The following is a 561,300-nucleotide window of genomic DNA, read 5'->3' as shown; positions in this document are numbered from 1 at the left end:
CTTTCTAGGTGTTAGGCTGATTAGATTCTGCCCTTTGGCCTCAAAGTATCTGTGCTGTAGACTACATCCAAGGCTCTTGAGGCCCCTCAAGGAAACCCATGGACCAGCGTCTCTGAGTGTAAAGTCTGTGGCTCTTTTGGTGCCCTCACCTCAGAAAGACTGAAGTGTGCATGACATAGAAGTCTTCATGTGATTAACACCTGCTCTTGTTTTCTAATTCACATTTGACTGCAGGTAAAGTGAAACCATGCCTTCTCTAGAGTGTGTGATTTTTGACTAAGCCAGTTGCTCCCTCAGGATACAGCAAGGGCTAGGAATTATCTACCGCATTGCTCTTAAAAGCTTTGGTCTCTCCTCTCCTTTCAGTGGCAACACTCACTGACCCCACAAAGGACAGATACCAGGCATCACTAGCAAAAGTACCTTTTTTTCCAGTCTTGTTATTGCTTGTCTTAGCAGGGAAAGGGGAATTTCCCCATCAGCAGGACTCATTATCTGCAAAGCCCAAAGATGGAGCAGAACCAGTCTGGGTCAAATGGGTGAACTGCGTAAGGCAGCGGTTCCTCCTTCCTGCATTGCTGCTTCTGAAGTGGCTGATAAGTGGCTGCAATGCAGTTTGGGTTTAGCTGTGGCTTCAGCTGTGGCTTTGCCTTGCATCTGTTTATTGTGAGGATGCCCAGTAAAATAGGGAAGAAAGATTGGTTCTCTCCTACTTGTTATTGCATGAAAACTAAAGGGCAATTGTCACAACTCCAAAGCTTTTATATCAAGCATTGTCTGCACAGAACAATCTCCCTAGCTACAGACTTGTTTCCCCTGCCGGAGGGCAGGGTGCTACTGGGTTTTGGCACTAAGAGAGGCAAGTTAGTGGTGGAAAATAGAACTCCATCCTGGCTGGAACTGGTGCAGGCTGGCATAGCTAGGAAGTGTCTGTGCACACGACCAAAAGGGCAGGGACTGGTTGTTCTGGTTTCCCATGCACCACTGTCCAGGGAAAAGGGGTGAGGAAGAAAACTTGCCCAACACCAAAGTGCAACTTCCTTTGTAAAATATGTTAATAGTGGATTTTTTTCTGCAATAAAGTTACAAATGCCAAAGGAGTCCTAGTCCTCATATTTTCTTACCAAAGAGCTTTCGTATATCACAGTGAATCCTGTGACCAACAAACAGCAGCAGTTTGGAGTAGAAACACTCAGAGAGCCAATACTAGTGAAAATGCCAGACAGCTATAAACCGTAGCTCTGAGGGTTCAGAAGTACAACGCCTCCTGCTTGTTTTGCTTCTTGTCAGGGTCATACCCTGTTTGGGTTGACTGAGATTAATTTGTATATGGTCAAATAAGATAATATCTGTTTTAGAGAACCACACTAGACCAAATAATCTAAGACACACCTTTTGACTCTTGCCACTGATTGAATATATCCTTATTCTTGTCTGTTGTCAGCTCTAACCCCAAATTCTATTTATAGAAATATCCTGAAAGCCAGCCTAATCCAAACCTAAAGTAGCATCATCTGTCATGCTTCTTTCTATAGTACAGAAGACAAAGCAAACTGAAAGGCATGTACTTCTTTTTGTTTAGCTTTATAGTTGTTTTGAACTCTTCCCTTTGGAGCTCAGACCCACAGGAAGGTAAGCGCTCATGGTTTGTTTAAAAAGCCCAGCTCTTGCCACAGACCTGGTAAGAGTCTCTTCTGAGCTAATAGTCTCTCTCCTATTACTGATTACTTGGGAAAAATCATCCAGCTGATATCACAGACCATTTGTGTTCAAGATTTTCTACTGCAAAAGCAAAATATGGTGAGTGAAACCACTTGTTCATTGGGCTTTATGCTGTTTTTGAAAGAGTTCCCACGATGAAGGTAGAAAAGCAAATCCCCGAAAGATCTAGAGCAGGGGAAAAGCAAATAGATTTCTTAGCCTAGCAAAGTGCTTGCTCAGTACTCTGAAGCGGGGGGGATGAACTCTAAACCCTGCACAGATTTTAGTCCTGTCCTGACATACGACCATACAAAACAGGAGAACTAAGTAACAGAATAAACATGCTACAACTAAGCTGGTCTTCTCAGGTCTGAAGTCAGCATTATTCTGGTTTTATGTTGGAGTTTCCTCTGTTGTGCCTTTTTTACCATCAACCCCACTCAGAGATGATTCACTCTTAGCAGAACAAACTGCTCAGCAGCCTGGTTCGAGAGGTAGCACAGAGCAGGTCTGCATTAGCTGGAGGGGCAGCAGCAGGACAGGCTCGTGCAGGCAGCTCCCCTTAGGAAGCTCGAAGCTTACTCTTTTGCCCAGCCAAGTCCTGACCTCCCTGCCAGGTGCTGCAGTCTCTGAGGCGGACAGGTTTGGAGATGGACCATGGGCCAGTAGCATAGGCTTCATCTTTCCAGTGCAGCAAAGCAACAGACAGAACCAGAAAACAACTGTTGCCAATTTCTGCATGTGTCTTTGAACACAGCTCTTGCTTTTGATGAGGCTTAGTTTTAATGCTTCCTAGGGTAAGGCACAATTATATTATTAATTAGCAAGGGGACAAGAATCAATCAAATCACTTACGTTTAAAGCTAAATAGGAGGGAAAGAAAGCCAGATAAAATAAAAGTAGAGTTTGAGACCCACCTGCCTTGTCTGCCTTCCCTTCCTCAACTCTCCTGGCTCATGTTTTGAAAGGTAGGGGATTTGAGCACCTGAAAAGCACCCATGCTAGAGCTGCTGTGCCAAGGGCAGGGCTACCTGCACTATGCGCCAGTTCTCTGCCCACTCAGTTGTCCTTTATGGCTCAGTGCCTGTAGTTTAGCCTTGGTGTTTTCACCACCATGTCACATTGCAAGTCTGTAAATAAGGCTACAGATAGTGTTCAGAGGCAGAGAAACTGCCATGGGAAACATTGGAGTGGACAAGGCAGCGTGTGGATCTCCTAAGGCCAACATCCCCATGAGGCTCTCCCAGGGATAGCAGTCCCCTGCGCTTGCTGACTTTTAAAGCAGAACGAGAGAGGCGTTGCACTGATCCAGGGAGCAGGAGCACAGAAGCAAGCCGACAAGGCAGAGCAGTAAACTTTCAGTAATTAAGGTTATGAAATTATGCATAACCTGGGAAGCTTTTGGCCAGTAGCCAGGCAATGTTACTCTCATACCCAGGAGAGAATAGAAAATGCCTACTGTCATTTCCTAGACACCCAGGAAGGAAACAGGAGACTGCACACCACCACATTATTTATATTCAATTTTCTCTGACAATATTCAATTCAGTATAAATGTAGATTTGTCATGGGGGAAAAGGGAGAGTTTTTCTAATTGTACCTCCTGAGCCTCTGCCAGGGATGTTCCCATCTAATCGCTACCTCTGCTTCACTGCATTTCAGAAGTCAGAGAAGGATCTTCTTTCCCATCCTCTGTTCCATCCCCCACAAAGAAAAATGAAATCATGACTTCCTGCCTAATAAATGTACTTAAAAGACGTACTCAACACTGGTCTGCTTCACGTGCACCAGCAGTTTAACAATGGTTAGCCTCAGTTCCTCTGTAATAATTTTTCTTTTGAAAGACCCATCAGCTAAATAACTCCATGAACCACAAAACCAGCATGAGCTTGATCAGACAGACAGTGGTCACAGCTGCAAGAAAATAACTAAGTGTTTGTTCCTACTGTTCAGTTCCCGCTCTGTTTACAGGTAGACCCAATTTTCCACCCACAGTTCAAACAAAGACCTCAGTTACCAGAGATATCCTCCCAGTCATAAAACAGGTCTCCCTGTGATGAACTGCCCAGAATTAATATATCCCTGCAGCAGAAGCCTTTTGCTAGAGCTCTTTGAACTATAATGGAACATCTGTTGACAATCTCCTGCAGGGTAACTTCTCCCCTCCCCTGTTTTAATCCTCTCTCCTTCAGAAGTACTTTTGCTCTGAAATTAGACACATCACTTGCCACAGGATGACTCTCACAAGCATTAAAAGTGTTTCCTTTCTCACTGGTCTTTCTTGGGAGCTGTAGGAAGAGGGATGAGCAGTGAGCCCTGTTTAATACTTTCTTAAAAATTTGCTGTTACATCTGAATTCCAGAAGCTTTCAATGCTAAATTACAGGTTCCGCTTGAAACAAGACGAGGCTCATGGGTTCTGGAACATGCCTTTCAGCCAGATGTAGGCACTAATTTGTTTTTGACTGAGAAGGGTTTTACTTCAAAATTAGTGAAGTTTTCCTTTGTGCTAATCCTGGCAATGCTTTCTGATCACACAGGCAGATCAAGCTGCTAATGTGATCATTGCTTCCATTTCCCTACTGATAAGCTTGGGGGCAGGATAAGAATTTTTGCTTATTTTTTAAAAAGGATCTCAATATTTGTAGGTAGAAGGAAATTGTGCGCAATACTTTGTGGCTGGCTAACAGAAAGGGAACCCGTTTTCGAAAAGGGCTGAGAGAAATGCTGAGAAAACAGTTCCTTTTGTTTTTCAGAGTCTAACCTGGTGTCTCACACTGAGTGACAGAGAATTGGTCACTTGATCTTGCTCAGTCTGTTTCTTGGATGCATCAAGTCACTTTCTAGCTCAGCTTCAGGCAGATCCAAGCTACTCAAGCAGGCTTTTATATCCCGACCACAATCACTGTTCACACAGTTAGGTCCACTCTTAAGAAGCAGAGTTGAACTCTGGGAAGCAGCTGTTCCCTGGAGAGGGAAAACTTAACTGATCACAGACTGATCTTCAAAGCAAAAGCCACAGTTCATGCAACTGAATGAGATGGAGGTCACAGGAACAGCCTCTGCCTCTGTGTCCTGTGCTGATCTGTGCTTAAGCCCCCACTTGATGACTGCTGCTACACTCAGCACCACCAGACTCTGCTGGCTTTCAAACCAGTCCTAACCAAGCTCTGCTGGCCCCACTTTACAACATCCCTCACTTTGTGCCAAATCCCAAGGTCCTTTGTATTGACTGAGAAGTAGATCGCAAAGAAAATGCCCCGGATCTATCTCCTGTGCTATCTCACCTGCTAGACTACAAAGTCTTCACCATCAAATAGGCATTTGTCCTCCTCCCTCATACTCTAAGATTCTCTGAAATCAGTGTAATTCACTCGCCTCTTCCCTTCTCCTTCACCAGCTAGCAGTTCTAAAATTAAGTTCTCTCAGAGGAAAATGGAATAAAAAAACCCAAACCACATTCAGAAATTTCACAAGGCCCTTTTTTGCCACTGTGGCATTTTATTCTCATAAAGCAAACCCAGCAACCTCCCTTTTATGGCGGTCATGGAAGCTTCTGTTCACAAAACAAGATTCCTTAGCTTGTTTCAAGCCACAGAAGAGGAAGCAATTTACCAACACTCATCAAGTCTGCTGTTCCACATTAGGTCTTGTCAAGGAGGGTAAATGTATGGTCAGTCCATGTGTTCTGTTGTTGCTATGTACAGAGTCTCCCCAAATGGCACAACCTGAGCCCATCTATATATCCCAGAGCTTTAGCTAGCCAACAGTTCAAACAATATCCAGCATGACCCAAAACTTGCAGTGTATTTGGGGGAAAAAAAAACCAAAACATTTGAAGGCATTAGTAGAGATAACACACAAAATGATCGCAATTTGTTTTGTTCCACCAAGTGAGAGCTCAGATGAGATCATATAGCCCATTCCTTGGGCAAAACCTGGAGCAAAGGGCTGCAGCTAGGAAATCTCTGACCCTGGAGGAAAACCCATGTTGCAGACAAGCACCACAGCATCTCTCGCTTTCCAAGCCAGACCAACAGCAAAAGCTGATTGATGCCCCACAAATCAGGCCCTCCATCGGTGTCTGGCACCTCAGATCAAAGAAAAGACTACACAGAACTGTGTTGTAAAGGTGCAAGGTCCAAGCAAGAGAGCATGAGATGGCCTCAAACAGTTCAGGTCTCAGGTAGAGTGTGGGACTGGGCAGGTCTGTGAATCACTTCTCAAAACAGCTGTTTCCCTTCCTTGAGTTGCCCCCTTGGGTCAGCCCCGCACCTCATAGCTTGCAGTTCCGCTAAATCCAGGTAACAAGTCAAGAACTTGCCTGCCGAAGGAAGCCAATATCCCTTCCATCTTTTATGTGTTCAATACAGGAAAGAGGGCATCTTTTAGTTAACATGAAAGGCCACACAGTTTTATTTCAGGCAGGCTGTCAGACAGGTCACTGCTGAGGTCATCCACTCCAGCTATTTCTAGCCTCTTCTCCAGCATTGCTCTCCTCCAGCTCAAAACACAGCACTGAGATATCTTTACAGTCTACACCAACAGAAACAAGGAATCCAGACTTCTCCAGACTCCTTACCCCATATGCCAGCTCTAAGAACAAATGACAGCCTAGTCAAGCCCCTCCAGCACTACTGGTTCAGTGTGGACTGCAATCCATGCCAAACTCTAATACAAAAACATCCTCATTCATCTTCTACCAAAACAGAGAAATGCCAACAAGCATCCTCACAAGCTACGTAAGCTCAAATAAAAATAGATGCCCACATAAGTGAATCATGGCCCCAGGTGTCCTAGCATGCTGCCGGCTGCGTGCCCCTGCTGCAGCACTGGTCAGGGTTTCTGGTGCTGCTACAACAGAAATCTTTACTAATACTAAGCAACAGGTAATGAGCTTCTTCTTAATAAATGAACGGTACTGTTTGAGCTCTATATAGGAGTCCCTACCTGGTGTGTTCCTCAGAACAAATGTTAAGGAGAAAAATTTAACCCTTTGATGGGACATGAAGACTCCTTAAGCATTGTCCTAGCAGCAACCGGACATGTTACGTCTGCTTCTACAAAGCAGTTAATTGTAGCAGATTTGGAAGTAAATTCTGAATCAGCTGGATTAGTAAATTGGAAAAACAGAACACGGGGCAGTTTAATATGCCTTACAGCCTCCATTCACAAGAATCTTAAGCATCTTATTAAAGTAGGGCATGATTTTTTTTTTTTAAAGGAACATTAGCCCTTTGTTCCAGATTTCTTTTAATGCTAAATGTTAATGCAAACACAAGGAGGGTTTATATCCTATAAGCAAGGCATAAATCCAAAAGGATAAAGAGGCTGAGAGAAGAACCTTCTTGAAGTGAGTAATTTTTACCTTCCTAACCTACCTGGCTGTGTGTCAGCACCAAAACAAAAATGGAGCCACATTAAAAAGCTGTATCTTGGCACTGTCAGAATAAATGATAAGTATCATAACTGACCCTCACATGCAGCTTTACATTACCCTGACACTAGACGGGGAGGGAGGATGAAAGCACAGACAGGCACACACTTGTTACCTCTGTCACGGCACAGCAACAGTGCTCTCAGAGCAAAGTTTTGTGGTCCGAATGCTTGGCCACTACTGCAAATTGTACTGCCTTCCTGCCCTTAGGTGCCTAATATTCACCTCTACCAGTAAAACTGGGCAAATTATCAACATGACCTCTGGGATGCCCTGAGCAGCAGACATAAATAGAGACCTCAATCATCTGCATTACTGTGGAAAACCAAGTAGGTCCTTCTGATCCTGAGGGTGCAGGAACCAGCCACACTTGCCTTCAGGCACCTCAATCTCTGCGGTGCTGGAAAGCTCATCAGAGCTGAAGCCTCTGAGGCTGAACTCAGATGTGGAAACCTCACCAAAAGATGGACAAAACCACACTGCCTCTCTCAGCGTGTTCTTGCTTCTCTCCAAAAGAAATGAAACAAGCAGCAAGTTAGGTCAAAAGTTCAAGGATGAACTTGCTAAGCCTAAGCCTCCACTGTCTACCTTTTTCATCTGTATTTGACACCAGTGGCTCCAACCAACTCCAAATCATGCAAGTTTAAAACATAGAGAATCAACCAGCTCATTTCTGCTTAAAGACACAGTCACAACACCAAACTCTTCCAAAACAAGGGTCAGTTTGTGGTGGAAAGGGACAAGACATCTGACCTGACCATGAGATCTCTAAACCAAAGGGAGGCTGGAATACCATGTCCCAGAGTGTAAGATTGGTGTAAGTGGGGAATAGTTCCTATGGTCTCTGTCTTTCCCTGCAGGCTCAGTGGCAGCACCTCCTTCAAGAATAGACTTTTCACTTGATCTTTCAGGCCAGAGACTGTAGATCTGATTGAAGCAAAGGGATAACACTGATAGTCCCTTAAGCTTTACAATGCTTACTGGAACAGTTACTGGGGGTGGGGATGGGGTGGAAACCCCTTTGATGGGTTTTTTGACAGAGTCACGCCATGCAGCAGCAGAAGGCAGTTCTGCTGAGCAATTCAATTGCATTCTCAGCAGATGAACAATCTGGCAGCAGAACCTCTGCCTCCCCACTTAGCCCTGTTCACGTTGTTATCTCAGTTGTGCCAGCACAATTGTTTTCTGCAGCATCACTGTGAAACACACCACTTCAGGAGAAAAAAAAAAAACCAAACAACCAAATACAACAATGATACACTTGTTAGAACCAGCTCAGCTCCCTGATCAGATTTAGAGCATGCCAACAACTGCAGTGGCAGAAACTCAGGAGGACACGTGCTGTGAGGCCAGTGCAGGAAAAAGCAGAGGGGTTGGCACATTTTAGGCCTATGTTGACAGCACAGACACATCTCATGAAATAATAGGCTGACAATAGGCAGGAAAGTGATATAATAAGGGAAGGCCTTAGGGTTTTACAGAAAGAAATAGAGAATCAATATTTAATTACAGGACAACTGCAATGAAGGTCCATATATGAAAACATCTCACCAAGCTGATACAATATCCTTTATCAAAGAAAATCTAATAGTAGAGCTACATTGATCTCTATACTCAGTGTCTACTAAGACTTCCCCACAATAAAGACATAAATATGCTTATGGTCAAGAGGGAGAAAGATCAGAAAAACACAGACGGAATTAAGATATCCTTTAACCTCATTTCAGTTACCAAATTGCCATAAGTCTTCAAACGATTTGTGACATTATCTCTCTCGAGTGTTTGCCTAACGCAGAGCAATTGTCCTTTAACAGGATCTGAAAAAGGTTTCAAGACCTGTGGATGGAAAGCAGAAGGAAAGTCCTCTACATTATAAGCAGTACAACATTGTGTCTTGGTGATATTTACTGTTTTGGAGAACATAGAGAAGGAAAGTTCTTTTCTGTATGAATACAGTCAGATGACACCAAATCACGCTGTAGCCTAGGTGACATCAGCACTAGCCCGAGAGATCAATGGGAGTGTTGTGATTTTCCTGAAAAGAATAAAAAACCTCATACCTGGGACATGAACACCCCACAGAGACATTGGGACATGGACACCCTACAGAGACATCGCTGCCTTCCCCCAGAGGAATGACACGTATTCTCTGAATGCTGTTTTACTGTAGCACAAAGCTGTGTGTGGAAGCGAACTCTGGGAACAGTGGCAAGAATCCTCAGCTAAACCTGTGACAGTTAGGACATCTGGCAGCTGTCCAAGGACAGCTGGAGTTGGACAGAGGACACAATTAAACAGAGCCAGAAAGATCTAAGGATCCTCAACAAGAAAGCTCCTACATCACACATTTCTCCCCAGGGAGCAGGACACAGCTCTTGGGTATAAGTGGGGAGAGAGCAAGGGCCAATCTAGTGGAGGTTGGAGGCACAAGCAAAGCTAGTTCCCACCAGCCGAGCATAGTGAGAAAGGAAAGTGAAGCGCAGCTGGGAAAGAATTACAGCTTAGGCAATTCAAATAAGCATTCATTCTTGGGGGCATTGATTATTATTTCCAGTCTTTTCAGCAAAAATCAAGTAAGGTATTGTCCAATGAGCAATGAGGAGAGCATGTGGAGTCCACCACTGCCCTGACAGAGGGCTTGGGTAGGAGACAGCAACTCTTCTGATTAAACAAGGCAGATGGAACAGCTCATGTGAGCCATGAGCTAGTTTAGCTCCAAGGACAGCTGGGAGGGGAACAGCAGGTACCCATTCTCAATGCCCACAGGGAATAAATCGAAGGTGCTAACTCTCAAGATACAAATGTCTCAGTAACAGAGACTGCAATTTTACCACCTTTGCTCACTGTCTCAGAAGGACTGGATGCCTGCCTGCACTTAGCCAGAGGTCCTCTGCAGGACAGGGCAGACAAGCTGCTTCAAGCTTTACCAGTTCAGGATTTAAACAGAAGACCTCACCTCACAGAGCTGCCAAATCTATTACCCTCAGCATCAGTAAAGCCAGTACTAGCCACAGGACAAATACTCTGTCCAGGCAGGTACAAAGGATAGCTGGCAAACTAGCATGACAAGATGAGAGATCAGTCCCCGGCATCTTTGAGCTTGCCAATCCAGACCCTGTGAAAACGAGCTGCAACAGCAAGAGATCTCCTACCGAGACCTGAACAGCCACCAGCCAGCAGCACCCTCTTGTGACACACTCCTGCAGCTCCTAGGCATTTACTTCCCTTGAAACCCAAGGCCTTTTCATTGCTTAGAGAAAGTGGGAGAAGTTACATTTTCCTTCAAGAACTCTCCTGCACGAGCCCTGAACCTACAAAGGTCTTAGCACTTACATCTATTTCTTGTGGACTCTTGGCACTGGGATACAGTTGAGACGCAAAATTTCCATACTGCTGGCGAAGCACTTGCTGTTGCTAGTTACGGCGTTCAGCTTCCAGCTCCTCTGGCCTCCTTGGCAAGGCCTCCAAGCTGCCTCGAGTGCTGTTCCGCAACCACCACGCACCCTCTGTAACAGCAAACAGGAAAGGCAGGAGGTGTTAAGGTCCCAGCCTAGCTCTTCAGTTGCTGGGACAGAAGGGGTAAGAATAGGATCAAGAAAAATCCAGCAAGGTGGTTTCAAGGTTCTGTCCCATACCAATCCCTGACAAAAGCAGAGTACAGCAGTAGCCCAAGAATTACCCTCTGTCTCTATGCTGCATGCTCAGTAGATCACAGAAACCCTGTCTTCCTGGACCACTATCTTCAGACAGAAAAGTAGGTAAGAAGCATATTAAGAATTAACGAGCACCCTCAAAGGTAGTTTGGCCAGTTGACCAAATATTGTATGTCACAAGGGTTTTTGCAAAGGACTCCATGTGAGGATATGCGACTATGGACCAAGCTTGGTCACGGCCCACCAGGAAACCACTTCATGTCCCACTTTCCACTTTCTCTCCTGGAAAGCAAAGGTTTTTCAGATCACTAAAGAAAAGGCAAAGTAAGAAGCCCTTCCTGCCTTGTATCCAACACTTTGTGCTCACTTGTATAGCACAAAGCTACATTGTGCTACAGCCTGCTGTTCCTTCAACCGGACTCCAGGAACCTAAACAAGAAGTGATCTGTTGAAGAGGCTCCTGTGACCATCAGTGCTTCAGTTCCAGTGCCTTTACCTCCGCTACCTTCTAGCTTATTGATCTGCTGCTGCTGGAACTCTTTCTGCTGCTTCAGTCAACTCACCGACTGAGTGAGCAATTCAATGATCTGAGCAGACAGGTTAAACCAGACCTTCTATGAGAACAACTTAGTCCAGGAAAGAACATAGTTAGCAAGCTGGTTCACCTTCAGAGATTGGAAATATAGGGATACCTGGAGAGAACAAACTTTAATTCTAAACAAGACCGATGGGATTCTTCTGCCCTCCTCCTACAGACGGCACACATACAATAAGAAACATCTCTTGGGGTTCTAGATTCTATAAGGATTGTCCACAAAGAAAGAAGTTTGTACATCCGAAGTAGTTCTGTCCCCAGGAACTTGCAGATCCTGTGTCCTGACACTTCATAAAACTCAGGACTAATGGTTAGAAAACATTGTACAAGAACTATAAGGATTATGTTAAGCTGCTACAAAGATTAGGACAAAAAGCTCCAGATCTGAGGCTTGATCTCCAATCTGGCAAATGTGTTGGTAGGGAATAGGGAAGCTGCAAAGAACACATACTTTCAGATGGAGAAGGAGAAAGGATTAGCAGCACAGAGGCCTTGCTAAGTGTTTTAGTGAGCAGTGTCCACCCACACAGGAAGGTGGGGCTTTCAGCGTATGATGAAAGAAAAATATGCAGAATACAGAGCGGTATAGCATGGATGGGCACACTGTGCAACTATGCTAGGAAAACTCTGTCTCAGCAAGAGAGGTGACCTCATCAGAGCCCTGAGAGGTTTGGGATGGCTGCTAACTCCACTATGCCTTGCTGCAGCATGGGAGATGGTGCAGGTGCCCAGCAGCCTCTCTTCGGCTGCACCCTACTCAGGGCCTCATCTGCTGAGCTGCAAATCCACCGCATATCAGAACAAGCAGATACTACCAGGGGCTGCACAGCAGGAGCCCACCTGGGCCTGCCACATCGTTAAAGTTGCCTCAACTTGCACCTCAGTCAGGAGCTTGGGAGCCAGCCAGGGTGCATGTAGAGAAACCAAAATTCTTCCCTTTTCCACTCGAGCTACATAGCCACAGGTGGCCATTAGAAATGGCACGCTTCCCCCAGGAATGTCAGCCCAACCACGGAAGCAATGCACTGTATAGAATCATAGATTCATAGAATAGTTTGGGTTGGAAGGGACCTTAAAGACCATCTAGTTCCAAATCTCTTCCATGGGCAGGGACATCCCACTAAGTCAGGCTGCCCATGGCCCCATCCAACCTGGCCTTGAACACCTCCAGGGATGGGGCAGCCACAACTTCCCAGGGCAACCTGTTCCAGTGCCTCACCACTCTCATGGTGAAGAAATTCTTCCTAATGCCTAGTCTAAATCTGCCCCTCTCCAGTTTGCACCCGTTCCCCCTCGTCCTGTCACCACAAACCTTTATGAGTAGCCCCTCTCCAGCTTTCTTGTAGCCCCTTCAGGGCCTGGAAGGTCGCTGTAAGATCTTATATAAGATGGGGACAGCAGGAGTTCACCGGCAGCTCCAGGGGAGCATGAGCAGAGCAAACCCCACTCCACAGCACCAGTAGGCAGGAACACCACTAGCCCCTCAGTCTGCCCTGCAGCCAACCCAGAGAGCCTCCCCCAGAGGAAGGCAATGGTCGCTCCACCTGCTGTGGCTCAGGCTACAAGTGGCTCCGTGTCCTGCACACAGAGCCCGCTGGAACATGGACACCAAGTTGGGCTGGAGTGCTGATCTGCTCGGGGACAGGGAGACTCTGCAGGGATCTTCACAGGCTGGATCCATGAGCCGCGGCCAACGGCATGAGGTTCAACAGGGCCAAGGGCTGGGTCTGGCACTTGGGACACAACAATCCCGTGCAGCTACAGCCTTGGGGAAGAGTGATGGAAAGCTGCCCGGTGGAGAAGGACCTGGGTGTGCTGGTTGATAGCAGCTGAACACGAGCCAGGAGTGGTCCAGGGAGCCAAGGGGCCAACAGCATCATGACTTGGACCGGAAACGGTGCGGCCAGCAGGAGCTGGGACGTGATCGCGCCCTTGTACTCGAGGCTGCCGAGACAGCGCGCGGCGGAGCGGGACTCCCTTTCCCATGATGCCCCGCGCGGCGCGGGGGGAGCGTGGCAGAGAGGCTCCGCACGCTCCCATGGTGCCCCGCGCGGCGAGGATCGGCACGTGGGGGAGCGGCCCCGCGCGCTGCCAGGACTCCCTTTCCCACAGTGCCCCGCGCGGATCGGAGAGGCACGTGGCGGAACAGCTCCGCGCGCTGCAGGACTCCCCATAGTGCCCTGCGGCCCGGAGCATCACGTGGCGGAGGCTCTGCGCGCTCTCGTGGTGCCCCGCGGGCTGGCAGGACTGCCCCTTTCCTAGGGCGCCCCGCGCGACACGGAGCGGCGAAGTGGCTCCGCACGCTGCCAGGACTCCCCTTCCCATGACGCCCTGCGGCACAGAGCGGCTCCGCGCGTTCCCATGGTGCCCCGTGCGCTGCCAGGACTCTCCCTTCCCACAGCGCCCCGTGTGGCACAGAGCGCCTCTGCGCTCTGCCAAGACTCCTCTTCTCATGGTGCCCCGCGGCACGGAGTGGCGCGCGGCTGAGGCTCCGCGCGCTGCAAGGACTCCTCTTCCCATGGTGCCCTGCGGCACAGAGCGGCTCCGCGCGCTGCCAGGACTCCCGTTCCCGTGGTGCCCCGCGGCCCGGAGCTCGGCGGGCTCCCAGGGCGCCCCGCGTCATGGAGCGGCGCGTGCGGGAGCGGCTCCGCGGCGCCCTGGGCCCCCGCGGCTTCGAGGCGCACGCCTTCAAGGTACCGGCGCCAGCGCTCCCCGAGTGCGCTCCCTCCCCGGGGGAGGTGCTTGTCACAAGGGCGTGGAGTGACGGGAGGACGGGGAGCGGCTTTAAATTGGATGGCGGGAAGATTTATATCAGATATTAGGAAGAAATTCTTCACTGTGAGGGTGGTGAGGCACTGGCACAGGTTGCCCAGGGAAGCTGTGGCTGCCCCATCCCTGGAGGTGTTCAAGGCCAGGCTGGATGGGGCTCGGAGCAGCCTGATCCAGTGGGGGGTGTCCCTGCCCATGGGAACTGGATGGGCTTTAAGGTCCTTACAAAGCGTTCTATGGCACTATACTGGGAGGAAGTGTCGATCTGCTTGAGGGCAGGGAGGCTCTGCAGAGGGATCTGGACAGGCTGGATCGATGGGCTGAAGGCAAAGGGATGAGGTTCAACAAGGTTAAGTGTCAGGTCCTGCGCTTGGGGCACAGCAACCCCATGCAGCGCTGTAGGCTTAGGGAAGAGCAACTGGAAAGCTGCCTGGTGGAAAAGGACCTGGGGGTGTTGGTTGACCACATCTGAACGTGAGCCAGTGGTGTGTCCAGGTGGCCAAGAGGGCCAACAGCATCCTGGCTTGGATCAGAAATAGCGTGGCCAGCAGGAGCAAGGAAGGGATTCTGCCCCTGTATTCACCACCTTGAAGCCTGTGTTCAGTTTTGAGTCCCTTGCTACAAGGACATTGAGGGGCTGGAGTGTGTCCAGAGGAGGACAGTGAAGCTGGTGAAGGGCTGGAGCACAAGTCTTATGAGGAGCAGCTCTGAGGGAACTGGGGTTGTTTAGCCTAGAGAAGAGGAGGTTGAGGGAAGACATTATTGCTCTCTGCAACTCCCTGAGAGGAGGTGATGTTGGTCTCTTCTGTCATATGGTAGGATGAGAGGGAATGGCCTCAAGTTGTACGAGGGGAGGCTCAGATCAGACCAGGAAAAATTTCAGATCAGGAAAAATTTCTTCACCAAAAGGGTTCTCAGGCACTGGAACAGCTGCTCAGGGAGGTTGTTGATTCCCTGTCTCTGCAGGGACTTAAAAGACGGGTAGATGAGGTGCTCAGGGATATGGTTTAGCAGTGGACAGGTACCGTTTGACTCAATGATCTCAAAAGTCTTTTCCAGCCTCACAATTCTGTGATTCTTATGCCCTGGCCCCTCGCCCCCCTGCAGGTGCCACCCCAGCAGGACAAGCCTCATGTTTCTCCCCAGTCGAGGGTGAAGGATCTGCCGGTTCCCCTGGGGGGCTGGGGCTGCCCTTGGCTTGGCAACGGGCAAGAACGTTCCTGAGGAGCCGAGCCGTTCTGCGGGAGAACAGGCAGATGGAGAGGGCTGCTGGTCTAACTGGTAAATTGGATCGAGGTTACTGTGCACCAGGGCACTGCAGCTCAGCCAGGGGGGTGTGCAGGTCCTTCATGCTGGCCCCGTTCTGTGAGGGTCAGGGGAGTTAAATAAAGACACAGGCAGGGAGTAAAGTCCTCTAGGTAAGGTTAAAATTTAATCTAAATGTAGAAACACCTGCCTATTAAAGTGCAGATTACCTCATCCATCTGTAAATGGCCTGCAGACACTCATTCTGTCCATGACTGGGTCTCTCTCTTGAGCTGAGGCAGCCTCTTCTGCTGTCCTGTGTCCAATCCTACACACTCAGTTTTCACCAAAAGTTAGTGGTTCCTTCATTGCTCACCCTGGGGATGAGCTGCAATAAATCAGTCTGCAATATCAAATACAAATGTACAATCAAATACAAATCCATCTGCAATAAACCTGACCTCCTTCTCCTCGGGAAATGTATTTGTCACCTGAAATATTTGTATTTTCTGCTCAACTCTTGATCTGACAGAAGGTCAAAGGGAATGAGGTGTCAAGAAAAGCAAAATCTCCAGAATTTGGAGAATTTAACACTGCTTTCTCAAAACACAGCAGCAGAACTGAGGGGCAGAACTCAAGTCAAAAAGGCCACAGCTACCAGAGGGCAGCCGTATAGCGCTGTGACTCTCTAGATGTAATCCCATACTGCTAGCCTTACTGCCTGGCTGATACACACTGGGAAATCAAGCCTTAGATTCACATCTCAGCAATTTCTTACAACATCTCAATTCAGCATCTTAAACAAGAACCGCAAAACTGATTAAACTTAAGGGTTGATCTAAGAATGTACCTTTGTAGTAAACTTAGCTTTCATTCCATATGGGTAGGCCTGGCTGCCACTGTCACTTGTAAAGTCACTTTCATTTCACTGGTCTTTAGACTTGACCAGTATTTTGCAGTTTCAGACTAAATATTAGAGTTACATTACCTTACATCTTTCTGAATGTTAGGCCTGTTCTTTATGGCATCCCAGGAGTGTGGGAGTTGTCATAATCTATAAAAAGACTGGTGTTATGGTGCAGTAATTTAGTGGAGTTAGGCAGGGAGTTTTGGCCATTTCTGGTCTGAATATGTGCCCCTGGTCATGTCCTCCTGCTGCCCTTGCTCGATCCCTCATTTCTGAACTGTGTTATAACATCCAGCCCTGGAAACAAATATCTAAATGTGCCATGTCACGGTCCATGCACTGCAGCTGATGGTTCTGGGGGATTCTAGCACTGCTAGATGTTTCACATACTTCATTTTCACCCATAAATGTTCCCTGCTGGAAAAGTAAACCATGCAGCTTGTCATATGAGCAAAACAGAAGCACTGTTTTCTTTCTGGCCAAAGCAGAAAGTTTAAACAAAGAATAAGAAAAAAAAAAAAACACAAAATGTCAGTCTTACCTCCTAATGAGAGGCATCACAAGGATCAACTGGTCAGCAAGAAATGAAGGCACAAAAGTGGGGACAGAATCTAATAAGGGCCCCACTTCCAGTCACTGAACTCCAGAGAATGGCCTTGCGCCAGGAATGACTCGGGTGTCAGTGTACTCTCCCAAAAGAGCATTACCCTGATAGGGGAAAGATTTCAGAACATGCCACTCTTCAGGTCTCCATGTTAATGAGAATGGCAGCTGTATGCCCCTTCTGCACTCAGCACATCTAATTCTGACTTGTATTATCTTATTCTAGTAAATTTGCTTTAGGCAGAAAAAAGACTTTGGATGTCTCAGCTCTTGAACTCATAATAAACAATAGTCCCGTGCTTTATTTCCTGTGTGGTCTCCTGTAGGTGAAAGCCCTTTAAGATTTTGTTTTAGCTTTGCTCTTGAGAGAGAAGTCTGCTTTTCTGGGATGTAGGTTCTGTGAGTTTGTGTTATCGTCAGGGATATTTGAGTGCAGGGTTTTAATTCATCATGAATCTGTCTGCTTCTGCTGGCACTACAGGTGTTTTTTATGAAAAAGTGAGTTAGGCTAAAACGGGTAATGGTGCTTTCAGGCAACAGAGGGGCTGTGAGCTGACCTACTCCTATAAAGAAGTAGGAGGAAACTTGTCTAACTAAAAGCTTTATCTAAACTGAAACATCTGATTTGCATTGGCAAGACTGGTTGCTGACACTTCCTCTGGTTTCTGAGCAGAGCTGGATAAAGGGCAGTCTTGAGCTGAATGAGGTGGATGATTCTTATCTCTCACATCAAAGTACAGCTTCCAGAAACTGTAAATTCTGGGATGCAGAACAACTTGGTTTTAATGGAAGGCACTAGGCAGGCAGCTATGTGGGTTGCAAATGACTTTGCTACACTTCTTTCCACTTTTTTTTTAAATTCCTGCCTCGCAAAACGGGGGTGTTCCTGTTTTAATGGAGATTTGTTTCTCTTTGCCAAAGGTTGGGTGGTACAATGCTGTTCTCCAGCCAGCCTTTCAGCTCCCTTACCCAGACGACACACTGGCCTTCGTGATCCTCAGCACACCTTCAATGTTTGACAAAGCCCTTAAACCTTTTGTGAACAAAGAACGGTTAAAAATAATCAGAGATCCTGTGGATCAGTGTGTTTCTCATCATTTATCACATGTGAAGGAGGTAAGATCCTGAAATACCGATCCCTTTTACTGTTGTGCATATAACCAGGTGAGTTAAGCAGTAGAAAAAGCCTTCCAGGTTTCTCGCCTTGCTCTTTCGAAGTGTAAAGCATTATTCATGATGGTAGAGCATCAACAGGCTATTGACTTGCTTTATGCATATTCTGTCTCTTTGCCATTATGACCTGTAGGCATGTAGAGCGCTTTACAGTCATTGTTTGAAAATCCAAGCCCGCAGGCAACTGATAGACTTCAGTAGCAGGATGTGGAAATCTGTAGGCGTCACCTGCCTGATTTGCCGGCATCCAGCACTTCTGCAGTGACAAATCTTTTTCCATGATCCAGGGCTGATGATTTTTAAATTTTCCCAGAAATTCCCTGACCAGAGGGTGGATGTCATGTTTGATTACGAGATCCTGCCGAGCCGAAAGCCCAAGTTCTTGGCGCAGACGGCTGCCCACGTTGCTGGAGCTGCATATTACTACCAAAGGAAGGATGTGAAGCTTGATCCTTGGGGGAACAAGGTGAGGCAAAACCACTGGGAAGAATCACCAAACTGCAATCGTTGAGTTGTACAACATTGTTTACTCACTAGTTCTTCCTGCAGAAAAAAGTCCAGATCACATATAGAAGCATAAAGTGTTTCAGACAGGAATCAGAAGCCTACGAGATTCTTCAGAGTAGTAGGGGGATGCATACTTGGAGAGGGATATCTTGATCTGTTAAACCTACTGAGACAAAAGAATAAACTTCTGTATAAAAGAAGATATGTTGCTTGGAGCATTATAAATAGAAAAAAAATTGCACTGTGGTCAATTCCTGTGTTAGATTTTCAAAAAGGGACACCTCCCCGCATTACAGGGCCATGTGTGCAGACACGGGAGAATGGGAATTAAATGTAATGCTCTGAGCCACATGTTCAGGTAAGGTCTTTCCTTTCTTTTTTGTAGCCCAACAGAGGGCTAGGAGCGTGAGAAGTTGCATCAACACTTGCTATTTTGAACTCTGGCCATTACCAGAGACAAAATGAGACATCCTAGATCCTTCTGTTTTTTCTTCCAGAAGATCTATGGCGTATGTATCCATCCCAAGTATGGTGGTTGGTTTGCTATCCGAGGACTCCTCGTGTTCCCAGATATTCAGGTACCCTACCTCGAACAGTCTGCTCCTGTTGACTGTGTGAGCACAGAGGAAAAAAGAATTGAGCTGCTGGAGCAATTCAATTTCCACTGGAAGGATGGCCGCTACAGGGACATCATTGAAGTGAAGGAAAGGTATTCTGAGGAGCAAAAAGCCTACTTTGCCACTCCGCCAGCAGAGAGATTCAAACTGCTAGGGCTGACACAAGAAGCCCAGAGAGGCACAATTTACTGAGTAGCATGGCTCCGTGGAGAGGCAGAGAGGGCAAGCAAAGCGTTAACTCATCAGCACCTGCTCTTCCACTGTGCCGTGGAGGAAGGTGTGCTGATACAGATACGGCAAATCCAAGCAGCGTGTGCAGCATCTCAATCCAAACATCAGCTTCTCAGAGTAAGAGGGAGCACTGCATCGTAGTACTTGTGGTCCAGAGGAAGGTGGGAGCAGTGCGTTCTGTGCTGTTGCTGATTTGGCGTGTCTTTTGGGTAAGATGCCGACTAGCCTTTAGTTGGGAAAAGTTCAAGCACCTTGGCAACAGGAAAACCCATGCTGCTCATTAGAGAAGTTATTTTTGTTCTCACTAATTTTCTTCCCAAATGTTTTGGTTTTATTCTGTGTCAGAGTAGAAAAAGTTAATTTTCAGTCATTGTACTCTGACAGGGATTTTTTAATCTGAATTCTGGGAAGATAGTTTTTTGGATATTTCCCTGTGTTATAATCCTCCCCAGGGAATAAATGCTCAGTCTTTTCAGTCTTGCCTTCCTCAGAAAGAAATTTTGTCCTTTACTCCCTCACTTGCAGGGAAATAATATAAAATAAGTGATGGCTTAATTTAATTAAGGTGTTTTTTAATGTTTCCTTTCCTTAACATCCAGAAGAAATTTCTCCAGGGATTGTTTCATTGAGTAGCGTTGTCCCGTATGTGGAGCAGGAGTGAGCAAAGCGCAGCCCACAGCAGCCGCCGCCTTCAGGGTAGTTGGGAAAGGGAGGAAGGGACAGTACAAGGTCACAGCCTAAGGCTGATACATTTCCTCTTCACCCAGGGTCAGCATCCCTGAAGAAGGTGACATCCTTAGGTCAATTCTAAGCACTTTCCACTGTATAGGGCAGCCAGCTCAAATCTTGGGAAAGGTGCTGAAAAATGTCTATGTCATTTCATTTCTTAGTCACATTAAGATAAGTGACTGAAAAAGACTATTTTCATGACCTTTTTCTAAGGTAGATGAGGTTTGTATTTATAATATTTTTCAGTGTTGTGCCACAACCTCCCACTCGCCACAGCCTTACTGCCATAGCTTCCTGTTGTACTTTCCTTATGGGGAACATCATAAACCTGCACGCACAAAAAAAAACCTTGCAGGAAGCATCGTCACATGCGCAGGCGAACAAGGAGAGAAAAAAAAGATGTTCATGTTACTTATATTGCTGGATAAAACATTTCAGACAGAAACATAACAATGTTTTAGATTACTTTGTCCTGTTAGATTTGTTCAGAGGTTACAGTGGTAGTGGGAATCAAGAATTAATTTATCTTTGAGCACTTTGAGGCTCAAGCTGCAATAAATAGTATAATAATAAATCAGACTAATATTTTGTCAGGGTTTTGCTGCTTGACTGCAGTGCAATGCTGCAAATCACTAAGCACTTTTTCCCTTTCCTTGATGCCAACACAATGATGTGAAAATACTCACTTTGCAGAACTGAGCCCTTTCTTTTAATTTGACATTGTGATTCTTTATACCATTTGGAGACCCTGATACTAAGTTCACCCTCAAAATGAGTCACTTCTTGGTACGGTTTTTCATAGTCTATAAACTAAGCACAATCAGAATTCAGCATAGGAAGTTTGTTTTCCTGTGAACACAGCAGTGTGCATGTGGTCGCTGGGTTTGGTTCAGTGTATTTGCTGCTGGAAATGACAGGTTTTGTTTTTCTCCATGCTTTGTTCACCAGTGTGACTAAGGCAGACACCTGACTTACTGTGTGATCGTGCTATTGTGATTTTTAATTTAAGCAAAATAATGAAAATTGCTTCAATTCTGTTCTTTTGCTGTCAAATTACGTCTGGTTGAAATGTTGGTTGACCTTACAAAACTTTCCTACCTAACTGCAATTTAGCAGGGACTTAAGTTGATGGTTCATATTAGTAAATTATACAAAATACTGATTCTCTTACAAGGATAAATACAGAACAGAATCAGATTTATCTTTTTATGTTACCATTTAAAGTAAAATATTTTCCTATTTTGGGGTTGATTTTTTAATATATTGTCTCAGTTAATTTATTAAACAAATTACCATAGCCATTACATTTCATTTTTTGTAATTTATTTCTCTTTACCTGGTATTTTGGTTAATAAAACATGCAAAATTGTCAGTAGCCCTCTGTACTGAGTATTTTTTATTTAAGCAATGCAGTGATTAACTTGTGGAGAGCTAAGGATGTTAAAGTGAGAACTGTAACAAAGATAGAAGGTGTTGAGCAATACATAACCGATCTCTGAGGGATTTCCCCTCAGTAACTTTAAAGAAATAACTGTAAGTACCAGAATTCTTATTTGTTAAAACATATTGGTGACTACTGAGTCACCGCAGGGGCAAACCTCTGTTCTTTGTGCTTCTGGCAGAACAGAGCTCCAATATTTAATAACATATCCATTCCTACTACAGCAGTTTTGGGGTGAATTGGATTGGTTCATACTGGCTTCTCTCTGCCAGGTCACCACCAAGCTAGTAATTTTATTTCCTTGCTGGGTGGAGTATAATGGTCTTTGTTTTATAAAATGGAAGTTTGAGAACCTGTTTGACTTACCTCTTGGGACAAGACTGGACATGGTGAGGAATGGATCGCTGTTGGATCCTGAGGCGTTGCGAAGACATTTTCAGCATTTGCAAATCTCAAACAAGTAATTGCGAACACTTAGATAGATTTACTAGTCCAAGTATCACATTTTACATATTTAGACAGGGAAGTTCTTCACTAAATCCTATTTTTAAAAATTATTAAGGTATCTTTTTTTCTTCCCAATATAACCACTAGGGTGAGTACTCAAGAGATTAAAAGTAAAAAAAAAAAGCTACTCTAATCTGAATTCAGTTTTAGCAACACAGTACTCAGTGCAAGCTGATAAAATATTCTATGGAGAATTAACAAATGTGTCATGTATTCATGCACATATTTATTATTCATCCTCTTCAGTTAAAATTTCCTTTTTCTCCACTTCATGACTCTTAAAATAACTGAGATTTCTATTAAGATTAAAGATGTCACAGAAAATGCTGGTTAAATGCAAAGCACAATCTAATCCAGGGACAAGCAACTATCAGGATTATTGCTCAGAGAGGGAAAACCACTTTTTTTCTTTCCAGTTAAATCGGTTACATCTCAGTGGTACAAGAATAGGCACTAATGTTTATTTAGGGTATGAAATAGTGTTTGGCAAGTTTAATTCCTTACATTTGACTTACTTCCTTCTCCTATAAAAAGGATGGCTTGTAACAGGCCTCTTTTCCTCCAAACTCTGGAAGACTAAAGATGGTTTGCTGTATAAATCAGTGCTGGTGTGTCAGACAAAAATAACCAGCCTGATGACAGCAGTGCACTGTGTTTTTTTTCATTTGGTTGGTATTAAGGGTTTTGGTTGTTCGGGTTTTTTTTTTGTTATAGGGCTACATTGCCCTCCTGTGGGTCAGAAGCATAATTTTAGTCGTTCACTACAGTATACAGTTTATTTTATTCATTTGTGACCAAAGTTATTGGTGCTGGAGCTACTATATGATATGGGTTAAATTACTGAAAACGTGCAGTGGCTTGAATTTGACTAAGAAAAACATCTGAGTGCAGACATCTGTATTTCTGAAAACAAGAAGTGGCAGCCACTGATCAGCGCCACTGGTTATCAGCACTCTTTGTTCAGCCCCATGCAAAAAGTACATTTTAAAAGTTAGCTTTGAATATTGATTTAAGCCGCAACAGTTCCAAAGTTCTTCCTCTAAGGGGAAGTGGGTTTTGCCACCCACGGTAGCGGAGAGCCAGCGGTACCTCTGCAGCCCTAACTTTCACCAATTCACCTACAGTAACGGACAACTGTATTCATGAGACTTCCTTGCTGTTCATTTGGCTTCCTGTCCCACCACATATCCTGTGACAGGTGATCAATCATGTTTGCTTCAGAAAGAGAACAGAGCACTTCTACAATTTCAAGGAGGAAACAGAGGGAACCAAGGAACACAAACGTTTTCTTTCTGCAACTGAAAAGCAGATAGATGTTCACAATACTTAGAAAAAACAGCACCTGTTAGCTGAAAAATAGAGAGGTATTTTTTTTCCCCAAATAACTGTAGTATAAATATGGGAAATACGGACAAAAAATTAATTATCACAGCATAAGCAATAAGATATTTTAGTGTAATGTTCAAAACCTCTCCAATAATACAGCACAGGCTTCAAAACACAATTATATAGGTATAAAAGTACTTGAAATGGCTATTTCCCAAAAAAAGTAAATTGCATAACTACCACTTGTTAATATTATGTTTCTCGTGTTATTTTAGTTGATGTTTGCACAAGTGAGGAAACGATTTTATTTGTAATAACTGCATGTTTTGTTTTCCTAAAACACTTCCTAAAAGAAAATTTGAAACAGAATTGGATTGTCTTCAAAGTTTCTGGAAAACTCACATCTGTACGCTGAGTTGCCCTGGGGTTTTTTTCCCTCATGTAAATCAGAGCATGGGATAGGGGAATTCCTGTAAGTAAATTAAAGGAGAAGGTAGGGGTAATTCTGGATTGAAAAATACCTTACAGAATCTTAAATATATGCTGAGTCATTAGCTTTTCTATAAACGCATGAAACATCTTATTCCTTTTGAAGGAAGTACCTAATTTTAGGCTTTATTTCATGTCATAACCTTTTTTTTTTCAGTATTGTTCTCACTGGTCTTCCCAGATCATTCACTGCTGCTTCGATCATTTTTGTTTTTTAAACAGGCTCTTCTTCCAAAAAATAAAAAACTACAGCAATAAAAATGAAAAATAATTTCCCCTTTATTTTGTGAAAAGTTAATTTGATTTAATATGTTCATTTTAAATTACTGTAAGTTTTATTAATGGACATTAAAGGCTTTTTTTCTGTCTTGACAAAGGGTATTAATATCATTTGTCAGTGCAGATACTTCAAAAATACGTTGCTACAGAGCATGGAATGTAAACCTACTGGGCTTACAGTTTCAGAGGAGAGTGCAATCTTAAAGACTTCTTATATATTTGTATAGATACCGTCAATTGGTTTCTTGTACAGAAACATTCCAAATTGAGATGTGCGTCCCATTATATGCGTGATAATTTAAGTTTCAGGTGAAAGAGCCAAGTTTCACATTGAAGTCCAAACCTATCCTCACTAGGTGTGGTGAGAAGAGCTTACCACAGGCACATCGCTGGTGCATGAGCTCTGCAAACAATTCACAGCGTGATGGCAACCTTCTCCTGGAGCCACAGAAACGCACACAGCACAGATTAGCTGATGATGCAGAGTTGTTCGATCCGCACAGGCTTTGACCTGTAAACCATTCGATAACATCGTATTTCTCTGTTCTGCGAGGTGTTACAAGTGAAGGCACGGACATTCATTCTGCACACTGGACAGAGCTCACCACCCTACGGCTTCACACCACTGCTCTGCATTTCACCTCATTTCTGCCTTTGCAGAGTAGAACCACAGCATTTAAGTCCTCTGTGCTTTTCTGTCTAACCAGACACTGCAGCATACAGATTTACGCAGACTCACAGTTAATCCCGAACATCTGACTCACTGAGGATTTTACAGAGCATATGTCTCGTGTTCCAGTAGGTGTCCTTGCCCATGGCAGTGGGGTTGGAACTAGATGATCTTGAAGGTCCCTTCCAACCTTATGATGGTTATGATATTCTATATAATTCAATATAGAATAGTTATATCTATGTTTTTCAAACCATTAAAATGATAAACACCTTCATTTTAACATCTTTACATGGCTTGTTTTGATGTATTATATTACCAAAAAGTACAGTCACGGGGCTTTGGTTACTTTCCTAACTAAAGTGCATCATTTTGCAATACCTGTGAGATGCAAACTACTTGCTTTTGTTCTTTGACCAGTATTGATTTGTTGCACAGCCCCATTATCTGTTCCACAAAGGTCTGATGAAAAGGCTGCAGGACTTGCTGAGCAAACTACTTTTTAAACTTCATAATTTTTAAAATATTTTTCAAAACCGATGAGAAACTCTGTAACAAAGTGCTAATTCTTTAAACATTATTTTTTTGTCCTTAAATACATCTAAAAATAGGTACAGAATTGTTCATTTAGAAATAACATGCTCGTAAAAGATGTACAAAATCGAGTAAAAGTTAGGTTCTGTACATCAAAAATTGAAACTCATATTCAAAACTCTGTAAAAGATAAATACAGGTATTTAAACCGATCCAAATAATCTTTCAGGGATTATTTTAAGAGTGAAACTTCATATGCTTGTAAAATATGTCCTTCTGCAAAGTAGCAGCCAGTTCTATTAAAACTTCAGTAATCATAAATACAAATAAAGATAAATTGAAGAGAGTCACGATCGTGTATTTCAGTTTCTCTTTGTCTGACTGTGCTGAACCAGGTATTTTAAAGAAATTAATGAATTCAAGGTTATTTTTATAATAAGCAAATAAATTGGCAAAAAAATATGTGCACTCACATATTGGGGGAAAAGAAAAAAAAAACGAATTAAAAAAAAAATAACACAGGGAACAAAACCTTCGTTTGTGTCTCCACATCGCAGCAAAACGAGACCTTCCGGCAGAGGGTTGAACGAACTAAAGCAACTGACACCCAGCGCTGCCCTGAGGGCAACGCACGCAGCCCGCCCTGCAGCACCAGCCGTGCCCGCAGCCAATCAGAGGCCGATGTGCCACAGTCGCAGCCAATCAGTGGCCGCTGTGCCACCGCCGCAGCCAATCAGCGGCCGCGGTGCCCTCTGCGCGCGCCGGCCGTTAGTGAAGAGCGGGCGGTGCCGGAGCGTGAGGGCGGTGCCGGAGCGGCTGGAAGAGCTGCGGGTGCGCCGCTGCCGGAGTTTCCCGGTGCTTTGTGGGAGGGAGGGTCAGGATCGTTGCGCTGAAAAGGCTCTTTGTCCTCTACAAGGAGGGGTAAAGAAAGCAGCGAGTCTGTCCCTTTCGAATGGAGTGGTTTGGGTTGGAAGTGACCTCGAAGTCCATCCAGTCCCACCCCGTGCCATGGGCAGGGACACCTCCCACTGGCTCAGGCTGCCCAAGGCCTCATCCAACCTGACCTTGAACACCTCCAGGGATGGGGCAGCCACAGCTTCCCTGGATAACCTGGGCCAGTGTCTCACTCACCTTCATGGTGAAGAAATTCCTCCTTATGCCTCATATAAATCTGTCCCTCTCCAGTTTATACCCATTGCCCCTTGTCCTATCACTACAAGCTCTTGTAAACAGTCCCTCCTCAGCTTTCTTGTAGCCCCTTCAGGTACTGGAAGGTCACTATAAGGTCTCCTCTGAGCCTTCTCTTCTCCACGCTGAACAAGCCCAACTCTCTCAGCCTGTCCTCATATGGAAGCTGCTCCAGCCCTCGGATCATCTTTGTAGCCCTCCTCTGGACCTGTTCCAACAGCTCCATATCCTTCTTATGTTGAGGATTCCAGAAGTGGACACAATACTCCAGCTGAGGTCTCACAAGGGAGAAATAGAGGGGTAGAATCCCCTCCCTCACCCTGCTGGCCACGCTGCTTTGGATGCAGCCCAGGACACAGTTGGTTTCTGGGCTGCGAGCGCACATTGCTGGCTCGTGTTGAGCTTCTCATCAATCAGCACCCCAAGTCCTTCTCCATGGGGCTGCTCTCAATCACATTGTTCTCCATCGTGTATTAAAACCATGGATTGCTCCAAACCATGATGTAGCACCTTACACTCGGCCTTGTTGAACCTCATAAGGTTGCCACAGGCCCACTTCTCCAGATTGTCCAGGTCCCTCTAGGTGACCTCCCACCCTCCTGGTGTGACAACTGCACCATTCAGCTTGGTTAAATTCATTTTTAACACTTGAATAGTGAAGACATTTGAAGGATTCGATAAGGGCCATCTGTGGTCCCCCCCATGGTGAGGCGCTGAACTTGATCATTAACATGAGGGCCCTCAGTCTGGGCACGGAGCAGGCTTATTTACCATACTATCGGGATTTTGCAGGACTTCATGTAGAGTTGTGTGATGTAATCGCTCAGTCAAACCAGCTGCAGATTTACTTCCAAATAGGATCAAAAGTCACTTCACTTACACCATCACGATTAAGAAGTCCATTCCACAGGACAAAGACCACACAAATACCATACCCTCCAAAGAACCGCTGTCATCAGTTTTGTGACATTTCATAAAATCATAGAACATCCTGAGTTGGAAAGGACCCACAAAGATCGTACAGTCCGACTCCCATCCCTGCACAGGACAATCTCAACATTCACATCATGTGTTGAGGGTGTTGTCCAAATGCTTCTGGAATATTGTCAGGCTTGGCACAATGCTTCCCTGGGGAGCTGCTCCAGTGGTCCACGAGCCTCTGAGTGAAGAATCTTTTCCTAATACCCAACCTAAACTGGCACATCTTCCTGACATTCCCTCAAGTCCTGTCATTGGTCACCAGAGACAGAGATCAGTGCCTGCTCCCCTTCTGAGGAAGCAGTAAACTGCTATGAGGCCTCCCCTCAGTCTTCTCCAGGCTGAGCAAACCATGTGACTTTAGCTATTCCTCATAGGGCTCCCCCCCTTTAAACCCTTTACCATCTTTGTAGCCTCCCCTGGAGGCTCTCCAGTAGCTTTTGATTTTTATGCTGTGGCACCCAAAACTTCAAGGCTAGTCTAGCTAGACACAGCTAAGGCAAGTTTTAAATTGGACTAGCCCTGACGTGACTCCTTTTCATTTGCTGGGAAAGGAGTTTGATAGACATAACTTTGTACCGAACCACACTGCATTAGCATTCATTCACTTACGCATGTATTAACACAACTTATGCCACCCTTCTGTGTTAGCCTTATCTTCAAGTGAAGAATAATTTTGATTTTTAACTACTAAGCAAAACGATGCAATTAAGCATCACTTCAGTGCATCTTCAGGAAGATCGGGGAATTAGCTATTTTAGTTTTTATTGTAGCATATGGTAGTAAAGCTTCTATGTGAACTCTATTTATAGTTTCCATCTGCACAAAACAAGTTTACTACTCAAGGCATGCAGCTTTCACTTCTGACTCACCTAAATAGCCCTGGGCCTCAACTTTGTTATTGCTTGCTAAGCAGGACAAGACTTGTTTACTAGAGGAGCTGAAGTTAGCTTCAATGTCTTGGCCTTGAAACTTTAAGGGTTATATCTTTACAGGTACATAAAGATCACAGGGTTTTAACTCCCTTATATTGTTAGGCAATAGCTCCTTACCCAAATCCTCAGCTCTGAAGATCAGGAACTTTATTACAAGCCACCTTTAACAATGAAGCTACGCAGCAGACACAGCTTTACTGTAACTTAGGGCTATAGTCATGTGCTTTTGAGTTTTACAGTATGCATATAATCATTTGAAATACAAAGAGATTAAAGACAAGGCTGCGCACATTTGAGTAACAGATTTTATAGTGCCACTCTTCTTTTGATCTTAGTCATATGACAAGCTAATGGATAATTGGCATATTCTCACTCCCATTTCACATAGTGGTAGAGATTAGGGATGGATGTCATATATCCAAGGCAGTTTGCTTTCCAGAAAGCCTAGTCTTCCACTTCCATACAGTGTTTGAGCTGAATGGATGATTACCAGAAATTCAGCATGTACAGTCACTTTTGACCAAAGTGGATGCAGAAATGACTAAGTCAACATGGTACATGAAAATATGCCCAGACTTTGTCAGCCCCAACTGTGCTTTGTGCTCTGGGCACTGCTGTATTACTCAAGTCTGACTATCAAACCATATTACTTTACCTAGGAGGAAAGTCAGGTTGAGTGCAAAGAGTACTTCTGCAACATAAAAACTTAAGTGTTACTATCGCCATTCTAACATAGCTGGAAAAGGCCTTTAGGAGCTGAGACACCTACAGACTAGTCAGCTTACAGTGCTTTCAGACATGCAGCCTGCACTGCTTTCAGGCCTCCTGACGACTACACATAAGAACAGTAGACAGCATGCTCTTTCCACAAGTTTATTTAATAGAGTTACAAAAGGATACCACTACTCGATATGCAACACATGGCTAACCACATACACTGCGCTATCACTGAAGTCAACAAGGCTTGATGTACAGATATTAATCATTAATAATTTCTATGAATGTACTGTCAATAGGACAAACTTTCCTTCAAGTAAAAAAGTTACTCTTTATACCTATAGCATGAATCCCTTGACTCAGATGCAATGACTTAGTCAAAGTTCAGTAACTGATGCTTGCTCTTTACGTAAGGCATACTAGTTTCCACTCAGACTGAAAGTTTATTTCTGCTTAGAGAAATACTCTTTGCTTTTCTGAACATCAGGCTTGATTGTGTCACTGCCAGGCTTCCAGCCAGCTGGGCACACTGAAATGATAAGAATGTTTAAGTCTTATCAGCTGCTCCTGCAGAACATGCTTTACACAACATAAAAGTGAATTAGCAGCTCCAAACACCTAATACGTATTTGCAACATACAGAAAGTTCATTGTACAGTGTTACATTATATTCAGTTTATTTTACTCATTTCCATCTGTTCATCAGATAGGAGCACCCAAGAAACCAGGCGTTTGCCTGTGGAACAGTGGGCCCTTTACACATGCACTCCTCCCCACATCGCTTAAAAGCTTCACAGAAGCTTTTGGACAGGTACAGTTGGGCTTGATGATCTCAAAGGTCTTTTTCCAACCTAGTGATTCTACGATTCTAAGCTTAAGAGCAAGGTAACACGAACTCCTGCAGCTTGGGTCAGAAGGCCTTACAACTATTACTATCCTTACCTTTAATTAAGCCTAGTCCCATTCTCCAGTTTAAGAGAGAAGAAGAGTTAAACTGTCCCCAATTCCCCTATATGGCTATCAAAAGGCCAAAGTGCAGAGGTTGCATGGCCTCAAAATTGCAGCAATTTCTGAGCAGCACTTTTTTCAGCTACAGGATTCTCAGCTTCCAAGTATTGCTACACACTTTATTCTGGTTTATCCAGATTTAGATGAGACTGCAGTCCGGAGAAGCTTTTGCCAGCTTTTGACTACTCCAGGGCGTACTAAACCCCAATAGGCTGCATTTGAATGACATGTGACAGCTCCATCAAATTAGGCATGTCTCCTCAGCTGACAGAGGATGCCATACAAGTTCAGAACCACTGACGCTCTTCAGGCTATAGCATAGCCACAATAGCAGCTTGTTTTAATAAAATCTGCCATTGATTTACCAGTTGTGAAGCAAGTTAAGCATGACCAGCAGCAAAACCTGTCATTAGTTAATTAAATCACAGCTGAAGGCTACTAATACATATAGAAATGTTGTCTCCATAACCTGGTTCAAACCTTTCATCCGCAGTGTTTTTTTGGTAACTCCTGCAGAAAAGCTACCAGCCTCGAGCAGTTCATATTACTCGAACTCTAGGCACAAAGATTCTCATCCATTTTTCCCCTCACTACACATGGATATAGATCATCAGGCTTTCTAGGAATTTACATGCTTAGAAGACAACATTATTAGCGATGGTTACCAGTCTAACAAATCTGACAGAGTCCAAATTATACTTGCCCTTTCAGGTTAAATTATTATATCTTCTTTATTTGTCTCATGTATTTTGCACGTCTAATTGAAAGTCGCAAATGTTACATGCTTGTATAGATGCAGATATCCAGCGTCACATTGGTTTAAGTGATATTTCAGCATTAGCAAGCCCTCAATGGAACATTAACTGCAATAAGATACAGTTCTATGGTGTCCTTCAACAAGCAGCTCTATGTGACCGGCTGCATTTCAACAGGCACAGTTACTTGCTGTGTGCAGATCTATACATGTACTTAGTACCTTTCAGTAAACCTCAATTTAACCTGTCCCATTAACAGATGTTTCTGCAGAGAACACTAAGATCAGAAAGAGGAAGAACCCTTACCTTCTCCATGCTTATCTGTAAACTGGAACGCCTGGACAAGTCTGAGGGTTTCATCAACACAACGGCCAACAGGAAGATCATTGATGGTTATCTGCCTCAAGATCCCCTTCTCATCAATTATGAACAGACCCCTAAAAAGCACATCCTAAAGTTAAACACAGCCTTTGAAAGATAGATTAGGCTGAAGTAAGTTTCAAAAACTCAAGTTCAGTATTCCATTACAGCAGTAAGTTGTGTTTTCTAGTGCTACTGACCTCTTCCCCAAACCAAAGACTATCAGTGTACACACAGCACTGAAACATTAGTGGCTGAAAGCCAGTGGGAACTAGGAAGGACAGGAAGTAAGTAAAAACACTAACATGGGAAAGCAACACTTCCTATTTAAGGAAGACACTACTGGAGAAAAAGTGGAAGGGAAACAGGAAAAGGGGGAATTGAAGGAGAGGCACTCTTAGAGTCAAAGAGCTGTTCTCAAGAACAACACACCCCAGCAATGGTTCAGTCCTCCAAAGTTCGCGGAAGTTCAACTCCCTCAGCAACTTTAACTGAGCAGCTGACTAAAAGATAAGGCATGGATTTTAATTCATCTTCACTTTAATCACTAGATTAAAAACCTGTAATGACTTACATGACTAAATAAGTCTCGCATTACCAATGTTTACGGAAGCTCACCTCCATGGGACTCCTGGATTGTGCAGAGAGGTAACCAAAGGCAAGCAGCAGGCATTTACCTAGCTTACCAAAACCATGCAACATCTAAACAGTGACAACAAGTACACCTCCCCTTGTAGGAGTGGTGGGTAGCTTGAAGCAGTTTACATCTAGAATGGCTGATTGCTTCAGCTTGCTGCAGGTGTTGAAGCATAGCCAAGCCCTGTTCACCTGCCATGCTCCGTCCACATATTGCAACATAAGACATAACAGCAAGTTTATCTTCTCACATATTACCTGTATGCAATACCTTCATCCTCTTTAAGTACTCCATATTCTTTGGCAATGACACGATTTGTGTCAGAAACCAGTGGGATTTTCATAGTCCCCAAACCACCTTGTTTCTTAGGAGTGTTGATCCTAAAATGACAAGTTTAAATGTTAAAAATAGACAGTTCAGAGTAAGGCATGACAGAAGCTGGCTCTTTCTGCAATACTGCACTCAAGTCTGCCATGAGGCAAGAAAGGAACTGAATAGTATTCTTGGTTCTGTTCTGAAGCACCTTGCACTACCAGTACTTCCCAAGTGGTTTTATTTGGGTGCTTAGGTAAGCAAGTTTGAATACGCTCAGGATTCAGTTCCTGCAATAACTGAGACCAGGGAGAATACTTATTAGGTTCGAAGGTTGATTCCTACCAGGCAAGGTGACAAAAGTGAGAGTCAACAGAAGCTCCAATTACTTCACAGTTAATTTTCTTGAATTCATCAGCTCTGTCACTGTATGCAATAATTTCAGTTGGACAGACGAAAGTGAAGTCCAGGGGGTAGAAGAAGAACACAACATATTTTCCTAGAAGAGCAGGATAGCCAGTTAATCTCTTACCTTTACAGGAGTTATCATATTCAATATCAACCACTCGAATACTGAAAGAAGTGAAAGTGCTTGATATGGCATCACCTTTAAAGATTAAATGGCAAACTACAGATGCCTGTTTTACTCTGCTGGTGGCAAGCCCATAAAAAACCTACAGGATTTACACTTCAGCCAAACAGCACTTACAACACTTTTCAAGGCCACTTTACAGCTTATAAACAGAACCCTACCCAACTGGAGACTCTAAAACTAGACTGTCAGTTTGTCTCTCTACCGAGCTTCCTCCCACAGGCCTGCTCAGAGTACCCCAAGCACCTACACTAGGAGATCCTATGCTTGACTACTAACAGAGTGGAGAAGTGCTATGGGTCTGAAAGGCCAAGGAGACATTTTCATTAAGTGGGTGACCAGTCTATACCCACTCACTGCCATCATGTAGCCTAAGGGCCACAGCTTACAGTTAGAAATGTCTCTTCCTAAAGCCATCTACATCAGTATTTGAATAATTCAGGCTTTTCCTTTGATTTTAGGCAGCTTTTTTGGCAAGTTTTTTTGCCAATACCCTAGAGAATGGAACTTGATTGGTCAGAGGAAAGAATCCACTTTCAATTGACTGAAAATCTGCAAGTGAAGATATTTTTGCTGTTCCACATAGTACTCTGGAGATGTAACATCAGCTTCATCATACAACAGACAGGACAAATAAGCCTAATCCAAGATTACAGTGTAGAGGACTTTTATGCTACTCAGCAATAATTATCCTAGCTGTAACATTCAACTGGGCTGCTAAAAGCTTCCCAAGCATACTCCAGCCATCACCAAGAAACACATCACAAGCTGTGTACTCAGGCTACTGCTAAATGGTCACTATCGCTGTGAAATAAAATCAAGACGTATCTGTCATTGGATGCCCTTCATTCCTGCAATATGACTAGATTATACCTGTGTAATTCGGGACACGCATAAGCTTACCTCTATAGTCAGAGAGTTTGATGTCTTTGAATTGGCCATCTGGCATTACAGCCGTGGCAGTAAACTCAGGGGCTGGTTTTCCAATGAAAGCCTTTCCTGAAGACATCTTGGCTTAATCTAGATAAGAGTTAATAACAAGTTTAAATAATAGTGCATTTGCATCTGGAAGTAAGCATTTATTCAAATCATCTATCAATTTATATTGAAAACCAAAGAGTTTAATCAGCACTTGATCTTGCAATACAAGGGTTTAGAGTGAAATTAGTTTTAGCTTTGTCAGCTGGGTAGGCCAGTCAAAACACTAGCATTTTTCCCCTAAAGAAGAAACGCAGTAAGATGCAGGCAGTTCAATCACCACAACCTAGACATGCAGACAAAGCCGCTACATAGATTACTAGCACTTCCAACATCTATGGCTCACCAGTCGCCCAACGATACAGTAAAGGTTATCTCTGGACAGCAACAGCTCACCACAGTCTGGAAAAGGGACAGCCTTCTAGAGTTTCAACAGTAATCAGAAAGTCTGCCAGTCTCACTTGGTAGACAAGTTAAAAAAACTGTACTTTAGAACTTTTGATGAGGAGACCCTTGTTCACGTTTACAAGAGAATTTAAGACCTCAAAACTTTATTCGTCCGTTGATTCCAGGAGAAAAGAACATTTGTTAATCTCCAGGAGCTGTGCTCTGCATAACTACACTTAAGCCTTTCAAACAATTAAACCCTGTTTTATTTGCAGCTACCAAGACTCAGAGCATACACAGGAACAACACTGTGCCAGCAATTAAAATTTTACAAGTCTTAAACCTCTACAGCCAAGTCCTTCCCTGCCTCCCACCCCTACTGAAAAGGGCTAAGAGGGTACCACAAGGACAAGAGACATACTTCTGGCTGCCTGCCCTGAGAGGTTGGCCATGTTATACGCCCTGTGCAGTATTTTACTCTGTCTGGGAATGCAGTATATCACATTAGAATTCCAGTTACTTCCACAGCATAATCTTTTAAACAGCTAACTTTATGAACCATGTTTCTTCAACTCACAAAATCTTAAAAGTGATTTCACCAAAGTCATTCTTTAGACTGCTACAAGCAGTAGCTCCCTTGAAGATAAAAACATCTGAAAGGTTAGCATGGGCCTCATGTTGCTATGGAAAGTCAAGATTCCAAGATTCTTCCAAGTCCTGCTGCAAGGCACTACATCCATTCTATAAACAGTTTAGAACACCATTTCTTGGCTCCTTCCCCATCACTCTCTCCCTGGAGAACTAGTCCAGAAGCCACAAACATCAGCCTTCAACCCAAGTTTATCAGTTTGAAGTCTTTTCATTATGTATGACCTAGAAAGCATCTCTTACATAACCTGATGGTATATAAGCAGTACTCTGATACCTCTGTTTTCTTTTTGAGAAATGCCAACCTGTTCAGTGTTTCTAACCGCATTTTGCAACAAAGCTCTTTATCCCCATGTTCACCCAACAGTTTAGTCTTTGACTGTATCAGACTGGGAGACAATCTTATGAATGAAGGTGGCACCAGCGTTCATTGGTTCTACTGACACATTCTGGCAGGAAGTCAATGATCCCTCTGCTAAGCATCTCATGTAGCCACAAAGGCAGGTGCAACTCTGAAAAATGCAGTCCTGTCAGAGGGATTAGAGGGACAGCCACTGCACAAGGTTTATCCAAGGTACCTCCAGCTACTGAGTTTGTATAAAATGTGCGACCCCACATTCTGTGAGTGAGCTACATTCTTCCGCTTTACTCAAGCTCAAGGTCATCCTTTTGCTCAGCACTATGCCAGCCCTCCTACATTTGTTCCATCCGCAATCCCCTGGAGTATATTAGATATGCAATATCAAATAAAAAAAACTACCACATGGCTCTTTTTAGGTACACAAAAATCTTTAATACCGGCAGATTTCAGTTGCCTCATACTGCAGGAGAGCCATCTGCTTTCCTCAGGGTACCTACTGCGCCCTGCCCACATTTCTGCTTTCCTGTGCAGCGTCAGCAAGTGTTCTCACATGTTCTGCTTGGATTTTAAGCCACAGCATTTCCTAACCCACAGAACAGACCACAGACGCGGCATGTTATTTCCTTTCATTCTAGAGGAAAGGAGAATGGACGCTGCAAATCAGGTCTGCTTGAATACAGTCAGAATACCTTCCTGTTGCTCGTGGCCATACATGGCCTCAATTATCTTCAAATAGCAATTATAATTAAGCCAGGCCTGCACTCTTCACTAGTAATTTGTACCTTTAGGATATCTCGAGCATAAGCAAAAGGCTGTTTCAACACACACTCTCAGCCTTCCACTCCAGACTGTCACAGACATGCGGCTGAGCCACCACACTGCGGTCAGACTGTGCGACGCAAGCACCCATCCCCTGGGTGCGGGGATATTGCAGCCCCACACAGACCACAGGACACCCATCTCCTGGGTGCAAGTGCACTGCAGTTGGGGTCACCCAGACCGTAGGGCACTCATCCCTCAGGCGTCGGTGCTCCAGAGCCAGTCAGCCATCCCCTTGGTGCGGGCACACCACAACCAGGGTCACTCATCCCCTGGGCTCAGATGCTGTGCAGCCATGGGCACCCAGACCACGGGGCGCTCGTGCTCTCAGTTCAGGCACACCGCAACCAGGGTAACCCATGCCCTAGGTTGGGGTGCACCATAACCATGGACAGAGACTGCAGGGCACCTATCCCTTGGGTGTAGGTGCTCCGGAGTCACAGTCACCTATGTCCTGGATGCAGGCACTCAGCAAACAAGGTCACCCATGCCCTGGGCTGAATCAAAGGAAGCGTAGCCAGCAGAAGGAGGGAGAGCATTCTGCCCCTCTATTACTGTCTTATGAGACCTCATCTGGAGTATTGTGTCCAGTTCTGGAATTCTCAACATAAGAAGGAGATGGAGCTATTGAAACGGGTCTAGAGAAAGCTACAAGGATTATCAGAGGGCTGGAGCACCTCCCACGTGAGGACAGGCTGAGAGAGCTGGGGTTGTTCAGCCTGGAGAAGAGAAGGCTCCAAGGAGACCTTAGAGCAGCCTTTCAGTACTGAAAAGGCTGAAGGAAAGATGGGGAGGGACCTTTTACAAGGGCGTACAGCGATGGAACGAGAAAGGGCAAGATTTAGATTAGCTATTAGGAAGACATTCTTCACACTGAAGGTGGTGAGGCCCTGGCACAGGTTGCCCAGGGAAGCTGTGGCTGCCCCATCCCTGGAGGTGTTCAAGGCCAGGCTGGGTGGGCTTTGGGCAGCCTGAGCCAGTAGGAGGCATTCCTGCCCATGGCAGCGGGGGCCCCCCTGCGCCCCCAGCCCTTCGTGCATCCCGGGAAGGGCACACGGCCTCGCTCCCCGCACCGGTGCCCCCCGCCCAACGGAGGGAAGGAGGTGGCTCCGCAGCCCCGTTGCCCCCCGGCTCCTCGGCCCCAGCCTCCCTCCGCCCACAGACGGGGAACAACAGGCACGGGAGAAAGCGGCAGCCCCGCAGAGCGACCGCGGCGGAGAGAAGGGCGGCCCTGCAGAGCCCGTTCGTGCAGAAAGAGAGAGAGATGAGTGGGAGAAGGCGAGAGCAAAAAAAACAGAGAAAGGGGGGAGAGACGGGCGAGAGCGAAAAAGAGAGAGGAGGGAAAAACAAGGCGAAGAAAAAAAAGAGAGAAATGGGGGAAGAGAGAGGGGCGAGCGAAAAAAGAGAGGGGGCAGTGCAAAGAGGGGGAGAGAGGGCGACCACAAGGAGAGAGAAAGGGGGCAGAGAGGGCGACCAAAAGGAGAGAGAAAGGAGGCAGAGAGGGCGACCAAAAGGAGAGAGAAAGGGGACAGAGAGGGCGAAAAAAAAAAATAAAGGGGGGGCAGAGAGGGCGACCAAAAACAGAACGAAAGGGGGAGAGAGGGCGACCAAAAAGAGAGAGAAAGGGGGGAAGAGGGCGACCAAAAAAAATAAAGGGGGGGAGAGAGGGCGAGCAAAAAGAGAGAGAAAGGGAGGAGATGGCGAGCATAAAAGGGAAAGAGGAGGAGAGTGGGCGAGCAAAAAAATGAGTAGAAGGTGGGAGAGAGGGTGAGGGCAAAAAAAAAAAGCGGGGGAGAGTGGGGCAAGTAAAAAAAAGAGAAACGGGGGAGAGAGGGCGAGCAAAAAAAAGGAAAAGGCGAGAGCAATAAGAAGGGCGGGGGGGGGAAGAGGGCGAGCAAAAAGAGAGGGGAGCAAAGAGGGCCGCCGCCGCACTCACCCGCAGCGCCGCGCTCCGAGCCCCGCGCTGCGCCGCCGCCGCCCCTTTATAGGCGCTCGGCTCTCGCGAGGCCCCGCGCCGCTCCCGGCCCCGCCAGGGCAGCATGACGGGGCAGAATCGCCCCCACCCTTATCGCGGCGGGGACACGGGCCCGGCTGCTGCTGCCAGCGCGGGGGGAATGTGACTAAAGGGTGATAATTCTCCGGACAGTGTCCCGGGAGGTGCCCTGGAAGCAGCCGGGGTGAAGGCTGTTAGTGGGAAGGGAGGAAGGATTCCGGCGAGAAGAAATTCCTCTTTTAATGCCTTTATCTAAGAAAGCTCCAATCCTTAGAAGCCGTCAAAGAGGCAGAGGATGCACAGGATTCTGGGGGAAAATAAGAGAAGATTGGCGTGTCGCATAGATGGATGGAAGTTGACTTAATTATCAATAAAACCAGACCTGTTAACAAAGCAATGTGCATTCACAGCGTTCTACAGGTATGGGGTCAAATCTTTATCATAGAACCATAAAATACTTTGGGCTGGAAGACACCTTAACGCTCATCCAGTTCCAACCCCCTGCCATGGGCAGGGACACCTCCCAGTGGATCAGGCTGCTCAAAGCTTCATCCAACCTGGCCTTGAACACCTCCAGGGAGTGGAAATGTTCCTCTGGCTCTGTGCTATCAGCCAGCTCCTCCACCCGATTCTGACTCCTAAGGCTTCCACTGATTCTTCTCCAGCAATGGGAAGACTGATCCAAGTCAGCAAGCAAGCTGAAAACTAAATAAAGTCGAACCTTGGAGCTTTGGGAGAGTATGGAAACTCTTGGAAAATACAGTTATTCACTCCAAGGAGTTTTGCACCATTCCCAGAGTGAAGTTACCCTGAGGGACATTTAGCCTCAGTGAATCCTCGAAAGAGAATTGTTAATCCTTGGCTCTTGTTTGGATCCAAGACTGAATTGAAGCAATGTGGTACTTTTTGAGGACCAAACCCTAAATTTAAATATAAAAGCTTTGTTAGATAATGAATACTAAAGGCCATTAAGGACGTATCAATGCTTCCTTTAGTCAAAAGCTATAAAGGGGTTTACCAACTGACTTCTACTCCCCTGTTTTGCAGGTACAGTTGTGTTTCTTATACCTGCTAAAACCTAATTATAAATTGTAACAAGGAGAAACCCACAAAGGATTAACCGACTTTAAATGTTTGTGATCTGCATCCCTGTGTAGTGTTGCTGGGTGACCGTACATACCCCTGTGGCCATTCACCCGGGAGATTACAGCTTTCAGTACCAGATGAAATTGCTCCTTAAATAATAAAAGCGAAATTACATGTATATGTGTGCTCAGGAAAAAATCTGCACTCACCTTAAGGCAAGTAGTTTTTCTACTGCTGTTTATATTGTTACAGCATGCTTAACCTTTTACAGAAAGGAATTTGCTACTCTCTTAACATCAATGTTGTTATGACAACTGAGCTCTATAGATTGAGACATTTCTATACCTACCTATCAACTCAGGCCACGAACCTGTGAACAGATTAACCCCTGAAAGGTCAGGCAGTCCTAATTAAAACCCTTAGAACAATGTAGTCTTAATGCAACTGTGGCCTGTTTACCAATGGACAAAGCAGTAATTACTTTCTCATGGTTTCAGACTCCTTTAATGCTTGTTATGCTCATTTCTCACACTTTCTGATGCATAATATACCCATTTTGCATAGCTACCGCAATGCAGTTTGTTCCGGGTTCCCACCTTAATCATTACATTTCCATTCATATGTCCATGGCCTCATTATTTTTGATTAATTTCTGAGCTAGTCTTTCCAAATATCACTTTCTGGACGTTTTGGAGTGATAAATAGTGAGAGCTGCTCCTTGTTCAGTGCGCAGGTGGGTTTCTGTAGCCTTTTTCAATCTTTAGATCTAAGATGCTACTTAGATAAAGAAAAAATAAATTCTCTCAAAAAGGGCACGTCTATCCAAACAGGTGCTGGAAGGCCAGAGTTCTTTCCGCACCTTGCTTCTCCACACTCTGTTCTTCACACAGCAGGTTAAGTGTGGTGTACTGTTTTGCTAAAACAGCTGCCAGACAGGATCAGCTGGTCCCTGATTAGCATGGAGCATCCGAAGCCCCGGTGTGGGCCTCCTTGCACCCATCCATCCAGACATGGCCAAAAGAAGTAGTTTATATATTAACAAGGAGGAGCTGGCTGGCCCTGCAGTGCTGGAGCGCTGAAACTATCTGAAGATAGTTCACTGTTCACAAAGGCTTGTGGTGATAGGATGAGGGGGAATGGGTATAAACTGGAGAGGGGCAGATTTAGATGAGACATAAGGAGGAATTTCTTCACCATGAGAGTGGTGAGGCAGTGGCACAGGTTGCCCAGAGAAGCTGTGGCTGCCCCATCCCTGGAAGTGTTCAAGGCTAGGTTGGATGGGGCATTGGGCAGCCTGATCCAGTGGGAGGTGTCTCTGCCCATGGCAGGGGGGTTGGAACTGGATGATCTTTAAGGTCCTTTCCAACCCAAACTATTCTATGATTCTGTGAAAGATTTCCAGACTCGTAGCCACACTAGGTTTTACACGTATCGTTCTGATCACAGTATCTCCCATGTATCTTGGTTGGGAATAGGTTCCTAATGTGAAAACCAAAACCCCTGCTGTGGATAAAAACAAAGGCAAAAATACAGGTTTTATTTCAAAACACTACCATGCATTTGGGTTTCCATGCATTTTGTCAGAAGAGAATTTGAGGATTGTATGCAAGTGTATGCAGAATTTCTGAAGTAAAATGAACTTAATCGGAACAGTAGTGTGAACGGGGTTTGGGCAATGCTGGGCAACGCCTCTTGAGCACATACACATCCATGCGTGCCCTCTAAAGCCAGCGCATTAGGACATCATCAAGAATGTTCTGTAGAGCTGATCTCTGCACACAGAGAAAGCCTGTTGAATCCTGAATTTACTGTATACACAAGGTACCATCAGGGGCATAGTAAGAAGAAAATCCTGGCCACATGGGGACATTTTAGTATAATATATGCAAAAAAGCAACTGAAAAGTCAACAACTGGCATGTTCCCAAGCCATGGGGCATTTATGCACAAGCAGCTGGGGTGTAATAGTTTTGATGAAAACAATTACATATCATTAAATATACAATGCACAGATTTGCTTTCCTTGTTTTGCTCAAGAGAAGACTATATTTCTAGGTCAAAATGTCTGGCATTACCTCTTCCTTCTCTACATATACATATTTTGTTAATTAACAAACTTCATTACTGATGTTTGGATAATCACTGCCTTTTGATGACAAAATGCTTTAGTCTTCCTTGCCTTTTTTCTTTTACTCCCTATTACTTTTTGGACAGTTGGAATCAATGACCTCAAAGGTCTTTTCCAACCAAACGATTCTATGGTAATTCTATGATTATGAGAGGCTGAGGCTTGTTAATCTCATTGCATTAAGACTGTGCATTTTCTGATAGATTTGCGATTGACAGGATCTTCATAAAAATAAATCAACCCCAGCAGTGTTTCCTCACCCTTTATTCTTTCCTGTTTGCAATTCTCTTTTTCCTGTTACTTTTAATTGTCCTTGCACTCTCTTTCCACTTTCCCATATTTTGCTGAAACAAGCTGCACGACAGAAAAGTCTGGGCATGTGAACACCCAAGAGATTAATTAACCTTTGTGCCTTTAAGCCTCCTGAGCAGTTCAAGTCAGAACAGCAAGGAAAGAATCTGCAGCAGAATTATCTTTCTGGAAATAAATAACAGCCTCTGCAAAGCCCTTGTGGATACATATTTTGCCTTTTTTTTTTTTTGATCTAATCTTACTATTTTCAAATTCTGAATGTCTAGAAATTACTTCTAAAAATGGAAGCCTGTGGTAAAAGTCAAAACTGGTTATAATTTTCTTTAGTTGTGTTTAAGATTAGGTGTACATTCCGGTAAACCTAGGGGTAGTCTTCCAGGTACAGGACAAAGTCTGCTTCTGTTGAAGACTGTATCTGACTCCAACAGCAGGATTGCACCTACCCAGAAGTAAGTTCTCTTGCTGTTATCAGTCTGCTTTAATCTTACTTTCGATCTTTTTGTGCAAACAAGGAAATGTATTCTCGTGCACCTGCAACAGAAGGAGCCCGGGTCCTCTCGGGAAGTGCCGCTTCTGTCTCTGCCTGCACATTTTAGCACAAGAGCTGGAGCGAAGTGGGTGTGACTGGCTGTGGACTTTCCCCAGACTCCTGCTCTTTAGGGCTGCACACAAAACTGAGGAAATTTTACCTAAAAAAAAACCCAGAACAGGTTCAAGAGGCCAAGATAAACAGCAGACAAAGGAGGCTGTTCTGTAAGTGCATACATGTCACGCAGGCTTTAGCTGTGAAGTTTGCTTGTGTCCTTTCCCCCTGTGCGGTGCAGCCCATCAGATTTATGGGAATGGGAGAGTCTGGACTGCCTGGATTTCCTGATGGGAGACAAACTGAATGTGCGGGAGAGAAACAAATGGGGCAGCTTCGACCAACTGCCCAGGAGTGGAGGCTGAGGGTGCAGCGGCCACAAGACCTCCTGTACCCCTGGAGGCGAGAGGGAGTGAAGTGACAGGACTTGATTAACAGACCTAAAACAACAGAGGTGACCTCTGGACAATTCGTATTGCATTGCTACGTGTACTGTTTATTCTGCGTCTTCTCACGTATCAGTGGAGTTGTGCTGTGCTGTTCTTGGTGCAGAGAGTGAGAAAATGCCTCAGTCATATTGTCAGTAGAGTTGGGCTGTGCCAGGGGGGCAGTAAGCAGCTGGGGCCAGAGACTCTGCATTTTTGGGGTGATATGATTTGTTTACTCAACGATATGAAAGCTGGGCCCCTCGCAGCGATGGTTGGAGATCCCACCTACTGCATAGGCCTTCCTAATTGCCAGGACAGGCTCTCCAGATCTTTGCTGGAGACAAAAAAAAAAGGCTCCCCATGGACAGCAGATCTGGATGACGATGACAGGACATTGTTGACTATTTATTAATTACTATACTTATTCTCTTGTAGTAATGATGAGATGCATTGCTATTGTTAATCGCTACTAATAATTTGTTACCTTTCTCGTTCTAACAATACCAGAAATGCCAGCAAATAATCTCTGAAGCCTCGTTTTGGAGTTTTAGAAAGCACGCATCCTTTAATCAGGCCTGGGCAACATGAGCGATTTCCATCAATCGTGCAGCGAAACGAGAGCTGGAGACAGAATATATTTCCCACTTACAGGCATATGGATACGTTTTCCCAGAAATCTTAAGCATATTCCATTACTTTCCAAGGTCTAATTTGAATGTTCTTGTGAACTTTACAACAGTCAGAACTCTTGCTAATTTATAGTCAGCTCTGCCTGACCTTGCGTTTGAGGTGGGTAAAGGCTATAAACAGAGGTGATTATAGAACTGGAATAGGGAAAGGCTGCAGAGGTGATTATGGAAAAAACACGTGTTCAGCACAGATCAGACTGAACACAAGGCATTATCATCTCCAAAGAATGAATAGTGTCTGGAAAAACACCGTTTGAAAGAAAACTTGCTATCAGCAGGAGATGGTCTTTTAAAAAATACCATTATTTAGATGAAGGTTAACTTTGCATTAGCTTAAATAAAAAATATTCCAATGTTTGCAATAGTAACTACTTCTTGGTTCAGTAACAAGTTAAGTAAAGCTTGATCTCTCAGAATAGCCATTGAATCATAGAATGGTTTGGGTTGGAAAGGACCTTAAAGCCCATCCAGTCCCACTCCCTGCGATGGGCAGGGACACCTCCAAGACAAGAATTCGGGTTTTAATTGTGATTGCCCTTTGTGCTATTAGCACCTCGTGGTAGAACAGCAAGGGAGGGAGAGCCGAAAACGCCCCCCTGCGGGAAGAAGCATTCTCCGAGCTGGGATTTGATGCCTTTCCCTCCTGCAGGGACTCGGCGGAGCCTCCGTCCGTCCGTCCGTCCGTCTGTCGGAGCGCAGCGGAAGCGGAAGGACCGGGCAAAGCAGAGGCGGGATAAGCAGGGAAAGAGGGATAAAGGAAGGAAAAGAGGGATAAAGGAGGCTTTCGGTGCCGGTGCGGGTGAGTGCGGCGGCGGGCGGGGCGCTGCCCTCCTGGCCGCCCCGATAACGCGGGGATGGGCGCTGCCGCCTCCGGCACTGCCACAGAACTCACGGGAACCGGGCTTTTCCCCCGAAAAAAAGCGATTCAGCAGCACGGGCTGTCGTGTCCGCCTTGGGCACCTGTGTACACATCGGTGTGATGCTTATTGATGTGTTTTACAAGAAGTAGTTGCTGTTACAAAGTGGAATATTTTGATTTAAGCTCAAGTTTCATCTAAGTGATTCTGTTCTTTTAAAGTTAGACACAATGTCCCTCTGACAGCCTGTTTTCTTTTTTTCTAGACACTGTTCATTCTTTGGAGGTGATAACACCTTGTATTCAGTCTGATCTATGCTGAACAGATGTGGTTTCTTCTTCAATCACCTCTGTTTGCAGCCTTTCCCTATTCTATTTCTAGAATCACCTGTTTGCAGCCTTTCTCTATCTCCAATGCAAGGTCAGGCAGAGCTGGCTCCAAAGCTCCAAATCAGCAAGAGTTCTGGCTGTTGTGAAGTTCATAAGAACATTAAAATTAGTCAAAATAATAGAATATGCATAAGATTTCTGGGAAAATTTATCCATATGCCTGTTAAGTGGGAAATATATTCTGTCCCCAGCTCTTGTCTCGCTGCACACATTGATGGAGATCACTCGTGTTGCCCAGGCCCGATAAAGGGTGCTTGCTTTCTAAAACTCCAAAATGAGTCCTAGAGAGTTTTATTTGCCAGCGTTTTAGGTATCAGTGGGTTAAAAATGGGCAGCTTCCCCCGTTGGCGCTGCACCCTCCCAGCCAGGCTGCTCTTTGAGTTACTCTTGAGTGTTGCTCTGTTATGAAATGTGGCAGTGGGAGAGGTGAGGATTATTAAGACAAACCCACATCTTTCTTGTCCAGAATTAGTTTGCTTCCATGTTTATTTTAGCCTTTGCCTTTCCAAAAAGAGGCTTCCTGCGCTTTAATGAACCAAATAATGATAGTTAGCAGACACTGTACTTCTCTTACCTACTTCATGTCCTCATTAGGGGAAGAATCTGAGTGGAAAGTATTAATTAGTGTCTTTTCTTCCAGTGTTTCTAGTTCTCGTGTGTTTCCATTCTTCCAGAGGCTGTAGTTCTGCTCTCTCTGCAATGTTAATATACAACAGTGTTACATGGAGTAAGGTGGTTCTTAGAAAATGTGCTGATGCTGGTTATTAATTAAATGTGTACCTTGTCTTCTGGGCTGAAGTATTGCATTTAAGGTGATTGTGCAACGTGGTTGTGTAAAGGATATGGTTGTCTTATAAGCCAATGCAAAAAAAGAAGCCTGTCTTTTGTTGTATTGCATGGTGTAAGAAGATACTTTTATTTAGGCAACTGAATTCAGGTAAAAATTACATACTTGTGTGTAGGTGACTACAAAATTGCTGTGCAAATTAAGAATAGAATACTGTTGTTATTGTCATTCTTCCTTCTCTGACTCCTTGCCCAAAAAAATAGGCGAATACCCACCCACAGTTTGGTTCACCGACGATTACCATCAGCTTTAACATCTGGACCTAATACATCTCAGTTCAAATTCGTTTTAGCCATTAGTTTGTGTTTAACTGCAGTTTTGCACCAGGAGGTGGTGGTCTGTTATAGTCCTGATAAGAAAAGCACTCAGGCTCTGTAAAGTATCATCCCGAAAGCTATTTGTTAGAGACAGACGTATAAAGAAAGAGGATAAACTTATTAGAGCTAAATGTATAAGTGTATATGGAGCTAAATGTATAGATGAAGTTCCAACCCCAGTGACAGGGGGTTTGGAACTAGAGGATCTTTAAGATCCCTTCCAACCCAAACCAGTTGTGGTTTGTGAGTTGTGTGTTGCAGACCTGCGATTCACACACAGCGTGTTGTGCAGACCCTGTCCATAGAGAGGGTTTCCCTGTTTCAGTTACTTGAGCCGTTAGGGACTTTCTTAGAAGAAAACAACTCTATTCATCATTTCTACTGTCAAACAGAAAGGATGCTTCCATGAGAACTCCCTGCTCTTTTCGATAAAGGCAAGGACACGTAGCTGGTGTAAACACAGGTACCAAGTGGGAGCTGCCTGCAAACTCCCATTAATGCCAGCTGTAACTGTCCTGCAGCCATAGGTTGTGTGTCCCACAGCACAAGCCTGAAGGCCATGCTGTGCTTGAAGCTTGGACCTGCTCAGGTTAACTGTTGGGTGGATCACAGCTCCTGGGTGTATAATGACCTTCAGGTCAGGATCGCTCCGACTGCTATGATGTCTCTCTGTAGAACAAGTTTGCTGTTTGGTGTCTGCTGTAAATCTACAAAAAGTATAGCTTGAGAAGCTAAGCAAGAAATTGAAAATACAAGCTTTCTGTGCGAAAACATCCCTCAGCTGGGACTTCATTGTCTGAGGAAAATGATAACAACATGGAGAAGGCAGACCTATTTTGGGATACTGTGCTGTGCTTTGAAAACATCCCTTCCTCCTACACAGGCAGCTGTTCATCCAGCATTGTGTGCTTCCACTCTTGGTTTTGTCGTTTTTTTTTTAAACAGATAACATTAATGAGTTTGGACACAGCTGAACTTGGGAAGTAACCTCCTCAGCTTCTGCTGAAGTCAGCCAGCCAGCTCTGGAGCTCATCCTGCGTGTGGTTTCTTTTTAACAGTTTGACCGGAAATGCAGAATGTGAGGATGTTGGGGCACACTGTAAAACCTTCCTTTTTGATAAAAAGCTTTGCTACTGTGAGCAGATTGCTGTTTGCAGCAGCTATAAAGCCAGCAAAGGTAATGAAAGGTCCTGCTGGATGTTTGTTCTGTTGAATTTCACAAGGAATTTGCTTGGATATCACAGTGCTGAGCATGAGAAGGAAGCTCAAGCTCAAAGTGGCCACTGACTTGGCCTGATCTTTTTTAATTCTTCCTTTAGTAACAGAAGAATGCTGCTCCGATGTGAGTTTGTGCTAAATCAAGTGTTCGACACTTTCTACAACAACGCTAGTTACTGGATTCTGTTTGTCCGTGAAATGCATATTATGCTAGAGTTGAGGTCTCAGTCTCAAATTCCCATCAGAGTCCACATGAAGATTTTGGGCACTGTGGGAAGAAGGAATCTTTCAGCTCTTTAACAGATAGTGTCTCTTTCTGAATGAGCAGGGAGACAGCGAAGAGCAGGAAAACAAGGTTATTTTTTGATTCAAAACACATAAATGTGTAAGAACCTGCTGTGCTTTAGCTCACTTTGCATGTAGCTAGTTCTGTGTTGGAATGATTAAAGAGAATTATATATGCACCAATTTTGTGCTTTGTGCACGGAGGTGTTGTTTCCTAGGGTCCACCTCTGAAAGTGTCTTCATTTTGTCCTCTCTGCTAGTCCTGGCTTTGCATCACAGAGAAGGTTTTTGGTGTTTAAAAAACCCAATCAGTTGTCCTCTGATTTGATAGTGTTTGCCTTTTGCAGGTATGTAACAGTTTTTAAACAATGTCCTAAGGGAACACAAAATGTTTCTGGTTTTCTTGGCAGTGCCAGACAGCTTTGATAATGAGCTGTAGTTCAGCGCTGAGTTGGTAAAAACTGGGATTCAGGGATGACAAAGCACATATCTGATGGGACGGATCCTTGAGCAGTGTTGTTCTTCAGATCCCTGTTTTATTATTATTGTTGGGTTTTTTTCTGGGCTGTGCCTCCATATTCATTTTTATATCTTTTATATATCACTTTTATATGTGCCTTTACCATTCATTCTTTTATCAACCCCCTGCGTGTATCAGGTCTTGAAACCATAACCTGGGTGAGCTGTTTCTGACAAAGTGTGTTTATCCCCAACTGCAGCAGTAACTAGAGCTTGGTTTCAGGGCCAGGTGGTGAAAGAGAAAGACTTGGTCCAGAAGTTGTATGGAATTGCTATACACTAAGGACAGACAATTCTCTCTCTCTCCATTTTGCCTCATCAATGCTTACTGCTGGGGTTTTTTTGGTTTTTTTTTTTTAAAGCATGGGCTTCTCCGTTAATTTTGTTATTGCAGGATGCTTCTGTTTTTACTTCTGAACTCTGAGAAGTCTTAACCCTCTGCATTGTAAAGGAGAATAGAGAATAAGAAGGAAGAGGAGAAAAATCACGCCTTTTTGTGTCTCTGCAGGGTAGCTATTAATCTTCATACCAGTAAAAGGTAGAAGAACGTACTTCATCTGTACTCTGGCATCATGAGGATGTCTCTGATTTTATTGATTTATTTTTGCGTAGAAAAGGCAAATTGTTGCAACTTACTGGATTGCTGCAAAACTCAGTTTGCTTTTGTTGTTCTTCAGGCGAAAATGTCTGCAGCGTGCAACTTCGTTGTGCTCCACACTGGGCAGAAGATGCCACTCATAGGACTGGGAACTTGGAAGAGTGAACGTGGACAAGTAAGCAGAGAACAATACAATATTGGGCTCTCAACTAGGATTTGTTTGTGCACCTTTTTTTTGAAGGTTCTAAATCTGGGGCCTGGATCCTTCGCTGGAATGGTTTTAGTCTTAGGCCCACAGAAATCAGTCAAATGTATGCGTGTATTTGCATTACTAAAGCCTCATGGCGAAAAAGGAGCAACAGAACATGCCTTGGGACTTGTTAACCCAGGCCTCGGGCAGTGGTGCTCGGGGAGATAAAGTCAGAAAGAGACCAGTGAGTGGGGTGGGACAGGGTAAGTGCTATAGCTATAATATGGTGCCCGACTCTTCCGCTTGTAAATCCTCCGGCTGCTGGTTTGGCCAAGCATCCCTCTGGCCTGGGCTGGTGACTCAGCTGAAAGCTTTCTTTTGGGAGGTGAGAACTCAGGTTGTTATTGTCATAAGTCCCGTTCCAGTGGTCAGCCTGTGTTCAGCAGGGAAAACAAGAACTTGTTTGGGTCATGCTACTTTTAGATTAAGACAACTAATACGTCGTTAGGCATTCAGTCTGCTTCTAAACGCAACAAACTGGCAAACACCACACTTGGAAACAATTCTGTGTGTTACTACAAGATGTCTATGGGAATGTTTGCATGCTGTGGGCTGTGCCTCCCATTGTGATGCTTCTCCCTTCTTCTATCTTTTCCTTTCTGTTTCATTTATTTAAGAGAAAGATTTCTGTGGGCAGAGGTTGCCATACAGAGCAAGTGTGTGCGGTGTCCACCAGGAGTGTCCTCTTTCTTGGTGGAATTCTTTTTTGTTGTTCTGTAATGTTGTTTTTAATGCCTTTTGTGTTAGCTTCATGAGGGGTTTTGGAGTATGTGATATTAAGATGATACTGTGCTCCTGACGGAGGGGGAAGATGAAAACCCTTCTCAAGATGCCCCATTGCGCTATTAGCTCGTGCCAGCTAGATGAAAAGGTGGGAAACAAGCTGTAAAAATTGAATCTATTCAGAGCCATTTTATTGTTGGGCTTCCTGCCCAAACAGCCGTCAGGACAGTGGATTTGTTGGGAATAGAAGCTGTGTTCATGTAGAAGCTGAACTGTTGTGAGGGCTCAGTCAGCCTCTTAAATGAGGACAAGCGTAGATGTTCAGCTCTGTCACTAAAAACATCAACTGACCGCTGAATTAAGTTCATTAATGTGCAGGAACTTAATGGATGAATTTCCCAAAGCAGTTTAATGTGCATTGTGCTGAAGCAAATGTCTGAAACAAAACAATCAATCTGAACGCATTGTTTGTTTTGTGCACTAACTGTTCTGCAGAAAGCGTGCTCTTATTTAACAACGTGGAAAGATCCTTCTTGTGCATAATTTAAACCTAGTTCAGATGGATTTTGCCATAGTAAGCAGCACTCCTAGCAGCTGAACTCACACGGGATCCAAAGGTCTTCTCTGGGGTCCCGTGGAGGTCAGTGGAAGTCACTGCTGTGGAATATTTACTGTCTTCAAAGACTTGCTCCTAGGTCATTTTCACTGCAAGATAGAGTTACAGAGGTTGCTGCTATTCTCTTCCTATGGAATAAATAAATTCATGTTTATCACTTTTCGAAATGGTTTGCATAATTTTCATCTTTTAGATGGAAATTTATGAAATTCAGAAGCACACCAGTGACTTGGCAGTGTCCAAATGATTTACCCTTAAAAGGACATGATGTAGTTCAGGGAGAATAATTGTACGTATGAGTTAAAGACTAAGGGCCAAAAACCTGGAGAAGCAGAAGAATAATAATTGTCTTGGATCTAATTGTTTCCCAACTCTAAGACATTTATCAAAAGCTGTTTTGTGCAAGGGCTGCATTAGAAGCAAGGGTGGAAGTGGCTGGCTTTTAAGTTATTTCAGGTAAATATTTTGCAGATTGTCATTATTTTCCTTGCCAGACTGCTTTTCACTCTTGACCTTACTGTTGTGATTGATTCCTTTACTATTGCTGTTACTATTCCTGATCCTAAACAAGCCTTGTTCTTGTAGCCAGATCTCAGCAGTCCAGTACAAAGGTGTCGCTGCAGCTTTGGTTTCCTAAACATTGAGGAGGAGGGGGGAAGGAGGAATTATTGAATCTAAATCCATGTTGAAAGACCAGTTTATAATAATGTAGTGTGTTCTGTCTTGCATGATCAAATGTTAGAAGAGAAATTTGGTTTATGTGTTACCATGGGAACACGATGCAGAAACATATGAACTGGCGGCATGAATGAGTTCAGAGAGAAGTCCATTCAGAAAGGAGCACCAGGAGTGTCAGTAGCACGTTTTTTTTAATATTGGAGCTTGATTATGTGTAATCCTTTGATGCTTTGTTCCCTTCTCTCAAGAGGGCCACACTTTCAACCTGGAGGACTGATCCCCAGCAGATGAGCAGTCTAACCTGCAGTGGCAGAGGTTGGTTCTGTGGGGAAGAGAGGCACAGGGCTGAGAGAAGTTGTGTTTCTGTGCAAAAGTTTAGGAAAGCTGAAGAGGAAATGTCTCCCTCCTAAAACCAGTCAGGCTGGGTGTCTTGTGACAGGATTGCAGAGATGGAGCAGATAATTTACTTCTTGAAAAGTTTATTAGGCAATCTGGAGAATTCTCGTTACATGCACAAAAATGTCCTAATACTGATTATGATAAGGGAGGAACTTAAATTCCACTTCTGAAAGATAGGAAGCAAAAGTCTTTATTTTGGGGAATTTCAGCTCTAAGTTGGCATTACTTATAAAGTGGTCCGAGTTCCTTTTCAGCAAATTTTAGTACGGTGGTACACATTCTGGTCAGTATTGCATCTGAGGGTCATGTGGATTGATGGTCTGTTTTTTTCCCCGATTTCCCATCAGCAAATGTACTTGCACTTCTAAAATGAGACAGCCTTGCAGGAAGCAGGGGAGGCTGTCAGAGCCTTTTCTTTCCAAGTGCTGTTGACTGGAAGTGTTAAGAGTGAAAACCTCTTCATAATGGCTTGGGCCTGTGCAGGAGGGGCTCCCTAGTCAGTTGAACTCTGTGTTATGTGGAAGTATAAGGAGAGCTTGTTTATTCTTCACCTTGTAGTGGGCAAATGGAAGAACTGGATATCTAGAAATGGATAGTACAGCTACTCTGTTTTTGAATCTACCACTTATTGTCATCAGTATCCTGCTCCTCCATCTTCAAAAACCAAAGGGGATGATTGGGGAGCCCAAGTCCCTTGCTATGATGTATAAACGGGAGTGTAGTTCCTAGGAGTTTGCTGTACCATGAAGCAGAGCAAGACTTCAGCTGCAATATTGGGTCTGTTTAGGGGCAAACCTCTTCAAGAAAAGCATAAGCCAGCGGACAAGACAGAAGCAACAACGCTGCAAGGTCTGGGGAAGGTGAGTTGTGATGAAAGATGGAAGCGCTTACAGTTACAGGATCTCGAGAGGTTTGAGAGGAGGCATGCTGATGCTTTCCAAACATGCAAAAAGCCCTTGCAAAGGGGAAGCTATGGATTTCATATCTGTGAGGAACAGGATGTGGCATCAGGGCCGTCTTGGTTAGACATTGAAAAAGCTTTGCACATAAAAGATATCTAAACATTGACTGTCAGTTACAAGAAGGGTTTTGACAGATGAGTGTAGGTGTGGTTTGGACTTACTGGCACTGCTGTGGGGCATGAGGATGGACTAGACGATGGCTCAAGATCCTTTCAAGACCTACTTTCTGTGCTTACGTGATGGTGAGTCACGCTTAACGCTATGTGATTCAACTTACCCAATGCAAAAAGGATTTACCAATTGCTCCTTCCATAGCAGTATTGACAGCCTAAACTGAAGAATATATGGAAAGTCTGAAGGATCCTTTGGCTATTGTTACTTCACAACACCAAATATCCAGAGGCATATGAATCTCCTACCATTTCTGTTGCCTTTTTTCTTTTCCCCTGACCCTCAGAAAATACCTGTAATCTCTAAAATACAAAGCTTTCTGCTAGAACAAATTACTCTTCTTAAATTTACTTCTATCTGTTATTAGGTTTTTTGTTGTTTTTTTTTTTTCACCTCCGGAAATGCTTTTTTTTTTCACACTGTCTCTTGATTATTTGCCTTTTGCATGAAACAGGAACTCTCAGTTCACATTGGAATGTTTGAGTAGGCTGAGAGTAATTTCCACAAATACAGCTTTTGCCCAAATCCAAACCTCATTTGAGTGACCGGTCCCAATTTTTCAGTGCTAGACATTTATCAAAACATGCCGATGTAGAAATAGGTCCTCCAATTTATTGTTATGCAGAGACATGTTTGGAGTGCCTTATCCCTACATTTCTGCAACTGGTGCCTAGTTTAATTTTATGGCAAATATTGTGCCTGCTTGGATTAAAAAAAGTCCTGAGAGAGGAAAGGGGAAATTAGTACAGATGAACACCACTGATTTTACTTTCCTCTCTGCTCCACAGCTCTCACCTTTTTGAGGGTGGATATTGAGTCTTAAAAGCCTTTAGTATGTCTCAGATGATTTCAGAATTACTATAACCTTGACCTCGTGGTGACTTTCTGGGAAATGTCTTTGTCAAAGTGAAACAAGGAGTGTAAATACTGTGCTGCTAGAGAAAGGAAGGGCTTACTTCACTGGTTAAATAGAAGTGCTTTGTCATTCTGGCTAAGGGAAACTGGTCTACATTCCAGTTTTCCTTTCAAAATGCCAAAGAATGCAATCGGAATATCCTGTGTCTGCCTTTACTGCAGTTCTTGACAAGAAAAATAAATAGAATCCACCAGTAAAAGAGAGATCTGAATCCCCCTTTTCTTTCTGTAACATGTGAAAGCCAGAGCGTACATGTCTTTAACCGGTGTTAATAATTCTGTCAGCTTTAAAATTGAAAATGCCAGTACTTGAATTTTATTGAAAGAAATCAAAAAGAAATCGATCTCTCTAGCTTTTGTGGACACATTTTCTAATCTCTTGACCAGAGAGACATAATCTCTCTATATAAATTAGAGTCCAGTTGCAGCAAGCCTTGTACACAGAGTAATTTACAGTCTCCAACAGTCTCGAGAGACAGGGCAGAGAAGAGCAGTGTATAGAAATCACTGTACAGATAAGGCGTGCTCTTACTGTAGCACTGGAGATGGGCAGATATAAAAGAGAATGTGTGCTTAGTGTCTGCTGGAAGTCATTATAGATTTTACTTACATCCACCTAACACAAGATGATGACTACACTGAAATCTGTACAATCAGTTCTTGCACAATCAGTTATTAAGAGTGTTTATTCAAAAGCTATTTAAGAATCCTCAAAAAGATACCATACTGTTTCCTTCTTTGGTTTCTAGACTTACTCCGTACCTGAGACCCGCATGTGAATGTTTTGTGCTTGTGGTTCATTAGAGCTTTCAAAAGCAGAAACAGACTCGAACTATAGTGCCTTGATTCCCAGCCAATTTGGCTTCTGTGTAACAGTGTTGAGTAAGGGATGTGTTGCTGTTAGCATTGCCTTCATTATTGGAACAATGGAAAGGAAAATGCAAGGTTGTGAGCTTCATCAGGAGATCCCCTGCAGGCCATGGGGTAATATCCAGCAGTGACTTTTATTATTGTGCCATCAGTGAGAGTGAGACATGAAGGAAAAATCTGTCATGTAAATGTGACTGGTTGAACCAAACCCGAACTCTGGCAATTCTAGAATTTAGAAAACAGGCTTATCCTTTACTGGGAGAGAGGAGATATCTTCCAGGCTTGACTGACGTTGATTGTGGCAAATGTAGTTGAGAATGAATCCCTATTCTGTCTGGTGAGCTCTTGCATGATTGGTTTGGGTGCATCATCTGTTTTCATGAGGTTCAACAAGGCCGAGTGCAAGGTGCTACACCTGGGTCGGGGCAATCTGCAGTTTCAATACAGGATGGGGGATGATGTGATTGGGAGCAGCCCTGCAGAGAAGGACTTGGGGTGCTGATTGACGAGAAGCTCAACATGAGCCGCAATGTGCGCTCGCAGCCCAGAAACCAACTGTGTCCTGGGCTGCATCCAAAGCAGCGTGGCCAGCAGGGTGAGGGAGGGGATTCAGGTTCCTCCTGGTGTGACCTTAATTGGAGAATTGTGTCCAGTTCTGGAATCCTCAACATAAGAAGGATATGGAGCTGTTGGAACAGGTCCAGAGGAGGACTACAAAGATGATCAGAGGGCTGGAGCAGCTTCCATATGAGAACAGGCTGAGAGAGTTGGCCTTGTTCAGCCTGGAGAAGAGAAGGCTCAGAGGAGACCTTATAGTGACCTTCCAGTACCTGAAGGGGCTACAAGAAAGCTGAGGAGGGACTGTTTACAAGAGCTTGTAGTGATAGGATAAGGGGCAATGGGTATAAACTGGAGAGGGGCAGATTTATATGAGGCATAAGGAGGAATTTCTTCACCATGAGAGTGAGTGAGGCACTGGCCCAGGTTGTCCAGGGAAGCTGTGGCTGCCCCATCCCTGGAGGTGTTCAAGGTCAGGTTGGATGAGGCCTTGGGCAGCCTGATCTAGTAGGAGATGTCCCTGCGCATGGCACGGGGTTGGAATTAGATGATCTTTAAGGTCCCTTCCAACCCAAACTATTCTAAGATTCTGTGATTCTTATTACCCCGTGTGCATCTTCTAGCCATTAGCTCTTTACTCCTAAAGGCTCTGCCATACAGGACTGTATCCTACTCTGTTTGAGTCTTGTAACCTTATCTAGGTCTGTAGATTGGAGATGTTCCTCACTAAATCCCTAGCATTTTAAAGTTGGTTTTGGTTTTTTTTTCCCCAGTCTTGTATCCGTTTCCACTGCTTACATTGGGTTTGCAATGTATTCTATTACAGGTGAAAGAAGCAGTGAAATATGCTCTAAGTGTGGGTTATCGCCACATCGATTGCGCAGCAGCTTACAGCAATGAAACGGAGATCGGTGAGGCTTTCCAGGAATGCCTTGGGCCCAACAAGGTAAAAAAAAACAAGAATCGCCATGCTAACTGTGTCTGGTGTCAGAATATACAGCTGTGACCTGAAAGTGGACTGTAAAGTTGACATTTGTGGCTTTTACTCCTACTCTGTCCCAGCTGTTTGTTGTTAATCAGGAGCAGACATGAAAGAGAGCTCGCTCTCTTCTTAGAATCATCCTGGTTGTCAGGAGGAGGGAAGATTCAGCAGTGTTTTCATGGAAGCTACAGGAAACGCCTATTTTATTTTATTTTATTTTATTTTATTTTATTTTATTTTATTTTATTTTATTTTATTTCCCTGCCTGTCCCTTTCTCACTTGCAAAGTATTCCTATCCATGTGTTAAAAAACTGAAGGTTCCAAGCATCAGTAGTTATAATGTGAAATATTTGCCATGATTTATATGAAAAGTCACTCTGGTTTGCCGGTGTAGGGTAACATGCAGTGGTGGGTAGACACAGCAAATTTGATGACCGTGTTTTTTGGTTATAGGTAAAATATGAACGAGTAAATACATATTTTTTTTTTAAACGGTGATTGCATTTGAAGTAATCTTCAAACTGACTCTAGGGGCTAAATATAATGTAATGTGACAGGCTTTCCTATGTATCAGCTGAGGTGAAATCTTAAATTCACCCCCTTGCTCTTGCTGGCCCAAGGGGCTGGAAGGATTGCCTGTAGAGCCTTGGAGCCCAGGGAAAAGAAGTTCTGTTCCTGCTTTCCTGCTGCTCTTGCGTTGGCTTTAGGGCAATCTCTTTGTTATGTGATTAGCTTGAGAGAGGCTGTGTTCCGCTTGCCACAGGGATTCCCTCCTACTACATATGGTAACTAATATAGGGAAAGTTAGGACTCTCTTATTCTGTTCATATTCGCTAGCTAGCATAAAACTAGAATTTTCAAAACATCTTTCTCTTTGAACAGAACAGTCATACGTGAAAGACAGAAATAGCTGAATGGTTGGAGGAGAGGAACTAAGGAATTAATCATAACAGCTTCTACAAAGTATAGGCTTGAGTGAAATCTGGTCGCATGTAAGAGAGAGAGAAGTGCCCTCTGATGGTGTTCTGTGCTTCAGCTTGCCAAATACGATCTCCCTCTTGTATTTTGTACTTTCTAGTTAACCAGCTCTCTATTTGTTTAATTTCTGGGTCTTAGCATTCAATGCCCAGTTCTTAGCCTGTTACTTCCAGAACCCAGAAACGCAAGTGCAGAGATTTGGGGAAACAACTTCTGTTTGTTTTCCCACGCTCTTTCCGTGAGAAGCATTCTTGGTTTATAACATGTGATGAGTATAGTAAGGTAGCTGGTTGTGCCTAGAATATGTTAATTGTTAAATAGAAATTAAAGAATTTACATATGAATAAACTGAGTAATCTTTCATAGCCACTTAGTAGCGGCTTTAATCCTTAAATCGGAAAGTTTGGAAAAGTTTGTGTCTGGAGAGGATTTTGTTTTTCAAAACTTCTAGTAAATTGCTAAGTATTTGGTATACTTTAGGAGTTGCCAATGCATGTGCTTCTCTCACTCTTCTCCATCTTCATCCAGTATAATTTTGAAAGGTTTAATTTGTAGGTTCCATGTGTTACCTTTTTTTCTTTAGTAAACTCAAATTGTTCTCTTTGTTTTAAAGCTAGTTAGGGAATTGCTGTAGTTTTCTTTCTTTCTGAACTTGTTCCAGTAAATTATGCTCTCCTCCCTTTCTTACAGGTTATTAAAAGGGAGGACCTGTTTGTAACTTCAAAGCTCTGGAATACCAAGCACCACCCAGAAGATGTAGAGCCAGCATTAAAGAAAACACTTGGAGATTTGAAACTGGATTACCTGGACCTGTACCTCATGCACTGGCCTCATGCCTTTGAGTAAGTTCTATATGGGAAGGGCACAAAATGCATAAACCTCAATTTTACATAAGTGGCTGGTGGTGTATCCTGAGGACCTTCTTTCTGAGCTGTGATTTCCTTCCTGTGTGTGCTGCCTGCAAGATGTTTTTCAGCGTGGCTAGTAGTATAGTCCTACACACTGTCATACAGACACTCTTTCCTACCCATAACCTGTATTATTACTCATATTTGGTCCATTCATTCACAGAGGTAATTGTTTAAATTTCATTATTCTTTGAATTTCATTTGGGTGGGAATTTTACCGTTAGATTTGCAGTAAGACTGTGAACATACTACAGGTGAGACGAAACTTCTGGTTTTGTGTAGAAGTATTATGAATAGAAAAGGGGTAGTTGTTCGCATTATTTAGCCATGATGAGGCTGGGAAAATGAGGTAAGTCTTAATTTAATTTTTTAAGCAAGTACTGAAATTTTTCACTAATGAGAAGATCTAGGTAATGACATTAGAATCACTAAATTTCTGACAGTTTGGCATGGATAGCAAAGTTAGGTGACTGACAGTAGTCTCGCTGGAAAAAAGTAATAAAGCTTTATGCAGCAGGTTTCTATACTGAAGATTACCATTTTATACTAGCTGAAAATTTGGCTTGCTGTGAGGTAAAGTCTTCCTTGAGCTCAAAATGTATTAGAAGTTTAAAATAGTCCAGTGTCTTCATCTGGGCATTGGGAAGTGTGGCAGTTATTCTTGGTTCTGCCACTGACCTATATGGTAACCTTGAGGAAATAGCAAAACTGCTTTTGCCTATGTTTTACTTACTTGTAAAATGAGAAAAAAGTGTTTTGTAAAGAAGGCAGCACTTTTTTCTAATAGTTATTAACTGTACTGGTGCAGCATCATAGTGGTATCTGTATGAGGAAGAAATGAAAATGTCTTCTTATGACAATTTAATTGTAGTAATTCTATGATTTGAGGAAATATGAGAAGAGAAAGTTCTACAGTTAAGTGCTAAATACATTTATCCTACAACCCCATCAGAAGTGGAGTCCCTTGCTTTATTTTCTTGTAGATGTGGAAGCTGCTTTTTACCCCTACAATCAGTAAAAAGGCAGGGAGAGAATGAATCTCCTGACAAGATGTTTGCACGGAGACTTTACTCGACAGGAAAAGCCTGGTCAAGTTGAGAGGCTTCCTTCTGCTCTGCAAATCTGAACATGTTTTTCCTTTTCTAGCCATATGATCTGAATTTTACAAAGCCTACGACGCTAAGGATAAGAGGAAAGATGCTGAAATTATAAATATATCCCTCACCGTAACAGAATGAGGAAGTGTTTTTAACGAGAGCTGGTTTGGAGGAAGAACTTCTGTTAAAAATTCCCCCATTGTGAAATGTTTGTTTTCCAGTTGACTGAACAAAAAAAACCAAACCCCAAACCATTAAACGTTGCTTTGATGGTACACATAACACAAATAATGATGTATGTTTAGATATTGCCAATATTTAAATTTGCTTGATGTTGTGGAAACTATTGATAAAACTGACATTCTAATGAAGCAGTTTCATGTTTTCTCATTGGAAACTGTTCACTCTCCAGTTTTCCATTAGCTCTGCTTCAACGATCTTAACGTGAAGTTATCAATAATGCCTGTTGTATTGGGAAGCTGAGCAAAGGAATGTTATTTACCCAGAAATTAAAGTAGAATTCTGTGTGAAAATCACAGTGCCTCTAGGTCTTGAAAATTAAACTCTCACTTAATATACAACTCTTGGCATACAAGTCTGCTTTTCTTAGTCGGGAGCTCATAGGGCTTTCAGAGTTATTTTTGGTTCTAGGTTTATCAATGACATGAACAAGCACCGTCTCCCCTTGTCCCCAGCTGCTGTCACTTTTCACACCGTTCGCTGTTTGGCTGTAGAGCTCTGTGAGACAGTCTCTGGGATCTGAGCTAGCAGAGTCCAGCAGTGGTTACAAAGCAGGGCTCTTCCAGTGGGGTTGCAGGCACCCCTTCGTGTACGGATTGCTCGGAGACCAGTTTGTAGCCTTTTGGCAGTGCGGTGGTGTCACCTGGCATAACCAGGTTCTTTGTGTCCATTTTGGTTGTTGGGGTTTTTTTGTTTGGTGACCTTTTTTTGGGGAAGAAGTGTTTTTAAAAATATTATTTTATTCATCCAGATTGGATGGGGCCTTGGGCAGCCTGATCTAGTGGGATATGTCCCTAGGGGGGTTGGAACTGGATGATCTTTAAGGTCCCTTCCAACCCAAACCATTCTATGATTCTTAAATCAGTTGATGTGACTAATTGTAAACACACCCAGCCTACAGTCAACATGTGAATGTTAAGTGCAGATTCTCACAGGAGTTTTGTGTAAAGTGATGACACTGCTACAAAATCCAGAGGGAGTGTGAAATGAGCATGCTTTGAATACAGGCTCTGCCGATAGCTCTTAAACCAAGATCCCTTTGGCAGCAGCTCCAAACAGACTATGAAGAATATCAGTCCTCCCTCAAAACCAAACTGAAACCCCAAAGCTCCTCTGAGTTGCTGCTCTCTGAATCAGCTGATTTGCAAAGAGCTGCTGCTGTGTATTCAGTGGCTTATTGGTTTTGTGTTGTCACTACTGTAATAGGTAAGTTCAAAGTACTTTATAACAAGTTTACATAGGAAAGACTATATGTGAAATAATTCCGTATAAGTTAAGTCAACATAATGGAGTTGAACAGACGAATTGCTTAATTTCTACTGTCCTCCAAACTATGTGTAAACTATTGAGACTACTTTGAGGAAAGTTTCTTTTAGTGAACTAAAATAATATGAACAATGTGGGATATATACTTATACTCTGCCTTTGATGCTTTAGACGAGGAGACAATCTCTTCCCAAAGAATCCTGATAACACGATGCGTTATGATTACACTGATTACAAGGATACCTGGAAGGCTATGGAGAAGTTGGTAGAAAAAGGTCTTGTGAAAGCCATTGGGCTGTCAAACTTCAACAGTCGTCAGATTGATGATGTGATAAGTGTGGCTACGGTCAAACCAGCTGTGCTCCAGGTAAGGTGGAGAGGACGAATACCTTTCCTATGGGTCCATAAGAGTGAAAGATTTGCAGACTAGGTGTTTAGCATAAAAGGTGTAGCTTCTTATGTACAGGGAAGAATATAGCCACCTCTGCAGGAGTGAGGACACATAGGTGGTCTTTCCAGGCAGATTAATTTGCAGGGGGAAAAGGTTTAGATCTGTGTTCTGTGGCCGTATATGCCTGCTTAACTGAACAGGTTTGTGGAAGAGTTAGTCTTCCCTGTGAGGAACAACGTAGTCTACAAGAAAGACAGAGTGTGGGGGAGTAATTTGAAAGCATTCTCTAGAGAGCTTCATTGCTTCTTGAATGATCCGTTAGGTATGTGGGGAAAATGCAGCACTCTAAGCTTAGGCCATCTGTTCTCTTTTTCCTGTAAACTTAGCCTACCAGACACACTTTAATTCTTTCACTAAAGCTTATCCTCATAAGGTTATGCAGAATTTGGAACAACCTCCTGTGATGGGTTTGATTCAGCTGTGCTTTTGACTTCCTGTTTGTTTAAGAGTTTTATTTTGATATCTGTTCTCTTAGACACTCATTGTACGTCATTTTAATAGGTAGAGTGCCATCCTTACCTAGCTCAGAATGAGCTGATAGCTCACTGCCAGAAACAAGGACTGGTTGTCACTGCCTACAGTCCCCTTGGTTCTCCAGATCGGATGTGGAAACACCCAGATGAGCCTGTGCTTCTAGAAGAACCTGGGATCAAAAAACTGGGAGAAAAATACAGCAAGTCACCTGCACAGATCATGCTCAGGTACAGAGCGATTGTGAGAGAGGGTGGCAACTGGGGCCTGGCCTTAAATAAAGCAAAACACACAGGCTAGAAGGAATCTACTTAAAAGTGCATGTTCTTCCACATTGGTGAGAAGTTAAAGTTGTGGGGAGTGCCAAAAGCAGACCCCATTTGGTACTTATTTTATAGAGGTAGGAGAGTTGGTCGTGCCTTAGGTCAGGTGGATGCACTAGATCAGAGAAGTCCATTAATGGTCTGGATCCATGCCTGAAGCTGTTCACTGCCTTTTCTGCTGTAAAATAGCAGTAATGCAGTTCAGGCACCACATCTGAGTGCCACCTACTGAATTTGCGTGTGGCCGGTTTCTTGAACTCTTGAGCTGTTGCTACTGCGTGCAGAGGGGCTCCCAGGAAGAGGGGCTGAGGAAGGAACCTTCCCCTTTCACACTGAAGAACTGTTTACTGGTTTGTTTTTATATAGCCAGGTACTGGATACTGGAAAACCGGATGATTGAGTGATATCCAGAATGTGATCAGCACCTTGTAAAGTAAAATTGGATTTCTGTCCTCCTTTTTTGTCTGGTTCCACATCTATCAACATCACAAGTAAAGTCTTGGGCTGTCACCCTGCAGCGGAACATGTTCAAGACTCGGTGCGCAAGCCACTAGACAGGCACTTGAGTGATCTGGGTTTTCTTCTAGTTTCTCAATGTCATGTTAGAACTTGCATGAAGCATTTATATACATTTTCCTGATTGTTCCTTGGATTTCTAGCTTAAACCACCTGAAACTTGCTTTTTTGTTCAAAGGCATGAACATCTTCCTCTCGTGGTCCAGTGCCTACTGTGTTGCTTGAGCTTGGACATACTGGGTCCTAATACAATGCAGAGCCATGTCAGCCCTCTTCTGGGTATTTTTATTTCACGTGGAAACATAAGTGGTGTCTCTGCTGCCACAGATTATTACTCGACCAAAATAAATAGCAGCGTTCTCGACCTGCTTGCGTAGAAAATCTCTCTTCTCCTTCTCTTCACAGATGGCAAGTGCAGCGTAAAGTGGTTGCGATTCCCAAGAGTGTCACTCCTGCTCGCATTCAGCAGAATCTCCAGGTAAGTTTAAGTGGAGGAGACAAGTTTCAGCGATGTCCATTCAAGAAAGTAATACAGTGGCCTGCTACCGGCAGAACAATGAGCTGAGGCACTTGGTTCATACTTCTTCATCCACACATGCACAAGCTTAGAAGGGAGGATAAAGATTTTTGGAAAACAAACTTGATGTGTTTTAAGCAACTAAGAGTGTGTGCGTGTGCATATGTGCATGTGCACAGTCTTGTTAGCAAAAGGTGAAGAATGTCCTTAGTAGGAATCTAAATGAAAAATCATTATTGAAATTTATCTGAGATACAAATTTATGGATCAAGGGAGTGTTCTAATGATGTTTGATGGTTCTTATTTATGAATAATAGTTATTACAACCTGCAGGTAAGGGCTGGTGACTGTTTCTGCAGCAAACTGCTGTTCTAATGATGATGAAGGAATAGAATTAGTGTGGTTCACTTTGACTCTGAAGTAGACACGGTTTGCTTTAGAAACGATTTGAAAACTGACTTCCAATAATTTGGAGGGAAGCCTGTGAATCACCTCCTGTGATCTTTTTTCAGCCCTTAATCAGACAGATTAGCTGATTACATACTTGCTTTTAAGCTAAGACTTGTTTCTGTAGCTGTTACTCCCATTAAACCAATTTCTGCCCTGTAGTTTCCTGCTAGATGTATCAAGAAATTCTGGTAAACTCTGCAGTTACTCGAGGTTTAGATCTGCATGGAAAAAGAAATATTGACTGAATAGGCAGCACTTGGAGGAGCAGCCCCACTGCTTCTTAGGTTTGTGGAAGAATGCTGTGCAGTACCAGTGTAAGCTTAGAGATGGGGAGTGTATGCACATCTCAAGCTTTAAGCCTCTGTTTTGGTGTTTGTTATAAAATGGCTTTAATTGCAACTTCATATTTATGGACGGAAGACAAACTGGTAACATCTGAAGCCAAGATTGTTACAGATACATAAATTCTGTTGATCAGAGTTGCATGGAAATACCCTCTGTTTGAGGCTCAGACTTACCAAAACAGCTTCTGAAGGTGTTTGAAATAGTACAAGTTGCACTATGTTTAATTTACTTTAATGCTAGGATCGTGAAACTTTAATATAGCATGTAGTTTTCTTTTTCAAAATACAAAAGGAATATTATGTAACTGCAGCTTAAGAAATAATTCCAGTTGTTTGTGTGTATGTGTGTGTTTGCTTCAGCTACAACTGTGTTAAACTAGAAATAGCGGTGTGTCACGTCACTGCTGCTGTTCTGCTCTGTCCTGGATGACCGAGGAGAGAACTTTTCTGCTTTAAGTCAGCTCTATTGCTTGTGGATCTCTGGGGAAATTCAGGGCACAAAGAGATAGTTGTGACTTACAAAGGAAACAAAACCGAAATTTAACACAAATTAAACAATGAAAAATCCATAGTTATTGAATAAAGCCTCTTGTTTTTGTTCTCAGGTGTTTGATTTCAGCCTTACAGAAGAGGAGATGAGCCACATCGGAAACCTGAATAAAAACTGGCGTTACATTGTGCCAATGATTACGGTAAATTTTGCATGTTTCTTATGCTTTTGATTACGTGCATGTGACCACAACTTGGGGTTTCTGCGGTTTTCTTTCTTTTACTGTCCCTGTCTGTACTACTTAATGAATAAGAGCGTTACATCTTTGTAGGGTGTCTAAAATGAAAGAATTTTGCAAAAGCTAGGTACAAAAAAGGTGGCTTTTTGAATTTTTTTCCTCCTGTTTTGGCCACTGATGGGTGTCTTGAGCTCCCATTACGGACCCGTCGATGGGTCTGCAGCCAGAGGCCCATCTTGTTTCAAGTCTCACCAGACTCCTGCTGATTTGCTCTTCTCATGTACAAACAGGCCGAGGTCCACACCATTCATCCAGAAGAACCCCTTGTTCCAGCTGTCCCTACCTACTTTGTACTATAAGCCTCTAAGATCAGTGAGGACTCAGAAAGCTGTTAGTTGTCCACATCCATTGTGAAAGTCACGTGAGGGAATCTGTCCGCTTTGCTCCACTGGATGTCCCCCTTTCAATGACCTTCCTAAGTTTGGCTTAGGCTTTGTTATTTTTCTTCCCAAACCCATTAGCCACAGCCTCTTTTAGCGTCAGTGGTTTACTCTGGCACATGAAACCTTACCTCATGCTATCAGATGCTGATCTGTTTTTAGAGAAATGCCTTCTAAGTATTGAAGGCTCCTTGTTCTTTATTTTTGGATCTTAAAGGACTTAACTCTTGTCCCTTTCCCCTCACCAAAAAGTAATTTCAATGCCTTGTTGTCCCTTGTCCTTATAATGTTCCTCATTTCTTATTGTCCTGCTTCTGACTGTGCAACAGAGAGCTGTTGCCATTCCCTGGTGTGTCACAGACCAACATATGGCAGCTCTGCTCTAATGAGTCTGAAGTGATTTATCCCTTCTCTGTCAGACAGTACATCGTTACAGTAGGTCTCTCTGCAAATTTGGACGCTGTCAAGCATACTCTTACCTCTCTGGGGGGTTTGTCTGCCTATAAATTATTCTTCAATAGTCGGTGGCTTCTGGCTATTGGAATTCTTTCTGCAAAGCTTTTCTCTAGGATTTGTCATTGAGTTTTTTTGAGTGTTTGAGAGCATATCAGTGGCTCGTCTGAGTTAGAGAAGTTGTGAACGTGTGGTGAATGACTGTCTTGTATCCAGGGTAGGCGCTTGTTACAGCTTTTGCTGTTTGTCATGCTGGGGCCTATGAGAGCTTCAAGGCCATGCTTTTAATGGTAAGGTTGCTGCATTATGTGTGCGTAAATATAAACCCTCACATCCCTACAGCCAAAATTATCTTTGTACTTAGGAATCTGGAGTCTGTAGACCAAACTGCAAGCTTCACTGCTGATCTGTGTGAATGCAGCGGCAACAAGCACACCTGCTGCTGACAGCATGGCTTTCTTCAAGTGTTTTGCTACTCCTGGTGCAAACAAAGTTGTTTTGTTAATGAAGCTGAAAAACACATTAGAATGTAGCCCAGCTTGGATGAGCTGGGACAATTCATGTACTTTTGTTACCTGGGAGACCTGATCAGATCACAGTGATTCACAAAGGAGAGATGAAATACAGTTCAAAGTGCTGGCCCATCCAGCTGGAGAAAGGGTGAATGGGATGCAGCTGGGCTTCAAAGATGTTGCCATATTGTCAGATAAAAAGACAGGAAGAAGCAAGATGAGGAGAATTAAAACGGGACTCTGTAGCTGTAAGATCTCTAGTGGAACCTTTTGTCTCCTGCCCATCCCTTCTGGGCTTATCAGAAAGAATTTTCATCAACTGTGAATTAAAATTCCTGTCTAACCTTTTGTGCCTGTCTCCTCCATGAATCTAACTTACAGTGTCTAGATTTCAAAGTGTGATATGGCAGTGATATCAGAGCTCCTATCGTAACTAACAAGACAGTCTTTCCTTGCTGTTCTTCATTGATCTATAACCACAAGTTCTTTAAGCTGTGCCACTCTTTTCCACGTTGTGTTTTTGTTTAAAACCTGAGGAAAGGCTGTTACATTGCTTGCAGGCAATTTAAGTCGCTTTATACTTCAGCATTTCTTTATCTGGGTAGAGGTTGGAAATTACCTTGCACCAACCTGAAATCTAAATTTTTGGAAACACATAATTGGCCAAAGAATACACTGAAGCAAAACTTGAATGACTGGCAAGCCAGGAAAGGAGTGATGGTGGTGTACACATGATAATCTGTCTATTTTTGATAGTTAGCTACTGTTGACCTCCAATGTGTTCACTGCTGATTTTTTGTTACCTGTCCTCCCCTTCTCTCAAATTCCTGGGGTGGACTGCTATCAGCTATGTGAAACATTGCTTCTGGCAGCTGCTGTCTTGGCATGCTGTGAACAAGAATGCTTACCTGGAGAGCTGTTCTGTGCAGCAAAATATGCAGGAGGAAGAAACTGGGGAGAAAAATGACGAATATGAATTTAGGAACATGAGGAAGTTGTTGGCTCTCAAGGGATAACAGGAAACCTGAAGATACTGCAATATTTTTGTCCCCGGTTTTAGGATTCTCTTCAGTTGACAGCTTCATTTCAGCTTTATTTTATTTTAATCTGAGTGTCAGTCAAACTATAACATCTTAGTTTTCTGCTCTGTAGTGCCCTCAAGTGACTAATTTCACACTTCAGTAGTCTTCATGGTAAACAATTCATTACTAGAGTTTCTAGGTTTTGTACTGAAAGCAAATAGAGGGACTTGCTAGTGGATACTTGGTTTGAAAGTCCTTGTGATTTCCCTCTGTCCCTGTTAATGTTTTCAGTGATCTCTAGTATCACCTTAATATAGAAATCACATTTATTTGTATAAAAATCAATTATTTCTGTAACAAACTTTGATTCAGTCATTAGTCACTTACTGTAAGTTTTAACTAAGTAGTGCTAGTCTGTCACCCAGGAGGCGTCTATGTCATTGCCAGTGCTGCACCTAAACTTCCGCAGATGTTACAGATGAGGGGCAAGGTTTAACCTCAGCTCCTTGGAAGCTGGAGGTATGCAATGGACTTAATGCAACTGGAAATGCACCTCGTGCATCTGAATGCTTAGAAGTGGGATGTAGGAAATGAGAATTCTACATGGACACATCTGCTTTTGGGCCAGCCCGAGCCTCTGTTTCATTTTCTGTGTCTATCAGTTTTAGTATTTCCATTTTACAGCTGGAAAAGCCATGGAAATGTTCTTAAACAAAATGTGCTATGGAGGAGTTCAGTGACACTACCGATACTTCAGCGTATGACCCTGCACAAGTTATTCAGTGTGTTTCATCTTATCCATCTGTAAAAACTGGCAGCCCAGCAACTCTTTATCTTGGAAACATGGGCAAAAGCTTCAGCTCCAATACAGTGTCTTGAAGCGTGCATGTTACAACACTTACCCAGTAACAGCTACAAGGCAAAAGGCTTTTAACTGTTCTCAATCTAATTCTTCAAACCTTGGCAGCTGGAAGAAAGACCCTTGCTGTAGGCTACAGAAATCTTTCTTTTTAAATTGTTTTTTTAAATTTTGCTTTCAAGAAGTGCTAAGAGGACGCAGGGGCAGAGTGAACAGCTCTTGTTTAAGCTGAAGAAGATGCTCCCAGATGTTTGGAATATGATGATTTAGAAATCTAAACTATGCAGAGCTTGAAACTGAGAGTAAGAACGAATTTTTATCTTTCTGACATGAGTCTGTCTGTTTGCTTCACAGGTGGACGGGAAGCTAGTAGCAAGAGATGCTGGACACCCCCACTACCCTTTCAATGACCCCTATTAACTACTAGAAAATAAGATGTTAGAGTGACATGCTCCTCTGCGTGCTCTTCCACAAAGTAATTGTTGCCACAATTTATCAAAAAAACTTGTTCAAGTAAAACCTTCCTTCCTGAGCAGGTTTAGTCACAATGTGCTCCTTCTAAGTGACCTCTGTTCTGGAGGCACCATAGTTTTTCTACGTCAAATTTTGTGGATTTATTACAATGACTGCAAGCTTGCTCCTGGAAGCACTGAATCTTTTGGGAATTAAATAAAGAGTAGATGAGCCTAAATCAAGTTCCAAACATATCATTATCAGGCTAGGGCAATACTTTGGATTTACTGCCTCTGAAACTGTTTTGAAAGCTCCAGTTATTACCATAAGGGGAAAAAAAAGGAGGGGAAAGGCATGAAAGCAGTTTGAGACTGAACAGCTGCTCAGCCATTGACCTTGATATCTTTATTAATAGTTTTATACAGAGAATAAGGTGAAATGTGCTACAGTTGCACTGTGTCCCTAAACCATTCATTAAAACCAAAGTAAACGGCCATGCCCAGTGCTTTTTATCCCCTTTAGAGTACTTGTGGGACTTAGAATTATCCCTTCTCTATTTTCTTTTTCTTTCAATTTGCCTGTAGATTTGAGGAGAATAAATGCATACCCTGGAGCAGGCCTTCAGGGCAATCCTTTGTTGATATCTTGTGGGTGGGTTCCAACTCTGACAATAGCTCTGATGGTCCCATCACAAAAGCCTGGAGAACTTTTTTTTGTAAGCCTTGGTGAAGCTGCCCAGTGTCTCTTTTACTAAAGATGTCCAGACTGAGTTCTGGAAGGTCATAAAATCAGTTCCTGACTCCACAGTAAGAGCAAAGGGCTCCTTCCATTTTAGTGTCGCACGTTCAACTGCTGCCTGGGTAAATGTTTGGGAGAGCCTGTCCTGTCTCCTGTTCCACCGCTGACCTGCTGGTAACACTAGGCCAAGCCGTTTGCCTTTTCTGCACCTCTGCTTTCCTACCTTGCCGTGTTTCTGCGTCCCAGGCAGGGACTAGCTGTACACTGGGAGCAGGACTGGAGCTCTGGCTTTAACAAAGGTTGTGTTTTGTTCCAGTCTCTTAGTGAATTGTCTATAGCTCTGAGTACAAAGGGGCATGAGGTGTTAGTGCCTACTGGTGTTCTGACGGTGACACCTTCTGTGGCCTTAGCAATGCCAATGCTTTATTTTGGTTTCTCTACCTGTAAAACAACATTAATGCTCATTTGCCTTGGTGCAGGCAGGGTGCAGGCAGTTTCTAAAGGCCTCTGGGATTTAAAACAAAAGAACTCTTTCAGATCTGTTGATGCCATTCAGAGACAGTCATAGGCACGGCTCCTCGTTTGCTGCTGGATAAAGAGTGCATAACTGACTGTAAGGGAAAGAAAGAATCACTATTATCTTCCCCACAGCGATAAAAATCACAGCATCAGAAAAGTTATCCTCTGTATTCAAATGGTTCAAAAATTAAAGAAATCAGATTATTTTAGTTTTCTTAACCTCATTTACAGTAGGTCCTTCGTTTAATAAAACTATGTATTCATCTCAAGCATAATGCCTCTGCAAGTATTTCCTGCCGTGGGCCTCACCGTATGCAGCTGAACTGGAACAAACCTGTTCATCGCTCTTGGTAATCCTTACGTTAAATTTAAAGAATTTCTGTTCCTCAGTAAAGTGTTTCTTAATTCCTCCTGAATTTACCTCAACGGAGAAAGCGATTACAGCTCTGTTAGGAATCGATGTTTTCTTCAGATGGGAATGCAATCCCTGTTGATTTTTTATTCTAATCAAATATGGGTGGCTTTGAATACGGTTCTTACTGCGAATCAGTAGGGAAGCAATTTTACTTTGAAAGTGCTGTGCAGAATGTTAACAGCAGTCATCCTGCCAAGAAAAATGGCTTTTGTTGCATGTATTTCCACTTGTATGTTTGCATGTCTCCAATAAATACTATGCTTGATGTATGACTTTGAGACTTGTTTCTCCCCACTCTAATGTCAGGGCCCCAATTAACTGTTTAAAGTTACTCTCTATCAAGAGCATGTACACAGGCAGAGAGAATTCCTAAAAAAAGCAGGTTAATTTTATGTCTCTCTTAAACCCAACCTTCCCAGTTCTGTCACTGCATGCAGTAACACAGCATGATTGAAGCTGGCGAACCTTTATCTTGATGCAGCACGGGGGGAAGCAACCCTCTGGGTCTGCAGCTGTGGCCGTGCTGCTGTGTAGGGGTTCTGTGAAGGGCCCTACTGTCACGGCAGCAGCAGCCATGTCTGCCTGGCCAGGCAGGTTCCCTGTGCTGCAGGAAAGTGAAGCCCCAACATGAGCCAAGGTGGAAGACAGCTGACACCTTGCTCAGGAGAGGTAAAGGTCAAGTTGGAGCTGATTGGCTGCTCACCTTAGGGAGATGGTGGTCGAGCTGCAGCTGACTGGCTGCTTGCCCTGGAGAGATGGTGGTCAAGCTGGACCTGACTGGCTGATTGCCTTGGAGAGATGGTGGTTGAGCTGGAGCTGACTGACTCCTTGCCCTGGAGAGGCAGAGGTCGAACTGGAGCCAACTGACCGCTCACCTTGGAGAGATGGTGGTCGAGCTGGAGCCAACTGACTGCTCACCTTGGATAGATGGTGGTTGAGCTGGAGCCAACTGACCGCTCGCCTTGGAGAGGCAGAAGTTGAGCTGGAGCTGACTGACCCCTCACTCTGGAGAGGCGCAGGTTGAGCTGGAGCCAACTCACCGCTCGCCTTGGAGAGACGGTGGTTGAGTTGAAGCCAACTGACCCCTCACTCTGGAGAGGTGCAGGTTGAGCTGGAGCAAACTCACCGCTCGCCTTGGAGAGACGGTGGTTGAGTTGAAGCCAACTGACTGCTTGCCTTGGGGAGATTGTGGTCGAGCTGGAGATGACCACTTGCCTTGGAGAGATGTTGGCTGAGCTGGAGCCGACTAACAGCTTGCGTTGGAGAGACGGAGGTCAAGCTGGAACTGACCGACTGCTCACCTTGGAGAGATGGTGGTCAAGCTGCAGTCAACTGACCACTCACCTTGGAGAGTTGGTGGTTGAGTTGGAGCTGACTCTCCCTCACCCTAGGGAGATGTTGGCTGAGCTGGAGCCGACTGACCACTTGCCTTGGAGAGATGGTGGTTGAGTTGGAGCCAGCTGACTGCTTACCTTGGAGAGACAGAGGTCTAACTGGAGCCAACTGACCCATCGCTCTGGAGAGGCAGATGTCAAATGTGGGGAGATGATGCCAGGCCAAGGGTGCTGGTGTCTCCCAACTTGTAAGGCAGAGAAACAGGGGCTCTTCAAAGCCTGGTGTGGTGGCGGGGCTGTTGCGCACCACACCTGCTCTGCTCAGCTCCCAGCCTGCTCTGGGAGGTGGGGGAGGAGGAACTCCCTGGAGGAGCCCCGGGGTCGGTGATCCGGCTCCAGGCTAGGGGAGAGGTTGGCACCCGAGCCGCCGCGGACTACATTTCCCAGGGACGCCCGCGGCACCGCTGCTCTCCGCACTACACTTCCCAGAGGGCAATGCGGCACAGCGGCCGCCCCGAACCCCATTAGGACTACATTTCCCATCGTCACCCGCAAGATACTAACCCCGCTCTCCCGCGGCGAGCTAGCGCGGGGCATGCCGGGAGCGGTAGTCCCGCCGCGGCCTGCGCGCGCCGGCGAGGCGGGCCGGGGCGTGTCCTGCGGGGTATATAGGTAGCCGGAGGGGTAGGGGTCTGCACTCTGCCGCCGCCGCCCCTGTCTCTAGCAGCTTCTATGCAATCGCCGGCCGTCGCCACCGCTCCCCGCTGCGTTGAGCCCGCGTCGGCCTCCCCGACCAGGTAGGGCCGCGTTGGGTTGTGCATGTTGGGGGGGGAGGGGGGCAGCAGCGGAGAAGGGGGCAGCAGTGGAGCGGGGGGCGCTTTCGGTCATGGGGTGACCGGAGTCGAGGGGAGGTAGGGGGCGATGGGTAGGTTTTCCTTTAGGGGGTAGGGGGTGGTGATGGGGCTCGTACCCCTGCCGCCCTTTGCCCCCTCCTTCTCCCCCTCACCTCCCCCCCCCCCCCCCGCCGGTGGTACGTGCCGCCCCGCTCCCCCGGCGCCAGCTGGGCCCGCTCGGCTCGCGAGGGGCCGCCACGTGACCCCTGCGCGGCTGCTGCCATCTTTGTTGGGGGCAGCCGACGCCGCGGAGCGTGCCCGGCGGAGGGGGGGGTCACGTGACGCCACGCCGCCAGCCCGTGCGGAGCCGCCGCCGGGGTTTGGCGCCAACGGCGAGGCGGGGGGGGGGGGGGGGGGGAAGGGGGCGGGGCCGCGGGAAGGCGGGAAAATGCGCCCATTGTCTGCGAGGGGCACAGGGCCCTTTGTCCCGTCCGGGCGGCCCCAGTGTCAGCCGGGAGCTCGGTACAGAGCCGGGGACAGCCCAGCCCGAGCCTGGAAGGGTCCCGCGTCCCCAGCGACCTCTGAGCCGCAGAGGGGTTTGAGCTGGAGGGACCTCAAAACCTGTCCGGTTCTGGTAGCGAATCCTGTGCGTGTTCTGTTGCTTCCCAAGGTCTAGTTCTAATGTTCTTACGAACTTCACAACAGTGAAAAGTTGAGAATTGGGAGCTTTGGCTCCAGCTCTGCGTGACCCTGTGTTTCATAGAGTCATTAGATCGGAAAAGACCTTAAGAGATCACCTACCCCAACTGTGGGGACAGGCTGCAAGCAGAGGTGATCGCAGAAATCACAGATCAGACTGAACACAAATTTATAATCTCCAAAGGATGAATGGTGTCTGGAAAAAACTGTTTGAAAGAAAACATGCTGTAGAAACCATGCTCTCAGAGGGATATTCTGTCTAACTTCCAAAAAAGTACCATTACTTAGGTGAAACTTAATTCTAGTTTAGCTTAAATAAAAATATTCCACTTTTCGTACTAATAACTATTTCTTGTATTGGTTCCAACCCTGCTGCCAAGGGCAGGGACAACTCCCACCAGACCAGGCTGCTCCAAACACCTTCCAGCCTGGCCTTGAACACCTCCAGGGATGAGGCAGCCATAGCTTCTCTGGGCAACCTGTGTCAGGGCCTCCCCACCCTCATCATGAGGAATTTCTTTTTTATGTCTAAATCTTGCCTTAAAACAATAAAGGAAACTAAAACCAACGGGCTCTGAAAGGCAGCCGATGTGGTGAGTGGGCAGACAAAGTCACTGTCAGTGCCCGGGAGCTGCCATCCCTGCTGGCTTGATACCACACCTCTGCGAGGTTGGTTCCTGACATGAAATGGGTGGCCTGTGATAAAACCTTTGATTTTTTGTGTTTTCAGGATGGAAGAGGAATTGGCCGCTCCTTCCACATCCACAGACAAGACAGACAGGTATGCAGGGAGTCGGAGGTGGTGTTTACTGAAGCACGTAGAATCCAGGGGGATTAGGGAAACAAAGAGGTCACCCTTCAAACAGGTTGTTAGGCTGAAACGGATCAGGGAATCATAGAATGGTTTGGTTTGGAAGGGACCTTAAGGCTTATCCAGTTCCAACCCTGCTGCCGTGGGCTGGGCTACCTCCCACTGGATCAGGTTGCTGAAAGCATCATCCAACCTGGCCTTGAACACCTCCAGGGATGGAGCAAATCTAGCGCAAGAAAATGCTTGCAAGGACTGATTAATACACAGAGACCAGCTGTTGTTCTGGACTTTCCTCATCTATGAGTTAATAAGCACTGGGAGATACTATTATGAATGGTGCGTAGTTGTACTGTGCTGTGTGGGCAGGTCCTCTTGTCACAGTCCAAGATAATGGACTGGGATGGACCTTCTGGAAATGGAGCGGTGCGAGATGTGCAGAACTGAATGGAGACTTGCATTGGTCATTCTCTGCAGATGCATCATGCTGTGCTATGAGAAGTCACAACCTGGATTTATTGTTTTTATTGATTTAGCTGGCGTAAGAGTCCGGAGAAAGATGGTACAGTACTTGGTGTTGTATTGGTGGGTGACTCTTAAAGCGATTTATAGAGCATCCTTTGTATCAGATTCTGATACCCACTTCTTGCAGCATTTGATTAAAATGTACCTGTCTGCACTTGGTCATCAACACTAAAAGTTGGTCCAGGTTTAAGTAAATAAAACTAAACAACCTCCCCCTGCTTTGGTAGTTCTGACCTGTGTAATGTGTGCAGCTTCCTCTTATTAAAATAGCTACCTAGATTTTGAAAGCTAGATACAAAGTTTTCTGATTAATATGGAAACCAGCAGAATCCTGTATTTGAATATTGTTGCTCATTTTTCTTCCCCAGTATGGATGTGGACGGAGAATCAAAGAAACTATTGGGTTTAGGACAGAAACACTTGGTAATGGGAAACATTCCGGCTGCTGTTAATGCCTTCCAGGAAGCTGCGAGCTTACTGTGAGTAGGAATGTTTAGTGTAATTGTGTAGGGCTTTGTTTTCAGCTTGATGATAATTGTTGTGGCTTACAGAAGAAGGACTGATTATTTTTCTTCACTTTATTTATGCTGCTGTAGTTATAATACAACTGAAGAGAGCGTGAACTAATTAAAACCAACTCAGGCGTTGGACGGTACTGTAGTTGGCGTGCACTTAGACAGCTTTTGTGATACTAATTGCCGGTGCATCTCCCTATGGAGGAAGAGGGACTTCTCTTTTATTTTGTGGTGTGTGGTTCTGATATAGCCTGTTAAAATGAATACAATGGGATAGTATTATTTGCTGGTAACTTCGCTAGTCATGATTGGTCTCGGGGTGATGCCTTTCTGGGTTTTAGATTAATTTGTCTTGCTGAATGCTTGAGAGCCAGCTCTAGCTAAGTTAGAGGAGTACTCGTTATTTGTTTGAAACAATGGGAGATGAACTGAGAAACTGATTATTTCTGTCTGGGAATTTTTAGCTTTCAAGTTCACGTACACACATGCAAGTAATTCCTCATTGCTTTTGTAGGGGTAAAAAATACGGTGAGACAGCGGATGAGTGTGCAGAAGCTTTTTTTTACTATGGAAAATCTCTCTTGGAGCTGGCAAGGTATGTTAAGTTTCTCATTTGATTAAGAGTCTCTCTGGGGTGATAGGATTTTACCCTGGTGCAGGCAGGGTCACACTAGAGCTTCCTATAGGCAGGGTTGCACTGGTGGGATGGGCTGTGGCACTGCAGCTTGTGCAGTTAAAATGCTGTTATTACAAAAAATGGGGGGTAACAACCTTTTTGTTCCATTTAGAATGGAGAATGGTGTGCTGGGAAATGCCTTAGAAGGGGTGCAGGTTGAAGAGGAAGGAGAGAAATCTGAAGACGATTCTGCATTACCACCTGTTGATGGTATGTAAAGCTGTTTGCCAGGTCATGGAGGCACCACGCCCCATTTTCATGTCCAAACAGTCCAAGTTCAGTCCGTTGGTATCTTGGGTAGCCAGATAATTCCATTGAAACTCTTAGCAGCCTGAATGGACTTTTTATTTTTGTTCTTCTAGTCTTGCTTAAAGAGTGAACAAAACCTCTAAAACTTGTGCAAGGAACTGGTCACCGAAAGCATGTGTAAAGGGTCACCAGGTGTCTGTCCTAAATGCTGCATTCGGACTTGCTGTCTTAAGCTTCACGGTCAACTTGAGCTGCTTTTTAACCTTGTGGCAATATAGTGTGTGTAGAAGGACTGTTCAGAGTCTCTGTAAAAAGAACAGTAACTTTTATGCTACCTGCAGCTGGAGATAATACAGGAATTCCTGTCAATCCAGACTATTAAAACACTGGCGCCTCTTGCTTAGCTGTGACTAAAAATGCTAGCGTGCAAAGCTGCACACTGCTTGAGCGGCCGCTTGCAATAATGCAGCCTGGGAAGGGGAAGGGACTTGCTTAGTGCGAGTTACTATGTTGGTTGTCCCAATTCCTTGTACTTTGAAAATGGAGCTTTTAGGAATGTCTTTAACTTGATGACAAACCAACACACTGGAGGGTCTCGAGGGTGGTGGTGTCAGTGCCCGTTAATGTCTTAATCACTAAACTCGAAGAAATGTTTATGCTTCCTCAATCATGTAGAAGAAGCAAGGGAGGAGTTGAGAGAACAGGTATATAACGCCATGGGGGAAAAAGAAGCAGCCAAGAAGTCTACAGAAGAGTCTCCAGTACTATCTGAGAAGGAAGTCAAAGAGGAGGATGTTGAAATGGAAGAGACCACAGAAGAAGCGGTTGCTGACAAGGACATGAAGCTTGAAGAGGCTGAAGAGAAGATGGAGGCTTCTGTGGAAGAAGTAACTTCAGAAGAGCAGAAAGAAGTAACTTCAGAAGAGCAGAAGCAGGAGGCAGCTGAGGAGGATAAGATAGTGGAAAAAGAGCAGAAGATGGTGCCTGAAGACAAAGTGGCAGAGGCAACTGAGCAGGGAACAACAGAGATGTTGGACAAGCAGGCAAAGGCAGCTGTGGAAGAGGCTGAAGCTGGTGAAGCGGCTGTGGAAGAGAAGGGAGAGACAGCAGAGGAGACAGCAGAAGCAACAGAAAAAGAGCCAGCTATGGAAAAGGGAGAGGCTGTAGAAGGGCAGGCAGAGCCAGCTGTGGAAGAGAAGGTGGTAGCACAAGTGACAGCAGAAGTGCAGGCAGCAGTCGCTGTGGAGCAGAAAGAAGCTGCAGAAGAGGAAGCAGAAACAGCCGAACAGAAGGTGGAGGAGAAAACAGAGCTGATGGAGATGGCTACAGAAGAGAAACCAGGTGAATCTAAAGAGAAAGAGTCCTCAAAGGAACCTGTGCCCACAGAGGGCAAAGAGCCACCTAATGACTTAGAAGAAAAGGTTGAAGTAGCTGCTAAGGTAGAGAAAGAGGAAACGAAAGATGACCTGATGGAAGAGGGTGAAGGTGCTCAGGTAGCAAAAGAAGAGAAAGATGACCTGATGGAAGAGGGAGAAGGTAACAGTGAGAGGAGAAAAGTATTTGTGGGTGGATGACTTGATTTGGCTAACAATGGGTAAAGTGTTCCATTCAGGATTTTCTGTTTGCCTTGGAATAAGGAAAAGTCGAAGTAAAGGGGCTCTGTAAGGATTTTACATCCAAGTAAAGTTCCAAGGAATAGTGAATAGTCTCAGTTCTCTAGACTAACGCTTAACTAACTGCAAAGCGAATCTTACTTAAAAGCAGACTTACAGCCCTGTGAAATGCGTAAGTAACAGCTAGGCTGGTGGAGAATACTGAATGGATGTTCACTTGCATGCCTCTGGGTTTATTGCACTAACCTTTGAGTAATGTGAAGCACAAGTTGCCTATGGTTATAACTGTTTTGTTGTAAAACAGTGGAGCAGAAAAGTAAGAACAGCTGAATACACAACAAAATAGTAAATTTGTTGGAGGGGGGGGGAGACAGGGAGGAAACTCTCCGTTTGAGTCGTTCTGGTGGTAATTACAAGTGATAATTTGGTTAGCAAAACTGAAATTAATTTGCCCTGAAACATGAAGGCTTACTGCTGCTGTCTAGTATGGTCTTAAGCTATCCTAGCGCTTTCTGCCATTCTGTTTCCCTGCTTCATAATGGCTGTTTTCAGGATTGAGTTAAAGTAACCTGATGAAACCTGTACATTTTGAAGTATTACTTCCATGGTCTTACTAGGCCAACGCTTTCTGTTGCACAAGGTATTTGATGAGCTGATAGCTACTGACAAGCAAAGTGTGAACTCAGCTTCACAGGAAGAGCCTTATCTTAGGAGCAGAAAATATTCAGACTAAATAGTTCTGGACACTGAAAGAGTTTGTACTGCGGAGCGCAGCAAACGCTCAGTGATGGAGTAGCTGCCTCCCAGGGTGCTGTCTGGACAGAGCACAACTGGATGTAAACTAAAACACAGTTTTCCATTCCTCATCCTGGGAAAGGCTGCTTATATACGCACACTGCTGCTGTTTTTCCCCAAAGCCCTTAGTGTGAGGACACTCTTGAACATCCTGGTGTGATGCTGTGTCATTGTCATTCTAGACGCCTCCTGCTGCTTAAATTTTAACTTAACATCTCTTCAGTCTTGCTTTTGATCGAGTTGTTTGTCCTCACGCTAATGGATTTGGCCCTCTGTGATAGGTGTGTGCTTTTGGGGAGTTAAACTAACGAGCTCATGGGTTCTCTAGTCTTCACCCCATCAAGCTCCTGTTGTTCTGGAATTGGTGGTTGTAATATTGGAATTGAGCGTGTAACTTCAGCACACGGGTCAACCAATGCTCTGAAATTATCACCCACCCTCCTTTGCTGCTCGTGTCCTCAAAATGGTTTCTGCTGGTAGAACAGATCACGTGGGGCTCCTATACAGGTTCGGAAGTCAGATCAGTGCTACACAAGAGCGGGTTCATTAATTACATTGCCACTTACATGTCTGACACGAGGAATAGGAATTCAGAAACAGTCTTATTTGTACACAGCTCGGCAGCTATCTTGCTGAAAACGCTTGTTATCTGTAGCGTGAAGTCAAGCAACTGACCAGTACCTCCAGGGCTGCTCAGGATCCCTTGGCTTCAGTGGGAGCTCACTATGTGTTTGTGAGAACTCAATTCTAGGTAAGTTTCTGTTCTAGATAGCATGAAATTAAACTTAAGACGAAGACTAAAGTAGCCTGGAACTACTTTAGTCTACAGTGCTTAATGCTTTCAGCAAGATGGCTGCTGCTGCTGAGAATTGAGTGTATCTGTGCTCTTCTTCATCACCGATCTAACCCGTCACTGGAAGGATAAGGGCTGAATATAATATACTCTGCCTGACTCCACGTAGAGGAAGTGTAGCAACAAGTAGTGTTGTCACTCATCTATTTTCTTTGTAGAAACAGAAGAATCTGAAGATGAAGATAAAGAAAACGATAAAGCTGAAGATAAGGAGAATGAAATGACAGTGGAAGACAAGGTGAGGTTGCTGAGCTCCGATACCGGAGCTCATGGAAGAGTGCAGGATTTGTTGAAGTGTCCCGTTAATGTCTTTACCAAAGCTCACTTGTGTTTCATTTAATTCTATATAGGAAGTTACTTCTGGAAGTGAACGTTGCCCAAAGAAGGGCAGTGTTATGCATAGTCCGCGTTATAGGATCTTGCTCAGCTGTCCCTAAGCTTGGGCTGTTTTAGCTGTGCTGAAACAAATGCAGTCTGCTGATGAGTGACGCAGCCTAGGAAATGCAGGAGCAGGAGTTGCTTTTGCATAGTGGTTTTGGGTTGATGTAGTGGTCAAAACACCTGGATAAACCCAAAGCCTGTTGGAGTGGCACTGAGCATGCTAGGCAGCAGTCTTGGATAGAATGTCTGTGTTGTCCTCACTATTCTAACAAAGTCCAAAAGTTCATTTAAAAAAAAGTGGAACATAAACTCCTTTAAGTTTTATTTAAGTTTCCATCTAAATAACATTTCGGACAAACAATTAGTCTTGGGATAATATTGATGCTTGGCACCCTGCTATTTCTGCCAAAAAAATAAGGCCTTATCAACTAACAATATAGCTTCTGTTCCACTTAAAACTTTTTCACTGCAGGCAAAGTCTCTATTGATGCCATAACCTTTTCTGCATGTTCTTTCTCCTTCTAGTGGTAAACTGTTTACATCTTGAAGAAATTTATTCCTTGACAACGTTGCTTGGAAACTTAGTGGTGTTGTTTGATGTGATATGTAACCAAGTCACTTAATCCTCCATGCATTTCTAATCTTTACAGGAAAGTGAGGAGGAAGAAATTGGAAATCTTGAGCTGGCCTGGGACATGCTGGAGTTAGCAAAAGTCATCTACAAGAGGTAAAGACTTCAGTCCTAATTTGGATACATGCTAGAGAAGAACCCCTTTGTAGATTAGGGGGTGGTGTAATCGGTGACTGTGGCACATTCTACTCAGGGTTTGAAAAATACATTTTTTATTTAGACAGGAAACAAAAGAAGCTCAGCTCCACGCAGCTCAAGCTCATCTAAAGCTAGGAGAAGTTAGCATTGAATCTGGTAAGTAGTACTAATTCTTGGGTACAAAGTGTTCAGTTCCACTTCCTGTTGCTCTGCATTTTGTACTTTAAAATCAGAGGAGATAAGTTAAGACTGTTAATCATAGAATAGTTTGGGTTGGAAGAGACCTTCAAGATCACCTAATTCCAACCCCCTGCCATGGGCAGGAACACCTCCCACTGGACCAGGCTGCTCCAAGCCCTGTCCAGCCTGGCATTGAACACCTCCAGGGATGGGGGCAGCCATGGCTGCTCTGGGCAATCTGGGCCAGGGCCTTGCCACCATCGTCACGGGGAAAAATGTCTTCCTAATATCTAATCTAAATCTCCTCTCCTTCAGCTTAAAACGATTCCCCCTTGTCCTGTCTGTGTACTTCCTGATCGAGAGCCCCTCCCCAGATTTCCTGTAAGCACCTTTAACTGCTGGAAGCTGCTCTAAGGTCTCCCCAGAGCCTTCTCTTCTCCAGGGTGAACAAGCCCAACTCTCTCAGCCTGGCCTCTTATGGGAGGTGCTTCAACCCTTTGATCATCTTTGTGGCCTCCTCTAGACTTGCTCCAACAGATCCATGTCCTTTTTTGTGCTGAGGAAATGATGAAAGATGAAAATAAAATTGACTTTGTCTGTTTGATAGTGCAGCCATGTGAGAAACTTTGGAATCAATAGATAAGCGTGTTGGTGCCTGTAAATGGGATAGTCCATGCTTTTCCCAAGTAGTGAAAGAAAACTTTGACTAAGAAGTAATGTGTTACCAGATCAAAACCAGCCTTGTGGTCTGCTCTGGGAGGGACTTTCCTCCTTGAACTAGTGACTTCCTGAGTTCAGTGGGAGCTGTCAGGGATGCCCCTTCCAGAGCATGAAGACTGCAAATAAAAAATGGTTGATTTTTCTTAGACTTTCTAAAATACTGGGATGTGCTCAAGAAAGGCTCTAGTCTGTTAGGCAGCAGAAACAGGGAAGCAAGCCCGGGGTTCATGCCTTCTAATGTCTTATCTGCTTGTCATTTAAAAACATGTTTTGATCTTGTTAAATCTAGGTAGGGTCTAGGCTTCCTCTATGGCAAGCATTGGAAAGAATTGGTTAGGTTTCTGTACAAAGGGTACAGAATGGGGGTTGTGTTTTTATGCTGCAAGAATGCTTTTGGTGGAGAGCTCGAATGGAAGGCAGCAGAGAACTGTCCTGAGCTCTGATTCAGGTTGCCCTCAGTTCATGGTAGCAGGTAAAACAGCAGGATTTGCGTGCCTGGGTTTGACTTGGCTGCTTAGTTTACTGTGTTGCAAATAGACAAAGTGCTCTTGAGAGGAATGGAAAAAAGAGGACTGTGAACAGTGTTTGAGAGGGGAGGCAGCACTGAGCTGTGGGTGTTGTCACTTGGTCATCTCTGACAGCAGTCTCTCGCTGAACTCAACTGCCGTGTGCAGTCCTGGTTCTGTTTCCAGGTCACATAGTGCAATTAACTGCAGAGTAACTGCAGAAGGGGTTTAGATCTTGCTTGTTCAGCTAAATTGAGTGTGGCTTATAAAGACTAAATGGCTTCCTCCTGTAGAAAACTACATGCAGGCTATCGAGGAGTTCCAGTCCTGCCTGGCCCTGCAACAGAAGTACCTGGAAGCCCATGACCGCCTGCTCGCAGAGAGTCACTACCAGCTGGCGCTGGCGTACCACTACAACAGCCAGTTTGATGAGGCGGTTCTGCAGTTTGGGAAATCTGTTGAAGTCATTGACAAGAGGATGGGTGAGTGGATTTCTAAAGAGACCTGGTGAATGCGAGGGCTTTCACAAATCAAAGCAGACTTTGCTTAAATGCCCTGAAAGTAGTTAAAAATGCTTGTTCCCTTGCCATGCAAGCATTTGACAGTCTGAAACTGGTAATAGACCTTACTGATCACCAGGATTGTGAAAAAGATGTCTGTTAGTGGACACTTGCCTCTCTGGATATTGAGAACCAGACAGCTACTTTGTCTTGAGGCTTTTGCCATGATGACTGTTCCCTCCTAGCAATGCTTACTGAACGAATAAAGAAGGCAGAAGGTGGCTCCCCTGACGACGAGAAGGAGCTTGAAGAGCTGAAAGGACTGCTTCCTGAAATCAAAGAAAAGATAGAAGATTCAAAGGAGTCTCAGAAAAGTGCAAGGGTAGCTGAGCTGGCACTGAAGGCAACTCTGGTTAGTGCATCCTGTGGTCGCCTTTAACTTGAACTAAACCAGTAATGAGAAGAGTTCAGGCTTGATTGTACTGGACTGGGGCTCGTGGTTGCTCACAAGTGGTATGCGCTGTGATTGTGAGAAGGAAGATGATGCAGCTGACAGCTAGAGGAGGGCAGTTAATAAATACACAGATGTTTATCGTTCCCAACTAAACCAGAATTTTATAGGCTTCTGTAGAGATTTAATGTGTGGGGTCTGGAAATGAGAGGAATGTGAGAATGGGCTGAGTGTTGCATCACTCTGAGCTTTTCGTCTGTCCTGTGTGTGAGGGTGGGAGCAGAATGCAGTGTTGAGACATAAAGGATTTAGGTTTTCTATCTCTTTCTAAACTAGCTTGTGTGGTTTTGTGTGACTGGACAGCCAGAGCTTGTTCCAGTGTTTTCCTTCTGCTTTTCTTAAGGTTGGAACTACATCTGGCTTTGCACAAAGTGAAGACAGTGGCTCTGTTTCCACAGTAAGTTAATTAAACGTGGATGTTGATAATTCCTGTCTGCTCTAACGATTACTGTTTGCTGTTACTCATGTGTCAGTGTCTGTCTTTTAATAGATTCCAGTGAGAAAAGCAGCTGATGGTGCGTCTCAGTGTGTTACAGACATCTCTCACCTCGTCAGGAAAAAGGTGAGTCCAGAACTGATTGTACAGCACTTTATGTGCCATTGGCTTGCTCTGTTACTGGATTTGTTATTGTAAAGCTTTTTTTCTTTACTTAGGACTATAGTGGGGGGGAAAAAAACACTGTAAAAGTAACATTGGAAATAATAGTGCATGGAAACTCCTTTCCACTGGGAGCCAGTCAGTCTGGGAACCATCCAGCCTCCTTCTTGATGGTTCAGTGCCCTGCCTGACCCACACCAGTTTAACTTTGAGCCGTGTGGCTCCTGCAGGCACACACTGTGGAAAAGCCCTCTGAGGACCTGCAAGAGCAGGGTGGCCTGCAGACCATGAGAAAAGGGCAAGCAACCAGGCTGAGTTGGGTTCCCTTTCCAAGTGGAAATGGAGAATTGGACTTGTAGCAGAGCCAGTCTGATGGTAGTAATGATAAATTGCCTCTTGCTGAGATAATAAATGTACTGAGCACCAGGTTCTTTTAAAGGTGTATGGCTCTTTCTAGAACTGTTTGCAAATATAATCAAAATTATCCCCTGTGGGATCTCTGTTTCTATTTCGTGCTGCTGTGGCAGAGCCAGGAGGGCTGTGATGTATTCACTTCTTTCTGTGAAGCTGTCTTGCACAGGTTGTTCGGTGTCCTCAGTGCCCTAAATCTACCCCCTTTAACTGTTTCCTGGCTCAGCAATTGCATGATTTCTTGTGAAAGTAAAGATAATTCAGCACTATCTATACTGGCACCTAAATAATGTCTTACTGGAGATCCTTTGTGGTCAAGACCTCTGCCAAAGCTTCAGAGCTTTGGTTAGATCCCAGCACTGACGCACCTGCCTTGAGCCTGGCCAGCAGAGGTTGGATACATAGTGTGTACATAACACCTAGGTGTTAACATTCTAAAATATACTTAACCTTTGATTTGTACCAAGTGAAGGCTAAACAATTTTGTCTTCAGAGGAAGCCAGAGGAGGACACTCAACAGGGAGACAATGAAGCTAAGAAAGCTAAACCAGAGCCGGCTGTCAATGGTGGTGGTGACCCTGCCCCCAGTGGAAACGAGGTTGCAGAAAAAATGGAAGAGGAGGTGGGCAGCTGAGTCAGGAGGCTGTGCTGTGCTTATTTGTTTTCTGCTCTTTGGGCATCAGTTTGTGCCTGGTAGATGTACTGGGTTTATTGCTTGTTGGTCTTCATAAAGCTTCCCAGAGGAGATGGGGAATGTTCTGTGGTTGGTGGGATGCATGTTGTGCCGCTCTGTTGTATGCTGGGCTGGAAGGATGCTGGCTGTGGAGACTTGGAACCTGTGGGGATGGGACAGAAACACGCTCTGGGTATTGGACTTGGGCTGAACCATAGCCCAGGTCCTTTCCACCCAAAGCAGTTTTTAATACTCCTGGGTTTTAACTCTTATTGCCTGGGCTGGAACTGTTAAGGTCAGGGTTTTAGAGTAGCATTTTGGGCTCTGAAGCCCAGCAAAGCACTCGTTCTTAGTTAAGTAAGTCTTCAAATCATAGAAGCCTTGGACTGTTGCATGAATTGGTGGTGCGAGATGGTGCCTTGTGTCTTAAAACCAAAATATTTTCTTTTCTTTTAGACAGAGAAAAGGCCACAAGCAGAATCAGGGGCTGCAGTTGAAAGCACCGTATGATAATTCTTTAACCCTGGACACTCCTCCTTACAAGGAAAATGGTTTTGTATATAGTGTATTTTTTCACTTTTTGGCAACTTTTGTATGACTTCAATAAAGATTGTAAGCAGATGTTCTTGGCAGCGTTCCATTCTTTCCAGACTGAGCCCGGGCTGTGGTGTCTCCCTTGGCCTTGAGCAGCCTCAGCGTGCTGGGGAAGGCTGATAAGAGCTTGTCTGGCCCCTGCACCTTTCCTAACAGCTAGGACGTGGTTGAGGTGTAGCTTCAGCTCTGCACATCCTCCACTTTACCCCTTCTGTACCCGGGTTTGTGGAGAAGAGTGTCCCCTTTTGCAGTGACAGGGATGGTTGTTGAGATAGCCCAAGGCCCTCTTTGTGCCCAGCTGGGGCTGGGAGGCTGCGCTGGGACAAACGTGTATCTGCTTATGTATGTAAAAAGGCCAAGAAGAGACAGCAAGAGTCTGAAGCTGTTTATTCTGGGTGTTTAATAGTCTCCAGCACAGTGGAGAAAATCTTGCTGTGGATTTTACTGGTTCTTGGGGCTGAACTGTGCGTGTTTCTTTTGAGGCTTCCCCTAGAAAGGGCTGGTGGGAAGGTGAGGGAAGAGGAAAAAAAGTGATTATGTGTCTGTGCTCTCTGGTGCCCTAAACCATGGGCACCATCCTGGGGTGAGGAGCAGCTTTTACAGGGAGGCTGCTGCAGTGCCCCCCTTAACACTGTGACAATTCCACAGCTGCTCCCACCCCCCCACCTGCAGCTCTAGCAACCTTTGCTGTCTCTTTGTCACGTACAGAGTTAATAAAGCCCCGATTCCCTGCTCCACAGTTAATAAAGCCCTGGTTCCTTGCTTCACGTCGATGGGGGGGGTGCAAGGGCAGGGTCTGGTCCCAGCTCACCTGTGGTGAGGTTTGTGCTGTGCCAGGGGCTCCTGAACAGGAGGGGGGTCTTCTAAGTCCATGAAGGGGCCAAGGGGGACAGGGGAGGGGACAGGGGGGTGGCTGGGAGCAGCTGTGCAGCCGGGGCCACGCGCTGGCCTGAGGGGCTCCTAGGGAAAGAGTAAAACGGGGTTAACAGGAGGGGTTCGTGTCCCCATCCTGCAATGGGCACCAGCAGGAGCTGCCCAGCCACCCCCTGCTACACATGGTATGGGGTGTGGAGAGCAAATCCTGCCTGTGGATCAGCACCTGGGCTGGGGGACACTCCTGCCCTGGTGGTCATAGATCCATGGGGCACCTGTGGCCCCACAGCTGTTCCTGAGTAGTGTCCCCAAGCCTGAATCTCCACTCTGACCATCCCGTCTGGGTCAGCAGCCTGACCTCATCTCCCCTTGCATCTGGAGACCTGGAAATAGCCTTGGACAAGGCTCTTGTACCATGAAAAGCTCTGGTGCAGCCAGGGCTGGTGGGAATCGGGGAGCCACGGGGGGTGGGAGGATGGCAGGGGGCAGCCGTGACCCTGTGTGCTCCGTGTGGCATCGCAGCATCCCCACCTCTGCCTGGAGCTGGGCCAGCGCCTCCGCGTGCCGTTGGGCTGCCTGCGAGCCTGAGGAATGGGAATTTGTCACCACAGGGTTTCTACCCACCCCAGCAGCCCTTTCCCGTGGCGTCCCCCGGGGCTGTGGCCCTGCGGGAGCTCTCTCCTCCCCATGCCAGGACAGGCTGGGAGTTGGGGTTGTTCAGCCAAGAGAAGAGAAGGCCTCAGGGAGCCCTTATAGTGACCTTCCCTGAAAGGTACTACAGGAAAACTGGGGAGGGGCTTTTCACAAGGGCGTGGAGTGACAGGATGAGGGGAGTGGCTTTAAATTGGAAGGGGAAAGGTTTAGATCTGACATTAGGAAGAAATTCTTCACAACGAAGGCAGTGAGGCACTGGCCCAGTTCACCCAGGGAAGCTGTGGCTGCCCCATCCCTGGCGGTGTTCAAGGCCAGGCTGGATGGGCCTTTGAGCAGCCTGATCCCGTGGGAGGTGGAACTGGATGGGCTTTGAGGTGTCTTCCAACCCAAACCATTCCATGATTCTATTTCTCCACGATGTACTGTAGGAACATTCTTTGGGGTCTCTCCCCACCACTCCCTCCTCGCCAAGTGCAGACCCCCCGCCTGGGCTGTGGATCTTTTTGCACACATGAGCGTGACCCGGGCAGCCCAGGGCTCTGACAGGGGGCTGCCGTGTCCCTGCTCCCTCTCACCTACCGGCATCAGCTCTCCTCTCCCTCCTGACCTTCAGCGCCAGGAGCTCGTCTTCCAGCCGCCGGTTCTCCAGCTCCACGGCCAGCACCGCTGCGTCCAGGTCCCACGCCCCAGCACCGGGGGGTTCTGCTGGCACAGCCGGGGCTGCCTCCGCCACTGGCGGTGGGGATGGGGGTCTGGGATGGGGCTGGACCTTACCTGGCCTCCTGCCCTTCCGTGGCCCCGCAGCTCCTGTCTCCAGTGCTGTGGCCTCTGCCTGAAGCTGCAGGAGCTGCGCCAGGATGGCCGGGTGATGCCCTCCGGCACGCAGGTAGGACAGTCGCAGGGCCCTGCCGCAGCCTGGCATCAGCCACCGCTGGGGCTCACCGGGACGCTCGGCTGGGATCTCCCAGTGCCCCCAGCCCCTCACCTGGCCTCGGCAGCGAGCGGCCCCGCAGCCGGCAGGAGGGCGTCGAGGCAGAGTGCAGCCCTGAGGAGGCACATGGTGGGGCTGAGGCTCCCCGTGTGCTCCCCAGAGGATGCTGAGCCCCGTCCCTGTTCGCTGGGACTCACCCTCCATGCGACAGCCATCCCGCATGATCCTGCCCCTCCAGACCCCGGCTCAGCTCCGGTTCCTCTCGCTCAGGATGGGGGTTGGCAGCCACCCCGGGCCCCAGCGCTGCCAGGCGTCGGCACAGCCCTGCGGGATGGTGAGGGATGGAGGGGCTCTGTGCAGCCCCAGCCCCACTCCTGGCGGGGGCTGTTCCCCAGCACCCCACCTTCTCTCTGCTGCTCCAGCTGCTGCGTCCTGGCCCGGATCTCAGCCACGTGGTGCTCGTGGGCCTCCAGCAGCTCCCGCCGGTGTTCCCACGGTGGGGTCGTTCGCCGCCCGGGCTCTCCCTGCGGCACGGGGGGCTGCGAAGGGCAGGAGGGGCTGAACCCCACCAGCCGTGGGCTCGGGCACAGGGCGCTGTCGAGGCGCCGATGCCCACCCCGGGGCTGAGGGTCACCGTACCACTGCCGGCGGCCTCCTGGCCACAGGGTCGGCTGCGCGGAGCAGGACCCTCTCGCGGGGGGTCAGCACGTCCCTCAGGGGAGCCCCCCGCACTCGATGTCCCCTCACGCCCAGCAGGAACCCGGGAAGCATGAGATGGGGTGGCTCAGCGTGGTCCCCGTGCTGGGATGCTCCGACCTCGCAGAAGCAAATGGGAAGGAAAAGGAGGGAAAAAAAATGGTTAATATTGTAATCTTTCCTGGCACTGGGGCTGCCTCCATGGTGTGCGGAGAGGACAGAGGGTCCCCCCAGTTCAGGCTGTGGTGCCTCATTTCCCTGCCTGCGGCACATCCCAGCCCAGCACCCATCTCCATCGCTCCGACTGCCCCATTCCCACGCGCCCAACCCAGACCCTGCTCCTCCCTACCGGGGTGTCCTGCGCTGGGGTCCCCTCGGGGACACAGGAGCCGCTGGGCACCGCGGTCCCAAGGCACAACTTCTCCTGGTGCGCCCGCAGCAGTGAGCGGGAGCCGAAAGCCATGTGGCACCGGGAGCAGCTGAAGCGCCCCATGGCCGACCCCAGAGCCTGGAGAGCAGAGCAGGGTCGGGGTCACCCAAAGGGGCCACTTCGCCAGGGCAGAGGGGTCTCCCTGCTAGCGGTGGCCCCTGGCAGGGTCTAGGAAGGGTGCGCAGACCTGCGTGGTGGCGGCTGCAGTGTTTGAAGCCACGGTTGCTACGCTGGGATGGGTGAGGGAGGGCGGCCGCACCCCTGCTGATCACCAGTGTTTAACATGGGCACTGGAAAAGGGACAAAAATGGCACTTGGCCAGCTGAGCAATCCACAGCAAACCAGCTGGAGGTGCTCAGCAAGGGTTCCCCATCCCCTACAGCGCTCCCCCCTCACACAGACATTGCTGCCAGGCTTGCCTGACCCTGGGGGTGCCCCAGGGATGGCCCTCGTCCTCTGTGCAGCACCTTAAAACCACACAACGCAGGCTTTAGATTAATGACAACCTCTCCTCCCACCCTCTACCCCCTTCTCCCCAAACTGACCCCCCTCCCTCCATCCCTGCTCTCTGAGCACAGGGGTGAGGGGCAGCCCCAGGCTCTCCTTGGGGTGCTGCAGGGCCTCCTCCCACTTCACCCCCATTCCAAACAACCAGGACTGCGCTCAGGACAAAGCCACTGCGGGACTTAGAGGGATTTGTCCTCTCCAGAGGCCTCAAAAGGTTCCACTGATGTTTAAATCATGCACAATCCCCTCAAGAGTGCTGGGGCACAGACATTGAAGGAAGATACAACACGAGGTGCTCTCAGATCATGTCCTGCTCCTGCTTTGCCGTCCCTCCTCCCCAGGCAAGTTCTTCACCCCAGACAGGAATTGTTCAGCAACCCAGTTCGCCCATTACAAGAGACCATCAGCATGGAATGGATGCAAAGGACTTGTTAAACTTATCCCATTTCTTAACAACAACGCATAATTTGTCACTTCAATGCAGATAGGAAGTTAAAGTTTTAAAAAATGGACAAACCTTCCCGAACAAAAGTCATGTTTGATAGGACCAGAGTAGCAGGACCTTCAAAAGGAACAAGATGATCTGTGAGACGTCTTACAGAGACTAAGCGCTTCCCAGAGCGACACGGCAACTGGAGCCTGGCTTCCAACGATGAAGAACCTCATGGCTCCCGAGCACAGGGCTCCGAGCACCAGTGCAAACCCAGACCACAGACAACAGAGGAAGCCCTGGTGCCGCAGAGCATGCCCTGGAGCCCATGTGCAAAGACCAATGGCTAAACACTAACTCCATCGCACATCTGTCCTCTCCACACCTGGTCAGGAGTGCATTAAAAAGATCCCAAGCAAAACCCCTCCAGGTCAGCGAGACCAGGATTTCATACTCAATGCACAGTTCCATCCAACCCACTTGCAACCACTGCACAACCACACCAAGCTTTCCAATCCAAAACATTTGTGTACAAGCTGAACTTTGAACAGACACTGAAATAGCTTAGGCCACAACTGAGTTGTTTGTAAAATCCTCTTTAATCTAATAGAAATGTTTTCATGAATTTTTAAAAAAGATTTCAATGAAAACAGCTTTGGATCCAGACATTCCCTTGCCACGGTGTGAACATGAACAGCAGCATTGCACTAGGAACAAGTGACACTGACCGGTCGAGCTTCACCGTTTTGTATGAAGCGGAAAAAAAAAGAAGCCAACTGCTTGAGCAGAAGAGAATTTGAATTATTTTCTTTCATTTCTAGTTTTTAAAACACCAAACCCGTGCTGTCATCTTCCCATTGTTTCGCCTCTCCCTTCTTAAAGGAAGAGTCTAGCTCCTGCAGCCTGAGCGCTACAGCAATGTTTGCCAAGTGGAAAAATACAGCGGGAGAAGAAACGATTTATCCCCAGTGCTATTAAACCCCCAAGGTTGCAGGTCCCTTTAGAGGAAAGCTTCTCTCACATAAGAAAGACAATTAGAATTGGCAAACTGATGCAAAATATTTATTCCAAGTTAGTTATTTTGATGCAGTAGTTTTTCCCCCTCATACAGACTCAATGTGATAGTCACTTTTTTAAATCTGTAAATAATGTTATCAAAATAATCTTAATCTTTGAAATCTCACAAAAAATTTATATTTTACAATCCACCCTGAATATCAAGGCTGCAAGAAGAAGAACACAAACAATTCCTATATCCAAATATTTTACAGCTGTACCCAAAAAAAGAAAACCACAAACGCCTGGTTAAGTGATGAAGCTCCCCGAGCCGCCAAAAAAAAAATAGAATAAAATAAAAAATCCATGTTATTAGCATTAATTTAACATAATTAGAACTTCAATAGCCATTTTGTCATTGACAATGATTGTTTTAGCACACTGATACCGCACGACATCGTGTAATGCGGGCGGCACTGTTAGAAGCTTGTTGTTGCAAAGATCAGTCAGCCACTTGGATCCCACTCACAAGACTGAACTTGTGCACTGCCCCACAAGGGATTTCTGTCAAAACTTGCTAGCTGCACAAACTTCTATTAAGCATTAGGGCAAAACCAAAAGAAAAAGCTAAAGAAGCCAATTTCTCTCTTCTTTGGGATACAATTATTTCCCTTGTGCATGAAGTATCAACAACAGAAGAAAAAACTGAACAGACTGGAGACAGAATAAACTCTGTTTAGTTTATACAACCCCAAACACGTGTTGAACTATGAACTGAGTTTATTGGGTTGGTTTTATTTATTTTAATTTTCTTGTGCCCACTTTCAGGCATCGTCATCTGACGTTTCGCTGCTACTAGTTTCTGTGTCTGAGTCCTCAATCTTTGTCTTAAAAGTGCTTCTCCAGTGGAACAACAGGCTGGAGCTGCGGCCCTGAAGAAATCCGTTCTTCCCAAATCCATTTCTTCTTCGCTGTAGGAATGAAAGCAAGTTTTAAAACAAGCAAATGCGCAGAGTAACTGTCACAGTAACTGTCTGCAGACACAAACTGTAGATTTAACTGCGCACACATGCTCTGCACAGATAACACTGTCATCAGTTGCACTATAATCTCACTTCAATTCCCTGTATTCCTTAATAATTACACCACAGAAGACTTTTGCATGAGAAGGGAGAGGAAGAAGAGTGGTCATAAGCGGCAAGAGCTGGGAACGTACCTGCTCTGATTTAATTTGGAACTCTTTGAGCTCATCCTCTGTGAGGGGAAGGTAGTTCTCATCATTTTCAGGATATTCCTGCCATCCCATTTCTTTCAATAACCTGATTTGTGGAGAAAAATAAAAGGGGCACAGGAAATAAAACAAGGGAACAACGGCAAAGGAGAAAACATTTTGTCCATGAAGCACAAGGTTTTGTATTAAATCACTCTCAATCCACCAGGGAATCTTCTATAGGAGAGATCACTTCAACGGTGCTTTGTGTTTACCCAATGTTTTTCATACTCAATGTCTTTTACAAATATTTAATCATCAGCAGTCCTGCTCAATGGGTAAACAACCAGTCTGGCAGAAGGAAAGCAAATTTGAAGTTCTACCCAAGGACACCGAAGGAGGGCAGGAGGCAATCCAACCAGTATTGCAGCCTGGGATTCTCCTGTAGCTTACTATCTACTCAGATCAGATGCTCAGAAACTGCTTACTCACTGAAGAGAGACACAAGCTGAGATAGCAGGTAAATATTCTCTTAGCTCTCCCTGACTTTTACAGCATTTAAAGCAGCACTGGAGTCTTGTAAGTGCAGACAAAGTGGTGTGTGCCCACGCGGGTGTACCTTCAGTCTTCAGACTAGGACACCTGATTGTAAATTAACCAGAATCACACTAGGTTTGCGTTCACTCCTGGTGTGGGCAGGTAAATATCTAGGCAGCACTAACACACACGGATGTGGCACTAGAGAAGCACAGGAATTTAATTATACACCTTGGCAAAGTCTTGGCTCAGCTGTCATTAGTGCCTTGTTTTATTTTCAATAGGACTCCACCCAGTCCCGCACCAGTCATGAAGCCCACACACTTCTAGCTCAGTACACACAAAGTTGCTGCTGCTTCCCAGAGTCTCCTCTTTGAAATAGTTTTCTTCTCCTCACACAGTCCAAGGACTTGCCCTCCTTTACTCCAGATACTTTTTTTTTTGTCATTTACTCACCTGTGTTCTGCTTCCAATGAATGAGAGAGGTTTTCTCCCTCCTCCGGCAAAGGGAGAGAAAGGCCATTCTGATGGCAGTTCTCTTCCCAGTTTTCCTTTGGTTCTGGTGTGCTGTTGCTTTCCATCTAAAGGAAAACAAAAGTATCAAAGTGTAGTTGCACAGACTGTGCCAATAGCACACTTCCAAGTTCAAGCTTTTGGAAGTAATGGCTTTCACCTTGAGTCTGTGTTTTTTTATAGAGCCTGGACTGATAAATGGTTGAAAGCAACTTCTACCTGGCTGTGACAAGACAGCACAATATCAACGATACTTTGTGGATGGCACTTCTGAGCCAACGAGTAAGTGCTGGCATCACAAAGGCATCATCAGTGTCTTCAGAGTGAGAATAAAAGAACTATGAGAATGAAATACTCTCAAGTAAGACCTTTACACACCCATTTAGCCACAGACTCATGCATGTAGAGGCCCAAGCCTCTAAGGCTCAAGCCACTATCTCTCACATTTCACAAGCACTAAATTCAACTTCTCCGTGGATGCAGTTTGACAGGAAGGTTTGAAAGCAATTCAAGATGTTAAAGTACGGTATCATTCCACCCCTTATAGAATCCCTGCAAAAATCTAGATTACCTTCACCATCAGTGACCTTCCCTTCCACCTCATTTATTACTTATCTGTTTGCATTTCATCATGTTATGCATCTCCCTTTCTCACAGTGCTGTGTACTACCTCTGCTGGCACATGTGCCAAACAAATGGAAGTCATTCCTTACCTCCTCCAGAGCCTGTGTTACACACACTGCTCTGTTTTTTGCAGCACCCAACTCCTTAAACAGAAAGTGATCATATATACAGCAAGGACAGTGATCTTACATCATCCAGCTTGTCACATTCTCTGTTCTCTGTTATCTCCCCGTTCCTATCATCTTTCAGTGCCTTCAGGAATTCGCTCTTTTTATCAGTGGTACGGCGCATCAGCTTTGTCAAGCGTGAAGAGCAGATCTCGATGGGAGGGGTGGTGCTAGAAGGACTCTAGACCAGGAAAGTAGAATATTAGAGACATTCAAGCTGTATTGCTGCAGAGATGAGGTCCTGTTCAGGGTGATTACACCTTTCAAACACCTACTGGTTCTTGGGCAGCCTCTTAACCCCTTGAAAAAACTGTGCTGTCAAATTCCCATCAAAATACTGACCGGTGTTGCACATTCACTGCTTTGCCTACCAGCACACTGTTCTCCCACTTAGCATTATCGACTCAATGTTTTCTTCCCCTAGAAGCCAATTGGCATGGCCACAAATACATTTATTTTGTTCCTTGGCAACGTAAATCTCTTAATCAACGTTGGAACCTACCACAGAATATTACAGCAGAGAACTTCACACAAGACTCTCACCGTACAAAAATTAAGAAAAAAATAAGGAGATGAGGCTCAGTTCAAATTTGCATCTGGACAGAGTCAGTCTGCCTGGAAATTAAGCTATAAGGTGGGACTTTCCTTTCAGGGAGTGGTGACACCTATAACTAACCACAACTAGATGTGAAATAAGTAGAAACGGCCTCAGTATTCGCCCCTTGAGAGCACGCTGCCAGTCCCTTGCTACATACAGTCACAGCCCAGACGGGTCGGTGTGGAGCCAGACACAAGCCTGGAGCCTGTGAGAAATCTGCTTAGTTCAATTCATGAACCCAAGGTAACCTCCCATGCTCTTCCGCACTGTTTAAGCTTTCTTAATCATCTTGAATTCGTGAACAAGGCACAACAGTTTGCACACTAGCACTCCAGCCATGATACTGCAATAAAAACTACTGAACAAGATGAGCTTTCAACTTAATCTGTTCCATCATTTTGATTGGACATGCAAAAGAAATCTAAGAATATGTTACGTGAAAGTTCCCAATATCTTAACCCTCTGCTCATATATGAGGTTCATGCATAGCTATCCTAAGAAGGAATTTAGTTGTTAATATGGATATCTGACACTACAATCTTGAATGCAAAACTATTATTTCCTTTCACTTACTTGCATCTGGTTTTATGCTCAATATTAATACAGTAACATTTCCTAAAACCTGTAGTGTTTTTCTCCTCCCTCCCCCCTTTTTTAAGCTAAGGTGGGGACGCTGCAAATCCAGGCTCTTCAAAACAAATCTTCGCAACACATTTTTATCATACAATGCTCTGAGCAAAGATCTAGGAAACCAAAATATTTAGCTAAACAAATACAAGGCAGCAACTGCTACTTTTTATTTCTGATGCCTGTTGCACATGAAACACTGGCATGCAATAATGGCTTTCAGGGAAGCGTGTGCTGAACATAATGTCTTACAGTAAACATTTCTCAGGTGGCTGTTTCAGATTTTGCCTAATTCAACACAATAAGGGACAAATCAGCAATGGCAACAGACGTAAGTGACTGAATATGAGAATAAAAAGCTAGCACAGTACTGAAATTAAAGCTCTCAATGTGGTAATAATGGACAAAGGTCACAAAATTAGGTGTCTTCTGGTAATTTGGAATACTCCACTAAAGGACTGGAGCTCTTTGCTAGATGGCACTACACAGAACTGCTGAGGTACCAAAACCTAATTTCTACAGTTACAGCTAAGGCTTTCAGAGTGCTGAAAGGGAATTCAATTCCACCTCCATTCTGCCTACTCCTGCTGTCAAGATTAGTACCAGATAGTTTTGCTGACTACAGTTTCAGGCAAGACCATTGGATGGCAGAAGGTATGGGGAATATGCTACTACCGTATGCTATAAAGTGTATAAAGTCAATGCCCCTCATGAATACCCCTCTTCGTATCTATCTGGAGGTGAAAAACTATTTAAGTTTACATGTTTATGCCAAAAAGGTTTCCATTCTCTGCTGTGCATTACACAAAAAGTAAAACTGTTAGTAGCTCACAGGAAGGACAGACAAAAGCAAGGTAAGGGACAGCGGTAAAGTGTAAGATCTATCTGTCAAAGTAAGAGTTGCTTGCTTATTAACTATTGCTTTTAATGACTGCTTTTAAACTCAGCAGTAGGTGAAGCAGAAAAGCACGGGCTGTTGCAAAGTAAAGCCTGCGAAGCAGAGAACCATAAAAATGACAAAGCCTTATTTTAGAAGTAAGATCTGCAAAGGGAAGAGATAAACGCACAACTAGAAAATACATAGTTTTACTTGAAACACAAACATTCAATTCACAAATTATCTGAATAAGCCACTTAGTGTTTTACTTTTGTTCTTTTTACAAGCCTGCTGAAATTTGACTCCCAGAAGCAGAGGAGAAAAGTTATTCAGTGTCACTTCTCTATTAAGCTTTGCAGAATTTCAAGTCCCAAACCAGCATTTTGCATATAAGCTATAAAGTGATGCACAAAAATGCTGACCAAAATGTGTTTTGTCACAGTTACTGCTGAAATATTAACAGATTTATATGCAGGGCATTCTCTTGTTACTTCAGATCAAAAGCAGAGGCAAGTTAGTTTCCACCTCAACTCCTAACACCACCAAAATTAAAATCAGACTCTGCAGCTAAAGACACATTAAGCCCCGTCAGCCCTCTCAGACCTCACTCACTGCTTGTGCTGCTGCTCTCCTAGAGAAACAAAACGAGGCAGATCACCATCCTTCCCCTTCTTTTCCCCACATTAAAGAACACCACGGGAAACAGTTTACTTATCTGTTCATATCAGTTATTGGTATCTGCACCCTGATAACGCCAAGTCTATACAGGTCTAGTTAAGCAACACTATTTAAAGCATTGTTACTTTTTATATTGGAGGGAAATTCTAGCACATTTGGACAAACAGCAATAGCTTTATATCCAAGTAAACCACATCTTTATTTCTTATCGTATATTAGATGTGGCAAAACACGCTAAGAATGCGCAAGTGAGTCATTCCTCAAGGACACAAGGGCAGGTGCACCATGGGCAGAGAGGACCTTAGGTGTAAGCCATAGTAAGCCATAATGACAGAAGTTCCCGCCCTCTCCCCAAATCCAAACCCTTACCTCTTTGGGAGAGGTGAGGACTGAGCTACTTGCCAGTACCGCTGGTTTGGTTACAGACACTGGACTGGTAAAGGCAGAGTCACGGCTGGAGGAAAGCGAGCCTGCTTTATGTTCACTTCTGTTGGCTTTCCATGGACTTGGCTATATTGGAGAGAGCACAGAATACTGGACAGTAAGTGGCAAGGCACAAGAAGGGCTTGCTTGCAAGTAGTAAAACAAATATTATGTTGGCTGTTGCGCGTATTTTGTTTCCTCCCTCTTCAAGAACCATTTAAAAAAGTTTACCTCGACACTAATTTTTTTCCCTCACCATTGTCTGTTTTCCCAAAACCGCACACAATTCTGCTTCGTGGGCACCACCCTCCAGTGAAACACTGCTAGAGCTCAAAGAAAATCCAGCACTGTTCTTCATTAACTGGAGTCACCACTGAGTAACGCAATGCATCTTACAGCTGGCCACAGAGGGGAAGTGAAAAATCCCAATTAAATTCACATTTCATATGGGAACTTTGTATGCCACAAAGAACAGGTCTGTATCGCCTGACAGGAATCTCCCCTGTGCAAGGAAGAAGCACACTGAGGAAGAATTCTGTCCAGACTGAGAATGCAAATTATTTATTTCCTATGGCCTTGAAAGTGTCCATCATTGCACTGATCAAGCACCACCAACAGAAATTAAAAAAGAAGAAAGAAGAAAGAACAGCCAGATCATTAAAGTGCAGGAGCACTCGCTGTTTTGTTCTGGATACTCTCTACAGGATCCCTTCAAATACACTGGCAATTTGGCTGAAAAGAAAGACTTCAAGATAAACTTTTGTTACTTGGAATATTATTCTTGAGCCTCTCTTATCAACCAAGGCCAAACACTGTCAAGTGACAGTATTTACAAAAGTGATCCTAACAAGAAACTTGTATCAAGCAGCACGAGAAATACTCGTGTCAGAGCATTAACAGACACTGGTTCTTTTGACTCATTAGGCTTCTGAAGCCAGCTTCAAGTCACTGGCAAAATAACTCACAAGTGGGATTTTCTTAATTAAGCAAGGTGACAGATCTTGCACTCTGCAAGCAATGAGAGCAGAATCCATTATTTCAGCATGTTCTCACTCTCCATTGGGTTATTTTATCCATTTTTAAGATAAATAAATCAGCAAGGGAGGCTGTCAGCATTACTCTTCACTCCAACTTAAAAAGAAAAGCAGTCCACATCATCAAATGGACTATTCGGCATTCACACCATGCATTCCAAACATTCCTTTCAAACCCAGAAAGTATCCTGATCTGTGCAATATTGCCTGGTACTAAAATCAGGGCATAGAATTGCTTCAACAAAAAGTTTTTCTCCGCAGACCCAGTGCTCGCACTGGTCAGACACCCAGCTCTCGGCTGATTGTTGTTCTCCCAGCTTCCACGAAGGGGCAGCTCAGACAAATCCCAAAGATGGACTCCTACATCCAGCAAAATAACTGGAGACAAGTATCAATAGGAATAGTTTACAGATGACCAAACCTTCATGGATTGCTTAACTGGGAACAATTACCCATCTTAATTAGCCAAGAAAAAATGGTACAACTTAACAAAAACATTTCTCATTCAGTTTGGCTGTGACAGCTTTCCACCATTCCTGACTGTCAAAAGGAACGTTCTGACCTCTCTGCTACTTAACGCACTGCAATTCTAGAGCCTTCAGAATCTGCTTCCTACGACAGCTGCTTTGTCTGTACCTTTAAATAAAAAAAAAAAAGCATTATGTGAACAGTTTCTCTGGCTGAGAATCTGCAGATCTCCCACTTTTTAGCTTTGCTAATGAAATTCATTTACAAAAGCCTGTTGCCACCAGCAGACAACTCTTCCCTACTGCAGTCCCTACTGCTGTGGAGGCGCTGCTCCCCCAACAGTCCCAACCCCCCCATGCCAATTTGTACGCACGTTAAATTTAATATTGAAATCACTAAGTACATATTTATATCCTGCTTAATGTGACTGATCTTGGGCTACGTATCTAAAATCAGTATCTTCTCCACTAGTCAAACAGCATTTTATACGTCATGAATGCTCCAATACCTGAGGTATGAATCCAGGTGTAATCCAGGCCTACCAAATACTTAATTATAAGGAACTTCAGCAGCTACCGCCAAATACTGCCATAATCTCCAATTTAAATCTAGATACACAATCTGGAATGCAAATGAGAGCTATGTAACAAGCTAAACAAGCTAACAAGGAAACCCTAACATTATTTTTCATTTAAGCTGAACTTCCATATTGCAGTCACAAGGCCGTCTTAGAGAGATGAAAATTTTTCAAGTTATCTATAAAATCAAAGTATTTTTCCAACTGTGAGCACTGACTACCATTTTTTTTTTTTTGTTTTATCTAAAGAATCAAAACTTAAGAGCCTAACTTCAGAACAGAGTTAGGAAAAGCTTTGAGAGCAGCTCTTCCAGACAGAATGAATGAAAACCCCACAACTATGGGCTTTAGAAGTTGCCAAAACAAATGCAACGGAAAATGCCCAGCAAGGAATAATAGCTAAGAACATTTTTATGTTGAAATTCTACAATTTCAAGTAACAGGTATACATGACCAGCAGTAACAACGGAAGTGTAATTGCTTTAAGAAGTGCATTTTAATCTCTACAGTTGGTACAGCAAAAATTTTGAGACCTCACAAGTTATTGCTGCACACAAGAGCAGCTAAGACAAAAAACCTGTAATGCATTCCTGTTCACTGCATTTCTGTTTACTTTGAAGCATCAAAAAGACAACCAAACAGTCTGGACAGAAACTGTACCTTTGGCTTTTTGTTTCAAAGCCCATTCAAAACATCCAGACTACACCCAGATGAAACTGTACACACACACATACATCAATCAAGCTGCACAAGCAAAAAAAAAAGCCAGAAGAGGCTCCTGATCCATCAGAGATTCCATTGTGTTTAACTACTCTAAACAAATAAGCATATGGACTGAAAACTGTACGTGGAACACACAACTCATATTAAGAGCCTTTCCAATAGGCTCATTTATCACATCTTATCAAAAAGGAAATTGTTTTTCAAATTAAAGTTTTATAATAGGATCATTTGATAATAAATGGAGCTATTCAAGTTTTTCCTGTACTTGGCAGAATTTGGTTTGACTTAAGAGAAACTTAAGAAAGGAAAAGAAGCTCCAACTTTGCTTTCTTCCACAAAAAGTTATTAATCCTTCCTATTTCACTTTTATCTTTGAAATGCATAATACCAATCTACTCTAATTATAGAGAAGATCTTGTTGGAATGTCACAGCCGGCATTAGTAATAAGTTTTAAGACTCAAAGTATTTGGACACCTTTTTAAAGAACAACCTAACTAACAATTTTCTTCAGCTTCTTAAGTACTTTAACTATTACTCCTACAAAGTTTCTAGGGCATCTATACATGTAGATCCTCTGCAACAGTGGGCAAGATAAACCCTAGAACTCAGAAACAAAAAAACTTACTAAACTCCTATATTTCTTTCACTAAAAGATTTACAGCACAAACCCCATTCCTTCTCCAGGTTGTCTTTGAGGCTCAACTAAATTAGAGCTAAATTGCAGGATGTTACAATCTAATCTGATCTTAGCCTCAATTGTGTTTTAAACACATCAAAGTATTGTAACCCAATAAAGATTTTTCAAGGCAGTCACATGAACCATTTGAGCACATCGTGGCACACATTCCACCTCTCCAGCACTGCTTGTTTTGTCTAATTAAGATAAAGATTTGTCTAATGCAGAAGAGCACACCCCATTCAAACAGGCATTAGCGCAGTCAGAAAAGAGGTTACTTCTCTGTATGGAGAAGACCAAATGGTGTTTTAACAGGAACAATAACAATTTTAGCAGTCCAGATCTCTACTGTGAAAGGCCACTACCCCAGAAACCACTGGATTCCAACTCCTGCTGTTTGTTAGGGGTTGATTCCCCTGACAAGACAGAGAGCTCTCCCTTGATCCGTGGTTCACTAACTTGTTTGGAAACCCCTGTACCTTGGAAGGAGGAGCTGCAGGTTTAGGAACCAGATTTTTGTAGACACTTGGGACAATGGTCGTGGCTTTGTTGCCATTTGCCAGGTGAGAAACAGGTGATGTAAATGCAGCTGAGAAGGCGGCAGCAGGATCCTCTTTTGAAACCTTTTTGATGACCAGCATCTTGGTAGGTTGCTTGGCACTAGGGGGGTTTTCTGTAAAAATAAAACAAGAAACATTCTGAAATGCAAATGTTCAGTTTCATAACAGCTTCAATATATCGCTCCAGTTTCTCCCCCCTCAATCCTACACACTACACATCCGATTCTGAAACTGCTATCAGCTGTTCTTTCGTTTCAGCTTTGAGCAAAGACACTGGGTAAGGAAGTCAAAGTTCAATCTTTTTTCATTTAACCATGACAGCTCCCTTCATCCTACAGTGACATCAGCTAACAGCCTTCTATCGTACCTCAGGAAACAGAACTGATAGTAGCACTTTTTTGAGCAGCCACGAATCAGCTTTGTTAACTCCCTAAGAAAGCAGAAACATTTTGCAAAACGTATACCTCAAAAGACAGAGTGCTTCGACAAACAAGCGCAATTAAAATTTCTTAGGCCAAATCAACACATTTGCAGGACATACAAAACAAATACAATCTGATACCACAGCAGGATGTGGTTTTGAATTTTTTTTCTACTTGTAGTGTTTACAGTACCTGACCCAACTAACCTAGCTACATCTTAACTAGCAATTAACGGACCTGTATTTAGTAGCTGGAACTGATACCTTGTTTCACTCATTTTTATTTGATTCCACATACATCAGAATCAAAAGCAAAGCCATACTGAGTTGTTTTGTTTTGTTTTTTTTTAAAATTAATTAAATCCAAAATACAATTATGACAGTTTTGCTGTATACACAATATGAAAATCACAAGCCAGGAACTAGTGTCTAATTCACTCAAGTCTGCTCTGATCTTCAAGTGATGTCTGTGTAAAACTAACTGCGATAATGCAGGAAGCAAACACAGAACAGAGACATGACTGCCACTAGCAGTTTTTTATGACAAGACAGGCACAGTTTCAAGCAGACAAAAAGGCAAAGAGATTAGTGATGACTGGGGAAGGAAAACAACAAATGAGAGGAAACTGCAAACTGTCTGCTTCACTTAAGTCTATGAAATCTTTTTGAGTGGAAAAGCTAAATTTAAACATTGGTTACATCACCAGCATTCTGCACAGCGATGTAAATACCTTTACCTACCCCATACTCCAGAAGGTGTTCCTAAAGGTTTGTTCTGGTTGTTGTGTCTTCCAGCTTCTGGATTCAAAGATGGCTGTAAAAAGACAATGCAAATGAGTGCATCATTGTAATACATATAACAAAAGCCCCTCGTATTAACATAACATTATGCTTCTAGGAACCCAGAGTCCACGTAGATTTCTCTGAAGAGCACCTGAATTAGAAAAGAGTACTTTGTCACAAGAGATCTAAAACCCAAGTTTGTATTCTCCTTGACTTCTGCTCTATTTCCAACAGAACTATCAGAAGCCTCAGAATAGGCCCTTTAGTCTTCTACTGCATGATTAAGTAGTTCCACCAACCAACACACACACAAAAGATTTAGGTATCAGCAGCTCAGAATACAAACCAGAATCCAAATCAGGTACATGAAGGACCTGGTCTCACTTCCCAAATATTTTTATACAATTATGCATTAACCAATAAACACCCCACCCCCCAAGCAACGCTAGATTCCTTACATAGAGGTATGGATATATATACATTTACTAACAGAAAAGCTACATATAAATATATGTTAAGCTTCAGGAGTCCACTTCTCAGGACAAAAGTGCATGCAGACTCAATGCTCTCTGCATACTCACTACCATAATTCACTGTAGTGGAACAATTATGGATGCATCCAACCTCAAATCGGAGTACAAAAAATCTAAACATTCAATGACAACTGCTCCCGATTAGCTATTCCTCTTCCCCCGTCCCAAATAACTTCAGTTCAAAATAAAGTAATCTTTTTCCATTTTTTAATGCATTCTTCACATGTTAGTTACTATGGTGACAGCATAAGTCTTTAATAATGAGCTTCTGAAATAGCAGGCATTCCTGTTCTATAAGAATAAGGAAAAACGTCACACCATAGCATAAATTCCTGCCTTGGATTCTAGAAATTCCTCTGTTTCAGTGCTTCATTTTTTAGTTACAGGTCAGTTTTATAGCAAGGGTGCTCACACCACAGGAGAACTTAGATTGGCAGCCTGTTCTGCAGATGCTTCGAGAACAGTGTTGCTGTCATCAGCCACACAAGCCTAACAGCTCTGTACTTGACCACAGTACACATTAGTTTCATCACTACAGCAAAGACAAAGCAGGAGTTATTTAGCAAAGCTTGATGCTAGACAGTGTGGTATTATCACCTTAAAAAATATTGGGGGAAATAATTACAGAATGAACAGCTGTGTAGTTGGAGAAAAGCACTCAAAGCACTGAAGAAGAGAATGAATAAGTACGTGGAAGAATGACTTAGAACAAGATAGACTACAATAGCACACAATAACAATCGTTACCATAACTTCCTGCACTTCAACAGGCTTTTGACAGTCTTGAGAACAAGCTTTTAGAAATTCTGAGTTGTAGTAACTTTGAGAAATCAGATCAACAGAGATCTACATGCAAGCTTTATTACTGCTCTCCAGGTGTTAACCACCCTGTGATGCAGAGTACCACTCCCAGCAGAAGCAGCTGAACAAGAGCATGCAATCACTCCCCAGGCACTTTAGCAGCTTACAGCAAAATAGCTCCTGTGGCAATTTCAGAGGAGACTCTAGATTTTGGCATGAAGCAGCTGTGTGGCATTCATGTCGTTCACTCCAACTCCTAACTTCCTGAACAGAAGCAGTGCCAGCAAACTGCCAAGACAATTTCAGCTGTAATCACCCTTCCAGAGAGAAAAGCTGAATAAGAGAGCAAAAAGCTCAAGATAATAATGCACACAAGTGTGCACACTCTCACCAGAGACTCTCACTACTGGAGAGTGCAATAGGTTTAGCATGGAAGATAAAGTCAGAGGAATCGCATCAGGTGAAGGGACTGAGTTACCAGAACCTTGCAGACATAGGCCTCATTTCACCGGCCAAGAAAAGCCTAGAGAGCGAGCAAGAAACAAGATGCAAAATGCAAAACACAAAGTCTGATAACAGTAAAATCCCCACCAAGGGTCAGGAGGGAAAAAAAAAAAAAAGTTGGAAAGAGAAAGCAAAAAAGGTACAAGTATCTCAAAGCATGAGCATTAAGGAATGCTGAAGGATAAGGATGAAAGCCTTAGGTCCAAGTACTATTTGGTAAAGTCTGGAAAACAAAACATAATCCAGTAAAAACAGTGCCAGGATATAATAGACTATCATACCTATAATACCATGTGAATCAGAATGCTGGATAAGAATAAAGCTGATGAACTGGAGATGCTGATGGAAGAAAAGGCTCAAGAAACCCCAATCCATGGATTAACAGAAAGACAGGAAAGCATCTCTAGTAACAAAATACTATTCCAAAAGATCCAAGACAGATGGTTGAAAAGGTCTAAGCACATGTCATGAGCAAGCCTGGGAAGGTTATCAGAAACATCAACATGTACCAGAATGCAGGAGACAGGAACAGCAGGCAGACTGAAGATAAGCTGAACAGATGTACCGTTAAAAAAAAAAAAAAGGCTTTGTAAGCAAAGCCACAAAGTCAGCACAACTGCTTGTCCTGTGGCAGACCAAAGTGTCACCTTATGGGTTTCGCTGAAGATCTGGCTTACGTGTTACAATGGTGTCTTCGGTTCACAATAACCATCTGGCAAAACACAGTCATGTGCCAAAACCCATAATCCAATGGGTCGTCAAGTCCTGTGGACTCTGAGTACCAATTAGCATCCTGTCAGCACTGGAATAATTTGTTAAATCTGTCCTGACCTCAAACATGGAATGGAATGCAACTTTAGATCCTCACCACTTATCAATGCTAATAAAAACGAGATCTGAAAAGCCACTTCTCACAGCTGCCACTTCTAGTGAGAAGCTACACACTTACAAAGTCTTCTTCCTCAAACTGCAACTGCTCTTTATCTTCCTTCTTCTCCTCCCTGGATTCAACAGGCAGCTTTTCTTGAAAGGCAGAACTTTTCCGAGAATGGAAGTTGCCATTCCAGTGGCGATGAACTCCAGTTCCTCCTCCACCACGCTGGTTCACACCATCATGGCCCCGTGAGGGACCATGCCAGCCAGGCTGACTGCCAGAAAGCCCAACATGAGCTCCTTTAGAAACACCAGAATCTACAGAATCATGGCGGAGAAGGGACGGCTGATGCCAGCAGTCTAGACAAAAGAAGATAAGTATGCAAATAAAGTCAACACAGCGTGTAGAATACTGGAAATATCAGGCTGTTTTTCTTGTTATTAAGTCAGTGTTCACTAAGGCACTACTAGGCCAAGCTTATTAAGCTACTGTGCGATTATACTGGAAAACAAACAAAGCCACACAAAGCACATACAGATACCACAGAAACCCCTTAGGCCTGAGCACATGGCAGGAGAGAAGAGATGGTACAGTTTCTTGTAGGATGTTTTGAAAAGGTACAGTTTTGTAACATATTGTTTTCATTCTGCAGAATTTCTGTTTCTATAGAATACTCCAAAATGTTTGCTCTCAGGCTGCATTCTGATCTTTCCCACTCACCTCCCGCAGTTCGGAGGGGCCCATTATTGAAAAATCCATCAGAAGAGTTGTGTCTCCTACGGCTCACTCCAAAGCGGCCCTCTCCCCGTGGAAGATGCTCTCCATGTTTCTCAAAGGTGGCTGCAGGAGACTGCAGAAAGCAAAAAGTGATGGAATTTAGCATTCTTTAGGAGACTGCAAGAGCTTGTCAGTCCAACTTAAAAATACCCCAACCCTCACATTCCTGTATCAGTTTTCAATATAGCATCCAGATATGCATTGCTTCGCGAACAATGTCAACAACCAAGTGAACCTGATCAGAACGGCACACAAATCTATGTATCTCACACAGAATCAGAGGGAACCTCACACGCTGATCGTACCAGTGATCTTTGCAAATGCATACCTTCTGCAAAATTCATTTAAGATATTCTATAATACACATATGCTCATTCACTCACTGCCTCTAAAAACAGACGAGTAGACAGCAATGGAGGATCCCATCGGTGTGACTAAAATTCAGAGGTACTTAAGTAAGCCAAAGCACTTTTGGACTGAAACAACTACGATGCTGTAGAAAACATTAAGCATTAAACATTCTAGTAATAAGACTCCAAAGAATCTTTTGCTCTTCATTTTACCTCATCTATAGAAAATTCAGGTTTATTTTAAACGGATCAAGCATCCCAAAATTACTTTTGTGTCCTCATACTTAAGCACAGAGGTGAAAGCTGTATTCTTCCTTGTTCATTAATGTTGTCCATCATGATTTGGTTTGCTGATAAGACGTTTTTCTCCATCACCATGCACAAGTAATACAAATTGCTAAAGTCCTAAATTAAACTTCGCAGGTCAACCTAAGCTGCTTCTGGAACCAGTTCTAGAAAGAAGGGGAGAGGCAAGCTGCCTTCATTTTAAGGTTGTAATAAACTGATGAGTAATTCTGAGTTTGGAGTTAGAGCCCAAGGGCTTATCATTAATCTTCTATTCACCAAGGGTTGTTTTCATAAATTAAACTCAAATTATATCTGAACTGTAAACAAGTGGCAGCTCAAGTCTTGACTCCCACAGATTTAGGGCCATCTCTTCAATGATTTTCTACTTGGGATCTCACTCAAGTGTCAATGCAGAGATATTGAGCTACTTCCACGTCTGAATGCAAAGATTTCCTTCTCTAAAACTCTCTTCTGAAATTTTTCTACGAAAGGGATATATTTGTTGAAAAAAAGACAACAAAACCAATTTTCACCTTGGTAAGTTTTCAAAAGTAGATTTTCTTCTTTAAAAACACAAGAGAAGTTAAAATTAAACATTTTAAGTTCAACAAAACACTGGAGCAAACTTTTGCTTTTCCTTATTGTCATAGCTGTAGGTGACCTGTCTGAATGTTACCTTGGTTGACTGTGGCGTTGAGAAGTTAAGCCAGGCAGGAACAAAGTCATGCTGCGCCATTTAGGTCCAGTGTCTCCCTTCAATAAAATGAGGCATCAAACCTCATGGCCAGGATCTGCAAATGAAAAGAACATTCCCTCACTGTCATCTTTTCTAAAGCTTGGCTTATATGAACAAAAGGCTTAAAATGCTGTAGTTTTTCATATTACACTTCAGCTTTTTTTTTTTTCCCCCAGCTGACTCTCTTCCCCTGACCAAAACAGGTAAGAATTTAAATGTTCTCAGTTACTGCTCATTTACAGTTAACACACCCATGAAATTCATTATAGGCTAGGCTTGGAGGTGGGAAGAAAGCAGAACCAACAGCATACAAAAACCACACAATGCATGGAAGTGTAAAAACGAGACATGACGGAATATGGGGTACATTCCCTCACTGCTCATTGTCTCTACAAAGGTGTGATCACACTGCATGTTTTATTTCAGAGGCTGTAAATCAAATATGAGCAAATCAGTGATGATGCTAAGAGGCACTAAGAGCAGACCAGGGACCTGAAAAACAACCATATGCCAGCTCCTGTACCCCCAACTTAAAACTGTATCCAGATCCACCAATTTCCATACACCCGGGAACATCATATGCTGAACTTGCTTTCACAGCTAACAAACCAAATGGTGAGGAACAGAACACAAGCTGACTGAAGGATCTGTATCTTAAGGGAAGTTCATCTGAAGACCAGCTACTGTTCAATTGAGGTATCTGAAACTGAATTGGTCTTTCCAACACGTCATAGGAATTGCCACTGCTGAAAATGATAAAAATCCCATTGATGCTCTGTATAACTGAATTCTGCCTTTCTGTGGGAGGTTCTCCAGTTTACCATTTTGCTGAATTTTCATCTCAAATTTATCTATGAACAAGGCAGCACTATACAAGCAAAAAGTAAATATGACCGCTCACCCTGTGTTTGGCCTCTGCAGTCCAATGTCCTCAGTTTCTGTGCTTCGCTGACCTTCGGGTTCCTTCCTTCTCCAGTACGCTGTAAGGCCAGCCTTGAGGCAAAAGTGCGTCTCAAAGCAGAGCACGAGAGGCCGCACTTCGTGCCAACTGTGCCCTTCACCCCCTCAGCTGCTCATTTTAACCTCTCTTTGCACTCTCACTACAAAAAAAAAACCCTAAGAAGGTAATTTATATTAAAAAAAAAAGCCACGACCCCGTTCACCTCATTAAATTTCCTCTGGTCGTGGTAGTACAGAAATCAGCCTTTACATTACAAAAAGGTTTGTCAAGTCTGCATGACAACATTCAGAGCAACACCATGGTTAATACTGAACAGATACACTCAAGTCTGCTGGATAATTCATGATCTGCAGCAGATCAACCTGGACACTGGAAAAAGGACGATGTTACATAAAAACGTTTCCCCCAAATGCTGAGATCTAAACAAGAAGCAACTGTCCAAGTGATCTTAAAATATAAACTTCATTTTTATCACATACATCTGCTAAAAAAAGTATACTATTTAAAAAAAAATGAATGTTGGATATACTCTGGTCTTCACGTAACTTGGTTAATGCTCCACAGACCTAAGCACTGTTCAATTTAACGCTCAAAAGCAGGCACAAATGCTTATCTCCCCGTTTTTCACCATTTACATGCTGAGACATAGGTCACATGAACCAAAAAAAATGCCAGGTCCAAAAATAATCTCTTCTACTCTATGTTTTGTAGACTGGGTGCTGTTTTTAAAGGGACACAAATTATTCCACAAGATCTTCCTGTTCTACAGTGGAGAGTTCACTTCTGGGTCATAGTCCTCTTCCATCAAAGAGGTGAGACAGGAACTGTAGTCACTATAAAAAACAAACAAAAACCCATCAATACAAGCACCATAAACAAAGTGTGACTAGAGAGAGGAACAGAAGGAGAAATTGAGCAGCTACACCACAGGAGCCAAAATCTATTTTATCTGTAATCAGAACAAAACCTGGAATAATCTAATTTTAAAAAAAAGGTCCCTGAAAAGGGCATTTTTACTTCCAAGTGATCACTTCCCAGATTCAGTTTACAAAACTACAATACAAACAGGCTGAAACAGAATAAAGGGAAGAGTGGAGAAACTGAATGCAGCTGATGAAGAGGATTCCACATTTCACAGCTCTTTTAAAACTTGCTGCTAAAATAATAAGAAGACTCTGGGTTGCAGGTAAGCCCGGCCATTCCATATGCCTCATCTCCTCTATCTGCTCACATCATTCCTCAGCTGCTCCAGTACAGCCAGACTCCCGTCTCAAGAGACTTGCGACAGTAGTATGCTCCGTATTCCATTAACTCATCCACAGAAAACACCACCAGCAAAAAACTTCAATGTTTAGTGCAATGGCCTCTTTTTCCCTGAGTCACCTTACCTAATCAGCAGCAAACACAGAGGTCTAAGGCTCCTGAAACAGCTGAGAAGTTTTATGTCTGTTTTGATGCCATCAGCTTTTTCTCAGGATTCCTTCAGGCATGCCTTATTATGCATTCACCTTTGACTTATCAGAGGTTTTTTCCTTGTTTGGATACTTTTCCATTTTTTGTTATCTTTCAGTCTTCTTTGAGGTTGTTATGCCATTCTTAACTCTAAGCGTGTGGATTTCATTTGTTTGTTTGCTTGCTTTTATTTTTTAGACTGTTTTGATAGAAGCTCAAAAAGACTACAGGGAATAGTAAAAGAATCACCACCTGTTTATCCTCTGGGTCATTCCCTTTAACAAACCTCCTCATTTTCATATCATTTTTTCTTTCTGGAATTGGATGTTGTTGTTGTGTAGGGGAGTTTGGAAAGAGGGAACCACTTCCGTACCTAAGCTGTGAGCCATGATCACATTTCTGGAGGCAGAGTAACAACAAGGAGCCTCCCAAGTCCAAACTACCAGCTAAGACGAGGCAAAACCAGAGTGGACATGGCTACACACAGTACTGACCTGTGAACTTTCTGAGCATCCCACCCCATACCACAAGCTAGTAAGCGTCACACACTGCAAGCAACACAAGCGCTAACTTATCAAGACTTGCTTATTTTTATTAGAGTTTTTATTAGAGGGTAATTTTTCAGTGTGGGTAGGGACATGCTGGAACATCTGCTGCAGACAGAGCAGTCTTTCCATCACACTGAACTCGGTACAGGCACAGAACTCCTTCAGATGTGACCTTCCCAGGCTGCTACCAAACGTTTGAGTAGCAAGTAGAAGACAAACCAGGGGCAAAGACAATGCAGTTGACTACACTTAAACAAGATTCATTACTTTCTGAATAAACATACTTTTTGGAACCAACCCCAACAGAGTTATTACCTCTACCAATAGTTTAAAAAGTTGATTTAATGAACCCTGAAAACAATTCATGGCAATGTGAAAAATGGACCTAAAGAGAACAAAGCCCGCACACAACTGTTCTCTGGATTGCAGGGTATCTCAATAAATGAGCATGACAGAATTCAGCTGTGAAGTAGAAACCAGGTCTGAGTATGAAACAAAAATAAAACCACCACAAAAGTACAATGTCCAAGTTCCACTTCACAAACAATGTTCCCAGAATTTTCGGAAAAGAAAATTGAAAAGGAAAGCACATTAACAGTTTTCAAAACTTGTATTGCTGCAAGATATCTTTTAATACTTCAGCACCATCAAAACCAAGATTAAACTCTTCACGAAACTCCAACCACCAATTTAGAACAGATCTTGTAGAAGTTCAGGTCTCCTGCCCTGCTATTTTGGTATCACTGACAGCAACAGTGCCCAGGTCAGTTTGTTAAGGAGCAGTATCTGCCAGCACACAGACAGCCTAGTGCAACTCCATGACACGGTATTTTGGATGGATGTCCAAGTCTCACAAACATCACGCATGCACAGGTAGCATAAATTAGTTATTGACGATCAGAAAATTTCACACTTGTTAAAGGAATGATCTCCATATCATCTCCAACCTTTAACAAGTATTTGATACTTCTGTATTCTGAAACAATCTCACTTGTGGATGTCAGTTACTGGGAGGCCCTGCACTGAGGTTGTAGCAAGTTAAAGCATGCTGCTTAAACTCATCTCCACCCACTTCTCTTCAGGTAGAATCCCAGAATCATTAAGGTTGGAAGAGACCTCTAAGATCAAGTTCAACCGTCAGCCCAGCACCACTGTGTCTAATAAACCATGTCCCAATGTGCAACGCCTAAACGTTTTTTGAACATTTCCAGGGAAGGAGACTCCACCACTTCCCTGGGCAGCCTGTTCCAACTCTTGGCCAATTGTACCGAAGGCATACTTCAGATAGGATCTTCAAAGTCATGACTTGAACCCTTCCAAAGCTGTGTTTCCTGGCACAGGCAGGGTTCTGCAGGCTGTCTGCCAGTACACACTATGCTGACACAGCCTGCACCTGGCTCTGTATTTCAGTAGGCATGAACACTGCTCTTTGGCCATCGCCTTCCTGCAAAGGTAGTATCACAAAAAGAACAAGGTACATGACATTAAAATGCAATATTTTTTGTTAGAGAAAAAAACATGCTGTTAGATGAAGTGTTGTAAATTGTACTGCTACTGAAACCCTTCGGTCCATAGGATCAGTCCACGTGCTAGGTTTTACAGCCTCCTCTCACACACACGCATACACACACTGAACTCTGTCCAACATCACATCTTCAACCTAAGACCATTTCCACAACCTACCATACCACTGACGACAGTAATATCACAAAATCGTAAGGGGCAAGACACAAAGTATTTCAATTACCTTCTCTGACAACAACCTAGAGTAAATTCTTACGGGAAAAAAAACATACAAGAACAAGAGTGAGTAGCATCAGGGCTCCCAGGATACGTTCTCAGACTTTTCAGCTAGAGTCTGTATTATAATTTATTACCAGTCAGTGCTTCTATGTAAGTCCGCTGAGTTGCTTTCTTTTTAAACACATTAATACACTTTTGCCTCCCAAGTGGTAGGGGAGGGCAGAGTTTACTTGTGCTTTGTGTAAAAGTAAATTTGTGGCTGTAAAACTGTCAGCCTCAATTCAGTTGGAGGTTTTCTTCTGCTGCCAAAGTTCCCAACTACATTCTATTCAGTTTTTCATTATACTCCTGATTTTATACATGATATACGTATCTATGAAGTTATCTCTCTTCCAAGCTAAGACTATTTGTCTTAGGAAGTTTTCCTAGTTTTTACTGTATGTTTTAGATACAAGCTCACCAAAACTGCATAAAATGCTCAAAGACCAATTTGTACAGTGGCAAGCTTGTGTTTTTTTCCCAAGCTTTCTTCCTAATATCTAACATTGTTTCTTTTTTTTTAATTAATACACGAATTGAAATGACCTTTGCCTATTACTCAGTAATTAATGAGGTGAAGAGGTTCCTCAAAGTAGAGGCAGAGTCTGCCTTTCTCTGGCCATGCACAGGAGCGTGTGGAACAAACACTCATATGCTCCCCGAAGGTAAAGTTCCCAGTTCTTCTCATATTGCATTTATAGTTCAGTCAAATTGGTCTCTGCTTAACTTGGGAAAACAGAAAGGACAAAGATCACCCCCAGCAGCCACTCCTAGTTCCAGGAAAAAGGCAAACAAAAGTGCTCATCAATGAAAACGTAATTAATTCTCTCTCTGCTTTTAAATGAGTTCAAGTTTGAATTATTTCTGGAAATACAAATCAGAAAAAGAGAAAACAATAATAATGCTATCACTAAATGAAGCGTTTGAGAAAGGCACACCTCGGTTCAGAACAATGGAATTTGCATTAATGAGCTTTGGTGAAGAAAAAGGTTGTCTGTCAACTACCCCAAAATATTCTTTCACTGATTAAAATGAAGTCTTCAGTAACTAATACAAGTACCATTAAACTATAAGTAAAATTAAACTCCATATTAGCAGTTGGGTACAATTTGTTAACAGTTCTAACTGAAAGGATTTTTTTGAAAGGTTAATTATTTTTTACATGTTACATTAAAAATTATTAAACTGTTATTTCATAGCAATATCTTTTAATAAGTTTTGTTGTTAGAAAAGCACTTTTTTCCCTTGGTAAGTACTTTAGTTCCATACCTAAATATCCTCCACAATGTCATTTAAAATGCAAGTGGAAGAAGTGATATTCATCACTGAGTCAAACAAACAAGTTACAATTACAGATTTCATTGTGTATTTCTCTAAACTACTAAAAAACTGATGTGAAAATGAAGGAATACACAAGCATATTGAGGTTGAAGGAGAAGCACAGACTACAGTACGCAGTCCAGGACAAAATCCCCATCCTCTCCATTCCTAGAATGTTCTTGCCGTGTTACAGAATGAATGAATTTAGTTGTCAGTTGTCCTGACCCTCCTGTTAAACTTTCAGGTCTACTCGTGACATAGACTTGATCAGAGTCCATCTCTGAACCAGAGGGTTTTTAAAGCTTTGATTCCCAAGCTGAGTTTTCCACACGTACATGACAACTGGAACCAAGGAGGTATTAAATATGCAAAGACCTGTACTGACCAGGACATTACAATAAAGAGAGAAGCTAAGATAATCATGACAGTGAGCTATGAAACTTCTCATTGGAAACGGATCAAGACGTTTCAAAAGTTCTAAGAAAACGCATCGATTGGCCATACCAGCACTGCATTTTCCCTTTAATTTCCCCTTCCATCTCCTGCCTTCATGTCATGAACTGTGGGGGCCAAATAGGAAGCAAAATCTGCCCTGAAAGAAAAGACTCCCTGTCATGCAGTGCCATTCCAGCACATGGCTTCTCTGGGAACACCTGTAATCGGGGCCTCTCACCTCTGTTCACACTGTGCACATTTCTGAAACAAACGCATTTTACTGGATGGTTTTTCTGCCTCAATGTTCCTTGCATACCTCCTCAGGGTTCTCCACCTCTGCTGTTTACCTAGAATCCTATTAATTCCATTATTTCAATTGCTCATCTCCTGCAGCAGCAAATCACAAAGATGTGGAGCTTCCAGTGGAAAACCAGCAAAAAAGTAAACTTTTACACTTCTTAATAAATTTATTAAACCAACCAATAGCAGTTGTAAAAGGTCACAAGGACAATATCTGTCTATCTTTGCCACAGTTACAGTTCACTGCATTCCTATGTATTTCTCTAAATAGAACATGTTTACTTAAAAAAAAGGTAAAGATTTGTTTTTCTAACTGGCCAACTCAATTGGGATTTCAGTAATATTCCTAAAGATCGGATGCCATCTGGGTTGCAAAAGCATTCAGAAAAAATAGTCAACAATTTAATGGATGCATAAGGCAGAACAGAATTTACTTCCCTCATCAGTTTTCTTTCTGTCCAGCACTTTTAAACTTATTTAATCAAGCAGATGCGCCTAAAACCACAAGAGACCTTTCCCCCTTGCTGTTCTTCAAAGCAGAGTGTCATTTACCAGGTGTATGTTAGTTTATGATAAAGAACTAACACCATGCGCATTCACTGAAGTATGATCTCTTTCCAACAACTTTTGATCCATCCAACATATTCACTGAAATAGCAAGTCATAGCCTAAAGCCTGACCAGGGAGGAGTCAAAAGCATGCTGCTGATTTTCTTAAGGATATAAATAAGCCAGATATGAAATTTCATTATCCTGTTTTCAAAAAACGCAGCACGTGGTTCAGTCTTACTATTACTAGAAACATTTTATTGAGTAAGATAATCATGTTTGGGCACATAGCTCTTTAAAAATAATGTGATTATAAATCTTGCTTCAACCTCAGGTACATTATTAGGCTTTATTGTAAAAGACACCAGTGCACCATTAGTGCTTATAGAGTTGTCAGCAGCTGGCGAGCCACCTCTTCTCAAGCTGAGATAGCTTATTTGCAGTTAAGGGCATGTTCACCTACAAAACAAACTTAGTTTCATTTTGCTTTCAGCTTCCATTAACTCAATTCTCTAGACACACCTTCAGGTTGTCTACATGACTGAAATAAGACTCCCTTTTGAGAAGGCTAATGTAGCTGTTCTTGAATGGCACCTACAACTGTCAGTGCTCACACACCGGAGGGATTATGCACCAGAGCAACTATAATACACATTTGCCATAGTTACCTGTTCCTTTCCACTGTACCACACAACTAAACACCCAAATGAATAATTCGAATTAAAAGACAGTTCTATTAACTAAAAATACCATGAAAAAAATATTTAAGTTGCATATGGCTGCTGAAAAACTCTAGCATCTAAAATGCCAAGTATCATTCATATCAGATTTTACAGAATTATGGAAATGTGAGCACATTATGACACTAAATGATGGATTCAAATGTTAATCGTGTACCAAATCAAAACCTATCCAGACACAAATATTAGAAGTTATTGTAAAACCAGCCACTATTGAAAGAGTAACACCTTGTTTTTCAAGTTTAAAGCATATAAATCCATCTTGCAGAATCACCAGAACTGATTTGTGTTCTAGAAACAACACTGCCTATCCATATATTCCAAGATGAAAACATGTCAGAAGCTTGTCCATGCAAAAGTTTTTTCACAGTAACAGGCTGGGGGTGGGGGAAAAATATATTAACTGTTATATTCTGCCTGCTTTTGCAAACCAGATGACTAACTTCAACGAGCAGAAAATAGATAAAATACATACAGATATGTCCATATGGATTGAACCCCCCTTCCTCTATTGGCAGTTCTCCCGCTGGCCTCTTGTACAAAACTGCTTCACAAACAACTTGTCCATTTACCTACTTACTTTCCACTTCTCTAAGGTCACACTGACCGAATCCTGCCTCCTTCAAAGTTTCTAGAACAAATAAATGCACCCACCCAACTGCATACCTCATAAAGCCTTAGCTGCCTGGTCTTGTGAAAAACACTGACATTCAGAACGCAGCAAGGTCTGGGTAAGGAGATATTTTTTCTTTCTTAACAGCAATGAAAGAGCCACCAGGAGTAACATAACCAAATCACAGAGAAAAGTGACTTCTAGGACTGCGATGTAGGGAAGATTCTACATTGAATAAGAAAATGCCATGGACAAAAACTTCACCTTTAGCAATGCTATTGATTGATGCCTGCCCCTCCAGCCCCAGCTGATTCAGGTTTCTGCTGCCAGGTCATTACTGGGACAACTGTATCAGCTGCACTGAGGAGACCAGACCCCAAAGCCTGTAAGCTTGTCTTTGGAAGCAAGCTGTATTGTGGACAAGCCCATTTTGGAAAAGAAGGTATCTGGATTACCTCTATAGAGGCCTGTGTAAGATAAAGCTCTGAACCTCAGCCAGCAAGCACAATACATCGCAACTGAATGCTTCCAGAGGGTTTTGGTGAGTTTACTCTGAGTACCAAGACAAGACCATTTTAAACATGTAAAATTTGAAAAGCTGAACTCCTTATAGCACGGACTTTCTAGATACTATGCTTACCAACAATTATTCCTGGATGTTTTATACTCTGCAGCCACTGGTAATGCTGCCATAGCTTATATTTCTCTCCCGAGCCACTTAAGATTCCACTTCCCTCCAAAACCCATGTAACAGTCTTTAGCACTCCTTATGTTAGAGCACCACAGTATTTACCTGAAATATTAAAACCTGCTCACTGCTCTGCCCTTCTGCAGGGAGTACGATTCCAAGAATTGCATACCCCTCAATTAGCAAGTGTTTCTATTGACACTACTGACACAAAACCAAGAAACACAATTTAAACAGGATGAGGCTTTAAACGTCAACAATGTTCTGAACTTTCAACCAGCACCAGTATTTTAGAAAATAAGGTATTTTAAAACTGAACAGGGTATTACGCTAATTTTCATCAAGTCCAAAGATCTTTTTAGCTCTTGAAGGAAACCACATCAAATATCTATTTTGTAGCGCACTATGATCTACAGACCTTTTGAAAGTACAAGGTCAAGATAAGGCTCTATTCTGCCCTGAACCTTACAAAGCACAACACCTTGTCATGGCTGCCTTTAAAGGTACCACAGTCGTCCTCAAAACTTCATGACAGAATGAAATAGCAGCAGAGAGCCTATCTGTATGGTCTGTCCAAAGCCTTAAGGAACAAAGTCCCCACTGCCACCACTCAGTAGCATATACCAGGACAATGTTCCCCATCATAAGGAAAGAATTGCAAATATGCAATTATAACCTTATCCCTACTGCATACTACATACCTCCTGCTCACCTGTTTTCCAGAAATGCAGACAAGGCCTAAGCTGAGGTGAAATGAGTGGTTCTCCAGTACCTTAAAAAAAGGGATGGGTATTTCCCACTTAAGGGTATTTTATAACCCAGAATTTTACTAGGGTTACTATTGCTACTGTAGCATGTTTACATTTAAATATATTCCATTTGGTGCTGAGAAAAACATATTTCCTTTGGAAAAAAGCATCAAATGCAACCAGACTACTTATCAAATATTTATATGTCATGGCAAGAGAGACTATAAATCAAGCACAGGGAAGTACAGATCTGCATTCCAGATGAAGGATAAGAGAGTAGAAGCCATGTCACTTGCAAAGAGGAAAGAGAACTGAGAGTCAACAAAATAAACGGAGGACATTGAGAAACAAAATACCACTCTCCTGAACAATATCATTCTTCTTGCCCTTGATACCATTACTCCAGCCCTACAAGACCAGTAAAACAAACTGGGAAGGGTGGTATATGCCACTTATAGGTAGTTCCCGCCCAAGACAACAGGCCAAGCCTCTGTAACTGATCATACCCTCTCTGCCCCTCTCTCCACTTGGATTATTTCCAAATCATTTTACCTCAAAACCAGGACAATATGAAAAAAACCTCCACATTCGTCTGTGACTTGGACACAAGAAGACATTCACTCTGCACTTTTCACCATGTGTACAACACCTGCATCACAGCCTGGAAAGTCTACATTGTCTATGATTTTCATTCCACTAGCTTAAGATTTTCAACACTTTAATTAGGAAACATCAATGCAGAGAAGTCGCTGAAGACAATTCAGTTTAAAAAAAAAGCCTCAGACATAAAATAAATGGCACAAATAATGAAAACTTGGGGATTTTTTTTGGTCTTGATCACTTGGAACAAATGATCCTTAATCCTGTGATCTGATCATTTGCTACAGCTGGCAGATATATCCTGTTTGGATGTTCAGTGTTTTGCTGGAGCTCTCTATGACCCAGTCCATGACAAAGTGACATCCAGCTGGTTTGAGCTTCATCTTTAGATCTTGCAGAGAGTTACTGTGCTGTTATTCTGCAGGCACACTGTGCAGGACAAGAGTTAAACAATATCACTCTTTCATCCTAGTGTCCTACAATAAACTAGGGAATGCTACAAAAACATCTTGGAAAAACAAAATCTTCAAACCCTTTTCCCAAGATTTAAGACTTCAGCTCTACCCTCTCCCATCAGATGTCTTTGAAAATAAACTAAGCAATGTCGCCCTCTATCAATTTGTAGAGTGATCTTCAGTCTGTAGGGGTCCAAAAACTAATCCTAAAATGGCTCAATAAGTATTAGAACAAAAAAATAGTATGTTATCAGCAGATGGGAATCCATTATGCAGCCACTCCAATGGAATATTTTTTGGGGAGCTGTAAATCAAGAGTTTAACATACGCTGAAGAATGCTGATATCTCTATAATCTGTTTTGGTGGTTGTTATATCTTAAAAGCCTGCCACTGCACCTAACACCTGACCTGCTCTGCTGCAAGTTCAATACATTACCACCTATTTTATCCACTATGGACATGGCAAGCTGACTATCTCTCTTTGCAGATACACTTTAAGATCTTTTCTCCAGACCAGCACTTCAGTATTCCCTGACTGAAAGGCAGCCTTAGTAGGTGGTGGGGTATTGTTTTTGGGAAGTTCCACAGACCACCCTGTATCCCAGCAGAAAAAGGATAATGATATTCTGGGATCAAATATAGTTATGATTTTTTAAAGAAAACCCACCCCTCCACAACTGCTCCAGTTTTACTGTTGAAGCTATAGGCTTTTACATTCAAAGCACTGATGATGAAAAAACTGATGTGATGCGCCTACCAAGCACGACAGCTTGCAGGCAGTGACAGGACATTGGAGCTGGCTCCTAGTTATACTCACAGGTAACTTTTTTTAAGCTGCTTTATAGATCTCCTGCTGATATCCGAAGAAACACAAGTTGGATAAAACCACTCTAGAGCTAAACAATCCTTTTTCCCTCCCAATCCTCACTCAGGGGTTCCCTCTTTTACAGGCTTTGATATCCTCTTTACAGATCCTGTTACCCAGCCATATTGTTCCCAAAGTATGAGTATCACAAATGGAACGAGATACTTCTAGCTGAAGACCTACCACTGCTCCTCAGCAGAATGGAAGAACTGCTTCATTACCTCATTTACAACGCTCTTTTATATATTCCAGCATGATCAGTGAACTTTCATGACAGTGATGCTGCTGATTCACAATAATTCAGGAATCACTACAACCCCTAGATAACTCTCCCACAGAACTGCAGCCTAGCCAGCTGTTATTTGACTGCATGAGGTAACACTTACAAACACAGTAATTTGAACCCATCTACACCAAAATGGCTGAAATCAATGCTATTGATTTCTGACCATTTCCCGAGTTTGTCAAGATCATATCATCTGTGTGTTCAGTAACAACATTTTTCAACGTAGAGAAGTGAAAACACCAAACGGTATGTCACCCAGGACGGACTCCCCAGCGTGAACATTCTTCCCTTGAACACATCCAAGTCCTGCCCTTTTCTAGACCTTGTGTGCAGAAGCGCTCCTCAACATTTGTCAGTATTCCGGAAATTTCCCAGCCCCAAAGGCTCTCAGGTCCCTAAATACTGCAGAATACATTCCACAAGGCCCAGCCAACCTGAAGACATTAAAGTCATTATTAACCTGTTTCTCTACTTTAACTAGAGTTCAAAGTAGAGGAAAGAGTTCTCCCAAACCAACAGTTAAGATCATAACACATTCAACATTTTAAGGGTGAGAGAGCTCCCTTGCTGAGATTTTTTTAAGATCAGCATCAAAGGTCTTTTCAGACCACCTCACATAAATCCTGATTAATCCCTTGATGATGGATGACGCATTGGAGCACGATGGCAAAATGCTCATTTCTGCTGAAAGGCTGGAGACCTGTTGTAATCTTTACCATACAAATTTACCATCAACTTTGTGAATACCAGTAATTTCTGTGCCCAGAATAACACCGCATACCTCCATGGCAGACTCAGCTCTTTAATTACAAGTTAACTGTTCATCGCAAACTGAAGATGACAAAATTCCAACAGAGTGATGATCACTGCCACGTGCTCCGTATGTTGCAACTACACTATGACGGTCACTCAGATATGAAGGACAGCAGTCTCTGCCACGCTAAACCTCCATCCCCATTGCCAGCCATGGCACCATTCTCCCTGACACTCCCTGTTCTAGAACAGATGCTGAAAATTAAAACCACTCAAAGGAAATAAATTTAAAGTTCTGCATTTCCTCCTGTATTAGAAAAAAGGGATTCTCAAAACCAAGGACATGCATTTAGACCACACTTCACACTCCCCTCAACTTTGCTTATTAAGAGCCACCAACATGACACCAAGAAGCTATGATGCTCCCTCCAGGGTTGAGGATAAGAACATGAAAACACTGAACTAGAAGTGATCAAAAGATTCCAGAGGAAAAAAAACACATCGGTATTTTTGCAAGACTGACTGCAAATCCTAAACTCCAGCAGCTCCCAGTGAACCCTCTAGTGGGCAACAGTCCCTAAGGCACAAGGTCATACACTGCAAAATATTTGTTTCCGAGCATCAGTTATCACAGAAAACCTCAGTTATGTTTGGATGCACTGGTTCAAAGGATTTTCATTCAGCCAGACCTTGGAAGTGCAACTATTTCAGATTAGTCATTTTATGGAACTGCATACACCAACACTTTGCAAAGTCCTTTCCTGTTTAATCACAAAAAGGTCTAAGAAGCACGAAGCGCTAACATTCTTCTTCTGACACTTTTGAGGGCTTGCTAGACAAGGCAGGAACTGAAATAGTTAAGTGCACTTTAATCAAGAAATTCCAGTTGGGAGCGATACAGCCTGATCGCTAATACGTATGATTAATTTAAACAATATGCTTCCCTTCCCACTGATCACCATGCTAATGGCCTCATCTAACCTAGCACTTTCAGGTCTGCACAGTGTTTGCACGTGCATGTATGGGGTGGAAGATACTTTGCCACTATCAATATCTACCTAAATCCACTCCCAAAAATGTAAATTTATCTTCTGACCATACAGAAACTCATTAAAGTTTGGCACATTTTCACAGGAGCATATTAACCTACAGAACACAAGTTAAACAACATCCTGGCATTCGTGAAGTATTCTAAACAGGACCATGTTTCTGCCAACTTCCCTGCTTTTTATCAAATCTGACAAGTAAAGAGAACACGCACTTCAATTACCCTTACTGAAAGGAAAGCCACATACAATTTAGTTTGTATCCTGTTCACAAGGTAAGTAAAATGTCTACTTATATTGTGTGTTAGCATTGCAAAGCCTAAACCTCTCCTGCCTCTACAAATAAATTAACATAAAAATCCCAAACAAGCTTCCTGGTACACATTACCTCACCAATCCAGTAACCATGACCTTTCTGTGTATAAGCTACAGCAACAGTCATCCCATGCTTGTGCTTTTACAAAGCCACAAGAAAAAGCCGTATCCATGCAAGAGCAGCCAACACTTCACTGAGGAGAGGTGCTTTATGTTTTAGCTCTGCTAAACACAGTCAGCCCTTTTCCAATCTGCTCAGACAAACAAAGCACACCTTGAAGTACACTTCACAACTAAACCAATTCAGCTGGCACACAACTTCCAACATCTTGTAGCACTGAAACGAAACTAAAAACCAACTTTAACTCTTGAGCCAATAGTTTTTGTTCCCCTATTAAAGAACATTATCTGACACTCCACACTCCTGAAGAAACGCCTGGATCCAACCACAGCACCTTTCTATATTTAAAAAAAGAATCCCACAGCTCTTGAAGTATTTTTTAAATGTCATGAAAATGCTAGTGAAGATTACTTTTCTGTAGTGACTTAATTTAAAACAGAAATTTCAAGAGGCAGTAACACCACATGCAAAGCAGTCACGTTTGTGAGACAAGGTGACCATACACTGCAAAACGTTCTTAGAAGTATTTTTCCTAATGATTCAGGATGCATGCACTTCTACACTACATTTGTTACGTATCACTCTGCATTCTGCTCTTATTTCTCATATATCCACAGAAAACCCAGGAGTTTTTTTAAAAAATGATGCCATCTATTGTTCCCTGCATATTTTTGCTTTAAGTCCTAGTGTGATATCTGCAATGGAAACTTCATCTAGGATTAAGACTACAAACCAGGCAAATATAAAATGCAGAGGCTGCACTTCTCTAGGAATAGCTGTAAAGAAACAAAAAAAGGGAAAGAAAAAAATAAAGAGCGAAGTACCACCTGAAGCTTTTCTACCCTAAACACAAAAGTTCAGTAAGCTCTAAAGTTGAAAAGAAAGAACGAAAGAAAGGATGCAATAAGAAGAACTGCTCCTCTTCAACCTGCTGATTTTATTTCTTCCTACGACTGCCCTACACCTGTTTCCTTCCTGAGTCAGAGACTGGAAGTTTGAAATACGGTCCCAAAACGGATGAGCGCAGGGAACCTTCCACTGAAATACCAGCCACATCCATTCACGAAGTAACATTTGCATAAGCCTTTTTTCATAACCACCTAACATTTTCACTGCAGAGTTGACATTGCTTCTATAAATGCAGCTTCGATGGCTCCTCAGTTATCCCCGCTGTTTCCTCCTCTCTACATTTCCACACACTCAGTCACGCCCAACGTTTTAGAGCATTATCAACATTACTAACAGTTGTGTCACTCGGGGGCGGGGAAAGGAAGGCTGACTTTACCTGGTCATGTTAATATAAAAAGATTTTTAAGCAATGCTCTTTTTAAAGTGATTTTACCATCACCTACAGGGATTTAAATAGTGACATTTCCTCTAAAGCTGTTTAAAACCTCCGTAACTTGTGCAGGCACACACTGACTGCTCTAAAATTGTCCCACACCACCTCATTACTAAATCAAATTAAATTCAAAGTCTTGAATGCTCAGCGTGAGCAACTGTCCTGATAAAGCCCAGCTACAGCTGTTTGTTCAAGCTAAACCGTGAGCCAGCAGGGCATAGGGCACACCGAACAGACACACTGACAGACCTTACAGGGTGGGAGAACCATAGAATGATTTGGGTTGGAAGCGACCTTAGAGATCACCTAGTTCCACCCTCCTTGCATAGGCAGGCATACCTCCCACTGAACCAGGCTGCTCAAGGCCCCATCCAACCTGGCCTTGGAACACCTCCAGGGATGGGGCTGCCACAGCTTCTCTGAGCAACCTGGGCCAAGGTCTCACCACCCTCAGCGCTAAGAATTTCCTCTTAACGTCTAATCTAAATCTTCCCCGGACAATTTAAAGCCATCCCCCCTTGTCCTACCACTCCAAGTCCTTGGAAAAAGTCCCTCCCATGCTTTCCCGTAGCCACTTCAGGTACTGGAAGCTGCTCTAACGTCTCCCTAGAGCCTTCTCTTCTCCAGACTGAGCAACACCAACTGTCTCAGCCTGGCCTCACAGCAGAGGTACTCCAGCCCTCCGATCATCTTCGTGGCCTCGTCTGGACCCGTTCCAACAGTTCCATATCCTTCTTATGCTGAGGATTCCAGAACCGGACATCGGACTCGAGGTGGGGTCTCGCTGGTTCCGTGCGAGCAGACACCGTGTGGCCGGGGCCAGGCTTCCCCGCTGGGCCGCGAAAGGCCGGGCCCGGGCCGGGCCGAACCGCACACGTGTCACCGCGCGGAGCGGCGCCCACGGGGCAGCGGCCCGGCCGCCTTCGTCCCCGGCCCGCGATGGCGCCGCGCCCGGCCCGGCCTCCCCGGGGCCGCCCCGCGGGGTGACAGCCCCGCGCTGTCCGCGACGGAGCGGCGAGCAGGAACGGCGGCCCCGCGGGGACCCTGTGGGCCCCGCCGAGCGCGGGGCCGGAACCCCCCTCACCGCCCCGGCCTGAGAGGAGGCCGCAGCCGCGCCGGGGCCGCGAAGCCAAGGGGCCGGAGGGGGAAGAGGTGCTGTCGGGCCTGGTCCCGTAGCGGCGGGCGATGGGGAGACGCGGCGGGAGGAGGAAGAGGGGTGTGAGAGCCGCACTCACCAGCCAGGCCCCTCTCGCTGCCTCCTGCGGCCCCAGAACCATAACAAAGCTCTGCCCAAAATGGCTGCCCGGCCCTGCCCGGCCGGGGGCCGGAGGGGGCGGGGCCGCGCGGGCGAAGGGGGCGGGACCAACATGGAACACGCCCACCCGCCGCACCCACCCCACCAATCAGAGCCTCAGCACGCAACGCCCTCCTCGCCTACTCCTCCGGGACTATGTGTCCCAGAAGGCCACGCGCCGTGCACGCAACGCCGACTGGCCGGGCGCCTTGCCGCGGGGCAGGCTGGGATTTGTAGTCCATTAACAGTGCGGCGCTACTCTGCGCGAAAGCGAGGCTGGGCCGCTGCGGAAATCACAGCGACCTTTGAGATCATTGAGTCCACGCATCCCTGTCCAGCACTAAACCATGTCCCTGAGCACCTCCTCTGCCCGTCTTCTAAACACCAGGGGTGGGCACTCCATCACCTCTCTGGGCAGCCGGTGTCTGAGAACCCTTGCCCTGAAGAAATTTTTCCTGATAACTGATCTGAACTGATAACAAAAACGCAGCAAATAAACTCAAGATCTTAAGACTAGTTTTGGAGGTTTAGAAAGTGAGCGCCCTTTAATCAGGCCTGGGCAACACCAGGAGCAGTCTGGTTACAGATTATATTTCCCACTTACGTGCATATGTATAAATTTTCCCAGAAGTCTTACGCATATTCTATTACTTTCGAAGGGCTCATTTTAATGTTATTAGGAACTTCACAACACTCAAATCTCTTGCTAATTGGGAGTTGGCTCCAGCTCTGCCTGACCTGGAATCTGAGACAGGGAAAGGCTGCAAACAGAGTTGATTTCAGAAGACACATCTACTCAGCACAGATCAAACTCAACACAAGGCATTAATCATCTTCAAAGAATGAACAGTGCCTGGAAAAACACTGAAAAAAAACCCCTACCATGCTATCAGAGGGACATTCTGCCTTGCTTTCAAATAAAAAAGAAAAAAAGCCATTACTTAGATGAAACTTAACTTTAGCTTAAATCAAAATATTCCACCTTTTATAATAGTAACTGCTTCTGGTATTAATAGGGAAAAGCTGCAAACAGAGGTGATTGCAGAAGATGCATCTGCTCAGCACAGATCAGACTGAACACAAGACGTTATAATCGCCAAAAGAATTAACAGTGTCTGGTAAACACGATTTGGGAAAAAGACATGCTATGAAAAAAAAGTGCTGTTAAGAAAAAAACTGTTATCAGAGGGATATTCTGTCTAACTTACAAAAAAAATAGTTACTTGTGTGAGAATTAATTGATAAGTTTTGCTGCAGCTGTTTTGTATGTTTAATTATCTTATAATATAAATCTGTCTTGTACTAAGACAGTGTTCAAGGCCAGGCTGGATGGGGCTTTGAGCAGCCTGATCCAGTGGGAGGTGTCCCTGCCCATGGCAGGGGGTGGAACTGGATGGGCTCTAAGTTCCCTTCCAACCCAAACCATTCTATGATTCTCTGATATACACCTACTGCTTTTGTAAGATGCCTTATTTAGAAGGACATCCGATTCAGCGCTGAGTTGTAAAATAAAAACATTATTGTCTTTGCTTTGAAGACTTTGTCTTTTTCAATATTTTACCAGTGAATAATTGTTTCTCACAACTATTTAGAAAAAGACATGCTATTAAAAAACCCTGTGCCATTAAAAAAAAACAATATTATCAGAGGAATATTGTCCTACTTTAAAAAAAAATACAGTTAGATGGATGAAAACTTTAACTCTACTTTAGCTTAAATCCAAAGATTCCAGTTTTTGTTATAGAAAGGCTACAGGCCAGGGGGAGAGTGGCTGGAAAGCTGCCTGGAGGAGAAGGACCTGGGGGTGTTGATTGACAGCCCACTGAACACGACCCAGCAAAGGCCCAGGGGGCCAACAAGGCCAATGGCATCTTGGCCTGTATCGGAAATGGCATGACCAGCAGGTCCAGGGAGGTGATTCTGCCGCTGGTGAGACCGCACCTCGAATCCTGTGTTCAGTTCTGGGCCCCTCACTCCAAGGAGGATGTTGAGGCTCTGGAGTGTGTCCAGAGAAGAGCAACGAAGCTGAGGAAGGGGCTGGAGAACAAGTCTTAGTGGCAGATCACAGAATCACAGAATCACCAGGTTGGAAAGGACCCACTGGATCATCGAGTCCAACCATTCCTAACACTCCCTAAACCATGTCCCCAAGCACTTCATCCACCCGTTCCTTAAACACCTCCAGGGAAGGTGACTCCACCCCTCCCTGGGCAGCTGTTCCAGTGCCCAATGACTCTTTCTGTGAAGAATTTTTTTCTGATATCCAACCTGAACCTCCCTTGGTGGAGCTTCAGGCCATTCCCCCTTGTCCTGTCCCCTGTCACTTGGGAGATAGAAATGGTTGGACTCGATGATCCCAGAGTTCTTTTCCAACCTGGTGATTCTATGATTTTAAAGCCTCCTCGGTGCAGTTTGAGGCCATAAATGCAGATTTTAGTGGGATGTCCCTGCCCATGGCAGGGGGGTTGGAACTGGATGATCTTTAAGGTCCCCTCCAACTCAAACTATCCTATGATCCTATGATCCTATGATTCTATGATTCTGGCCCCGAACACGCCAGCACAGGCCCCGCCGGGCTCTGCGGGCTCCTCACCGCGGGCTGCGGGCGGAGCGGAACGAGCCGAGGCGTCCGTGTTGCCGCTCGGAGCGGCTGCGGGCGGCGCTTCCCGCGGGGGGGAAGCCCATGCGGCTGCTGCCGGCCTGGGGAGAGGCCGCTGCAGCCCCCGCCCCGCCCTCGCCTCGGCCGGAGCAGCGCGACCCGCCGTTGCCGGTGAGTTGTGCGTCCCCTCCCCAGGTCCCTGCCTGCAGCGTGGGGGGCGCACACAGAGACGGAGCAGGACCCAGAACTGAGCTTAAACGGTTCGTTTCATAGAATCATAGAATGGTTTGGGTTGGAAGGGACCTCAAAACCCATCCAGTTCCAACCCTCCTGCGACGAGCGGAGACAGCTCCCACGGGATCAGGTTGCTCAAAGCCCCGTCCAACCTGGCCTTGAACACCTCCAGGGATGGGGCAGCCACGACTTCCTGAACTTGAGCCAGCAGTTGCCCAGGTGGCCAAGAAGGCCGTTGGTGTCTTGGCTTGTATCAGGAACACCGTGGCCATCAGGTCCACGGAGGTGATTCTGCCCCTGGTGAGATCACACCTCGAATCCTGTGTATAAGCATAAGACTATATGATCTGTCTGGAGTTCAGTGATAAAATCTTTTTAGATGTTTCCATGAGGTTGTGCAGGTGAAGTTTTTGCAGATGCGCCGGTGCTTGGAGGGATTGGATCCATGATGTTTTGTTGACGTTGGTGGGGGTCTCAGACCAGCTGAGAGGGAGCTCCGATTATGATTCGCTCCTCTCATTTTTTTATGGTCCCTTCTGGGCTGATAACATCTAGGGTATCAGTCGGCCCAGCTCTTTACCTTTGGTCAGTGACGCTGCTGGTAAGGGATGCGGTGGGTTGCTTTGGCCCCCCTGCTGGTGCAACCTCCACCAATGTGTAGGGATCTGAAAAACTCCAGGGTCATACATCAAGCCATTTCTCATGGTTTCCACATCCATAAGTCATCCAAGTACAACATATATTGGTTTCTATTAATAAATCTTATTAGTATGCCGGTTTTCAGGATCACCTCTGATTCTTTGTTCTGTAGCTATGGTGTAACTCTGTGTACCTGTGCTGATATGCGTGAGGGGGTGACCAGGGGCCCGTTTAGTCATCCTGACAGGTAGACGAGTGGCAGAGACATAGGTGGGGCTCATTAAATGCTAAAAGTGGGCTTAGTCTCCCCCACTCATCTTTGCAGCCCCTGTGGGCTTTGATGTGGCTCCCCTCGACCCCGTGGTTCAGCAAAGCAGTAGCCCTCTTCAGCAGCTTCAAGGACAGTGATGTGTCAGGGGGTGAGGAAGCTTCTACTCGTTTCTGGTTATGGAGCGGGTTTTCCATAGGTGAGGAATTGGTTGTTTACCAGGTGCCTGCAGCCGTTTATGTCGTGAGAAGGCGGTGATCCATGAATGGGAAGCCATCCGTTGTTTCCTAATACTCTGTTCTGTAACTAGAAATCGTTGCTGTAACAGTTTCTACAAATTTAGAACTCCAGTTCTTAGAGCTACCTGGAACAAAACACACTGCATGGATAAATCAGGCATGAGCAGGTAAAACACTTGTCTTTAACGACGCACCTCCAAGAGTCTCATGTCTGGTACAAGCCTGGGCTATGATTTAACTTTGGACACAAGACAACACCCCCTGCTTGTCAGCTTCTGATCTTCTGAATTTTTCTCTTTTAGGGCCTTGATAAAGCATAAAGATGTTTTCTCTCGTACAGCGATGCTGCTTCAACACACCTTTCAAAGTAAGTTTTTGAAGCCTCTGCTGTCTGTTTTTCTTCAAAACAGCAAAAGGTACAACTGGAGAATGGGAAAAAAAGGTGACTTACAAGTTAGAGTAGCCACGTTTACTACTTAGCATGTCTGAGAGAATTCCTAGTTTCTACAGCAGCTTTTAGCCAAAGCTAAGGTATTTATTTTATAAAACTGAATTTTAGTGACTAAAGGTCTTTTTTTTCTCTCTCTTTTTGGTAGAGTGGTGAGGGGGATAGCAGCTAGTTTCCAGGGTGGCCTTTTCCTCCTCCTGGAATCATTTTGTATTCTCCTCTGATCAGGACTGATATACAGTAACTTAAAAATGCCTAAAAAATGTGTTGGTGGGTGGGAGGACAGGTGGAAACACAAACCTTTTTGTAGAGAGTAAGGTTTGCTTGTTCACTGTGAAGAGCTTACTTGCTCTTCACCAGCTGGGTTGTGAAAGCTTCATCAGTTAGCTTAATTAGTTAAGTTAAAACCACCTGAACACGGGAAGGGCAGCTGTGATGTGACCTGACCTGGAAAACCACTCGGTACAATATTTCACTTCAGGTAACTGTAGGTCCATAAGCCTGTGCTGTAGGGTGTTCAGGACAATTTTTATACTTGCAGCTCCAGAAGTTCACCGGTACCAGACTACTACTGCATGGAAAGAGTAAGACAACTTACCCTTCTCCCAGCCTCTGGCTCCAGAGATATGTGTCTCTTCTCTCAAGACCTCCAAGCCTCAACCCGGCGTCAGTATATGCAGCCAAGCTCCAGGCTTTTCACACCTCTCTCCCCTTCTTCAAGAAGAAAATCCCAGAGATCAGAAAACCAGGTGTATTGGAACGAAGCATGGAATCGCTAAAGAATGCTCCAAAGCCAGCCCTTTACTTAAGCCTCGCAGGGCTAATACCGTTTGTTTCTGTGCCACTGGCAATGGCCATCCAAGGGACATACTATCCAGAGCTGGCGTTTGGTCAGGTCACCTATGGTGCTGTAACAGTCTCTTTCCTAGGAGGAATGAGGTGGGGGTTTGCTCTCCCGGAAAACAGCCCGGCCAAGCCAGACTGGCTGAACCTGGCTAACAGTACAGTTCCTCCTATATTTGCCTGGCAAGCTTTACTTTTTAAAGATATCACTTCTGGTGCAGTAATGCTGGTAATGGCTTTAGGGATAGCACTACATTATGACATTTCCCTTCTTCCTGATTATCCTAGGTGGTTTAAAGTACTCAGGGTAGTGGGAACAGTGGTGATGGTGTTATCACTATTAGCTACTCTAGCGCTGAAGGCTGTTTCAGAGTTGCAGCTGAATGACAGCAGAAATAAATGGCAGAACTCAAAATAATAAATGGAGGGGAAAAGGTGTTTATCTGCCAATAAGGTATTTGTATTGAATTCCAGGGAAATAAAGACATGCTCGTGCTTAGAAGTCATAAGATGGCAGTGGTCAAGATGGTTGTTCTCAGAGTAAACAACTTAGCAAGTTTAATAGGGAAGGATTGTAAATAGTGATTACTTCCAAAGCAGGCATGAGTCTGTCCTCATCCATAAAAGAAAGCGTCGCTCATGAATGAGATGTTACTGTTATAGGAGTTTAAAGTGGAGATTCAAATGGCATGGGTATGAATTGCTCTGTGCTGAATTATTAAAGAATCTGATTTAAATATAACGCGTAGTAATGTTCTGTGGTGAGGAGATGAACAGTAACAACGGGAGAGCAGTTCTCCTAGATTAGTGTTTAAAGAAGCAGCAGAGAATTATGTAAAAGTACATACACGTCCAATTCTTATGTTGTGGAAATGTATAAAAAGATAAAACGTCTTATTTCAATGGAGCAGATGCTGAGAATGCTGTGTGACAAATGCTAGTTGGGTAAGAATTGGCCAGATTTGATAGCAGCGACAAATCAAGGTCAGCACTCCCCTAAAATACATCATCCAGCTGCTGTGATGGAGTGGGGAAAGATAGAAGGGGAAGCTTTGTCTCCTTGACAAGGCACCACAAGAGACGGAAGGTTAGCCGCCTACTCAGGCTTACTTAAATAAAAAAAAGATACCTGGGCCATCTGTTCCCAGGTTTTGTTTGGACTGAGTGCTGCTGAGCCAAGGAAGCAGCACGCAACAGCCATAAAGATGTGTCATACTCCTGAATAAAAGTACTATTGAATGATGATGTGACATACGGACACGTGTATGATAGGACACAAAGACTAGATCGCTGGCATGAGAAGGTCAGATAATGGGATTGAAAGTAGTTTGTCTCTCCTCCCTTCTCAAAACTCCTTTTATTTGAGCACTCAGGGTAGGTACAAATGGACTTGTAGTCTGCACACCCTCAGGGCCAGTTACTGAAAACACGGCAGGAGCAGATGCTCTTTGTACTTAAGTCCTCACAACACATCATTTAGGGAAAGAAGATACACCATAAGTCACACAGCATTTCTTTCAAGCCTCAGCTACTTGTATGTAGGCATATTTAGACTTTTTATCTCAAGTGTTTAAGTAAAATAAAAGATGCAAGAAGAAAGCTGAGGAGTGAACACATCCACACACATTCATAGGACCAATTTAGATAATCCTCATAGTTCTCTTAAAGCGCTGTTCTTCATTGTTGTTCTATACAGAATAAAGCATGCACTGTTACTTAAAATTCGTTATTGTCTCATTCTGCAAAGAAGAGACGTTTAAGAAACCTGCCTGTCTGGGACAGAGCTGTGTTCTTAGCTGATACTGCTGAAACAGCAACCATGTACATTAACCTCGAACTTCTGTAACTTGTTAACCTTTACACCTTAACAGCAAAACAGCTCTGAAACAGCACTGCATTTTAGTGCTCCTTGAATAGAAAAGAATTAAAACAAGAGTTTATGAATGAAACAGTTCTCTTAGTCTTACTTGGACACAGTGTTTTTGAAGTTGGGTCTGGAGAACCACCGCCTTTGGCTTGATTTGCGGAAAGAGGAGCTGAGTATCAGAGGCCATAACCAGCCCACTTCAAAGTTTCATTCAAACATTGTTGAATCCACAAAAACTGGAGATAAACAGCATACTCCCTCAAACTCCACTCAACGGGAGCTTTGAGAGTAAGGATCGGAAATGAACTCCTCGTTGCAAAACTAATAAAATACAGCTAAGGTAACGTTTCTCAAATGGTTCATGAGGGATCCTGACATGTAAAGAAAAAAGCCTATGAAATATTACCTATAATTTGATCCCTGAGAGGGCTGCACAGAGTTGGCAAGTCAATCAGAATTCCAGCAAGTCTGAGTGATTTCACACTGAGAAGAGAAATATGTGAATGTTTTACTCCAGAAGTGTGCTACTTGCACCTTTCAAATAGTTAACATTTATAACCAATCTTTCCTGTTTTTCTACTGGGAAACAGGATTTCCAGTAAAAAAAGGAAAAAGAAAGGCAGCAATAGAACTCACTATGATGGGAAAGAGACCTATTCAAGAGCATTCCACAGTCAGTTCTCATTTTATTATGAAAAACTGTTTAAAACAAGCTTAAACTTGAGGAAAAAAAATACAGAATAGATATTGATTCACATATATAAGAAATCCTTTTGAAGTAAAAGCACACGCATGATAATAGAATGATTAGAGATACAAATGCTCCATCATCTAGAACGTTTTAGCCTGGCAATCTCCCAGCCCTACGTAAGAATGCAGGACCTAGATTCTTAAAAGTACCTGCAGGACTCACCTTGGAGGCTTTTATTTTACACAAAGGATACTGCCCTGCACAGTGCGAATGTTCTTTTGTCTACACAATGCAGGCTTCCTGTTCTGTGACGTTAAGGTTGTGGTTCTGGGTTCTAGAATAGCACTGTCTATCAAAGTCCAGGCAGCCTTATTTCACACTCCATCCGAGCTGTGCAGAAAATGCAATCGCATTGTGCAAAAAGTGACTTCAAGTATGTCCATTAAAGGGATCTAGAAAGAACTCCAAACTCCGAGTAGTATGGTTCTACTGAGCAAATCCAAGCTAAATACAAACTCCTTAGGAGAATAATAGCATCACTTTAGTGCTGAATGCAGCTCATTCTATCACAAAACATTCTGTCCACTCAAATTTGGAAGAGGTGGGACACAAGATGTGGCAGAGATGAACGTGTGTACCTTGCAGAACAGCAAGTATTCCAATGCCAAGTCTCAGCATGTGTCACACAGGGTAAAAACACATTTAACCAACGAAAAAAAAAAAAGGCAAAAGGCTTTCCCTATGATTTTATACTAAAAGCAGTCCTAAATAAGAACAGCCAGTCTAATGAATAGCATTTCCATTTAAAATTCATCAGAGCATACAAAAAATAGGAGCTCTACTGTCATCATTGATACCACTGAGAGGAAAAGCCTGTGCTGAAGTGGAATGACATCATCAGAACTGTGAAAATAACCTTCCAGAACAGGAAATTCTCAGCCACTTATCATCCACATCAGTGGGGTGGCTGGAAAGTAAATATTCAGTTCATATTTAATGCCCATCACGTCCAGCAGCAGCAAAGAGGCTCAAATGCAACAAGCTCCCAAGTAGAGGTACCATGTCTTCCCCATTTGTTATCTTCTTTTCCTTGTTTTCCACCAGAAAAGGACAGCTAACACTAACCAGGTATCCCATCAGCTCTTATCTACAGCTAACTCTGAGCTGTCCATAACAGCCTCCTTTCAGTTTGTAATGCCAGCCAAAGACACTGGCTTTGGTGCACATTAGAGAGTTAACAACTTGAATAATGTCTCTAATGTGCTGGAATGGCTTCCTCAGCTTTTTACAGGGCAAATTTGCCATTTGTTTCAGGTAACTTAATCCAGTCAACAAGAGGCATTCCTACTCTTCCTGAGCCGGACATTGGATAAGCCAATTTACTTTGAAGGGCAAGAGTTTTAATATTTCCCTTTGCTCAGGAAAAGCCCTCTGATCTAATTCTCCAATGTCTCTACTGAAGTGCTTGTGGTACAAGAGGTTTCTGACTGACGAAACAAAATCCGAGAAGACAGAATCACTCATTCCTTGAATTAATTTCTTCTTTGTGTTTTACAGTACAGCTACACCTCCTTCGCAGCGGCTGGTGATCATGTTGGAAATTTCAGTCCAACTGTCTGTATGAGGGTTGTAAACTTCAACAGAGTCAGTGGTTACTGGAGCAGCAAAATCATGACTGGGAGCTCGGCCTCCTGAGGCATAAAGAAATCCATTCACAGCCACGACACAGACACCAGCTCTTGGAATCTTCATTGATGCAACTTCAACCCACTTTTCCTAATGAGAAGGTAAAAGAGTCAACAAGCAGTTTTAGGGTAAGCCTCAGTTCTGATAAAAGTAATTTCTAAAGCTTAAAGACTGAAATATATACAAAGAACACTACCTATACACTTCACAGGCTCAAACATGGTATGTGTACAGTACCAAGAGGATTATCAAGATTGAAATGACAACATTTTCAAAAGTACCCAGATCACGCGAGTCACTAAAGAACAGATCACATACTGTCTGTATGCAACAACTCTCCCTTTCTTCAGTTGCCACAAAGTGTTATCTGTCTCCAAAACAGAGAATGGCACAGAGTTTGAGGTGGGAAATAAGGAAAATCAGATTGAATTCCAAATGCAAAGCAGAATGGCACACTGGATTGTGCTATGCTTTTATTACTAGCTACTGTCCTAAAGAGCATCCTATAAACATAAGCAATAGTCAGGAATAATTTTTTATCTCATTCTAAAGTTTAAGTGTTCAAAGAGATTTTTCTAATCATGCTGAAACACCACATTTTGATGCAGAAGAACAATCCTCAACTTTTGCAGTTAAGGGCAACTCTTACTTTTTCCAGGGCTCTAGTCAGATTATTGACTGTTCCATTGCAGAGGGGGAATTTATCACCGCATCTTAACCCTCACGAGTATTTACTAAACCAGAGCATATCTGTGCATCATCAGTATTCATTAGCTTTCAGTGTCCCAAAAGCACACTTGCAGTCTTTGTAAACAGTCAGATAGCAAGGTCCTGCGGGCTGGTTAGGACAGACAGAACGTGAAGTCACTGAAGCTTTGTTTTACTCGGAATTACCAGCCAGTAGTGAAAAAGAAGTGGAATTTCCAACTTTGTTCTTTCTAAAGAAAGGAACCTTTATAGCATCTTACATGAAATCTATGTTGATGAAAAGAAGGGACTTTACCATACCTCTTCAAAGGAGTATCTTTCTACACTAGCAAGCGCATCCCGAGATTCACTGCAGCCTCCCACAGCATAGATGCAGTCATTGAGAGCAGCCACCCCAAGATACGCTCTCCGGCTGCCCATTGGAGGGAGCTCAGACCAACGTTTAGATATCGGGTCGTAGGCTTCGACAGAACATAGTTCTACTCCTTCAGTGCTGATACCACCAACAACATAAATCAGACCTGCAGAAACAGAGTTTCTCCTAGGTTTCATAATGCAAACGTTTGAAAGAGAGAAAATGTTTGTCACAACACAAGTTTCAGCCTGACATTAAGATGGCTTAAGAACGCCAGCTAAAAAAACTTCATTTGTCCAGTGGTAGCATACATAAAGCTTTCAAATGAGTAACTCGAGGCTCATGCACTAGAAGCTTTGATGAAAGCCATAATTAATCAAGTGCCATGGAGAGAATTCAGAAGGCTGCAACCACTGACCAGGCCTGGATCAAATACTTAATAAGCACATTTATAGATGAAGTCTTTAGACATGTTTGCCTTAAAATAACCTGTGGCAACTCTTCGGATTGTCACAAAGAAACACACACAACCCCAAATATGGAAGGTAAATAAAAGCACTATCAGGATGGACAATCAACTGTTCAAAGACTAGCTGGATGACCACTGGCAGCCATGTAAAAAATGTTTTCACGAGATAAAAGGCAAAAGACAGAGAGAACTTTATAGTCTTTGATTTCTGCAGAATTAAAAATATATTGAGTTCTACAGAATTAAAAATATGATACTGGAAGAAAAAAAATAAGTGAGGCACAAGCATGTGCAACTGACAACACAGTACAAGACAAAGGTAAAAATTCATGACTGAAACATAAAGCTTCAAAATCCAATGGCTTTTGGAACTGTTTAGGGATACAAACTTAACAGTACTCACCTTGCATTTCACAACACCCAAAGCAGTAACGGGGCACAGACATGTTTCCTACCACATCCCAACTATTCTCTTCAGGATCAAATCTTTCAATTGTATTGCCAATCTCTGCTCCAACCCAACCTCCTGCAAATAACAGCAAACACAGGGAAGAATTTAATGGCATAAATGGCATAAAGCAGTGTGTCAGCTGCAGTTTTAGACATATGGTGCACTATTCCAGGACAGACTGATTCTGAAACCAGTGTGCAATCTACAATGGAAATAAGTTATAATTGAACAATAATCCACAAAGATTTGCAACACTAATGCTCATGTAAGCAGCTGTTTTTTGAAACTGAAGCTCTCAAATTTGCAACACCAAAATGTAATATTTAAGATCAAATCAATTTATAAGTTCTGTGAATTAACACCTTTAAAATTAAACCCCGCAAACTTACCCAAAGCATAGATAGCACCATAGCACGTGCATACTCCCAGTCCACAGCGGGGATGGTTCATGGAAGCTACAGTGGCCCACTGCTTAGTAAGAGGATCATAACATTCTGTACAGTCAAAAATCATTGAGTCCTTCTCACCTGCATAATAAAAGTAAGAACTGAGACAGGGGAAACACAATGCTTTGCACTGCAGATAATCATTCTTCACTTCCTTCCAGGACAAACAACTTCTTCCTTTTAGGTAGCCAAATGGCCCATGTAGCAAAAGCTTTATTTACACTCAGAAGTGAAGCATCACTAGGAACCACTTTCGTCAATAGTTCCCTGACACATTACTGAAAACATAAGAGAGGTGAACAACCATGGTTCTACACGCTTGCTACTCAGCAGCACGACTGGCGGGGTTTTTCAAGACCAAAGAATGTATTCTGCAGTGACAAAACCAGTATACATATGCATTCTTTAATGATGGGCAGATAGAGCTACTTGTCATATCCTTGTGCAAACACACAACAAGCCCTTCCAGGCAGGCAGATCACAAGTGGCCTATCCTGTACTACTGCCTTTTATGCTGTGGGCCTCTGTGAGACTACAAGAGAAGAAATGCTAGTAGTGGTGGTACACAAAGATGCAGAACACCCAACATGTCTCAGTACATCTGCATATATCCAAAGGCTTACCTGTGAGTTGCTATATCGTGTGTGGGAGAGAAGCTTAGTAAAAAATGGGCAACAGAGGAACCTGAGCAGGTACTCACAGAGCAGTGATGGTAGAGAACCAAGGAACTACAGTTAAATTGTTATTATAGCTAAAAGTCATATTATCTACTCTTGGGTTCCTCAGAACCACTTACAGGAAGAATCATTAAACAAAATCTCCATCCATGTAATAAATAGATCACGTTTCAGCTGTTACCTCCAATGGCGTAGACCATTCCTCCCACCACCGCCACACCCAGCCCACTCCGGGCCTGGCGGAGAGAGGACACTGTGGTCCAGTAGTGGCCAAAGGTGTCAAATCGCTCCACACAGCTGAGGGCTCTACTGTCACTCCAGCGTCCTCCTTGTAGTCGAGTGTACCCACCTAGAAAGTAAGCAGAAAGATCACAGTGGAGTAAGAGCTTCTTACTCATCCCCATGGCTCCTGTATCCAAAGCAAAGATTACAGTAACAGCCATTTACCACCTTTAGTAGGAACTGGACTTTCCAAAGCAGCACTGTTTCTCCAGCACACATGGAAGAATCATAGAATCATTAAGGCTGGAAAAGAACTCTAGGATCATCAAGTCCAACCATCAACACAATACCAACATGTCCATTAAACCATGTCCTGAAGTGCCATATTCACACATGTTTTGAACACCTCTAGTGATGGTGACTCCACCTCTTCTCTGGGCAGCCTGTCTCAATGCTTCACCACTCCTTCACTGAAGAATTTCTAATATCCAATCTAAACCTCCCCTGGTGTAACTTGAGGCCATTTCCTCTTGTCCTATCACTTGTTACTTGGGAGAGGAGACCAGCACCTGCCTTGCCACAACCTCCCGGTCACCTCGAGGGTCATCTAACTTGTGCCTGACCGTTTCATAAAACCGGCCAACAGCCTTTGCTATCTTACATCAGTGTTGGGTCCCACAGGGTGAAACAAGAGCATTTCCTTTCCATACAAAGCAGCAGCTTTGCTGAAAACTTGCAATTTCAAGTACCCCATCACATGAATCAGAATATTCTTGACAGAGAAAACTTCAACTTTCAAGTTGTTACCTGAAATTTTTAATCAAAAGATATAAAAATAGAAAAAATATTTCATCTTGCTTAGTTATCAGGTTAGCTGCTTTCTGCTTAGGATTGCAAGTGGGACAGCATTCACACTTCATGTCATTGTTACATGGCATTCGAAGTCTAGATCTGCCTCTTAGAAATCATTTGCCTTGGATGAAAAGCTGCAGATGAGCAGAGGATTTGCCCAGGGTTCACTGCTGGAATAGTGTATGCAAATTCCCTGCAGTATCTCTTTCAACACTGTAATATGAGATACTACTTCATCATTTGTTTTACAAGGTTCAAACCAGCCACATTCTAACCTACTGCATAAAGGTACTTCCTGGCTTTCCTCCGGGGACGACCTTTAGAAGCCTGCAGAAAACTGCTGACCTTGTTCTCTTTGGGAGATTTACAGACTTCACAGTATTCTTTCAAAAGAGTTTGCAGGGCCACCCGAAGGCTGAAATCTGGAATACCTTGAAGAAAAAGCAGATTAAAAAAAAGGTATAGTGAAAAAGTACGGACAAGAAGCAACTCACCTGTAGAGAAATTACTACCTTCTAAAACAGCAGACAAATCAAGATTGCCTACTTTTATAAGGCTTTTCCAAAAGCATGTTTTTAAAGTAAGCCGTGCTCATTTGTTCAAAAGCGGAATTTGTTTGAATAGCGTCAACATTTTTTATCACAGAATTGCTGAGTTTCGAAGAGACCTTTAAGGTCATCCAGCCCATCACCATGGTGCCTACTAAACCATGTCCCGAAGTGCCACATCTACATGCTTTCTGAACACCTCCAGCGAAGGAGACTCCACCATTTCCCTGGCCAGCCTCTCCCTATGCTTCACCACTCTTTCAGTAACTATTTTTTTCTTATATCCAATCTAGAAACATCATACTATTAATTTTAAAACGTCCATCAAAATCCAGTAAGTCTGAATGACACGTGGTTTACTCAAACCCAAACATCTGATATCGTTTCCTCTCTTCTTTCACTTACTTTCTATGTATTTTAGTAGCCTTTGCGCTGGTAGCAGAGGGAATCGAACAGGGTCCAGTACTTCCACAACATGTTTCTTTCTTTTCCCCACATCCTTCAAAATCCACTGCATTGCGGCACTGAAAACCTGGTACTCGTCCTCAATATTTAGGTCCTCACTTCGCAAGATCTTAACCAGCTGCTCTTTTGTCAGCGCCAGGAACTCCTCCCCGCTCTGCACCTCCAGGAAGTGTGTGTGGATGTAGCTCTCCGTGAACTCCATCAAGTCGTGACAGGCGATCTGCTCAGAGAACTGGAAGAGGCCAATGCAGTTCATTGGGTCGACCTGTCCCTTCAGGAACTCGCAGCAGAGCTCCACCACCTCGGTCAGCTGTAGCATGTCGGCAGCAATGATCAGCTCCTGGACGTTGTGCTCCCCGATGCTCACCACCCCTGCGGGCAGGCACATGGCGGTGGGGACCCGCTCCAGGCTGCTGCTGTTCAGCAACCGACACCCCAGCCCCAGCTGTCGGGTAACCCCAGCCATCAGGGAACCGGCAACCTTGGTCTTGGCTGTTGGACAGCCCTGTCCATCCACCAACCCCGATAATCAGGCAATTCTGGCCATCAATCTACCCAGGCCATTGAGCAACTGGCAACCTCGGCCCCAGCTGTCAGGCAACAGGCAACCCTGGCCATCCAGCAACCCCAGCCTTTGGGCAACTCTGGCTGTCAGATAACCCCAGCTGTCAGGCAACGGGCAGCCTTGGTCCTGGCTCTTGGGCAACCACAGTCTGGCAACCCTGGTCCCAGCTGTCGGGCAACCCCGGCCATCGAGCAACTGGGGACCCCAGCCCTGGCCATCGGACAACCCCGGCTGTCGGGCAACTGGGAACCGCCGCCGCGGCGCCGCCGTGGGGCAAACCCCGCTCCCCGCCTGAGCCGCTACCTGTGTAGATGAAGTCGAGGAGCGTGTGGAAGGTGCCCGGCTCGAGGCCCGCGATGCGCACCACGTCCCGCCCGGACTCTTTCAAGCCGCCCGCGAAGAGCGCCGCGAAGTAGGGGCTGCTGGCGGCCAGCACCAGCCGGTGCACAGAGAACGCCTGCGCGCCCACCTCCAGCCGCACGTCGCAGAAGCTCTGCCCGGCCCGCAGCCGGTTCATCTGCGCCAGGAGCACCCGGGCGTGCCGGTCCGAGAAGGAGCTCCCGCCGCCCTTCCCCGACGCCGCGCTCGCCATCGCGGACCCCCCCGCACGTCCCCCGGCACCGCGCGCTGTCTGTGCACTGCGCATGCGCCTATTCCCCCCCACCCGCCTGTGGCTCTTCCCGCGGCTCCCGTCTCTGCCCGCGCGCTGCGCATGCGCATCCGGCTATACCCGCTGCTCCCTGCTCTGCTCGCCCACAGAGCATGCGCTGACGGCTACACCCGCGGCTCCTGCCCCTGTTGGCTCGCTGCGCATGCGCATCCGTCTCTGCCCGCACTCCGTCTCTGCCCGCGCGGCACTCAGCTGTACCCACGGCACCCGACACTGCCCTCGCGTTGCGCTTGCGCACTCGGCTCAACGCGCAGCCCCAGCTCTGCCCGAACTGCGCATGTGCCCCGGGGTCTCCCGGCTGCGGGCAGTGCGTGGGGCGCTGGCGGAGCGCAGGGGAGGGTTCTGCGGGTCTTGCGCCCTCAGTGGGCGCGGGAAGCGGCTCTGCCCGAGCTGTGGGGCTGCTGGATGGTCCGTGTTCATAGAATGGTGTCATAGGATCAGGGAGAAATGATAGAGTCACGGAATGGTCTGGTTTGGAAGGGACCTCAAAACCCATCCAGTTCCACTCCCTGCCATGGACAGGGACACGTTCCACTGGATCAGGCTGCTCAAAACCCCATCCACCCTGGCCTTGAACATTTCCAGGGATGGGGCAGGCACCATTTGTTCGGGCAACCTGTGTCAGGGCCTCACCACCCTCACAGGAAAACATTTCTCTCTAATGTTTAATCCCCTCTTACATCTTAAAACCATTCCCCCTCATCCTGTCCATGCACTCTCTGATCAAGAGCCCCTCCCCAGCTTCCCTGTAGCCCCTTTAAGTACTGGAAGCTGCTCAAAGATCACCCCAGAGCCAAGTTCAGCCTTCTCCAGGCTGAACAACCCCAGCTCTCAGCTTGTCGTCATAGCAGAGATGCTCCAGCCCTTGGGTCATCTCCATGGCCTCTGCACTCACTCCAACAGATCCGTGTTGTTCCTGTGCTGAGGACTCCAGAGCTGGACACAGGACTCCACATGGGGTCTCACGAGAGCAGAATTGAGGGGCAGAATCACCTTTGTCACCCTGCTGAGAATCACCTTTCTCACCACGCTTCTTTTGCCCAGGACGCAGTTGGCTTTCTGGGCTGTGAGCGCACATTGCCAGCTCATGTTGAGCTTCTCATTCACCTACACCCCCCATCCTTCTCCTCAGAGCTGCTCTCAATCCATTCTCTGCCCAGCCTATATTTGTGCTTGGGATTGCCCTGACCCAGGCGCAGGACCTTGCACCTGGCCTTGTTGAGCTTCACAAGGTTCTTACAGGCCCACCTCTCAAACCTGTCCAGGTCCCTCTGGATGGCATCCTTGTCCTTCAGTGTGTCAACTGCACCACATTGGCTTGATGTCATCAGCAACCTCGTTGAGGGTGCACTCAATCCCACTGTCTGTGTTGCCAACAAAGATGTTAAATAACACCAGTCCCAATACTGACCTCTGAGGAACGCCACTCGTTAGCAGTCTCTACTTGGACATTAAGCTATTTACCACAACTTTTTGAGTGCAACCATCCAGCCAATTTCTTACCACAGTCCATCCGTCAAATCTGTATCTCTCCAATTTATTGACCAGAATGTCACGTGGGACAGTGTCAAATGCTTTTCACGAGTCCAGGTAGATGATATCAGTTACTCTTCCCTTATCTACCAATGCTGTAGCCCCGTCATAGAAGGCCACCAAATTTGTTAGGCACAATTTGCCCTTAGTGAAGCCAAGTTTCCTCTGTGTTTGCACGGTCACTTGGCCCTGTGGAGCCTGTTCACCTCCACAGGCCCCTCTGGCCACTGCAATGCAAGTTCACAGCCTGCTTTGTGAGGGGCTTCCCTGTCTGTGTGTAAAGCTGGTCCTCTGCTCGCTGTGCCTGGTGCTGAGGTAATGGGTGAGCAGCAGACCTGCCATCACCTTATTCACTGCCTTCACAATCTCAGTCCCCTTGAGCAGGTTCAGATTAGATATTAGGAATAATTTCTTCACCAAAAGAGTTCTCTGGCACTGGAATGGGCTGTCCACGGAGGTGCTTGAGTCACCATCCCTGGAAGTGTTTAAAAGATGCGTAGATGAGGTGCTCAGGGATATGGTTTAGTAGTGGACAGGTGCGGTTGGAGTCGATCTCAAAGGTCTTTTTCAACCAAACAATTCTATGAGTCTAAGCTTTTTCAAACTGGGTTCCTGGCCACCTTAATCTGTGCTTGTGAGCGAGAAACATGGCAGTGTTGGGGAGAGCCCACAGCTACCATCTGCCTGGGGCAACCCCGGAGATGAGAGGTGGGCAGAACTGCCTGTCCTTAGCTCAGGACTTTGGCATCAGAGCCAGCTCACGCACCCCTTTTCTTTGTAGCGTCATGCCACATTGTGGCCTTCTTCTTCATTCCAGGATGGATGTTTCATCGCAGTATCCTGTCGCAGTACCATGTGGGCCACGGGGGTCAGCAGTGATCATGAAGCAGGGCATGCTTCTGTCTTAGTCTGTGTAATTCACTGAGTCACTGCATGCCGGAGCCCTGACCAAGGGATGAGTGTCACATACTGAGTTACACGCTCACAGTCACAGCTGGCACTGATTCTGAGAGAAAAACATCCCTCCTGAGTTTTCCACAACTGTTCCAGCAACATGACATGCAGCCAAAGCAAAAAGCAATTGGAGAGCCTTTTGGAATGCTTCTGTATCTGTTTACTGTGAGACTGGGAAAGAAAAACACGTCTGCTTACAGTTACAATGGTCATGGCCCCTCAGGCTTTTCTCATGATTCTGTGTCGCATTGTAATAACTTTTTAAATGTTCTAGAAGGAACCCGAGTTGTGATTCTCTGGGGATTGTTGGTTTCTCCATTCATCAGCATTTCACTCTTGACAGTCATGTGGTAAAATTCAAGCTGGTCTTGAAAAAAATATCCATAGAAAATATAGATCTAGCTTGAAAACTAAGGTTTCTGCAAGCACACGCAGTTGGATGGTTGCTGATATAATGTGTTGTAAATTTTAAGCTAGGCTAATAAACACATTGAGATTATTCTTTCGTTGGTGAATCAGTAAAAGGCTCCAGACCCTTCTTGTGCTGACATTTTATTCATCAGAAGTGGCCTGTGAGTAAAAGGCTTAAAATTCCCCTAAACACCAGTGGCTCAGTGGCTGGCTGATGTCAGCTGTTAGACACTTGGCCAGTACTAGGATTTCACACCATGGCGCTAAATTTACAGACAGAAATTAGCGTTGCTGAGACTGCTAATTTTGCCCTGCAGGCCTGTCCTGTGCTGTATTGATGTGGTTGAATGGTTCTGTCTCCAGGAGAGGGCACTGCTTCAGCAGGTTTCCTCTGTGACTACTCAGAATCCGTATAAGGTAGAGCTTAATGCTCCCATGTACTATTGTGCATCTCTCCAAAAAGCTGTAGATTTGCAGGAATATGTCTGAAGGTACGCTTGATGATGTGTGATTGCACTGTAATGAGGAGCCTTTTGATTAACTAATGCCAAGAATGACTCATTGCAGTGAAGGAAATAAAACAGTTTTAAATTTTAATTTAACAAGCTCCTAACATGATATTTGCCCATAAGCCATCTGAGTGCTGACTGACATATGGCAGGTGACATAAAAAGCGTGCCCTGAGCTCCTCAATGTGTCTGATTGCTTATGCCTGTACAGAGGTGCTGCTGTCACAGTACCAAACCCCCACCCCTCAGTGAGAAGAGTCCTAGAATGGTTTGGGTTGGAAGGGACCTTAAATCCCATCCAATTCCACCCCCCTGCCGTGGTCAGGGACACCTCCCTCTGGACCAGGCTGCTCAAAGCCCCATCCAGCCTGGCCTTGAACACTTCCAGAGAAGGGTCTGCCACAACTTCCCTGGGCAACCTGGGTCAGGGCCTCACCACGCTCATCTTGAAGAATTTCTTCCTAGTGTCTAAACTAAATCTTCCCCCTTCCAATTTAAAGACATTCTCCCTTGTCATATCACTCCATTCCCTTGTAAAAAGCCCCTCCTCAGCTTTCTTGTAGCCCCTTCAGGTACTGGAAGGTTGCTATAAGGTCTCCTTGGAGCCTTCTCTTCTCCAGGCTGAACGAGCCCAACTCTCTCAGCCTGTCCTCATATGGAAGGTGCTCCAGCACCTGGATCATCTTTGTGGCCTCCTCTGGACCCATTCCAACAGCTCCATATCCTTCTTATGTTGGGGATTCCAGAACCGGACACAGGACTCCAGATGAGATCTCACAGGAGAGGAACAGAGGGGCAGAATCCCCTCCCTCACCCTGCTGGCCACACTTCTTTGGATGCAGCTCAGGACACAGTTGGCCTTCTGGGCTGTGATTGCACATTGTGGCTCATGTCGAGCTTCTTATCAATCAGCACCCCAAGTCCTTCTCCACAGGGCTGCTCTCAATCACGTTGTCCCCCAGCCTGTATTGAAACCGCACACAAGCTGTTCAGGCTTTCTCTTGAAACCCTCCTGTGCTGTGCCGTGAAGTGTTGCAGTCCTCCCCGTGTTAGCCTACCCAGGCCCATGGCTGCTCAGATTTCCCTGGCTGAAGGGTTCTCAGGAAAACCTTTCCAGATGCCTGGAAGCTTTCTGCTGAGCTGAGGTGTCTGTTCTCCTTCTCTCAAATCCTGCAGATGGTGCTGTTTCTATGGGATGACACATTGGAAAAGGCAACAAAAATAGGTAGCTAAAAGGTGTTGCATGTGTGGGTGTTGTAGTTCTCCTCTGTTTTTTTTTTTTTTTTTCCTTTTCCTGAACTTTCCTGGGTTCTGGAAAGTCCCGTCAGGAAGATGGGAGACTTTTAGTCTCACAGACACTGAAAGAAAACCAATTGATTATTGATTTCAAAGTGCAGGTTTGCTTTCCTGCCTCTGTAGGAACCACAAATCCTGTGGGATATTTTGTGATAGGGAGGCACTTTCCACGAACGTCAGTCAGAATGTTCCAAGTCAATTTTCTCCAGCAGTTTCAGTGGGTATGAAAACCTCACTTGCCATTCCAAACTGCAGTTCATCTCTGCACTTTGTCCTCTGTGCTAAAGTGTCTGCTGTAATCTTCCAGTGGCCCTCTTCCTGTCCCTGTCCCTGTCCCTCTCCCTGTCCCTCTCCCTCTCCCTCTCCCTCTCCCTCTCCTTCTCCCCCCACTTTTAGAAGCTTTTTTGAAATCTTTTGTCTATTTTGGAATTTGTAATTAAGTATTTTTATTACTTTCACTGTAATGTGACTTCGGGTAAAGGTGAATTAGGGTAACTGCCTGTTATCAGAGCTGTCGGTCCAGACAAGTTTAGCATTCCTGAACTGGGTATTAAGAAACTCTCCCAAGTACCCACGTTGCCCCACAGGTACGGAGAAGCAGGCTGTGCGAGGCTCCAGCTGAGTGGGGCGATGCCCAGCCGTACCCCGGGGAGCCATCTGGCAGGCAGCAAGAGTAGGGAGCATGTCTGAGCTGAGAGACTCTTAGAATGAATGTGACATTCCCAGTGAGTAAAGCACAGATAATGGCTTGTGATTCCAGGAGCACTGGGAATATTTCATCGCTGTGTGCTCTGGGCTTCACCTTTACAGTGGTGTTGGGGAGAGAGATAGTTGGGGCATGATAAAATGTAATAAAAAAAGGAAAAAAACTTTTTTGTTCTTAAAGTGTGCCCTAGTGATAAAAGGATTGTGTCATCTCACCTACTTGTGTGGAGAGGTTTGTGTTGTGGGTACACTCACCTAGCAGGAAGTTTGGAGGAATTCCAGTGCAACTGGGAATGTTGTGCAACATGCGTGGCTACAGTTCCCCGCCAGTTAGAAGGTTCTTGTGTTTAAGCCATAGATCTGGAGCAATTCCAGGCAATTTGATTTAAAGTAAACATCCTGGATGCAGCGTGTCAGATACTAGCACAATATTGTTTTAGTATTTCTCATTTCTCCCGTGGGAATAATCATTCCGTGAAGAAGGAAAGTGATCTAATGAGAGAATTAACTCAAGAGCCTGAACATTGAATTAATCACAGCTGTCTGAAAGGGGAACCAAGGCAAACTCCACAGAGAGCTCACTGCATTTCCAAGGAAGGAGGCCAAAAGAATAACTAAGAGTCAGATAGCTGGTGATCAAAACAGAGGCAGGAGGGATCTGCTATTAGTAGCTAAAGGGAAGCAGAACTGTGCAGCAGAGAGAATTTCCCCCCTTGTTTCTCTCAGAAGCTACACCTCGGTAGCAGGGGATCGCTGTAACCTTTTCTTGGAGATGTTTTGTTGGAGATTGTTGGGGTCTGATCCTCACTTTCCTCACAGTCATTTGAAGTAGATGACTCAAGTCATGGCTTGGCTCTTTTCTCTGTTGTCTAGAGTTGTCCTGCAGCTTCACTCTGAATTAGACCTACTCGCTAAGGTAACTTTATCAAAGATGCAGGTCTTTTTTAGCTAAAAGGAAAAGTGAGTTGTGCTTGAGGATTATCAGTCTTCAGGCATGTGGGAGTTTCGGTCTTGCCATTAGTAAAGTCTGGCAATGTTTCAAATTGTAATCCAAATCCTAATGCTTTTTGGACTCTTTACTTAACTTTCTTGTCTAAATCACCGTGTTGCCTTGGATAATAAAGTAGACCAAGCACACAACAGACCCATGAGCTGTTTCTAACTCCAAGTTAGTCAAACCTTTTGAGCAGAAAAAAAAAGGACAATAACCAGAAAAAGTGCATAAATTAAAATAATTTAATTCCCTTTATTTTATCTACTAATTAGATAGATACCAGGGGCATGTTTGCTCTCTAGGAAGGTATTACACTTGCACTGACAGAACTTGGGAGCTGATTTAACTGAGAAGATGAACAGAGTTAAACTCTGTCTGATACCCACCACATTCCACAGCCTGTGTGTGCAGTGGGGTCATTTTCAAAGCAGCGCCTCGCCTCCATGGAATGTGAGATACGTCAGAAACTCCATGAGTAACTGCTAGTAGGATGTCTGCAGGTCCTGTGCCTGCTTGCTTTGTGAGTCAGGATATCCAGTGAAGCCTTAAAAGACTAAAACTTCCACAGTGTAACATATCAACTGCAAATGGCCCAGGTTGCTACTGTGCATCCCAGCTCCATGGCTGCTCTGCTGTTCCCTTGCCATGTATTTCCCTGGATGATTTTTTCCCTTGATTTACCTTTCCTTAGTGTTTTTCATCTCCCTTACCAGAATTTCTCCTTTGGGGTCTTGCACTAATTCTCTGGTTAGAAAGATCATTTTTATTCCAATCTTGTCCTTCAAAGTACTTGCAAAATCTCTACTTCATTGTATGAGTAAACAAAAATGCTGGCTAGAATCAGAACATACCCTTTGGGATTCCTAACAGAGGACCTGCCCGAGATTAACAACAACATACTCACAGTAATAATTTAATATATTTTTTAACCAGTTGTGCATCCGTGTTATGGTGATTTCGTTTGCACTTTGGTTTTCTCAGTTTGCTTATCAGAATGCTACATCAAATGTTACCAAACCCCTTAAAAAGCCATATCTCATCTACAGCTTTGCCTTTTTCTGCAGGCTTATTATCTCCTGGGAAGGCAAATTAGCCTGTTTTGACATTATTTGTCTTAAATAATCCAAAGTTCTTGTTTTTATAATTTTGTTATCCTTCAACATGCATGGAAATGCATTGTTTAATAAATTGTTCTATTTTGGGATGTCCACATTTTTGCAATACTTTATTTCATAAAATCTCTTATAATTTTTGCATAATGACTCTTGTCCAAGGATCACCTTACAAAGCGCAACCCCCTTTTGCAGTGTGAAACAGGGCTCTGACACAGAACTTGTCTGTGCTAGTCCTTGTTCTGCAATACTTGCAATGATCAGATAAGTCTCGTACTGACTCTCTCCCACTGACTCAGTTTGCTTCTTGCAACTTATTTTCCTCTCAGATATACTTTGAAGATTAATGAATATTTAGAAAATGCTCTGAGTAAATCCTGCACATGAAAAATGCAATAGAAGTTGAAAATGTCATCATTACTAATGCTTATTATTTTTTAAAAAGGAAGCTATACTGCAATCAATATCCATGGAGAATTATGAACTATAAAAGTAGAGCGAGGACTCTAAAGGTACGACAGGAAATTGTGCCTGGCACAACTAAACTGGAGGTGAAAACAGCTGAGTGACCTAGCGAAGAAAACCTTGCAACAGCAAAGATACAGCGGGCAAGTTTTGTTAATAATACTTGGTACTGAAATATATGCAGGATAAAGTATTTGTATTACTGATGGATGATGAAATCCTTTTCAGTTTGCAAGTTATTAAAGACGAGGTTTCTCTTCATTAGTAACAATAATTTTGAAGCAGCAGGCTCAGATAACCTGTACTGCAGAGCTGTTACTGAACTGCCAAGAGAGATCTCCGTTGTAATGACTCCTGGCATTTCAGTGAAATTTCAGAGGACTCACAGTTTTGTGCCAATGTTTAAGGGAAGAAAATTAAATAAACAGAGCAAGCAGGATGACCCAGCTAGCTGTGTTATGGTTAACGTGACACCATTCCAAGCAGCACAGTACAAAAGCTGATTCTTGGCCAGGTAGTAAGTAAGTCAATAATTGGCAATAATTTTTATCAGCCTTGTTTTGTTGATAAATCCAATTTAATTTATTGAGAAAGGTTGTAAATCTGTTTCCTATGAATTCATGTAGGAACACATTTCACAGCACATTTCACGAAGCATTTGATCTACCATTGTGACATTTTGATAAAGATCTTAGTCAAGTCTGGTGTCATTAAGTGAAGAGATGTCTCAGTTGTTTGGGCCAGTGGGTCCCTAAGAAGGGTGTGTGCTTTTGAGCTGCGACATGCAGCAGGCACTAACCAAACTGAGTCAGCTTTGACTGGGGATGTCTACAACCATCAGTAACTCAGATCTTTCTTTTTCCTGGATCACCTTCACGATGTATTGTATTTTTAGTGATTTGTACTATTTTTAAGTTTGCTTTACCTGAGTTGTCCTAGCCTTTTGGAAATATAAAACCATCACTGAGAGCATTTCTGAGTGACACAGAAATTGTTGAGAGGTAAACTACTGTGAGTATAAAGCAGCTAGAGAGAGCAAACTGTGACTTAGGAAGGTTGGTCTATTCACATGAAGGTTTTGTAACACGACAGAATTCAAAGCAGTAAGCTTAAGAGCCAAGATCACAGTTCACACCTCTGGGACCAGGGAGCTTTACAGTGGGAAAGAGTAATGCCAAGAAAAAATGAGGAATCATAGCATATGGACACTGGAGGCACGCAAATAATTGGAACGATGCTGTTGTAGTTACAGGCAGTGCAATTAGGGATGCAGGGACATGATGCCCTCTCTGCCATGGAGTACAGCTTTGGTTTGTACAATCTAGGGAGGACATTTAGGACTGCAGAAGGTACAGGAAAGAACCATAAGTGTGATTTAAGGAGAGAGGGAACGTCTTATAATGACATATGTAAACTAAATAGAGTGAAGATACAGCTAATTACTAAGAAACAATTTGGTCCAGCGTGTATGCTGCTGAGCAGAAGAGCACTGCTGAGCACTGAAGAACTCTGTAATACAACAGGCTTTAGCAAAAACCGATGGCTGAAGGATGAAACAACAAATGTTAAATTAGGGATGATCTTTAACACCGAGGAAACAAAATATCAGGTCCATTGGACAATTCCCCATTATTTGGAGTTTTAAATCAAGACTGAAAGTCTTTCTGTGTGATAACTTTTATTTGAACAGAATGTAGAATCATAGAATCACAGAGTAAGTTGGGTTGGAATGGACCTTAAAGATCTTCCAGTTCCAACCCCCCTGTGATGGGCAGGGACACCTCCCACTGGATCATGCTGCCCAAGGCCCCATCCAGCCTGGCCTTGAACACCTCCAGAGATGGGGCATTCACAGCTACCCTGGGCAACCTGTTCCAGTACCTCATCACTTTCATGGTGAAGAAATTCCTCCTTATGTCTAGTCTAAATCTGCCCCTCTCCAGTTTATACCCATTGCCCCTCATCCTATCACTCCAAGCTTTTGTAAACAGCCCCTCCCCAGCTTTCTTGTAGCCCTTTCAGGTACTGGATCGATGAAAGAATGACCAAGAAGTATGGGACAATTTCTGTGCTAGAGACAACTGAGTAGTTCTTGACCTTTGGCTTAGAAAAGAGGTGACCTAAAGGAAATATGATAGCTCTGTGAAATTATTGGAGCCACAAAAGAGTTAAATGGTTTGCTTGGGGTACATTGTGAGTCAGTGGGAAAATTAAGAATAGGACATAAATAAGGGTCTTGGTCCCTTAGCTGCTGTAGGATCCAGTGATGCTCAAGAGCACGTAATATCCAGTCTCATGGGTCATCCTGAAACTGAGCATGGAAGAATTGTTTGTTGAGAGTGGTTTCAAGAGTAATTTAGGCAGAGAAAGGAGAATAAAGTGGAATGGGAAGAAAAAGAGCAGATACACAGGCAGAAACAATTGTGCAATACAATAACAAAGAAAGTGAAGGAAATCTTTGGCTGTGGTGATGCTGAAAAAGTTCATGTTCTGACAGTGAGACGGGATAATTAATTCTTGAATTCTGAGTGCAGCGAAGTAAAAAGCAGGAAGATTTCTGCCATGATTCAGGTGCAATAAAGAAGGGCAGGAAAGAACAGAGTTAGTGAAATAGGGTGAAAAAGGAATGTCAGAGCTTGACAGAAGACCAACTTCTTGCTCTTTTCAAACAGTAGAACCGACAAATTGAATTAGCACAAAACATAGATGTGGCAAAGTATTGCTCTAAAAACAATTCAGTGCTGGTAGGAATTAGTCCATTGTTAAATATACTGAGAAGCTGGTTGGAAGCAGAGCATGACCTAATGGCTCTAGCATCACTGTTGCAGCTGTGTGAAAACATTCACATAAATAAACAGCCCAGTGAAGAAAGTGTGCTAGATTTTTAAGATTCTCCTGGTTTAACAGGATGTGCCAAGTCATTGTTTTAGCTGTGGGCCAGGTCCTTAAATGTTGTAAGATGCCCAGCTGACAGCAAACACTGAGATGATGCTGATTTTCACAATTTGATAATCTGACCCCCCAAGTTAAACCCTTCTCGTGGTTTGCCTGGTGATACTAGTGTGAAAAGCAGGACAGAACGGCACAGGCCTGTCCCCTCTACAGCGATGTCAGAGTGAGTATGGATGCATAACTGAAAGCAGGATTTCATTCATCCTTGCCTGACATGTCCCTCTGGAACTGTGCAGATTTTGGTTTTGCTTTGACAGTAACAGTGATGCTGGGAAACACAATTACTCATGTGAGAAACCTGACTGGGGCCCTCCCTGACACTTCTGTTTGTCAGAGATCATTGTTTGGAATCATTTAGTGGGATTAATTGCAGTCAAAATTATGCTTCAAATTCATATTGTAGGAGACTTTGATACTGCTGTTGTTTAAGGTAAAAGCCCAGTGCAGCAGACTGCGCATACTGCATACTCGCAATATATAGATCCAGGGATTATCACAATCCCCGACTTTGTAAGTATGTTTTTGAGATGCAACATAAATACATTTTCAGTGGTCAGTAGCCAGGCTCACTGACCTGCTTCTGCAGCAGCATTTCTTCTTTACCTGAGCAGAGCCAGGAGCAGAGGAACTCGTGGCAGGAGCGCTGTGTGCCTGTGCTAATGAAGGGTTTGGGTTGAAGATTTGGGGCATTACTAGCATGGCCTCCCACAGGTCTCTAGTTCTCACTGTTCCACCTTAAGTCAGCAGGAGCTGCCTGCGCCTCTCAGTCTTTGAAAGTCAACCCCTAGATGTTACCTTCAGGCTTCTAGCTGTTCATTTCAAGTCACAAGATTACACCTGTGCTAACCTGTCCGCGAGCTTTGTGATGCAGATACAAAAACATCAGAGAAAGAGTAATATAATCAGCTGTTGATTTATTATGTTCTAGGAAGTAAGGGATAAAGCAGGCTGGCGTGATGCCATAAGCCCAGACTTCACAATGATTTCCCTTGTCCTGACAGACATCTACTAGCATTTATCTTGTCTGTTCCCCTTCCTCTCCCTTAAATTTCTCAAACTTTAGGAGATTCTTTTGGCAGGCCTGCTCCTCGCTGCTGCTGCCGCTGCTGGAGCTGCTGCTGGAGCTTTCCTCCGAGCTTTCAGAGAGGAGATACTTGATTGCCACCTTGTCCTTCTCGTTCATTTGTAAGCAGAGGCAGGAGGATTCGCTCACCTTAAATGACTCCCCCCACATATTCTGGCACATGTCAGTCCCATTTGCGTACATCTGTGTGTCAAATAAGAAATGCATGAATTATATTTAAAAATAATTGAGTTAAAATCAATTATCACTTTTAAAAAATTGGTACTAGATTATAAAGAAGGAGCCTGCAGTGATTCACTGTCCTACTGCGTGCCATGCTTCGTCACGTTTGAGACATCTTAAAACATTATCCAGCCCCATCACTGGCAAAAGAGATTTGCCTGTTGTGAGAGCAAGTGATCACACAAAGTGCAAGGTGATCAACAGCCAGCCCTTTGTTTCTGCCCTGGGGCTGACAGACCAGAGCTGTGTGAGAGCCCACACAACTTGTAGCGTGTCTCGGGATCTGAGTAGTGCTGAAAGCACCAGGCTGAGTGCTTTGAATACATTAATCTTTATATCTACAGGCTAGAGACAGCCCAGTGGAGTCGTGGCTCCATGGGATCTCTCTGTGCCTGCTGCAATGTACATCATCACTGGGCAGGACTTCACAGACAGAGAAGGGTTATAACAGAAAAACTATTTGGAGCAAATAACTTTTCTTCAGGCTTCGGAAGTGCTGTGTCCAGTGGTGCAACGGCCTTTCTGCCTCAAGAAATTGTAAACTGCAGCTTCTTGCATTCTCTGCAAGTGAATCTGTCCTATTCTTGATAATACATTATCTTGTAAGGCCTCTCTGTCACAGGACCTGTACAACCGCACAACAAAGATACTTCTTGTTTGCCAAGCTCACACTGTGACAACCTTCTGTCTACCCAGTCTGAGTTTGCCCAGAAAGTGTTAGCTTAGGAGTTACCATGTCCAGACACTTTGTCTTGCCTGCATTTCTCCCATGTGAAGGAAGCTTTAGGTAATCCCAGAGGCAAAGCCAAGAATGAAGTTGGGGATGGGAGTGATGCAGGAGTAGAAGCCTTGGGAATTAAGGAGTGGGAGTGTCAATGAATGAAACAGCAGGCCAGGCAGCAGGACTGCTGGGCTCCAGTGCTGACTGATTCACCTTGACCAGCATCTCTCTGAAGGAAGCTGTATTTTGTTTGTAACAGTACAAGTAGTCCTTGCACATGCCCTGATTCTTTAATCCTACAGTGTTTCTCTTAGTGCTGTAGTTTCTGCACGGTGTGCTGGTCTACTGTTATCACCAGCTCATATTAAGATCTGACACTGTGAATCTCAAAGAAGGTGCCCTGCCTTTGTGGTTGGGAGATTTCTGTATGGAAGCTGTTCTGTGTGCAAAAAAATAATGATTACAGATTTAAGTCTACTATGTGGAATTAAGACTGAGCATCTCTATTCCTGCAGCTTCTTCCGCTCAACCTATTTTCCACAATAAGTTCTTATGAGAAGTCTGTCTCCCCACATCCAAACTACATTGACCTATACTGTGCAAAGAGGCAGCTGAGAAGAAATCATAATCATTGCTTTTGCCCTAGATCTATCCTTTGTGATTAAAACAGAGTCTGTTCCCAATAACGCCAAAGACTCTGTAGCCTGCAGAATAGCTTTTCCATTTACAGCATCTCTACTGAGGGCTCGCTCCACCGATGCTGCAGTTGCTGGAGGATGAATGTGGAGGTTGGCTAGAGCACTGGGACAGAAACTGAAAGGTTCCTACATCCAGTTCCCTCCTTGTGTTCTGGAGGCATCAGATCTAAGCTGTTTCTTTCCCACTATTCCTGTGCTTTTAAGCAGTGTTAGACATTTTCTTCCAGCTGCTCTACAGTTCCTGTATTTCTACCTGTTTTTAGCTTATCATTCTAGAAAGTATTAAAAGCTTTCATGTTTTTCTTAGGTCTGTATGCTACATCCTCTTCTTGCATCCCATTGGTTCTGTAACATGTATTCATGCTCTTCTACTGGCTAAATTGGTAATTCTAACTCTGCTTAAAGGTCAAAGCAGAGCCAGAACGCTGTAGCAAACAAACAGTGCACACAGCCCACTTACCAAACATCCCTAAACTACTGCAAAGGATTCTGATTCTTCAGCTTCTTGGGAAATGTTCTAGTCTGGGCATTAACATTGCTTGGGGAGCACTCCACTAGGAGAACAATGACAAAATGTGCCTCATTTCAGCCAGCCTAAAGCTGGCTGTGGTCCATTGTGCATTCTTAATGTTCAGCGTTTGCTCTATATTCAGCATTTGTTCCAAATAGTCCTTATGACCTTACAGCCACTTGCACATGTCAGACGTAGAGCTACTAATCGCTCCTCCATATGAGTCCAAACCAAGCGGGTCTGGTGTTTGTATATTATGTACTTTTCATATGGGAAATGTGTTTTTTTTTCAATTTCTCTGAAGAAACTTCATCTTTTTTTCTTTTTCACCACACAAGCCTATTTTTGGTGAAAAACACGGGCAGTTTAGGGTGTGGTTCTACTTAGTTTAGGAATGACTGTGCCTGGCTTCAAGTGATAAGACCTCTAGATTTGCTGCATCTTCTGCCCTGCAGATGGTATATTTTCTTTAAGAAATAAGTACAAGGGAATTGGGGGTTAGAAACTCCTATCTCTGAATCAGGGACAGTTTGAACAGGGGCTGGAGATTATTTACGGAGATTATCATTTCATTTTTCACTTCATCTGGAACTACTGATGATTTAGCACATCTGGGAAACTAAGCTCTCAGTTTCCGCAGCTCATTTGTTTCTTGGCCACCTTCCTGAGCCTGCTGATTAGTGTCACTTTTGCAAGGCAGGCAGCAATCCTGCACTAACTGAACTGTGACTTCCACTTGTATCAGTTGCTGAACAGACTTCTGGAAGTACATCCACTTGAACTGAATTCAAAACGATGAATCTGGATCTCTGCAAGCCTTACTACCAGTCCCTAAGCATTATATTTAAGTTTTGTTTACTTCTGCAAATGGGACCGTTTGGACAGTTTTCATGGACTCAGTGAAGTACATCTGTTAAAAATATCCAAATAACTGTAGCAGTTTTGGGCTGTATCGTATTGCCCTGATGCTAAACTTATTTGAGTGACTAGAAGAAGTCCTACCTGGCTCTTGAAAGGTCTGGGGATCAGATTCCAGGCAACCCTGCTTCTATGAGTTTTGTCAGTTCTCACTTTACATGCTTTTGTTCATAAAGTTAGTTTTCCCAATGGTTAAACCTTCCCAGAAAGATGGGGTGACCTATCAGAAAGCTTGTCAGTGGTGCTCTCTAACCATTTGAGTTACATAGAACAAAGTGAGCTCACATCAGAGGTATGATAGGTTTAAGGACAACAAAAGGGAAACTCAGGGATTTGGAGGATGGAGAAGGACTTGAACATAACAAGGTAAAATAGAGAAAAGGACAAAGATGCCTAATAGGCAAGACAACTTTAAACATTCCTTAGTGATATGGCAACTTAGGTTCCAATTTAAAAAGAGAGAGATGTGTAAAGTCCCACATTATGTAACAAACCTTATAAAATGCATCTTGATGTCTCTGCTATATGAACAAAGTTCATTTATCTTTTACCTTCTAAATCACAATGTGGTTAAAATATCAGTGCTGTTGAACTTCTGTTTCACAAGTGGTATGGGCAGGGATTATATAAAAGCATATTTACATAGAGTAGGTGATCTACATAAATGTTTTAAAATTTATATACTTAAAAAGTCAGATGTAGGCGTGACTTGAAGCTGCTGAAGGAGAAGTAATTCACCTGTTGCATTTTACACCCACATTTCAGGAAAAATATAAGAACCCTTAATGCCATTTTTTTCTGCTCCAGTTGTTCAGGTTTTCTTACCTTACTGTATGGAATACATTTATCCTTACAGCGGTTTTCTCCACTTTCATCCCATTCCCAGTCTGTCAGCCAGTTATGAACACAGATGGAATCATCTTTGCAGGCTTCGTACCTTCATGGAGATTAGCATGGAAGATATGGTTATTTCTCTCAGTATTTTTTCAATGGACTCAGATTTGACTCAGATTCGACTCAGATTCAACTCAAAACATCCAGGTGTGCTGTGCCAGTAACACGGCACGGTTGCACAGCACAGCTTAGCAATAGATTTTCACGAAATGCGCACATTATCTTAGCTTGACGTGTACATAAACTCTGAGCTGGCTGGGAAGACCTAAATCCCCATGAAAACTAAACAGCTCACCCATTACGTTTTATACTCACAGGCTTTAATAAAGAGCTCATGTTCTGAGGAGCAACACTCATTCATGCAATGTTTTCTGCTTGGTTAGTTTTGATGCTGTTACTGAGTGGAGGAAATCCTGCGTGGGAGGGAGTTTCAGGGACGCTGATGTTCAATATTGTGACAGACCACGGGTACACAGAGAGTGAACTGTCACTTGAGGGAGATGTGGGGAAAGTTTCTATTTATGAACTAACATGGGAAAGGAAGAATGATATTTCCTGAGGGAGAAATTGCTGTGAGGAATGTTCACTAAAATAAGGAAAATCCACAAAGAACAAAATCATGTAAGTAATAGGCTGTCAGGGTCAGAATGAAGTTTTCAGAGAAGTTAGACTTGAAGGGAAGGAGGAAAGAGAACAGTCTTGTGGAGTATAGGGTCCGAAATCTTAAATTTTAAGTTATTTTTAACTTTTAAACGATAATGTAAAAAAAACCCCTAGAAATGGTCTGGAACAAGTATGGTCTGCAAATGGCTGGTCTGTGTGAGGAGAGTTCTCATGACTTACCATTATCCTACATAATTTCCTCCCTTCCGCTTCATTTTATGTTCTACTTTTTGGCTCTTACCTTTCTTAAGAATCACTTTCTGCACATCAGTTAACATCTACTTAAATTTAGTCTCAATGGCTTCAGGTGGATGATTCACATCAGTGTTGTGAGGAGAGTGCCCAAACCACTGGCACAGCCTTCAAAAAGTTAGTGTAGTTCAGCATGGTATTTATAATTAACACCTTTGCATGTATTTTCTGTTTGTATTTTTTAATCTTCAGGGTCATGTTCCCAAACTACTTTGGTAACATGAGGGCTGCAAATGTACATTTTAAAATGAAATATGATGTAGTTATGTGGTCATGGACCCCCCAGAACTAGACATTGCAGGACATTCACACATGCAGAAAGGTACGAACATGCACATCTGCAGAACCTTCACATAGGTTTTCTGGGCTTTTTGGAGGAAGAAAGAGCAGTAACAGATAGAGGGTAACCAGGGCCTGAACTAAACAGGTCTGAGGCAGGAGACACGTTCTCAAATGTGTTCATCCACGAATCTGCTGTCAAATGTAGGGGCTCTGCAGGAAATACAGGCTGCAACTTGATAAATTAATATAATGTGAGATGAATAGGCCGATCCTAACATTTTGTGCCATGACTGTATTTGGGACTAGGGACCATGAGAATAATTGGTTTGTTGTTTGTTAGCTGCTGTGTGTGCCCTGACTGAGAAAGACACGGAGAGGTAACTCTCCGGTGACAGCTATTTCTCTAATGCCTGCTTGAGGGCATGCCAGCTGGGAGCATCAATGCAAACTTTTTGTTAATCGCCATCTCTGACCTACCCAAATACCAGCATCAGATTTAACCATTCGCCTTTGGTTCTTCAGGCCATGTCGGCACGTCCTTTACTTTATGCATGCACTTAAATTAATTGCTTTCTAGCAAAGTCAACCCCTATCTATTGTGAGCTGCCCAGCATTAGTGCTTCCCCTTAAAGCTGTTGTGCCCTTCCCACGGTTGTCTTTTTTCGGTTTCCTTTTTTATTTGGCTAAGTATTTTCCAGTCTGATGGGTTCTCAGACCAGGGCTGCTTCAAGACCTCTCAGACAGTGCCACTGGTACATGGGTGGGGACAGGACAGGGGAAAGAATGAGCAGCCCTCGGGGTTTAGCAGAGGGCAGAACTTCTTTTGAAATTTGTGTTATCTTCAGTTATACTTTTCAAATTATGAATATGTATTTTAGATGTTTACTGAACTGGGGCATTCATGCTGTGCATCTGGTTTCCTCTAGAATTTGAATTAAATATGTTTATTGAAGTATTTATATTTGTATTCACTATTATCTATTGAACTGTCAAATGAAATGTTTCCTAATTAAGGTTATTGCCTGACACTGTGGTTTGTTATATAAGCAGGTAGAAAGGTATAACTCTATTGTTATGAGTTTTTCTTTATCCCAATGGAAGTAATTATGAAGCTAAAAATCAGGACTTGTGAAAAGTGCGATATCTGCTGTCCAGAAACCCATAAGTAGTTTCTTCAAACATTAATGAAAACTTGTGAGAAAGATAAATATAAATGTTTAAAGGATTCTTCCCGAACATACTAGTTTCCTATGCACAATTTTTATTTTAAAGATTCCCCTCTACCTTTTTATAATTAGGTATTTGTATTTTAAAGGGCACAGGGCCCTCTCACAGGTGGATCAGAAAATGGCTTGTACACTGGGCTTTTTCAAAGGCAATCATTTTAGGACTAGTGGCAGTGAGGAATCCTAAGACAATAGGAAGAAAAGGAAGGCCCCAAGCTAGTCAGATGAATTTCTTTTAAATGAAGTCACTGCTCATTCAGAATCCTCTGCACATTTCTGGCCACAAAGACATACAGTCTGCAGCAGGCACACTCACAGCCTGTAGAGAAAGTAGGTCACATCACTAGCAGTGCTATAGCACGCTAAGGGGACTCCAGTGAATAGAACATAAAAAAATGTTACTTTAAATCACCAGGAAGAGTGGGAATTCCGTCTAAGCTCTCTTCTAGCCTCAGGTCTCAAGCAGGGTGAGGGAATGGGTTTGACAGTGGCATTAGGCAGGCGCACAGACTCGGATGCACGCTAATGGGTCATCATTACATTTTTGATTCAGGCCAGGCATCTATGACGCCAACAGAGGCAATAGATCATTGTTGAGTATTTGTTTAGAGTGGAGCCTACTCTCTGCCAGGAGACTTGATGCTGGAAAAGGGTCAGTTTTTCCTGTGCAGCAGCTCTTAATCACACCCCCACACTTTCCAGCAACTAAAGTTCAAAATGCTGTTTGCCCACGGGTCCTGGTACGACACAGAGGACACTGAAGGTTTTGCTATGTAATATTGACCCACCATATATGTATTGGGTATCTGGTATATACAAAGGCTGGGTTAAACCAGTTCATAGATGCAAACTAAACTACAAAGTCTATTTTCTCTCATCTTCATGCTTTCATTTGATATAGCAATTTGGTGATGAGTTTGTGTGCTACTTGTTTCATGACATATTTGGATTAGATATTGGTATTCTATCACTTTGCCTGTTAGATCTATTCTAAAGGTCACTGGCCACTCCAACACTTTAATATCCAAATGCTTTCAAATTGTAATACTTGATTCTGAGCTTTGAGATTCTGAGCACTGAGGCAAATTCAAGGCCTCAGTCTTTATCTTCAAGTAGTTCAATAACCTGGATTCAGTTTAGAAGACTGCCAAAACTGTAGGAAGGAAGACTGCACATGATAAATCAGTTCCTGAGGCCCATGATGTTTCCTAACACAGAAATGAAATTCATCACCAAAGGAAACTCTAGGGAAGCTAAGCTTGTTTTGTTCTCTGACACAAAGCAACGAAGACGTATTCAGAGACAGATCCTACCGAAATACTGCACTGCATACATGACTTTGCCCTTGGAGAGAAGATGAGAGTGAAAATGGATCCATGTTTCAATGATATCTAAGTTGCACAACCATTAGGGAACGCACTGTGAAGAGCAGTGCAGGAGAACCTGACCACGCGCTACTGTGCATTCTGTATTTTCTGTACTTGCAAGTTAAACTAATTTATAACATTTTTAGAAGTAGTAAAACAGTTTTCTGTGATTTTCAGAGCAGCCTAGGGGATTCATACATTCACAGTTCATTACTTTCAAGGGTTGCTAGCAGTTACAATCCTTTAGTGTGAACACAGCCTGTGCTGTTTGTGCTACGCTTCATACCAGTTTAACCATACAGACAAGTTACTGTAGGTACTGGGCACAACGTTAATATGGTACTGAGATTTATATGATGTTATTTAAGATCCAACATTTCATAAGAGAGATAGATACTGGATATGGACCACTGAAAAATTCTACTACAGGATACAATGCTCCTACCATAAGACCAGGGACAGACGGATGCAGGCTTGTCCTACATGGTCTTGCACTCAAAAAATAATGTGATTCCTTGATGCTATGTTTTGGGAAACAAAATTAAATGCTTACTCATTGCTATTAATATTTTTAGCCTTACTGCTGCAAGTTTCTCTGAGATTCAGGCTCTTAGAAGTGGTTTTAGAGGGATGATGGAAGGGAAGAGAAAAGGCCAAGGGTGGAAAAATTAAGGAATTAAGCTAATGTGTTATGTTAATTAATTGAAAACATACAGGAAGTGGCAGCTTTCATGATTTCGTAGTGCATTTTATACATATAAACGAAATGTATCATATCCCATCATGACCAAGTATTTAGATTTAAAATGCTGTATGCATAAATACTCAGAGGAATGGACTTTTCAGAGGTGGGCAGGCCCTCGCTGCTACTAGAGCCTGTCAATGCGGTGAAAGCTCCTCTGCCACCTCAGGCAGCTCTGATGCCACTGCACCGCTTCCTCCCATAGCACTGGGCGGTGCTGTCCCTGAGTCACTAAACTGGCACTTTAGTGACTCCATCCTGCATTCAGCCTGTGTCTATTATTTTGGCAGTGGTAGCTCAGCAAAGCAAAAAGTAGAAAGGCAAACAAGAAATGAATAAGAAAAGTGGGAGAAAAACCATCAAGGTGGTACAGCTCCATTAAATTTTACTGCTGATTGATCGGGAGGCCTATGCTTCATCCACCCATCCTCCTTGACACCTGAGTAGCACAGTCATATAAAAGCTGAATGAAAATACGTGGATAAAAAGCTGAACCTACCAGTCATCACAAAAGCTTTGACACAATGGAACAGACTGAACAGCAGCTGTGCGGTTGCGATGCATCCAGTGAGCAGCATGTGGAGAACACCGGTAAAAGCACTCAATTTTCTTTGTGAAATCTTCACAGCTGTGATGGGTGAGAAAAACCACAAATAAGCCTGTTTCTTAGCACCAAGGCTATAGGCTCAGTTTTCTAGGCCTGCTTTGATGTGGATGCAATACTATCAATTAGGAGAAAAACACAGAAAAGAATCCTTTTGCCTTATTAATGTCTAAGTTCCAAACTCATTTCTTTGGCATTGCGTACGGACTCTGACTGTGCAATTACCACAACCAGCTAAAGAGTGCACAAATGTTTCCATGCGTATTTCAGCCCTATTTTCAAAAGCTTTCCGTAAACTTCTGAGGCCTTCAGTTTTCCTGGTGAGAACAATTTGACGCGATAAGAAAATGTAGTTTTAAACTATAGGACAAACCTTCTGTACTGCAGCCTCATGGTTTTCATGGTTTCACTAGTCTTTAGATTTTCCCACAGCCCAGCTGAAGTTACTTAAAAATGCATAGTTGCTGCTCTTCGGGGAGTGGCAGGCAATAGCTGTTACTTTTACACATCTGGTTTTGCTTAATTGTTTTGTACTTTCATTCTTTTATTTCTATAACTTGCCATGTTTCACAGCTCTAACATCTAACAGGGTACTAAAAATCTTAGTTATTAAGACATTCTTCATGGTTACAAATCCCACAAGACTACAAGAATTTTTATTCTAAATATTCAGAAGTTTCATTTCTGGCCTCTCGTGCATTCTGTTTGCAAGCTTTAATCATGTAGTTGATCTGCTTTCTAAACAAAGGAAGAGGCCTGGTCTGTATTGACTCGGGGTCACACTCCCTGGTGTATGATGCTGCTTTGAAGAGCCCTAACAGTGCAGAGTAGTTGTTAACGACCGCTTTACATTACTTTATCTGGTTCTATACCGAAAGCAAACAGGAAAACACAGAAGTCTTGATAAAATGGCATAAATCCTTCTGCACAGACAGTATGTACTTAGGAATTCATGGGCTTTTGTGAGAGAAGTTGCCCAGGTGTAAAGAAAAGATGATAGAAACTAGACTAGCATCATCTCTAGGACCGCTTAGGGACTGTCCCTCAGCAGCTCCATGGGGAGTTACCCTTGGCTGTGTGGCTGCTGCAGCACAGATCTATTGAAGCAGGGCACAGACAACATCAAAGCTGACTTACGATTCACTGAGCTGCCCACATCTGTTCCAGTAGCTGTTCTGTACTTTGATTACTGGGGAAGGAGCCAATTGCGCTGTGAAATCCGCATGGCAACAGGAAGCTGTTAGGAATGAAACGGAGATCTTGCAATAAGGATTTTCTTTAATACTGTGTTTGGAAGATTAGAAATGTAAGCTAAATTAGTTTTGATCTATAACGTGATAAAGTCTCTTAGTACTAACTAGAAAATGCTAGCATTTTTGGGTTTGGAAGTAGCAGTGTAAACGTTAAGTGAGATGGACTGGCATCAGCAGTGCTTTCTCAAGGTGTTCCCAGAGAGCCCTAAGAACTTTACTAGTGTTCTGCCAGATGTGATATCCTGAGGGATACTAACTTTGAAAGCTATCAAATATAAGAAAAGGATTGAAGAAATGTTAGAAATACTGTACTCAGCTCACTACAGGATTTTGATTTAAACCTTTCCCAATTCATGTCTGCTACAGTTAATTAATTTTTATATTGAATCACAATAAACGAAATTAATCTTTGCTGTAAACTCTTTTAAGCAGATGGAGCTACAAGAAACTGAAGTGCATGAGAATTTTTTCAAGACAATAAATGAAGCCAATGAGAGTTTTGCAGTTGACTTTCTTAAGAACCAGAGTCTTGCTCTTGATCTGCAGACAGCAAAATGCCAATGACGGAAGCTTTTCAAATGCAACTTATAGTATATCTTATACATTTTTGAGAGATTAAGGGAACTGCCGTAACAACTAGTGTGTACAAAGTGGTACTTCTAGGCTATATTCAGCAAAAATCAAACTGCTCTTACATTCAGAGTAGAGAGTGCATTCATGCAGATCTGGCTCGGGGCTTGGCTTCGGTTTGTGGGTGTCCCCTTCCAGACATCCATATTTTTTGCAGGCAGATGACGTTATGACAGCAAAGAGGGTGATAGCAAACCTCAGCATTGCTGTCCAGTCCTTTTTCCTATAGGGAGAGAAGTCCTTATTTATATCCTTTATTTTTAGGAGAGGCCATCACATTCAAAGGAAAGACTGGTTTAGAAAAGCTACGTGAATAAGCAAATAAGATTTGGTCAGCAGAGATGCATGCATAAAAATTAAGACACACATTCTCCCTTTCTCTTTGCCCATATCTGAACACTTATACCTCTGCTACATGTTTTTGAGGTTCGGTGGTGAGTGATAAAAGCCACCAATAATTCAGGCTATTTATGAAAATGTTGTAATTTTCAGTATTTAAGAAAATGATTTAAAATTTCTTCCACTGACTTGAATTTATCTTTAAATGTTTCCAACAGTCTTGCCTCTGCTTCACTGGGTTTTAGGAAAAGACTGATTAGTTCTGCAACCTGCAGAGATGTTCTGCACACTTGGAAATTACGTATTCAATAGAGCCGCAAGTAAGCTAATAGTGGTCTGAGCTGGATAAATTACATTGATAACTTGCCTTTGTCAAGGCTATGCTAGTTTATACTTAAGATTATCTGATCCATTATTTTCTGCCTCTTTTGTAGAGTTCAGTCAAAAATGCAATATAAAAAAATTTTGTCTGTGAGACTAAAATGTCTTTAAACACAGACTACGTGTTAGTGAGCCATATAGATAAATCTAGAGCCTGTTACATAAATCAATGTATAATTCTTTATACATGTTATTAATTTGACCCCTCGTTCTTTAGTTGAATATTCTTGTTATCTTTTTGGAATAATTTTGCCTGCATAAGGACTCCAGGTCCTCTGTTTACCTAGACTTTTCACATATAAAAGAAACATATTACCAGAGAATAAAACTGTCTCTGCAGTTTCTCAATAGTTTCTCACCTCTTCCGCTCTCCTTCTGGGTGATACTTCTCCCTGGAACAGGAACACAGTAAATTGCTTTACTCGTTCCCCACTTTATATACACACCATCTGGCATCACTGCTTCAGAATTTGTTTGCCTTGGAAGAGTTCCTTGACCTTTTGAAATGCTGACATAGATTTATCTCAAAAGCAGATGCAGTGACCAGCACATAATGCCCTTTTATTGCTTGCAAACATCGACATGATAAAGAGGAAAGTACAAACATAGGTTAGAATTAGAAAAACAACAGCTTTTCTCTATACTGAGTGCAACTCACCCCTGCCTGATTTTTCAATTTTTCCTTTTGTTATTAATTATTGGATTAATTTCTACAACAGTTTCATGGGGCTTTTGTCACAGATTAGGACTTCACTGAATTAGAGACATTAAAAACGATTCATATTTCAGCCTGACTAGCTTAATTTTGACTATAGATATGACGGCTTCCTTGGCTTCCTTGGCTTCCACAGTAATTCTACTGCAGCCCTGGAAGAGAATCCCCATCTCCCTATTCTCAGGTCTTCACTCTTTGTTCACAAGAAATCTGCTGCTGTTTGCTCTGGTTTCTTTACCTGCCTCCTATGTACTCTCTAGTCAGTGTCACATGCGCTACAAGGAACTGCTGCTTCTACCATTGATGGTGATTCCTGATGGATTTCATCGAGAGATCTCCTTTCTGCAAAGTGGATCTGGATCCTCTTTGCATAATGGTGATTACAGATAGTTGCACCTTCTTTCATAGACCAGCTCTTGTTGAGTACTGTAAAGAGCAGTGCCACTCGCTACCTTGCAATGATTTGGATACATAAGAGGAGTAGCATCTGTTGGTTTTGTGTTAAAACAGAACACTGGTCTGTCAGATAATACTCTGGGGCCATTATTTACAAACCTTTTTTCCTTGAAAAAACAAACATTGGCACAGTAAAAGTGCGGTATCAACCTAATTAAGCAAACTCACTGAGCATAATAATAAAAAAATCTCTATAAGCTATAAGCACTGATTCCTATCCTAGCTCTAGTAAACGCCTCAAGGTAAAAGTGTGGCTAGCCTAAAAAAAAGCCATTTCCAGATCAGTGGAAATGGAGCAATTTTTATGTTCCAGAATGAATTTAATTGAGACAAGTTTAAAGAATGAATTTAATTAAAGCAAGTTTAAAAATGCATAAAGTAACTACAGGAGAAAATGAAGTAAATCTAATGGCCTATTACTTACGCCTTCACCTCATGTGGCTTGATCTAGTGTTGGCTGAAGTTAATGGAGCTCCTTGCTGAAATGTAATGTAAAAGATTTGTGCATACTGCTTGACACTCGGGTCTGTGTATTCATACAAAATAAAGACCACTGTGTAATATGAACACTCGCTTCCAACATTGTGATGAGTGGATGGGCCAGCCCGGTAAAAAGCACAGAGACGGTACATGTTCTGTGCCTTCCTGCTTGGTTTGCATAAAATACATGCGTGCTTGTAAAGGTGTAAGGACGCCAGGAGGTTTCTTGTGCTGCTTCTGTTCATTGAATTGATGTACAAATTATATTAAGCTATAGGAAACTGGGATCTCACTCAAGCTTTGAGCATGAGCCAAATGGGACCACTTGCTGGGAGATTAGGCAGAGTTTCTAGCAGCAGGAAGGAAAATTGTCATATGTTTGTGATTTCCCAGGCTTGGCTTTGGTTTGTGAAACATGTAAGCAAGCTCAGGCTTAAGAGCTTTCACAGACCTCAGCTATGTCTCTTCATCACCTGAGAAGCGAATTGTGATTGTTTTTCCTTCAAGTATTCTCTGACTAATTTGTTTTTTGTGGTATCTTGTACTGAGAAATTAATTAAAGGAAGTTTCTTGCCCCTTCCCACACTTAAATGGGTCATTTCTCTTTGTTAAAATTGAACTTGGTCAGCAGGTCGAGGGAAGTGATTCTGCCCCTCTATTTCTCTCTTGTGAGACCACATCTGGAGTACTGTGTCCAGTTCTGGAATCCTCAACGTAAGAAGGATATGGAGCTGTTGGAATGGGTCCAGAGGAGGCTACAAAGATGATCAGAGGGCTAGAGCTCATTACATGTGAGGACAGGCTGAGAGAGTTAGGCTTGTTCAGGCTGGGGAAGAGAAGGCTCAGAGGAGATCTTATAGCGACCTTCCAGTACCTGAAAGGGCTACAAGAAAGCTGGAGAGGGACTATGCAGATTTAAACTAGATATTAGGAAGAATTTCTTCACCATGAGGGTGGTGAGACACTGGCACAGGTTGCCCAGGGAAGTTGTGGCTGCCCCATCCCTGGAGGTGTTCAAGGCCAGGTTGGATGGGGCCTTGGGCAGCCTGATCCGGTGGGAGGTATTTATGCCCTTGGCCGGGAGGCTGGAATTAGATGATCCCTTCCAACCCTAACTTTTCTGTGATTCTATGAAAATTGAACTTAGGTTCAAGTACTCAGTGACGGTCTGTTACTTCTAAGACTCCTACTGCCATTTAATTTTAACTTTAGTATCAGTGCCCTGGTAACTTCTATTCATCTTCTCAAGAGCTAGACTTAAAGCATGCATGATGCTAAGAGAAAGAGTTAAAGCATGTGTGATATTAAGATGTCACCACAGACAGCAATTCAGGCACCACAACATTAAATTATGATTGTTATTATCATCATCATCTGATCTAATTGATAATGACCTATGGTGCTAGTAAAAACATGCATCTGTTCCAGAACCACAAACACTGCTATACTAGGTCTCAAGAGCCATCCACCTGAAAGGCTTTTTTCTGGCAAGAGCCACTAGCAGAAAATTGGAGGGAAAAATGTTGAAAAATTAAAGCTAGTATCTAACTTCTCAGCCTCTGGCAATCAGTTTAGTAACCATGTCAACTGACATCTCCTAACTCAACACAGCGATTCCTTTTTTTGAGTCAGATCTCCTTAATGACCAAAGTAAGCTCTTACAGAGTTATATTCTTGGTAACTCTGCAAAGCTGATGTGGTTAAGGGAAAAATTGTTTGTGCTTCCAACCAGTGACAATTGCCAGATCCATTTCCCTTCTTGGCATCCTGAAAGAGTAACAATGATGTGACTGAGGGAGACAGAGTTTCAAGACCGTGAAGTAGAGCATTTGGCCTGCTATAGTTTTATTATAGATGGCAATGTGTGCTAATGACATTAATCTGTTTGTTCCTCCTATCTCAGTGTGAGCCTCCATGCTCAGAAGTTGGAAGTGTTTTTCTTGTTAATCGTAACAAGAAATGTAATTAGGAGCACAGGTTGTTATCGAATTTAGTGTAATTTCTGAAGCTCCTTTGCAGAACTCCATTTAAATTTGCAACAAGGGCACATTATTGATGATCAGCTAAGTATGTATTTTTAACTTTTATTATGTTAGACTTCAGAACCAGGAGTTCGTATTCACAAATGTCTCTGCTGAACAGATCATGTCACAAGTCAAGCTGAATACCGAAGGAGACACTCCAGATGGACTCAGTCTGGCACTACTGACTGGAAAAAAAGAACTGAAGTCAAATCTCAATGCTCCTAAATTTAAGGTGGGATTAGTTTTGGTTCTCTTTGGTGAGGCTGGGATTTCTCCTTTTATTTTGTCTGTGCAAGGAATACATCATGGCACAAAGTAAGGCTTACTTGCTTCATTCGAGTACACAAATGTTGCTGAGCTAGTTCTCCAGCCAGGCAAAGGGATGACAAAAGCACCAGTAATTTTATATAACCAAGAGAGTGAGTCAGCGTGGGGAAAAAAAGCAGATATTTTAATGACTAGTAGGTTTAAAAAGCAATCACAACCCAAACAACAACATTATCACTGCAAAAAAATGTTATTTTAAGCCCTATGTTAGGTTTTTTAAAATTAAAGGGGACAAAAACCTACTTATTTTAGGTTATTACTGAGTTGAAAGCACCTCTTGACAGCATAACTGAATGCTCTTCCATTGCCCTAGTCTTTCATTTGCCTTTCACATTCTGCTCGTCTGTTACTGTGAGGTTTCTCGAACCACTAACAGTTATTGTTATTTTTTTCTACAAAGAATGGCCTTTGGTTTGGGTAGCTACCGAGTGCATGCTGTGCTGTGGGCTGTCACAAGTGACAAAGAAAATCCGGGTCCAGCCTGACCTGTACTCCAGCACTGACCAACTGCAAACTTGTTATGAATGATGAATTTCTTCTTAGGGGAGTATGAATACTGTTTTTTTTTTTTTATTTACACATTTTTTATGGAACAGATCCTCCTAGAAGCTATGCTAAAGCACATGGAGGACAGGGAGGTGATTAATGGCAGCCAGCATGGCTTCACCAGGGGTAAATCCTGTATGATCAACTTAGTGGCTTTCTACGATGGGGTAACCACAGCAGTGGACACGGGTAAACCGATGGATATGATCTACCTAGACTTCTGTAAAGCCTTTGACATAGTCCCCCATAACATCCTTCTTTCTAAATTGGAGACATATGGATTTGATGGGTGGACGGTAAGGTGGATAAGAAACTGGTTGGATGGTCGTATTCAAAGAGTAGTGGTCAATGCCTCAAAGTTCAGATGGAGATCTGTGATAAGTGGTGTCCCTCAGGGGTCCGTACTGGGACCAGTGCTGTTTAATGTCTTCATCAATGATATTGACAGTGAGATTGAGTGCACCCTCAGCAAGTTTGCAGATGACACCAAGCTGAGTGGTGTAGTTGCCACACTGCAAGGACGGGATGTCATCCAGGGGGACCTGGACAGACTGGAGAAGTGAGGCTGGGAGAACCTCATGAGGTTTGACAATGCCAAGTGTGAGGTCCTGCACCTGGGTCGGGGCAATCCCAATTTCAGTACATGATGGGGGATGACGTGCAGAGAAGTCCCCTGCAGAGAAGGACTTGGGGTGCCGGTCGATGAGAAGCTCGACATGAGCTGGCAATGTGTGCTCACAGCCCAGAAGGCCAACTGTGACCTGGGCTGCATCAAAAGAAGTGTGGCCAGCAGGGTGAGGGAGGGGATTCTGCCCCTCTGTTCCTCCTTGTGAGACCACATCTGGAGTACTGTGTCCAGCTCTGGAATCCTCAACGTAAGAAGGATATGGAGCTGTTGGAATGGGTCCAGAGGAGGCTACAAAGATGATCAGAGGGCTGGAGCACCTTCCATGTGAGGACAGGCTGAGAGAGTTGGGCTTGTTCAGCCTGGAGAGGAGAAGGCTCAGAGCAGATCTTATAACAACCTTCCAGTACCTGAAAGGGGCCTACAAGAAAGCTGGAGAGGGACTATTCATAAAGGCTTGTGATGATAGATGAGGAGGAATGGGTATAAACTGGAGAGGGGCAGATTTAGACAAGACATTAGGAAGAATTTCTTCACCATGAGAGTGGTGAGACGCTGGAACGATTTGCCAAGGGAAGCTGTGGATGCCCCATCCCTGGAGGTGTTCAAGGCCAGGTTGGATGGGGCCTTTGGCAGCCTGATCCATGGCAGGAGGGTTTTAACTAGATGATCTTTAAGGTCCCTTCCAACCCTAACTATTCTATGATTCTATGATTATGGGCATTTATTATTTGTACAGAGGTGATGCCTAGATGTCCCTGTGTAAAGTTGTCATGTAGTGTTTCAAAGTATTCGGTGCTAATTCAGGATTAAGGATGGCCATGGATAATAGCCCCTTTTCATAGAATCATAGAATGGTTTGGGTTGGGAGTGACCTTAAATCCCATCCAGTTCCACCCTCCCACCACGGGCATGGACACCTCACACTGGACCAGGCTTCTCCAAGCCCCATCCAATCTGGCCTTGAACACCTCCAGGGATGCGGCATCCACAACTTCTTAGGGCAACCTGTACCAGTGCCTCACCACCCTCACAGTGAAACATTCCTTCCTAATGTCTGATCTAAATCTTCCCTGTCTAATTTAAATCTGCGCCATCTGAATTCTGCTCTGACCCTGTACTGTCCCTCTCCCTCTTCAATGCTAGCACAAGCCAGATGGGGTTGTGCACCCAGCCAGATGGGGGAACTCATACAGCAAAAAGAATCCAGCATTTTCCCTTGCCACCAGTGTTTGTAGCCAAATCAATTTCCCCGTACAGTTTATAGCACAGCTGTAAAAGAGTTGTGTTCCTGCGAGGGACAGGGTGGTATGTCACAATGACAGAGACAAACAGGGGAGGGTAGGACTGGCAGTACTTTAGGTCAGAACTGCCAGGCCCTAAGACCCATTGTGTTAAGATTCTGGTTTGTTGTTTTTTTTTTTAAATTGTTATATCGAACACCTGGTAATCAAAACTAAGGGCCGACAGGTCTATGAAGAAAACAAATAATGCAAGCACAAGGTGATGGTGAGATCATATTGGTCAACATACGAAAAGGCAGTGACTGGAAATGACCAGATTAATCATTGCTGAGCTTCTCCTGTTTGTATCACAGCAGGGATGAATTTTAAGGAGGATGCAGTTGAGGTCTATTCCATGTCTTCTGACATCTCTGGAGGAATGACTCCCATACATGTCATTTTGGTTGTAGATACCTTGACTCCTTGCCCTGTGATGAATCTGTGGTTAGAAAATTGACCGCAACACTCATGACAAAGGTATTTTTCCCCATTCTTCCACCTTTCTTTACGTTGTCCTCTCTCTGCATCCCACAAATGGCTCCCCTCTCTGCTGTACCTATCAAGACCTGCTTTCACTTCCAACTCCCTTCTCAGTTTATCTACTCTGTCTTTCAACAGAGACACATTAAACCTCCTGTGGTGTCCCAATGCCAGTCTCCACTGCACACTATTGGACTTATATGGCCTGCTTTCTTGCATTTGTCGTCTCATGTTTGGGAGGTGATTCTATAAGTAGCAGTAAAACCACATGCAATCCAGCCTTCCTTAAAACTCATCTTTGTCTGGGTGCTCAAAGAAAGGGTGACAACAGTTAGGATCTGATGCTTCTCCTGCTGGGGAGCATTTCTGCATTCTCCATGCGATTCTCTTTCTGGACCTTTCAGAAATACACACAAATGCACACATTTATATGCATATGTAATGTGTGTACGATCAAGTAAAAGCTGACAGTGAAAGCAGGATATTCACCGGCCTCCTTCTGTCTCTTTAAAGCTGTTTGATGAGCTTTTGTTGCTAAGAAGTGTTGTTAATTTAGCTATTGCATTAAGCCCTCCCTATGCCTCACAGCAATACTTTTAACTCCTGTTATATATTTGGATATTTACTTCTCCTGCCTCCTTATCAGATGCAAATATGATACCTAGAACAAGATTACAGCAATGCAAAGCTGTCCCTTTGACATACTGCATCACTGCAAACAAGGACGTATGTCCTTCGTGGTACATAAAGAAGGAAAATAACAATTGGAAAGCAAAACATACCTAGTTGGGACTGGACTTTTGTTATATCCAGATCTAGTAATTGCCATCCTGAGCCAGGTTGTCAGCTGGTTTACTTCATTTTTCTGTCCCTGATACTGACTAATAGTAGTAGTTTCCAGTGAAGATGCACTGGAATAATATACTGTATAATATAATTTTATGGAATAACCCGCCTGTAAGAAATTTCTTCCTAATCCTCCTTAATTCAATGATGAGCTTGCGTCTTGAAATATGAGTATTTATATCCTTCCTGTAAGAAGTCCTTATGTATCTAAGAATATTTTGCTTAACTACACACATGTCTAATGCAGAACTTCTCAAATAGCAGACCTCACTGGATTCAGATAATGAGTAAATTTTGCCCAGATTATGTCAGGGCCCCAGACTTACTAATTCTCCTGCATTCTCCTGGAAAATCCTGTATTTCGTACCACTTCCCTGGAGCTTAGAGGTGGTGGTGGTGAGCCATACTCTGTGGCTGCAGTTGTTGAGCTATGCATGCAGCATGCATTGCCTGGCTGGCCTGGCAGAGCTGGGATAGTAGTGCGGAACAAAATGATGCATCATCCTATAAAGAGTAATTGATTAGTCCTGGTCAAAGCTCTTCATAGCAAACCTCACTCTTCCTGCAGTTCATGCAGATACTTTTTTACCCTGATTTTTTGTGCTGCTCATAACTGGTATTCTTTAGTGGTATCATGCTGGCTATTTGTGTGGATCTTGAAAAAAGAATGCTGTCACAGGGATGATGTTAGGTAAACAGCCAAGAGTCGTGGTGATGATGTGCAGCCTGTATAATTACTTGTCATTACTGACATTCTAGGCAGGTACAACGCAAGATGCCGAAGTTCCAGGCTGTCTTCCAGGCTGACTGTGTGTTGCCAATTGCCAAACATTAGTATTCCAATGTAAAGACCAAAACTTCTCTCTGAATACCATTAGAACTGGGTCACGAACAGAAAGTGCGTAACAGCTTGACATGCAGAACAATTAAAGCCATTTCCTCCGTCTCATACCAAGAGTAAAGATTACGTGTACAGTGTGAGCAGAATGACAAATGACAAGTCTTAGCAATATCCTTGTTTAGTGGCATCAGTGGTGCAGTTCTGCCTTGGAAACAGTGAAAACAGGTGATCAGCTGGGTTTTGTGCTGCACTGGTTTTGCTAAATGTTTGACTTTAACAAGAATTCAAATGAATCAAGTTTTAAGTATTTCATTTTGCAGAGAAAATTCTCTAGCTCAGCATCATCCTAATAACATCTACTATTTAGCATTTTCTATTCTGTTTTGAACAAAGAGGTTTTAACCTCACAACTTCAAACTGTATATTTCTATTCCAGCTCCAGGAATTATTGCTGTAGCTGTGTGCTCAGCAGTCAAAAAAATGCTGCGGATGGATTTATATCATTGCAGAAAACATTATGGAATAAACTGGATTAGGCTTTGTGTTCTGCCTTACCAAAGTCCTTTTAAACCAGCCAGAGAAGAATGGTAGGGAACTCTTCCTGGACAGCATCATTCCAGCTATCTGCTGAATCAGAAGGTCATGCTGAGGCATTCTTTCTAAGAAGAAAATGGAAGGTGGAGGCCAGGGAAAGGAAGTGTCTGGAACTGTAAGGACAATTAACTATTAGCTGAGTATCCATCAGTGAGCTACACAGGCTCTCTGTGGTCCCCTGCTCTTGCTGTGTTAGTCATAATATAAGAATCAGCTCCTTTATTAATTACTCTTCTACCCTTTTTGGATGTGACAGAGTAATTCTGGAGTCAAACATGCTGAGCATAGCCACAGCATTGCACCGTGCTCTGCCTCATTTGTCTGTGCCCCCTTTCCCTGCCTCGCATGATCCATTCACTTTTATTTAAAGCTGGAAAAAAAGTTCAGAAAACTAGCTCATATGGAAAAGAAAAATCAGGTCACTCAGATTGCTCTGCAGATTCAGGTCATATTGACTGACGAGTTTAAATGGAAAAAATATGGGAGAATCAGTAAAAAGAGGAGTATTTTTCCTATTCCTTCAAAAGAAACCTCACTGTTCTTTTGTTTCAAAAATATCGGAAAGACATCTTGAGTCCAAAATACTAAACAGAGAAAGGAATAATCCAGAAGCAAACCAAACACAATCTTTTAACAAGTTAAATGTCCTATTAACCCCCAAAGGGCTTTTTGATTCAGAGTGATCAAAAAGATTTTTAAAGTGTTTTGAGTAAAATACTGAACCAGGAGGCAATTATTTGCAATTCTATCTAAAACATAACAACTGAAGCCTTATTTTTAATATGTTTCAAAGGCAGGTAGTGTTATTCAAATTGTAATTGTGACTTTTCTTTCTGTATTCATGAACTCTTTTTTTGGCATGCAGAGCGAACAGGTGCGAGCCGGTGCACGGTGGCCCACAGGCCATATCCAACAAATAACTAATTGGCATCTGTGTTGCAACACGGCCAGGATCCAGCCAAATTATGACAAGGCACCACGCCATCCTAACAGACTCACATTATCACGGATGCCAAGATTCCTCAAATTTGCATTATTTACATTTAGTTAGGGCAGGGCTCCCAGCTGGGAAATTCCACATGGTTGTCCACCTCTATCATATATAATTGCAGTGGAAAAGGAGCATTGACTAATCCGGCATCCTGAAACAGTTTTCAGCAAGAATTTAAATATTCTTAATAATTATTTAAAAATGCTCCCACTCATCTACATCAATAAATCGTTTGAAAGCATATTTTTCTTGTCTTTGTAGAAAATGAATAAAAAAGAATTATAAAATTAGACTTCTGGCTGAAGATGTATGAGTCTTTTCAGCTTGCAGAAGCAAGGTTCCTGGCTATGTAACAGTGAAAAAATAGACAACTTTGAAGTTGCTTTTGTGAAAAATGAATGCAGAAACTGGTAACTTATACCCTCAGGAAATAATTTGCAAAGACAAAAATGCCGAGAGGCTGTGAATTATTGAGATGAAACACAAGATGATGATATATGCTCTGATTACTCCTTGAGGTAATGAATCTCGGTAGGTTTGTCGTTTCTGCTGAGGAGATGGTGAGCTACATCTTCATCTGCTTCCTGACACAATCCGTCTCTCTGTGGAAGTGGGATGTAGCACTTGATGGCACGGCTGGTAGATGTTCCTGCAGCACGGCGTCCCTGCAGTGGGTTGAGGGCTGCCCAGAAGCTCTGTTGACCCCAGTGATGTGGTGAGATTGGGATCTGATGCCACTGCATTGCACTGTTGGAACTGGTGGGCTCCGTGGAACAAGGTATGGTGTTTTCCCAAATACTACTTCTGACAGGTGAGACACAGTGACATTGCAGGAATGGCCCTGTACTTGCCCTACATTGTCAGGGGCAATGAGGAATCTGGCAGAGCAGCTGGCCCTGAATCATGATGATGGTGGCAGAAATGCTGCGCTCACCCCACAGACATCACTGTGCTGCGTATCCTCAGTCTGCATCCAGAATGATAGAATCATAGAATGACCTGAGTTGGGAGGGACCCACAAGGATCATTGAGTCCAACTCCTGTCCCTCCATAGGACAATCCCAACATTCACACCATGTGTCTGAGTGCATTATTCAAACGCTTTTTGAATATTGTCAGGCTTGGTGCTGTGACTGGTTCCCTGGGAAGCTGTTCCAGTGCTCCACCACCTGCTGGGTGCTGGGTGAAGAACCTTTTCCTAATATCCAACCTACATCTGCGCTGGCACATCTTCCTGCCATTCCCTCAGGTCCTGTCATTGGCCACCAGAGAGAGATCAGCACCTGCTCCTCCTCCTTCCATTGTGAGAAAGCTGTAGACTTTGATGAGGTCTGCTCTCAGCCTCTTCCACAGACCAAGTGACTTTAGCTGCTTCTCATATGACTTCCCCAACGCAGGGAAGCTGTGTGGGCTCAATCCTTCAGTTTTGTGGGCTCAGAGCTGTATGGGCTCAATACCCGTGTTGTGTGGACTCAGAGTTTTGTGGGATTTGTCATGTGGGCTAGATCCCGCTGTTGTGTGAGCTCAGTCATGTGGGCTCAGTCTCCCTGTTGTGTGGGCTCACACTCATTTGGGCTCAGTCTCCCCTTGTGTAGGCTCAGAGCCACGTGGGCTTAGTCCCACTGTTGTGTGGGCTCAGAGTAATTTGGGCTCAATCTCTCTGTTTTGTGGGCTCAGAGCTGTGTGCGCTCAGTCCCCCAGTAGTGTGGGCTCAGAGTTTTGTAAGCTCAGACTTGTTTGGGCTCAATCTCCCTGTTGTGTGGGCTCAGTCTGCTTGTTTTATGGGCTCAGAGTTGTGTGGACTGAGGTGTGTGGGCTCAGAGCTGTGTGGGTTTGGACTCGTTTGGGTTCAGTCTCCCTGCTGCGCAAGCTCAGAGCTGTGTGGGCTCAGAGTCATGTGGACTGAGCTGTGTGGGCTCAGTCCTCCTGATGTGTGGGCTTAGTTTTGTGAGCTCAGACTCATTTGGGCTCAATCCCCCGTGTTGTTTTGGCTCAGTCTGCTTCTTGTGCGGGCTCAGACTCTTTTTTGGGCTCAATTCCTCTGTTGTGGGCTCAGTCTGCTTGTTGTGCAGGCTCAGACTCATGTGGACAGGTAGGTGGGCTCAGACCCATTTGGGCTGTCTCCCCTTGTGTGGGCTCTGAGCCATGTGGGCTCAATCCCCCTGTTGTGTGGGCTCAGAGTTTTGTGAGCTCAGACTTGTTTGGGCTCAATCCCCCTGTTGTGTGGGTTCAGAGCCATATGGACTGAGCTATGTGGGCTCAGGCTCATCTGGACTCAGTCTCCTCCTGTGTGGGCTCAGAGACGTGTGGACTCAATCCCTCTGTTTGTGTGGGCTCAGTCTGCCTGTTGGTGCAGGCTCAGAGTCGTGTGGACTCAGCTATGTGGGCTCAGAGCTGTGTAGGCTCAGTCCCTCTGTTTGTGGGCTCAGAGCTGTGTGGCCTTAAACTCGTTTGGGCTCAATCCTCCTATTCTTCGGGCTCAGAGACGTGCAGGCTTAGAGCTGCACAGGCTCAGACTGCTTTGGGCTCTGTCTCCTCTTAGGCGGGCTCAGGGCTGCCTGGGCTCAGTCTCCTTGTTCTTTGAGCTCAGAGTCGTGTGGGCTCAGAGCTGCTTCGGCTTGATCCCTCTGTTCTTTGGGCTCAGAGCTGTGTGGGCTCAATCCCTCTGTTCCTTGGGCTCAGAGCCGTGTGGGCTCAGTCCCTCTGTTCTTTGGGCTCAGAGCCGTGTGGGCTCAGTCCCTCTGTTCTTTGGGCTCAGAGCCGTGTGGGCTCAGTCCCTCTGTTCTTTGGGCTCAGAGCCGTGTGGGCTCAATCCCTCTGTTCTTTGGGCTCAGAGCCGTGTGGGCTCAATCCCTCTGTTGTGTTGGCTCAGTCTTCTTGTTGTAGGGGCTCATAGCCGTGTGGGCTCAGGGCTGCGCGGGCTCAGCCTCTTTGCTGTGTGGACTGACCCGTGCGGGCTCAGCCCTGTTTGAGCTCAGCCCCGTACGCGCTCTAACATCCCACGTCCCCTCACCCCCTCCTCCCCTCAGCGCCCTCCCTCCCTTCCTCCCTCCCCCGCCCCCCGGTAGTCTCGCCCCCCCCGCGCCGCTCTCGCGAGATCCAGCCCCGCCGGTGGGGCGCGCGCCGGCGGGCCGGGGGGGGGCGGCGCTGGCGGCGCGCGGGAACGGGCGGCTCGGGGATGTCCCTCCGCCCCGCGCGCAGGTGGCAGCGGCGGCGGCGCCGCCCGGTTTTCCCTGACTGCATGGAGGGCTGAACCCGCGGCGAGATGAGAAAGGGCCGTTCCCGGGGGGACAAAGCGGCGCCGCCGCCACCGAGGAGGGAAACCGGGCGGGCGGTGGCAGCCGGTGCGGCGGAGCGCAGAGCCACCCTGCTGGGGGGCGGCGGCAGGAAGGAACCGGAGGACGCCAGGGCTGCGGGGGCACCGGAGAGGGTAAAACGGGGCGTGGGGTGGGGGGCGGTGGGTGGCAACGAAACCGTCGGGTGGGGAGGGCGGTGACACCGGGTGCCCCCCCCCCCCCCGCCACGCATTCGCATTCGCGTGGCGGGGGGGGGGGGGGACCCGGTGTCGCCGCCCTCCCCACCCGCTCGAGCTGCGGCTGCCGCATCGCGGGGACCTGGGGAGGGGGAGCCTGCAGAGCCCGCAGCCTCCGAGCATCCTCTGGTGTCAGCGCCGCTTCCTTCTCCTCGCCCAGCAGAGGGAAGGGCAGGCGGGGTCGGTGTCTGGGTTCTGGCAGAGCGGAGTGGATGGTAGAATGAATGCCAGGTTGGAAAGGACCTTGAGGATCATCTGGTGCAGCCTTTGAAATGAAATGGGTCAGAAAGACGTCGAGCTGAGCCTTAACAGTGTCCCCTCCAGGACAGGAAAGGGCAGGCTTGGTGGGTGTCTGTGTCCTAGTGGTGTGGTATGAATTGTAGAATGAATGCTAGGTTGGAAGGGACCTCTGGTGCAGTCTTTTTTAGGTGATACATGGTTTAAATGAGATGGCACAGAACCACGTCGAGCTGAGCCTTAACAGTGTCCCCTCCAGGAGAGAAAAGTGCAGGCTTGCTGGGTGTCTGTGCACTGGTGGTGTGGAATGAATTGTAGAATGAACGCCTGTTTGGAAGGGACCTCGAGGATCATCTGGTGCAGCCCTTTAAATGAGATGGCTCAGAACCACGTTGAGCTGAGCCTTAAAAGTGTCCCCTCCAGGACAGAGAAGGGCAAGGCTAGTGGCTGTCTGGATTCTGTCAGAGTGGAGTGAATCGTAGAATGAATGCCAGGTTGGAAGAGACCTCTGGTGCAACCTTTTTTAGGTGATACATTGTTTAAATGAGATGGCTCAGAACCACATTGAGCTGAGCCTTAACAGTGTCCCCTCCAGGAGAGAAAAGGGCAGGCTTGGTAGGTGTCTGCATCCTGGTGGTGCGGAATGAATTGTAGAATGAATGCCTGTTTGGAAGGGACCTCGAGGATCATCTGGTGCAGCCTTTTAAATGAGATGGATCAGAACCATGTTGTGCTGAGCCTTAACTGTGTCCCCTCCAGGAAGGAAAAGGACAGGCTTGGTGGGTGTCTGCATTTTGGCGATGTGGAGTGCATCGCATCGCAGAATGGATGGCAGGTTAGAAGGGACCTCGAGGATTATCTGGTGCAACCTTTGAAATGGGATCGTGAGAACCATGTCAAGCTGAGCCTTAACAGTGTCCCCTCCAGGACATGGAAGGGCAGGCTTGGTTGATGTCTGTGTTCTGGCATCATTTAGTGGATCCTAGAAAGAATGCCAGGTTGTAAGGAACCTCTGGTGCAACCATTTTTAGGTGACGTATGGTTTAAATGAGATGGCTCAGAACCATGTTGAGCTGAGCCTTAACAGTGTCCCCTCCAGGAGAGGTAAGGGCAGGCTTGGTCCATGTCTGCGTTCTGTCAGCATGGAGTGAATTGTAGAATGAATGTCTGTTTGGAAGGGACCTCAAGGATCATCTGGTGCAGCCTTTTAAATGAGAGGGTTCAGAACTGTGTCAAGCTGAGCCTTAACAGTGTCCCCTCCAGGAAAGAAAAGCGCAGGCTTGGTGGGTGCCCATGTCCTGGCAGCAAGGCGTAAATCCTAGATGAATGCCAGGTTGGAAGGCACCTTAAGTCCAAGCTTTTTTAGGTGATGTATAGTTGAAATGAGATGGCTCAGAACCATGTCGGGCTGAGCCCTTGAAGTGTCCAATGTAGAGGAATCTACTACTTCCATGGGGAGGTTATTCCAATGTTTAACTGTTATCATGTGTGAAAAATATTTGTTTGGAATCTCCCCACCCATTACCCCTCATCTTTTCCATGTGACATCTTATATAAAGGGAGTCTCCATCCTCTTGGTAAGATGCCTTTTACGTACAGTGTCCCAAGTCCTGCCTGTGGTGCCAGTGGAGAAGCCAGGGAGGATGCAGTGAAATCCACCTGTGCCAGCTGCCTGACAGAGAAGGACCTGGGGGTGCTGCTTGACAGCCGGCTGAATATAAGCCAGCAGTGTGCCCAAGGAGGCCAACAACATCCTGGCCTGTATCAGAAATGGTGTGGCCAGCAGGACCAAGGGAGTCATCCTTCCTCTATACTCGGCATTGGTGAGGCTGCACCTTGAATCCCGTGTTGAGTATTGGGCCCCTCGGTACAAGAACGATGTTTTGGTGCTGGAGTGCATCCAGAGAAGGGCAACAGTGCTGGTGAAGGAGCTGGAGAACAAGCCTTATGAGAGCTGGCTGAGGGAACTGGAGTTGTTTATCCTAGAGAAAAGGAGGGGAGACCTTAACGCTGCCTACAACTCCCTGAAAGGAGGTTGTAGTGAGGTGGGTGCTGGTCTCTTCTCCCAAGTAAGAAGTGATAGGATGAGAGGAAATGACCTCATGGTGTGCCAGGGCAGGTTGAGATTAGATGTCAGGAAAAATTTCTTCACCAGGAGGGTTCTCGGGCACTGGAACGGCTGCCCAGGGAAGTGGTTGAATCACCATCCCTAGAGGTGTTTGAAAGATGGATGAATGAGGGAGATATATTTTAGTAGTGGACAGGTATTATTATAATTATTCATATGGTATGAATAATTACAGAATACTTCTTGTTAACAACCTTCTGTAGGTCACTCCTAATAATGACATTAATTGTGATGCATTTTCCAGCATTTTGGGGTCTTAATTCTTAATGCAAGAAGTGGTTAATTTACGAAATGTACTTTTGCTGATATTTGAAGATGCATAGACTTGTTAAAAGTGAGAGTGTGCAAGTTCCATGTGTCTTCACCTCACAAAAAAAGGTTGTGCTGGCTGTTGCTAAAGCTCATCGGGCTGAGACCCAACGGGTCTTAAACTTAGTTTTGGTGTGTCTTGATATCCCCAGTTTCACAAGAGAGAAAAATGGGGGATGAGACATAGCAGTTAAAAAATGTAGGTGGCAACTAATGTTTTTTGTTTTTTTGAAGAGGAGAAAGTATCGCAAGCATGAATTTCCTCAGGATGCAGCAATTCATTGTTTTGCCATTTTTAGGAGCAAACTGGAAAACTAGGTTATTTAACTTTTTCTGTCAGAAAGGTGTCTTAAGTTTATGTCACTGTTGCAGATGCGCAGGTTTACTTTTTTTCTTTGTTTTTTTCTAGAAAATCCACATTACTTTGTCTTCAGTTATAGGAGAGCTGTATTTTGGCTTTAACTAGTGTATCTCTCTTAAATATGGATTTCTCAGACTGGGCCCTGGAGGAAAAGAGCTCTGTTGTTTAATTTTCTTCTCTAGTGCCTTGTCAAGACAGGCAGTTAAGAGGTGCTGCTGCTTTTGATGTTTATCAGTTCCTGAAACAATTAAAGAACACCAATATACTCATTCAGGAAAAAAAAATCTAAAAAGAAGAGGAAATGACTTAGTTTCTTCCTGACTGTCCATTAAAATAGAGGTTGATAGAGCTATCAAATGCAATAGCAAGGTGTTGTGCTGTTTTGACATATTGCATATGATATTGACATGAAAATTAGAGAACCTGATTTCCGTTCTTGTTGCCTGTGAACTAAGCTTTCCACAAAACATGCATACAGAACAGGCTGCGGACCATATAATGTAGTGAAACACTCAGAAAGCTTCACCAAAACAACATTAATACTACAAAACAGGAAAAGCTGCAAATTCAGAAGTGCTGTTTTTTGAGATGCACAAGTTTTTTAGTGGGAGATACTGCCAGTTTGTTTTTAGCTTGGGTGCTCTGACCAGGACCTGTTGTGACTTGTAGGAACGGAGCTTTAGTTGCTGGCAGGTACTCAGTGTAATGGAGTGTTTCAGGAGTTTTGTGGCTGAAGAAAGCTTGTACACGACCTGTGAGACACCCCTTCAATCTTTAAAGCTTTAGAGAGCCTCATCCCCTTTTCCCCTTTTTCTTCCATTTGAAGTGGTGGAAGTTTTGTAAATGCAGTAGGCAACTGGAAATAAATACATTGGACAAATTTGATAAACAGGACGGATAAGTCTACTCACAACATTTCTGTCTTTAGTATCGGTAATTCACTATTTCTTTAAACATCAGGAGTTGATAACGTGTTTGTAGTGGAAAGGGCTTTCTGAGATGCAAAAGGCAGCGTGATACTCTGTTTTCACTGATGTGGCTTGTAGCTTGACAAATCTTTCCTTTGTGGGCACTTCTGACTGGAGTAGCACTGTTGTTTCCAAAGCTGTATATGCCCTCGGCTGTACCGATGCAGCAGTGCACACAGCTGCAGGGAACCGTTCGGAATTAAATTCAGATTTCACAGTTCGTTTGCCATACATTTGTGCAAGTTTGTGGTTGAGGGGGGGGAGACTAAGCTACTCTAATGCTGGAAAAAATACCTATCAAATCATGCCTTGTGTAGTTAATCGCTGTGCTGACCTTTAGGCCTTCGAAAATTTGGTCCTTTAATGTGCTGCACTTGACATTATGTATGATTAATATTTTGACTTTTTTATGAGTTACACAGGAATATAAAAATGACTGGACTCGGTCACATTAAAGATGCCTCCAGCTCAGTATCCTGCCTCACTGAGCTGCCAAAAGCAGATGCTTGGGGAAGAGCATAGTGTATATTGAGGAAATACCTCTCCCAGCCTCTAGTAATTTGTGGCTCACAGATTTCCTGAACTAGAGGTGATATTTGTTTTTAGTCCCCCCAGTGGGTTTTTTCTCCTATGAATTTGTCCAATCAGTATTTGAAGCTGTGTGTGCTTGTAGCATCCACCGCATCCTGTGGCTGAGTGCTGCAAGGCTTAAACACATTTTGTGTGGAAAACCCACTTCTTCTTGTTTGTTTTTGATATTTCTACCTGCTTGTTTCACGCCTTGTTTGTTAATTCTTTTATTGGAAGAGGTGATGAAGAAGAAAACCCATCTTCTGTGTGGTTTACAGCTTGAGAACTGTTTACTTCATTTACCATCACTTGCTTGTGACAATTCCAGAGGAGCTTTGGAAAGAAGTGACTCTATCTTCTTCATTGTCCTTGCTGTTTTCTTTGCACCTTTTGCAGGTGTTTTCCTGATAGGAGACAGTGATGCAGAGATCAGAGATGCAGAGTTGGGAAACAGTAACCAGGACTGGCTGCAGTATTTCAGTTGTGACACCTTGTAAACTCATATAGCATATTAGGTTTTATTCTTTAATCTTTTACCTGCTTTTATTTGTCAATCTTTAAGCATAGAGTTGGCACTTCTGTGGAACTGTCTGTTTTAACTCTACTATCACACTTTTAAATGCTAATATCTAGTTCAGAATTTGTCATTGTGTATATTAATTTAGGATTTTCTTTTTACTCTATGCATCATTTTACATTTATCTATATTTAATCTTGTCTGCTATCTTACAGCCCACTTAAACAGTATCATTCAGGTCTTCATGTGATGTTTGGCCATCACTTTTGTAACCTTGAATAATTGTCAGCAAAGTCTGTCACGTAAGTGTTAAGCTTATTTGCTAGATTTTGCCTTAAGATGTTGAAGGTATCCGTCCCAGAACAGATCCCATGGGACTCCACAGGAGTGGGAGTGATCCTTCTGTTTTGGCAAAAAGGCCTATTGTTGCAAATTCTTATTTCCTGTCTGTTAATCAGTCATTAATTCATAGTTGAGTTGTCGGTGACAGCTTAGTTTCATTGAGTGAGGGCATTTTTGTCAAACACAGCCCACTTGGATTTCCATAAAGAATCAGATTTATCATTGTATGCTTGCTGACTGCTTTGAAGGAGGAAAATGGAAAGTTGGGGTGAAAGTTACTGTTGCTTATGAATGATGGTCACCCTCATCCAGAGGCATGTTGTAAACATTATATTGTTTCCATATTATGTTTACACAACTAATTTGGGACATTGTGATGTTTCTTGAGGGAGACCCCACGTGGATCATAGCTAATATTTGCTAGAGGTGCTTTTATTAGCATTTTCTACCCTAGGTAGAAGTGCAAGGTTGAAGTACTCATGCAAATGATTCTTCAGTGTCTAGAAGATGTGATTTAGGGGGGTTATGATGGAAGTGTGTGAGCAAGACCATGGTTTGTATGTAGAAGGTGGATAGCAAATGGCATCTGACTGTTCCTTCTATTGTTAAGATAGGATTCAGGCTTGAAAATAGGTGGATCTTCACATAAAAAGTAATGCATTTATGACTTTGCTTTTTGCCAAAGGATGTAACGGATGCAAAAAGCATCCAGAGTTGAAGTACTGGAAGAGGAATCTAGTGAAGGTTATTAAATGGGCAGACTGCATCCACCTGAGGGAAGCAGCTCAGATTAGCTACCACCTAGGAAAACATTACAATAGGGCAAATGCACGAGGCTTTCACTTGCCTGCAGGAAGTGCCTTTGCTGTTTTTATTGTTTTTGGGTTTTTTTCATGAGGATTGACTGTTAGCTTCTCCCTAACAAATCTAAATCCTATCTTCCTCTGAAAGCACGAATGAATAAACAGATACAAGGAAAGCTGAAGTATTGTGGAAGGTCTTGGAGTGGAGCTTGAGGGTCAAAAGAGTAAAACCAGAGGGCACTGAGTGTTGCTGAACAGCATTCTCTGCTCTGAAGGCATCCTGTGAATGAGTTGGTGCTGCCCAATGGTGCTTTGCTTGGAGATGTGGCAGGACGTGGGAACAGAAACAGACCCCGTGCTTGTCAGCATGCTACCCTCGTTTCTGTCAAGCTTCCTGTCCTCTTGCTATGGATGCACAGAGCCAGGAGAGGATTTATGAGTAGGTTCAATGACTTTGTGATTTTGCAGGATAGTAAAGAGACGACAGGGATAACAGTAGCAGAGTCTCAACAAGCAGTTCAAGGGGCTGGTAGAGGGACTGCAGTAGAGGTGGGATTTTGGGTTAGGTGGACCCTTTGTCTTTTACGAAGTTTAGCTTGGCTGTTGCTGCTGAAGAGTTGGACTGAAACGTTCCTAAACCTAGAGGCTCTCCTGCTGCACACCTGCATTGTATAGGAGGTGTTCAGCTGATGCCAACAGGCAAAGCTGCGTTATAATATTGAGAAAGATGTAAAACCTCCTTGGTCCTGTTTAGTTTTGTGTTGGGGGACCCCTTCTAGAGGGCATTCAGTGCAGTAGGCTGTCTCCAGCTGTAAATTCTGATGTGCCTGAGGAAGGGAGATCTTGCGTATTCCCCAGACAGTACATGTAGTCATTTCTGCATTGGGTAGAAAGTATTTCCTGACCTTTGAACAGGATGACTGACTTAACAATCAGATCGTTTATAGTCACTTGGAACTGTAGTGCTGCAAACTTTAAGAGTAGCAGAAGTATTCTTTTCTCTCTCTCTCTCTCCTGTGTCTTTGAAACTTTGTAGATCTGTACTTCCCAAAGCCAAAATAGATCATTGTGCTTATCTGGTATGGTTTCCTCACATGTGCAGTCTGTGGAGCTCTCCTGAAAGATAGATTAAAACATCTCTTTTAGAAATTGATCTTATCTTAGCCTTAGATCATGGTCTGTCTGTCACCTCTTCTAGAAAGCTCTGCCAATGTTTAATTATTCCTGCAGATAGAAAACTAAACCACATCTTATTTCAAGGCTTGTTTTGTCTGATGTCTAGCTTTCAGCTGTGGAATATGCCTATGCTAGCACAGGCAGTAAAAATTCTCTACTCTCTGATATCTTTTCCATGCATAAGTATTTAAAATGTAAAATCTAGCTTCAGTTGGAACAGAAGACGTGGAGTTCTTCTGCTTCATAGAGCTGAGTTCTTTTGCTTCTAGCACTGTGTGCTTTCCTCCTGACTGGTCTTGGAGCGTGTGCACCAAAAATAGGTGTTACTGTGGCAGCAGCCTGGAGCCCTGTGATGGCAGAGAAGGTTACTTCTCTACTACTGTTCGATACTTGTCTTTTAACAGTTTTGGGGATTACCACAGTTGGGTGTGTTGTATGAGAGAAAGTTTTGTAATATTATGCCTATGTGGATATTTCTGTTTCCTGTATTCAGGACATCATGCAAATCAGTCCAAGAGTACTTATAAATGTTAGGTTAGAAGGCTTATCCCCCCTTTCATGCTATTTTTTTTTTTAGGAAGGAATGGTAAAGGATTTTTTCCGCTCTCTTCTCACCCTGTTCATTTTTTTGGAAGGCAGTCAGTGACCAGCAGGGAGAAATCCCAGAGTGCTTGTCAGATTTGTTTTGCCTCTACAGCTGCAAAGAAACTGTTACCATTCTTCCCTTGCTGTGTGGCAAGCCTTGGAATGGAAGAGATCTTTTTTTCCTCCTAATCAGAACTTTTGTGCTTCAAATATAATAAGCATATTCTTTTTTTTCCTTTCCGTCTAGGTGCCATCAGTGCTATTGCAGGCAGTACGTCTATAGTGATGAGCCCTGTACATAGAATGCATAACAGTTTGGTTTTCTTTGGTTATGTCTGCCAGTAGTCTTCCCTTTTGTTTGCTAGGTGAAGAAACAAGCTTTTGGAGTTTGATTGGAATTTTCTTCTGAGCTCCCTCTACACGTCGTTCTCTCAGGCTGCTGATCAGAGCTGTGTCGCAGCTCCTCATTTCCTCCCCAACCATGGACCCTATGGTTAACAGCTCACAACACTCAAAGCTGTTCCTTTTAACTTCATGTCAAAACCTACAAGCTGGGATGAATCTGAAGAAGAGGGAAGTTTGTTTCCAAGAAATAAATGGAGTCAAGTAGACATATCACTACCAACGCAGATTGCATTTGCAATCAAGTGTAGTTTTTAATATCCACATTCAATTTCCATAAAAAACAAATATAGATAAAACATAGCCAGATATGTTCCATAATCATCATTGCCCCCTCTTATAAAAGGAGGGCAGAGTGCTGCTGGCTTGAAGAAGACTAGGAACCATCTGCTTACATAAATACCTCCAGCTACCTATTTTGGGATATTATTGCAGTTTTGGGCTGATTTTAGGACAATCCCCGTCCATGCCTGTTTCATCGAAAAAGTTAAAAGAAAGTCTTGAGGAAGACATTAATAAAGACTCCTAACTTATGAGCTGTGGATGTGACTTACTGCTAAAAACTCTGTTGCTGTTTGTAGACCTCAGGCTTCCTTTTCCCATGTCCCTTTCTTTGTTGCTGTCTAGCTCCTTTTCTCATTTTAGGGAGATGGCAACAAATAATTTTTTTATTTTTTTTTTTTTTTTGGTATGAGAAGATGCTAAGTTCTAGCCTGTAAAGCATCCAATATGGTGAACCAGAGTCCAGAACGTTTGATTGGCTAGCAGGCGTTCTTACTCATTGTCAGAGTTTAATTTCTTAAGTTTATCTCTTTCCCTGTGAAGGAATAAAGGTAGTGAAGAAGGCAGAGCATAGCTGTGGAAGAAGGAGCTGTTCCCTGTGACACGTATGGGTCTGTCTCTGTTTACCTTGTTTACCTCTCTGTCCTTTTCTTGAGGAGGCAGGAAAAGAAGCCAGAAAGAACAAACCTCTCAGTGTCCTGTAGATATGTGTCACTGCCTTTCATAAGCTGATTCTTGTTGATGCCAGCGCTACACCTGCTCGACTTCTTTATTAGCTATAGTTGTGCCTTTCTGTATTTAAATCAGGCAGGAATGACATTTGCTGGCCACGTGTCACTCTGAGTTCACTTGTATGTTTGTACTCATGTTCAGAAGTGTGTGTGTGGGAAAATGACTGAAGAAGAGTCATCTAAAAGCAGGCTCGGGGGATAGTCAGCCGACTAATTCTGCCATGGGCTTGTTAGGTAATAGCAAAATAGAGCCAAAGGGCATGTGGCACTTCTCTAGCCTGACGTAATAAATCATCATCTCCCACAAAGTTGAATATTAACGGATGAACCTAATTTGTTTAAATCGATTTGTGTAAATCAATAAGTAGGTAGGCATTGCATCAGCGCCTTGGATGATTCAGCTTGTTCACATAAGGTTTCAGTTTCCTGTCACAAGTGAAGAGTAAGAGCATATGTTGTATATTAGCCACACTAATGTCATATCTTGCATTTTAGAATACCAAAGCAGGCAGTGGGGAGGTAATAAATATTTAGGTGTTCACATTGCTGGTGATCTGTGTCTTAGTTCAGCAGTGTACTCAATTTCTTGTCCAAAAGGAGTATAGAGGTGAAGAAGCCAGAAGAAGTCTGTCAGAAGTGGCTGGATTTGGTGTGGGAACTTGTTATAATCAATTAATAGCTTGAAGGGAAAAGCTGTTGCTACTTGGTATTTCTTATAGAGCACTTGAGGACAACTGTGGGGTGCTTGTCCCAGGCTGGGATTGGGCATCTACAAAAGACTCAGAAACACTGTGGTATCGTGACTGTGTGCTTTGGGAAACCAAGTAATACGCATGTGCATTGTGTTGGAGGAATGGGTATGTGTTACTGACTTTCCACTTAGAAGTTGAGTTACTTCTTGAGCAAGCTCATAAGCCTTCCTGCAGCGCAAAGACCGTCAGTGTTCCCCTGCCCGTAAAGGTATTAGAGTCTCTAGAAGAGCCAGTTCTTCATTTTTATCGGATAGGTTGTTATTATTGCCTGAGCTGTCTGTTGTGCTCCATAAACCAATATAGCTTTGGTGCTTACAGGAAATGCAGTGAATTATTATAGGTACAATATGATAGACATTTCTTTAAAATATTTTTTTTTTACTCTTATTTAATTCTTATTCATAGAACCTGAGTAGCTGAAGCTAAGGAAGCAGTGAAGACCACCAGGTTAATGAACTGTTTGAGTCGAAACAAAAAGCTTTGTCACCCATCAAGACCTTGTTCCTCAAGAACCTCAGCAGCTAAATAGACAGGTTATGTAGAGTCTTAGCAATTTCATTTCCACATCAAATAACGAAGAGTTGTGGTTAGTGTCTTTTTGTGGTGGTGTAGTATGTTTTGATGCCGGTGAAAACACTGCTCTTTGGAAGATGAAGCTGAATCCATGGTCACTCAAAAAACTTCTACCTTTTTGGAAGGTAGTAGAAAAATCTCTTTTGGGTGAAGAAGATGCGCTTGTTTTTTTTGATGTCTTGATAGATGTCCCTCTTGGCCGTAGGAAGTTGGCACTCCACAATATGTAATAGAAAGATCTGAAGGCCTTGTTTGGTTTGTAATAAGGTAACTGTCGTGACCTTTAAAACCTGCTTTGAAACATTTTTTTTTTACTTGCTTTTCCTCTAATCTGTGTTTTTTTTGTGTAGCGTGTTATCCAATTTACAGTTTAGGTCCCATGAATGCTAAAAGTAGTAATCTGTCAGAAGTTATTTTCTAATGTTCTCTTATAGGTACACATCAGAGTGCAGTGAAGGAAGAGGGCTAAAGACTGAAAACCCAGCAATAATAAAAAAATTAGTCTTTTGCTATTTGGAATTGCTGTAGTGTTAATTGAAGTCCATTATTTACATGGAAAAATAGTATAATGCTCCGTTACCGGGAAAAAGGCATACCTTTGCTATTAGAACTGCATCATAAATATTTTCACTTTTGTTAAACATATAGTAACCAATTAACAATAAACTACTTTCTAAAGCCTTTTAGTTGGTCTAGATTTTCTTGAATGTAAAAGTGAGATGGTGCTTTGAAACGTTCCATATTCCTGTTTAGATTCCCAGAAGAACGTAGCAGTGTTAAGGCTGAACTGTGGGGAGCTCAGGAATTTTTGAAATGTTTCTGATTCACTTAGAGTCCACATGTCTTCATGAACTGTCGATATAGGAAGATTTTCTCTAATGTTTTTTGTTCCACAGTGCGACTAGTAATCCACCATAAACATTTTCAACAGTACAAAGCCAAAATGAGTTATTTAACTACTTAATTGAATGACACCTGCTTTATTTTTTGGGGCCTTTACTGTGTCATGCTAGTATTTCTGAAACTCTTGTAGGTTTTTGGCATCACAGCTAGTTCCGCTAATAGTGAAAATATTTAACAACAGTTATGATAAACTGAATTTTGGTGCACTTCTGGAGTGCTGCTTCCGTTATTTGCACATTGTCCAAACATCCAGCAGTCCATTCAAGACAGATTTTCAGTAACACTTCAGTTTGTTGCTCCTCTGAGGCTATGTTCTCTTAGCCCTGGCTTCTTGCAGTGACTGTGAGCCAGCTTAAGAAAATGAGCGGAATATACACAATGTGTGTTTATCACTTTGATGTTAGCTACTACCACATCAGGATTCAAAAAATGAAGATTTTTTTTTTTTTAGGTTCTGCCATCCATGTTGGTTTTCCCTTCTAGGATTTGATGGAAGAGTTCACAGACCACCTTGTCTTTCATGATGGAAAAGAAAATACAGAATGGTTATAATGGTGAACAAAAGCTGGCCTGCAGAATGTAGAAAGCAGTTTTAGCATGATTGAATCATGTGTACAGTTAGACCCAGACTTGAGACACTGTGTCGTCTTTTCTTAATCCAGTCAAACAGTAAGTGCAAGAGGTACATCCACAGAGGAGCGAGGGGAATTCAGTACTGTCTGTGGGATGAAAACTTGTGAAAACATTTGTAGCTTCATTTCAGGAAGCTTGAAGATTTTTATGAAAAATCTTTTCTTGTGAAAAATGTTTTCTATATGACGTTTCAGGAAGACATATTATTAGCTGGAACTTGTGCGTGGTTTTTTCATGATACCAAGAGTCATACACGTGCAGAAGGACCTCATAAACACCATAGACACCATTTATACTCTACAAATAGCTCAAGCATGGTTCCATGTTTCCAGGAAGGCTATTTCCCTGTGCACGTTGTTTTCCAGTTATCTCAAGTATTAAACTTGGGGTTTGTTTCTCTTTGCATTGAACAATACGCAGCTTAGAATCATCAAATTGTCCTTCTCTGCACTCTGCCTTAAGATACAATTTGTCATTACAACGTACTGTAAAGTACTCAAATTGGCAAATCTGCGTAGATACCTTTGGCCTTGATGCTGCTTTCTCCCCTTTCTGAAGAAGTGCGCGCAAGAACCAAAGAATCCAACTTCACCAGTGCAAGTGAAGTGTTAAACTTTTGGAAAGACAAACTGGAAAAGAGTGTGGGGAGACTTGTGGAGCTATGTAGGGGAAAAAAAAAGTGCCAATAAGCAGTAAAATAATTGAATATTTTGCATTTTTTTTTTCTGTTTGTTCTGTTAATCTCCTGGTAGATCATAGAATGCTTTGGTTTGGAAAGGACCTTTACAGGTCATCTAATCCAGCCCCCTGCAGGAGCATGTCCTGTTCACTGAGAGCTGGATGAGAGAGCTACTGACGGCGCCTCTTAAGGGTTTATTTTTTGCCGTTTGAAATGGAGTGAATTGTAAGCCATTGTAAGGCCCCAGAGTAGGGAAATGTCATCTCAAAAAATGGAATGCTTAATAATTAAAAGAAATTTATTAGTCACTAAAATCACACCGTCCAGTCTTTAGTGTATTTACAAGCATTTTATTAGTGTAAAAATCAAATCTTAATGTGGAACCGTAGAAAAGATCTTTAAAGGAAATCTAGTGGTCAGGACTGATGTTAAGTGTTCTGGACAGCACCAGAAGATTAAGAAAAAATAAATAAATTATAATCACTGTTTTAGAGGGAAGCTTATAACTGAGCTGTATAGTTAATATAGTGACCATAGGCGTTTAGATATTTGAACATTTAGTCAAAGATGGATGCAGTGGCATATTAGTAACAAATATGTCTTTCTCTGTTTTATTATATGACTTAAAATGGACCTGTGCAGTGTGAAGATGGTGTCAAAAATACATGACCCTGAAAGTTAAATCATGCATTCAGTTATTTGCGTGTTCTTTGACCTTTGCAGTGATCCCTGGTTTTAGGACAGGGGGGAATCTGTTTTACAGCATTGTTTTGCCAGTTTTGCAGACACTTTAGCAGAAGTGTCTGCTGACTGTAGTCTTTCGCTTTGAACTTGATGCCCAGTGATGTTCGTTAACCTAACAGTTGGGCATTGTTTTTGTTCTCAAGCAGAAGGGAAGAAATACGTGGCTTGTCCTCGAGGAAATTTTGGCTGTTATTTCCTTGGGATGGAGCTGCTCATGCTGCCTGATGAGGAGAAATTTTTGTGCCAGACAGTACAGGCTCCATTTCTTCGTGCAGGCATTGATAAGAATTGTGAATTAGTTTATCTTTGTCTGCCATTTAATGTGATTTCTGTTAAGAAAAGCTAAGGATTAAGCTTTTGTTGTGCTTCCAAAGGTTGACTTCATTTCCTTTAGGTCTAAAGCCGTTGGCAGTTTTATTTACAGCCTTATAATAAAATGGTATTTTTTTCCCCATTCCATATGTGTAGATCTGCTGTAGAGTTTGAGGGAAAACTTGTTCTTGGGTAAATTTTGCATTAACTGGTTCTTGTTTTTGCAGTGCATCGATGTGCTTACCCCATTTGTGGTAGGAAGTGAGAAGATTACAGATGGTTAATGGAGACAAAAATACTGAGGTCAAAGCACCGGAACTTTCACTGTCACAAGTGAAAAAAAGTATTTCCTACTGTAAACGATGATTGTCTTCAGTGATGATAACTCCAGATTAAAATGCATCTTGGTCTTTGTCAGGAATGTGAGAAAGTAGTGTTCTATCTCTTATCAGACTGTTGTGCCTTGTTAGATTTTATTTTACTACTGATCTCTGTCTACCTCCAGATGTTTCCACTGCTGCTACTGTTCAGGTGATAGTTATGGTATAGGAAAGTATCCTGAGAAAAAAAGTAGTGTGGTTAAAGAGGATTCCCGTAGTGGTTTTGATTTCATGCTTTTCTTGCTGAGCAGTATGTGCTGTTCAAGTGAGCTTTATGAATTAAGATCAAGTCTTAAAATTGTGTTAAATGTCTGTGAGTAGTCATTGAATACTTAATTAGAAAAGCCCCTTTAACTCACCTGAGTGGTTCCTCGCTAAAGTTCAGTTGGTGAGTTGCCTTTTTCTTTTCTTTGTAGGCAGCTTCCTTTGAAACAAGCCTTGGAACAGCAGTTGGGCATGGGTTTCTCATTTCTAGCCCCCTTAGCCTTGGGAATGTTTTTTAAGGGCTGTATCTCATATTGGACCAACAGAGACTTTAATTTAAGACTATACTTTAAACTTAATAGCTCTTAACATTTTTCTCTGGGAAAGGTCTCTGCACCATTAGTAAATAAGTCGTTTTTATACAGTGGACACATCTTACTACACTGAATTATTGTTCACTTGCCAAACTTTGTATTTTCAGCTGGTATTTTATGTATTTTATTGGTGCCTTAAACATTCTATATTGTTTTGGGTTGAGAATCAAATATTAATACAGATAACTTTTTGGTTTTTGAACTGTGACCCAGAGGTTCTTGTCTGTAATGTATAAAATTAGGTGAAACTCTCTTCCAGGCCCTATTGCTATGAAGCAGTTGTTTGTTTATGTAAATTGAATGAACTTTTAACTTTTCACTAGGTCTTGTTCATCTTAGTAAATAAACAGAGTTTATGTTGCCAATGAAAATTACTTGACTGTAACTTTGTTTATAGGCATTAAACAGAATTTACACAGGTATAAAGAGGTATTTTATGTTGTTTTGCTCTTTTCCTGATAAAGAGACACTAAGACAATGTTTGTGATGTGAACAAAAATAAATATATTTGGAGATATGAAAGTTCACTCATTGAAAAAAAAAATCAGCATCTGTGTTGAAGGGAATTCAGGCACCCTGCACTATGTTCTGGTAATTCTTCCCCTTTTTATAAGCAATATGAAATTATAGGTCTTTTAAATGCACAGCATAAGATACAGCTGTGTTTCTGCTGCTTGCCTGGTTGCTTAAGCAGTTCCATTTTAGTCCTTCTTACAGCATGATTGTAATAAAAGGTCTTAAATGAGGTGTTTTCTGCATAATAAAGAGCTGAATAAGTCTGTGAGAAACTGTCTAATGAGAAAAGTTTTGGCTTGTTGAAACCTTGGATTATGGTCTTTAGCAAATCTAAACATATATCTCTATTTGACTGTAAAATATCTAATAAACAAGAATACAGAAGATAAATTTGAGTATTTGATAACATATAGGATGCTAAAGAGAATGTGCAGCAATACAAGCCAGTGGTGTTGAGACTCATCACACGCTTGGTGCATCTGAGTTTAACGAAAGAAAATATTCAGGCTGAAGGTGTTATTGAGGTCTTATAACGATAAATTTTGATACAAATCACATTTTTTTCAGTCATGATTCTTTCAATCCTTGCAGCAGACAGGAGTCTAATGGACAGATGATAGGTTATAGAGTTATTCATGTTTTTTTTTTTTTTTTATCTGGGCAGGAGTTCATTTCCATGGTTTGTACAACCTTTTGATGTTTGAAATACTTATGCTAGGATATCAGTGATAAAGGAATGATGTGGCCTTTAATGTGCAGTGTCTTTGTTCAGTCTGGTTTTGTTTTCAGTATAACTAGCAAGCACATTGTGGGGTTTTGAGTTTTGATATATTTATTGATAGTGGTTTCTTTGAGCTTCTGTAAAGTTTGATACAGACTTTAGTAGAGGCTCTGTTAGCTTTTTCTCCCATAGATGAAATTCTTTTGCCTTTAGGCATTTACAAGCAGAATTTAAGAATTACACTACCCTCTTGTCTCTTAGTAGGGACATCCTGAAGTAAGATCAAATACTTTGCTTGGTTAAACCATTGTGGTGTTATTTGTGTTTTCCTATAAGGACTAAACATTTCAGCTATTATCACTCAATCATGAATTACCGTGTCTTCTAGCCTGTGGCTCCATTAGGAATGAAATGATTCTGCATCTCACTGATTCTCAGAGAGGCAGTAATAATGCACATAGTTGTAAATATTTACTTTTTCTTTTTAACAAGATTTTAAATGCCTTCCTGCAGCTGGGAACACTTGGCAACAAAGTTAACAACTTGAACTTCCCTGTGAAACAACATTAAGTCTTCTAATTCAGTACTTTTAATCAAACATGCCTTGGAGTTGTTTCCTAAGAGTTATCAGGAGAAAAATCCTCCCATTGGAAGCACAATATAGGAGGGTTCATCTCTTAGTATAGTTTTTTTGACACTACCTCTTTCAGGAAACATTCTTTCTTTTCTTGTTTGTTTTTAAATGAGATTTTTGTTTTTTACAGAAGGATTTAAATTTATTTTATATGTTTTCTGTCATCTCTGTTATAACTACAGAGGTAGCTATTGGTATTCAGGCTGAGAGAGTTGGGGTTGTTCATCCTGGAGAAGAGAAGGCTCCGAGGAGACCTTAGAGCAGCTTCCAGTACCTGAAGGGGCTACAAGAAAGCTGGGGAGGGACTGTTTACAAAGGCTTGTAGTGACAGGAGAAGGGGCAATGGCTGTAAACTAGAGAGGGGCAGATTTAGACTAGACATAAGGAGGAATTTCTTCATTGTGAAGGCAGTGAAGCACTGGCACAGGTTGCCCAGGGAAGCTGTGTCTGCCCTGTGCCTGGAGATGTTCAAGGCCAGGCTGGATGGAGCCTTGAACAGCCTGATCCAGTGGAAGGTATATCCTCACAAACTGTATATCTTCACAAACCGTATATCTTTATTGAAAACATCACTGTGGCAATAACACTTAGCTTTCCAGTAATTCTGAAAAGTTGGTATTGACACTAAATGCAGTTTATATATTTACCTTTGTCGGAATATTGGGATTTATTGCAAAGTTCTTCAAATAAATCTATTAAAGAGAAAAATATTGTGAAACTCTTTTCTGTCTTTAAAATGCCGACACTTTTATATAATGTAATATATTCTGTATAGCTGTTCTCTCTCGTTGATGTAGTAAACCAACATATTATGGCCTCTAAGAGGCTGTGTTGATTTAATGTAATTTTCCTTGATTCTGCTGTCTCTGACATTTTTCAGGATGCTGCTGGCAAGCTCATGACTTAAGCAGATATATTTAAGAAGAGTCTTAGTTGCGAGTTCTTATTGAACCTACAATTTTGGTCACACTTGGGCTCACCTCAGCTTCCTGGTAAACTTCTGGGCCTCTTCCTTCAATATGTCATGTCCAGGATAGAAAGTGAAGGCAAATTTCAGTGCTAAATACTAAAGCATAAGTACTAAGATTCCATTGTGTTTATTACTACTTATTTGGACAGCTATTTGGCTTGCAATCTGTTCTCTAAGCCTTTAATTTTCTTTTTCAATGTCTTCTAAAGTATATTAGAGGAGATCTAATGACAGGACCAGATTTATCTTTTGTTAAGGATATGCACACACATAATATAAAGTGATGGGGAATGGCTGAGAAGAAAGAGAATGCTTCTTAGATATGTGCACCCAATTGTGACACAACAGGCTTTTATCTTTTAAAAGACAAACAATACTACTGAAAAATAGAAAATGCATCTTTCAGTGTTTTTTATTGCTTTAAAAATTTTGGAAAGTGTCAAGTTATCGTTGAGGTGCATTAGTCACTGGTTTTCTTCCTTACTAAATGAGCTAATATTAGTGTATTCTTTGCCAATTTATTGTATTTAAACTTTCATTTTTTTTCTTCCTTCTGACAGTTTGCTAGCATTCACTTTCAGATGACCTTAGATTGTTGTACTCATTAGGCTTTAGAAAAAATGATTTCTCTTTTTTTTTTTTTTTTGATGGATTGTGTGGTCATACAAAACTTTTTTGTAGATATTTTTGTTTCCCTTTGCCCACCCTGACTAATAGTTTAAACATGTTTTGACCTGCAGCTTTGAGTATTCGTTAGCCACAGTATTTGCATGTTGTAGAGATCTCCAGGAAGAATATATTTTTCAGTTAGTTAGAACAATTAGTGTAAGGAAGTGCTCCTTTGTGTGATCTGTTGAATCTTAAACGTAGGCCATGAAGACAGATCTTAAGAAGTTTTTCCCCAACATTAATCTGTTGCTGATCTATCCGTCTGACTAACTGTGTGGTACTTCATCTTGGCAGTTCAAGGAAGTGCTTTGACTTGCATCCGTGCTTTCAGTATTTGTCTGCCATTTGTAGATAGAGGATCTGTGCTGTGTCACTCTCTTGCAGCACTGTTAAATTAATTTTAGAAAAAAAAAAGCTTCTGAAAATCATTGCAATGGAATCTGTGTATGTTCTTCTATTTCTTGCTTGAATTGCATGGGAGACTTTCCCTATGCAATGGAATGGAAAAGATGATTGAAGGTTTGTGGTAGCTGTATTCTGAAATTACCGCATCAGGTTTGTAACATGGGATATTAGTGTAATCTTACACATCGGGAAGCACGTTTGATTTCTTGTCTTTTCTCTGCAGCTATTGTTGCAGTCTGTCTGATTTTTCATCTTGCTGAGTGTTATAACCCCTCTGTGAGACTTCAACAAGAGACACAGACTTGTATGTATTTCCAGTGCCACAGCTATTCCAATTCTTTTTCTGTGCAGTTGTGGTAAGTGACTGAGCTGAAAAAATGCAGAACCTTTCACTGTTAAGAAAAGCCTTTGCCATTCTTCTTCATATCCTACTGTTTCCAGTTACGTGAGCAAACTTTTGTATTCTCCTTTTGAAGGACTGCTAGGAATAATCTTTGCCTAGCAAATCAAGATCGTTTGTGTGATGCTTTTATCTTCAGTCCTGAGCTTTGCAGGCTTCAGCTGGCTGTTTGAACTTAAGTTTTAGCTTGTGGCAAAAGCCACAAATCCGAAGTAAATGAAGGTTTTTTTTCTGTCACCTTTGAAAAGAAATTAATGAAGAGAGGCTCATAGTCCTTTTCACACTGCGTGAGCAGTGTTTCTGTTACGTGCTTACTGATGCTTTCATTTCTAAAGCTGCAATAATTTTTTTCTTTTCAAAAGTAAAAGTGGAGTCCTTAGAATTACGGCAGTCTGTGCTATGTAATCTATTCTTCAACCACTTGCTTTGGTGGCTTAATTTACTAATTTGAAAGCATCTAAGCAAAACTTTGCTTTATCGCTGCAAAGAGTTTCTTCATCCGTTGGTTTGAAATGTTGTATAAGATTTTTCTGTCCTTTGTATCTATTAAATCTTGCTTTGGGCAAGGACAAGGGAAAAAACTCTTCCTGTAGGTTTTTTTTCCTTCCTTGTTTAAGACTGGTGACATAAATTGCTGCCATTTCTATGTAGTTTGTCTATGAACTGTGATATTAAAGCTGGGCTTTGGTGGGCGAGTGAAATAAGTTACAGTCTTAGGAAAGACAACTCTATTGTTGAGTTAAAACTTTCCCTCTTCGTTGTTTTGCTCACACAATGTAGGCATAGCTCTTAGAAAAGGAAACTTTAAACTGGCTGTGTTGTACTTTTCATTTTTTAAAACACAACAGGCTATCTATCTCAGAACAGCGTGCTGGATTTTTTTTTGGTATTTGAAAAGTGAGTTTAACATTAGATAAACCTACAGAGTGCGGTTGGGGTCCCTTTCTTCAAAACACTCAACAGCTCTGTAGTCTTCTCAATATTGCCCAAGTGTTTAATGTGCTTAACAAAAGAAGGTGTATGAAGAATTTTCCATATGTACTAAGCCCTGTAGAAGACAGTGTAGATTCTTTGGGGAGTGTGTGAAGCTGTTCCCTTTCCACTGTCCCTTTCATAGCTTTGTGGTACAAGTCCTGGTGGGGAGGAGTTGCTTAAGCTGGGGATGGCTGTTGAAGAAATGGATATGGAATGCTGTTGAGGAGCAATGTGCACCATTGGGTTGATCTGAAAGGTGGCTGTAGGCAGGATGTCACAGCTGAGCAGATATTGTGGTAGAAGAAGGTGTGCCCTTCAGTGTTGGTGCCCCATGTGCTCCCATCAGTTGGTGCACTTCTGATTTAGATATTATCAGATTGAAAAAGCTTATGTGTAGTAATTCAGAAAGAAATATCAAGAATTTGTCATCTTTTTATTGATAAGAGATTCTGTTTAGAGAGGAAAGGGAAGGGTAGGGGCACATGCTTTAGTTGGTAGGTGTATGCGAATGTCTATATATTGGGTGGCAAAGGAGATGTAAAATACAGAAATTATTTGTAACATGACTTACAGTACTGTTGTTTCTGACTTTACTGCCTTTCCTTCCTTTGATGCACCAGATGAATGAATGTTCTTTCTTAGTTGAGATACACTGAGAGTGAGACATATATGTGTGTGTTAGAGGAGAGCTGAATGTGCACCTGAGGGAGGAAAACCCAAAACAACAAAACCCCCAAAACTCAGTCTTTAAAATTTAATTTCACCTGCTGATGGGTGTTCTTATTAATACAATAATCTCAAAATTGGTTTTGGACAGTGTCATTCTGCTGAAATTTTTTGCAGGCAAAATAATAGTTTATTATTTTATCTCAGATGAAGAGAAAGTCCTGCTTTCTTGCATGTGCTGATTTTTGCTCCTTTTCTTGGTTTAGATGCTGAATTAATTGCTGACTTGAGAGTAAAATGACTAAATTTATTGGAGGTTTGTTAGCGAGGTAAGCTGTACCTTTCACTCTAAGGATGTCACACTGAATCATCATCAAGACGTGTGAGGTGTTTGTGGAAGTGAAGTAACAGCAAAGAAGTAGCTAAGAAAATTCCACATGGCCTTATCCTTGTTTCCTGATGTTCTTTCCTGCCTACCCTTCCCCAAGTTATTTTCTAGCATTTGTGCTGGGTAGAAGGAACAGGATGTAAAGGGGGTGCCCCAAGCTACAGTTCAAGTAGGGGGTGTATTCTGTGTCAGTTTTGGGTGCAGATATGTTTGGGGAGGGATGGGCTGTAGCAGGCAGCCATTTTTGCTGGCACGAGATTCCATCGATGTCCTGCTTGCCCTCTTTCCAACACGGCTGAACATGGTGGAGGAGCAGTAGAGGTGCAAGCAGGGCTGTGCTTCCCCTTCCTAAAGGAATCCTGGTGAAGGCAAGACGGTGACAGACACGGTCTGTGCAGCGTGAGGGTGGGAATGAAGCTGGCATTTGTAGGGAATTGTGTAAGCAGTCAGTATGTGGCCTGAGGGGATGACCAGGAGCATCTTCTGCACAGGACCTTTCAACAGCTGGGGCGAATTTCTGGGAAGTAACTAGATATTGAAGGATGCTGGGAACAGTTGTTAGAATTGAAGCATAACAAGTGGGAGAGGGTTGTCTGGGTGAGATTTTTAACTAATTTTCTCTTGACCTGGAGTGCCCATGTTTTTTTCTGAGGTACAGTATTTTCTGACTGTGACAGCTGGGAAGCACATGATGTGTTTTAGGTGTTACAGACATTTAGGAAAAGTGATATTAAAAGTGTGTGTGTGTTTCTGTACCTTTACTTAGACATGCATACACATGTAACTGCTTTCTGCCATTCCAAATAGAAACAGCAAAGCCTTTCTTCCCTTGGCCTCTGCAGCTCTCGGAGGCGAGCTGGGGGACTGCTAATGTCATAATTCAAAATCACTTAGCTTGCTCCTAAGCACCGACAGATGTGATAGATGTCTTTCAGCTCTCCAAATGACAGAGAAACAGAAGCATAGGCTGCTGGAGATGAAGGTCTGCAGTACCTTTGTGGAAAAGATCAAATGAAAATGTGAGATTCCTTGCTGCAAGACGTATGTGAAGAACCTTAAGATTAATGTAGGTGTCAGCTCAAGCAGTTTTCTCTGCCCCAGGTCACTTGTTTTCATGCCTCTTCCCACTCTTCCACCAACATAAGTGTTTGCAGTGGTGTGACGAACTGGATAAATGAAGTGACCTACTTTAACCCAGGTGTCTCTCTTGATCTGGTTTAGACAGTGTAGTGAGTGAATGTCTAACCATAACCAGAGGAAGAAATTGTATCAGTGCAGTACCTTTCAACTTGAGAGGTGTGCGCCACCAAAGCAGATGTGGAGCAAAGCACTCTTGTCCCTCAAACAAATAACAAAGTTATTTACTGTTATGAGGTGCTAAAATGATTAAAAGGAGGTGGGATCTAAGAAGGGTCAAGAATGAGTGACTCAGAGCTAAGTGAGGATTCTGTTTAAAATCCAAATTCAGTTCTTTCATGTAAAACCACTGTATTTATGTCCTTCCTTCCCTCCACCTCCCCCCAAAGAAAAGAATTCTTGAAGTTTTTAGTGTGTGTCATCCTGGTTTGGATTGGGCAGTTTGAGGCATAACGCTGTAGACTGAATAGATGTTTAATTAATAACTTCAGAAATAGATTTTGACTGCAACCTGCAAATGTTAATTAAAAACTGCTTACTGGTAGATTAAGTGTTGATCTAAATGTGGTTTAAAACTATGTTAAACCATGTGGTAATGTATCATGCAGGAAAGTTCCTTTCAGTTTGTTTCCGTGCAGTTTATTTTCTGCTTCAGATGATATTTGATGAGGATAAGCATTGCTTGAAGTACTGTAGAGCTAACGAGAGACATTTGAAATAAAATGGAGATATCCGTTAAGACTTGTGGAATGTGTTGCTCTACTACAGAGAAGGGAGGACTTGACCAGGTTAATCTATATAGGCTATAACGGAAAGTGTCACATTATCTTCAAATTCATGCATGATAGCTGTGCTTGTAATTCTTTCAGTGTGAACTGAGAGTTTGACACCTCCAGAAGAATTAAATGCATGAGGAAAGCCCTGTGGTTGTGTTTGGCACTGTTCTACCTACTGCTATTTCGATTGAAGGTTTGCTGTACGCTGTGAAAGGAATTACACATGTGGGAATGATTCTGACAAACGCATGTCTGATTTTGTTTACGTTAGAAACAAAGATGTTACACAAAGGATGATCTCGTTAAATTATTATTTAGTGATACAGATGGTCTTGTGGTAGACCTGTGACTCATAATAGGAGTTTTGTGTTGCGCTTAGGCATCGCCATGCTTTCTTTATAGGTGTATTATTTATAGACTAGATGGAATAAATATTCAAGAAATTCAGAGCAAATACTCTTTGCCCTAGCAGGAAATAATCAGGAATCAAAGCTGAACCTGATTTTTCAGTAGCCTCTTTTCCTACACACTGGAAGAGCAAATAAGTGCTGTAGCATAACTGCCTCCTAATTCCGAATATTCTTAATGATATTCCCTGCAGCAATAGTGATTCAAGAACCATAGTTGACTGAGATATTGTGATGTGTTTTCCACACAGATACGTGACACAAGAGAGAGGGATTTGCAATTTTAAGTGATTTGGGGTTTTTGTATGTGTGGTTTATTAGTTTGTTTTTTTTTAAACAGACTTGTTTATGCACTGGAGATGTTTCACAAGACGGATACTTAGCTGTGATTAATGAACTTCTGCTTGTTTTTCTTTCTACAGGAGATGATAACAGAGTCCACTCCGCTACGTTGCAGGAAGCTCAGTAATCCTGACATCTTTTCATCTGCTGGGAAAACCAAGCTCCATCGTCAGCTAAGTCAAGACGACTGCAAGCTGCGAAGAGGTAGTTTGGCAAGTTCTTTGTCAGGTATGCCCTTTTGTAAAGATCATATGACAGTTCATTAGTATTAAAGGTGGAGTATTAATTGTTAGCATAACACTTGCAATACAAGATACTGATAAAACTCTTTAAAACTAGAGGTCTTTTTGGGAAGGCGCACAAAATTTTATGTGAAAGAAAGATGCAAAACCAGATATTAGTAGAAGAGTGAAAAAGAGAGACTGGATTTGCAGTCAATTCCTGTGTATTGCCCAGTGTGAAAAGTTAGAAGCTAAGACTTGATGTGCAAAGTTAAAAGAAGGGAACAGTGGAATTTCGGGCAAGACAGTGATGCATTCTTACCTCGTCTGCTTTTAAGGCCAGCACTGGCTGTAAGCTTGCCTATTTTGCTATGTATTTTTTTACTGGGAAGTTGACTTTTACATCAGGTTCAAACCATTATTTAGTTTCTTTTTGGCTTCAGAAGCACTGTAGGCATTCGTGATTCAAAGTAAAATTCCTGCTTACTAACTAGATGTTTTTTTCAGTTTGTATAACTTTTTTTTTTTTTTTTATTATTTCTGAACACAGTCTTCAACCCTGTCAGAGAGTTGAGTTTGTCAACTGTAGAACCATGGAGTGAACACAGTATAGTAATTAGCCAAAAAAGTGGAGGAGCAGGCTCAGTAGTTTTCTTTTTCAAAGGTTTCGTATGTGGACTAGGGGATGGTTTCACAGCTGTTTAAAGCTGGTATCAAAGTCTGTGATGCTGACATTAGAACATACAGACCTGCACGATCAGTTTAGAATGGAATGGCTGATCTACCTGAATCTCACTGTTGTTCTGTAGGGTTAACTTGGGAGACCATTTCCTCCCTCATTAGGTTGATTGCTTGACTAGTTGTGCTGTAGGGTTAACGTCGAGCTTTCTTCCCTCATTAGGCTGATGCTTAACTATTTGCATATCAGTGCAAGGTGAATGTTTAGAAACTCTGAAGTAGGAGGGGGAGAGAGTGAAACTACCCATTTTGGCAGCAACACGGCCTTGACTTACATGATTGTGAAAATAGATCCAGTCCTGGTCCCTCCATCCTTTATCAGAGAAGATAAATATTTTAATGTTTGAGATTGTAGGTGGAATAGAATTAAGTAAGCAGTAAAGTACACACATTTTATTTTGGCTTGGCTTTGTCCGAATGTTTTATTTGTAATAAGTATCCTGTTTCTGAAAAATGGAAACATTCATAGTGCTTAGCACTCATATAAGTTTGTTCACTAAGGTAGGTTTATCACTAGAGAACAGAAGCTTATTAACTACACACCTGTCGACTGATTAAAATGACCAAAGATAGTACTGAGATTCGTTTTGGGTTTGGTTTTTTTCTTCAGTAGAAGTAAGACATGAAAAGTAAATAGGAGGAAGCAGGAGAACTGGAGTAGTTCTGTTTCTTTTTATTGAAATAATTTTTATGTTTGGAAATGACATTTTTGTAAATTTTCTGTTCTGAAATGATGATCTCCAGAACTTGTTGCTGCTTCTTAATGACTTTTCAATCTACTGTAGCCTGATTCAGGAAGGAGGAAAAAGCCTCAATAGGATCAATTGGATTAAAAACCCATAGATATTCAAATATGTATTTTAAATGTAGGTGTTTGGAATAGATTTAGGATTTGAGGCATGGCAGGGAAAAGGCTTTAGCTTTGAACTCCATCCCCAAAATAATTCCACCTTATTTTTGCAAGAGAAGGAAATAATTTTTAAGAGTGCAGATGAGTGTGCACGCAAACTGCTTGGCTTAGAGTTCCATCAAGTGTAAAATCTATCTTCCTGGATTCAGATTTTGTGGAACTAAAAGGACATACTGATAACTATATCTTATGGAGATTTAAATGATGTTGTTCTTGCTCTCAAACACTGACATTTTGAACTGTTAGATAATATGATTTGAATTTCTACTATAGGCTACCTTTTTAGTGCTTTTCTGAGATAAATGCAGGGGTGTACTTCTCTGTAGTTTTAGATCTCTGCAGACAAGAGGAGTCATTGTACTTACACATAATCTTGAAAATGAGCAAACAATTAAAATCTTGTCCATAGCTGGAAGCAGCTTGAGTGGGACTGAGAAGTAACTAAAATATTCTGTGTCTGCTAGCCAAAATTGCTCTTTTTCATCTGTTGTACACTTGGAGTTATTCTGTTTAAGTGTACTTGGCCATTGCTTACAGCTTTCAGAGAAAATTAGCATAAGCAAATTAAAAAAAAAACCCCAAACACCACAGCTACCACTCGCACTCCTCCCCCCCAGCATCGCAACTGATCACATTATGTGATGGTTTTCCAAATATTGTGGCTGCTTTTATGAAATTAATGTAGTGTTTCTTTCCAAATTCTAAGGTGAAGCTGAATTTGCAAAATAGCTTACTACCTCTGAGAAAAAAAAGTATTTTTCTGCAGTTGTGTGATTAAAGACAGAGACTTCTCCCTGCTACTTATTACAACAAATGTCTTAGTCCCCTGTGTCTCCTGTTGCAGTATATGAGCGTATAATAATCTGCTGAATGCAACTGTCTTCACTGTGCTTGGAAGGGAGGAGTGTGTGTAATTTAGTCTCACAGTCCTCATTTTAAGGAAAAGAGGTATTATTCACTCCCGTTTCGCAGATGGTGAAACTGAAGTACAGACGCTGACTGACCAGAGTTACAGAGGAATTCATCTGGAAGCTAATAATGGAACCCAGATTTAAGACTTCTTCACTTACATGTTTTTAACCACAAGGCTATCTATCTTCTCTTCTTTTTTCAGGAATAACATTGTAAAAGGAAACTGTCAAGCTCCATGAAATCAAAATATGACCTACTTTGACTTTAGATCTTTCTCATTGTGGAAATTTACTGCTTGACGCTTTTCAAAAAGGAGCGTTATATTGACAAGAAAAAAAGTATCGAGCAGATCCTTTTAAATGACTACTGTACTTCCTGCAGTAAAGTGCAGCGGTTTTTAACTTGTCGAGATAGGAACTACTCTTCTCATTGTTTGTGTATGTAGCATGACAGATTAGCGTCTGCACTAATCAATCAGATAAAGGGAGACTTGGGAAAGCTATGGATTGTTTTGCTTTTAAGATAATACGATATTGCTGAATAGTGAAATTGTTTAAACAGAAAATATCCATCCATGGTTCAAAGCGAAGCGATGTTTAAACATCCACTATATTCTGATCACAGCTGCATGAAATCTGCTGCTGAATGTTCTAATGGTAGAAGAAGGTGAGGATGTCTTAGCTTTTTAGAAGAGGTAATGTTTTACAATTAAATTTACAATTCTTTTCACAAGAATTTTTAAAATGTTACATAAGAGATTTTGCTGCATTAGCACTTCCTCTCTATATAAAAAGAATTTTTTTAATTGGCAGAAAAATATTATTTCCTTATTAGGGTTTGTGAAATATGGAAATGCATAAAGTTATAGAAGTCTATTTCTACAAGGTTTTGGATTTACCCATTACCTCGTAATATAAAAGAGATTTTTTGCAAACACTTGGTTATCAAACAATGAATTTGCAGGTGGTGTGCTCTTACAGGTTGCTCTTACAGGTTCTAACTTTGCAAAACCTTTAAGTTGCTTTTTTCTATTAAATGCTTTTTTCTCTACATTGAATATTTGTTTTCAGCATTTTATTTTGAGCTTGAAAACTTGTTTAAAAACAAGCTGATAGTATTTTCGTTTTCTTTTTAAAGGAAAACAGTTACTTCCCTTATCAAATAGTGTCCACAGTGGAGTGGGACAGACGATATGGCAGCCACCTGGAGATACCTCAAACCTGGTCCGCATGAGAAATCAGTCCCTTGGACAATCTGCTCCTTCACTTACCGCTGGTCTGGTGAGTGAGTCTGGGAAAACTCATGAGGATTTTGTGCTATAAATAAAAAGTGGTGTGATCCTGTGCTTTTGTTTTTACCTCGTGTTCTCTGCTCAGTGAATGCAGCATTTTCTTCTTGTGGGCTGTTTTTAGGATACAGGGTGAATTAGGAGGGGAGATGGTGTTCATCCTGCTGTTGACAAAAAGCAGAAAAAAACCATGTGTGCATGAAGAATAATTTCATTTTGGGGAAGCCCTTCTCAATGCTACTTGGGCTGCTTGATACCTGAAAGACAACATCATTGAAAGTCTAGGGAGATGTGAGCATGGGAACTTGACCACTTAAAACATGTTCAATTGGGGAACAGCTTTTTGAGTAGCTACCTCTGCCTTTTTCCCTAGAGAATAGGTAGTGGGATCAAGCTGGAAGGCTAACTGTCCGAGGAATTGAAGAGCTAGAACTGACATCTACTCTTCTGTGTGGTTTCTGTCAAAAGGTTTTGGTAAAGTGAGTGTATTTTTGAAGAGCGTTGCTTTGCTGAACTAGCATTGTCTAAGAAGAGAGTATTCTGTTTGTGGGGGGAACTCAAGTGGCTATAATCAAGACTGAACTCCAAACCAAAGGAACATATGTTTTGATTGTAGATTTTCTTTATTACCTCTAAATATCTAAAAATCACTGAAGTGCAAGGAGAAGAAAAGTATAAGAGTAGGAAAAGACAGTTATTTGTGAGCACTCGTGTATGCAACAGAAATTATTGCTGAATAGTAGACCAAAAGTGAAGCTAGAAGCTGTTTTTGCTGAACTTCCATAGAATTGACCATATAACAAGTTTGACTCAAATGAGGAAGTTTTGGTGTGCACTATTTTAGAGAGCTGCAAGTAACTGGAGAAATTAATATTACATTGTAAGACTGTGTAGAAGCAATGACCCCTTAAGTAAATGGTTGTGCCCTGGAGATAGCCCTTAGATTGTTAGCCCTTCAGATTTTTTAGGGGATCCTAGACAGTTTGGCACCACCAGGTTATTAAGGTTTGAAAAGCTATGCATTTGTATTACTAATAATTTTGATTTCACAACGAAGTATATGTAATCTTAGCATTTTCAGACATGCCACTGTAGTGAAATTCTCCCGATTTGATTTAATTGTGTTGGTTTAGTTTGGTGTCTGCTCAGTGTTTGCCTTAAATTTCCATTCTTATCAGTGGGTATCATATTGTGTCAACAGAAAGAGAAAATGCTCACCGGAACTTGGCATCTAAGTATTTATCTGATAAGGGTTAAAAAAGACAGTATGTTAAAATGCAGGTCTGCTATGTAGAAGCAGGCAAACACCTTGAAGCTTTGCAGCTTAAGTGAAGGAAAATAACTGTGCTTTAAAACAAAGCATTAGTTCTCAGATATTTAATTTTGAATGCCGGTTCACTGCTTAGCAGCTGTGTAGGATTCAGGGAGCTGCAGATGCGTCTGTGTGTTACAGTTCTGCATGTTACTAATAGGATGTATTTTCAGTTTGTCGTGGCAGGGTTTGTGCTGTCTGTCAAGCGTTTTGAAATGAAAAACACTGCCAGTAACTTATTTTAAAGTAATTTAAAAATCTCTGCTTTCTAATTAAAGCAGTATTTAGGTACTGAACTATATGGTCACTTTGCTATCTTTGTGTATTTATGGTAGGCTCTATGTTAATTACAGTTGCAGTTAATTAAGCCTAGAAATTAAGAATTTTATATATGAATTGGGCTTCTGAAGCAATGACTAAAGAGCTGGTCACAAGATGAACACCTAATTAAATGCAGTCAGTCCTGGGATCTTGGAGCTAGTTACATGTTCACAGCTGTTTTAATATGCTTGTGGTATTGAAATACGCTTCACAAATTAGAAGAGCAAAAGGTCTCTTGCCAGTATAATTAATCTCCTTTGAAGAACAGCTCTATTAAGAGATGAGTAGGTTCAGTAATGCAGAGTGTCATTTTAATATGCCACCCTTGATTGCTAGAGCATTTAATTCTTTTATTATTTGTTATAATACAATAGACTGATAGCTAGGGAGAAGTGGGAGTCTAGAACGGGAAAGCCAGAATACTCAAAGCGATGTGTATTGTTTCTGTTCCCTCTTTTTGGCACTATAGCTGTCAGTGGATTTTACTTTGCTAAATTGCTTTGCTGGCATTCAGTAGTGTGTTGTTTTACTTTCGAACCGCTACTAATCCTACAGATTGTTTGCTGTGTTTAAATTGCGTTCTTTTCAACTTTGAAAGTATTTGCAAAACGGAAAGATAAATTAACAATAGCAATTCCATAGAAATTAGTTTGCAGTTTCTGAAACAAGGTAGGCTTCTTATCTGCAATAACTCAAGTGCTGGAAATATATCAAATTCTAGCATGCTAAACTATATAAGCACAGTTTATTGTTAGACAGAATCTTTCAGCTCGTATGTGTGTGATAAATGCGGATTAATAATTTGGTTTAGCTGTTGCACCCCTAGATCCTTGACTTGAGAAAGAACCCAGAGCAGACTGGATGCTGGGTGCTCTCAGCGTGGAATGATAGATGTTGATCTGACCTGTGTGCTTCTAAATATACGTGAGGATTTCAGGGGATGACCTTCAGCTGATCATCTACTCTTAAGATGGATGACTCGGATCCCAGTAGATTGAATTCTGGGGGGGGAGTGTCCTACTTAAGACTTTTCAGTCCCTAAGATAGCCAAGGAAGAAGTCGGAGAAGGAAGACATAAGCATCATTGTGAGCATCTAAGTGGTGTTTCTGCTCCCAAGGCCCAAATATAGTAAAAACTAGAGGCACAGGGAGTGTGTATAAAGTGTGTGTGTATAAGGAACAGAAGGATAATGATGTGGAAAATCTCTTATGATTTAGTTTGGGGGTTTATTTATCAGACATCTCGATCTGTTGTAAAAAGAATGAGAACTTGGACTGTGTTTTGAAGGCAGCTGATGTGAATGATCAGGCATATGGACGCATTCTCTTATGAAGAAGGGCATGAAGAGCATCAGAGTTTCTTCATTTTAGAAAGGAATAAAGAGCTTTGTGAAGACAAGTTTGTGACTCTCGTAGAAGAGGTAGATCAGGAGTGTCTTTCTTGGAAATACTTATTTTGACAAACCTCAATCTGAATGAAATTCTTTGCCAAAAGCAGTGCTGTAAGGTGTTAACGCTCGAGCGCTGGAGCATTTATGGGTGGACAAGATTGTCCTCTCATGTTTGTTGTTAAGGACAGGTTGCTCAACTGGAGCACTACACTAATGCTGAAGAGGTATTTAATTTTGTGGAGGGAGTTGTGAGGTGTTTTGTTTGTCCCCCCAACCTTCTCGGCCCCAAGAGACGGCATTTCAAGTACGCTCTCCAGTGTTTAATGAAAGAACCACCTGACGGTGTGCCACCTGTTAGCTGGGACTCCATCTTTCATCCATTGCTCACTGTCTAATGCCTGGAAAAGTTTGAGGTATTCCAAAAATAAGAAGCCATGCACGTTCCTTCTGTCAGCTGTGGTGATGGGAAAACATTTGAAGAAGCCTGTTGGGAATTGGTGGTAGATGAGATACTTTTCTGAAAGAGATTTTGAACTTTTATTTCTGATTTTTTTTTTTTTAAATACTTAAAAACTTCAGTTTTCAGGACTGAACTGAAACTTGCTGTATTCCTTTGACTGAAGAATTGAACATAGTTTTTGAAAATGAGGATTCTGGCAGGGTGGTTGTAGTTCTCTTTTTGCTGTGAACTTTTTTCCTTTACACTGTGGTCCGTGGGCAGAGCCATTTTTTCATCTTCAGAAGTCTGAAGAAGTCTATGGGCTAAGCAACTGGTGCTCTGTTGGTGCTCTCATCATCTTCTGATGCCAGACTTAAAAGATTCTCTTCTAGGGTCAGTCTCTTCTGGTTTTACATTTATTTTGTAAGGTGCTGGTTAAAACAAAATCCGACAACTGTGTATTCTTTGCTGTTGTAGAGTGCCACATAGTTCACCTTTCCCTGGTCTTGTTTGAGAAGAAGTAGTTAAAACAAAAAGCCTCTCACATTTTGAATGATGATCTGGAGGACAGAAAGTCTCAAATGCAAAGATTTGAAACTACTAACAAGCTGAAGAACTTCCTGTGTTGAATAACACTGAGCCAGTGACACTGCCAGTTCAGCTGGATTTGCTGTGAGTGTTTGGTTCCCCAGGGCTGTGCGGGTCAGGCAGTAGTGAGTGGAATCGGACAGACAGTCATCCTTGTGATGATGGGTTCTTGTCTCTGTGAGGAAGTGTGTACTGGAAACTTGGTAACTGAGACAGACTTCACACTAGCATGTTATCTTTGCCATCCAAATCAGGAATGCTTTTTAGATACAGGAGATAATTTTGCTGTTGATTGTCTAAATTTTTATTCATTTTTAAAAATCTTTTTAGATATGTTAGGAATAGAATCCTTTGTACCCAGTATATGTACACACCTCCTGGAACAGTGTATCTGATCTTTATTACAAAAGGGTGTGTTTCAAATCTGTGTCATCCTTGGCTACCAGGAAGAGTGGCTAATTGGCTAGAGACCTGGGTGTGTGGGTGAGACTTTCCATTTAAAATGGGTGTTCCTATTTTAATTCCATTTAACTTTAGGTGGAAGCAAAATCCAGTTGCTAGTGTTTATAATGTAAACCATTTGTGGTGCTGGTCTGCCGTCTGCTGGTGGCCTTGGCAATGACAGAAATTATTCACTCCAAGATCCAAAGAAGCTTTTGTAAAGCGTTTTTAGAGATCCTGGTAATTGTTGGTGATTTTCCAGCCCAGGCACGTTACTCTGGCATTGTGTTCTGCAGCAACTCGTCGCTAATAGCCTCACAGAATAACAGAATGACCTGAATTGGAAGGGACCCAGAAGGCTCATCGAGTCCGACTCCTGTCCCTCCATAGGACAATCTTAAAATTCACACTGTGTGTCTGAGTGCATTGTCCAAAAGTGTCTTGAATATTGTCAGGCTTGGCAATCACTGCTTCCCCGAGGAGCTGTTCCAGTGCTCCACCACCCACTGGGTGAAGAACTTTTTCCTAATATCCAATCTAACCCTCCCCTGGTACATCCTCCTGCCATTCCCTCAGGTCCTGTCATTGGCCACCAGAGAGACATCAGCACCTACTTCTCCTTCCCTTGTGAGGAAGCTGTAGACTGCGATGAGGTCCCCCCTTCGGCTCCTCTTCTCCAGGCTGAACAGACCAAGTGCCTTTAGCTGCTTCTAATACGGCTTTCCCTCTAAACCCTTCACCAACTTTGTGGCTCATCTGGACGCGCTCCAGTAGCTTTAGACTCTTTTTATCCCACGGCGCTCAAAAGCCTGGCTGTTTCTTTAGCTGCAGTACGAATTAGCTTCATCGTTGAATACTATTTGGTGGCTTGCAGTGTTGTTTTTCCGGCAGCAGGGAGATGCTGGCTGGGACAGTTAGGAATAAGGTGAGATGGCCGTGTTTGCAGGTCACCCTCCGGAGCCGGTTGTGCCATCCCCGTGGCTCGGGGCTGTGCTCTGCTCCGCGGCCGCCGGGTGGCACGGCCGGGCTGGGGAGGAGGCAGAGCTGTGCTGCTCAGTCTGGAGCCAAAGGAGGCCTTAGTTCTATGTGGATTGTCAGTTCAGTACAGAGATTAATTCAAAAGGCTCGACGAAGGTCAGTGGAACCAGAAGTTCACACAGCATTCTGCTTCAGAAACTGTCAGCCTCTGGCCTGGACAGGCACACACTCTCCTGGGTTGATAACTGGTTGGATGGCCGGGCCCAAAGAGTGGTGGTAAATAGAGTTAACTCCAGCTGGAGGCCAGTCACAAGTGGAGTTCCTCAGGGCTCGGTACTGGGTCCAGCCCTGTTCAATGTCTTTATCAATGATGTGGATGAAGGCATTGAGTGCACCCTCAGCAAGTTTGCGGATGACACTAAGCTGGGAGGAAGTGTCGATCTGATTGAGGGTAGGGAGGCTCTGCAAAGGGATCTGAACAGGCTGGACCGCTGGGCTGAGACCAATGGCATGAGGTTCAACAAGGCCAAATGCCGGGTCCTGCACTTGGGGCACAACAACCCTGTGCAGTGCTACAGACTGGGGGAAGAGTGGCTGGAGAGCTGCACGGAGGAGAGGGACCTGGGGGTGTTTGTTGACAGCCGACTGAACATGAGCCAGCAGTGTGCCCAGGTTGCCAAGAAGGCCAATGGCATCTTGGCTTGTATCAGAAACGGTGTGACCAGCAGGTCCAGGGAGGTTATTCTCCCTTTGTACTCGGCACTGGCGAGTACACACCTTGAATACTGTGTTCAGTTCTGGGCCCCTCACCACAAGAAGGATGTTGAGCCTCTAGAGCGTGTCCAGAGAAGAGCAATGAAGCTGGTGAAGGAGTTGGAGAACAAGTCTTACGAGGAGCAGCTTAGAGAGCTGGGGTTGTTTAGCCTGGAGAAGAGGAGGCTGAGGGGTGACCTTATTACTCTCTACAACTACCTGAAAGGAGGTTGTAGAGAGGACGGAGATGACCTCTTCTCCCAAGCGACTGAGGACAGGACAAGGGGGAATGGCCTCAAGCTCCGCCAGGGGAGGTTCAGGCTGGATATCAGAAAAAAATTCTTCACAGAAAGAGTCATCGGGCACTGGAACAGCTGCCCAGGGAGGGGGTCGAGTCACCTTCCCTGGAGGTATTCAAGGAACGTGTTAATGAAGTGCTTAGGGACATGGTTTAAGGGAGTGATCGGAACAGTTGGACTCGATGATCCAGTGGGTCTTTTCCAACCTGGTGATTCTATGATTCTATGTTTCATGCTTCTTTATACTCTGTTTCAAACCTCCCCTAGATATAAACGAAAGTCCCATCTCTGGGTCTATTGCTTAGTCCCTCATGCTTTAATGGATTTACTGGTTATTATTTAGGATCTCTGCTTTCTGCAGGCATCTGGATAGCGGTTGTTAATCTCACAGCTATGAGGTTTTGGAAGGAATAGTGTTGGTAGTGACTAGCAGGTATCTGACTTGCAAATTAAACACAAAAAGCACAACAGCTGATTTTGTACGGCAGTGTCCAACTTTCTGCTCGCTGTGTGTGTTGGCAGTGAGGCGAGTGCATAGAGCTGAGACATGCTACCTCCTCACAAAAGAACTAGGTGTAGTCTCTGTCTTTTCATTGAAAAAATACAGTACAAGTTGGGGGACAAATCAGTAATGCCAGTTGTGTAGAGAGTTACCTCCTGCGGACTGACTGGGTGCAGGAGCGGGCACGCGAGTCTGATGAGAAAAGTTCATTTACATTTGTGTGCTCTGAAACACACAGCTGCTCTTCTCCCAGAATGTCTTGTCATAAGTGACCTGACTTCTAGTTTGTATTTTAGGTGGTAACATGTTGACTGTTTAAATGTTGCTGAGTACAGCTGAAAATGTTTTTGTCTGAGAATAGTCATTAAAGTTATAGCTGATAAATGACTATAAATTGTTTAGGGAGTAGATAACTTTCAGTACTGGACTGTATGAGTAGAATTTCATGCTTTTGTATTGTTAGAAAAGCAGAAGATAGCAGAAACTATGGTTGTATGAATAAATGAATTCTATTACTGTATGAAGTCATGGAAGTTTCATGTTAAAATAGCAATTGTAATGATTTGAGATGGGAAGGAAGTGGACTTTCAAATTAAGACTATGAGAAGTCTAAGCTTATGCATACTAATCAAAATTTTGTATTTACTTATGCTGCAAAGTCTATGGGTGAATCTTTGAGTGTTTGGGTAATTTATCAGTTTTGGAATATGTGGCTATAAGGAGTCAGACAGAAGATGAGTGTAGCTTGAAGAACTAAAGCAGTGTCCAGGCTTGCGTTTGTTTGAAGAGACTAGGTTTGTGGTAGGGGTAGGGAGCAAGCTCTAGACAGAGAGCTGTACGTATGGGCGTGAGCTGAACAAGGATTTTGGACCTGATAAGGCGGGGCAGTGGGGAATAAGGCCTTTGCAAAGAAGTAAATGATAATGTAAGCAAACAGCAGGAGAGTTTCTTTGAATCTGTTTAAGTGTTCTGAGCAAAATCTTGAGCCCTGGGCAGTGTTTAGAGTGCATGCAGAGACTTACCTTTGTCACAGCTTTAAGGTATCACTGGTAGGAAAACTAAAATGCATATGCTATAATTCTGTGTCTTTTCATGATACATCATGGCACGGTCAGCAGTCTGGAGAGAAAGGATGCCATCCAGAGGGACCTGGACAGGCTTGAGAGGTGGGCCTGTGCGAACTTCATAAAGCTCAACAAGGCCAGGTGCAAGGTCCTGTGCCTGGGTCAGGGCAGTCCCAAGCACAAATACAGGCTGGGCAGAGAATGGGTTGAGAGCAGCCCTGAGGAGGACTGGGCGTGTAGGTGGATGAGAAGCTCAACATGAGCCGGCAGTGTGAATTTGCAGCCCAGCTAGCCAACTGTATCCTGGGCTGCATCAAAAGAAGTGTGAGAAGCAGGGTGAGACAGGTGATTTTCTCCCTCTGCTCTGCTCTCATGAGACCTCGCCAGGAGTTCTCCATTCAGATCTGGAGTCCTCAGCACAGGAAGGACATAGATCTGTTAAAGGAAGTCCAAAGGAGGCCATGAAAGATGATCAGGGGGCTGGAGAACCTCCCGTACAAGGATGGGCTGAGAGAGTTGGGCTTGTTTAGCTTAGAGAAAAGAAGACTCTGGGAAGACCTTATAGCAGCCTTCCTCAGCAGCCTTAACGGGGCTGTGGGGGAGCTGGAGAGGTGCTCTTGATCAGGAGGTGCAGGGATAGGATGAGGGGGAATGTTTTTAACCTGAAAAGAGGGGAGATTGAGATGAGATCTTGGGAAGAAATGTTTCACTGTGAGAGTGGTGAGGCACTGGCACAGGTTGCCCAGAGAAGTTGTGGCTGCCCCATCCCTGGAGGTGTTCAAGGCCAGGCTGGCTGAGGCTTGAGCAGCCTGATCCAGTGGGAGGTGTCCCTGCCCATGGCAGGATGTGGGAACTGGATGGGCTTTAAGGTCCCTTCCTACCCAAACCGTTCTATGATTCTGTGATTCAGGACACATACTTCACATTGACATTCAAGACTGATAGTCCTGGTAGGGTTTTCACTCATAAACTTCATTCTGAATAATTCATGTGTATCTGTGTAAAGAATGACAAATAATTGTGATAAATGCTGTACTAGAGTTATATTCAATATATAGTGCATATTACTTAAACGCAGTCAGCATCTCACTCTGAAGAAACTTCAACGTATTGCTTAAGCACAGTCAGCATCTTTTTACTCATTTCAGTTAAGTGAATTCCATTTCGGAGTGGACTCATTGGCTTAAAGGAGATTTTCATACTTGAAAGAAAATTTGAACACCCTTCTGTGTAACCTGAGGCTTGTCATCCTAGGAAATATGAATTCATAAAACTTGCCTTGTGATAATTGTTAGGCACTAGACTGTCAGTTTGAATGATTGCGGTTCTCATTATCTTCAGATGCTGCGTGTTATTTTTTTGTCTGTGAATATGTTGAATTGATTTTTGGCACATGCAGTCAGTTCTCTTCCTGACAGCAGCACTATTGTAGGTTTAAAGTGAGAAACTGCTGTAGTGTGCATGGAAGATTAGCTTTTTTGCTTGGGGAGCTGTGGGGAACTTAAGATAAAATACAAAGAATTATTCAGGCTGTCTTGAACACACATTGTCACTGATAGAGGCTTTGTTCCATAAGTGTTGTTTTATGGTTCTTATTGACCTCTCTATAAAAACATACTGATGTAGACAATAAAAATTCTGGTTTTTAATTTAAAATAGTAAAAAATTGTCTGTTTTATTTTGGTGATTTTTGGCAGGTATTTCCATGGAAAGGCAGCATGACATGTCCCTGTTTTGTATTTGAGTACAGCTGCCTTTTGTCTGGTAGCACTTCTGGTATCTGTTTCCAAGAATGTGATAATAGGAGGATCAGTCTTCAAAGATGAAACAGTTTGTTTGCCTAAGTTTCAAACTACTTTGTTCCAGCAAGCTTTAGGACATCTGTAAAGCTCCTCCATAACTATTCAACTAAGGAAAAGCTTTGGAAATGCTCTAGAAATCAGCAGCATAATCCTCCATGTTTAGCTGTTGGTTTTTGTTTGATACCTTTTCCTATACTGTATCTATTTTGGTTTATCCAAGCCATGCAATGTGTCTTTCCAGCCGCGCGGTTTCAGCTCCAGACAAACATGATGCTTGCTTATTACCGCTTAGAGGAAAATGGGAATGCAGTTGTTTATATGCTTCACCTCTGAACTGCTGCAGCTCAGAATCTTTCCTAGAGTTAATCTAAAGTCCTTATTCAAGATTACTGGAGGGGGAGAGGTGAAATCTCTTGACTAAGGTAAGTATAGCTTTGTAAGTGAAACACAGTAGTAAAGCCTGAGACTTAAGCAACAATCCTGATATCTGAACTTTGATAAGGTCAGATGCAGAGAAGTTAAGTCATTTGGTCATCAGCAGAGCTGGGAGTAAAGCGTATCTCGCAGACTTTCTCTAAAGTGTAGCTTATTAATGCTTAGAAAAGGTTTGAAGCTCAAATGGACGGTGCTATAAAATACTCGTTCCTGCAGTCCCTATGCATAGTGTGCCTGTGTCATTATCTATTTATTAAAGTTGTTTAGATTTTCAAGTCAATTGTTCAAAAGCCAGGGAATATTTTGATCTCTTACCTGGCTTTGCTGTGTTATTACTACTGCGTTTGCTGTGTTGTTATGACTGAGCGTTTCTGCAGGAACTGCGAGTTTTAAACTCTTCCCTGGTGGGAACTGCAGAGTCCTTGTGCTGTGAGAACATGAGCTATGAAGTCAGAATAACCTTTACACTAGCAAGCGTGATTTAGACTCAACATCTGTACTTCTTCCCTTTGTGAACAGACTAGGATAAATAATGGTTGGGCTTTCTTTTCAAAGCTTTGTCAGTTAAAGGAACAGATGAGGAGAATTCTTGTATTGTGGCATTTTGGATTGATCAGTTTTTTTCACTGAAGGCAGTTGTGGCCAACTGAGTTCGTACAGTGCAAAGTTAGCTGAGAAGGATGCCTTATGTGTTCAAAACAAACCTGCTTACCTAATCTGTTTTATTAGTAAACAGTGTGCAACAGCTGACTGAGGCGCGTCTCACTTTTTTACTTATTGCAATGATCATGTTTCCATTTAAAAAAAAATCTTGTGTACATGACAAATATAAAACTTGCTGTAGTGCAAGTGTGCAAAAATGTGTGTCAGTGTGAACGTAAAGTTATTGGCAAGAGGGAGGTGTTTATAACAAGGTTGAAAGATGTGCAGGGTTTCAGAGCTGTCATAAAAGGATGTGAAATGTAATTAACCTAAAATAACCTTTAATATATTTTTTGAGCCTGATAAATTAAATGAGCTGTTAAGTAACTTAATGAGAGATTTTAATTTTATACCTTAAATAATATCTTATTAAAATCCTCAAGATTTTGCTTTGTGTTAGAATCCACGGAGACATTTTCACAATGACCTCATGATTCAGTAGCACTGTTAATATATTTGGTGCATATTTGAGGGATAAGGTCTAGGTTAATGGCAGCATTTGTTCTTTAAGTGCTTGAAACTACAAAACTCTAATTGAAGATATGAATGTTCAAACCTCGTTATTTTAACGTGTCATACAGTATAGTGACAGTAAAAGTAGTTACATGATGAACTTCTATCTCAGGGTTCATAATTTGTCTATGAAAACAAATTATTATATGAAACTTGGAATTAAAATTCTCTGCCTTGGAGTTTAAATAAAATTTGAAACTTCAGGTCTAACAGTTTCTGTATTTGTCTTTGCTCAAAATTAGAAATGATTATTTGCATGCCTTTAAAATCTAGAGAATACTGCTGTGTGATTTGTTTTCACAAGTAAAATTACAGTGCATGCACTTTTTTTTTTAACATAAGAGTATCTAACTAGAGATATTTGTGTATTTGTTTCAAGGAGTTAAGTCTGTAGAGGTAATTTGCATCTCAAATTTTCTCAAGATTGGTAACTGAGCTAATTTAATGGATGAGCTGTTGCCAAGGAAAATACCTGGCGTGTTTACCACAATGTTCAGAATCCAGTGGTTGAAGACAAAGGTCAGAATGTTCATTACTGTTTGCATTTCATCAGTGTTGCTAACCTTGGCTGCCTGTGTGCAGCTTTGCGTACTCTGCCGTCTCTAACATGAGCTAGATCCCTTTTAAAATCCCCCTGCCCACTCTGATGTTCCTAAGCTCTCATTTCCTTCCGGTGTTCTCCCAGAAGTGTTTTATTTTTCTCTGTGGCTTCCCTGTCCCAATAAACAGGGAAAAATACTCCCTATAGTAAAAACTAGTTCTTATTATTTGCAGATAGCCAGAAAAGCTGTGAATTTGTGACTGCTTTGTGCACAAGGATACTTCTACTGTGACCTCCTCAATCCCTGTTCACCGTAGATTCTTTGGGCTGTGGAATCTTAGTGTGAAAGCTAAAGAGTTTCGTCTTCTATTACAGTTTCACTGTTGCTCAAAACCTGCATGATGCCTCTTTCTTACCTTACAGTTACCAGTTCTGGTACCATCTTTGTTTCCATAGTATCTCCTGGCTAAATGAGCAGTGCTCTGAATCATGAGCTTTTGATCCACAAGCTCTTCAACTCGCTCAAATGACAGTATGTAATGTCAAATTAGGTTTGTGGGTATTAGGACATCTATTGATAACTATTAGTTTGTGTTTAGGGAAATTTCTTGTTGTTTCGCCTTAATTCACTTCGCAAATAATTTCTTTCAAATTAAGTTCATAACACTACATTTTACTTTAAAACACGTGCGTTTCTTAGTAAAGAACTCTTAAATCTTATTAGAACAAAATAGGCTAATAAAATAATTTCACAGCATCATTAGCTAAGTTTGGCAAGAAAAACTGATGAGGTTTTAGAAGGGAAAGAGGAACAATTTGTAATACTGTGTACATGCAGAAGTGTCTGAATTAAGAGGAAAAGTGCCCTGTCAACATTGTCAAATTATATCGATCAGGCATCAGCATCGATACTGGTTAAGTGGACAGATGTTTAAAGTGGCATGTTTGACAATGACATGTTTGTATTTTCTGTATGATTACTTGCGTAGCGACATATTTATTTTCTTGATGTAATTTACATACTGTGTTTAAAATGTGGCTGACTGAGAGTTGAATTACGCCAGACAGAGTAGAAAGAAAATCAGATCTTCTTGTGGCTTGTATGAACATGCATGAATATCGGGCAGTATCTGCAAACAAGAGTTGATTTATGGATCAATTCCAAGAAAGCATTCTAATAAATTTGACGGACTGTTTCTCTATTTTTTAAGCTAAAGGTTATTTAGAAATCAGCTATATATAGATAAAATCTAAAAAGAAAATTGCAGCAAACCTTTGTATAAATGAGAGATGTTGAAAACCTTGGGGGATCCTGTTCCACGTGGATTTTCATCAGACAAATCTGTGGTATCAGCTTCCCTGGGCAAGTGTCAAGAACAGATTAAAACCCATTTAGCTGGAGAGGTGCTTGGCCATTAAACCTGGCTCTGCAGTGCTGTGATAGCTATCCCATCCTGTTCTAATCGCCGAACTCCTCTTTTTTTCCATAAACAAAAGGTAAACTGCTGCTCTTCCTCCTGACTTACTGTAAATCACAATAATTTCAGGGCAAAGGTGTTGTGCCCAGGCAATGAAGTACATTAATGATGCACACCCTTCCATCTGCTATCTGATTTCTCTTTAGTCCCATTATTAACAAAGCTTTTATCATCAAACTTTGCCTGTGCTCTATGAAATCTCCATCTGAAAATAGCCATGTGCAACCGTCAGTAATTGTAACTCCATTTTTCCTTGCACATCAGGAAACTTCTCCAGTAGTTTGGGGGTTTGAAAGTGGGTAATCACAATTTCACATTCTGGAGCAAGCAGTGAAAGGTTGGTTAAACTCTATTTTATGTTAAGTAAAATGGATGAAGTTGATTTAACTCCATTTCACCTAAACTATGTAATTCAGCTTATCCTTTTTTGTTATAAGCTTCTGTTCTGTGTTGAATCCCTCATTTCAGAGTAGTGGAAAGTGTATGATAATGTTCACTACTCGTAAGCGTCATTATTCAATTTTCTACTATATGTTTTACAGATAATTACTTTAATCTCATAAAATGCTCAAATTCTGACATGGCTATGCTGAGGACTGTCTGTCTCCTCTACAGGCAGTTCTATGGCCCAGTATTGTGTCCTCAAAGTGGCTGGGAAAGGTTTAAGAGGTTGGGGTTGTGGCTGGGTGGTGCTGGATGGTTAGAGACCCTCGTCCTGGCTCACATTTGGAGCAAACAAAGCATCAGCGAGTAGCACAGACAACCTGAGCGTTGAAACCCGGATCCAATTAAGAAGTAAGAATCTGGGTCCTGTATTACCCGCTGTACGATGAGGATAGGCGGTGCGTCACTGCAGGGTGCCAAAGATGAGCCCTGTAGAATGCAATGTTAGTGAGAGACTTCCATTACTTATTTGTGGATCGGATACATGCCACACTGGGACATGGTGGCAGTAAACTTTGTGTTCAGTGACTGTTTCATAAGACAGATCAAATTCTAGCAAAGAAAAAGGGAGGAGAGGTAATACTGCTTTTATCCTTAGCAGTGCGCAGTTGTAGTTCAAAATGTAAGTAAAAAAGCCACTCTAAAGGCTGAAACTGAACTATACGTATGCAGAGCTAAAAATAGTAAAAAACCTGCTGAAGTTGCTTTCAGTTACAAAAAGATGAACTAGTTTAGAAAGAGAAAAAACCTTGTTGAAGAGCAAGGAACATCAGCTAAGAGACCTTCATCTTTATAGTCTCCATGGAATGGAGTTAAGGACCTCTTCAAGGCAGAGAAATGCAGTGTTCTCCCCTCCTACCTCTGAATAAGAGTTAAGAGTGGTTAAAAGGAAAGCAGAGTGGTTGAAAACAGAATAAAGGAGGTTGTTAATTCAGTGGGTAAAAGGAGATAATGACACAGCTTTAGAATAATTGAAGGATGAAATGTGTGAACTCCTATTTGTGCTGCATAGCCAATTTTAATATAGTTTCAGCAGTTGAGGACTGGAAAGTGGCAAATTGACCAATATTTTAAAAAAGGGATCCAGGAGAGATGTGTGGAGTTACAGAATTCCAGATGTTCCCTCCATGCTACAGTTGCCTGAATCCTAATTCCTGTGAGTGTAATTTACCGTTTGGTTGCATTAACACAATATTTGAATAGAGGAGCCCTTACTGAGCCATTCAGATAACACTGACAGTGCTGACCTCACTGTTTATACTGTGCTATTACAATATATTTGTCATTGTTGGGTTTATATTTATTTCTAGGTCATCAATTAAAATGCTGAATAATGTTGTATGCATGACTGTTCTGTTGACACCAAATGGTTGTATTCAGTAGCATTTCTTCTGAGAGCTACTTTTAAAAATCCATTTGATTGTCAGGTTCTTAACCTAGAAGGTTTTGCTGTTCCTTTTGAATACATTTTTAAAAACGTAGCTTGCAGGCAAGTTAAAAGCTCTGAACAGTACCAAGTCTGATGTCTACATGTTTACTTTATCAACAGAGGCAGCAATTTAAACACCCTGACCCCTGCCTCCCCCACCCAAAAGCACCTAAGAACTCTTCTCAAAATTGCAGTGGTTTATTTGCAACCTTATTTTTCCATAAAAACCTCAACAACTGATGTTATGTTTACTTTTTCCTTACTTGGAAGAGCTGATACAGGAGTAAAATAATTATTTTGCCCAGGATTGAGATCACCCTCGCTGCTATGAAACCTCCTGGATAATCTGCTTACTCCTTGACCCTTGTTTGCCTGGGTAGGGATGGGGTTTTTTTGACATTTCCACTGCTTCCTGTTGCAAAAGAAGCTTTGAAGGCCATACTGAGAAAGAAAGGGGGCTGCTAGTGTGGGAAATCCAGGAGCACAGGACAGAGAACAAACCGCTACAATAAATGTATTTTACGAGATATATATAGAATCATGCTGCTGTTGTCATGTTTATGGTTTGTCTATCACAGCTCATGCGTTAGTTGCTTTCTACTTCAGTGACTTCAGAAGGAAACCTTAGGAGACAGGGGTTTCTTCAGCTTCATTACCTTTTCTGGAAAGACCTTCAACCTTTCCTTGAATTCCACTGTGACGGTACCCATTTGTGTGCTATGAGATCATTCTGTCAATATAGGCTTGTTTACTTCACAACTTTAGCAGTTTTGGAAAGCTTCTTTCAATACTAAACCATCCACCTCTTGCATTAGCAGATAATTTTTCAACGTGGAACTGTGGATTGCTGCTGCTGATTGCCAGGGCTTCTTTCTTCTATGTAGACTTAATGTTTGGTAGAATTTAATTCTCTCTTTTCTAATGTAGTTTCCTGCATTAATTAGTTTCTTTCTGGATCCTGTCAGACTCACTATGATACCAGTTTCTGAGAAGCTTCTTTTGTTGATGCATTTAGAAAAGGCTCTACTTCTCTTACGGAAAGAATTTTCTCTAGGGATGCTGCCAAGTCTCAGAAGACCAAGAAATCTTATGGCTTTGTATTTGAGTGTAATCAAACTGGCATTCGTCATCATTTTGTCTCTTTAGAGCTGGAACAGATCTGTAGATCAATATGTATTTTTGGCATTGTCTTTAACCAAAATTGACAGTAATGGTGTGAATGATCATGATTGTCAGAAACGTTGAGCAGTGGTAGGGAATCCAAGTTGCTGCAATTGTTCCTTTCCTGGTAACTTCCAAGGCACTGGGTGTTTCATCCAGGCTTGAAAAGAAAAATATATATGTTATTGCAGTTTTGTAAGAAGTGGAACTGAGTAGGAGACAACCCCTCACATTCTCCAAGGGAGAGACAATTCATTGTTTATTGTGGCTTGGCAGCACTGTTTGACACTCATACATGACGGCTTTTGATTAGCTGTGGGGAGATGCTGTCTCCAGTTGGGTGGGGGTGAAATAGGAGAGCTGGGGTTACCTCTGCAGGGTTTACTGGAGGGAGTAAGATGACAAAAAGACAAACTCAAATTTGTAGGAAACTGGGTGTCTTTAATTCTGTTGCTTGAGAAGCAGCTTATTTATATTGCAGTGCTGAAAGAATCCGACATCCTGTTTCCAAAACTGTGGATATTAGTGACGTAGATCAGGGTGAGATTGGAAGGACAGCTTTTGAAATGCTCCTTGTGATGCCTCCTTGTCAGTTTAGCATGTTACTTTTACTATGGAAGAGCTGGCGGGATGCTACTCCAGCAAACGGAATGTCTTTCCATGTGCTGCTTTTGCAGTTTTTCTGGTTGTCCCAAGCTGAGACTGCTCTGCAAGGAAAGCACAAGGAAGTGATGGGAGTCTTTCCTGAACTGTAAACCTGACCTTTCAGAAAAAGGGGAGAGGGAATCCTGGTGTTTTGGTTGTGCATATTGGAGCAGAGCACACTTAGAGCATCATCTGCAGTTTATTTCTTTGCTTTTCACTACTAAAGACATAAAAAAAATCAGTATTCTATAAGCTTGAAAGAGAGACTATTATCTAATTGGCTTTTGGTTAGGAGGATACTGATTTCTAGGTCAATGTAAAACAAATGAGCATTTAAATTGAAGAGGAGCAGCTGTTCCAAAGCCCCTTTCCACAGTGCCTGGTTTTGTTAAGGATAATTATGTCTAATTTTAAATTATGATAGCTTTGAGTATTGAGCTTTGCCTTGTCACATCCACTAGCTCATTCTCCTTCATCAGTAAGAATGTTCTATCATGGAGCTAGGTTTCTGATTGGATTTATTTTGCTGGGCCTTTTGAATTATGAAGAGAAAATACAGCTTTAAAGATAAGGTTTTCATATGCTGATGTTAGCATACTCCCATTCTATTTTTTGAGGGCTCAAAACAGATAGAATGTTGTCTGATTCCTGTGGAAAGATACTGCTGGGAAAATAAGTATTTATGTAAACACGTAAGAATTTTGTTCGTATTTTTAGCTTGAAAATGAAACGTTAGACTCCAGTGCTGAAAAAATCCGAGAAAGCTCTTGTCAGCCCTTGGAAGGAAACATATGCTAAAGATGTCCTGTGGATTACATACTGCTTGTTTCAATTAACACATTGATATTCTCTGCTAGTTCTTGAGACAAAAGCCCAGGTGACAATTCAAATGATGCATGAAAATCATAATTTATTTTTTTTTTCTGGTAAGCTTAGGGGTTTTTTTTTTGTTTTAAAAAAATACAAAGAACAAAAGATTTCAACTGCAAAGCTCAATTTTATGTAATTCCATAGGATATCTGAGTACTTTTAAGAACATATATTATAAAACCTATTGCTGCTGCAATGAAGCACATATGTTTTTATGAGATGTCTGTTGCTGGACATGGCAGTATTGTAACGTCATGCATGAGAATCGTGTGTTTGAATTGCATTTGGAGTAAAATGTAACTATAATTATCAATAAACGTAAAATACATATTTTTTTCCATTTTAATTTGAAATCCAAGTCTTTTTTTACCTGCTAGTTTTATGGGAAAAGGTTGTCTCCACATGCCTTTTAAAATAACGAATGTCACATTTTTCCTCTGAGAGATATTCTTTGAGGCTCTAAGTCAACATCTCTTACTGTCTTTTGTTTCTTCTCTGCTGATTAAATGTAATACTTAGTGTTAAACAAAACCAAAAAAGTTTGAGAGATTGCCAAATTATTATTATGCACCTGCTTTTTTTGAGAAGAAATAGCTTTCATAGAAAAAAAAACCACAAACCAGGAGAACTCATAAAAATGGGAGATGTGACACACAGATTTAAAAAACCCCACATCTGTCATTGCACTGTAAATTGTTGAAGTCCTGAATGAATTTATTCTTTTATCTTCCTGGTTTTGTTTGAGTTTAGTGCATAAATGGTGGGAAAAGGAGTATCTATAAAGAACGAACAGCTTTTAACTTGTCTAGCATTTTAAGGGGATGACAAAATTGTGAGAGATGAACAGCAAAATTTTGTCTGAGACCAGAAAAGGAAGAATAAAAATCTATCAGAATCCATCAGCAAGGGACTGCTGTGAGACAGGTATCGCTGTGAGCTTAGTCTGGTATAGGCAAGGAGAGCAGGGGACAGTAAAACCCTCTATCTCCAAATGTTTTGGCTTCTCATCTTCAAGTGTTTATTTCAAAGGCAGCGGTTGGATGCATATCATGTTGGTCTTACGCAGGCAGAATGGTACAGACTTTGGAGACTTGGCTTCAATGTCATCTGGAATCCAAGGTAAAATTCAAGGTATATTAACGAGGTTCCCTGTTTTGCAAAGCGTTGAGTGTTTGTCCTGAAGAACTGAGTGTTCAAAATGGCAAATATCCTGTAGATAAGTGAGAAGAAAATACAGTGAGATACAGCTTGCTATAGTCTTGTCTCTACCATGTCTTGTCCTTAAAACTCTGCAAAGGAAGTGCTATCTCTCTACCGTGTACTTCAAAGACAAATCTGGCTTTACTGATGAAGAATTGGAAGCAGAAAAGTTTGGAAAGAGTTTACAGAAGACGCAGGAACGTATACGTGCACCACCGCTGCTGTGGTGAGGCTGCAGGAGGAGTGCTGGCAGCCAGAGGTACTCCAGAACTGTAGAGGAGATTGGAGGAACTCTTACAGATAGTAAAATTTTGGGGGTATTTCTCAGCGTATGCTTGTATGAGATATGAGATCTGTCCATAATTGATAGCTTCTATTGAACAAGTTTCTTTAGCGTCATAGCTCCTGGAGAACGGGGTTCATGATGTCTTTCCTGCAGGATTATTGAAGCTACAGGTTTTGTTGTTTCTATAAACTTCTGAGTAAATATCAGTAGCTTTCATTAGGGAAACACACAAGAGTTGGTATTGGGTCTTTGAGCTTTCGCTTGGTTGCCATTTTGATTAGAGATATTCGCTGCTGATATTTTAAGTCCAGTGTCTCTAAAACATAAAGATTGTCTTATAATAAAGGAAGAGAATCCTGATTTTTGGTAATGTTATCTAAATGTTTACTAAATAGGAATTTTATTTCTTCAGGTTTTAATTTGCAGCATATATTGACTAGGGCTTCTCTGCCTATCAAAATAAGTGTTTCTTTTACAAATGATGTTGTATTTGAAATGTAGCATCAGAGAAGATAGTTTCCATTTTGTTCTAATGCCAGTTTAGCTACACAACAAGAATGTTGGCATAGTGAGTTCATCAACTTTTGTAAATATTAAAGTTTAATTGAAGATTCCTTTCCAAAGATGTTAGCTTTCCAAGAGGCTTTTGCCAAGGAACTTGTTTCTGCCTGGAAACTGGTGTCTCTTGTGAATATACCTTCTAGAGTACAGCACGAAAACAGTTGGTCTGTAGATGAATGAACTCTTTCCTCCACCCTTGTCGACAGCGAATTTACATTTGTAAGGAAGATGAGTGATTCTGTGCCTTTCATAATGTACTGAACGTGGGGGATGGGGCAGCCTTGCTCAGGAATCTAAATATAACGAACTGGAACCACAAAATTCTCTGTGAAAGCTTGAGTGCTGTGTAAACCTTGAAGATTTCAGACATGTTGCTCATAATTTCTTCTCCCTGGGACCAAGCCTCAAAAGTGGAGTTTGCTGTGGCTAACAATAAATTCCTATTAGAGTTCATTGTTAATGCACAGCTTTGCTCCAAAGGTCTTAGTTTATCAAACTGACTCTTGTAAATAGGCAGGAAATCCAGAAGACGTTCAGACAAGCTGTCAGGCGAGCTTCCTTGCTTTGACTGCCAAGTATTTATTTTTTTTGTTTTTGAAAAAACCAGGTTACCTCATCAACCTTCCTGGTTTCAGTATTCTGTCAGTTTATCTCAAAGGGACAGGTTCTTAAATCTCCAGATAAACATAGCTTGATCAAAATAAATAAACCCTCCCCAAACACTTAAGTTTCAGATTGACAGTGAAACATTTGGCTCATTCTGGTTGCGCAGACAAATGTTACCAAGGACTTAAAAAAATACCATTGAAATTGTCAGCTGATGATCTTTCAGAAAGTGGTCTTTTTTTCCCAGCAGACAATCTGTTATGTAAGGAAGTGTTTTATCTTTAAGGTTTGCCACAGCTTGATGTGCTGTTGTTTTTAGTTTTGACTAAAAAGAGTAAGAAAAATAATGAATTTTGAATCATGAAAAACGTGACTTTTTAATCTCAGTATTTTAGATCAGGGAATTGTTCTTTTCAAAGTTCCATAATAATAAAAGTATGCAACAAAAAGCTTTGTATCTTGTTGCAGACAACTGGAAAGCTGCTGGTTTCTTTTGGCCTGATGTTTGGATGGGAGTGCTCTTTGTATGGCAAAGCACAAAGAGGTCTTCATTGTTGGTTGATCCAGTTGTGCAGTGTTCACGACCTTCATACCAGGTCTCCCATGATGGGGTCCCAGTTGTGTTGTGATAGTTTCTGGTGTTTCTCTAGTCGATACGAAATGTCACAAATAGTATAATGCGTGCTCTAAGTTGTTGTTGTACGTGACCCTACGACTCTCGTGTCAGGAGTTTATAGTGTGCAGCCACTGAATTGATTTAAGCTATACTGGACAGTACACAAGTTTTTGATCCACAGTATAATGATTCGATTGCTGAGATAGCCTTTACTGGTTTTGCTTTTATGGTGATGGTAGGTTTCCATGCTGATGCAACAGTATAGATCACAAATATAGCAGGATACGGTGCCAACAGCCTGAAAGGACTAGGAAGTAGGAGCCAAATGGATTGCTTCCTTCATACTTTGCTTAATTCTTAAACCGGAGGAGACTGTCCATGAATGTTGAGCGATTCCCGAAATGTACTTCAAGTTTCAATTACAATTTAAGATACGTAGAAGCATTTTATATTCAGCATAAAGCAAACCATATACAGCTCAAAGATGAGCCAGGGGGTTCTACACAGATACTTCTTTGTCCACATGTATTTACACACTCTAATGTAGTAGATACAGACTCTTATTTATCTTCCTTTGCAGTTGCTTTGGTGATTAAGAAAAGTGCCTAATAGGATAATTCACTATTTCTTAATTATTTTTCTTGTAAGATGTATTGTACATGGGAACAATCACACTTCTTCACAGTGGCTTCCTGTGGTCATTGCTTTCCTAACTGGGAAATGGGCATGCCTTTGGTCATCTTCCACTGATGCTATTCAGAAACCTGTGGGCTACGGAGTAGCTGAAAGAATTGTTGCTTTGATTATACTGTAGTTAATGGATGGAAAACTCCAGTCATCATCAGTTATCGGAACTGTTCTAACCTTTCAGGTTTTTCTTCTGCAAGACAGAGGAATAATAGATTTTGGTAGCAGGCAGCAGGATGAGGTCCGAATCAACATTGATGAGAAGAGTTTTTTTCTTATTAACGGAATTGAAGTGCTTTTACATTCTACTCCCAAATATGTGATGTGAAGCGAAGGTACTGACCAGAATCTAAACACAGACCTCTCCCAGAGCTGATGTGCTTTTCGGCACATGAATAGGGAGTGATTGCACCAACAGATCTTTCATCTTTTTGCATTGAGATGTAGGGTCGGTTGCTCTATGACACATAAGGAGTAAAATTCCAGGTCCTCTTAATATTCTTGAATGTTTTATCATACTTGTGGTCTTTCCCGCAATAATTAAAGGCAATTGTGACCCCAAAATCTTTTAACTCTGATCTTTTTCTACCTGAAAACATTTCTTTTGGATCTCTCAATTATATCAATACTTATCTTGAAGTATATGACATGGTTTTCCATAGTGATCTCATGAATGTCACGCACAGAGATGATGCGACTTATTGATGACATACAAGTCCTTTTGGTTTCTTCAGGGCTTACACGAACCATTGTAGCTGCTGTGCTATTTTTAGAACTATTTTTCAGTTTACAATTTCATTATTACCCTTAGCTCTTTTGTGGAGTTGATGCCTTTTAGGATGCTGTCATCTTCAGCAAGCACTACCTTTGTACTTTCTACCTACGGAGAGACACTGAACGATTATACTGGTGAGCCCATTATCTTATCTCTGATAGCAGCTGATAGCAGGTGTCCAAGCAAAGTCTCTTCCCAGAACACTGCAGCTGTTTGTGACTCTGGGTTGTCTGCAGTCTGTTTTTCCTCTTTTAAGAGTTCTTGGCAGATTCTTCGGTGAATTTGTCCAAAGGCTTTTAGCCATGCTCATGATTTTTTTTCATCCTTTACAGCAAGACGTAGCCCAATGTGGCTATTTTGTAAAACAGTACCTCCTTTTGTTTCTTTGGGAATTGCTCTTGGCCTCATTTAATTCACCCTAGTATTGGCAAGCTGATAAACTGTCCTTCCCTACTTATAGGACAAACCCTTGCAGGCATATACTTACCGGAAGTTCACAGCTCTTTCCATTTCTTCATGTCTTCAAATCAAGATTGAATAGCTTTTTCAGAGACAGTGCTGCAGCCAAACAGGAATTGACTGGATCATGTCCAAATGATCCCAATACCATGCTACCTTTTCTCTTTTCTTATTGTTGCAGAGCAAAGCAAAATTTTCTCCAGATTTGTTATTTCTTTCTTCCTTCCTCTATCAAATCAAGTTAGAAGCTTACTAGAGTTATGGGTGAACAAATCTTGAATTCCATCTTTTTATCCCCCTTCCTAAGTTTTTTTTCTTTGTGGAGTGCTAAGGTAGATACTGTAATTCTGAAAAAATTACACAACCTCTTTATTTTGACTTTTTTCTTCTGATAAACAGATATTTTATTAGGCCATTTCTAAATGCTGCCTGCATTTGAAAGCTGTTTGATAATGTATTTTTTATGATTAACTTTTTATATGATTGATAATATTATATTTTATATACTTCAGTTTCTTTAATAGCTTCCAGTAATATATCTCTTAGTGAAATGTCTTATACATTCACTGGAGACTTATCAGCAGACGTTTTAAGAAGTTAAAATGAATGTCTAAGGATGGTGTAATCTCTTGAGGAAATGACAGATAGATTTTTAAAGGTAATATTTTGTAAGAAAAATATGGCATGTCAGAGAGCCGCTTTTAAATTCCATTTGTTCTTTGCTTCATTCAGTTTGGTGCTAAGTATTCTCTACTACCTTCTTTCACCATTGCTTTTCTATGGTAGATTTTGTTGAAGAAAGAAAAAGGGAGAGTGGACGAGTGTTAACAGAGGGAGGAAAACGTGGTCACCACATTTGGGATCTTTCTGGTGGTGGTTTTTGATCTGACATTTAAATAAGAATTGTTTGCTCTGAAGAAGGGAAGAGGAGACGAAAGCTTAGAGCAAAAAACATGCCTTTTTTTTCACAGCAGCCCTGATTGGCTTCTCTAGCCCAGAAACTGGGTAAGTGTGGCAGGCAGCCAATTTGAAAGCATTCTCCCCAAGAAAGCTTGAAATTTGGAAGAGAACAGATGATTCTCATGGTATTTCGAGACCTGTGCCAGCCTCAATCAATTATAAGTCACTTGTGAAGACATTTTGAGAATTGACTATGTCTGAATATTAAGGTAAATAATCCAGGAAGGATTAGATGTATGTGTGCTAATGAGAATGCTTTCAATTATATTATAGGACTAAGTGGGGTTATATAGTCTTGTTATTAGGCTTAAACCTTTTCATTTAGTGGCTGATTTTGGATGAAAATACGTTGTGGATGGTATTGTGTAATTGTTAAGATTCCTTGTTTCCTCTCACAGTACATATAGATTTTTTAATGCTGGGGACCTTAGTCAGAAGAGGTAAGATCAATGATCCGGTTAGTGCACGGTCAAATACAAATATTCCTATAATCTACTATAGACTAAAATAAACTGCAGAATGCATGTCTTATATCTGAGTACGCATGCCAAAATGTTTTGTTTCTATGGGATTTTTTAAGAACAGAATTTGTTTGACACTAACGTCTGATAAAGGAAGTGATTATTTGGAATATTTTTCTGAGGAAGCTTGTTTGATGGCACAGTGCAGGAAGTAATATTGAAATACATCATAAATATTATCACAGTGAAGAAATACGATCATCTTGTGTTTAAGTCTTCTTTTAAATGAAGCTTTATCTGCATTTTTATGTTACTTTTTCTCCCTGGTGACGTGTTCTTAAGTTCTAATGCAGAGTTTTGTGCGTGGCTTGATGTTTTCCAGTTATATTTGCAAAAGAAGATACTGTTCCTTTAAAATCAAGTGGCTCATTGAGTTTTTTTTTACTAGCACTGCTCTTTATACTGTACAGTATACTCCATGCAAATGAGCTGCCTGCTCAGCCGCTGTGTGGCTGCCTGCCCTGTTGGGGAGCTCACAAAGACTCTGCAGACCTAATTCAGCATTCAGTTGTTTAAAACGGCAGATGGAAGGAGGTATCAGCAAGATGAGGATTTATTAGCTACTCACAATAAAAGACCACACTCGCTCCGCAGAGGATCAGAAAAAGCCTGGTGAATGGGATTGAGTTATATCTGCTTTCAGCTGACTTTACAATGATGTGTTTAGCTCATGTGACTTGGTCACTTAGCATGAAGATCAGCTAAAGATTTCCATGTAAATATATATTCCCTTAAGCACCACCAACCTGTGTGCTTGTATTCAGACTTTTTTTTGGTTTGCAGCTGTCATAACTGTGGGAACAGAAACACTTCATCAAGCTGCGGTGGGCAGCCTGCGGTCTGGGCTCTCATTGTTGGTGCGTCCGCACACTTCAGGATGTCTGGCTGAAATCCCCTCATAAACGCAGCTCTTGATGAAGTTTGATTTCTTCTATATATCTCACGAAATCCTTCCGAGGCTGAAGTTAGGTTCTTTTGAAATACAGTATTTATATTCAGAAGTTATAAATAGGCTTTTGCTAAGCTTTTATCAGGAGATGAAATCTGTTGCTTAAGCTTTCTGCTAAAAAAATTGAAGGTTATTGCGGCAGGAGGTTGTTCGTTATATTTGCAATATTTCCTTTTTTCTTTTCTAATACAGAAAGGGCATGTGTAGGACAAAGGCATCTTGACGTGCTCAGTAATTTAAATAATACTGGGATGAACATATCTAGACTTTTACGGAAATGTTTGGTATAGCTGGAAGTGTTACCGTTGTTTATGTTTCAACACAGGCTAACAGCTCATTTTAGAATGTGACCGGGATACTGCATTTTAAGGGGCAAAGCATTTTTGACCTTGCTGGAGTTGTGTGTGAAGGGAGCTGGAAAAGAGAAACTGCAGGACAGACTGAAAAAGCCTCAGCTGAACTGTGCTTTTTATTTTTTGCCTTTTTGCCATGGATGACGGAGAGGGAAGGGCTTCTTAGGGCAACTCTGTCAGTGATGAATAGATGAATGAATTCTTAAATGTTCAGAGCTTGCAACATGTGTTCCAGACCCGTCAGCACATAAGAGTCGCAAGATCTCAGCAATGAACTAAAGAATGTGCCGTGTCTGCTGCATGCGAGGAGGAGACCGGCATACCTCCGAGACAGCAGAAACAAAGAATGTGTGACAGGATCTGAGGAATCCGATGCTTGCTTTGTCGTGCAAAGGAGTAAAGGAATTTTTCAAAATTTGGAACAATAAAATTTCTGGTTTTTCATAGTGAGGTTTTTCCGTATTTTAAATAGTTCTGTATCCTGTGTGTTCACAGAATTGATTTTTCAGTTCAGTGTGGCCGTGTGTTTTTTAAAGGAAATGTGACCTGGATTTTGTGAGCTTATTATAAATGGTAAATGAAGGCAGCTGTTGTAGTTTACTGATCCCTTATAACAGCTCAAGTAAATCGAAATAAAACAAAAATATGTATGTCTGGGATCTGAAATAAATTCCACTCTTTGGCCTTACATGGAATCATGGATTATTATATATTTCTAGACAGTTGTGTATATGAGGGGAGTGAGACATCCAACCTTGAAAAGATTTAGGAAAGTCAAACAGATTTTTTTTCCAATGTGACCTGCTAAATCTGCCACAAAAGAGGCAGACGAAATTACGTACTCAGAGTCAGAGACCGTGGCTGCTGTTCTTCATGACAGGCAAGTGAAAGACCATGTCCTATTTTTAGCGAGCGGGTAGAGAGGGAGTAGGAGGGGGAGAAAAGTTTGAAAATAATGGACTTCTTTAACAGTTAGAGAGCAAAGCCAGCCAGAAGCAAGGGAGCTTTAGCGGGAATTTGTGATCAACAGAGTCGAAATATGGATGATTCAAGTATTCTTCGAAGAAGAGGACTGCAGGTAAGAGTAACTTCAGTCTGCTTTTTTTTTTCCCTCCTGCTTGAAATGTCAACAGTCTCCTAAAAATTATTACAGTCTTTTGAAGTAAATCAGCTTGACTGAGTACATTACAGTGATGCTAGAATTTGAGTTTTTCTGTTTTCACCTTGTATGTATTTTATTAATTAAAAACAGGATTTTGCCTAAAATCATAAAATGCAGGTTGTTATTTTCTTGGTTTATATCCAGTAGTCTTGTGAATATTGTTATGGGAAGAATTAAAGTCTGAACTATAAGGCTTACCTTATTTCTGAAACTTCACTTCTACAGGTACTTATAAAAACCTGTTAAGTGACTTTTTAGACTTGCCTTACAGTAGCCATTTCAGCTGAGCATTATTTAGAAATTAAATGTCAAAGCAGAGGGAATATTTCAATTTATTTGAGAGTTGTGCTTCTTTATTACTTCAAATGCACAATAATCCAAAACCAGAATGCAATTCTACTATGTAAATAATATTTATATTTTATTTTTGACAACTCTCATCAAGTTGAAGTAAATACTTCTGCAATTTGTTTTAAGCTTTAACACACTAGTGAAGTTTTCCTTTGTAGTAGTACTGTGGAAGTTTTATTCAGTTGCAGTAGTGTGACAGATGTGGTAATCGGTGTTGGTGTCAGTGGTGTATGACGGCTGAACTGATTCTTATGGAGTAAACCAGCTGGAAGTGAGTGAGCTCCAAAATCCTGGGTGAGCTGGGCATGGAATAGATTTTTGCTTGAAAGCACCATATTCTTTTATTTACATTGTAATGTGATATAGCCTATTACATACTTGCTAGCATAAATAATTGTTTATAGACCATGAACCTTGCCTATTAAACAATAGGAGAGGCATGGTTAATTTAACTTCCTTTGAGGAAAATAAATGTACCTTTTTAACATTCTACCGTTCATACCTTACTGACACTTCAAGGCAACTGCAGAATTATTGTTGCATTATCAGAATATATGCTCTGCCTCACCTTTTAATATTTTGTGTGTATTTGATTTTTTTCTTTCTGCCAGCTTATTAATTACTAAAATAATTTGACACAATGTGCTGCATATAACATGGTGACAAGTGCCTTATGGTAGTGCATTTGCTCATCAGAGAATTATCTGTATTTAATTATTGTATAACCGAGTATATAGGAATAATTACAGTTGGTTTTGAGTAAGCTGACATTTATTTTCTATGTATTTAACTAGTCAGAACTTCATAAGCAAGAGAATAGTTTCTGACCACTTATAATCAAAATGTTTCAAGCTCTATATGCTGATTGTTTAGAGCTTTCCCGAGCCTGGAATTTCTCTGGCTATTCTATCTGTTTGACATCTGGGGGAGTGGTTTTCATGACGACGCTTCAGGGGAGTATTGGAAAAGAAAGGGAGGCTGGAGGAGCCCAAACGTCTACCAGTGGCAGCAGAAGAAGCGTGGGGAGTGAGAATGCATTTGCCTGCTTTAACTGTGTAGTACGGTGGGATTTGATGATTTTAGTTGTCCTAAGTATTTAGCGTGTCTGTATGTACTCTGGTAGATATGTATCAATACATATCCGTATATATGGGTGTAATTAATACTTACCTCAAAAATGCTCCGGAAACTAAGAAAATGTGCTAAAAGGGCATCAGGAAAGGACATTCCAGCATCTTGGAGTAGACTTTTTAGGAGAAATTGTGGCTCAGAGAGATATGTTTTATAGATCACATCAAGTTTACCATTCTGCAAAAATTAAAATGCTGTTGGTTCATGTTGGCACTGTCAAGGCAATATATTTAATTAATGTTTTGGGGGTAATAGTTTGGAAAGGCACAGCCTAAATTAGGTCCTCCGATCCAACCTCTCTGCTCAAAGCAGCGCTAATTCCAAAGTTGGATCAGGTTTCTGACGGCCTTGTCCGGGCTGGTTTTGAGTATGTCTAGCGATGGAGATTCTGCAGCCTTTCTTGGCACCTGTTCTGCTGCTTAATCACTTGCCCTGTGAAAATATCTCTTCCTTTATATTTTGGGATGGAAGAACATTTTCCATGACGTATTAGTACTATTTCATGTAATATTTACACATTGACTACTGAAGATTGATTGAGATAAGCAAACAGATAATCTTAGTCTATTTTTCTTTCCACAACTTGTGTTTCTGTTCTATCTGGATAACCTCTGATTTCTGTTTTTTTTGGGGCAGGGGCTGTTTTTGACATGGTTAACTTAGACTTGGACTGAGGTGGCTTTGAAACAGCCGTGCCTTAGGGGTTTTGTTCTTTTTTTTTGTTTGTTTTTATAGCTTTCTGCTCATTTGGCATCTTACATGGTGGAATCCTTTTTCTTTCTTGGTGATGTTTCAGTCTCTCTTCTCTCCTGCCTTCCCCCTATTGCTTCCTGTAACTGAGTTCTTGGTATAAAGACTACAAACATACCTCTTTTGTGTGTTACTCCTGCTGACTAACAAAAGCAAAGTGATTCTTTTGTTTGTTTTCCTTTTTTCTGTCCCTATGGAGAGCATCATCTATGAGGCAGTAATCTGAATTTCCAGGTGCTTTTCCAATCTCCCCACTCTTTGTTCATATCAATGGAATTTTTTAATCTAACCGTTACTGGATCAAACTCCTTTTCTCTCACCTTCCTGAAGTTCCTTTCACTTTGCTTTCTCAGACTGTTTTGAAAGTACTGTTCTATTCCTTTATTATTTTCAGTGATCACCTGTTCAAGGACCTGGGTTGCGAGACTTCCAGGTTTCCTTGTGCTCATCTCTCACAGTTGGCTCACTCTTTTCAAAACCTATCCTTTTTTCTCAGTTAAATAGGCCATCCACCAGCTCCAGCTCTTCCTCTTCTCTAACAAACACATGCCTATATTTTCCTTATGCTTCTCCTTATCTCCATTACCTGCAATGTACTTTGCATCACTACCGTGATACTCTGTCTTCTCTGGGAACTCTTACTCCATGGTCCCTGCAGTAAACAGCCAGGTGGTGGTGGAAGCTGATGACCTCAAGGAACAGGAACTGTTCCCATCGGCCAAGTCAATATATCGGCATGTGGCCCACTTGGATCACCACCTTCATTTGCTGAGTCTGGTTTTGTTCATCCCATTCGGTGTCACAAATTTGGTCAAGAAATTTCTAATAGAAATATGCGGTAAGGAAGATCCAGGAGGGGCAAATTGGATTGTCTGTGTGTACGTATAAATATATATAGGTACAAATGTATAGACACATGCACACTTATAGCATGCTTACGGTCTGAGATGTGTGTCCAGTAATATTGACAGAAGGCTGAGAAAGCTCTTTTAATAATGGAATATTCATTTTATTTCTAAGCTTGCATTTTAGCTGATGAACTTGGGCTGTTGATGGAAATTGCTGCCTAGGGAGAAGTGCTAATGCAGGTGGTGGAGCTGCTTCTGCTGAATTGGGCAGAGACCTGTGTTCGTTTAAATTATTTGCTGTGATGTAAAATACATTGCGATGGTAGGTACAAATGTTTTCTAAGGCTGGCTAGATTTGTTGCTGAATGTTCCCTATACGCGTGTATCAGTTGTTGATTTTGTTAATTTTGTACAAATGAAAACTGGTAGTGCTCAGTGTGTCCCTGTGAAGATGGGCTTGTGTTTTGGACAACAGATTGTACTAGAAATTTGTGATTTATTTTTCTTTTGTTATAGTGTCCTTATGAATTAAGTGCAAGGAAGGAAAGTAATGGAGATTGTGATACTCCAAATTTCAAATCTCCGTCATGGAGCTTATATTCTGCATTTTTTGGTACATCAGCAGGATTCAGATGTGGTTGGACGTTACCATCACCATAGTTCTCTGCATCCATGTTTTCCTACAAAGTGCCAGCCCCTTTTCATCTTCTGCTGAAATTTGGGCTAAGTTCAACCAGTTAATTTACTTTGTTGGACCCCTTTTGTGTGGCTTTCAGTGCAACACAGATGTGAAACACAGACTGCATCACAGTACTTGAATGTGTTTATATTGGCTAGTTTTCTACTATGCAGCATCTTTGGCTAAAATTAAAAAAAAAATTTAAAAAATATATAAATGTAAAAGCAATAAAATTATTTCTTTGTTCTAAAGATTAATCTTACATTTTCCTCCCAAGAGAAAGCATGGAAAATATAATCTCAGAATATCTGATGGACTTGGTTTTGAGCTTATTTATTTTACTCAAAGGACTGAGCACTATTTTGTTTTGTTTTATGGGGAAGGGTAATAGGGGAATCAGTGGCTACACAGGCTCATTCTGTTTTAAGCTTCAGTGTATTTAACAAAAGGCTTACTCTGCTGTTCAGTTTTCTGTACAGTTTAAACCTTCCCTGAGATGTCTTCAAACGTAATTTAGAGACCCTGAAAATTGACATATTCTTCAATTTTGTTTCCTTAAGAATGTCTTTCATAATTGCTGAAGACATTCTCTGCTGGCTACAGAGCTGGTTAGAAGATCTAACAAAGCATGCAGTTAGGAATAATGTTGCTTTACAGTTTTTTTAATATATTTTTTAAAAGTTTTATAAAAATTTAAAAGTAGAAATTCTGTTCTACAAAGGAAAAGAACCTTTTACATGAGGGGAGACCATTAATAGGACTCAAAATTTGATTTTTTTTTTTTGTCCTGCACTTTCAAAATGTCTGAAATATGTGTTAACTGAAAAATTAATACATAAACTTTAAATTAAGGGTTTACTTTGAATTTAGCATGAAAATTTATGCATACATAAACATGTAAAATCTTCAGATTTTATGTAAAAACGTAAAATGTAAAAACGTAAAATCTTCAGATAATATGAGTCTATTGGATTTTGGGTTTTGGAACTGGCTGCTGCAAGGTGTCCTGCTATGGGAAATACTGACACCTACTCCCAGGAGAAATCTAGCTTTGCTTTTGCAACCTTAAGAAGAAATTTGACTTTGAGAGGCTTTTAAAATTATATAGATTATTCATCTTTACACCTTTGATTCTTTTGGTGCATTTTTCTTGACTTTGGTGTTTTCATGTGCTATGCTGAGCTGTGCAAACCGTCAGAGAGCTTTTCTTTACTCTGCACTCCCTTTAAACTCCCTCCACTCCCTGAGGTCCTCACTCCAGTGTTCCACGAACACAACTTGGTCTGGCTGGGGATGATGTTTGCCTTGGTTTGGGGTTTGGCCTGGACTATGTAATTTTCTTTGTGCTTGAGACTTGGTCGGAGAGAATGGAAAGTATGCTGAAATGAAAGAAAACATTTTGCTTTTGAAGGGGATTGGTTTCTTTCCTATACCAGAGATTTATGTCCTTTTGGGATACCTGTGATGTGTTTAAAAGAAACAAAGGGTAAAAGCTCCTACCAAATAGAGATAAAAAATCTGAGCATCTTTCCTCATAATCTTTGAGGGGATTGTTTTACTTAGCATTCTTATAAAATCTTGGAATAATAAACAGTATAAATTGGATAATATTTCTCTTAAGCTAAACACTGGTGCATGGGCTTTCTTCCTGTAATCACCAGTACTGTTCTGATGTACATGTGGCATAATGGCTTTTCTCTAGTTTTCATACACCAGAAGAATGACAGTGTTATGTTTATATCAAAGCAAAGCTGATGGGTCTGATTTGAAAGCTCAAGCTTAAGTGCCCTTTAGAAAGAAAAAAAGACAATTTCATTGAAATTATGTTTAGAAAAAATGTGGATATTTCTCTGAGTTATGAAAATTTCCTCTGGAAGATAACAGAAACTTGGGTGTAAAGTTTCACATTTGAAGTCTGGAATAGCTTGGGGTGGTTTTCTGTAGGTAACTCCCATTGTAGTTACTTGAAGAATTCAAAACGCTAGAAGAAAAAAACCCCAAATTTTCCATGGAACATAATCACATTTTCTTTCTAACTTAGATTCTTTGTATTAACAAGACTTACTTTATACTGCGTAGCAATTTACCAGGAACATAACCTAATCCACAGATCAAATGTCTTATGAAGGGCTTCCAACGGTGATGATGCAGGCAGTCACCCGTTATATTGACAGCTGAAGAAGAGGTGGTAATACGAGAAGATAAATAAAAATGATTTATGCTGATACTGAATCTCTAGACTTATCTTAGGATACAAGAAATAGCGTACTGTTTTTCTTCTAAAAAAATTTGTTTCAAAAAGCAATATTTTTAGGATAACCTCCAAGAGAACCAAGATTTTATGCTCAGACTTGGCTCTTATTCTCCCAGTAAATTTTCAACACCTGAAATGAATTAAAGTTTAGCCTGGAGATGATGTCCGAAAGATAGTTGAAGTTCTTCAGCTTCTGTGAAAATTAGCAGCTGCCAGAAGGAGGAGGATCCGCACTGGTGTTCGCACAGCAGTGACGGCCACATGAACCTGCGGTTGTAGAGGCTGGCTGGTCCTTGGCTGTGGCTCTTCGGACAGGCTGGACTGTGTTTTTCTTGATTAGAGTGTCTGAAGGGACTTGAGTGAGGAGAACGATTGGGAAGCACTGGCTGCAGATTAATGGTTACCTAGAATTCGTTAATTAGATCAGTCATATGCAAGTGTTTTTGACTGAGCTCATTCTGTGGAGACAACTTGTGAAGTTTTATTATGCAAGTCTGTTATAATCTTGGCTGGGATGCCAATGTTATAACATAGGAAAATGGATTGTTAAAGATGTATTTGAGTATGCTACAGCTCATTGTAGGACTTGGGATTCATGCTTGGAGAGGTACGGAGCATTGGTGACTTTAGGGGGCTGTATGCCTGGCGAAAGAGCTTTCACACTGGTTTGATTTTTCAGGATTGATATTTGTGGTTCACTTTCCAATGGAGGAGGAAATGGAACTGAGTTTGGGGTGTGTATGCTTCTGGCATTCACTTTGAAGACATTGGAAAATATACCAGGGGAAAAATGTGAAAGCTTGTCAGAATAAAAAGTCCTTGAAATACGGACAGGGACAAAAGGTTAAATGGTTTGCTCAGGCACAAAAGATAGCATTTAGCTGCTGTCTTCAGGGTATTGTTAAATTGGTCTGATAATTTGCTATAGTTATGCTTAAATGAGTTCTTTCAGTTTGTCAGTAAGGACTTTGTAAATCCTTTATAGCCAAACTAAACTTTTTATTTTCAGCCAGTGAGAAAATGTAAAAATGCTGGTAATTAATTCCACTACTTCAGGAAAAAAAGGCTTTGTGAGCGGGTGACTGCATGGAGGAATGAGGGAGTGTGTGCATCTGAGGCTAAGTAGACACTGGACAAAGGGGTTCTTCCTACAGGTAAACAGTGATATCTTTTTCATACATTTCATTGGTTTGAAAGTGTCTGCTTGATAGACTCGCTTGTTGCCAGGAGGGCACGATGAACGATTTTTGCTGCTGCTGATAGTTGCAGGGATTGCTGTGTATAAAGGGGCTTTTGTTTCTTTTCCTTGCCATTAGCCACTTGGGGTGCTTCATTTGTGTTAATATCGCTTCATTTTGTACTTGCTTAATGCTGGAAATCTCAGTTCTTAAAAGAAAACCCAGTTCTCCAGCCTAGCAACATAACGTGCTGCAAGACCAGTGTTTAATCTGCTTATCTTTAATAGTCTCCACTGCTTACACAGACCCACTTACCTATTTAATGAGAAGAAATGTCCTGCAGTGAGGCAGCATGGATTTTGCTTCCAGGCTTATGTCATCAGCCCAGAAGTTGAAATTGGTTAGAGCACTTTTTTTTATTTTTATATTTTCCTGTCAGTGTGCTGATTATGGTTGCCTCTTCAGTTCCTCTGATACACTGAAAGATAGTGGTTGTTTTTATTTTTGTAAAAGGAAGCCTAATTAAAACATGCCAAGTGAAAATCTAATTTTCAAAAGCTATCAGCATTGATTGAGGGCAGGTAGTCTCCTCGTGTATCCAAGGAATGAATATGAAGCATCTTTGCATTCTGAATATTTGTAAATTCTGGCTACTAGTCAAATAAATGACAAAAGTATATTATGAGTTACACTATTTTAATAACACCTAGAAAAGGCTCTCTAAAATGTCAAGAGACATTTAAAGTCAGTTGTAAATATATATTAGTATTTCCCATATGATTTAACAGGTGTTCCTCTCCTACGTTGTATTAAATTGCTTTACCCAGGCCATTAGGATTTATGGAACTTTGAGGGATTTTAACATGTCTGGGATCAAGTTTAGTTGTTCTTGAATTTCTAGAGCAATTATTAAAGAATATAGAGTAATTTGTAGGCGCCAAAGTGTGTCTGTGCAGATCGTGTGGTTTTGTGCACACTCTGAGGTATATGATATTAACTCTTCAAACGGGCTTTATTTTTAAGAGCTGCCCTGACTATTTGGATATACACATCCTTAGCACAACAGTGAGGTGCAGGTATCTGCATGACTTTATCCAGCAGCTACGTGAGCAGCAGAGCCTTTCTGCCCACCAGAGCTGTGTTCAAATGCAGCTCCTTTTCTCCTAGCGTCCAAGGCAGCTCAAGTGTTCCCTGTAGTTTGTGTTTGACCATGTGGATATACAATACAGCAACCAACCGTTAAAAGTTTACATATTCCTTCAGGAATTGAAAAATGGGGTTGGATTTGGTGGGCTTACTGCGATTTTGCTACGTGAATGTTCATGTTTCTACTGTTCAAGGGTTTTCTTAATTATCCTGCAGGTTAAGTAGTATAACTTATAGCCTGGCTGTCAGTGGCACAGTTGAAAGAAATTGCTAAACAAAACAAAAGCCACCTGAAAACGGAGGAAATTCAAGTGGTATGGAAAAGATTAACAAGAGTAGGTGTAACGTAGCCAGTTGTGCTTTAGAAGTATGCGTTTTCACTTTACTCTTGTCCTATGAAAACATTGTATTTATACTGTAAATAATGCAGCGCAGAGTTGCTTAAACTTGGCTTATGAGCTTTGAAATAATGATCTCTGTTTAGAAAATCTACTACAAATTACATTTTGTAGTTTTGTGATTCGGCTCCTAAAGCAAAGTAGGTTATGCATCTATTAATTTGAATTTGCTAATCTTATTTATTCTGTATTAGAAAGCTAATTCCAGTTTGAATTCAATTATTGTATACTATAACATTAATACATAATAGGTGGCTTTTTGTATAAACGCTTCTATATGATTAAACTTTGAAGTTTCTCCTTTTGCCCTAAGGATAAGTAATTATATCTGTTAAAAAGTATGAAGTTATTTCAGATTTTGATGGTCATATTCGAACATTCAGCCTCACCGTCCTTAACTGTTCCTCTATATAAATATTGTTGATGTTCTGAAGGTAACACGGTCCATCTTCCCCGTGCATCCTGACATATTGTTGTCTCTTGTGGGCATTTGAGTGAAGCATTCTTCTGCAGGCTTTTCATAATATAGTGGATAAAGAGTTTAATTCTTCCATTTTCTATCCAGAAAATATCCTGACATAGGTCATTGCTGAATTTAAAGAATTTATCCTTAAATAAATAATTACATTTATGGTTTTGTATTGTTTTTCTTTGGAGATGAGATGCAAATCATTAAAATCAGGGCTTTGAAGTTAGCAGCACTTTGTCTCTGAATACAAACAAGTAATTCTCTGGAATGGAAGTGGTTCAAATTTGTTTATACCTGTCTTAGGTCAAACCTAGGAATGACTCATTTTGCTGATGGCAATGCTGCTTTTAAATCAAATTGTTTTAGCACAACAGATGCTTTTGTAGCTGAAAGTTTCTCTTCCCAAAATGCTCTTGGATATTGGTGTGATAAAATCATGCTTGGAATGAGGATGAATATAATTATTGCCTATTGTGTGGCATAGCTGAAACAACTAACCTGATACAATTGCTTTTAAATTACTTTCATCAAAATATGAAAATATTAATTGACTTTGACATTTATCACTTGTTTTATATCAGCATCGGCTAATAAATGTCACTTGTACTGGCAGCCAAAAAAATTAAATTATATCAGATGCAGTTGGGGCAGGTTGGTACGGTCTGTGGATAAGGTCCTTTGTGCTCCATTTGTTCCATGAGCTGTTGCTTGTACGTGCTGGTGGTGACTCCAGGCCACATTAGTTTGAAATACAAGAAGTCTAACCCACGGTTGTCTCCTTCCCAGGAAATGTGTGGCCTTCAGACTATTATTGTTTCCAGTATTATGCTGTTTTTTCTCTTTAGGCATATGTAGTGATCTCCTCCTCTTCAAAAATGTGCACAGTTTAGCTTTATTTTTCATAATTTTAGTGAATCATTTGGCCAAGTTGCAAGAATGTGAACCAGCTGGAGAAGAGATCCTGCTCTGCATTCTGATCGTGGGATGCCTGTTGGGAGGGGATCGGGATCTTAAAAGAATAAGTGATGATAAATTTAAAGGCCAGAGGAATGGATTGTGGTGAGGTAGGGGCAGGAAGGAGATTGGAGGTGACTTAAACAAGGACACAAGTGGTTTTACATGTCCAACTGATAGAAGGACTACAAAGGCTGTGGGCTGACAGTTTATTCTCTCTAATGGTTTCCAGTCATTTGCTATTTATTTTTCAAGCTTTTATCTTCTCTTTCATTCTCAAATGCAAATGTCATGCACCTTCACGTTCTTAGCTTTGTTGGCTGTTCTGGCAGACCCTACCTTGAAACCCTCTGGGCCAAATTTAAACCTGCCAGTTCTGTTAAACTTGTGTCTCAAAACATTCCTTTATGAAATAGCATCTCAATCGGTTGTACTGAAGTGGGCAAATAGCAAAGACTTTTTGTAACAACTGAATAATTTGGGCCAGTTTTGCAGTGTGCTCGTTACTGCCTGCCTGTAAATTTTGGTAGTTTGAGAATGCTGAGCTGATGTTTTTCTTCCAAAGTGGCTACCATGAAAAAAGCCCCTCAGGGACATAAGACTACTGTAGACTTTCAGAAAGCAATGTTGTGCTTGATTAAGTTTAGACAGATGATGGAGTGATGTAGTAAAATCATTTTTGTTAAGGCATAATACAACAGAGAACACAATGTAGCACCATTGGGACTGATAAAAATGAAATACTAAAGCAAAACCATGCCCTTGCATATAGCTTTCAGCAGCAGACGCAATAGATGTAATTTAGTTGTGTGGTGCTGGAAACGTAATATTGATTTATCTTGAATCAAGAGAAATAGCTTGTACCTTGCCTGGTTGTATGGATTGCAGCAATCTCTGTGAAATGAGTTACCTAAAAATGATACTGTAAGAGAATTCCTTCTTTTTGATAGAGATGGGGAGGCGACTGTAGCCAGGTGAAAAAATCCAGTTACATGTCTAACTAAGGAGTTGAGAGATACTTCATGTGCTGTTGCTGGGATCTGCCAATTTTCCCTGTACTTAACTCATACTTCTTGAAAAAGAACAATTTCTTGAAAGGTAGCCTCCACGTAACTTGCATAAAATTGAAGGCAGAGGTTTAGTGGAATGAGGTGGGTTTGGGGTAGAACTTGCATTGCATTACTTGAACACATTACTTAATCTTTTTCTGTGGCATTTGTGCACTACTAGATTACCAGATTTCTTTTTTTTTTTTTTTAAAAAAATCAAGTAAAACAGCATTTGAGGTGAAATTGCAACGATGTCCGAGAAGGTTGGTTTGGTTACTGCATGACATTTAACTTCTTTCTGTTTTTCCCTTAGTCTTTACTAGGTGAGTAACTCTGATTTCCATTCCTTGTATTGTTTTGGCAGACAGTACAATGCCAACAAGCAGTTTTACTGACTTCATCTTTCAAGCTGAAACAAATGTGTTTTCTTAGTGTTTAAGAAGTTGGTGTATGGCTTTCATTCCTTAATCCTCAGGTGACCTAATTTCTTCCTGAAGTAAAATGGATTTTAAATACCCTTGTATGTACATTGATATTTTAACCAAAACTTTCTAGTATTGATGTCTTGGGTCTCTGGTATCTCTCAGGTCTATAGCATCAAGTGATCATGAATACTCAAGACATGACTATTTTTATTTTGTTTTTGAACTTAGAACAATTCCCCACTGTAGTCAAGTTAAAGCCTTCTGACAAGAGGGCTTTACCTCCCGTAGTTATTTGTTGTTTATTCTTAAGCTCCAGTGTGCGGATCATAGAATCATAGAACGTTTTGGGTTGGAAGGGACCTTAAAGCCCATCCAGTTCCACCCCCTGCCACGGGCAGGGACACCTCCCACTGGATCAGGCTGCTCCGAGCCTCATCCAATGTGGCCTGGAACACCTCCAAGAATGGGGCAGCTGCAGCCTCCCTGGGCAACCTGGGCCAGGGCCTCACCACCCTCATGGTGAAGAAATTCCTCCTTATGTCTAGCCTAAATCTGCCCCTCTCCAGTTTACACCCATTGCCTCTAGTTGTTCTGCAGGTGAAGTCAAACAGCGTTGCGGAACTGTGCCCGTTCTATAACGGAACTCAAAAGGAGGCTTCATACTTACATATGTTCTGTTTTCTGAAAACTTTGGCATTTAACAACAATCACTTCAATATTCTCTACTTTTCTGTCAGGAAGTGTGCTTGATTAGAGGCCTGCTAAATTAATGGCGGTGGGGGGCATCGTACAAATGAAACCCGACCACTTGAGAAGTAATGTTTTAAATGGAATAGTTGCATTTTTTTTCCCCAGCTAGCCAACTTAATTTCTCCCCAAGTATTCCTGGTGAAGAATTAGTGCTTCTAAACTCCTAGGAGGCAGATTTGAGAAAGCATTAAAATAATTCCTTTTGGTATTTCAAGAGCCCCCTGTCCTGCTCAAATAAAAAAAATTGAGCAAGATACTTAGCTGTAAAAATAAAAATAGGTTACCTTTGTATGTGGAGTGGGCTGTTGGGCCTTGGAGTGTTTTTATGGCGTTGGTTGATCTGCCTTTGCGTATTTTATAAAAAGGAAGAAATGAACAGTTTGTTTTCATGAACCAAAGTGTAGCATAAATTTGCAGTTGTTTTGCGTGGAACAAGTTGTTGTTAGGATGAGGAAGGATGGGTGACCTAAATTGTATGTGAAAGCTGGAAGTGCTCAAACAGTTTGAGATACTGAGTCAATTCCAATAGAACTCTCAAAAAAATGAAATAAATGAAATTCCTGTTTAATAGTTGTGAAACAGGCAGCTTTAGGTACTGTATTATGCTATTCAAATGCAGGGAAAAGACCTTCCATAACTTTTGAAATGAATGGGGATTCATTTCTAAATGTCAGCCATGTCCCACGTTCTTTTGCCACTTGTAGTCTTGGATGTGTGTCAGTTTTAAAAAGGCAAAAATAGAATAAAATCCTTTTATTAGTGTAACAGAGTGAGAATAGTAGTTGGTGTTGTGGCTAGAAATTGGTTTTAAGACTAATATTTTGGAACAGTTTGCACAATACTGCAGGCTTTTACTGAACTTTCCTCTCTTACAAATCTTGTTTCTGCTTTCTCTCACAGTCATTCAACCATGCAGATATATTTGGATAAAATATATTTTTTGGTCAGTTTGAAATAACATTCTCTTTACTCTTAAATACTTATTATTCTTTTCCTCTGAACCTTCTGTTTGGGATTTGTGTTGTTGCTAATTTGTGTACTCCTAAAATGTTTATAGCAGCTGGGAAACCACAGAGAAAATGAAAAATTGGGCAGATGAAATAAAAAAAAAAATCTGTAAATATGTTTTAAATTGTAGCAAAATACTGTAAGAGAAATGCTAAAGGGTTTGCTTCTGAAATATGTTCCTTGTCTTTTAATTGCCCCGTCATAGAAGAAGATCTAGTGAATGTTTGAGTTTTGTGTCCCATATTAAAATTCATGTTTAGGTCCTGTAAATGCTTCCATAGACCATCTCTTTGTATTCTGAAATAAATTATAAACTGAGAGAGTTGATTTCAGATGCATATTATGGAAAAAAGGTTGCAGTGAATGGTGAACCTGATCATATGGATATACTGTCTTTTGAACATTTCTGGAAGCAAATCTTATTTTGCTGCTTTAATATGTTTGAAGTCCAAATTAATCTTACACCTAGATTAGCATTACTAGGATGTGATAATGGATTAAGTACTGATCTTTTTTGCCCCCTGTTTCATCAGCTACTTTCTTCTGCAGGAGTGGTAATTGCTTTGGAATGGAAATCTTCAAATAGTATTTCAGTTGATAAAGATTTGTGCAATATCCATGCAGATATTCTTTTGCATTAAAAAGGATTTTTCTACTGCTTATTTTGACACATGTTAAATAGTGTAAGAGATATCAGAATGAGAATCATAATTCCTTAAAGAACTCGTGTAATAGCTATATGAGTAGTCTTGTGGAAATAAAAAATCATAACATGGAGATCAACTCATGAAAATTTTAAACTAAAAATACAAGTATTAAGTAAGAAATAAAGCATTTATTGCAGTTAATACACCTAATGCCATAGGATTGACTGTATACAAAATATAAGTCTTATAAAAGAGAACAATGCACAGTATTAACTCACTGAGAAAAGTACGAACATTAGTACTAACATTAGAAGAAAAGTGCTACCATTACTAATGTGAATAAGGTTTCCTATTTTTGATCCAGGTAAAAATTCATCCATACTATTTTGGTCTTGAAGATTAAAGACATAGCTGCAAATTTGATGGGATTCCAACCTCAGAACAAATAGAAGTCAGCTTTCAACATTAGATGAATTCACCAGAGCAGGCGGGTGTTAAGAAAGTTAATGAAGATAATGTAGGTAAGGCTTGTCATGGACCTGCAGCTCTGCACGTGGCTGGCTACTGCGTCTGAACTGAGGTGGGGCAGCTTTGTGCCCTCTCCTTACCTGACCACTTGCAACAGTTTGACCATGGCCTGGTTTGCAGGTGGTTGAAGAATTAAATGAGAAATATGACTCTTGATGCTATTCTTCAAGGACAGTCTCAAAACCGTGGGAAGAACTTAATTGCAATTTGTAGGGGCACCCAGTATGCCACTGAGATTATGATGGTAACTGTGGTTCCAGAAAGAGATCAGAACTCCATCGAGAGCAAAATAATGAATAAGAACACCTGCTAAACACAATTTGAACTTTGAACAGAGAAAAACATTGCAGAGGACAAAAGTGAGAAAACGTGCCAACCAGTGACATAATTTTACAATAAATTGCTTTTTGGACGTGGGAGGTTACCTTCTGATGCACAAGGCATAGTAACAAGCTAACACTAAAGAACAACGAGGTATTGTATAAAGACTCCTTTTGTCTCTAGTGGTGGACAAAGTCAAACTTTCTCCAAAGTGCATAGAATTGTAATTTTTACAAGTAAATAAGATGCCAATGCATTAACAACACTGCCAGCAGTCAGTGTTAGAAGATCCAAAATAACCCATTCTCACTTTATAAAGCTTGCATCTTCATCTCCAGAAGCTGATCAGGAAAAACCTGTCACTCTTCTTCGATTACAATATTGGTGGTGGAGATTAATCAACTGGTGCATTTCCAAAGTCTATACCAGAAGTACGTGTATTATGAAATCTAATAACCAAGTCAAAATTAAATATTGTCATTGAGTCAGATAAAGGTGCTAATTCTTGTTTTCATTGTTGAAAGCCTTACTGTTTAGAGATGCAAACCCCTGAAATGACTGCTCCTGATAGTTGCTGGTGGAATGAATGCTCCTGATAGTTGCTGGAGTCAAATGAAAAAAAACCTTTGGATCCTCAGTAGCTCTTTCTTCTCTTGGAATGATTCCTGATCCACAGTGTCTTCTTCACCAGTTTAATTCCTAGTTCTGGAGTGCATCCTCTTGTGGAAAGATGATGGTGATTTAGCTCCATCCATCCCAGATGACACATTTGTTGCTTAAGAGGTATTTCAGCTGGAACTTCAGCATATCAGCAGCAGACAGGTCCTTCCGTAGCCGTCACTTGCTGAAAACTGGGGCCGATAGTCTTGCAGGTCATCTCTCATAAGGTAACTCGTTGTGCAGCATACTAAGAGTGGAGTAAAAAGCCAAGGAGGTTCTGTGTAACTACAGAGGATTCACTGAAGATGAGCCGCAAAACAAACAGAAAAGTGTCCCCACAGAAAATGGCAATGGCAACCGTAAAATCAGATAATAAAGCGATCCTACCATGAAGGCAAAAAAACAAAAAACAATTAATCCCCCCCAGAGAATCAAACTAAACAGGAAACAAAAAGCAAACAGGCTTAGTGCAGAGAAGCACAGGCATAGACTAGCAGCCATGTTCTTACTAAAAAAAAAAAATCCTGTCTTTAAGCTGATTAGGAAAATTCCTGTTGTGCTAAGCTTTCACAGTTTGCCTGCTATATATGGTTGGCCATTTCTGAATGCCTCCATAAACTGCAGGTCTAAAAAATGCATTCCAGAAACCTGTGGCTTTTAAGCCTTTTGTTTTCTATGAAAGAAGTCAGTTGTAAAAGAAGGTGTTATAAATAATACTGGAGTCCATGCTGTATCAGTGTATTGGAACAAAATTTGTTCTTCTGGTTTCTTTGAAGTCTGCATATGTGCAAATAAAAATGTGTGAGCTTTCCATTTATCCCAAGAACATAAAATTTCTTTGTATGTATGTGTATTCGTAGAAATTATGTGTGTATCTATACACATACATTGGGAATAATGTATCTGCAGTGTCCAGTTGTATCTCTTTAGGAACACAGAGAATGTAGATACTTCATAATCTGTATCACTACTATTTCAGAAGCGTCGTCCTGTGAAAATTAGAAACTTCTAATTTCAGTTTCCAGCACATTTACTTGCGCCCATTTGTTTGCATCATTTCTTGTGCCAGCATTGTCCTTTCTTCTGAGTAGCTTTCCTTTCAAGAGAACTCTTGGTTCTACTCAATGATTCCAAGAGACTGTTCTTATTGCAGCCAAAGACTACTTTTGCGGGAATGATGGCTGCTAGCATTTGAACAATCATTTATTTTTAGATGAGCTGGATCCGCTCGTGTGTTGAACTATGGAAGGCATTGCCCAGTGCCTGTGAAGTCATCCTGCAGACCTTTGAGGCTACCTCTCTTTTTTTGGCTGGAAGAACAAGTTATTTCCTCCATTCTGTAAGCTCGTTCCGTAAAGCCGGTGCTTGGAATTTTTTCTAGTTGCAGAATCAAGGCTATAATACATAGGAAAATGAATTTTAAGAGTAGTAGCTGGCTGTCCTGGCTAGGAGTCTGGGATTTGTCATTGTGAATGACATGATCAGACCCAGACATGGTATCATAGCTGCTGATGTGTTTCTGATTGAGCTAATGGCATTATCATAGTAATTTCCATATAATGTTCCATCCTGTTCTTGACGCTGCCTAGCAGCTTGCTTGCTTTATTTCCAAACTCCATCTGTACATTGTCTTCAGTGAACCGTTCACAACTTCTCCCCTGGACTTTATGAAATTAGTGCTAGTTTGGATTTACGTGGGTGTATGAGCAGTTAGTTGTATATATATAGATTCTAGTATTGTGTGGAGCACTCGGCTGATAAATTCCTCTTACTGCTAGGGATTTACAGAAATATGCACATTTGCTCTTGTGCTGTTTGTACTAATGTACTTGTATACTGGAATTAATGGAAAACCTTGAGGTTTCCTACCTAACATTTTGCTGCAATAATTTACTTCTTATTTTGCTGCAATAATTTACTTCTGATTTTCTGCGTTTTGTTTTTTTTTATGTCTGTATGTAACTTCACTGCTTAAAAGATTACTGAGCTTTCTGTCTGAGTTGTTCGATGTTTTGTATGATTTTCGAGAGGATTCATGAACATATAGAATGTTCGATGTTTTGTATGATTTTCGAGACGATTCATGAACGTATAGACTGTTTGATGTTTTGTATGGTTTTCAAGAGGATTCGTGAATGTATAGAATGTTGTTCAATATTTTGTATGATTTTCGAGAGGATTCGTGAACGTATAGAATGTTTGCTGTTTTGTATGATTTTTGAGAGGATTTGTGAACGTATAGAATGTTGTTCGATGTGGATATGTTCAGCCTATTCAGAGATGCAGGAGTGCAGGTAACAGACTTTTCTAATCTGTACAATGAGCAGGTGACACCAACAGGGTTGTCTCTCATCTGTGAAGAGAGAGAATGAAAAGGAAAAAAATCCAACAAACTAATCCAAAAGCATGTGTGGTTTATCATCTCACATCTTTCTAATTTGCTTAATAAACGTAGACTAGGTTAGGAAGAGAGTAAACTTATTTACTTGCTCAATGGAGAAGCTTAACTGATAGTAGTTTTTATTTTAAGCACAAGTGAAAATCCAGTGTGTAAGTGGAGAATTTCTCAAGTTATTGCAGAGAATGCAAAATATATGATTTTATAGTCTGGGAGCAGGCCTCTAACATGTGCGTGCAGTTCCAGGAGTTCCCAGCACTAGCAAGTTTGCTCTTTTCAGCTGAAAGCAGTCAAGTAGAGGGGTTCATAGATGAGACCTACACAGACGGGACAGAGTGGCCCATCTTAAGTGTGGCAACCTCTGTGCTGCTGCTGAGGATGCGTGTCTCAGAAAAAGGCATCAAGCTCTGGGAAGCTTGGATGCAATCTTTTAGACAAGGCGTATCTTCCAGGTAACACCTCTGTATTCTGCTGTACTGAGGAAGCTCCCGCAGCAGAGGCAATCCCTAAGGATAAGGGGAAGCTGATTGTGATAGTGGGAGATTCTGTTAGTAAATGCAATCAAGTGGATTTCTAATGTAAGATGTTTGAGGAGGGATACTTGTAAGGCTAAAATTAGGTTGCCGAATAGGACACTGAAATACAAGATTACCATTGTAATACCTGCCAGCTCCGTGAGTGGGAATTCATAGACAAGAGATCACCAGCCCCCACGTGTCAATGACATAATGGTATAAAAAGAAGGGATTAGGTGTGATGGGATCCGATCAGCCTTTTGAGACTGAAGGCGTCTGCCCAGGAGGAATGCTGCACCTCAGTCAAGACAGAATCGTGCTGTGGGCACTAAACATTAAAAAGAATGTAGAGAGACAAATCCAAAATAGCATCTCTTCTTGGAGTTCAGACCGGTCTTCCCAGAAGCATTTATTTTATAGCATCCAAAATATACTCTCCTAATGAGGCGCTGGCCCAGTCTTAGTGAGCAACTGAAATCTTCCACTCTTGTGACTTGTCCTAACTTTGCAACTTCCCTGACCTTATTTTATGTTTCCTGGTTGTTGTCAGTGTCCTCATCTGAGAATTGGTAGTACAGTCCTGAAACTGCATCTTTTACTGTTACAGTCTGGGATTTGTGCCCAAAGAGATTTCATAATGCTTTTCTTCTGCAATATTTTTATCCTGCTAAACTTTGTGTACAGAGCCACTTCCCTGCCCATACATCTTAATTCATCATTCCTGAAAAGTAGATGCTGGCTACACTATCCCATAGGTTACTGTCCTGTGGGTAGGTGTGTGGGATGCCTGTTACACAGAGTGGTTGTTTAATGCCAAATATAGTTTTGTTATATTTTTCACGCTTCTAGAATGAATGTGGAAGCACTCGTATGTTCTGCTTTGCTTCATTGCTCAGTATGGTACACGGCAGCTAACTGGCATTGCAGACAGATTCATTTCCCTTTCCTATATCATGCTCTTATATTGTTTATTTGCCTGTTGAGTTTTTCAGTCCTTTTTTGCTCCCTGCATTTCTCAGGCTCCGGAGACTTATTTACCTTGATAGGAATACCTGAATCTATGAAGACAAGCACAGATGGAGGTTTTCAGACAGTGCGATGAACTTAATTTCCCACTTTTTCTGTTGAGATGAATGGAAATTTGTGCAGTGAGGTCCCTATATTGTTTTGAAAATACTATAGTTTTGTCAGTCATTTGCTTTATCATAACTTTTACGTTCTGTTCATTATCTCTCTAGGACTGAATAGGCAGCTCACTGCTATTTAACTATACTGACATTGTCTTAATAATTCATGTTTTGCTAGAAAATAAATTTTCGTGCTCTTCAGTTGTTATTTTACAAATAAGTCTTTGTGGTTTGTTTTACACTACAGATTCTGCTTCCTAGAACCAGTACACATTTAAATACTCTGTATACACCTGCATTTAATGTCAAACTTGGGAAGAGAGACTTATAAATATTCAATTATAACTATTGGGAAAATTAAAAGAATATTTTCTCCATCTAAAATGCCTATTGATTTTTAAATAAGTAGGCATAATGTCTATTGATTTTTTTTTTTTTTTTGAGTAAGTAGTAAATTGCAATTTAAGCAGAGTAAGCATAAATGCTGGCTGGCTTCTACCAGCTTCACGTGAGGGAGTGAGTATGATTTGAGTTTTTTATGTCCAGCTGAAGTTTATTCTGACACTATGTTAACAAAGCAATGCACTTTCCCAGGGGCTCATCTCCTCATAAGACAACAGACTTATTACATCTAAAACCTGCTTTTCCCCCCTGAAGACAGTTTTTTTTCCTCTTTGCCAAGCTTCTGATAGTTCTTGTCTCTATGCGAGCCACCTCATTATTTTCCTTAGATAAATGTCAAGCAGATGTTTTTATTTTGTTTCAAAAATAAATGATTATATAAAAATACACAATGGGCAGAAAAAAGATCATAGTCTAATTAATTATTTAAGAAGACAGTGAATTAATAACAGTAAAAAACCCCACGAGTGTTACCTGCGACTCGCTTTTTTATCTTATAAGTGACAAAAGACCCATTTATGATGTCTGAAACATCACTTAGCATATCTATAAATCTGCAGTAACTCCATAACGGGCACTGGGATTACTTTGGGTTTATGTAGGTTAGTTAAGTTCCCTATCACCAGTTGTCTGTAATTTCTGGACTAGGTGGTGGTTCTCCTTTCCCATGTTAAAACTCAACAAACAGAAAGTCTGTATTAGAAATAAACCCTTAAATCCTGGAAGTTTCTTTCTGAAGGTGTCTCTAGCCTCTTGAGTAAACTGATATGCTTAAAATGTGGCTGTGATTTTAGTGTAATGTTTTAGACCCAGGAACATAAGGGATATTCAATATATTATATTATTTCTTGGTTCTGGTTGCACTTCTTGTGTGGAATTTGGTGAATCATGCAGCTTGTGGCAGCAGTGCCTAAGAGAAAGTATTAATGTTTAGATATCGATTAATAAGTTAAACATTTAAAGGAAATAAACTAAGGATTTTCTTGATGCACAAGACAACTTTGTAATACGAAAGAGCATATAAGTAGAAGGTTGCTATTGGAAAGTTAAATCTTGAGTCTTTGCAACCTATTTATGTTATTTTTCACAGATGGTCACTAGACTTTTATCTCTGTAGCTTTTTCTTTGTAATTTGTTCCCTCAAAAATGCAAAAGGTCCTGTGAAAGGTCTTAAGAATTTTGTTCTCATTAGTATCATGAAAATTAAGTGTTTTAGCATCGACAACAAATATTCTTTGTACAAATTCTCCTCTAACATATATGAAGGATGAATTATATTCTGTTATTCCAGTTCTGCAGTAAAAACAGTGAGTTAAAAACAATGTATTAAATAAAGACTTTTTGGCTACCCAGAAGCTATGATGAGGTGAATGCTTTAACCCATGCATTGAACTGAACCTGAAGATGTGATCAAGGACACTGATTATACTTGATGCTGAGAGATCTGTCAGGTTCAGGAAAAATGCATCCCCAAACCATTCTTTTTGATGAATTTCCATGTCTTGCAAAGACTTCAGATGTTACTTCTGTACCCGTAGATACAAAGTAGAATACAGCTTAAAATCTGTATTTGAAGCCAACACCTGAATGAAAAAAACCTTTACAGTTTCTTTCAGAAGGAGTAGAGGATGAAGAGAACTCTGTGCCTGATAGTGTGGGAGAGTAATGACGGTACAGACAGTCCCGAGCGCCTGAGAGGCTTTTTCTGGTGATGCAGTCACTGTTCGTTCTAATTTGAAGCGTGATAAAGGACAGAAGGCAGAAGTTTTAGAGACTGATTGGTATCTTTTGTCTTCATATATTTTCAAGAGAGTTCATATTTATAATTTAAATGCAACAGCAAGAAAGTCCTAGCCAGAACATGTCCCTGTAATAGAATCAGCTGTTTCTGTCAGTCCATTACAGAACACCCTAATCGCCCATCAGAACTAAAAGTCATTAGGCACAATCTGCAGTTTCTCAAATCTATGCTTTGGGAGTGAGTGCCTGTGTTTTACCAGCACTTTAATTGGGGATGAATTTTCCTTTACTCTGAAGCAGATCTCTTGGCACCAAGTAAGTCTGAATTATCCAACTGTATTAAATGTAGGGTTGTTCAGAAATACACCTAAACATCTTTCACAGATGTATCACAGATGATAGGAGAACTTTTAGACACCCCAAAACCTCAGTTCACTTGCTATTTGCACAGTTAATGATATACCTGAAAGGCATGGCTGGATGTGGTTAGAAACATGCCCAGGGCTGAGGTCAGTTAGTGCCTACAGTTCCCACCTCTTCTGCCTTTCGTTTTGAAAGCAATAGATGTTGCTTTCCCAGGATATGTTCTGCCTGCCTGAAGCCTGAAGATCGCCTTGCGTGCACCAGTACAGACGTTTCACCACACTCAGTTTGATCTGTAAATTAATATTGAGTTTGGCCATGCACCTCTTTGCAGTTTCTCATTTTATATTTCACCTCAGAGCATTATCATGTGGGCACATCACAGGCAGTGGAGTTCCCCTGGAATTATGACAGTCCAAGATTATAATTTTTAAACTAGGATAAGGTTGGTGGTTATCACTGTTCTTCCTCACCAAAACTGAGAGAATCATTTAATAGGCAATTTTTTATTTTGTCTTTATGGTTAATTTAAATATTCCAAAGCAGATAAAGTATCTGTTTGAAAGCATGTGTGAAAGAGATGATATGTTTCAATTTAATGTTTGTTTTTCACTGAAAATATTGGTTTTTTGAACAAATTATAACAAGGTATTTTTAGAAATACTTTGGCTTACGCCTCTGAAATCAGTCGTGTGTGAAACCACCTCACATTCTCAGGGGATGAATCTCTTCCTGTACACATAATACAAATGTCAAACTTCTGTGGCTGTTTGCTTTTGCTGTAAAATATCTTTATTATCTGGAAATGAAGCAACAGGTCCCCTTCTTTCATCACTTCTGTCAAGGACTTCTCTTTCAGTTTGGCTGCAGTTGGGAGCCCAGCAGACACAAGCAGTACCAGAGACCTTTCTCTTTTTAGGGCAAAAAATTCTGCTGTCTCCTTACCAAAATGTAAATACTGGCGGAATCAATTTATTCCAAATTTTCACATGTAGCCCAGCATGTGGATTTCTTCATGAAGTGGATGATAACCTTTAACTATTCCTTCACAAACATAATCAGAGGCACCCTTTGCCTGTCACTCCATCCCTGCTTCTGCTGAGAAGCCGTGATTTGAGAGGGGTGAGCTGAAGGGCCTCGTGTAGATGAGCTAAGCAATGAAAAATTACATCTGCTTGTTCTGTAAATAATGTCCATTCAGAGCAGATGTAATTAACTACAGAACTTAATGGATGTCTCGTGAGGTTACAGATCCTATCAGTCATAAAGTAGATGAAGGCAAAGGAGCTTTATACGCTTGGAATTCCTTTTAGGACTAATTACTAAATATCTTTAAAATTGATTGCTTATGCTTTCAATTTCTGAGAGTGTTTTTACATGATCTATGTGGAGTGGAGTTGCTGCAGCTCTGGGGGAGGATGGGAGATGCCTCTATTGTTGAGGCTTTTTGAGGAACTAAAAAGTTTATCTTGCCTAGGACTCTCTCCCAGAGCCTGAGTATTAGGAAACTTGGCCTCATCTCAGGGCTTGCCAAGCTGTCCAGCCTTCTTGGGAGACTCATCTAACACAGATTTTGTTTTTTTTTCTAAATTAGTTGAGAAATATACAGAATATACAGTTGTAAAGATAAAATTCTGTTGAAGTGTCAAAAGTCTTAGCCTAACGCTGACAAAACAATTGGAGACATGTGAAGTGCCTCTCAAAAACAACTACCAAAACCTAATTTCTGCCTCTCTGCTTCCAAATACTTTACAACATGGGAGTCTGTGAGAAACGACCCTGACAGAATAAACAGAACCCTTTTGACTGTTATGAGCTCCCTGATGATGATGTTAATATTGAGCTGACCACGTACCTTTTCTTGGTCCAACTCCAGGATTGGAGACTGTCTCTCAGCTGATGTATTTCAATATAATTCTCTTTGTAACCTTTGATCTTCGTATTAACAGAGCATTGAATAGATCTGAGCTGGGCAGCGGGAGTTTTCATGGCATGCATGTTGTTTTATATAACTCTTATGTAAGATAAACCAGAAGGGTCCCCAAACTCACCAAAATTGTACTGGGCTTGATTATTCGGTTTTAAATTCAATAAAGGCTGCTTAAAGAGTTTTATAAATAAAAGTGGTGGTCAGGTAGCCTTGATGTCAGCTGGGAATTCATTTAGAAACAACCTTTTTAAGGAGTAGATGTGTATACAGTAGAAATGACAACTGACTTAATCATAGATTAATATTAGTACGAGCCAATAAGAGTGAGAATAAAACTAGATTTGCTTATTTATAACACTCTTGGCATTTTTAGCAGCTGTGATCGTTTCCTTGTGATCATGGCATGCCCAGTCTTGAAGGAATTTCTGGTGCGAGTCAAGACAGAGTCATTTTAAGAGCAGTTTCTAACAATAGCATTACAGCTGCAGTCCTGGGTGTCTCTGAGATGCCACTCTTTTCTGTAGTTCTCCAAAATTTATTAGCATGTGACCTTTTGACTTAAATTTCTGAAACTGGAACAGTCTGGCAAAACAGAAAAGAATTTTGAACCATCGCTCCCGTTATTTGGGATGACTGCTCACTGCTGGGCAGACTGTTTCACCCGTGGGGTGGATCAGTAATTTGCTCCATGGTCTTGTAAAACTAGAATTAAGTAATGGGGAAGATTAATGAGCTAAGCTGTGCGCTTTATGCCTTTCAATATTCCTTCTCCCTTAGGCTAATTTGTGCAAAATTATAATACATATAAGGATGATTTAGAGCATTTAATAAGGTTATTATACCTCAGATTTTAAAGCATTACCTGTCTTTTATTTACAAAGGACTCCCATGCATCTCACTTTTTATTTGGGTGATCCACATGCACTTTTTGGGTGGCTGTTATTATTTCAAGGAATAAGTTACCATAATGATCTTCTGAAGCTATAGCTGTTGCAGTTTCTGGATTACTATATTATATGAAGGCAAATTCACTTTTTTTTCTTCTGCTTTAATTTTTTTTCTGTGCTTCTGTACCACAACACAGACGCTGGCTTGCAGAATTCAAGCTGTAATCTTTACACTTACTTTTCCTGCAAATGAAATTACATCTTCAAAACATAATCTTTTATATGCTATGTATCGTTTAAAAGAAAGTTTGGGAAGTTTATTTGAAGGGGGCTGCTGCTACAGTTTTTTTTTTCAGCCTTGAGGAAAACAATAGTAAATGAGTTTGTTGACATCTAAGGATGGAATAGCTGAGTTACTGTACCTGCTATTCTTGATGTGTCGAGGGTTTGCAGAGGTTGTCTGTAATTTTCAGAAGCCATTCACTGTTTAACCTCAGCAGAAAAACTTGGGATCCAATATGAAACTAGCTGTTTTCTTTACTATGAAAAGAAAGAGACTGCTGCTTGACTGATAGCATGAAATTAGAGTGACCCTGTGCTCTTAGTCCTGAATAAGAGAGATAGGAATGAATCCTGTGGAGGAAATGAGACTTGGAGAATTGCAAGCCATTCATTGCTCTGGCTAGCGAGGGATGCACGTCCCACCCTGCCTGTGGCTGCAGGCACCTGCTCCTCGTGTCTTCCGCAGCGCAGCTGTGGCAGCTGGCTCCTTCCTGAAGTTGGGCAGCTCTCTGTTCCCCCACTGGGGCATGTGGCTCTCATACATTGTTTTCATTGTCATCTGCTTATCCAAGCCATGATGTGTGGTTTCAGTGGTGTTTGTGGGTTCCGTCTGGACCATGGTGTGCTGCGTAATGTTGTATTTTGGGCTTGAAAACATGATGTAATACACAAAATAAAAGAGCAGACACTTCAGCTTACTAAAATATATATATATATATATACACACATATGGGGGTGGGCTCTGATGATATTCTAAGAAAAGTGGGAATTCTTGTCTGTTTTGAAATGTATTCTGGAATTATTTTAGGTCGACTAACCAATACCCTTAATCTTATGGAAGGCCCTGAGGTTAAGTGATATGAAAGGTTAGCGGGCAGCTTCTGGAGGCATATATTCTTGACAGGTTAATGCACAGATGTGACCTGGATCCTTGGCTTTGCCTGCAAAGGAAGAACTTTGTGTTGCCCAGGCAGGAGGGCCTGGGGGTGGAAGGAAAATAATTTGCTGTGTTTGAGAATCTTGCTTTAAAGTTTAAAGGGCTTTTAGCTTTATTTTTTAATTCGGCACCTATAATTTGAAATAAATCCAAATGCTGACTAGTAAGAGATTTCTAAGATGACAAGAAGAGAAAGGTTAAAAGATGCTAAAAACATTAAATGCCTCTTTGGCTGAGTTGTGACCTGTGGGTTTGAAGACCGATATAAGCTGATTATTTAGAGAAATAGTCATTTTTTCCCTGCTTAGTTTTGTATGTTAATGTACTTTGCAAATTACATTTTTACTGACACGTAACTTCTGTTGAGGTAAAGAACTAATCCAAATGGCATGTTTAATTTAGTTTGAACTTGTAGGATGTTTAGGGTGGCACTGGGTGAACCAATATACTGTTACCTATTCTACTGCCACACACATTGTCCTGAAAGCTCTGGAACTCCTGCGCTATGAAGGTGAGGTTTTTAAATAAAGGGCAGTTCCAGGCAGTACCAGGCTGGTACTGACAATATGGGAAGATGTGCTGGGACTAAGATAACCATGGCAATTCAGGATTTGTGTGATTGGAGGCATAAATACTGTACTGTATGGAGAAGGGTGTGGGAATTAAACTCTGCGTCCTCTCAATATCTTGAATGAATTGGCAAAAGCTTGGGTATTCATTTTCTGTATTTTAAGCGTCTCTGCTGCTAAGCAGATGATCCTGAATTTAGTTTCGGAAAAGTCAGTAAATCGGAGAAAATAGCTGCAGCATATTCCATATGTTAATCTGACATTTAATACAGATACGGTTTTAGTGTTTCTGTTTAAAATTCTTCACTGATGAGTTTGGGAAACAAGTTCAGATGTAATAGTTTCTAGAGAGAGAAATTGAGAAGTACTGTTTGTAATAACTATTTACAATGATACACTGAAAAGAAGGAAATTATTTTTCTTGACAGATTCTGATAGGAGAAAGCTTAGCATGGGGTATTTTTTTTAATCACCATGAAAAATTCCTTCCTGTTAATCTGATGGATGGATTACAGTTTGTCCTTGCATGGCCAGGTTGTATTTTCCATCAGAATTGGAGATTCCAACCCTCATTATATCATTTCTGTAATGCAAATGGTTATGTATAGAAAGAGATTTAATTAATCCCCTGCTGGTTGGTAGCATACCCTAAAGCAAACAGAGTCACAAAGGAAAAAAAATTAAAACATGAGTGCATGGTACCAGGTCAATGACTGTCAGTGGAGTTTCATCATCTGTGAAATATTAACTTATTAGCTGAAATTTATTTACTGTTATAGCTGTAAAAATATTTGTCTCTTGGCCCAACTGGTATGATAGCAAGCTACCTTGCAAGAAAGCCAAGGTCAAAGGCAATCTCAGGAATCATGCTGTCTGCTCTGGCAAAAATATGGAACATCCAGAATGTAATGATGGTTCTCACTTTAATTTGAAAGGACTACATTTAAGCTGCCATCAGTGCAGACTCCAGCATCCAACTTTGCCTGTGGGTCTGTGCCATATGTGCAGCTACATATTCAAGGACAAATTACAAGACTGAGAGAAAGTGACAATTTTGAGTGATGGGCTCCTGTTTGTTTCATACTTTTATAATGTTACATATCCATTTAAAAGATACTTATTGTCTTGTAGGTCAACGAACAAACAGATTTCCAGACTTTATTTCTATTTTATATTGTGTGCCTACACGTATGCAACAAGCCAGCACTCCTCTGCTCCCTGAAACATTCCTGTTTTCAGACACAGTTTCTGTATATAAGGGATGGCAATAGAGCAAATGTCCAGCATCTATGCACTAAATATATTATGAAAACAGAAAAGTGATACTTAAAATAGACAACATATTTTTGCTTTTACTTTCCTCACTGTCTCAAAATATGCCAGGGCCAATGAGGATCCAGTCCTATTTTGAAACCTGAACTGTAGTGGGTACAACAGTGTCCGACTGATGCTATATTTGCATAATCTGAGATGATAAACTTAAGATAAAAGGAAATAAATACAAGGAACACTCTTGAAAGAGGGTATTTGAACCAGCTTTTTTAATAAATTATAGGATGCTGAATTTTTTTCCCAAGGTTCATTTTTAAATAGTTGCCTGAAAATCTGCTGTAGCTTTTGTCATTTAGAGATCTAAGTTGCATGTTTAATAATTATGCATTGAAATGTGGAACTGATACAAAAAAATAACTTTCAGAACAGTCTGTTCCTGTCACTTGGGTACTGCAAGACTTAATACGCTTGTTTTTTAGTGATGTAGAATCTGTGAAGGTAGTTATTTGTTTCCACTTCTGAAAGTTCTGTGTGAATAATGAGCAAGAATCTTTAAAATATCCTTATGCTATTTATCACTTCATATAAATCAAATATAAATGTCAGCCTCTGTGTTGAGGGTTATATTGTTGACCTAGAGAGCAGGTGGCACGGAGGCTGGCCCAAGTAATAATGGTAAGATATATAGGTACTGGCAGCACAAGTGCTCAGGGGGCAGATGTGCTGTTGGAAGATGAGTTTGAACTCCTGAATGTTCATGTGTTTTTCTTATCTGAAGGGTGGTCTTAAATGAAAAATGTCCTTTAGGATAGACTAGCATATTTACTTAAAGGATTACAGCTGCACCCTGTAAATAGTGCTTCCGACCAAGTACATTTCGGCGCTCTTTCATTAGTTTTCTTACCTCTTAAATTGAGAACTATTTGTCCAGGATCCATGGATGTGTAATGCCAACATCCTTTGTGGAGTGAGTGGAAACAGTCAAATCGCAGCACCTCCCTCATCATTTACCAAAACGTTTAATCTGTACCATGAGACTGATTCTGAGTGGAGTTTCACCTTTACAAGGTACTTGTGTAATCATAGAATCATAGAATAATTTGGATTGGAATGGACCTTAAACATCATCTTGTTCTGACCTCCCTGCCATGGGCAGGGACATGTCCCACTAGCTCAGGTTGCCCAAGGCCCCATCCAACCTGGCCTTGAACACCTCCAAGGATAGGGCAGCCACTTCTTTCTTATGTTTTGCATAATTATTTAATCAGTGTTTTTGTAGTGCTATGTCATATGTTTGAAACTATCCTGTCATTTTTAGATGTGAACTCTCAACCGGTCCCATTGCACACACTGAAGTGTTAAGCCTGTTAAGACCCAGCCGAGTCTCCACCCTGTGAGTGTGTCCTCCAGTAGGCATTTTTATGTCTGCTCTCTTCCCTGGAGATCTGTCATGTTCTTCTAACAATGGATATCATCAAATAAGTGCCCTGAAACAGATCATCAGTGCTGTCTGCAGTCTGCCCCCTTCTAGCTTCCATTTCTAGGCATTTTCTTTACTCTTCTTCCCCAGGATGTAACTTTTTTAGCCACTAACTCTCTGTGGATTCAGAAAAGGCAAAGCTCAAAAGCTCATCACGGTGCTGCTTGCAGAGATGCAACTTCCAGCTCTGGTGCTTTTGTGTTGGCTCCACAGTCCATGGTCTGGTTGAGAGAATTATGAGAAGTGCTGTTACCAGCTCTGCTTTGGAGAGGCAAACAAAGGTGCAGGCTTGACCTTCCTCCAGAGGACAGGAAACATGGTGTGGGACTTGGGGGGCATGGCTTGGTGTATGGCTGATGGGGTTTTTGAAGGGGAGTTTAAGATGAACACGAAATGAGGTATAGTGGAACAACAGGTGTAAAAATTGATTGATTTGATTGTGCTCTTTGTTGTCAAGACCACAGAGGTATTAAATCAGAACCACCGCCTATTGATCCCACAGCTGCACTGAGTGTGTCAAGGTGGAGGGGCAGAATGGAAACAATTTCTACATAGATGGAATCATATTTCAGTTGCATTGAGATGTCATCTGTTGGTACTTTTTTCCTTCCTTACTGGGAAACTGAGTTGATCACAGATTTGAAAGGATTATTTCAGGAACAAAGCCCAAATCAATCCTTCTTTTAACCTTGCATGCATTTAATCCTGAATCAGCTACATTATAGGGAGTAATAATGGTAATACTGTGTGAGTACAAGTGTTCGGTAGAGGAAAGGAAAAGGTTTGGGCACTCGATTACTGGATGATGATTCCTGTGGTTTATGGCTGTAAGGCACAGTTACTGTGGAGCTGTGCTGCTGCAGAGAAAGGTTTTCTCCTTAAGTGACTTTTCAGGGCTAATGAGGAGAGCAAAGCTTGTAAACACGAACCCTAAAGCCTCAAAAATTAGAAGGCAGGAAAAGAGATTTAAAGGCAACTGTTTTCCTTTTTTTCAGCCAGTAGCATGAAATTCCAGAGCTTTATTCATGCGTTCTGAAATTTCTGGGGCTGACTGTGTTAGAATAAATGGAAATACGCCTTTTGAATAGGAAAAGCACCCTCTGCTAAGCACCTTTGTATAGCAGATCTTCTTTGAAGAGGATCAATTAAATACATCTGCTCATATGATGTAAGAGATATATGCATGCATAAATAATACACTATAAACACAGGTTAATAGATAATAGCTGTATCGTACCTATTTATCCATTTGCAGTGGCAAAAAGCTGTCACTGCTACATAGATTTAGCTTTAATTTTCTAACAAATGAGAGTGGAAGAAGCACCTTTTTAGAATATAAACCACACAACCTGTTATAGATGCTAATGATTTATTATCTTACATACTTGAAGTGTTTTGATTAGATCGTGACAAGTTTGTCTGACGACAGGGATTTATTTCTTAGTGCTGTAAGTTGTCAGCCTGGTGATAATTCACACATGGAATTTGCTCCGTACTGTTCAACTGTAATGAAACTCCAAATTGGGGAGAACTCAGACTTGAAAATAATGACAGCATGTTTGAGATTTAATGATTTATTTTCATAGTTCTAGAGGCTGTAACTTTTTTACTGTCTCAGAAAAACTTTGCTAAGTAGCGCTTGATGTATTTATTCCTAAAGAGAGCAGTCACTGACAGTTTGTCAACAGCATTGTTAATCATTTAGGTCAGTGTGTGCTCCATAACTATATAGGGAAAAAGAGGTTACAGGATTTTATGGATTTGCCTTTTTCTATTGATGTTTTTCAGTATTTGGTGAAAACACTGATTTTTTTTTTTTTCTTAGTTGGGATGAAAAATGCAGAAGTTGGATCAATATCCTCCAAGTCAGGAACTGAAACTGGCTCTATTATAGAATCATAGGATAGTTTGGGTTGGAAGGGACCTTAAAGCCCATCCAGTTCCAACCCCCCTGCCATGGGCAGAGACACCTCCCATGGGATCAGGCTGCCCGAGGGCCCATCCAGCCTGGGCTTGAACACCTCCAGGGACGGGGCAGCCATAGCTTCCCTGGGCAACCTGGGCCAGTGCCTCACCACTCTCATGGTGAAGAAATTCCTCCTTATATCTGGCCTAAATCTGCCCCTCTCCCGTTTATACCCGTTCTCCCTCATCCTATCACCACAAGCCTTCATGAATAGCCCTTCTCCAGCTTTCCTGTAGCCCCTTCAGGGACTGGAAGGTCGCTATAAGGTCTCCTTGGAGCCTTCTCTTCTCCAGGCTGAACAACCCCAACTCTCTCAGCCTGTCCTCGTATGGGCGGTGCTCCATCCCTCTGACCATCCTTGTAGCCTCCTCTGGACCCGTTCCAACAGCTCCATCTCCTTCTTACTTTGAAGATTCCAGAACTGGACACAATACTCCAGATGAGGTCTCACAAGAGAGGAGCAGAGGGGCAGAATCGCTCCCCTCGCTGCTGCCCACGCTGCTCCCGATGCAGCCCAGCACAGGGCTGGTTGCTGGGCTGGGAGCGCCCAGTGCCGGCTCGCGTGGCGCCTCTCAGCCACCCTCCGGCAGGGGCTGCCCGGGTCGCGCTGCCGGCAGCCGCGGGAGCTCCAGGCTCCGGCCCTCCCCTTCCCCGTTCCCGGGGCGGCGGCTCCCCCTCGCGGCGCCCTGGGGGAGCAGCGGGAGGGCTGCGAGCCCCAGCCCGAGGCCGGCTGCCGCCGCGGGGGTCCCTCACCGCCTCTGCCTTGCCCGCGCTCACACTCTGTTTATTTAAAAGCAATAAAACCCTTAAAATCCCCCGTCTCCCTTTGCTTTTGCTGCTTAGGTGCAGAATGCGGCGTTTAACTGGGAGTCGCTTCCTTGTCCTTGTTTTTTTTTGTGCTAATATGTAAAATGTTTATAGGGGTATGATACATTTATAGGTATGTTTTAAAAAAAACCCAAACAACCCCAAAGCCTCTCTGTTGCTTTAATTTTTGCTTTTGGTGAGCAGGTAAGAGCGTTAGATGCCAGGCGTGTTGTGTACCGGTCGCTGGAAGCGGTTCGGGTGTGATGCGGATGAGGTGTGCAGGAATCCATCGCTGCTGTATCTGTGTTTAGCCTTGAATTTCAAAGTCATATTTCCTCTCTGGAGAGCTGACGGTCTTGTGAATGCAAAGGCAGTGATGGTTCAGTCCAAACGAGCTGCTCCTGTGCCCCAGCCTGCTGCCCACCTCCGTGCGGGGCTGTGCTTGGACACTGCGCGTGCCTTCGGGAATGGCCAGCTTTGGCCTCACACATTGATTTATAAATAAGGTGAAATTAACTCAAGATTTTCTTTCTTTCTTTTTTTTTTTCCAGAAGGAGCTCAGTCTCCCCAGAAGAGGAAGCTTGTAAGTATAATTTCTCTTTATTCGTCATTCAGTTTGTTTTGAACACATATAGCTGTTCAATTGTGGGAATCACTGAAATGGGCAGATATTCTGCTTTCTCTGTTAGCATTTTCAAGAATCTGTCAAGCGCTTGGAAGCAGTTAGCTTGCATTTCTCTGAGACTGAAACCTCTATTCATTTCCGTAAGTGTAGTAGGAAAAGTAATAGTAGTATAAGCTTACTTTTAATTATCAGCTCGAGCTGATCCTGAGATGGAAGTAGCTGCGGTGTTGAGTGTTGCTTGCACTGACATCGCTGAAGTGACTCCACAGAAGTCACTGATTATTTATGTGATATGGACAAGTTTGATCGCTGCTCTTCAAACAATCTGTTGACAGAAATCTAAGTACAGAGCTCCGGGGCCATGCGGGTCAGGTGTTTGTGGAGCAGTCAGTCTAGTAGAGAGATTTCGACAAAGTAGCAAATGCCAGTAAAAGTAGACTTTTAAAAACGTGGTGTACACAAATAGCATTTTTTTAAAATACATTATGATGTTTAGCGAATTTTTGTGAGCTAACTTGTGTTTCAATGATGTTATAAGAGCTTAGCTTCTGCTGTGCTTACAGATTTATGGTGGAAGAAATTGTGTTATTGATTGCATTATATAAAAGAGAAAGCTTTTGTACTGCCCATTACTGCATTATGATTTAAAATTGTTCCCAAAGCTTGTGTACTACAGACATGAAGCTCACAAAGCATATGACCTTTCTTCCTCAGGTTTCTGGCTCTAATGAGAAATGATTTTGAGTCTTTTAATGTAAGCCATCCCCTTTGTATAAGAAAAAGTGTTTGGATAATGCAGCGTTTGGAAAGTACCAGTGATTCAGGGCTGAACAATGCGACTGATCAAAAGACCTTTTTTTATAATGGGGCATGACCAGACCTTTTTGTTTAGTTCATGTGACAATGGTAAATCAGTCAGGGAGTTATTTAAAGAAGACGAAACACAGGCTGATTTTTTTTTTAACCAGTATGCCTTAAAGGCAAGCTTAACTAGATCGATTGATAGTTTTTGCAAAAATTGTGTTCATGATTTGAAGATTGTGAAGGTTCTTTGAACAAATCGTGGAGCAGTGAGTTTTTAAAAAATATAACTTAGATATTTTTGTCCAAAACTTTTGGAATTGAAATTGAGGATGCCAGAGATACTCCCTTCCTTTGGTCAAGTGTGGAGGTAGGTATGACACAAAACTACTGCTGCGTTTACATTCAAAATACCTGAGATACAAATAAAGTGTTTCACATTTGTAGTGTTTTGTTTAGTAGTAACTAAACTGAATGACAGTGTTTTATTTTTGTATGGACTTAACACCTTCAGTTTTCATTACTTCAGTTTACTTTTCTTCCACAAGCGTGAGTGCCTTTTAAGCCATCATTATGTGAAGAAATTTAGCGACCTCTGTCAAGAAGATCCAGGCCATACATTCTAAGCACGAGTGAGACTGAAAATCTATGAAGAATTGAAATGTCTGTGGTTCGTTGCCTGTGTTATCTAGTTGATTATTTGATTGCAGTTTCTGAAATAACAGATTCTGTAGACAGTTCTACCAAAAGATTTCTTATTTTTTGAAAAGTTTGACTTTCTAAGACGTCAGCAATGCATTGTGGCCTGTGTTTATTTGTGTTGATGCCATATCCTTAAGGATAAGGGATCTTGTGGAGCTGATGTATGATTTGCATATCCCAGTATCGGAGTGCTTAATTGGTTTTCAAAAAACCCATTCTTAGTCTCTGAACCAGGAATTAGAGAAGTTTATATAAATAAATGAAATAATTATAGTATGTGTGTTTATATATATATATATATTAAAAATTTACATGTAATATGTACAAATTTGTTCAACCATTCTATCAGAAGGGCAGCCTAACAGTGTGCGCTTAAAGGCTGTAGGCAGTTATCAGTTCTGGAGGCTTTTCCTCTGCTTGAATCAACTTGAGAGTGAAAAATAAGTTGTGTAAATAAAATTTATTCTGAAAAGCTATTGCTGGGCTGTAGCTAACGAGTAGGGATAGTTATGGATGTAGCTAGGCCCTGATTCATTGACTGTCATTTATTGACTTCTGTTCACTGATAGGAACAGAAGCAGGAATTGACAGAATAATGAAGTATCTGGCTTGGAGCCAGAAGCCCTCAAGAAGTGCATCCATTTTCTGCTTAAACTCCAGCCTTTGTAGCAGTTCAGTGGCAATTGTGTTATATAGAAATACACAGCCACTCAGCATTTTTCTGTGTGCCTGTGTGGAAGCTGGAGTGCATTTAGCGTTTTTCTGTGTGCCTGCGTGGAAGCTGGAGTGCATTTACCACTGTAAAAAGATCGTATTTGGAGAGGAAGTCATTATTTTTCAGGGAGCCAGAAGTAGAAGGAAGACTTGATTATTGCTGCTTGTTAGGTGATTGCTTTGGTTGACTGTTGAATTAGAAAGGTTTTAGAGTGTGGATTAGTGAGGGTATTTGCTATTGCCAAATGGAGAGGGGTGAGCTCTTCCTGACATTGCTTCTGACTTTATCTGACTGATATCGCTTCATATTTGCTTGGATCAGTATTAGTTCATTGTGCATGAACCAACCGTAAACATGGACAACAACAGTTGCTGTGCTTGTTTGCACTAAGGACAAGGAGTGGAGATACATGTCTTAGTACTTTTGGCAGGAGAGCATGAGTAATTTTATCACCTAAAGAAGGTCTTGAGCAGAAGCTAAACAGAATGAATGGCATGATGGAGCTGGTGAACTCTGTTGATTAGCGACTCTCCTTCCATATTAGCAGAAGGGAACATGAGAACACCATAAATGATGGCTTTGCCCTTGGAGATCTTGTAGTTTGATCTTGAAATAATCAGCACAGAATGAGCAGGCATGTAAAACAGATGGGGGAATTGTATGCAGGGTGACATTAAAAGGAATGACTGATTATTTAGATACCGTTTTGTTGATAATGTGCTTAAAATGTGTGTTTCTATAAGGGGTTCCATTTAACAGACTAAGGGAAATACACTCAACTGAGTTGTAGGCTGCAGAGGGGTTTAATAACCCAAGTATGAGAACAGGAACAAGTCGTTACGGTCTGTCTCTGGTGTGGTTCAAGAATTGGAGTTCAAAGTTTTCCTTTAATAAATTATGCATATAAATGTATTGGTTATGTTTTTCTCATGCTTTGTTCATAAAAAATAATTAACATTCATGAATATTTTCTTTAATTTCAAATAGCACATGTGAAGTGATAGACCCAAACTTTGATCTCCATCCTATTAACGGAAGTGGTTTAATTATTTTCAGCCATTACCATGTTCTGTTCTTTTGGTGCTACAGCATGTACAGAGATTGTTTTTATATTGTTGGCTTCAGCTTTCAAACAGTTTTGATGTGCTCCTGAGCCTGAAGTGCACTAGAGACGTTCCAGACTTGAAAGGACAAAGGTGGGGACCGTTCAGCAAGATGAGGCAGCGAAGCGCTCGTGTGTGTTCATGTGTATGACAGCAACTCGGCATCTAAAAGACCAGGCTGTAAACTGCGGATTTTCCTTGTAGCTGCAGGATGTGCGACACCGTCTTGGAGCTCACTATTTCTGATTGCCTCCTCAGCTAATCAGCAGTCATTAAATCGAGTTGGGGTTGTGTTTGAGCCATCTGGTTTCTTGTTCAGTACTCCGTTTTTAAAAAATTCAGTTGTTTATAATGTGAACTTTATTGACCCGTTCAGGTCTTTTATGAAGAATATGGGTTTATATTTGAAATCCTCATGTTTTCTTAGGCAGGGTTACCAGCTTGGGTTGCTGTAATTTTTGCAATATTTAATGTAAAATTTTCCAAAAAGAAAATATTGCTTTCCCACATTCTATCTAATTTGAAAAGAGTAATTCCCTCAGAAAACTAAATTTGCTAAACCAGTTTTTAATTTCAGATGCAAGTTATTTTTGTCAATTCTTTCCTGCTATCAACCATCTGTATTGAATATACTTTTAAAGTCTGTGTACATATGGAAAAAGAACATGGAGGCATAAGAAATATGAAAAATAGTTATAATCCAGAATATATCCAGTCAAAATACACATTTAAATAAATCAAATGTTGCAAACTGCTGTTTGTAAGGTGCTGATAAGAAATAATATTTACATCAAGTTTTTATGTCTGTCTATATGAAATGTGGTAAGCAACACAATAGTGCTTGCTAAAGATGTTTGCAAGGCTTTTATGGTAGTCGTTATTCCTTCTAATCTCTTTTTAAGGCAATTTATGCCCACTCTGGGGCTTGTTTTCTCTCTTTCTCCCCCTCCTTCTGTGCCTTCCACTTGTACTTGTAAACCTCTGAAGGTTTAGTACTACAGCCCTGGACATTTCATAGGGTGTTTCATTAAACAAATCTTCATCATAATTTGTTAAATCTGCCTCCAGCTCCCCGACAGTAACACACCACACAAACACGCCAAGGAATTTCTTTGGGAGGATATGCTGAATACCAGTTTTTATCAGTTTCTGCTTGTATTCTTTTTAATGCTTAGACCTTGGAAACAACAACAAGTTTGATGGCAGGAAAAAAAATATTTCTGGCCTTCAGTGCTGGTTTATGTCTTTATCTTGCCGTGCTCAGGTGCAGTGGGAATTTCCTCTGTATCTGCAGAGAAATGGAGTATATCATTCCATGTCTGTTCATCTTGGCGGGTAAGCATTTCTGCTGGGGATCAATCGATACCGTTTCCCTGCCAGGAGCAAGTGCGGTGCCTCTAGTGTGGAGAAGCCAAAGTGCTGGAAATGGAGTAAACGGTTCTGAAAAGGAGTAGGGAGTTTGGCTAATTTTGCTCTCTGTTCTTTCTTGGATTTGGAAATGAGAGTTAGAAATAATGCCTGCATCCAATGCTTTCTGCTTGTGATACTTTTTATAGACGGGGAGAGAAAGAGGTGGTATTTTCTAAACCACTCCATCCTCCTCTGAGCTGCACAGAAGCAGCTCACCAGCAGTAGATCAAAAATAACTCGGTGCACTTAAGCTGATATGTGGGGCTGGCTCTGGAGGTGGAACGTGCCGAATTCCTCCTGCAGGACTCAGTAGGAACGTTGCTGTTCATATATTAGGCTTTAAAAATAATTTGAAAATGTTGTTTCTATAAAAGAAGCGATTTAGCGAATAAGGGGGATTTTAGTGACCTGTATATACTGTAATCTCAGAAACAAAGACTTTATGGAGGTTTTCATCAAGGATTTAAAAGTGAGAAAAGTCTTTTGTGTGGTTTTTATTATGAAGTTTCCACTACTTAAACCAGCTTCTTATTGTATAATGAAACTAGACATAACATACCAAATCTGTAGCTTTTGTTGCTTGCTCTCCTTTCTTACTCCGAAGGCATGGTGTGGTGGGGCACTGTCACTGGGTGTTTTAAGGAACAGCCACCCTGGGCACCCTGGCTGTACTTGTGAGACTTGGCAGTTCGCTTTCCTGATGGGAAATGGCTGTGGACAGGTTGTGATCCTGTGGTGTGAGGCACCCCTGCTGTGATTTGCATCATGGGGGGATCTGAAGATAGGAGTTGTAATCTGGAATTTGACTTGGTTGATGAGTACTTGTGAACAGCTGTCTTTACCTAAATGCAGTCTTTAACACTCTAAAGTCTATCCAAGATAGAGCTTTGGAATGTTTTTGGGGAAAGCTACCTTCTTACAAATACACATTTAAAAAAAGTTGGACATTATTTTAGGAGAGTTTTGTTGATAGTATGGCATTGATTTTGAGCTAATTGCCGTTTGCAAACAAAAATGCAAGACTTGCACTGTACAAGGGAACACCGTATCCTCGTGAAAGTGTTCCTCCCCCTCAGCCCCTCGTCCAGCATTTGGCTCCCCAGGCTGCTGCAGTTGCTGTCTTTTCAGTGCTCGAATCCATGAAGTTTGTAGCAGAAACACAGCTTGGGAGTCCCAGGAAGATGTTTTGAGATTGAAGTTATGCATGTTCTTCAATCAGGGGATTGATGTCTGGAAAAGGACTGGTTCACATGTTCCCCTGCCAGCCGAGAACAGCTGCTCTCTGCACCACGGATGACTCTGCAAGGGCTTTGGGTGGGAGCAGCAACTCCATTCCTATCGCACTGTGAGTTTTCAAGCTGCTATGTGAGATTTCTGCCAGAAACCTTTCAAGTGTGCCATCGCTCCTGTTGGCTTCATGCTTTCCTTTTGATTTGGTGAGAGCGACTGTTGCTGCTCGGTGAAGCCCAGGACAAGTTTGTCGTTGATTTGCCGTGGGCTCAGCAAATGGGGACTATATTGCTGGCTGCTGACAGCTCACATGGCTGGGTTGTGTCCTGGGCTTCTCTGTGCCTTTGTTTTGTACTGGTGGGCTTCGTTTCCTTTCTCTGGATGCTATTAATAGACTCATGGAAAGTTGTTTGTTTTTTGCCTTTTTTTTTTTTTTTAAATAATTAGGTTTTTGACATGAGCTGTGTGATTAATCTGGACCATTACTGAACTCCTGAGGTCTTTGTGTCACTGGGGGTACGTGAAGAGCTTGGAATTGCAGTGATTGTTTTGTTCTCTGCGTTGGACTGATAACGGTGGGCTTTCCTTCCCAGCTCTAAGCCTCTTACGCTAGGAAGAGACGTAGTATATCAGCACAATGATGAAACGGAGGAAAGAGAGGCTTGGAGCCCCATCTCTGCGGATCCAGTAAGGATTGTTCTGAAAAATACATTGCACTTACACATTCCTAATTGAAATAGGGAAGAAAACAAGCTAGAATTTTCTATGGCCTATACACACGGCCTTTATTTGTTAGAACATTCTTTATCTGACATGCTTATTTGGCTGTACACAAAATTTCATTTGGAAGCTTTAACATTTAACTTTTGTGGAGCATTTATCATAAAGTATGGCCAAAATAGAGCAATATTTAAATGTTTTTAAATGGGCTATGTTGTGGTTAGGTCTTGTACCAAGCATTAATTAATGTAGTAAAACTGAATGTTTGTAACTCTGATTTTCTAGTTTAGTCACTGTTCAGATTTAAAATGTGCTTTTAATAATCTGCCAGACAGCTATCATAGGGTTCAAATCTACAGGAATCTTTGCTACCTTTATTTAATTTAAAAATTAAGAACGCTGTTGAAAGCTTTGAGATTCAAACAAAAAAAATCTTCATGTACACATGTATTTCTACAAATGAAATTTAAACAAGCAATTCCTTTTTAATGCTTGTGTTCTTTATAAATGCTTTAAAATCTACTAATGAAAATGGCTGTTTATGACGCTGTCATTATATTTATTATTTAATTAGTTAAAATTAAGGAAACAATATATTTAATACTATGTGTGTATGTAGAAGAGGCTAAACGAATCTATCATATAGGCAGTGAAGGGAGTAGCAGAGTAAAAGGCAGGCTTAACCTTTTCTGTCTGCGGGCTGTAAAGCTCGTGAGCTGTTTAAGCAGAGATTGCTAGTGGGGAGGATTTCCAATATGTAAATGTCACTGATAAGTATTTGGATTCATTAGGAAATTTAAAGCAAGGAACAGAGACAAACATGCTTGACTTCAGGACTGAGTGTAAAATGTCTGAATCCTGAACAAGGCTGAAGCATGTCTTACATTTCCTTTTTGCCTGATTTTATGCTTAAATGTGGTAAATAGAAACTTTTTTCATCCCTCAATCAAAATCAAAGTTATGGTTGTAAAAATACAGTGGCAGTAGTTTGTATTGTAACACATAAAGAGACTTTATAATACCAATATTCGTAAGTTAACTTTTACTTTATTTCTAGTGAAGGATGTCTCATCGTGTGTAGTTCAATAAAGTTAGAACCTTTTTTTATGTGTATGTACAAGTCTGTCTGCAGCTCTTTGGAAAGCAGCTATTCTGAGAAATTTTCTTTGCTCTCCATGTGTATGAATCTTTGTTGGCTTCCAACCCTGCAAAAGCAGTGTACTTTATAGAACTAAGCACAGTGCTGGGAATCTGTGTCCGCAGCTGTAATCCTAAAGCTTCCTGGATGTGCTATGGATGAGTCACGTAACCTCTTTGTGCCTCAGTTTCCCCATTGCTAAAATTAGAATAAAGCCGTTTTGCAGTGTTGCTTTCAGGCTTCATTAGTTGTTCTTGTAAAACATTGTCAGTGCTCAATGTTGTTTTCTAGTTAATGGTTCGTGTAATTCATGTTTTCACAGTTGCGTATTTCTGTTGTTGCCGCAGCAGTGGTGTGGAACCACGACTCCCAGATTGGGAAGGCTGTGATGTAAACGGTCCATGTCTGTTACTGGTGCCATTAGCAATTTTGTTAATTTTTCTCAATTTACGTTAAGATTTGACGGTGGTTTGTGTCCCAGAAAGCCTGGGAATCACTACAAAAAAGAGTTTGGATACTTCTAGATTGGTAGATTTTCGTAGTGAAAAAAATAACGTTGACTAAATATTGTATTGACTGACAAATACATTTTGGTTTGGATACTACTCTAAAGGATGACTTAGTTGATTGCATTTATGAAGAATACGTAACTTGTGTTTCAGAAGGATCTTTTTTATTTTTAATTTGTTGAAACAGAAGGTGTGATATTTGATATTGACCCTGACTTATTTTTTTTCTGCTGTGGTACCTTGTCAGAATCTCCTCTCCTTTGTACTCCCACTGCCGAGGAAGTGATGTTCATCAGCACATGTTCTCTCCTACATCTGCTCCAGGTCTGCAGCACCTTAAATTCCCGTTTAGTGCTGACTGTGCACTTGTTACTTCTCCTCTAGTATTTTACTTGAACTCACAAGCCCAGAGCAATCCATCTAGTCCCTGCTACAGCCATCCTTTTCAGTGGAGGTAAGGAGGGGTGTATCGACCAGGATTTTCTAACAGTTTGGTGTTGGTGTGACCATTTATGAACTTACCAGCTTTGTAGTTTGAAAGAATAACGTCTAACAGAAGGGAACAGCCTTGTGGTTATAATTTACTTCCAGTCATTTACTGTTCAGGCTGATGTTGCAAGTTGGTAGAAATCTTTCTAGTTCCTGTTTAGTTTAAGGCCCCGTGTAGGGAAGAATATCAAATTGTGTGCATGCAAATTCCTGGTTGTCTGTGCCTTGAACAGCAGATGTGCGCTAAAGTACTGCACTCTGTAAATGCACATTGGTTTCTTACAGAGGTCTTCAAACACAGGGCCTACAAAGGTTACTGAGTAAAATCAAGCCGGTTGTTAGCAGGCTTAAATACAAAGTACAGGAGTAAACAGAAAAAGTCCAAACCAGCTCAGTTTGTGTTGAAGTGTTTGAGAGATTGGCTGATGTTTTACTTTCGGGAGCAGCCCTTCCTCCACGCTGTGCTACCGTGGAACACGTAGGGCCATCAGCAGCCCCAAGGGAAGCTTCAGCTTCTTCCCTAAGAAGAAACCTCACCTCGTGAGGCAGTCGCAGACAATGGCTAACACGAGCTAGAGATCTTTGTGTGTGCAGTTATGAAATTGGAGCTCGGTGGTACCTACTTAAAACTTGAGCCAGCAGAGGGCTGGTTTTGAAGTTCTAATGCTGCAGTGTGGATATAGCTGCTTGAATTTCAGTTACTCATCGAGTGGTAATGCAATAGTCCCTGAACCTAGACTGTTATTTCAGAGGGAGATTGCTCTTGCTGGCCAGCTCTGCTAGGAGTAACAAGAAAATGTGAAGTTGAGCTATTTTAGGCATCTGTCCCTCTAATGGACAGTAACACGTATTACATCTGTTGGGTGGAAATCGGGCTGTCAGCAAAGGAAAGGGATGTCGCTTGCGTCTGTGCTTGGTGTATTGGGTGCTGCTATGAAGAGGGAGGGGGTTGCTCAATTCCCCGTCCGCTTTTCCTGCATGTTGGGCAGCACTTACTGGAAATTCTTACTGTGATGCTCATTTTGGCAGCACTTGCAGTGAAGTGAAGGGCAGTGACTAAAGAGCAGTCTCAACACTTCAGTGTCAGTCTTATCAATATAATTTTAAATTATTTTTTGTTATTTAAAAGCTAGTATTAAAAAATGTTCCTTTGCAAGGGCGTTTAAATGTGACTAAATGCTGTTTAGCATTAGGGCTCATTAACAGAGTCATAGATGGTAATTATCAAAATTAGATTACTGTTAAAAGTCAATTGAGAACTGTTCTTTTTGCAGAGATAATCTAATGATTATTGATTGTTTTTGGTATTTATATCTTTTTTTTCTTTCTGAGAATCCTTCAGTCTTCAGGCTTTTGACATGGACCAGTGAATCATTTTCTCTTTAAGAATAGTTCATATAAAAGTCTTAGTGTCAAGTTATATTCCACTGTTACTATGGACTCTTCTTGATAATAATATTTTTCACATATGGAGACCTTCCAGCCATCTGCTCCCTAAATACTGAATGGTTGATGATTTCACAGATACATAGCTCTGTGTAAGAGCTTAGCTCTGCTATAATAACTTTTTATTTTCATCCTTGTTGCTTTCACCTGTGCAGCTCTTGATCCTGTTTTATCCCATCTTTCTTTGTTGTAGTTTTGTTTACTTGGTTACGGTACCAGTGAGCCATTCCTGGTTGCTTAGAGCAAAGGTTCATCTTGGCAAGTCATTACCGTCATTGATCTACTCAGCTTAACACTCTTGGGTTGGCCTGGCTGCTGTTCATTTCCATGACTATACGAGCAATACTAGGAGCTGGTGGGATACATAACTAGAAAAGTATACGCCTTAATATTGAATCATTCTCATTTTTTACCATCTAGATATTGCATGTTTGCAAGCATCTACGTTTGTTTCCCCTCTGGCCTATTTTTCATGGTGTCATTGATATTTTCACGTGGACGGATGAACAACTGTTGGTGCATCTGATGTCAAGTGTGTTCCACAGCTAGCATGGAAGTTCATGGTTTCTGAAAGAATTAATCTAATTAAGAGTGAAAATATTTTACATTTAGCCTTTGAACAACTGAAAATAACGTAAATATCTCAAAAGAATGAAAGTAAATGTGAAATGACATGATTACAATAAAAAAAAATTGATAGCAGGTGAAATAGGACTGCTATAGTTGATGCAACAGTGGGCTGGAATTAAGGTTGTGAATCTTTAGGAAGAAAAGAGAGCCATGTCCAAAATTACACTGAAGCACTGGCTCTCATGTTTGGGGTCTGGCTTGTGCCCTTCTGGGGGTAGCAGGGAAGTCAAATTACTGAAGAGGAAAATGAGGCCATGTTTCACAGCTGGTCTCTTTATGAGTTGGCAAGTCTTTGTGTACCCGTATTTGTCCTTTCATCGAAATAGAGATTTACAGCAGTTCTCGATATCAAGTTGCTTACAAGATGTCCTGAATTAATTGTTGTAACTTAGAAGTGGTGGGCCTTGAGATTAAAGGAATATGCATTTCCCCCCGCTTTAAAAAACTGCTGCACTTTCTGTCTCGGTGCCAGCTAGATCTAGACTGGCTTCAATACTTCAAGAAATGGATTCATTTATGGTAACAAGGGTGAGTGTGTTCAGGTGCTGCATTTCTGGCCTCTCTGAGGGGAAGTCTCACTGGGAATTTGGTTTACCTTAACAAAAAAGGAAGAGTTAGGTTCAGCTGGATTATTCAAGGGATATTTTCTCATGCTATTTTGGTTTCATGAGTTCATGCCAGTTGTGAAACCTGTTCTTACAGTGGCGTATGGTGGAGATAATTTTTAAAGGAAAGTTTTCCCTTGGAGATTGTAGCCTTAGTGAAGTCTGCTGATTCAGAATAGTTTCATAGATTTTGCTGTTTTTTAGTCTCTACAAAATGTGGTCACCATTTCTGAATGTGATGGTGGTCAGGTCCTTGCTGTCTTATTTAAGTAAAACAAGATTGGAAATCTAATGTTGCTCCAAAACTCTCAGTGTTTGAGCATAGTGCATAATTGCTTATCAAAGTGTAATTACAATGTTATGAGTTTTATATAATTAGGATTTTATGGACATCTGTGATATAATTTAAGAATATATTAATATATTTACATTAAAAAAAACTCTATTCTAGGAAACAAACATTTAATCAATAACTGTGGTAAGTAACAAGAATGTATTACGTGTAGATATTCAACAAATGTAGTGGGAGGTTTCCTTGCCTTTATTTAAAAGCTTTTTTGCGTAAGCTGTAGTAGTGGATGAAGGGAAACCTACATTCAGAGCTATGGCATATTTCAGTGTGTGTCTGTGATTTGGTGTGCAGCGTACTCGGTGAGTAGCTCTGTTGCAAAGAACAGGTGGATATCCTGGGCAGTTCACCTTCACCAAGGGGTAGGGATGGAGCTCTCGCCTTGTTTGGATGGAGGCTCCTGTTAGACTTGAGTTCTTCTTATGTATTGGGATTGCTGGTGTGTCTTGATGAGTGTTTTGAAGCTCCAGTCCTTTGATTCCAAGGCAGGTGCAGAAATCCCTTCCATAGTATAAGAATGTATTCTTGGCACATACTGCCCCAAATCACCTCTGGTTTGACTTTGGAAGACTAGATATATTTTAGCACAGCAGGGCAGCACCTGGAGAAATTCCATGTATTTTTCAGGAAAAAACCCCAACAACTCAGAATTCAAGCTTGACAAAGGTCTTTATATTTTTTTTATTTTTAAATACCTCAAGGCTTGTCAAGAGTTGTGGATAATTTCTTATCTATACTTAAATTTCCTCTTAGTTTGAAGTCACCTGATACAGGTTTTAAGTGTTTATATTAGTTAGAATTTCCTATTTGAGCAGTGCCAGAGTATGAATGAAGAGGACTATATTCAGCTTGAGTGATGTTTGGAAACTGTTCTGGCTTTGTGGCAAGTGATATCTTTCTGGTTTAGTGTTTGATTTGTTACAGGTTCTGCTTTCTTAAATGTGCTAAATAATTGGGCAGAGTTGACTGCAAGACAGTGTAATGTCACTTTTGGAAACAATATAGATAAGCAATTCAAGGATAATGAGTAACAGAACAAGTTTGTGAATGTATCATTATGTGAGATGGTGACTTTTGACAAGGTAATCTCTTGGCAACTGAACTGAAATCTACATCTCACACTGAATGAATGAGTTTCCCAGAATTCATTTCTTTTTTAATGGAATTTTTTCTGTTTATTCCTTTTTCCAGTTACTGTTCTTGTGAATAGTTTTTCCCTTCTAGGAAATGGAGACTGCAGGGGAGGGACATATTGGTGATGCCTAAAACTCAACAGGCTCAGATAACTTTGTCTTTCTTATGCTGATTGGGAATTGGCCATGTGCTTGCCACGTGGCTGGATATATTCAGGGGTAGTGGCCAGGCTGGTATAATTTTTTATACGTGAAGACTTACTGTAAGTGTTAAAATCCCTGTGCCCTGCCTGGAGAGGCAGTAGCAGAAGAGTTAAACCCTGGGGCGTGGAGCCAGAGGTGTGAATTCTTCTCATTCCAGGCTCACCATTTGGCTACCCTACACACAGCTTGTAAAGGATAACTCAGTGGTTTAACCTGGGAAATTGGAGGCTCCCAGGCAGGAGTTATGTACTTGTGACTTCAGAAGTTGGGAAGCTTTAATGTTTGCTAAAAATTTCTCCTATAAACTGAATGTCTTCATAACTGTTTCATCTATTGTGCTTGAAGGCTGTGATGCTGATACACCTGCACATGAGACGACTCATTTACTGCCCCTGCACTATTCAAAGGGTTTGGGATGGTTGGGACAAACCAGCAACTTCTAGTGTGGAATGAAAACTCAGAAGGTTCTTAAAAGATTGTAGTAAATATTGAAGCTTTTCTTTTTCTGTCCTTATCCTTAAATAACACTGAATTCCTCACTTAGTACTACTGTGCTCAGTTCTGTACAAAATTCTTCCTTCCACATAGTCTCTTCCTCAAAGACTTTTGATCTTGAATGCAGATACAGAAACAACCTGTGCACTCAAAGATTCCTGGCAAGGGAATCATTCTGAGAAAGCAATGTATATTCTTAACCAGGCAGTCATGTGTTTATTATTGTTGATAGACAGTCCCATACATTTTCCAAAACTTGTTTTTAATTATACTTTGAGGCAATCAGATACTATTTTTAGTTTTGACTTGGAAAATCGGGACTGTGTGAACAGTCCCAGTAACATCCTGTACGGAAGCACTAATAGTGGAGATATATGGATAGTGAGTACCTGGTATCAGCTTAGTGGACTTGAGCTGGGGAGAAACAGAGAGTATATGGCACAGCATTGGCACCGGATCCATGAGCAGGAGATCTCTTTAAGATCTGTTCCCTTAAGAAATAACTCTTTGGAGAGCCACGAGTTGCAATTTCTAATTTAGATAGATAAACCATTTAGTGGATCAATATTAACCTGAAGGCTTAAGTGTAAAGAAGATTTAAGGGTAGCATTGCACCAGTTTCAAAAGTCATATTGCATTTGTGCAGTGTCTCGCTATCCTGATTTATGTGAACTTTTGTCTCAAATTGAAGCTCTTGTTTGCGTATTCAAAACTGTACCATGCCTGAAGGCCTGCAGCAGAGCTTCATCTTCTGTTGTGTATCCTTCTGTGCTCTCTGTTCTATGGGCTGCATCCAAACTCCCCTTTTCTTCAGTATCTGTGTATTCCTGGTTTTTGTTCCTTTACCTCAAGCATGCTTGTTCTAGTCCTCCAAGTTCTCTCTTCCTCTTGTTTATCTCCTAAAATTTTGCTACTCTGGCTAGTGGTTATTATTCTGTCATTCAATCCCTTGTGTGGTACTTGAGAGCATAATCTTCTGACCTAGTTTACATTACACTGTCATTATGAATTATTAATGTTCTAAAATAAAATCTTCAAACAGTAATCTTTGTGGTGAAAGAGCTCTGTGTGCTTTTGTTTTCCTTTCTGTCTCCCTGCTCCTTTCCTTTCTCTAGACCTTCAGGCCTTTAAAGCAGGGATGTTATTGATCCAGCCATCTGGGAAAGACTTGCTGTGCAATGAGCGTTGTCACATCTCTGGGCTGAGATAGACATTTATTTATATAAACACTAAAATAAAAAGTTGTGTACACAATACTATTGATTCTATTGGAAGACCCACTGCACGAGTAGAAGTGATAATGTCTGTTTCTGTTATAGCTCGCCTGAGAAGGTGAAGATTATTTTTTGTGCTAGCATATTGTTCCTATTTTTATTCCTGTAATTCTCAGTTTTATTTGCCAATAGATGAGATACTTAAAATAACAATAGAATAGGTCAAATTATAATTCTTAGGAAAATTTTAGGACAAAAAACTTTAACCAAAAGAAATCTTGTGAAAATCCCTCTCAGCTTTCCTCCACACTTCATTGTAATGCAGCTGTTTGTCCATTCTCTTTCTGAGAAACTGGAAGATTCCCAACACACAGATATTGACCAGAAGTGGGCCTTTAAGTCACAAGTGTCTGCATTGCCCTCTTAGAGAACTTGCAATTAATTTGAACAAAATGGAGTTGATTACAGCTGCATTCGTCTTTGACACAGAGGAGCAGCCCATGGGGACGTGTTCCAGCCTGCACCCCGTGTGCGCAGCCTCTTCTAACATCAAGATGGATCATAAAACTGTGACCTGTCGCTTCTGCAACTTTCCTCCTCTTCTTAAAAATAAGGGCATCTGCAGACTACATCGCAGAAGGCCACAGTCTGTTTTTTATGTACTGTTGTTGTAAGTAGTCGGTATTGTGAAAAATACTTCATTTATTAATTTTGCAAGTCATATTTTCTCTGCAGAAAGTACGTTCTTTGGACGTGCAGGTGGTCATTTGCATGCGTGATCTATGATGTCTCTGCTTATCAGTTTGTTTGGTAGTTTGTGTGTTATGCAAAATAATTTGAGGCCCTGGAAATATTATTTCTTTTATTACTAGTTCCAATTTTATATAGCATACATTTTGTTTAAATTTTATATGTCTCCTCAACTACAAAATCTGTATAATGCTAGATCTGCTAATCAAAATTTGGAAAAAGAGAAATGAGAATGAGTATAAAATGAATATTTCCATTTATCAACATTTTTCTTTTTATCTGAAATGGTTTAAAAGGTCATTGGTCAGGCGGGCTATCTATATAAGTCATATTTATTTAAAAAATGAGCAATTCTGTTATATACTTTAGATTTTAGCTATATTATTTTGATTTGTTTGTGCCATTTTAATGTGTTACAGTTGAGTGTAGTAAGATTTAGCATTGCAAACTTAAACATTGTGGCTTTAGTATTTTAAAATAGATTTTTCTCTGGAGAATGCAAAAATCATTGAGAGTTCCATATCTGTCTATTCTGTACTTTATTTCAAAGCAGAGGATTCAGTTTGGGCAAATTTATCTTAAATTATTAAATCTGTTCCTGTATTCTAGAGCTCTAACAAATACATCCCTACTGATACATAGAAGGACATGCAACTTAGAAGTCCTGTATATAAAATATATATCTTTGTCAGAAGAGCTTCTAAATATTATGTATATTTTCAGGAATGTTGCTTTTGTAATGTGTCACCTTTGTGGGTTTTCCAGTATTAGTGTAAAACAGCTTATAGGGGTGTATCAGTCTGTAGTTGCATAGAAATTGGTGTTTGGGCTTGTTCATTCTGTCGTGTACGTTATATATTTCTTGGAGGCCCACAACCTTGAGTAGTTTGTTTGCCTGTTGGTTGGTGATATGTTATCATGGCCTTCCTAGACTTTAAGATTAAAAGCTCAAGCTTTTGCTGTGAAGATTCATATTCTACTTCTGTTAAAAATTTATGGCCAAATTAGGTCATAATTCTACCTTTAAAACTGGATGTATACCAGCACTCATGGTGTTTCCTAAGCATGGCTTTGATTTCTCATGTCTCTTCTGTTTGATTTCTCATGTCTCTTCTGTACTGTGGCTTATTTTGTTAAGTCTATTCTTATCCCATGCTCTAACTTCATTAAGAATTTATGCCTGAAAATGTAAAATTCATCCTCTTAGCCTGTCATTACAGAAGCATTCCCCTTGCTCCCAGAATAACTCTTCTTAGCCAGTGTCCTACAAAATAAGCTTTTTGTCTCAGAAAAGCTACGGTAAATGCAAAGGGTTTACAGTATCCTTAAATTTTCAGGTGAGCCTAATTGTGTTAATTTAGAAAGCAGGAAATGAGCTGTGAAAGGTCCTGCAGTGGAGATTCAGGTCGGAGCAAACGGTCTGAATCATACATAGAAACAAACCAGATGCCAGAGGTCGTTTTAGAGTTCAGGCTTGATCTGGTCTTCAGGTCAGCGTGCTGTCGAACTGGTGAAAGCAGTCCCTTCTACCCCGCTATCCGGTGTCGCCCCAAGCCTGGAGGCACCAGCCTGATCCTTGGCACATCCAAGTTGCGGCCCTGGGTTGGGTGTTAAATGTTTGTGGTCTTATGAGCCAGTAGTTGTGATCTGAGTAACAAAAAGCTCTCTAATTCACCCATTTAAATACAGCTCTGTTCCCTCCCTTTGCTGTTTGCTTTGTTAATTTTACATTGATTGCTTGTTGTTGTCTTCCTTTAGCTTTAGCCATCCACTGGTGGTTCTTGGGTCCTCAATCCCTGCGCAAACACCAAGTGTGCCAATCACTTTTGCTGCTGCTTTTTCTCATTTTCTCCTTTAAGCTCCATGCTGTGGTTGCCTTTAAAACAGAGGGCAATAAACCTGCTTTTTCAAATCTGCTTTGCTGAAGCAGTCTTGTTGGAACAGGTTATGGACAATGTCTATCAAGGACTGCATGTTGCAGTTCTTTGGGATATATGTAAAAACCCTGTTATGGGAGAATTTAGCAGTAGCCTGGTCTTGATAGCAGGGGCCAGAGGTGGAAGAATTCTGCAGCTAATGAAGGGCCGTACTTCTTCGTGAAGAGGCTAATGGAGGTTGGAGTGGCAGAAGAAGAAGTTAAGATATCTTCCTCTTTGCAAGTGCTGTTGCACGTTGAAGTCATTAACACTGTCTTACAGGTTAGAAAGAAAGTTTTAAGTGCATTGTGCTAAATAATACATGATAAAGATGAAGAAATGCTGTAGTGGCAGCAGGAGGTTCAATCTATGTTTTCCTTGGGATAAATTTTGGTTAATGAAGAGGAAGGAAAATCTTTACGTGAGGACGTCGAGGTTATAAGATCACTCAGTGATGCTGTGTTTTTTTTGCCAGTGTCTTTGAGTGGCTTTAACAACATTTTGGATAAAAGTTTCGAAGGTTTCTGTATAGACGTGAAGATCTCCAGAACTGATGTTTAGTATTGTTTTTCAAATAACATTTCTCATTTTTTATGGTGTTTGAGTCACGTATTGATGTTATATTTGATTAAATCAGACAACTGACATTTGAATCACACATGAAGAAGACCAGGCTAGGGGAAGAATATGAGTTCTAGTAACTTATTTAAAGAGGATAATTGACCTTTCTGGGGCATCTGAGCCCAGTCATCAATTGTACGAGCTTGAAATAATGTTAAGCTTGTGTCATATTGAAGTTGCCAAACATCTTACTGGTCTTATTTGGGAAGAATAGTGTTGTCTGGAATATTAACATACTATAAGTGATATTTTTGTGAACAGAAATACAAAGAAAGAATCTTTCTTAGTAGATTTTCATAGGATTTTGGGAACAATTAATTTTGTGCTTTAGTAGTGCTTGCTTCAGGTCACTATTTGTTAGTGTTTTCATTTAGAAAACACAAATCATGATGGTAGAGCTGTAGTTAACATCCTTTATATCTAAGTGAGTACAATTTTGTAAGAGTTGTTGTAGGACTATAGAATCAGAGCAATTGCTTATGCTTAAGCTGTGCAGTGATAGTGTAATGAATTCGATAGCATTTCAGGCTATCCACTATAATGGCAACCCCTGTTAATTCAGTAACTGTGCTGGATTAAAGTTACATGAGAAGTTGGCAGCTTTTGTTGAGGTATATGGGTGTTCAGTGCCTGGTAGCTAGCTTAGGAAACGTTTCTGATCCTTTGAATCATTAACTAGTCCAGTCACTAGGGTGTTTCCTGCAGGGGAAATGCACACCAAGGGGATGTTCATTTGTTCTCCACCCCCTAAAATTGACCGTAAGGTCTTAGTTTGATCTCAGATAAATGTGTCTTTGGGAGCCTTTTTATATAGAGGTAGCAATTGAAATCTGCTTGGAGCATTGTAGTAGAGGAGTATGGCTCTTTAGTTCTGTGTTGGCTCGGTGATTTCAGCCAAAATACAGAAGAAATCTAAGATTGTATAACCTAGCAAACAACGATAGAAAAATGAACCTTAAAGATATATTCAACTTAATATTTTCTGTCAGGCTGTTACTTATGTGTCTTGAGATTGCAGTCTGCTCAAAGGCAGTCTGTTCTTCATTTGCGTAGGACACTGTTCAAATAATAATGATGCCCCAAATAGCTTAACACACATCTTTCATGTAATTTTTTTTTAAAGGAACCCTCCTTTTTTTGTAGAAGCATATAGGAAGATCTTTTTTCTTTTCTTGGTATTGGAAGACCAAAGTTTTCTGCTGGAGTTTTTACATTTTATGCAGTTTTAACTATATTGTTAGTGATACCTAACAATGCAGATATCTCTTCAGTTCATCTGCATTAACTTATGCTAACTTATAGTAGAATAATCGCCTGTGTTTGTTGGATATATCATTCACAGTTAAAATAAAATTGATATTCTCTTCATAGAGAAAGAATCTATCTTTTCTTTTGTGACTCCTCCAAACAATTTAGCTTTGCTAGTAAAACAGTTTTAATTCTGAGTTTGAGGCTATTAAAAACATAAAACTATTAAAAGTTGTCTGAAAGTATCACGTATTTATGTGATGCAAGGTAGCCATATAAGTGATTGAGTAATTAGGAAGAGGTAGGTTTTTTCCAATTAGTGTTTTATCTGGTTTTCATTATAAGTTTTCATTTACTGTCATGTGACTCAGGAAAATTATCTGCCTTTGAAAACTACTGGACTACTATGTGTTTCACCCAGGCTGAAATATTTAAAAGATGTAGACAAGAATATTTTGTGGAAACTTTTCTTGATATCTAGTCAACTTAAAACGTAGTCAGTCACAAGAGTTTTGACTGTTGGGATATTCCTTTTCAAAATGACCTCAATGTTCTCCTTGGTACCACTTTTAACTTCATGAAGAGTTCGGCTTACCTTTAAAATTACAGTTGTTTTTTTTAAAAAAGGAGATAGTCTTATACCAAGTGAATTTATTTAATGATAAATGTAGCTGCTGTGAAACAAGTCCAGAAAGTAATGGGCTTTGTGTGGATTGTTTGCCTAATTGCATTCTCATTTAATGTCAGGCTTAATTAATGTCCTACTTTGGTAATGGTTAAAAGGAGAAATTGGGAGAGTCGTTGACATTGGCTATTTATAACTGTCCAGGGGATGTGGTGTCATTAGGAGAGCCCTTGAAACCATATATTTGGTGGGCATAGAAATACTCCATCATCACAAGAACTGCTGAAATGTTCTGCAGGTGGTCTTTTCTGAGGACAAGTTGGACGTGAAGTGGAGATTGATGGAGACTGTATATCCTGAAAGGCAAGTGGAAGAATTTCATAAGGGAAGAGTCTTCTTCAGGCTTAGAATAGCTCAGGATCAGGATTTCACAAAATCGTATTAAAGTTTTTATGAGATAAATAAAATGGAAAACTTATCTCGCAGCCTGTTTGTGTGAATGTACTCTTTTTCTTGATGTGCTTTATGCTTTATGGTGTGCAGAAGGCTGTATTTTTGAACTAATGAGAAGTTTTTGGTCCTAATTTTACAAAATGCTTTGCTTATCAGGCAGAGACAGTAACACAGGTCCTTTAGAAGGATTTCATTTATCATTGTAGATATGAGAAAATCTTTATGCTTTGTATAGTTGTTACAACTAAAGGGAATTCTGCAAATGATGACGTTGTCATATTTTCAGATATGACATATTTTTAGAAGATGTTTGACTCTTTCATTATGTTCTTCTGTTTTTCTAGCAAAACTACTGCATCTCCAAGTATGGTATTTACACCTTTTTTTTGGGGTATTCTAAACTTCTCTGTAGTTAACATTTAGGGAAAGTCCCAAAATGAGCACTTTACAGATGCCGATTGGATTTTGCTACTGGCATGTGGAACAGGCATTTTGTAAAGCAGGAATATGAAGCGTTAAAGAAATTCCTGCTGTTTGTAAGCCGGGGTTATGTAATTCCCAAAGCGCTTTTTGCAGTTCTTGGATAAGTGCTCTGCAGATCCACGTTAAATAGCAAGATGAGTGGACAGACGGGTTTCTGATGACAGCAGACAACCCGTTGCCTTGCCCTGCGTTTCCCAAGAGCAGTGGAGGATGGACAGGGTTTCACTGGGTTAGTGCTGCTGTAGAGCAGTCACTGATGCCCATGGAGAATGTTCTCCTAAAATGGATGTTCTCCTTTTTGTGTCTTTCCTGCCAGAGCTGTGACAGTGCTGGCATTGAGGACAGGGATGTTACGAGAGATGTGTCTTCAACCGCTGAGTTTTCAATCACTTTTAAAAAAGCATAATTAATATAATTCAGGGATTTTAGCTGATTGTGATCTTATTTGCTAACTATAAGCGGTCAGGAATTTATTTTTGATGTGATGGGTTGATTTTTTCAGTTAACTGAGCCCTTTTTTCCACCATTATTGCTTGAGAATTTCATGTTTTAGCTGGCAGAGTAAATATAAGTATTTTTATACCTTTTCAAAATCAGGGTTTATTGGAATTGGAAGTCACATAATATCCTGAATGTAATGATAAAATGCTGTTCTTCAGTTTCTACTCTTGGTTGGTGTGTGTTATTATGTAGATTCAAAAATGAATGTGCTTATTCTTTCTCACCAGTAGTAGACAGTGGCAGAGTTTTGTCTGGTTGTACTCCAAATTAACTTTGTCAAATCAACCCAAAATGTCATTTAGATTCCTTTGATATGAATGTTTAAAAGTACGAGAAGCAATGGTTGTGTTGAGCAGAGATTCTGTTCCCGCAGCACACAAAATCACATTTCCCTGTCTGGAAGCTCAGCTAGAAGGGCATGCTTTGCTGGCTTGGATTCTGTGGTTCTTGATAAATTTGTGTATTAAAAATGTGCCATTATTTAATGGAAACTTATGAAGACCGTCATATTCTTTCATGTGATTCTTTGGAAAGCTAAAGGGAACCCACTGGGATTTCTTTCTCCCAGACGTTTAAGTGTCTTTCTTAGAGGCTGTATGGAGGCAGTGCCAGCTGTTGATTGTCATCTTTCTCATGTCTGTGATAAAAAGCCACTCAAGAAGGCTGAAATATGAGAACATCATTAGCTTTCATAGTGGCAGAAATGCTTAAAAAAGCCATGCTAGAAAGAAAATAGATTGCATATCGAATTTTTTTTTTTTTTTTTGGTAAAGGCAGCTACAGTGAGGTTTTGTTTAGACCCTGGAAAAAGCAAAAACATGGCAAGGAGCTTCTACAGGCACAAAGGAGAAAGGGTGAACTTGTGGCTGCTGTGCAAGGGAGCGTGTGGGAAATCTCTGCTGTGCATCACACGAGTCTCGCCTGCGTTCTCTTGTCAGAATTCAGCCGCTTGAGTTGTTTTGTGGGCACCAGGTGCTACGGAGGAGTTGGTGTTTACTGTGACTGATACGTGTGTGGTGCGGCTGAGAATGGATTTCTGTTTTTAAACCGCTCTTAGGTGGCATAGTAAGCTTTTATTTTGCAAAAATAAATTTAAAATCCACTTGGGTTACTTAAGCTAAAAGATGGAATTTAGTTAAAAATTGTAGTTTATTTCATTAAGCAAAATGCCTCATGTAGTTGTGAAGCAGAAGGGCCACCATTTCAAAATAAACCCACAAAGTAGGCAGTGAGTGGTGCTCTCTGTGCAGACACAGCTTAAAACCCGTGTGTTAGCGTTGCAAACCGAGCCCGGTTCTGGTGGGGCTTGAAAACCTTTTGATTGTAATTGGATGAACACAGAGAGGTGTATCTAAAGCGTGTATGCTGTGTGTACAACAAACTCCAGTTTTAAATTGTATGTCTTAGGAAGGGAATAAATATCTCATTTTGCACTGCCTCCTAAGGTGGAGGGAGGGAGGCAGGGGATGGAGCTGGGAGAGAACGGAGGCAGTGGAAACAGCAGCAATATGTACGCTTGCCTGCCTGTCTTGCATTAATGGAACAGCTTGCAAGGTCTACAGGGAATTTGCATTGGCTCTGTCACTGGTATTATTTAGTTCCTTATTTATTGCTAGTGGCTTGATTGTGCTGTATTTTCCCAGCAATGAACGCTTTTAAAGATCATGTCTGACTCCTTTTGGACAGTGCTGTCCAATTTCTCTCTGCCTGCTACCAGCATGTTGAGACGATCCAAAAGGTAATTTAAGGATTTTGCGAGTAATTCTTACAATGTTTATCTAAGCTACTTGTTTTAATACTGTTTAGGCTTGCTTCTTTTTCTTTTTTTAACAGATTAAATCCTATTTCTAGTATGTTAGGTATGATTTCTTGATGATTTGTAATTGTATTCATTGTAAAAATCATATTGTGCAGATCCACTGATTGTTCTTTTTTAAGGTATTTATTTAAATGCATTGTTCCTTACCTCTCATAATATGCGATTGAGGCAAGGGGTTTGTTTCTATGAGATGATGGATAGATGCTTTACTGACAACGAGCTGCTTCAGTATTTGAAGTAGCAAAACAGTATTATGATGATGTAGGCAGCACAAGCCAGGGCTTGCAAATATTTTGACTTCTAACACTTAGTCTTTTTAGAGATATGCATAACCTTAAATTTTAAATAATACTTAATATATATGGCATTTTTTTTCTTGGAGATGTAAATACTTTAACATAGGAGTTACTAGGATGAATGTTTGTATTCACATTAATCTAAGGATTTTGATAAAATCACATTGAAGTGTGTGAAGTAATAAATGGTCTCAGCTCTGATGAGGTACAGTGATGTCCCTTCCAGACTGGGAAATATGAACATAATTATTGCTCATCAGGTGCTCTGTGGAGCTTAACGTATGTAGCCTGAAAACTTCCTGGTGAGTATGGTAGGTAGTTAATCCTGACTAAAGCAGTGTATTCGGGTTTATGACTAAATGGTTGTGGTGAATATCAGAATTTCTTAGAGCTTGATTTGTTGAAAATCTGTGTAAGAGTTGGGATATAGGCTTTGACTTGACTTTTAGGGTGAGTTTTGTTCACCAGCTATAAAAAAAATAGAAATTACAGAAACCAGCTATCACCAGCTATCAGAAATAATCTTTTTTGGAGGATTGTAGCTTCATAATTACTAATTATTAAATATTAGTAATATATTGCAGGGCTCTCTATTTCCTGCTCTCATTCCACATTTATGGTTTAAATTTTATCAAAGTTGCCTTCTGTGGTGACAGTGATTTTTACGAATTTTACTAGTGGTGAAGAAAGATTTTGTGAATAAATTTAGATCTTAGTTGCAAAGAATTGCCTTAGAGATGTTATTCTTTTCAAATACAAGTTTTGTTGTCTTTAACCTGGTTTCTAAAGGAAAAGAGCTCCCTGAGGTGCAGGTTGTGTGTTGATCCCTCTGCTCCCAGCAGCGACTTTCACACTTATTGAGCAGTTGCAGCAGTGGTTTGATGGAAGAACAGAAGTGGCAGAGTCTCAGTCTTTCCTTACGGATTTCTTGAACTTGAACTTTGCTGGGAAGACGAAAGGGAGGCAACTTATTATCCTCTGCTTCCATTTCCAAAGGATAAGGTAGGTTGGACTTGGCTTTCAGGTGCTGCTTAGCCTCCAGCCGATGAGCATGGAAACAGTGTGGTGTAATGGCACTTGGCTCGCTGTGAGTGAGGAAGGAGCTAAGTTGATGCAGGTAAAGGAGAGGGGGCTTTTGTAGAGGAGGACATTGTTCCATGAGAAAATAACCTGTGTTAGACCTGCAGCTTATGGAACAACTCATTTATTGGTCCTGCTTGCAGAACTTAGTTTTTCTAAAGCTCACTCCCTTCTAGGTGATGTTCAGCGTGCACGAAGGTAGTATTTTGGGAAAATTCAACTACCATGGACTTCCATACAGGGGCGACACCTGCAGTGTTGCTCATAACAAAAATAAAGTATCTTTATTTTTCAATACCTTGCTAGTGTGCCTTTTTGAATTTAAAATTAGACATCAAGGATGGAAACAGTTTGGGAGATACTAAAAAGGTTTAAGGTGTAATATTTTGTCAAAACCCTCAAAATTTACAATTCCTTTTATGTGTTAGGATTGAAGTACAAAACGAAAGAAATTGATCTGTAAATCTGATGCACATCTTAATGGAAAAGAGATGGTGTTTTATTGATCTGATCACATAAACGAGTATTAGATAGTTCAAAGCGATCAGACAAAGCTATGAGGGTTCATAGCAGAGGGCTGCTGCTCGAAGTCATGTGGTGGAAATCCTATTTCGCACAGCATGGAAACCACAGCCTTCAGTCAGCCTTAGAAACGAAATATTTGAGCATGTGTGACAGTTTGCTGGGAATACCACCTTCTGCCATGCTCTGGTGGCGCCCTGCCAGCTCCTCTCTTGCCGTCTTGGTCTTGGGGGAGGTGGGCACGCAGGTTGGGCTCGTCTCACGCGTATTGTGATCGATTGGCCAGTTCATACGACCCACCATTATACTATGATTCTTGCCAAGGCGTTGGTCCTGAGTAACATGTGTGCTCGTATGTAGTAACTTTACTCCCAGGAGAGTGGTCCCTGTGGATCCAGTGCATTGCCATGCCAGATGTGGGGCATTTTAGTGTGTTTCTACTCTCAGAATCGTGACCTCTAGGCACATCTTATTAAATGAAGAAATATTTTCCATTTTAATCAGACCCCTTTCAAAGCTTCTTAGTTCACTTCTTAGTAAAAGTCTTACTTTTAAAAATTATGACTGCAATTTAAATTTCTTCTGAGCATTTCAATGCTGGGCATTTTTAGCAGCAGGGAATTTTTTGCTATGTCAAATATTTGATATAATTTTCCTCTAGTCTGTTTGTAAAAGTTCTGCACTTTCCTACTGCGTTTGTGATAGCATCTGTGCTATTAATTCTGGGCTTCTCTGCCTTCGATTTCTCGTAGTTTTTAATTTGGTTTTGCGTTGCGATAATGGGTTTCCAGTGGTATTCTGACTGCTCTGCTATGGCACATTTCTCTATAATGATGACTTCTGATATGTTCTAAAAATCCTAAAGGGCTTCACTCCCATATGGCTTTTCCTGCATTAGGAGGCAAATGGGAAAGACTCCTCTTTCTCCTTGGTACATTTTGTTGAAATGAGCTCTCTCGTGCAGCTGGTGGGATTCTCGCTGCTGCTAATGGTACTGTAAAAGCAAACCATCTGCTCCTCCGGTCAAAGTGGCTGGATTGTTTCTTCTTGAACATATTCCCAGAAGGATAGAGAAAGTCAAGAGCAAACTGTAAATACGTAAGTTTGTCATGGGAGGGGTGACATAAACTTATATCAGATTTACCTGTCAGGCTAGTTCTGTATAAATATTTATGATTTTAAATTGTAGAAGAAATATGAGAATTCCTTGATTCAAAGGGCATGTGGGGTTGGGATTCTTGTATCAGCTGTACTGAGGCATTGAAATTGGATTATGGAAAGATAAAGCATCTTTCTGACATATTTAAATTAAATGTCTGGGGTTTAAAATCCTTTTGTTTCTTTGTGCTTTGGGCATCTCTTGAATATTCTCTTGCAATTTGATTTTATTAGCAGTGGTGTAGAATTTGTGCAAGTGGGTGTTTGTTGATCTTGAAAGCCTGGCTTAGAATGATGATTTCTAATGTTTCCTCATTTTTTCAGCAGTTTAATCCTGTCTGGGTGGAACAGGCTGTGACTATGGATTTTAATAATCGCGCTTTTATTTAGTGACTTTCTTTTTGCACAGTTAAGATGGGAGATTTGTATATCGAAGTGACTTGAGAGTCAACTCTGGGGGATGACAAAGGTGGATTTCTGTTAGGAAGGCTGTGCTGGTTTTTTGTGTCCATGGTTGCCATTGATGCTGTAATTCGCTTTCCTCCTTTCCTTTCACTGAAAGGACATCAGTGATACAGTAATTTATTAAAATGACAGGAATTAATTACCCTTAAAGTTTAAACAATCTTTAAGTAGCGAGACACCTCTAAAATCAGTGATTGAATGGAAATCATTGCATTTCATTATAAACAGTTCCTTGGTAACTGAGAAAAATGCTCTTCATTATTGAAATATCCACAAACAATAAGAGGGAACACCTTTCAACAGGATGTAAAGGAGCAAGTGGGATGTAACCAGGTGGCCAAGAACACGTAAGTGGTGCTTTCAGATGCACAGGTGTGTTCACGCTAACTTTTGAGCTCCTGCAACAGGGTCCTGTTGGACAGTGAGTCCAGACACATCCCTTCAGATGTATTCAGTGCCTTTTCTATGCTGATTCATCTAGATTGACATTAAAAGCTGTGTATGTTAGAAGGATGCCATCTCCTCCATATATACATTGTCAATTTGAAGAAAATCAATGAGTTTGATGCTAGCAGAATACTTACTGTATGGGAACATAAAACTACTCTTAAAAATGTGTATTAATGCTATAATTAACTTTAAAGTGACAGCTGTCATGCCACACGTTTCTTTGCTCAAATGAATAAAGTAAAAATGTTTCCCTTACGATGGGAAGGATGTGAAAGACCTGAAAATCTAATGCTTTTGAGATTATTTAGCTCCAATTTTTACCTAGCTCAGCATATTAAATGGCCTCCGACACTCCTAATTGGAGAGGAAATTTCATTCAAATTACTTCTGCTAGTATTTCAATATAGCCTTAGGACAAAAACACTGTTTAGGGGGTGAAAAGAATTCTACCATATCTTCTGAAAAGCTCTTTTATGAGATTAGTGTTTTGGATTGCACAAAAATGTAATGACATTTTGCTCTCTGGTGGATGAGTTTGAAGGAGCTTCTAGTACACTCTCCATTACAGCATTTTTATACAACTTAAATACAGTGAAAGAGACCAGTGTGCCATGAATGGAAGTAAGTTCCTCATAATATCCAATGTAAGTGTAAAGATTCGGAGAACACACCTGGATTGTTTGTAATTTCTACTTTATTTGAGATTCTGTGTGTGTAAATCAGATTTTAAATAAATTTTCAATACTGCTCGCTGTTTCTCTGCCAGACTAAAATGCAAAGAGTCCTACAGGGTTAAAACTGAAGTTTTAAGCCTTGAAAGCTCTTTATTCAGATGGAAACTCTCTTGTATGAACACTTGGCTATAGCCCAGGACAAACCAGTTTTTCAACTCGGAACTTTTGTGGAGAGGAAACCAAGCAACACATAAATCACAGGCGATTTAATGAATTATTTGGATCCTTCTCATGATGGAGGCTGCTGAAAATAAAATTATTTTACACTGATGTTTTAAGCAAGTAAATATTGCAGGAGTGGTTCTAGAAGAGGTAGGGCGAGAAGGGAGATTCTGAACTTCACAGAGGGCAGAGGTTGGTGCTAGTATGGAAAATGAGACAGAAAAAGTACATACTGGCAAGCGTTTGGCCTGGAAATGTGCAGTTCTTGTGTTTAATTGAAGTTGACACATTTAGGTTTTGGAATCCTTACAAAGTCTCTGCATCTGCTTATTTCAACTGTTGTTTGTCTCTGACAAGTGAATTTTAAATCCAGAGTGCCCATCAACTTAAAGCTCTGGGATGGACTTGTAGATGTATCTGGTGCTGAGGAACCTTTACAACCATGCTGTGACGTTACTCTTTACAAGTCCTTGTTCTTCTTTGAAGAGGTGCTGAGTTACGGTGAGAAGCAAACTTAAGAGAGATGTTTGCTGGTGCACTTGGGATTCCCATTATTTTAATGGGTGTGGAGTGCTGATCTTAACAAGGAGCTGTGCACAGTAGGGCAAAATGGGTTTTTTGTTGCAAAAAGCAGACCTTATTTAAGGAACTGAGGAAAACACTGTATGACTTGATTTTCTGTCACCACACACCTACCTGAAGGCAAATGACCAGATACAGAACACTTACTATTGACCACTACCTCCATTACCATATTGAGAAAGTATATATTTTTTTCAAAACATTAAGGAAAACATCTTTAAAATGATTCTACATTTGTAACTGATTATTGGGTATTACCTAAGCAGCTTTTCCCAGTTTGTAGTACCTCCGTCCCTACTTTTTCACTACTCCGATAGTGAAAACTCATAGTTTATTCCAAGCCTCTTAAAAGTTTCGTTCTAAAGACTGTTCTGGCGTACTTGCTTCTAGTACTACATCAGCTGAAGATAGAGGGGTCCAGAGAACTGGAATTGAGTATGGGAATGCTTACGAGTCCTGTGTGGGGAGTCCTTACAGCAGACGTGAAATCCAGGCCAGCTGATACCGGTCTCTTTGGCCAACAGTTTAGGCAGTGCTGTGTTGTAAATTGGACATGTTCTGAGATTGTGTGCTTAATAAATTGTGATCTTTTCAACAAAATGCCTCTAATTTGAGTTGGTATTTGATGACAATATTTTATATGAAGACAAAGCTTAGTCATGTATGAAAGTCTAAGCTTTATGCTCATATAGTGATGTGATGCTCGCCTTAACGTCCTCATATCTGTTGCTGCCTGCTGTGTTTATGCAGAACTAAGCATATCACTTAAACTACTTCAGAATTAATGGAAGATGTAAATGTCACTTCATATGTTTTTTTGGCTGAAGGAGTTACTTTTGGTACCATAAGACATTGCCAGTGAGCATGCGCTAGGGGAGAGCCACCGGGACCCACAGCAACGTGAGTCCCTGTAGATGAAAATGTTCTGTGAGCATATATGAGCACATATACCCTGAATATTTGATCTTGATTCAAGCACTAGCTTGAATCCTGTGGTGGCATTTGAGATGACTTATTTCCAGTATATTGTGTGTTTTCCTGTCCTTTAATTTTGTTCCAGTTTTGATTGCATGGTAAATTAGTATGTTACAATTAGCAGACTTAATTTAAATTAAGCATGATTGCTGTGGGATTTAAAGACATGGCTTTCTGTAAGTGTTTGCATTTGTCTTCCTGTGTGTCTTCATTTTTGTACTTTCAGCAATTTTCTTGGCTTTTATATTAATTTCACGCAGGCCATGCTGGTTTAGGACATCATAGTGGAGTAGAACTGGTGTGGTGAGAAAGCTGGGATGATGACCTGGGACAATACCCAGCTCCCAGAAATGTATTTTACAGCAATCTGTTAGTTATACAGAAATAGGCTAATTTCTTTTAACAGCCCTGTCTTTCCCTACTTTATCTCAGAGAAGTTTTGGGCCATGTTTGCCTCTGTTTGTGAGTTTGTATTCAAGTTATTACACATCATTTGTAACAATAATACTTACCTGTTTATAGTTCCTTTAATTATGATGAAGTATATAAGGCCTTCAAAAAGCTTTTAGTCATTCCTTTGTTTGTGTTGTGATCCAGTTTGAGAAGAGGAACATTTATTAGATTTCTGGTTTTTTTTTTAATAGCTTTGTAAATTACGTCTCTGTGATTTTGCTAGGACTTAGTTTTTTCCTGTTTTCTTTTATGATTCCTTTTTGTCATCACTGCTACCATCCATTTATTTTTGATACATTCAGGTATTTGTACTTACTGCTCTCCACATCTTACTGTAAGTGGAATTGATTTTGATTTTAATCTTCTGCCTTCTAAGTAGAACAGCTTTGAAAACAAGGATGCTTTCTTAGGCGATGGCAGAGCTGCAGCAAGCTTTAGCTCTCAGCTTGTGGCTTTTCACGTTTGTGTTTTTCATCTGCTTAGTTTTGTGAATGATTGTTTCGTCTTTGAACTCCTAAAATTTCAAAACTCTGTGTGAGTATCTGTAGTATGAGTTTGTATAGTTATTAAACTGGAACAACCATCCTGGTATGAAAAATTGGTAGCAATTGTGTAATGAGTATTTGGCTCAGATAGCGAGTAAGCTTTACACAAAAGAATGAGGTTTAACATGTAATCAGGCTTGATTGTTCCAGAAACTTACCCTTGCTGGAGATCTGAGGCTGCTTTTTGTGCCAGACTGGGATCTGCACTCTGTGCCTTCCCCACTTGTTCTGCTTTTTTGTGGTTTCATTGCTCCATTAACTTGAAATGCCTTCTTACAGGCTATTTTCTTATTATTTTAAAGTAGACTGCTTATTTGATGTGATACACGCTGAAGTATAGTTAGCTAATGTATGTTTGTAAGTCTTTTTTCAGGTCTTTTGTTTGTTGTTTTTATCTGAGAGTGTGTTTTTGTTGACAGACCTGCCTCTCGGAACAAGTGAGGACCAAATAACTGGATATTTCATTTGCAAATGTAGTGTGTATCTGTACATAAATTTATACTGGTTTTACCTGCTACACTAAGAATTTTCGGTGTCCACAGAACTCCAGCTCCTGTCTGTCAACTTCTTTGGTATTTAGAGCCAGCTCTTATCTAGATATCCTTTTTCCATTTCTGCCACTTAACAAGTGTATGGATTAGAGGGGTCCCCAGCAGCACGTCTGTTCGCAAAGCTGAAGGAAACAAACTGAGCAATAAATATTCTCTGTTGATGTCTGGTTTGGATTAAAGCAACACACTGACATGTACGTCTCCTCTTTATCTTGCTTTGGTGGGCAACAGCTCTGCTTAGCCCCTCTTGGGTCCAGACCGGCAAGGCACGGCATGGCGTGTCCGTTTCTAAAGCAGCTTAGTCTAGAACAAATGTCAGAAGTTTTGTAGCTTGCTTGCTGAGATTACAGTTTTTGTTAAGGCTGGTTATTTCTTTAACATGTCCATCAGACTGTTCCCAGCCTGCCTTTGTGACCTTGGGCGTTGCTTGTATTTTATAGAGATGTTTTTGAGGACTGTTCTCCACCTTTGTGTGTGCAAACATAATGAGGGGCAAATTCTTTATTTTCAAGGCTTCTATTCGAAGGGGTTTATGTTTGTGTGTGTGCATATCTGCATATATTTTAATACTTTAACAGGAAAGTGTTTTTCTTCTCTTTAAAAATGAACTTTTCTTCATTAGACTGTTTTTAGAAGCCACCTATGCTTATTAAGAAATGTTGAATTTTTGTGGGTTTTTGCTTTGTTTTGTAAGAAGCTGCTAAGAGGTGTGAAACATTTTTACTTGAGCAAGGAATAAAAATACAAAGTGGACTCATAGAATCATTAAGGTTGGAAAACACCTCTAAAATCATCCAGTCCAACTGTCAGCCCAACACCATCATGCCTATTAAACCATGTCCCAAAGTGCCACGTCTACACACTGTTTGAACACCTCCAGGGATGGAGACTCCACTGGGCAGCCTCTCCCAATGCTTCACTACTCTTTTGGTAAAGAAGTTTTTCCTAATATCCAATCTAAACCTCCCCTTTCACAACTTGAGGTAATTACCTCTTGTCCTATCACTTATTACTTGGGAGAAGAGACCAGCATCCACCTCACCACAACCTCCTTTCAGGAAGTTGTAGAGAGCAATAAGGTCTCCCCTCAGCCTCCTCTTCTCCAGACTAAACAATCCCAGTTATCTCAGTTGCGATGCATAAGACTCATAAGACATAAGTTAACTCTTACCTTTAAGTTTAGAAGCAAAAATGTAGAGTATCATTGTAAGGTAGGCAGATTAAGACTGAGACTTTGGTTTTCTGGATCTATTTTATCTGCTATGTTTTGCTATAGGAGATGAACTTGTGAGTGGTTTACACATGCCATAAGTTGTTTATTTTTTTATTTTGTATTAAAGCTCTGAAAAATTCAAAAGGGAGAAATTGCGGCCCCAGTCTGATAAGCTTGGACTTGGGGCACTCTCCCTGGTGTCTGCTCTTCTGCTGTGTTTGTCCAGATCTGGTGCTGTGTTCTGTTCAGGCTTTTCTGTCCTCTAACAAAATGAAAAGTGCTTGTGAGTTAAATATGCCCAATGGTTCTTAGGAACGCTGACGTTGTCCATCTTGCTCCTTAGGAGAACTGAAGATGACAATCAGTAAGGCTCATCTGCTAAATAGCAGAAAAAATCTGCCAGCCAAGCACAAATCCTGTATATCTTCAGTTGAATATTTATTGTTAATTTCCACAGGAAAGATGAGTCTCACCAGCAGGGTAAAACCTTTCCAGGAGAGCTGATGAGAGCACAGGGCTTCTCTGTCTCTTCCAGCTACAGTTTGGGAATAGTCAGCTCCAGCAGCGTGGAGTCCTCATTGCAAACTAGGGATGCTGCTGGCTGATGGGCAGCATCCATCTGTGGTCTGAGCCTGTTCAGATTGGGGTCTGCTGAGCCTCGTGTATATCTGCATTCCTTTTTTGGATGGAGGGAGGGGTGTGTGTGTGTGTGTACTATCTGGCAATAATTCAAGACCAGTCAGACCCGACAATTTGTATAAACTTGAGGAATAGCTTTTCCAGTCCATCAAGTTCTGAAACACTAAGTAGTTATAAAGGTATTATTGACTCATCTCATCTTTTATGAGCTTATTCTATATAATCTATTGAAAGGATTTTGGTTGTGAATCATCACTACAAAATAAACCCTGGATGCTGTTGTTTTAGGAAAAAGTTTACCTTTTGGTTTGAGTATTCAACACAGGAAAAGGGTAGATCATCGCACCCCAGGGTATTGACTTTGTTGGTCTAGCCTTCAGAATATGTATTTTTAAAATTTGGCAAATAATTTAATTGCAAACATCTTAGTCCTATTTGCATTCATAGCGCTTCCATCCTGTTTACTGCTCAGCTCTGTGGCCATGTGGAAATCCCTGCTTGGTGCAGAGGAGGCATCCGTTGACACAGTCTGTTTTGGATGTTATTTCCAAAATAATGTGTTCTTTGAATAGCTTTTAAATCAGATATGTAATTTACCCTCACACTGAGGTTTGAAACTGCAGTTAGCTGATAAAGAGCTGATTTGTAACATTTTTGGATACTAAGCTAAGAAGGAGGGCTACAAGGGTGATCAGAGGGCTAGAACACCTTCCATACGAGGACAGGCTGAGAGGGTTGAGGTTGTTCAGCCTGGAGAAGAGAAGGCTCCAAGGAGACCTTATAGCGACCTTCCAGCACCTGAAAGGGCTACAGGAAAGCTGGGGAGAGACTGTTCACAAAGGCGTTTAGTGGTAGGACACGGGGAATGGGTATAAACTGGAGAGGGGCATATTTAGACTAGACATAAGGAGGAATTTCTTAATGATGAGGGTGGTAAGACACTGGACCAGGTTGCCCAGGGAAGTTGTGGCTGCTCCATCCCTGGAGGTGTTCAAAGCCAGGTTGGGTGAGACTTTGAGCAGCCTGATCCAGTGGGAGGTGTCCCTGCCCTGGGCAGAGGGCTGGAACTGGATGGACTTTGAGGTCCCTTCCAACCCAAACAATTGCGATTCTGTGAAAATGCTCTGAAGCAAAATGAAAAGACAGTTCATGCTATGTGCTGCCCAGCAACAGAGTGACTTTTCACACTTTTTTGTGCAAGATCTATGTTAAATCTCACTTTTGACTCTTGGAAAACTGTTAATTTTCAGCTCATGCTAAGTTTTTTTGGAGAGAGTTCTTAGAATGGGTTTGTTGATATTACACACTTGTATATTATTCTAAGCTACACGGGTAAAAGATTTGAAACAATATAAAATCATTTTGTCATTTCATCCTTGAATTTGTTTGCCTGGATTTTTTGGAAGAAAAAAGTGTGATAAGCTATCTTTATGAGAATTGCTGAGTAGAAACTTATTTTAAAAGCAGTTATGCTACGTGAAGCATTTAATAATAGAATTGGAGGAAACGGGAAATGAAAGTATGCAGTTACGCTTAGTTTTCATTAAATCATCCTTTCACACTATGTGATGTAACTTCATGGCTTGTATAATGCATAACGCAACTGAAGTAGGAGATAGTAATGCTTGAGAAGGTCGGTGTATGTTTTCTCCCATTAAATACTGTCTGTATTTATTCTGGGGCATCTCTTCCGTAATCAGATATTTTTTTTCTTATTTATTTTTCTTTTCATGTAAGAATGAAGATAGGTTTGGAATTTATTTGTGAGGGAGGAATATTTCAGAACAAAGTGGCTTGATTTAGGCGAGAGTGGCTGTGCCAGTCATCGTAATTTGTTTCGACATTTCATTTTGTTTGGGTTTGCAGAGTTGTTCCTATGTTGTTAATAATGCAGAAGGTCTGGACTATACAGTGTGGAGCAAGCAGATGTGCGCTAGCCTCAAACATTGGGCAAATTAGAGATAAATTCGTGTTAGGTGGCAATTTTAGCCTTTTCTTTTGTAATTTCTTAGCTTGAGGTGAGCTGCTTCTTGAATTTGAACTCTAAGTGAAGAAGGAGAAGGGTTTAGCTGACATACAGCTGGTTTTTGATGAAGGGAAAATGATCTTTTGTGTAGTGAGTTAATTCCTAAGATGTTAGTTTTCCTTAAAAGAATGAGTCTACATCCAACTCACTGCATGCTTTATCTTGCATCGCTCAACATCTTGTTCACTTCACCAGATGTGTTTGTTAGCATGTTGAAATGTGTGGCATTATAAACAAAGACAGTCTTATTTTTTTTTTGCCCTCCCTGCTCTCTTTGAATATTGGTGCAGAAGTCCAGCCCACACTTCCCAAGCTGACTATATCTTTTATCTCCATGCTCCTTGTCTCACGGAATTCACGTCTTTTGACAGTTATCCACACAGTGACTCTAGTTTACTGTCACCAGCATGAGACATGGGAACACTCCTGAACATCTTACTTTAATACAGAGCAGAAAGGCATTAACTGTATGGGCAGGACTTCTATTTTACGGCAAAGTGAAGTCATCTTCACTTTCTGAGAAGACTTTCTCATACCTCACAGATGGCACCGCAGAATTTTTCTCTGAAGCAGCTCATACAGTGCACAGATCTGGTTTAATATGGAATAGGCGTTAAAAAAAGGAGGGAGATGAAGCTTTTCATGCTGCATGGAACAAACATGCTTGAACACAGAGTGTGTCTGCAGCAGCTGGGTACAACTGTCACCTCCAGCAAGGCAGAAAACTTGAAGCAAAGTGTCCAGGTACAAAAAAATCCTTCTTTGTCCAGCGTATATCCTCTCATGAGATGCAAAACGACGGGCAATGCAAATTCAAGAAGAGCCTGGCTTGTTGAACAACAAACTGCATTTGTTTCTGTAGTTGTAAATCATCATGTAGTAACTAGTTCATGCAAGCTTATTGTGGAAGAGAATCCTGCACTCATGCAGTTGGTTTTCATTGTTATTTTTCTTTAAAGATAAATTCCTTTACATTCTGGAGTTCAGTCCTATTTGAAATTCTTCAATAAGATGGGGGAAACAGGAATGCTGCAGCCTGGTCTCAAGGTCATAGGAGTTGGGATTTGACTTTATAAAGGAGTGGATATCAGGGAAAGATTGTCTAGAGATGCACTGCAGGAAGAATCCTTAGTCATTTAGTCTGGACAAGGTAGCCAGGAAAGGATACAAATAAGGATGCTTCCCTGCTCATGGCACTTAATGACAGGAAATATACACTGTTTTCCTCAGTGACACTGGAAGGAGGATAGTTCAGTGTCTGTTGTGGTGGACAATCTGTCTGTGATCTTTAAAAAGTTGCTTCTAAGAAGTTGAACTTGTGCTTCAAGCTCTAAGTAAGCATAATTGTATTTCCTTAAGAGAAAAGAAGTGTTTATTGTAGGAATGCAGAAAGCACCAAACTTACACTGTGAATAACAACACTTTCCCCCCCCATTTATTCTGGGATGAATAACTTTTAAACTATTCTTGAACATGGAAAAAAAAGATCACTTGAACCAGATGCTCACTTATTCTTATCTATTTTAGAGAACTAATTATCCCTGTTGTTGGTAGTACTAAAGCTTACAAAATTGCTTCCATCTTTGAATTACTATAATTAAGACAATAACTTTCACATCTAGTTAACATTGCTGCGCAGCTGGTGCATTCATTGACATGCAGATTTTGGATTTTGTAAATTTTCTGCCATTGTGAATAAAAATTTTAAATACTTATTTTCATTTCCAAAATGTCTGTTTCTCATAAAGAAGTCTTTGTAAAGCAAATCAACTGAAACCAAACTTCTGTAACATCAGAGGAGAATCTGGTTAAATTTGGTGAGGTAGTAGTCCATTTTAGCAAAATATGTAACCACGGATAGCTTTTGTAGGTGTGATCGCTCTAAATCATAGAATCATAGAACGATTTGGGTTGGAAGGGACATCAAAGCCCATCCAGTTCCAACCCCCGTGCTGTGGGCAAGGACACATCCCAGTGGATCAGGATGCTCAAAGCCTCATCAAACCTGGCCTTGAAAACTTTCAGGAATGGGGCATCTACAGCTTTTCTGAGCAATCTCTTCCAGTCTCTCACCACTCTTGTAGTGAAGAATTCCTTCCTTATATCTAGTCTAACTCCACCCTCTTTCAGTTTAGAGCCATTAGCCCTTGTCCTTACAAAATGCCCCTCTCCAGCTTTCTTGTAGGCCCACTTTAGGTATGGGAGGATGCTCTAAGGTCTCCCCGGAGCCCTCTCTTCTCCAGGCAGAAGAATCCCAGCCTGTCCTTATATGGGAGGTGGTGCAGCCCTCTGATCATCTTTGTGGCCCACAGGTCCATGTCCCAGAACTGAACACAATACTCCAGATGGGGTCTCAAGAGGGCAGAGTAGAGGGGCAGGATCACCTCCCTCAAGCTGCTGGTCACACTTCTGTTGATGCAGAACGGTTGGCTTTCTGGGCTGCAAGCACACATTGCTGGCTCATGTTGAGCTTCTCATGCTTCGGCACCCCCAAGTCCTTCTCCTCAGGGCTGCTCTCAGTCCATTCTCTGCCCAGCCTGTATTTGTGCTTGGGATTGCCCTGACCCAGGCACAGGACCTTGCACCTGGCCTTGTTGAAGTTCATGAGGTTGTTACAGGCCCACCTCTCAAGCCTGTCCAGGTCCCTCTGGATGGCATCCCATCCTTCCAGTGCATCAACTGTGCCACACAGTTTGGTGTCATCTACAAACTTGCTGATTTTGGATCCCACGTTGTAGGGATTTGGGCTCAATGAGTTAAATGTCAAATCTGGGACAAGTCTGATGCTGGACTTCTGAGATTTGATTTTGGAAGGAGTTATTATTTAGTGCAAGAGTTAACCCGGCACATGGCAGCCTGAGGTCATTGACGAAACTAGAACTCTGTCATTAAAAAGTCACTAATATGAATCATGTGCATTAATTATTACTAACTAAAATGTGATTTAAACTATAATTTTTCTGTACATTTTGTACCCCAAGTTGATTTCTACGGAAGCCTGTGGGAAGACTCTTGCAATCGGTGCTCACCTTGTTTACTTCCATATTCAGCAGCTTCAACTATGAGAAACTTTTCAAGGCCTATAAATTTAAGTCGGCTTCGAGAAACTTCCCTATTATTATTTGTTTCTAATAACCAGCAGCGCTATGAATAACATGTTAGCGGTGTTGGTTATTTATTTTAAATGGCTTTTCTGTGGGCCTGGCTATCATTACACGAATGCCTCAAGGATGTTAATCAGTTTTGCTTAGTGAAATGTTAGAGAGTTAGAGATGTCCCCTGAGTAAGCCGCTAAAATAACGAATCAAATATTGATTTACGCTGAAACTGAAACATTGATTTGTTTTTCAGACTGAAAATGAGTATGAAACCCAGTGTACTAATGGTGCTCATTTTAGAGGCTCGACGTCGAGTTATCTGTTGGCGCATGGAAGGTTTGTTAGGCTGTAGTTGAAGAGCGCCCGGGCTGTGTGCAGCTCGCAGGTACGCCACCAAATGTTCTCATAAATAATGCTGACCAAGGGTCCTGACTCCTGAGCACATTTCAGCGGGTCCAAAGACAGTGTCCGGTTACCAGATCCACGTCCGATGTCCTGCAGTGTTCAGTTTCAAGAATGCACTGGGAACGCTTGAGTACACGTATACAAATGTTATTTTTACTGCAGGCAGAGAAGTTAAATCTAGAAATAGGAAAAGCACAATTTCCACAGTAGTGGCAAAGGCATTGTTTCAAATATTTCAGTATGAACTGTCCATTTTTGGTGTGCGTTCAGATATAAAACAAGTTGCCCTCACACTTTCAAGGATTTCTGGATTTGGGTGTGGGACCTGGCTGGCACAGGAGGGCAGGAGGTGGCAGCAGGGGTATTTTTACATTGACAGCCTTCCAAAGCACTCCGCTGGCTGGAGCTCAACTCCGCAACTCCAGGCAGTACGGAACCTCTATGCTGTTAAGGTTATATTTTGCCTAAACTGGAAGACCTGGAGGGGGTTTGTTGTCTAAAATTATGCAGTGAGATCTGAGCAAAAAAGGTTAATGAGACCCATACCAAATTATGAGGAGAGTCAAGATCAGGCTTACCTTGCATTTAATGAAAATAGCAAAACTTTGACTTATAAAAAAATAATAATGCTTGGAATCTCTCTGGACTGGTTAAGAACTTTCTTTTTTTCTAGTTAAAATACTCAGAGACATATAGGTAACCTTTTCCCTTTCTACTTTCTCCTTCTACTACTGTTTTTTATATAGATTGAATTAATTTTAGGGCAAGGAAAATATAGTATTGTTTGGAGAACTCACAAATAAACAATAAGCATTATGCCATTTAAAGGATTAATAATACCATCCTGTCGTTATCATTGGCCCTGTAGCTGAGTATGGAGCCCAGTACCGTCTGTCTGGCCGAAGTGCAGCTTCCAGGAAATAATTTTTCCTTTATTTGGACTGTTTCTGCCAACACTTAAATTGACTAGTCTGAATTTCTTTGGCACAAAGCCCTAGTTAAGGCCAGCTTTACTTCTTTCCTGTTTAGCTGTTCTTCTTTAGGGGATGGTTAAATGCTCATAATGGCTTCCTGGGGTAGGTCACCCAACTGAAAACTTCATGTTACCTGCTCCTTTCCCCGCTTCTTCTATATTTTTGCGACTAGCGGGACTTCATCACTCTTGTTCTGTGGTTTCTGTGAGTTTACAAGATGTATTAAAAGTTCTGTGTATATATCCAGAGAGCTCCCTTCAGCCAGTAGGGCGTGTGGTTGTATTTCTTTGTATATTTTTTCTCATCATGTAACATAGATGCAAGAAATACTGGTATTAACATCTGTGTTTAAGCTTTGCCTTATTGCCAACACACGAGCTTCATAGGAATGACTAAATGGGCCTAAGTGACATTCTGCCTTCCCAGGCTTTAGATCCAGGGAGAATAAAAGTTATCCTGTTTTGGAGGTGTAAAGAGAATAATTTTTTATTCCTAAGTTGGGGCTCGGCTTTCACTCCAAGCCATTCCCTCCTCTGGGTACGTTTGTGTAAACCTGACCTATTTTAAGGGGTCTCAGCTGTGTTAACTCTCCAGCCACTTAACCCTTTCTCTTTTGGTTCCTTATCTTTGCAAATATAGCAGAGAAAATGAGTTTGTAAAGCTTCAATCTGGCAAATGCAGGCAAGCAGTTAAAAAGCCCTGAGTTTGGGACAGTTCGTGTTCTCTGTTACGCTGTGATTTAAATATACTGAGTTTCCATAGCCAGCTCCAGACATTGCTATGGTAGTGTGCTTTAGGAACGCTTTTTAGCAAAGGGATGTGACCATAGAGGATGGAGCTTTGTTTTTTCATTGTACTAGTATTTTATTTTGCACAAGATCTTAATTTTTTACACTGTAATTCCTATTAAAATAGTCAAGATTTTTTTTTTCTTACATAGTAATATATATTATGTTAGAACACTTAGTATTTCTGTATTGTGGGGAAGATCTTCTAGTAATATAAAAATAATATTTATCTGCTATTCGTGTTGGAATTTGAATATTCTGGTTTTTTCAGTGTTACTGGAATAGTGACTGAAAAATGTATTAAAAAAAAAAATCCATGAACGGAGATTTTAAGCTCTTCAAATCAAGCTGTTAGTTTTTCCATACAATGTACACAATGGCAATCAGGTTTTGGATGGACTGTTGTTGAATAATACATGAATGTAAATGGAGATGGTATGGAATCAGTTGGATAATTTTGAGGAATGCTTTAAGTACACTAAAAAGCCTGAATAGCAGTTAATGGTGCTTCAACTTTATTACTGTTTATTATAGTTGGCAGTGCAGTTGTGGTTTTTTTTCTGCATTGAGTTCTCTAGTTTCCTATAGAACAGCAATAAAAAAGCTTACAAATAATGGTAGTCAGATGCACTGTGTCCTGTAGCAGCAAAGTGGTTTTGCATTGAATTGTAGTTCTTGGCAGTCTGAGCATGTTTATTGCTGGGCAGCTCCAACAGAAAAGCCAGTGCAGGAAGGGATGGAGGCACATGTCACTGGTTGGAGCTCTGCAAGCTAACGAGCTTTGCATGTGCCTGTCGTAGTCCAATGTGGATCTTCAGAGGACACCTCCGGAGCTGGGCCAGCCACCTCCTTGTTCAACCTCTGCTCAGCCTTCCCTGCCTCTGTTTCTTCTCCCACCTCCTATTAAGACCAACATGAATTTAGTTACTTGTTTTGAGAGTGCTGATCTAAGCAGAAATGTTTCTGCCAGCTAGAAAGCAAGTTAGACGTACAATGAATAAATGTATGTGGCTTTAAAACTTGGTTGGTTGTGAGACTTTTGCTGGGAAATTGGACTGTTTTTTCCATTTAAACAACAGGAAAAGTGGTGATCAGCGGGCGATTTAAATAGCTTATTGCTCTTATTCACAGCTCCCATAATTTAAAAATGTTTCCCTTGCCTATTACAATTAGTTTTCTAATCTTTAGAGCTAAAAGTTTGCTACCAGCAATCACAGGCTGGAAAGCGGTGGAGGAACACACCGTTATCTTCATTTGTCTGAGATCTGAAACTCCAGTGGGGGAAAAAGTAAATCTGAACTGCCTCATGCAGAAGTGTTGCTTTCTTTGCTGGAGCAAAGTCATGGCAGCGAGGGGAGCTGGTTTAGAAGAGGCTTGTCTGAAAATGGCTTTGCAGAGTTTTCTATCTGTATTGTCATATGTTTTTGCAAAGATTCTTGACTCTCAGGTTTTAAGTTTTATTATAATCCTGCTCATCGGCCGAATTGTGCTGACGCTTTGCTTCATAATTTTAACTCTGCCCTCAGGAATATGATTTGGTTTCTTATAGAAACAGACAATAATTGTAAGAGATTTATTTGCTAGATTGGATATTGGTAAGAATATCTGAAGCACTCTGGTGTATTTTAGAATTTTCTGCTTCTTGTGTGATTTGTAGAGCATGAGTTGCACATATTTTGTGCATCAGGAGTGTGTGGTCATCTGTCTCGAATCGCCTGTGCAGCATGAGGCACAGTTTTTATATTGCTTCCAGTGTATTAAAACACTTGTTGCTGACAAAGTACCTTTTGACCCCATATATTTACCTCTTTGCAGGGTCACTACAGAGACCGAGAGTGTGAGGAAATACCGACCTAACTACTGAGCGATTCCTCCCTAGCTGAAAGAGATACTGCAGGACCTGCCTGCAGGTGCTGTTGTTCATCTGGCCATGCCTTACCATTTGTCTCTCTTTCTTTCAGCTGTCGGACAAGCAACAGAAAGAGTTTGATTGTAACATCCAGCACATCTCCAACTCTCCCACGACCACATTCCCCTCTTCATGGACATGCAGGTAACTCCTTAGGACTGCTTTACCTGGGAATCATTAGGAAAGATGTCAGTGTTTCTTGTAGTGAGTTTGAACATATTGATACTCTGCATCAAAATATGCTCTTTGAAACTTAATCTGACTATAGTTTATCACCTTTTCTAACTTGTAAGAGAGTCCTTAAGTTTCAAAATAAACGTTATACATCCTTATCTGTTCTGTGACTTCCAGCTTGCTGCTATATCCATCCCCCACTCTTTCTGGGGGATCCAGTCCTCATGTGTCCTGCAAAAAGAACCTGAAATGGAGAAAGAAGTGAACTAAACCAAACCAAAATAAAATAAAATAATTTAAGTAAATATCTTGTTTTGAGACTCGTAGCATGTTTAATTTGTGCCAGTGATTTAATTGCAGTTCTCATGAGGAGAAACATTCTGCTTCTTTCTGTATGCCTCTGGCACCCATCGGCTGTGCAGTGTGCCATCTTATGGTCTCTGCTACTTAGAGCAACACGAGATAGTTAGGATTCTTTTCTTTTTGTTTTTTTACATTACTGCCAGTTCTACCATGCCAGCAACTGGTAAATGCTCATTTCAAAGCAAAAGGGCAAGTGCTTGTTAGTCATCAGGATGAAGTGTGTGATGTTCTTTCTAAAGAAAGAGAAAGAAGGCTTGTTCAGCCTACAGTAACTACGTGTTTTCAAAAGGGGTCACGCACACAGATTCAACAGCTTGCCTGAACAGCGTGTTCCCTCGATGTTTTTATTGATGAGGGAGGTAGGTGATGTGTGCCTTTGTTGTTTTCAGTATTTCAAATTGCCAGAAGGTGTTGCTTGGGCATCACTTGTGGCCCTAATGGGCACCAGTCAGTAGCATGAAACAGCTTGTAGATCATCCACAGTGGAGCCAGTCTGGAAGCACATCACTGTGCCATGTAAGACAAGTAACTGTTGTTTTCATTATAATCAGACTTTCCTCCTCCTACATGGCAGTATGTTCTGTAAATACTTTCTGGAGACTGCAACTAAGGAAATGCTGAGAAAGAACAGCAAATTGATAGTAGCTCAGCTAAAAGAAGCCATCTGCTTCTGTTTGCAGAGCGTTGCATCTCGAGAGGTGACATCCAGCCTGCTGAAAGCAAAAAGACCAAAGTTATAGTTCAGGAATGCCCATGGAGGAGGCCTCAACTGCTCTAAGTTTTCATAAAAGTTTGTCATATTTACTCAGGATGCTATAAAGCCCAGTCAGTCATGGAAGGATGGAAAGTTGCTTTAATGACATAGGGTTTTTTTTAATGAGCTATGATTTTAAAATGAAAATGTTAACAAAACCTTAAAAAGTGGTATATTAAAACCATTTTTGTTTTGCTTCAGAATATTGGCTAACATACAAGGCAGAAAATTTGCATAGGGCAGTTCTCTTTCATTTCAAACTCCCTTGGTTCTGTTGTGTGTGGTTATGCGAGTGATAGCTTTGTAAAATTTAGTTTAAACAAGGCTTTTTTTCCCTGGTAGAGTTTCTCCACTTAGTTACATTGTGCTCTTTGTTCTTAGATGTGATATATATATATTGGATTTAACAGATTCTAAATTAGCTGTATGAGTCCTTTACTACAGTAGTACAGAAAGATGCTCCTCAGAATATGAAAGAAGTGTCCTTGCTTGGCAGATGTTGATGTGATCATTTCTCAGAAAAGAAATGCAGAAATGTTCACAATATAAACATCTTTTCTTTTGTTTTGAGTTGCTTTTCTCCTCTTTCAAAAACAAAAAAAATTGCTCTTAGTGGTTTTGATGCTGTCTCAGGATTTACAAGCTCATCTTTTGTTAGAAGTATGTGACTGTCTTCTAGAAACCAGAGTAACCGATCAGTGGTGTGCTGTCTTTCTTTAGCAATCATTGCCAAATACTTCCAATTTTTGTTCTGTTGTTGCATATGGAATTTAAAACTATTAATTAAAAGGACATCCTTTGTGACCTCCAAGAGTAGCTACTAGGGCGCAGGAAGATAAATTACTTGTAATTTGAGTTCTCTCCCAGTACTATATTTAGGAATCTTCCCTTGGAAAAATAATTTATTCAAGAGACAAAAGTAGATGAAATTTAGAGTAGAGTCACAAATATTTTCTTAAGAAATATCATATATGAGATGTGAATTTGAGAACAGGCTGTGATATTTATTTAGTATTTGAACAGAATCTATCAATCTGTTTGTTCAGGCTCATGCACTGATAAGTTACTAAGAAATGCTGGAGCCTATCTCTGGCCTCTTTTGTCTTGAACATGCTTCTCTTAATGCCCCTTCTGAACCTCTCTTATGAATCAAAGGAACAGCAAGCGTACAGAGAAATCAGGGAGGCTTTCTAAAGTGTTTGTCTTCAGAAACCACTCTGAAATAAAGTCCTGTACGGCACAAGCCTCGAAAGTTATTCTTCTGCATGTCATGTAAAAGCACAGCTGAGCATCCATCAGGCAAACCTGCCTCCTAGTGAGTACAGGTCCAGGGAGATAGACTGGATATTTGAAACAGCATCCAGGTAAGGTGCCAGGCAATTTCATATCCTAGAAAATTTAGAGTAAAAGTAATACCTAAGAGATCTCAACGTTTGAGCTGGGAGTACATCCAAACAATTTTAATTCTGCCATGAAATCACTTCTGATTCAATTAAACTTAATGGATTTGATGTGTGCTTATTTGGTTTTCGACCTGTATGAAGTAACTTCTTCCAAAATGAGCTGGGACCTTCATAAAGAAAGCTACACCTTGCAAACTTCGTGGGAGAGTCACTGTGCTTGTCTTATCACCCAAACTTGGATTGAAGAGACCACTTTTTTAGGAGCACAGCTTTGAAAATCCTCCTTTTATTCAACATTCTTTTTTTCTTTCAAAATCTGAAAAGTTAAACATGTATGTTCCTTACATTTGTTTGTATTTGTTTGAATCCATTTTTTAACCTCTGAAAATTTCAGAGAGGGTGTGCACAGTGCAGATCTGAGAGCGTAGCCATCCTGAGGCTGATTACTCAGTTACCATTACATTATACTTTAAAGTGAAAAGCTTAAAGTCAGTTGAAGAACCAACATCATCTTTATAATTTGGTAGGAAAGAGATAGATTCTTAGAGCTGGATGATTGAAGTTCAGGCTATTTTAGGATTTACTCTCTGCAGCTGTAAGGTAGCCAGGTTGCCCGCTGGCCTCCAGTGGAGGCCCTTGTCACTGCTGGGACCTTTGTCCTGCTCCCATCTGTAATGGCAGGCGGACAGAGGTGCTCACAGGCAGCACTATGCTACTGAATTAAATTATTCTGCTCTTCCGCTGCAAGTTCAGTTACACCTTCTGGCAGAAAAATAGGTATTGCTACGGCCTCCATTTATTTTGTTATTTTTAAAGTGGGCAGAGTATGTCTCAGATCCTGCCATGGTTGTCAAAGCAGCAGTTCATCAGCATTTCATGTGTGTGATCCTCGGATAGTGGGAGGACTGTATATGAGATGGGTGGTACATAGGGCGCTTAAATTATTTTGGCCAGATTAAATTTTGTATGTGCTGGAAGGCAGGTAGTTCTGTTGCCTGCAGTAAGATCTTTAGTTGCTTGTGTTAATATTCAGCTGTATTTAGTATATCCTGCGCAGAAGTCAACAACTTTGTATTTATGTTTTCAAATATCAGAAGCAGGTTTGACAAAACGATTCTACTATACGTTTTTGGACTTGTTACATATCTGATGAATGTCATGTCTGTAGGTGATAGCTGAGAATTTCACCTATTTATTGCCTGTAAGGTCCAGTTTTGTACTTGGAGGGTAGCGGGTGTACAGATACTTGGCTGCATCCTTCTTCCTGTATCCGGAAGATGTAAAGGTTTGTGTAACAGTGTTGATTTACCTAATGGGTAATCATTCAGTGTAACAGCCTCCCTCGAGACAGAGTCGTTTCAGTTTCAGTAGTAGCCAATTATAACCCTTGAGCAGCAGAGGAATTTACCTTTGCTAACACAATAAATAGGGTTTCGATCAGCCTTGGTGAGTGAGACCGTGGCACTAAGGTTTCTCTTATTAAAATTCCTTCAACTATAGCAGATGCAGCAGTACTGGGAAATTTTAGGGAAAGTAGTAATTCCCTTTCTCCCTGTTGTTGTTTTAAAAACTTCACCCAGTCTTGAATTGAGTAGAAAACCTAATTGCTTTTCATTTTGAAACGAGAAGCAACTCACAGGGGATCCAATTAAAATTCCAGTGTCTGGAAGGAAATATGCCATAGAAATCCGAAAAAGTAGTTTTTAAAAAATTAGTAATTTTTCTGTGTGACATTGTGCCAGCTCAGAAAATTTGAAACACCTATACATTTAATTTCAAAATTTAAAACCTGCCATTAGCCAATTTGCTCAGATATCCTGAAATCCTGTTTTGATCATAATCTGGAACGTTTACAAAACATTGATGAAGGTATAAAAAGATAATGACAGTTCACTGCTTGTTTATAACAGCAGTTGGCAAAGGACTTTTTGTTCAAGTAGCCTTTGTCGGCAGTAAAGCTTGAAAATTGAGAAGGCAAAGACCCAAGTTCCCCTCAAAACTGTCAGCCTTCCTTGCTTTGTTAGAATTCCTGCATAACGATGGAAAGGCCTCATTCCTACTGTGTTTCCTCCTGACCTAAAATGCTCCGCTAGCTTTCTGCTAGCAGGTAAATTATGACCCTAACCCCTAGCTGTCTCCTGCTACCAGGGCATGTGTGTTTAGGTACCAGTTTTTCACTTTGTGGCTGTTGTAGCCTTCTGTCTTTCTTGTAAGCTTGCAGTGCCATCTAGACTGTCAAACCAGTCTTCTCTTAATTCAAAATCAGTATGATGTGTCTGTTTTTTCACAGTAACTGTAAGAATTAAAACAAGTGCAAGCTTCATAAATGAAGCACCAAGTGTCATCTAGTTATTGGTTTCTGATCGCTCTCTCCCCTTCCCACGTGGGATCTATTTGGAATACGTTAAATGGTATCCAGTTTTAGGTGAAGACTTGCATTGTATTATATTACACTGTGAATTTGTTCTAGTTCTTAACTAACAATACAAAAGAAAACCAATCCAAAGGGAAACAAACCTGTTACTCAAACTCCATGTTTTTAATTTAGTTTACTCCTGGTGAAGCAGATTGTGAAGTGGTCTGGAATTCACTTACCTCTCCAGTTATCACCCCTGACACATGTTACATCAGCCTGGGGCTGCTTTAATCTCGACCAGCTGCTATTTTTCCCCTTGTAGACTTGTAGAGCAGATGGAGTTTGCTGGCCTGTGCTGTGCTGTGGCCATCCTCATACCCCAGAAGGCATCAGGTTGTTCTCCCTCTCCTCCTGTCTACCTGCCCAGGCACGCGTGCCAGGTGTGTGCACACCTCGCGTACGACACCTTGAGGAGAGATGCGATTGCAGATTTCTGTGAACCATATGTGTAGTTGAAGTGTGAGTGAATGCTGCCTTCCGCCGAGCCCAATGCTTATGTTCCATTTCTACTCAGCGGGACAGTTAAGGTGTATGAATAACCTGGGTTAGAAATTAATTCAACTTCATTATAAGCTTCATGGATGTGCTGGATGGGACCGTAGCCTCACAACCAGCGCTGGCTTGCAGGGGAGCTGGGCACTTAGTATTTATCCCAAAACAGAGGCAAGTCCTTTGCGGATGACTCATCATTGATGTTTGACTTTTCAACATGACTTTTAAAAGAAATCCATTTGATATAGGATTTAAATTGGAAAACATTTCTGATGACCACAGTTATGTACCTTGCAGTGCATTGCTTGACCTGTACCTGTTTACTTTTCCTGCTCTTATTTTAGTGTTATTGTTATTTTATTTTCTGTCCACAAAGAAATTGCTGTTGGCATATGCTTACTATGTATAGTTTCTCTTTTGTGCTTCTATTCAGGATCTGAACAAGCAAACCACTTAAGAATATGCCCAATAGAAAGCACGCTTGCTGACGTGCAGCTTCTAATTCATCCATAACTTTCAAAGGTTTCTGCAGTTAGTCTGTAAATGATTCTAGCTTTTAGAAGGGCTTTCAGTGAAATGGTTGCTTTTTACTTTGAAGTAAAATACATTGCAATATACCACTTACCAACCATATGCTTACACATCGTATGACAAAGCCCAGAGAAAGTATTCTTGTGCCAAGTGAAAATTAAATGTTATTTTGTCCTCACTGTATAAATTCACTGGAACTTTCATTTTCATGGTAGAATTATTATTTCAGAAAAGTGGTCGTTAGGGTGAATGCTGATAGCCTGATCATCTTACGTGTGTACCGTCCTTTTATTATCTTGCGTAGTTCCTTTGTTATGTCTTTTTTTGTTTCTCGATGAATTTTGCATTCAGCCTTGATGAATGTGGTGAAGCAATACTTTCTTACTATTTATTATTCCTGAAACTGTCTTCAATGTAATTTCTAATTCAAGTTTTTCATTGAGAAGTGTTAGGAAAAGCTTATGTATAGAAGATACAGCAAAATATGAAAAGACTATATAGATTACTGATGAAGAAGTAAGAAAGAAAATACACCTTAAATTATTTTAAAAGGAGGGAAAACACTGATGCATCCATATCAGAACATTTCATTAGCAAACTAATGCTCAAATGATCAAAGACTCAAAGCTCCATGTTTTCAATTATTTGTGACTATAGCTTGTAGGTGAAAGTCTTTCTGCACAGTGAAAACTTACTCTGGTTGTTGCAAATGTGAATTAAAATTTTTTGTGTGTTTTTATTCTTTCAAACAGGCAGCAGCCCTTTGGACAGTCCCAGAAACTTCTCTCCCAGTGCGCCTGCTCATTTTTCCTTTGTTCCTGCCCGAAGGTAAGGCAGGATCTATTCTCTTTGGACTGGCAAGCAAATAGTTTATAGACTCTTATTTAGAACTGACCTGTGGGTTAGAAGTTTTTGATTGTGTTTTCTCTGATGTGTTCTATTTTATTTTACTTTATTTTATTTATTTTTTTTTAGATCTTGGCAGCACTTAGAAAGTATTAGGAGCTTTTCAGACCTAGAAGAATATAAAGTAAATGAAGTAGTCAATACTGCCTGTGGAGGAAGCAGCATTCTCCCAGAAGGATGACACATAGGGAATGTGATATAAAAAATAATTTAGTCATAATGATGTTAAAACCAGTTATGACTAGGATAATATTATTTTAGTTGTAGTCCTAGATGCTCTTCTCGCTGAGGTGTACTGATCTCCGTTGCTACATCTGCACCAAGATGTAAATGTACCTAAAATCAGGCACGTGCAGCTGTGTGTCCATTCATTCACTGCCTTCTAACTGGTAGCAACATTTTGGTTTTCTCTACCATCTTGGGCATTGGTGTCGAGAGTACATTAATGCTTTAATGAGGAAAGTAGCTGATAATTGAATAGCAAGTCAACAAGAACTTCTAGAAAAAGAGCAGCATTGAGAGACCTGAATATGCAGGTGTCATTTGTCCTGCAGCGAATGCTCAACAAACGCTGCTCATTCCGTGCATCAAAGTGGTGGAAAGAAATCTGATACTATAGCGATGAATTTAGTGTAAGGAATATGGTAGAAAGAATAAAGGCAGCTGGGAGAAGCAGACAAGCGGTGTATTGAGTGTCGTATGCCAGCAGGTAGGCAGAACTGGATCATGATACGGAAAATCAAGTTTTGTGGAGAGATAAAGAATGGGGAAAAAAGTAGATCCCGAGCAGGGTTCTGGGATAGTAGGAGCATTATTAGGTTCAAGTGTGGCAAAGATATTTTGGATTTGCTTCTGCCTTGGCTATGAAAACCCTATCTTGTGTTGAAATGATCTGAGAATGGGAAACGTGTGATCATCCTCTGAGGAAGTAAGTTTTCTGAGAATGACAGATTTAGCTTGAGGACTAGTTAGTGAAAGGACAGGTCTCAGAAATTCAAAGAAGAATGACGGTTGGGATTTAATGAAATAAAGTGCAGCTGTTATCTGAATGGCAGAGAAATCCTGGAGCATTTCTCCATTGAGGTTATTTGCTAGAAGACTCACTATCCTTGAAACTGTTTGAAGTAGACTTTGGTTTTCAGGTCTTGAAAGAAAAATCTTTATTAATAGCATGTGAAATGTGACAGACTGGATATGCATTTTCCTCTTGCCTCAGAGGGAAAAATTAGTGTTTTATCTGCTGGTAAAACAGTTCAAATGGACTGACAGCATCCACCTTTGTTTTTATAGAGAGGTATCTGAGCCTGAACTGAGTGTTTCCAATAACTTCTGTTTAAGTCCACTGAATTTTCACCACTTTTCACAGTATCTGGAGTTCTGGACTATGGAACACAGGAGGAAAGTTGCAGCTGAAATCGTTGTCAAAACTTAACATAATTTTTTGACATCATGTTTTAACTTGATGTCTCAGTATTATTGCTCTCTATAATTCCAAGTGGAAAATAAATATTTTAGTAATAACACTGTGAAGAGTGGCCTTTCATACTTCTCCACTTTTTAAATCTAATTTTTAAAGAAATGATTGAATAAAGGTTAAGCCTGTCCTATAGAATACTGTGGTTTATTTTACAGTATGCATGTTGCTCCCTATGCATTTTCTGCCATAGACTAGAACACTAAGGCACACCTTGTTTTAGGAACTTTTTCTTATTTTCTGTTTGCATTACACCCTGCATATCCACACGAGCAGTGCAGTACACATTTATTTGATTTTCACATAGTGGTATTAGAATAACTTCCATATGATAGTATAAAGTAATTCTAAGTGTGGTATTCTGTTACCCCAGATATTTCACTGTACCCTTTTAATCAGTGTTGAGTGGGTCTTAATAGACGGTTTGTACCCAGTTTCTCCCTGTGCCATCACAGAAATGATTTGTTGCTGATTTTCTGCCTTTTACATTTGGTGTCATTTCTTCATTTATTATCCTGTTTGGACATCAATTGTGATTTCCATTCTTTCATTATAGCCTTGTGACGAGTTGATTCTTGGAACAGAATAGGAAGCATATTTGGGAAACTCGTTTTATTGTAAAGCCAATTTCACTACAATATACTGCGAGATTGTCCTTCGTTTGACTGGTGATTGATCATAAATCCCTTGCCAGACATCCTGTCAATGGCTCTGTCATAGCCACAAAGTCAGCATATTCAGGAATCCTCCTGCTTCGGTAGGGAACTGTATGGTTAATTCTGCCCATATTCACTAAGACTGATCTTAGTGGAATTTCGGTAACAGACGATGAGGTTTTTTTATAGAAATCTCATGCATCTTTTAGTTCTCCCTCTCTCATTATCATTGTCAATTTCTTCCATACAGCCATGGACACAGAGCGGACAGGTAACGTGTATCGCATTGCTGTTGTTTGTGTATGTGTTCCTAACAAGTTCATGCTGTGATAACCCCATTTAGGCATTCAGCTTCTATTCTTTGGTAATCAAAACACAAAATCTTTGCATTTTGGCTTAAAATGATAAGCAGGAAGTGTTCTGGAGAAGATGCATTGCTCTTCTGGCACTTTCTTGTTCTGAAACTGGTGTACTGTTCATTGAATAGCGTTTAGCTTCCATAAAAGTACCTCCTTAATTAACTAATTAAAATACCATTTTAAAGGCAAAATTTGTTGTTCGCATGTTTTTTTCTGTGCCAGCAAAAGGTCTATAATAAATATAATTAAAGACCTAAACATTTTTTCCAGGTAGCTTTTCCTGAACCATTATTTCATGAAATCTCTCTAAAACATATTTATTAACAACGCTGAAGTAACTTTGAAATATTTTACATAAATGAAGGAGGAATTTTCTTTTAAAGTCTTTTACCGGTTGGCTTTGATTTGGAAGATTTCTACTCCTGTCCCTTCTCTTTCTGCTAGAGTAGAGCTGATGTGCATTGTCCTGACTGCTTAGCACACTGCTTGCCTAGATTGCATCAGCAGAAAATAGCCCAAGCATGAAAAGGCATCTTGGGATTTTTCTAAATGAGAAAGACTTTTTTTTTTAACTTGGTCAAAATGAAAATTCTAAAGTAATTTCAATACAAAATTTAGGCAACTCAGTAAAAAAGGGATTAGGCTTTCCTTTTTGCAAAAATATGAGTGACCTGTGCATTCCTGTCTGTTGTCTGAGATGTCAGGAATGTATGGTCTTGCTTTGGAACTAAGGGTCCAAACTGAGAAGGAAGCAGTGACCTCAATATTTCCCCAGTGCCCCTCTGTTACAAGAAGCTGAATGAAGATCTATGACATTTGGTATTCAGTCACTGACCACATCATGCAGTGACTTTGTAATGCTGTCATTTGTTGGCTTTCAGGGTTAAGAAGAGAATTTAAGTTCTCTTGGAATTTTTTGAGATTGATTTTTGAGATTTACATCTTTCCCATGTAATTGTCTTGCCAAAGAAAACATCACCTGTGGCTAAATGGGGTTTAGCTATAACATACGCATGCAATAGAAATCTGCATTACAGCTTGATTTTATTTCTCTTTTAAATGCACGAAGCATGAATTGTCTTAAAAAATTCTCCTGACATAATATTCTTTCAGTGATGTAGAACAGTGAGTTTATTTCCCTCTCATTCGAAGATAGATGGCAGAGAGGAGTGGTGGGTATCGGTGCCTGAAAATAAATGGAACTATATCTGGAAAAAATATAAGTGGGTGTGCAGTGAACTTTTTTTCCTGAATCTGAGGCTTCATGAGTGTGGATGGTGAGATGAGAAACATCACGGTGAAGCAGCTGAGTTTCTTATAAGCACGAAGCACTATTTCAGACCTGTGCCAAACATCCCATTTTAGAATGCACTTGCATTAATGTCTGTGTACCCACCCATCTTTCCAAAGAAAGTTATAACGCTCAACTGTTCCACTTCAGCTTCACTTTATGACCAGTTACTGATAATCAAATAAATAAACGGGTGAAGACTGATGTGAGGAAGAGACTCCTTTAGCATCCATCCCACCATGCAACAAGACACATTATAGGACACAAAATGCATGTGAGACTGAAAATAAATCAGGGGCAGAAAAAGCACTGAGGCTGAGCTGAATGTAGTTTGGTTTCCGTTTTCACTGGGGCAGGCTGTGAAGGAGAAGAGGATTTCAAGGAGAGCAATACTGATTCTTCTCAAAGCAGTCATGGAGTTCCTTGAGTTTGATGTTGGTCAAACAAGACCTCTTCTGCTGTACCTTGAGAATGTTTTGGCTGTTTTCCCTGAGGGTCAAGTTTCTTTGTCTACAGTAGGGAAATAACTGCTAATATTATATTGGCTGGAGGAGGAGGCCGTAGGTGGGATTTCTCTGATTTCTGTCTCCTCAGTATTTTGAGTGGACCTCTGGGCTCTGTTCAGCTCTACTGTAGTGGATTTAATTCACCAGCTGTGTTGGGCTCTGTGCTAGGCAGAATGCCTTCTGACTAGGAAAAACAACTAGTTTGCTTGCAGTTGATCCTTGATCTGATATGTTTTTTTCCCTCAATTTGAAACTTTATTTGGAAGACAAGGAACTGCTTTGGTAATAATTGTAGGCAGACTGTCTTTTTCAGAGGAGTTTGAAATGAGCTGGTGTCATTTGTTTGTTTAAGAAGCTCCATTTTTTGCCCAACCGATAACGTTTATAATGCTTCTGCTTAATGCAGGATCCAGTGCCTGTGTACTTCATCTTTTCCAAGGTCACTTTTGCTTTTAAAACTTACCCTAGCTGTTTTTTCACAAAGGTCGTTGTAAATAGGATACCTCATTTATCTAAATTACTTGAGACTTCAGCAGAAGTGTGAGGTTAAGAGATTTGGAGGAGGAAAATGCTTACTTCTCCCAAGTATTAGTCACTATGTCCCTGACAGTAATTTCCCTTACTTCTTTTCTGCAGAACGGATGGACGCCGCTGGTCCTTGGCCTCCCTTCCTTCATCTGGATATGGAACAAACACGCCCAGTTCAACAGTTTCAGTAAGTGGCACAGACTTTTTTGAGTAATTCAGTTTGTACAAACACACCCTAACAAATCAGCTTCTGAGTCTTTACTAAAATATCTGATTTTCTTCATTGTTTTGCTAACATTATTTAATATACTAATTATTTTAAAAATTATTTTAATTATTGGTTCTGCTGCTTTTTCCTCCATTTCCCAGCTCCTGTCATCTTGCACTTTGCCTTTAGCATTGGTGAAATCCCAGTGCAGCACTTGGCTCGACTGATCAGTTGAGAGGCACAATGTGTCAGAAGTGGGAGGACTCTTAACAGACAGTGCCTAATTACTGGCCAGCTCTCAGGGTTTTTTATGACTGGGAAATGAAATTTTTGTCTGCTTCCAAGTTCTTAGTATGAAAACCTCTGCTGACAGGCTAGCAGAAAGAAAAACTGATAATCCACATCTGTTACTCAACTCAACAGTAATTTGAACCTCCTAATGAAGCTCTCTCAGTTCTCACGCGTGTCATTAGAAAGGTTGGATGCAGTTTTTGAGTTCCAAAAAGCTAGTGTGTCCTTGGTACCAGTAACATAGCAGCACCATGTTAACCCTTATAACTCTCAGACACTTCATACAATTAATCTTATTCTTTAGTTTATGCAAATTAGATGTTGTGGTTACCGCATAACAGCCTTGCAAACACCAGCATAGAAACGTGAGGGCTACCCATGCAGACTTAATGTAACACACTTTTGTATGTGTGTCATGGTGAGTGACTTCAAGTGTGTGGTCACATATCACTCTTTCCATCATACTTCTGTTAATCATTTTGTTTTATAGGTATTATTTAGAGTATATTCCTAAGAGTTGTCATACCTGCCTTAATTAGGACTCAATACTCCACATTATACAAATCTTATACTGCATGTAGTGTCATTTTTCCTTGTGAGCTGTTCTATTAACTTCATCCATAACTTTCTAGTGCCTCTCAAACATAAATTTATCATCACAGTTCCTTAAGTGGTGAGTGTTAAATCCAGCCTATATAGCAAGAAAAGAAATTGGGGTCAAAAGTTTCCTTTTAGTATAAAATGATATGATTAAAATTTGATTTTGCAAGGTTAATCTCATCTCTATAGCATTATATGTTCAAACACATTCCTGCAGACTCTAGTTTGCACAAGTTCCACAATTTGTTATTTTTTGTCCTTCAAGGCAGTTGGTTTTTTGTTGGTGTTATTCTTTTTTATCTCCTTAGAAGACAGGTGACTTGATTTCAGTCTTCTATGAGAGGGGGTGTGTGTGTGTGTGTCTGTGTACACAGATGTACAGGCAGGAGCACAGAAAAATGTGGGAAAAGATGTCATTATCAACATATAAAAGATGCCCCTGGTTTCACTGCCAAGCAATATGATATATTCAAGCACCTGAAAACAGCTATTAAAAAGGAGCCCTGCTTTTGCTTTTATAGCCTTAGGTTAAATCTTTATGGGCCTAAGCCATGGCTAAGTCCTCTTCTGAGTTCAAGCTGTGACTGCATGGAGCAAGTACGGGTGCTTTCTGTGTGGATGACATCCAAATAGTTTGATCATTGGTTGTCACTGCAAGAACTTGGAAGATGCCTATGGAGATGACACATTTGGAGACCAAACTGCCTGCAGTGCTTAAGTCCTTCTTACTTACAGGTGCGATCACTAGTTTTTCAAGAGTTTTTAGCTTGACCAGCATTTGGGTAGATAACCCTGGAAAGGGCAAAACTAACAACAACGAAAGTATCTGTTGGAAGTATCAGTCCTTATTTTGAAATAGCGACATTAAAGCTACTTTTAGAAAGTTCTCAGCTTTCTGACATGCCTCTTGTCATGTTCCCAGAAACAGCTAGATTATTTTGATTGAGATTTGTCCAGGAAAAAAACAAACCAAACCAGTAATCTGAGATGAACATGTCACATAGAAAGTATCAGTTCAAATGGTGTAAGTATTATAACGTTGTAAGCAACAGAAAGCAAGGTGGTATAATGAAAAACATAAAGTGGTAGTCAAATGTAGATCTAAATTCACTTTCCTGCAGGAAATACCTGGACATACCTGTTTTAGATGATTTCAGAGTATTTTCTCATTACAAACATGTGGAACTCAGTGAAAAATCTTGTCAGGGTTTGGCTTTCATTGCTTGGCCATACTTCTTAGCTTTCTTCTCCAAAACCATCAACAGCAAATAAGTCTAGAAGAGCATGTTAGGCTAGTTAAAGCTTTTGTCATACATGTTGTATTGTGTGCAATTCCTTCGTAACACTACTTCTCGTACTAGGATGCAATGCTTTCCAGTTGGAGTGAGGGTAACTGCAGCAAAAGGAAAAGTTTTTCCACTGAACCAGTGTACATAATTAATGTCATTAGATGAATAAGGAGCCTTGGAATTTAGATTAGGATGATGTTTTCAAAAAAGACCACTGGTGCTATTGAGTGCTACTGTGATTATTTAGCACTTCTTCCCCCGCCTTGTTTTTAAAGAGGGTTTTTAATTTGTCATTACAAAATATATTTTCTTACTTCTGTGAAATGAAAAGGGGCATCGAAAAATGACACCTGAAAAAATAAATTCATTAGTTGACCTACAGCTTTTTCCCTGGAACATCCAATATTTGGATAAATTCCCATAAATATGTATTTTAATCTCAGGTTTCTTGAGGTTCAAGAATTAAAAAAGTTTCATGTCTGTCATTATCGCAGGGTGTGTGTGATTTAAATGCATCAACTTATTTAAAGATGAATCAATTGTTGACAACAAGAAATTGTTACTCTTACAACTCTGTGAAGTCGGCTACTTTCATTTTATTATTGCTTACTTGATTGGAGAAGGAGCCTGATGGGTAAAGGAAGGGAGGGGAATAAGATCCTCACCATTTACAATAGTAATTTGCAATGAGAGCCAATAATCAGCAAAAACTCTCATGTCTACACAGCTCCATAGCATTCTGCATGCCAGTGAAACCCTGAGCTAAGAGAGCATGAGGGAAAAGGAAAGAAAGCTGCTCATCACTCCAGGAACCTCCCTATCCTTTCCAGAGTAGCAGTGGTACACACATGCCTTCCTTTCTGTCTCCAAATAGTAAATTACACATCTGATGTAATGGTTCCAGAATCAGAGGCAATGCTTCCCCATGCCTTCTCCCAAAGTTTTCCTGATCTCACCAGCTTTCTCGTTGTACGTAATGGTTGGCTTAGCCTAATGAGAACAATAAAAAGAGGCGCCTGGTCTGATACGTAGCTTTCTTTTCCACTGGAGTGTGCAGTGTTTGGCCAGAATCCATTCCTTTTCCATTCATTAGCTGACCCCTATGCATGCGTTTAGTGCATTTCTTTTCTGTATTTTTTTCTGTACTCAGTCATCATGCTCATCTCAGGAGAAGCTGCACCAGCTGCCCTTTCAGCCCACGGCAGATGAACTTCATTTCCTGACAAAGCATTTCAGTACTGAGAGCATCACTGATGAGGAAGGGCGCCATTCTCCAGCAATGAGGCCTCGATCTCGCAGTCTCAGGTGAGCTTCAGGTTGCTTGTTGAATTTTTAAGATGTTGGACACGTGTATTGCATTTCTATGTGTGCTTTCAGATCTAAGAATAGTCATTGGTAGTTGTTTTGGTACAGGCTTTTGAAATTACTTTAACTGACATTTAACCCACCCCATCTAATCAGAAACGACTTTTTATTTTTTGTGCATTTGACGCTGAGGTTTTGGATTGTAAAACAATTGCATGGTCTGCTCTTGTATCTTCACAATAGCTATGAAAACACAATCCACAAGCATTTTGGACTAAATCTATAGGATATAGTTTTCCTTCAGTGAAGATTCTTCTCAGAATTTTGCCTTATTACTATAAGGAAGTGTTTACAGTCACTGTTATCAGCAGTGCTTCTGAAGGGGTATGGAAACTAGAAGAAATGGAATCAAAACCTTAAATGGAATTGCACCCAAGAGCAATTTTGTAATAGTGCTGAAAACATTTCTCCTGGATTAGCAGCTGAATAATTTTTATCGTTGCTTCAGCAAACTGGTTGCTCAAAGATAGTTATCTAGGAGTTATTTCTTTGTGCAGTTTATTTTTCCATACTTAGAGACAGAAACAACTAGAACTTTGTCTTTCGCAGAATGACAGAACGATTGAGATGGGAAAGGACCTCTGGAGGTCATTTTGTCCAAACCGCTGCTTAAGCAGATTTCACAGACCCGTGTCCAGGTGGCTTTTGATATCTCCAAGGACAGAGATTCCCCAAACTCTCTGGACAGTCTTTCTTGCAGGCCTCTTGCAATTATGTGTAATAAATCCACAAACTTTTGTATCACGGTAAAAGCCTTAAGTTTTGCTGTGCATTTAGTACTGGACCAAGTGGATGAAAGTCTAGAGGTGTGTACCTCTAGATGCAGCATCTTGTGAAAGAAAAGAGATTTATAGAGAGAGATGAAGTCTCCCTTCTGCTTCTCATTTGAGATTGTCAGAGGCGGCTATCACCTTTAAATCAATGGACAAGATCCAGAAATTCTGCCCCCTGGGAATACTGAATCAGTGTGCCCAGCTCAGGACTTAGGCTGGGGTTTGTAATAGAAAGAAGTGAAACAGGCCATGATAACAAAAAAATCCACGGTGGGTATTGTCTCATGGCAGAGCTGACTTTTCATGATTATTTATAATTATTTGTATGTTCTAAACTTCAGTGCAGGCTGCATGGTAATTGCATATGGATCTACTAAGTGTAGTTACACAGTACGCTACAGGAGCAGGTGAGTACTGTAAGTAGTAGCACACTTAGCCTGTGACCTCCGCAAACTGCCACGTAGTAAAAGACTAGTTCTGTGGATTGTACTAAGTCTCTTTGAACAGTAGTTCTACTTCAGTCCTGTTGCTGTCAGTGTTAACGCTGACTATCGCTGAGTAGTGTAATTGTAGTAATACTAATTCTTTACAGATAAGGCAGCTACTGTCGGTAGACAATGCATCACTAAAGTAATTGTGGTCCTTTTTAACACAGACGTATTACTTTGGGCATAATGAAGTATGAGACATTCTTGCTAATGAAAGAATGATATAAACAGTAAAACGAAGAGCCCAATTTTTCTTTTTTTTCCCCTTGTTAATATGGATTATCAGCTTGTGGGGAATGTTACCTTTGTGAGCCAATTTATAAGCAGAGTTATCATATGTAGGCTTATAATTTGTGACAAGACATATCCTCTTGAATGCCTTCTCTAGTTTTCAGTGTGATAACAGCCAGCCTTATTGGTATTCAAAAGCTTAGAATGAATTAGTTGAACTTTTTAAACTCACTGTGCCTGGTTTGTTTTGCATTTTCCTTATTGCTAGTACTGTGGTGCTGTGTGATTCGACAGCACCCTTGCCACTACCAAGCGTTTGTCAGCCCAACCAGTTGGAGCAGTGTTTGCAGGTGTAAATGCCCTCTTTAACAGTGGGTAGCGTGCCCTTGTAAACAAACAAGTGCTGAAGCACGTGAAGGCTAGACTTTATTCACTGCACAACTTGTGTATTTCTTTGCCCACATGATAGTTAGCTCATTTTGTGAGAGGATATTCTTCTTAAACAAGGAAAAAAAATCTGAGCAGTTCATGTGTTGAAAATTAAGTAAGAATTTCCTAAAAATGTAATATTTTCATGTGTTTAATTGTCTTATTTGATCAGCTTTAATGAAAAGCAGATGAATGAAATACATCAGACATTTTCTTTAATCAGCAGTTGCAACTTTGTAATTTAAAGGATGATCTGATATTTATGACTGATTGTTAACATGTATTAATTTTTCATACCTTATGGCTGCAGCCTTACGTCTCTTTTTATGAAAGATAAACTGGTGTTTTGAATTATTACACTCAAATGCTGAGACTATTGGTTTTGAACTTCTCTGTAACCCAAGATTTTTTAGAAGTATCAGATGATCCTTTTATGCTCCTAGAAAGAGGATTGCCTAGAATTAAATTTTTCCAATAGTTACTTCTTTGACTAGAAATTTACCATTTTATTCTATCTAGCTGCAAATGTTCTTTTCATGTAGAGCAGTCTTAATGATCAAACTGGATGAAAAAGCGTACAGTCAACAGTGACATCTTGGTGACACCTATGTTGCTTGAGGTGTTCTGCCAATGGGGCTTGAAGATACTCGCCACCTAATTAAAAGTGCCTTATTTGAAATCCCCTCAATTTCTACACCGAAGAAAAGGTCTTGTTCTTTCCCTACTGTTTTCCTGTGCGGGAGGAAGGAGATAACCTGAGAGCAACGGTGGAATCCAGAAGTGTGACATGCTTATAAAGCTGATTGCCAAAGCCAGGAGACTCTTCTCTCATCCATCTCTAATAGATTCAGTACTCACATGCCAAATGAAAGAACATTATTTCCATGTGACCCACCTGTTTTGGTGTTTCCAGCGTTTCTTCAGTAGAAGAGAATATTTCTTTATTACCTAAAGAAGTAGTTCCTAGATATCTCAACTTTTCTCTTGATAATGCAGCCCTCAAATCCTTCAAGCTACTGACCAACAGAGTTGCCCAGGCTATGTTCACTTTGTTTAGAACTGTCCTAGACTTTACCTGAAGAAGATCTTTTCTCCCGGGGGTAAAATGCATGCAGAGTGTGAATTCTTGCACTAAACTTGGCATCGTTACTTTTTCTGAGTTAGAGAGATGCTGCCCTCCACCTTTTCCAAGTTCTCTTTACTTGTCATCCTTCAGCAGTTGCTGACACGTGGGAATGTGTGAGAATTGCAGAGATAAAAGTAGAGTTAACTAATAACGACTTCTTCAGGAGCTGCCTTTCTGCAGTCACTCAGCCCACCAATCTGCCCATTTTTCTTCATCTCCTTTCGTATTTCAGGTTAATGTTGTCTAGGGAAAAAGAGTTGAAGACTGTAGCAGTGAATTTTTATACAGTTGAAGTAGATGAGATCATCTTTAATCCAATATACTCCTTCATCTCTTTGATGGGGAGTGCTTTTTAAATGCAGTCCTCCAACCTTACTTTCGACATCCTGCCATTGAGAATATGTAGAGACAACTCCTAGAAGATGACAGTTGCCAAGAAAGGCTTCTGACAGTAAAATATCCAAGATGTGAAGAAGGAATAGGTGTGAAACTACACCAGTGGCCCACATAGTCCATTTTTGTCTTAAAAATTGATCCTGCGGGTTGTGGAGTGCTCTTATCTCACTGCACTTAAGTGTCAGCGTTAACCCTTTGAGCAATCTTGGTGGTTTCATCACTTCATGCTGCTGCTTTTGGAAAGTGCCGTCAGCCACAAGCTGTGGAGGAGCAGGTGGTGCTCCCTGCAGAGCGGGGATTCACGCAGCCACGGATCTGCAAGAGAAGGATAATAGTTTTATATTCTGAAACATAAGGCATCCATCTCTTATGAAAATACACTAGAACTACGTTACAGATAATGATGGTCTCTGTTTTCTCTCTTAGGACAGTGAGTTCTGTGAACTTGGCTTTAAAAAAGTTCTTCAAAGTGATTGATTTGAAATTTATTAACTTTTGGTTTCACTCACCGTCTTCATGGTTTTCCACTATGGGGAAAAACTGGATATTCTTATTTGTCCTCGGTACAGCTCATTACTTTAACTTTCCAGTGTTTTTTGTCTAGAATGGTGTCAGTTAATGTTGATGTGCGTAAAAAATCATGAACCATTGGAAAGAGCCCTGTGTAAGTCTGTGGAAAAACTCATTAGTCCTTACTTTCCAAGAGATTGTGATTGAAATGTATTCCCTTTACCTTAATGTCCTTTCATGTATTTACACATATATCTTATCATTACTATTCATTAATTTATAAAACACTCCATAGGTTCATACGAATGTCACTGCTGGTATAAAGAAGGGCTGAACTGAAAAAGAGTTCAGTGATATAAAACCAATCGCTAACAGTATTTTTCTGCAGACTAAACACAGCTGAAGCTCAGTGTTTGAGGAAATGTGTATAAAAAAATCAAAATGTAAACAATGACTTTTCAAAGTGCTCAGTGAGTTCAGTTCAGTTTCGCTGCTTGTCTCTTCCACGTGAAGAAAAATTACTGTATAACCTGCTTTGCCTCAGATTCCCTTTTTTTTAGCAGCACTAGAATAACTGCCCCGTGTGGACTTCCTGTGCTGTTTGGTTACGATTATACAGGAAGAAGGATCCTTGAATAAATACTGAAAAATAATCTAATTTTGCACCTTTAATTTTCTACATTATTTCCTCCACGGTATAGCTTGTTGCAATTCTGTGGGAAACTGTATTTTTTTTTTTGCTGTGCACAGTGCATAAATTCAGAGCTTAGCAGCTGGATTCTGTTCTACCGAGCTCACATTTCCTTTAGAGTTTGCCCTATCCAGAAACAGGATTAGGCCCCAAAGTCTGATTATTGAGGTCTGTGTGAAACAATGAGTTGTATTTGCTCTGAAGTTTGGTGGTCGGATGTAGATTGCCATATTTGCTTCTGCTTTATTGTCTCATTTTTCACTGGATAATTTTCTGACTGACTTCCATTATTAACATAATTTGTATGAGGTCAAAGGTTTATATATTTATTTCTTAGAACAAGAGGAAGGCTGATACTCTGCTCACCTTCAGCAGAGAGTTTACTTAGTTTCTACTTCATACAACTTCAGCTCTCTAGTTTTAGAATTCCATAATTTGTGGGTCTGAAAATGACAGAAAATTAAGGCCTGTGGTTTTAATTTTCCTGTGGACACTGACTTTGATAATGTGCTGTAAGTACATTTTAATTAGGCATTCGTGTGTGGGGTAACGTACAGAAGAGCACAGAGTGCCTTTAGCTCCTCTGTATAAATACAGCTGTCACAGTGGAGGAAAAATTAGGTTTTCACAAACATCTCAGTTTTATTTTGTCACAGTTAAACTAGGTTTTGTAAGATTTAATTTATTACTGTAAATGCTATTACTTGAAATAGCTGTCTATAAGCTATTTTCACTCTCTAGCATCAGATAAAGACACATGGGTTTTGACATGTAAAAGGGGTAGAAACCTTTGTGGGAGGTAGATGTCACTGGGAGTCTACCACCACATCATTTCATAAAGTGGAGAGAGGGTGAAGAAAGGGAAAAGAGAGAGCAGTTTTTCATTCTGCTGTTAAGCTTAAGGGGACAGATATTATTCCTCTAATGTCTGCTCTGCTGAAATGAAAAGCTCACTGACAATAATCATTTCTTTGACAACACCAAGAGAAGAGAAGCAGCCTGCTTTTTGTCTTAAAATGTTATGCATGTGCACAGTATGTGTCCTCTGTTTTACAGAAAATAATCTGTTCCTTTGTGAGGATTGAAATGTTAGACTGGTTTAGTTCTGTATGTGAAATTTTTGGTGCTAGATAGATGTGTGAAGCTTTTGCATTTGAAAAGCTGTCATGCCAGTAAAATGTATTACACTTATTTTTTCTTTTTCTCTGGATACCCTTATGTTCTCCTTTGATAGCAGTCAGTTTTCTGCCTGGTCCTGGTTTCTTTTTCACCTGGTTATGTCTCAAAGGTGCCGTAAAGCAACCAGCAGCGCCTGACAGCTGGCCTTTGATGAGTTAGTCAGTTATCCATCTTATTATTTCTGTAGTTTTCCAGGCATAAAAAATTATGTTGCAGTCTTGCTATAGTCAACTGGACATTTAATTGGACCTGTTATATTAGGCAAATTTTATTTAGACTGACAGTTTGAACCTTGATGCTCGTTTTATCTGGCATTGCTTCAATGCTCCGTTGTTCTTACGATAGTGGGGCACTGGCACAGGTTGCCCAGGGAAGCTGTGGCCACCCCATCCCTGGAAGTGTTCAGGGTCAGGTTGGGTGGGGCTCTGGGCAGCCTGATCCAGTGGGAGGTGTTCCTGCCCATGGCACGGGGTGGAACTGTATGATCTTTAGGGTCCCTTCCAAAACAAACGATTCTATGATTCTATGAAAAAGTGGTATTAATCAGCTTCCAAAGGTGAGAGATGAAACTGCCAATGCTTATGGAAGATAAAGGATTAAAAGTAAGTGGTGCCAAACAGCATGCTCTCGTGCGAAGAAACCACTTTGTTTCAGATACATAAAACCCAAATGCAAACCTGATGAACTCCCCTATCATTTTTGTGGCTCTCCTTAAGGAAATATCTACTGGCAGGACAGTTCAAGAAGCACGATTTCTGCATAGCTCTTAATTTCCTGTATCCATATGAATAAAGTACCTTGAAAGCGAAAGGCAAAACCCTTCATCTTTTATTGTAGCCCTAAGACAGCAAATTACTTAGGCATGCACAAATTTTAGTAGGACTACTTTAGTGTTAAAGTGAAGTATGTATGTGCCTTCATATTTCTGTGGTTAGTATCAAAAGGCTTATGTAGCCTTGTAATTTATCCCTCACTTAAATCACACAGGGAAATAATACATTATAGAAAAATAAATTCTTCAATAACTATTATATATTCACCGAGTTCTTCAGCTCCATATGAACTGCCAGTAAACAAGCGTCATGTGTTTGTGGCAGATTGTTTGGCCTTAGAGAGAAAAGGATAAAGATAGAAGGCTGGATATGTGTGGGAATTTGCTTTTAAGTCTGAAATTTAAATGTTCTTGCCCTTCCTTTTATTATGTCATAAATTACATACGAATATAAATGTAAGATTCTTTTTTAGGATTTTTTTCCTTGCTTAAAAATAGCTATCTACCAAGCTGAGGGATACAGTTTCTTCAAAAAAAGTTGATGAAAATGTATTTTTACTTGATATCCAAAACATCCAAATCAGTTTTTCTCCTTTAACATAAGGATTCAGTGGGAGATTTAATCTGAAGTGCATTTTCCCAAGCTGAGGGATAGACCTTAATAAAAACAAGACACAATGTAATTCATGGAATTCCAGGACCAGCCATGAAAAGAGGTTGGTATTGCTATATTCCATGAGTCAGTGAGTTAAATTTTCTTTGAATTGTAAATATATGTTCCCAAGAGAATGTTTTTTCCTCTAAATAGGTTAGCAGCGAGGTAGTCTCTGTAAAAATGCATGTAAAAATGTTTAAAATGCATTTATTCCATTTAGAGAGATTCATTTCATCCTTCCCAAGAAAGTTTAAAACGTTTGAACTCATTCAAGATAATATTGTATTTTTTGCCATGGCGAAAATATTTTTAGCAACATGTATTACTCTTAAAATCATAAAGACAGTGATTATGTAAGATGCCAAATAATTGGAACCCTTGCTTGTCTTGAACGTTAAAACAAGGTAACCAGAGAAATGAGATGCTGTAGGCGATGCTGTAGCTGGGGATTATCTGCATTACCTCACTCTGGCTGTCCTCAGCGGCAGAGTGAGTCAGAGCGTTGCATACCATCGGATGTGATGAAATGAGATGCAACTCTTCTTTAGAAAAAAATACCCAAACAGTAATATAAATGCAGTTTGTCAAGATTTAGTGTCCTGGTTTTTTTTTGGTGTGCCTTGAAGTTAGTAGCTTGCTAACCTCTGCACACATGCATATGCATCCGTGGTGTAACTTGCCTCAAGGTAGCGCAGTGCTCATAGAAGTATTCTGTTCCTGTTGCTTATGGTATTTGTATATAAGATTTAGCTGAATAACAGTGCTCATGCACCTCTCCTGTAACGTGGTATTCTTCAGACAAAGGAAAGCAAGTCCTCTGAACTTCCTTGTTTGTTTTTGCTCTGCTCCTTTCAGGCAATAGAGATTCCAAGACAATAGTGATTTTTTTCCTGGGCAGGGCTGCTACCACTGCCTTGGGGGGCAGTGAGAGAACGAGGGAAATAACAGATGTACCTGCAACAAATGCACTCATTTTTTACATGCTTGTATATTGGGACTTGCATTCAGTGAAAATAGGTGAGTTTCTGCCTGAGTTCACCTGAAGACAGGACTGTTAGCAGTTTTCAGATGAGTTAACTGTGGGGGCTGTAGATTGCCATTGCTTGCCAGGATTTTCCTGAAGTTAAGCGTTTGCCCATTACTGAGGTAAAGTCAAAGCTTTGGAAAGGCTCAGCATGGCAGCATGATGACCAGCACTGGATTTTTGATGTGATATCTGTAAACGATAACGTACTTTTCTTCTCTAGCCCGGGTCGCTCCCCAATTTCCTTTGACAGTGAAATAATAATGATGAATCATGTGTACAAGGAAAGGTTTCCGAAGGTAAGGAATCCCTTTTTTTGAATAATACATTCAATGAACTTCTGACCAAGCTCAGAATTAATTTGTTGTATTCATTGGAGAAGGAGCCCAGCTCTTACACTGCTTGGAAATCAGAAGTAGTTTGCTGGGAGTTTGAAGCTGCCTTCTCTGCTTCTCGTGTTAATTCTGAGTAGCAGAAGTAGAAAAGCTATCTGTATTTGTGCATGTACATCATATTTACTAAATTTTTCATGCCTTTTATTGGCATGACAAATGGTTGCAGGAATGAGGAGAAGGGCCATGCTCTGGCTGTTCAATCCATTTATTTTGTTTATGAGGCCAATGTCTCCATATATTTTTAACTAATAGTTGTCATCTTCTTTAAATTCCAAATCAGCTCAAGACTGGAGGAGAGGTGTTTTGCTTAGTTTCATATATACCTAAAAACCCCCTATTTTAAGTAATTTCAAAATGTGTGGAATAACATTCTCTTATTATTCCCTTGTATAATTGCATTAAATTTGCTTGATACTGAACCAAACTTATTTGGGTTTGGTAAGCTTTCTGTTTACATATTGGAAATGCAGAGTTTTCTTTGAAAGTCATTCCAAGTTGTACTGGAGTTTTTGGCAAAACCCTGATTTGCCACTGGGGCTTCTGGTACCAGAGAAGCAATGAAAATAGGTTTGGATTTTTAGAAAAGTCAGTCTGAGTTCAGTCACACTGAAATGTGATGAAGTGATCCACAATGAAAATAATTGTGTTTTGTTTTGATTTGGTTTGTTTTTTTTTTTTTAAAAAAAAAAGCTTAATTTTTAAATCTGTGGAATCAAGCTTTGAAAGTTGACTTCTCATTGAAGTGAGTGTAGAAGATCGTGTATCCCAGAGATGTCGATATGGCCTTTCCTCCCTGTTCTACCAATAGCAAAAATAGATGCTTCTCTGGAGGAAGGATATTTGTGATTATAGAGATAGAAATACTGCATGTCTATTGCTTGGGGCAATGATTTTCACATTCCATGGTCTTGCCTAAAAGTTCTGAAAGCTGCCTCATATCTTATGTCCTTACTCGAGAGACCTAAGGAGGAATACAGCCTCAGGACCACAATATTTCCATGGTCATTTGCATTTTCAGAAAGTGTGTTCTGATTAATTTTTGTTGTTCACTCGTGTGAGCATAACTTTCACGTACAGAATGCTATTTTTGTTCTCAGCAGAATGCTATTGTACTTTGGAATATTTTTTAAGCCTTGCACATTTTGGAATTAAGAGTGTGTTGTTTTAGCAGCCTGCTTGTTTAAGTTTTAGTTCTGGGATAGTAAAACTTGAGAATAATTTCTGTTTATTCTGTCCTTTTAGGCCACGGCACAGATGGAAGAACGGCTGGCCGAGTTTATTGCCTCCAATGCTCCAGAGAATGTGCTGCAATTAGCAGATGGGGTCCTAAGTTTCATTCATCATCAAGTTATTGAACTGGCCAGGGATTGCCTAGATAAATCACGTGAAGGTCTTATTACTTCTCGGTACTTTTACGAGCTGCAGGAAAACTTGGAGAAACTTCTCCAGGATGTAAGTGCTCTCTGGAAAGGAGAATATATTATTTTGATTGAAACTTTAAACAATAAGTCAGGGCTTTGATTTTAGGAGAGACAATGCGGATTCCAGAGAGGGGCAGCAGGTGGGAGTGTCAGGAGATGTGAGTTGTTCCAGTCTGCTGTTGATCTGCCATGGGCAAACTTGAGCAAATCACTTCACCTGTGTACTTTGTTTGTACAAAAGTTAAATATGCATAGGATTAAGTCAAAGGCAGTTGGTACCATTTATGAAAATTGGATTCACTCAGATGCAGGAAATTACTGAGCTTTTCTTTCATGTACTTCAATACTCTGAATGACTTATTAATTACAATAGTGCCTTCAAGGAGTGAAAACCACCATAGTTTGTAGTGTTGCTATGAATTTTTCATAAAAGATTTTCTTGAGCTGAACTTAATCCGGTTGTGGGGTTTTAGTATTTGAATGTGTTACGTAGTGTTCAAAGCATATGATCATACACAAGGGGGCACAATTTTAATGCATGCTCAGTATGCTTCAGCTACTCATTAAAGGTTGCTCTTTTCCTTTAAAATGAAAATAATATTAAATTTAAAATATCTCTTAGAATTTATGCCGTAGCTGTTGAGAAGAGTCAGTGCTATGACGGGTTGCTGGGTCCAGAGCTCATTTTTTGGGAACGTATTCCTAATCCTCTGCTTTGATTTAAGAAGATAGAAAGCTGAAAACACAGGATTTGCAAAGATCGCAGCCTCAGATAACAAATATCATGGAGACACCTTGAAACAGAACATCTGGAATAATTTATTTTCTGTCATAATTTTTCATCTATTTGGTGAAGATTTATTATCTACCATTGATTTGTTTGCCAACCAACTGGCATGAATTGCACTGGTTTGTGCCCCTTTGCCATTCTTTCCAGGCATTAGAAAATGGCTGAGGAATAGAAATACTATATTAATAGACAATTATTGTATTAAAAAGCTTTGTGAAAACTGCAAAATCTTCCCTTGTATCAGGTAAAATCTTTAGCTGCCCCGTTTGTATGAGTATGGCTGTAATTTCCCTGATGTTTGTTATGCATGGGAGAAAAATGACTCATGTTTGGTTTTGTGGTGTTCTGCCTGGATGGGGAATATAATTTTGACAGATCAAGAGAGGTAGGGAATATCTTTTCAGGGCCTGTGTAGCTGTCTGTATATGGGATATTGGTAACCACTGTGGTTGCTGAGAATTGCTAACCACTGATTTAAAAATGTGTTTCCTAGTGGAAGTGGTGTTCTTTGGATGCTGTGCAAGAGTTTGACCACTGATGCCACCAGATGGGGCTGGAAAAACTGTCCAATCAAAGAAATTGTTCAGTATTTGTAGTGTTTAGAACAGAAGGAAATGTTTCAGAGGGTGAGAGTGGCAGGGTGACCTTCCTGGGCAGGACGAGCGTCGCCCAGCCATGGCTGTGGGCTGGGGGGCGCATGAGCAGCCTGGCGTGTGCAGGGCGCACCATGAGCTGATGATTGGAAGAGGAGTTGGAAGGGCTTCCTGCAGCCAAGTGAGCCCATGTCCACCTTCTATCTCGAGAGCCTGGAAGCAGGGCATTTGCACACGTCAACTGTGAAATATGAGTTCAGGCTTCTTTGGGTGATGGCTTGGAAGATGAAAGCATTTCACTAAAAGTGGCTGTGTTTGCTTGGTGAAACAGCTTATCTTTCCAGGGGTGCAAGGGGACTACAGTGTATTTTTCTGCTTCTGGTAGCAGATACTTGGAGCCTGAAATTCTGCCACTCCCAGACTTCCCTCCTCCATGTAGGCAAAGATTTCTTGTACCATAAAGAATTAAGAGAGCAGTAAATTGAGTCTGGCCACTTCCCACCTGCACTTTCAGGCCTGTCTTCTGGCCTGAAGAGCTTAATCAGGATCTCAGAGTAGGTGGTGTGGGTCGGATAAATCTGGTTTTTCCTTTCCTCTCCCCTCCCTCAGAACAAATCCTCCAAATGCACTTCTTCAATGTCCTTTTCCCCTTGACCCTACATGCATTAAACTGCTGCTCTTAAGCACAAGGGAAGACGAAGTTGAACAGTGTTTAGAGGAGATACAGTGGTCATTTCTGAGCTTGTTCAGGAATTGCCATTCGAGGCTTGCTTAAATCTCTTCCTCCTTAACGTATTCTGCAAAGTCGGGGTGAGAGAAGGGTCAGCTCTTAAGTTTAATTGATTTACTTTAGGAAGTAAGGTGGGCTAGAGACGATTAAAGGGGGAACTCAGAGAGACAAGGAGGCAGAACAGGCTGGGAAGGAAGGGGACAAAGAAATTAAAGACAGTGGAGGAATGCCAAAGACTGCATTCCCCATCTTTCTCATTTGTTTTATTCTATCCTATCGTGGTTCCTTGGCTTTTGTTTTACACTGTAATATGTAAAAACTACTTGTTTTCCCCTGCTTGGCAGTCTATGCTTTGCCCTTCAGACTGCCTCCTGGAAGGAAATAATCGTGGCGTTTCAGTCTAAATATATAGAAGTTGATGGTAATATTTCTTTTGGAGGGCTCACCTGAAACTCAAAAAGCTTAGAGTCAAGTTTAGACTATTCCAGATTTGAGGGCAGGGTCTTTATCTTTGCTTAGCTTGTAAAGTATCGTGCAGAGTTACACACTATGTAAATAATACCAACGGGAAGGTCCTCAAAAAAGCTCCTCTACTGAGGCAGTTGCATGGTCTGTACAGTAGAACAGTAGTTTTATCATACATTTTTATAACATATAGAAAGATTGTGATGATAATTTATTGGTGAATGAAGAGGTCAGCAAGTGGCAGGAACCCTCGGATTTTCACGCAGTTTTACTGTGAAAGAATAGATTCTCTTAAATTCTTTTTAAGGTGTTGATTCTGATATGTAGTAACAAATGGAACTCGTACAGTGTTTCAAATCACAGAAAGGAAACTCGATTTAATGTGTTGCAGTTTGAATCTGCTTTATATTGCAAAAAATGTATCTGTGAAACAAAGTAATTGGATATGTAAATAATGAGTTGTTTAAATATACCAAAGCAGAAAGCTTTTAAAAGTATTTAGATCCTGGCTTTTGTAATAAAATGCCAACAAATCTCATTAGTTATGGCAAATGATATCTTTTCCCTTGTTTGGAGCGTAAAATATTGTCTTTTAGCCAGAAAAACCTATTGCTTATTGCATCATTGAAATTATCCTGGAATAAAAATGAATTTAAGAGATTTTCTTTATATTGGAAAACACGAAGTTGAGTGTTACACTTCACATTTAAAGTAAAAATATTGAAAAATAAGATAAAGTGCAAATGACAAAGAATATGTCACATTCAATTCTACATCTGTTACCTTGGGGAGAGCTTAGAGAATGGGACAGGTCCTCAGCTTACTGAGGAAAAAAGGTTATAGTCAATTTTTACCTGGCTTAATTGATGAAGTAGAACTGGCCAGGAGAAGTTTGATGGCTTTTGCCTAGGTGTAGCCGGTTGGTGAGGCAAGTGAAGGATTACAGGTGTTTCTGTGCGTGGAACAAAAGAAACAGAGGAGGGGGGCAGTATTACACTGCGGTGACTGGTGCTGCACATTGGCAAATGGATATTCTGATTGGGATGGCTTTCTTAATACAAGACTGACTAAATTTATTGGTTCTTGGCATTGCAGGTCTATTGTTTTGGTTTCCATCAGTATATTAGCTCAATTACAGCGTTGTGACTTGCATATCCCAGTTATTGCTCCCGCTGAACCCCAGGGGAGGACAGTGATTTTAATTTCATGCCCCAGTAGCTACAGTTAGTGACGGATGGGGCTTTCACATAAGGGAATCGGTTTGTAAATTATCCGTTCCTACCTCCTGTACATGTGTCACCGGCAATGTGTGGAGGAATGGCATCAGCCTCTACCCACAACCACTATAGCTTCTCCCTCCTCCCCTTGGGAGGTGGAGGGGGGGGGGAACCCTGAAATGCCACCAGCAACCTTCAGACAAGCGTGTCGTCATTGGGAACTGCTAATTAGATGGCATGGCTCGTACCAAGGCACATGGAAGCAGCAGGCAGTACTTGGCTATATAACCCTCTGGTTTCCAGATAGCGTCCTTGGGACAGACTGTTAACAAGATGTCTGTAGGGATGTCCGGGCTGTCCTGCGCGAGAAGGAAACAAGAAGAGGCAGTTTTACTGAGGATCTTGGAAGAGCAGCGCTGTGCAGAGATGATGGCTGAGTGGCTCTTACAAGTTGTGTTTGATTTTTTTAATCCGTTTCTTTCCCTTTTGCTTTGCTCTGTCATTTGGCAGTCATGGTCTAGCTTTTCATTTTCTAAACACACACCTGATTAAATTAGTTACGTTTTTAAATGATTTCGCCTAAACTGTCATAAATGAGAAAAGGAGAAAACAAAAGGTCTTGAATTAAAAGAATAAGTTTTCTTTAACATTATAAATGGATGCAAAACGATGAATTATTATTTTTTACATAATGTAACTTATGGGGGGGGGGAGGACTTTCCAGTTGCATGGCTCATATTTCAAATCATACAAAGTTGTTGATGTTTTATTTATTCCTTTCAACACAGCTAACCCCTGGTGATCTGGAATGGCTTTTCAAATATGAAAGCATTAATTTCTTTCTAGCATTCATACTTTAACTTGTGAGTTTGCGTAATGCATTAGGGGACACAGAGTGAATACTAATCATCTTCATTTAGGCTCTCTAGCCAGGAAGCATCTCTGATGTTCTTTTTAGATAATGAAGTAGCAGTTACAGTGTTTTCTTCAAGGTTAAAATTCTAACCCTAGCATATCACTGCTGAAGTAAACAAATAATATTTCTTATTCTGACTAATGTCAAAATGAGAAATAATGACTTTTTTTGTTTGGCAACAAAATATTAGGGATATATGATTTTTAAATGATGCCTGTGTGTTTCTAGCTCTGAATTTCTGCTTTCCTGTGTTTTTATTGTTCTTTTAGGTGATCAGCGGTGTGATTTAACTTCTTACCCTTATATGTTTTTTCCTTAGATGGTGCTAATGAGCGATGCTAAATGAACCTTTTAGTTTCTTGCTGCTTGAGTCCTTGTTGATAAAATATCGTTCCTATAAGCCACTGGGTCATTACCAGCAGAAGCTCATGGTTAAGTTCTGGATTCCGTATTTGTGGCTCTGCTAAAGCCTAATTTTCAGACCCTGGTACAAAAATAGCTATACTTTGTTTTAATGTGTCATTGGAACCATCTTTTTATCACCCTGCAATGAAGTACTATTTTATTTGTACTTCAGGACTCATAATGCAACCATCATGCACTTGAGCAAAGGAAGAATAATTTGGGGGCGATTGTTCAAATTTATCTTTAGGTTTTTGGGGTTTTTTTACATTTATTTTAGTGTGTTTATTGTTATAAAAAGACACCTTGTGACACTCCCCCACCCCCTTGTCTTCATACTGAAATCTGGTAAAATAAAAGGGATGGACAAGAAAAAATACTCTAAATTAGGTTTCTATATGCTCTTTGCTTTGCTTGTGTGCTTGGTCTTACCTAACAAACAATACAGTGCTGCAGCTGTTCAGCAGAATTTATAAAAATAAATAAAGAGAAGCTAAAGTTTAGGTTTTCCTTGATGATGAACAGAAGTAATTCAAATTCTAGCTGAAAGTAGAGCCTAGAAGTATGTGTAGCTGTTAGTAATTATCTAGACATCAGTATTGGGTAGAAAGTAAAACTAAAAAAAAAAGTATTTCTATTTTCATTTAAATAAATAAAATAAAAACACATCATAACTAATATAATTGATAGGTCATAAAATGCAAATAGAGCCTTTGAAATATCTCTTTTGTGATGAAAGGAGTCAGTTGTAATGGAAAAGCTATATGTAACTTGGCATCCTTGAAGGAGCCGAGATTGGTGCCTGCCCTGACTCAGTCATGCCTTCGCTGCTCAATTACGATGCTGAGCTGGTGATTGCTCTGCGTTCACCATCTCGCATATAAAAATGAAGGGTTCACTGCTAGGACCATAATGTGATGTTCTGCTCTCCACAGGCCCACGAGCGATCCGAGAGCTCCGAGGTTGCCTTCGTTACCCAGCTTGTGAAAAAGCTGATGATTATCATTGCACGACCAGCTCGGCTGCTTGAGTGCCTGGTAAGTTTGGTCATTGGGAGAATGCATCTATGATCTAAAGGGTCTGCTGTGTGTTTGAGAACATAAGAATCACAAAGCCTTCAAGAGAAAGCTTTAAATTCTCATGAAAACATTGATAAAAAAATAAATCAATATTAAAAAAAAAAAAAAAAGAAGTCCTAAGTGTCTTTTGCATTAATCTACACTTATCTTTCCAGTGGGGTGTCAGCTGCAACAGCAGGTAATTATATTTTACTATAATGTTTATGGCTCTGGAGCCAGATGTAGCTGTTGACATAATTTCATGCTATTAATAATTGATGCTGCCTAATTTTCCTCGTGCTGTTAGGTACAGCGAAGAGGGTGCAAAGGTTTGGTGTGTTTATGGTGCCCAGAGAGCTGTGCTAAGGAAGAACAGTCACTAAGGAAGAAGTTCCTTCCATTGATAGTGTTTGGGCTTATGGACTTGAACTCTTACTGTAGATCCAGCAATTGCAAAGGAAAACTGGTGTCAGGTTTTCCTGCTGGGAACACACGGGGGGATAGGCCAGTGAGACATCCAAGCAGATTTGGAAGCCTAGGTTTGAAATCCTCTTTACTGCTGTTGGCCGACATGGAAAAGCAGATCTCGTTCCTCTTTTAACAACTTACTCTGGCTAACAAAGATATAGGTTTGGTGTCGTTTTTCTTTTTTTATTTAACCCTATAAAACAGTGAAAAGTGTTTAGACCATCCCAGTTAAACAAAACACTTGTGTCCTGAAGTCCTGCAACTCCAAAAATATTTTGTAGGTCCAGTGGAAAAGCAGCCTCAACCTCCATTCTCACTGTGATGCCATGGCAGGAGGGTTAATATAGACCTTGGGTATATATGACAGAGGTGATCAGGCCTCTGATGTACACAGTGTGGTGGTGGTTGTTGGTTAGAGGAGTCAGATCTGTGACTGCATTTCAAAAGGGTGTTGAAAAGTTGGTGAGAGCGTAGGGAAGAGTCACTGAAAGTTGTTGGAGTGCTGGAGAAGGTGTCACAAACCTACGGTGGAAACTTATGAGATAGCAGGATGAAACTTCATGGCATGTTGAAGCACCCAATTTTATGGTTCTTTCTGGACATAAAAATGATGAGGAAGCAACATTTGGTTGAGATGTTAGAGAAGTTGGCTAAATTAGGAATCTGTGGCTGGATATAAACACTTATCGTTTGAAGCACATTGAGGGCAGCGTGTCCATGGGTGACTTTAATCACTGGAGTCACTAGAAGATAAACGAAGTTTGCAGAACTTTCTTTGACAAAGTAAACAAGAGCAATCCAACCTTTCCAGTGTTACCAGTTTTTGAAAACATCTGCAGAAGTACTGAGAACCAGTAGACTTCGGAGGACTCCCTTATTCCTCCTCCAAGCTTTGCTGTGAACCCTGTAGCACAAAGAAGACCGTTGTCAGTGATGAAGATAAGGGCTGCACAATGAGCAAGACAGATGCCTACGCTTGCAATCTTGTGATTAAGATTTTTGTGACTCCAGTTATCTTCCAACACTTCAAAATGTTTTTTGTTTTTTTTTTTTTTAAGTGAAGGCAATGAATAAAGGAAATAAATTTAAGCTTATTGTGTTTGTATTTGCGGAGTTCACCATTGTTATTTACACTTTGCCTACACTCTTCTAGCAACACAACGTCTAGGGAAACATGAAACCTCAGCTTTGTGAGCACATCTCAAATGCCTGCAAGCAGTCCCAAACTCAAGCCAGCTTTTAGCTGCAAATCCATAGGTGTCCAGGTTCCTCCACTATTTTCTGCACCTGATGTTCTGCAAAGTGAGTGGGAGCAGGTGGAAGCAGTGAAGTCATTGTGATTTGAGTGATGAACTCCAAAACATGTAGTGACAACCTTCACAATGGAGTGGCGAGTGTTCAAAGTGTAAAAATAGTAGTTGGCTCTCTATGAGTCCTGTCTGTATTTTTAACCTGTAGTGCATTTCTAGCAATTTTTTCCCAAATGTATATTTTATTTTGCTGATATGAAAAATTAAGTATTAACATTCCGTTTATCCCATAAAAGAATAAGAAATATAGTAATGGGTAGTACACCATTTCAATAGCTTTGGAACTAAATTTCATTTTTTTAACAAATTTTTTTTGTAATTTAACCTTTAGCTTCAGTTGTTTCTGAATGTATAAATGTTTTTTCTTAGATTTAAAATTAAGAATAATTTTAGTAACACAGCTCATTCTTATTTCTTCCTTGTAAATGAACTAACTGCCTTAAATGAACTGGCCTTGTTTGTGAAGGCTGTGGTTACTTTCATGGGAATGAAGGCATTGTGAAGTATTTTAAACTTCAGTTATTTGGCTTCGGTTTGTATTACTTGCTGGACTGTGAAATATTTTATTTACAGACTGAGTCTCTGTGCTCTCTTTTCTCTTACACTGTTGACCACATTCAAGTCTGTTCCTTTCTGATGCCCTCACAGCAATAAGATAGAACTCCTCCCCTTTTTTCCTTCCATTTCACTAGAAATTATTAGAAGTCTGCAAAGAAGCTCATCGATGGTGAATGATAAAGTTTATAGGGCAGAGTTGAATTTGACTGGTGAGGTTGCTTCTAAGCAGAGTGCTCCTGCTCCCAAAACCTTGTCTTTTATTTCCAGCCATATCTGTCAGTTTGGTAACAGAGATGACACCTCCTTCTAACCTTTTCTTGCTCTAAGATCATTTACACCAAGACTGAGTGGAGTATGTAGAAAGTGAAATATTCTCTGCTGATAAAATAGCAATTGCTGGTTTATTAGTAATTTCACTAGCAATTGCTAAGGCTGGGACAGTTACAGAACTGGGTGAGTGTATGGTTTGATCAGAAGTGATGTTTCTTAGATAGAATCGTAGAATCATAGACTAGTTAGGGTTGGAAGGGACCTTAAAGATCATCTAGTTCCAACCTCCCACTAGATCAGGCTGCCCAAGGCCCATCCGACCTGGCCTTGAACACCTCCAGGCATGGGGCACCACAACCTCCCGGGGCAACCTGGGCCAGGGCCTCGCCATTCTCATAATGTAGAAATTCCTCCTTATGTCTAGTCTAAATCAGCAATATTTGAAAGCAGGAGAGATTTATATTGACTTAATTCACCTGTCAGAGGTGGCAGAAGGTGGCACCTCAAGTCCTCATCACAGACCTTCCCTGGCACATCTCAGTGTGACAGAACTGGGAGGTGTGTCCACATTGATGCTTATGTTATCATCACTGTATTATCTGATAACCTGGGTTTCGTTCATAAGAAGTTCCTGCAGCCCTTGTCCTGTTTTGATTTGCAGATCTAAGCCAGTGGACATCCTGCAGGCTGTAAATAGCTGCCATTTTTGGAGAGGGAGGTGGTCTGCATTGACTTGCTTGTTGTAACTACAAATGTTTCACATCGCTGCTGAGCCCAGAATTAACTTCGGATGTTTCTGAGGAATCTCGTGTATGGGAGAAGAACCCTTTGTAATTGTAAAGCTGAATCATTTACCCCTCTCTGTCTCTCACTACCTCGCTGTAGGAGTTTGATCCTGAAGAGTTCTACCATTTGTTAGAAGCTGCAGAAGGCCATGCCAAGGAAGGGCAAGGGATTAAATGCGACATTCCTCGTTATATTATCAGCCAGCTGGGACTCACCAGGGATCCCCTGGAGGGTGAGAACTTGTTTTGTATTCTCCAAACTACTGAAAGAGTAACCAGATCTCCTGGTCACAACATAGCTGAGGAGGCTTTTATTTTAGTGGTTTAATTTCTGGACCGTTTTTCTTTATTTTCCTATTTGCTGTCAAATTCTAGCCTGTGCTTTCCAGCCCCATGTCTCAAAGGAGTGTTTCTGGGATAAGGACTGCACATCAGCAGTGACAGTTCTTTACTTATGATGTTAATAATGTCTCCCTGTATTGTCGCTGAAACAATGTTAGAAAATGGCTTTATGATTTAACTGTTTTCTCTGTGCTGTTGGACAGTAAAAGTAAATTTACCTGTTATTTTTCTGACCCGCCTGCCTGCTGGTGGCCTAACTGGAAAGTATCCTCTCATCCCACTTTGTTGCCCTCTCTAGAAAAGTACATTTGTTCTGATTTGTCATGAGAAACCAGAATCAGTATGAATTTTTGGTGCATATGAGATTTTATTTTTACATCTTGCATAACAGCAAAACTAAAAAGAGCAATGCTTTAGAAGAAAGTAACAGCTTTTCTGCTAGATCTCAGAATTGCATATGGTAAATTGAGTATGCTGTAAACGTACAGAGGCACAGAAGATCCTAACTTTGGAATTTGTGAGTTAATATTTCTGCCTGGCTGAATCTCTTCTCCTATGACAAGTTTTATGAGCGTGCACAGCTTGCTCAGCAACAATAGAAAGTGTGACAGAGACTGGAGGTTACTGTGGAATATTTCAGCAATTGAACCGTACTTCTTGTTTTCTCAGGAGAGCATAATTTTAGCATAAATTAGTAGTCTGGATAGGACTAGTTTAACTTCTGTGCTGTTTACTACCAGAATGACAGTGACAGGTTGGCTTCAAGCGAAGAGCTCTTCAGGAAAATTTCTACCAAAGATTGCTAAATGCAATTTAATAGCATTTGTTGAAATCTGACATTAAAGGGAAATTTCCTTTGATCCCTGTCATGGGAGAGAACCTTTCCATCACTAATTCCCCTTACTAAAGTCAAATTTTCTTTAGAAATGTGTAGAGATGTCAAGGTGCCTTATTTCCTTTCTGTAGGGAGGGCACCCAGAAATGTCAGTGATGTCTGCGTAGAGACTAGTGGTTAGTGTAGGATTTGATTTTGCAAAGTTTATAGCATCTCCTAAGACAGCTGAGTAGCCTAAACTAACCGACTTTCTCCCGGTTTGCTGCCGCTCAGCATTTTGCAGAATCGGACACATTTCATGGGGAGAGGTCAATTGAAATTTAATGCTTTTTCAGAGTACAGAGATGCCACCATCCTAAATGCAGACATATATGCATGGAATAGGTTTTAATATTAACTAGCTAGTGGTTTCCCCAGCCTTGCATTTATTGCTTTTGCATATAGAGGCCACCTAGAATAAGTCAGGCTGAAATTAGAACAATTAATTATATTCATCTTTGTATAAAATACTGCCTACAGCTTAAAAGATGTTAAAGGTTATCACTGTATAATTAGGGTGACTTTTTACACGGGGAAGAAAAGTCCTTCCTCGTCTGTAAGCATCTCTTAAAATCCTGTTTGTCTTGTATAAACAAAGAGAATAGTGTTTGATTGAGATCATTAGGAGTAATCTTTACTCTTTCTTTTCAGAAATGGCCCAGCTGAATAGCTATGACAGCCCAGACACTCCTGAGACAGATGATTCAGTCGAGGTAAAGCAGTAATACGCTCTGTCTAGCGCTTTTTTTTTTTCTCTAAAAGAAGTAGTCTACAGTCACGAATTAATTATAATGCAGAGTAATTTAAATTTTAAAAAGTGCTGACATTTAAAAGCGCATGTTAAAACTAGTGTTTACATGAACAAATGCGGAAATCTCTGTACTGTGGTGGTGAAATGCTTAAAAGTTGTGAACAGGCATTAGCATCAAGTTTTTGGGGTTTTTTTTTTTTTTTTTTAAGAATTCCAAGCAAAAGTCATCTGGAGAAATTCTTTACATCTGCATTTGTAAAATACCTGTTAGTGATGGGTATTGCAGAGAGTTGGCTTTAATAATGGACCGCTGTCCATATATAATTATGTAACTCACTGGGTTTCAAAAACCCTTAGTTGTTTAGTTTATCGATATTTTTAAAATGTAATGTTCGGGAAAGGCCCGAATCTTGTAGTCCTCTGATTGTGCTAATAATTGTGGAGGGAATCTGCAAGGGCCCTAGGGATACAGGCAATTATCTTAAAGTTTGAAAACTTCAGTGGGGTAGAAATTGATTGAGTTTGGGTGAATGCTGCTTAAGAAGAAAAGGACAAAAAAAGTGACATGTAGAATGAAGTAATTTCTGCTCTGATTTCCATTTTTTTGTCTTCTTTCCCTAGAGCCGTGGGGCCTCTGTCCAGTCAAAGAAAACTCCATCTGAAGAAGAGTTTGAAACTATTAAACTAATCAGCAATGGTGCTTACGGGTAAGGCTTTTAGACTTTGCTTTAGAGGAAAAAGCCCTTCCCTGCTCAGGGAAAGGCGATAGCAAAGTTTTTATTGGGTCAAAAGCATTGTTTGGTTGGATCTTACAGAGCTTCCAAACTTGTGATGTTTTCTGCATTCTTCTGGGAGATGCCATTTCTTGCACGTTCTTGGGGTTTCTTAGACAATAGCCCCTGTTCTTGGACAGAGTTTCTGGTGGTGAAGTGCTTACATTGTGCTGAACTGACACAAAACTTCTAGCTCAGGAAAATAGTTGCCCTATGTTAAAGCTTTCAGAATACACTATTCCTAATTCCTCTGTGGTACAAGTTTTCTGAAGCCCTTTCTAGCTGTGACCTCAAGCCTGTTTTTTCAGTATCTGTAGTATTTCTGTACTGTTTTTTTTTATGGTAGGTAGGTAAAACAGACACTTAAGAGCCATAGTTTGAGATGATAAAAACATTTTCCCTAAACATTGTCTCTAGGGAAAGCAATCACCTAGTTTATTGTGAGATTTCCTAAGTAATAATAAAAAAATGTAGTACCATGAGTCTGAGAAAATTATTTTGCACCGATTTCCTTATTGCTTATCAAGGCAGTCGGTATTTCCTTTTGTGCTGGAGCGTTAAGTCCTGTGATTTGTGTTTGTTTAAAGGCTAAATGAGTGAGGCTAAAATTCTGTAGCTGCAAATGGTGTTGATGATTCATTGAAACAGCAAGAATATTAAGGGAGAGAGAGTTTATGCTTTTCCATTCTTTGGTGTATTCAGATTCTGTATGTAACATACGTGGCTGCTTGTGAGCACTTGAAATGCCAAAAGAAATGCTAAAATTACATTGGGGCAAATCTACTGTGAGAAGTAATACAGTCAAAATGCTGTTAGATTTTATTATCCATTGGAGAATCCAGAGTGAGGTTGGTTGGGTAAAATTTTAACTGCCTGTACAAACTTATCCAGTATTTCAAAGACGTTTCCTGACTCTTGGCAGTTCACAAAGCCTTAGCAGTGATGGTCATTACATTGTAACTGAGAAGCAGTGATGTTCGGTAGGGCATAACAGCAAAACCTGAGCGTGTGCTTGGGTCTTTTGTTGATGTGGGTGCTTAGTTAACAGCAACTCATTTTTAAGAAATAATATGTGGAAAAGGTGTAAGCATATGGTTTTGGTCAGCAAAGACACAATGGACCAGGTCAAAGAGGCACGTTGTTAGACACAAAGATTTTGTACATATTCAATCATATTTCTGCATAGACCCCATGATTTAAATGTAGCTTTGTGGAAAAGGGAGAAAGAGGTGGTAGATTTGCTGTTACTTATATTTGTCTTTATACTGGGTGTGTTTTATAGTCAGCTGCTGGTGAGACACAATACCATGTTAAATGTAATACACTCCAGAGAAAAGGAAACAAGTACTGATTCAATAAAGCAGGCAAACTGAATGAAAATTTATTTCCAAACTGTATTATTAATGTGCAGGAATCTAATGATCTGCAAATGATAGAAATGTAAGAGAGACTTTTCTGAAGGAAATCCCTGGTGGTGGTGTTGCGTCAAATAAATTTATGGAGTTTAGAAAGAAATCATGCTGATTCCATATGTTCTGGACAATTTTTTAAGTAAAATGGTGACTGTAGTGTTGAAAAATACCTGCCTCTATGCAATGGCGCTTAAGGAAGTTTGTGACATTTGTGTCTGAACTATCTTCTTGTTAGTCCCATCAGCGAAAATGGTGCTTAATTTAAGAAGATGGAGTAGCTTTTGGAAGGAAGCATTATGGAGTTCCTTCTTTTCTAGGGGAGATTATCACTGAGATGGGATTTTATGGAGGCACAGATAAGTGTCAGGATCCATCACTGTTTAAAACAAAACAAATCAAAACAAACCAGTTTGAACTGAAGATGGAACTTTTCCTTTTGGATTTTGGTTTTCTAGAGCAGTGTATTTGGTGCGACATAAGACCACCCGTCAACGCTTTGCCATGAAGAAGATCAACAAACAGAACCTAATTTTGAGAAACCAGATCCAGCAGGCTTTTGTGGAGAGAGATATCTTGACGTTTGCTGAGAACCCCTTTGTGGTCAGCATGTTCTGCTCCTTTGAGACTAAGCGCCACCTGTGCATGGTCATGGAGTACGTGGAAGGTATGGTTGTCATTATCTACACCTGCAAAGGGAACTTAAATAGGGTGGACGTGTGGCGGTTATGCACTGTGTTTAGCTCATTAAGGATGATGTTTCCGAGTAATTTATAAGATATACTTTTGAGTGTTAGGCTGATCAGTGCAGAGCTCTGAACAGAATAAACGGGAAGGCCGCCTCCTGCATGCGCTATTGTTTTCTTCATGGAAAGCGAGCTCAGTCAGCCCTGCAGTCACAGGGCAGGTCGTGATGCCCTTTCAGGGAGGAGTGTACGGACTGCTTGGGCTGAGCTGGAGAAATGAGTCATTCTACCGCTTAGTGCAGTTCAGCGTAAGGAGATACTCCATTTGCGAATCCCCATGACTAATACAACATGATTGCAGTGGAGCTGAGGAAACACAAAGCTACATGTAGAAAACTGCTGGGGTCAGAAGTTAGCACAAACTTTCTAGTTCTCGCTGGGAAGAGATCCTCCCACTCTCCTATAGGATGGCATGGCTAGATCCATAGCATGTTCCCTTGGCATTACAGCTGGAAAAAAGACAGTTAAAAAACACCACCAAGGAGCACAATATTTGTTCTTCAATTGCTTTTTTTAAAAGAGGTTGCTATTTCGTGCTGGGGGGCTGTGTGTGTTTTGCTAATTCTTTGGAATTTTATTTTATCACTGTATCTTATTGTAAGCAATATATTTCCACTGGCGGATAGGATTAATTTCTTTTACATGGCTTGATTGACTGGGTGTTTATGAGAAATAAGCTTATAGTTATTGTATGAGAGCTCTTTTAGGTAAATTAGTGGAATGAAAACAGAAGTCTTGATATAACAATTTTTAATATTAATTCCTATTTGCAAGTAGACATGAAGATCAAATGAAATGTATTCCATAAGAAGCTTGAATCAGGGGCCCACAGACTTATTTTCACGAGTACTACTGTGCCCAAAGGCATGGCTAACCTGTTCATGTGTAGGGAGAGCCAGTTAGTAGTTAAAGAGGTATTTACTTACTCTTTTAAGAAGCTAGTATACCTGAAGTAGTATGTGTGTCATTGATGGAAAGCAGACTTTTATAGAGATGCCAAACTGTCATAAACTGCCCTTTGGAAACGGCATCTGTACAGTTCTTGAGCAAGCATGCCCAGCATATACGGATTTCACTGTTCCCAAGATTTTAATATTTATTTGAAGCTCAACACAGAGAGTAGAGAGCAGTCTAGAATTCAGGCTAAGAGGATTGAGAGAGACAGTCTTTAGGAAACAAACTCTAATCTGGTATTGCAGACCAATAGCTGTTCTTTCTTACTGACATTTGCCATTTTGCTGTACCATATTTGCAACTTTTTGTCTAGGAGGTGATTGTGCTACACTTCTCAAGAACATTGGTGCTCTACCTGTTGATATGGCAAGGATGTATTTTGCTGAGACTGTTCTGGCATTGGAGTATCTACACAATTACGGGATTGTTCACCGGGACCTAAAGCCTGATAAGTAAGTCTTTAGTTCTTCAGAAGCTGGAGGGAGAGAGACGGTTCTTTAAGGGCTTTCTCCATAGGCAAGAGGACATGGGTGCTAGAGACAGTAGGGATATTTGGTGGCATCTGACATGTAGGAGATTTTATGGAGTCTCTTGCTACTGATGCAGAACCAGATAGACTCTGGGAAAGGGTGGGAAGGACATCTTCAGATACTATCTCAAAGTTGTTGCCACACTGATGAAATTATGATAGAAGGTAGTCTGATTTCTAGTTGCTTTGGCAGCTCTGTGGTGTTTGGTTGCATAGGAGGCTTCTTTCAGGTGTTTGATGGGACCATAATACCGAAAACCTCCTTAAGCATTATCTTGTGTTCTTTTTTTAAATTGCTTTTGAGAAGCAATTAATTGAATAAGGGATTATTTTGCTGCTTCTCTTTCTTCTAGTCTCCTGATAACTTCCATGGGTCACATTAAACTAACAGATTTTGGACTGTCTAAAATTGGGTTAATGAGTCTTACAACTAATCTTTATGAGGGACACATTGAGAAGGATACCAGGGAATTCCTGGACAAGCAGGTAAGCTGAAAAATTTTGTCTGTTGATGTGGGATCAGATGAAGGATTCTGTCTTGGGATAAAATTGGAGTTTGTAGCACTTCCTCTCTGCCTCGATGCTGTGCTGTGTGCCTTGTAGAGTGGGAGGTAAAGATACAAGTCCATTCCCGTATTTGTGTGTAAATTGGTATTATTTGTTATTGCATCTTCTTGTTTTGGAGTGAGGCACTTCAGCTCTTAGTTTGAGATATTGAATGTGTGGCCCAGGCAGCAGTGCAGGTGTGAACAGAAGTTGGCTTAGGGATGCAACACTCATTTTGCTGGAAGGTTGCTCCACGGTCTCCCCCTTCTGGTGCTTAGAAAGTTCATGTTTCTTCTATATGCTGCTGCTTATAATTTTGTCTGATGGCTTAAACATTGATTTTTATCCCCATGATGTTTACTATGGGTCATTCTTCTCCTTAGCCTTCCTTTTGGTAGGCTTAACTAGCTAAGTTCTTTTAGATAACAAGACAGATTTTCCTTTGATGAATGAAGAGCTCTTCCATGCACCTGTTTCAGCTTGAGTTGACAGGAACTGTGCTGTTCTGGGTGCAGGCTCACCAGTGCCTCATATAATGGGATTAAAAAGTACTTCTCTCTTCTGAGAATACCTAGGATCGCAGCTGAATTTTCTTTTTTTAGCTGTGCCAAGTGTTAATTCATCCTGGGGTATTGTCTTCCTTTGCTTCTGAGTAACGATGCTTTTTCTAGCAGGGACTCTCTTTAGTCACTAGATCATAGTCTTGCACTTTGCAGTGTTATATATTTTTACAACTATTTTGTTAATTGTTGCTGCTTCTAAGCCCAAGGCAACTTAGATCTGGCAATGTAATTTTCTTAGCTATTGTCTGTGCCAGCTGTACCTCCCAAGTTTAAATGCTGAAGTGTGTAATCATGCTGTGCTGCTAATTCTGCATCTGTGAAGCTAAATTCTGCTAGCAGAGATGTGAGAGGTTTGTCAAAACTCGGTTCCTGATAGCTATAGCTGTGCCAGCAGACATCCGTCAAGCAGACAGACTTATACACACGGAATATGCATTTTTCCCATATGTTTTGCTATACCAGCACCAAAGAACTCCTTAGCTGGCACGTCCATGCTAGAAACATTTCATGGTATGTGATATTATTTCTGTGCTGATAACGTGTTCCTCAAATGTAGACTCTTGCTCCGTGGAAGTAGTTCACAGCATAAAGCGGTTAGTGACAAAACATCACTAACTTCCTTGTAAAGCTCCGAGACGGAAAAGACAAAAGACAAAAATAAACTTTGATGTGAATTTGGCACGTTGTAGGTTTATTGCTTTCTTGTGTGTTTTTCTTGAGGTCTGTGGGACTCCGGAATACATTGCACCAGAAGTGATCTTGCGCCAGGGCTATGGGAAGCCCGTAGATTGGTGGGCCATGGGAATTATCCTGTATGAGTTTCTAGTTGGCTGTGTTCCTTTTTTCGGGGACACACCTGAAGAGCTGTTTGGACAAGTGATCAGTGGTACGTTTATTCTGTTCTGTTTTGAAGGGGTTTCAAAGTATGCTGTGAAGTGAAACTTCGACAATATTGAGCATCCATCATTGAGTCAGGAAAGACTGGGACTAAAATAATGGGGTTTAATTTTAAAGTATTTATCTTTCTGTGCCAAAGTAGCATCCATCTGATTCTAGCTATCCAAAGTTGTTGAGTTGCTTCACATCTTGCTAGATAGAACTGTCATTATGCCTGGTGTGGGAGTCGTGCAAATCCTTGTAGGATCAGGGGAACTTGTTTGGGGATTTTTCTGTTCTGTCTTTAACTTAAATGATGGAGAACATGAAAGGAGCAGCTGCCAAGTGGTCTCGGTCTGATTTTTGTTCTTGCTTCTGTAGGTACAAATATCAGGCAATTAGTAATTGTCTTATAAATGAAATAAAAAGAACGCTCTAAGGAAAACACATTGAAGCTGTTGTACTCTGTACCTTCATATCTTGTGGCTTTTTAAAACCTCTCTCCTGCTTGGAGTTGGAGAAGTGATTGCTTTGTGTTCTCACAGTGAATATGCCAATGAAAACATTTCCTATTGGGAATGCTTTATGAAACAGTAAATTTTTAACACAATTGACAAATATCCTTTGTGGAAAGCAAATTTCAGCAAAGAACTAAATATGATGCATGAAATAGTTACCTGTGAATTGTTCTCTCTGTTCCAAGTAGAACGAGCGTAGAATGTGCAGGCACGAGATACAGCAGCAGCATTGTCAGCACCATTGTTTATGGATTGTCATAGAAGTCCCATTTCATACTTTATTAATAGAGTTCTTAATGCTTTTTTTCTCCACAAGCACTACTTGGATTGACAGCAGCTTTAGCTGATGCTGAATTTTATGCATTTTGGAAAATGTCAATGCTTGAATTATATTAAGTATGCAAGCTTCTGAATTCAAGGTATTTACGATTCTAGGGCAATGTAGGAATGTGAATGGTTATTCAAATTGGTTGAGAAGCTGGTAGAAAATGTCAAGTCTTTTTTTGTCCCCAGATGAAATTGCCTGGCCAGAAGGTGATGATGCTTTGCCACCAGATGCCCAGGACCTAATTTCTAAGCTTCTTCGCCAAAATCCTCTGGAAAGAATGGGCACAGGTAGGCACATCGGGCATAGGAAAGTACTAGCCAGCAGCAGGAAAAGCAGCTATCTTGCCAGTGATGCGCTCTCCCCCGTGTTGAAAAATGCTCATTGAGAGCTGGGAAACAGTTTATACTGGGTTCAATGAATCTTGTGTGATGAAGAGAATTTGAGAATTAATGTAGATTCTGCATGAGTCAAACAGATTTGCCTGTCTTGTTTTGGGAAACAAGGAGCACCGTCAGCTCAGCAGCATAACTGCTCAAGGTTGTGCTGTTCCATTAAAGGCTTGAGGGTTATGTCTCCATTTGAACAGTGTATTATCAGATTTCTTTGAAGTTTTTTTTGAGGAAGGGCTTAATTCCCTGCATGGGTGTGAACTCCTGAGTGTAATGAAACAAATGAAAACTTTGCCATTCCTACAGGCCTGTACTGTAAAAGTCTTCAAGCATACAACAAAGTCTCTTTGGTGAAGTTGGGTGTATATGTCAATCTTTCTCTGTAGAATGTCAGATTTAAAGTTATACCAGTCAACATTTCTCATTTCCTGATAATAAATAACCATAATCAATCTCTAGCTGTGCTTTTGTTTTCAAATCAGCAATGTGGCTTCACAGCACAAGTTGTCTGTTTAATTGATTTGATTTAATTTTGGATTTCCAATTGGAGACTATACTTTAAGGATAAAATAGAAGCTAAATATATAACAATTCCTAAAGGTGCATGTATTCAGCAGACTTAACACACGTGCACGCAAGGGTGATGAATAGATCATGAATTAATAATAATATCAGATGTTTTTCACATGTTGTTCTTTACTTCAAATCCATGTACTTGAAAGATGTGGCTGTCATGGAAAAGATGTAGAGTTTCTTGCCTTATAAATTGAGTTGATGAACTGATTTTTTTGATTTCTTATATACCTGTAGTGCTGAGACTGCTATTCCACTTGGCATCTCATAGTGCCACTGGCACTCAGCAAACCTTTAATCTCTTTTCCTCTTCTAGTCTCTTTTAAAAAAAAGACAGTAACATCTTTTATTAATATTAATCTCATTTGAAGAAAAAATGCACATATACTAGTAGGATAATCCTTGGTTTCTCCTTCTGGATACCCAAGCTTCTGAGGTTAGTAACTAAATATACTAATTCAGGAAAATAGGTAAGCCCCTGCCTTCTTTTAAGCACACGGATGAGTTTATTCATGAGAATGGAGCCACTCACGTGCTAAGGTCCTTTCTGAGTTTCCTGTCTTTATTTAGGTATTAATAAGATGATATTTAGAGATTGGAAATTTTAAATTAAGATGTTAATTAGTTCTTAATCTTGTCATTTGCTGTGGAATGTTAACAGCAGACATTGTCTCCCAGCCAGTTTAGTCATGTTTTGTCATTAAACAGGAAGAAGAGGTGGGAAGGAGGAAATCTTGTTTAGATTTTATCCTGTATCACCACTTTGGTAAAAGGATAAATTGTTTCTCAAAATTCCTGGAAAATGTGTGACTGAAATGTACTTGGGTACATTCTTTTAGGCTCTTGATAGTTCTAGGGTTTGTTTTTCTCGTTATGCAAATGCTGAAATGCTCTGCAATAAAAGATGTTCATTTCAGGTAGTGCCTTTGAAGTGAAACAGCATCGATTCTTTAAAGATTTGGACTGGAATGGATTACTTCGTCAGAAAGCTGAATTCATCCCACAGTTGGAATCTGAGGATGACACGAGCTATTTTGACAGTAAGACTAAGGATTCAGCCTAAACGGCATCATATTTTTCTAGCATATTTCGTTTTTGAAATTATTAGACCTAAGTAATTGTTAGAAATTGAATAAAAGACTTGATGGGAATTGCTTTTAAAAGTTTCTGTTGAATGCCAAGTAGAGTTTCTTTGAAAGCAAATGAATTTTAAATGAAAAAATGTGGCTGCTGAAGTCAAATGGCCTCACACTGGTGCCTGTGGTCCTGTCAGCCATGGCTCTGCGGTTGTTCTGCTGGGTTTATTACAGTACTTCCAAAGCATTTGGTATATCCAACTTTGTTGAGTTTTTGAGCAATATTATCCTTCCCTAGTGACCATTTTCAGCCAATGAATGTTTCTTTTAAAAAAAAAAACAAATAAAACTCAAAACTTGAAGACAAGTATGTAGGGAAAATACTTTACAGATCTGAAGTGACTTAAATTGTTTTTACTGCAAGTGTATCACCTTATTTTAGTATTGTTAACTCTAATAAGATATGAAATGAAGTGCCTGTCTGGTGCGTATAAATGTCTGGGAACTGCTGTGGTATCAGTGCTATGTAAGATTCCTGGTATTTCCAGATAAGCACCAGACAGAGTTGGTACTCTTGGGAAAGAAGAGTGGAATGTCATGTGAGGGATGGAGAGGTCTCTATCCCCAGAGCCTCTGCTCCATAGCTTTTCTCAGTTGACCTGTGGAGCTGAGCAGGTGGAAAGAGTCTGGGCTTGTCGCTGCTCAAAGAGGTCTTTCCCCTCTCCAGCTGCAGCATAGGATAATACTGAGCCGTTTTACTTCTCTGAGCTATGGAAATTTCTGCCCTACTTCAATGGAATCTCTTCCATTCTCCTCCCAGGGCCACTGGACTCTCTGACTCCATATAAAGCACATTTTTGCTCTGCTCCCACGCTTTGCTCAGGGTGAAGGGAGCGAGAGAGCAGTCTGCCTCTAGTCCCTCGGCTGCCACGCTGCAAAAGCAGTGATCCTGTTTAAATAATGCATTTCCAGTTTGGGTAAGAGTCTTTTAGGTTAGGGGTTGGGTGGAGAGATAGCATGGAGAGAGAGAGAGACAGAAATCTCCAGGTACTCACTGCAGAGAGCAGTTTGAGTTCTGCAGAGAGGGCAGAGGTGGGTTCTGCATGTATTGAGGTTGTATTGGTACAACATACCTGTAGAAACTGAGGTGGTGGTGTGTTACTGCATCTAAGTGGACATAGAAACTTTAGGTCCAGTCACTGGATCGGGTCAGTGATGGGGAGAGGCTCAGCAAAGCAGCCATGAGTGGATCCCGGTGGGTAAAAGCACCACATTATGTTCAGTGGTGCAAATCACTGGGTCTGTCAAGTAAGAATGATTGCAAACTCCCCAGGTGCCAAGGCATGCTCAGCAGGTTATCGGGGTGACTTTGATGTGAGTCCTTTATAAACACTGGAATTCGCACGTCAGGAAATATCTCACTGAGACACTGATAAGAGTTGGTGTTGCTGTTATAAACCCTAATGCAGAAAATTTTAGAATTTATAAAAGTAGCTTTCTGGCTGATACAGTGCAGCAAATTTGGCTCAGTATAGCTATCTGTAGCCAAACTTATTAACGGCTCCCCCACAAAATCCAATGTGGCTGGTTTAGAAATCCAGTGCTTCAAATCTTAAAGCACAAAATCTCTTTGGAAGCAGTTTAGATTTTTGCATCAAAAAATAGCTTTGCATATTGGCAGCTTGCCCATTTTCTTTCACAAAATCTAATCCTTTTTCTAGTCATAGGAGGGGGAAGAGGAAATATTTTTGGGGGTAAATATTTCTGTTTTCTAAAGAAGGCTTGTATGTATGTATGTATGTATGCAGGACAGACTTTGTACAATCGTAAAGCTATTTATTGTAAATTGGGGTGGTGAATTGTTTCCGTGTTTCCATCTTTACCTATGTTTGCTGTAGGGAAGGAATAACCCTACCATGAGGGGTCTGCAGAATAGATACCTGCTGAGTATCAGCTGCTTTTAGGATGTAACATAGCTGATGATCTTAAGATGAAGTCAGATGGAAGGAGATATTCTTCGCTGCTAATTGTTCAGGATGAGCAAAACTGTCTGGACATGTCTCGGTATTAAGGAGAATACCCTCATGGTGTATGAACACTCAAAGTTCTTTCTAAGTAGACAATTAGGAATGCCTGAGCTATGTGAGTTCTCAGCCCTCCTTGCACTGATGAAATGTGCCACATCTTGTTGACAGCCCGTTCTGAACGGTACCAACACCTGGATTCAGAAGAAGAGGAGGACACTAACGATGATGATCACGTGGAAATTCGGCAGTTTTCCTCGTGCTCACCGAGGTTCAGCAAGGTAGGAGCATGCTAGCTTGTCGCAAGAACAAACCTAGAGAGGAACGCAGTTTCCTTGCTATGTATGGGGTAGGTTTTAATCATGCGGATGGTATGTGGGGATCACGTGTTGTTTAGTATTCACTGAGGAAAGAAAAAACTCTATACATCGTTTATTCTGAGATAGTTTGTGGCCTGTTAGAAGGGGAGTGGCAGAATAATTGGAGAATGAGATTTTATATTTCTTAATGTTTCACTAATATGCAGGGTACTGCGGAGGTCTCTTCTGCATCTGATACAGTCTGATGTTTTTATTAATGACTTATATGCTGCATAGGAAGTGTCCATAGCTTATTTGAAGAGTGTCATTCTGCAAGGGTCTTCCGGTAGATGACAAGGTGGCATTAGGATGAAAATTGATTTGGACATGTTGGAATGATGGTCTAAAATTAAAGAGTTCCCATGCACTAAGAGCACAGGTGAAGTTTAAACCTTTGGTGTTGTTCATTGTCTCAAATACAGCCTGAGGAACAAAAGACAAGGTGACGGTTTCAGAGAGAAGGATCTGGGCATCGTGAGTTAGATATACCAAATTATTGAAGCAAAAAGGCAATCACTGTACTGGGTGAGCAAGAAGATGCTGACAAATGAAAAAATCAGTAGGAAGGCTGTAGCTGGGGTACTCTGTCCTCTTCTGGGCAATGTTCTTGAAAATAACCATGGACGAGGAAAAGAGATCGAAAGGAAAGCAACAGGAATGGTCTGAAGTCTAGAAAACATGAAACCTAATGGGTTTCTAAATACCTAACTGCTAGACGGAAAGAAGAACACTGCCATTTTTGTTCTGTTGATACGAAATGATGGGCACAAAGAAGGTATAGGGTAGATGGTAAGAAAAAGTTTCCAATGTTGAACAGTAATTAAACACTGGCATGGGTTGACTGGGAAATTTGTAGAATTTCCATCTCTGATGGCTTTTAAGAACAGGTTGGAGAAACATCTGTCAGGTGTTACAAGAGAGCTGGTTCTGACCTGAAGTTGGGAAATGGAGTGGAAGCCCTGAGGAGGTCCCTGCTGGGCACGCTTTCTGGATTCAGGTCTGCTTAGGTCTCTCGTTCTTACTCAGGTGAACTAAAATAAACAGTTAGAAATCCGGGCATTTAGAAGTTGTACAACTGTACTGTTAGCTTGGATAAAACAAAGCATGTTTGTGCAGAGGCAGAAGGAAGAAGAAATGCTGTTTTGAGGTCAGGCCACTCTATGAATTATATATCCCTCTTCTTGATGAGGTGGGAGAAGGGCTTCTACTTAGAGCTTCTGAAAGATATTTTTGCGTTTCATGACAGTTCCTCCAGATTTTCACTACCAAAGTCAGTTTTGAAGCACCAGTTCATTCTTCTTTGCCCTCAGCCGGGCTACAGGCTGAAGTAACAGTTACCATTAATTTTATGGAGTTGCTCCTGATTTGCATCACCAAAAGTATGTTTAAAATTGGACCTAAGGATTGGTTGGGGTTTTGAAAAAGTTCTCAGGAATACGTAAGGGTTTCTTTTTTCTGCCTTTTCTCACTGTGAGTATTATTCATCTCTGAGACTGAGGCTTTTCTTTAGGGTTCAGTGTTTTTGCCACAAAGGGAAAAAGTTCACTTTTAATGAATTTATTTTAAGACCTGGAAAATTATGCAGCATTTGTAATGTGGGAGGCATAAAAGCCTCATTATATTTTGAAATTCTTGTCTGACAATTCAGCCATATGATTTATTAATAGTTATCTTGTTGATGCTCTGAATTTTTAATAACATTATTTTCATTAATCTCTTCTTATGTAAATTAGGTCCACAGTCAAGTGTAGTTTTAAAAGGCTGGATTTTTTTTTGCTTAATCATTTAATTATTAAAAGACGGCTGTAAAACCAAGAAAGGCACTTTCATTAAGCTGTCAGCATTATAGTGGATTCCTTGAGGAGGGCAGGACTTTTTTGTTCTGAAATAAGCTTGGGGCAATGCTGATAGACTGATGATAATGAAATGGGGTCAGGAGCGTGATGCCTATCACCAAATTGAGTTTGTGTAGTTAGATTTCAAGATCCAGATGCCAGCCTTCAAGGCCTGCGAAGCCTGCGTTAGCAATATCTCCTCTTAGATTTGAAAATCATTAAAACCAAAAATCAAGTCATTTCAAGAAGTCTTGCTATTTCTGTGGTGTGCTGGGCTGTTTTCTGAGGAAAGGTATAGGGTGCTGTTGTAAAAAAAACTGTTTAATATTTCTGAAGCTTGCCTTTTCCCTTTCCTCCCTCGCACGCTTTGAACGTGTCACGTCTGTACTGTACTCTTTAGTCAAAGAACATTGCCAAGTTCATGCTTTCAGGGAATATCTTCTATTTTGAGAGACATTACGCCTCCTGATCAGAAAAGACCGTGTAGATCTCTGTACAGAACGATCTTTTGCTGTATGCAGGTGTACAGCAGCATGGAACGCCTTTCCATCCACGAGGAGAGGAAGACTCCACCACCAACTAAACGGAGTCTGAGCGAAGAAAAAGATGACCGACTGGACAGCCTTGGTGGCTTGAAGAGTCGAGACCGCAGCTGGGTGATTGGATCTCCTGAAATGTAAGTTCTGTAGAACTAAATCTTTCAGTTTCTCATAGCGTCTGAGAGAGACCAACCTGTGCCAGAATTTTCTAAGACCAGCATTCGATCAGGAATGTTTCATATGATGTGTTTCCACAGGTGAAGCCTAAAGAGTGGAATAAATAGCTGAAAATGAATGTGTGGAAATGATATAGCTCTTATATCTACCCAATTAATTACTAACATCTCCTAATTTTGTAGCAAATACTTTAAATGAATTTAAAGAGATTCTAAACCTTAAGTAAAGATTTCATTTCTGGAAAGACAAGTTATGGTACCAACAGTATGTTTTTTCTGAAACATCAGTGAATCCAAAGTTCGGTGTTGCCAAACTTCTACCATTTGTCACAAATTACTGAAACTGTTAGGAAAGTCCGAAGTCTGGAAAGTTCAGGGTATTAAAAAAATCTTGTGTTCTAATGAAAAAGGCAGTAAAATATATGAATGCCCATATTTGGTTTTTTTCCTTCCTTTCTTAGGAGCTTAACAGTGGGCTCAGGTGTTGCTCCAAGCCCTTTCTGTTTTAAATCCTAATGATGTAGTTCCATCTCCTAACTTCACATGTTGACTTCAGATGTGTGAACTGAGTCTGCGCAGGGTTTACACCCTTTAAAGTTCATTATCTCCCTAGCTTAATTGAGGGGCTCTGTCTTGTTTTCTCTCTTAGATTGCGTAAGCGCTTGTCTATGTCTGAATCCTCCCACACGGAGAGTGACTCGAGCCCACCCTTGACGGTCCGCCGCCGCTGCTCAGGGCTTCTCGATATGCCCCGTTTTGCCATCTCTGCTGAGGATGAGGGAACTGTTCTGAAAAGGCCACAGTCTGAGGGGATGCTCTTATCCACTGTACAGTCACGGGAAGGGCTCCCAGTGCCCATTCCAGAACAGCCTGTGGAGCAAGAGCTGCAGGTGGAAGGTGATGCTGGACCCGCTACCCCCTCCACAGCCATCAGCAGCGCCTCAACGCTGACAGGTATGTGCTCAGTGTGATGGTCCCCAAGAAAGTCGTATTAGCTCGCAGACAACAACTTTGTAAAACTGTGGATTTGGATATCAGGTGATGTGGTTATCTCATGCTAAGTGGTTATGTTAGTATAGTTTTGTGGCCGTACTTGTCTTTAGAAGAACATTGGTCATCTGATCTCTTCAATTTTACATCTTATATTTCAGACCTGTAATTGCAAATAGATTAAGGTCTTCTCATGCTTGAGACCCATATGATCTATGCTTACGTACAACCACTGAGTGCCACAATAGTGCTGCTGAGGCAGCACTATTTTAAGCACTACAGCAAATCACTGGTGGGTTGGGGCAAAGAGAGTACGACTGTCAGCCAAACTGAAAGATCCATGCTTCCCTGTTTTTATTTATCGGAAAAGCTCTAGTTTGGAATCAAGACTGGAAATTTGCTAGAGGAGCAGGGTTTGTATTGGGGACATGCTACTTGCTGTCTCAGCCAGATATCTCAAAATGTAGCCAAGTTGCAGGCATGAAAAAAAAAGGCAGCATAGGTGCAGTAAAGCAGGTCTTAGAAGTCACTGTTTGACTTCTCAGAAGCTTAGGCTGTCCTGACACAATTCTCCAGCTCTGGGCTGAGCTGGACCTTCCCTGTGATGGTGCCCTGGGCTGCTGTGGTGCAGGGCTGGGCTCTTGGTGCTGGAGTGTCTCCAGCTCCTGCTCCTTTAAGGCCATTGGGAGGGCCGAGAGTGAAGTGCCTGTTTCTGAGAACAGAGGAGGCCAGAGCTGGGAACTGACAGAAAGTAGTAAGGAGGACAAAATGAAATTTGGACTAATGGAAGAGAGTGGGGAAGCTGAATTGGAGGTTAGCAAGATGGCATTTGAGAAGGAAGACGTACTTAGGGGAGGAACTAGGTTGTGGCATTGAAGAACAAGGACTAACTGGTAAGAAAATAAGAAATGTTACTGGGGGAACTGTGACCAAGCAGGCAAAACTATTGTGGAGTCAGAGTGGCAGCAAGACATGGACAGGGTGAAAGGCACTGGACAGATGTGATGGTGGATTGATAGCAGGAGGTGGATATGCCTTAGAGGAAATTTGCCTCCAGGCTAGAGTAAAGCCAAGATCCCCACATCTCATTATTCCTCTTCTGCAATGCAGTTGTGAAATTTCCTCCAAAATTGTCCTGCTCCTCTTCTATGGCCCATCCTCCCAGAACAGGCCATGTCATGTTCCATTAAACCACAGGAAAAGGTGTAGTAGTTAAGGAACATGCTTGGATGGCATAGGTGCCATAGTTGAACGTTAGTTTCTCGATTTCATACTGAAATCCTAGAAACATGTTATTAAGAGTATCTACAAGTTGAAATGGATAAAACTGAAGCTTCAGTGGGCAGCCTGCTCCCCTGAGCTTAATGCATTACAGAAATCTTTATTCCAGTGCATGGGGTTCAGGGATGGTGTGGCTTCAGTGTCCCCAGCCCTCAGAGTTATGTTAGAGGTAGGGGACTGCAAGGAAAGAATTTCATTCCTCTCACTGTCTGGGAGTGCTCCTGTAATTCGTATCGCAGCCTTTTCACACGCAGCCTGCGATTCAGAGTTCCTCATTGTCTGGAAGCCTTGTTTGAGACTGTGGCTGTTAAATGTTGAACAGGCATCTGGTACTGAGGTCTGTGGGAACAGTGCTTTGAATTTTCATTTTCGTGGTACTTCCTGCTTTACTTAGTATGCAGAGCAGTGGTGCCCACTTAAATAACGATGATCAATGTTTTGTTCTGTCCTCATTGTTCAAAATGTGGCCCTTAGGCTTTATTTATTGCATGCTGCTTAAAATTTGCTTTTGAAGACAGAATGATTAATTTCCCTTGTGGACTTGCTGTGATGCTCACCACTTTCATTTCTGAGCACCTTGTAAATTCTAATTAATGTATTTTCACAGTGCCCCTTTAAGGTATCGGATGGGGAACTGAGGCACCGAGCTTGAGTACAGGATGCCCAGCCCCCAGCGTCTGCTATTGTCGTGTGCCCAGTCTTATTTTCAAGATTCCTTCACATTTTATAAATAATTATGGCAGGCTAAGTAATGCAAGACTAAATTGGAACGGTACGCAGAAGGAGGCAAATTAAAGTTGTCTTTACAATCCACATTTTCACTTTGCCTGACTTTCATACCTTAGTATTCCCTTAAAGTGGAATTTTTATGTGCAACTCCGGTAGAACCTGGCTCTTCTATTACAGGCAGTTTTAACTTAAAGATTGACAGTTCTTGCCGGTTGTAAAAATGGAGCACTTCCCATAAACCTGTTTTCATCTCTGAACGATCCCATGGAAATGGTTTGCCTGCAGAACTGCACCGCAGCTTTAGGATTCGTGTAACTGCTACTGAGCAACGTGATTTCATTAGCGAGCTTTTCCAACAGAACAGAAGCCGCTAATTTTCTGTATTCAGAATAACCCTGGGGTTTCTTCTTAGGAAAATTTACTCTTGGACTTCATGTAAACATGACTTTGATTTAATGTATTTTGCCTGTAGGGGAATAGACTGTTAGGAATTCCCTGTGGTTCTAATCTGTTTTAATTTAAACTGTAGCTGGGAGCACTGCAGATTTCTGTGATCCACGCGCCCGCAGTAATAGCAATGAAGGCCCAGACTTTACCACTCCAAAAGCCATCAGCGATTTGGCAGTGCGGCGGGCACGACACAGGTTGCTCTCTGGGGAATCAGGGGAGAAACGTACCTCAAGACCTGTCAATAAAGTGATTAAATCAGCATCCGCTACTGCCTTGTCTCTCCTGATTCCCTCAGGTAAGAAATGCCTTGGGTGAGGCATTGTCAGAATCTGCAAGCACTAAACAAAAGGTCTGCAGACAGATCCTCCCCCTTTGCTCTCCCGCAGTAATGCCAGGAGGAGAGCGATCTAACTTTTACAATCGGTTTAATATTTACTCCTCTGCAGGATAATGAATACTGCTTTGCCACAGACGGGAGCATTGTGTGTGTGGTCTGACTGCAGCTTCTGCAAATGGCAGCTGGGCCTTATTCTTTTCCCTAGTTTTGTTTAAATTGGCTCCTAGCTGGTCTCTAGACAATGGTGCAGCAAGGAGGTATAGAGACATGGAACGATTTTAACCCTCAAGGTACTATTTTTTGGTGGTCACATGCCAACTATAATATTGTTTGGGAGCTGGATGTATCTGGTGCATTCATGCACTGGGAAGTTTCAGTAGCTGCAGCTCGCTGGAGATTGCCTGTTCAAGAATTCAGTAGCATAAGTCCCTCACAAAGCAAGTTAACAGCTTACGTGGCTGGGCTGCCTCTGTCTAAAGCAGAGTCAGACAATGACAGTTCCTAATGCCAGGTGGTAACTTCTAGTGAACAGCCCAGCCATGCCGAGCTATGACAGACTGGTTCAGCAGGAGGCTTTCCCCACAAGGACTTTGTCCCTCCTTCCAGAGGATAAATCCTTGCTTTATTTCCAGAGCTGTACCTGCTCCTGCCTAGATGGGAGCAGGAGATTGCTATGAGTGCCAACCCAGCAGGACCTATTGTCAGAGCAGTGCCTGCCCAGCCCTCTCAGCCGGGGAGCTGGAGGCAGGGATGCAACTGCTTCCTGGCACTGTCGTGGTGATGCACATTATGTTTCTTGTGGTTTGTGTGTTGGTTTCTTTTCAAACTACAAGCTCCCTCATGAAAATCTCTGCAATGTGTATTTAATCACCCAGCCAAGGTTCCTCCAGAGCTGCTCTCATCTGCCAGGTAAATATGTGCTGGGCAATTCAGCTGGTGTTTCTTAATGGATTAGAGGTCTTTTACAGCTGCCTTTAATATTCCTGCTCCACCGATGTAGACCAGCTTCACTTTAATATAAGAGTTCACTATTTGCTTTGTGATTTTAAAACTGGATGTTGTTCCACTATGAAGCAGAGTCAGATAGTTTAGCTGATAGTCCAGCCCTTGGCTGTTCATCTGGGAAGTGGCCCCTAAGATTACATTTACTGTGTTGTTTTTAAGTAGCCAAGTCTCTGCAGCAGCTGATTTTTTGGGGTTAAATATTTCTGCTCCTATGAGTTTAAAACACTGCCAAAATGACGTAAATGTAGTTGTTTTTTTTTTTGTTTTAATACTACCTGATTTTGATTTACCTGAACACCAACATGTAACTTGCACCAAGATCTAGAAACTGATCTGATCTTTTGGAGGGGGATAATATATCATAACCTTGAAAATGGAGTGTTCCAAAATTGTGCCTGGAGTGAATGTTTAGGATGGGTTGTAAATCCCTGAAAGTGGAGAAGTAAACACTGTGACCCAACCATAATCCTAGGCAAGCAGTGCTGCTATATTAAATACACCCCCCGAAATGGGCTTATTGGAAACTCTGCTGATTTCTGTATTTCAAAGCATGAATTAGATGAAGCTGCAGGCAAACCAGCTCTGGTGAAGACCACCAGCTTTAAGAGCATTAGGAGAGATTGTTTCCCAGCTATCCTCTAACAAGAATTTTCTCTCTTTTGGAGGCCTGGCCTAATTTTTGCCCACCTTTGTGTCATCACTGTAGATCACCACACGTGTTCTCCATTGGCCAGTCCAATGTCACCTCATTCTCTGTCCTCCAACCCATCTTCGAGGGACTCCTCACCCAGCCGTGACTTTTCTCCTGCTATTGCAAACCTGAAACCACCAATCATCATCCATCGGGCTGGAAAGAAATACGGTTTCACTCTTCGTGCCATTCGCGTCTATATGGGTGACAGTGATATCTACACTGTGCATCACATGGTCTGGGTATGTCTCTGCTTTTCTAAAAAGAGTACCCTTGGGGCCAGAAATGCATTTAGCCGGGGTTGTGGGATTCAGCTTTATAAATTGCATTTTGCCACCCTGTTTTCTCTGTCCTCATTGGGACCTGAAGTTATCTTTTTGGGGTAAGGGACACCCTTTAAAAATAAATAAATTAATAGCAGCGCTCTGGGTTTTACCTGTAGCGGTTTTCAAGCCCACCACAGAACCACAGCAACCTTTCTTTTCTGATGACATGAATCCACCTTCTTTCACCTGCAGCACATACCCTAAAGCATGTTTCTGTGTGCATACCCTCTTTTTCTTTACTGGGGTTGTTGCATGAGGACCAGTCATAGCTAATGTATTCAGACCTGTGTTAGCAATTATAACCTACTTCGGATCAGTTCAGTCTGCTGGGGTTTTCCAAGCAGTCACTTGGAATTGATTACAAGCCTTAAAGCATCACTGCTGCTATGCTGATTGCCTAGGGATTTAGCTCTTGGCTTAGTTGTGTGCTGTGCTAAAAGGTCTGGTTTCCATGTCTGTATCTCTTCCTTTCCGTTATTTCTGGTACTTGATCTCTGTGTTCCTTTTTTGTTAACGCATATGACTTCTAGGAATGATCCGATCCCTGGAGCAGTTTTGTTTGAATTGTGTAGTTAGGGAAGATGGAGTCAGGGTAAAAACGGTTCATTCTTTTCTTTGTGTCTCTGTGTTCATTAGATAACTTGGACTTCAATATGCTTTGGTCATCATTTAACACCCATTTTTACCTAGAAAAATAATCTGAAGCTACATTTTTCCCTTGCTCTTCTCTGCTTCCTTGAAAAATGCTGAATTTGCCAAGATACCGATTTGTAGTCTTTTCTGGCTAAAGAGAGTGTCACAGTATTCTCAAGCGTATCTGTCTCCTCAGTGTAAAGGAGGCTTTCCTTTCCAAACAGTGATGACAAAAGGCAAAGTGTTCATGGGATAAAAGGTCTGATGTTGGATAGGTTAATAAAGAAAGGATGGAAAGTGGAAAACCAAACTGTTTGGGATGAGATGCGATACAGGCACCCTAAACACATTGGCGCAGAGCTTTATTCAAAAGTCTGTCGGCCCTCGTGGATTCCAGCATGTACATGGAAGGATGCTGGATTTACGATGGCAAAGAAATCGGAAAAGATTGAATGTTTGTCTGGAAATCAGGAGTATCTAGTTAACATTCTGGAGTGCTGAAAATTTTTGGAAGCATGTTAAGCCTTTTGTTTTGGGAGGAGCTGGTCTCTTGATCAGCTTAACTATCCTGGCTGGCTGCCTTAGACTGGGAGAAGGCTGGCAGGATGCTGGGGAGGAGTGGAAGAGCACAGGTTTTCGTGCTTGGCTGTGCCAGTCAGTGGTTTCTTTCACCCTTCTTGGGAGCAGCTGACGCTGGCTGCAGCAAGAGATGAGATGCATGGGATTTGAGTCTGATCTGGCCAGCCACCTTGTGCATTCCTCTTCTCAAATCAGTCATCCCGTTCTCGTCCCCAGCACGTGGAGGAAGGTGGTCCAGCCAATGAAGCAGGTCTGCGTGAAGGGGATCTGATAACCCACGTCAACGGGGAGCCAGTCCATGGGCTGGTGCACACCGAAGTGGTGGAGCTGATTCTGAAGGTAAGGACTCGGCACTGCTACATTTTGGAAAATAGGTAGCATGGAAAATATGGGCGAGCTTGCTTAAAACGCTATAGGGGTCTCATTGGCACTGTCTGGCATACAAGTATGGATGCAGCACCTGGCCCGTCTTTTGCAAAACTCAGTGCTGCTGCAGGGTCCCTAAATCTCCAAAGTTTCTACATGTAATCTAAGCTGAACTCAGATATTCTATGTGAGAAATAAGGACCTGTCAGATACATTTTTATCAGCATTAGAGACAAAGGTTAGTAAGATTTAAGTATACCTTTCCTCAAACATCACTTTAAGAAACAAATACCTTAAATTTTTTCCAAATTACTTTTATTTTTTGCCTTTAGGCTGTGCTAATGTTATTAGTTCTTAATACTGCTTGCTCAAGGATTATTCCTAGTGGTATTTAAAAGCGGCTTTGTAATGGTTGGTCTTAAAATTATCCAGTTAAACGACTTGCATTTTGATACTTCCTCTGAGCTGAATCCATTTACGGAAATAAAAACCCAAAGTTTGGACTGTTCCAAGAGACAGAAGTCTTTGGGATTTGGAATAGAGGAGCAGTCGGGATTATTATTTTTTTTTAAGATGAGTGAGACGAGCCACGCTCTGTGATGCAGATTCATCATGACAGATGCCTGATATGCTCACATCTGCCATCAGTGAGAGCGCTGGGGATATGCTTGGTGACAGAGTATCACTTCGTTCAACTTTCCAAGTATTACAAGTATTAAATTGAGGCAGTTGGGATCTCAATGGGAGGGGTCAGCTGCTGTGCTCTCCCTGCTTGTGGAAGCTTTACCTACCAGCTGGGGCCTGAGCTAATCATTTGTGAAAGCCTGACTAAAGAGGGCTCTCTCTCATCAATTCCTTAATAAATGATAGGTGGAAATGAAAAGGGGAAAATGGAGTTTGACAAAGGATTACAAAATGGCAGGCAGCTTCAGATGGCCTCATTTTAAGCAATGTCTCTGTGTCTCTTTTCTGACAGAGTGGAAATAAAGTCTCTATCTCCACCACGCCATTTGAGAACACGTCCATCAAAGTTGGGCCAGCTCGCAAGGCCAGCTATAAATCTAAGATGGCTCGTAGGAACAAGAAGAGCAAATCTAAGGATGGTCAGGAAAGGTTTGTTTTGATGTTTCTCTTTGAAAATTAAATGGTAACCAAGATAATGTAAGAGAAATCTTTTGAAAGCAGTTCAGATAATGTGTATCAGCAGGTATGTCCTTTAGTTATTTTCTTTTTGTTTTCTTTTTAACTGTGCCACTTGACTGAAATATGCCAATAAAGGTAAATAAATAATTTGGGCTTGTAAGAAATTTTTGGATGATTTTCCACAGTAAGAAGAAGAGTTCTTTATTGAGGAAGATCACTAAACAGGCATCACTACTTCACACCAGCCGGAGTTTATCTTCACTGAACCGCTCTCTGTCTTCTGGAGAAAGTGTGCCTGGCTCTCCAACTCACAACCTGTCTCCTCGGTCACCAACGCAGAGTTACAGATCCACTCCCGAGTCTGTACACTCAGGTAAAAAAAGAAACAAAACAACCCCCTCTTAAAAAAAAATCCACACAAACAGAAAAAACATCGGAGAAGACTTTTGCTTATTGTTTAATTTTGAAGTAAAATGCACAGCAGCCAGTAGTAGCTCTGTTTGTGAAATAAAATGAGAGCTGTGATGTCGATTACTTTAAGGATGGATGTATTCTCATTCATTGATTCATTTAAAAATGAAAATCCATACATCTCTTTAAGAATTCGTTTGCTTTACTACAGCATCCTTTCATTTTGATGCAAATGTGTATTATAAGTTGCTATGTTTTTGTAGCAGTTTGACACATTTTCAATATGAGTTCAGAAAAGAGGAATCAAAACAGTGTGGCAAAGTCATATTTGAAAATTGAATCAGCTGATGGAATAAAGAGATTTGCTTTGTGAGAATAGGAATGAAACACAAGGTTTATCTGCTTGGAGTTTGTTTTTCAGAAAAAAACGTTCTGTTAGCAGAATTTTTCTTACTTTATTCTGGTGTTTTGTGAGAATGATGTGAATTTTCCATCTGAAGCCATGCAATGTTAGCTTATAATAGTCCTGCAGTGCTTTGTGGTAACATGGCATTTTGTCTTGACTTTGTATGTCTTATTTTCAGTAACTTGTCTTAATGGCCTAATATATATTTATCTTCTTAGTCTTTTTTTTTTTCTCTTCTTTTTTTTCTTTTAAGTTGGAGGCAATTCTTCACAGAGCAGCTCTCCCAGTTCCAGTGTTCCCAATTCTCCAGCCAGCTCTGGACACATCCGACCCAGCTCTCTGCACGGACTAGCACCAAAGCTTCAAAGGCAGTACAGATCTCCGAGGCGTAAATCTGCAGGAAACATCCCTCTGTCGCCGCTCGCTCACACTCCGTCACCAACCCCGCAGTCCACATCGCCGCAGCGCTCCCCATCTCCTTTGCCAGGACACTCGGTTGGCAGCTCCAGTATTATTCAGTCTTTTCCAGTAAAACTACACTCCTCTCCACCACTGGTGAGACAAATTTCTCGCCCGAAAAGTGCTGAGCCTCCCAGGTCTCCTTTGCTTAAGAGGGTGCAGTCAGCCGAGAAACTGGCTGCCTCTCTGTCCTCTTCGGAGAAGAAGCTGGCTTCCTCACGTAAGCATAGCTTGGATATCTCTCATTCCGAGTTTAAGAAGGAGATGCTGCAGAGGGATCCCAGTCTCCAGAGCTTACAAGAATCTGCCAATGAAACAACAGGTGGCAAACTTGGGCTGGCGGAAAAAGGGATGTTGCAGAAGCCAGGTTCCCGCAAGTTGGGTGCTATTCGACAGGACAGGGTGGAGAGGAGGGAGTCTCTGCAAAAGCAAGAGGCCATCAGAGAAGTAGATTCATCCGAAGATGAAACAGATGATGGTTCAGAAGACAGTCAGGATGGGAGAAGACTGGACAAGCCCCCTGACAGTGGAGACCCAGGCTCAGATTCTTTTAATGAGGATAATAAGTTTTCATCTAAATTGGAAAGCAAGGATAGTATTGAAGATGATGCCTTTCTACCGGAAGATCCAAAAGGTACAGAAGATTTGCAGAAGGGAAATAATCAACAAGCCAAGCCTGTTTCTGAGCCACTGCAAATCACTGTGCACCCTTCCCCATCAGAGGTCCCCCAAAGAACTGCTCCAGAAAAATCAGCTAACTCAGAGAAGCCATTCTTAAGATCAGAAACGACTGCAAAAGAACAAAAATTGCCAGAAAACAAAACTTTTGAGTGTTTTGGTCCAAAAGACAAGTCTTCTGAAGCAATCAAAGACCTAGGGGGAACTACAAGTACTCAAAAACCATTAGACTGCACGGAACGTATACAGTGTCCATCTATCGTACTCCTGGAACTTGAAAATGATGACTCTTCAGGGGCCTTGTGTGGTAAGCTTGACCTGAAAGACCCTCTGCTAACAGAAACCAGACAGAAAAAACAGGATCCCAAACCTCTCCTAGCACTTTCTTCGTGGTGCACGGCAAGCGTGAGCACTCCTCTTCTGATAAGCCCTACAGATCACAGTGAGAAGGATCTCAAGGAGACGCTTCAGCCTCCAGAACAGCACAGCACCTCATTTCTGTCTCCTGGAAGTGTGAGCAAAATGTCCCAAAAAAGTCCTAGTACTGAAAAGCAACCCAGCTCATCCCAGACAGAGAGTGTTCCAACCGCCAGCAAAACGAGCCCAGCGGGTCCCGTATCCTCCACGCTCCTTGTCCCCGGTGCTATTGAAAGAGCTCTCTCTGTGTCCCAGTTAGTGCCGCTAGCTCAGAGCGTGTTAGGCCCTTTGAAGCTTAGCATGTCTGGTTCTGGAGAGGTGGAAAAGAGAAAGGATTTCCCCCATTTGGGCGCCTCCTGTAAAGAAGAGAGAGATTCAAGACAAAAAAAGCAGGAAACCTCACAAGCAGGAGCATGCCAAGAGAAAGCCAAGCTATCCGGCACAGACGGTCTGACGACGAGGAGTGGATCCTGCGCAGAGGTGTTAAACTCAGCAAAGCCATGGGACGCAACGTGTCCTGTGGTGGCAAAAAAGGAGGCAACTCTTAGCAGTGCTAAAACATCTGAAGTGTTGGGAGGGAGCTGCAAAATCACTCCATCGAAAGAGCCACCTCGTGCTCTTGGACAAGCAGCTCTGAGAGCTTCTCCTCTGCCAGATGGCAGCACGAGGCCCTGTAAAGAAGGGACTCTGGCACAAGCAAAAAGCAAAGAGGTTGGAAGTCAGTTAAAAATACAAGACTTTCCCCTGTCACATGATGGTGCTGTAAAGAAAACATAGCAGCATCCCTGGTACACGTGGACTGGAGCATTCTACGTTCAAAATAGAGACTGCATGTTTGAATTTTGTAATATACACTAATATAAAATAGAACTTGTGTACATCTATTTTTGGGAGGGTTTTTTTCATACTGTTTTTTGTGTTTTTTCATCCTTGCTATTCTATTTTTGTACACGGTAATGCTTGCCATTTGAGGTCTCTTTAGAACAGGGTATCTTGAAAGCGGGGCTTAAGAAACAGTTTGATTTTTATTTTCTTTTCCTCTTCCAGACCTTTTATTTTGCTTGAGTTCAGGGCCTGTTGTGCTCTTCCCTCTGTTCGAGATCCCAAAAATTCTGAGTACAAAAAAGGCAGCTTACTTTTAAATTTCTGCTTTCCAACCTTCTCTTCGAAATGCCATTGAAATTCAATGATTTGAAGTTTTTTCTTTGAATTTGCAACTTGATATCCTTTGACAAGGAGAAGAAACCACTCTGTCCACAAGTTGTTCTGAAACTACGAACAATCCCTCTTCTGTGCGCGTGAGAGCTCTTTGTCCCCCTGGGCATCCACAGTCCTGCACACATCCTTAGAGGATCCAGAGGTAAGGGACTTGGCTGGAGGGGTTGGACAGAGAGCTTTTAACCTCTTCTCTTTAAACCAAGTAAAAGTGTTTTTCAATGGAATTATCAGAAAGAGAAGTCTCCAATCCGTAAGCTGGGTTTTTGGGATGTTTTTACTTATCTTTTATGGGACACATGGCAACTTTTCCCTCTGTTTCGAAAATTTTAGTGATGTTTTATCTTCTTTTCTCTGGCTTCAATTCGTAACTTGCCCTGCCTTAGAATAAATGACCCCAGGAAAGGGGAGCCTTGTAGGTTGGTTTTAAAGTAGAGGAATTTGTAGTTATGTGTTCTTCGATATGTCTTGGGCAAAGCTATCTCAGTGATAAATGACCTTTGGAGACTTTTCCTTCTCTTGGTGAGTCTAAATAGGTAGGGATTTTAAGATGTTCCTTAACATTTCTGAACTGGGGCTTGGGAAACTTGCCGAGTTTTCTGAATCTGCCCGTTCAAAAAAAAAGAAAAAAAAAAACAAAAAACCCATGAAGAGTTCTGAATCCTCAAGTTCTATGGACAAGCTGCAAGCAGACTTCAAAACACATGTGATATTTTAAGATTTCAGCTTTGGTAGGTAGATCATTTCCACTGCTGAGATCACCTCGTTCTGTTAAAAATTACTCTTCGCTCTTAGGTTTAGACATCGCTTTGCTTTAAAGTGTGACCGACTGGATAACAGTGCTCTTTGCTGAGGGTTAGATCAATAATAATACACCAATAAATGTGTCGAGTGGTGATACCTATAGCACTGCAAGCCATTTCTTCATCCAATTAAAGGTTCCTCTCAATGAACACTCCCGTCATTTGTTCCAGATTGTGCTCAGCTTTTATTCTAGTCTTGTCTGAGTGTATCCCCCTGTGGATCACCCGCAAGGTCTAGCCTCCTGCTCACTGGCTTACTCTGTTAGAAGCAGAATGACCATGCAACAGTATTGCGAGCTGCAACCTGCCTCTGATGGTCTGATTTCATTACACCACCGCTTTTTTCATTGTCTTGGCCTTTTCTGGACTTGAAGTTTTTATTCTCTTCCCCTAAATACAAATATGATTTTATATAGCAATATATTTTCTCCATCTCTTTCAACTTGATTTTGGCTCAGTCCAAAAATCACAAAGATCTCTGTAATCTTGCCCTGCTTCTTTCTGTATAACCATTGTTTTCCCCCAATTATATACTTGATTTTGGCTGCTTGGATTTAATTTCTGGACCAATTGTTGGTTTGGTTTGAGTGGTTTTGGGTTTTTTTTAACGTGTTTAAATGAGTGTTTACTCCGTGTGTCTGTGTGAACATGTATGATGTTGTTAATACACTAACCAAAGCCTCAGTGCTCCCAGATAACACATTAGTAAATCTTGCTGTGATGATATTGAGAGCAGAGCCTTCTGTGCTGTCTCTTTGCTCTTTTTACTGGAATTCAGAGGCTACTCGTGTACACTTGATTTGCAATTATAAACTGCAGTATTTCCACTGCCTTGTCAGGGTCCTGGGTAGCTCCAGCCTCTCAAAGCACTCTTGGTGATGAGCATCATTCTATGCTGATTTGGAGCACTAGCAAGGAAGGAACAGCCTTGGCAGGATCTGGTACTTGAGCTGTGTGGTTTTCTCCCCAGTGGGTTGATCTGCTAGAAAATTGCTGAGAAACAGGGTCTGATTGGCAGGACAGGATATGATAAAGTAGATGGGAATGGTGAAAAATTGATTCAGCATCCTGAGCCTGTGGTAATTGCAAAGACAAGCCTTGAGCTTATCTCCTGAGAAGGTACTTGGCCTTGGTGAGAGGGGAGCCTCTGTGTAAATTAAATCGTGAGCCCAGAGTTGTGTGAGGATGTGGTCTGACCTGGCTGTTCCCCAGGTGGCAGGTCCCTGTTACCTTCTCCTTGCGGGGACACATCTTCTCCTGTGAGTGTGCTTCTGGGGCATCCACAAAGGGCTCTGCCTTGGCAAAACCAACCTCTGTCTTAGGAGAGAGAGGGCTTTGTAAGGTGGCTCATCCCAGGCAGGCTGGGATGGGACCCGTTGAAGGTACGAGTGGTAGAAGCCACTGACTCCCTACCTTTGCAGCCGATGATTCCAGCGCTGAATTGCAGAGTTATCCTTTCTTACGTGGAGAAAGAGGAGTGAAAAACCTTACTATGTTACAGCTTTTGTTGCTTTTGCTTGAATTGGCCAAAGAAGAGGTGAGGTATGTGTTTAGTCACCTCTTTTTTTTTTTTTTGGTTACGGTACAGAAAGCGATCAGTGCAATTTAAAAAAGCCTGGGTTTTTTTAGAAGCCAAAGTCAAGCAACATTACCAGTAAAACATCCTAGCAAAGTCCTGCTTCTCTGCTCCCAGTCAGTCCCGCAGTTCCCCTCGATGTGCCAGGCTTCCCTGTCACACCTTCTGTCAGATTTCTGTGGTGACCCTTAGCAAAACGTTTGGGCAAAAAGACTTTTATCTATAATGTTTTGGTAATAAACCAGGCAGATACACCGAGACTTATTCCTCACTCTGCTAAGAATTGCTTAAATACCTTCTCAGATAAGCTTGCAAAACATGTCAGGGAGGAACGCAATGTTGGAAAAGCTGTGTGTAAAGAGTGAGAGTGCAATTCCCAGCGCAGGATCAGGCCCGCGGTACCTGTGCGAAGCATTTGGCCTCCCTGGAGAGCCCCAGGTCAGATAGGCGGGAAGGAGAAGTTGCGTGCGTGTGGTGTGCGTTTGGTGAATGAACTGTGCATATAACCATCCAAATACGCTGCTTTCCTGCTTCGTTTCCCTTGTTTCCTTCTGTCGGCTTGGATGTGTGTCTTGCTCCTCATCCATTTTGGGATGATGTCATCAAAGCTGCTTCCAGCCTCTGCAGCTGCTCTCTGCTCCTACATCCAGGCGGCACATTCCTGCCCCGTGCCTCATTTCAATGTTATTTTTCCCTTTGTCTCTTACTGTTGCAAACAAAGAGAAATGGATGATATTTATTGTAAATATTAGACTTTAGCATTGTAACGGCCACTCCTGGGTCTGAATGTCAGAGGCCTTTGGCTGCTATTGTACTAAAGAGCGCTTGCCGGCGAGGGCAGGAGTGACCGGTGGTTTGGTGCCACACTTGCATTAAGGTGTGAGTTGGAGTATTTTAATTTTTTTTTTGTTTTTATTTCCTAAGAGGGGAGGATAAGGTCTTTCTCTGCTTTTCTCTTACTGGATGTGAAGGATAATTCTGTACTTCTAGTAGAAGATTTGACAGAAGTGTGTGTTTACGTTGTGTTCGATAACCATATCCAGGTGGCTGTGAGAGCACCTCCTGAGCTGGGCTCCGCCAAGCTGTCTCACTCAGCACTTAGCTAGATAAGAGAAAGTGTGGAATTTCTGTGTTTTTAGAAACTTGAACAATTGCCACATAATAGCGGTGCAATAATTTTTATTCATGTTGTACCTGCATGTCGATGTGCAAATCCTCCTCCAAAATAAATAATTTTTTTTTTTTTTTTCATAAATTCAGGCTCCTGTGTGTTTCTTAGAATCACGGAATTGTTGAGCTGGCAAAGACCTTTGAGGCCATCGAGTTCAGGCGTCTCTGTCCGTTACTAAACCGTATCCCCGAACTTAACTCACCCGTCTTTTAAACACCTCCAGGGGTGGAGACTCCACCACCTCCCTGGGCAGCCGCTCCAGTGCCCGATGACCCTCTGGGTGAAGAAATTTTTCCTAATGTCCAATCTGAACCTCCCCTGGTGCAACTTGAAGCCATTTCCTCTCATCCTATCCCATATCACTTGGGCAAAGAGACCAGCACCCACCTCACTGCAACCTCCTTTCACGGAGTTGTAGAGAGCAATAAGGTCTCCTTTCAACCTCCTTTTCTCCAGGCTGAACAACCCCAGGTCCCTCAGCCGCTTCTCGTAAGACTTGTTCTTCAGCCCCTTCACCACCTTCGTTGCCCTCTCTCGGACACACTCCGGTGCCTCAATGTCCTTGTAGTGAGGAGCCCAAACTGATCTGGTTCGATATCTAATCTGAACTTCTCCTGGGGCAACTTGAGGCATTTCCTTGTTGGGGCTCCTCTCGCTCTCCTCAGTGGCTGTGCCGTCAGCCCCATCGGCTCAGCCGGCTGCTTGACAGGGTGGAAGACTGCCTGCGGAGTGGCTGGGGGTCAGAAGCCTTGGAGTAAATCTGCCAGGCTATTGGGGATTTTCAGCTCCATGGGCCAAACGGATAAGCCAAAGCTTTCCACTCTGAAACTCAAGCCCAGAATGTGCCATCCTCCACGAAGAGTTCCTGGAGTGTCCTGGGTAGTCCTTACTGAAGGGGTAGAGACGTATAAGACATGAAATTTAAACTGAGAACAGAAGAAAACAGGAGGACAAGGAGAGGATGGGACTGATGGTCGTTGAACACAACAGCTGATGGGCGTGTGAATTACGTGCGTGATAAAATCCAACGGGCAGTGCCTGCCAGGGACACAGGTATGGCATTGGCTTGGATTAGCCAAATGACATGAGGCAGCAGGAGCTACTTAGCTCCTTCGTGTACCCACCTCAGGCTCTCTTGATAATACACCATCCAAAACCTTTCTAAAAACAGCCCTTTGCTTTTTGCAGATGTGCTTTCTCCACACCGAAAAACCTCCAAAGGGTTATTCCTGTCCTTGGAAATAAAGAGCTGGGGAAGTGCTCATGTCTGGGGGGTTGGACTCAGCCTCATTCGCTGCTGCTGTAGATGCTGAAAATATCCTATGTCTCCGGAGAAGCTGTCAAGCAGAAATCGGGGGCGAAGCACAGCTCCATCCATGGGAGATTTGCAGTGCCTCTGCCGGCAGCCTCTTGCCACGCTGCTGGTCGTCACTGCTGACGCTGGTTCATAAAAGAATGATGCTCCTGCCCACGTGCAGAGGGACAGCAAAGCTCAGAGGGACGGGAGTGCACAGCGCGCAGCAAAAGGACACCGTTACATCTCCTGTAGCGCTGAACAAATTGCCCTTTCTCTGGCACGGTGGGGGCTCACAGCTCCTGCAGCCGCTGTTGGCTCTGTGCAGGGACCTGGGCTGGCCAAGCCCAGAGTGTGACGCGGGACTCAATCCTCTGGGCTGGGCAGGAGCATCGCTTTGGTCACCCCCAAGATGGGGGTGAACAGAGGTGCGGCAACGAGAGCTTCTCCCAATTACATCTTCAGGGGAGCATCCAGTTTTTCTTCTTTTTTTAAGACTTACTACCGAGAGTTTAATTAGGATTAAGTTTAAAGTCCACAGCCTTCCTGCAGAGTTTCCCCCTAGTCAGAAATAAATCGCTCTTAGTCCACAGCAGTTTATTCTTCCAGAGGATTAATCCACAACAAATAAGGGCTGTTTTCTTCCTGAATGACGGCATGCACGTGGGAGGCTCAGCCTGCTTTGGTGCCTGCTTGCTGACCATAACCAAGATTTAACTCCTTCTCCCAGAGGCAGAGGGCACAAGCAAGATCCTGGGATCCAGGATGCCCGCAGTGCACCAGAAATTTCCAAGATAAGCATTAGGGGGAAAGATGAAGCAATACGCGTGGATGCTCAACCTGCCCTGAATGGAAACTGCAGCTGGAAATGCTGTTGAATGCACCAAACGGCGACTTGTGGCTGCATCAAAATCCAGTGTCAGCAGCACCAGCACAGCACAGGGGGGGATTGGGGCTTGCCACCCCTGCAAGCTTTTTTCCCCCTTTAGGGGGAGGGCTTTTAAGAATAAATGATGTGGGGAGGGCTGAGCTGCCCTGTGAGTGAGACTCTGCCCTGTGGGAGCTTTGGCAGCAGCATCTGTCAGGGTCAGGCTGGGCGAGAGCCCCGTCCCTGGGGCTGGAGGGGTTGTGCTGTCCCGGTGAACTGTGTGATGTGATGCTCCTGTGAGCTTACGACTCTGACTTCCCATGGTTTTGGGTGTGACAAGACTGGCCCAGGCTGTTTCCCCCCAGCCAAGCTGCCAGAGGAGAAAGATGCGTGGTTTCAGAACCCAACCCAGATACTGGGTGCAGCTGAGAGGCAAACTGGGTTGCAAAGTATTAATTCCTGCTCGGTTTGGAGGAAGGCTGGACCTGGGAAGTTATTATTGGGCAGGTGATGCCAAATAATGCTTATCAGTGATGTGAGAGGATGGGTTTATTCTGCCTTTGTGTGGATTAACCCCAAAATTTCAATATATTTTCCCTCAAGTTAGGGCTTTACTGGCAGAATTAGTCTCTCTTGGGACATTGCTCTCTGCCCTTTCCTGGGGACTTTTCTCCTCTGGCCTTTGCTGGCACGGTGGGGCTGGCAGCTGCCTGCAGCACTGGGGCTGTCCCTGTCCCCTCGCAGCCGCCGCCTGGACCTGTGCACCCGCCCCAACAGCAGCCGCAGCTCCGAGCCCTCGTCTGCAGCCTTTGCAGCCTGGGGACTGGTTTGCCCTCAGTGCCAGGACGCAGCAGCAGCCTGACGGGCTTGTATCACCCTGGATTTATCATCTCATGATGGTTAAAATCCACCTTAAATCCCATTAAAACTCATCATCTCCCCTTCTCTCTCCAGAGTGGGACCGTGGTGCTAATTGCAGAGGGTGTTTGCTGCCAAGCTACACCTGCCCAGCTGCAGCATGGCTCGTCTTAGGCCTCGTTTCAAGGAGCAAAGGAGCAAAGTGAGAGGTTTCAGCCGCGCTCCAGAGGGTTTAACACTGCACATCTGGCTCTGCCCTGTGTAGCCTCATCTCCCGCAACCACGGAAGCCCTTGAGGCTGGCCCGCAGCTGCCCCCGCTCTCTCTCGCCTCCATCACGTGCCTGTGGGCTTTATATTTTAAACACTGATTAGGGCTGACCTCATATTTCAGAGCTTACTTCATAGTCGCTAATGAGGGATAAGGAACGTTAAGCTAATTAGCAAGCAGCAAACGAGGGCTCAGTCAGTCTTCTCAGCCTGACATGCTGTCAATGAACCGGTTATTCGATGATTATTGTAAACCCTCTCAAACCGGCCGGCTAATTCTGACGGGCAGCAGGAAACCGGGGCGAGTCGTGGCTGAGGTGATGGGAGTCCATGGCCGCCCATGGCCCTGCACGGCCCCAGCCGCTCTCCTCAGGCTCAAGGACGCAGTGCTCCTGCTCTTGGACTTGAGGGATTTAAACAAATAAACAAATTGTGGGGTTTTTTTCCCACCTGGAATTCGTTGAGTGATTGTCCTGTCGGTCTGCCTGGCCTCGCTGCTTTAGGAGAGGCTTTACTTGAAGGGCCACGTAAGGAGGAATTCGGCCACCTCTGGACGCTGCTTGGCTCTGTGGTGACTGGAAATCCTATGGCAGCATTGGGGTTGGGAGCTGGTGACAAGTCCTGTGGATGTGGGAACATATTGGTCCTTGCTCATGCTTGGCTCATGGCAGGAGTTGCATATGTGTTTTGGGGTGGTGGCCCATAACACCCCCAGATGTCATCCAGGGCTGACGGCTCTGATTTGATGGGAATTGCGCTGGCACAGCAGGTTCATTGGCTCGTGCCACAGCCTTTCGGAGAGAGAGGGAGGGAGATGCTAACTTGCTGTCACCTCTTTATTTTGTGTTTACCTGCCCTAGCCTTAAAATACCCTCCTGCAACCTCCCGGTTGTTACAAAGCCTCTTCCCAGAGCAGCTTGGCTTTCTGCTGTTTTTCAACTCCCTGGGTCGTTAATTATCCTGTTACTTTGATTTCCTCCCCTCCCTCACCAAGTGCTGCAGCAGGGAAGCGCGGCGGCCAGGAGGCATAGGGGAAAAAGCTCAGCGGCAACCTGATCAATAATTCACATTGGAAAGGAGGGGGGAAAAAGTCCCCAACTCAAAAATCTCAAATCCCAGAGCCCTTGTGGGGGGGAAATGAATGGGACTGACTGGCTGTTCTGGCCCAGGAGGGCACAAGGGCTGCTCCACACCTGGTGAGGTCCATGGGGATGGGGCCCTCCGTGTGCCCCCTCATTCTCCTGCTGTGCCAAGAGGCAATGGGGGACTGGTGGCATTGCTGCCAGGCCAGTGCCGCTGCAGCAAGACAGTTCTCTAAAGGGCAAGAGAGATCCCTCCACCCTGGACGTGGCAGTGCTTTCTGCCTGTGATGCCCAAAGGCTGTTTTCAACTCCTAGATGGGGGTCAAGGTGGTGGCAGAGTCTCGTGGAGAGATCCAGGGAAGAGACTGAGGGATGCTCCAATTGCTTCTTGAAACCTACCTTTCTTAGGTGGGGGGAACCGTACTTCCTCCCCCTTTGCAGCTGGTGGGACCCCTCCTGTGGAGGCTCAGTACCAGCCAGGGTTTAGGGCTGTGGTCACCCTCTGTCCCTCCAGCCCTCAACAGGAATCATCAGCCAGGGATGCATCTGTCCTGCCCCACAGCCATGCCCTTCCCCATGTGCCACCCAGGCTCGGCAGCCTGGGAGCTAAAAATAAGTGAAATGCAGGGGATAACCGGGTTCCTAAATATATCTTTTCTTTAATTAGCACCAGGCGACTGCCTTGCAGTCACGTCCAACTGCCTACTAATCCCACTAATCTGTGCCCACGTCACAGGGCTCTCCCAACCAGCCTCCCCCGAGCTCCGGCCGTGGGAGCAGCCTTGCTGCCAGCTGGTTTATCCACACTGGCCCTAACCGGGGCCTTGGGGTGACGGTGGGCTGCTGGGAACGGCCTGGCATGGGAGAGCTGTGTGACTTGTGGGGTTAAATCGGTGAGGAGGGCGTCAGTGGTGAGGAGAGGAACATGAGTCCTCCTGGTCTTGAGATGTGCAAGATGGGGACAGGGTGCTACGCACCAGGGACGGTGATGCCCCAGGACAGAAGCACCCACAAGCTGCTATGTTTTTCATGTGCAACCCATCCTTCCTGCCCTTCCAATCTCTGGTCTGAAATACCTGTGGTTAACTTGGTCTAGGACGAGCTGGGAACCTCTCAGGCAGTGGGATGCTCTCCCATGCTGCTGCCCAAGTTGCTCCTATATGCAGGGCTGTCATTGAACTCAACGGGATCAGGCCAGGAGAGCATCCTTCTCTCTCAAATCTCACCCAGGAGCATCCCTGGCTTGGCTCTGTGGTCCCTCAGTGAAGCAACTGGGCAAAAGCCTGAGCTGGACCATGGCTCTGGCTGCTGGTTTCAGTATCATCTTACATTTCTGACATACATATTTTTTGTTTTTCCCTTTTGCAAGAGCACTGGGTGCCAGGAGGGAGAGATGCATCAGAGGATGGACTGAACCCATGGACCTGGTGGCTGCAAACTCCTCTCTGGTGGGCAGCCAGCTCTTCCACTTCACTAGAAGGCCAAAGTCTCCCCCAGAACTGGCTCCCAGAAAGCTCTGCAGGCAGCACATGGGGAGACAGCACCCCAGAGACGTTTCCCTTGGGGTATTTCAAAGCAGATGATACAGGTCTTGAGGGGCTGGGATTAAGGCTGGGCTTTACTCTGGCAACGCTCGTTAATCCTGGAGAGGAAGGTCTCTGGGAAAGGAGCTGCTCTCCCGGGTCACCTGCAGCAGAGGGTTACGTTCCCCGTTCCCCGTGAAAAGAGCGTCGTTGCTGCCTTTAATCTCTGACTCTGAGCTGAGTTGCTGGGATGAGCCAGGCAGCAGCCCTCTAAGCTGGCTCTTCTCTGCAGGATCCACCTCCCCACCAGGTGCCAACCCGTCACTGGGTAGGGGGAAAAAGCCCCATTGCCCCCACGTGGGGCTGCTGCAGTTCGGGGTTCCCTGATCCTGCTCCTGCGGCTGCGGCAGCATGGTGGGGTCTCCGATGGAGTGAGGGGACCCTTTTGTGCCCGCAGGTGCTTCGCTGGAAAGCAAAGGGCTACCGACAGCAGCGGGGCTGGGGTTTGGCCGGCATCCCCGCGCAGAGCCGGTGATGGGTTCCAGATGGCCCATGGGCACACGAACCTCGCTGCTGCATGTTTTTCAGCAGCCGGGCTGCAGGAGGGTCCTGTCCAAAGGCAACATCCTTCAGAAGGTGGCTGGCGGGGCTGGGGGGAGGAGGAGGAAGGGAAGGGGGATGGTTTTATTCCCTTGACTGTTGGCTCACAGGGCAGTGGTGGCCTCACAGGGCTGACTCCATTTCTCCATCCCATCTGTCTCCTCCCATCCTTGTGCTGGAAGCTGGCGGCAGTGAAGGAGCGCTTCCTGCCACCTAAAAATATTTGGGATGTGGGCAGGGAAGGCTTGGCCTCACGCTGCGTGGGTGTATGGGCTGATGGAGATCCGCCCTCACGCTGCAGGAGGGAAGAGCCAAAGCCTGGGCTGAGCGTCTGCTGGGGAGCAGGGGCCCCATCCCCCCGCTTTGCGCTTAGGGTGGGGGAGCAGATCTTAGGCAGGTGACAAAAAAACTGGTTGGAAATCCAGCAGGTTGGTGGCCTGGTCGGAAGGATGATGCACATTCTCATCATCTGAAAGGCCACCCTAGCATGCAAGCTCCTGGGTCCTCTGGAAGGGGCATGGTTTGGGAGGAAGGTGCCCTCCACAGCTGTGGTGTTGTTCGGGTTTCCCACCCTGAGTGAGGATGGGGTTTATCAGTCGGGTTCAGAAACCAATCTCTGAGCTGAAAGTGTTGGATGTTTGTGCCTACAGTGACACTCAAGCAGAGGGATTTCTCTCACTCAGGAGGACTCTTCGGTGCGAAGGAGGGGTGCTGTGTTGTCAGAGGGGCTGTGGGAGCCCCACGCTGTGGTGCTACATCCAAAATCCCTCGCAGAAAAGGCAGCTGAAGCCTTGCTCTGGGGGTGAAAGCAGTGACATGTGAGGAGGCTGTGCATTGCGTGCACCCTGCTCCCAGCAAGAGATTTCCATCCCAGAACAGCAAGGAATTTCTCCTAGAAATTATAAACACTCACAAAAATTATGCCTTGAAGTAGGAAGGAAAAAATGAGAGCAACATGGAAAAAGAAAGAAAGTTAAAAAAGTCCCAGCATCCCACCCCGTGCCCAGGATCAAAGCTAGGTACCTTTTGGACAGAAATATTCCCGGGTTTCTTTGGCCAAGTCACTGCTGTGAAAGGCTGCTTTGTTCCCGGGGCCTCAGCCTCACATTTGCCCCTGTGGACTTCGCTCCTGCCAGCAGCCGGGGAGGCTGAGCTCGGTGCTGTGCCGGGGACAGGTGCCAGCGGCTGGTGGGGACCGACCCGGCTCTGACTCAGCGGCAGCGCTTTGATGGGCACAGAGGAGCAGGATGAGGAACTGCTGCTGCTCCTCTCTCCGGCCACCCGCCCGCCACTGAGGGCAGGTATAGAATACCCAGAGGTATTTTATTCCGTGAGTGATGTTGGTCCAAGTGCCCTTACATTCCTGCTTGCCCCCTCTTCCTCCTCGATTCCTGTCTTCTCCTCACATCTTCCCGAACTTTAGGCCAAAGTTACACTCTTTATTTTCTTTAAGCTATTTTTGTTGTCGTATTTCATAAGCTGCACGGCTCCATGAAACTGGAATTTCCCTTCAGCAGCTGTTTCTAGGTACAGGGCACTCATCGCCTCTGCAGTGCTGGGGATGCTCTGGTTTGGACAAAGTTCTCCTTGCCGGAAGCAAGTGAATTGGGGTCACACATCCACCAGGTCTTGTAGCATCCAGGTTATGAATCCTCCAGGTCCCAAATCTCAGGTCCCACATCCCCCTCTATCTACATCCCTAAGGTCCTACATTCCGCCGGACCCATATCCTCAAGATCCTATATCCTTGGGTCCCACATCGCCCTCACCCACCCCCCCAGATCCCACCCTGAGGGCAGGAAGGACTCTGAAGCTGACTTATCCCCTTTAGCTCCAAAGTGTCTCACATTAGACCAATATAAATCCTTCCCAGGTCTTGAATGTGGTCACATTAACTGGTTTTGATGGATCCGATGTGGGGCGGGAAGGATGGCTCTGGCCGAAGCCCAGCCCGGAAAGCTCGCTGGGGCTCTCGCTCAGCCCAGAATTGCGGTGGGGAAAACTGCCCAGAACAGGCCGGCCCTGTGCAAAAATGGGAACCTGTGTTGCTGATGAAAAGTGCTTTCTTTGGGTAGGATGTTTGTATTTCCTTTGGCAGAAGAGCTGCGGGAGCACGCACAGCACCTGCCGGGGGCGGGCAGGCTGGCTCTGCTCCCAGCGCACCCATCCAGACCCTTCCCTTGAAAGTGGGAGGAAAGGGAAAAGGTTTGGGAAACCCTCCAGTGGTGGTTCTGCTTGAAGCAGGCTTGCAGCTAGCAAGTGCCTCGTCTGGGCAGAGAACCGCGACGGCAGCCTGAAAAGCTGGGATCTCTCCCAGGAGCCCATTCAGGAACCCAGGGAGAGTTTTCTGCTGGTCTCACAGCACCTATGGGATGGACATCCTGCCCCTCCTGGCATCCTGGTCTGCCCTGGATGCTCCAGCCCAGGACATGCCTTTGTTCACCCCTGGGGCCCTGGACAGTTAATACTTCTCTTCCTGCTGCTTATCCTTCTTCTGGGAATCGGCCCCTGGACTGCTTTGGTTTGCATCACGGCTGCGAGGCTGAGCCAGCTGAGCATGAGAAGCCAGGGCCGGAGGCTGCCTGTGCTCCTCCTCCCGCTCCGAGAAAGAGTTCAAGGCTCTGTCCCGCAGCTTGGAATGGGGAAGGGAAAGGACTCCAGAGGTAGATGGCTGAGCAGAGGAGAGCAGGAGCCTCCAGGGAAGCTGGAGTCAGGCTTTGCTCCAGGGTGTGCGAGTCAGTGTTCAGTGTGGAGTAGAATCATAGAATCACCAGGTTGGAAAAGACCTCTTGGATCATCGAGTCCAACCATTCCTATCTGCCACCAAACCATGTCCCTGAGCAGCTCATCTACCCATCTTTTAAACACCTCCAGGGATGGGAACTCAACCACCTCCCCGGGCAGCCTGTCCCAGTGCCCAAAAATGACATATAGACGAGTGGATTCAGGGCCTGTAGGAAGGAAAGTGACACTGGGCTGCAGTGAAGTGATGGAGGTGACGCTGAAGTCCTTCACCAAGGCCCTTGTGCCACAATGGACATAAAAGAAGTGAAAAGCTTAGGGTTATTGCCCCTCCACCGCCGAGGATGGGTTTGGAGGCAGAAGGGTGGGCAGCAGCCCAGGCTGGTGCTCTGCAGCGCCCCAGGGAGCACAAAGCTGCTGCACCGAGGGTGCCCTGGCAGTGTGTGCCCTACTCATCTCTTCTCCACAAAAGGGGTTCAATTTCCCCAGGGAGAAAGTTTTGCCAATGGAAAGCACAGATTTGATACAAACCCAGAGAGGAAATAATAACCAGTAAAGCAGTTTGTCTTGTCCCGGTCAGAGTAATGCCTCTGTCCTTCAGACCTTCCTGGGTGCTTGGATTGTATTGGTAGAGAAAGGCTAACACTGTGCCAATTGACCCAAAACTGTTGCGTTGTGTGTTCCTCCCCCACCCTTGAAAGCATTGTCCAGAGTAAAATTTTATATTTTAACGTTTTGCTCCAGTTTGGATGAAACGTGGTGAATGAGATTTCACATGAGATGTAGTTTCTGGGTCCACAGCCAACCCTGATCTGCTGGCTTACTTGAAAGCTGACAGCCCCTGCTCCAAGCTTGGACTTGATGCTCTGGGGAGGGAAATGCTGAATCTCCTGTCTTGTTGCATGGAATTTGGGCTCATTGCCAGGGCGGATGCTCCTCCAGTCTCTCAGGGCTCACACAGGTTGTGCATCCCTGGAGGGGTCCCATCCCTGCAGAGGATGCAGGCTGCACACTCCTTCTTGGGCACCGTTCCACCCACCCAGCCCCCAGTCATGGTGGGGACTGGGTGAGAAGAAGCTGCCCCGGCTGTATCTCCACGCTCAGCTGTTTTGTCCATGGCAGAGGTACCTGATGGTTCCCATGCACTGGCCATGCGTGTTGGAGTGGGATGGAAGGGACAGGTGACTACATCCTTTGTGGTTTCCATAGGGAAATCCCTACCCTTTTGGGCAGCTCGAGGCACGGTGTAGGCCCACCGTAACAGCCTTGTCATGAATTTATGAGCGTGTCTGCAGTACTTTGAGCTACAGCTGTTGGTCATGTTGCTCCTGCCGCCCAGCAACATGGTGTCTACTAAACTAATCTATTAGACTAAAATAAGTCTATTTTGAGTGCTGAGACCAAGGAGGAGAAGCAGAGCAGCTTGGTTGCTGCAACAGGCCCATGGCTTCCGACTCATCATAGAATCATAGAATAGTTTGGGTTGGAAGGGACCTCAAAGATCATCCAGTTCCAGCCCTCCTGCGATGGGAATCCCTGATGGTCTGAGCCAAACTCTTATGCCTTCCATCGAGGCATTTTGGCTGGGGGAGGACTGGCTTTGGAGATGATTTTTTGTTTCCTTCAGATCTTTTTGACTATGAGGATGATCCTCTTCCCACATGAATGTCCTGCATCAACCATCTTGTGCCCTGAGGGAAAGGGAATCCTACGAAAGCATCCCAGGGTCCATCCATCCTGCACCTCTGCCCTGTGGTGCCGTGCCTGGGGGGCTGCTGGGCCATCTCCTGCCCCCAGGAAAGGTCCTGTGTGTGACTTGCAGGGCGGAACCCAGCGGACTTGCAGGAAGCTTTGTGGTGTTGCCGAGGATGGAAAAATCCCAGGGATCTGCCCTTTCTCCAAGAAGACATCTGAGCTGGGAGGTGTTTTTCTTTCCACCCAGTCAGCACGGCTGCTTGGAAATTTCCTACACCGGCTCCCGGCTGTAATGTTTTCATAACGAAACGACCCATCTGGCAACCCCTTGAAAAATGATTCGCCAATTAGTGACTTACATCTTCCCTGCAATTCTACCTCATTAGCCCTTATTAAAAAGAAATACATTAAAAATAATAATAAAGAGCCAGTCCCCAGGAACGCCTTGCAGAGTCCTCCCAGTTTCTTGCTGATGTTTCCCCTTCGCTCTCCTCCCGCCGGGGTACCCAGGGGTAACGATGTGGCAGACATCAGCTCACCATTCCCATGGCTCATCTGTTGGGTTCCACGTGGCTCCTGCCGCCTCCAGGTGATGAAGCTGGGTGAGCTGCATCCCTCCAGCGCTGCGCCCCATCCCTGCGGGCAGCAAGGAGCACGCAGAAGGCGCCCCAGGTCACTGTGCTTTCATGTGGGGCATCCTCCTTCCTGGGTGTAAAGATGCTCGAGTCAGCCTTCAGGGGCCACACGGGTGCTCCCTGCTCCCCTGCACCATAACCAGGGGTGTTTTTGCCCTTTTTGGTGCTCCCCACCTGCTGGCGGAGGGGCCTGGGGCTCGAGCGATGGCAGGAATGCTGACTCAGCAGCTGAAAAGTCTTACTTGGCAATATGAGAAAATGCTGGCACAGCATTTTTGGGGAAATGGTCGACTCGGGGGGGGGGGGTTGCAAAAACATTGCTCAGCAGGCAGCAAAAATGTCGACTCATCGGGTTGTAAAAACACTGAGCTGTTTGCAACCCGGGCCAGCCGAGCCACGCACGGACCCGTTCTGCCCCTGCCCTAATTGTGTGAGGATGCTGCCGTGGCGTCCTGTCCGACTCCTGGGTTTAAGCGGTGAGGACACCGCAGGTTTGCCTTTGACAGCCACCACGCTTGCCCAAACCCTTTGGGCGGCCACCCTCAGGCTGCCCCCTGCAACTCGTGCTTCTCCTCAGCAGCTCCCAAGACCTCAAACAGAAAATGCAAAACGTGCTTATGGAAAGGTACCCTCCTCCTGAGCTCCCAGGGCTGCAGGGAAGCTGCGCAGTCGGTAAATCCTGGTCTTGTGATGTTGCTGTGGCTGGACCTTGGCACTGGAGCGTGCCGGGAACCTCCTGCCAACACCTGCGATTGGAATGGAAGAGGCCAGGCAAGGCCACCTGCAAACTCACTGATTTTTCAGTGGCCCCAGTGCCTGGAGCTCCTGAAGGAATCAGGAAACCAAATGGTGATATCCAAAACTCCTGCGAAATTAAAGATCTAAGCAATCTGAGCAGGCCAAGTTGGGTCTTCGGGAAGGCGGCTTCAGCGCTGCAGCCCCCGCTCTCCCCCCCAGCACCACGAGTGGCGTCACCAAAAGTGGTTCTCCCTAAAGGCAGGGGATGCAACGAAGCATGCAAGAACATTGCTGATGCCTCCTGCTCTCTCTAAAGACACTGTAAAAGGATCGGAGGAAAGGCTCCATTAAGGACGGTGTGTGCTACGTCTATTCCTCCCTTGCTTCGGCCCCAAGAGGGTTTTGGGTCCCGGCTGCTTCAGCTCCAGCTGAGAGCAAACTGGACCTCCGTGAGCCTTGTTTTTTAAACTGCCTGTTAAAGATGAAGCTCATGGCCTCGGCTGGGAGACACAAACACAGCTAACACCACGACAGCCTGATCACGCTGCAGTTCTGAATTTATTAGAAACAGCTGTCAGTACATCCTTCTAAAACATTACATGTCAATGTGCTTTATTGCAACTTTTTATTGCATTTTTTTTTTTTTTGATCTAGAGCAAGTAGGCCCAGGATGCGTAGTGTCTGGGATTTAAAAGCCCAACCATCTATTAAAAGAAAGTACAGCAAAATTGTAACACACCTGGTGACAAGTACAGTGTTGCATTACTGAGCTAGAAACTACAGGATGACTTGTCTGAAAACACTAACATACAATTGGTTTCCTTATGAAGCAGTTTGTTTCTTTTCTTTTTTTTAAAGTTAAACTACATGAATTCCTTTTTTTTTTTTTCTTTCCCCGCCCTCCCCCCTCCCCCCCAACTACACCATAAACGACAGAAGAACAGGTTTTACACAAATAACAAACAAGAGTACCAAAGTTACATGCTGGAATTCATCCGGAAAACAAAATAATTCCATAGCTTCTGGAGAAGCAGGTTCTTAACAGATGCAGTTTCCCTTAAAGAAAATAGAATTCAAAGGAAAGCGGAAACATTAATGCAAAGGTTGTACAAAGGAGTGTGCTGTTATTTCAGCCCTCAATACAAGATCAAACACCCACTCATGCTTTACATTGAACCACACCTTATACAAAGAGTCCACTCACGAAGGGACACATACCAACACCACCCATTGCACATCAGCTCTGGACGGGGGAGCCTGGGGGTCTACTCAAACGTGCAAACGCTCACGGTATCGTGCGGGAGCGCAAATTTCCTTTTGCTAAAGCCTTGCTTGGAACAGAGTTGAACGCTTTGTCCCAGAGTCAATAACACCCCGATTCAATTCAGTTTGTAAAACAAGTAGTGACCCCCAAGGAAATCCAGAGTTCAGCATTTCAGAAGCACATGTGCAAGATGAACACAAGAAACTCCTTTTCATTTGACAAAAACAAACCCAATTCTGCCTGAACGCACGGCAGAATGTGCAAACAGTGAATTTTGTTTTATTTTTAAGGGGCAGTGCCACTTACAGCTAATGCATATAAATGTGTACGTGAATATATTTTACATATATCTATATACATACAGTACATATACACACACGCACGCGCACACACACAGATGATGCAGACCATTACAATCCCGTGGTGCAATAAACAGCCAGATATACAAAATTAACAGGTTTCGTCAAACATATCTTTGCTGGATGTAGAAGTCACTCACAAAAACAAAACAGACCAAAACCCCAACCAGCTGACGGAACACGAAACCCCACTGCACCCGACGGAGACCTGAGGGCAGCTTATGGCTGGCCCCAGCACCCGACAATTCCCCTGAAGCAATGAGACTGATGCCGGAGGGGTGAGATTCACCCTTGGACCCTTTTTTTTAATCTTTGGATGCAATCATTTTTCCAAACGATCCCAAGCCCCTTGCTACGAGCACTTGGCAAGTGCACAGTTCGGCGCTGCTTAATAGCAGGGGAAACCTCATCCCCCTCCTTTGCCAATGCCGACCTCGCAGAAGCAATCCCAAGGGAAGGTGGTGAGGGGGGCATCAAATTAAAGCTGCTTTCTCTAATACAGGTTGATCAATGAGGCAGTTTTTCGATCAATATGGGCCCCTTCAAACTTTTCTTTTTGCCTCTGAAGCTCATATCACATTTTTTAAAGGTAAATTTTAGAACAAAACGTGAGTCAAGTCATAAAATACAGCGAGTCTATGCCAATAGCAATCAAAAGAAACGCAAATTCTGCATTAATTGAAAGGAGCCAGTCCAAAGACCAGCACTTCAAGCATTGTCATCATCTAAACAGTTAACCAGCTAAAGCTCCCGATCTGCTCCTGTGAACAGACTGGAAGCAGCTGAAAAGACTTCAAGGGAGATTTTTTTTTTTCCCCTTCCCATTTGGTGGAAAGTATTTCTGCCCACAGAATGCAAGATTCACAAAAATGTTGGACAAACTTCATCTAACCCCATCCAAAGCTACTCCTCACGCAGTACTTAACTAGCCGAGCCGCTTCACGAACAGGCCCACGTGTATCTGGGCTAGTGACTTGGTTCCCTTCTCCTGGCTGCCGGCGCTGTGCCAAGGGAAACAAGGGGATCAGCAATGCAAGTTCTCTTCCAACACAGAAAGAGGAGCAACTCCTTAAAGGCATCTCTTAATTTCCTGACTATCTCCTTGCATGCACATTTAAGGAGAGTACAACTGATTATTCTAAAGGGAAGGGTCTGCTCTGGCATCTCCTCTTTCTTTCGTGGTTCAAGGAGGTCCTACTTCATGGTCTGTCTACTCCTTCATAGAATTACAACCAAAGGGATATTTTATGATGCTGACCCTTCGTCTTCATTAAAGCTATTTGCTTTGAACGCTGAATTTGAGCAAGCCTAACCCCCGCTCCCCTCACAGCATCTTTGTTCTTCGGGAATGTTATTTTGATATTGCTGTTCCAAAAGCAGAGAATGCATATAAACAAAAGGAAACTTATACATATAAGAAAATCTGATTTTAAACATGTTCTAAACAAAACAACCCCCAACCCATCATAGTGCTTTGTAAAACTGCGTTTTGAACCTGTCTCTTACCCCTCCTGATCCACAAGCAGTACCTGTTTCATGTCTGCACAATGCAGCAAGCATACAAGACTCACTAAGGTTTCAGAGTTTTATTCCCTGTTAGTGTAACAAAAATAAAAAAATAAACAGACATTCAAAACCAGAAGCGAGATTGTTCAAGTACCAAATAAGGGGCTTTTCCAAACTTAAGGTCTGACACTCCTATAGCAATTCTGCTGTTTTTAAACAGCCACAGCATTCAGTTACAGACATAATGCCACCCCAGGCTACAGAGAGCTCAGGATGTGGGGTAACAAGGACCGTCCTGCTTTCCCTGTCCTCCCCAAAACAGCACTAAGTGTGAACATTCATTTCCACAGTCCCCATTACAGTTGCCTGGCTTTGCGAGGGACAAAGTTTGATTTTTTTCCCTGCTGTGACTTGAATTCAGGTATGATTAAACACAAGCTCTTTTCCTGGGAACGGCTTTCAGTTGTGGAAGTCTTGCTTACACTCATGTCAGCGAGAAAAGAATCAGGCCCATCACATTAAATGGAAAACTTCTTGACCATCTGCAACATCAAAAGGGATGAGTGTGGAAAGAGCATTTAATTTTTTGGCATCAGACAGAGGGCTGTTCTGGACATAACTCTGGATTGCAGTTACCAGTGGTGCAAAGCAGCGGCCCAATCCACTGCTGATGAGAATTAAACCAAACAAAACACAACCCCAAATCTAGAGGGCTCCTGTATCAGAAGGTGGACAATCACATATGACTGCTTCACACCCTAGTGAAGCATCTGTCGGGACATCCCTCTGTTTCTAGGTTGGTTCTTCCCATGCTAAGATTACTTGCAATCAAATAAAGAAACCAGTGGGAAAAGATTTATAACTTTCTACCTTCAAAGATATGGCACTCACGGCTGATGCAACAGGGCCAATGGCAACTGTGGAAGTAGACCTGATTTCCATCTATACGAATACAAAATACTGAATCACCCCCGATCCCTGCAAATATACTTCAAAACAGATTAGAAGAAACTGTGCATATTCGAGTTTCAACATATTCCCCTCCCCCTAACACTGTGCAAACGTTATTTATGTAACTCTAACTATATATTTAATACAATATGGGTCAACGAGATCAGTACTCCTCTAACTGCAGTCCGATAACAGGCAGCTGCTACAACAGTAAGACTTATTTCCCTCTCTTTCCTCCCAACGTTTTGACTCTTAAAACAAAAACCTTCTCACATCTTGCTGTTTTAAAAGAACTTGAGTTCCTTTGTTTTGCCCTTCTGTTCCCATTTCCTGTATTTGTTTTAGGCTTAACAGCTGCTTTTTGTACTAGGGTGTAAGCCTGCACCTCACAGACCCATTTCTGATTTCTCAGTCATACAAGCGTAGAACAACTCCTGGAAGCCATGGGTTTTCTCACAGGTCTAACGCCACTGAGCAAATAGAATTAGGCTGAGCACAATGAAGGCAGCAATGAACCAAGCCCTTGCCCCATGGATCACACCACCTACATGTGTCAGTCGTTTTTATACCTATTTTCATCTACCCTATGAGTGCAAAATAGATGCAAAAAGAAATTGTGCAATGGCACGTGAGAGTCAAAGGACAGCAATCGTAGCAGCTGGTGCCTAAACCAAACACAGAGATACAGTGGCAAAATGCAGCCTCAGAGAGCCTGCTGAGGATAACGGAGCCAAACACAAGGAACGTGGACATAGTCTGCCCACAGCCCTGAGCTGAAGGTTTGGGCAAAGCAGAATTTCAAAGAATACTTCAAGATGGCTTATCGGCTCCAAGTGCATCATTTGCAGCAAATACAACACCTGCAATCAGCAAAGAGATCTCGGAGAGCGAGAGGCCAGAATCCCAACTCCCTCACACCACTGTGAAGCCAAGCTACCTTCATGGACACCAATAGAATTACACTGTATTTACCTTGGCAGAGCCTGGACCGAGACCTCACAGGATCAGTCAGATTCCACTACAGGGAAACTTCAGACAGTCCCGCTTTGCTATCCCACTGCTGTCAGTACTGTGAGGGTGCGTCAGGATTTATGAGCCTGAAAGTAGACCTGTGCTTGTTTCAAACAAAACCGAGCCCTATCTAAAACCGAGGGAGAAGTGAAACGCTTCAGCCAGGTTTTCTCTGTCACAAAACGGTTGTCTCTGTCACAAAATCAGGGATCAGAAATATGTGCCCCATCAGCCTCAAACATTAGCATTGTAAGCGAGATTGCAAAGGCAGAGAAAACAATCACACACTCCATGAGGCGCCCGGCTATCATTTATGCCTTTGAACTGATTTCCCTCACCTGGCATCTGGACTCAGCCCAGCACCAAGGGAACAGCAGATGCACAAGAGGTGGGAGGATGACAGCTTTCCAGCTACGAGATTAGAACTGCAAGTTATCCAAGAGGCAGGGCAACTTTCTTTAGAAATTTCCATGTCTGTATACCACTGAGGAATCCATTCCAGATTTTCACTAAGAGCAAAGGCTACATCTCATTTTTCCATGAGAAGTGAGAGACAAGAGACATGAGCAAACGTGGGTCACTTTGACACAGCAACTTGCATGAATTTTCTTCTCTTCTCCCCCAGTTTTGGTTAAGTTTTGTCATGTTTAACTTAATCAGAATAGCAGCAACTACAGAATTCTTTGCCTGAAGATCACAATCTGTCCGATTACAAAGTGCCTAGGATGTGTCAGGGTCATTAGTGCAAAATAAAATATCCCGCAGGCACGCCAGGCAACCAGACTACCCTTCCTGCAATGGCTGTCAGCACCCCAGCCGCATCACTTCCCCGCTTGCAAATTCATGCCATTCAGCGAAATAATACTTCTAGTGTAAACATTAAACATCAACAAGCTGGGCACGGCTGCCCAGGCATCATAGAAAAATACCCCATTTGAGCAGGAAACCGGCCCCAGGGTCAGAAACAGGTCTAGAGCATTCTCAGACCTGCATGACTGTCTGCTTCCTGTCCTGTACAATGGGTGCATTGCAAGGGAACCGCTTCCAGTAATAGGAACAAAAGTAACTTTCAAGGTTGCACACTGAACAATTACTTTGCCAGTTGTGTTTTGATGCCAAGTGGTTCCATTTGCCAAACTTAGCTCTTTTTCATTTTAGAAGCTTAAGGAATGGAAATAAGCTGCTTTATATACTTTCCAAGGAAGGGATTTATGAGATGATTGTTGTTCTTGAAGAAGCCCAGGATACCCACTCCAGTATCTGACAGCAGCCCTCGCCAAAGGATGGTACCAGACATCCAATAACTGAGGAGTACGGCTCTCTTCCCTTCCTGTGTTTTGCATCATGTCCAAAATAACTACAAGGGAATTTAGATTATACCAGTGTAAAATCTTGCTTGGCTGCAGTGGTGTGAGAGTTCAGAACCCAGCTTGGAAAGAACAAATTAGAGGAGATCTATAATTGGCACGTTCACTTCTTGCAACTGGAAATGACTACACCTTGTGAAAGAATTTGCTACAATAAGCCATTGAGAAGCATTCGATTGCACCTACCTCTTCTACATTAAAATCAAGCATTACAAGAGTCTGTCATCGTTCAGAACAGAACTGCAACAGGTGAGTGCAAGCTTCAGTCTAGTTTACATTCTGAAGCACAGTATCATTAAAGACTGAAAACAGAATCCCAAGCTGAGGAATGGGAGGAAACGGGTGAAAAAAGAGGAAAGTGAGCAGTTACATCAGATCAGACAAATTTAGTGTTTTGAAGCCACACAATGTTTAGCTTTTCCTTTTATTTGTTTCAAGTTTTGGTGTAAGAAGTGTGTGCGGAAGCTAATGCAGCCTTCCCCGTAAGTGCTCAATCTAGCAACGAACAAAGTTTTGGCCTGTTCAATTTGGTTATAAATGTTTCCTTTAAGCGAAGACCTGTAGTGACATCGAAACCAAAACTTTGTTATTGTTGGCAAAAAAATAAAGCAACTTTTCTTTACAAGCATTCTTCCATTTAAATAAAAACCTGAAGCTTTCCCATAATTCCTTTGGTCTTCTCTCACCAAATTCCATGCTACCTCAAGACAAGCCCTGTTTTGGAAGTTCGGCTGAATTGCAGTGAAGCTGCTAAAATTAACAGAGAATTGCTGTGGTAGAGTTTCCCCCCTAGTTCCTTGGGAGCTTAAGACTGAAAGACATTACTGATGCCTCAAACAGAGGCTTCAAATTGTCTCTACAAGAACAAGAGAAAACAAAATCCAATTAAAAGTTCCACTGAAGGTGCCTGGCAAAAAATTATCTCCATAAAACGATGTTTTGCTTCCAGTATTTTTGCATGCGTTGTGTTGTTTATTCCCTTCATAAGGAAACAAAAGTATCAGTGGAAAAGCACAGCTGAGCTTTTAAGGTAGCACCAGGACACCTACACCCAAGTTGTCGTCTTGTTGCTGCTAGGCCTCTTTTTGATTCACATTCACAGAATCACTTCTTGTGCAAAACAAGCAGTCTAAGGAGAAAGAATGCCCTCCAAGTTCTAATAAAAATCGTAGAAAAGAATCCAAGATAGCCAATGCTTTCCACCTCCCCAAAATTTATCTGCAGAGAGAGGGGGGCATCTGTGCGTAGACAGGATAGGCAAGCCTGACATTTAGGGAATCATTGTGTTGGACAAGGGATGTCTGCTGGTAATGAAGAACCAAATCCTTGAGTGTGCTGTACAGGTTGTACGGTTCTGCAAACCCGTAACCTCTCGGAGTGCTGTAGATCACACAGTGTTTCACTTCTCCATCAGCTCTGCAAGGAAAGGAAACAGGAGAGGTTAACATCAAAGGACAAACACAAAGTGACAGTCCATTAACAATTTACTATCGCAGCAACCCTGTCAGTCACTAAATTACATAATGGAGGACCCAGTAGATGCGAGAAGAGGAGATTAATATAGTCTGTGAAGAAACAGTGCTTCAGGGCATGCGATTAAACACTCTTGCATAATAATCCACATAAGAGGCCTCTTCTGTTCCAGCAGTACAATTCCCTACTGCATTGTTCTCCAAATGTTTCTTGGAAAAAAAAAAAAATTAAAAAAAAAATCAAGAGCTTAACTGGGAAGATAAGCACCTGAAGTCAGCAACGACTTTGTGCTCAACTCATCTGGAAATGTTTCCACTAAGCAAAAAACGCCAAAATCCACAAATTCTTAGGGCCTACAGAGTATTTCATGAAATGCAGCACTAACCTTCCAGAAGCATTTTTTAAATGTTAAGCATGGCATGGGTTCAAGTTGGTTCATTATCTGAAGCCATAGCGACTGAGCCCCTAACTTGGCAAAGCAGTTACTGCAACACAGTCTTTCCAAAGCTGCTAGAAAAACCTGTCTGCCAGAAAGATCGATTATTATGTAATCCCTGTACTGGAGCCTATTGCAGTCCTGGTGACATGTAGGAAAAGGAAACGTTACGCCATCCCTTTGCCAGCTTGTAGTATCATACAAACTGAGCGGAAGTATCTGATGAACCCACCACTTCAGTGATGGCAACAAAAAGCGTGTTGAACACAGCAGATACTACAATCTTCAGTTACCTTGAGGTGACAGACTTTCACATATTCATGTGAAAGAACAAGCAGTTAACCTCATGTGAAATAAATCAACAAAAGCCATTTTGCACTACAGAACAGGCTTGAAGGATTTTTAGATAATGGAATCGGTATTTCTGACCTCCATTACACCATCATAAAACACAAGAAATCAATGCAAGGCTGTGTGAATGTCATAAGAACTACTTTGCACAAATAATGGTGATACTTCACAGGAGACATTATCTTAAACATAGAAAAGAGCATTCTAGAGTTGAGCATGTCTGAAGAGAATGGAAGATGTTACAGCCTTACAGGATCATTTTTCTTCTTCCCATGTGCTCCTTGGCAGGAAAGAATATGGAAGAATGTGGCCTTAATTTACTTATGACTGTAGATCTTTGAGTTGAGATACTTCTGAACTTCGTGGTAGCTACTGTGGCAACTGAAAAGACTGCTAGGACTACAATTATTACACATTTAAAGCACATTCTTGCAACAGAGTTTTTACCATGCTAGTCTTCCTGCAAACATGCAACGTATTCCAATGTTCAGGTCTAGGCTAGGTCTGGCTTTTGTTTTCCAAAACGAAGACCTATGATACAGAGCTATACATTGAGCTGTTACAACAAAGAGGAAAATAAAGACTTACACCACAGAACAAGCATAACATCCTTTCTTGCTACTCTCACGAATTAAAAATGCTCCATCAGGTTTCCCACAGAGCAAGTCTTCTGCTTGAATACGGTTGAGATCCCCAACAAACCAAGTTTTCTCATCATGATGTGGCAGGTTTTCATCTTCTTCATTCACAAAGTACATGCTGAAAGAGAGGACAAATTAAACCTTATCCGAGGTCAGTAAAGGAGTTAAAAAGTAGAGCGATTTAGTTTTGTCGAAATCACTCAAAGAAATACCAGAACACATCCAAATTGGGAGGTCAAGCTCATAATGGACATATATGAAAGGCTTCAACTTCAAACTTAATTGTTCCAACTCTGTTTAATCCTTAATGTAAGAGCAGAGTTGCTGCCTCGTATGACAAAACTCCTCTAGAGAATTTCTCCTTTTTTTCTACAGTCCTTTTTCAGAGAAACCAGTGTTTTGTATTGCCAACCCCCCCAAGAGAAAACACATATTAATGGAATACTTCTCAGTAAAATCATACATATAGTGACACTTACTCATCAATGTTTTCATTTTTGATCCCCAGCCAGTCGTTTATTCGCTTCTGCCTCACCCCTTTGTGATTGAGCCATCTGCCAGAAGAGAGCATTAATATGTTACTTCAGAGTACACACAGGGTTTTCTTACAGAGTCAGCTGAAGCTCAGATACAAGGCCACATAACGGAACAGACTTGAGCTTAGTTTGTTCTCCAGTAGCAAAAGCCATAGAAAGACCACAGATTCCATAAAAGCGCTTCCTTGCATCACGTTCTGAGATACCTCACACGGCAAAAAGGAACCATAAAGCAACCTCGTAAATGGAGAAAGAGGAGGGTTGACCTGAGGAAGAGTTACTGCCTCTGCACAGAGCAGTTCAGAAAGGAAGCAGAATACAAATTGTGACAGCTGCCTGTTTCTCTCGGAAAAACAAAATGGGTACTGCCAGTGGCTTCTTCGAACCTCCTAACACCACCTTCTGACACACTTTGTCTTCTGCAAGAATCCTAGTGCACCAAGTCCAGTCCAAAGACATTAGGAGCTGGATAATACGTTTTGTTTATAACTCATTCATCTTAACCAGGAGTTGCAGAAAGCACACCTGGTTGTGGCAGGCTCTTTAAATCTAAGTAATGAAGTCACAAAGAGGCCAACTTATTACTCAGACATGAGTAGTAGCCAGAACATAGTATTTTAATACTCACAGAACTTTGGTTATGAAAAGACTATTAAATGCCTATTATCCTGATGGAAACAGTGATTAATCAGATTCATCAAAGACCTTATTCTGAGGTACAGGTCAGGCTTACTTACACAAGATACTGATCTCTGATTTTGCGGAGCTGAATTAGGTCAGGCTTGATACTATTCATTTTCTTATCAGTCTCCCTGTTGTCCAGAGCTTGTTTCTTCAAATCTTGTTCCAGGCGCATTTTACTATCATGGATCTCACCCAGGCGTGATTTTAATTTTTCATAGTTCATCATTATCCTGCAAACAAGTGTAATATTTGAGAGGTGAGGTCAAACCAGTCTTAGAAGGACTGAACCTTACCAGTAGCACTTACATAAGAGTATCACAAGAACTACCATAACAGCAACTCCTCCCTTTGACTGCCTCATCTTAATATGAGAATTACTGTCAAAGTGCCAAGAAAGACCTCTTGCCAAAAGGCCTACCACCTTTTTGCATAGTTTGAACCTTCAGTTTACCTGAATATATTTCCTTTTGGTGGAGATGCAAGCAAAATATCTCTCTAGGAGGTAAGCTAGAACAGATTCCTCTTTCCTTCCCTTTTTACAATGGCATATAGTAACAGGAAGAGGGGAAATGGCTTTAAATTGGAAGGGAGAAGATTTGGATTAGTCATTAGAAAGAAATTCTTCACAATGAGGATGGTGAGACATGGAAGTTGTACCCTTCCTGGAAGTGTTCAAGGTCAGACTGGATGGGGCTTTGAGCAGCCTGGTCGAGTGGGAGGTGTCCCTGCCCATGGCAGGGTATTGGAACTGGATGATATTTAAGGTCCCTTCCAACTCAAACCATTTTATTATTCTATGATTGATTCCCTATCAGATTCACTTTTTGGTACATCAATTATGCAAACCTCCCCACAGGTATCAGTACTTGCAAGATTTCAAATGCGGATTTCAATTACTGATCAAGAGCTACCAGGGAGTAACACTGCCTGGCTCTTCATTCAGGATTTACTTTGCAGGTTTGGTACAAGTCTGGGAAAAATCATGTATTTTCCCTGTTAAATGATCTTTAGTCACAATGAAGCACCACAATCGTATAACAAAATTACAGGTAACCGTTTGCAGTCTAAAAATCTCCTTAGGCATACCCTACTGTGATTCATGAAGCACTGTGTCAAGTTAGGCACTATACCTGGCATTTCTTCAAAGGCTCAGATACAGCTCTTGCTGTTCGGTTCTCCACAGAGTGGCAATTTCAAGTGAGGCCCTTACTGAATTTCTGTTAGATGATCACTATCCACTACCATGCAGTGGTAATTCAATGCTGATGTTCTTTGAACATGACTAAAACGTACTATGGACTACAAGATTTACGAGATCTATGTACATTTCACACTTTACAAGTGAAGATTTTTCTAAATTATGTTCTGAGCAAATCCAAATAGAAGTAGGACAAGCAAATGAAAGTATTATTTCCTGGTCCTCATCACAGTATCTTGATTTACTAAAGTTAAGAGAGAGAATAATCCAGAGATCTCCCACCTTTTCTGCCTACAATGCAATTCCTCGACAAAAGAGGGCTTTACTGAACATTCTCACACCTTGAGGGAAGATCTCAGAAAAAACACTAAGTTTATAAAGTGTTTTATATGATGCAATATTACATTAAAGAATTTCAAGGGAGTGTCAATGTGGACACTAGCTCTTCCTCATAAGCAAACAACTTGAGAGCCTACCGTTCAATCTCTTTGTCATTTCCTTCCCGGCGAAATCGCTCAATGTATTCTTTGCTGTATCGCTCTTGCGAGTGGCACTGTTCCTCAAATATCTTAATAGTTTCATTAAATGCTTCAATTGCAGTCCTCTTCATCTGAATTTCCTATGCGAGGAAAGAGTCCTTTGTCATTTGTTCATGCTACAGATGGCAATGCAAGACTATATTCCCTGAATTGACTGAGAAGATGAACTTTTCTCCCCCCAACAAGTTAAAATGTGATTAATCAGCTTTAAATTTAGGCAGATGTCCAAGTAAAGTCAGGGAAGTACATGGAAGACTTAGGCCCCATAAGTCTACCCTCCTTCCTGACACGATGCTCTCTATTATGCTGCAAACCCATCAAATATTTTAGTCATATTTTCCATCTTAGTTTGCAGGAAGGCTGCCAGCAAATCTCCTCCCCATATATGAACTATCTTCTTTTACAAGAAGCAGTCCAAATACTGTATTCACACTTCCTTAATGCATAATATCTGGTATCTGGTTTGAACATGACATCATAAAAAACCTGGACCAACCCCTCTACAATTTCTCAGTGCAGCATACAGCAGCTGGAAATACTCAGCATAAGTCTGCAGTGCAAAGCGTGTGGTTGAGGGCCTTCTCCACTGCTCTACCTTACATTAGGAAGCTCAGCTCTTCTTTCTTCCTTGCCTCATACCCTGCCTCTAGGACTATGAGCAACAAGTAGTATTCACCATTTCCACCACTTTGAAACCACCTTACTCTATCCTACAATTTATTAAGATTTTTCCTTGTATTTTCTGCGCTTGGCTTGCCTTTAATAGCCATATCAGGTTTACTTTTTAAACAAGAAATAGACTTTACAGAGAGCTAAAGCAGAACCAACCTGTGATGTTCTGGTATATTCTTCATACAGTTTGTCGTATTCTTTACTCTTTTCCTGATATTGAGCATGGTATTCTTGAAGCTTTTTACCTACTGCGTCTATATTATCTTCTTTCACCAACTGATCCTGTACATACAAAAAGCTATTAAGTCTTCAACCAAAGCAGCTTTTCCTTAAGAGAAAGCTCCTTATTTGTCCACTCATGCACATTTGCATTTTACAGCTATTAAGATAATTTTTATAATCAGGTTTTGACAGAACACAAACGCCATATCTAAATCCCCCTTCCTTCCTGCAACAAGTTCCACAGTTTATAGACAGTAGGAACCAGAACTATGGGACACCAAGAACTATGTCAAAAACCTAGGCTTCCAAAAATACACTACAGCTTAGGTCTGGGATTGTTATTCCATACTGGAAACGGGAAGAAGTGAATTGCTTGGAATCTGAAGATAAAGATTAGAATATTTTTTTCCAAAAAGCTCTGGAGTTCTTGCTTAATGCAGGACAACGTCTCAGGCTGAATAAAACTCTAAAAAATACACTTGAAAAACTTAGATGGCTATGCACAGCGTGAGCAGCTGCATGGCTCGTGTGTGCTTCGAGGGCCGCACTGCCTAGAACAGCGCCCCGTGGGGCCACAAGGGTCCAATGGGAAGAAAAAAAAACGCCTCTCAAAGAGGTTCAAGTCTGCTGCATGTCAAAGTTTTACTTCTTTATTGGACTACTCAGATGGAGACTGGAAACTTGATAAAATGAAAGAGTTTAAACAGCTAGACAATTTGGAAGACCCACTATTATGAGCAAATTGAGGTAGAACATGAAAATTTATCTCTTTTTCAGTTTTCAAGAGAACCAAGGCTTTACAGAGAAAACAAACTTAGGTACAGATTTGCAATTGGTTTTCTCTCTGCACTAATAGTTATTGGGGTTTGATGAAGATCTTACCTGCTGGTAGCGGGACACTGGATACATCAACTTCACATCAAGCTTCGGGTTATACTGAGCAAGAGACTCATTGCGGTAGTGGTTAATCAGTTCCACGACTGAATTAAATGTCAGTGGATCAGAAAAGCCATATTTTCCATCCCGATGATAGATCTTTATCAGTTTGTTGTTGCCACCCTTCCTGTAAAGAAGTACAGTCATTTATAGGTTTTACTGTGTACCTACTACCCTTTTTCAACACTAAGGCTGCTAACAAAGACACCAGTGAAAATCCTGGCCCAATGGCTTTGACACTGTCCACCTTCATAGCGGTTCTTTACGTACTAGCAGATATTAGGTAGTTTCAGAGTCAATGCACACAGAATTATCATCAGATATTATTTGAACAGGAGCAACGCCCAGAGTGAATTTCTTCCCATGTGTTCACTCTGAAGCCAGCTTATGGTATTCAAAACCTGGCTTTGCCAGAAATTTTGCAAAGGAAAAGGAAGATGCTGAAGGCTGAATAAAAGAGCTATATGAAAACCCAAACCTGCAATTTCCTGCAATTTGAGGTCACTAATAGCATACAACCAAGTATACATTTATACAGTGATTAACAAGTGTTTTGAGTTATGGATGCTAACACAGGATACACAAACCTAAACAAAATCCTTGAGGATTACAAGATGGTTGTAAGTTTAGGACTTTACATTATCCAGATTTATACATTCTAGCTGTTTCCACAATATAGTGCTTATTTCTTCCTTTTTTTCACCAACAGGCTGCTTGGGCAATATCCTGTTCTTCCTGCACTCTCAGTCTTGGTTCCTAAATACATCTGCATTCAGCAAAATAACCAAATCATTCCAAAACTTTAGTGCACAAGCCATGAACTTCAAGGCACAAGTCAAAGCAGAATTTAAACTACACCCTTGGGGTCAAACCTGCCATTAAGACAATGAACTTTCACAGCATGATCAAACATCATCTGTATCGTAGTAACTCTCAAAGGTGGGCTGCAGAGGCAGTGGCTTATGTGCCTCACCTGTTCGCTTCTAACAAACAATCCTGGGGGCCTGGCAAAGGCAAGCAGCTGGCCAGGCTGGGCAACGCACCAGCAGCTAGTCACAAGATCTGCTGCTTAACTGCAGCAAGCAGGGCTGGGCGGCTCTGGGAAGTCTGACACTTGCAGACGATTTTAATGAAGAAAGGAATACAGCTCAAATTCAGTATTTCCTAAACTTTAGATCAGAAAACATAAGATACCTTTTTTACAGAGACACTGCATTCAAAACTGCAGAGCTGCATGCTGATGAGATATTCAACACACTTCCACTGATCAAAGCCCTAGTTTATACATACCTTTTACCTTAGGAGTTTTGAAACTATAAAGCACTACTGAGTGGCTCTCCTCCCCATGTCCCATTTAATCTACACAGACATCCTTACAGTAGTGTTTAATGAGAGACAGTAATCAATGCACAGAACGGAATTGACTATAAGATCTGGTTATATATTTGCTCATTCTATGATCTGTATCCTCGGGAGCGTCTCTCAGCTTGAGCCATGTTAGCTTTACACAGCTATGGCAGTCACTGGTACAGCAACTAGCCACTCAAGGTTTTATTATGTTGACTACAAGCGCTCCATTCTTACCGTAATGTCAGAGTGTAGTCTCCCTGCATCTTCGTTGATGCATCGCGCACCAGGAATGTTCCATCTGGCATGTCTCGTAATTTGTCATTTACTTCTTCCCTGGAGAATGAAAAGGAAGGCAAAATTAGAGCCATTAAGGACATGATCATCTTTGCCACAGGTATCAATACTGGAGCCAGCAGAACCAGAATGCGTAAGGAGTCAAGTCTTCAAAACATCAGGCAATCTTCTTTCACACTTTCCAGTCTTTTAGGCCATCCAAAGCAAGTCTGAACTTGTGTAGTTACACTAAATAAAGCAGCTGCAGCCAACTGCCACTTAGGAAGAAATCTCTGTTTAAGCAACAGTAGTGACTGTGTCTCAGAGTTCACAACCTTTCTCTGTAATCTTCTTGGGTTTTGAAGACCATACTGGAAACACGTGCCCTTTGAGAAGCCAGTCCTGACCTCTTAAGAAACGGGCTCTAGCACCATAGCTCAAAGGGGTCTAAGAGTTTAGCACAGTTCTAGTCTCAAGAGACTCATTATTGGCTTAACTCTGATCTTATTTATGGCAGTTTTAAACCGTTACAACCTTGCTAGCTTCAGTGCAACTTTTCCTTAATTACAAGCGAAGCAAAAAGATACTCAGTCCAGAGCCTTAAGCTAAATCAAGAAATCTTTTAGTGAAAGTGAGCATTTGTAGGTATCAAGAAAATTATTCTAGCTGAAGAGTTAAGTGTCTCTCCAGGTTTGACCATTTCACCTAGATTACATACCTCACTTTGCAACAGCTCTCTCACGGGTTCATAGAAGCACTCAGCAGTTTTTAATGCAATTGTTTGGAAACTGAAGTTTATCAGGTAGCCTCAACATTATCTAAATGAAGCAGGAAGCCTACTTAAGTCTTACAAAGAAAAATTAACAGCAGCTTTTTTGTTCAAGGAACAAGAGTATTCTTACAAAACAGCCTTAGTTTAGATTTAACTACCTGAAAACCATTCTGTTAGTAAATCTGACTTCTATTAAGTATCATGTGCATATCTGTTTACTTCTTTCAGGGCATTTTACAGATCAGACTCAGCTAACTCAAATGGCCTCCTCCTTTTTGAATGGACAGATATGATCTTCTGCCTGCAAGTTGCACCATGGAGCTCATGACAAAATCTTCAGCACAAGTTCCTGATTGAAGAACGTGGCTTCTGCCCTGACAGCCCAAAGCAAGCCATACCTGCTGGCTGTCAAATTAAAGTCATAAACAATTCCATCTTCACATTTTAATCTAATAAAGCCACTCCAATGTGATTTGTACTGCATTAGCTCCTGCCATCACGTGCACTGTTAATTGCGGAACAAATCCACAGTCAATAAACTGATACCAGTATCGAACAGTTTTAAACAAACCCTGCCTAGTGGCTTTTGTGATCAGGTTCTGCCACTCTGCTTCAAATTAGAATTAACAGAAAAACATTAATGCTGAGGCCCTTCAAAAGCAAGATCTATGCGGGTTTGCTTTATAAAGATAAGGGTGGTACAATAAAGATATGAAAACTGTACTTCCCCTCTCAGAATGTCAATGAACTACTGTGGCAAACACTCTCTTCTTGCCTATTATGCACACAAGTCTGAGCAATTCCTGGTCACGGTCCCAGCATGCTCACGTTTCCCCTTACAGTTCCAAATTCTAGACTCCTCAGAAGTGCCTTAGGAGGGAAAGAGATGACTGGACACTTCAGTTCTTTTATGCAATTAAGTATATTAAAAACTGCTACTTCATTTTCTGAACCTAACCAAAGTCATCTATTTTCTCAAGTGCATAGAAAAAGATTTCCTTAAGAGGTAAAACTTAAATTTATTTGGTCTGCATCATCTGCTCTGTATAGCTGGGATGGTTAGCATTTTTCATACCACCATGTAATAAAAATTAACAGAGACACAATTTTAATCAAATTGTTAAAGAAACCAAAAATAAGAATGCAACTCCTTTTATTCTGAGCAAACCTCCTACTGAAAGCTTGCTGGACTGTATGCACGCTAGCACTGTATGCTCACAAAATCATATTAGCTAGTTCTACCAGAAGCACTTTTCTTCTGAATAAAGTAATTTTCTCTTTTTTTAAAGGCTTCGTGTATCTGGAGAAGTTTAGAAACTCCACATAACTGCAACCAATACTGTCAATATCTGCAGCAGAACACTAACAACAAACACAAGCCCTGAATCCAACTGAATACTTGCATTCAGGTGCTTTGCCAAGTATAGTCCCGAAGCATTTCCCTCCTGTAAAATGCTGCTTGAAATAGACTTCGGGAGAAAAAGAACATGCCTAACAGGCTTATTCTATTTTTAATAACTTATTAATGTATTTTAATTAATATTTAGTACTTCTGCTTACCTTGAGATGTCCCCCCAGTACCACTCTGCTTCCTGCAGAGAGAAACCAGAATTGTCCTTTATTCCATTCGCATTGACAGGAGTCATTGGTTTGGGGGGCTTTGGCGGAAGAGCTGAAAATTAAGAACACATTAAAGAAAGGTAAACAAGGGAAAATAACGACTAAACCATTAACGAAATGTGACAGTGAAAAAGTGAGAGAAAATATGCATCATGAATTTGGATTTCAACCTAAGTAAATGGAATCTGTAATTTTAAAAATAATTTTGAAATCAACATCTGCAGTGAAATCCTAGATTTCCTGGTACTCAAAGCAAATGCGCTCGAGGGAGCGGAAAGGGAAGGAGTATGAGGAAACGAGAGTTTTTGTTAAAAGGAAGACTGGCTCAGTCATGACTACAAGGGCAATCACTGCCTAAACCTCCAAACAAGTGACAAAGGTGAATTGTGTTTGAAAACCACAGGCTGAGGAGCACTGTGCACTGCTATGGAAAAACTCCAGCTGCTCGGGCATCACCAGTCCTTACGGCAACCCATAAGAGCAAACAGGTGGGCTCTCCTTCAAAGGGAAAAACACTGCTAGTGGGAGAAGTAGTGGCTCGGCAGCAGTATATCCATCACAGACCCAAGGTTCATGTTTCGTACTGAATTTGTCATTTAGGCTCCTGTTAGGAATAAAAGCTGTGACTCTCTGACCACTACAGGACACGAGGTGATAAAGGAAGGGGATAAAGGAAGGGGAAAGGGGACATTAGGTGATTATTAGAGTGCCTGCACCACTTTACACAGTTAAAATGTTCACCACAGGAAAGGGGATCCTACAAATCTCTGAAAGACGGGCAGAATTGCACATCTGTATGCCTAGTGAATATCTGCCCAGAATTCCCCTATTCCGAATTCAAGGCCAACAGGCTTTTACTTCTATTCCCAGAATAGGTTACACAAGGTAAGGGCACCCAATGCACTGAAACTCCTTCTATTTAGTCAGGTTTTGTTCAAACTTTATCATGGTCTTGAATGTTAGCCTTATATCAGGAGTAATTCAGCAGCCACATACACGCTGTGTATTGGCAGAGACTTGTCTGTCAGCAGAAACGCATTACACTGTTTTCTTCAAGAAAGATGTCTTGAGTGCTCTCCCTGGCTTTACAGAGGCTGAACACTTCATCAAGAACACGACCACTGAAATTGAGCATTTTTCAGGCATTTCATGAGACAGCGTTTTACTGAGGCAGGTAACATTTCGATTCAGAATAAGAAAGCAGATACACACATTGATTTGCTCCTAGCACATTTTTAAGTCAAATCCTGCACATCCGTGCTCCCAGCTCTATGCCCTAGCCATCAGATTACATGAGCATCAGTGAGCAGACCTGACACACGCTGACAACAGCCATCTTTCAGATGCACACAGTCCTGGTGTACAAGCAGAAATAGAAATAAAGGAAGCAGAAAGAAGATCTTGATCTCTAGCTCCAGTGTGGAATGGCTTAACACTGAGAGGTGTGCTACTTGGCACCAGTCCTCTGTTCACCTCTGAGCCACACCTCCCACATTAAAGAAGGGAAAACAGTATTCCAACTGCAGTTCCAAATACCATTTCATGTTGAATATCTGACACAGTAACTTCACTGTTCTCAGACAAACCAGTAGATACTTTAATCGAGCCAATCTAAACTAAATCTGAACCTTGACCCAGACGTTTGCACCCTGGGGCTGCTGACCAAACACCTGATTCAGATAGCAGCATTCATTCTGTGGGACGGAGCATTCAACTGTAGCATACAGGTTCTTTTTATGAGGTGAGCTGGGAACTTTCAGGTGTGCACATATCTAGAGAGGCAATAACAGGACCTGTTATAAAAGGAAGGTGACAACCTTTGGATTCAGTGAAGTAGCTTCCTGGTTAAAAGGCTTTGCTTACTCCTAGCCCAACAACTACAGCTGTTTGTACAACACCTAATATTTGGACAAATCACTGAGAGCAAGACTGTTCTAACCCTACTTTGCTTGAAGCTCCCAGCTCCACTCTACTTTCGCAGGGTTAGATCTGCATACATTCAGGCTAAGCCTGTGGAATCATTGTACTTACTGTGCCCTGTTCTAGTCCCTCTCCCCCTCTCAAAGTATCTGAAATAGAAAGCATCTCCAGGTCCCCCCTCCTCCCCACGTCACAGCTGAGCTGTGCTCTCTCAGGTACTCTAGAGTCAGATTAGACGCAGCAGTTCCAAGTCTCATCAGTGTCTGCACATGACAGCAAATTAGAGTTCAGAAAACCTGTAGATGTTCTGATCTAGTTCAGAATCTTTTGTAGATTCTGAGTCATCAACAAATGCATGAAGGCTCGTATAAGAAAGCACAAAACAGCACGGAGAATTCTTAGAAAACTATGCCAGCAGCAGCAATTATTTTGCTGGGTCTTGCAAGTGAAGGCTTGGACATATCAAAATCGTCAAGGTATTTTATAGTGTAAAAGCCTGTTTTACACTGGTAATAGGGGCTTTCCAGAAGAGGCTGTCAAGTATTCTCCAGAGTACTTGAGCACTTCTCCAGCCCTCCTTGTAAGATTAAGCCTTGCTCCCTTATATACTGTGGAATTATTTAGCAGCTTTATTAGGGCTCAGACCAAAGCACAGGGCATAGAAAATCAAACTATCAGAGACCACAAAGGTAAGGAACAGGAGTTTGGCATATGGACACAGAGCACTAGGCATTTAAAAGAGGTGGAGATGTGGTGCTTCAGGACATGTTTTGGTGGTGGAGTTGGCAGTGGTGGGCTTATGGTTGACCTTGGTGATCCTGGAGGTCTTTCCCAACCAGAAAGATTCTGTGATGCTGTGATTACACCAGGTGTCCTTACTACAGATACAGATTTTTCCTTCTTTCCCTTAATATACAGGTATCAGTTCCCACTGTCAAGCGGTTGTCTGCAGAACTTCATCCTGCACAAGAAAATTGGAAGGAAATTCTTCCAGGGAGAAGAATAAGGCTTGGACCAGTTCCTGTAAAACCTGACTCATGGAAGCCAGTCCTTTTCACAATAGACTTTTGAAAAATGCTTTTTAATAGCTTGCACATTTTAAAAATACAAAAGTATTTGCAAGGGTGGATCCTGTTTCCAGAAAGCTATGAATCTAATTCTTTACTTTCAATACTTTGAGCTCTTTGAGTCATAGTGGATTTTCCCCCCATCTTGGATACAGAACCAGACCCTGACTATTGCTTTACACTCAACAGGCCAACATGCCCATCCATTTCAGCGTTCCTTGGCTATTCTCTCAGCCTGATAGGGCTGTAATTTGTACAAATGGAGAACTGAGCATGAAGGTAGTTTAAACCCCACAGCCCAGAACCTGCAATGACACAAGAGGAGCATTTTATAGTACCACAGCAAATCTGTGACAGAGCAGCATCCACCCTACTGCTGCTCTCATAATGCTGGCCCAATGGATTGCTATAAGAGGCATCCTAAAATAGTTTTTTACTAGTACCTAGACAGCACTAACCATCCTGCCAGAAGAAATGCTGTAATGTTTCTATGAGATGCTACAGAAAGCCTTAAAGAGTCTATAGACTTTGATTTAAATAAAATAGAAAAATCCAGAAAAATCCAGTTTTATATACCTCACTTGATGAGCATTAGAGAGCTAAAATCCTGCAGTGAAGTAAAATAAAGCTGGCTTGAAGTCAACAGAAATGCTCTCAAGAGCAGCCGTGTTTCTTTCCATGTCACTGGGTCCAACTCTGATCTAGCCACAGGCACAATCTTACTTTATTTCAAAACAAGCTCTGATTAAAGTGAACGATCCTGATGGTTTCTTGCCTCCTTTTTCCTGGGAGAGAAAGAACATTGATCTCAAGTGATTAACAGCACAATGGATCTGTCTGTTCTAATAAAGAACTTGCTGTTAGCACCAGATACACAAGTATCCTTCCCATACCATGTCTCTAGGACAGCTTTATGGCACAGATCTTTCCAAAACCCAAAAGGTGACAGCTCAGCTGGACCCTTCTGCTCCCACATGAGTGCATTCCCAAGATCCGCCTGGCACGCAGTGATCAGAGCAGACTGGTTCTCCCTCATGCACTAGTGGGCATCTGTGTTTTTTCTTTTTTAGCAACTCTAGTCACCTCTTTCTAGCTTCCCCAAGCAGCCCAGCTTGAGCTAAATCCCAATCCTGGATCAGTGTCACTTAGAAGGAGGGAAAGAAAAAAGGGCTGGGGATGGAGCAAGGCAGTGGCAGCCAATGCAAGCCAGGGCTGGGATCGGATGTTGCTGACGTCAGGGCCCGGTGGCTGCCGTGCGGCTCCAGCAGGTAGCTTCGCCTGAGCTGCGGCACAAGGCCGTAGGGAGAAAATCCTATGGATTAGGCTTTGCCTAGGCATATTTTTTTTAATAGATATGCTTTCTGGACTGCATAAAATTGTTTTTATTAAGAAGGCTACTCAAGATTTAACTGACTTGATTCCCTGGCATTCAAACCACCTCCAACACCAAGACTACCAAGAAAGCTAGCAAGTATCTTGAAGTTTAGCACCACTGTATTTTTTGTTAAATTAAAGTCTCTTGTAGAAAACAGGAGTCTATATTAATCCCATATTTAACTTCAGCAACATACACCATCACTTCCATGAGATATGCACTTTCCCTGTCAGGTTTTGAATGAAAACTTCACAAATTCACATGCTCTAAGAGCCACTGAGCCCTAGGTATGAGGGTTTTCAATGGCACTAATTCAAGATTTAAAAAAGAAGAATGCCTGGGGTCTCCAAGAGCTACATCCCAGAGAGCTTCCAGTCAAGCAGCCTGTTTCTTCTCTGGCTGCAGTATTTGCATACAAGATAAACCTGCCAGTTAATTAAACTCCAATTAGCTGTTCTAAGACAGATGCCACTTAGTCTAAGAATGGCTCCATACTTATTTCTTCCAGTATTTTCCAAGAGCTGCAGGCCAGATATTTGAAAGCATAGCAGTTTAAATGCAGTATTAACTCTATCTTACTATTACAACTACTGAGTACTTTGATAAAGTCAATTTTAAGTTACTCGGCACTTTCATGAGCTTGTTATTCTTTCTGATGCTCTCAACCTACTCTCCAACATAGTGACAAGCAGTAAAAAGATCAGAGGATTTCCAAGATAGTTTACTCAGCTTCAAAAAGGCTGATGTAGAGTAGATACCCTACAAACCGTAATATCAAGCTCTAGGAAGTGTCATTACTATGGAAACATGCAAGTAGTCCGCAGTTAAGCTAGCTAACATTTTAATGACATAGTCCTTAAGGACAGAAGGGTTTTCCCTTTGGAAGTACAGATGAAGACTTGGAATGAAAATGTAGGATAGCCTTTTAAAAAATAAAATCTCCTCAATCTTTAATTGCTCTCTGTAGCCTTACTCAATTTCTCACTTTTCTCAATTTCTCTAACACTTCTAAGACAAAGCCTCAAAATCTTCCCCTCCCTTAACAGTACTGCGCTTGTCCCTGCTGCACAAGATCCCCTCAAGACATCTGGAAAAAAGTATATGCTGAACAAAGCTGCTTTTTGCACACCGTTTCCATGAAATTGTGTACTCCGTGTGCAAGCCAGAGCAGTGAGGCACCATGCTTTGGGAGAGATTTTCCAGCTGACGAAGAGGAGGGTCTTGCGCACCTGCTGACAGCAGTTCCTCCACTACCACTGGCAGGTAAGTTATCTTGGCAGCTCCGTATCTCAGCTCATCAGTTCTTCTCCCGAAACCCCTTTTGCAAACTACTGAGCACCACTGCCCTTCGAAGATGCCCTTCCTCTAAGGGCAGCTAACACGGAGTGAGAACTCCTCAAGGGACAGAGAAGGAAGCTACTCGATCACATTACTGCTGGCCACAGAACCTCAGGCATGCTCACATTTTTGCTCTCCTTCCCCAAAACAGGCGAGATGCCAAAAAGTAAGACATATTCAAAGAACTGAAGTCTTTCAATATCTCATTACAGAAAACAGCAGACAAGTTGGCAGAAAGCCAGACAGGCTTCCAATGAAAACACTCCCATTATAGCTTTGCTTGTGTTTCTATGAACTTTCATAAAACCCAACACCTTTAAGGAATATTTCAGTTTTGATTAATTGGCTTTTTTGATAAAGATCTGTTTTGTTTGAAAACTCCCCAGCTATCCAGTCCTCTCCCACACCTCCCAACCACTGTTTCACCTCCTGCAGCCTGCCAGACTCCCGCTGCACTCTGTTCTTGACAAGCATCCACAGCTACTGCACAGGTTAAAAGAGTATCTGCTAAGGGACACCTGCAGAATGGTGGACAACAACAGCGCGTGAAGAAGATGCTGGCTCAAATTCAGAATTCTTTTGGGCATTTTACAAGCACCTCTCACTACTTTGCACAGCTTTTTACTTCATGGGCTGAAATGGAAGATGCTCACACAGATCTTTAACTTCTGTATAATAAAGTAACACAGCATCTTCTCTTCATTACAGCCTTTACACCAAGTTGCAAAGCCAACCCCCTGGAACTTCCCAATTATTTTCACTGCTCCATTAAAAACATTTTTCCTTCCAACGCTACTGTAAGAGCTGCAATACTACAGTAGTGTCAGTGGTTCCATGACCAACATGTCATGGAGATGACTGTCCCAACGTTAACATGAGGAGCATGAAAAGGACAAGCCCTCTTTTACTTACTAAGCATAATTAGCACACTATTAACTGGATACCAAAATGATAGCAATGTTTTACAAGTTTTACCATGTTTTTTTCATTCAGAAAGACTGTTACCACCCAGCATCACATGCTTAGCTCACTTCAGGAAGGACTAGCGCTATCTCCTAGCCGGTAGACTTTGGTTTTTACCAGCTCTGTGGATGAAAGTCAGCGGCAGCATTTTATTGTCCATTAAAATCTGAAGTGTTTGATAAGAACAATGGTACTTCACAGTATTCAATGTATTGTATAGTTTGGAACACTATACAATAAAGTAGATCTAAAATGCAAGGAGCAAGTAGATTCTCCTTTACATTTATTAACTAAAGCTGTTCCTCATCTGCTTTCACAAAAGAAATACCACAGCACATTTTCTACCTCTCCATAAGTTGAGTCTTCAAACAGCCATTAAAAAATACCCTTAGGCAATTCATGGAGATAGATTTTGGATAACAACAAACTTAGCATAAATACAGAGCTATAGTGATCAAGAATGAAGAACTAGCTTTTCATTGTAGAAGATGCAGAGTAGTAACACGGTATGGCTAGGAGACCTACCAAAGCCACAAGAAAAAAGCCATCTTAAATAAAAACAGCCCAGGGCTGTTTTCCCTAGATATTTCGAAGACTAACCATCCATCCAGATGTCAGGTACAAACCTCATAGGATAATCAATTCACAGAAATCATTGCTGAGAAGTTTGCTGCACAAGAGCCTACTTAAAAATAATAATAATACAGCTGTAAATACATGGGACTCTTGCTTCTCCAAGCAGCATTTTATTTTGGCTTACCACTACCTCAGACCTTTCAGAACAGTATGTGAAATTGTTCCTGCCACTGTGCTATGTCAAACTATTTTCTAGTTACTAAAGCAGAAATATTTCAACACCACCTAAACTGCTATCAGAGAGCCATCAAAATACAGATCAAAAGGTGTATTTCTAATTAACGCTCCAGAAGAAATTTGAAGTTAGAGAAGTATTCAGAGGAAGTGCTGTATGTTGTGTCATGCATCATCTTTTCTAAGAACCTTGATCTTGAAGGACGTTCCAGAAAGGCAGAAGTCACAACCCATACAGTCCTACGCAGAGCCCTCAGCAGTCGCTTTGTTTCATAGCAGGCATGGGGTTGTCTTGTCAGGTTCAGACTGCAGGACCATTGTTCTTGTTGGGAGCTCAAGGTGTAACAAAAGAAATGGATTCAATCTCCTCACTCAAGTACACAGTGATCTTTGAAATATTTTAATGAAATCCATTTCACAGCAGCAGTTTGACTTCTTTCAAGCCCCTAAAACTGAGACAAAAATCGTACCCTTTGAAAGGGAAAGGTTCTTCAACATTCACCTCATCGATTCAAATTTCCTTGGATCCTTTGTATCCTTCAAGAGAGTATTTTTGGAGACAGGAGATGAATCAGACTAGAGATGCCACACACCCCAAAGACTTCTAATTTGACACTTGGGAGCAGTTCCTCCTCAGAGGGCCAGATTCCTGTGATGTCCCCAAGGTGACTACGCAGGGCACTGAATACTGACAGCCTGGGAAATCTAATTGCAATATACAAATTCACGTTGTAACAGACACCCGAACTTACACACACAATACTCTCAGTTTTCATCCACATCATCCCTAAAACATTTTCCTGGGGCAGGTGTTGGAGTGTAAGCCTGGCTGCCCACACTCAAAACACACCCGAACCTATGGGCTGTGTTCCCTCATTACAGCAATTTTTCTTCAGCTCTACTGCAGCAGCTCTGGTTTCAGGGGGTTTTGTTTGGGTTTTTGGAGGGAGGGAGGGATGTAAGGAAAAGAAGAATTCCTCCAAAATCAAAGATAATCATGTGCAGTGTTGGATTTTAGGGACTACAGAGGCTGAAATTTAGGATAAGGCTACATAAGGTGAAAACCCTGGCAAAATGGCTCCTGGGGACTTTTTTCTTTTGTGGAGAAGAGGAGGAAAGTAACAGAGAGTAAGCGGTAGATAACAGAAGGAAATGGGAGGTTTATGTTTAGAAAGAGAAAACTGACCTGAAGTATAAGACTCTCTGTAATACCAGCTCCGAACTCTAGTTATTCTGTAGTGAAATAAACAAGAAGAGGATACAGACTGATAGTTTTTTGATTTGTCCAAACCACAAAATTTTTATGCTTAGAAACTTGACATTTTTCAAGGCTTTGCTCAATAACCACACTTCAGCTTCAAGGATATCTGATTTTAAGTAAGTAGTAACATTGAGAAGTAGTAACATTCCTACGAACTATCATTAAAATAACATTTTTCCAGTTCACAAAAACTGGTAGAGAGTCTGGGCGAAGGTTGGAAGCGGTCACAGGCTGAAGCAATTGAAGTATTTAATCTCCTTTTTCAAAGAGCACTGAATGGAAGGTAGCCACTCAAGTGTGCTGCTGGACTCAAAGCCAGAGAATAACTTGGATCCTGTTCAGCCACAGGAAAACTTCAGAGCACACTGTGTTTCAGCATCAGGATTCACCAGGCAGCTGGTTGGTGTCCAGCAGGGCAGCTGGGGTCCATTTTGGAAAGGACTATAACAGGCACCACTCCCACTTTGCTGCTTTTGAACTGTATGGATTCTTATACAACTCCCTGTGCACAACCATTTCAGAAGAACTGGAAGAATTTAAGGTACTGGAAAATATTCACTGAAACATTGCAAAATCTTTGTCTATTGAGTGGAGGACATAGCAAATACGAAGAACAATGAAAATCTCTTCTAAAGAGGTAACATCCACTCATGTTGTTTGGGGACCCAGCACCAGCTCATATTTCGTAGTTTAGATTATGTGGAAAAGAGCATTCTTGCTTACTTAGCTATTGTGCAGATTTTAACCTGTCAGAAGAAATGAGATAAAAAGCAGAAGAAAAAAGAAAATCTGACTCATTTCCATAAGGGCATTTAGTACATGAGCAGAGTCTGTTCTTTAAGCATTACTCAGCAACCTACTTTACAAAAACGAGTTCCCAAAAATCCAGTTAGAACACACCTATTGCTTTAATGGGGCCAGAGTTTTACAGTAACCTGTTTCAACACAGTTAACAGTCTTTTTGACAATAATAAAGCCTAAGCTTTAAAACATACAGGGAATGCTGATAAAAGTATACTTTCTGCTGCTGTTTCCAGTGTTCTCTAGTTCGCTGCCCAAAAGTGACTCACTAAACAACCAACATGAGATGATGTAAGGCACCCAACTGCTTTTAGTGCTGGGCGCAGATGTGTATGACCAGCTATGCCTCTGTTTTCCCAAGCTGTCGGGCAAAGATAAGCCCAAATAGCTTCACTCTGGAATAAGATACCATGCAGGCAATGGCAAAGACAGAAGTCAACTCTGCTGCTTGGGAAAATTATATTCTCCAAAGGAAACTGCAAGAAGAGCTTTCTCCTTTTAAAGAGGTGAGGTAGAAGGAAGCACCACAGTGATTAACTCCTGTCAGGTATAGGCACCATGCAATGCACAAAACTGTTTAGAACAATGATTGTAGAAGTAACATTTGCTGCAGGTTTTGCCTTGCAAAACACGTGGCAAAGTGCTTGGTTTCTTCTCAGAAGGTTCTCCTGTGTTTTAGTTTGCATAAACCTACAGCTCTATAGAACACAGAACTGAACAACTCCCTTAAGCAAGATTCCCCTCCCCAGCTATTTCTACATCATCTGAAAGCCTACCGATAAACAAAAATGTCAGTCTCTTAAAGCAGGTTCTCCTATCTCAGGCAAAGCATCATTTCACTTTATATTAATGATGTTATTTTTTTTTGTGTTCATGTACTTAATTGAAAGATGATGAGTGATATTCTTTAACAGTTAGAGCCATCAAAATGAAAACCAAATGCAAGGAATGCAAAAGCAAGCCTGCAAATGCAATCAGATAAAAAGTGGTTACAGCAGTCATTAAATGAAAAGGCCAGTAAAGAAATCTAGGTGTAACAGGAACAGAATACAAGCATTTCACATCACTGTCCTCATCAGGGCTGAGACTCCAAACCATTTTCCAGGATATGCAGAACAAAAGTGATGGAATCTTATTTATTCCCTGCACCAACCCAGTCTGCACAACCTTTCCTTCTGCAATAAGAAAACTCTTGGCCCCCAACATCTGCTTTTTTGGAAAGCTAACTTTCAGCAGGACTTAAGTTTGCAGTGAAGACAGTTGCTGCCACACCACTGCTGTCCTGATTACACGCACTAGTAGAACTATTTTTTTTTCTGCTTTTAGACATCTTAAAAAAAAAACCAAACACTTTTCTTTGATAAGCTTGTGGAGTCAGTTCAGATAAGCTGAAGGACAATACTGACAATGCCATTAAAATTTGCATTTGTTCTCCCACTGGAAAACTAATCAGGCATAGATATGCAGGGTTCACCTACATCTGGCTACTGTGTACCACAAACCCCACTTGAGAAGCCACATTCAGTTTCCACTATAACACTGATAATGATACACCACATCTGAGCAAACACTGCCCTCGAGATCAGAACCCTGTGTTTTCCAAATTACAATTATAGTATCCCTCCCCTAAAACAAGGGTTGTCAAATTATATATGAAAAGAAAATAGAAACTATACATGAATAAATACACTTTTTCCCTTGAATACTTGTTTCACTCATACAATGGAAGTGCTGCTTTTGCAAAGTAAATGAAACTAAGTAGCCTATAGATTATAGCTGCCCTCATCTCTTTTAATAATTAAGAGATTTTATAACAACAGCATTGTTACAGCCAGTCTCAGCATATGAGGCAAGGAAGAGTAATAGTCTTGAAAAGGACAGTTGGATCAAGTTACAAAGACAGTCAATCATGCTTGGGACTAAAAGGTAGCTTTCATACAGCTTTAGGACAAACACTTATTCTATCTGCTCATTAATAGACAGAGACCATTCTGCATTAGTAACCCTACTTTTAAACTTGTGGTTTTCTTCAGAACCCACACAAATGAAACTTAACCTCTAATTTGCAGTTGAGCCAAATATCTTTGCTGACATCTGTGTCTGAAATCCCAGCGGAACACACTTAGTGATTTTCATCCAACTGTGACAAAATGTATTCAGTGATTACACATTTTATCATCAACACAACTGATAATATATCCCAGATCTACAGAGGGAAAAATATTACTTAGGCCTTACAGGGAGTGAGGCAATACATAGGTAGTTATGCTTTAGGTACTCCTGTAACTTTTGCAGCCAATTCAACGTCCTGCGCTCAAAAAACTTAAGTTATCGCCAAAACAAGTTTTTGCGAACCAGAACAGCTGTCTTTAAGAAGTCATTTCAACCCGGTAAGCTATTTCCTTAACTTTTCAGACAGCAAGACCCACAGCAAGAAGAAACTAACGCGTGTCAACCCCTGACAGTCAGTTCCCTAATGCCAGAACCAGCATATCATGCTACTATGGCCATAGTACTCTAAATTACTCCTGATTAAGAAGTTTAGAAGCTACTCTGTTAGCTATACTCAGCCGATGGTTCCAGTTTGTCTTTAGGCACTGAAAGTTATTTAGTTGCACCCAGTGTTCTTTGCCACATATAGTTCCTACCTTATGGCAGCGATACATTTTATTATGCCAAAATACATGCAAGCAGAAGGAAAAAGCATCAGGGTACAAGAGTCACTCTGCTGGTTGTCACCACTGCTGCTCCTGTATTAGTTGTACTGCTCTAAGGCATGCTTTGCAAGGCTGACAGAACGGAATCCCTGTTTCCACTGCTCTATTGAGGAAAATGGTCCCATTCCTACGTTTAAGATGGATTAAAGCAAGCAGAAAGCCAGCAATCTCTTGTTGCCTGACCCTGTCTCTGCTGGAATTAGAGAAAACTCATGTGAGAGAGAGGCATCAACTTTTTTGGTTTTGAACTTTTGAGCAAGCTTTCTAGCAGAGAGGTGTCAGGACCTGCTCTGAGCATCCATGTACATCTACAACCCTGGACAGAAAACACAAGCACACTGATAAGCTGGTGCAGGTGCACTGAGGCTTGACAGAAGCTACGGCTGAGCTGCAGGCTGCCTGCCATCACAGGATTTTATTTCTGCATTATTACTGGGCAACACTGAGGTGGGTATTAAGACAGCCTGCCAAGATAAATTCAAGGTCTACTGTCCCTTTACAAGAAACAGTATCCCTGCGCTTGGCATAGAGGTTACAGGTGACATCACACATTATATTCACCTTGCTTTTGTTTTCTGTCTGAAGTTTAGATGCACTAAAATGTGATCACCAGCAGCCACGCATGATTCCTGGTACATGACACACTTGACTCCTGGTATTAGTCGATGCCCAATACTGCAGCATAAAGACCAAGCAGGGATCTCTTCACGCAAGTTCCGTGAACAAAAGACCGTGCTGCCTCCTTTGGCAGCAGGGACGCTCACTGCATATTGTTAGTTTGTGCGCTGCTGAGAAAACATATTGCCACCATTCAGCCATTCAGGCACTCCAGCCACCACGCAGGGGAATGCTACACTGAAAACCTGCAGAAATTTTCGTTGGAAGCCAGCCAAATGGAGTTGTGGTTGTTACCGGGTGCAAACGCAGTGACTTTATCCCAAGGCACGCCAAGCGTTTAAGTCTTCCAAATAAATTCCTCCATACCCCCCTTAGGGATGACCTATCATCCCAGACCAGAAAACGCTTTCCCATCCCACTCCTGGACAAGGAAAATGCAGACCACCTCCGCCACACTCCCGCAACTTCAAAGTTACAGTTGTATGGAATCAGGACATGCACACCGGGACCATCCCATGCATCATTTCCAGTTTGAAAATACAAAGAAGACAAGTTACTGAACACCTCAGGGATCAGCAGGAAACATTAAGTCATTTTACTAACTGGTGTTTAGATTGTGCAGAGCCTTGATCCCTGACAAGAGGGCTTCAATGATGGAAAGATTGGCATTGTTCATGACAGAAGCGCTACTTCTTCATGTAAATTTCCAAAGCTGCATGGCCAAATGCCAGCAGAAATACTGAAAAGTTCTTTTCTGACCTGTTCAGTTAGACCAGCCCCTTTTAGTAGCCTCCTAACACTAAGCCATTTAAGGGGCTTTATTCCCCCCCCAACACCAATTGTTTTAAGTCACCTTCAATGGAACTTTGGTTTTTGTTCGCTCCACAAAAGAAAATACAAATACGAATCTCATGAGTAGTTAAAATCAAAAGCATTTACAAGGAAGAAACTCTGAAATTCACAGAGGCAAACAAACAGATTTGACTGAACTTTATGCTTTCAGGAGCAACATCTAAAAATAGGTAATGTCAGCTATGCAAGAATTTAACAAGTAGTGGCCAGAATTCTGTGTCTTAAGAGATCTGTCCAATTTTTAAAGCATCAGAATTACCAGGGAAAATGAGTACAGGTCCTTGAGATCCAAAAATCTCAGGATGACTCCCTCCTCCTCTTTTAATTAAAGTACCACATACCTAAGGAGAGAAAAAAAGAGCTCACTGCACTGAAACAAAGAGATTAAACCACCATTGGAGATTCAAGCACGGGCTGAAAAGCTCATTTCAAAAGTCTAACAGTACATACCACACAGAAGATACCACTTAGAAGCACTTATCACTATCAGTTTCTCTGCAGGCTAAGTTTTTTGATGCATATTTTACCATACCTGCTGGCTGTACAGATCAGAGACCTGAGAACATAAAGGCCCTTCAATTATCTTACTGCCCTCAGCCTGTTAGGCTCTGACAGGTATAGATACAGTTTCACCAGTACCCACTTATGCTTACTTTAATTCATTACCAAAGAAAGACTTCTCCTTGTAAGCCTTCCCTCACTCTTCAGACACAAAAGAAACTTTCTGTCCCATCTAAAAACTTCAGTCAATGAGGGGGACAACGCGCTCCTTCATTTTCAGCACTGGCAATCTATCTGAGAGGGGGGAGAAAAAGTTGCATCAAACCCTTCTGAACAAGGTTATTAAGCATTACCAAAGTAACAGTGCCTCCGGGGACAGATTCCAGCCTATTCCCAAGTATTATTCCCCCAGCACCAAAACCCAGAGACAACACACACCTCATCTGTCAATGCTGGAAGAGAGCTGGGCAAGAAAAAGGTCTCGGAGACTGTAAAAGCGATTAAACTGGAACTGAATGGAGGTAGGTAAATCACTGCCATCAAAGTGTTACAGGCACATAAAGGCACGCAGGTGAAGAGGGTAATAAAAGCACTCCTCTAGAAGTGAATACAGCCGAAATATACGGTTTTCAATAATGTTTAGGGAAAAAAAGGAGACTCGGGAGAGGGGCTGCGACAAGCTCTCCTTTTCATGCCTCCCTCCACCTCCCAAAAGGCACTATGAATCGCAAATTACCCTCCTACCCCACAAAAAAAATAAGTATTAAACCACCTTTGCCCAGGAGAAAGTGGGTTCAAATCCCTGAAAAGTTTATGCAGGCATCAAAGTTTAACGAGGGATATTTATTCCACCCCACCTTCCCCTCTGTAGATCCCCCCCCTTCCTTTTCCAAACGGGGAAAAAGTCTGCAAGGAGGAGAAGAAGGGATAATGGGGCAGGGGAGAGGAGGCAGGGATGAGGGGTGCGCAGGCAGGCACGCAGGCTTCGGCTCCCTACCTGGAGGGTCCATTTCAATGTAAAATATCAGTTCAGTGGAATAGGGCATCATCACTTCCCTCCAGTCCGTGTCATCGCGGTCCATATCCCACACCGTGTTGTACATCGCGACAGTCAAGAACCAGCAGGTTTATAAATAAGAGATTGGCTCTCTCGGCTTTTAATGGGGAAAAAAAAAAAAGGGGAGGGGGGGAAGGAGGAGGAGGGAAAATGCCGAGAAGAATCCACCCCGCTCTAAAATAACACTTCTAGCAAAAAAAGAAAAAATAATAAAATATTTAAAAATAATAAAATATTAATAAAATATTTTAAAATCGCAAAATTAAACTTAATTTAAGAAAAAACCCCACCAAAGCCACCTCAGCGGCTGCCCTGCAGGAACCACGGTCGGGAGGGGTAGAACGCATAGAGTGCTGCTTTTTTTGTTGTTGTTGTTTAAAAAAGACACCTTTCTACCGAAAAAACACTTTCCTGAATTCTAAAAAATCGCCATTTTCGGGGTCTTTTTCAAACACCGCGGCTGCGAGGTGAACAAAACCCCACCGCACACAAAAAAGGGGGAGGGAAGGAGCGGGGAAAAAAAAAAAGAAAGGGGGTAGATGTCGGTGTGGGGATGAATTCTCTCCGCCGGCGGAGAAGGAGGAGAAAGGAGGGGGGGCGACAACAACGGCGGGCGCGGAGCCCAAGCGGGGCGGGCGGCGCGGTGCCGGCCGGGCTCAGGGCTGGTGATGGTGGTGATGGAGGTGCCGGTCCCCGCCGTTCCCCGCTGGGTGCGGGCGGGCGGGAGGCTCCGGTCGCGGCCCCAGGCTCTGCGCGGCGCCGCTCGCTTTCATTTTAAAGCGGCTCGAGAGGGGCCCAACCGTCGCCTTCCCGCCGCGAGGCCACGCCCACACGGCGCCCTGGGGGGCGGGGCTTCCGCGCGGCTTTTTAACCCATTCTGGCGGGGGGGGGGGGAGCGCGCGAGCGGGCGCTTCCACGGAGCACGGGGTGGGGGGGTAAGACACAAAAAAGCTGAGAGGGGAAACGTCTCTCTTCGCTCCAGCGAGACAAAACAAATCTTAAAAAAAACCCCATCGCTTCGCTAACTTTTCCCTTTTTCCTTTCGCCACCTCAGCAGAGTCTTTCGCTGTGTTTCCCCAGCTTCCTCCCCCACCCCGCGCTCGGGGGTGGTAGGTCCCTCGCCTGGCTTGTCGCCAAGGGGCTGCAGCCGCGGAGCACGCGCGGGGGGGGCGGAGGGACCCGGGCCCCGTTGCCAGAGCTTCTGCCTTTGTCTGAGGGAGCAGCGAGCGCCCGCATTGGCGGAAGGCTCCGCGCCTCGCAGCCAATCAGCGGCCACCGGAGCAGGCCGGCTCGCTGGCCATTGGCTGCCAGCCCCAGTTACTAAGCGGGACAAAGAAAGGCGGAGGGATGGGGGGGGGGGCAGAGGGCGCGGGCGTCCCCGGGTCCTGCAGTCCGGCCGGGGCGGGGGCGCCTCCTGCCCGTGTCCTCGTCCCCAGGCAGGGGCTGAGGTAGCAGGGCCCGCTGCTCTACGTCCCTGTGTTGCCTGCTGTGCTGCTGCCAGAAACCTGGGTGCTCCCCTGCCTGCCTTGTGCAGGTCATGGAATCACAGGCATAGAATCATAAATCCTAGAATCCCAGAATCATAGAATCTCACAAAGAATCATAGAATCCCAGAATCCCAGAGTCATAGAATCCCAGAATCATAGAATCCCAGAATTCCAGAATCCTAGAATCCCATAAGCAAATAATCCTGGAATCCCAGAATCATAGAATCACAATATCCCAGAGTCATAGAATCCCAGAATCCCATAATCATAGAATCATAGAATCCCATAATCATAGAAACCCAGAATCCCGTAAGTGTAGAATCCCCAAATCATAGAATCCCAGAATCCCATATGCAAAGAATCATAGAATCCCAGAATCCTAGAATCCCGTAAGCAAAGAATCATAGAATCCCAGAATCATAGAATCCCAGAATCACTTGGTTGGAAAAGACCTTTGAAATCATCGAGTACCTGTTCAGTACTAAACAATTATCCCAGAGCACCTCACCTGCCCATCTTTCAAACACCTAAAGAGGTGGGGACTCCACCACCTCCCAGTGCCTGGTGGAGACATTTTTCCGAATGTCTAATCTGAATCCCCTGGCACAACTTGAGGTCCTTGGCAGCTGCCTGCAGCACGTTCCAAATAATAACCTGAGCATTTCAGAGGGCATCACAGCCCTCCACTAGAGCATGACCTCCAGAGCAACGCGATGCTCCTTCTAGTGACATAACCAGTGGAAAAAAAAAGCAGAGGAAAAAGCACCAAACCGGATGGCTGCATCTCAGAAGCTTTGGAATAAATCTGAGCTGCAAACACATCCGTAACTGAACCTCAGTCTGCCTGCCAGGCACATCGCAATGGCCAGACGCTGAGCCCACAGCCCACGAACACTGGTGGAAGGCAGAAAGGCAGCCAGCTTGGCACTCCACCTCGGCACTCTACCTCAGTCCTAGCGCAGCGAAGGATCCTTAAAGAAAGGCAAAATGACAGCTGTTGAGAAATTAAGGAAATGCCCTTTCTATAGACTTCCAACCAGTGCACAAGGTCCAAGGACAGACAGAGCATCTTGATCTGCAGATGTCAGGGAATGCTAGAAAACCCAGCACTGAAGCTGTCTGCTTTATTTGCACTTTAAATCATGGAAGAGTAAGTTATGAATAATTTCTCCTTCTCCAGCACTAGGTAGATGACTCCTGAAAATGTAACTCCTGGCTTAGGTGAACTGGAGGGTGACTGCGACATGGAATAACTGAAAGGCTATACCCAACGTAGGAGTATGTAGGAAGAGCCTGGCACAGACAAGATGAAGTTTGCTGATGTATCACAACTTCCACGGCAAGCAATTGAGAGCATCGCTGCTCCAGTAACAGAGCTCCTTGAGGGATGGGCAGCTGCAGAGGAGCACAGAGCTTTGATTCAAATAACTCACTGTAGATAAATTAATTTTATATCCCCATCCACAAACTCTGATTAATCCTTGATAACCAGATATGATTCCTTATTTTAATTTTTAAATTAAATTTCTTGGGCTGATACAATATATCAGCTCAAGCTTGCTCAAAGTGAAATGCCCTTCTTGGAAGCACAACCTTCTCCCCCAGTGAAATTGAAGTTGGAACTATGGGTACAAAGCACTCGCTGCCCACCAACGGTGCATGGGGCAGGACTGCAGAGCAGCCCTGCAAGGGCAGAGCAGTGGGTGCAGGTGGAGATGCCAATGCTGCTTTGCAGACCCCATGGAGCTGAGAAATGCGGCTGCCGTCCCTACTGCAGCCCTCAAACTTAGATTAGCAGCTCTGACAGGGGGAAGAAAGAGGGAGGGAGGCTCGGGTTGAAATTCATTTTCCCCCTTCCTGCACCTCATTATAAGTTCCACCCACATAAGACCTAATTACTTGGCTTTTATGCTGGCAAAGTGGATTTCATCCTTGCTGTTTCCCATGGTGGTTGCCTTCATTTTCATGGCGGCACTGATGGTTACAGCTTATTGATGTTTTCACTTTAGTGATTTAAACCAGAATACATTTTGTTATTAGCAGTGGTTTCTCTCATTGCTGCTTTAATCAAAGATGCAATTTAAGGCAAAGGATTGTGTGTAATGGTAAACAGTAGGATAATGCCTTGAGAGAACAGAATATTAATGTGTTTTTATTTCTTGAAACTGTGCTTATAATATATCCAGGATTACTTGGCTCCCAACATGCATGTATGGGCTGCTCCCTTTCCTTCCACGGTGATTGCCTTGCAACAGGGGTGAGCAGTTGTGTGCATGTGTGTGCTGGGGAGTGAAAAGGAGGCATATGTGCCAACTTACACACCACAAAATTTCCTCTCCCTGTGAGTCTCCCCTCCATGGGTACAAAGTGTAAGCATCCAGTGTCATGGCAGTGCCCTCAGAGAACAGAAACAAAACTGGGAGCACACCGAGTGTTCAGGGATGCTCCAGATCTGACTGAGTACCAGATCATCCCAGGTCAGGGAAACCTACCTTCAAACACTGAAATAAAATACTGGTGATAATGACAATGCTTCACCGGGGGGGTACAACGCTCAAGTAATGGTCCTGGTGCCCTATGCCAAGGCTGAAAGGCAAGAAACGAGCAAAAATTCTGCTGCCTCCCTGACGTCCCCACATTGACAGCCATGCATTCACTCACTTTCATTTCCTTGGATCTGACAATTTGCATTTCAAGGCAAGATTAAATATTGAAGTTTTGAGCACTTCCATGTGCTTCAAGAAGAGCCGAATGGACTCACGCTGGAACAGGCTGAACACAGAAAAGCCATTTGTGCCAAACTTCTTGGTTTCCTCTTTGCCGAGCCATGATAATGTGATATCCGACAGCTGAATGTAGGCCACAATGGGCTTTTATAGTTGGAGAGGTGGAGGAGGGAGGGGGGCTGAATCCACAGCACTGCCAGCCAAATGCATGAAAATGATGAGTTTTTTGGGGCAGGCTGGGGACTCCTGGCCACTCCAGATATCCAAACGTTGGCTTCACTGTTAGCAGAAGCTCAGGGCCTGCTGAAGGGAAGGTTGTAGAAGGCAGGGCTGCGTTTGAGTCAGAAAGGATGACTCCCTAGCCAGCAGTAAATGCTACACAAAATTACTAGCCTTGCAGTGCACGGACACTGGGATTTGCGGAGTATCTGCTGTAATTGGTGGCCAGCTTCCCACAGGGGCGGCCACAGTTTGGGAGTAACAGCACGAGAACAACCAGTCACAGCAGTTTGGCTTAGTTAACAGATTATTCCTGCCTGTTTCTCACCTCCTGGTGATGAGGAGATGAGAGAAGCAGGAGAGTTAGTCTGCTTTGGCTCAGACGATGCCTCTGGGGTCTCAGTGCAGCTCAGTGCTCTGCAAGTGAAACCTGGGGCTTGCTGGCAGAAGAGGTGGTGGGAAAGGTAGAGATTCATCCTGTTATCCTGAACCAATGCAGTGCTGGCAGTACAAGGACAGTGCAAGAACCGTCTTTCCCTTGAATCTTACAATCCAAGCCCAGAAAATACCCCCAAGACTACAGATTATTAACCCCTGCGGAGGTGAACTAGTAGTAGTTTCCCTCCCTGCATCCTCCTGCACCTTCATGTGAAATATAATGCCTGCTTTTAACAAGGGCTATGCTTCCTCCTCTATGCTTTAGAGTAATTTTATGTCCTAATAGTCTGTAAAACAGTTGCCTCGCTCTACCCTAGATGCGGCTGCATTTCTGTGGTGAGGAGAAACTCTGGCAAGTGTGCCGAAGTTGGGCGATTTGGTTTGAAAATTATACATTGCATTAAAAACCTGTATTAAAGAATAATATGTGGTCTGCAAAAACGATCAAACTAAACACTTCAGTGTTAGGAAGCATCTTATTTACAGCTGTCAGAGCTGCCCATGCCCTCTTCCCTCCAGTGTACACACAGTAAGGAATGAGGCTGAAAGAGGGGTTCATGTACATAAAGGTTGTAGCACGAAGCATGCACACAGAGTTGAGCTTGTGAGGAATAATACATTAGGCATTTCCTAACTTAAAAGCACTTGGCTTTGCATTGTAAACAACATTCTTTTAGCATAGGAAATAACATTTTTAAAAAGGAATAAGATCTTTTAAATAAATGTCTACGACGTAGGTTATTGCAGCTGGACTTAAGGTATTCCTCAGCAAGGTTTGGACTGGCCTTTCCTTACTGTTCCAGACATTTCTGCCCCAAAATTGCAGGAGTGACGGTTGGAACTGTAAGCAGAAAGCTGCTCTCCTGTGAAGGGAGAGGAGATGTGTGTGGCTTTTGCAGCGTATGCCAGTCCTGTGCTCTGCCCACTGGTGTCCAGGGTGGACACGTCTGCGCCGAAGGGTGCCTGGAGATGGGTGTGCGAGGGGGTGGGCACGGAGGGGTGAGGGAAAGGACACGCTGCACTGAGCTGTGCTGAATTGCTGCTTTGGCAGACAGCACCGGGCCAGCTCTTTAGAAAGTTCACGTTCAGTTATTGTTTTGACAGGCTGCCAAAGTTTTCCTGAGGAATGCAGGCAGCAGAAGGGAAATGGTGATTTTCAAACTTTTTTTTTTTTATAACTCAGCCAAACCAGAATGGAATTTCATGGGAAAAGTGAAAGGTACATCTCTAGCCTTGGGGCATCGTCCCTGCCAAATTTCAGAGGCTGGCTGTGAACAATGGAGGTGTCGGAGCATCTCCAAAGCGGTGCACGCTTGCACGCACTCACATGTGCTCATGCACACCTCGCACTTACACTAGAAGCATCTTCTCTAATGGATGAGTGTTCCCATCCTACACCCAATGCCCCCAGAAGATATACGTTAACCCATAACACTTAAAAAAAAGAAAGGATTATCCATGGTTTAAAAGCAGAAGACAAAGCTGGTTTGCAGCTGATGAAGGGTTTGTGGCTTGGACCTAGGAGGATGCTTAGGTCCTCTCCCCACCCCAATCCCAGCCTGCAGCCAGCTGTGCACCGTGCTTCAGGGACCCCATGGCTGTGGAGGACACCCCTTGTCTCCACACGCTTCACTATGTCAATACCAGAGCTGCAGTATATTCTAGGAAGGGCAGGAGGTTGCAACCTCCCCTCCTCTTCCTCAACAGAGGCGGCAGAACAGCCGGTGAGCCTGGCTCCAGTGTTGTGGCACCCCAGGGTCTGCGGGGCCACGGAACCGGGCTGGGGAGCTGCCAGTTACCTTATATTTTCCAGTACACTAATTTCTCTTGTCATCTTGCCAGTGACAAACAGAGAGAGTTAAACAGAGCAATCCATTAAAGAAGCAGCCTGACAGACCGATTGTTAAGGGTTTCAGCGATCCCCATTTATACTGGCTTGAAAAAAATTTTGCCTCAAGCAGCTCCAATTACAGAATTATCGGACCACACTCCAGTCCCTTTGTGCACTTCGCATCTCTGTCATCGTTCCAGGCCTTTCCCTATTTAGTCGCTTGGAAATGGTGAGGGCAGGAGACTTGTAACAAGTTCAGAGAAATCAGAGGGGAAAAAAGAGAAAGAAAAAAAGACAAACCCCCCCACCCCCAGCCACTTCTAATGTCCTAAACCAGGACATTTTTGAAATGTAACCCTGTATAGGAATTTAAAATATTTTTCACTTCCTTTATTCATTGCTTTAATGCACTGGAACTACTTGCTCAGATTTTTTTTTTTTTTTTTTTCTCAAGGAATGTACAATAACCACTCTGTAAATTCCTTGGGTCTGATTTTAAGAGGAACTGTAGAACCTTATTCATGGAGGAAAGAAATAATCCCAATGCCTTCCCGCAATAACTCTTTCTTCTTAATAAGCATGGCAGGATATGGTTTGATCACAGCCAGCGATGCAGGCAGCAGGAAGAGGAAATCAATGGCAGGTCTAGGAAAAGCGAGGTCTCATCCCTGCTCTGCTGCCATCCCATTTGATGACCTTCAGGCTGAGTTGCCAGCACTGGATTGAAGGTGGCACCATTCCCAGTAGGAGGAATTCTGGAAAAGCCTGGATGAGTGGTCACTACTGCAAATGAAAAACTTGAACTCTGTAGGTTTGCTTTTATTATGAAGAAAACCCCCAACACAATAGTTTTTATGCACAGTGATGCAAAGCTGAAGGTTTCCCTAATCCTGCACCCTCAGCTGAGCCAGGCATTGTCACCATGACACAGCAGCTACGTGATGCAGACGCTATGCCCCCAGCCAAACCTGACCTCACCTATTTATCTTCCAACAAACCCTCTCATTCCTGGCTTCCAGGATGATTTTACAATACCATAGATTGAGTTATCCCAGTACTAGTACCCTTGTATATCCATGTTACCCCACTGTAAGAAAACACCCCCTTTTCTTGATGTGAAAATTATCTAGTTTCCCAGGGAGGATACTGAGCAAAGCCACCCCTACGTGCTGCTGGGAGTGGTTTGAGATCAAGCCTTGGTGCTAATGCACGAGCAAACACCAGCTTTGCTCTGGCCCCTAAACAGGAGGATGTTTCTCATGGCTGGGTCCTCAGTCCTGCTGTGGAACTCCCCTGTCCCCATCCCCTTTCCTAAGATGTGGCCGAGCTGACCCCTTGGTCCTTGGGCCCAGGGAACCTTGCTGCAATGCATTCATGTTCAGAGCTCTGCCCAGACTCTGTACTGAAGACTCCCACCCAGCGTTTGGGTGGAGATTGAAAGTGGGAGAAAAAATCCTATAACCACCCAAGGAGCTCTTGGGGCTATTGAAAAGTCATCTCATTTCTTATTAATTGCTTAGGCCAAGAATTCAAGTGGCGGCAGTGTGTTGGCTGGGGTTGTTTTCCTTGCAGTTATCCACATGCAATTCATGCCTTGGAAAATGACCCATTTACCATCATGCATTGTTGCTTAGCTACACGCGCTTTCCCTCTAAGTTTTCCCAAATGGAAACATGGCTCTATTTGCTTTGGAGATCATTTTCCCTGGCTTTCTCTGCTTAACAGCAAATAAGCGCAAGAAGAACAGCCTCTGAACGCTAAGCAGGGAAATAAACCAAACAGTGCTGTGGAGGGTAATAATTTAAAAACCAGCATATGGACGCAATACCTTCCTTGCCCAGCCAAGGCGATGGGCAGTGAGGGCTTGAGCAAAGGCAACTTGCACATCAGTTTCTTTAAGACCCCTTTTTGTCTGTCCTTTGCATTAAAGTTCTTTCCATCCTGAAGATTTCCAAACCCAAAGGGTGAATTTGGTTGAATAACACTGGCTTCCCAAGAGAATAATATTAATTTCTTGGAGGACAAGTGGGATATTAGGGCACAGAGAACTCACTCCGTGCCTTGTTGCCACGATTGCCTTGCGGAGTCCTAGGCACCCTCTAGAAACATGCAGGAAAATACCTCCTTTGTCCCTGCAAACCACCACACCGCCTTGCACCAGCAGATGGGACTTTATCACCATCAAACCCACAAATTTCACAGATTCACTAAGTCCTGGCTGCAGTGGCATAGCTGTCGGTGGGCACGTGCTGGCAGATCAGCCACCACAGGTAAATCCTTCAGCCATTTGCTGGAAGCATGAGCCCATCAGTGCCTATGCTGCACAGATGTCCTCTAAACATACAACAAATCCAGAGCATTTGGAAGGCATCAGCTTTACTGCCCATGCACAGAGGGACTGTGCAGCACATGTGTGGCTGGTCCCCAGCCTCCCAGAAATGTTGGTCTTGCTAAGCATGTGCCTTAGGGCTGAGCTGTGCCGGCACGATGCTGACATCCAGGATTTCCAGATGTCCTTCTGGACATCTGTTCTTCTGTTCCTTGATGATCAAACAAAACTTGCAACATCTTCAGATTTTACTGAGGACAAAGCTTTTGGGTTAAAAGGTGGTCAGGTCTTTCTCACAACACATAGGTTGGCAGAGACCAAAGTGCAAAACCTTTTGTTTCTCATTGCCACAAATGTGAGCTCTTTGCAGAGTGTAGGCAAAGCTGGCAGCTGCCCCAGCGCTGGGTGTCTGCAGCTTCCAGGAGGAGTGGGACACCCCAAAGGTTGAGCTCTTGCCCTGCTTTCTGCTGACAATGTTTAAAATGTGTATTGTCTCCAAAAAGAAAAAGAGGAAGGACAAAGTAAATAGTGCGATACTGATTGCCAGGCCAACATACTAGTCTAAGGTTTAATACAATGGTTTCCATGCCAAGAACCTGCCAGAAAGTGAAGAGGGGTATTGTACCTATGCAAATCCCAACCAGTGAGTTAACACATCCCGAACACTGCGTGCTCTGTGAGCGCTGCCAGTACCTGAAGAAGCCACCTTTGCTGCCCTGCCACTTGGAAGCTCTTATCTCACTTCGACCAAATGTGCACAATGCAACCTTGTTTGAGGCGACACCTCCCAGATGAATGGCCTCTTAGAAGTGCTTTAAGGAATTAAATGAGAGAAAACAGTAGAAGGGGGAGAGATAGGGTAAGGAGAGCTGCTGCACCATGAGAGACAAAGTTAATGGACCCTAAAACCCCTAAATAAGGAGCTATGAGCGATGTCAGACTGGAAGAGGCTAATGGAGGACCAGGCTCTCTGCCACCAGAGACATCCCGAGACAGTGGCTTGGTCCCAAAGCGAGTATCCACTTCACTGTCTCCTGTGTCCCTGCAGCAAGGATGGGGATGCTGTCACCTGCAGATGCTGTCTGCAGCACTCAAGCTAACCTGCGCACACCTCCACACTGATCTCAGGCACATCTTTCTCATCCGCATGGCACAGCCACATGTCCCAGGCTCCCTGCAGCAGGAGCATTTCAGCATAGGTGTTTTGGGGAGCCCGGCAGGTGATGGGGTCAGTCAGTATGTCCTTTTCTTCCCTTTGCTGTTATGTCACTGCTGTTGAGGCCAAATCCTGCTTCTTGCACTCCCCTCTGGTCTCTGTGGTTGATGGGGAGATGACAGGTCTCTCTTGCCCTGGGCAAAGGGCTGAAGTCCTGCTCTTAGGAAGCATGAGTGTCTCCTAGGTGGAGCCACGGGCTCCTGCTGCGGGCAGTAGCAGGAAGCAGGACGTGGCTGGCACAGCATTTCTCCAGCAAACCAACCCAAAATGCTGAGGAGGTGCTAGTCTCCCTGCAGACTCTTCAGTTATGCTGATGATGTAGCTGGACGGCATAGAGCAGTCCCACAATGACCATTCTCTTTTGTGGTCCCCTGTTCTGCCCCAAACAGCAGAGCATTATCTGCACCCAAAAATCGCAATAGGGGAGGACATCAGGCTGCATTTCATCTGGCAGCACTAGACGGGGCTGACTTGCTGCCGGGCTTCTCTTCCCGCTGTGGTAACACTCATCAGGAGCTCTGGGTTTTGCAAGGGGAGAGCACGGTGCTGTGAAGCAATTAGTCCCAGGCCCAGGGTGGCTCAGGGGCATGGTGGCCACGGCAGAGTTGGCCCCCAATCAGTGTCTCTGCACCTTGTGTAGGCAGAACCTGCCTGCCTCTGCAGCTCTGGGGCTCTCCAAGCCAATCCTTCCTCCTTCCCACTGCTATCCAAGGGGATGTGCCATCCTGCGGTCAGGACATCCCACTGACACCATCACTCCAGCACTGAGTGGTGCCTTGAATGGGTTTGGAAACACTGCATCCATCACTCCAGCTCACTGCAGGCTGGGCATTCTCCTGGTCCTCGAGCTGAATCAGGCCAAAGGGAGTTTTTATTAATGGAAACCCCTCTGATTTTATTGGTCTGGAAAGCCTGGAAACATCTGCCTATTGCTCAGATAAATGTCAGGCAGGTAGGATAAAGGTTTGGCAGGACCTCTGCTTTGTCCCATGTTCTTCCTGGACATCCTTTAGAGCACAGCCCCGCTGGCAACCAGTGCCTCCGTGGCTGATTTGGAATTGGCCCTCTGAAAATCAAACATGAAAAGGGCTTTTTCAGCGAGGGCTATTTCCACATCAAATACCTACCTCCAGTCCTGAGCCATGGGGGAGAGAGAGCTCTTAATAAAAGGGGAGGGAAGATTAATATTATTTTTCAAAAGTATAATGGGAGGTTTCCACTCCCCGAGCACTTCAGAGCTGTTTTTTGCACAAAGCCAGAATAATTCCATCCCCAAAGAGAGAATAAGAAAAACATGGTAGAGAGAGTTACAAATGTCTGAGAAATTGATTGGTCTGAATAGAAACGTTCACATCACCCATCAGTTTGGGGGCTGGAGAAAGCTGCTGCTGGGAGAGTCTGACTTTCCCACAAGAATGGGTGTTCTCCATTCTCACTCAGAATAGCAGGGTCGTTCCAGACACCTACTGGAGCACAAGGAGGTGGAGAGAGCTAGAGATGGGATGTTGGGGTTGCAAACTGGTGGAAGGGAGACAGGGAGGACAAGACTTGGAGAAGATGCTGGGAGTATCCTCTTGGGCAAGGAGAACAGGGGAAATCTTGCTGCTGGACACAACCCTCCTATGGCTCCTCAGAGGGAAAGGCAGCATGAATCCAAACGTGTGCCTAAATCATGGTATGGCTCCGCATTGGAGAGGCACCTGCAGCTTCAACATCTTCTTCTTAAATGCCATGTTCCATGGCATCATGAGGGAACCACATCCCAGCAGCCTTGACAGCAAGTTTCTGCTCTGTGAGCATGAGCTATCAGGCCAGACAGGTGTATAAATAACCATTTGATCTCTTCCACCGCAGAAACCAACTTGAAAAATACCTCCAATTCACAAGCTTGCAGCGTGCTTCTGATAAACCAGACTAGGAGCAAGCTCATACCCTGGAAAATCCCTTGCCTGTGTCTGCTGTACATCCTCTCCTGTGCCAGGAGGGGTTGGGCCAAATGCAGATGATGCCCTGGAGCTGGCAGAGCTGCTATGGGGCAATGCCCCCAAGTTGCTGGGTCAGGGGTGGCAGGACTGGGAGGTGTTCTGCCCTTGGATGTCTTAGTGCTTTGCTTGCTTTCCTCTCATGGTGATTCAAAAGATGGGGCTGAATCTGTTGTCAGTATGAGCCTCACCTTCCTCTGGACTTGGAGTGCAAATGCGCAGCAAGATGTGGGACAGTCTTTGCAGCCCCAAGCTCTACAGTCACTGGTGTCATGAGACCCTCAGTGGTTTTCACTCAATAGGTGGGTGGAGAGAATATCCTTGTGGGTAACAGAGAGAAAAATGCAAAATGGGATCCCAAGGGCTCAGAGAAGCTCTGCTGGTTAAACCACATTTTGCCTTTTCCCTATGTGTGAGGTTGCCTGTCCATGAAGAGGGCTGGAGCAGGCATCCTCACTACATGAAGTCCACCTAAGCCCTCAAAGAAATGATTGAGTGGTCCTTCAGGTTCATCTACTGGCAACTGCAGGGACAAAGATTTCACATCCCCACGAGAAAGCAGAAAAATCCCCCAGTCATTCTGCTGGAGATTGCAGCTGATGGCTGAAGGGCAGTGATGGAAGGAAGAAGAAGCATAGAGTGGCTGAGCAGCAGCTTTTGGGACTGTGCCTGTGAGCACCAAGTGCCTCAGCATCCTTCCTCACCGGCTTTCCTGCACACCCGGAGCCAACGCAGGGGAGGGTGATGGCAGCTCCTTTTCCCAAGAGATCATCTGCCTCTGGAAACCCTGGGAAAGCAGCTTCACACCGGTGATGTGGGCTGACGTGTGGTGGGTTGGTGCCGGGAAAGCCAAGGGTGTGCTGGAAGTGGGAGACGCCTGCGCCAAATGACGGTGACAGTAGGATACAGCTGGTTTGCTGCCTGCAGGACTTCAAATGCTCTGCCCAAAACAACTTACTCAGATTTACTGTAAGCGGTAGCCAGGCCATCTATAACTTGTGGTGAACCTATCAGCCTTGCCTGCTAAAATGGTAGCCAAGCTGGCCCCCTGCCCAGCAGGCTGGGAAAGGGGGAGCAGAGGGGCTCGGCCGCTCTTGGCTCACACGAACAACATTTTCCATGGGTTGCTGCTGTTTGTTTGGGTGAAGGCATTGAAATTTGATGGACTGCTTGCTAAGAAAGAAGCAGGCAAGGAATACAAGCGGAGTAACGGGGGTGGGCTCCTGTGTGTTTGTGGCACATACCTGCACACACACACACCGGACCCACCTCAGCCACATCTCAGCTGGTGGGAAACCCCCAGCGGGGGATGGTTCTCACCATTTCTGGGGTCCCTGTACAGCTCTGGAGCCCATGGAGCTGCACCCACAGGCACCAGCCCTGCTGGGGCTGGGCAGGGGAGAAGGTCGTGCACAGAGGGATATCTCTCCTCCTGCCTGCAAACCTGCATCTCCCTGTAGTCAAGTCCTGCTCTTCACAGCTGGATGGTGCAGATCCACTTGCCACCACAGAGGCTCTAATTGCAACCATTTGCCCCCAGTCAGAGCCCCTCTGTCAGTGTGCTGAACCCCTTCGGGCATGCTCACCTGGAGGCAGGTGTGTAGGAGGAGGAGCTGGAGGGGAGTTGTTGCTGTGGGGACAGAATGTCATCACACGGCCATCAGGCTTATCATTAGAAATGGCTAATTTTCCGTTCACATCATAGCTAGGTCACTGTCAAATCAGGGCTGCCAGCAAGGACGGAAACTTGGCTGGGTTTTCTGACCTGTGGTTCGGCAACAGCCCCGCTTCCCCTTCCGCTCCCCCAGTGCGCAGCACTGTTTGGTTTCCAAAGAGAAATCAGGAGTTTTTTCCCCTGGGAGAGGGGATCAGGGGAGTTGGTGGGGATGGCAAAGCACAGCTGGAGTTTCTGATGTTCAGAGCCTCTTTGTGGGTTCAGACAGGAGGAACCCACTGCTGCCCATGGGCATCACTGCTCAGCCCCGCACCAGCGGCTAATGAAGTGTGGCAGAGGCAGGAGCCCTGTGCTTCAACTTAGAAGGCAACTGTCCCAAGAGGACATATCTACATCACCCAGAAGCTGTGCTGACCAAATCATGCTTTCTTGTTCTCTAGCAACAACCCCATCCCAGCATGGAGCTGGTTGCAGGGTGTCCTCATGGACCTGGTGGCATTTGTAGAGCTCACCCACTGCAGGTGGGAGGTTGGCTTGAAACCTACCTAGATGCTGCTGGCTGCCAGCTGGCTCCTTCCTGGGGTGCCTGGGGCTGTGGCCAAGCTGGGAACTCCCCCAGCTTCATCCTGATTCAGGCCTTTGTGCAAGGAGTCAGTGCCGGGTGGTGGCACAGTGGCCATCCGTGTCCCCCTGGCCTGGGCTGCACCAAAGGCTCACAGTCCTCCCTGCCCCCATGGGTGCTGCTGGATGGAGGGAGACCCTGCCAAGGGTGTCCAAGGGAACTCACCGTCCCCTCCTGCGTAGTCGTGCTGGGAAGGAAATTTCTGATACTGCCGGCTTCGCAGAAGTCAGGATAGCTTTCAGCCCTGGCTCTGCTGTCTTGCCTCATGCTTCCTTCCTGGCTCAGCCTGCAAACCTGGCACTCAGGACTTAAAGCTGACAGTGTGGGGTGAGAGCAAAGATGGGCAGCTCTTTGGGCTGGGTCCTGTGGAGCAGAGCCAGGCTCCTGCCAATGCTGGCGGCCGCTCCAGCCTTTCTCCTGGCCCCTCTCCTAGACGAGCTCTCTTTGCTGGTGGATTGAACCAGTGGGCTGCGTGCTGCCCCAAAGACGCTTGTGCTGGCAGCGCTGCCAGAGCCGCGTGCTGCCCAACGCCTGCAGCTCAGTGACGTCAACCCATGCCACACTGTGCCCCTGTCCAAAACCTCCCACCAAAATCCAGTGACAGGACACTCAAGCCCCAGCAGCTGTGCAGGGTCACTCTGCCATTGGGTACTGGAGGGGATGTGCCAAGATTTTGTCTCTCTCCTCCTGGGCATGGAGGCAAAGCATCCCTCAAGGGAATACTCATAAAGGGATGGATCCTGCTGGCATGGAGCCATGGTGCCAGCACCTGCCAGTGGGCATTGGTGTCCTGGGTTCTGAGGACTGATAGGCCTGATCCAGCGCAGGTGTCGGAGGATGTGGCCGGTTCTGTGTTAAGGATGGGGGCCTTGGGGTTCAGGGGAGCCCGGGGACTTCAGCAATGGGGGTTGGGAGCCAGCATCCCATCTCACCTGCCCCAGCCCCCCTGCGCCAGTTCTGTATGTTTTCTGTCTGTCCAAGAAATCCATCTGAAAGTAAGAGGGGCTGCATCTGCCAGACACCTCTTTCAAAGCTCTCTCTTCTGCTCTGTGTTTAAGCAGCAGTGATTTTTGCTTGGGAATGTCCAAATTTTTGCTCTGCACGGGCTCTAATTTTGAAGTCACCAGCACCAAGCTCACAGGACTGAGGGGTTCCTGGTGCCTCCCCTCTCCTGCCTCTCATCCCTGCAGGACCAGCTTGCCAGAAAAAAATGAGTGTGGGGATAAAACCTCCAGCACAAACCTGGTGTGCCCGGGGGTGGGGGGTGCTGGCCCTGGCCCCCCAGCCCCCCAGCACCAGCTCGGGCTTAACTCTCTCCTCTGCAGGAAGAGTTCAAGCCATCCAGTTAAATCGGGGAAGGAGTTAGCAAATCTTTGTGGCAGGCAGATTAAAGGCAGAGGTAAATGTTCCTGCTAAGTGTAATCTGGCTGGTTAAAAGCTCAGCTCAGCCTCTATCCCAGCATCGTCCTTGCTTCTTATAAGTATAGGAGACACTTCTGCAAATGGGGATTTTTCCTTTTGCCTATGTAGAGGCAGAAGAGATTGAGGAGAACCTGTCACCCTCCCCCTCATTCATTCCCCAAGGTGTCATTAGGATTTATTACCACCTCCCCTTGCCCCCTTCTCTCTGGGATGTGTTTTGCACTGGCAGCCTCTGATCCTGCGAGTGCAGCAGAAGTGGGATTACAGCTCACGGAGTTTGGGGTCAGGGCAGGTAAAGGCAGCAGAAGCTCCTGGTGCTGGGGAAATGAAGCTGAGAGCAGAGCCAGGGCCCTCTGTCATCCTGCAAACTGGAGCCCCCTCCACTTCCACATCCTGGGGAGGCCCCCTGGATGGGATGGGGCAGGTTTTGGGGGGGATGGCTGGGAGGCTTCACTGCTAAGCATACAGGAACTCCAAGTAGAAATACAAATAAAATATAACTATATAAAAATAGGTAACAGTAATCTGGTCATGTCTTCAAACACTTATTCCTGAGCTGGTGGCGCTGAGATGGGCACAGGAGGGTGGCAGCTCTGCCTGTGACTCTTCCTGCCCTGACCATCCCACCCCATGGCAGGAGCATCCCTGGGGCCCTGTCCCCTGCAGCTGACAGAAGGTTCCTTGGGCAAGGCTAACCAGCACCTGTGTGCTGGCCCCTGGAGCTTGTGGGTGACCTGGAGAGGGTCCCTTGTCCCCATGGCGCAGGTGACCTCTGTCTGGGGATAACGGCCCAAGTGGAGGGCTCTCACAGGGAGCATGAGGCAGGGATCAGGGGCTTACCAGGGATTAAGGTATTTTTCGTGCATTCCAACTAGTCATCACGAACCCAGAGCTGTCTAGGAACAGGTGCCCTGGGGACAGGGGAGAAAGGAGGTAGGAGCTAAGGGCACCCTGGTCCCCATCCCCAGGATTTGCAGGGAGCAGAAGATGCTTGGAGAGGCTTGGAAGCCCCTGAAGCCCCAGGGACTGCTCACAGGTGTCAGTTTGGGGAGAGACGAGCATGTGCTCCCACCCTGGTGAGATGTGTATTGTGCAGAGAAGAGGTTGAGGGGCTGAGGGGGGACAGCAGCCAGCCCCGTGCAGGTGGCAGGCACTGTGCCCTCTCTGAGGCCAGGACAGAGTGGTCCACCCCAGGAGGTATGAGGGCTGGGTGGCTCCAGGAGCTTGTTAACCTTAATCCTCCCTTGGAGTAATGCTCAGGAGAGCTGGGGACAGCAGTTAAACCCACAGAAGTGAGTCCTCGTGTTGAGCGTGGCACTGCAGTGGGGTCGGGGGGGACGGAGGGCAGAGGTTAAGGGCAAGGAGAGCTGCGAACAGTCCCATGGCCTAATCTGACACGCAGACTTGGAAGTTATAGGCATGTTATTGGGCTCTGTCTTCCCTCCCTGTAAAGGGGTGGTCAGTGTGACGGGCAGCTCCATGTTGGGATCACATCCGGCAGCGCTGCCTGGCTCTGGGAGGCTGCTGCTGGGTCTGGCTCTGCAGGACTACCGCAGGCTGAACCCAGGCTGCGTCAGAGCAGCTTGGAGGTGCCAACTCAAGGTGGAAAACATCTGCTTTTGGATGGATGCTTGGGATAAAGACTGTGGGATGAAAACTTGGGCAGAGATGGTTTCCCCGAGACTGAGCTTTCAGTCTGGCTCAGAGGAGCAGCGTGAGGATGCCCAGGGGTGCTCAGACAGCCCACGCTCCTACCTATGCGGATTCCAGGTTGCTGCGCTGCAGCGAAGGACCCCCTGGCTCATGCCATTAGTGAGCCACTTCCCTCTGCAGCCACTAGCCATGCTGAGGGGCTTGCAAGCCCACACAGGACAGACCAGACCAGCTGGCATCCCTGCAGATGAGGCCACCCTTCCTCAGAGCATCCTTAGATTTAGCTCCCCACCAAAGCAGAGACAGGTACCGAGAGCCCATGCAAGCCCCATCCCAATCTTTCTGGGACCCCATGCCAAACCCCCAGCTCCAGCTGAGTGGCAAATGCCATGTGGATGTCCCCATCCCTTGGCAGTGCAGGTGTCCCTCCTGCCATTCCCTGCTCTGAGCTGTTTCACCGGACAGTTTGCTGTGGCGTGAAAGTGCTGCTGAGTTACACCAGCATCTTCTGGACCCCTAAGCATTCATCCCACCTCCTTCACCCCTCTGTGGGCTTGGCCCTTTGTAAGAACCTATCACTCTGTGCCTAATCCAGCCCATTGGTCTATACTGTGGGGCTGGCACCACTCAAACCTGTATCTGTCCCAGGGAGATGCCACAGGCCATTGTCACTGGTTCCAACACGGTCAGTGTCACCTTGGGTGCCTCTGCGGTGGGGTGGGGGCCTCACAGGGGCTGTGGATGCCATGTGCCTGTGCCCTGAGGCAGCGAGGATGGGATGTGCTGTCCTAAGTGGCGTCTTAACTAGATCTGATCAAGCCTTGCAAAGCCACAGCGCCTTCAATTCCCTTAGCACTCCAAATCTGCTACTGTTCATCTAAGAGGATTATTTTAAATACCCCATGATGGACTGCTCCTTTGTAATATAATTGTATTGGGTTTGCGTGGCAAGGTTTTGGTATAGGGGGGGCTATAGGGGTGGCTTCTGTAAGAAGCTGCTAGAAGCTTCCTCTATGCCCAACAGAGCCAGTGCCAGCCGGCTCCAAGACGGACCTGCTGCTAGTCGAGGCCAAGCCAATCAGTGATGTTGATGGAGCCTCTGGGATAACTGATTTAAGAAGAGGGGAAAAAATAACGCTACAGAATTGCAGCCGGAGAGAGGAGTGAGTACATGTGAGAGCAACTCTGTAGACACCAAGGTCAGTGGAGAAGGATGGGGAGGATGTGCTCCGGGAACCAGAGCAGAGATTCCCCTGCAGCCCACGGTGAAGACCGTGGTGAGGCAGGCTGTCCTTCTGCAGCCCGGGGAGGACCCCACGTTGGAACAGGTGGATGCACCCAAAGAAGGCTATGGGAAGCCTGTGCTGGAGCAGGCTCCTGGCAGGACCTGTGGTCCCAGAGAGAGGAGCACACGCTGGAGCAGGTTTGCTGGCAGGGCTTGTGACCTCATGGGGGATCCACGTTGGAGTAGTCTGTTCCTGAAGGACTGTGCCCTGTGGAAGGGACCCAAGCTGGAGTAGTTTGTGAAGAATTGCAGCCCGTGGGAAGGACTCACAACGGAGAAGTTTGTGGAGGATGGTCTCCCATGGGAGGGTCCCCACACTGGAGCAGGGGGAGAGTGTGTCGAGTCCTTCCCCTGAGGAGGAAGGAGCAGCAGGAACGTGTGATGAATTGACTGCAATCTCTGTTCCCCATCCCCCTGTGCCACTGTGGGGGGAGGAAAATTGGGAGTGAAGTTAAGCCTGGGAAGAAGGGAGAGGTTTGGGGAAGATGTTGTTTAAATTTGGTTTTATTTCTCATTACCCTACTCTGATTTGCTTGGTAATAAATTAAATTATTTCTTTCCCCAAGTTGAGTCTATTTTGCCTGTGTTAGTAATTGCTGAGTGATCTCTCTGTCCTTATCTTGACTCACAAGCCTTTGCTTATATCTTCTCTCCCCTATTCAGCTGAGGAGAGGGAGTGATGGAGCTGCTTTGGTGGGCACCTGCACTCCAGCCAGGGTCAACCCACTACAGTAATCCAGGCTTGTGTGTCCCATTCTCCTCCTAGTTGTTGTGCTTTAGCAGCTGTGACAGCCAGAAACCTCCCCAGCTCCCCCTGTTCTTTAGGAAATATCCCTCTCACCAGGTGCTTCCCCAAATCCTGCTGTGCCCTGTGTGGCCAGATCCCAGGGATGCTCCCGCTGCCTCTGACACAATCTCAGTGGCCAGGCTTTCACGTCTTGGGGTGAGCAGTGGCTGAGGAATGTGCTGCCCTGGATCTCCTTCATCTGCACCCAGAGCCGAGCACCTGCTGCCCCCGTGGGGCACTGGCATTGCCCCTACCTGTACCTCGGGGCCAGATCCTGCCTCGGCTGCTTTCACCCAGAGAAGGGCCATGCAGAGGAGCCCTTTTGGGTGGTTTCTGCCAGTTTTCGGGCCTCTTGCTCGAGCTGGCTGGCTCTGACATCTCAACCCTGCTATGGAGTCAGCTGAACAAAAAAGCATCCTCCCTTCTGCTCCCACTGGAGAGGGGGGTTTGGGGAGGGGGTGGGATGGGGGAGCAGCACGGAGCCCACCCAGCCCCGCTCTGGGCAACGGCAAAGAAGCTGCCGCTTTTCCAAGTGCTTCCTCTGGGGCTTGTCTGATTAATGAGGGCTTGTTATTTCCAAACTGTTTGAAATCGTGTTTATTTTATCTGCTGCCGGATTCCTCTGACTCAGGGCTCATCGTTAACTGCCAAAGATGAGTGACAGATCCCACTAATTACAGCTAATGATGGCCTTAAAGGATCTCTGCGCACGCCCGTGTGTTTGTGTGCACACATGCCAAGGGCCATTTATAATTTAAAGAGGGGAGAGTCGTTAGCATAAACCATGCCCGGATTAATTGCAGAGAGTGGCCTCTCCAGGGAGAATGCTTACCGAGAGTTTGTGGTTTCAAGTGCTGGATGCTCAGGACGGTGCAGGCTGCCTGGGCAGCGGCCGTGTGGCCCTGAACAAGGTGTCAGCCACGGAGACGCCAAATCAAAGCCATCATGTAAAAACCATTTGGCACAGAGCCACTGAGCAGCCTTTGGGGACCAAGCATCCCCGGCACAGGGATGACTGGCCATGCAGGGCCATGGGAGCTGGCATTCATCCCCTGGCAGAGCTCTGCAGGGTGTTTTTCAGCTGGGAGGATCGCCATGTCCAAGAGACCCAGTTCTCCAGCTTCTGTGGTCAGGGAGTGGGAGCACCATGAGACAATTTGTGAGGCCTCCCTGCAGACAAAGGAGCTGCAGGAGCAGAGCCCCCGTACCGAAAACTGGAGACCTCACCTGGGGGGCTGAGACTAGCAGTGCCCCCACCCTGGGGAGAAATTGCCTCTCTTAGGCTTTGGACAATCCAGCCCTGGCATTCACTTCTTTGCTTTTACTTTTCTTCCCTGGAGGGAAAGAGGGAGGATGGAGAAGACAAGGCTTTCCCTGCCTCTGGGATAGAGGATGCTGTATGAGAAACAGCAGCTGCAGGAGATCATGGCCACCACCCCAGTGAGGGGATGGGCAGGGTGGCAGCTTGGGCAGAGCGAGCACGTCCTGTGGAAGGGCTGACCGGGGCACTTCCATGGATGGCACAGTGGGATTTAGAATCATAGAATCATTTATGTTGGGAAAGACCTTTAAGATCAGTGAGTCTAACTGTAAATTTTGCACTGGCAAGTCCACCACTGAACTACATGCCCAAGACCTTCCCTAAACCAGCTGTCTACTTGCCCGGGCTGACTTTCCTCCACCGTTGCAAAACAGGCACATGGGAACAGACCTGCATGTCCCCCAGCTCCAACACTTTGCCCTTCCCCTCCTTGGAGGTCCAAGAGATGTCCTCACCCCCCTCCCCACCCTGCTGATGTGGGCTGTGAGAGAGGCATCCAGCAGGAAACCAAAAGCTGTTCCAGATGGCAAAAGGCTCAGCAGAGCAGTACAACTGCTCCCGAGTCCTTATCTTTCTGCAAACCAAATCCACCCTTCTTGGGAAAAAGTAACTCAAGCTCCTTGATCTTTGTTGGAGCTGGTGAGTGAGAATAGTGAAGCGCCAGTGCCAGCTCCCCAGAGAGTGGAAGCACCATCCTGAAAAGTGCTTCTATATTGGTCTCTGCATGCCATGAGAAGGTCTAAATTGGAAGTGATAGCAGCAGCAAGCGTTGGGATGCTGAGATGGACTCTGGGGCCAGTGCCAAGGGATTTCAGAGGCTGGATGTGCTCGACGTGGAGGGATGCCTGCCAGTGCAGGACACTGCGCTTCTAATCCCACTAAAAGCTGGGAGGAAACAACTTGGATGAGAGCTTTCAGCTTGCTCGCTGAAAAGACCAGATTCAGGTCAAGCTTGATGGCTCATGAATTTGTCTTGGATCTTTTGAACTGTTCTGGACCTTGAAACACTCAGGTTTCTCTTTCTGAAGCACTCCAGATGTTTCAATTTAAAGCTTTTGCAGAAACAGCTGTCAGAGGCTGTAGAGCAGAACTCCCCTCAGAAACATGCAGCAACCCCACAGTTACGACCTTTCCTGTAAGGGCCCAGCTTGGGCTGTTTGCATTACCAACCCCTCCTCTGGTTCAGTCCAACTGAGTTTATTCCCAGCACTTCTTCATATCAAAGAAATCAGCAAGCGGTGAGTGACTGGTTGTTCACAGAGGGAAGCGGATGGCAGACATTGCTATTTGGCTGCTGATTCAAAAAACCCCAACAAAGTTGGGATGTTCTGCGCTGCCTCAAAATATGATGTTGCTGGCACTTCAGTCGAATGGTCTAATTGCAACCCTATGTCTCCAGGGGACAATGCGGTGCCAGGCTGCTCAGTAAGATGCCAGCGTCTGTGGGTACCCCATCTCGTTCACCATCCACACCCCACCCCAAATGCCAAAAGTATCCAAAAGATGGAAAAATCTGCTCCGTGACCCCAAACCACAGCCACGAGCTCCCAGAGAGTCTGTGCGGTCCCCAAGCCCTAGCCATGGGGCAGTAACTGTTTCAGCTGAAGAAAAGGATGAATGGAGATGAACTGGGCAGACACAGCTTTGTTGGGAGAAGTGGAAAGTCACCAAACCTCCCAACCTTGTGTGTACTACTGCCGGAAACTGAGCGCACCAAACCTCTGCTTTGGGCCTCTGCTTATATCTGGCACCAGGCAGCATGGGGGCAGGAGCAGGTCTAGGCTCAGCTCAGCCCCTGGCCCTGCAGAACAAGTGGGATGTGGATGGAGGCAGTGGTCCTTGCCTTATCTGGCAAACCTCTGGGATTAGCTGTGCAGCTTTGTATCAGCTCTAGTGGTCCTGCCTTCAGAAGCCAGGTAGGAACAGATACACACAGATAAGACAACCCGAACCCTTTGGGACAGTGAGCCAACTTTGTTAACCCCCATGCACCCAGGCACTAATGAAGAGACTATCATTCCCTGCTCCTCCTTGGCAGTTCATGTGCACCCGTCAATCTCGGCTTATATGAGGACAAAACCTGACGCTTGCATGGGTGGCCCTGCTCTCCTGGTGCTGCTCTCACATCTCACAGTTCTCTTGTCCCCCTGGGGACACTGCTGGTGCAGGGACTCTGCTGGTAGAGGGTAACACAATCTACGTAGGAGCAGCGCTGGTACAGGTGTCCACAGCCAGTGTGGGGACCCATGGCCAGTACAGAGAGCGATGGATAGTACGTGGACACACAGCCAGGATGGAAACTGCAGACAGCATAGAACTGTTGAACCACTATGTGGAAGAACGGCTCGGTGAATGAGGGCATGATTTAATAGCAGTGAACAATCCAGGGTTTGCTGTCTGTAGCTAGGCCTGACCTTGAGATAAGATAAAAGGGAGCAGAATACAAGAATGTGGAACCCAGCACGGGAAAGTCCCGAAGAGTTGTGATGAGAACTTTGTATCTGCTCCTTTCGCTTGCTCAAGAGCGTCTGGCCAGTTGTGTGACAGCACAAGGCGTGTGAACAGTGGGACATAACCAATTAGGATTTGTTTTGTTAGCGCGTGCATTGTTAGGATAAGTATATAAGAAGTGTAAGGTGTATGAATAAATGAGAACGATCATACTCATATTGAGACTCCATCATTACTCCGGGTCTGCCTCCCACTCCGACACCACTAGATTGGAAAAGACCCTTGAGATAATCAAGCCCAACCATACCTGTCTACTACTAAACCATTTCCCCGAGCACTTTATCCACCTGTCTTTTAAACACTTGCAGGGATGGGGACTCAACTACCTCCCTGGGCAGCCGTTCCAGTGCCTGAGAACCCTTTTGGGGAAGAAATGTTTCCTAATGTCCAATCTGAACCTTCCCTGGTGCAACTTGAGGCCATTCACTCTCATCCTATCACTTGGTAGAAGAGACCAGCACGCACCTTGCTACAACCTCATTTTAGGTAGTTGTAGACAGTGATAAGGTCTCCCCTTGGCCTCCTTTTCTAGAGACTAAACAACCCCAGTTCCCTCAGCATGGGCACATGCAGCCAGAGTGGGTTCCCAGGTGGTACAGGGACGTGCAGCCAGGATGGGGAACCCACCAGTCAGGGACAGAACTCAAGGGATGGAGATCCATGGACAGCATGGAGGCATGCAGCCAGCATGGGGACACATGCAGGGGGACCCTGTAGAGTCCTGGGGTGCAGTGATGCTGGAGGGCAGAGCACGACCAGCAGCATCACCCACCCCTTTGATTCCCCATCCGTATCTCTCTTCCTGCTCTCCGGCTCTCTGTCTGCATTGGGCAGGAAGGTCCAGCACTGCACGGGTGTATGGAGGTTGAAGAAGCCGTGCCAGCTCCCTGCCCACATCCTCATTGCTGGCAGGCCACGGGCTGTTTGAGGATGGGTGCAGCGCGGCACTCCCCATCCCGTTAGCTCCAGCATGAAAGCGCCCGCCGCAGTAGCAGCCGGGTCTGGCTGCGACCTCCATTTCCAGGTAAACAGATGAGGCAAGCGGCTTGCCTTCCCTCCCTGCCCAGCAAACCCGGCTGCACAGACCTGCAATTCAGCCCCACCACCTCGCACAAGCCCCCAGTGTTTGGGAGAGGGCTTGTACTCCCCGGGGGGACACACCATGGCCAGGCAGTTGACACCCCGCCAGGTTGGAGTGGGGCCAGCGGACGCAGAAAGAGCTGCTGTGTTTGGGCTCTCTCCCACCGTGCCAGGGGTGGGAAGCAAAAAGGGCCCCTTGTGTGCGAGGGACCCGGGGGCTGTCCCCACAGCTCAGCCACATCCAAGGTCCTGCGAGGCCGTGGCGGTGGTCACCGGTGGGTCTGTGGGGTGGTGGGAGCCCAAAGGGATGAGGCGTTCAGATGCGGCAGGAGGGGGAGCCCAGCCAGCACGCTGCAGTGCGTGGTGCTCGCTGACACTGCTGCTGTCCCATGGCCACTCGGGAGATTTGCAACTCCAAGAGACAAAAGCAGTGGAGGGGTTTGACCAGGGAAACATTCAAGAGATGGTGGACACAGGAGAAGGAGGTGGCTTTCTCTGGACATTGCTCTGCAAGCATCCTCCCTGGCCAGTGGGAAGGGTGGACACACTACTGGTGCATTCACCCTGTGGTCCCACAAGGTGTCTGCCGGCACAGATGGCAGGTCATCCACTGGAAGTATTCCTGTGGCACTTCACAAGACCAAGTCAGGCATTTGCAAGGATGAGAGGGGAGGGTGGTGGATCCCAGCCTGCCCAAGCTCTTGTCCCCCTCCAGGCTTTTCTTGGCACTGTTGGGCAATCTGTCCTGCAGCATGGCCTGGGGCGTTTCTGGCCAGGACAGGGCTCAGAAGGCTGCCCGTCTCTCTGGGGATCCTGACACCAAGCTGAACACATCTCCACCTCAGCCACAAACATCCCCACAGGGCCAGGCTGAAGGAGAGAGGGGGAAGCAGGAGGCAGAGCCGTGATGGTCCAGCATCCCAGCTGTTCTTCCTGCTGCTCTCCGTCATCAGGGCAGCCTGATCCAGTGGGATGTGTCCCTGCCCATGGCAGGGGGGTTGGAACTAGATGATCATTAAGGTCCCTTCCAACCCAAACTATTCTATGATTCTATGATCCACAGGAGGACAACAATGCCTTTGCTAGGGACAATGTTCCCTGTTCCACGCCTGGCACCTTCTTCCCTTGCTGCTTCCCTGAGAAGGTGGCTTTCTTCCCGAAGGAGCACAGGAAAAGCGTTTCCCACCATGGCAGACAAAAAATGGATTCACAATCCAATTTTACCCTAGTGCCACTTCAGTGATTTTGATGAAGCCGCTCTGGATGAGTGCCAGTTTGAGCCAGAGGACAGCTGTCGTGGCTTCATAGACCAGGGGTTTCTTATCTGTGTCACCTTTGATTACTGTAATTGAAATCCTGCTCTGATCTGAGCTGTGCCCAAATGTTTCTGCTGCCTGTGCGGCTCTCGGCTCGAATGGCAAAATGACGTTAATAGATTTTAAAGCCAGACAAGGCCTGCGAGAGCATTTCTGCCTGACCTCCCGGATAGCAGTCGACAGTTACCGCTTACCCCGGTCCCACGCTCAGCCGCTGGCATGGCCCTGCTGTCCCCCCATGACTCATTTTCCCTCCTGGAAGCACAAATCCTGCCTTTCCCCAGAGCTGCTCACGTTGTGTGCCAGGCAGCCTGCCTCCTCCCATCCCTTCCGAGTAGAGCTGGGGTGCTCTCAAGGGAGGCAGAGTCTGGGGGTGGTGGTGGGATCACAGAGGGCTCGGTCACCCTTCAGCCCTCCTGATCCAGTATGAAATCCCTGTGGGCAGCATTGCCTTTTTCTGGCATCTCCTGACCAAAAGGGCAGTGGGGTGACACACTGCTGCCCGTCTGCTGCCAGACAGGCTGCAGGGGACTGAAATGCCACCACGCAGGAGAGGATGCTCCTGGCTTTGGTGCCAAGCAGGAAAACTGGCTGTTGCTGGCAGCGCGACCAGCGCTTTGTCACTCTCCCTGTCTACTTTTGTGAAGCCGGAGTCACTGCAGCAGGAAGAGTGACTCCCGCCCAGACAGCGTCTGAGGGCAGGAGCTGAGAGGACACGTGCACTGGCATGCACGCTTCTGCAGTTTGGCTCAATGAGCAGCTGGCATGAGGAGTGAGCCAGCCTGCTTGGGCTGTGACAGCGATGCCAGTGTCCACGATGGGGAGGGTTTGCTTGGCCAGCCTGGCCTCCAAGAGCCGCCCTCTGGAGCAGGCAGAGGTGTCCCAGGTGCAAAACCCCATCCAGAGAGCCCTGCAAACCCTGTGGGCCAAACCCTGGCTGTGCCAAACAACCTCCTTGAACCCCCAGAGTTTCTGCGCCGGCAGCTTTCACGGACGTACAGCCCGGCCGGCACGTGCTGGCTTGCACCAACAAGGATCTGACAGAGCCATCCCAAAACTTCACGTACCAGCAAAAAGAAAGGAAGGCAGCCCGGATGGCAAGGCAGCCCCGCACCCCACCGCCAGCACACACAGAGGCTCCCTCCGAATCCTGACCGGCCGAACTGCAGCGTTTCCTCTCCGGCAGTGAAACCTCTGACGGGTCATGGGCTGGCGACACACACAATGCTTGGGGTTATCCAGCCCGTTATCAGCTCCAGCCATGTGATGTGGGGAGGAAAAGGGTTTCAATCTCAGCTGAGCTGTGCTTCCGTCAGGAGCCGTTCCCCCGTCACAAAGGAAGGTTGGACCATGCCATGCATTTGACACCGAGATCAGTGCAGAAGGGCTGTGGCTGCCATGAGGAGAGGGATGGCAGGACTGTCACCCTGTATCCCTACGGCATTGCCAGGCTTCCCTTCTCATGCCAGAGAAGCTGTTGCACTCGGAAGCAGATTGCAGTTGCTCCTGCCTCAGCTTTGCTTGGCGGCACTGTGCATGTCCACCTGCAGAACTTGGGGATGGGAACGGGCCAGAGTTGGTGCCCCTCAGGAAAGGGGCAGCTACCAGGGTGTGTGGTGGACATCTGGGCTGGCTGAGACATCCCTTGCTGGCTGGTGCTGCTCCCCATCCCAGGGAGGCATCCTGGTATGCCTGTCTGTGCAGTACAAGCAACCTCCCTCTCCCAGGAGGGGAAACTGAGGCACAAGGAGATACAAAGCGAGGCCTTCCACCCCCTTGTCTCTAGGCTGCCATGGATCATCCTTCCAAAGGCTGCTCCAGCTGCTTGAAGCTGACTTGAGGAAGGTGGCTGTGACACAGGGTCAATCCTAGTTCCAAAGTCACAACGTAGGGGCACACACTGCTCCTCCAAACTCCCCCAGCGGTGAGCACGGGGCAGGCGGGAGAGCCTGCAGAGGCACCAGCAAAGGCTGGGCTTGCCATGATCACCTCCCACTCCATGATTAATTGAACACAGGCTAAAGTTAGCTGCGGAGGCAGCACCCCTGAGGTCTCCCAGCAGCATCCCACTGCCCTCCAGCTGCCTGCAAGTGGGTCAGGCAGCAGCTGCCTCCCAGCTGGGCATTCTGCGTGCTTGGGGGATCCCCATCCTCTGCTATGGGTAGGAGCATCTCTCCCTGCTCCACAGCACAGCTTCACTTCTCTGCTGATCCTATCTCAGAAGCTTTTGCCTCTCTGAATTCACCGCGCTGGGCTACATTATGGCCAGAGCAGCTGGGGAGGTGCAAGGCTGCCTTCTGGGATGGCAGGAGTGTGGATCCCTGTCATGTTCCTCCCTGTGCCTTCAGGGATCTGTTATTTTTAGCTGCTCTTGCTATCTCACATCTCTAGGTAGGCTCTGGCTCTCTTTTCTCTGCCCCCTCTTCCCGTGTTCATTTGTTTTCTCTGTATTATTTGCAGATTAGGGGAGGCAGAACCAGGTGTCTGGGAACCACTTGGCCACAGTCTCCTCTTGTTGCCCTCCACTCAGGGGGGTTTGGTTGGCCTTTTTCTTTTTTCCCCTGCCTATTTTTAACCCCCAGCAGCAGCCTCAAGGGGATGAAAAAACAAGGGGTAATGCAAACCAGAGGCACCCTGTGGCCAGCGTGTCCGGGCCAAGTGGTGGGATGTTTGTGGCCATGCCAGGATGCTCCCTCGCAGGCAGGACAATGTGTGGGGACAGTCCCCAGCATCCTGGACAGGGTCTGCACCCCCAGGCTGGCCCCTCCTGGCAAGCCCTCTGCTCCCTCCCGACCCCCTGCACATCTGAGACTGTAACCTCCGCTGTGGCACGCTGACATGTGAGCCAGGGAGAGCGAGAGGATGAGATTTTCACTTGGATCCAGAAGAAAGCAAACAGCAAAAATGTTAATTGAAAACTTAAAAGCCAGAGAGTTCTAATTTGGTTTAATGTGGCAGTCCTGCTTGATGGCAACGCTGTCACAGAGGTGCCTGTGTGGAGCACAGGTGGGGAAGTGCTCAGCATGTCACATCACAAGATGTAACGGGACGTCACCCACCACCAGCACCACCGTAGTAGTCCTGTGACTTCCATCCCTGCTGAGCACCAGGGTGTGGGGTACCGTGGTGATGGGCATCTGGGGATCAACCCCCAGGGACTGGATTTTGGAGCCGCTGGGAGAATGATTCCATGGGGAGTTGTGCCTCAGTTTCCCTACGGCACAAGGCTGCCAAACCTTGAAGATGTTTTCAAGGTGCTTGAGCTGGTGCTGGAGCCTGCTCCCCCCCTGCTGACATTGTACCACTGCCCCACTTAAAGAGGGGCATGGCTGAGGGCCCTGGTGGAGCAGAGGACGCCTGCCTCAGCAGGGTCCATCGCAACATCGGACACCCTCTGGGGTGAGGAGGGTATTCTGGCACTGCTGGTCCTGTCCCCTCAAGCCACTGCTCTGAAGGAGGAAGGGGGACACCTCTCTTTCTCGATTCTCATTCTTCTCCCCAAAAGGACCCCAAATCCTCTCATTTTCTCCAGAAACCTATGCCACATGACAGCGATGCTCCTGACCCTAGTGCTCTGTGCCTTTTCCTGCCTTCTGCCCTCAGCGTTTGGGTTTTTCTTGGTGTTGGGTTGGGTTTTTCTGTGCAGAATTCTTTGCTGCATGGTGAGTAAAGGCATCTTGCTGTCTGAGGGCTAACGGCTTGCTGGAGAGATAATAAAGCAAAAGGGAGTAAATTAAAGTGGCTATAAATAGCACCAGGAGAGGAAAGGAGATGAAGTCATCTTCCTTCAGCTGAGCTGGTATTTGCATCACTTCTTCCCTTTGCATTCCCCTGCCCCCTCACCCAGCTCGGTAAGTGGTGTCCCCTGGGTTCTGGGGTCCTGCTGCAGGCTATGTGCGCCCCCCTTGGGTCCCCACAGGACCCGGGAATGTCCCCATGTCTCTGGCGCATCTGTCCTGTACTAGAACCTTGTTGGAGAGCACAGCAAGGTGGCCTAGATGTGGCTGCTTGGCCCCAGAGGCTCAGTCCCAGCTTTGCCACCAACCCATGGCATTGCCCCATGCAAACCAGTCCCTACAGCATGACCCCACTGCTGCATTCCCCAGCCAGTGGGAAGAGCTTTCAGGAACCATCCCAGACCCATCCCGTGCCGTTTCCCTTGGCAGCCCATCCACAGGCAGCTACAGAGACCTGCCAGGAGCAGCGCCTGAGGAAAGGGATGCAGCAAACTTAATGACAGTGAATCCACCCCGGGAAGCCCCTCCAGGAACCAGAGTTCATAATTTACATTTTTATTCTTGATGATTTCCACCTCCAAACCTTTACCATCAAGCCCCAGGACGCATTGGAGAGGAGGAACCCCAGCGCCCCAGGAGCCTCCATGGGGTTAGCATCAGATCTAACACAAAACATGGCCCTTGCTGCCAAGATGTTCACTGTCCCCACAGCCCCGAAACTCCCCCAGCTGCCCCAACCCCCCCCCCCCCAGCTACTGCTCGCACGATGTATATTTACTCCTGAGTCAGAATGAGGTCACACCGCGGTTTCCTCCGTGTCAGCTACCGATTCCTATTCCTGTGCTATGCGCACACGCCAGCCCTGTTATTGCAGGATATTTATAGCTATTTTACATGTATAATTATAAAACCACAACTCCACACATGCACAAAAATAATCACAGTGCCAGGACATGTAGGCAGCAGGGGAGTGGGGCCAGGGCACGGACCCCACCGCTAATAATAATTCTTCACACTTTATATATAGCGCCTTTCATCCTCAGCTCTCCAAAACGCTTTGCAGGCATTTAATTAAACTTCCCAACATCCTAATGTGATGACAGCCAAGTAATAATAACCTCAGCAAAGAGAGGGGAGGTGGCAGGACTTGTCCGAAGCCCCGAAGCATCACAGCCGGTGAGGCAGGGAGCCCAGGTGCCCTGCCCCACACTTGTGGGGTGCCCGTGTCAGGACGTGCCCGTAGAAGAGATTTTGACACAGAAAGGGGATAAGGATCCCAGAATTTCGTCCAACCCTTCTGCTAAGTTCCAGGTGGGGACAACCGGTGACAGCACAGGATCCAGAGAAAGCAGCAGCAACCCTGGGGACCGCTGGGCTGCAGCTGCCCAACATCTGGATCAGCGGGTGGAAAAGCCACGCAGATCTCGACAAACTCATGGGTGAGAGCTCAGGGGAGAGCAATAAATAAGATGACAGGTCTGAAAGGGCTGATTTACGAGGAATATTTAGAGTTGTAATCCTGCCTGGCCCGGACACCCCCTAGGGAAGCAGGGTGATGACAAGGACACAGATACATCACGAGGAGACAGCATTCACTGGGGCCAACACTGACGTATCTCCAAGAAGGACAGCTGGAAGCAATTGTGTCTCCTGGGGGTCTAGGCAGCTCGGTGCGGGGACACAGCTGTATCTCGGCAGCAATGTGGAGACAGGATCCCACAGGGATGGACCTCTGTGGTTCTCAAGGTCTGCCGTTTATGCTCCACTGAACATTGTCCCTCCCTGCCCCGTGCATCCCTGCCCAAATGGACTGCTTGCCTCCCATCCTTGGAGTGCTGCAGAGATCACAAGGGACATGTGCTTCAGGTTTGGACACTGATGGGACAAAAAGATGCCACCCAGCAAGAGTGACATGACAAAAGGTGGCCAGCGAAGAGCTGGGACTTCAACCACCAAAGCAGAAGTAAAAGCAAAGAGGTACTGGAGGCAAATGTAGGTATTGGTAATAACAGGGACAGAACAGCAGTCCTGGGAGGAAAAGGCTGTGTGAGGCCATTAACCTGTACAGAAAACACACGCTCCCAGCCCCTTTCTCCACTCATAGAGGGGTGGAGGACAAGTGCTCATCCCTCCTCCCCATCCTGAGGATGGCCAGCAGTGTGTTGATGAACACAGTGAGATTCTGTACATATGAAAACTAAATGCAAATCAAAAATTATAAACTTGGATTTGGTCCTGTAGCAAGCACCATCCTGGCATTTTGAGGCTGTGTTGGTAGTCTTTTCATCCCAGACTGCAGCCAGATTCCTGTTCACTGAAATAAGCTGAGCAGCAGACACTGACTGAGAGCACCCCCACATATTGAGCCCCCCCAGATGGGAGAACTGGACCCGCTCGCAGCTCACCAGGATCAAAGAGCAGCAATACAGACATTAAGCAATAGAACAGTTGCAAACCTTCCAAAGAGCTGCAAAGAAATGCCCCCAAACCAGTCTCTGTGATGAGAAAGGAGGGAGGGAAATGGGAACAGCACATCTGGCCAGGGAGTCAGCACAGCCTGGGCACCACCACAGAGACACAGCACCTTCCTGTCACTGCACAGGCCACCGAAACCTGCAGGCACCACAACCTGCTGCTATCGCCTCCCCAAATTTCACTCCTGCTGCCCACGCCCCCCCTCCCTCTGCCGTGCACCGGGCATCCCTTACCAGGGGCTGCTGGCACCTCTGCCATCTCGCCAGCCACGATGAGGGACTCGAGGATCTTTACACGGAGATCAGGGCTTGCCTCAGCACTGTAGGGAGAAGCAGGGAGAGTCCATGAGGGTGCCATGAGTCCATGAGCTCAGCCCCATTGGAGAACCCACGTCACTGGGACAGTAGCCAGCAGCCCAAATGGATCTTTTGTGGGACTGGGGTGATGCTGCATCCTGTGTGTGACATTACGCCTGCTCACTGTGGGACAGATGTGATGGCAAAGCATCACAGTTAGGATGGAGGCTCCTGGTTCTGGCCTCTCCCTCCAGAAAACCCGAGGGCTGAGCTGCTGGCAGGTCGTCATCCAGCAAAACCAGCGTAGCTGGGGGCCAGCGTGCCCGTGCCTGTCTATGGGCACCCTTCTCTCACCGCCCTCCCGCCCCATGCATGGCAGTAGCACCTCACCTGGCTGCTGCAGGGTGGAGAAGCAGCTCCCCAAAGAGCTCTGCGAGGAGCCGGGGTGAGAGGCGGCTCCTGCGGGTGCCCTGGCAAAGGCGGTGGAAGTGGCAGATGAGCTGGTGCAGGAGCAGCGCCTGGGGCTGCTGCAGGGCTGGGGGGGCCAACAGGGCTCTGGCTCGCTGGCCGCACTCCTCCAGGCCTGAGGTCTCTGCAGTGGAGAAGAAACAGGAGAAGAAAGGTCAGTCTGGGAATTCATGGCATCCCTTTACCTCTCATGGGTGCCTGGCACCTGACAGCACACATGGCTTGAGTTGTGATGGGTTTCTGCTCCCCACAGAGCCCTCAAAAACCCTGATCTCAACCTCTTTCACTAAAGCCAAAACTGCTTCTTTGCAGCCCATCCTTTCCCACAGACAGGCTGTGGGACACGCGGGTACCCCAGAGAGTGCAGGGCACACAGAGGTGATGCCCTGGGGGTCTCAGCCACACCTTGCTGGGGGCTGCCAGCCTTATTTACCTGCTCACAGCACCCCAGGTCACATTGTAGGGTGACATGAGCACATTCCTTCTCTCGGCACAGCCAGGGAGGGAGCATGGGGCAGCGCTGAGCTGCTCACCCAACAGGATCACCTGAACACCCCTCACTGCTGCTCCAGCAGAGGAGAACAGCGAGAGCAGAGCCCTGCAAAGCAGAGCCCTGCAAAGCCACGGAAAAACCAGAGCAAAGCAAAGGAAGAGAAACAACCATCAGCTGAAAGACCTACCAAATTTAAAGGCTCAGTGCTCCCCCTGCAGAAAAAGCAAGCTGGGAGGGGAAAGGCTTTTTAGGAGAAAAACCCCTACACCTGAGCTGAAAGCTACAGGCAAGGCCATAGCAAGGTCCCTGAAGCCCTCCCAGCGTGGTTCTCTCCTCCTCTGAAGATGGCTTGTTGGAGAGCACTTTACTTCCAGCAATATTTGAATTGCCTATGTGAATAAAAGCAGGCACCTAGCGGTGTTGCACATCATGGAAGCGCCACCAGGACCTTCATCACAGGTGCCCTGAGCAGCCCACAGCCCTGTGATGTTCTCAGCAGTGTCCCCTGATGTCCCCAGTGCCCTCTGACAGCCTTGGCCAGGGCTCCCCTGTCTTGTGAGCTGCGAGCTCAGCCTCCTGGAACTGCTGTCCTGCCCGAGGCGCGGGAAACAGCCGATCTCCAGCCACCCTCCATCCCCGCCTCGGCCTGGCCCTTTCGTCTGTGAGGGACAGGGATGTCTCCAGGGTTGTTGCTCTCAGATGGCTTCAAAGCCTGGCTTGGCTGGGTGCTGACTCAGCTCCCTGTGGCTCTTTGCACCAGGACTGAGGCTTGGCTGATGCCCAGCCGGCTCCCAGCACCCCTCCTTGGGGCCAGAGAGCACCAGAGCCGGAGGGACGGCAGCTTCAGGATCCCTTCTGGAGCAGGTCCACAACGTGGCTGACCCTACTGGGCAGGCGATGGGATGCCCCTGCGTCTGACAGGCTGCTCCCAGGTGATGCTCTGCTTTGCTCCAGGCTTTCCCTACCCCAGCTGTCTGCTTTTTGAACCTTTTTGCATCTAGGGGGATGCTACAGAGAGAAGGTCCACAGCCAATGAGGGGATTTGGGGATTGTTTTTCCTTCTGCAGATGGTCAGCTTGCTGCTTTTCCGGGCCGCGGCCTCGAGTAGGGTAGAAGCAGCCTGCTTGCAAGGGCAGACTGCCAAAACCCAGCACGGTCTCCTGAAAGATTTGTGTTTTTATTTTTATTTTAAAGCCCCAGAGAAATCCCCATTGGTTTTGCCTCCATTCCTATCCCCTCCTCCTCCTGCACCCGTTGTGCCAGGAGCAGAGCCCGCTCTGGCGCAGGCTGCCAGGGAAAGGCGCCTTTGAAGTTGCTTAACGAGGCAACCCAGCTAATTGCTTCCTAATTGTTTTTTTTTTTTTTTTTTTTTTTAATCTTTGGAAGGGAGGCAGCCTTTGATTTCTGCTCTCTCCAGTGGGTGAGGGGAAGGCAGCAGCTTGGTGCCACCAGTCCTGGGGGTATTTCTTCTGGCTCTGTGCTCCTGCACGGGGCAGGGAGGACAGTCAAGTCCAGGTTGGATGGGGCTTTGAGCAGCCTGGTCTGGTGCGAGGTGTCCCTGCTCACAGCAGGGGGGTTGGAACTGGATGATCTTTAAGGTCCCTTCAGACCCAAACCATTCTGTGACTCTATTATTTTATGACAGGATGTGAGTTATGCCTCATCTTCTCCGTGTGTCTCTCCTGCCTTGCTGGAGGCCATGAAGAGGCTGTTGCCTTTTCCCTCTGGGATAAGGTAGGAAGAAGCTACACCGATCTGGCCACGGGTGATTTTTTGGTGCCTCTTAAGTCAGCCAAGATCATGATCTGCCTAAGCGCTAATCTGGCTCAGGGTAGGGAGGAAATGCACAGGGATGGAGGGCACTGCAGCAACTGGCAGCAACACGAGAGCTGCTGCAAAAGGGGAAATCCTGGATTCAGAGGTGATGAGGGGTTCAGGTCCTATCTAACAAGGTGGGAAAGGGCTTCATGTGTGCCTGGTAATGTCGGTGGGGCCTCAGGCTGGGAGATGCTGAGCAGGTCCGTGGGCACTCATTTGAAAACTGATTTTGGTCCTGATTTCCCTTTAGGATAGACCATGGACTCTGCTGACCTGGGTACAAGCCCTGCCCTTTTTATTAGGGAAAAAAAAAAACCCAAACAAAACAGGCAAAAAAGCCTGAAACATTGATGGTCTTGTACATTTGCACAGAGACTGGAAAGCTTGCAGGGACCTAAAGGCACTTCCTAATGGCACTAAGCTGAAAAAGCAGAGAATTTTCTATGTCCATATAAAGCCAAGAGTTAACGAGATTACAGTAAAAAATTCCCAGGCAGCAGAGCCAAAATATTATAGCAACGCTTTTTTTCTGGGGCCAACATCACCCAGCCTTGGCAGCCACCCGTCCCAGCAGGCAGCACCACCTCCTCTGGGCACTGCCGCAGGAGAAGACCCTGCCACAGCCAAGGCAAAGCTGCCCATCCCATCTTCCCTCACTTTCCCTGAGCATCTCACAAAAGGAGCTGCGTCACCCCAGTGCAGGGGATGTTTCCAGTGGTCCTTCTTGGGATCTGCCCTTAGTGCGACATCCAGACCGGGGATGCAGACAGGAGCCACCCTACAGATCCTGAGGAGCCTTAATAGGAGCTTTCTAAAACTCCTCCAGCCCCACAAGGTTCCCAGACACAGGGGCCACCCGACTGTGCTTACCTTGAGCGATGTGGACCAAGTCGCTGTAGAGGGCTGGGGGGATCAGGGGTGATGGGAGCTCCTGGAGGTACCACTTCAGGGCCTCTGCCAGTGTCTGGGCATCATACAAGTCCATGTCTACAGCTGAGGCATCTGTAGGGAGAGACCCAGCAGGAGACCTTAGCCCACGGTGCTGCCTCTCCGGTGTGGAGCTTGGAGCTCTTCCATCACTGCAGGCCTTCCTCCAGACATGGGCGCCAATTTCTTTGCCCGTGCCTCCATCCCCCAGGTGCAGCAGCCCAGGATTTCACTGCCATCCCCCGTCCCCCCCCAAAAAATATTCCTGTCCCAGTTTCCACTGACCCTGAGTTCAATGTGCCCACGGAGAGCCTCATGTGCACTATACACCTGGCACATGGTGTGTGGACTCTTGCTGTCCCATGGGGTCCCACCACAGGACAGCATGCATGGGATGGGCTGAACAGCTGCCCCAGGTTCCCTGTGCCACCCCAGCTCTGGAGGAACTGCGTGGAAAAATGCATCTATGCAATGGGGTTACATTCCCGAGGCAATGCCCATTGCTGAAAGCACACGTCATCCCCCAGTGACCCCAAAACTCTGTGAATGTGCCCCAGCTGGCATTGCTCTCCCAGTTCTGAAAGGCAGCTGCGCTGAGGGAGGTGGTGAGGATGCTCCAGGGACCAGGGCAAAGCGCCCAGGGGAGGCTGAGTCCATCCAGCCTGGACTTGGGGCAGGGGCAGTGCTCCAGGCAGAAATGTCCCAAGGTCTGCAAGAAGCCAAAGGGTGGAATGCATCCATCCAAGCCCTGCAGCTGGGCTGGTGTGGGGACATTGCTTCAGCAGCTTTCAAGGGCAAGAGCCCTTTCAGCATCCTTTGGTATTGCTTCATGCGTTTTTCTTGGAGGTCTCTCAGCCTGGCCAGGCCAGGAGGTGACTGCCCAGAGGGCAATGGTCCCTTTTGCAAAGATTAGGAGGTTTCAAAATCCACCTTTGATTCAAACTGAAGCCAAATGAAACATTTTGAAATTCTCCTTGCAGGAGAAATCTTGGGGTGGAGGGAATAATAAAAAAGCCCAAGATATTTGGGATTGTTTGAAATTGTTTGCGTTTAGAAACTGATTTTCTCACTTCTTCTAAATGAGAGCACTGAAAGGACTGAAAAGAGCAAATTTCACACTTTCTTAAATATGATGTGTCAGTTTCCAAATGTCCCAATGTGATTGAGAAGATGATGGTGGGCTTGCCCTGCTCTGAGCTACCTTCCTCTCTGCTTTCCGGGTCTTTACCAAAGATTCTGCTTTACCAAAATCAGTGCAATTTTGGGAGATGCTCCATCTCCCAGCCCAGCGTTTTCCAGCAGAAAATGCCTCAAGGCTCCAACCATTTCACTGACCACATGCGGCCATGCTCCCTTCTGGGGCAATAAGCCCAACAGAGTGGGGAAAAGCTATTTCCTAGGGCAAGGCTTCTGAGGAGCCTGGCCAGCAGGGCTGGGATGAGGAACAGCTTCCCAACTCCTGGCAAAGGCGAGTTTTGTGCAGCTTGACCTTGATCTTCTCTTCTTGGGGCGTCCTCACCATGGGTCAGGCATCGTGGGAGCCTGCCTGCCTTCCCCTCTGCCTGCTTGGGAACAAGAAGCTGTGGCGGGTCCCTTACAGCCAGTGTCTGCCATTTGGCTCAGAGACCAGAGAGAAAACAGATTGACCAATGCCTGAAGTGAAGCCTTTAACCCAGCTGCTGGAGACGCTACCTCATTTTCAGGAGCAAGCACCCGCTCTGCCAAGAACTGTGCCCCAGGGCAGGATGGGGACAGCTGGGAGAGATGCCACCAGTCTGGGGCAGGCAGCCATCCAGTGTGCCCAAACATGACCCGGTGCAAAGGTGGGTGCTTCTTTCTGGCACCTTCTGATGTTGAAGCATCACTGCATGGGCCACCCTGCCTTCAGCATCTTTGAGATGGGCAGGGCTGTGCCAGCTATAGTCTCCAGCACCTCAGCCCCATTCTGGTCTAGCTGATGTTCCCAGCTCCCAGCTGCACTTCTGGACTCTTTCGGCTGGTCAAAAGTGTTATTTCTACCTGGATTTGCAGGCGGATGACAGCCAATTCCCCATTTTGGTAGCACATGCCCTGCAGAAGTGAACTGGCAGGTTGGGTCCAGCTGGGCAGGGGGAGGAAAGCAGCACCAGGGATCCTATAAGATGCTCCAACCCCAACTTTGGGCTGAAATTCTGCAGTGCGTGATTGAAACACAGGGATGCTTCTGCAGGGTCTCAGGTTCTTGTTGCTTGGACAAGCAGCTGCGTTGCAAGAAGCTACTCCCATCAGTGGGATGCACCAGACAAAACACAGCCCCCTTCTCACCTGGGGGGAGCCCGGCTGCTCTCTGCTGCCTGCTGCTGTGGTTTCTGTAGGGACCTGCCACTCTCCTTAAGGATGCTGGTGCAAATTGGGGAGAGCAGCCGCAAGCTGTTTCTGCACAGGGAAGGGGCAGCTGCAGGGCACTGGCCCCAGGCGATCAGCCCCAGGCTTCACTGTGGCCTAATTAGCTCATTTGAATCGTTAGGCATGGGCTTGGGGGGGGACGTTCAAAGGGAAGGCTCAGCCAGTTTCAAAGTGAGACTTGAAAACATCTCTCCACCCAGAGAGGCGTGATGGGAAGACCAAGCTGATTCACACCCTGGTAACAAGGATGGATTGCCGATGGCAACATTTTCCTTGGCGCGTTGACTAGAAAGAGCCATTAGCCGGTTGCCCCCATCCTCCTGGAGATACAGGATTATCCTCCTGCCTCAGTTCCCCTCCTTCCCCTGGAGCCGCTGAGGTAAGTGGGCTCCCCGTTAGGTGGAGAACATGGCCAGGGGTTGCTCCAAGCTGCTCCCCAGCACTAACTGTGCCCCAGCAGCTCAGAGAGGCTTGGACAGCAGCTGGGGAAGGGTTAATCCTGGAGCCTTCCCAGCCAATTATGTCGGCTTGACCCCACGGATGCTTCTCTATCCTTATCAGAGGGAGATGATAACCAGCTATAAGAAGTTAATGATGCTGCAGGATGAGTCAGTGCTCTCCCACTGCTCTCCAGATGTTCCCATCCCCTCCCTGGGGAATGACATAGGGATTCCATCGCTTGCCACAAATAGAAGGAATATACCCCAAAACCCCAACCTCAACGCCATACCAGCTCCCTCCAGCACACAACCTGCTTGCTGACCTGCCAGCAAGCAATCGGCCAAGGACCAGCAGAGATCATCACTTGCCCATGGGGGAAGAAAAGCAGGAATTTATTTGCGGCTGGGGAAGGGGCATACAGGATGACCACCATCCTAGAGGGGAAAAGCAATGGGTCTCCTCCCACTAGGATGCCAGACCCCCACATCCCAGCAGAGGAAGGGGGGTGCTGGGACTTTGGGCTGAGTCAGGCCAGGCAGGAAGCACCAGGACCTCTCCTGGCAGCTGCAGCCAGCCCGGGAGGTGTGAGTAAGCCCGGAGTTTCAGTAAATGCGAAGGATGTTTAGCCAAGAGCTTGTGTGGAGGAGGTAGGGGGAGATTGTGCTTGAGCAGGTCCTGATATCTGGCTGTTCGCTGCATGTGGTCACAGGTGATGGCTGGGTCCACATCCCCAGGCAGTGGTGTGAGAAGGTGCAGATCCTGCCCAGACCCCACAGCCTCTCTTGCAGCAGGGAGTCCTGCAGGCTAAGCTGGACCTTGGCCACCAAGTGCTGCCACAATGGGATACATCGTCCCCGTGGTAGAGGGGCGTCAAAACTATCCAACCCTGGGGCTGACCTAATACGGACTTAGGAGTTTCCCTACCCCTTCTGGAACTTTTAGGTTTAATTCTCAGCTGGTGATGCTCTGATGTCCTTGTTGTCTGTTCCTGGGGGCTATTGCTTTCCCATCTGCACGGATGGTGCCTGCACAAGAACTTGTACACCTTGTGAACCCAACCAGGTGTTTGAGGCTCCTGGGCATCCCACACCGAGGGCTTCCTGGGGAACCATGCATCAAATCAGGGAATTTTTCCTCAGCTTTGATTCAGCATCACTGTAAGATCTCTCAGCCAGCCTGCTGGTACTTTGTGCTGGGGACTTGGCAGCTGCCAGGACACCCCCTGCCCATGCCCGGGATCTCCTGGCAGCCCCAGACACCCTCCTACGTGGGTTTCACTTTGGTGTACTCGCACTCAGCCAGGGCAGTGGTGCTGGGACCCCCTTTCCAGGGTGACCAGTGAGGCTGCCTCCCCCCTGCTTCCCGAGGGCAGCTCCCTTTCTCAGGTTCCCCAACAGCTACGGGAGGAGATGGCAAAAGCTCCCCCAGTTCATCCTGATGGGTCTGGCAGGGCCGTCTGCAGCACTGCCATTTATTTACCCTTCTTTCATCACTACCAAATATAAGAGATGAGCTCATGCCTCTTGCCAGGCTCTGACGATGCAGGGTTTATTTCCACTGCAGGTATAAATAAAAAGCAGCGCAGCAGGCACCGGGGCGGGCGCCTTGGGTTCGGGAGTAAAGTCATTGTGGTGGGGTTAATAGCTTGTCCAGGGGAAATAAGAGCCCTCGGGAGCCTCCAGCCCCTCTCTGGCATCTCAGGGATGAAGATGTGCTCCCTCCTTGGGCATCCAAGCCCTGATGATGGGGGGAGTGGTGTGAGGCCCCCTGGCTTGCTCTCCCCTACACTCCAGCCATTTCTGCCCAGCAGCAGCTCCCGGAAAGCCACGGGACCCACCGCCATCCGCTAATCCCCACCGAGCCCTGACCTAATTCCCGGGCATGTGAGCATGTCTCCAGGCAGACTGCTCTGCGCCGGGGCCGAGATCAAAGCATGCAGAATGGCAGCACAGGCACAGCACGCCTGGAGACACCAGCTCCAATCCGCCTCGCGCTGCTGCCGGATTCGCTCCAGCACCCCAAGGTGCAAGCAGTTGCTGCCTGGCCCTGCTACCATGGAAGATTTTCCCAGTGCTACCCGGAAAACGCTCATAGGGTTTGCATCTGATGATGGACACAAGAGCCTAGATCAGGGCACGGGGTAACCAAAATCCAGGAGGTTTCAGCCCCATCAAAGACGTGGGGCACCCAAGGAGACCCGCAGGGTCTCTGTGCCCTATCCACCCACCATGGAGGAGGGATGAGGATGCAGACTACCCCTACCCAGCAGCGGCAAAGTGCTGCCTGGCCACTATGCACAGGACTTTGCAGCCATCCCCATGCCGAGCCTCCCCAGGCTCAGGTCCCTCAGCTCTGAGCAGCTCCAGAACCCAACAGCCCACTCACAGCTCTGCTGCCACCGCCCAGAGAAGGTCCTGAGTTTCCAGGCTGAGCAGCACCTGTGAGGAGAGTGCTGCCCGGCACATCTCACAGGGTGTGGGAAGAAACCTGAGCAAGCATGGGGTGAGAAGACATCACCCCTGGGCACTGAAGGACCTCATGCACCTCTAGTCCACAGGCACCCAGGACTTTGCAGATGATTTGCCCCATCCCCTGTGCTCAAAAAAGCCTCTGAGCCACACACAGGGAACAGCAGGAGTGCTGGGGGCTGGAGACCCTCCTGCGTGTCCCCCCAGGCCATGAAGCAACGCCACACTGGGACACTGCAGAGAGAAACCCAGGGGTGGGGGAGTGTTGTACCCTGCTGCTACCATTTAAAGCTCTTAAAGCTCTACTTTCTTCTTCTTCTGTCCATAACTCCTTCCCTGCGGCTGCAGCAGGGCTCCTGGCTGGCGGATCGCTGCAACCCTTTGGTGAGTCCTCCCAGCCCACAGTGGGGCTGTGGTGTTTTGTTGAGTCCCTTTTTGGTACCGCCACGTGACTCTGACTCCCGTGTGCAGTGATGTTGCATGCCTCTGCTCGCCTCTCAGGGCATAATGGACTGAATTGAGCACTGAATACTCTAAACCAATTAATTCTCCTCTGGAGCCAGCATAAGCCGGCTGTGAGCCCATCCTTGCTTCACCCGCTGGCCCTGGTGGCATCTTAGCCAGGTGGCTGTGGAAGTGCTTACTTCACTTTATTGATAAATTCTGTCTTTGCTTTCTTTTTTTTTTAACGTATAAATGTTTTTGGGGTTTCCATCCAATATGGAAATACCAACTGTGGTGCACAGAGTCCAGCCAGTAGCCAGACACCATGGGCCTGCAAGGATGGGAAACCTTCATCCCAAAACTTGGGGGTAAGGGCTCCAAAAGGGCCAGGAATGGGGAAAGGGTTTGATCAGCACAATTCAGATGGGCACCTGCACTGCCCAGCCCCAGAGACACAGTGTCCATGGGCTCCCCAGGACAGCCAGGGCCACTTTGAGCTGTAGGGTTCCTCATCCTCCTCACTGGAAGTTCAGATGCTCTTTCAGTGTAGAAAACACTCTGTTTTCTCTGACACCTTAAGATTTGGGGGTTAGAAAACCAACATCTAAACTTTTTCAGCCCCTCCTCCTTTTTCCATACACTTTCTAGCAGTTTTCCTGGCACCTCTGCCAAACACCAGCGTGATTTGTGCATTTGCAGGGAAGCTGAAACCCCCAGTGGGAACTTGGTTTTCCCCTCCGCCGTTCAGTTCCAGCCGCCACCAGTCCTGGCTCTGATTTCTCCCCATCCTCAAGACAGAGCTTGGCGTTTACAGGCAGGCTGCTGGCAGAGATGGGGCGCTGGAGGGATGGACCATCAGGAGCACGAGAGGCAGGGAAACAAGACTCTTGCCTCTACTATCTCACGCATGGGACATGCAAACTCCCATTTATTTTTCTTTTGGCACGGACGCTTTACCCCACTGAGCGCAATGAAGTAAAAGTACAGGAGCCAAAGCAGAGATGCTCACCTGCCCATCCCAGCCCTGTTTGGGCTCCAGCAGAGCCCAGAGGAAGAACTACTAGGTCTCTGGTCTGCAGGAGGCTGTTGGGGGAACAGGCTGCCAAGCCTGGGTTCTGCAGGGATGCCGGCAGGAACATCATCCCCATCCTGTTTGCAGAGCATTCCTCTGGCAGGGCTGAGCATCAGCTCCTCTGGCTGAGAGCTTGCAAATGCATGCTATGCCCTACCTGCTCCAGCCAGCTACAGGGAGCTCTGGGTTTGCCCAGACCTGGTGCTGCCGAGCACACAGGGCAGCCCCCTGAGCTGCCAAATAAAAGAGCTTATTTACGTCCTTGAGGAGATGAGGGTGCATGGGAGCATCAAGTCTCTTGGGGCTGTTGAGAATTTTTTCAGGGCTTTCAAATGGTTTGAAAAATAATTACGGCATTTCTCTGCCCAGTGCTGGGACCTGTGGTAGGAGATGAAAATCTGGATGGATGCAGCAGCTGCTCAGAGCTCATGCCCAGGCTCCAGCAAAGCCAGCAGATTTTACCCCTGGGCTGAGGGAATCTCTTAAGGCTGGGCAGGATTTTGGTAGTGACCGCTGCAGTGCTGCCAGGGAGCCCTGTGCCTGCTGGGGATGCTGCACTGCCTGCACAGGGAGGACGGAGGACCTGTAACTCCTGCGTGCTCAGAAAGCAAAACATCCTTCTCATGCTGTTGTTGCTGCTCCTCCCTGCTCAGCCTGGCCATCAATGCCCATTGGTGTCTGGATGCCTTCGCCTCCTCTGTAGACCAGCTGGGAAATCTGAGCACCCTGCTGCTCCTGCCTTCTTCAGACAGCAGGAGCTTCTGCAAGACTAGGGCAGCAGAATGCTGGGGTGCACAGTGCCCCCCAGTATCCCCGGGGGACTAGAGCCCTCCTTGGGCAGTGGGAATGGAGCAGCCCCAAGACCCCCAGCATCTCCTTCTAGGACTCCTGGGACACCTCATCATTCTCTCCTGTATCCCTTCCTTCTCTGCAGCCCCCGGACTCCCAACATCTCCTGCTGGTACCCTCAGGACACCCCAGTATCCCCTCCTGCATCCCTTCCTTCTCCGCAGTCCAAGGACCCCTAACATCTCCTGTTGGGACCCCCAGGAAACCCCTGCATCCCCTGCTGCAACCCCTGGAACCCTCCAGCACCCGCTCCTGCATCCCTTCCTTCTCTGCAGCCTCAGGATCCCCAGCATCTCCTGCTGGGACCCCCAGGACATCCCAGCTTCCCCTCCTGCATCCCTTCCTTCTCCACAGCCCCTGGACACCCAGCATCTCCTGCTGAGACCCCTGGGACACTCCAGCATCCTCTCCCTGCAACTCCCGACACCCTCCAGCATCCCCTCCTTCTCCGCAGCCTCAGGACCCCCAACATCTCCTGCTGGGATCCCCGGGACACCCCAGCACCCTTCCTGCGCCCCCCAAGACACCCCGACATCCTCTCCTGCATCCCTTCCTTCTCCGCAGCTCCGTCCCCCGCCCGGCGAGGACTCGGCTCTCGGTGCGCGGGGGAAGAGATGAGGTCATGTTGCTTAATATAGCGATTTCATCACAGCCCTTCTCCCCAGCAACACGGCCCGGCTGCCGCCGGCTCCCGGCGCTGGCAGAGCCGCCAGCGCCCCCCCGGCAGCTCCCGGGATGCTGGGGGGATGCGGGGCCGGACCCGGGCTGCTCGGGGCCGGACCGTGCCTGGTGCCACAGTGCCGCCCTCTGGGCACCGCGGCCGGGAGGATGGAGATGCTCCATGCAGCCCCGCGACCCCAGACTGGGGCAGCATGCTGGATCCATCACTTTCCGAGCCACCCGAGCCGTGAATTTAGGAGCGAGGGGGGGGAAGACGGTTTTTCCCACCCTGCTCGTGCCTCCTCCAGTCGTGCAAAACGCTTCTCATTCTCCTAAAACGGAGCTTTTTATTCCCTTTCTTTTTCCCTGCCCTGCTCCTCAAACAGAAGGCCTAGAGGTTCACAGAACGAAATATTTTTCTCCCTAAAAATCTTCAAACAGAGCTCCTAGTGAAGCATCCCAGCCCGACACCTGCATCCCTCTTGGCAGCATCGTACCAGGGTATTTGGGGAGCTGAGAGCGACTTGCATACAAACAAGGCTTTCCAGAGCTGGAATTAGGGCCATAATGAGGTTGGAGCCAATTAGCCATCCCTGCTCTGCCCCGGTAGCATGACTCGCCTGGCAGCATCACCTTCACAGCCCCCTTCCCTCCTCGGAGGGATACGGCTCTGGGACTTACCCGTCAGAAGAGCCTGCTTCAGCTCAGCATCCCCCAGTGCTCCTGGGGTGGATCTGTAGAGCACCTCGCTGTTGAGACCTGGGAAGCAGCCAGGAGAAAGGAGTCAGTCCCGAGTCCTACATCATCCCCCCTGCTGCCCTCCAATGCAATGGAAGCAATCGGAGACCACCAATCTCCCTCACCCTGCCCGAACTGCGTGGGGACCAGGGTTCATAGGGAGAGATTTGGCTCCAGCACTGCACTCAGGGCATCTCCAAGCACCAGCAGAATGAGTGGTCACGCACACGCAACCGCATACGCCCTGCAGATGGACACCACGGCTGTCCCTACCTTGTTTTTCCAGTGCCTCGATGAGCTTGGCCACGGTTGTCAGCGCCTGCTCGGGAAGAGTGGGGTGCTCAGTGAGCTCGGACTGCCCGGGGAGCCCTGTGACGGAAAGATGGGGAGAAGTGGCTTAGAAATTCCTGCCTGCAGGAATTCCAGCCTCTTTTCTCAGCTGCCTCAGGACGGGATCAAGCTGCTGTTTTGGCACAGCAGCAACCAACACTTCAGTTCACGTGTGTCCAATTTTGGAGAATTTCTCCCTTATTTTTATCCTCCTTTCTCACTAAGAGCTGCCATCAGGGGCTCAGCCACTAGCTGAGATGCAAGGACCTGCTCAGGCACACACCCAGCTCCCAGGGAGCATCCTGCCCTGAGCATGGAGACCCTTCAAGCCCAAACCCCTTCCCCACCTCTCCTCCGATGGCACCGAGGACTAACCTCTCTCATCACCCACGGCCTTTAGTGGCACCAGGCAGGAGCTGTGGGACCAGATCCACACCTGGAGTGGACACTGCTCCCTGCAGCTCTCACCCACTTGAATGTTCTTCTGTCTACAGCAGGGATAAACACAAGCCCAGGGAGGACTCGGCCGCTCCTTTGGCTGGAATAGACCTCCCCCAGCCCTTGAAGAGCCCTTCAGCAAATAACGGGCAAAGCTTCCCATGGCACAAATCCTCAGGTTCCACTGGTTCCTGGGTTTTATACCAAGGACACTCCATCCTAGACCCAGCCAGAGGGGAGCAAACCACCTGGCAGGTGTGGAGCAGCTTTATTTATCCCAGGGCCTGCTGCATCCATTTCATCAGGTATATAAGAAGGGGTATCCCTTCTTATCACCCTACCTGATAAACCCTTCCTGTGCAGAAATACCTGATGGACACCCTGACAGTAGAGTTGGGGGATTTCTCCCTCCTACTTTTTCATTAGTGGCCCTGAATCCCCGCGTGGAGCTGGCAGGGGGCTGGCAGGGCTGCTGCCGGCTGCAGCACTCCAGAGCTGTATGCGACTATGGGGATACGGGTGGCATCTGTAAAGGCTGACATGCCAAGAGCTCTTTGCCCATTTTACATGGCAAGTAGATCCATTCTGCTGCAAATATATTTTTTAGAGAATATAGGAAATTAAATAAAGCCCAAGCATGACTTTGTTTTCCCCCACAGCGATGTGTGCCCCAGCACCGCCAACTCCCTTGTTATGTTCAGTCCATCTTTGGGTTTTGCTATGTAACAGAAGCTAAGGTGCTCATGTATGAAGCCAAGAAACCAACAACAATTTTAAGGAATGAAAAAGCAAAAACCAACAATCATAGAATCATAGAAGCTTTGGGCATGTCCACATTGCCTTTGACTTTTTGCAAAATCATAACCTGGCTGCAAGGGGTGGATCCAGGCTCTGATCTTCACTGCAGTGATGCCCTGATGCTCCCTGGAGAACAGGGTGGAATGAAACCTCCTGCTCATGGGTGGCTGATCTGGTCCCCAAGCACTGCTGTGACCCCCAAGCCTGGCAAGGGGGTCCCCTCCGCATGTGGCTTTGGGTGGGAATGGGGAAGATTTCAGGGTTTAAAGCAAAGTGCGTGGTTGGGGACTCATGGAAAATGTCCCCACTGCACAAGTGCTTTTTTTAATTAGGAAAAACTGGGCTTTGGTCTCCCGGCCGATGGCTTAGGGAAAAGGTGGTGACTGCAAAAAATTTACCATCTGTTTCTTCTTGCTGGATACAGCAGGAAGGGCCCCAAGCTCAGGTTGGAGCTTTAGCCCATCCTGTCCCTGCAGGGTGCCAGGCTGGACCCCAACATCCTGACACACCACTTGGTTCCAACCTTGGGTGAAGCAGAGGTGATGCCTCACAGCAGAAATGCCACCCAGGACAACTAAGCAGGGGCAAAACAGCTGCCAAGCTCCTGGGAAGTCCTCTGGGACTCAAATTCACTGCAGAGCCATTTTTAGGATGTTATTTAATTAAAAAAAGACCATTCCTCCCTGCAGAGCCAGCCCTGGCTCCAGGGTACAGCTGGGAAATGCAGTGTCTCACCCCCATTCAGGGCATCCCGACTGTTCCACCCCACTCAGGGTCCCCCGCCAGCACTGGGGCTCAGTGGGCACAGGGAACATGCGGGGTGGTACACTGCTGGCACGGAAAAATAAGCATTCTGGCCAGCCAGAAAAAGTGTCCCTCAAAACCTTCATCTGGGAATGGAAACAGTTTGGGAAGAATTTTTTTTTTTTAAAAAAAAAAAAAAAAAAAAAAAGAAAGAAAAAAAAAAGTACCTTTTCTTCCAAGAGGATGTTGGAGATATTTACTCTAAGGGAAATCCCGCCAGCTGGAAGGTTTGGGTTTAAACAGACGTAAAATGGTACACGCTGCTCTGCTGCTGCAGAAAGACAGGGTCACAGGCCACGAGTGTCCCCTGCCAAGGTGCCACACACCCTGGCATCACCCAGGAAAGCCACCCCGGAGGGGCATCGAGTGGCACAACACCAGGGAGGCAGCACCCAGCACCCCCCGGACCTTGGGGCTACACACAGGCCATGGTCAAAGCATGTCCTGCAGATGGCAGCACCCTCCCCCCCCCATCTACCCCCAAAAGCTGGGTTTAGTTTTTCCTGCTTAACAAAAAAACCAACAACTCAATTTTACCTTTCTTAAAAAATTAAATTCTCTCCCCAACGCTCATGCGGGGTTTGGGCTCTCCATCCAGGCTGCGCTTGCGGCTGGGGATGGACCTCGCTCGGTGGGGCATCACCGTGTCCCAGGCACCCGCGGGCAGGGGTCCCAGGGCACATCGCCCAACCCCTCGGAAAGGAGCCCAGGACCACCCCCTCTGTGGGACAGGAGTGTAGCAGTGGTGAGGGACAGCACGGGCAGGAGCAAGAAGGTGGCTTCACCCTTCTTCCTGTTGGAAGAGGCTGCAGAGCCCTTGAGCCTGCGTCTTTGCGGCTGGAGTCATTGACACTACGGCACCGAGTTCGCCAGGGCTCTGCCTGCCAACGGGCTCCTCATGCACCAATGAACTTGACTGGGAAGGTGGCTCAGACCCCTTGTCTGGCCCCAAAAAGTGCTCTCCTCCCTCCTCCAAAGGCTCGACATAGCTGTTCACTGACCCTCACCAGTGCCTCAGGGACCGTGGCTGCCTCGGCATGCTTGGAACATCGATAGAGGAGGGGCACCCACCTTCTGGTGAGGCAGAGAGGGGTTCCAGTATGCTTCTCATGCAGTTGTCATGGGGCTGAGTGACAAGATCCACACGGTGATCCCACACATGGTGGTAGATGGTGTCAGGGGAAGGGGTTGTCCCCTGCCAGCCCCGCTGTGCTTGGGCCAGGTGGGACCCACCCTCTTAAATCACTACATCAAGGGGGTCATGAACAATATCTTGGAGGGAGACTGGCTCCTCATCAGCAGGTGCCCCTCTACACCCGGCACCAAGATACCTCCAAAGCCTACCCAGCCCAGGAAGAACACTGCCTCTCTGGTTACCACATCCATGCCTTGGTCTCCAACTGGGCAAACCAAGCGCCCCTGGGCAGGTTTTGATTAACCAGTGAGGCTTTCCAAGCCCCATGCCCACACAGACAGCCATTTCTCCTCCATTGCAAACCAGAGAAGGAGAACACCACTGCTTTGGCCAGGGCCACCACATTGTGCCTGACTGGATGAGGAGTTTTTCACATTTTTTTTTAGCTGAACACATTACACAACTGCTGTGAAATTCCTTCCAGTCCCAACACACTTGGCCACAGTAAGTGGTGAGGGCAGAGCTGGCTGCACCAGCTGGGCAGATCCCAGCGAAGAAATGGCTGGAGGCCCCCATGCCATGAAAGGTCCTGTCAAATATCCCCTCCAGCACTGTGCTGCAGCCTCCAGGGATGGAAGAGCCTCCCAGGGATCAACCCTGCTGCCTGCCAAGATGGTCCCCTGTCCCAGTTAGCACAAAGTGACAGTAAGGCTGGGAGCTGGCCAGGGGCCAGCGCTCACCCGGGCACTGAGAGCAGCCGGAATCAGGTGCCGCAGTGGTGGGGAAAAGAGCAGTTGAGGAAAGAAATGTCCCCAGGGACCACCATGGGGCTTTCTGCTCCTCCCTGGAGGGTGGTCAAAGGACTCCTGCATCTTCTGTGCTCTCACAGACCTTGAATCCCTTGGACATCCCATTCCAGCACAGCAGCCAGTCCAGGATGCTGGTGAGAAGCAATCCCTGCAGTGCATTTTCTTGGAGGAACAATACCCGGGGCACCCCCTGCTCCATCTGCCACTGCCTCGATGCACCAAGGAAGATAAATCCCAGGGCAGTTCCACCATCTGGGGCTGGATCCCCATCCCAAGAGCGGATCCCCACCAAGCCACCCCCACTGCAAGGATCCATTTGGGCTCCATGCCACCCTCACATCTTGCAGGGGACACCCATCCATGGGCTCCCATCTTCCCGCTCTCCCAGCACTCACCCCAGGGTGCAGAGGTCCCGGCGGGTGGTGGGGGCAAGGGCCGTGGCCTGGCCTTGGCAGCTGTGGTGACGATGCGTGCAGGACCCAGGTACTCCACGTAGGTGCCAGGGAAGTTGCCACGCTCCTTGGTGCGCTCGTTGAGGCCGTGGAGCCAACCCTGGGGGCTGCGCTCATCCCCGTCCTTGTAGTCGGGGTTGCTGAGCAGCCCAGCCCTGCTGACCGTCAGCACATCCCCGGGGCACAGTGCCAGGTCCTCCTCCCGGTCCTTCTGGTACTCATAGAGAGCCCGATACTGCAGCCCATCCGAGGAGGCCATGGTGACGGCGTGGTGTGGGTCACGCTGCCCGAATCCAGCTGGGCATCGGGGGTCTGGGGTGGCTGCACGGGGCACGTATGGCCAGGCTGGAGCAATGCAGCTGGGATGGGAGCGCTCCCTTCCCTGCACACGCAGAATAAAATCTCAGTGTTGGAAAATCTGTGCTTTGGAGAGTGGCTCTTGATACCTCCAGCCTCCAAAATCACTGTGGAGCCATACCAGTGCCCAGGGCTCGGCAGGGCTGGCTCAGGTATGGGCAGGGAGGCTTTTTGTCGCTGGGGCAAATGAAGCAGAGAAAATGAGGCTGATTGGGGTGCTGGGTACAAACATGCTGTCCTCTTCTCAGCCTGGTCTCATCTCCACAGCACTGAGGACCTCCCTGTCTCTGCCAAAGAGAAAGGTAGCACATCAGCGACCAAATCGCTGTCTCAACCCCACCACTCCATCTCCCCATTCCAGGCACCCGATGCTGGGAAGAGTCCAGCGTCTCACTCAGCTCCCGCTTCCCAGGGAGCTCCCGCCAGCAGGACTCGGCTGCTGCACGCAAGGAAAGTACCGGCAAGAGTCTGGAAAGTAGGGCAAGAGATCACGCCACGGGCTTTTAAAATAGACATATGTGCCGAGAAACCTCCTGCCGCACACAGCTCCCCTCCGGCAGCTCCAGCCTGGCATCACCACTGCTCCGAGCTGGCGGATGAAGACGTAGGATTTTTGAGTGGTTTATTTATTTTTATTTATTTTTGGTTTGGGTACATTTTTAAATATTCCTCCAAGAGAGGCATCTTCCCTAGGGGAGGGAAAGGCTGTGCTGCTGCCAACCCGCTGCCCCCCAGGATCCCCACGGATGAGGGATGGAGGGATGGATGAGGAGCACAGCCGCGGGACCGCCTGTCTGTCCGTCCATCCATCCATCCACCCATCCGGCTCACCTCTCGGAGTCCTCCCGCTGCCCCTCTCCAGCCTTACCGGACGCTGCGGCTTCCCCGGCGGGAGCGGAGCCGCGCTCCGGCGGTGATGTCAGCCTCCCTCCTCCTCCTCCTCCTCCTCCCCCGGTACCCGGGCGGCCCCCCCTTCTCCCTCCCTCCCGCTCTGCGGCGGGGGGGGGGGACCGCCCGGCTACCGGGGAGGGGGGGAGCTGGAGGAGTAAGTGGATGATTTCATCCCCAGATGCAGCATCTCTGCTCCAAAACTGCCTCCTCTGCGGGATGGGGAGGCTCCATCCAGCCCGAGGGACACGGGAGGACCAGCATCCCATGGACAACACTCCCGTGCCAGCCAGCTCGCCCTGCTTCACCACCACAGCCCTTAGCCGCGATCAAAACCACGCACAGGACAGGCAGGAGATGCCATGGAGAATTCCAGCCCAGGGATGCTCTGGGTCCTCACTCTCCTCATGAGCATCTGCCCAGAAATGTTCTCCAGACCAGAGATAAGGGCTGAGCACCCCATAATACAGTGCAGGGTGATGCTGTCAGAGCTCCTGCATGCAGTGATGCTCCTTAAAAATTAACGAGCCATCATTTAAAAGGTAATGGGCCAGAGAACTTGGAGAGGGCTGGCAGGGCTCATAGGGAAAGGGCCAAGCTCAGCCGCAGCAGGGACACACACGTCACCAGCCCACGGCAACAGCAGCAGCAGGGACATGCATGAAGAATATCAGTTCTCAGCTCCCTTCCAGCTGGGGGACACCCACGCTGGAGGTGCCTCTGCCCTGAGGTGGTTTGTGCCTCCATGAACCTCAGGACAGATAAGCTCTCCAAAAAATGTGATTGTTCTTGAGGCACAGCAAGGCTGATGTGATGTTCCCAGAGGTGCAGAGGCTTAGATGTTTGGTTTTATTTTTTTTTCAATCCTTGCTTCTCATGCTGACTCCTCTGAACTGGCAGTTGCTCCTTGTCTTTGCCGCAGGTTAGGCATCCTAAAAATAGATGGTACCTAAAACACGAGCTCTGGGAAATGCACTCTGGCTGAATCCAGGCCAGCGCTGGAGTAGGACAAGGGTGGCACAATGTCCAAGGGGGCACCAAAGGAGCCGGGGAAGAGCTGGGAAACTGAGGCATAGAGGCCAGCAGAGCAACACAGGAGGTGTGTTGCCCTTCTCACCCATGATTTCAGCAAACTTCCTGCTTCTTTCCCTGCAGCACAGGGCCTCACCTTGTTGGGCAGCAGCATCCTAAGGGATTTCACCCCAGCTGCATTGCCCCAGGCAGCACACAGCCCCCACCACCCCATTCCCCAGCACAAGTCCAGCCCATCTGCTGGCCTTTGAGGACTAAATGGCTTTTTCTCTCCCGTGCCCCAGTCCCGATGGCACCGTGCTGCAGCTGCCAGAACAGAGCCAGAGTCAGCTGCAAACAGCCAGACGCTGCCTTCCTCTCATATCGTGCTTCCCTTCCTGGGGCTGCCCCAGTCATGTCCGCTATGTCCTGCTAGGGACGAAAGGGCACCTTGATGGATGCCTAAAGTCCTTCTTGGTCTCCCCAGCAGTTCCACTGGACCTTTCGAGCCAACCAGGCTAGGACACAGTGCCAGCACTCAAGAGGCTGCTTGGGCAAAGGGAAGGAGGTGTTTTTCTCCTGGGAGAGGATTAGAGCTGGGAAGGCTGGTGGATGCACGACCATCTGATATTTCTACCCTTCCTAGCCTAGGATCAAACCTATGTACAGGCCAGGAATTAACACAGTCCTAGGGCTCTGGAGCAGGGAAACGCTCTGGCACGACACCCACCATCTGCCCCTCACAAGGTGCTGAGTGGGACCCTTGCACCCCAGCAACAGACATCTTCCTTGGAGCCCCGTTCCATTACTCCCCTTTCCACCAGATGGGGCTGAGCCCCATGCCTCCCTAGCATGGCCAGCTCCTGTCCCAGGGCCCCTTCTCTCTGTTATCTTGGAGACATCCCCCAGAGCACCCCTTACCCACACTCCAGCTGCACTGCAGCAGGGTCATTCCCAAAACAACCACACCCCAGGTACCCCTGACCCTCCACCATTACCCCCTTACCTTGCTCCAGCCTAAAGGGTTGAAGGGGGGGGGGTGTGTGTGTGCATCCCCCAGGGTGGGCAGAAAGGCCCCAGACAACACCCTTTAAAGAAAGAAAAGCTGCTTCAGGCCTTCACTGCTATTTATTGAGCAAGCAAAGGAGCTGCTTGTTGGGTCCTGATTAGATACAGATCCTTCCTCATTTGCTTAACGAGCAGTACTCATCGCAATGAGAGCTTTGCCTTTGACTTGACTGGCTGTTGCTCTGCTGTCAGCTATGTGGGAGGAGGTACCCTTGCACCCCATGTTCCCCTCCAAGCCCGCCTTTGCTCATTAGCCGTACAGCCCGAGATGGGCTATGGCACGGAGAAGGACATGTCTCCTTGCTGGTGTTCCCATGCCACAAGCCTCTCACCTCTCCTTGCTGCAGGAACAGCCCTTGGTGGGAGCATCTCCTAGGGATGCTCGCCAAGCATCCACCCAGATGCCTGTCCTGTCCTTCCCAAAGCAGCAGGGGCAGCTCTGCTTCTCCTCTTCTTGCTTCAGGGGCAGCTCAGCACCATCCTGCCCAGCCCTGAGATATGATGGCCATGCTCACCCCATACTTTCCAGCAGTGGCCAGAGGAAGTTTGCCACACAGCTGTGAAGAAATAGAGCATAAATAGAGTTGTTAACGTGCCCGACTGGAGTGAGTGAGGCTGTAAAGCTGTGCTGAGCCCTTCCCAGCTGGAAAAATCAGAGAGAAACGATGTTTGATTTCTGCTGACATTTCAGAGTCAGCTTTTTTGATTTCATCTCTCTTTCCTCCCCTTTGGAGGGGGCCATGTTTTGCATTTCTTCTCTTTGAGATCAGGAGAACTCCCTATTCTTTTGCTTTTCCTCCCAGGGTGCTCAGGATTGAGCTCTGGCCTCTGTGGGGTTTGGTTTAGGAAGAGCCAACTGTTTCTTCAAACAACTTCCCAGTGCCTGCAGGCAGCCAGAGCTGCTCGCTTCTACAACCACTCTCTGCCACCGCTGCCAGCCTGCCCAGCTGGGCTGGGATACCCTAAACTGGGGAGAGAGGCGCTGGAAAAGGCTTGAGGAACATAAGGAAAAGCTCAGGGCACTGCTCGGGGCTGGCACTGGGCTTCTTTCTGCACCTCTCTGCAGGGTTTGAGGTTCACAGCGTGCCAGAGGGAATGCCGGAGGAGAGACTGCTGTGCAGAGCAGCCTGGCACAGCACCAGGCACTGATGGCCCCTCAACAGGTCCCACAGCCCAGCCTGTGGTGGGAGAAATCTCCATTAACCAGGGGGCCCTGGCCGTCCTCATCAGCGAGATGATGGCAAGAAGACAGTGAAGGCTTCTCAGGGCAAGTCTTGCCTGCAGCAGCCCCCAGAGCATCAGTGCTTGGGGTTGCCCTTACACGACCCTGTGGTACAGCCCTCCGCATCCCCAAACCCGCTCAGCTGGGCTTGATAACAGCTGGTGCCTCTGCATGGCTCTTATTAATCAATTCGTGAGGGATTTACCCGCCTGGATACAAGTGAGAAGCAAGAAAACCTTATCTGGGGGGGGGGGGTACTGGCAGGTGGCCAGCGGCAGGGCAGGCACGGGGGGAGTCACCGTGGGGGTTAAATGCACGGGAAGAAGCTCAGCCTGATACACAGGCAGGAAGATGTCATTGAGCCCCTCTTTAATTGCATTACTAACACACAGCTAGAAATGGCATCACGATTAAAATAATTTACATAAGGTATAGGGCCGGATTCTTATCCGAGGGATTCCCACTGGGGGGATGCACCACTGGGACACGCTTACAGTCCCACACTTATTGCCCCCACAGATACACCCAGAGCTCCATGTGGCGCAGATCACGGCACTAGATAAGTCAGCTCTCATTTCTTTGGACTCAAGTTGTGGTCTGGCACACAGTCGCAGAAACGGGGAGGATTCCCTCAAAGCGGGAGCTGCAGACACGAGGAAATCAGTGTGGTCTCACTCTCCGGTCCCTCCTAGGGTGGGCGGATCAATGATTTCCCCAGTTCTCTGGCCAGAATGCTTTGAGTCCTTTTGAAGCTGAGAACGGAAATATTTCATTTCCAAGATGTCAAAAACTTTTGGCTCCGGTAGATTTTTATTTCTCCCCAGCAGGAGGGAGGAAGTGGTGAATTCAGCACAAATTTGCAACGTTGAGAACTTCCACCTGCAAATCTGAAGATGGGTTCACCTCCAGTACATCACAGTGTGTTCATGCATCCACCACGCTCCAGGAGACTGGACAGACAGCTGGACGGTTGCTGCCAGCCCAAAACATGCATGTGAAAACCCTTTGAAAGTGCTTACCTGGCTGGCACTGAAATCCTGTCAAGCTTGGTCCGGTCTCTGTGTCTTCCCCTGCTTGGGGATTATTACCTGATGCTTTGCCAGGAGGGAAACTGAGGCACAGGGAGAATGTCCCGCATGCCCAGATGAGTCCCTGTGGATGGCATTAAGCTAAGCAGCCCGGCTCAGCACCCGCCTGCTGGCAGATTGCTCAGGCTCATTAGCGTTTGCTAATTGATATAGTGGGCTGAGCAGGCTCCAGCAAACCGCGGTAGTAGGAGGGCTGTTGGGTGCCCCACAACCCACTGGGTGCAAGATACCAGTTTAGGTTTCCCCTCACCTATTTCCAAGCAGGTGCTTTGCCAGCATCACAAGCCAATTTGCCCATAGAGAGGAATGGATGGCTGCTCTGAAATGCCTCCTTGGAGCACCCGCCGGGCTGTACCTCTCCCTGCGTAGGAGGGACCCAGGGCAGAGGTCAAAGGGGATGGAGAAGGCCGTGCCAGCAGTGAGCCCGGTTGTTAATTAGAGGACACCAAGGCCCAGGATCATCAACAGTGTGGGAAGTCAGCACTTGAACACTCAAAATGTGAACACAAGCTGGAAGAGGCATAGAATCACAGAATCATAAAATCATAGAATCATGAAATAGTTTGGGCTGGAAGGGACCTTAAAGATCATCCAGTTTCAACCCCCTGCCATGGGCAGGAACACCTCCCACTGGATCAGGCTGCTCAAGGCTCCACCCAACCTGGCCCTGAATGCCTCCAGGGATGGGGCAGACACAACTTCCCTGGGCAACCTGCATGAGGCTGGAAGTAGAGCTTACAGCTTTTCCTTGAAAAGCCCAGGGAGGAGTGCTCAGCATAGATGTCATGCCCAGTTCCTGACATCAGACCTGTGCCTGGCTCCTCTGCTCCCCTAGAGGACCTCAGGGATGACCACTTATGACCATTTTTGTGCTTTCAGCCTCCCATGGCCAGGTTGTGGGGCAGGAGCTGTGGTACCCATGCCCTCTCGAGCAGCATCACTGTGCTTCAGGAATGGGGATGCTTGAGATCCAGCCGGGCTGCATGTAGGGATGGAGACAGCAGGAAGGTGGTGGTGCCCTGCTGGGCAGGAGGGATGTGGGAATGTCATCCAGCTTGTCCTGCTGTGGTCAGACTCTGCCTTCCTGGAGATCCAGAAAATCCAGCCCTAGCTCTCTAATCAGGCTCGGATGGGTGACGCTGGGGAGCAGCCAAACCTCAGGCTGTGGCGCCAGGTTCTGTGAAGGTGAGATTTTCCCCATGGCTGGGAATAATCGGGAATGAGAGTGTTTATATATTTGCCAAAATATTTTTTGGGATGGGGGGATTGTGTGCAGTGAACAGGGTCAGGCTGGAGTGGGGCAACTTTTGGGAGAGGGGCAATGTGACGGAGCCTTCATACGTATTTAGGGTGCAGGAAAGGGATGAATGTTTAACCCATCACTTGGAGTGGCTTCATCGCAGCAGGGGATGGACTGCTGCTACAGGGAAGGGCTGAGCTACAGGCAGTGAGGCAGAAAGGGTTAAAGCACCTGGCTCCCACACCGGTTGCACTAATACCCAGGGTGCCCGGGAGGGTTGAAGGCTTCTCCCAAATGCCACTTGGCTTTGGCTGGAGCCCAACAGGGCTGACTTCATGCTGCTGACATGTATCATTATGGCCAGGCAGGGAATTTGCTGCGGGGTTTCAGTATGGTAGACAGCAAACTCAGGCATGGGGCAGAACATGCCAAGCACCCAGAGTCTGTGTTTGCTGCCTGCTGTTGCAGGGCAAGGGCTCCCCGGCCTCCTGCATCATGCCTCGGTTTGATGGCAAACTGAAAGGAGACCCTGTGGGTGCTGCGGAGGGGACTGACATGAGCCCCAGCCCCAGAGGTGTGCTGGACGGTCAAGAACCACCACCACAGTCAGGCCTGGGGATGCAGCATCTCCTGGCGTTCCCACTGATTCCCTGCTGCAGCCGTGATCTGGGAGAACCGGCCCCATTTCAAAGCATCTTTCCAAAGACAATCACTTTTGTCAGCCCTTAGGTGATGGCAGGTCTCTGCTGACCTGCTCCGGCGCTGGCATCTGTTACACCTGTCAGTGTCTTCTCCTGCCGTCATCCTGCTGTGTCTCTGCTGGTGAAAATCTGCCTCCCTACGCAACAGTTAGGGATGGGCTGTACACCTTTGGCTTTTCCTTTGCAAATCCGCTTGCACGGCTGTTCCCCTGTGCCCTCCTCTGGAGATGTGGGGTTTGGAGAGATCCCTGCCCGAGCGGCTCTGAGTGGCATGAAATCTGCCTGGGAATCATAGAATGGTCTGGGTTGGAAGGGACCTTAAAGTCCATCCAGTTCCAAAGGCCCTGCCATGGGCAGGGACACCTCCCACTGGATCAGGCTGCTCAAAGCCCCATCCAACCTGGCCTTGAACACCTCCAGGGATGGGGCAGCCACAGCTTCCCTGGGCAATGGAAGATGGAGTGACCCAACCTTGGCCATGCTGGGAGTGAGTGGCAGAGACAGGGAGGCTTGGACTGTAGGGCTGTCTGCCGCTGGAAAATCCCAAGCATGATGTCCAGCACTGCTGCCGAGATCTGCACTGGAGCAGCATCACCCTGCACTGTATTACGGAGTGCTCAGCCCTTATCTCTGATCTGGAGAACGTTTCTGGGCAGATGCTCATGAGGAGAGTTGAGGACCCAGAACACCCCTGGGCTGGAATTCTCCATGGCATCTCCTGCCTGTCCTGTGCGTGGTTTTGATCATGGCTAAGGGCTGTGGTGGTGAAGCTGTGCCTCAAGAACAATCACATTTTTTGGAGAGCTTGTCTGTCCTGAGGTTCATGGAGGCACAAACCACCTCAGGGCAGAGGCACCTCCAGCGTGGGTGTCCCCCAGCTGGAAAGGAGCTGAGAACTGATATTCTTCATGCATGTCCCTGCTGCTGCTGTTGCCGTGGGCTGGTGACGTGCGTGTCCCTGCTGCGGCTGAGCTTGGCCCTTTCCCTATGAGCCCTGCCAGCCCTCTCCAAGTTCTCTGGCCCATTACCTTTTAAATGATGGCTCGTTAATTTTTAAGGAGCATCACTGCATGCGGGAGCTCTGACAGCATCACCCTGCACTGTATTATGGGGTGCTCAGCCCTTATCTCTGGTCTGGAGAACATTTCTGGGCAGATGCTCATGAGGAGAGCGAGGACCCAGAGCATCCCTGGGCTGGAATTCTCCATGGCATCTCCTGCCTGTCCTGTGCATGGTTTTGATCGCGGCTAAGGGCTGTGGTGGTGAAGCAGGGCGAGCTGGCTGGCACGGGAGTGTTGTCCATGGGATGGTGGTCCTCCCGTGTCCCTCGGTCCGGATGGAGCCTCCCCATCCCGCAGAGGAGGCAGTTTTGGAGCAGAGATGCTGCATCTGGGGATGAAATCTGTGGGTGAAGCCCCCTTAGGAGAGATGCCCCACAAAGCCTTGTGGCTCCCAACCTCCTGCTCCGTGGGGACAACAGGCAGGGGATATGCGAGGGGGGCTGTTGGCTGGCGGTGACATCCCGTTCCTCATCCCACGCCCAGAGGCCACGGTGACGGGCGCGGGCTGCTCCTGAGCCCCGGGGGCAGGCGGCTCGGGCGGCAGAGGGCAGTAAGCCACCAGGGGACACGAGTGGCATCGCCACCCACAAGGGGTGGCCCCGGTGAACCCGGGCGGGGTGTGTGGGGGGGAGGGTCCCGCCCGCTTAAAGGGCGGCAGCGGCGGGGCGGGGGCGGCAGAGCGAGCTGGGTCGGGGCTGTGGGACCTGCTCTCCGCTCAGGTAGGCTGGGATGGAGTCAGGGGGAATGGAATCCGTGGGGTTCCCCCTCTCCTCTGCCCGAGGGGAGCCCCCCGGCAGCAGGTGAGGGCTCCCTCTGATGACCTCTCTGCTCTCCCCAGGTGCAAAGATGGGGTGCTTCACCTTTATCAAGGTTATGATGATCCTCTTCAACCTGGCCATCTTCGTAAGTGCCCCCCAGCTGCTGTCTCTGCCCGGGGTGCAGAAGCCTGGAAGCCCCCTGGTCTTCCCCGGGAAGCTGGGATGAGGGACTGGGATCTGCAGGAGCAGCTCCTGGGGAGGTCCCTAAGAGGGCATGGGGAAGGCAAACCCTGTTCCCGTGGGATCTCCGGCCCCTCCGTGTCCCCTTCTTGGGGGGACGGCGTGGGGGACGTGGGCAGTTGGGTGCAGGTGGGAATCGCACTCCTGGGACCCCGATAGGGTGCGAGATCTGGTCTCTGGCCCCAAGCTGAGAACTAAAGCCCTGAGCTTGCAGGGGTCTCTCACTCCAGTGGTGTGTCCAGCTCCAGTCCCCCCAGCCAAAGCCCAGGGGACCGCTGGGGACAGTGGCTGTTGCATCAGCCACCGTGTCCCTCCGTGGGCTGAAGCTCTGGAGAGAGGTGCTGTGCATCAGCACGGGGGTTTGTTGAGTCCCTGCTTGGGCTCGGGGGACCCCATCTCTTGGGGGACCAGCCCATGTGTGTGAAAACGACCTGTAGTGCTGGGGGTCTCAGATGCTGGGGGACTCCAGAGCCCACACAGCCTCTGCTCCCACCCAGGGCAAAGGGTGGGGGAGCTCCGGAGAGCTACCCTGGCTCCGCAGGAGCAATGGAGCCACCTGGAAGGGGGTGTGGTGGAATATAGCCTTGGGAAAGGGGGGTGCAGAGCCTCCAGGCTCGCCCTGGTGAAAATCTCCCTCCTTAAAGCTCCTCCAGGACTTGGGGCTGACGGAGAAGGTTGAGCGTGTGAAGGATAGGGCTGGGGCAGGCTGCAGGGAGCCCTGAGCTGCCCTTGTGGCAATGTGTGAGTGCCTGGGGCCAGAGGCTGCTCGGCTGCTCCCCTGGGTGGGTGGGCAGCTGCCCCAGATGGAGGAGCTTGTGGCAGCGTGATGATGGCCAATAGCCGAGTTGGCCACATGCGCCCCTCTGGGGGAAGGCTGGTGTCACCGCTGGCTTGGCTGACGCATGGGAGTTTCTGCCCCACTGTTAGCACCGAAACCCTTTGAGCTGCAGGAGGGTGTAGCTGTGACACTGCAGCCGGGATTGTACTGGTTGTGGGTATGTCTCGGGGCAGCGACCCATTTGGCCACCCCAAGCGTAAGGTGTCAACACTGTGAGCCGCCCTCAGTGGCCACAAAGTCTTGCTTTGATACGGTGAAAACTTTTAGGGGGAAGAAATACCTGTGACAGAACTTTCCCAAACTGCAGGTCTCTGCCTGCCTGGGAGCTGACATTGTCTTTCTCCTCTCAGCTTGGTGGCGGGACCCTCCTGGGAGTTGGCATCTGGGTCTCAGTGGATGGACAGTCATTCCTGGACATTTTTGGGGCGCTCTCCTCCAGCGTCCTGCAGGTTGTGAATGTGAGCTATTTCCTCATCGTCATTGGTGCCATCCTGTTGGTGATCGGCTTCCTCGGGTGCTGCGGTGCCCAGAAGGAGAGCAAGTGTCTCCTGATGATGGTATGGAACTGATGTATCTCCTTATCAAGCATCATTTGAGCTGGGTCTCTGGTGCGGCAATTCCGAGGGACAGATTTCTTTGTGGAGATGTTCCCAAGTGGTGGAAGGCTGGGTGGGCCTTGGAAAGGCAGTACTGGACCAAAAGTCTGCCCTAGGCAAGGGAGAAAGGAAGCAAAAGCTGCTGCTGAGGAGAGGTCTCTCTTAGAATATGTCAGCCCCATGCAGATGGTTAGAGGGCTCCAAGTTTGTGCTGCTTCTTCTTTGGAGCAAAGCTGAAGGCAATGAGATGGGACTTGAGCTCTGAGGTAGAGTTCTGTGGCCCTTGGGAAGCAGATGGGTTCCTGGGAGACCTGTGGACTATGGCTGTTGCTTTGACACTCTTCCCCATCCTCTATTCTAGTTCTTCTCAGTGGTGCTGATCATCTTCATTGCTGAAGTTGCTGCTGCTGTGGTGGCTCTGGTCTACACAGGTCTTGTGAGTGGCATATCTGAATCTTGGGTTGGGCTAATCTGGGACCTGTCCTACCCCTTGGGAAAACAGGAGACTTCAGAGGCTGGCAGTGCTGCCCACGGATGGAGAAGCTGAGAGGTGGTTACTGCTGTAGGAGGAAGAACTGCTGGTCTCTTCTGGCACCAGTTACATGGGTGGTCTAGCTGGGGTGAGGGTGGAGGGAACACAGAAATGAAAAGAAAAATGAGGTTTTGGTGCAAGTTTCACCACTTGTTTCTTTCAAACCCGGTAGTCCAGTATCAGTTGAGGCTTGACACCTCTTCACCTTTGATGGTAGAAGCCACACAGGAGAGGAAGTCCCTAATGCTTCACGCTGAGCAAACTCAACCCTTTATTAGGCACCTGAGAAACCACCTGGGGAGAAAGGTGACTGCTCTCACCCTTATGGACTTTGCCTCATTAGGCACAGGAGAAGTCAACCGCAGGGCAAGCGTCATTCCTGCTCCCTCAGTTACACTGCTTATCAGATGACTCACTGGTCATAAGTAGCCTTGGCGCTCTAAAGCATTGGTTAGTGGGCAAACTGTATGTGGGTTGAAGGGATGTGATGTGACATGCTCCTGGCCATGCTGGGTTTGGTTGGCCTCCTCCCATGGGCTGAGATCAGAATGAGGGCTCTTGGCTCTGTGGTGCTCTCCAGGATCTTCTCTGATGGTGTTTCTCTGCCTCTTCTTCCAGGCAGAGACACTGCTGACAGCCGTGGTGACCCCTATCCTGAAGGAAAAGTATGGGTCAGATAAGAGTCTCACACACATCTGGAATGTCACCATGAAGGAGGTGCGCTGAGCCCTGGGACACCCATCTGTGGGTCAGGATGTTCCCAGCACAGGCAGGGTGGTGCACACCTGGGTGGGCCAGGAGGATGGGGATGGGGACATCATTGCAGTCTTGGATGTGCAGTGCTATTGCCACCCCATCAGCCTCCCAGGTGCCTGGGACCTACCTGCTTGGGATCTAGTGGTTCCGTTGCTGGGGTGAGAGCTGTACCTGCTGGGGTGTGGGGCAAAATCCTGCTCCCAAGAAGGTGCCTGAGAATTCCCTGAGAGCTGGATTGAGATGGGTGACCCCTTCCATGGGGCAGCAGGGTCCAAACCATGTCTGACCCAAGATGGAGACCTGCAGGACGCTCTCACCATCCCTTCCCTTCCTCTCTTTCCGTCTTAGGTCCATTGCTGTGGCCTGAATAACTACACAGACTTCACTGACTCACCCTGGTATAAGGAACATGAAACCTACCCGGCGCCCTGCTGTAAGGATGAACAGCCCTGCAACGAAACACTCGCCGCAGAAATGGCTGTCACGGTACAGATGCATCAGCAGCTCTTGCCTTCTGGCAGATCCTGGTTTGGTGTGTGCTCTGGCGTGGGGAGGGGGACCTGTCCTGTAGCTCCAACACCGGCTCTGGACGTGGTGATTCCATGGGCTTTAAGTCCTGGGAGATGCTGTGGTGGCTTTGGCTTTTCCTTAGTGGAGACAAGCAAAGCTGCTACCGTTGCTCCGTTCTAAAGCGAGTTCTGCAGCAGGGTGGCAAGCTTGGACCTGAGCATGAACCCAGGCACCACTCTGCCTTTTTGGGTGATTTCCTTGCCTCTTCCCCGACGCTCTCCCACCCCAAATCTGTGCCTTGGCCTGAGAAGTGGCTGAGTTGCCCCCTGAAGACCCAGACCTCTCCATGGCTCTGGGCTGGAGAATCATACCTCCCTTTATGGAGATGCTGTTCCCCAGAAGTTGGGGGATCGCTGCCCCTAGCTTGCCCTCACCTGTGTGGTTTCTTCCTGCAGGGTTGTTTTGAACAGATCTTGGAAGAAATCAGGACTAACGCAGGAGTGGTGGGTGGCGTGGCAGCTGGCATTGCTGCCTTGGAGGTGAGTGCCTGAGCATCTCTGTGCTGCCTCTTCCTTCTGCCTGGAGGTAAACAGCGAGTGGTCAGGCGGCTACAGGGTGGGTGGTGGTGGTGGGTACAGCCCCACAGACCACCATCTGCCCCGGGGTGGCTACTGAGCCTTGATCCCTGGGCACACCCAGCTCTCCCTGAGTGCGCTGGGAATGGATGCTATGGGCTGCGACCCAAACCTGTGCTGGGGGGAACGGATGCTTAGGGGGCTGACTTGCCTCTTGTCACCCCCAGATCGCGGCCATGGCGGTGTCCATGTACCTCTACTGCCACCTGGACCAGAAATGACCCCACGAGGCAGGAGGATGATTTGCCCCCCCCATCATGCCGGGGTGCACCCATGGCTTTCGGCGTGAGGGGACCCCATCGCTCCCTGGACCTGTTGCTGTCCTATGCACTGTGAATTATAGCTGGATTTTGATCTACTGAGCTGGGATCTGTAGAGTTTATGTGTATATTTTTGTACCGATAAGGCACGCTGAGTCTGTATATAGAGATTTGAGGGGGGTGGGTTGAAGGGGGCAGAGGCAGAAGCTGCTTGGTCTGTCTGGGACATAATGCAGCACAGGGGCTGATCAGGGCTGCTGATCCAGCAGTGGCACTGCGATGTCTTGATTAAACCCTTGCAGGCGCGTCCTGCACCTCTCCCCTGCTGTCCCCAAGGTGTCCCTATGCAGGGGGCTGGCAGGGCAGGGGGCTGGCATCGGGGCTGCCCCGTGCCTTCTTGCATTGCTCCATGGATCTGGGGCTGGTGGCCAGCCAGGGCGTTGTAGGTGGTAACTACACCCTCACATGTGGATGTATCTACCCCTACACTCCCTTTTTTGCCAGCTGTCACCGTGTTGTCCCCTAAAAGAGGCGCTGGATGGTCTCTGCCCTGCCCTGGCATGAAGAGAGCCCTGTTGGTCCCTGGCCCCGCGGTGGCCGGAGCTGCCCCATACCCCTTGTCATTTCATGGCTGAGCCCCTCTCCATGCTGTAAAGAGAAACAAATAAATTTTTCATCTTGGATACAAATTATTTTCTGGAGTTGGTCTGGGTGCTGCCCTCAATAAAGAGATGAGAGGCTGCCTTGCCTTCCTCCCTGCCCCACAGCCCCATGCGGGCAGTCCAGCCCTGCCTGCCCTCCCTCACCTGCTCAGGTGCTTGGAAACGAGCAGTTTGGTGTTTGCACAACAGCCGGGGAACAGGATGTGCCATTAGCCTCGCAAACCTGCTCTGCCCTCTGTGCCAGCTGCTGCTGCTGGTGGTTCATGGACCAAGGAACAGCTCACTTTGGAAGGCAGGGCTGGCTCTGAGGTGGTTGTACTGGTGTCCCCATTAGCTCCGGGAAACCCAAATTGCGTGGTGAGGGTGTCCTGCCAGCCCCATCTCCAAGCACCTCCATCCCCCACCACCCATGTGATGCACCTTCAATGTGTGGGGATTGTGGGGGGTCATGAGCGGGCTGCAAGGGTTTCAAGCCACCTCCTTTCCCCAGCATTGTCCCCTCCCTGGCTTCATTGCCAGCTGGTTACCCCACCTTGAGCATCATAGAATCACTAGGTTAGAAAGGATCTTTGAGATCATCAAGCCAAACCATACCACTCACTGTGCCTCAGTTTCCCCATTTCAAAAGTGAGTTCAAGGCGGATAGTTTGGGGGGGGGGTGGGTGCTGTCGAGGGCTCCTTCACCCTATTTTTGACACGAGGCTCCCTACTTCCCTGGCTGTGGGGCAGAGCAGGAGGGAGGTGGTGGTGAAGGACAGGGTGATTAGCAGCGAGGCAGGCGGCCAGTGTGCAAACAGCCTCCCCGTGCTCCGCTTTGCTCTGTGCCTGCCATGGCACCCACTTATCAGGTCCTGCACCGGGTACAGGGCTGTACTGCACGTCCCCGGTGCCTTCCAGCACACAGGCAGGAGCAGCAGGGTGGCAATGGGACCTGCTCCCCCACCCCTGGGTGACTCAGCCATGGGGACACAGGTTCCGGCCCTGCCCCATGGTGAGGCGTGGGGTGACGCTGTCAGAAAACGGCCTCCTCTTCCTCCTCTTTGCTGGATAGGTGAAGGTCCTGGTTCCACCATAAATGGGTAACCTCATTAGTGACGTCAAGACTTTTATTCCTCTTTGTTTCCCTCTCTGAGCATGTGGGAGCTGCCTGGATCCCATTGCTGCCCAAAACGCTTCCTGGAGGTGTTGTGGTTCCTGGGCGCCATGTTGGTGCCAAACAGCACCAAGCAGTGCCAGTTGGCACCGAGCTGGGCACCGCTGGGCACCCTTGGCTTGGCCGTGTCCCTCTCTGCTCCCTCTTTTTCAATCTGTCTTGCAAAGTTGGCTCCTTTTGCCATCACCCCCACAGGGTGGAGCGGCGTAGGGGCGATGACCCAGAGGGATCGGGCTTTGCACCTCTCCCTCCCGGCTTTGCACTTCCTCCCTGCTGCAGAGTTTTTTCGGGACGAGGCAGGCAGCTTCTGTGGTGCTCTGTTTGGGCAATAACTCCGCAACTACTGGCTTGGTTTCTCGCCATCCACCTGCTGGGAAAACTCGAAGGACCAGTTTCTCTTCCCGGATGCGATTCCTCGGGGTTGCTCTTCCCAGCTCTTGGCTCCCCTGGCAGACGAAGGGCAGCAGCGGAGTGTAAGCCAGGCTGGTGCTTCCACTGTGCCCCTGCTCTCTGCCTCCCACCGCCCAGGCACTGCTGGAGCTTCTGGGCTTCCCAAAGGAGATTCCATCCCAGCTGGGCCCCCACCAGCCCCAGGACACACCCCATCCCATCACCCCATCCCCACCAACCTGTCTGGGTACCACCAGGCATCTCTACACTTTGTGACCCTTAGATTGGCAGCACCCCAAAAGCTGGCAGTTGTTCTGTCAAGAGTGTGAGGCTGAAATGTCCCTGAGGCCACGTTACTGCAAACAAAAACTTCCTTATTGCCCCCGGGAAGGCGTCCTGGGGCTCGAGGTGCCCAAGCCACTGCCAGGGTGTGTCTGCTGGGATGGAGGTTACTTTTCCGCTTGTGGCACAGGGTGGGGGAGATCAGGAGGGTAAAGTTCCTCTGGCAGGGACTGCGGGCAGCGCCCTGCCGCCTGCCGGAGCCCGGGTCACTGCTGCCTCCAGCCATGCACCCCTTGGTGCTCCCTGGCCGTAGGCTGTGCCACCTGCCGTGGGCAGCAATCCCTGCGTTGGCATGGGCAGAAAGCCTCCAGGATGGGCAGAAAGCCTCCAGGATGGGCAGAGCCAGCGGGAGCGAACGGCAGCATGGCTGTGCCCAGAGCAGGCTTTGCTTTTCTCCTTGGTTGGGTTTGCTCCTCTCTCTCGGCTTGGGAGGTGACGAGTATGGCAGGGGGAGAAACCCAGTCGTGTGGGTAGCTGCTGGGCAGCAGAATTGGGTTCACCATCAGGACCAGGCTCAGGAAGCAGGAGATGGTCCCAGTGCTCTGGAGTTGGCTTTGTGCAGGGAAAGAGGGGAGTGCAAAGATCCTTGCCTATTCCTGTGGACAGTGTGGCATCTCCAGCCTCATCCTGTCTTCTGTGGCCCCACAAACCCCCATGTGATGGGGACCAGCCCAATGCCACCATATTCTCTGCCCTGCAGCAGCTCTGGACCTTCTCCCCATAGGAAAACAAACACCGTCAGAGCCCACGTGGGGAATTCCCCCCTGCCTGGGGAACAGGGTGGCTCAAGGCTGAGCCATAAGGAAGGAGCCAGCACATGGGTTGGGTAGGGTGGATCCCACAGCCTCCCACGGGATAACGTATTTTGCATCCCTGCGGGCACAGAGTGGGGAGCACGAGGGGCTGGAGCCCCAGCCCATTTGGGGAAGTCAGATACCTGCATTTCACTCTCCAGCAACCCCATGGGGTGCTGTTTTATGTGTTTCCCCTTTGTGATGGGTGCCAGGCACGGGTCCAAGTCCCAGGACATCTGCAGGGTGGGTTTGCTACTGGCATCATCTGCTCCAGGGCACAGCAGGCAAACCCCTGCCTGTCAGGGGAGCGGGCTTTGCTTAGAACGTTAGGACATGAGCTGCCCCTCCCTCCTGGGAATTAACTTTGGTGGGACACAGAGTCCTCATCAGTGGGAGGAGGAATCACAGTTCTTAGGGCTTGCACTGATAAAGGGAATGGGAAGTAAAAGCAAACTTATCCGGCATCAGCCACCCAAGGAGTGCCTGCTGCGGGGGATTTTCCCCCGCCTGCCATAACAGCCTGGCCAGGACATTCCCGGATCAGGGAGGAAAGGACATCCTTGAAGGGCACAGGCTGGCCCTGGGGGAAGAAGTGAGGCAATGCGCCCTTTCCCGGCACAGCCTTCCTCCCTGGCTCCCCTTCTCTTCCTCCTCTCTGCCCCAGATATAAACCTTCCTGTGCACCCACCTAAGTTCCAAGGGTGCTTTCTGGGCAGGACCGTGCCCAGGTTATTTGTTGGACTATCACCTGAGGTGATGGAAGGGCTATTCAAAAGGCAGCAGGCAGGAGCTGACAGTGCACCTGGGATGTTAATCATTAACACTGCACTGGGCAGGACACAGCACAATAATGGTCACAACAACAATGCAGGGTACCCAGTTGAAGATTAATTCACTGCTGGGCTTTGTTGGGTACGGGCACAGGAGGTGGCAGCCCTGCACCAGAAGGCACAGCAAGGGCTGGGGCTGGGCTGGGTGCAGGTGAGGGACCTCTGCAGCTGGGGCCAAGGAGGGAAGCCCCTTCCTGTGAGTGAGTTGGGCACCTCTTGGTGTTGCAAGGTTCTTTATAAAGCAGAGGGTGCTGAAAATTGGAGATCAGCCCCCCCCCCCCCCGAGTTGTGCAGGTGGCTTGGGAGCAGCATCTTTGCCTCTCTCCCACACATGGACGCGGCGCGCCCTAGGCACTGGCATCCCTCCAGCGCTGAGATACCTCCATCCAAGAGGACCATGTCTGTTATCTGGAGAATGCCAGCTGGAAGGTGCTTCCCTCCATCTGTGGGGCAACGAGGGACAAATGTACCATGGGAAGTGTCAGCCTAGACCTTGTCTCCCACATCCCAGCCCATCATCAGAGCATCGCGACTCCAGCTCCCTGCCAAACAAGCATAATGCACAAAAATAACCACCACCAGAAATGATGCAAAATTCCCCTCCCCCCAAGCTTTGGAAAGGTCAAATTTCATGCCTAGGCTATTTTGCTTTTGTTTAATTATCAGCCAGCTCCTGGGATACAGAGCAGCCCGGACAGGTTCTCCTTTGTGCGGCTGCACAAAGCCAGGGAGGCCAGGCTGTGGGCAGCTGCGTAGGGCCGGGTGAGACCTGGGAACCAGAGATCTGGGCACCAGCGATCTGGGCAGCACAGCAAGCTGGTGCCACACGGGGCTGAGCTGTGGGGGCTGATGGTTCGGGCTTCCCAGGGAGAGCAGGAGATGGCTCAGTCTCCTAACCAGCTCCCAGACACCCAGGGATGCTCCAGCACCTGCCGGCTGAGCTGGAAATTGAGCAGGATCCCAAGGAAGGGAATGATGGGGAGGGACTGGGCCCCTCTAACAAGCTCCCTGGGACTGAGCTCTTCCAGGCAATGAACCTTGGCATCACTGTCACCCATGAGGATGAGCCACAGCTTTCCAGTGGTCTGACAGAGGGGGTTAACCTGCTTTTAGTGAGAGCCTGCTCCAGCACCGCCAAGCAAAGCCCCTGGGGCTGAGAGAAAGGCCTCTGGCAAAGGGGTGTCTCCCAGAAAGCTACGCCTGGTCCCAGGAAAGGGGTGGCAGCTGCCTAGGAAGAAGCCCAGCCTGGCTGCAGGGACCTGGCAGGGGAGCAGGAAGCAGCTGGTATGGGATGCAGGTTGTGGCCAGGTGTGCTGGTGGCCAACGCTCTCCTGTGGCGCAGGTCCTGTGGCTTCTGCCCAGGAACAGGTGCACTCCTAGCCCTCTCTGCCCCGTGGGGGCAGAAATTTGGAGAAATCCCTTGGGCTTCCTTCAAGTCACCCACACAGGGCTGACCCAGAGGCTCTGTGGCTATTTTTCTCATGGCAGGACTGAGCTTGCTCCTCGCTTGGCTTTGCTTCACCCCTGCCTGCACCCACCCTGCAGGGAGGAGCGAAGGCTGCTGTGCTGCAGAAAGTGCTTTTGCTTTGCCTTCCCAGCAATAATAAGTCAGGGGCTGAACGAGACAGGTGCCAGGGTAGGGGTGGATCTGGCCCTGGTGTGGCATGATGTGGAATGTCAGGTCTCAGCTCCAGCTGTTGCTGGTTGATGGCAGGGGGCCTGTCCTCTCCAGCTATGATGCCCCTTCCTTCTGCAGAGACCTTGGGCAGGGGGTTGCTATTCCAAGAACCCATTTCCCTCCAAGGAAAGAAACCCAAACCAAACAGTGAGGCCAGAAATGCAGCTCGGCCCTGTGGTGCTCACTGCTGGGCAGAAGGGTGCATGCATCAGGGTAGGTTGCTCACTGCCCCTCACATGAGGACAAGCAGCCACTTCACCATGTTGATCCTGCAAGAGGACACGAAGCTGGGAGCCAGGGAGCGAACAGAGGCCTGGGCTGTAGGGCTCTTTCTCCAAAGATAGTGGCTGGAGGTGCTGGGGGAGGCACAAGGGCTGGTTACACCAAGCAAGACGCCCTAGGCAGTTGGTCAGAGTTCCACCAGTTGCTGAACTGAAGGTAACAAAGCTCGAGAAGGAAATAGATCACAAACCCCTGCCAGCCACTTTGGCACTGCATGGCAGGGAGGACCTCTGCTGGCACAGGAGCTGCAGAGCAGGAGCCCATGGCTGCTGTGTGCCCGCAGCGAGCTACTTCTGCAGTGCACAGGGCAGAGCGAGACACCACAGAACAGGGGTCTATCCTTTCCAGGCAGGTGGCCAGAAGGGAGGACCCCAGCTCTGGGCCACGCACAAGGCTGGCTATGAAACACATGAGGCTCAACAGCTTTGCAATGTTTACTCTTGAAAAAATAATTCAGAAAGCAGCAAGCCCTGGGGATGCCCACGGACCCAGCCCTCCCACAGCCACCGCACCAGGGCCTTGCTGGAGGAATGGCGAGGAATGGAGAACATCACTCAGCAGGCCCGCTGCAGTGGGTGCAGAGGGGGTCAAGTCCTGCTGTTGCTGAGAGTAGGGAGCCACTGCTCTCTGGTTGCTGCATGGCCATCAGCAGAGGAGAGAGGAACTCGTGTTTAGCCATTCCCTATTCACAGGACCACCTTCCCCAGCCCCAGGAGGAGCCAGGAAGAAGCCAAGCTAGAGCTTTGCCAGAGGAGAAGGGAAAAGAGGCGCATTTAGTTTTAGGGAGAAGGGAAACAGGGCCTCGGGACACAGAGATGCCAAAGAAATGGCATTATGATGTAGAGCTGTGGAAGTTTTTCCAAAGTAGGGCATGGGGCGCAAGCTGCTTTCCCCAGGAAGAAGCCAAGTCCCTTTCCCATCGTGCTGAAAGGACCTGCTTTATAGTCGAGGACCAGCACAGAGAAGCTGCCTGCCTGCTGGCTGCCAGAGTAGAGCCTCAGTGCAGGGCAGCGCTGGGGGTGGAAGAGGGCAGAGTTAAACCCAGGGCTGGGACTGCAGTTTCAAGGGTGCCACTCTGCACCCTCTTATTCCCTCCTGCATCCGCCCCATCCCTGCTGCTGGGACAGGCACGCCAGGGACCGGAGCGTCAGAGTCCTGTGGTCACACTAGAGCTGTGCTGTGGCCACGCTGGGCTCATTTTGGCCACAGAGAGGCAGATTTCCCAGGTTCACAACTATTCGTATGCTGGGCAAGGCAGGAAGGAGTGGAACAAGAGGATGGAGCTGGGGGAAAAGACAAACCTCCCAAGACTGCCCATGCGTAGGCTGGGGGCTGCCAGCTCTCCAGGCTGCTTTCCTGCTATCCTTCCTCCCCTTCCCACAAGCAATAAATAAATAAGTTAGTGTAGTGTAGACCCCAGTGCTCTGTTCACAGTGAGAAAATAAAGGAGAATAGCTCGTGCAACCACAGGGAAAGGGTTGAGCAGCAAATCCTCCTCCCAAGGACAAGCCAGAGCGTAGCATCCCAGGCTCAGGGACCTGGGCAGAGAACAGATCTCTCGCTGTGTGGATGAGACAAGAGAGGTGTACGAGCAAGGGGACCAGGACTGCCCTCAGTGCGGGGGGGGACAGGACATTAGTACCGTGTAGCTGGAGGTGGGAGGGGGCTCTGGGGTCTTTCCTAAGGCATGGGAGTGTGGACAGGGACTCTTTCCCTCTGCATGAGGGATGTACCACAGCAGGACAGCCAAGCTGCCCATCTTGGCTCAGCTCACAGCTTCCCTGCTAGCAACGTACCACAGTAAGGGTGGGGATTCACGAGAAGAAACTCCCTCTGCCTCCCACTAAAGCTCGGGGGGAGCAGGCAACAGAAGAGGGAGATGGGGTACAGTACCACAGGCAAGGACCACACCAGAGCACAGCATCTCTCACTCCAGAGGGCCCTGGTCCATCCTGCCCCTGCAGCCAAGGGAGATGCCCTCTGGCTGCTCCCATCTCACTGCAAGGCACTTTCACCCCCTCTCCCACAACTCAGGGGGCAGGGCTGTTCCCCACAGAGAAAGTGGGTGAGGATGGTTTGAGCCGCAGCACGCAGTCTGGTCCACTTTCATCTAGAGTCCTCTCCAGCTCCCAGAACTGCAGGAAAGGAAAGGGGCATCTTACTGCCCTCATGCTGGGTATGGGGCATCCCCTGTGTCCACAGGACGTTCAGCTCCCCTTGAGCATTCCCTTTTGCCTGTGAGCTGGGCTGCACCAGTTGCTGCAGCCCAAGAAGCGAAGCCAGTGTGCACGGAGACATCCAACCCAGCGTACAGTCTTCAAGGTGCATCCATCATGCAGGAGACAGAAGAAATACTGGAAGATTCCCTCTTCACCACTGCGTTCACCACTGGACATGAAGCCAGCCAGGCAAGAGTTAATAAATAACACCCAGCTGGTCAGCTGCACATGAGCATGCTGCCCTTTCAGGACTTGGGGGCCAAAAAAAGGAAGCAGAGGTGTTTCTTGAGGTCCCCTCTAGCCCCCAGTTGAGCATCTCCTTCCTCCGGCCTTGCCCAGCCAGGGGGCAAAGGAGCAGCGTTAGTAAAGAGTCTGTGTTAAAAAAAAAAAAGTTCCTGGGATGCAGGGTGGCCTATGTACAGGGAAGGACCCTGCCCTGTGCCAGGGAGACCGCAACAGGGGGCTGGAGGGAGCCCGAGATCTCATTTTTCAGCCTGAAACGACAGTCCACGTCCCATCACCAGCCTTTGAGCTGCTGCCAACTCTCTCTGCACCACGGGGGGTCCCCGTCTTTCCCCAGTCCCCTGCGCTTCCCAGCTACCCGTCTCACGTCTGCTCTGCTGCAGCAACTGCTGGCACTGCCGCTGCCCCCTCCTCCTTGGCAGGGGGCTCCATGTAGATTGGCATCACCGATGAGGGCTTCTTAGACCTGCAGGTGAGGAGTCGGGATGGAAGCAGGCAGGGCTGATGGCCCCCCCTCAGGATCCCAGCTCCCAACAGCCCTGCCTGGCCTTCCTGGCATGGTCTCCTTCCCACTGGGGCACCCTCCAGCCCTGGGCGTGTATCCTGTCCCCACCTCCCACCACACTAATGAAGAAGAGGGAGTGGTATGCCCCAGGATTGGGCTGGGACAGAAGCAGATGACAGAAGGGGGCAGTGCCACAAAGATGGGGGGATTACCCAGATTGCTGTGTCCCCATACTCACGAGTAGGGAGAGGCAGGGACCCCCACCACAAGGAAGTGGTTCTTCTTGCGGAAGAGCCGCCACAGCCCCTTGTGGTTCCCACGGACATCCAGATCCCAGATGTGGAGGCACTAGGATGGCAGGGAGGGAGGAAGAGGCATCAGAGCCTGGTGACAGACACCAGGGCCAGGATTCACCTAGCAGGGTAAAAGCCACACCCCTGCCTTCACCAGGGTTGTACCCTTTGGTTGGGGTGGGGCAGCATGGGTGAGGAGAAGAGCAGGAACCCACTCCCATCCCTGTCTCAGGACAGGGGATTTGACCATCGCCTCCAGGTGAGTGATGGAAACTACCAGACTAAACCAGCTCAGTCCCTGGGCTCCCACACAAGGACATGCAAAACTCCTTTTCTCTGCTGAGCCAAGCATCTGCCCTGGATGACCCAGTGTCTTCTGTAAACACCAAGAGCTTTACCATCACCCCAAGGGCAGCAAGAATCCATTTGTTGAGGTGTGTCTATGCCAGGAGCAAACCCAAGAACAACAGTCAGGTGTTTCCCAGCGATGCAGAGATCAGTGCAGGGGTGAGGACAGGCCATGTCAGGGGCCTCACCTTGGCAAGCTGAGTCCAGGTGGTGAAATCTGCTTCTTGCTCCATCCTGATGAACATGACATAGACCTTGCCCTCAGTGTCGGGCACAAAGGAGTCTTCACACGGGTTCTTGCTGTGATCCAAGACTTCAGCCTCGCTGCAGAAACCAAACAGGGATTAAGAGAGGACTACACATCCTCCCTATTGCCACTGCAGAGTACTTCTGACAGGCAAGCGGTGGCTGGGACCACCAGGGCCACCTCTACCCTTTCTTCTGTCCTGGTTGGTTCACCCAGTGTGCCTCCCAACCTTCGTGCAGGCACTTACCCCAGCAGCCGATGAATTTCGGTCTCATAGGCATCCTTCCTCAAGCTGTTGGAGAAAGAAAGAGCACAGAGACCAGGGTAGAGTCAGGTGGTTTGATCAGCAGAAAACATTCCAAGATGATCCAAATTTAAGACTGCCCCAGAGTAACACTAAACGCAGGTTGAAGCCAACGAATGGAGAGCAGAGACTGCCACGAATCCTGTAGGATGTGGCAGCAAAAACATGACCCTTCAACATGTCCACGAGGAGCACAGGGTAGCTGAACCCAACCTCAGAAAAACACTGCAAGGATTCCCTAGTGGAGGCCAATGCACTAAGGCTGAAGGTTATGGCTGTTGTTCCAGAAGGGAGGGAGACATCCTCCACACAAGGGAACAAGGGTCAGGACAAGCAACTGTTTCATCCAGATCTCATTCTGACCAGCACCCACCTCTCTACATTTTTAAGCTGGACATTTGGAACGGTGTTGAACTTGTGCTTCTTGAAATAGGCTTCCTGGGAGAAAGAGAGAAAGGAAGGAGGAAAATGGGGTTCAGCCAGGAGTCATGAATACTTGTAAGTCACCCCAAGCATCCCTCCTACTGGAAAGGTGGCAGAGTCTGAGCTCAGCACCAGGGTGGGGTTTGGGGGCTGAGTGAGGTCACTCACGTGGAAGTAGCCATTCATGTTGAGCCCCACGATGCCAAAGTGGTAGGAGCGCGAGATGTCAGGGATGATGCACTCCCGGCCTTTCCGCTGCTCAGGCATCCGCATCCACATGTCCCAGTCCCAGAGCTAGAGATTGGAAACTGCCACTCACACTCAAGTTTGGTGACATAATTTGGTGGTGTGGCCATGCAGGGACCTTGCTGGCTGCCCATACCAGCTATAGGCCCTTTGGCCTCAGCCTGCCTCGGCTGTTCCAGCCAGCTCTTATGTGGTCCGGAAGTTACTGTCTGTCCCACATCCATTCTGCTTGGACATCCTTCCCAGCAGAAGCTCAGGGCTCCTCCAAGAACTGTACCCATAGGAACTGGGTGATGATTAGGGACTGCTGAAGGGCAGAGATGGAAGTGCAGGAGACAGGGTACCCCTAGAGTACTCACCTTCTCAGGGGTTGGCCACTTTGGCTCCAGCTCATCCTTGTACAGGCTCTTTCGGAGCACCCAGCCCAGGCCTGGCATCGTCTCCACACGGTACAGGAGTGAGGGGTCCTCAGCTGTGTGCTCATAACCCTGTGACGTTATAAGGAGCATTAAGCACCCTGTATGAACCCTTACCTCACAAAAAAAAAGCAGGCATCTTGCTGCTTTGAGGCTCTCAGCATGGGGAAGAGACAGCCATACGAAACAGATGGCCAGGACAAGACAGTGATTTGCAGAAGTACTTCTGAACAGTCCAGGGCTGAGGAGACATCCCCTTAGGATGATAGTGAGGGGGACACCCTGCTTTAAAGATAGAACTTGGACCTCAGGGGAAATACACAGGGCAGAGGTGTCCCTGCTCCATCATCCTTCCCTGACCCACCTGGTCATTCCAAGCTGAGATGCAGTACAGGCTCTCGTCCTCCTCCAGAAGGTGTATCGACTGGCTCAGAAAGCTGAGGAAAGAGTTGCTCAGTCCCTGGTCAAACACCCTTCCCTCATGCAAACTGTGGCAAATTCTCCACCAAGGGACGAGCCACCCCTAACTGCTGGAACTGTTTAATCCATTTCTTGGGCTGAGATAGCTGATGCTGGTGTGAGATCAGGGGAGGAGCACCCAAACAAGCTAAGCTGCCTCTCACCATGAGGAGAGGACAAGATTATCCATCAGTCTCTTTCCTTCTTAAGAAGAAACAGGAGCCCTGTTAGACACTGTCCCAGCCCTCTTGCTATGGGGCAGCCCAAACTGCGTGTGTACAGAATGGACTAGTGACTCCAAAAAGCAAACAAGGAAGAGATCCCAGACCCTGAAGTCACCCTGCACTGAATGCCAGGACAGAGGACTCGAGACTTCCTGTAAGCAGAGCTCAGTTAACACTGTTGCCTGGGAACTGCTAAGCCCTGGATAGGCGAGCTACAGCATTACAGGATCTGGCCTCTTCTCAGCAGCCAGAGAGCTTCTAAGAAATGCCCCACCCAAAGAGGGACCCACAGCTTTACCTGAAGAAGTCCACAGAAATGTCAAGGTCTTCCTCCAGAACCACAGCAAATTTAGCATCCTGTAGGGCAAGGAGAACATCAGAAGGATGGAGAGGTACAGGACAGAGCAGAGACACCAAACGGTGTTCCTGCCTGTGCTGTTCCCTGCCCCAGAGGGCTGTTTCCAGCTCCTGTGAGATGGAGGTCACAGATGTCACTTCCCCAGAGACACCCTGTGTCTGCCATGGGCAAGCAGTGAGACAGGGCACAGGCAGAGATCTTCTCACTCACCGGGAACAGGTTGAAGGTTGCAGTCAGGCTGGCTTTGTAGTGCTACAAGAAAAGATGGATTGTTGCCAGCGTTAGCATTGACCCAAAACAGACATGAGGCTAAGCCAGCCTCCCTCAAAAGCTATTCCACATCCCAGGAAGTAACTCTTCCAGGATTTGGGGAATGCCTCTCACCTGGGAAACTCTGGCATTTTTAATGCTGATGGGAGTGTGCTGGATTCCTGAGAGGCCAAACAGTTCCACAACATCCATTGGCTCCTGCAATGGAAAGGTACAAAGCTTACCAAATATGTGGGTCTGGATACATTCTCCCCACCCTCTGCCACTGTCAGCTCCCTGGGACAAAAAGAATATGCCTGTGGGATCCCCTGTACACGGCTGTCCTCTTGTGGCGGAGGCTCAAAATGATACTGTACTATAGACCCCGCAACAAGGAACCCACCAGACCCTCTTCGACCCTCAGCCCTTAAGCATCACCACAAGTTTCTGCTAGCCCTGCCAGTTTGCAGACCCAAAGTTGTGTCCGAGACTATTTGAGAGGCCCTAAATTCCCAGTTCCCCACCGACAGTGCAGAAAGAAAACAAGCATAGCCAGGAACACCTACAAGCTGCTTAACATGAAGACCACAATCAATCTCACTTTCTCTCACAGCTGCCAAGGAAGGAACCTCTCCAACTAAGCACATCCACCCTGGGGTCAGAGATAATCCATATTTGGGGTGACATATCTCTGCCCCAAGAAGGCCCCACCAAAGCCTTCTCCTTCCCCTTACTGTCCATCTCACCTCCTAGCCACAACACGGAAGGAGCTCTCATTGCACCAAACATTCCCCCTTTCCCTGGTATCCACCATAGAATCATGAGCATCCAGGCTGCCCCCTCATAGCTGAGGGATGCTGGTCAAGTTGCCATGGCAATGGATGCTGCTATCTTTAACCACTCTGATGTGCTGTGGTAAGAGCCTGAATAAACAAACCAGCTGCCCCAGCCCCACAACCTGGCTGTAGCTGGAGAAGCCTGCAAGGGAACAAGCCCATTCCCTTCCCTGTCTTCATCAAAAGGTAACCAGACAGCACCTTGTGGGCTGCTGCAGAGATGAGGGCTAGCAAGCTCTTGAGAACTACTAAGACCCCACATGCTTTTCCCCACAGCACATTCTGCTGCCTTAAAACTAGGGCTTACAATGGGATCCTTCAGGGCTTTATAAGATTGAGTTGGCAGGAAGGTCTTTGCCCTATAAAGGGTCAGTTCTCTTCCACCTGGCCTGAGCCTTCATGAGCCTTGGGAACACAGATCATTTGGGGCCTCTTCACCTCTTACTGAGAGTTGAGCTGGACAGGCATAGCTGGACTGGTTTGTTCTGCTTCATGTGTGGGAACTGGACAGGCAGTGTTACACCCAGACCCTGCTCAAAGAGCGGGCAACACTTACCAAGAGAGAAGAGAATAGGGAGAGTCCAGCATGACCACCTCATTCCTGTACATCTGCCCCTTTCTGATTTAAGGATAACCCTGGGCTTTGGTAAAGGCCAAGGCAACTTCACCTGCACCCATGGATGGCTAAGCTGCCTGACTTTGTGGAGGAGCAGCACGACCCACACCAGGAGGAAGAGTGAAGGGACCAAGGATCGGGCCACCATCACATACTCGCAGCTGGAGGACCAAGAATCTGCCTACAGGGACCTCCAGGAGCACTCTCACCTCATAGTACCCATCGATGAAGACTGTGATCATCTGTGGACTGACACCTTGAGCCGACAGCAAGGAGCGCAGCATCCTGGGGAGAGACCAAGGGGCTCAGGAAATTCAGCAGAGGGGCATGGATCCCTCAGGGTAAAGCACGGATGATGAGGGAACAAGAATACCCCATGGCTCTTCCCTGTCCCAAGGAAAAGGACCCTGAGAACTGTCCAAGCAGGCCCCAGGAGGAGGCTGGATCCTGCCAGCAGGATGGAGGGGAAGGCTTGCACCATGGCTGGTTTTGTGGCAAAGAGCAGAGAGGCCGTGTCCCCTGGCAGTGCTCACCTGTACAGGTAGTTGGGGCGATTCCCTGCAATCACAGCTACAGGCACATCAAAGACTTTATTGTCTTTGAGCTGAAAGAGAAAAATGTGCATGAGTGGGGCTGGGAGAGCTTATGCCAACTGAAACGATTCTACACTACTGAAAGCATGATCAAAGGGGTAGGGATCGCCTCACCTGTTGAACAGCAGAGCTGCACAGTCCTACCCCCGGGCTCAGGACCACACCAATCAACCAGGACTCCACTCAGCGCTGCTGGAGACTCTGCCAGCTTCCCACCTTCACCCCACCTCTGACCCAGCTCCCAAATGCCAAACTGCATCCACCCAGAGAACTTTCTCCAAACTCTTCAGCACTGTGCCAAGCTCAGCCCAAAGGCCATGACAGCTGTTCCATCTCCAAATGTAGAGGCTCTGCTGCTTACACTTGATGCCCCTAGAGGCATGGTAACCTGGCAGCTCAGGGCAGGCATAGGGCAAGGGAACTCCCCTTCCCTGACCACCTCACCTTTGCCGCGGTTAAGGGCTTGCCCGCGAGCAGTTTTCACCACTCAGCTGGTGTTTATGGACAGGGCTCTGCATCTGAGCTGCAAACAGACCTGTTTCAGCCCAGCTCTCCCTCCTGAAGAGCCTTCCCTGAATACTCTGCACTCACGGGATCAGGGTTGAACTCAATGGGTGTGGGGTCTTTGCAGCTGCAGACACTGCCATAACCTTCTACTTTGCTGCAGAACCTCTTTCGGCGGCGGTTCAGCTCTGTGTCGGGCCAATGGCACTCAGCATCTGGAGGCATCAAGAAGGAAGAAAAAGACTGCTCATCCCCATGGCCTTATTTTGTGTACTCCAGGCTGCACTGCTACACAATTGACTCCCACAGGCTCAGCCATCACCAAGCTAGTCCTCATTACTACGAACACGCAACATTCGTTCATATAACCACAGGAGCTATTCAGAAGTCATTCTCCACCACACAGCCTGTCTGAGCAGTAATGGGCCAATGTTCAAGGCCAACAGTCAGAAAAGACTGGACTAAGCCTGGTTTGGAGAGGTGACAAACAGCCAGATCACATCCCCACTTCCCTACCCTTACCCTTCTCAACAGGCATGCCTAGAGTTGCCACGGAAGCAAGAAAAAAGGAAGCTGGCCTCATTTTAAAAATTATCATCCTCAACTCAAACAGTCTGAAATCCATTCTGGGATGTGCTACAGACCCACGGCTTTGATTCAAAAGCACCAAGAGCAGCAGACGGGCATCTCCCAGAGATACCTAGCACTGCAGAGTGGATTATACTTCCTACCTTCCACAGATGTCAGATGAACTTCTGTCTTCAGCAGTACTGGGTCACCCCATGTCGAGAGGGCAGGTGACTTGGCGTGCTTCTCCCCGTACACTTCCCCTGGAGAAGGGACACAGGGTCAGAAATGTCTGCAAGGGCCCATGCCTGTTGTTGTAGGCATGACCAAGGGCTGTAGCTCTGGGTGGTAGCTCAGCATCTTTTCCCACTGGCCTCTCGCGAGCTGCTGAAGGCACATGCTTTGCCTCCATCCCCTCCCTCACCCCCAGTAAGAGAGTGGCTGTTCTCTGTGAGTTGTTCCCTGCTCAGACAGCGTATTGGGGATGGGCTGGGTTTGTCTTCACCCAGCTTCTCTGCAAAAAAGAAGCCTGTGCTAGACTCACCTCCCTTCTTCCCCACAAACGTCCACATGTCTCTCCAGCTCAGGAACGGTGCAACTTGGCTTCCCAGGCTTTTCAGAACATTCTTGGCTGTGTCCTTGAGGTGAAAGGAACCTTCATCCTGGAACAAAACCTAACCCTGTAGCTGAGGTCTGGCTCCTGATGCAGACATGGAAGGTCTCCCATCAACACCAAAGAGGTACAGGGTCCACTCCTACCCTTGAATCATCTGAGTCAGACAGCTGCAATAGCAGTTTCCTGAGGTCTGTGTGTCACTAAACCTACCATTGGATTCTTCATGACCCACAAGGAGGTCAGAGGAGTCATGGACTCCCGTTTCCTTGAGACCAAATTGTTCTCAAGCAGGGACATGTTCAGCAGCACTTTACACAGCTAAATCTGCGACCTTGAGAAACACAGTGCTGCTCACACAGTAGCCGAGTCAGCACAGCCCACAGTGCCCCTCCCAAAGCTGGGAGCTGGGTCACAAAAGGGTCCCACCACATCCTTTCATTTCATAGGATCATTAAAGTTGAAAAAAACCTCTAAGATCATCCAGTCCAACTGTCAGCCCAACACCACTGCACCTGCTCAACTGTGTCACAATGTGCTGCACCGACGTGTTTTGAACATCTCCAGGGAGGGAGACTTCACCACTTCCCTGGGCAGCCTGTTCCAGTGCCTCTCTTGTGGAAAAGAAAGTTTTTCTAACATCCAATCTAAACATCCCCTGGTGCAGGTTGAGGCCATTTCCTCATGTCAGTTCTCCACTTAACCTCTTGTTTTTTGCTGAGGGCTCTGACACATCTGCTTTTTGCTCTCCTGTCTTGCTACACACACAGCAGTATCTGTAGTAACAATGGGGAGCAAGAGGAGAAGGACAATGATCCAGCCAGGGAGGCGCAGCCCAATGGTGATGTGACATTTAGGCCTCGGAATGCCCGATGACATTCAGAAGGCAACTGCCCAGATGAGCTTCAGAGCATCCTGACTCACAGTGACTTTTTCTTTTGACACTAAGGTCACATACCTTAATGGTGAAGATCAGGATCCGTCCCCGAGCAACCATGTTGAGGAAAAGTACCATGGCTTCATCTTCATGTGGAGAATAGGTGTCAAAGACCCTCTTGGCCATCACGTGACCCTGTCGGTATTCAAACATCAGACATCTTAAATGCTATACCCTCAGGACTTGGAGAATTAGGGAAGTGGTGGAAGTCTCAGTCCCTGAGCAATGCAATTATGGAAATGGTGGAAGTCTCAGTCCCTGAGCAACACGATGAGTCACTTTTCTGGTATGCCAGGGAGTCGGCCCCCAGGGAAATTCAGCCCTCAGGCTTTCGCCCACAACTTACTGAGGTCCATGGGACAGCATTACCCAACTTCACAACTCCTCTCCCACCTGTTTCCCAAGGACAGCTAGGCAAGCCCAGTATAAACACTGCAGGGACCTCCTGGGTAACCATGCTGTGCTCTGGAAACCACAGGCAAACAGGCACTCAGGGACTTCTCTCTCGGCTGCCCTTTGCCTCATACACTCAACAGCTGAAAAGCAAGGACACTTACTGCCCAGTAAGAAAGACAAAGGCAGGTGCGCGGAGATGCTTTACCGTAGCCTGATTTAAGACGATGACATGGATCCCTCTTCCTTGCTCCCGAGCTTCATCTTCCAGGACCTACAAGTGGAGAAGCAATGAGAACCATATACCAAGGCCTCTTATCCCCTGCCCATTCAGAGCAGCAGAGCTCCCCAAACAAGGGGCGAACATCTTTCCTGTGACATTTTGGCTTTGCTTATCACAGTGACAGATGCCAGAGTAGAAGGCAAAGTGGGAAACCTCCACAGTGCTCTAGGCAAGAGGGGGTCCACTCCCGACCTTCTTGCCAGCCACAGGAGTGCTCTCACCACCCGCTGCTTGAGGCTTCAGCCATCTACCTGTCCTCTGCACACAGGGACAGTTGGCACACATCACTTACTGTTGTCCCATCCACAGCCACATAGACCTTCGACCGGCTGGAGTAAACCTCAACATCCAAGACCTTCTTGTTGCTGGCAGGGTGCCTAGGGACCTCCACATTCAGCATCTCGTCATCTACAGGAAAGAAACGCCCAGTCTCAATCAGCCAAAGTACCTCTGGCTTGTCCTTGCTCAGTGCTAGCCCAGCCAAGCCTCCAGGAGGTCACGTCCACCAGGGATCCCAGCCCAGCAAGCCATGGGTCAGAATCTATGGCATGGCAGGTAAGGAAAATCCAAAATAGCATCAGGTCTGGCCACACCTATCCCCACACAGACCTCTGCAGCCAAACATGCTGAAACTTTGAGTAGACACATGAATGGGAACAACCTGTTCTATTCACTTTTATTTAACCCATATGTACAGACCTGTCTTTTGTGCTGCAGCTGGTCACAAGTTCATCCTGACCTAAAATTATTTCCCTCCCTCTGGTTTCCCTGCTTTCAAACAAAAGAAAGATGCTGTCCCTCACCGTAGTCCTGTGCAGACTCCTCTTCCTCCTCATAAGCAGCTCTCCTGGTGTCCAAGATCAGCTTGATGTTCACAATTACAGTCACAAGCAGGAAGAGGACAGCACCTGTCTGCAATACAGGATGCTTAGTGTTACCAACTTGCAAGTAACAACCCCAAGATCAGGCCACCTCCTTGACAGAGGCTGCAGGGCACCCCAAAGAGATCTTGCAAGGGATCATAAGCATCTTCTATTTCCCCTGTTTTCTTCTGGGAAAAGGCAAAGAAAGAAATACAGGCAATCAAGTTTTAGAGTGAAATGTTTTCATTACCTGAAGAAAACTGAATTCTTGCACATAAGAATTATATTTCAATAAGTCCCTGCTTCCAGACTAGTGAGCACTGCCACTAAAATATCATGTCAAGGTTGAGGGTCTCTGCATACTAAGAGTTTGGTAATTCAGAGTTACAGCTCCCACAGTAACCTTAACCCTTGCCTTTCCTGCAGCATCACTACTTTCATCTCTCCCTCTGCATCCAGAGGATGTATCCAGGGTATTCTGAGGGAAAGGGGATGCTGTGTGACTAAAGCAAGGAAAAGTAAAAAGCTGAGATCTGACTTCAGGAAACTACACTGTGTCATAGGCTGTAGAGAACAGCCCACAGCCTTACTGTGTGCAGCAAACCAAGGCAACCCACATGGATCCTGATACAGAGGGCTACAGGAAGGTCCAGGGGCTACAGAGCAGTCCATGGGAACCCCTGACACAAGCATCACCATTACCCATGGCTCAGACCAAGGGGAGGGAGAAGAGATTACATTTCTATTTATTAAAATACATCTTGTTTTTCTTTCCCCATTTCAGTCTTTTTGCTTGTTTTTGGACCCAGTGTATAGCAGAAACAACTCTGAGCTAGAAAGACCTCTACAGAGAGACAGAGCCACACAGGAAAACTTGGACTGCCAATATTGCATGCTGAGAAATGATCTGCCTGCGGGTGTAAGCTGCAAGAGCACATCTGGCCACAGCCAAGAAGATGGTCTTAGAGCTGCAGTGCTGCCTAGGGACGCAGGACAGCCTGCATTGAAAGATGAGGCCTTCGCTTGACTCAGGGAGTGCTGTAACCCAGCGCTCAGGTGCTTCTTCACAGTGGAAAGGTGACAGCAGCATGCGGTGGCTGCAGGTGACACAGCTTGCTTTCTAAAAATCCCCACCTTTTTGCTCTAGGACCCTCGATTCTCTGGGATCTGGGGCTGAGATCACACACAGGCCTGCCCTTGCTGAGAAACACAAAAAAGGATTCCCCTTCTACCTGGGTGGCTATTGCCTCAAAGCTACATGATGCTGCTACCTCTGCCAAGCAGCCAAGTGGTTTCGAGAAGTAACTGGGGAAGATAAAAAAACAGCAATAAGACAGGAGTTGGACAGTTAGAAAACATGGAAACGTAAACATCACTGTGGCATTTTGGCTTTGTTGATTTGCTGTTGACTTAGGGTTATGAACAGCTTTCAAGATCTGCGCGCGGAAAGCTTTTAATTAGGCAAGAACAGAGCCCTGGCCTCACACCAAGGAGCAGGCTGTGCTTGGTGGCCACAGCAGGGCCACCTTACCAACTTGCCCAGACTTTCTGCCCTGGTCAGTACTGGAGAGGCAGGGAATCGGCCCCACAGCCCAGAGCAAACGAGGCAGCACCAAGCAGGACCAGCAGCTGAGTCTAGCAAGACTGGCTCAGTCAGAGCTGCTGACAGAGGCCCAGCCACCGTACATGTCACTATGCCACAGCTGCAGCTCTAGTTTACTTATTTTAAGCTCAGTTTTCATCTGTGTCTTCAGCCACAGCAGTGCCGTGAAAGACAAAGATGACATCAGACAGGCTGCCCATTGCCCTTGGCAGGATGAACAATGCCTGCCTGAATGATCAGGCCTTTTCCAAAGTCTTGAGCACCCCAGAGGATGCAGGACTGAGCAGTCTCCTTTCCCAGAGAGCCCTCACAAGTCTTTGTTCTCCCAGGCACACACAAGACTCCCCTGCTCCCTTCCACAGAAACCAACTGCCAGATTCCACCGAGCTCTGCTCATCCCAGGAATAGCCCATTTTCTGCAGTGCGCTGCCATCAGGCCAAACCTTTCTTGTCCTTATGTCCCCAGATACTCCCCAGGATGCTGACTCCACAAAGGATTGGCTGCTTTACAGCACGAGCGACCAAGCCTGTGGCTCTCTCAGACACCAGCTGCCTCTGGGGCATGAGATTGTATTACTCAGACCTATTTTCTCTGTCCACCTGTTATGCTTTATATCAGGTTTGATTTGCAAACCAGACGGAGAAGGGCTGGTTTACCACTGCAAGCTGAGCCCTGCTGCACTGGGTACAGGTCTGGAACCAGGAGGGGAGGAATCAGTCAGGTTTCTAGATGAAAGCCTCCCAGGGACACCTGGATAATTGTATCTCCTACCACAGCCACCCAACAGGTCCTTTGCACCTGGAAGGAACTGCTAGACATAGCATACACACAAAGCCTCTGAATGTAGCTTTTTAGGGGACAAGTTATGCTTCTGCAGCACATCAGGTCACTAAGGACTGCCAGAAGGCCCACCTCCACCGAGGCAGCTGCTCCATAAGCTCGTAAACCCTATAGATTATCCCTCCTAATCCACCACAGGCCTGTGAGTGACTCACCTGGCACAGCTTCCGCAGCGCACGCTGGTTCATCAGCTTGTACTTCCAAGCGAGGTACCAGCTCCGCTTCTTGTGGGGCTTGGTGGCAGGGTTGGGTTTCCACTCATCCATAGTCACGGGGGCTGGCACAGGGCAGCCACGTGGAGCAAGGGTCAGGACGCACTCTGCTCCGCTTTTGTGTCCATTGGGGCTTGCTGCCGAAACAGGATCAGTGTAGGGTGAGGAAGGTGAGCACCTTCAAACCCTCTTTCCAGCAAACACAAGGCCTGGCACAAGCAGTGGCCAGGAATGGCACACATGTACCACACGCAGAAGCCCCATGGAGCCTCCCCACCTGCCAACACCTTCAGACCCACAGGGAGCAATCCAGGTTTTGCTAAGAGCTGCGAGCAGGGTGATTGCAAGTCCTCAAACCCATGGGCCAGTGAGGAGCTCTGCTCCAGGCCAGCCCCTTAGTGAGGTCTGATGCAGTGCATGGGCACATTCCCACACCCTAGAAAAGAAAAGCGGCCAAGAGGCACAAACCGCTGATAGGCCCCGCGCCAGCTGGGGTTACAGAGGTGCTGTCACTGCCCATATTGGACCCCTGTGTCCCTGGTTGGGGGAGGCACCGTCTTCACTCACAGCAGTGGAGCTGTGAGGCAGCACCATCGCTATAGTGGGGATGCAGCCAGCACCATCACCACAGCAAGGATGCAACCGGCCTAGACACTGGGACCAGAGCTGGGGCCATCGTTCCACTGCCAATTCCAGCAACCTGGGGCACAAGAGTTGTGCCCAGGTGAGGCCAGGCTGCCCACAGACCCTGCTGGGCCTGGGGCAAGATCAGAATGGTTTGGCTTGGAAGGGACCTTAAAGCCCATTCAGTTCCAACTCCCAGCCACGGGCAGGGACACTCCCACGGGATCAGGATAGAGAGACCCGGCAGAGCCAGGGGCCTCGCAGAGGCACTGGCCTCCCGCTGCGGGGCCGAGTGTGGGCTAGAAGCCCACAGCAGCCACCTAGGTAAGTGGAGGAGGAAGGGGGAGCCCAGAGCGCTCAGGGGAAAAGGAACCAGAGGGGCGTCCCAGAGGGGAGGGCGAAGGGTGGCCAGGGCACTCGGGGCTGTGGAGGCCCAGGGCTGCGGGAGGGGCTGCGAAGGGGGCACAGGAGAGAGGAGATTGAGGCGCCCAAGGCCGGGAGCCTCTGGGGCGGCTCTCCCTAAGCAGCGTCGGGAGCGGGGGAGGCCAGGGGATGGGCGGAGGACGAGTCCCGGCCGAGCTACTCACGATCCGCGCGGGGAAGCTGAGGTAGGGAGTAGAGGTGAGGCGGGGCGGGACGGGACAGGTCCGGTCACGGCTCAGCAGTCCTGCCACCGTACCACCAGACCCTACCACCAGCCGCGCCGCTTCCGGCGCCGCAGCGACGCCAAGGGAGCGCGGCCGGAGCAAGCCCCGCCCCCTACACCGCTCTGGGCTGCCTGGAGGACCCCACTGGTGCGCAGGCAGGTGGAGGCGGTGGGCGAGACCAGCGCAAGCCCCACCCCTCGCCGGGCTGCGCTACCCAGGTAGACACAGGGACGCGATAAGGGGCGGGGCTTGAGTTGACCACGCCCCCTCTATCCGGGCAACGCGAGACTATGTGGGCGTGACTTGTGCCGGGCATACCCACCGCTAGAGGAGAGCGGAGCTGCGGGGGTGGCGGGACTTATCCTGGCCCCGCCCGGTCTCACCGTAACAATGCGGGCTGACGGGGCGGAACTTATACAGGCCACGCCCCTTAGCACGCCCCCGTCCCGATGGAGGCGTGGCTAGCCCGAGGTCTGGCCCGTGTGGAGGCGGTGGGCGTGGCCATTTAAACACCCATCCCTTCTCCCGCGCTGGCGAGACGAGGCGGGGGCGTGGTCAGAACAAGCCCCGCCCTCCGCTCCGCATTGCTCAGGTGGAGACGGGGCGTGGCCATCTCAAGCCCCGCCCCCTATCCGCGCTGCCCAGGTGGAGGCGGGGGCGTGGCGGGAGGCGTGGCCGCCGCTCGGGGCGCGCCCGCGGCTCGTCCGGAGGTGACAGCGCGCTCGCCACCGCCCCACCCCACCCGCATGGAGGGCGGCGGGGAGGCGCTGCCCGCCGACCTGCGGGAGCTGGCCTGCAAGGTGGGGCGGCGGCCGCCCGCCGGGCTGCTGCGGGGGCTGCGCGCCGAGGCCGCCCCCGCGCCCCCCGCACCGCCCGCCCCGGAGCGCGGCGCCCGAACGCCGCTCGCCGACCGCCTCCGGGCGCTGCGCCTCGAGCTGGTGAGTGCCGCGGCTCCGGGGGCACCTTGACCATCCCCTCTCCCCTCGCCGGTGACTGCTGGCAGCCTCTGGTAATTGCCCGCATGCCTCCTGCCTCCGCTAAATGCATGCATCCCCCTCTCCGGTAACTGCCACCTCCAGGGCACCTTGACCACCCGCCCCGGTGAATGCCAGTGTGCCGTCTCACCCCCGGTAAATGCCAGTGTTTTCCCCCCTGCGCTATCTGACTGCATCCCACCCCTCCATGCCCTCATCTGCCTGCACCCCTTCCCGCTATCTGCTTGCATCCCCTCCCGCTATCTGCTTGCATCCCCCCTCCCCACCGTTATCTCTCTGCATCCGCCGTCCTCCCCCACTATCTGCCTGCATCCCCCCCCCCCGCTATCTTCCTGCATCTCCCCCCCCCCGCCCCGCCCCCGCGCTATCTGCCTGCATCCCGCCCCAGGTATCTGGGTATCTGCCTGCATCCCCCCTCTGGGGTCTGCCTGCATCATCCCCCTCCTGCCGTAGGTGCCACCTCGGGGCACCTTGCCTCTGCCTCCCCCGCCTGGGCTCACTGCATCTGCCTTTTCCTGCACGAGGTAACAGCCCCCAGCTCATACCCCTCCTCAAAGTCTTTCTTCACCCCTCCAGCCCGTGCAGCATCCCTGCCTGGGATCCCGGGGCCCCCCTCTGCCCCCCATACATCCCCCAGGCTCTGGCTCTGTTGGGGACCGTGGGGTCCTGGGCATCAGGATTTAGGGCAGGGACCTTCGCCAAGGGCACGGTGGTGGGTCCAGCCCTGCGTGTCCCTCTCCTCCCCATGGGTGTCACCCCTGGGTGACAAGGCACAAGCATTGCCAAGAGATTTCTCGGGGTTCGCTTCCTGCTGGGGCGTCTCCAGTGGCTGGTGAAGGGTTGGGCTCTGGTGTCAGCCTTTCCCAGGAACTGTGGGAGTGCCGGTGGCAGCTTTCTCACCTCCTTCTTTTCGTGGAGGGAACAAATACCAGTTTTCTCGCCTCCCTCCTTTCGTGGAAGGAACAAATACCAGCGATGCCTGCGCCTCCGCGAAACGTGGCGAGATTGGGCAATGGGTTCAAGTGCCGCTGGGGGAAGGGATGCTCCCACGCACGCAGCCACTGAGGGAGGATACGAGCATCGTTTCTGTATGGAAACAGGCTAAATATGCCGACATCCCCACCTGCCGCTCAGGAGGATGGGGACCAGCCTGAGCCCTCTAAACCCACGCTTTGCCTCGTTCGGTATTGCCCATCGCTGAATACTTATCATCTCCCTTCCGTGCCGGCTTCCAGGCTGCACTCTGACCGGAGGAGAAAGGTCTTTGGGCCCTGGGTTGCTCAGAGGAGGAGGAGGAGGAAGCAGCCACAGTGTTTTCCGTGCCCAGGTTGCAGGCAGGGTTAGGTGACAGCTTGCAAGGCCTGACTTTGACCACACTTTATGAACCTTGAGTCAGAAAGGCTCTTCCTTGCTCTGCTCGGGCTTGTCTCGCCAGTTGATGAAGAAGCTGGGACACCTCGCACCCAGGTTAACAGCCTGGGAATGGCCTCCGGGTGCCCAAAATCTCTCCCTGTCTCCCTGTTCCCATGAACTTGAACCAAAATCTGCCCTCCTGCCCCCAGCAGAGAGCAGAAAACCCAGTGCTCAGAGGAGAAGTTGGCCTAGGAGTGAGCAGCGGGAGGAGAAGATGGCAAATTCCTACTCTCACCTGGTCGAGGAGGATGTGTTGTCCCTGAGGCTGGATGTCGTGAAGGAAAGATGATGCCTGTGGGTTTCTTGTGCACTGGGTGGGGTAGCAGGACCGTATCTCCCCAGGGGGATGCTCTCTTCCCGCACTCCGCATGCCCTCAGAGAGTACAAGAAGGGACATGATGGTCTTCCCAGCTCTGCTGGCCCACGGGGGTCACCTTTGAAAGAGGAGGGGACATTTCTGGATGTGGGGAAGGACAGTGTTGTGGGATGCACACGAGGAAACTAAGGCATGGAGCAGTGCAGGGTGTCACATCCCAGAGCAGGGGTCCAGGTGGGTTTCCTCCACTCCCTATCACGCACAAAAGACTGCAGTTGCCTTCCTCTCCTCCGGATGCTGCTGCCACCCCAGGTCTGGATGCCGGTGGGCATTGTGTAGGGACAACCATGCAGGCTTTGGGATGTCTGTGGGGTTGGTTTGGTGTACCTAACACTGCATCAGGAGGAATACAGAGAACAACTGGACCTCCTGCACTAACCTTGCATTGCTGGAGGTGGGGGTTTCTTGGGGTGCAAGGTCAGGCTGGGGGCAAATCGGTCACCAACTCTTCCCAGCAAATTATATGGAAAAGGGGGAGCATTTCCCCACCCTCTGCTCTTGGAGTTGCTCATCTGGCATCTCTGACAGCCACAGTTACATGTGGCAGAGAAAAATGGGGACCTCCCCCGCGAGGAGTTCCCAGCCTTCCTCCTCCCACGCCGTCTCCCTGCCAAGGCCAGAGGCTTTAGCAGCGTGTGCAGAAAAGTCCATTGTAGGCAATTTTTGAAATAACTTGCCTAGAAAAGGAAGCTTCTGCACTTCAGAGCTGGCTCTTGCCCCAATCCAGGCACATCACTGCTAGTTTTTATTTAAATCCAGCTTGAGGAGCATGGGGAGGGGAAGGGAGTTGGTGTCAGATCTCTACAATCCCCTTTTTTTTTAAATGTCCTCTGGACTGAGCGGCGTCACGTGCCAAAACCCTGGCTGGAGTTTTCCCAGGCTCCTTCCTCGGATGCTTTTGTTGCTGTGCTTGCTGTGGGACCGGAGACAGGGGGTCCCGAGAGACCAGCGGGGTCACTCGTGGGCGGGCGGGTGACTCTGAGGGCACCGGATGCTGGGGACTGGGTGCTGTGCTTAGAAATGATCCCAGGATACCATGGATTTCCATCACAGCTTGCTGGTCCTGAGGTGTGTTTGTGTATGAGTCCCCAGGCATCCACAGCTCCCGGGCTGCCTGTACCTGTCCTGCAATGGCTTTTTCTCCTTCGCCCCCCGCCACCGCCCTATTCCCTTTCCTGGCAAAAATATTTGCGTCCTGAGCAGGGGAAATCCAGTGGCTTTCAGCGGCCAGTATCACACAGACAGGAATGTCTTGGCACGCAGGGCTTTCCGTTAGGAAAACAGATGTTTCTGCAGCAGCTAAAGTTTTGCAAAGAGCTTCCCTCAGCTCGGAGAGGCAGGAGTCAGCATGTGAACAATGTGATCGGGCAATACCTGTCCTCCCCCTTCTGGGAGTAATTTGGGTCTCAGGCTCCAAATCCAGCTCTGTTACGTTGCCACCAAGTTTGGTTCAGCCTCTAGAAGGAGGAAAATAAATGCTTGAGGGACGCCGGTTGAAACAGCCTTAGGAGGTGCTGATGGTCCAGCTGGATCTGAGCAATGTCTCGGCACATTCCTGCCTGGTCCCTTCTGTGCTGCCAGCTGCCTCCCAGGGCTTGGGGGATGCTGTAGGCTCATATCTGTACTGCCCAGTGCCTCCAGCTCCTTGCCTACTCCTCTCGCCCTGGGAGACAGTGACAAAAATGCCCTGGATTTATTTCCACAAGGGAGTTGGTGGGCAGTGGATGCCATAAGTTGTTTATTCCTGATGGTTGTGCCCTCAAGTCTTGGACAGGGTTCCCTGGGATGGTTCCTTGCGGGGTGTTACCCCATGCTGTGCTGTTCATCAAGCAAGTTGGGAGACGTGCAGCCACCGTGGTGACACCTCTGCTGGGCTGTGCTGGGACTACTCAGGTCCCTCGGTCGCCAGGGTCACCTTGGTCCCCCCAAAACACCATGCTTTCTCTCTCTCTCTCCCTGCCAGGCTTATCTGCGAGCAGTCGATGTGAAGATCCTGCAGCAGCTGGTGGCATTGAATGAGGGCATCGAGGCGGTGAAGTGGCTGCTGGAGGAGAGGAGCACCCTGACCAGCCGCTGCAGCAGTCTGGCCAGCAGCCAGTACAGCCTGGTGGAGAGCCAGGCAGCCTCGCGGCGGGGCAGCTGGGACAGTCTGCAGGACCCCAACGACAGGCTGGACAGCATCTCTGTTGGGAGCTACCTGGACACTTTGGCCGATGACATGGATGAGTATTCCCAAAATGCTGCCGAAACCAACACTGCCTCTGCGCCGGGCAAAGCCCTGGTCAGGGCGGAGCAGGATTGGGTCAGGATTGACCCCGAGAGGGCTCTTGCAAAGCAAGAGAAGAGCAAAGCAGAGCACGAGTGGCCTCATGTGGACCTCTCCCCACCTGGGCTACCCCAAGATCACCGGTTTCTTAAGGAGCCCAACGGGTATTTGGGCCAGCAGCTGCCTTCTCTGGAACAGGGCAGAGACACCACATTGCCGTCGGGGGCTGGGGAGAAGCTGGGGAAGGGGAACTCGAGTGGAAAGGCTCGGAAAGCTGAGGCTGACTTTGAGAACTGCAAACTCAACAGCAAACTGCACCTGGAGTACGATGCCCACTGGCGCTGGCTCCAGTCTCAGGACGATGTGACATTCTTGTAGCCCATGGCTTCTCCTTCCCAGACCAGCTCTCCCATCTGCCTGCTCTGCTTCACTTGTCTCTGCTTGGGAGAGTTGGGGTGGCTGGGGAATGGGGACAGGCTGGCTCGGTGGTGTTGCACTGTTCCTCTGACCCCCAGTCTATGTTTGGTGGTGCAGCCCTAAGGAATGGGGTGCCCACCCTGCAGCAAATTTCTGGAGGTGGATGAGGCAAGTCCCTGTAAATTTAATCCTTTGCTCTGGGGTGGTGCTTGCAGGTGGCTAATCACTCTGATGCCTTTGATGGTAGTGGTGGAGAAGGCTTGGTGGTGAAGCCTGGGACAGTGGGGCTTCTGGGACCTCTCCCTGACCTCACCTCTGCCCTCTAATCCTCAGTTTCCCATGTGCAAAACCCAGGAACCTTTCCTCTAAACTGAGTACCCAGGGAAGACAGGAGATACTCCCATGCATCTGCAGCTCAATGGGACCAGCATGCTCAGTGAGAGCTGCAGGGCAAGGCCATCAGCAGGGCAGCCCTGTTGGATGTGCTCATTTCCACCATTGTCTTCAAGGCCAGTGTCCATCCAGGGTGGAGTTGACCTGGAGCACCTAGGGTTTGGCCACAGAAAATGGTGAATGCTAAAACCCCCTTCCCGGCAGGTGAAGCCCTGCCTGATTTAAAGGCCCCTGTGAAGCCAATCTGAAGCATGCTCAGGGCAGTCACTGCTCCCATTGGACTGGGGAGCCTTAGTCCGTGCCCTGCAGAGGAAGGATGATGGTGCAGACTTCCCTTCCTGGTGTGATTAGATGAGAAGGGCAAAACACTGGATGGGAGATGGAGATCCAGTTCTCCCAGTTTGGTTGTGGACTGTCTCCCACCTTGGGACCAGGTCCCGCAGAAACCCTGGTCGAGGCAGCGTACAGGCAGCCTGGCAGAGCCTGCGGGGCTCAGACTCAGAAAGGCTCGTGTCATGGGGATGATGGCTGGGGTTTTCCATTTGTATGATGAATGGTGCCAAGTCTCTGCCCGATACAGCAACCAGAAACACGAGGCTCCTCTGCTGGGGTGGATTTGCAGTGACCCTGCCCTGGAGACATCTCTGTCCTTTTAACCTCAGCTTCTGCCTGTGCCTTTTACTGTCCATCCACTATGTCTCCCAGCACGCCCTTTGCTCCTTTCTGGCTTGTAGAGCATGGCTTGCAGCTGGAGCTGTGTGCAAGCTTGGTCAGGAACTGCTGCCTTCACCAGATGATGCAGGGAAGTATGTGGGCATTCCGCAGCCTCCTTCTTCAAGGAGAGGGGCTGTTCCATGTGTGTGGACAAGCCTTGGAAGGTCCTGGCTTCACAGCCTGTGGGTGTGTCTGTCCCCAGCTGAGCGCTGCGATGGCTTTGCTCTCACTGTGGTGCTGTTGTTCCCCTGCCTGTGTGGGTTGCAGCCTGGCATTTTCCTTGTTAGGGCTGTGGGAGTGGGGAGAACATCTCCTGATGTCAATGAGAAGTGAAGAGAGAGGGAAGACCTGGCTGTGAGTCTTGAGATGCAAGATGTGACCTGGCCGTGTTTAGGAAAGTGGTTGGGTGCACAACAGGCTCAGCTGTGTGTCCCTGAAGCAGCACCTTTGGTGGAAGCTACCCTCCGTGCCAAGACTCCCAAGCACCCTCCCTTGTCCTGCAGATCCTCAGAGCTTCCTTGGGCAAACATGGAGAGCAGGACAGTGTGCAAAATTCCTGGAAACAGCATCTGCCAAGGACTTAAGGGTATCCCAGCAAATCGTGACTGGGTTGCCTTACACGAGCATCCCATCTGCCTGCTGTGGAGCTGTTGTGCTTGGCTTGCTGTCGCCGGTGAGCAGCTCGTGGCTCCCTGCATAGCTCCGCTGCTGCTGCTGAGCCACCATGTTCCCCAAGGATGACTGTTCCCCGCTTTCCTTCTAGCCCTGCATGCAATGAATCAGCTGAGGGTCCCAGGAGGAGACGGGGTAAGTCCTACAGCTCTGTTAAAATCATTCTTGACAAAAATAGCTGGCTTAATAAATGGTGATGTTTTTCACTTTCACAGGCTGTACTGTCAGTGCTTCACTGAGCTTACAGGGGCTTCTAAGGGAAGGCAAGAGGGTCCAGTCTGAAAGGCCCTAGAGCTGCCGGCAGCTCTGCAAGCAGGGCAGGTTTAGCCCTCCTGTCCTGAAAAAAGCACAGGCCACATGCCTGGGTATCTGTCCCCTCTCACTCCAAAGTGGTGTCACCTAAAACGCTTCCTGAGGCAGGTGGGTACCAGAGCACATCTGCTGGGGGTGAGGATGCTGGTGAGAGATGGAGCATACTGAGCTCAGCTGAATTATATCTCCAGCGACAGATGGCAGCTTTGCCCTTCCTGCCCTGTTAGCTATGCTGGGGGCTCTGTTTGCCTTATTCTGCCGCCCCCACCCAGGATGTGCAGGAGGGGTCTGACTGTAGGGCAGAAACAGCCCAGCCCTGGGTGGGAGCAGCCGCAGCTCTGATTTCAGACTGTTGGGATTTGCTTCTGGGTGGGTCCCTGTAAAACCACTGGAGCCGGTGCTCATGCAAACATCAGCCTTTCCAAAGCAAACCCAAGCGGCTTATCCAGCCGTCCCAGCCTCAGTATCTGTTTCGGCTCCTGGCTTTGGAACTGTGAGCTTTCGCAGATGGAGAGGTGGATGCTGGAGCCAACAGGGCTTGGCAGGATTTCCTCATTTTCTACTGGGCTGAGGTAAAAAATAAAATGAAAAAAACTTGGAAACAAAATGTCCAGCCCATTTGTCTTCCAAACGTAGAGCCTGGCAGTTGGACGGCTCTGTATCACTGCAGATGAGCCTTTGCTGGGGCTCCCCTGGGCACAGACTCTTCAACTCATAGGAGATGAAGTTTCCTGTAGCCCCAAAACATGGGTATCCCCCAAATCCCAGCCCATGGAGCTGGAGGGATGGGTGAGATCTCACAGTTTTTCCTGCCATCCCTTGCCCTGTCTCTGTCCTGACTTAATAAGAGGTAACACGCATCCAGGAGGCACCCGAGGTCCATCTTGCTGAAAGGTAGGTGCAGCAATGGGTTGCAGAGCACCTATAGGTCAGAAACGAGATCTACATCCTCTCTCTGTGCCGCTACCCGGTGAGAAGTGGTCTGCTCAGCCCTGCCTCGTGCTGCCCTTGGACCGTTCTTGGTCTGTTCAGTGTGGTATCAGGTAGAAAAACAAATAGATAAAGCAGGCAGGATCCCAGCTGGTGCCAGCAAACACCCACCTCTGTTACTATAAAAAACACCAGCAAGCTATTTTTTTTTAAGATATACACAGAGATTAGATTGTCTTAACGAGGCAGTAAAACACTTTAATAGCTCCCCGTCCTAGTTATTAAAAAATTCCCCTGGGCTTTCCCCTCCCTGCGTGTATCTTGGCTACGAAAGGGCCTGTCCCCTGAGTGCTGCAGCCATTGAAGTTATTTGTTAGTTTTTGCAAGAAGGCAGCATGGAAATAACCTGCTGAAGAGCCCGGTCCCTATGGTCAGAGGGAAGGCGGCATCCAGTTTCTCTGCCAGCCACCGTGGCCCCACACAGCCCTGTGGGCTCACATGTGTGGGGTGTGTCGCCATGGGGTGCCCCACGGAGCAGGTGCAGCCCGTGGGGCGGGATCCTGGCACCCTCACCCTCTTTGGTACAGTAGGGGGGATGTTCCCTGTTGTCCCTTGTATGGTTTCCTGCACGTTGCTCAGGGATCATATGCTGGGAGGCAAACTCAGTGTTTTAGAGCCGCTTGGGGCTGCTCTAAAATGCACCCTCAGGGCTTTGCACAAGCACCAGCTTGTCCCAGACGTTCCTACCACAGCCCTGCCTTTGGCATCCTCTGCTCGGAGATGAAGAGATAAGAAAAGGTGCAGATGAAGCAACTTTAACCTGGGTCTGTCGGCGTCCTGCCTGCCCATTCCTCTGAGCTGAGCATGGTGTTGTGCCTGAGAATCAAACCCCTCAAGAAAAGGGTTTCAGCCAGCACAGTGTGATGAAATGACATGGTGGTACTAGTGGCAGGGTGTCCCTCAGACCACCAAAGACCCTTGGGGATGGGCTGGCTGGTGCACCCCATAACCCTTGCTGGGGAGCAGCGCTGCCAGCAGAGCTCTGGGCTTGCACTGCCTGACCCCTTGCAGGCAGCATGGGGCAAAAGAGGACAACAAATGGGGCAGGAAGGGCTGGTCATGCCCCCAAGACCTATTCTCAGCCCTGTAGCGTTTTGGCAGCAGGGAGGTCTCCTGAGAAAGGCTAAAGTGTTGATGCCGATAGGAGAAAAGTGGCGATCCCCAGGGAGAGCCCCATGATGCCAAACTAAACTCCAATTCAAGACAGCATACAGTCCCAGTCCCCGGGGACCTGGCTCTCAGCCTGGTCCCATCATCCAACCTCTCCTCTGACCAGCACCTCTCATCCAGCCCTCTCCCCATGCCCTGCCCAGGACCTCCAGATATGAGGTTAAACCAGCCCAGCTGGGGGGTTTTGTGTCCTAGGTTTGTAGCTGCTTTCCAGATTTTCCTTCACAGGGTTACAGGTCTCCAAGGCAGGAACCTCCTACAAGTTTTGTGCAGAAGCAGCTGAGCAGAAGCGGGGGATATTATCTGCTACCTATCTTCTAAGGAAAGGGCTTGTAGCATGCGATCAACCTTTATTAGACATTGGAGAAGCCACATCAAGCAGGGGATGCCCCAACTGCCCAGGGTGGGTCAGGCACCAAGCAGTGATCTCAGGGTCACCTCCTGCCTCCTCCTACCCTGTGGGACCACCTAAGGCTGCTGTTGGTGTCAATGGCTGAGTGACCGGCGGGCTGGTGAACTTGGGGACAAAGCAGGACCACGAGCCAGGAGCAAGCTGAGTCTTTGGGAAAGGCCTCCTTGGGCTGGCAGCAGGCCAGGCCTTTGCTTTGGAGACTAATCCTCTGGCTTAAGACCTTCCCAGTGCTCCTTGGGAGAGCAAAACAAGTCTGCTTGGGGCCTCGTGGGTGTGTGGGTGTGGGTGGATGATGAGGATGGATTTGGCATCAGGGATGCTGGGTTACAACACAGACTGGAGTCACAGCTCTCCCCTTCCTCATCCCTGGGTGATGGGCACCCATCCTGACCCATCAGGGTCCCCAATGTGCCACCTTGTCCTCTGCATTTCCATGACCGACTGCTTGGCAGGAGTCCTCCCACTTCCCACGCAGGGACCTGGGGACACCCCTACTTCCCACGCAGGGACCTGGGGACACCCCTACTCAATGGCACCCCAGGGGTGACACCACTAGCTGCGTGTGCCCAGGAAATGTGTGCATTCCTGCTGCCGCCTCCTGCCCACCAGCACTGCTTTTGTCCCCAGTGGGGGAGGGAAAGAAAAATCTGAATTGCTCTTCTGAGAAATTAATCTGCTTTTACCGTCTTAGCACAGCCTGACCTAGAAGAACCCCCTGTTTTGGAATTTTTTTTTTCTCTTGGTTTTTTTTTAAAGGGAAAATTACAGCAAATATGTTCAAAGAGGCGGTGAGAGACACAGGTCAGACCTGCAACAGGTGGGAAAGTGGTGCAGGCAGGGTCTGAACAGTTTTAGTTAGGATTTTCTGTGCTGCCCTGTCCTGTGGGAACCCCAGGTCGAAGGGATTGGGGAGAATTATGTCTGCCATCGGCAGTAAAAGAAAAACAGTATAAGGTTGAAAGATGTATTGGGTTCCCTCCTGGCAGTGTGCAGAGTCACGGGGAATTTGGGCTGGAGAGAAGCGAAAGCTGAGCTGCTTTAGGAGAGAAATGCTGTGGCAGCAGGGTCTGCAGGGAGGCTGCCTGGCTGCGGCTGATGGCCCTGTGCTGCACAGCCACCTCTCAGGGGGATGTCAGGATATATCTCCGCTGGGGACACCGGTAGGGAAGGATGGGGAGCAGGACCAGAGGAGAATGTCCCTAAATGGGAGAGAAGCAGCTGCAGTGCCTGCTGTCCTCTCTGGACAGCTGTGGTCCTGGGTGGTGACAGGACAGGGGCTGGATGGGAGGACTGATCTGGCCACTGGAACAGGGACTGGAGGTGGAATATGCCTCTTCCAGGCACCTGCTCCCTCGCCATTACACCTTCTGCTGCCCTATTTCACATCCTTTCTCACCAGCCCCCACCCTCACCAGAGATGAAGCCTGGATGACCCAAATGCCATCCCTGGCCTTGGGGGCACAACGCAGGTAAATCAGCCACCACAGCACAAACCCAACCCTGATATAATGCCGAAGCTCAGGTCTCAGACATTACATCTGGGTATGGAGCTTTGTCAATTGTTAAAGTTCATCGACTGCTCCTGCATGGAGGGACCAGGATTGCTCTGCTCCTTCCGCACTCCCTCTCTGCCTCAGTTTCCCTCTTGTTAAAGATGTGGGTGATTAGAAAGGAAAGAACCTCTGCAGCCTCCCCTAACTCCCCCTGTTCCTGGGGACTTTCTCGTTACTGTGCTGCGAGACTGGTTCCAGCCCTGTGAGTCTTGGAGCAGAGCTCATCCATGCATATCTGTCTGTCTGTCTGTCCGTCTGTCTCCCACAGAGTGCTGCCACTGGGAACAGGGTGCAACACTCGTGGTTCTCCGGCTTCTGCAAGGGAGTTTTAAACCCAGAACCAGCCCCATCTGTGCCCGGGGAGAGAAGTGATGCTGGGAACCAAAGGGGTTTGAGGCAGTTTTGGGGCAGCAGCCCCCGTTTTGGAGGCTCAGCCCCGTGCCTCAGGGCAGAATGGTGCAGGCAGTGTGAGCAGCACGGATTACGGTTGCTATAAAAAGCACTGGCATCTCTCGCCCCTGCTCCCTAAGGCGCTTAAGAGGAGGAAAGAGGGACTTAAAGAGCAACTTCTTACACTGGAAAAGACTGGAGCAGTTGGAACAGTCTGGCACACTCATCTGTCCCTTCCCCCTGCAAAGCTCACCCAGAAAAACAACCCTCATCACCTCTTCCCACCGACCTGCTCTCTGGGTCCCTGATGTTGGATGTCCAAACGCTCATCTCCTGTTTGGAGGACGTGGGGGACAAGGAGAGGGCTGGAGTGGGGGGCACAGCCGAGCCAAGAGCTGGTGTCCTGGCACGTGAGAATAACAGATGAGGTTTCTGCACCGTTTGTATTGGGGCCCGAATAGCCCTCCCTTCCCCATCCACACAGCCTTCCTCGTCCGCCTGGTCCTGTCCTGCCAGCATGCTTCATGGTTCTTCTGAGGTTACTGGTGATGTCCTCCAAAATGCAGTCACTGGTTTCTCCCTGTCAGCCAAAAGCCACGTTCTGCCTCCAGTGTCTGGAGGTGAAACGGCTCCATGGCTTCTCTGGGCTGTCTGACAGCCCCACGGAACACCCTCAGGGCTCAGCTCAGTGTCTGGTGACATACCTAGAGATGAATTAGGGGTGAGGAAGATGCCAGATGACAGCAATGATGCAGGAATAGAGTGAGGCAAAGGAAGGTGGCAGGGGAAATCGTTGTCCTCTGCAGTTTTGTCCTGGTGTGTGGCAAGTTCCAGCAGGGTCAGTAGAGAAAACAGCTACAGCCATGGGGTCTGGCACAGCTCCAGTGCCAGCCTGGTTCTTGGTGTTGACTGGGCTCCCACCAAGCCACCCTGCTTCTCACAGAGAAGGTTGGTTGTTCCCCCTGCCATGCACAGCACTGTGCCTTCACCTGGGGCCTCAGTCCAGGGGATGGACACAGCACCAGGATCCCTCTTTGAAGCACTGCAAAAGAGGGTTTTCAAAGCAAGGTTCCTGGGTCTGGGAGGCCACCGAGGGGAGAGGGCTGAGGGCACCTCCTCACCTGCCCTTCCCAGCTTTGAGCAGCCTGGTGGGCCCTGGTGCAGGCGGCCACAGGAGGGAGCTTGGCTCCATCCTTCTCCTGCTCAGAAGGCAGTGATCTGGCGTGGGTGACAGAAACACTGACTCTGGGTATGAGCTGCTGCTTGGTGCAGGAGCTTCTCCCAGGGGTCAAACCATGGCATGTGGGACGTGAGATGTCTTGAGAAGGTGGCAAGAAACCATCTGGAGTGGAGGTGGCTGCCTCCAACCTCAGGGAAGTGTCCATTTGATTTCCAGCAGCTGGTGGTTGATAGGTGCCCAATGCAGAAGAGCCACTGAGGCCGTTTCCCAAAGCTACAGGGGGGACCAGTGGTGCCTGGCAAGTGGCATGTCCCTGTGGCAGGGACTGGTCCCTTTGAGAGCAGTATCTGTGCTGAATGTCTCACCATTCCTCCACAGCAGTGGTTGGGGGCACCTGGGTGACTCCAATGCCCGACATCTAGATGTTGAAAGGACAGGGGAGCGAGAAAGCCACCTCCCTCATACTGTACAATCTCCTGTCCCCAAGGACTGTGGACCTTACCAGTTTCCTCAGCCCACAGCGAGCTCTGGTGCTGCAGCCCCACTCCCAGGTGCTGACAGACCCAAGATCACTCCCAGCATCTCCCGTGCTATCACTGCATGTTTCCCCTCAACAGTGCCAGCGTGGGACAGGTCATCAACATTCCAGGTTGGGGTTGGCCCCTGCTGACCTTTCAGTGCCTGTTCACAGCCCCTGGCTCATTCTGCAGCCCCAGATCTGTTGCATCCTAGGTTTGTCCCCAGAAATGCAGACTCCACTATTTCCCATGCAGCCTCCTTGTCTCCTTCACCCTTTTCACCACCCCATCCCCATGCTGTGGGACAGCCGCGTGGCAAAGGACTGTCTGGCTCCTCTATGGCTGGTTTCTCTCGTTAGCTTTGTTTGGTGGGTGTATTTTGCATTTGCTTTTTTTTTTTTTTTTTTTTTTTTTTGCTATTCACAGGAAAGAAAGGGAGATTATGAACCCATGGGCAGAAGTCAGGACAGCGCTGACTAGCCCAGAAGAAAAGGTGATGCTGCCCATCCCGGCACGGTCCTTAGATGTTGGCAAAACTGAGGCGAGGAGAGCTTTGCTCCACAGTGCCGAGTGCCGGCTCTGCCCATCCCTTCTTCTTGCCTCCCAGTCCTGCCAGGTGGCCGCTGTCCCGCTGCTCCATCCCTCTGCTCCATCCCTCCGCTCCATCCCACTGCTCCATCCTGCCTGGCCACTGCGCTGGTCACGTCTGCTGTGGCAGGTGGCAAGTCTCGCTGATTGTAATGACCACGTCCTGGGGCTGATGGTCCCGACGCCGTGGTACCTCAGGCATCTCGTTCATCTCATTGACATTGTTGCTGATGCAGTTGATGTCACTTTTGTTGCTATTGTCATCCGGGCTGGGGCCAAAGATCCAATCTGGAGGAGGAAAAAGCACAAAATGAGCCCCTGGTTACCTCCAACTGTTCCCAGAATCAAAGCTGTCTGGGATATCACTGCCTCCTGCTAGATCCTACCCCTCACTCCAGCTGTTCACTCACCAGGAGGGTCCCCTGTCCACCCCTTCACTCCCCTGGTACCAAGGTCTTTGCTCTTCCCAGCTCTGGGCTGATTTTCAGGCTGCTGGTTTCTGGAATCTCTCCCAGCTTAAGCAAATGAAATCACCCTGCTAATCCCCAGAATGAAAATGAAGTGTCTCCGAAGCGAAGCGCACATCTCTCCGGCACGAGAAAGCAGTGTATTTCAGTACAGCGAGTTTTTAATGTAGGAAATGGAGGGGATAATTAAATAACAGTGTGACATCCAAATGGGGCTGGAGGCACGGCCGGAGACTGGAGTGGATCACTGGAGTGCATCACAGCCATGCCAGGGCTTCAGACCTTCCATGGACAGCTTCTGGGCTGTGGTTCTGGACACTGGAGCTCCAGAACGTGGCTCTGAGATGATGTGGCCACTCTCACAACCCTGGGGTGACTGATTCCACTCCATAACACAGTGGTCACTACTGGATGGTGGTGTCACTGAGATGTCCCCTGCAGCATGAAGGAGGACTTCCACCTGCCTTTTGGTGGAAACAGGTGCTGCCACTTCCAAAATACATATTTTTAAAGAATTTGGCTGTTGGTGTGGTGAGAGACCATGATGAGGAGGTACCATCGATGGGGAAACCGGAGCTGGGGAAACCAGGTGAGGGAAGAGATGCCTCTGGGACCAAGCAGGACCTGGCAGAGGTGGGCAGTGAATGGTCAGGACCCTTCTGTTTCAGCCCAAAATAAAGTGGAGGTGGCAGACAAAAGGACCAGCCTGGTTTAGTTGTTTCTGAGGGACTTGGCTTATTCACCAGTGGATTGTTCTCAAGAAATAACATTTCTCTCCTTTGTGGCATGGGGTATTTCAGAGCTTTTCTGTTCCTGTGGAGGATTTCAGCTGCAGCTCTTGGGTGGAAGAGGCAGGCTGCCTGGTGGAACAGGGACAGAGCAATGCAACCACAGTGAAATGTTGCCTTCTTTATGGGCTGCGGAAAAAAGTTTTGCAGCAAAACCAAGGCAAATGATGGCAAATGGTAGGGTGGGATGCCAGGGATGAAAATTTTATTTCTTGGGTCAATGGTGGTGAGGAGGAGAGATAAGAAAGGTCTGTGGTTCTCCCCGTGCTCTGTGAGTGCACTGTAAGGTGAATTTGGGGTCTTTTTTGAAAGCCTCAAAGCCTTTCCTTCTTTCTTGAAAAGAACCCAGAAGTTTTGTCATTTTTGCAATGCAATATCTGATTTTTTTCTCCACCCTAAAGTCATTTGGCCACACCATCCCCAAGGGCAGAGGTCATGGCTTTCTTGGCGATGCCTACGCTGTGGAGCCAAGGTGGGTGTCCACTCGGCTGCAAGGACTGGGCACGGAGCAGAGGGGCGGGTGCCCCACTGCCTGACACGGGGTGGTTGGATGTGGGTGCAGGCTCCAAGGAGGAGAGAGTTCCCACCACACTGCACACTAGAAACAGGTCTAGAGAGTGACTGTGTTTTCTTGTTTTCCCTTTTTTGTTCACCTCTGCTACTGTGCCAGCGGGGTCTGCCGGCTGAGCGATAGGAAGGGCAGGAAGAGAACCACCACACCCCACAACTACCGTGGTGCTGACAAGAGTGACTGTGGAACTCAGCAAAGACATGGTCCAAAGGCTTTTGAGGAGCCCCAAATCCTTCCTGAGTCCCAACCAGGACATTTAGCTTTTCTTTGCATGGTCCACAGCCCCCACCAGAGTCTGGGCTCCCTATCACAACCCTTCCCTGAGGAAATCAGCCAATCTCAGGAGGTTCGTTTAGATGTTTGGGTTTTTTCTTTTTCTTTCTTTTTCTTCCCCCCCCCCCGTTATAGTCCCCATTTTGCTCGAATTTACTGGATTTAGACCAAAGCCAAGCACTCCACCAGCTGCTTCCCAGCCCGGTCCCACAGCCCAGGCTGGGTTTACAGTGGCTGTCCCTCCGCTTTTGCCCCCAAGACCTCCCAGGCTTGTGCCAGCCCCCACGCAGCTGCTTGGCGTGAGGAGGATCCAGAAAGCAATAACAAGATTGCCTCCTACAAATACTGTTAAAGGTCTCGTCTTGTTTTCCTTGACGTCAGTGGTAAAACTCCAGTGGGAGCAGGGGCTCATTCAGCAGAAAAGAAAGGGAATAACCTGTGAAGAGGTGACAGGTGCCCAGATATCCCAGGAGCCAGTGGGTGAGGGTTGCAACGGGAAGCAAAGACCACAGTTTTGCATGCCTGTGAGCAAAGGGAGATGATATTTGGCGACCAAGCAATGAACTCTCAGGGACCTTTGCATGCTCAGAAGAAGCGAGAGACAGCCGCGGCACCACGATAAAGGCAGAAATTCAAAGGATGGGTGTTTTGGGAGAGCATTGGAGGACTCAGAAAAAGCCGTTTCTGTAGGTCACAGTGCATCATCACCAACGGGGATGTGAGTGACCAGGGCACCTGGGGAAGGCAGCTGCTGTGAGGCTGCCTCAGTCTAATTCCTGGGTAAGTGCAGGCTGGATTGTATGCTCTAATCCAAACCGCTCCTTCCCTGGGAATTATTTCTGGAGCCTGCTGGATCTAATTAGCCGGTAATCTGCAGGAAGATGTAATTAGGCTGTCATTAGAGGGTATTTACTGCGATGCCTTTATGATTTGACTGTGTAAGTAAGGAGTGAAGTAATTACACAATTACACGTTATTTGTGGCCATTTATGGCCTGTAACTTCAGCATGTTGCCATGTGCAGAAGAGGGGAGCGAAGCCCTGTGGAGCCAGAGGAGGATCTCCTGCCAGCAGGACCCTGGAGAAGCAATCATAAAAATGTCAGCGCCCTCGTCTCTCCTGCCAGCCACCACCGGCCAGCTCTGTCCCAGCCATACGTGCTCCTCCCAGCTTCTCCCTCCAGCTCCTCTCCAGCTTGCTCAGCCTGTGGATGAGAAACTGGGTCCCCCAGAGCCCCGCTGTGGGAAATCGGGGGAGGGATGAAGGGGAGGAGAGAGGCTATCTGCACGTATTTGGTCTCTATGTGATTAAACCTTGTTCTGATGTAGAAGGATCTTTGCAGGGGATGGGATACACAACCTTACATCAAGCAGAGCACGTGTTCGAGGTCTCAGATGACGTACCCTGCAGGGTGCTGCAATCAGGTGATGAAGGGAGGCGAGGGGTCAGGAGCCGAGGGATAGTGGTGACTGACTGAAGGTAGCTGAAGCCCTCAGCACCATGACAGGTATGTCCTTACATCTAGCAGGGAGTCTGCATGAACAACAGAAAATGGACACGATGGGCACTGAGAGGAAAATGAAATCCTCTTTTGGAGCAAAGACCACATTTAGGTTCGCACGTGGTCTAGCTAGAAGGCAGGCAAAACCAGGCTGGATTGGGACACCCAATGGGCCTGGAGCACCGAGGGGAGAGCTTGGGTGAGCAGAGTTCCCATGGTGCTCTCCTTGGGCGGCGGCACCTCTGGAGTCAGGACGGCCACATTTTGGAGGTAAGTGAAAGCATTGCCTGCCCCTACCGAGCCCCTGGCAGGAGCTTGTAACACATGCTGCTAAACCAGGGTATGTGTATGGGCATGTGTGTGAATGCCTCAGATAAATGAGAGGACAAAGTGACTTTGTCAGCCAGGATGGGGGAGCAGCATCCAACCCAGAGACATCTCTCCCTGCTCTCCAGGTGCTGCCACAGCTCAGTGTGCCTGCTGAGGTCTTGCAGGGTGAAAGGCAAGGTGGAAAGTGCTGAGAGGGGGTGAGATCGATATGGAGGGATTGATCCAAAGCAGCTGTGTAGAGGAGATAGCGTAGACTGGGTAAATCGGAGCTGCAGCGTAGTGTCTCTCCCTTCATTGCAGAGTGATGTGGCATAAAGTGCACCTGCACCTCTCTGGCTCTGCCTGAGTCTTTGACAGCATCCCTGGAAGCAAGACCCTTGGGATATGCTGATCCAAGACAGCAGAAAAATACCATGCTGGGCTACCCAGGTTTTGCAGCACGTTTTACCCATGCTCATACCAGTGGCATGAGGGACCATCCTCACTTGGAAACCCTTTGCAGTGCAGGCAGCGGGGAGCAGCCTCCTGCTGCCGGTGTGCATGGGCCGCAGGGATGCTCTACACTCAGTCTCATCCTGGTGGGTTGGCCATGTCCCCTGCGTTCATCGATGACAGGGTGAGATGTCCATGAGGCATTTCAGCCACTGAAAAATAAATGTCCCCAACAGAAGAGCAGAGGGAGGTGGGAGAAAAGGCTGAAATTTAAGTGCAGCCGGGTGAGTGAGATATTCACACTCCCTGCAGAGATGGAAACAAGCAACGGAAGGGGAAACATGTTAGATGAACAATCAGACTCGTGCTCTAGTTCTACTTGCTTTAAATGGAGCTGGGTGTGAAAACACCTGCTAAAAATGCCCTTTTCCCAGCAGCAGAAGAGCTCTTTGTTTAAAACAGATCCTGACCCAGCGATCGCCTTGTACCCTGCAGCAAGGCAGGACCAGCTCCAGCCACAGCATTCCTGAGGGACACAAGTTCAAGGGTATCCCCCATGCGTTTGACACGATGCAGCAGTCGCAGCTGGACACCATATCTGCCTCATTGCAGGACAGACTCTGCTTCTTCATTAGCAAAATCAGCAGATATCTTCCAGGTTTGTTCTGCTGGAAAATCTCTGCCTATGTCAGTAGTAATTTTTTAGCAAGAGATCCCTCTTTCCCCCAGATTCTCATCTTCCTAAGTTAACTTGCTGTCGGAGTTTGTTCTTCCTTCCCTGTTTTGCAGACATTTCTTAGCTTAGCCACGCTGGCTGAGTCAAAATTGTCCTGCACCCCGAGCAACACAGGACACACTGCTTTGCTGCTGGGCAGGTAAGGACAGTGTCCCCCTGCAGAGCTGTCACTGTCATGAAGGGTCTGCTGATGAAAGGGGTTGATACAGAAAAGTCATTCAACTAATCACAGTATTGTCTTAAAAATAGCTTCTCTGCACCAGTATAACCCTGGTTGAAGCCTGCATTTGATCCCAGTCCCATCCACAGGGCAGCTTTGCTGTTCCAGAGAGCAGGTCTGGGAGAGGCGATGACTCAGGTGCGGTATGTGGGAGGCAGGGATGCTGCTGGGGGTGCGCAATCGCTCTCTGCATCCTCCAGCCTTAGGCATTTGCAATGAATGCAGAACAAATACAGCCAGAGGCTGAGGACCTGTGCTTGGCCTCAGCCCGAGGAAGACCAGCACTTGCAGAGGAGCAGAAAGACATGGCCTTTGCCCAAGGAGCTTGACGCAGCTCATCGCTGGACCACGCGATGGCAGGAAAGGAAATGCAGCCATGGGATGGCTCGTCCCCAAGACCAACCTTAGTCAATCCCCCTGCTGCTTGGGCTTTGTGCTTTAGAGGTTTGGCTGTGGAAGCAGGTGTTCTAGAGTGGGGCCACCTCTGCCTGCTTTTTGCAGGATCAGACCACTGTCGCTGCTTGTCCAGCCCGCAGCTGCATGTGGGAATGGGGCATCTGTCCATTATTACAGGAGCTGGGAGTGGGATTAACCCAGTGAAAGGCATCCTATGGCAGCCACTGCTAGACATCAGTGCCCCTAAAACAGTGGCTAAGAACCCTTTAAATCACCTCCATGCATCAAACGGGTAACTGAGGCAGAGGGGCAAGTGTCAGAGGTGGGTTAGTACCAAGCTGGGGAAATGGAAGAGAACTTGATATGGTTTCTTCTTTTGCCGTAACTCTGAATCAAATGAATCATCCTCAAAACTAAACCCAAAAAGAAGGTGTAAGTCCTCTCTAATGGGCCTAGGACACTATCTGCAATTTCTGCCACAGGGTGAATTATCCTAAAAGCACTGCAGTTCTGCATGAGAGCAATTAAAAGTGGATCCCAAGTCCCTGCAGGATCACCCAGCAGCTATTTTTGGCAATGATACGTTCACACATGGTTTCTTTGCTCAAGGAGGTGATTTCCTAAAAGAAGCCTGAAATGTGGTGGGTGGAGATAAGGGTGAAAAATAAAAATACAGCTGGTGGGTCAAAACAGCAAAGAAAAGAGAAACCCTGCTCTGAAGTTGGCTTAGGGTTTTGAGCAGTCCTGAAGCCATCAACCAACAGTCCTGCTGGCACCAGCGAGCCTGCCCTGCCTTACCCCACAATGCCATGGGCCCATTCCTGAAGGAAAAGTTTCACCATGGTCTCCTCTGGAGATCAGCAATGCAGAGGAGATGTCAGCTGAACCAAGCGACACCGGCAAAGACCTCCCTGCAGAACATCAGCTCCCATGCAGACCTATATACCCTTCCCGTGTGGTTCTCACACTGGCAGCGCAATGCTTTCTTGGGGGCAGCATGCTTTGCAGTCTCCATGCCAACTGCTTTGTTTCCAGTCAAACTTTTCCCCCCCACAGACACCTTTTTTTTTTCCTCCTTTTTTTGGTATGTTCTTAAATAAGGGAATATTCAGTGAACTGCTGAGGACGGAGGAGGGAGGGCGGGCTGATTCCCAAGGATTGCAGTAATTAAGGACTTCATACGTTGGTGACAGGCTTGTCATTCGCCGAGGCAGCACTTCACTGCAGCGCCGTCTCCGGCAGCTCTCCAGTGCTCCTGAGTTAAGCCGCTTTCCAAATGCTTCGACCCAATTTGTTTTAACTGGTAGCTAGGTCTGATCTGGGCTCATGCAGGAGCCATCCTCCCACCTCAGGGGTCTCACATCCATCCCCAAACAGAGGTGCCTGATGAGTTTCGGGAAAGTCACAAACATGAGATTTTGTCAGCTCAGAGCATGCTGGGAGGGACTGGAGAGAAATTATTAAGTATTTTGGGCTCTCCTTGGCCAGATTTCTCCAGGAAGAGCTGAATACAGGCTCTTTCAGAGTGTTTTTGTCCATATCCAGGTGCTCTGAAGGATAAGGACAGACAAGATCCCTACCCCAGCCAAGGAGAACTCTACCTTCCCCCTCTCCAACAATACATCTTACCCTGTCCTTTGATAGTCTTCCATTTTTGCTTCCCCACCGGACAAAGCATCAGCATTTTTCTCCCCCCAGGGATGCCTGGAAAGACTCTAACTGAATTTTTAAGACGTGGCTGTGAGACAGGTGTCGATGTCTCAAATACCATTCACATTTGGCAGGGGAAGAGCTTGGCAGCATCCTGAGAGCCCCTCTGCCATTCCAAGGCCAGTGTTCGCTCCTCATGGTCCCTGTGACTGCACAGGGCTGGATGATGCTTTGACTCTCCCAGCCGTGTCCTACAAGCTGATATTGAGGAGTCCAAATCATCTGAGTGACTGTTTAAAACAGCAATTAACTATTCTCACTTTAATCTCCTCGAAACAGGCTCCAGCCCTTTGGCATCTTATTTCCATCTCTCTCTGTGTATCCTTCTAAATATGATTAGCATAGGAACGCTGATAGTGGAGGTTAGAGCTGCTGCTGAGTATATAAATCCAGGCATTGTGTTAAAGCACCTAATAGACCAGCTTCTTATTTACCATCTCTCAATCCCTCTGGCATGCCCCCGAAGTAATTTTATGCAAACTCATTCAAACGAAACCTTCTCTTTAAAGGCTGCTGCTTGGCAGTGTTAACAAACACGGTCTCGTCCGCTTTCCTTCCAGGACTGGCTCATTTTAAGTGAATGAATGGTGTGAAGATGGGCCAAGAGTGCTAAATAGGATGAGTTGGAGGCACCCTTTGGCACTGAGGGGTGCTGCTGGAGTTTGGGAAACGCTTTACGCTCTCACTCTGGGTGGGGCAGAAGATCACATCTGGATTTCTGACCCTAATGTGGAGAGATGCCACCTCCATCCGGGTCAGGAAGGATGATCTGACATCAGTGAGGGCATTCAGCTGAGAAAGGTCTTCTTCCAAAGTGGCAATAAGTGAGCAGACCCCAGGGCTGTCCCCGTGCCTGTGCAGCTTTGGGACATCCATGGTGCTGTGAAAGGCCGTGGAAGTCCCTTTGCAAAGGGCTTTGCAAGCAAAGGGGCACACTGCTGACCCAGTCCCACATTGGGGCAAAGCCAAGAGGTGCCCAAGGTCACCAGGGAGCATTGGTGCTGAGCTGGGCATAGCACAGCAGGGGGCACAGATATCTGCAACTGCGACTTCAGCTTCTCTTCCTGCCTGGAGAGGCACATTTATACGGATTTTGGCCCTACTTTGCAGTACTCTCTCAAGGGGTGGTTTAAAGCACAGATATCCACGTGTTGGGGACCCCATCAAATGAGGCAGGAGGTGCCTGCTCCATGGGGCCACTGCAACTGGAGCGGCTCCTACCTCGGGAGGGGCTTTTTCACCTGCTCTGAACCTGTCCTTTGAGCCTCTCAGAGAAGGAGTACGTATATTTTTAGGTGCTGTCCCTGCTGCCTACCTTTGTTGGGAAGACAACGTTAAATCAGATGAGCCGGGAGAGGTTACAGCCCAGCAAGCTGCTGATTAAGTGTTATATTTAACACTTTAAGACAGTATCTATTCCCTTTCAGCTGGGGTGAGGAAAGACTCAGCAGTAGCTCCCTGCCGTTTTCCTGGCTGAGCCTCATGCAAGACTTCAAGCACTGCTCCCTGCCAGGAGGTTCAATCCTTCTTGTCCCAAATATCTCCTCCTCAGATACCCATGTCCCAGATCCGCTGACCCATGCCCAGTTGGAACTCCCTGCCGAAGGGACTTGGCTTGCCCCATCACACGAGTGCTGCCCACCCTGCAGGCACCAGTTGGAGTTCTAGCTTCCCAGGAGCTGGCAAATAAAGGGGAATTGTGAATGAACACATGGATTTTGCTCCAAATGACTGTGATCTCCTTCTGCCACAGAAATGGAGCCTGCAGGGCTTCATCCCCAGCTGGGGGCCAGGCTTGGAGCAAGGGGTGTGCAAAGAGATTTCAGCCCCAATCCTCTGCAGACAACATTGCTCCACAGAGCTTTCAAGAGGGTTATGCACGTCTGCAGGAGCCAGGAGCTTAAATCCCACTGTGGATTCCTCCTGCTCCTTGGTCCAAGCTGGAAAACTGCGACCATCTCCCTGCAGGGGGTCCTGTCCCCCAAAAAGAATATAGTGAGGTGGCTGATAGGGCATTGGGGGCCAAAACTACCAGGGGTTCAGAAGGCAACTGGGCACGTTCACGCTCCCCAGCACCACCAGCTTTACAAATTACAGGGCAAACAGCAAGAGAACCAGTGAGGGCTTGTTGGAAGCAGCCAAGCACCTCTGCCCGCACACAGCGCCTGCAGCCAGCAGGGTGTCTGAGCTCTCGTCCCCAATGACGGGGGACCCTGTTCCACAGCAACAGGATAAAACGAAAGAGCCAAGAAGCCACTTCTCATAAAAAATACATACTCTGTGGGCTATCACCTTATAGATTTGTTGCAGCAGCCTCAGAGGCTGTGATGGTTGTTCTAGGTGCAGCACAAGGGAGACAGATTTCTGACTCGTGTCTCCTTAGGAGTTTGTGGACTCGCTGGTGTCTGCTAAATGGTTAAGCTTTGCTTTCACAATGCACTGGTGGGTTGTTATCCTGCACTCAGATATCTGTTGCCATAAAACTTTTCATTCTGGAAACCTTTAATTCAAGCTCAGCTGGAACCGGCCAATGGATTTTACAAGTGTTCGGCAGCACAGATGTATGAACGTACACATTTATACACGCACAAAATTCATTTCATTAGGAAATGGGCTAAATCTAGGGATTTTCTCTGGGAAACTGATTGACACACAGCATAGTTTGGGGACCCCAGCATATCAGATAAACTCGCATTCTTGTAAACATGAAAGGGTCATGGCTTGGTCTAAACCCCATCTAAACCAAAGGAGAGACACCAGCCACCAGCCCCAGCCTTTGCACCAGGCTCTTTTTGACCACATGCACGCAACGCGTGATGTCCACACTCACCTATAAAGTCATGAATGAGGTCCTTGATGAGATGCCCGACAATGGCGTATGCTACTGCCACCACCACCAGGGCTGCCATGAGAAGATAAAGGACAGCCTTGGGCAGAGGAATGGCGTCTCGAGGAGGGGGTTTGTACTCCTTGTAAAGCTGGTCATTGTCTGAGTATGAGTACTGGAACAAGTGGTCCAGGCCAGCTGTGAAGTTGCTGGAGTTCATGGGCTGGCTGTTGGACAGGTAGTTGTCCTGCTCAGGGTCCTGGAGGACACTTACCACTGAGCTGGTGGTGGCTTCCACTTGCTGTACCAAGTTCAAAGTCTTGTTAACGCTGGGGAGGATCTGGGAGAGGAAAGTGCTCCAATCTTTGATGGCACTAATGTTGCAAATAATCATAATTGCAATGAGGAAAGAGATCTCCAAGCCCAAGAGATTTAAAAGGGAGAGAAAGAGGCAAAAATTGCCGTGCTTACACCAAACCATGTACTGCAAACTGGGCAGAGAAGGTCTTGCTGGGGTAGGTTTCTCATTTACAAATTCTTACAAGATCTGGTAGAGTCGGTATGCTGGTCCTCACTCCTGGAAATGCCCGCAGCAAACCCCTATTGACATGAAGTTCCTTGGGAAAAAGTAGGTGCTGGAATGATTTTGAGCAATATCATTTTTGTTGCTCAGCTTTCTCTCCCTGATGCCACTCACTGAGGAAAACTGGAGACACAGGATCCTGTAGGTATTTTCAGTCATCTGGAAAAGAAAGAAAATTGCCTTTCTCCAGCTTCTTTTCACAGGCGACGGTCCTTGGAGAGACAGAATTCCCCCCTTTGCTGTCCCCCAGGCTCGGGCTGGGTAACAGCAGGTGCAAGGTGTGTGGTGTCGTGCCGTGACTCTCCCTGTAATGTTGCCCAAAGCGTCTGCAGAGGAGAAATGGGTATTCAGAACGCACAAAGTTCAGCTGCTCCCAGTGCGTGATAGAGCCGGCAGCACACAGCTCCCAGCCACATCAGCCTGCCTTTCAGCAACTTCTTTTGCCGGCATCTCCCGATCGATTCCTTTAAAAAAAAAAAGAAATCATAGTCAGAGATGACAACCACGATAGCAGTGAGCCCAGTGCCCCAGCCGGTGGTCTCCAAAGGGCAGCCCAGCCAAGGAGCGGCTATTCTCGGATTTTACCTTAAGGAGTTTTGGGAGGGAGCAGATCTGCTCGCCTGATGCTCCAGCTTGTTTCATTCAGCGCTCGGCTCCCTATGGACCTCCCCGCAAGCAGCAACTGATCCAGTGCCGCTGCCTGCCGTCTGCGTGGGGTGTGTGCATGCGTGTGTCTATGTGTGTACACTCCTCCCCGTCCTCTTCCCCTCCTGTCCCTTCACCCTAGAGCCAGGCTCGCTCTTCCCAGACGCTGTGGCTGCCGGCGCTGAGGGGCATTAGCTGCAGAGAGGTCGGCTCCACAACTCCAAAGTGTGCTGTGAAGCTGGTGGTGCGTGGGAGAGTAGGTTCAGCCTCTGCCACTGCTCCCCAGGGAGTTAATCCTTTCGATGCCGAAAGATGTGTCTTGATCCGTCTGTTGGATATTCTCTCTGAGGTGGAGAGCAGCTGGAATCTGTGTGCGTGTGGGTACATGCGTGTGCACGAGGTCACGGCTGGAGCGTCCCAGCAGCAGCCCAAGCTCAGGCAGCACTGGGGACAGGTCTGGGGTCCCCTTGAGGATGAGCCTTCAGCTCCAGCCCAGCCGCGGGAGCTGAGCGCAGCCTTTGTCTGGGAGCTGCGCTGCTGGCAGAGAGAAATCGAATCGCAGGTGCTGCCGGGAGGAGGGCGGACATCATCAATCCCATCCCTGGCATCCCAGGGGAATGATGGTCCCCATAGCCCAGCTCGCCCCCACAAGCTTCTGCCCAGCAAAGTTTTGGCATCAGTGGGTTGTCTGATTTGCAGAAAGCCCAGAGGATTTGGGGCTGAGTTCCTTCGCCATCTCCCCTCCTGGTTAGCTGTCTGAGCAAACTGGCAAGTGCCAGCCTGTCTCTGATCACCTTGATGATGAATTTAAACTGCTCCAAGTTCCCTACAAACATATCTCCTCATCTGCCTTGGCAATAGGATTTCACTGGGTTGCTGGCTTGGTTTGGAGGCACTGGGACTTATATAAAGAGGAGGAAGAGGAAATCTGAGAGAGGGAAAAATTGTCTTTCTATATTTGGAGGTGAAAATAAATCACAGCTCCATTTTTCACATCTTTTTTTTTGTACAGCTCCCCTATGTAAGAAATAACTGTCACAAGGAAATCACCACATTAGGCCTGAATGCAGCCAAATGGAGCTTCTGAGAAATAATAGCAAAAGATTAACTTTGTGTGTGTGTGTGTTACCAGCCAGCAGCAATTCTGCCAGCTGCCTGGGGGTTGGAAGGGTATGGAATAAAATGGCAACGTCTCTCCTTTACAATAAAATAACAGGGGCTCAGGTAGGTGACAGACAGATTGTACAGCCCCGGAGTAATGAAAATGTAGAGGAAAAAGATTTTCTGCTTCCCTTGAAGCGTGCATGGACCGGGTCACAATGATATCTGTCCCCCAGGACCATTTTACAGCCTCCTAAAATTCCTTCTTGTAAGCGACAGAGCTGTAACAGGATACAGAAACACATCTGAACAGCTGCGTGGAGACACATCCTGCAAGAGATGACATCCTGATGTCCCCCTGCCCAAGCATCATGCTGCCTGGGGTTGGAGCTGCTCCTCTGCTTTTGGAGCATGAAGCTGTAGGGATGTTTTGAAGGCCAGGGCAGGAGTTAGGAGCTAAGGGCAAATGGCTCACCTCTCAAATTCTGAGTCCTGCCACATCGGATTTTATCCTTCCAAGAGGGAAAATGTGGCAAGACAATACTTTTAAAAGAAACTCTTCCATGCAAGGAGAGTCTTGGGCTCCACACAGAGAGCCCAACCACAGTGCAGCCTGGCTTTGCCCTGCTCTGCAGGCGCATCTTTGCCTGGGGTCCTCCGGAGGAGAGAACAACACCCAGGACAAGCCCACTGGTCCTTGGGGACTGAAGCTACTCTAGAGGTGTATTTTCACTGCATCTGTTTGGTGTTAGCAGTTGCCATGGCACCAGTGCCTCCACCGGAGGGAAAGAGAGATCCTCAGGTCTGGTCTGAGCCATCGCTGTGCCTGGCTCTGGGGGCAACAGTCCCAGATGGACTCCCACCATGCTGTGTCCCTTTCTTCCACAGTGAGGATGGAGCTGGTCAATCTGGGGCAAAGGATTTGCAAAGGGGTTTAATCAGAAGAACCGAGAGCAGAATGGGATGCTCTGAATGCCTTAAGGTCCTCACTATCTTCATGTACTTTAATCAGGCCTGGGTTGGAGTCCCTGGGGAGCTGGGTCAGGGTCTCTGCACTGTGAGATATGGGTCAAAACAACCCAAACAGAGGAACTCATAGGTGGTGAGGACTGTCCAAATGAATACCTGAACAGGTATTCTTTGCAGATAGAAGTCCGCTCCCCCACCTATAAAACCAGGGTGACAACAGCCCTTTCCTGCCCACTGTACCATCAGCCAACTGGTTTTCACTCATTTCAAAACAAAGGAAGGAGGTACAGAGACCTGGCTGATTCCTTCCTTTCTCCATTGCTTCACAAGTGCCCTCCAAACGAGAAGCAGTGCTTGGCCATTCCTGAGCCTGTGCACCCCACCGAGCTGGGGCTGTCAGGGGTTCACTGCCTTCGAAAGCTGGGATGCACAGAGACCCCCTCTCTCCCACCTGGGCTGCCCAGTGGCTCGGCAACGTGGATGCTGGTGGTCCCCGTCCTGCTGCTGGCAGACAGGAGCGTGCAGCTCAGTTGTCTCAGAAGTCTCAGCTCAGATGTTTCCCACATCTCTCACCAGACTCTCTGTGAAATGCCCGGCTGCGAATCAGCACGTCAGAGGATGAAGCAAACCATCAGGTGGTGGCTCTCTGCTTGCTTGGGGACAGCTGGGGACTGCAGCCCAGACTTAGCTCTGGACGACTGGAAGGCAACTCCCTCGGTTTCCATGACCTCCCCTCAGCACTCCTGAGAAAAATCTGGAAAAGCACTTGGGGGAGCTCTGGGGTCTGCTGCAGGTGCTGAATTCAGTAGAGGGTCTTAGAATAATACAAAAAAAAAAAACCCCAAACCCTCCACTTCTTGCTTTTCTCTGCAGTGAAAGTAAAGCTGCCCTCTTTTGTTTTCATTAACAGCCATATCAATTTAAAGTGACTAAATAGATGCTTAATTGTTCATTACACATCCTCTGCACCTCTTGTCTGAAAGGGAGGCTTTATTTCCTTGATTATGGTTTCCTTCCCACTACAGACAGAGAAAGCATGGAGAAATATAAAAGTGTGGGTTTTAATAACCTTCTATTTCAAATTCTCTGTTATTAAAAAAAATGTTTGCATTTGCTGTGATGGAGGGGGGGGAGATTAAAAGGATTGCCATGGTTTCCACTTAGGGAAAATGGCTAATTATTTCAATAAATCACTTTAAATAAAAATCACGATCTCCACAATTTCACCCAAATGTCATTTGGCAGAGGGGTTGATTACGGCAGCAAAATGAATTTCAGAATTAGCTGCTTGTCCTAATGCAACTGGACAAATTAAATTTAAGGGTACACACATACCCCATCTCATGCAGAGGAGCAGTGTTTTGGCCCCTGGGAACAAGAACGAATAATTTTTTAGTGGGTCAAGAAAGAGCTTGTTTTTCATGATGGATGTTGAGTGCTCTTTCCTTCGTATTTTTATTTTATGGCTTACTCTCTCTATAACTCCAGTCACAGCGCTGGTCTTTTATTTCCACGCTGTCTGGATCAAACTGACTACTGGGACATGCCTTTGATAATGCTGGTGTCCATGCAGAGCTGAGAAAAAGCTCTGAGACATCATGAGTGATGTCCTGAGCGTACTCTCTGGTTTCTTGTCTCTGACTGGGACCAAATCCTAGGGTTTCTACAGAAGGTGAAGCCTGAAATGGTCCTACAACCTGGAAGCCACACCATGGCCGGAGACCTGACCATGCTCCCGGCCTCACTGCTGGCAATGTGGCCTCCTTTGGGATAAATAAGGCATATGGAGGCAACAGGCTGTGGATGTGGCGACAACTATTAGGTGCAAACTGAGCTGTAAGGGTGGAGAGCATAAAGCGTGTCACGACATAGGAAGGCTTTGTGTCTTGCCCTGGCTAAGACCTAAACAGAAGTTGGTTTAAGATATAATCAGGAGGTGCAGCTCCAGCAGCAATATGTCCATCTGTACTTTTGAGTGAGACACTCATCTGCTCAAGGGTCATTTTTCAGTCTTAAGGTTTTTTTGTGTCTTCTTTGTCATCTGCCGACACTCTAACCTGATCCTCATCAAAGACACCACGGCACTTCTTCAGCAGAATAAGCACAAAGATCTATACACTCATTTGGCACAAGGTAAAATGGCCTTTACAGGACTCTACATTCACATTTTAGCCAAACAGGGTGACATCCACATTCATATCCAGATGCTAGTTCGTGGGGGCTGCGTAGCTTGTGTCCCAGTCTCTGCAGCCTTCCCACGGATGAGACATGCTGACCTTCACTCACCCCTGGATATGTTGGATGTTCTTCCCTGCCTCCCTGCCTGGCTGTTCACGGCTGCGGCACTGCTCCCCGGAGCAGCAACTTCATTTCCAAGCAAATTCCCTACCTGTTCCGAAGTTTTTTCAGCAACTGCATGACAAGAAGTTATGAAATATAGGCTTATCCTGGATTTCCATTCCTGGCATTGCTCTCAGCCAGTGATTTCTGCTTGAAAAATCCAAACAAACACAGAACAGCAGTAGTTTTTAGCAGATGAATCAGAATGAACTATCTTTATCTAACTCTATATAAAACCACCGTGTTAAAAAAATGCATCTGATATATTACTCATTCTCTCAAAGCTGAAGAAATCCATATTGTAACAATAAATGTCATTATGAATGGGCCATATGAAGCGCAACGCCTAGGAAGACTCTGCCCTATCTGCTCTCTCTGCTAAACGAAGCGGGATTTTAACTCTGCGTGTGGCACCATCTCATGGACAGCTTGGCTTATCTGATGGATTTGAGAGGCTGAAGACATGCACAAAAATATCCAGCATGAAAAGTTTGCTCCATGAAAGAAAAGGGAGTACTTCTCAAGTAAACAAACACAGGCCAGCAGAACTAATTACATTAGAGGTGAGGTAGGAAGAGTGAATTACATTTTCAGTTCACATCCCTAGAAAGCGTGGCTTGGCCACAGAACAGCACAAAATGGCTGGAAATTATTTGCAGGGGTTATTTATGGCTAAATCTGACATATGGGCAAAGCAGAATAGGAAGTTTTCATCCCAACAGGTGGAAAAGTACTATTTTTCCCTTGTTCTGCTCCACTCACAGCTTTGCTATCCTGAAATCCATTGAGATGACGAGCCAGGCTTTTGGCATCGAACACCTCCCAGAGCCTCTCAAAGGGAGAGGGAGGGAGGTGGAGGGAGAAGCTGGCAATCTCTACATTTTTTGTCTTCTTCACCATCTAAGCCGGATGTGAAGGGCTAAAATTAAAAAACTCACCAGCTGTTTCTTTCAAGCAAAATGCAGAAGAAACTGCATGGATGCAACACGGTCTGAGTCTTCAGAGAGTTTGAAAGGACAGGACTGAGAGGTCCACCCACCTACTACTGCCTGGGCTCCAGGAGGAAACTTCAAAAGTCAACAACATGTAGTGCTAAGGTAGAGATGAAGGAATTGAGTAAGACAAGTAGGAAAACTTACCTCCTTCCCTGAAATACTTCCCTCATTGCAGCTAGAGGTACAGAAATAGAGACCTCCTCTAATGCTAGTGCTCATTCCCCTCCAGATACACACAGAGGAATGTGTAGCTCTGCTCTCTGTCTCTTACAAATTCTGCTACAGTGTTTTCTCCTTCCAGGTCAGGACCTGCTTTGGACATGGGACCTGTAAACTCATGCTGGTATTTCAGGTGTGGAGGAAGAGCTGAGTAGGGCTGAACATACAAAATGCAGCTGGGTTGCCAGGCAGGTTACAAATACACTCTGTGACTCCTGATTAATCTGCCACTGCATCCGAGAGGTGATGCAGTGCTCTCTTCTGCATTGCAGATTGTATTCCAGCCGTGCCCTTTCCCCATCACCTTTCATAACCCTTTCCTGCTTTTTCCCAGGCACTCTTTCAGCTTTGCATTACAGAGTGTGTTGTGTGTCTGGTCCATACGTTGTTGCCTTCTTAGTTTTGTAGCTGTATCTGCAGACCGCTTCTGTCCTCACAGGTGGAAAACCAACCCCTGGTTGTCCTGTGGCCATCCCTGCCACACCAGGCATTAAAGGAGCTGATAGTAGATGAAGGCTCTAACGTTAGCCTGTGTTTGTCTTCTAGTGGGCACCAACACATACGGTGTCCTGAATGAAAGTGGGTAACGCTCCTCTTTCTGTGCTCCAAAGCAAGGTATTTGAATGGTGGATCATGGATGAGAACATCCAGCATCTATAGGTAGCATACGGGTGCTGGAACAGAGGAAAGATGTGGGCACAGCCCTTCTGGACCGAAGACTGAAACTGGATGATAGCACCCCATCTCCCCATTCAGGTCAACTCCTCATGAACTGCGGCAGCCCCAGACTGAGTGACAGGAGCATGAAGAACCTCCAGCCTGGACTGAGCTCTGCTGTGCCTCAGCAGGGACATTGCCTCAAGCACCCTGTGATGCTTCACCTCTAGCAGCAACACTTCTCTTGTCAGAAGCAGACACCTGTGATTGGCAGTGGCAGCAAAACGCTTGATTACTCTGGGATAGGATAAACACAGGAGCAGAACCAGCAAAAGTAAAAAATACATATTTAACAACTATGGAAACAACTTTTAACCCACCTGCAACCAGAGGTTTGATTGCATCCTCTCCATCTTTTTATTTTGTGATGGAAGTGCTGCATGTTGTGTTTTCCAACCTGCCTGCCCGATGCTATCAAAGAGTAATTCAGCCAGGTAAACGTTGCCTTCTAGGACTTGAAACGCCAGGAGAAGGCTGAATTAAGACTAAAGATGAAATTCATAATGAGCAGGGCATGATATTGTTGCATAGGTTGTTAACTACACTGAGACATCGTGTTTTGACTCCTGCACTTTAGTACTGTGAGGGTATTACATGTCCACTGCTGTTATATTGAGTAGTCCTCAGCTCATCAAACCTCTTGGCTTTCAAAATGTTGATTGCATTGCATGTGCTTCTGGCTGAACCTGCTGTTCCACAGATGAAGGAGATCTCTCCATCAGTGAGGAGCTATGCAATCAGTTCTTGTCCTTCAAGGATGGATTACAGTTTTTTCTAGTGAATCCAGTTTGAGACTGCAATTGTAGTCCACATCTTACTCTGTCCCATTAAACACAGAGAGCTTCTTGCTTCCTTCTTCCCTGGAGTACTCTTTGATGTTTTTGATGGGCAGAGCTATCTAGAGATCAGTGCAAAAATGACTTACACACTCTACTTCTTTTCTTATAAAGAAGAGAATAAACCAAGCCACATCTGCTAAGTCCACGCACATTAGGCAATTCAGGAATGACAAGTGAGAGATGTGGAACCAGCCCCTCTGGTCATGGTGAGCTTCAATGAAATTGCACACAGACCGTTTCTCCAGAATGGGACCCTGATTAAGGTGAACCCAGGATCTGACCAGTGAGAGAGTAGAGATACTGAGATTTTCTTTCTCAAAATCAGTTCTAGATGTGGAGCTGTGCCCCAAGAAAGGGAAGCCTGACCCTAGAAGACAGAGATCAGAGGCCTCTAATTCCCATCCTAGACTACGTTATCTTCACTGTTACACGGTGTAACTTGTGCATCCTCATGTCAAAAACCACGTCTCACCTTTAAATAGCTGAATGCACTTTGCTCGTCTGTGCATCTCATCCCATTCCCAGACTTGCCTCCTCTGCCCTGAGGCATGTTGCACACCGAATTTCTGGCCTTAGATTTGTTTTGCTGTTGTGTTTTGCCTGCACCAGCCTCTAGGCAGAGAGCAGACAAGCAGCCCTTCATCCACCACTGCTGATGATTTATAACCTTGGCAACAGCTCCGGGGCTTCCAGCCACTGTATGGGTTAACGGCTGCTAGCAGAAGACTTTGCAGTTTTAGGCTTTCTTTAACAAGTGTCCAAGAGGCACCTGAAATACAAGTGGCTTTGTTCCATTATTCTTCTGTCCAGCTCAGTCCAAGGTCAAAGCCAAGAACAACACAGAGGAGCAATAGTAAAACACACAAAAGCCCTCTGCAAATTCCCTGCACGGCTCCAAAGCACAAGTGCATTTTTATTCTCCCCATGGCTTTCAGAGGGAAGCTGGGAACAGCATCCCTGTGTCACAGACGCACAGCAGCTGAGCACCAGATCCCAAACTTACTCGAAGCAGGGACTAGATCCTCCTTGGTTTCAGTTGACTTTAATTCACAGAAAGCCAGGTAAGATACCATAACACCATAAACAAGCTTTCTTAACTGAAAGCAAGGCTGTTTCTTTAATGAAGGAAAGAAGCGCTACTGGGAGGGAAGGAAGCGTGGCAGCAGAGCTGAGGCACCAAGGCTGTGCCAGAAGGGAGGGGGGGAAACAGAGAGATTTCATATCTGAGACCCCAGCATTAATTCATATGTTGATGAATGCCATAAATTAGATTGCAATCAGCCTTCATTCTCCGGGGACCTATTCCACCTAACGAGGCAGAGCGGAGCCTGTTCCAAATTCAGGGAACTTCTGGAGACTCCGAGTGCAGTTCTTTCCTTCCCTACCTTCAATAAATAAATAACGTTGGAAAAAGAGGAAGGTATTAGTTGTGAATGGATTTTAATTGAGCAACGGTAAATTCATTTCATAACCTTTAATTATCAGAGATGCTTGCCGGAAATGTAATTTACAGGAAACTTGCTCCTTCACTTGTAAGTCACTGGAAGGTCCTAGAGATGAGGTTGAGAAGGAGCTGTCATCTCTGCAGTATTGTAAATAATCTATGAAGGCCCAGGATTGCAGTTACCTGCCTTTCGGGTTGAAGCAACCAGAACAGAACAAGGGTCTCACAGCAGGTTCAGATCCTGGCTCCTGGCAAACCTCAGTCCAGCTTCTGGCTGCAGCTGACAATCAAGCAGGAAAAAAATCATTAAAGTCAGATGAAGGCTGGGTTTGATGGTCTAAATCTGTGATTATTCACCCTTCACACACACAGCTCCTCACCTTAGCTTGAACCTCACTGCTTTCTGCAAGCAGTGTCCCCTGTCCTTCTGTTTCACTCAGACTCCTGAGATCTTACAGATCCCCTCCTCATGCTGTCCTCCATGAATCAAGGCCCATGCAGGCTCCTGAGTTCATCTCTTGGTACGCCTGGGGTAGTGAAGGTAGTCTGGGGTGTTTTGGGTAGCGGTGAAGAGAGCAGGAAGCTGTTGGAACAATTGTTCCTCCAACATGTTCATCGCTGCAGGTTGCTCTCTCACCTCTAGACACTTTTGAAGTCCCTCCCTTTAGGAACAGGAGAGGTCACAAGGGATCCAGAGCAAATTATGAGTGCCTGGACTGGAGACATCCAGGGGTCTCTTCCAGGCAACGTGCCTGTGAGGCTGTGAAAGTAAATTACCCCATCTGGAACTCCCAGTGAAAGAAACGGCTGTGAGTCATGAATGGTGATTAAGGACAGCTTTAGGTGCAAAGACCCAGAATAAAATCATAGTGCTTGTTTCTCTGCTCTTCTTCTCTCTGTTCATGCTCCACTTCTTGCCTGCTTATGCTGGGATGAAAGCAAGTTTCCTTTCATCTCAATTCCTAGCAGAGCTAGAGTTGTCCCAGCAAAGGGAACGTGAGCCGATTCTACTCCTGAAGTCTGTTGACATGTTGCTAAAACAACCCCGTTTGCTGGGAGAGAAGGAAAGGAAAGAGATTCTGCCTTTCCATGCCGAAAACTTTGTGGGATGTAATTGAGAGAGAAAATCTACCTCAACAAATAGTTGGTGCTAGCTGGGAAGGAGTAGCTTGACATGTTAATCCCATGTTGGATTTATGAAATCAGTCACAACAAACCAACTTCTTCCCTGGTAGTCTGAGGGCACTGTGCAAGGAAGCCATGGGGAGAGTGTTCTCTATGTCCTTTAATCAAACATGGACTTCAGAATTGATGCCGAGTGTCGTTAACACATCCCCCGTGCCTCAGTTTTCCCTTCATAACAAGGAAATGGCGCTGAATTGCTGTGTGTGTAGGACCTGGAGTCAGTGTGGTTGGAGACAAGGTAGACCTCGGTATCCCACGCCTGCACACAAGGCCAGCATTCAAGTGTGGGGTCAGGGAGGTACCCCAAAGCTGAGAGGTCTAGTGGGGACCGTACTTGTGGTACTTGTCCCCCTATTCTCTGTGGGGACATCTTGGTTTGGGATGGCCTTGTGGCACCTCTCATGAGACCAAGGGATGGGGTGTTACATGGATGGACAGGTCCAGCCTCCGTCATTCCCATAAATAAGGTGAATGAAGCAAAGCTGAACAGAAATGCCTTTCTGGACGCAGCAGGGAGCTCCTGTTTTATTTCCTCTTCATTAAATACTGTGTTTTCTTCTAATGAAAGGGCCATCCAGAGCAATAATGAAACTCTTCTAAAATCTCGGTGTTTCAAATGCCACTTCCCCTTCCCATGCCGAGATGAACCCAGGCTTCAGCAGCTCCGAGGGTAGGCGCCTCGCTGCCGCCTCACCGTTTCTCTAGCAAAATAAAAGCAAAATTAGTTCCCCACCAAGAACTGCAAAACACACACGCAGGGGGTTGTTTCGTTCATCTCTTCTGCCCCTACCTCAGTTAATGCCTTAATCTCCTTCCTGCTGGGCTCTGCCACGTGCTGCCTTGTTGGAGAAGGGCAGCACAGTGCTGCCATAGGGCTTCAGAGCTGCCTTCTCACTATGTGGTCTGCTCTGTTATCATCCGTGTTGCCCAGCAGGGAGTCACCACAGAGACCCACGTAAATCCACCCTGGTTGTGTGCTTTGCCCTAGCTCTTGGGGTTGGGTGTGTATCTGTAGGATATATAATCACCAGTATCTGGAAATCTTACATTTCTGAGGTTACTTTGGACGTCCAGGCTCATCTGAGCGGTCCAGCTCTCCACAGTGCTAACGAATGTCCCCTCTCCATGTTAGCAGCGATTAGGTAGAAAGTCCCCTCAAAGCTATGAGCATCCTCACTTCTGTTAAGGGTTTGGGAGCCAGTTCCTACCTCCTGCAAAAATCTGGGAGCTGCAGACAGGCGATGCCCTTCAAAGCAGCGTGACCAGCCAGAGGGTGCTTCAGGAGGCAAATGTGCCAAGTATTCTGTCAGCTCCGGGCTTCTGCCCCTCAGATCTTTTTGATTTTGTTCAGAATGTGTCGGCCTTTGTGCTGTAAGGATGTGTGGGGATGGCAGCAGCTTCAGGAGTGACTGTGCAGACACAGCGGATGGCCTGTAAGTGTCTCCTCATCTATCATCAACGTGAAGTTCAATTACAGCCTATTGGGGTTTTCTCGATTTGCCAGTTAATTAATAAAATCTGCATCGCAGATGAGTTCTATTTACATAAGAGCTGAACGAGGCAAGTCTTCATCTTATTTAATAGCAGTGAATATTCAGCTGCCAGATTAACTCATTGCTTCCAGTGCCAAATATTTGTTTACTTGGTTGTGTTTTAAAGATACTCTGAATTGCCACTTTCTTGTTATGAAACAGAGGCAGTGATGGGATCTTTGTTTTCTTGAGTCTGGTTGTTTCATTGAAACAGCTTTCAATAAGCTGCAAAATTGATTCTGTATGAAGGTAGAACTCCCTGGCTAGAACAAGAGGTGCCTACAGGGGTAACAACAGAGGTCTATCACACCAGGGACAGTACAGAGCTGGAAGGGAAGAATTGCTGTCCTTTCCTCATAATGAGGTGTTACTGAAAGCAAGCAGGCAGTAGGTTTGATGCAGACACAAGCAGGTACTTTTTCACATGAAGTGCGATTGCACTGCCCATCCTGGTGCCACAGGGTGTTGTGGAGGCTGGCATGAGTTCAAGGGATTCAACAAGTGTTGGTGGATACCTCATGAGCTGAGTATGGCTTCTAGCTGGTGAAGACCCTTGAACCACAGATCACCAAAGCTGAGAAGAGTGGGCCAAGGCCAGTTCGTACGTGCCGTTTCTGCTGATTTTTGTGCATCTGCTACAAGCACTGAATGGCCTTGGTGGGCCATTGGTTTAAGTCCATAAAGCCATTCCAATGGCAATTTAGGCAATAATTTGTAGAAGAGGCGACACACGTTCTTTTGCTACTACAGCTGGTGGGAACCAAGCATACCCCAGAAGGCCCAGAGTTCTGCTCATCTATAAGGAAATCTTGAGTGACAGTGGGTTCTTCAGTGCATTTAAAGCTGTTTATCAGCAACATTTTAAAGTGAAGATGCCACTAGCCAGTCTATGATAGAAAGAAACACAGCAGAGGAGAGAGCTTCCCTCTGGATATAGTTCACATCTGACCTTTGTTTGTTAGTGCCTCAGCATTGTCCTTGTCTGATGAGCTTCTTGGAGGACTGAAGAATTAAGAGGCTGTTGAGGTGCCAAAAGAAATTAAGGAATATGATTGGGAAGGAAACCTGCAAAATGAACCTTGCTTTTTAATCAACGTACCAAGCAAAGCAGGGCTAATCAGCATTAATCAAGTAGAGCAATGTTGTTAGATGGAGGCCCTGATTTAGAATAAGGGGGTCTACTAATGACCCAACAGAATCAGAAGAGCTTTCCCAGCTAGAATTCCCTTGCCTAAGACGGTGATTGATCTGCTGAACATGTATTGATCTGCTTTCCCAACTGCACGGCAGTCTTGGGCTCTGCAATAATTTCTGCTTTTTGCAGCAGCAGTGCTGGGTGGCCTCCCCTGGAAGGAGTCACATGGCAGCAACCACAAGCCAGGCAATAAAACAGCATCCAGTGGGAGCCAGGCAGTTTTGTTTTCATTATTCAGCCAGCACGTGGGTGTGCATGGCTCTGCCCTAGCAGCAGCAGTCGGCTTGCAGGCAGAAACCCACAGCCTGTGAGAGCAGAAATTCCTCAGGGAGCAGCCACCACCCCACAGAGATGCTCAGAGAGCTCTGCAGGTGGTTGGCGGGGGAGCAGCACAGAACACAGGGATGCTGAAACCAGTTCCCTGGGAGGTGCCTTCAACTCAGTCCTTCCTAAGCCTAAACTGAATGCTTGCAATCTAAGCTACAGTTAAATTAGCGTGGATAGAAAGGAATGGGTTGTGTGGGTCTGATTTTACCACCACACGGTAGAGACTGCCCCACAGGGGCCAAGGTGGCCATGTCTGCATTAGTACCTGAGGGAGCCAGGGCACATTGATCCATCTTCTCTCGTTAGTATGCTCCCTAGCACTGCTTTTGTCAACACCCTTCTGGCCAGTGACTGGGCATAGCTACGGGACAGACAGGCCAGGACCTACGGCAATATGGATGAAGCTACCAGGCTCTGAGGAGAAGAGCTTTGGGTAGATCCTCAGATGTGGGCTGCGCCATGACCACCTGCCAGGGGCCAGAACCAGGTCTGTTTTATTTGGCTAACTGGCTGAGATAAAGGGGCTGTTGTGCTGGATACTGTCCTTCTATGTAGTGGGAGCCATTCCCAGTCTAAACATGGGTGGGATGAAGAGGAAGAGCAGAGAAACCGAGCCACAAACCGGTCAAAGAACCTGCGTGGAGTCAATGGCAGCAGTATGAGGTCTGTTTTTGTAGGACATGTGAGGTCCCTCTAACATACCAAACGGGAGCCTCCAAGAGCGGATTTCACCTTCTGTGGTCTCATCCCATGCTGCCTTTCAGAGAGTGACATGGGTGCTGCCTCTGCCACTCTCACAATTAATTATCTCCAAATGATTACTGTTTGCGCTCTTAAGTCTGGGTGTGCAGGCGACAACCTGGAGGCTGAGCGCAGCAGGGAGCTGACACACGCTCTGCTTTCTGGATGAGGCAGCTGTATTTTTTGGATTCCTTCTTTAATTCCATTATCTAAATCCTCCCCCTGCCCTGCTGTCCACGATGTTTGAAGTGTCAGGCATGAAAGCAAAGGGGAAGTCAATCAAATGTGCGAAGGCCTATTGGAGATAATTGCCAAGCTGACTCCTAGAGAGATTTCTTTGCTTAGCTGGGTCAGCTGGGAAGGGGGAACATCATAAAAGTGATGGCACCAACTTCTCTGTGATCTTTTCTCCTTCTTGAGCAGAAACGGGCTGAAAAACAGCATCTGAAGAAGGCAAGAAAAAAAACAGCTGGTCTTGAGGGAATCAGGCAGATGGGCCCATTGCTTGCCAGAGAGGAAGGGAGGGCTGTGTGGGCAGTGCAGACAGCTATGAACGTGCTCAGGAGGCTTTTGCGAGGAAGTTATGGAGAAGACGAAGTTGTGCTCACTGCAGTGGAGCACAATGGGAGAATGAGCAGTAATGGACATCATCTCGAACAAGAGAAGTTCAGACTGGTTATATATATTTCTCTGATATATCCAAAGTTTTTTTCCCTATGAGGACAGTCAAGCAGTGATACAGGTGCCCAGAAACGATGTTCAGTCTCTGTTCTTGGAGGATTTTAAGCTCCTAGTGAACAAAGCCCTGGACAAACTGATTTGACCTCAGAACTAACCCTGCTTTGAGGAGGAGGTTGGACTTTGAGACCTCCTAAACTCTCTTCCAACTTGAACTATCCCATGACGCCAGGAACATATCCTTCTCAGGCCCAAGGGGACAGAGGAAAAGTGGAGGTAAAGAGGCTGAGGCTGAATACCGAAGAAAGCCCTTCCAGACGTAGGGAGAGGTAAGTACCGAGATGCCTCGGCATGGAAAAGGGAGATTATCCACCACTGCAAGTTGCTAGGAACAGACAATACATGTGGATCAGGGCTAGTGTGGGCAGACTTATGGTGACGTTTTGTGCCTTCATGTGTGAATCTGAGGGTCTGAGGTGACATTTGTGTTCCCCAGTCATCCCAGCAAAGTTGGACATTCCTGAGGATGAAGGCTGCTCCTTTTTCTTTCACCTCCATCACCCCCAGGATCATGAGGGTATCATGGCTTTTATCAACCTCCCCTGACCTTCTCTCTAGGTCTTCTGCCACACTTACATGTTCTTTCCCTCCAAATCAGCATTGGTAGTGCCTTCTATGACATCCCCAATGCTTTGTAGGAGTCTTCACTTCCCTTTCTGGAAGTCACCCTCGGTGCTTTCTAGGAATTTCCCTTATGCCCTTCTAGGAATTTCCGCATTGCTTTCTGTGAATGACCCAGGGCATTCTCCAGGTATGCCCTGTGTTGTTTTCTAGGAATATTGTAGGATTTCTGCTTTCCTTTCTCTGAACATCCCGTGGTGTTTTCCGGGAACCATCACACCTTTTCTCAGAATTTTCCAGAGTTCTTTCTAGGAACATCCATGTTGCTTTCCAGGAATTTCTCAGGTTGCTTCTAGGAATTTGCCTCTAGCCTTGTAGGTTTTTCCCCAGATGTTTTCCAGGAATGTCACCTGCTGCTTTCCAGAAACACCTGTGATATTTTCAAGACATTTCCCCAATGTGGCTGCTTTCCAGGAATCTCCTTTGTGCTTTCTATGAATGTCCTAGGATGTTTTCCAGTAATTTCCATACCCCCCGCCTTTTTCTTTTTCCCCAAAGGTGCTTCCCAGGAATTTCTCAGGATGATTTCTAGGAATTCTCATATTACTTTCCAGGACTTTTAAAGTTCCTTCCTAGGAACTTTCTTTCCACACTGCTGGCCAGAAAGTTCCCTTTTTCTTTCCAGGAGTGTCCCACATTGCTTACAAGCCATTCCTCATGTTGCTTTCTAGGAATGTCTTCATGTGTTTACCAGGTACTTTGCAAATGTTTCCTCAGTTTTCCAGGAGTCTTTGTAAGAAGAATTCTTTGCTCTCTGGGAAACTACTTGCTTTCTAGGAATTTTGTGTCCTTTTCCAGGATTTTGCCAGAATGCTTTCCAGGAATCCTAGAACCCCCTTTTTATTGTATTTCTGGAGCCCTTCTGCCTTCTTGCAAGTCTTTTTGAGGCTATTTGTCCAATACTGGTATGGGGCGGTGGCTGAAGTGGCTTCGTGGAGGCATCTATCCCTGTACTGACTTTTGTGTGGAAGCTCTTCTTATCACAGCTCTGGGAACCACTTCCTCGCTGTGTTCTTGTCACTGTTCTTGTCTCTGCAGTGATCTCAGGGATGCAGATTCCTTTCTGCCACTGATGTCTTTGAGCTTCTCTTCACCTCCCTTCCTAAGTGACTGCCAGTCTTCTCCTTGCTTGGGGATCTCACCCAGAGCCACGTGCGATCACTCAAGCATCAAAGCCTCACTTGTTGAAAAAGTGCATAGGCCTCCAAGCTGATGTAGTGAACAGCAGCAATGTCTTCTGCTCTGCCTTAGCAATAAAAACAGTCCTGAGGATGTTTCTCTTCTGCCACAGGAACAGAGGTGATTGGTGATCACTCCAGTCGTGTTCAAGCTGCCCAGGTAGAGTGGTCATAAAGCATACTGAAGAAAGCACCTGGATCAGCGGTGCGAATGGTGTGGAAACCACCAGTTCCTGTGCAATACAGTCCCATTAATCTCCTAAGGAGGTAATGTGGTTTGCAAGTAATGCCTGGAGATGACAGATGGGCTGGAGATTTCAAGGCATTAGTGAAATCCAGGTGCCATGAAAGGCAATAGCAAAAGCCAGTGAGGGATTCAGAACTGGTCCAATAGTTTCAAACCTTTGATGTGATGGTGATTCACTGAGTGACCTTGAGTGTGATCTTGGTTTCCTATCAGCATTGGGGCGTGACTGAAGTGGTGAGGGCAGCAGTGCTTTTTTCTCTCTTTGTCTCTGTGTTAGAAGTGTAGCAGATCTATTGAAGCTGAAACTTTTTGTAGGTAAAAGAAGAACAGTTTTGACAAATGTCTCAGTTAAAAAAGAGCCCTCAATAGTCTTGAAAAGTCCCACTTTGACAAACAAGATTTTTAGCTCCCTAATTTGAAACACCTTTGTTCTGCGATTTAAAGTGATTATTAACAACATATTCAGAAGCTACTGAAACAAAACATTTTAATTGACCCAAGCCAAGTGGTTTTATTTTAGTTTTGTTTCATATTTAATGTGCAGAAGCTTGAGATTTTAATCTTTCATCTTCAGCTGAAACTGGAGAGGAAAAAAGAAATCTCCAAAAGCTTTATGAAGTAAACTACCCACACTGCTCTTAGCACTAGTGCTTGGAAGAAAGGCTTGTCGCTTTATGCCTTTGCCTGTTGGTGGAGTCACTAAACCTCCCTCTCCTCCAGATAAATAAGAATGGCAGCTCTTGGCTGGGTGTTGTCTTGCAAGCAAATACACCCAGCTGTGAGCTGGGGAGGCTGAGGGGTGGACCCACATCTCTTTCAGCTGCTCCCAGCGGTAGGTGACACCTCTCAGTGTAGAAGGCAAGTAGGTGGGGGCAGAAATGTTTTTCTCTGAAAGGTTCCTAACCTGTATTTCTAAGGTTGTTGACAGCATTTCCTCTGTGGGAAAAAGAGATGAAAGACTATACTACCCCTCCTCCTTGAACATGCACGTCTAGGCTCTCTGTGACGCACATGCATGAGCGAGTGCTGAGTCTCAGAGCCCTTCAGCGGTGCTCCCCGTGAAGCAGGACTGGATGACCTTTCATCGTACTCATCCAACTGTGTGCAGTGCAGCTCTGGAGGCAAGCACGACAGATGTAAATACGCAGATCATTTGAATGCTGAGCCTTCCTTGACGAGGAAAAGCACACGGGCGTGTTAAGGGGCAGCTATTTGTTTTCCTCAGCCCTCATTGAGCTTTCCAATTAGCCAGAGAGCATGTGACGGAAGGACCTTCTGTTGAAGCAATCACACAAACTCTGTGCTGTCCTGTACCCATCTGTTACGGGGTAGTATGAGAAGTAGCTCTTTCCAGGAAGAGAAACTGCCTTGTACTCTGGAGAGAAAGCCCATCAGCCCTGGCATCTTGATAGACACTTGACTAATGGAAGTCTAGTCTGTAGACCAGGGCCTGGTACAGAAGATGGCTTGTGCTGAGGTGTCAGGTGAGCTGAGTGACTGGGGGCTTTCTGGTTTGTAGAGCAGCTGATCTTACCGCTGCACTGGGATATACACTGGGGAAGACCAGGTGGGAGCATTCCTTGGCCTGGTGAGATTCCATGTGGCATTCACAGAAGAAATTCAGATAGGAATCTGACTCAATACTGTGCACAATGGGCAGTGTAGGAGGTTTGTCAACAAGCCAAATTTCTGCTAAGACCATCCAGAATCTATTTAACATAATCTGGCATTTCATAACTCTTACAATTCTCTCCTATGTTTCTTTTAATGGCATGCAAAATCACAGACTTTGAAAGGAGGAAATAAAAAAAAAAAAGCAAGTTAACAACCTTTTAATAAAAATTATACACGGGACTTCGTGGCAGAGGAAGGCGTTCATTTCCCGACTGCCTCGCTTAATATGGAAATAAAGGGCAATCAATCAGAGCCAGTCACACCCGCAGTGCAGAGCAAGAAAAGACCAGGCTGATGATGTGGGGGAAGACACAACAGAAAGCTCTAAATGTTTCATTTTAATTCTCTCCCCCTGTAGTACTTTTTGCCTTCTATGCAGTGCCCCTTTTCTTCCAGGTCTGCTCAGAAAGCTGGCACTTGCCGGGGGATGTGCAGCCAACAGTGAGGGGCTGTGGTGGGCATGTGAGCCTGCAGCTTGTGAGCTAGGAGCTCACAGTCGGAGACCTAGAAGTAGGACCCCTGACACAGTAGAACTAGTGGTCTTCATAAGTCTGGTTCTTCACCTGAGACCAAACTGTTCCTGCCCTGGGAGACCTGATCCCTGCTCTGAGCCAGAGGGTTTTCTTCCAGAAGCAGAGATTAGTATTTTGTCTATTGCCTTCAGACTGTTGCTTTAAAACTTTTGGGATCCCTCTTTGTGGGACAACTCATGTCTCAAGGTCTTGTTTTCAAGCTGACAGTGTCCCCAGAGGGAAGCTTCCAAACCAGATGATAGACTCCAGCGATGATTGTGACAATATGACTGTGCTTTTGAGCATCTCCATGCTCAGGATAGTGGTGTAGCCCAGCCAAGGGACAGAGGTGACAGCGCTTAGCAGAATCTTGACATCAATATAAGTAATGGGATTATCTAGGGATGAAGAAGGAGAGGGAAGATGAATGGGAAAGGTGAGCGTCAGGGCAGGAATGAAGGGTAAGAAGGAGGTATATGTGCTGTCCAAGGGGAAGCCTCTCCCCAGGACTGGACCTGCTCTCACCCAGCTTCCCGGTGTTGCTGTGGGTCCACCTCTCAGACTCTCTCCCTGTGAAATGAGCTGCTGGCAGGGAAATGCTTTATAATGGGGCCAGAGAAGTGTGTGGTGCTCTCTCCTAGAGGCTGTGAGATATGGCCAAGGTATTAGGACACAGTCTCATGGTCCTTTTTCCTTACTGCCCACAAACAACCCCTGTGACCTCAGCAAATTCACCTTCTCTTCTCCATGCTTCAGTTTTCCTGCTTTGAAAAATGGTGCTGATTATTCCACTTCCCTCTTTCAAGATGGGCCTCTTTGGCAGGGAAAATAAGAACATATTTTGTCTGTATAATGGTATCAGGGTAAATTTTACCTGACTAAGGAGGCCAGGAGGAGGATGACAGGCAGACAGCTGAGCAGAAGCAGGTCAGAGTTTCAAGTTGTGAATGACTCTTTTCTTTTCCCCAAATCCTTAATCCTGGCTATTAGTTCTTCTGCCTGACCCAGATGATTATTTCCAAATATCACAGTAATTTGGAAAGGAACAAAACATTTTCAACACAAGAGGAAAATCTCCTGAGAGAAGAAGATAACAACAGCACAGAAAAGAGTGAAACCAGCTTGGTAGGTTCAAGCAGGAGGAGAGTTATGGGGAGTTATCTGGCATGGAGTGAGTTCAGAGGACTTGCTACTATGCTTCATGCCTGGACGCCCATCTCACACCCAAACTCAAAACCTCCTGCTGATAGTATCACTCTCGCAGCCTGCGTGAAGTTCAGTGCATCATCTCTGAGCATGAGAAGATCTTTGTGTCAGGAATGATGTTAAGTAATGATTTTTTTTTTAAGGTGATGAATGACAGTGGGCTTGTTTCCATTTTGACTTGGTTGACAGCAGACAGATGGTGAATGAAAAGTAACTGGTTGTTGACTGTGACTGTTGTGGAAATATTTAGCTCAGTTGTTTGGGAAGCCTCATCTGCAGAGCAGATCTCTGCCTTCATATACATGCAAGCAGCCATTTGGGTCATGTGGGTGAGCAGAATTTGGTGACAACTTTAATCAAACAATTTGGCAATATATGCAGAAGAGCCATCACTTTCACTTGGAAATTGATCATGTTTGATCTGAACTGTTGTGGCACAGTGCAGTGTCGTTATGGAAAAGGTTTTCAAATCAGAAACTCACTTTCATGTCATTTTTAGTACACTTCTTCAAAGGTGGTGGCTCAGACTAAAAATCTATCCCAACTTCACCCAGAGAGCAGCTTCTGTAGCCAGAGCAAATTCCCTTTGAACTGCTCCTGAGACAAATAATCCAGATGCAAATATGAGGGAAAATACAAAATTACAGAAGACCCAGTTGGAAATGTGTTATTCATATTTAGTGGGAAAGCTAACCTGCATGTGATCCCAGGAACAGGGACGTGACAGAACAAACCTTGAATGCGTAAAGGGTGCTCACCTGATGGAGGAGGCGTGGTGGGGAGGGATTAGACAGTCAATGATCTTTAAAGAGGATTTGTAGAGCTCTGACCATGTCTGGGCTTTGCTTTAGGCTTATGATGAAGGGCAGCGACTATCTCCTGGCAGTCCCTTGGAGGTCTGGCCTGGCTTATTGGTCTCAGGATGACTGGGCTAAAGAAATATTATGGGATGGTGTAAATAGGCAAGAAAATCAACCCCACCACAGAAATGGGTCTTCCATACTTGTCTATGACTGTGCTACTGGGATATTGTCCTTCCAGTGTCTCTTCTGGTTAGACTGCGCAGTCCTGCTGGTGCAAATCAGCTGTGTGATGCTGATGCAGAAGGTACCCCCTGGCTCTAACACTCATAAAATGAAAAATATCTTTGTTTTTTACCTGAAAGGAGGTTGTAGCAGGGAGAGTGTCAGTCTCTTTCCCCAAGTCACAAATGATCGGAAGAGAAGAAACAGCCTCAAGCTGTGCCAGGAGAGGTTTGGATTGGATATTAGGAGAAGTCTCTTCACTAAAATGGTTGTCAAGCATTGGAATAGGCTGACCAGGGAAGTGGTTGAGTCACTGTCCCTGGAGGTATTTAAAAGACATGTACATGTGGCACTTGGAGATATAATTTAGTGGTGGAGTTGGTAGTGTTAGGTTAACAATTGGATTAGATGATCTTAAGGGTCTTTTCAACCTCAGTGATTCTATGATTGGCCTAATGGAGGCCAGAGAAATAAATTCAATGCTAAGATGTAGGGGGAGGCTAGAAAATAAATGGAGGCTGAGAGGAAGTGGGAGGCCAAAGAAAAAGGGAATGCTGAAAGGTAGTAAGAGGCAGGAAAAAAGGCAGAGGCTGCAAAGCTTTGGGAAGCCGTAAGAGAAATGGAGGCCAAAAGACTGTAGAGGCCAGGAAATAAGTGGAGGCCAAGCAGCAGGGAGATGTGAAGAGGTAGTGGGAGGCCAGAAAAAAAATTGAGGTTGAAAGGTAGTGGAGAACTGGAAAAAATGTGGGAGGCCAAGAGGTATTGAATGGCTGAGGTGTAAAGCAAGACTGGAATGTAGCGGAAGGTTAGAGGAAAAAAATGGAGGGTGAGAGGTACTGGAAGACTGGAAGGTGTTTATTAACAGAATGGTAGCAGGAGGCCAGGAGAGAAATGGGAGCTGAACGATAACAGAAGGCTGAGAGGTGCTGGGAAGCCATAAAGCAGTGCAAGTCCAAGAGAGATGAAGCCCACAGCGTGGGAGGCCCCGGAGTCTGGGAGGTCAACAAAAATGACAGGTCCATGGAGAGGGAAGCTGAGTTGAGGCTAAGGAGCAGGAGATCCATGAAATTTGGAGGCCATGAGATTAGGAATCTCTGGGAGTAGGAGGCACCATGAGTGGAGGTCCGGGGAATGGAAGCCTAGTGAATGGGAGGCTAAGAAATTTGGAGGCTTAACTAGTGAGATGTGTAGGTTGGTTCTCCTACCACCAACTAAAAATATGGTTAGAAAATGAATGTGAAAGAGGATGATAATTTGGTTCCAATGAGCCTGTTAACAGTCTCAGAAGCAATCTTTTCACTTTCATCCCACTGCTCACCCAGCACGTTTCTGCACAACCAGGAAGGCTTTCAATCTGCAGGATATTTCAGTTATTTTTCTTTATTTTCTGGGTTTTTTTTAGTTTGAAAAAGGTTTTTATTTTTCTTCATTTTCGTTCAAAAACTCTCCTTAAAAAAAAGGTGTATTTTGGGAATACTATATTGGAGTGTTTCCAAACCTTCATTTCTATCTTGCATCATGAAGAGGTCCCTTCTATGGCGGAGTCTGGTCCGTCCCCACTTCCCGCAGTGATGTGGTGCCAGGGTGTCAGACCTGCTCTGAATAGCGCTCAGCACCCCTGCTGTCCCTGCAGCAAGCTGTGGGCTAGTAGAGGCTGAAACTTGCATTCATTAATTAAAATTAACTTGCATTAATGCTGATCACTAGGATGGGCAGATGGAGGTATAACCTTGTACTTTCACTCTTTCAGGTGCCATCTTCTCTCTGTCTGTTTTTTCCTTAGAGTCTCAAGGGACAAGTGATTAAGCTGCATGGGTGCAGAAGATAATTCCCTGTAGTACCATGTTCCTAATCAGTTTTCTAAATACATTACAAGGCGCCACAGCAGTGGTATGGATTTAGTTGACCTTTTAAGTTGTAGAGCATACTTATTAAATGCCAAGCTGCCTGGAAAAAAACACGCTGAACTTGATTTTTCTTGGCTCTTTTCTTCATGTGGGTTTTCTTAAGGATGGTGTTGAAGAGGGTGCTTTACCAGAGCAAGGACAGGAAGGAATACAGAGAGGCTTGGTTGAAGCATAACCAGTATTTGTGTCTCAGTAAAATCTAGTTTGGAGGGATCAGTAAACAAATAACTGGAGGATGACATGACTTGCACAGCTCCTTATGGCCATTTTGAAGGTTGTGAGGTGCTCACTGTCCACAAGGATGATTCCACGCTGCTTTTGATCTAGTTGTGGGAACCTTCTGCTGAGGTGTCTTAATGCAAACTCAACCTAAGGTCAAATCGTTTTGTATAACACTGAACATTTCCTGGAGGTGCCAGTGACAGACCAGTAGAAACTCCTACATAGGTTAGACAATGAATTTCCATTACTGAGAATCTTTTGAAGATCTGCTCTTAACGACCACCCCATCACAGCGCTGAGATGGTCTGGCTCTGGGAAAGCCAGTAAATCCCAGAGTGCTCTAGACTCACATTGGGTGCCTTTAAGCAGCCAAACCAAACTCCATCAGTGATCTGGTAACATCAGTGCACCTGGCTGAACTGCCAGAACAGGCTGTTGTCACACTCTAGGTGCTGTAATTCAAAGTCCTTGATGTGGTGGGCAGTAGAATTGCTGTGAGGTCTCTTTGTCACATGTCACAACACTGCAGCCCTGTGGCACTAGGACATGGGCAAACATGCATGACCCACTGCTGGGAACAACCAAGGTCCACTCACAACCACTTGTTTGTATGAAGATCCCTGTGATAGTGTGGTGGGGGCAAAGATATCACCAGCTGGGAAAACAAACCACCAGAGACTGAAGCTTGCAGAATTAGTTCTCTAAACCAAGAATTGCAGTGCCTTAATCAGGATAATGCAGTGCATATCCCAGGAACTATCTTGTACTCCCACCATTTGACATTACCTTTTTAGATGTTTATTATACGTCTTATATAAGGGAGGCGGTGGGGATGAACAATGTCTTGCTGTAGTGTCCTAGCCAAAAACTCACTCCAGGGAATGGGTCTTGTGATCCCCTGAAGTCCAGACCTCTGCGTGGGTGAGCAAAGGCAGACAAGTGCAGCCCATTGGAAGAGAAACTGTGCAGTCCCGATGGACGCATCAACACAACTAGAGCCCTGAGCATCTACCATCATGTGTGGTACCAAGAGGTGTGGAGAAAACACTGCCATGGGCTAGTGAGAGCCTGGCCCCGGCTCAGGCTAAGCAGTGTTTTGTTGCTTCAGGGGAGGAACAAGGATCACCTGCGGTGAAAAAGGCCAGCAGGCCAGCCACACAGATCTAGAGTCTATCCACAAAGCCATAATGCAGCTTAGTGATGCGATCCCAAAATAGTCTGGTTGTCCAGTGAGAAACCCTCTCTAATTCAGCCTGCATGTTTATTTAAGGAGCCACTCATTTTCTTCAACCTGGCTTCCCCGGCTTCAGTGACAGCATAATCACCTGTCAAGTGGCTTATGTGGTGACAGACCGGAGGAGGGAGCACAGAGCAATGAGGAATCATCGTTCCAGGTGATTTTTAATATCCAAGAGGCAGTGGCAGACAAGACAGTGATGGGAAAGTGTGGCCATTGGCAACACATCTGCTAGGAGCTGCCTGTCCTGCAGGCAGACAGATGGGCTTTTCAGCACACATTTCAGCAGGAGAGTAACCTGCAACAGAGCATGAAAGGGAGAGAAGCACCAAACGGTGAAGACCTGTCCAAGGGGGACAGGGGAAAGCAGTGTCCCTGTAGGGCTCAGAGACCATCTGATCTGCGATAAGAAGAGACTGGCAAGAGTCAGGCTTGATGGCACTCAAGTCATCACAAATTTTAGTCAACTTTGTCTAAGGAGGGTGAGGATGGAAATTTGGGCAGTGCTTGTGGACTGCAATGGACAGCCTTTCTACCCTGTTTGGGGACATCTCTGGTGACAGGGGTTAGTAGGAGCGGATTTTCACAGAGTGTGAAGATCTGCTCACATACATTCAGGTTTCTTGTTAGTGAGGTCCTTGTTTCCTAGCCATCAAAAGGACTGAGACTAGCTTCATGGGCTCAGAAGTACCTTTCTTATCTTCTTGTGGCCTTTTGTGAGCTTTGCTCCAGTGTACAGGTCTGGAGGGCTTCAAAGAACTTGCATCCCAGGCTCCAGATTTGAACTGTCATGGCAGCGCCATGCAGCCTACTGTTCCTGGGGACCGTGACTGCTTCTTTCGTCTGTAGGCTCAGAAGCGAGGTGTAAGGCAAGAGGACCATGAACGCAAAGTTCCCCAGATATTTCCTAGATAGATGCTTTGTTTGCGGCATGTACCATGCTGCAACTCAGCAGATAGGCAGTACATTTTGTCTATACAGCCTGTGCAAAATATGGCCCACTGGGAACATCTCAACATTGGCTTTCAATGCAGCTGAAAGACAGTATCACTCTGAATCTCCAAATCCAGTGTTTAGTTTCAAACATGGCTAAACCACAAAGAATCACCAGTTACTGTCATTGCCACAGCCTACCATGGGATGAATTTCCCTGGCAAGTGTTGGCATGGCCAGTCCCATCAATGAGTTCTTCCAGAAACACAATCTCCCCGGACTTTTTTTTAAATGAACACCTCAACTTCTGCCATGACCTTGGCAGATAGTGGACATATTTTCTTGCTTTTCCCCTTCCCAGCTATCCAGGTAAAGATGCTCCGATTTCAAGCTAAATACATGTTCGAAATGAATTTTCTATTTCATTACACTACTCAACATCTCTGAGAAGGTATGATAAGAATTGAATTCTTCCCTCCCTTTTATTGCTGGTCAGCAATAAGCTATTAACAGAAAAATGATCTGGAAACATCCTTTGCTATTTTAGATTTATCTTTACTTGTCTCTCTGGGTCTCATTTATCGCTTTACTTCACCTGGGCTGTCTTGTTGATGGACCTATCATCAGCACCTTGCTCTGCTCCCCCTGTTCAGGTGCTGGGGCATCCTGCCCTCCTCTGTGAGGGCCACCTCTGCTCCCTGTTCACTTTGTTAACAGCCCTGCCCTTGCTGCTCCCTGACACCCAGCCTGCTTTGTTTCCGATTGAATTGTGATTGGCAAATGCTCAGATATACATGTTAGCTTGGGTATTTACTGGAGAGATTAAGTGTCCTTCCACCTCCTCTTTTTTAGGTTGCTTCTATCCCATTACCTGATATAGTTCCAGTTAAGCCCCTTCTGCCAGTTAAATGGGTGCTGTCCTGTCCCTCCCCTGGGAGCAGGGGCTGGACTTTGACCTCCAAAGCTGGTTATTCTTCTTCAGGAGCTGAAAGAACAAGTGTTGTTTTTATCTTCCTGATGGATCATTGTGTCCCTGGTGTGATGGGAGTAGCTGTGTACCTGGGTTTGCAGCACTTGGAAGTGTCCCGAAGCTGCAGAAGTCACAAATCCCAGCCCTCCTTTTTTCTTCTACTGTGCCTTTGGCTGGGACCAAGCATCACAGCCGGGGCTTGTTCCTTCCTACATGCTGTCCCCAAGGCTGTGGAGCTCTAAGCTGGCCCAAAGGGCTGTGCACCCGCTAACACAGGGGAAAGAGCTCATCTCTACAGCTTTTGCAACAAATGGTCTGTGCTGGCAGACTGACTGCTGCTTTCTGTCCCAGAAGTTGGTATGCTTAGAGGAGTTGGTGCCATGCTGTGATTTTAGGAGAGAGATCATTGAAACACAGATCCTCCTCTTACACCTGGGGAAATCGCTTTCTGTATTCCCACCTCTCTGTGCTCTCGGCTGTAGCTGTGGTCACAGCCTCTTTATGCTCGCATACGTTTGGTCAGAGTCTCCAGATTTTCCACTCCCAGACCACCCTTAATATTTCCATACTCCAAACCTAAAATGTCGTTTTTCTTAACTAAAACTTCCCCAGCTGTTCCTTGTGTGAAATGCAAATGGAGGTGATCTCAGCCAAGAGCTTCTCCTGGTGCATTGGTGTCAGTATAAGAGAACTTCTTCCATCTGTATCCTGCTGATGCCACTTCTGGAGGTTTCTCTGCTCTTCAGACAGTGAATGCAACAGTCCTTGCTTCCTCTGAGGCACTGTTAGCTCATTTTACTATCAAAATGACAAATGGAGGAGGGTGACAAAGTACCTACCTGGCCTTCAGCAGCAGTATTGAAAAATGCTGTTAATTACAACAGGATCCTGCTTCCATCCAGGTGGTCCTACCTGCAGATCAGTGGTCCTGAGGAAGGCTACAGGTACATCATTCTCTCCAAGGCCCCTGCCATTGATATTTCCTCTGTGCAAGTCGAGTGTTTTTCCAAATGCAGGGCTTGAGAGATTGGAATACCTTTTTTTTTCTTGAGAGTTTTGGGACTGGATGGATCCTTGCTCAGAAAGGAAGTTTTCCTGAGTTTTGATCTTACTGTACTGTAAACACCAAACAGCTACAGCACTGCTTTGGGTGGATGTTTAGGATAGTCAGATAGATGTGAGTAGGAATAAAAGAGTGGAAAGGTGGATGAAAGGGTGGGTGTATGTGATTTGCGGAATCAAACCCTATAACCCAAAATGTGAGTAGAAATATGAGTGTGGCATAGACCAAGGCCTTTCAATCAGTTATAGGGTCTCTTGTTCCACTTGAGGGGCTGTTGGCTGGGAATTTGTCTAAGACTCCTCATGTAACACAGGAAAAGCCCCTGCCTAACTCCAGAAGAATTTGTTTAGTTACCATCAGTGTCTCTGAATCCTGCTGCATGTAATAGGATCTGGCCAGGGAGAGGGTGTCCTGACCCTTAGCACACATTCCTCCTCAAAGCATCTAATTTTCTTTTAGGTCTACTTCGCTCCTCCTGTGTCCTTTGATCCCCACTTTCAGGGGATGCTGCTACTCTGTTTTTTGCTCTTCTTTTTTTCTAGTTGTTAAATAAGCATTTCACTTTAAAGTGAGAAGACAGGGGTGAGCAGAAAGGTTAAACCACTGATTCCAGCACCTAGTGAGAAACGCATTCCCTATCTGCACTGGGGAGTGTATTGTTTTGACAGTTGGTTTCAGGTTGCTTCTCTTCCTTCTTCCCTTCAGGGATCTGGCAATATTATTAGACGTTGGTTTGCAGATTAGTTTGCACAGCTTCCCTCTGGTGCCTGTCGCATAAGGTCCTTCATAGCTCCAAGCTGCAGCATGACAGGAGGGACTGTGCACCGTGCTGTGCAACACGACAGTTGGTGGGCTCTGAGTCACCAACTCCAGGCCTTTTCTGCTGTTGAGCGTGTCTAACATGGGGAAACAGAGGACTCCAACCAAAGCACCAGTCCAACACATGAGCTTAGCTCTAAGCACAGAAGCAGTGGATCCAAATCCTTTTGAGGAGACCTAGAGCTCTCCTGGAAGTTCTGGTTGAGTTCAGACCCCATTTACTGGTAGAAGAAGAGGGTGATTTGAGGGCACAAGTTCTGCCTCTTTTTTTTTGGTGCGGGGGGGCTATGATTTTTGGCAGGGTTTGTCTAACCCAACTTTTGGGAAAGGCAAATTCTGCCTGCCTGGGAAATAGTCCTGGGAAGAGGGGCAACACAGAAGATGTGCTGGGGTGTTCCGCTTAGCGTCAGCTGGAGGTATGTTGGTTTCCGTGCACTGTGAGGTCAAATTGATTCTAAAGGCATCTCCTTGGAACTGACCTTAGAGACGCTGGTGAGACATGGACTGCTGACTGTTACATCTGAGCCTTCTTGCCTGCCAGGTGATGGGGTGACCAGTCTGCCTGCTTGGAGAGAGAGTCCCTCCTGAACCTGCTGCTGGCCTTAACCTGCCTGTTCATGAGTGCAAGGAAATGTCACCTCCACCCTGTGACCATGCCAAGGCTTCAGCTATCCAGGGAGTAGGAAATGCTTCTTGGCTCTTCTTGGCTGGTGGTGTGCCTTGTAGGTGCAGAAAGGTTATCTTCCTAGGGCTGCAGTTACCAGGTTTTAACAGTGCTGGAGCTTTTTTTCCTTTAGTTCTCTGCTGTTGAGGCCACAAAGACCACTGTGAAGATCAGACTGACATGCTCTCTCGTTCCCAGCCTACCACTTCAGTAGGCAGGTTATATGAGGATTTTTTTTAAAGGCAGACACTCCCCACGCTGTCTCTCATTTGCACCCAAGTGAGTTTATTGCTCATGGGTTCTCTGGTCTGAGACTCCTCTCTGATTTTATTCTTTGTGCCTCCCGCACTGAGTGCTTTCTAGTGCCTCCCTGGCTCACTCCATAATCAGATCAGCTGCCTGCAGGGATCCATGGAGGGACACTCATTCCCAGTGTCTAACTGATTGGGTTTGTTTCAACACAGGCTGATTGTGAAGAGGTTTTCCCAGGGCTGCGTGGTAGCTCTGCCTTTGGAAATGGAAATGCCCTTCTATCTCAGCAGTTAACCATGGCCTTTTGCTGAGCTTCTCACAGAGGTTTTTCTTCGGGAGGTTTTCATTCCAGGTGGTGGGGTGTTGTTTTTGGGGGGATGTGTGTGTGTGT

The 561,300-nt window shown here is 44.8% G+C and overlaps 15 protein-coding genes across 36 annotated transcripts; 7 read left to right on the top strand and 8 right to left on the bottom strand.

Moving 5' to 3' along the window:
* The first annotated feature begins 13,813 nt into the window (after positions 1 to 13,813).
* MMACHC (metabolism of cobalamin associated C) lies at positions 13,814 to 21,541 on the top strand. Of its 2 annotated transcripts, none has more exons than XM_054073495.1 (4): positions 13,814 to 14,078; positions 17,831 to 18,025; positions 18,396 to 18,548; positions 19,087 to 21,541. In XM_054073495.1, exons 1-4 carry the CDS (start codon positions 14,007 to 14,009, stop codon positions 19,396 to 19,398), a joined length of 732 nt encoding a protein of 243 aa, XP_053929470.1. In that variant the 5' UTR covers positions 13,814 to 14,006; the 3' UTR covers positions 19,399 to 21,541. The 2 variants fall into 2 exon arrangements, with proteins under 2 accessions (XP_053929470.1, XP_053929469.1); XM_054073494.1 differs by having other exon boundaries at positions 13,856 to 14,078; positions 19,090 to 21,541.
* A 7,829-nt stretch (positions 21,542 to 29,370) lies between these two features.
* PRDX1 (peroxiredoxin 1) lies at positions 29,371 to 38,061 on the bottom strand. The gene is made up of 6 exons (XM_054072763.1): positions 38,024 to 38,061; positions 33,798 to 33,914; positions 32,648 to 32,801; positions 32,248 to 32,370; positions 31,300 to 31,430; positions 29,371 to 29,759 (listed from the first exon to the last, which is right to left on the bottom strand). Exons 2-6 carry the CDS (start codon positions 33,901 to 33,903, stop codon positions 29,674 to 29,676), a joined length of 600 nt encoding a protein of 199 aa, XP_053928738.1. The 5' UTR covers positions 33,904 to 33,914; positions 38,024 to 38,061; the 3' UTR covers positions 29,371 to 29,673.
* Positions 38,062 to 41,773: 3,712 nt separating this feature from the next.
* AKR1A1 (aldo-keto reductase family 1 member A1) lies at positions 41,774 to 69,425 on the top strand. 4 transcript variants are annotated; one of them, XM_054072760.1, is made up of 10 exons: positions 43,943 to 44,104; positions 48,132 to 48,275; positions 48,415 to 48,510; positions 55,304 to 55,423; positions 57,129 to 57,280; positions 60,121 to 60,316; positions 60,902 to 61,101; positions 62,116 to 62,188; positions 63,627 to 63,713; positions 67,390 to 69,425. In XM_054072760.1, exons 3-10 carry the CDS (start codon positions 48,421 to 48,423, stop codon positions 67,453 to 67,455), a joined length of 984 nt encoding a protein of 327 aa, XP_053928735.1. In that variant the 5' UTR covers positions 43,943 to 44,104; positions 48,132 to 48,275; positions 48,415 to 48,420; the 3' UTR covers positions 67,456 to 69,425. The 4 variants fall into 4 exon arrangements, with proteins under 4 accessions (XP_053928733.1, XP_053928734.1, XP_053928735.1 ...); XM_054072758.1 differs by lacking the exons at positions 43,943 to 44,104; positions 48,132 to 48,275 and adding an exon at positions 41,774 to 42,054; XM_054072759.1 differs by lacking the exons at positions 43,943 to 44,104; positions 48,132 to 48,275 and adding an exon at positions 42,161 to 42,358.
* Positions 63,732 to 70,899, bottom strand: LOC128852854 (uncharacterized). 3 transcript variants are annotated; one of them, XR_008450943.1, is made up of 4 exons: positions 70,287 to 70,899; positions 70,079 to 70,207; positions 69,864 to 69,993; positions 63,732 to 66,105 (listed from the first exon to the last, which is right to left on the bottom strand). XR_008450943.1 is itself a non-coding variant. In XM_054072762.1 (4 exons), the coding sequence occupies exons 1-4, from the start codon at positions 70,670 to 70,672 to the stop codon at positions 65,998 to 66,000; spliced, it is 741 nt and encodes a 246-aa protein (XP_053928737.1). In that variant the 5' UTR covers positions 70,673 to 70,899; the 3' UTR covers positions 63,732 to 65,997. The 3 variants fall into 3 exon arrangements, 2 of the variants coding, with proteins under 2 accessions (XP_053928737.1, XP_053928736.1); XM_054072762.1 differs by having other exon boundaries at positions 70,079 to 70,413; positions 70,505 to 70,899; XM_054072761.1 differs by lacking the exon at positions 63,732 to 66,105 and adding an exon at positions 69,529 to 69,764 and having other exon boundaries at positions 70,079 to 70,413; positions 70,505 to 70,899.
* Positions 70,900 to 71,132: 233 nt separating this feature from the next.
* Positions 71,133 to 83,923, top strand: NASP (nuclear autoantigenic sperm protein). Of its 2 annotated transcripts, XM_054073502.1 has the most exons (15): positions 71,134 to 71,291; positions 72,757 to 72,807; positions 73,728 to 73,838; positions 74,389 to 74,469; positions 74,663 to 74,760; positions 75,475 to 76,335; positions 78,219 to 78,298; positions 79,092 to 79,168; positions 79,293 to 79,366; positions 80,910 to 81,098; positions 81,362 to 81,528; positions 81,971 to 82,024; positions 82,118 to 82,189; positions 83,130 to 83,258; positions 83,766 to 83,923. In XM_054073502.1, the coding sequence occupies exons 1-15, from the start codon at positions 71,227 to 71,229 to the stop codon at positions 83,817 to 83,819; spliced, it is 2,163 nt and encodes a 720-aa protein (XP_053929477.1). In that variant the 5' UTR covers positions 71,134 to 71,226; the 3' UTR covers positions 83,820 to 83,923. The 2 variants fall into 2 exon arrangements, with proteins under 2 accessions (XP_053929478.1, XP_053929477.1); XM_054073503.1 differs by lacking the exon at positions 83,130 to 83,258 and having other exon boundaries at positions 71,133 to 71,291.
* A 5,115-nt stretch (positions 83,924 to 89,038) lies between these two features.
* Positions 89,039 to 123,077, bottom strand: GPBP1L1 (GC-rich promoter binding protein 1 like 1). The gene is made up of 12 exons (XM_054072877.1): positions 122,936 to 123,077; positions 106,682 to 107,574; positions 105,721 to 105,835; positions 104,350 to 104,479; positions 103,705 to 103,988; positions 100,876 to 100,948; positions 99,633 to 99,826; positions 95,621 to 95,761; positions 92,494 to 92,652; positions 91,624 to 91,748; positions 90,637 to 90,739; positions 89,039 to 90,391 (listed from the first exon to the last, which is right to left on the bottom strand). Exons 3-12 carry the CDS (start codon positions 105,778 to 105,780, stop codon positions 90,245 to 90,247), a joined length of 1,416 nt encoding a protein of 471 aa, XP_053928852.1. The 5' UTR covers positions 105,781 to 105,835; positions 106,682 to 107,574; positions 122,936 to 123,077; the 3' UTR covers positions 89,039 to 90,244.
* Positions 123,078 to 125,605: 2,528 nt separating this feature from the next.
* On the top strand, positions 125,606 to 130,224 carry TMEM69 (transmembrane protein 69). Of its 2 annotated transcripts, none has more exons than XM_054073049.1 (3): positions 125,606 to 125,764; positions 127,276 to 127,340; positions 127,963 to 130,218. In XM_054073049.1, the coding sequence occupies exons 2-3, from the start codon at positions 127,296 to 127,298 to the stop codon at positions 128,680 to 128,682; spliced, it is 765 nt and encodes a 254-aa protein (XP_053929024.1). In that variant the 5' UTR covers positions 125,606 to 125,764; positions 127,276 to 127,295; the 3' UTR covers positions 128,683 to 130,218. The 2 variants fall into 2 exon arrangements, with proteins under 2 accessions (XP_053929024.1, XP_053929025.1); XM_054073050.1 differs by having other exon boundaries at positions 125,701 to 125,853; positions 127,963 to 130,224.
* Positions 130,225 to 130,484: 260 nt separating this feature from the next.
* On the bottom strand, positions 130,485 to 138,898 carry IPP (intracisternal A particle-promoted polypeptide). Its single transcript, XM_054073575.1, has 8 exons — positions 138,570 to 138,898; positions 137,642 to 138,073; positions 136,964 to 137,119; positions 135,796 to 135,963; positions 134,881 to 135,018; positions 134,444 to 134,566; positions 133,517 to 133,737; positions 130,485 to 132,598 (listed from the first exon to the last, which is right to left on the bottom strand). Exons 1-8 carry the CDS (start codon positions 138,856 to 138,858, stop codon positions 132,374 to 132,376), a joined length of 1,752 nt encoding a protein of 583 aa, XP_053929550.1. The 5' UTR covers positions 138,859 to 138,898; the 3' UTR covers positions 130,485 to 132,373.
* Positions 138,899 to 150,778: 11,880 nt separating this feature from the next.
* Positions 150,779 to 163,127, bottom strand: LOC104060175 (riboflavin-binding protein). 2 transcript variants are annotated; one of them, XM_009561940.2, is made up of 6 exons: positions 163,014 to 163,127; positions 162,000 to 162,157; positions 161,189 to 161,288; positions 159,947 to 160,075; positions 154,847 to 154,958; positions 150,779 to 151,134 (listed from the first exon to the last, which is right to left on the bottom strand). In XM_009561940.2, exons 2-6 carry the CDS (start codon positions 162,136 to 162,138, stop codon positions 150,883 to 150,885), a joined length of 732 nt encoding a protein of 243 aa, XP_009560235.2. In that variant the 5' UTR covers positions 162,139 to 162,157; positions 163,014 to 163,127; the 3' UTR covers positions 150,779 to 150,882. The 2 variants fall into 2 exon arrangements, with proteins under 2 accessions (XP_009560235.2, XP_053929203.1); XM_054073228.1 differs by lacking the exon at positions 163,014 to 163,127 and having other exon boundaries at positions 162,000 to 162,175.
* Positions 163,128 to 175,974: 12,847 nt separating this feature from the next.
* Positions 175,975 to 372,679, top strand: MAST2 (microtubule associated serine/threonine kinase 2). 11 transcript variants are annotated; one of them, XM_054073773.1, is made up of 31 exons: positions 175,975 to 176,292; positions 200,446 to 200,593; positions 204,284 to 204,426; positions 264,450 to 264,481; positions 306,910 to 307,001; positions 313,743 to 313,818; positions 316,277 to 316,297; positions 318,819 to 318,897; positions 322,267 to 322,403; positions 323,578 to 323,643; positions 330,961 to 331,036; positions 332,375 to 332,584; positions 338,602 to 338,703; positions 342,216 to 342,348; positions 343,983 to 344,044; positions 344,704 to 344,789; positions 346,723 to 346,931; positions 348,278 to 348,416; positions 348,847 to 348,979; positions 350,323 to 350,488; positions 351,510 to 351,611; positions 353,204 to 353,326; positions 355,558 to 355,667; positions 358,102 to 358,256; positions 358,945 to 359,249; positions 361,825 to 362,040; positions 363,794 to 364,020; positions 365,533 to 365,655; positions 366,659 to 366,795; positions 367,011 to 367,198; positions 367,896 to 372,679. In XM_054073773.1, exons 1-31 carry the CDS (start codon positions 176,128 to 176,130, stop codon positions 369,971 to 369,973), a joined length of 6,039 nt encoding a protein of 2,012 aa, XP_053929748.1. In that variant the 5' UTR covers positions 175,975 to 176,127; the 3' UTR covers positions 369,974 to 372,679. The 11 variants fall into 11 exon arrangements, with proteins under 11 accessions (XP_053929748.1, XP_053929747.1, XP_053929750.1 ...); XM_054073772.1 differs by having other exon boundaries at positions 322,249 to 322,403; XM_054073775.1 differs by lacking the exon at positions 316,277 to 316,297.
* Positions 372,680 to 387,177: 14,498 nt separating this feature from the next.
* PIK3R3 (phosphoinositide-3-kinase regulatory subunit 3) lies at positions 387,178 to 470,977 on the bottom strand. 3 transcript variants are annotated; one of them, XM_054073118.1, is made up of 16 exons: positions 470,868 to 470,977; positions 469,586 to 470,286; positions 465,150 to 465,245; positions 464,820 to 464,897; positions 455,763 to 455,894; positions 452,504 to 452,705; positions 452,051 to 452,136; positions 404,366 to 404,477; positions 401,995 to 402,093; positions 400,357 to 400,537; positions 399,409 to 399,534; positions 398,518 to 398,660; positions 396,897 to 397,073; positions 396,103 to 396,177; positions 395,571 to 395,741; positions 387,178 to 394,138 (listed from the first exon to the last, which is right to left on the bottom strand). In XM_054073118.1, exons 2-16 carry the CDS (start codon positions 469,899 to 469,901, stop codon positions 393,937 to 393,939), a joined length of 2,196 nt encoding a protein of 731 aa, XP_053929093.1. In that variant the 5' UTR covers positions 469,902 to 470,286; positions 470,868 to 470,977; the 3' UTR covers positions 387,178 to 393,936. The 3 variants fall into 3 exon arrangements, with proteins under 3 accessions (XP_053929093.1, XP_009560232.1, XP_053929094.1); XM_009561937.2 differs by lacking the exons at positions 452,051 to 452,136; positions 452,504 to 452,705; positions 455,763 to 455,894; ... (2 more) ...; positions 469,586 to 470,286; positions 470,868 to 470,977 and adding an exon at positions 419,646 to 419,848; XM_054073119.1 differs by lacking the exons at positions 452,051 to 452,136; positions 452,504 to 452,705; positions 455,763 to 455,894; ... (2 more) ...; positions 469,586 to 470,286; positions 470,868 to 470,977 and adding an exon at positions 418,407 to 418,428.
* A 7,964-nt stretch (positions 470,978 to 478,941) lies between these two features.
* On the top strand, positions 478,942 to 484,092 carry TSPAN1 (tetraspanin 1). The gene is made up of 8 exons (XM_009561936.2): positions 478,942 to 478,997; positions 479,117 to 479,181; positions 480,465 to 480,671; positions 481,072 to 481,146; positions 481,861 to 481,959; positions 482,347 to 482,484; positions 482,964 to 483,047; positions 483,311 to 484,092. Exons 2-8 carry the CDS (start codon positions 479,125 to 479,127, stop codon positions 483,362 to 483,364), a joined length of 714 nt encoding a protein of 237 aa, XP_009560231.1. The 5' UTR covers positions 478,942 to 478,997; positions 479,117 to 479,124; the 3' UTR covers positions 483,365 to 484,092.
* An 8,229-nt stretch (positions 484,093 to 492,321) lies between these two features.
* POMGNT1 (protein O-linked mannose N-acetylglucosaminyltransferase 1 (beta 1,2-)) lies at positions 492,322 to 506,451 on the bottom strand. Its single transcript, XM_054073335.1, has 22 exons — positions 506,141 to 506,451; positions 504,873 to 505,066; positions 502,214 to 502,322; positions 501,703 to 501,818; positions 501,336 to 501,401; positions 500,756 to 500,869; positions 499,729 to 499,846; positions 499,349 to 499,447; positions 498,705 to 498,832; positions 498,054 to 498,124; positions 497,730 to 497,805; positions 496,204 to 496,287; positions 496,030 to 496,071; positions 495,760 to 495,818; positions 495,143 to 495,215; positions 494,722 to 494,850; positions 494,285 to 494,410; positions 494,067 to 494,131; positions 493,637 to 493,681; positions 493,331 to 493,466; positions 492,740 to 492,849; positions 492,322 to 492,462 (listed from the first exon to the last, which is right to left on the bottom strand). The coding sequence occupies exons 2-22, from the start codon at positions 504,981 to 504,983 to the stop codon at positions 492,360 to 492,362; spliced, it is 1,980 nt and encodes a 659-aa protein (XP_053929310.1). The 5' UTR covers positions 504,984 to 505,066; positions 506,141 to 506,451; the 3' UTR covers positions 492,322 to 492,359.
* Positions 506,452 to 506,843: 392 nt separating this feature from the next.
* LURAP1 (leucine rich adaptor protein 1) lies at positions 506,844 to 513,971 on the top strand. Its single transcript, XM_054073668.1, has 2 exons — positions 506,844 to 507,138; positions 510,948 to 513,971. Exons 1-2 carry the CDS (start codon positions 506,947 to 506,949, stop codon positions 511,626 to 511,628), a joined length of 873 nt encoding a protein of 290 aa, XP_053929643.1. The 5' UTR covers positions 506,844 to 506,946; the 3' UTR covers positions 511,629 to 513,971.
* Positions 513,972 to 517,102: 3,131 nt separating this feature from the next.
* SMIM44 (small integral membrane protein 44) lies at positions 517,103 to 532,563 on the bottom strand. The gene is made up of 3 exons (XM_054073683.1): positions 531,978 to 532,563; positions 530,813 to 531,856; positions 517,103 to 520,847 (listed from the first exon to the last, which is right to left on the bottom strand). The coding sequence occupies exons 2-3, from the start codon at positions 531,288 to 531,290 to the stop codon at positions 520,672 to 520,674; spliced, it is 654 nt and encodes a 217-aa protein (XP_053929658.1). The 5' UTR covers positions 531,291 to 531,856; positions 531,978 to 532,563; the 3' UTR covers positions 517,103 to 520,671.
* Positions 532,564 to 561,300: the final 28,737 nt, after the last annotated feature.

Source organism: Cuculus canorus, chromosome 8, assembly GCF_017976375.1.
Source record: "Cuculus canorus isolate bCucCan1 chromosome 8, bCucCan1.pri, whole genome shotgun sequence".
Taxonomy (NCBI): domain Eukaryota; kingdom Metazoa; phylum Chordata; class Aves; order Cuculiformes; family Cuculidae; genus Cuculus; species Cuculus canorus.
The sequence above is the reverse complement of the archived record's forward strand: the minus strand, read 5'-3'. Positions and strand labels throughout refer to the sequence as shown.

Coding starts and splice junctions, on each gene's coding strand:
- AKR1A1 (XM_054072758.1), top strand. CDS start 48,421: ATGTCTGCAGCGTGCAACTTCGTTGTGCTCCACACTGGGCAGAAGATG. Junction 61,102..62,115: donor CCTGCACAGATCATGCTCAG/GTACAGAGCGAT, acceptor TTCTCTTCACAG/ATGGCAAGTGCAGCGTAAAG. Junction 62,189..63,626: donor GCATTCAGCAGAATCTCCAG/GTAAGTTTAAGT, acceptor TTTTGTTCTCAG/GTGTTTGATTTCAGCCTTAC.
- MAST2 (XM_054073772.1), top strand. CDS start 176,128: ATGAGAAAGGGCCGTTCCCGGGGGGACAAAGCGGCGCCGCCGCCACCG. Junction 264,482..306,909: donor CTCCCCAGAAGAGGAAGCTT/GTAAGTATAATT, acceptor TCTTTCTTTCAG/CTGTCGGACAAGCAACAGAA. Junction 344,045..344,703: donor AGACAGATGATTCAGTCGAG/GTAAAGCAGTAA, acceptor TTCTTTCCCTAG/AGCCGTGGGGCCTCTGTCCA.
- IPP (XM_054073575.1), bottom strand. CDS start 138,858: ATGGCGAGCGCGGCGTCGGGGAAGGGCGGCGGGAGCTCCTTCTCGGAC. Junction 138,074..138,569: donor CCTCGACTTCATCTACACAG/GTAGCGGCTCAG, acceptor GCCTGCCCGCAG/GGGTGGTGAGCATCGGGGAG. Junction 133,738..134,443: donor TGGGTGTTGTGAAATGCAAG/GTGAGTACTGTT, acceptor CTGTTTCTGCAG/GTCTGATTTATGTTGTTGGT.
- MMACHC (XM_054073495.1), top strand. CDS start 14,007: ATGGAGCGGCGCGTGCGGGAGCGGCTCCGCGGCGCCCTGGGCCCCCGC. Junction 14,079..17,830: donor TCGAGGCGCACGCCTTCAAG/GTACCGGCGCCA, acceptor TCTTTGCCAAAG/GTTGGGTGGTACAATGCTGT. Junction 18,026..18,395: donor ATTTATCACATGTGAAGGAG/GTAAGATCCTGA, acceptor AAATTTTCCCAG/AAATTCCCTGACCAGAGGGT.
- LOC104060175 (XM_009561940.2), bottom strand. CDS start 162,138: ATGCTGAGGTTTGCTATCACCCTCTTTGCTGTCATAACGTCATCTGCC. Junction 154,959..159,946: donor CAAAGCTTTTGTGATGACTG/GTAGGTTCAGCT, acceptor ATCTCCATGAAG/GTACGAAGCCTGCAAAGATG. Junction 151,135..154,846: donor AATGTATTCCATACAGTAAG/GTAAGAAAACCT, acceptor TTTGACACACAG/ATGTACGCAAATGGGACTGA.
- TMEM69 (XM_054073050.1), top strand. CDS start 127,296: ATGTTTTCTCTCGTACAGCGATGCTGCTTCAACACACCTTTCAAA. Junction 127,341..127,962: donor GCTTCAACACACCTTTCAAA/GTAAGTTTTTGA, acceptor TTATACTTGCAG/CTCCAGAAGTTCACCGGTAC.
- GPBP1L1 (XM_054072877.1), bottom strand. CDS start 105,780: ATGGCGCAGCATGACTTTGTTCCTGCCTGGCTTAACTTCTCAACGCCA. Junction 104,480..105,720: donor CAACGCCACAGTCAACCAAG/GTAACATTCAGA, acceptor TGCTTTCTGCAG/TCTCCTGCAGCCACCTTTGA. Junction 103,989..104,349: donor GCCCCTCCGAACTGCGGGAG/GTGAGTGGGAAA, acceptor TCTTTTGTCTAG/ACTGCTGGCATCAGCCGTCC.
- PIK3R3 (XM_054073118.1), bottom strand. CDS start 469,901: ATGGCCTCCTCGGATGGGCTGCAGTATCGGGCTCTCTATGAGTACCAG. Junction 398,661..399,408: donor AATATACCAGAACATCACAG/GTTGGTTCTGCT, acceptor TTCCTCGCATAG/GAAATTCAGATGAAGAGGAC. Junction 395,742..396,102: donor AAAAATGAAAACATTGATGA/GTAAGTGTCACT, acceptor CCTCTCTTTCAG/CATGTACTTTGTGAATGAAG.
- LOC128852854 (XM_054072761.1), bottom strand. CDS start 70,672: ATGGGTCAGTTGGCTCCAGTTAGACCTCTGTCTCTCCAAGGTAAGCAG. Junction 70,414..70,504: donor TCAACCACCAACTCTCCAAG/GTGAGTGGTCAG, acceptor CTCCAACGCAAG/CTGTTAGTCGGCTCCAGCTC. Junction 69,765..69,863: donor TCGACCACCATCTCCCTAAG/GTGAGCAGCCAA, acceptor ACTTTCCTGCAG/CACAGGGAACCTGCCTGGCC.
- PRDX1 (XM_054072763.1), bottom strand. CDS start 33,903: ATGTCTTCAGGAAAGGCTTTCATTGGAAAACCAGCCCCTGAGTTTACT. Junction 31,431..32,247: donor GATGAAGGTATTGCATACAG/GTAATATGTGAG, acceptor TGTGCTTTTTAG/GGGTCTGTTCATAATTGATG. Junction 29,760..31,299: donor TACAGATAAGCATGGAGAAG/GTAAGGGTTCTT, acceptor TTATCATTTCAG/TGTGCCCAGCTGGCTGGAAG.
- TSPAN1 (XM_009561936.2), top strand. CDS start 479,125: ATGGGGTGCTTCACCTTTATCAAGGTTATGATGATCCTCTTCAACCTG. Junction 479,182..480,464: donor TCTTCAACCTGGCCATCTTC/GTAAGTGCCCCC, acceptor TTCTCCTCTCAG/CTTGGTGGCGGGACCCTCCT. Junction 483,048..483,310: donor CTGGCATTGCTGCCTTGGAG/GTGAGTGCCTGA, acceptor TGTCACCCCCAG/ATCGCGGCCATGGCGGTGTC.
- POMGNT1 (XM_054073335.1), bottom strand. CDS start 504,983: ATGGATGAGTGGAAACCCAACCCTGCCACCAAGCCCCACAAGAAGCGG. Junction 501,402..501,702: donor TGGCTGTGGATGGGACAACA/GTAAGTGATGTG, acceptor CTCCACTTGTAG/GTCCTGGAAGATGAAGCTCG. Junction 499,448..499,728: donor GTTTGTGGGGAAGAAGGGAG/GTGAGTCTAGCA, acceptor TCCCTTCTCCAG/GGGAAGTGTACGGGGAGAAG.
- NASP (XM_054073502.1), top strand. CDS start 71,227: ATGCAATCGCCGGCCGTCGCCACCGCTCCCCGCTGCGTTGAGCCCGCG. Junction 73,839..74,388: donor CAGGAAGCTGCGAGCTTACT/GTGAGTAGGAAT, acceptor TTGCTTTTGTAG/GGGTAAAAAATACGGTGAGA. Junction 81,099..81,361: donor AGTCATTGACAAGAGGATGG/GTGAGTGGATTT, acceptor GTTCCCTCCTAG/CAATGCTTACTGAACGAATA.
- SMIM44 (XM_054073683.1), bottom strand. CDS start 531,290: ATGGTTTGGTGTAAGCACGGCAATTTTTGCCTCTTTCTCTCCCTTTTA. Junction 520,848..530,812: donor CCTCATTCATGACTTTATAG/GTGAGTGTGGAC, acceptor TTCCTCCTCCAG/ATTGGATCTTTGGCCCCAGC.
- LURAP1 (XM_054073668.1), top strand. CDS start 506,947: ATGGAGGGCGGCGGGGAGGCGCTGCCCGCCGACCTGCGGGAGCTGGCC. Junction 507,139..510,947: donor GGGCGCTGCGCCTCGAGCTG/GTGAGTGCCGCG, acceptor TCTCCCTGCCAG/GCTTATCTGCGAGCAGTCGA.